We start from the raw sequence: 487,587 nt of genomic DNA on the forward strand, positions 1-487,587 counted from the left end.
TATTGAAGCACTTTACAGATTATGAAGTTGTTGCTGCTGGGCAAGAAACTGATTCTTTTCATTCACTGAGAACTTATAAACTATTCTGAGTTAACCTGCAATAAAAATACAGAGTTAGGGGCTTTTTTAGACACCAAAAAAAAAAAAGGCAGGGAAAAAAGTTCAATTAAAGGAATTATTAAATGTTACAGTTAACCCAAAGTGGAATATGATATTTTAGGAAGTAATTCCTTAAGTTCAAATAGGGCAAACATGCAGAAAGAGCCCCTTTTCAGGAGTTGAGGGCCCAGGAATGCACCTCCTGTTCAGCTGCAGCATCTCCTACAGCCCCACTCCCTCCAAGCACAGGGAGCTGAGCCACCAGCAGGACATGACAAATGTACTTTTGGAGCTACACTGAACCTAAACTTAAACTGCAAAAGTGGAAGTATCTCCTCAGAAACTGCCACCTACCTGGAGGACTTTCACAAACCAGACCATTTCCCCAATCCTAAATTTCAGTATATGAATTTATATGAATCAAAATTTGAATTAAACAGTCAAAGTTTAAAGGAACTGGAGGATACTCAAGGGTATCTTAATTTGAATTTTGGCCATCAAACTTTCTAAATATTGGATATTTGTGTGTGAACAACTGGTATGTTTAAAAATAATTGAATATATGTTAAGATGAAGGAGCACAGCTGCTTTGGTAGGTGAAGTCAATATTATGAGTGTGTCAGTGATGAAAGGCTGAAGATAATGCTCTTAACAATTGTTTCAAATGCAGACAAACCCCTGCAATAATAAAGGAAGCACAGATCTCCATCATAAACACATGGATCATTTCCACATGGTGTTTGTGTTTGTACAGTACATGCAACTGAGCTCGCCCTCACAAATCAGAAATGCTTTGCATTCCATACACACAGTGAGTGCTCACACACCAGCCCTCGAGGTTTGTTCTGGACAATAATATCTCATTAGTTTGACTTCAGCTGTAGCTGCCTAAATCCTGTTAACAATCTAGACACACAACCAGGGAAAATATGGAATTTTGTCCCATATATCCCAATCCAGTAACATGGAATAATCATTGGTGAGCAGAGTTGGTTTTGGTGATGAAAAACCTAATTATTGTTTATCATGAGATGTTTTCCTGATGGTTCAGTGGCATAAAGCAGAACTCTGTTCACTGATGTATCCCTTGCATTCCTGGCTCTGCCTGAGCTCCATGGCCCTGAGCTCAGCTTGCCCTGGAGGCACAAGCAGAATAACAGGAATAATCTACTCTGCTAAATGCTCTGGGTGCAGCCTCCACATGAGAAGGGCTGTGGAAGAGCAATAAAGGTTTTTAAAGTAGGTATTTAACCTGTCACACAGACCCAGCAAAGGGCAGCGTGTTTGTGTCTCTTCAGCCCCTTCACACAGAATGCACCATCGTGATGCTCCTTTCATCTCTTCTGGGGCCAAATAAAATATTTTTTTGGCCATTCAATTCAGCCCAAATAATTTCTGACCTCTACACAGTCCTAAATATTGTCTGATAGTGTTTTCTCTGTGTGTGTATGCTGAGTTTGAATGTCAAGTAACCCTAACCCTAACCCTAATTTCTTTAGCCATTTTTTAGCTCTTGCTCTACCCACACATGACAACACTGCAACCACTGGAAACGTAGAAAAAGTGATGGTATGTTTAGTGCCATGGCAGGCACTGGTGCCTTTTTCAGTGGCATTTATCCAAATACTGCCTTGTGATCAGTAAAATACAATATTTCCAGCAACACAGCCATAAGATACACGCTTTGAAATCCCAAGCAAAGGCATCACTCAAGGGCTACTGACCATGTTCACAGGAATCTCTCAATGCAGTCAAGGAGAAATATTGAACTATTTCAATTACAGTCTCTGTCACTTTTAATATTAAACTGCTAAAATTCAATTTTTTACAAAAGTATTCAATTGGAAAATTCAAGAAAATAAGACCTTTGATGACTATTAAGATGCAACTTCTGTCTCAGCAATCCCTGACCTGCCAAGTCAGCCCAGTACAAAGTTCTCAATTCTGAAATATCTCAAGAAGTATCTTTAAGAAAAACCAATCACTGAAATCAAGAGATGTGCCCACATTAGAAGTGGCAAACTATTCCCAATGTTAACCTAGTCCTACTGAAACCTCAAGGAATTTCCCCATAGATTTCACAGAATCACAGAACTGTTTGGGTTGGAAGGGACCTCTGGGATCATCCAGTCCAAGCCCTCTGCCAAGGCAGTGTCACCTGGAGCAGGTGACATAGAATCATAGAATCACAGAATTTATTGGGTTGGAAAAGATCTCCAAGATCATCAAGTCCAACCCTTGGTCCAACTCCAGTCCCTTTACCAAATCATGGCACTCAGGGCCACGTCCAATCTCAGTTGAAAAACCTCCAGGGATGGTGAATCCACCCCCATTCTGGGCAGGCCATTCCAATGCCTGATTACCCTCTCTGGAAAGAATTTTTTTCTGATAGGAACACATCCAGGTGGGTTTGAGATGTCTCCGTTTGAAAAGGTTTAAGCCAAACATTTGAGTGGTGGCACAACACTGGATGTGATTTAGAAACCAGGTGTCCAGGGATGTGCCTGGAAACCACTCCCGTGCTCCACAGAGCAAAATCCAATCTAGAGGTTTTCCCCACTTTGCATCAGGAGTCTATAGGAAGGTTTCCTGTCACTGCAGCTGCCTGTGCAACACACCACACACCTCTGACCACCAAAAATGGGTGCCAGGGATAAAGTTTGTGAATATCAGAGGCTTCCTTCAAAATGGCTTTAAAAATACAATTGCAAATCAAATGTTGTTTCCCTAAGACACACTAGTGAGAAAAGCTACTGGACCCTGTACTGCAAATCCAAACGTGTAAGTTTGACAGGAGTGACTGGAGCATCCTGGGAGTGGGGTGCCCATCCATGGACTGTGGGAGCTGCTGCAACTGGAGGGACAAGGGCAGTGAGGCTGTAAATGCATGTCCTGAAGTGGTCAGGTGGATTTTGGACGATCAGATTTCATTGCCAACAGCTGCAGGGCTTGGAAATTGCTGTCTGTAAAGGGGTGACAGTACAAGAGAGCACACTGGGTTTCCCATTTGATGCGTTTTCAGCTCAGTAGGTGAATTATTATCTCCTGTAGCTGTGGTTTGAAGTTCAGAAGGAAGTTAAGGTGCACACCTACCCCAGTCCTACAGCAGATGCACACACCACCTCTGTGTTTATTCCTTAACTCTTATGATTTGATTCTGATAGTATGAAATACAGATCACTGTTGGGGGAGAGAGGGGGGAAACAAAAGACAAAACAGAGCCTGATTTCAAAAGGAGAGAGATGTTTTGGCTACCACCTGACAAAAGTACTTGCAACTAATACCAGCTGGCTGCCCAGACGTGTAGATCAGGGCTGGTCAGCAGCTTTGCACCACTTGTTAAGTGATGATAAGACTGCATTTGCTCAAATGATGACCCAATTAGTGCCCGGGTGACAATGTGGCACCAGTCACAAATCCCACAGCCCGTGGCCAGGAGCATCAGGCAGAGGACAATGAATGTGCCTGCTCAGTTCCAGCACAAAAGAAATATGAACTATTTCTGACCTTTTCTCTCCCGTACTTCTGACCCATGAGCAGCCAGACAACTTCTGCTGATAACAGTTTATTTTTCACTGGGCAGAGGCTCTGCCTGTTGGGCAGCTCTGGGCTGCAAACAGCGCTGGGTAAAAACAAACCCTCAAAACTTAGTCCCTGTCCCAGGATGCTGCTCCTCTGGCAGTCTGGAAATGATTACTCAATGCTTTAAAACTCATAACCATCATGCAGGGCAACTTTTCCTCTGAAAGGTGACTCCCTCTGGACAACACGTGAAGAACTGAAGAGTCAAAGCCCTAGGCAAGGATTTGCCACTCTCTGTGGGTTTGTTATCAGAGTAACAGCCATATCACGCATTTACAAATCAGCAAACCTTAACACAGAGGCAGGGTTGGCACAGACCACCAGGGGCTTGAGGACCTCGTGAGGAACCTGATTCATCTCTAAGGGAAGGGAAACAAAACTGGGAAGTGCTACTTTCTCTTTTTCCTCACTTGTATTTAAATATTAGATGAGAAAGGCCAACAAGACCATTTTTTCTAAACAAGAAATAGCAACAGTGCTGAAGGAATGGTCTGGGCCAGAACAGAGCCATGCAGAGACCTACAGAAACTCTTTGCTGTCTTTATTGCACCCATGAAGCACAACTCCAGCTTGCCAAAACCCCTATTAAAATTCCTATCTTTGCAGTATTCCCAAAATATCAGCAAATTCATACTTATTTTAAGCAAACACAGAAACCTGATTCCAGCAGTGAAATTGCAGAGTTTGTGAGTGTGGGTCAGAGTTAAGTTTGTTCTCACACAGAAGCAGATTCTCACATGAAATTATGGAGCACAAAGACACACGACTGAAGAGCTAAAGAGGGCTCTTGTCAGTGGCCTGGACTTCAGGACTTCTCATCACAGCCTGAACTAAGCCCAATCCTTCCATGATTATAATGGTAAAGCAGCTGAGACCTCAGCCAGTTTCAAACTTGCTCCTTCAAGCTTTACATTCATAAAATTGTAAGCACTGAAACACACAACTGGAATACATCGTGGCTGCTTTACAAGCACTACATCTAAAGGGCTTGGCAGAACCAAGTCCACTGATTTCCCTGCCCTGTGGAGCTGCAAAGCTCAGGAGGGTTTCTGGGCTCCTTGGCTGCCCCACACAGCTCTGGCTGCCCACTGGGGCTGCCCCATCCCACTGGTGGAATGAGGGCACTGTTCCCTCCTGAAAATCCAGGCTAATGACTCCCAACGAGGACATTGTCACCCAAATAGCCATTTTTGTGCCTGCATTCCCAAGCACACTATTTTGATAAAATTGTAGCAGAGCTCATTTCATGCAAACAGGATCTCACTCTTTCCACGGCAGCATCAGCACATGAAATTCGGTCCGAAGTGGTTACAAGTGATAATATCTTTGTGGTTTGGGGTGGAAAACAGTCAGAGTTACTGTGTGTTTATGCATGTCTTTTTCTATGTGAATGCTGAAGTTCCCATTGAATTTCCCAAAAGGAAAGGGTGCCAAATACTCAGGAAATGCTACTTTCTCATGTAAGAAAACTGTAATTTGAAAAGCATAGATAAGATTTTGGAGAATAGAATACCCAGATCTCTTTTTTTTTTCCTATCGTGCGATCAGCTTCAGAGGAAAATATTACTAGTCTGAAAAAAACAGAATGGTGAAAGATGAGTTTGGGTTGAAGGATTTGTGGGCTTTACTCTGGACAGACTCTTCCACCCTGGGGTCGTGGGGAGATGGATGTGCAGTGAGGACTGGCAGCCTCCTGTCCTAACTTTATTAAGCAGAGTGCTCACAAAGTGCTAACTGGAGCCTATTATTCACTCCATTCAGCTCGCACCTGGTTCTTAGTGAGATGTTGCGCTGGTTTAACACAAAGAACTGTGGCTTTATTGCTCTCTGCTATTTCCTCTTCCCTCCAGCTTGAAAAACTACCCTTCAATCAATGGCTGATGTCAGCGTGGGAGTAACAGCCTTCATTTATGGCAGCGAGCAGGGACATCTGGCCAGGCCAGGGAAAGAGGAAAGCCATCAGGATGTGCGGATTACGGCGTTATCACAAGAGCGCTTCGGTTCAGGAAAGTTTTCAGTGTGGAAACATCCCAAATGCTCCTTCCTTCAGCTCAGAGATTTGCCTCTGAAGGACACGGCAGGGTCAAGAGAACCCAGACTGAGCATACCAGGGGCAGGGAGTGTGTTTGGAAGGGCAGAAGGAAACAAATCCAAGGTGTATTTTGTAGCTGTTCAGGCCAGTCCTTAAGTAAGATGGTATTAGAAAATCCAGAGTCAAGGGCAAGAAGTGCAACCTTAGAGTTGGGTGGCACTGGGCGATCCAGGTCCTGTGGCCAGCTCTGCCTTCAGGACAAACCAAAGATGCTTTCAGTGCCCCCAGTTCCCTCCCACCTACACACTGAGGACAGCAATGCTTTCTTTTTCTCTCTTTTATTTGCCTCCTTGTGGTCTGCCAGGTTTTTAGGGGACAAGGACCATTTGTGTGTTACTTATTACAAGGCTGGAGCTGAAGGAGCAGCTGTAATGGGATTAATAATTGGAGGGAGGATACTGAAGGGAACACCCTCCTGGTATCCATGGCCAGGTAGGGCCCAGCACATTCTCATCTGTATGTTTGTTAGAAATGAGGATAGAAATTATACCTGTAAAACTTTGCCTTTCTTACACACTTTATAAAAAAAAAAATCTGTAAAGACTTCATGACATTGATATGAACAGGCACTTAAACCTTCCTTGAACTGGGAAGTTGGTTTCATGTCAGGAACAAGTGTGAATTTTACTCGGGGCTCTGTTCAGCTTTCTGTGGTGTAGGCTCAATGCCAGAAACCTTTTCACATGGAAGGTGCTGTAATTCCAGCCACTGGACAAAACCATTGCTTTTACTTGCTAAATTACTTCAGAAGGGAAAATCCATTTTCATGGAGAAAGTTAAGCATTTCCACAGCAAAGATGACATTTCCTGGCAAAAATAATATATTTTTTTCCCTTAACATGCCTGCTGTTCATTTAAAAGCAGAAAAATAATTTGATTCCTTTACAAGAATTAGAAAAGAAATAAAGAAGACAGCAGTTTGCTTTTGGTTTTAGTTAACTGAAATTAAAATTAAAATTATTTTGCACAATTCTAGATTACTAAGCAACTTCTTATGATCCAGAGACACGAGTAGGGTTTTTTCACCTACAAAAGAAATGAGCATTCCCTTGGTTAAATACCTACCTTTTTAGGCCCTTGGATCCCTTCTCTGATATGTCAGAAATCAATTAGCTGGTTATCCCCTAATTTATGAAGCCCCATGTCTTGGAAGCTGAGAATATTTGGAAGCTGCTGTAATGGGGTTTGTGCCGGCGGGGCGATTTGCGCCAACACATTTTGCACCGCTCAGCCGAGGAGGCATCTTGGCATCCTGAATCCCTCCGTGCCCCGCTGGATCCCGCTGGATTAACGTCCAGCGGAGCATGCCCGGCGGAGCAGACGGCTGGCGGCCGCTCCGTGTGACCCTGGGTGACAGCCACCCTGCGGATAACGCTGTGTGTGCCTTTTGGCAGCCAAAGAGCCAGGGCTGGACACCCCAGGGATGAGCTCATACCCACAGGGATAACGATGGCAGGGGAGATAAATCACCATGAGCAGGTCTCGGTGCCTTGTGATTCACAGGCAGGCTAAGAATGCCCGATGCAGGGCATGAACTTTGCATTTTGCTGAGTATCTTGTGCTGCTTTCAGTGAAATAATGAGTTATTTCAAACAGGGAATGTCGGCTGGGGCGAAAAGGTCGGGAAGAGCAAAGGATGTGAAGGAACTGAGAGTTCTGCTCACTTTAGGTGCCAGCTGTGGGTAGAGGCTTTCTTACAGAGGTGCCAGCAAGAGACAACTCCTGAGAGGAGTTCAGGTATCACACAGAGCCAGTGTGGGGTTGTAGGAGCCCCACCAAACCACCCCTGCCAACATTTCTGGTGAAAACTCACAGAGACTGGAGTCAAACTCATGGAGAAAGGCTCAGAAGACAGGAAAGACTCGGAAAGCCAAGAAGTAATGAGAGAAGCAAGGGAGGACCTTTGGGATCAGCTCCTGATTGCTCACGTTCATAGCAGGGAATTGGGAAATGTTCATAAAAACAGATTAACTTGTTGTTCAGAAATTCTAATAAAGAAAACCTAGAAGCCTCAAGAAAATCATTCCAGTTGGACAGGCATGGAGAAATTATGGAGGAATCATTTTCCCAGAGGATAGGGAAAATTTGCTAAAAGTCATTTTTCCTTGTCCAAATAAAAAACCCAAATTGGACGTGAAAAGTAGATGACCAGAAATGGAAAACGAAGGTCAATGGATCACCAGTCATGTTTGCATGGATGAAGATATAAAGTTTCATTACACTTTCCCCAAGTGAGTACAACCTACTGAAGGTGGAGGAGCCTTTTCTGCAGCTTAAGAAATACTAATGGCCATTTCTAGTAATAACTATTAGAAACGGAGAAATAGTCAAAAATGTTCTCTTAAATATGTTCACAGCTTATTCTTTTCAGTTCTAAACATCTTGTAAAGCTATTGCTGATGTTCCTCTGGCAATGGGAAGGGAGGCTAACGGGAAAATAGTGCAGTATCTCACTTACTATAATTGCAGTGATTGCTGACATTCTAATTTCTCTGGATTGCAGCATTTTTCTCCACCAGCTTTCACCTGGGACCCACATGGCTGGTGCAGAGCAGCAACCACACCAGGGCTTTGCCAAAGGCCCTGATTCAGGTTTCTCTCTGCTGCTAATATACAAACAAATAATAATAAAACAAACAATCCATTACTCAAACAATAAATCTGGTTTGGTTATGCCAAATGTTTTCTCCACGCAAATTATTTTCAAGTTTCTGTTTTTCTTCCATTCCCTTCCTATAGTTATATTCTGCATTAATACCTCATTGCTGCAAGCTTTATAATATGGAGGAGTGTAGCATGATCATTTTTTAATGGAAATAAGTTAATAAAAGGAACTTAGAAAACCTTTGAAACATTTCCAGCAGGAGAGGAAATTCAGACTATTTCAAAACATTTCACATTAATGAAATTTGGTTCTATTTTATGGATTGCAGTGGATTCTGATAATGTCAAAATATCTCATTTTTGCCTGTTGCATGGAATATCTGAAGTTAATTTGGAAAAATAAAATTAAACCTTATTTAACACGCATAGAAACACATACATATGTATGAAAAGACAGCAATATTAAAGCAAACAGCATAGGCAGCTCTTTGGATTCCTTAAGTGTGCCCTTTAACTTTCAAAAACAGGGAGAAACCCATAATTTTCTTGATTTTTTTTTAATCATAGTGATAATATGCCATTGATATATCGACACTCCATCACAAAATACATCTTGAAATCTACAACTGAACCTTGAATCACTGTGTACACTCAAACCTTCCCAAAAACCAAATAACCCTGCCCAGAAACTGTCCAACCTGGAAACACTGAGCACAGTATTCTGAAAACAACACAAAGAAAAGTTTTGAAAAATAATACACAATTTTTTTTGTTTGTTTTGTTTTGCTTTCCTTCAATCTGGTACAATTTATATACACTTGATTTTCTGCTTTCTCCCCAGAGCTCCTCTGTCTGACCCAACTCTGCAGTCTGAAATCACACTCTGGACAGGACTGGCTCCAGTTCCCTCATACCATCACAGCTGAATTTTGCCTGAAAACTACAGCACACAGTTGGTTTGTATTTCCCCTCCGTACCAGTTGAGCCACAAACAGTCTCATTAAGTGGGATAATAACTCTGTTCCCATCTGGATTCAAGTGTCTGCATCACCTCTCCAGACTTCCACTTCTCCTATCTTATCACTTCATCCTTTTGATCAAGAAGCATCTTTGAGCACATCTATTCCCTCTCCCTTTCACAGCCAGTGTCACCTGACTGGTGTCCCCTCCTGCTCTCACACAGGAGCTGGAGATCGGGCAGGTGATTTGGGAAAACTGGATGACAGGCTCAGAAACACTTTGTGTTGAGGGGTTTTTTTAAACTGTATTTCTCTCAAACAACTCACAGACTGTTCTGAGTTGGAAGGGACCCACAAGGATTGAGTCCAACTCTTAAGTCAATGGCCCACATAGGGGATTGAACCCATGACTTTGGCATTATTACAACCAAGTCTGGTGCAAAGTAACAGCCAGGGAGGTAAACATGGACACCTCCTAACAGGACCATCATCCATGGCCAGAGCCTCAGGCTGAGCAAAAATGCTTCATTTCCAGTGCTAAAAAGAACCGATTGGCCTCCAAGCTACTCATGGTAAAATGATAAACAGGCAAAGGTCAGATTTCAGTCTGCCAAACTATTATCAGGCCCCCATCCACAGTAACTCTTCGGGAAAATGCATAATTGCAGGACTAATGAGTCATCTGTATACTGCACAATTAGCACAACTGCCCATGTAATCATGGTAATTGCACAGAACAAAGCTGGGGCCAATCAGTCACAGATGAACACACACACAAATACACGCTGGGTGTTGGGGGGATGGCTCCAATAAATGTGGGTACAAAGCCACGACCACCCTCCTGCACGGAGCCAGCATGGGCTGGAGGGGATTGGAACAGCTGGAGGAGAAAGCTGGGAAGGCAACACAAAACATGCACAAGTGAAGGATGGAAGATGGAAATGCAGTGGGGAGGAGTGAAGGAAGGAATGGGAAAGGCACAGTGAAAGGAAAATAAGGGAAACTTTTGTGTGTGTGAAAAGACACAGCACAGCAAAGAAATCCGTGTAGGCAGCAGGCTGGGCTGCCCCAGTTTACCTCTTTCTCCTCCCCAAAGAGGATGAAAAGAAACATGAGGGAGAAAATAAAGAGGAGAAAACTATAAACAATAGACAATGAATGTAGAGTGAGTCAGGAGAGGGAGAAAAACAGATAAAGCAGTAGGACTAGAGGAGAGGGCACTCTAAGCTTTGATGGTATGTTATTTCATTTAATATTAATTTAATATATTTAAGCTCCTTTATTGCTGTATGGCTTTGGCAGACATCCTAAATCTCTGCAAGTGTGAGAAAAAGACACATGGCAGCTATTTGGAACTCCTGGGGATTTCGCTGTTGCTGGCTACTTAGTGAGTTTTGTAATTAAAGGCAATTTAGAAAAGGTAGAAAGAGAACCTACTGTTCACCCAAAGCCACAGCCCCTCCCAGAATAAACCTCCAGCTCCACAGGAAAACTGAGCTTTAATTTTTACTGGAGCCACAGAGTCAAAGACCAGGAGGGAACTCTCAAGGTTTTTCAGTTTGCCCTCAGAACAGAAGCCACAGAGTTCACCTGGATCCCCACGTGGGCTCCAACACAGCGCAGGCAAACCAAGGGAGATGTTTGAAAGAGATGTTGAAACCCTGATGGAGAGAACCCACATGCTGATGACTTGGCAGCAAGAGGGCCCAGCGATGGGGCACCCCCAAACCATCAGCCCCTCCCTGGCAGGGAATGCCCCAGGTGGACCCCGAGGCTCTTGGCGTGCAGGGGAGAACATTGGCACACTCACATTGTGGGGGTTCAACTCAGGGAGGTGTTTGCAGGCACAGCTGAAAAACCTTCTCCAGCTGCACTCCTGCCCAGTTAAATCAACCTTCCCTTAACCTCAGCCACAATGTTGGTTCATTTACTGCATGGGAAAGAAATCACCCCGAGCTCCCTGGATTCAGTACATTTGTTTAAATATTTTTTGTATTATTTAACAGTATGTGCTGTCGGGCCACTGATATGGCCCACAGTGGGAGCAAATGTGAATAAAAGATTGAATTACAGTTGAGATGTCCCTGGTATTGCTTACTGTTGTCCTGTAAATCCCTCTTCTTCACTTCTCTCCAGCACAAAGAGGCATCTTTTCCACGCTGGGGAGGGGGAGGCAGGAGGGGAGTGTGGGCTGTGCAGTGCCAGGATCCCTTTGCTGGCCGGGCTTTGTGTGGGAACACACCCGTGATGAATGACAGCCAGGCCTGAAAATTACCTCTGCCTTTTGTGGGCTCAGTTTTCCTCCTAAATTACTGCCCTGCTGTAACTTCAGAAGGCAGGTATTTCCCCTGGCTCTGGACGTGGCAATCTGTTGGGCCAGGACACAGGGATGGGAACGCCAGGCAGGGCTCACAGGTATTTCACAGAGCTCTGGAAGGACATCACTGGCATCAGGCAATTTTAACTTTGCTCTCTACCACAGCCACTATCAATGGTTTTCCCTCTACTAGTCCTGAAGTGTCAGGATTTATTATTTTTTTTTAATTTATTTCCCCACTAGATCCAGCTACTGTAAAGCTCTGGAGGTCTGTGTAAGACAGATGATAATGCTTTCATCAAATCTCAGCCAAGGAAAGAGCCTCTAGGGTAGAATCAAGAATGCAATAAAGACTTTTTCCTGACTTTCAGAATTTACATAATGTTCTATTCACTGTTACACCCCAAGTTCCCAGTCAGGAGCGAGGCCATCTGCACAAGGACATGCTGAGACAGTCAATCCCCCAGAGCTCAGGCTGACATGGCAAGAGGCTGCAGACAGGCAGCTCAGTTGCCACACTGCTCCGAGGGGCAAACCAAGGCACCCCAGTCATGCCAAGGAGCTGTGGTGCAGCTGATAGATAGAACAGACATCATAATTCCTCCTTTTGCCTTTTAAATTCAGGCTCTGGGGGCCACACACACTCCAGAAATATGGAGTCGATCTAGTCAGTTATTCTCACACTTATTTCTAGTCTTCTATGGCTTAAAATCAATTTTTAAAAGCACAAAGTAACATTAATGCTACAAAATATTTGACTGCAAAAGACATCACCTTTGCTCCTTGTTTTATTAGTGCTTCCAAAGACCTGTTTGTCTCTGGGATGACTCCTAAGAAAATGCCCCAAGATTAGTTGTTGTGGTTGAGAAAACTAAGGCACAGGACTGACTTGGCAGGGAAGAGGTTTTCCCACTTGTTGTGAGCAAGCCTGGCTGTGTTAAATAGAGTAGATCAGACATAAGGAAGAAATTCCTTACTGTGAGGGTGGTGAGGCCCTGGCACAGGTTTCCCAGAGACGCTGTGGCTGCCCCATCCCTGGATATGTCCAAAGCCAGGCTGGATGGGGTTCTGAGCAACCTGGGATCGTGGAAGATGTCCCTGCCCATGGCAGGGGATTGGAATTAGATGATCATTAAGGTCCCTTCCAGCCCAAACCATTCTGTGATAAGATACACAAACTGCAGCATCCATTTCCATGACTCGAACACAAAGACACCAAAGTACCAGAAGGCCCTGCAGGTTTACACGCTCTCTGCTGTGCTAATGATTTCCTCATGCCTTCCAACTCCTGGGCAATGTCTAGCTTTCAAAAGAATGAAGAAATGATCTCTGCTCATTTTAAAAATGAAAAGTATATCCCATAACAAAACCTGTTTTATTTATCGATATGTTTTAAAATGCTGCAAGCAAATTAACAGGAAAAGCAATGACTTCAGGAGGAGAAAACATTGTGTTTGCCTGACAGCAATTTTTCCCAGCTTAATTGTAATGAGAAAACCTTACTGTGCTTTGTAAAAAGCTCAAATTGTATTCCTGTTTTCCACTATTTTCTAGCTCAGGTGATTTTCTGAGCCTGCTGGTACTTTTCAGTGTGGGAATCCCCAAAGGATCTGTCTTGCAAGTACTTGTTCAATCTGCTCTTGAGTTCAAGCAAACTTTCTGCATTTGCAGCATCCTTTGACAAGGAGCTCCCCACACTGCTGCTCCCTCCAAACATCTGATTTCCAAGCTGAGCAGCACTAGTTTACTCAGTCCTTCCCTGCATGGAAACTGTTCCAGAACATTCATCATACTTGCTGCCCTGCTCTAATCCTGGGTGTTCTGCTGCACTCTTGCTGAGCTGAGTGTCCTGGACATGCTTGCTGGGTTCCAGAGGAGCCAAACCTGTGTGTTCTGCTTTGTACTCCACTCCTTTCACCTGGTTTGCTTTCCTGAGTGCAGCAGAGACTGAGCTGATGTGCTGATGGAAGTGGCTATCAGAGCCCCCAGGGGCTTGTTCCAGAGTGGCCAGCTCAGAACTCACCATTCCATGTGCAAAACTAGGACTGTTTCTCCCTACATGCACCATTTCACATTTACCTACACTGAATTTCACCTGCTGGTTCACTGCCCACTCCCATGTTGCTGTAAGAACCTTCTCCAGCTCTACACAGTCCTTCCCCTTCCTTATCAGCATGACAACTTTACAACATCACCAAACTGGCATGTCCTCCAGCACAGACCCCTGTAGAACCTCACTACTATTTCCCTATGAATTCACACCCACCTGCTGCTGCTTTTCAGCCAATTAGAGATCCATGCCAGCAACATCCCTGCTTTGTTTCTTTTAAAACCTGTTTGGGAGGAACATTAGCAAAACCAATCCAGGAATCCATGCAGAGTGTGTTATTTGTACCACTCATCTCACATGCTTTTTAACCTCTCTCTCCAAAAGGGGCCTAAAAGAGCTCTAAATACAAATGGAAACATTTTGTCAAATTAAAATACGTTCAGACTGTCTTTTAAAAAGCCAGAGCTGAGTGTTTCTCTGAACAATGTAGTCAAGCATTGCAGTCCTGTTCTACTGTTAATTACCCAGGAGCAGATATTAACTAATCACTTTCTGTTTATAGGTTCATTATTTAACACTTTGCTGCACATTTTAGGAGAACACCATTCCCTACAACATCTTCTGCCTGGAAACCAGCTCTCCCTGCATAAAAGCGAGACCCACAGGAGCAGCTTGGTGGGTTTCAGTCATATTATCCTTCCTTCCTGTGGTATTTGGTGATCTGGTTTATTAGATAACTATCACAAAGGTTACGAGGTCTGTAACACCATTTCCCCTTGGTGCTGCACGGCTGATACATTTACAGGTTCAGGTTGCATCTCGTGAGGAGGTTGAGCTGCCAGACTTTTATTAGGAATGGAACATAAAACAGCATCATGTGTGAGAGTTGCTGGAGGCTCCAGCAGGAAAGAAGAAACTTTAGTGGGCCTTTCCCATCTTCCTGTGAAAAGTATTTTATGAAGTTGCTTATTTCTCCTACCCTGCTAAGAAGCAGATGTTCACAGTTTAATGAAGCACTCCATGACTACACCAAAGTACTTCAGTGAGATGCAGTGCCTGGGTTTGGCTCTTGGCCTGCAAGGTGCAGTCACCCCACACTGAAGGGCAGTGCTGGTTTCACCTTCCACTCCTGTTCTCAGCCCATTCCTTATTTGTTGGAGTTCTTGAGGCAACACAGTGAACCTGCCCCATTCCCTGGTGTCCTGGCCATGCCCCAGCCTCTGGTGCTGCTGCTTTGAGAAGCCTTTGCTGTCCTGGTGCCATGCAGCCCTGAGAACTGGCACCAACCACGGCACAAGTGGCCAGAAGCTGCTGCTCTGTGTGCATGTGGATGTACCTGCTCAAATCCATCCAGAGAGTCCCTGTTTCACATGTGCCTCACAGGGGCCTGGGGGAGAATCTGAAACTGTTTGCACGTCACTGAAGACAGAAAAATCTGCTCCGTAAGCCCATGGCAGGCAGGGAAATGGCAATAACTTGCACACCTCAAGGACAGGTGGAGAGACAGAATGCTGAAGACAAAATTATTAAAATGTGAAACAACTTGAAGGAAACACTCAGAATGGATGTACATATCTCCACTTGTGAGCTGCCACCTGCACTTGATTTGCCAAATGGCAAACCAAATATAGAGAGAGCAGGAAAGACCAAATCATTCCTCCACATGAGCTGAAGTTCAGCCAGATGAGAGAAAAACCAACAGCCTGGCTGCTGACAGCCACAACATCACAGTGCTCAGACAGGGACATTATTCACTAAAGCTCTTCCAGGTCCAAGGATAGAAATTTGTCACAGTGGAGTTTGGCTTGTATGCAACACCCAAAAGTGCCAGTGTAAATACTCTGGAAAGGAAGCATCAGGAATTATTAACTAAGCTCCTCATCCTCTGTGTTGGCTACTTGTGCCACAGCCAAAAATTCTTCTGTGACTTGCAATCTGTTTCCTTTTCACTATTTTTTAACTTTCTTCTGCTTCTCCCTGTTATAATTTGAGTGATGCCCAAGTAGTTTTCCTACTTGCCTTTTAAATTTTTGTGAAGGTCCTAAAAGCCTCTCTCTCCTGCCTTTCCACCATCACAGAGGCATCATCAAAGGTAAGTTCAGTTGCCACTTAAATGCCAGTGGGCCCTGGCATGTCCTAATTTCTCATCATTCTCCTCTCAAACACCTCCCTGGAGCAGGTGAGCCACAACCTAAAGCTCCACAGGAGCTAAACCAGAGCTTTAACCCTCCCTCACAGCCAACACTTCTACACAGCACAGGCAATGCATCGACCCTGACCCACCTTCTACTGCAATAACTTGCTGTGAAATGTTCTGAGCCTTTTTTGAGGCTCCTTTGGCTTATGACGTAGTTCAGTAATGATGTGCAACACCATTACTGCAGTAGGGACTGCCCTCAAATCCAAACCCACTGTGCTTTGAAATTTTATTCTTAGTTAAAACATTTCAATTTAAATACACCTTACTACTAAAATGTGGGGAATTTATCAATAAAATTCCAAACCCTAAGTTAAATGCTCTTAGGGTACTTCCAATCCTTGCATTACTGGGGGCAGGGTGTTAACAGGAGTTCTAAATTTTCTCCAGCAGGTCAGTAGCAGTGAGATGTCACATTTGTGGATCTGAACAATCAGCTGACAAAATTACAGGTTCCAGTAAGCAAGGCCAACACCAAGGCAGATACACTTCACAGGTTTGTTACTGTGTACATTAAATTACCTGTACAGGAGAGTCTGAATTCTTGTGCTGCTGTTATTGATCACTATGACTGGCTATGTTTTACAGATGAGAAACTCAACTTTTCTGTTCCAGAATTCACACCTAATTTTGTAATTAGACCTATATTATTAAAAGAGGTTGTTTGTTTAAGGAGAGAATAAAATAGTTTTAGATTAATTGTCCAAAGCTGTCCAGCACTCCTTGCTCTAGCCAGGATCAGAACTCAGGAACTTTTCAGCAACTTCATACTGAGCCATCCTTTTCCATATCTGCACTAATATTAAGGACACAGGACTAGTCCAAATCTTTCCATGTAGGGAAATTGAATATAACAACAAATGACTGGTGACAATGCCAGCAAAACAGATGGAAGGAAGAAATTCAGGCTTGGCCACTTATATATTCACATTATTCAAATCACAACCAGTCTATCCCAATGCAAAGCTCCAGAAGACTTCAGTCAAAGCACTGAGTTTAAAGAGTAACACACTGTTAAAGCTTGAAATGTGATGCTTATCAAACTTGTTGGCATGTAGAGGTTGGGAAGAGGTGACAGTTTGTAACATCACTGAAATTATGTAAAGTGCAAAGGTTTATCACCTGGAATCCAGACCACAAAAATGTCAGCCTTAACCCAGTCCTGGTAGAGGTGATCTCTTTTTAATTAACTTTTCCTTTTCCTTTTGTGATATGACACCTTTGCAAATCCCAGGATATCATGTTGAAATGTGCAGAAGAGATTTCAGCGAAGCCAGAGAACAACTTGTACAAGATCATTCTGGACATCTGGTGATAAAATTCCACCAGTGCCAATTTTTGCCTGGTTGTTCTCTTTTCCATTCACTCCAGTTAATGGACTGACAGGGCATGGAGTGAGAAATACAATTTATAACGTAGAATTGAAAAGTACTTGGTTCCAACTTGTGAAAGGAGAAGAATATTGAATTATGTACTTTTATCTTTATACAGCTCACTAAATTCTGCTGTTAAAAAAAAGTAACTGCAGTCAGCTGTCTTCATCTTAGCAACACTTCACTTCCATTGGTGTCCTATTTTCCTCAGTTGTGATGGGAACTGATTTTTTTCCTTCTTAAACTAAGCTAAAATGTTACTCTTTGAGTCAAATCTAGCACAGACTTGAACTGGACCGTGATCATCATCCTACACACACACCTGTGCACAGAGCAAAGAAAGCTGAAATACTGCAAAAATGGTGATAAACTGAGAGAAATCACTGACATAACAACCTGAGTTTTAAGGCAAGGGCAACCTAAAGTTAATTTCCAGACCTTCAAGGCCAAATGAAGGCCTAATTAAGATCTTTGGCCAAGGTTTAGTAGCTGTATAAAGAAGGCACATGCACATTCTCCACCCTGAAGATAAATCAGTGTGCAATTACTGCAAGACCAGCAGAGTGGGAAATTAAGAGGAAACCCCTCTGTGTTACAGGCCCCAGCTTGCCTGTTCCCTGTTCTCCTGCTGCTTATCTGGAGCCTTGGCCTCTGCCAAAACAAGATGAAACTTTAATGCAATGCAGTTTCCTCATTTTTGAGAAGGAACTTGTGATGCAGAACAATAACCAGCCCCTCTGTACCCCTCACTTGGGCTGCCTCTGACCCTGAGCAGCACCACAACCTGAGTGGGAAGGAACCCCAATGGTCCTGGCAGCCACTGCTGCTGCAAAGGAGATGTAAAGATGACAAGAGTTCACCATTTTAGAGTAAAACTGAACATAAAACACATGTTTTGAAGAATACAAAATATATATTTGGTAGCAATACAATAAAAACAAATAGTGAACACTATAACCATCTCACCTGTGCTCCAGCTGAACTGAACTGTTCCATGATTCCCTGGGAAATGAAGTGGTTACAGGGCAGGGAATAAAAACTGATTTAAAGTAATTTGACATAAACCTGGTTTGAATGTCTTTGTATCTGTGGGATTTGGGTTATGCACTTTCAATCAGGTTCACTACTCTGACATATAATCAGTAAACACAAGCAGAAAACAGGAGAAGTTTTATTCCCCAAGAAGAACGACATGAACAGTATTTATCCTGGGATAAATATTTATTCCAGGTTCCTCTGGATTACTCATTTACAAAATCCTGCTGGGGGAAAGAGAACAATAATCTGAGCTATGAGTCTTATGTGCCATTGTGTTGTTTTGGGGTGCAGGAGAAATGTATTTCATGCACCCTGAAATGCTCCCCTTCTCAGGAAGAATTCTGAAATACTTTCTGCTCTCCCTGTTGAGCAGCCCACCTTCTACTCCAGATCACTGAGCAAAGGCTCATCTGTGAATGCAAACCTGGTTGGAGAGATTTTAATTCCTGGCTTGGGATGTCTCCATAATTACTATTGTTGTTGTCTCTCACCAACATGAGTCACCATCTGGCAATGAATTACAGTCCAGGAAACATCTATAACTCCCCCTTAATTTAATTCTTCAAGTTTCTCACCCTTGTTTGGGATGATATTACCAGAAGCCAACCCAGATGTTACAGGGAGAGGCAGGAGATAAATGCTACAAACTGGCTCAGTCAGTTCTCTGGAAGGTTTGGATTCACAGCACTCACTTTCAGACACAACTGCAAGCAACTTAAGAACAGTTTTAACTGGAGAATAATTAAGTGAATAATTTATACAGGCCATGATTCAGCCAAGCATTTAACTACACAGTTAACTTTAAGCACATATTGAAATCCACTGCAAGTGGTTGTTATTAGCACATATGTTAAATTAAGTCCTGTTTCAGAAATTTGTGAAATCAGTGCCTGTTGTGTGAAGAAGAAAACACATCTGTCATGTACAGGTGGATGTTGGACTGTAGGTCTGAGAGGATTTGGTCTTAAGTAGGTTTGAGCTGGGATTTAAATCAGGTTTAAATAAACTGCAGCAATGCTAAGCTAAAGTATCCCAGAGCTCACTTATAAGAAAGCATGATTATTAACTGTGGTCATAGGAAGTTATTTTCCCTCAGGAAAAAGCACAAAATTAAATAAATAAGTAGTAGAGAGGGCGGGAAAAAAGAAAGTAAAAAGAAAAATTCAGTACATACTTCAAATGAAACCTCAACGTCAGTGATTTTCCAAGCACCTCCACTCTCTGGTGTGGGCAGCTCTCCAGTGGGAGACACATGTTTGAAAAGGCCTGGAATTCTTTGAATTCTGGCAACTAAAGTTCAGAGGTGATCTCTTCATTCAAACAGGAGACTCTCTCATGCCCTTCAGTCTTGGAAGACACTTTGCATCTCTACAGGTTATTAAGAATTTTGGTGATGGATTCTGGCCTTGCCTAGTGGCTGGAGTCATTTTTTCCTTTCCTCAAAGTCTCCTGCCAGGGTCACACAGGAGTAAGGGAATGATGGCAGCATTTACCAGGGTCTCCAGGCTCCCTGGGCTCAGGGCACTGCCCCTACAACCCACAGGGCTTTCCTGGTGAGCATCAGACACCGACATCCCACTTTTGTGGTGATCCTTACACAGAACTCCTCAGCTCCCAGTGCAGCTCAGGGAGGTGAATCCAACACGTTTCTGGGACCTGCAGGAGGATGTTGGGTCCTGAGTGTACCATGTGCTCCCCCAGGGCTGAAAGGGCCACAACAGTGCCCTGTGTTAGCCAGACCACTCAAAGTTGCTGCTTTGGCTGGAAAAGTCTTAGGTATAAAATAATTACTCATTTAGAAACAATGCAACTGAAATAACAGGACCAAGTTAGAAAAGAACCACATGCATTATTTAATCTTGAACAATCACCATCCTCTTGAGCTGTTCTTGCATCTCAGCTTGTGAGTTGGTCTAATTGCCCCCTCCTAGTGAGTTGGGGCTGATTTCACAGTGTGATGTGTCTCTCAGACTTATCTGCAGGGACATACTGGAAGCTCATCAGGCTGGGAGCATTCAAGATGGATTTTAAACCTCCTCAGAGCCATGGCTTTAGCTGAAGCACAACCACTTTTTTTCCTGTGAATGGGCACAGCAATATCACATGATAACGTGGGAGCCCTCCCCTCCCTTCCCTCTCCTTAGAGTGTTTTAATTAACATTTCTATTATACACACTCATTACCACATTCCTGGCTTCGGCTTTAAACTGGTCATTCTTGTTACAAGCCCTGTAGGATGCAGTGGTAAAACTTTACACATCTTATATTGTAGCAATTATTAATCACAGGTCCATTTCAGTGACTGAACCCCAGCACCAGCTCCAGTGTGAGCCCAACACTTAACCAGAACCAAATGACAACTCTGGGAACGGCGGGACCTGCGGAGGGCGACGCTCTCCTGACCCCATTAGTTTTACAGGACCCGCTGGGGGCTTTATCACAACTGCAGCAGCTCCACAGCCCCCCTGTGTCTGGCCAAGTGCTGCTGTGGCAGAGCAGGTGGGTTGGATGCCCTTACTGAGGAGAGCTCCTAAACCAGTGGATGAGCAAAGGAGACAAGGTGGATTCTGGCTGTTAGGAAATACTCCTCGAAAGAGAGCACGAAGCAGATCAGAAAACATTTCTTGGCTGAGGTAGAGGTGGCCAGTGTGGTTTCCCTGCAAAGCCTTCAAGGCAAAACAAGTGCTGACCCTTGCGTGAATCCTTGCAGTGGGATGCTTTTAGCCAAGAAAAGAACAGGCAGACAATAAAAGGAGGGATTATATCTTCCAGATGGACTTTGGCTCTCCTGCATCAACCTGGTACAGCCAGAAAGTGATGTGGCTAAAAATGCATCTTGGTTGGTATCACTGAGTAGCTTTCACCTGGATCCATTGCCTCTCCAGACCTCCTGTGTGTGGGGAAGAAAAGCCTTTTCTGTGCTAATACCAGTCTTTAGGGACTGCAGGAACACATCCCTGGCCTAACTAGGTGGGGGTTCAATACCTTCTGCTGATGGCACTTCACCCTTGTTGTGTTTGCCTGGGCTTACAGGGTGATTAGGAGGCGTTTTATAAGAACATGGAACAGCTGAAATAAGAAGCTGAAAGGGAGGCTTTATGTGCAGGCTTAGCCTAGTGGGAATAAGATCTTTGTTAGATCCCTCTAATTGCTTTAATAATTAAGAAACAATTTTGCTAAGCTACATTTTACTTGCTTTTAATGAAATCAATCATGTAGAGCCAAGAGCTTAAAGCAGCACTTCAAGTGCATGGAGAGAAAAACACATCCCTCTCAATTTGTGCCTTCAGGAGAAATTAATGAAATGTGTGTGAATAACTACACTGAGTTTTAAACTCTGCCTTCTGTTCATGAATTCATTCTCTGCTGACAAAACCAGTGGCACTGGTCAACAAGTGTCCTAACCATGGGATTTTGGGGACTTCTGGCTCTGATGCAAGAAAACACTTGACCATGTACTTCACTTTAAACAGTTAAATGATCCCATGAAACTCAGTGCAACTACGTTTAGACCTAAAATAAATGATGTTCTCAAGCCATTTTCTTCTGGGGGCCTCCACTTTCCATTGTTTATACAAGCCAATAAATTTTCACTCTAAGTTAAAATTAGCCAGGATTTTCACATTCAAGACAATAGGGGATCTCTGATTTGAGGGGTGGAGGCTTGGCAGCCTCGTATCTCCCACTTGGCATGGGAGAAATAAGGCTTGAAACCCACCCATATGTATCTTGAAATGAAGGGGAAGCTCTGATCTCAGTCAGGCTGCCACGAAACCCCAGGGTGGCTGCACTGAGAAAAGAAACACCCTCTCAAAGGATCCCACTGCGTTTTTTTATGTTTGGGTTTTGTTCTTTACATTTCCTTTTTTAATTATGTTCCCAGGGTGAGGGCCATTCTCCAGTGCACCCCAGACCTGGCTCAGTTAGGAAGCCTTTATGGAATATGAGATGTTTGCATGGTGAAAGTAACCATGTGAAAAGCATCTACTGAGGCCAAAATTATGTGCCATTTATTTAATCTGATGCAGAGAGGTACCCACCCCAAAATGCAGAGGTGCTCCAGCCACAATTAAGGAAATAAAGAATATAAATATGAAAAAAACTGTGGTTTAATTTTTGATTTCAAACATTCATGCTTTAAAAGCATTGATTTTTTTAAGGACTATTAAAAAGGTTTCCTACTTTTGGAAATACTTCCTTTCAGTTGCATGATAACTGAAACAATAGTCTCTGTGTCTAGTTACCCACCTGCCAGGGGTAAAGGAACCATAGAAACAACTTTTGGGGGAAGATAAAAAAAAAAGGCCCAACAAATGCTGGCACAAATGGTACCTGGAATAAAACACCTTTTGCACCGCTAAGGCAAGGCTGTAGAGTTTGTGTCTCTATTGCAGGCAGCTGCCAGAGGGTTAAACATCAACCTGGCGAGGCAGGAATTGCTGTGCCTTTGGAAACACCCCACCCCAGTCGCAGGAAGTGCCAAAGCCGAGGCTGGCAGTGCTGTGGCTGTGCCGGGCAGTGGCCCCGGCTCCAGCGCCATCCCCTCTGTCACTAGATGTCACTGTACACACAAGCGTGGGCTGGGACAGCCCGGGGACACGGGGAGCAGAAGCAGCACATCTGACATTGCCCCGGCCTTTGCTTTGGCCATCTGGGCTTGCATCCACTTCAGTTTTCACTTCGGAGAACAAGCACCTTTATTGGCTTCTGCAGCAAATATTTCACAGCTCATTTGAGGAATAACTCCTTTTTTCCCTCCCTCTCTTTTGACAATTCCATCAGTGTGAGCCTGCAGAGCATTCCAGCCCAAGCTGGACCCTACAGAGGAGCTGGAATTTGGGCTGCTGCACTGAGGGAGCTCCTGCTCACACCCCCAGGCTGAATGGGAAGGACATCATGAGCTCAGGAAGGAGCAAAACCTAAATTAAACCTTGAGTAACTACCAAAAGAGAACTGAGGTGCAGTGAAGGTACCAACATCGGTGTCACATCACTCCCAGGAGAGCCCATTCCTCCCGGGAATGGCAGCCAGCCAGGCTGGGACTCACCCCACCCTGCTACAACACACAACTTCTGCCAAGACAAACTCTGCCTAAAGAGAAAGCTTAAGACCTGCTTATCACAGGGTACCATCAAAGCCCTTTACCCTTATTATTATCCATCTATATATTATCCCTATATCCTTATGAATTGTCCAGCAATATGTTCATATCCATACATTGGGAAGCAGTTGACGACACTTTGGCAATAAATGTCTTTCAAACAGTGACTTTTCTGTGAGTAACTTGTGAGATTTTGGACTAAGTCCCATAATTTGTGCTCTGATTGGAGACAAGAGAAGGGAGAGAAAATCAAAGTGATTTCAAGACAGCTGCACCGATTTCTCATTAAAAGATACTTGAAAATAGCTGTGTGATTTTTACTTTTTGGCCAACTTCCTTCTGGACAAAATTCATTTGCTTGAACATTCACAGAGATTAAATTACACGAGTCACACAAGGATTGAAGTGACTGCACAGGGATAGACATGAGCTGTTGGAAAGCAACGCTACTCCAGAGACTTCTGATTTACATCAGTCAGGAATTTTGGCGAGCAGGTTTTATTTGGTTCCATGTTCATAGATGATTTCCCATTCATCCAGATTTACTAGACCTTGTTAAAGTTCTCTTCAACAATTTTAGATAGAAAGCTCTATAAACCACTGCCTTTTTTTTATAGAAGAGATGATACATTTGCAAAGAACATTTTTTGTGATTTCAAGACAGGCTGAAATGTGGGAAGGACACAATGGCAGAGACTGATTAAAGTATCTTGATCCTCAGCATCCACTCAGTGGAAGAGGAATAAAAGACTGTTTTATGGGTTCTCATCCTTTGCTGTAAGAGGTACTCAGGGCATCATAATGGATTTGGAAAATAATTAGAATCAAGGCACACAAGGGGTAGAAAGACTGCAGCAAAACCAGCATCTTCACACAGAAAATTCCCACTGATAAAATCTGAATTTGCATTTTGCTTGCACTAAGAAAAAAAAAATCCCTGTGCTGTGACTGGAGGAGTGTCTGAGCTTTTCCAGCTTCCTGCAAATGCATCTAAATTCACAGTCTGGTCTACAACACACATTTCTGCATGTGATTTTGGCATTTGCTTTCAGGAAACATTTATACATATAAATTGACATGAAATATTGGTGGCTCAGAGAGAATACAAACACGAAGCAGCCATTGCAAAAGGCAGTGATGCAGAAATTCCAACCTAATAGCAATATTTACGCATTACTTTGCTGGCTACAGAGCTCCACATTGCTGAGGGATGAACCGATGTCGTCATCCCGTTACTTACGTCAGAAGGCAAGTGTAGTGCTCAGCTTTCTTTTCTATCTCCAGATATCCCATAGTTTCTGGTTTTGAAAGAAAAAATAAATCTCTACAGCCTTTTGCTGGAGACAGAGGAGCCCACAGTACCTATGAAGGCTGACCCAGACCCCCACATGCTCTGCAGGTGACGTTTTGCAATGCTCATCTTGTTTTACATCTCAAAATTAAATAACCTTTGTTCTTCTTAGCAATCACTTGAATAATTCATTTTATTCTGTGGCAGGAAAAAATCAACATCTGACACGTTCTACTCTCTTCCTTCCACACCAGCTCCACTCTCCCATGGCTTAGCTCAGAAAGTAATTTAGTTCCATGTGCCAGCCCAGGACCTCAGTTCAGCAATAAATTAATTTAATTTGCAGCAGTATGTAAAACTGAATGAGAAGAGTGGAGCAGAATAAATGCTTTGGTAAATTAAATACTGTCTGAGTATTGCTAAAAATGGTTCAGAGGCTTTGTCTAATACCCAGTGCATCACTGAGGCCTATCACTTCAGTTTAGCTCCAGGGCAACATGGACAGCTCTGTCAGGTTCATTTTCCAGCTACAGAATTACCCACAGAAGTAAGTGCTGGACAGAAACAAACCTAACAAGGCACTTGCAGAGACACCACAATTCTAGAAACACAAACCCCCTTCAAATTATTCTTCCTATGAAAAGTTCAATAAGGCCAAGTGCCGGGTCCTGCACTTTGGCCACAACAACCCCCTGCAGCGCTACAGGCTGGGCACAGAGTGGCTGGAGAGCAGCCAGGCAGAAAGGGACCTTGGAGTACTAATTGACAGGAAGCTCAACATGAGCCAACAGTGTGCCCAGGTGGCCAAGAAGGCCAATGGGATCCTGGCCTGGATCAAAAATAGCGTGGCCAGCAGGACCAGGGCAGTGATCCTTCCCCTGTACTCTGCGTTGGTGAGGCCACACCTTGAGTGTTGTGTTCAGTTCTGGGCCCCTCAGTTCAGAAAGGATATGGAGGTGCTGGAGCGAGTCCAGAGAAGAGCAACAAGGCTGGTGAAGGGACTGGAGCACAAGCCCTATGGGGAGAGGCTGAGGGAGCTGGGGGTGTTTAGCCTGGAGAAGGGGAGGCTCAGAGGTGACCTCATCACTGTCTAGAACTACCTGAAGGGAAGTTATAGCCAGGTGGGGGTTGGTGTCTTCTCCCAGGCACTCAGCAATAGGACAAGGGGGCACGGGCTTAAGCTCTGCCAGGGGAAATTTAAGTTGGAGATCAGAAAAAAATTCTTTACAGAGAGAGGAATCAGGCATTGGAATGGGCTGCCCAGAGAGGGGGTGGATTCCCCATCCCTAGAGATTTTTAAACGCAGATTGGCTGTGGCACTGAGTGCCATGATCTGGTAAAGGGACTGGAGTTGGACCAAGGGTTGGACTCGATGATCTTGGAGGTCTTTTCCAACCCAATTGATTCTATGATTCTATGATTCTATTACAAATTCATGGACTTCTGAAAAAAAGGGCTTTGAAAATAATTAGTGACAGAGTGAGAAAAACATGCAATGGGCGAAGGGGCTCTGTTGGCACCTTCCCCATCTCCAAGCTGCCTGGTGACTGGTCCCCAGCCCAGGTGACACAGCCCCAACACAGCCCTCCCCAGATCTGGGGAGCTGGCTCCCATCTGGCCAGATGCTGCAGGAGAATGGGCTTTGGCTCTGCCTGCACCCCCTCCCCGGTGTCCTGTAACCGAGGCACTCGCTGTTCCACGGCAAATGGGCCCACTGGAGGCCTCAGGAGACTTTCAACACTTACAGAGTGTGCACAAATAGTGGATCCTCCCACATCCATGTGCACAGCAAAGGACAAATCCTGACCTATCCTGTTGCTCCAGGGCACTGCAAAGCCCCGCACAGAGGGGAACCAGGCACAGAGTGAGCACAGGAAGGATTCAGCTCATGGAACCAGAGAAACCCACATGAAATCTGTACTTATCTGGGTACTAATTGCACCTAAGGTATGATCCTAGCCGTGATCAGATAATCCACTGTGACTGTGTCACCCACACAAGGCCTGTTCATTCCAGCATCATTGAAAAGCTAATTTCTGGAGTTTACAGCTCATTTTCTATGCAGGAAAAGCATCAAATGCCACTGCTATTCACAGCCTTAACAGGGAGAGAGAAATTAGGAGTATATGCACACAGACAGCTTTCTCCTTCTACTACAACTGAGTTTCATTCCTCCACCACTCTTGGTGTGATTTCAGGATTTAGTGCTAATCCAAACCATGAACAGATGCCTTTCCCTTGATATTGGGGAAAAACGGTGAGCAAACTGAACCAGGACTTTGTATGGCAACTTCAAAGGCTGGAAAAACTCTCCCATTAACTGACTTTTAAATGAGGTTTGTTCTCTCCTCCTTCAAGACATCTCCTGTAGCACATTTGCTGATGAGTAATCAAGGCAGTGCCTCATGTTTAGGCCCAGGGGAAGGAAATAAAGGGTAAGAATCCAGAAACAGGAGAAAGAAACAAGATTTCTGATGTTGCTCTGGGAGGTAGCAGCCTTGAAGATTTAGCCCTACAAATTTACCTTTAATGTAAAATATTGTGGCACAGGGATCCCAGATATTTGTGCTCATCTTGAAGAATTCACACAACCAGGCAGTGAGCGTTCACTTAGCCAGTAAATCTGCTTCTCAGAAGATTTCTCAGCTGCTTTGGGATAAGCCTTTGTCAGCCCCAAGGTCAGCTCTTGTAAGACTGAATCGTGTTCTCTGGGACACCCCTGGATTCTGTCACTGATGTTACCAGGATCTGTTTGCCATGTTCCACTGACTAATACTCTCAGAGCTGTATTTTTAAGTTCTGTAAAGCAGGTGCCAGCACAGCCCATTCCTGACGCTGTTTTTCCACCTGGGAATGCTGCAGGATGGGTGAAGGCTCACCTGCCATCGGCACATCAGGAACTCATTCAGCTGTTCCACCACTTTCTTTTATTGTGCTGGAACTGCCCTGGGGTGCATAAAACCATTCCAGAGCACTTGGCCTGAGGCAATTAGTGGAATCCCTTCCCCTGTGGAGGGAATAAATAAAAGCTCTGTCACCACCAGATCAGCTGTGGAACAAGGCCATTTGCTGAAACAGGTGACCAAGAAAGCAAAGTTGCTGAGCCACTAATGTGCTGTGATGGAAATAAGGGTATGATACAACTTGGCTGCCAGCGCCCCTAATTACAGGACATGGCATCATTTGATTCACAATGGAATAAATGGTTATATTTATATATTTGGAGGTTTGAATGAGGATTTCCTGATGAAGTCATTCCTTTATTACAACAGCACCTTTCGTGGCTCTCCAGCTAAGGTCAAGTCAGCATTTCCATTAAAAATATCAAGCCTATTTTCAGGGCTTTATTATTACTCATTTATAGCAAATCTCTGCACCGGATGGGACTGGGCATGTGGGGCCTCAGCCCAGGGTACAGAAAGAGAGAGGTGGAGATTTTTCTCCCTTCTTTGCTTTAAACACATAAATAAATAGACAAATGATAAGTAGCAGCAAGTGATGTCTTTTAAAGACTAATAAATCCTGCAAAAGCTTTTTGCTATAAATCCTAAACACAAACTTCTGCTCCGGAGTACATGGAGGGAGAACATTAACAACTATTAAGCACTTATGTCTGCTCAAGTAACTGCTTCCCATGTGCAGCCAGTTCTTTTCCAAGAATAGTTTTTACAATGCATTTTACTAACTGGAGAGGCCACACAATTAATACAACAGACAAGGGCTGAGCACAATAAACAAACTGAGGGTTTTGCTCCAGCACAGCTCTTGTATTTATGTAAATGCAGACAGTTCTCCCAGAAGCAGCAAACCAGGCAGAACAGGAGTCAGGCCCAGGTGCTCTGCCCAGGAGCCCTCAAATGGGAGGTTGTAATGACTTCAAAGGAGCTGTTGTGCTCTTTCCTGGGAATAATCAATGTACAATGCAACCCTGTTTGTCCAAAGGGCTCAGGTGACACTGAGGACCTCCAGATAAAAGGTGGTGGGGATGAAGGAGGGAAAGGTCCTCCAGGGGCCAGGAATCACCTCTGCCTGCTGAAAACTGGGACAGTATGTGCCCACCACCCTTTGGCCAGCCCTCTCTCTGCAGGAGACACTTTTTGGAACCCTTAATAGAAAGCTGCTGCCCCAGCTCACAGCAGCCACGTGGAGACAGCACTGCAGGGGGGAGGTTTATTCCTGACACAGTGTCAGTGCAGAGACATATTTGTCCAGGACTTCTGCACCAGGACACCAATCCTGCCATGCCTCAGTATGCCCCATCACACCCCCTTGCACAGCTGGTTTCCTCCAGGTGGTGCTGGGAGGCTGCAGAGGGATCCTCTCCACACTCTGCCCCACTCTCAGCCATGTCTGAAATGCTGCTCTTGGGGAGCCAGAGGCCTGTGCCTGCCATGGCCAGGAAGGGTGGGGGAATGGAGCTGTCAGGAGCTGCTTGACTACTTCATTTCTTTCTGCTTTGTGATTTCTTTTATCTGCTGCTCTTGGGACCAGAGCCCTGGGGCAGAGCGAGGCTCCATTCCGATGGTTCTCTGCAAACCCTCATAAGGGCTTGTCCCCACAGACCACCTGAAAAGACCTACTTGGCTAAAATCTCACACCCACACACCGGAATTTTAGACTTCCTAACGACCTGCCCATTGGCTGATCACCCTGTGCACACTGCTGGTAATGGTCTGGCCCCTGGCTTGGCTGTACCATGTTCATTTTGGCACCTTATTGTGGCTCTTCTGCTGTTCCCATTGATTCAAACTGAGTGGGAGATCCTGAGCAATGTGCTGTTCCTAGAAGATGGCAGATGGGGTGGAGTTTGGAATGCCATGTAGCCTTATTAAAGGGAAATGAAGGGGCAGGGATTACAAAGGATTCATTTATGGACAGGCTGAGATTGCCACTTAGACTTTAAATTTTGACACTGTTCTGGTTTTATATTTTACAGACTCCATGGAAATGGAAGATGCTGCAGCAACTGCATCTTCAGTCTTTTGGTGACAGAGGTCACTGTGATTTAAGAATATTGTTTGGGTGTTTTGCTTTGTAGGGCAAGGTTCCTGAGCTAGAAAAAAGCCCCATACAAAACAGACACACACCCATCCAATCCCAGCAAATTACAAGACGTTTTTCTCTTCTTATTTAGTGACACGAAGGTGTCAGGACTTGGGGAAAAACTAATCAGATGAAGGAAGGATTAGATGAACACTGACTTGTTCATCTGCTGTGTCTCTGCCACTCACAAAGCCAAGCTCACAGGCATTTCACTCACAAAAGGAGAAGCTTTCTAAGATGACTCTCCTCTTGGCACCAGGTCTCATCCACCAGACCTAACACACTCCCAGGGCGTGATGAGCTCAGACTTACTGAAAACTGGTCTCATGGAAATGGTGTTTTTAAACCCTGTACATCAATGGGGACCATTTCAGAATGTCTCCAGGACATGCTGTACAGATGTGCCAGAAGAAACTACACGATGATTAACCTCAAAAGCATTTGTAATGCAGGCAGAGTCCTGGGTAATTCCTTTCCTTGAAGCATAGGCAGTACTGCCTGGCTAAGGACACTGCCTTTCCATCCAGAACAGTCCCATACAGCACAACCAAACGTGAGGAACAGGAATGGGTAAACCAGCTGTTACATCCCCCAAATTCTACCCAAGTCTTAAATATCATATCTGCTGCTTATTCAGAGCCTCGTATTCAACAAAGGAAACCAAAGCCAACAGCTACTACAAGATGAGTTTTCCCAGGGGTGTCAGGCTCATGATGAAGTGGGAACACCTCCCTGATCTGCTCAGGTTTGGAACGACGTTCTGAGCTGCTGGAGTCACTTCCATGGCCAACATCGTAAGCCAGTGATCACCTTCCCTTAGGTCATCATCTCTTACTCAGGCAGATTTTGTGCTCTAACTCCAACACACGGAAACCCTTGATGTTTTCTTTGTGGAAATCTGCTTGTCTAAGTGAAATGGAAGGGCTGTGAAACATTGAGTGTCTGTAACAAATGTTTCATGCTCACTAACGTGGACCAGAAGCCAACAATTGCTGCACTCAGCAACATCCTTGCGTTGCTCTGACCATCTGTGAGTACAAACCCTCTGCTGCAGCCCCTTCTACCCTAAACACACACACTGCAGGATTCCACCCAGCTCCAGGACTGACCCTGTCTCCAACAACAACCAGTAGCACAGACCTAGGGACTGAATAAGAAAAACAGGGTGATAACCTGAGCACACTCAGCAAAGTGCCTGAAGTACACAGGTTTTAGGTAGACAGAGAAGACCAAAGATGCTGTTTGCACTTTGGAAACTTTGTGTGTTCTTGGTGCAGTGACCTACAGAGTAAGGAATCCCTAAGAACTCATTAATAGGTGGTGTCTCATATAGCTCCGCTGAGACTGAAAATGAGAAATAAAACACAGACTCTTTGGGAGAGTTGCCTGTAAATTTCACTGAAACATTTTAGAATTCCAAGTGTTTCCTATTATTTATCATTTTACGTATTTGCTTTTTTTGAATTCCAAGGTAATGGGCCAAGTCTAGGAAGTCTAGAACAGGATCCAACCAAACCAGAAAAGAGAATTAAATCATCACTTTGCTAAACAGAACTCAAGCCCACAAAAGCAAGAAAAGTCAGCACTGGGGCTCCAATGCTGTCCTTGCCTCTGTGTGTTGCCTTTCAGGGAGTCTCCAAAGCAGGGGTGACTTCACAGGTCACACACAATGCCCAAGCACCACAAGATGGGTTAAGGAGGGAGTCCCAGCCCTAAATCTGCATGTCGCTCCTTCTGTGGTTTCCAGTCAGAGTCTCAGTGTTAGTACAGCCTATTTTTTGTGGTTTAATAAATCACATACTTTAGCTTATGTAATGACTCAGAGTGAGTGATTGTATTCTCTTCTGGCCCAGAGGTGATGTGATCATATCCCAGCTCTGTAAGGCAATGGAAATCAATGGTTGCTGCTGGACTCATTTCAGGCAGGCTGGGGTGTGTGGAGGTGGCGAGGGGCTGGCTCAGACTTTGAAAGTTTACTAGTTCCAGATGGAGTTGTTTACAAAAAATAAAATATTTTTGAATCAACTTGTGGTTCAAATCTCCTTCCTGACCTTCCCTTACCAAAACAGACTCAAAAGCCATGGCTGAGTCCTTCTGCTGACTGACAGCCGGTTACACACGATCTGCCTTTCTCCTTGTTTTAAAACATTTTGCGAGTCCAACTACCTGCTGGAGTTTCAACATCCTCAAGAGCTGCACGGGGATGTGAAGTCACCCTCTGCTCAGCGCCAAGGTTTGCTCTCCTGCACATCCAGCAGTGAAACCCGACCCTGCTCAGCACTGCACACATCCTCCTCATTAACTGGCTTTCCCATTACACACAACTCTCCTGCATGAAGTACTTTGGCACCCTGATTGATTAAACCCCTTTGAAATCGTCTCCCTTATGGCACATCTCTGTTGCTGAGAGCCAGGGGGAGGAGTGCAGGGAGGTTTGCCTGCTTTGCAAGCCCTGGGGCTGCAGAAGGAGCAGAAGCAGAGGGTGGCCATGGACAGGGCCTGGCTCTGCTGGCACAAACAGTGACAGCTCAGTCGGGTGCAGGTCTGAGTCTGAGCCAAAGCGTTGCTCAAACCCCCACCTCGCCCCTGGCACCCCCAGGCAGCCCTTGCCATCAGGAGGGTAAGGGCATGGAAAGATCCTGTGGGCAGGAAGCCCAGCCAGAGAAGTGGCATTTTTGTTGTTCCAGCCACCCCTATGCCATCAACCCTCTGCCCTGCAGGGGCTGAGAGAGGAACCTGCTCTGACAGATGTGTGGCAGATTTCCTCCCTGATTAATCTGTATGAGGGACAGCCCATTGCCACTGCAGCTTTGTTGAAAGCTCTTTCTCCCAGCAAACCTCAAGAAGTTGGGACTCAGCCATCTACATTTACAGAAGTCACTGGTTTCTCATAAATAAGATGGAAGAGAAATTGTTGCAGGAACCGTGACTGAAAAATGTAACCGTGATAACAATTTGAAGGGGGTTTATTACTTTTTTCTTTTTAAAGAATCAAATCCATACACCATGTGTCTGGCATTGTTTGTGCTCTGTGGGCAGCTTATAAGAAGCCAGCAAGAAGGGTTGGGGTTTCCATACAGGGTTGCCCTGCTGTGATGCACAGAACCCCCCCGCCCTCTTCAGAAGGCAATCCCTCCCCTTTGAAAATGTGGTGTACACAAATCTCCTCTCAAGAACAGTCCAACAGGCCCTCAGCACATCCATCTTCAGGGGGTTCGATTCACATGTGCAAAGATGCTGGAGAGAAATGTGTTTTGGTGGTGTCAAAAGCAAAGGAGCAGGAGAGCTGCCTGTGAGCATTTTGGGGGGACTGAGGCTTGCATGGCAAGTGTAATGTGCCATGTGGCATTTAGCAAAGCTTTCTGAGAAATTAAACAACCAACCAACAATGTCTGGAAAAGTCTTCTGAAGAGGAAAGGGAATTAATGTATTTACCCCATGTAGTTTTGTGTCAATTTTCCCACTTGTAAACCTGTGACTTTTCTGCCTGAAGACATACAGAAACATAGGGTGAAAACTGTTCCCTTACCCAAATCCCATGTCTCACGAGTCCAAGAAACAAAGACTCCGAGAAATAAAGTTTTAAAGTGAAAATAGCTCCCTTTGACTTCACAGCATACAGAAACACTGCTCTAAGTGCTCAGAGACTCTGCAGGAAACAAAAGTGAGAATTCATCCTTCTGGAGAATAATGGAAAGAGGAAAAAAAAGTTCTAAGCTGCCTTTGCTGCAGCATCCTTAAACCAGCACTTCACATATATCTTTTAGCTCGAGTGTTTCACACATCTGAATTTGAAGAGCATTTTCATATTTCCCTTTGAATGAGTATGTTTTTCTTGGTTCTCATTACAGCAACGAGGGGACCCAACAGCCACCATAATGAAAGGCAGAGCGAGGACGAACAATAAGATTTGCAACTTCCCACCAAAGCCTGTGAAGAAACAATTATGGTTCTATGTGTGAAGTGGGAGTGTGGGAGGGGGGGCAGCAGCCATGCCAGCTCACAGGGCTGTGCCCACCCCATGGTTCCCAGCACTGAGCTCACCCTGCAGCCTCCTGGCTGGCATGTGCCAGCAGTCTGTGGGAGCAGGCTGGAAACCGCAGCAGGGAGTGGATCCAGGCTTAAAAATAAACCTGGGAAATTATAAAGCCGGATCAATTCGCTGGTTTGATTAAAGAAGGCCTGTCAGAACAAGACAGAGGGGCTCAGCAGGGTGAGAACTGAACACCTGGAAGAGAAGCTCCTTAAACCACTTGTGCTGTCCCAATTACAGCCTAGCAGGGTGGGCTCCATGCTGGCATTTGGGGGAAGGAACGAAGGATCTGCCCTGGAAAATGCCCAAAATTCCTCCAGTGGGAGCAGGAAGAGAATGGCTGAGCTTCACCCAGCTCTCCCCATTGCTTTGCCTCTCCAGGCACAGCAACTTGATTGAAGCCCTCTGTACACAGTATGGACCCTCCACTGCACTGAGGCTCAGCTTCCCTACTTGCATCAATTATTCTCTTGCTTCCCTCCCTGCCACCCCCTGGACTCCTCTGTATTTCAACATTCTCTCTCTTAATTTTCCTTTGGAGTTAAAATAAACCTTTTGAAGAGATATTTCCTTTCCAGTGTCACACTACAATGTAGACCAAGTCTGCATTTGATTAGTAAATTCATCCCATGCTGGTGTTTTTGTATCCTCAGTGTCATGTACATTTAATAAAATGCTATTCCCCTTTCTGTCCCCACATTTTTTTAAAGGGAAGATGTGTGTTAAAGTGATAGCTATATTCTTGCTGGAGAAAGGAAAAGGAATTGTGAAGTGGTTAATAACCAGAAACTTCCAGAAGAGGCAGCAGAAGAGACAGGCAGGAGGCACACAGGTCACTGAGCACTGCTGTGCCTTTCAGCCATGTCTGTAGGCAACAAGGACCTTGGAAAATGTCTGGGATGCTTCCAGCTGCCTCCAAAAACTGGAAGGAGATGTCACTGTCAGTGTCTCCACTCCAGAAGCCTTTCTTCCAGCCCAGAGCCAGCAATAACCCAGAGGCTGCTGGCCAAGAGCAGGAAGGGAGCCAGGAGGCAACACTGACAACAGAGAAGAGCCAGGAGGAAAGCAGAGGAGGGAAATGGAAAGCAAAGCGGCAGAGCCAGAGGGGCAAGAAGTAGAAAGGACCATACACCTGGATGATTTGGGCAGATGACAACAAAAAGTAGGAGGCAGGGAAATAATTGCCCCAGAGTAAGGCTGTGCTGGGGAAAGGCTGGGACATGGGGGTGCAAAAGGCAGTGAGAGAAAATGTAGGGACAAAAAGGGAAGGAGCTGATGAAGAAGCAGAAGGCGGAAGAGCTGAAAAGAGTGTTGGCAGGCTGTGGCTCATGAGTTTCCAGGCTAAAGCTGCTGAATCTACCTGTAATAGCTGTGGAGGGAGGAGAGAGGGTAGAGGCACCTCTGGCACAGCAGATCCCTTTTGGCTCCTGATGGATATGTCCAGAATAAAGGCAGGATTGCAAGACAGGCAGAAAATGCTTTTGCCTTTAGCCAGTAACCCACCTACCAGCCTTTACCCTCGGAAAACAGCAGTGAGGAGCCCAGCACAGAGGTACTGGGGTAGACAGGAACATGAACAGCAAAGAATAAAAGAATAAAAACACTGAGGGGGTTCCACAGTTTAGTCAAATTAGATATTCTTCTATCAGGATCTTTTCCCCACATTTCCCTCAGCTCCCAGAATCAGCCCAGAGCTCAGACCTGAACAATGAAATGTTAATCTGATTCATTGCAGCCAGCAATTCAAAAAACCATCCCAGAAGTCACCTCTTCTACAAACATACCCATCTAAAAGGGATATTAGTTGATGCTTTTGCAAAGAAATGCCAAGACAAGGCTGCTTTTGTTGTAAGAAAGATGTCCTGGTGACAGGCAGCTGCTGCTCTGTGCCACGCACAGGACCGGGATCGGAATTACCTCGCAGGGAAACAGCTCAGGCACCACTATTCGGGATGTTTATCATCAGCTATTGAAATGAAAAGGGTCTCCAGCATTTCAGATAGCAGGGAATAATTGCTGATACAACATCTTAGCTGGAAGACAGCCTCCTTCAAAGCAAAAGCAAGGAGAGGAAAGCTCACTGGAGTGCTCGCACAGACAGGTTACGTGAAGGAACTGAAAATGAGCAGAAGGGTTGATAAAAGGCACAGGAGTTTTACACAATAGCATATTCTCCTATAAACCACCTAATTCTTCTACTTGGTATTCATCACTGTCAGAAGCCTTTAGAGCAGTGAATGAAGGCTTTATGCTTAGCCTCATTATCAGCTCAATGATAGAGGGCAAGCCATGCACATGAAGTTCAGTACCAGAGATATGTTGTTAAAATGCTGCAATTTGTCAGCATTTAGATAAACAAATGAGGGGCAGAGCGAGTGTGTGAAGTGACCTCTGCAGCATTCACGGGATATTTTGCCACTTGTTCTGAAAAACGTATTCAAGTCGCTCTGGATTTGCTTGGGTGGAATGAGAAAACATTGATTTAAAAAAAACCAAAACCTTTGAGCAAGACAGAGGTTTACTCTCATTTTCTTTTAAGTTGTTTCTCTCTCTGTAACCCTGTTCTTTGTTTACTATTGTGCTTCCCATAGACCCCCACATTCCAGTAAGGCTTCCTGGGCTTGATCCTGAGCAACTGGGCCCGCCAGCACATTCCTGGTGGCTTATTGGCCAGGACAGGTTGTGTGACCTGTCACTCAGAGGTGGAAAGAGTTCAAAACCAACGAATAACCCATGAGAAATGATAACATATCAGTGCTGCAGACTGAAGGAATGTGCTCTTCCCTACTTCAGCTAATAAATAGGAAACCACAGCAGAAAAGGGAGGAGAAAAAAGTCTCTTTAAAAATTTTGCATCCTCATCCTGACCTTTTAGTTTTGATTTTGTGTAATGTTTACTCCAAGGATTACGTTTGCCTGTTTCCTGTCAACTCTTTCTCCCAGTGCTCGAACAAAACACACTCCAAGAGCACACAATGCTGCTTTGCAGAGGGCTCCATGTCCCGGTTCCTTGCAGAGTTTTTCATGATGCTGTGAAAGCCAGACACCCGAGAAATCAACCCAAATGAATTGCAACACTTTCTGAAAAGCGAGATTACGCCACAATGGGGTTTCAATCACCTCCAGGAGAATGTTTGTCTGAAATCAGGCCTTCCTCAGCTTATACACAGCTGTTGAGCTGCCTAATGCTTTCACAGCTTTCCCGTGCTGAAGGAAAACCTTGGTGGCATGGGATCACCATCAATCTCAATACCTCATACAAAGTGGAGTCACTAAAGTCTCATTTGCAGCCCCGTTTCTTTTTGGCCTATACACAAACTTTCCTGCTCATTTGAAGAGAATTATGTGGGCTTAATTAAGTGTGGTACCTTATTGGTAGCGCGGTGCCCGATCACTGAAATGTGCAGATGTGATGTGAAATGATGGGGCGATGCTGTTGTGGAGAATACAAGTCAGGGTGACGGCCATTATTTGTACCCAAAAGAAGTTATTTGGGACTCAATTATCCCATTCATAGTGATTGTGGTGCACCAGATGGTTACAATGCAGAAGAGTTTTCCATGACCATAACATTTCTTCTGAGCATCTTTTCTTCTTCTCTAATTCACCATACGACGATTAGTTTCTTATTGGGTGTTTATTGAGATGAGGGGAGCTAAGGAACAGATTTAGTGCATCAAGGAACAAAAGCAGGGGGAGACCCATGAATCAAAATAAGAGACTGCAGCTTGCTCTGTTGTTTTTCAGAGGCCTTGAAATAGTCGCCTTGCAGCTTATCCACAGTGACCTTCCCTCCCCTCCTTTCTCTTGCCTCCTTCCCTCCCCACGTCCAGGAGATGTAAAGTGTTTCAGACCTGACCGGCTGCTGCGCCGTCTGTCAAAGCCCTTCCAGCCAAGTGAGCAGTTTTTCATTTAATTCACTGAGTTGTCCTCAATAAAATTAATTCCTTCTCACCGGCACCATTGAAGCAGCGAACAGGAACAAAACCAAACGAGGTTGTGAATATAGTGCTGGTCATTAACTGGGGGCACTGACTCCATCATCTGTTCATCGCTTCGTCTCATTGAGGTGTTTGCAACATAAAAGGGAAAGCGAAGCGGGTGGGCAGAAAGTGAGAACAGAAAAGCCTGAGGAGCCTCGTTTCCAGCTGGACAAAATCAGCTTATTTGCACTGCAACCTACACAGCAGCAGCCATTCATATCAGAGGGGCCTGGCACTTGGCTTGGCGCTGTCCTAAAGCTCTTGCCCATCCCCTCTGTGACTCAGCTGGCAGGAGGTTGGGCAAAGGTGTGCACAGAAAGGGGAGCAACTCGGCACCTTGCAGCCACATGCTACCACATTTTTATGTTTCAACCCTCCTTTTTGGGAAGGGAAACTTTCTGCCTGGGCTCAGGGGAAAGTCCTCCAGCCAGCAGCTGTCTTGGGCTTTTACTCCTTGTCTGGCAGCACTGTGCTTGTAGCAGAATGGGAAGTGTGCTAACCTAAGATTCTAATCATAGAGTCATTAATGTTAGAAAGGACCTCTGAGACCGAGTCCAACCTTTGACCCAGCACTACCACATTCACCACTGAACCATGTCCCCAAGTGTCACATCTACACATTCTTTAACACTTCCAGGAATGGTGATCCCAGGACTTCCCAGAGCACCCTGCTCCAGAGCCTGATCAACCTTTCAGTGAAGACATTTTTCCTGATATCCAAGCTAAATCTGCCCTGGTGCAACTTGAGGCCATTTTCCCTCATCCTGTCTCTTGTTAGCTAGGACAAGAGGCCAACCCTCAGCCTCACTGCAAGGTCCTTTCACATAGTTGTAGAGGGCAATAAGGTCCTCCCTTATGCCTTAGCCTTTACCCTTGGCAATCCTCACTTCCTGCTATCCCTTCCCTCCTGTGCCCAGCAGTGTCCTGGCACTCCTGGACTGTCCCAGTGCTGGATAAGGAGCATGTAGGCTTTGGGTTTAGCATACCTGTTGTTATGGTTCCATTTATTTGTTAAATAACAATAATAATGTTGGGAGTTGCACACTCAGGACTTCCCTAAGACAACGGCACAGTTCTGGTGGCGTCTCCTTGCAACCTGATCCTGCGGCTCCAGAGGCTGCCAACCACATCCTATTTGGGGTTAGCCAAATAAAACTATACTTTGGGTTAGTGCTGTAGCTTTGAGGAAATGATGGTTATGAAATTTGGGCCAGAGTTTATGTTTACTTAAACTACGGCTGCCACGAGACAGAGTCCATCTCTCCCAGCAAAGGGAAGCCGCAGAGAAAAAGCGCCTTTTTTAGGAACATTTTCCAAGGTGCTCCCCATCTTAAAGACACAGATCCTGCTCTACCACTTGGGTTCCAAAGCCTAGATTGAAATGACAGTGAGCTGCAACCCACAAGCTCAGCCATGCTTTGCAAACTGTTTATTATTTGCAGATACACTAAGTCTGATGACATGAATCGCCCTGATCTCATTTCAACTCTATCTTTTCTTTAATAAACAAAATACACTGTACCAGTGGAGCTATAACAAAGTGATGATAACATCTGGTTTTCAGACCATATAGAGATCAGAAAGATCATTTTTTTTCCTCCCAGAACAACAAGAAAATGGAAAAAATAAAAGAATAATCCCAAATTTGGATTCTTAACCATGAATCAACAGAAGCAGACTTTAGAAGACAAATAAAGGTTTCACATTCCTACCCACTATTGTTTTATGCTTAATCTGATCTAGGAATTGAGTGCTTCCCTAAAATGGCTGGATTCAGATACAACACACATATGCTAAGACATTTCATGCCTGTATTACAAGAAAGATCTAATGATGGCAGGTCAAATTCCTCCTCAAACCAGACTGCCAGCAATGGAATTTTATCACAGCTTTCCTGACTGTTATTTTTGTGAATGGGAATCACGTGAGTCAAAGGGAATTACAGTCTCTATCCCCCTCAGTAAACTCTAGGATAATTCCACAGCTTGGTCTCAGACTTGCAAACCCCCAGCCAGATCTCACCTCTCTGAACTGGGAGACAGAAGAGTTCTCCAATATGGCTACAAGCATAGACCTTTTTCCTCACATTCTGCTTTTTTCAGGACCCAGGCCTTGTTTTGAAGAACTGAGCAATGACACTTCGGTCTGTTCTGGTTTTCTGCTCTGCCCAATTCTGTGCCAATTCATCTGAGCCAGCCCAGCCCCAGGTGCCAGCAGGTGTGCTGGAGCTCCAGGGCTGTGGGGAGCTCGGATGCAGAGGGACGGCTCCCACCTAGGACATTCCACATGCTGAATCCTCCAAGATTTGCCTTTCCCTGCTGTTATTTTTATTGACTCTTACTCGTCTTCCTGTACCAGAGGGCCCAGCCAAGACAGGCCATGCTGGAGCTACATCTTTTCTAACACAAGACAGAGGGGATTCTCTGTCATTGGAGCTTCAGGGGGATTTTAATGAGACTGATTTTTGTGAGAGGTGTCTAAATCTCTCTGAGAATTCAGTTTTAAAGAAATAAGACAAGACAGAGAGAGGACACAAAGAGGGCCAGAGCCATGAAAACCCCTGGACCTGTCAGAGCTGGGCTCCCAGTGGGTGTGTGCCAACAATTCCAGCAGCTTTGGCTTCCCCAGGGGTGCACAAAATACTGTCAGGCATTGTCACAGGTCCAGGACTGCTCACCTCATGCTGCTGTTTCTTTGATGTTTTAGCTTTTCCTTTTCTGCAGAAACTGTTTTGGTGACATTGTAGTCTCAGATTTCCACTCGGACTGGCCTTATTACAGCAAAATACAACCCCCCAATATTTATGGTGGTGTTTTGTCTCCCAAGCACACAGAGGGATTTCTTCCCATACATTTTATTTTGATCTTATCTAGGGCTACAGCCTCTTCTTTTCATGCAGGTCTCTCATTTTGGTTCTTTAGTGGGAATAAACTCATGCAGAAATATGTGTGATGAAGCCTCAACCCCCCTGAGACCCACTCAGTGTCAAACTCTGCTATGAACTTGAAAGTACAAAGGAATGTCTCATTACTGGACATTTATATATCATCTGCATAATGAGTCTTTTTCTGTTCCCTCTCCCCTTTTTATGCCTTTTATCATTTGACATTGGCCATGCATTGACTGTCAGAGGTCAGGTACAAGACCAAGATTTGGATGAGAACATTATAGAGCACTCCATGGAGAACCCAAATATATAGTTGCCATTGACTCTGTCAAAAGCCTTTTTCCATATTTAAGGAAAGAGTTGAAATGAGGATTAGATTTAATGTTGATCAGGGTAAAGGTCAAAACCACATATCTCTTTATATCTATTGAATTAATTATAAATATCATCTGGTTAAGTGGAGTTCTTTCAGTGGGTTCTGTGCCTTGCAAAGTTATTGTCAAAATAACTGGAAATAATTATTTGTATTGATTTACAGATGACAGTGTGGATCCATCTGGCTTTTTTTACAGGCAAAATTTAAAGAGCATAAATACTCAGAGTTGAATTAAAAATAAAGGAAATAAATTTTTGTTCCAAATCACATAGTCTTCAAACTAAGAACTAAGCAGGTATTTGTTTTACAGAATCACCTTTCAGGTGACCCACCTGGTGGATGAGGGGAAGGCTGTGGATGTGGTCTATCTCGACTTCAGCAAGGCCTTTGATACTGTCTCCCACAATATACTCCTGAAAAAGCTGGTAGCCCATGGCCTGGACAAGTGTACCCTCTCCTGGATTAAGAGCTGGCTGGAGGGTCGGACCCAGAGAGTGCTGGTGAATGGAGCTGCATCCAGCTGGCGGTCGGTCACCAGTGGTGTTCCCCAGGGGTCTGTGTTGGGTCCAGTCCTGTTTAACATCTTTATTGATGATTTAGATGAGGGGATTGGGTCCGTCATCAGCAAATTTGCTGATGACACCAAGCTGGGAGGGAGTGTCGACCTGCTGGAAGGCAGGAGGGCTCTGCAGAGGGATCTGGATAGACTTGAGAGATGGGCTGATTCCAATGGGATGAAGTTCAACAAGGCCAAGTGCCGGGTCCTGCACTTTGGCCACAACAACCCCCTGCAGTGCTACAGGCTGGGCACAGAGTGGCTGGAGAGCAGCCAGGCAGAAAGGGACCTGGGGGTACTGAGGGACAGGAAGCTCAACATGAGCCAACAGTGTGCCCAGGTGGCCAAGAAGGCCAGTGGGATCCTGTCCTGGATCAAAAATAGCGTGACCAGCAGGACCAGGGCAGTGATCCTTCCCCTGTACTCTGCATTGGTGAGGCCACACCTTGAGTACTGTGTTCAGTTCTGGGCCCCTCAGTTCAGAAAGGATATTGAGGTGCTGGAGCGAGTCCAGAGAAGAGCAACAAGGCTGGTGAAGGGACTGGAGCACAAGCCCTATGGGGAGAGGCTGAGGGAGCTGGGGGTGTTTAGCCTGGAGAAGAGGAGGCTCAGAGGTGACCTCATCACTGTCTAGAACTACCTGAAGGGAAGTTATAGCCAGGTGGGGATTGGTCTCTTCTCCCAGGCACTCAGCAATAGGACAAGGGGGCACGGGCTTAAGTTCTGCCAGGGGAAATTTAAGTTGGATATCAGAAAAAAATTCTTTACAGAGAGAGTAATCAGGCATTGGAATGGGCTGCCCAGAGAGGGGGTGGATTCCCCATCCCTAGAGATTTTTAAACGCAGATTGGCTGTGGCACTGAGTGCCATGATCTGGTAAAGGGACTGGAGTTGGACCAAGGGTTGGACTCGATGATCTTGGAGGTCTTTTCCAACCCAATCGATTCTGTGATTCTATGATTCAAACAAATGGTTTTTCCAAAATACAAGCATTCAGGTAGGAAGGTAAAAAGAGTAGCACTTAAGGACCAAAGTTTGATTTTTGCCACAGTCATATAAATATTTGTGAGACCAGAGTTTGTTTACAGTGAGCTTTTCTCACTGCAGGGCATGAAATCTCTAGTCCTACACATAAAGTCCAGATTACTAAAACTTTTCACTTAAACATGCAGGACCCAAAGACCTTCAAGGAGACTTGGACAGAGGTTCCCACAGCAGAAGACAGTAATGAGATTTGATGAACAGCTAGCAAAAAAAAAGTCACTAAACATCTCCAAGTGTCTCCCTCGTGGAGTTCTACAAAATTGTTTTTAAATAAGTCTTGAAAGAAAGAGATCCTATTATGGCTTTGTTCGGAGCAGAAAACTTGATATTTCCTTTTTAAAATTAGTTTTCTTTTCAAAATATACTCAGGGCTACATACATAACAAACAGATCAACAGATGTAACCACAGAGAGCCTGGAGGCTCCCACACTGCAGTGCCCACAGCCCTGGGTCAGGCTCTGTCCATCCCTCTGCAGTCACACATCCCAGCAACAACCTGAACACACAGGCTGGGCTTATCTCCGGTGCTGCAGCTCCTGGTTTAGGGAATAACGGTGCAGGAATGGCATGGCTGGCAGGGACAGCCCTGCTGAGCTCCATCCCACCACACAGTGCCCAGAAAAAGAACTTTGCACATGGTCGTCCTCTCCTCCAGGGATGGGAAAGGAAGGACAGAGTCTGAGTTTCTTCTCCCCGCTCTTTGAACTAAACAGATTTGGTTTGCAGCAATTAAGGGCCCTTTGAATCAGGCAGCTCTTCCTTCAAGATTGCTGGAACTCCAAAAATTTTCCCAAAGTTTCCAAATTTCATGTGACATGAGAACTTCTTCTGTGGCTGATAAAGTTGTTTGTTGGGGTTGGCAGCGCCGAACAGCTCCACTCCTCGGAGCTTCCCTCTTTTCCCTCTCCTCTCCCTGCTCACCCCCCAGCTTTCCCTGCCCTTTTTTCTGGCATTCCCTGTTCCCAGATTCCAGCTGCTGCCCCCATGCCACCCGAGGCTCTCCAGCAGAGCTGGGGAGGGGGACCCTCCCTGATGTGCTGCAGATGTGGCTCTGTGGAAGGTTTAACCCTGTGACTAAATTCTCCAACCTGCAAACTGCGAGCAAAGGCAAAGCTCTCCCATCCAGGCTGCAAAGGGCAAGTTAATGAAAGAAACCCCCACCCCAGCAATTCACAGGATGCATGAAAAGAAACCTAAACCCCCCACATTCTCAATGCTAATTAAGCAATAATGATCAAGGCACAGAGTATTTCCTGGGGATTAATAACTAACTGGGAGGAGATGATGACCCCAGACAGTCATTAATCCTCAGGAAATGCCCTGAATCGAAGTTGTTATTGCTGGTTCAGGCTAAATATGTGAGAAAAGAGATTTTTTTCAAGTCCTTCTTGCTGGAGGTTTTTCCAGTATGTTTTCTCTTTGGTTGGGATTAGGAGCCCCCTGGAGTAGGGACCTCTCAGACCCATCAGTCAACCAGATAGCACAAAATATTCTTCCAGACTTCGGCATGATAAGAAATAAATATTAAATCATAGTTTCTTAACCAGCCCCTTCTGCAGATGTCTCTGGCCATTCTCTAGACATTCAAAGCCTTAGCAGGGTAAAGCTGTGTCAGCTCCCCCTGAACTCAGTGAGGAGTTCAGTCTCTGGGACCCCAAATTTCTGTACCCTCTGAGACTCTTATCTGACCAGCACCAATCCCATGGAGCTCGTTCCTCCTGGATGGATACAGGCCCTGCCTCCAGGTTGTGCTTCATTTCAAGCACATGCTCAACTTAAGCCAAACTTACACTCAGCTGACTTGAATGATTTAACAGATGATGTGCAATAACCAGGAATATTTTGCAAACTGTTGCTTATAAAGAAGACCCAAGACACACACACACTTATATGAATTCTTATGCAAAAGGAGGATAAAGCTCCTACTATCACATCGCAACTCCATCCCCCCCTTCCCTCATATTTTCAGGTCTACTTAAGCAAGGATTTGGCTTCTGCAACCAAAAAATTGGAAGTTAAACAAAAACTTCCTCATTGTCATTGGTAGCCCTTCAATTTTTCTGTAAGCAGAGATTTTTGTATGCCATTAAATAGTCCTTCAGCTTTGAAAGAGAAACTAAGCAAAGAGAAGAAAAAATAAAATTAGTTTCCTCTGCATTAATCTTCCCAGCTGGGTTTAAAAAAATCACATGAGAGCAATAGTATAAGTAATTAAAGGTAAACTTGCTCTTCTAAAATCTTTACTGTCTAAATGTTATAAAGATTAACAATGGTACAGGGAAAGAAATACGTGGTACACATTTACATTTACTAAGAGCAGTCTCAGTTCTAAGCATCGCTCTCCCAGCTCCTCTGTGTCACTCCTTGTCAGAAGAACCCCCTGAAGGATGGCAAAGAAAGGCTTGATAACAATAAGCCCTGCCTGAGTTCAACTTCTACATTTATTTGAAAGCATGGAAAGCATTCAGCACCTAACAGGATTAAACTAAGGAAAAGACTTAAAAGAATATAGTTAAAATTCAGATCCAACTACTAGGAAAAAATCTTATTTTATATATATATATTTCATCTCTAATCATGAGATGAAAAAAATGAGAAGTCAGTGGAATATACAAACTACAGAAAGCTCTTAAACTAATGAACAGGCAGATGAATTAGCAAACCCCACTTGCACAGGATCTCTGCTTTATCCTCCCCATAAATCTCCTCACTCTGCAGCAACACCAGCCCTGAGTGTTAATAACACCATGTCAGCAATTTGGGGACGATTTATGCAGGAAAACTACCCCGAACATTGCCTGGTCATTATACATTCCTTTGGAATCAATGGAACACCATAAATCTTTCCATACATTTGTGCTCACACGACTCAGACACGCTCCCGAGGTGTGCCCTGACGTTCATTAGAGGATACTTGAGCTTGGTGGGGCAGAGAAACAAAATATAATAAAGTCTCCGTGTTAATTCTTTTTTTTTTTTAACGGAGTACAGACAGAGAATATTGCAAGGTCAGGTTTGGGAGAACTATTTGTCAGATGGAAATTAATAAGTGTTCCAAAGCAGACCCAAAGTCCTCTGCTCCTCCATACCATGAGACCAGCCACTTGGTCTAAAGTTTCCCATGTGGCTCTTTCTCCTCAGCTGGGCTGAGCTGGCATCGAGGGGCTATCATCTGTCCAAATATCAGCAGCACAAACAATTGACAAAGCCACCACTTGAGAATGTTGAGTAAACTGGGTAAAAAAGCAGTGAAAGAAGTTAATGTGCAACCTGGCACGCAGCACCAGCCCAAGCCGTGAGAACCACTTGTGTGATAATTGGGCCCTCACAATATCTTCTGCTCTGCAAAACATTGTCCTGGGCTTGTCTTTCAGCACAGGAACGGAGCTCTTTGAGGTGCCATGAAACAAACACCCACCTGAAAGCCCCTCCTGTGACAGGGGAGGGATTCAAGTGGGAAAGCCTGAGATTCTGAGCAGCTACAAACAGTTTCAGGTAACTCCAGACTCACCCAGGGTCAGTGGGGGAAAAAAGCAAACCCTTTTTTGAAAGAGGAAGAAACACATTTATATGCAGCCATTTGTTCAGTTCAGATAGAAATTAGTAACCTCTGGGATTCAAAGTATCTCTCTCTCTCTCTCAATTTTTCTCCTCCTTGTTGTCCAGCCTTAAAAAAAAATCCTTTTTGTGCTGGCAGAGAATTACCAGGGGAAGAAATGCAAAACCAGGAATCAGAAGAGAAGCAGGGAAAATTAACAAAGATGGTCTGTCTACAGAGTGGGAACCAGGCAGCAGAAAGAGCAGAATATTAGAATAGATTATGAAACATCTTGTAGTACAGGTGTTTCACAGGGCACTGAGCTTCTCTCAGCCCTGCTGCACATACACAGCTATACATATATACACACATATGTGCATCTGCAAGTTCTTCAAAGCTGGGGGAGTGAGACACAGAGTAACTAAAACCAAAACTAGTGATGTATCACCACGTTAACTCTCATATTTGTTCATATACAGAGGCATTTTGAGAGAGAGCACTGCTGAGCAAAGAGTGCCAGTCAGCATCTGAACCCTACCCTGAAAGGAAAGGTGATGCAAAAGCCTTGAGCAGAGGGGGAAAACTCACCTTAAAAGGGAAATTATTTTACTTTCTAAAGTTGGTTCACTTTGAGTTTGTAGAGTGACCTAGGAGACTGTTCTAAACTGGGATCTTCTCGAGAGAAAGGGTCTGATTTGTAGCTACTGGAAAATATGAAATCTGTGTATGTTTTGGCACATCTTTGGGTTCTCAAGAGTCCAGAAACGGGTCTCTGTGTTCTTTGATGATTCAGAGAGTGGCAGTCAGTCCTTACAACGTGAGAGAACTCTGTGTTTGGAGAGCAAATACAATTTTCTTTATGACAGAAAATTTCCCATAGTGGAATCTGTTCTTTCTTGTGTTGCTTTAAAAAACAGTGATCGTGTTCAGGCTTGTTGCTACAGCAACCAACCTGTGGGCAAGTGCTGTCCTCAGGAGAGATGTTCTCCAGCAGGCCAGGTGTTCTTTTGTGTGGATCTGGGCTTTGTCATATTAACAACTGTGCACGAATCAGGATAAATTTCCTTCAGGTTTCACTGAAGCTCATGATAGCCACAGGTTCCTTCTCAGCTCTCACTAAGTCAGTCCCTGTACCCTCTAAAGCACCATCCTTTTCATGAGCAGTCACACACTGACCAGTCTCTCCATATGTCAGTGGAAAAGTTAAAGGACAAAGTGTTTGGTATCCAAGATTAATAATAACCAATATGGGATTTCCTTTAATGAGATCACCAAGTGTCTCCCAGAAACAGCAACATCTCAGCCAGAGCAGTGATGTAGAAATAAGAGAGATAAAAGGACAGCATAGAGAGGAGAATAAAATAAGCTCCCCTGTGAATAAGGCTTGTGTATCCTGCTCATACTTCATAATGAACTGTACAATGAACAAAGGACAGTCTGCTATACCTGGACTCCTTTCAGACACTGGGAAGGAACAAGAAGGTCCTCATTTGAGGACACATGTCCATGTGTGGGTGAAAGGGCTCCCTGGAAGAGCACACTCTGGTGCTGCACAGATTCCAGGTCAAAGCTGCAGCTGCAGACCAGAACCCCCTCCTGTACTATCTCCAGGCATATACCTACTCAGAAAAATAAGAGGTCCTAGAAGTGAGTTCAGATGCTGGAACCATGAACATCCATAGTACATAATCACCATTTCACTCCCTGATCATATTCAGACCCCTCCAAGGAGCTCCCTCCAGCAGCACAGCCAGGCACAGATTAATTAGCAGGATTGCTCTGGGCACTACAGAAGGCATAGTTTGACCACCTCAGCATCTCTGCAGTGCCACCCCACAGGCCCTACCCCCTCAGGCAGTACCACATGCCCTTGTGCCACAGCCCTGTGCCTGTATCCCGTTTCATGCTGCCACAGCAACATCCATGAGAGTCCCCAAATAGCATCAGTGTGTTTCAGGCACTGGATACCAGGGAAAACAGTTCTGGAGGACCCTCCAGGAACTCCACAGGGGTCGGATGAATCCCAGTCCAGAACACCACAGAGCAGGAACAACCCTGCTCTAAACAAGGGGTTGGCACAGACCAGTCTGTGTCACTGCTCTGGGCACAGGGACAGCTCTTTGCATCTCTTGTGTTTAGAGAAAGAAACAGCAAAGGAGAATTGAGGCCTCTAAAATAGAAAAGCTGTGGGTTTAGTCTCCATAATCTGCTTTTATTTCTCACTTGTCATGCTGGGCATTTCCCTTGTTCTGCCTTTCACTGCCCTCCCTTTAACTGAACAAGAAAAGGCTCACAGGAAAAACAGGCCACTTTCTGCCTAAAGGACATCAACTCCTGCAATTAGAACATTGCTGCAGCAGAATCGTGTTAGTCCTCAAGAAGAGCCCAACTAAACTTACCCCACTGCTTCTGGATGGTAATTCCAAGGATTTACTCCTGATTTATCATGACCTAGAGAAAACTCGACCCTCCTTTCCTTGCAACAGGGATTTTTTAGTGAACTGAATCCAGGGGAATTCAAGACTATTTTAGGCTTTGCCTGTGGGTCAAAGAAGGCTGAGGTGGTCAAATGCTGCTAATGGTCAGTAAGAAACCCATAACTGTCCTCACCCTTTTCTAAGCATATGGAGTGCTCAGCAGGTGAGTGGCACAGAGATACACATCTGGAGTGCAGGTGTTCCACCAGATCCTTGGGGGCATTCCAGCAGCTGGGCTTCTCCATAGGCACCCTCTACTGCTTGCTGCCAAGAAAGAGGTTTGCCCTAATTGGCATTAACAATAACAGCAGTATCTCCTCCTCCCAACAAACCTAAGGCAGGAGTCAGTCATACTCAGCACTGACTCATGGCCAGACCACCCTCCTCTTCATCTGCCTGGCAGATGGCTCTGTGGAGGTGGATACCAGAGCCACCACCAGCTGCAAGTCCTGTTTTGTTTGTCAGTGCTTCAGCTGAGTGTATTTTTTATTCCTCAGCAGCTGGGAAACAAAAAACCAGAGGAGACCAACAGTGACTTCTTGAAACTGGAAGTCTGACCATCGTCTGCTGTGCCGATGGAGGGTCATGTTCCTGCTAGGGAGGGGTGGAGTTTAGCAGAAGTCCTTTTGGACGGGATAACTGTAAAAATAGCCCTGCTAAATAACCCCAGCTCTGGGAGACAGGCCCCATTAATGCATCTGGCCATACACCCTGTTTGAGCTGGGCTGAGCAGCTCTGGTGCTGCCCCAGGGAGGGTAAGTGTGCACCTGCCAGGCCAGGAAGAAGTTCATGCACAGCCTGTGCTCCCCTCCAGCCAGTCCCTAAATACATGTCCCCCTCAAAATACCCCACAGCACTGCAAAGGAAGTACAGGGGAAAAGGGAATTGAGTTGTTTACATGAAACATCAGTTGGTAACTGATTGCTGATCCATATTTAAGAATACCTTTCTTTTTTTGAGCCCAATTAAATTTTCATTCTCAAAGTTGAGATTAAAACCACAGTTTTTAATTTTAAAACTTTGAACAAGCTACATAAACCCTGCCATGAATATCTGGAAGGCTCCAACTCAAGATCTTTGCCCAAAAAACAGAGACTTGCCTCAAGCAAAGGGTGGGGTATTTGATTTAAAAGAACTTGTGGCATCCTGCTACTGCTTTACTGCCATATCACCTTCCAGAATCTAGCTGGGTGCAAGGGCTAGTTCATTACAAAGTCACTGAAGTGTTAATATTTGGATTGATTAATCTTTTCAATTTGTTGTGTTGTTACAAAATATATAAGTAAAAATATGTTTAGTAATGAAACTATAGAAACCAAAATATTAAGAAGTCTGTGGTTGTTCAAGAGCAATTATCAGAAAGAATTACTTCACACTCAGTACATGGAAGTTTGTAAAGCCCCTCTATCAGGCAACTTTGGAATCCTCCTTGTTGGTTGAACTTGTGGTCGACTCTGAGAGAGAAGCACATAAATAAGAAATTCAGAAAAAGTCCTTATTATGCTGCCTTTTTCCACTCTCATCTACCTTCTTGCATCAGGACTGACAGACTGCTCTGGGCCTGAAGGAGCTGCTCTTGATCCCAGAAAACCATCCACAGTAGAGCAGCAGTGTATAAAGCATCACTGCTCACTGTTTCATTTAATTTAAAACACCCAAGTTACTTGTCACAATTACTATGGTGTGTAAATTAAAAATTTATATTCATTAGATGAAACAGATATCCCTGAAGATATTTAGAGTGTCCAAGTTCAGCATCATGACAGAGAGATCTTATTTTTCCTTTATTCCAAAAAGTAATTGTTGCCACAGTGGTAAATTACTTAAATGAAAAAGGTTTTAGCCTCATAAAATTGTGACAGCTTCAAGTATCACTGATTCCAAATGGAGCAAATAGATGGAGATCTTAACATCAAAAAAATTTTGTTTAGAATAAATAAAGAGCCACAGGATGTTCTCATTGAAAAGGAAAAGCCGGAAAACTAAATTTATGTCAAAATTAGTTTCTCAAATGCCCACTAAATCTCAGTTTTTACCACACCACTTTTACTGCAGCACGTGAGAGGGATCTGCAACTCCTTGGCGCTCTCAGGAGGATGGAGGTGGCAGTGGGGACACAGGAAACTCTGCTAACTTTGCCACTTCAGAACGATCCTGGAGGAAGCTCAGTCAGGTTGGTGTGGCTGGAGCTCAGCTGGCCACCTGTGACCCCCAGGTGACCTGGGCAAGGAGACTGGCAGGGAAGCCAGGGAGGGGGCATGAAAAAGGATGGAGAATCAGGCAGTGTTCTCAGGAGTCTGAACAAAAGGATGTTCATTTTCTGTGAGTAACAGCTAAGACACTGAGGCTGAAATCAGCTCCTTTCACCTCCTGGCATTAACCATGGGGGGCTCTGACAATGCTGGGCCTTGACCCTTCCATTAGTGAAAAGCTCCTTAAGACTTCCACGTTCTCCAAGGTCTCCCTTTGGACACAGACAAACCACCCACCATGCCACAACCATGTGCTGTTTCAGGCACTTAGATGGGGTTTGCAGTTCCAGGCTGTGATCAATTCCTGACTATTTGAGGTTTATAACAAGTGCTTTTCCCACAGAACTGAAATCTCACGGTGACTTCAACTGGCAACTCCACTGGAGCTGAGGAACTGCTGTTTAAAGAAGAGACCCCAAATGGATTCATTCTTCAAGATTTGCCAAACTCAGAGTTGGCAACTTTTGTGCCAGATTTAATCAAACACACACTGTCAAAGGCTGAATTAATTACAAGGGACTTGTGTACAAAACCATTATAAAAAGGTAGGATGTGAAAATAGTTACACTGCAGGTTCCCTTCTGCAGTTGCACATCTGTGAACATTTGTTCTAACTCTCTTTTTCAGATTATATTTGTCAATGAGGAAGTAACTTAAACTAAGCCAATGATGTTCTGGAAGAAGAGTCCTGGATCAATGATTAATTACTGTCTTTAAATCACAAGAGTGGTGTTTCCATGGTCAAGAGACACAACAGTCAGTTCCACAGGATCCATCCACTCCCATAAGGCCACTTCACCAGCCCACCCATGAAATTACATTCCTAAATTAGGTACAAGAGCTCAGTGCCTGCAGTGGGATGGAGAGAACATCCAGAGAGGGCATTAGAGGGATGTAGGACCACAGTGCTGCAATCTCTTTACTTAACACTGTCAGGGGCTTCATGTAAAATCAAAATCTAACTTACTTCAGGTCCATGCCAAGGACCAGGTAAAGTTGCACTGTGCAACTCCACCCCACATGGAAATGCTCAGGCCAGCATAAAAATAACAGCTACGGAGCCAGGAGTGGTGTATCTTTATACCACTGCCCTAGAAATATCCCACTAAACAGCCAGGATAAGACACACATTGCAAAGTGAATTTTCTTCTTCTGAAAGCCACATGCAGGGGGTTTGCCCTGACCTGTGAAGGTAACACCATCTCACTGGGCCTCTCCTGCTCCAACAGCACAAGGATGTGCTCCCACCCTTAGCCAGCTCAGTCACATTTTAATGCAGCAAGCAGTGAGAGCTGCATGAGGAAAATACTCCCTATACTAAGGCAGACTCACAAGTTGGGCTTGCAACCCACCTAGCACAACTGCAGGAAGAGGGAGGAGGTGTTATTTCTCTTTTAGAACAAGTTTGGGTTAGTCCTTGTGGAGAAAAAAAAAGTAATCTACACTCACGAGTAGTTCTGTAAGACAGATGGTGCTGAACTATTGCAGAACCATTTCCAGGTTTCCATTGTGTGGGTACACAGGGGTCCCAAGGAGAGGCCCATGGCCATGTGGGAATTCTGTCCTGCGGCTGGAACTGAACTCAAACCCCTCAGACTCCTGCCCTGTATTCTTCCCACTCAGCCTGATTTCTCACCAGCTCTCAGATACCTTAGTGATTAAACAGAAGTTACAACAAACTATTTGCATGGCCTTGAGGATTACAGTGGTTCTCAGGAATATATATAGAGGAAGGAAATATATATACATTTCCTTCTTGCTCCCCTCCCCAGCTTTTTAAAGCTTAGTAAAGAATTTTTAAGAGAATGCTCTGTAAAAGCCCAAGTGAAGTGCCCTGTTTCTCCAAGGTCCATCTGTAACCCATCCTGCTAATTCTGAACACAACCAATTTGGTGCACAAAGACACAGAAATTTCCTTTCTCTGTGACTGCACTGCCTTTATGTCCCTCCACTGTAATGTCTCAGCAGTTCTAGGACCAAACCAGTCCCATGCAAAGACAGCAATACAGATGTATAGACAGCCCATAGAGGTGCATTCCAAGTGTTTGGGATACGACTCCAAGTCATGCACAGCTGCCTTTCCTGGCTCACTTTCACCCTCTAGGAGTTTGCTCTCTTTGTGTTGCTCCTCAGCACATGTAAGGAGCAGACCATGTAAATATAACAAGCATTTCTGGAAGGGCAGATCTGGATGTCCTCAATTGCAATGCTTTCATCCACACATTCCTAGTGATTTCCTTGAAACCAATATGTGGTTTTTCACAGGTATTTCCAAATCTGGTCCATAACTGGGAATGAGGAGTGGAGCCAGTAAAATTTTTCAGCTGGAAAAATTTCCCATAAAAAGGAAAGGCTTCCTTGAAAATGAAGTTTTTCATAGCACTCAAGAGTTACATTTATCAGAGTCTAAGGCCTGGAATTTTCTATTAACCTTACAAAAAACTCACTTCATGTGATTCTATCCAGGCTTTTTAAAGCATCACAAATGCAGTGTGGACATTGACAGTAAGAATTAAATCTGTCAGGAAAGGCTATACTTTCCACCTTATTAAAAATGTACGAATTTTTGGGTTTTTCCCCCTTGCACTATTAGTTTCATTTTTTTAAAAGCCAGTATGTTTAGAGACAGCATTCAGAATGTTTAAGGGAGGTTCATTATTGTCAAAGCCTTTCCAGTAATGAGCATAAAGGAGTTCTGCCTGGTCTGAGGCCTTTGCAACTGAAAGAATAACTTTCTGATCCCATCACAGTGCTGTGAAAAGGCCCAAGTTGCAGCCCAGGATGGGTTGGAGAGCATTTGTCTCACCCTCTCTGACCCACAGAGCCTCCCAAACAAGTAAGAGCTGGAGTATTTGATTGTAATTTCTTACTGAGCTTTTCTGTTTGGTGCACTATGACTGCAATTACAAAGAAAGTGAATTTTCAATCTTTTTCTCCCACAGCAGTGGAAGCCAAGGATGTGCAGGTATTCCAACACCCATCCCAAAGCTCTCTTCAGCCCTGATTTCCTGGGGTTTGGCTTTGGTTGGTTTGCAGGTGGATGGCTTGCCCAGCTCTCATTCTGTCCAGGGGGTTTATGTAACAGGGGGCAGGTTTTTCTTGCCTTTTTTCCTCCCTCTCTGAGTGTTCATGGGTGTTATTTGCCCAGGCTGATTCCCTGCTCCCAACCCTGGTGTGTCTGTGCCGAGGCAGCCAAGCCTTCCCTGGGAACATTCCCATCCCTCCCCAGGCTCCACACAAACGTGCACCACTTTACTGCTTGGCTTATTAGTCCTAAAGTCTGCAGATTCTTTACCTCATTCTGGCAGTGCAGAGCTGGGAGGAGGGCTTTGAACTGAACATCTATTACAGAAACACCACATTTGAGTCTCCTCCACACTGGACTGGAGAACTGACCCCGAAGCCTTCGGAGCTGTAACGGGTACAGGGTTTGGTGCAGGACTCGCTGCTCTCCCTGTGCTCAGGGGAGGCCTTCACCTCTATTGCATATGTTAAAATCTTTTCAAGTTCAGAACATACATTCCACATCAGAATCTAATCTGCCTTGCTTGCTTTACTTACCCTTTTTATATTGAGATTAATATTATCTGTGCTTTTTAAAATTATTTTTTAATTAACATTTTCCTTGCTACTTAAACTGCTGGGCAGACTGATCACTCTCATTCTTCTAAAAAACTGTTCTTTTAATAATATTTCTGTTTAATAGTATGATCTCAGGCTAGACTTTATTGCTGCTCTTTTTTTCTTCTCTTTACAAGATTTCTTTTAAACCTGCTATTTTAAGTACATGTAAATAGTTGTCCTTCATTTAAATTTGATATTGGCTAATCCTGAGCAAGTAAGAACCATGTACTTCATTCAGACTTGTCAATGCTAAGGACTATTAATAAATATGCCTTCTCACATTCAGCATCCTACCCTGGTTCCCAGTTTACTCTAAAAGGTTTAGCACCAGGTAATTCAAAGCTTCTAAGGCCAAAAAGGCCAACCATGATTATTAACAGGTACTCAGGAGACTACTAGGAATTATGAGTTAATGTCTTTCATGTGTCTCGAATTCTGGAGAGGATTCTCTGCCTTAAGATGAAGCTGAGCACTTATTAAAGAGCTCTCCCAAATTGATGAGGTGTCTTGGGTTTCCCAGCTGCATTCCAACCACGTGCTCCCTGAGCTCAGCACCACTGACCTCCTGCCTCCCCTCCCTCTGCCCCTCAATTTGTAGGGAGGTTCCCACCCCTTGTGCAGGGCTCCTTTTCCCAGCTGCCTGCTCTGCTGGAATCCTCACTGCTCCTGCCTGCAATTCCCCTTCAGAGACTGGTTTCTAAGACATGAGATGAACAAAGGCAAAGGTTCAATGCCATGCCCATTCCAACCTGCCACATAATTCCCATCAGAACCTCTGCACATTCTCCAAGCTTACTTTGACACATCTCTGTACAGATCCTGAAGGAGCAGGGGGTGGATCTGACCCATTTCTAAGCTGTGTTCACAGCAAGAACCCACCAGTGTGCAACTGTAAGATACATCAGCCACTGGGTGGGCTTCTTCCCAAATCCACTTCCCATTTCCTTTGTAAGACTGGAACTGGCCTCTTTTTGGTGTTCCAGAGACCCTTATTATATTAAAGATGGCACTGCAGAAGATATCACACAGAACCACATAAAAATATTATCCTTATTCAATCTGAGTTACTTTGGGGAGTGTGGGTAACTTTAATTTAAGAAATAGCACCATCACACAAAATATTTGGAAGTGTGCTCATGGATCTGCATTTGTTTCCACACTTTTTTTTTTGCAAAACCAAGGTTGGCAGTAGGATTCAGCTGATAACTCTGTGCTGACTAAACTGCTCTCCTTCCTAGTCAGTAGGAAAAGTTATGCAGCTGTTTCAAGAGCAGCTGTATAAATTCAGCTAAATCACAGAAAAAGTTTTTTATTCATTATAATATGGCCTGGGGCAAAATAAAGCTGAAGTTATTAAACTGTAACTAAAAGCTGGCCACAGTAAAATATATTGAAGTCAAGATTAAAAGCACATACAGAGTATGAACTCCTAGTGTGGAGGGTGGAGGTTAAGAGAGGAAAAAACCTAATTCCTTGGTGAAAAACTGAATTTCCTGAAATCTTTTCCTGTATCCAAAGTGGATTCTGGGAATTGAAAGCTGATATTGAAGGTCTGCATCACTCAAAAGGAAAGGGAATCAATCCAGTAATTTGCACTTATAAAAACAACAAGAGCATGTTCTTTCAACTGTGACCTCGATAACTTTTTTAAGAGCCTCAGACAGCACCCCATGTCAAACAGTAGTTTTTTCATGGCAGGGTTGAACTGTTTTGAAAATACAACAGTTGGCCAGGATAAACCTTTATCTTCATTCACCTATTGTTGCTCATATTTTTGTAGCCTTCTGGTAGCAAGAGGTCACATTTCCATGAAGATAAATTCCTTATTAGACCCAACTGTGGCCTGAGGTCATTGCATATCTGTGCCAGGACAGACTTAGAAGTGATGGTGAATAGGAAGTTTTTGTGTTGTATTGTCCTGGCTCACGGCATTGGAGCCAGACAGGGTTAGGAGCAGCATCAGCACGGGCTAAGCAGGCTTATCTTTGCAGTTGCTCATCACACAACAATGAGTAAATAAACACTGTCCTCCATCAGACTGAGCTGTCAGCCCAATTAGGCAGAGGGTGTCCTACACACCGTGTTTCCTATCCCTTCACCTCCCGTTTGCAGTGCCTGGGGTGATCCCAGACAGACACTGCTGTGGCTGAGCTCAGCCCCACTGCTGGCAGGGCTCACTCTGTTGTGCCACCGCTGATCCTTCCTGGTGCCATCAGCCACTGGGACAGTTCATTGGTGACGAGTTTCGGTGGCCACTGGAAGCCAAACACTGCCCCACTTTCCTCCAGTCACTGAACAACTTTGCCTCTTCCCTTCTCAAACTCTGACTCAAGGAGGGTCACAAGTTACAGAGACAAAGATGCATTTGCCTGACAAGTTATGCTAGAACAGACAATTTCATTTCTTATCATTCAGTTGCAGTTACAAAGCAATTAAACAGAATGTCCTCAGGTACAAGAATTTTACACCTGACATTTTGAACATCTCACTGAAATGTGCTCTCTCCCTTCCCCAGGGGGATAAACGGAGCAGGGCTAATGTTGTAACACTGATTTTTACACGTCCTCAAATCTGACACAAAGACAGGCCCCCAAAGCACAGAGTATCTCAGGGTTCACATCAGGCTTGTTCTAAGCAAAGCCAAAAGGTTCTCTCGCCCCCTCCAACTCCTCCAAACAGTTTGTTATGACTCAGTGATAAAGATCAGTATCTACTGAAAGATAAGGCAGGACCACCACCACTCTGGGCCTTCAAAGCTGAGCTGCATTATACCCCAGTGTGAAGGGATGTGCCTGTCAGGAAGATGCCAGCTCCTGGCAGGAGGCTCTTCCTTCTACTTTGCACCAGAGGAGCCTTTCCCATGGCCCAGTAGCTGTGGCTGTTAATGGTGTGCTGCCCAACTCACGGGGTGTGTGCCCCACAGTTCTGCTGTGCACAGGGATCAGCTGTGCCCTGGGTGTGGGTCAAACACAGATCAGCACACCTGGGGCATTCTCAATTGCAGAATCTCCACATTAAAAGATTTCAAGTCATGGTCATTTTTCATTCTTGGGAGCATTTTATTCTTCAGGTGCACAAACTCAAGTAAATGTGGGTAAAACTAACAAAGAGCACCTAAATAAGTTTCCTGACTCAGCATGTGGACTGTACAAATACAAATCTGTGTGAGAAAGAAGCATTAACAACCCTGAAAATCAAGTCATTTCTTTACAAAAAAATTGAATATATACGTGTCCAGCCTAACCAGCCACCTAAGCCAGGAGAACTGCACACAGCACAATAACCCTCTTTTGTTTTGGCATTTACAATGTTTGACACTTCCAAAACCAAAATCTTTCCCTCAAGGAAATAACTTCACAAAATCTGGTATTGGTGTTATAAAGTAAAAATTCTCTCACCTGTTCTATCGCAGTCACTGAATTTGGAGTGGTTTTGTCTTAGTTCCAGATACGAACAAAAATAACCCCACAAAATATATGTGGACAGGTATGTGTTATAGTCATTATGGATGCAATTATATGCTACAATCAAAATTCAAAGGTTAAATATATTTCAGCAGGGATTTGGGGCTTTCTTGGGTAAACAGAGTCTTGGTGCCAATGGTAAACAGTAAAGCTCTTTGTTGAACGGGTCTGTCTTCACAACACACTAATTACCCTTTATTCTAAATGTTTTAACCCTTTTAAATTTAAAGAGTAGATTATAAAATGAAAGTTCCCCTTTCTACCAAAGTTCCTAAACTCCTCCAGCTTTTCACACTCCAACTCCATACAATGTCTGTGGCTGAGGCACACCAGGAAAGAAATGTGCCCTCTCCATCCTTAGTGACAAAATCTGACCTTGATCTCGTTTGAGTTCCTGGGAAGGATTAATCTTGGGACAGAGAAATCCAAAAGGCAAACATTGCTTTTAAATTCTCAACTGGTAGCAAAATACAAATAGGCACTCAGAGCAGGAAAGAAAAAGAAAGGCTAGAGTTTCAAAAACTAAAGAAATAATAATTAAAAGAAAGAAAACACTCAGGTTGAACATAAACATAGGATAAAAAGATGATGTTTAAAGCTACAACAGAAGCTTAAAACCACACAGCAACAACCCTTACCAGTCTTATGATTGAGATGGAAATTCATTGCTGTCTCACCAGTAAGGTGATCACACTCATTCCCAGATATATTCCCATTTACCTGGCTGTGTTCTTGGACATACCATGCTCAGTTTTTCAAAGTGCTCAGCACTCCAAAGCCACAGGGAGAGTGCTCAGATGATAATTTAAATTTACTCATCACATCTGCATCGTGGTGAGCCACATAAAACCCATGTACTGGAATTCAGGCCTTCCAAACCAAGAGCTTACAATTTTTTCTTAATAATCTGTACATTACAATGTCTGCATCTCTCTCTCTGATATTGCATCAAAGGTGTTACTGAGGGCAGGTGAGAGGTTGGATTCTGGAGTGGCTGGAGGAGAGAGAGGACCACAGGGAACTCCAAGTATGTCACAGATCCTTGATGTAGAAAAGGAAATTTTCTGTGTTGCATGAGGGACAGGAACATGCTTTTCTCAGAGAAGCGAAAGGAGGAGGTGGAGCAGGAGGGCTGGTTTTTGGGTTGGCCCTGAGGCAGGATGGCTATGAGGTCCCCAACACCCGCAGTGTGGGCACAAGGTGGCTGAGATCCACATGGGCAGGAATTTATATCAACCTCTCAGATGGGCATCTCTTCCAAGAGCATCCCAGAACAACTGTGTTATTATTCCAAGGAAAGGGAATACATAAGGCAATGAGCAAAACCTGCCAGTAGAAGTGCTGTGAGACCTGGCTCAACTGGGCCACAGCTTCAGCCTCGTCTGTATGAAGCACAACCACTGTGCCAAAGTACAGACACCAGGATATTTCACACAAGGCACCGCTGCCCTAACACTGAGTACAGTTTTTGGGGTGGGCTACACAGCCAATAATTTTAATGAGCTTTCATTGAGAATATTTTGCCCCCTTGTTCCTGCTGCTGTCCCTCATCACAGCCCTCAGCACACAGCAGGGAGCACAGCAGTGACTAGAGTGGTTTGTCCCTGTGCTGAGGTTTACAAACAACGTCCCTTGGCTCTTTTATGAGCAATCCAGAATTTCTTGGGGTTTTCCAGCTGCTTTTAGGTCACTGGTTGGACTAAGCCACACCATGGCCTAACCAGCCTCCTTTCCCAGACAGGAACTGGAACACACGGCTTGTGGTTGCGGTAAATTAATAAGGGGGTGAAAAAAATAAACAGAAAGGACTTTTCCCACGTGTTTTACAACAGGGCAAATCTGTCCCCCCTCCAGTTCATCTGCAGCATACCATTGTCTTGCCAATCATTCCTGTGCTCACTTGCTATAAGATATAACTCCATTTTCCCCTCACCACAAGTTTTATTTTTAAAGAGCTCTCTGAATTTCCCAAAGCCAGATACTGATGATGTAAACTGGTGTCACTCCACTGCAGATTTTGAAATCAGATGCTAAAAAATATGTATTTAAATGTATGAGGAATTCCCTGTTTGTGATGTATATAGCCCTAAGCCATTATTGTCTCTACCTGCATAAGAACATTTGCATAGCTATGTAATAAAAATGCTTTGAAAGAAATACCTTTACAGGCTGAATCTCACTTTACATATCACAAATTAGGCCCAAAGATAATAGGACATTATAAATTCTTAAAATACAGCATTCTTCAAAGGTGAAAGCTAAGATGCAGGATTTCCTGAAACATGTTTTACAACACAAAAAGTCTGCGGTGTATTTTTAAACTCCATCCTCCTCACTACCGTTCATTTGGGAGTACCAGTACCATTAGTTTTATAGGTGGTGTGGCTGTTTCTTCCTAATTCTCAGTGGAAAACCCCTGGAAACCCCTTTCCCTTCCTTTTTCCCAGGCCTGAGGAGCGTGGGCAGATCTGGCAGTCCCAGGAGCACACAGTGATGAAGCAGAGACTCCTCTTCATCCCTGGACACAGCTCAGCTCAGCCTGTGGTTTCACAGTCTGAGCAACTGGTTAAGCATCATTCAAAGTTACAGTGATCTAGAGTTGCCTTTCAGCCTAAAAGGCTGTATAACTAATTTTCCCCCAGCCCATGAAACCAAAACTTCAATTCCAGTGTAGTCTCACCTTCTGCTTTTATCTAGCATTTGTAACCTGCTGTTGTGTCCCAAAGGTTGCAGACCCAGCTCGCTCAGCCTGGTGGAACAAACCCCCAGTTGCTCAAAGCTCACCAGACCTGGGGAAGTCACTGCACTTCTAAATAAAGGGCCTTGCCATGGCCATTTACAGTTTCTCTGGCATTGCAGCCCCCTTGAATGGCCAAGGTTGCACATTCTCAGAGATCTCCTCTAGGCAAAGAGTGAGATCAGGCTTTGGGACTCAATCCAAACGCTCACTGAAACCCATGGAAATGATCCCACTTGTTCACTGCTGTCAGCACAGGAAACCTCTGAGTGCACCTGAAGTACATCCACAGTCAGGCACTTCATCTCCATATACAGGCCTTAAAACCATAGGTGTTCTCTTATTCACATTCTGTGCTTTAACACACCACAAGACCCACTCTTCATCCAAGACATGACTTAAACTGGTGATAATTCTTGGCACCAACAACATGGATCATGGTTATGCCCCAAAGTTGTGTTTGTTGTGCCAAGCATTACATATAATTAATTTGTGATGTGTGATTTGTCCCATAGTCTTTATCATGTCTCCTTCTCAACAGCCCTTCAGTGCTACACCATGACTGAAAACAGTATTTTTGGACAGGTTTATAACACACAAAGGCTGGTCCAAATCTAGACCAGCCATTTACTACAGAGCCTGTACTCAGACTCCAGCAATTACTAGAGAATATGCTTAATGAAACATAAATTGAAAGAAAAGTAATGAAAAACCTTGCTTTTGAGAAGCTGTAACTTCTGCAATTGTTGCATGACTTCAGTTGGGCTCCACCATCTTCTCACACTCCAACTCTCCCTTGTGCTTTATCAACAGTCTGTTCTATGCAGCCATTTCACAGAGTCAGTTCTGAGCCCAAAGGCAACGTGTGCACATCAAAGTGCACTTATTATGGCCACCAAGGCACAGAAAAAAGAGCTAAAAATAGTTAATAACAGTGAAAATAAAGTTGTGGTGATATAAATATGGAGACTCTAAAAATTATGCCATGATATTTAATTTATTCCTGGGAAGCAGGGGTTGGACAGCTGTGCATGCAGGTAGGTGACCAAAAGGAGTCCAATCTCTCCTGGCTGGGAGTACCTGGGTTTGCCATAATCCAGGATGCTGACATGAGTTTTGGAATGGTTATTAAACCTCATGGCTTTAAGTTTAAGCCAGACAATAACTGCAGTGGAAAATAAAATAAAATAAAGTGTCTGAGCACATTTGAAGCCTAAATCCTGTCTGTAGCATCACAAATGATCAGACAAATTGGCCCTCCTTTCCTGTAAATATGCTGCCTTACTTTTGTGAAATATGTGATTATCTTGCACAACTAAATGTGTAAAAACAGAATTAAAAAAATAAATAAAAAGACAGGCAAAATATGGAGAAGTCTCCTTTAAGAAGAGATCATTTTTGGCTTCTCTCAGCATTGGATTTTGTCCTTCAATTTGCACCTGCATTTATAAAACCTTTTTTTAGCTTTATACTATTCAGCTTATTATACTATTATTTAGCTTTATACTGTAGCAGGAAATACAAGGCAGATCTAAAAGGATACCTATGCAGTGAGGTAAAAAGTGATCTAAGAAAGTTATCCTAAATTTCAAATTAAGATATTTTTAAAACTGTTACTGGGAGACTGTTCCTGACTTTCTTCTTTTGACCTCCCAAATTTGAACTATGGGCTGCAATAAACCCAAAAAACATACTAAGGAATTATGAGTCTTTCATAGGGGCACAAAATAAGGTACTTACAGGCACATGGACACCTCCAGATGCCTCATGAATGAGATGGTTAAATTGCTACTGGCTCCAAATTCAGTGATTTATGGTAATGGGAAACTATACAATATGCTCTTGAAATGCAGTTTGCAATGATTGATAAAGCTTTAGTCTGACTGAACACATACAGTAGATAGATTAAGTGTCTGGCTTATCTGTCTGGTCCTGGGTGTTCATCAGTCAACCTCACTAACAAGTTAAACTCAGGATTGTGGTCAGCAAGTTCATATTCATCTGGAAATGTGGGGTCTGCAGAGCCTCTCACACAAAGCAGACACACAATCTGCCCAGTGCTGGCTCACCCAGCCAGTGCTCTCCACAGCACAGGAAAGAGCTGCACACTCGAGAAGCGAGTTCACCCCTTGCATTTACTTTCCCCCTTCATTACTTTTTAACATCCCTTTAAGTAACAACTGCTAAAACCCATTAACAAACTCATTTTACGGTGCCAGAAATCTCAATAGCTAATAAAATTGTATTACAAACCATGTTAAATTTTGCATGAGTCAAATGCCATTTAGTGGCTTTTAATCCAAACACTGGATTTCTGTGTGACTCGTTGCACAAAACAGCTTCAAAGGGCAGACCCAGCTCCGAGAGGTGAAGTAGGGGAAGGAACGTGTAGTGCATGAGGTACCAACTCCAGTGATGTAAACCAGTGTAATAGAATCAGAGAATCAATTGGGTTGGAAAAGACCTCTGGGATCATCAAGGCCAACCCCTCGTCCACTCCAGTTCCTTTACCAGATCATGGCACTCAGTGCCACGGCCAAGCTCAGTTTCAAAACCTCCAGGGATAGTGAATCCACCCCCTCTCTGGGCAGCCCATTCCAATGCCTGATTACTCTCTCTGCAAAGAATTTTTTTCTGATATCCAGCTTAAATTTTCCCTGGCAGAGCTTGAGCCCGTGCCCCCTTGTCCTATTGCTGAGTGCCTGGGAGAAGAGACCAGCCCCCACCTGGCCAGAACTTCCCTTCAGGTAATGCCACAGCTCTCAGGAAATCCCACATGCCATGGCCAAGAAGTTGAAGGAAATAGACCTAGAATTAGTGGCTTCACCAATAACTTTAATTTCACTGATTTAAAGGACATGATACCAGTATTTTCATAGGCCAAACAAGTGATTTAAGTTGATTCCAAGCTAAAATGTAAAGAATGTACTATGGACCACAGGAAGAATTCAACACAAGATGAGCCTATTCTGCAAGATCAGCTTCCTCCCATGCCACCATTCACCACTTTGGGGGGGTTTTAAGGAAAAAAAAAGGGATCAATGAACTGCAAACCCCTTTGCTGTTAATCCATGCTGAGCTTCAAACAAGCCTGTGGAAGGACAAGACCTGAAAAGGTATTCGCAATAAAAGGGGCAATGGACACAAAAGTATATGCTGCTAATTAAAAATGTAAAATTATATCACAATGCCTTTAAATGAGAATGATCTCAGTCTAATCACATAATACTTTCTTTTGTGCTCCAGGTCACGCCGTCACTCAGATGCAGCATTCAGGAAGCACATTTCATTAGACTAAATAAAGCTTCAATCATGTGTAAAATTTCCAGCTTGAATAGGCAGCCCTCATATCATTCATCAGTCTAGATGTATTTAATGGGTGTAATTTCTTCCTCATATTTCTGTGTTGATTGTTTCATTTCCATTACAGAAATCTTTCAAGATTGCTCTTTTTGCAGCTCTTTGGGACAGGATAAGTAACACATTTTAGGATGTATCCCAAATACATTCCTTTTTGTTTTTTCAAAAGAACTGGGTGCTTGAGATAAACCAAGACATGGAGAAAAACACCAAACCCAAACCATAACACACCTTCCCTCCCAGGGCTCGGGTGATATTACCCATACTTGCATGTCTTGCAATAAATAATTATGCTTAATCAAAAACAAATTGAGCAGCCTTGTTCAAACACAGCAGCCCCCTGTGGATGCTGACACTGTTTCTACAGATGAATGCAAAGGGATTATGTTTAACATATGACTTGAAAGCAAAACACAACACAAGAGCCCATCTCCATCCCTTGCTTCCTCCTTCCCCCTTTTTCACCCTGATATCAATGTATAAAAGAAACAGTAAAATAAAACCTTTTGCCTTTCAAATTTCCAGTGAAAAGGTGAACAATTGAGGGCAGATTTTGAAATTCAACAGGAAGAAACCACAGCACACAGTGTATCTTTCCAGCACTAATTTAGTCTTCAGCTTAATACTGAAAAGAAAATACTTTCTCTTAGGCAATTTGAATGCACAGTTATCTTGATTATCAGAGGCAAAAGTAGCACAACTTAAGCAGTTTTGGGCTCCATCCACAGGCAAAGTTTCCACACCAACAATATAACTTTGTAGTTTATCTCGCCCACTTCCCTCCCTGCTCTGCCACAGTTGTATTTAATTCTTGTTTTCCCACTGTTTATTCCTTTCTCTCCTTCATGGAGCACAGAAAAGCAAAACACCCCATTGGGACTGGACTGGACAGCCAGGCTGAGCTTTGCCTCCCCGACCAGCCTGACCCTTTGCAGTCCCACTCCTTTTATTCCCCCCTTGTCCTCTTTGGGTTCCTTCCATCCATCTGTTGTGTCTCTGTGACTTGAGCCCCAAACCTATGAGGAGAACAGTTCTGGTGCCTTGGGCTCAGCACAACCAAACAACTCCCAGTTCAGAACCCTTGAGTCTAACTGGGTCCCAGAGCTCTGCAGCCTCCTTCTGACAAACAGCACAGCCAAGCTGGGAGGTGAAAACACAAAACCCCTTAATATTTACCTTTTCTGATGCATGAATGTGGTTCAGGAACCCAGGATGGGATAGCAGAGTTACCCCTCAGGCAGCTACAACCGTAGTAGTTTCCCAGGTGGTGATTTGAAGGCCACAAAACAGAGCCCTAAAAAAAATAGTAAAAATATTGACTTAGTAATATTTTTTAATCAGTACTTTGATTGAAGATTGGTAATTATGGATATCATGACTATGGATGTCTTTGAGGGCTGGGACACCATGGGAGAAGAACAACTGGCAGAGGCACAGGAAACAGCCTTGAGAGGCCTTGGTTGTCTCCTTGTGGTGGAGAGAGAAAGCTGACAGATTTAGCTGCAAAAACCAAAAAACACACAACTCTTAGCTGGTTGCAAGAGAAACCAGCAGAAATTCCACCATAGATGTTCATGACCTGAGTGAGCCCAAAGAAATCACACAGAAAGCCCCAAGGACTGTCCCTGTGGCCAGGTCAGCAGGGACAGCTCAGACACTCCTGTGACAGCACAGCCACCCATCATTCTGACACACCACCTTGTTTTCATTCAAGCCAGGGGTGATGTTTTGGTGGTGGATGTCAATTGAAGAGCTTTGTCCAACACCCAGAAAGCAAGTTAAAAGCCAGAATCCTTCTCCAAGGATCACAGGGAAGTTGGAACCACTTTTCGGCTCTGCCAAAAGGTTCCACTGTGACCTCCTGCCAATTTTTAATTCTGTCTGACCAAGGAGCTCAAGTATATTTTAAACACCTAATGAATTTTATAGGCCAATGCCTCTGTGGCATAATTCCCATTAAAAAAGAGGGAAAAAAAAGTAAGAGTGCCTGGGAATCTTTGTAGTGCAAGAAATTTTAAACGGTCATAGTAACCACTTCTTCCTTCTTCTGTGGCAGAGTGAGAATAGGTATAAAGCTTTCCTCATCCATAATATGTGGCATAAGATTGATTTCTAAATTAATCAACTTCATACTGTATTTCCCTGATAAGAATTCTTAACATGAAAAGAAATCTCTAAGCTTCTTAGGAGAGGTGCTTGTGCTGTTGTGGATGAATTAAAACAGAGGCAAACCTGCCCTCCCAAGGGAATTGTGCACTTCCTAATTCCAGGATGGGATCACTCCTCAGGTGCTTCTGTGTGATAGCAGCATTTAAACCCACCTCAGCTCAATGCACTGACAGGCACACAGGAATTCCTGCACCAGCTATCTCAGCATCTTTCACCTCGGAATCTTTAGATTCCAAATCATCACGCACTTGGAAGAATGTACTTTTCCCTTGTGTTTCCATTGCCTTTAGTGCCCTTGGAGACATCTGTAAGTTCTCACCCAGATTCCACTCCATCATAAAGCCACGGCAGAGGATTTAGGAGTCAAGACTGGGATATGATCTTGAACATTCCAGAAGAGAATGCACAATTTCCCTCAGAAAGAACTGCCTTCCTCCTGAACTCGACATGGATTAATATTTTTATTCCTGTGAACACTTTTAGCATTTACAGGCAGCACTCAGCTCTGAGATCCTGCTGCCTTTGCACAACCACACGGACTTAGGAACTGAATTCAGAGACAGAGGTTTCCAGCTTGGGCCTGTCAGGGAGATCCCAATGTCTTCTCAGGTCAGTGTCTGCAGAGCACATTTCCCCAAGGCCAACAAGAATGTTGCCATTTGCTTCAGCGAGAGCAGGATCAAACTCCAGCACCACCAGGAATGGGATTCCCAAAACGCTCTGCCCGATAAAAATATTTCTGCTCTCTGAGGGGAGTCAGTAATGAGAATGTTACAGAGGAGTTCAGAAACAGTCCCAGCAAAAAAGAGCTCTGCTCCAGACCCAGCTCCAAACTCCCAGCTCCTCTGTTGCTCTCATTACCCCCAGCAGACACAAACCACTTCTGCTTGTCATGAGCTGAAAGGGTTAATGTGGGGCTGGCAGTTATTTACAGTTAATAGCAGTGGAAAAATTGCTGAGCACTTTGGTCCAGCATCTAATCACAAAAATAGTTTCTTGTAAAGAGGCTTGAGGGCAGAGGCTCTGCGAGTTCTTCACGTATTTGACGCTTTTTCTTCAAGAAATGCCAGTAAACCCAACATTCTGGGATAAAGTTTTCCACAGCTTTCTGGTGACCTTGACAAGAAGGAAGTCAATAACTAATTATAAGAAAGAAAAAATACAAAAGGAATTGGCCCAACCTGTCACCAGTCCATCAGCTGTGGTATTTCCAGTTTTTTGACCAGCATATGTAGTGAGAAATAATTCTGGTTTATTTTAAGTGTGCAAAGACACTGGAGAGAGCAGTAGCACACAGATTAACTTTGTTGCTTTGAATTCCTGATGGTCATCTTTGAAAAACAAATATGAAGAAGCCATAAAGAGCTACCCATAAGCTACATTTCTTGGTTCTGATAAAGAAAAAAAACTCAAATAATCAATTACAAGAAAAGTTTCATTGAACAATTGATGTTCCTTTTAAGCATCTGAGAAACTCTTGCATAGTTTAAGAAAAAAAATAGCAGCTTCACCTTCACTGAAAAGCCACACTAAAAATCAGGTGGCCTTAAGAACCCTGGTTTAGAATGACATTTCTGCAGAGCCCAAAGCTTCAGTTGCAGCAGTGGCATAAAAGGATCTGAGGATGCTCAGGAGAATCAATTCAGAGTGTGTTTTTAACTTCAGTGCATGTTGGGTGCAGTATTAAATCAGCTCTTTGAAGGTATTTATGTATCTATTTCCCACTGAAACCAACAGCTCTGGCTTTGATCTTTTCCAGCAGGGCAGAGACAGACACAAGAGGAGGAGAAGCCTCACTCCAAGGCCTCGTTTCTGGCAGTGCTGTCATCCAGCAACACCTACCACTGTTTGAGATCCCTGACCTTTATTTCTGTCAGATTAAAACATTCAGAGCTTGAAGCAGAGGGCAGCAAAGGAAGCTGAGGGCAGGCAGCCCTCACCTGAGCTGACTCCTGCTGCTGCTGCAGCATTCCCAACAGGAGGAGAAACAGGAAAAGCCACCAGACCTGCCAGCAGCAGATCCAGCACTGCCACTGAGAGGATCAGATGCAGCCAATGACTCAAAGCATCTCTCCAGTTGACATCCTCATCTCTCAGGGTCCCTTTGGTTTGTCTGAGACCTTTCATTTACACAGCCCCTTCGCTTTGTGTGAGACATTTCATTGCAATAATCCCAAAGATGAGGCAGCAGGACAAGGGGACTGGTTTAAACTGGCAGAGGGCAGGGTTAGATGATACACCAAAGAAACTCCTTATTGTGAGGGTGGTGAGCGCTGGCACAGGTTGCCCAGGGAAGCTGCAGATGGAACACCTTGCCAGCCTGGAATGGGGGAGCTTTGAGCAGCCTGTCCAGGGGAAGGTGTCCCTGCCCACAACAGAACTTTGGGAACAAGGTGGTCTTTAAGGTCCCTTCCATCCCAAACCAGTCCATGATGAGTCATTTCCAAAACACAGGGCAGGCCCACAGGGCAGGCCAGTTCCCACCATGGAAAGAAGACAATCCAGGGGCTGACAGAAATGCTGTGGGGCTGCCACATTTTGGCAGCTCCCAAACATCTCACTGTGTAATTCACAAATGGTAGGGTGTTCTCCATCCTCTTTCGATTGTTTTTGTTTTCCTTATCAAACAGTTTGGAGGAAGTTGGTTTATGAAACAGAACTAGGGTAGGCCCTTCTCTGAAAAATTCCCACTGGTCTGACTTCAAGGCTAATAAAAACACTTTATTGTTTCTTCTGCTCATCCTCCTAACTGGTCAGTAACCCCCAGGGCACAGTTAGTGCAACAAATTCAGCTTGCAGTGCCTGATGTGCCAAACACAGCCCTAGTTAGGAAGGAGCTTCCTGTCACAAAAGAACAATCCTGTCAAATTGCTGCGTTTTTTTAAACTTTTTTCATTTCTCACCTGTTCTTGTACATGTTTACAGAGAGAGCTCACAATGATGATGGTTATTTTTTCACTATACAATTTTGGCCAAGCATCCAAAATGAGAATTCCACAGTATACAGAAAAAAATAGTCAGCTGCTTCCCACTGCTGCTTCCTACCTATGCCCACACTCAGGGCATCACCTCTCACATCTCTTCTGCACATTCAGATGGACATGTAAACTTGACCATAATTTATATATTCTAGATGGAATTATTAGACAAAACAATGCTAAAAATGCAGCAAATGGAGAGTGAAGCTCAAAACAACAACAAAAATTATATTATTTGATGTATTTGGGCATTTATCACCCTCAGGTATTTTGCAAGAAGCAGAAAAATATGTATTTAATATCTGACAGTAGTGAAAAAATTATGGTTGAAGGCTGTGCAGATACTGAAGCACAAGCAAGCAGAGCCCTGTTATATTCCTATAAAGCAGGCACTTCATCAAAGGAGGGGAACAGCACAGGATAAAGGAAAACCTCAACCACCTTTCATGCCACAGGTATCCTTTCTAACTGCCCCCTGAGTCCAGGTGGAGCAGGGAAACACTGACACAAGTTCACTGAGTTCAGTGGGATGTTGCCACTGACAGCAGAGGGGTTTGGAACACACTCAGTGTAAATAAAGATGGCAGGAAAAACAGAAGTATTATTTAAAGCTAAGAAAAAATTCATTGTTGTTCAATGCATCTGAAAAAATAATTCAAACCCATCCTTCTGAAACAGGATAAAAGAAGCTTTGCTCTTACCTGTACTCTTATCTAGAATGTTTTTATTTTTCTTAAACTTCTATACAGTCTACTAAACCTCTGAAGATGTGGAAAGAAGAGCTAATAACAATATTTCTTCTTTTAGGACTCAAAACATAATCCTGTCCTGACTGAAGATAACAGAAGCTTTATATTGATTTCTATGAAATCAGAATTTCAGCCCCTGAGAAGAAACTGCAACCCGCAACTAAAAGCAAAAATCTGCCAGGAAAACTGGCACAAAAACATAACTAAACAAAGTACACAAGGGATTTCAAATGAGATTAGAGCATTGTTTTGACCCTGTGGCTTTCAGAGGGGTGTGAGAAAAACACAGTGAGAACACAAGAGGCCTTTGCAAACTGCGCAGCCGAGACAGAGGGTTTAAAGGAGTTGGAAAAGAAAGTCTAAACGGAAATGGGGTGAAAGGAAAACACAACTCCATCCAGGGTGAAAGAAATCAAGAGCAATAATCATCAGGATTCAGTTTTGTTTCTGTGGTAGGTGCCCAAAAATCCATGTTGGAGGAGCAGACAGAAAGGTCACAGAAGTCAGAATTATTATATGAGAAGGGAAGTGGGGAACAATGGGCTCAGAGAGGTCCTGACAACTGAAGGACTGGGGTCTTCACTGGAAAGAATGGGTGGCCTCTATCGATGGGCCCTTTCTACAGGGAGGAATTACTGTGTGCAGTATCTACCCAGACCAGAAGGGCACTGCTGACAGACTGGCTGAGTTATTTGCTGTGGATAAACTATCTAAGTATTCCTTCCTGATTTGGATTTGGAGCAAGTCTAATCGCTGCTGTAATGTGTCTTACAAGCCCCAGTCCAAGAAAGCACACACATGGTTCTGAACTGCAGCCACAGAAGTCTCTCCAGCCCCAGGGGGACTGTACATGTGCTTACACTGAGCACGGGGTTGTGTTTCACACAAAGATCCACTGGCTAAACACGTGAGCAAAGAAGTCACATGAAAGGGCCACAGAGGAGCAGAGTTTCACAAACAAGACTTGGATGTCTTCTGTCAGTTCTTCTGCAGCACTGGCCATTGCTCTGTTTTGTTTCTCTTCCCTCACCATCCTTTTTCTATTCCATTTACTGAGGTTTTCGGCTCTTTAGAGCAATGAGCCCTTCCTCCTCCATCTGTATTTCACCTGCAAAGGAGACTTCATGCTCTATAACCATTGATATTTCCTAAATTAATTACAAGTTATTAATGATTTGTAGCTTGTGATTTATCACTAAATACACAATCCCTTTTATTCAGGAAAATTAAACCAAAAGTAAAGAGTGAGTAAAGAAGAGAGAGAACAGGTGTTACCGAATTTTTTTGCTTTTATTGGTTGAGTTACTCATGTGAAGACACTCCTTCAGCAGCAACGGGCCAAGTTGGTTAAAACTTGGTTGTAATAATGCCAAAGTCATGGGTTCAATCCCCTTTGTGGGCCATTGACTTAAGAGTTGGACTCGATAATCCTTGTGGGTCCATTCAACTGTGATTCTGTGAAGTCTCCCATGCCCATGTTCACAGGGCAAAAAGGGCTGAAACACCTGCAGTGAGATTAAGAGGTGCATTTACAGCACCTGTCCCACTGCAACTGTGAGTGACAGGGCTGTGATCTCATAACACTTGTTTACTTCAGGTTTAGCACATGAGACCAGGTCACAGATGGGAAAAGTGCTGCACAATCTGCTCAAAGCTGGTCATTGCGATGGTAAAAAACAAAGCACAGGAGGACTGGGAGGTTTCTGAGAGGGGCTGTTTTGTAGGCCAGAGCTGTGGGAATCTGTGGGGGTGTAGCATGCTGAAGTCTGAACTTGGGAACTGCGAGTGCAACCTCCACATCCAAGACTAGTAAGGAGCAGCAGGAGCCAACGCTGTGGCCACCTCAGCTCGGAGCAGTCGGCGCTGGAGCCGCTGCCACAGCCACACTCTGTGCCAGGAGCAGCCACACTGCCCACTCTGCCCCATGTGCACATGTGGGACTGTCTGCTCCGGCTCCTGCAGTTTTGAATGTGTGATTAGCCAGATGACAAGTGCTCTTTTTCCCTCCCAGCACTCCCCTTTTTTTTTTTTCCCTTTCTTTTTTTTTCTGGTCAGGAAATGCCAACCCTTGTGAGTATCTCACAGAAAATGAATGGGAAATTTGCAAATTCCTGTAAACACCCACAAACTTTCTCATGCTCTCTTGTTACTCTTCAATGGATAGATCCTTTGCAACTCCGAGGAGCCTGGGCTGCTGAGGACAGCAATCACATTGTGCCAGCCCCTGAAATGTGGGGGTGTTTCACAAGGCAAATGCCCACACTACCTGGAGCTGGGCAAACACACAAACACTTTAGTCTTAACAGAGAAATTCTGACCTTTCTTTTTTTTTTTCTTTTAAAGCAACCAACACCACACAAAGTCTGTTGAGCATTAGCTTTTTCAGGGTAATCCTTGTCAAAGCACAGGCTGATCCAGGCTCACCAGTCCTTGTGGGAGGGTCCTGCTGGGGTGTTCTAGAATGCTGAGATTACACTTCTTAGCATCAAGTCTCCAGCAATTCCTAAAAATATCATTACTGAGCCCTCTCACACTTGGCACCAAAGGAACCTGAGCCAAATCGCTGTGGTACAGCTTAAACCAGTGACTCCAACATCAATCCCACAGACTCCAGCTCAGCCAAGTGCCCACTGGAGAAAGACAGCACGTCTTGACTGGAATACAGAAGAACAGATGAAACCACAGTGGGGGAATCTCACTGTGGATTTCATTTGCAAGCCCGTCAAAGTGTCTAAGTTCCTGGAAAATACAGCTTAGAATGCCTGTTCAAGGGAACCAGGTAGAGAACAATGAAATCAGTCCTTTAGGGCTGTATGAACAACCCAAACTCCCACAAACCCTCAGCCAGATGACCCCGAGGTGCCCTTCCAGATTCATCAGCAATTCAGCAGCAGCCAGAACAAGGAGGAAAATGGGGCCTTGCTAGAGACAAGCCAAAGCAAAACAAACCAAAGACTTGGTTGCCACTGCCAAAAAGCTGCCTTCACAACTCAGGAATCCTGATCATGCAGCTGCCTCACTTGCCCCTCATTTGCCACATCTGCCGAGTTTACAAATGAACCCATTAGAAGGCAAGAATTCCTGTTTTATTTGCCAGGGGGAAAGATGGTAACAAAAGGAGGCTGTGAGTGAATGGATATGCCAATACTCCTTTTGGTTTTCCTGGCATGTCATTATATTGCAAAAATAGAACTCGATTTTTAAAATAAACAGAGCATAATATGGAGGTTTCTGTGTAAACAAAGGATTGTACATGTGGTGGTAGGATACAAAATTTCATGATCAAGAAATTTCTCATTCAGCTTGTCCAATCAGCCAGAACAAACTTGCAGTCAGTAGACTTTCATTATAATTGCATCTAATTGATTCTTTTTCCTTCTTTTTTTTAAAATCTGTGGTATTGTGGTGCTGCATCAACAGCAGCTCTTGACACAGGAATGCACACTGGGGACTCCAGGGTAGGAAACGGAAAGAACCATGTGAGTAACCATCTCATACCCACTGCACTAGCTACTTACTCTGTATTTCCATTAGAAATGCTCAGAGAGATCAGCCAACTGAGCTCCCTACAGCCTTTGAGGGGAGCCCCTGTCCATGCAGGGCACACACAGGGAAGCTGCAGTGGCTACAGGGAGAGCTGAGTCATCAGTTCTTAAACTGCTGGTAACACAAAGAGTCAAGCAGTGCTGGCCATGGCCAGATACCCAGATAATTCCCTTGGGAAAATCATCAGGAGAAGCACCTTCGGGCTTACATGACAAATAAATGGGGATTTTCCAAAAATGTGGGCACCAGTCAGAAATTCACATCCTTTTCTCAAGCAAGTTCTGCATGACTTATTCAAGTCAGCACAGAGTCCCTGGGACAGTTCAGAATTGTATCCGGATTGCTTGACTCAGCCCTACAAGTATTCTCCTTCCCTTAGGCACAGTGGCTAAGGTGCCCAGCAAAAGAGAAAGGAATTAGGATCCCAAACCAACCTTTTCAGAGGATTTTGGCATAACGTGGCATTTAAACAATGGGATGGAGGTTCTTAATTCACTTCGACAATTTTGAAAATAAGCAGAGGGATGCTACGAATACACTTAGGCTTTCTGCATATATTTAAGGCTTGCTCTCTGCATGTGCTGTGTCAGCCTCCTGATATCTGTGTGTGCTCAGAAGTCACAGACCCTTGTGGTCGTTCTCTCTGGCCTTGTTAGCTGGCCCCCTAATCAGTTAATGCTGCCTTTTTTAGGAGAGTTTACTAAAAGCCCACAAAAAACAATAGACATTGAGAATCAGATTTTGGCTTCCTCAAAGGGCACTATAAAAAACCCAAACATCAGGACTCTCAACAAAGATGTCAGTGACTCAACAGCTCTCAGTAACCACTGCAAAATAAACACTAGGCAGTAATTGCTATGTGGGGATGGAGCATCTGCTCAGAGGAGCCATGTTTTCATTGAACTGTGACTCTAACAGAGTAATCCCTCCCCAGCAGAAATATGGCCAGAGGCCACTGCTCCAGGGTGCTGGTACCCAGCAGTGCCCCCTCAGGCACCAAACACTCTGTGCCCCACCACAGCAATCGCAGACAGGTTTTAGTTTGACAGAGGATGTTTGACAAGAAAAGACATTTTTTAAAGCCAAGAGCTTTCCAGTTACTTGTGTGGTATCGCTTCCTCCAAGCCCTGTGCTGGCAGAGGGCTCTGAGGGCACCTCAGAGTGGGTTTGCCCCACAGTGGGAAGACTCTGCTCAGTGCCAAAGCAGTACTGGCAATCCACACACCGAAAACACCTCTCAGCAGGAATTCTTAGCCAGGATGCATCCCTAAGTGTGCTCAGCCAGCCCTTCCCTGGGCTCACGGGTCTGGTGGGAGATCCCTGTGCCTCCACCTGGGGGGGGATCTGGAACAAGCCCACCTTGAACCGTGTCACGCTGTTCGTGTGATCCTGCCCATCATCTCTGACCCAAATGCTCATTCCTGGGAAAGTCTGCACTGTTTGGGAACTCACCCCCTGAAAAGAAAGCTCCTTTTGATGCTAAAGCTGTGGCAAACTGGAGGAGTGTTTGCTCTCTGCCATAATCTCGGCTACTAGAGCCAGTTTTCCAAACAGAGCTGAGCTTTGGGAATGGGCTATTCCTGTCAGAGCCAGATTCCTCACAACAAGAATGCTTGCAATCCGGCCACTCTGTGCCTCAGGACAGCTTGGCTGTGTAAACACAGCCCTACGGTGGGATCTGGCTGAAGGTTCACATCCTCCTCACAGCCCTGGCTCTCTAATTTTACCTGTTGTGAGGCACAACAGTGTTATGTGGGAAATGCAGCTGGAAGAGAAATCACTTCACCACTCCCTGCACAACAGGAGACAGAGTGCAATCTAAACCAGCTTAATAGAAGAGTGTGTTTTCTTATTTTTATAATGTGTTGTGTACCTGTACATTGCACTGGACACATCCAGGTGCTAAGCCAAGTCTGGGAAGTGCCTCAAGTTTTTCCCACCTGTTGGAGCAGCCAGAGGAGTGCAGACTGACTTTGGAAACATGGAGAACTCTCAGATCCCACTGGAGCAAAAAGGCAGAGCTATTAATATCCAGGCTGAACAAGCAACTACTGAAAACCATGTCTCTGCACAAATAAAGTCCTAAATGTCTTAGAAAAATCTGCTTCATGCTGCCAAAATTTAAGCACTTGTTTTTGCAAACTTAATGACAGAATTGTAGCGTTTACACAATTGTACAAACAACATCAGCACTAAATTTTCAAGTCAGTAGCTTGCAGTCTTCTCTGTCTCTTTCATATATACAATTTAAATGATTAAATTGTGCTTTCTAGCAGAAACAAAATTACTGTATTTGATTTCTTCTCTCTAATCACACCTCGGACTAAATAATACTTTCACACATCACTTCCAACTAGAAGTACCAAATTCTCTTCTGGAATGTCAATCTAGAGCAAAACCAGTTTTTAGTGGATAAGGGTTTGTTTTTTTTAGGCTGTCTATAAAAGATCATTTGGAGAATAGAGAGAAAAACAGTAGAACTTGACAGATGGTGGAGGAGAACTGATGCAGCTTTTAATATCGCTTTATCAGTTGTGACACAAACAATTTCTGTTGGGGAACGATCCTTATAATTCCTCTCAGATGCTGATAATTCCAAGTGGCTGGAGAACTAAAAGTCCTGATGCAAAGTCCCTTAAAGAAACAGGCTTTAGAGAGTGACTTAATAAAACTTCCCATCCCAAGCTGTCTGACAGCTGAAAGAACAGAGACACTCTGAAGGGCAGTTAAGCAGCCAATTTCACTGAAATTCCAAAGATTTTGATCCTGGCACATCCCCCTCTTTATAACACTGAAAGACCTCCTTGTACCTAATAAAATGTCATGAAGAAAAAGAAGGCTTTGGGATGAAATCTGGCTTGCATGGAATAAGATACCCCATAAAGACACAGGAAGGAGGCAGCCCCTTCCCTGCAATGTTTACAACAATTTGAAACAGCACAAGGAATCCGTAAGGAGAGAGTGGCCATTGGGAAGAACCAAGAGACTCCAGCAAAGACTCAGCAAACTGCCAGAGCATGAAACATTTCACCTGAGAGGAGCAAAGCACAGCTTGCCAAAACCAAACAAGGCTTTAACCTCTCTGGTCTTTTAACCTTTCCACAAACTGTGCTTGTTTTCCCGTAGGAACAATGGCCTTATTGTTTGATTTAAAATCCAGTCTGTGACCTGCGCTGGTAGGAAATGAGGGAATTGTTGTGTTGTCAACCGGCACTTTTTTTCCACGCCTCCCTGTATCTAGGAATTCCTTTCCACGTGCTTTAGTTCTAGGGAAAACAAGACACTTGTGAGAAGGCCACTGATAGCTCAGGTGAACAAGTTATAGGAGTGAAATTATGACATGGATTTTGAATAATTCAGAAACTCCTCATCTCAACCCACTTTACTAAGGAATGTCCTGCCAATCTGGACTTGTAACATTAATTTTCAGGAGCTTACATTGCCCAGAAACTCATTTCAGACAGAGAGAGGGCACTCTGCAAAACCTGGCTACTTATTACAATGCCGAAATAGAAGCAGAGCATTCCTGAACATCTGGCCAGACTGTGGGTTTGTGACTCAAGGTGACTGCATGAGAAAATACAGGGTAGGTAAGAGAGTAACAAAAGATTAGGAAGAAAAATTCAGACAGTCATTCAACATTGGACATGAAGTCCATCTTCAAACACTCACTGCTTACTCTAAGTTCATTTAAATCTGGAAACTGTCCAAAACAGTTGTGGCAAAGATGAAGATAAAGCAGAATTTTTACAGAGAAGGTATCCAAAGCATCTGTCTGCTCAAGGACAAGTGACAACAACATAGTTATTACGGAAGAAAATCTTTTGGAAAGGGATCCTGAGAGTATGAAGAAGTTTTTGAAAAGAATTTAATAAAAAATATGAAAAATGCCTTAAACAATTACACACCATTCACTAGATTAGAACACTTCCATCAGCTCAGGAAAGGTTCTCACTTTTGTGAGACCCACTGGACACGGAATGAACCCGTGAACATGTTTATATAAAGGAAATATGTACCCAGTTTGGACTTGTTCCTAAATGAAAGGACAGGTCTGGAAGGTACAAATATAAATGGACTTGTGTGGGCCCAAGGACTGTGTGGCAAAGCTGATTTCAGACCTCATTACCCACTTTAGCCAACAGCATCACAGCCTGAGCCAGCTTTCCTCTTATTATATATTGCCTTGAGAGAGTTTAAATTTAGGACAAGAAACTTTTTTAGCTAGTGTTGATCAGCATCTCCCCTCAGTCACAACTTCCATGAGCCCCTGGGAAATGACCAAAAATATTCAGCTGATTGCTCTTCTGTGGGATATGCTTATGTATCATAAATGTGAGAGGGATACCACTTCAATGATATAATGCATATTTTAATCACAGGGTAAGGAATTATTACCCTACAGCTCTGAGATTTTGGCTTACAAACTTCTATGAGAGTTCCTCAGGACTGGGTCAAGAAATAAGGCACTCTTAACATGTTACCTCAAAAAAATAGGGTGAATATATCTAATCTAAGTGATCTAAAGAGAAAAGAGATCTAAAGAGAAAAGAGAGAATATCAAAGGAGAAGAGTAAGATCTCCCAAATAAGGATTCTGTGAGCTAACAAGAATGACATTTCCATGCTTTTCATCAAAAAAAAAAAAAAGAAAAAAGAAAGAAAAGGAAGGGGGAAAAGAAATCGTTCCACATAATGCAACAGCTCCTCAGTTAATGTAAACTGGCGCCAGCCCATTGAAGTCACTGGAGCTGCAGTGATACATCCCAGCTGAGGATGGGGGCTGAATTCGTAGGCACTTGGCCCAGTGCCAGCCTCTGTCTGCATACAGACTGGTATTGTGTGTGTAAACACTGTCTGACCCTCTGAAAATCAGCATTTTTTTTGCAATGCTTTACAGCACTGACAAATTTGTCATGTCCAACAAATCGTGGCTTCCTGTGCCCGGTGCCTCCCTGGGAGCAGCACAGGCCTCAGCCTGGATGTGCCCACTGTGCCTGCCACAGCCTGCAGGGTGGCTCACAGCACCTCCCTCAGCCTGGCTGTGCCCAACCACAGCCTGCAGAGCTGAAGGGTGGCTCACTCACAGCACATCCCTCAGCCTGGCTGTGCCCACCACAGCCTGCAGGGCTGGAGGGTTGCTCACTCACAGCCTCTCCCTGTGCCCACCACAGCCTGCAGGGCTGGAGGGTGGCTCACTCACAGCACCTCCCTCAGCCTGGCTGTGCCCGCCACAGCCTGCAGGGCTGGAGGGTGGCTCACTCACAGCACCTCCCTCAGCCTGGCTGTGCCCACCACAGCCTGCAGGGCTGGAGGGTGGCTCACTCACAGCACCTCCCTCAGCCTGGCTGTGCCCGCCACAGCCTGCAGGGCTGGAGGGTGGCTCACTCACAGCACCTCCCTCAGCCTGGCTGTGCCCACTGTGCCCACCACAGCCTGCGGGGTGGCTCACAGCACCTCCCTCACCCTGGCTGTGCCCACCACAGCCTGCAGGGCTGGAGGGTTGCTCACTCACAGCACAGAGCAGAACCCAAAGAGCAACTTCTCCCTTTGTCCCAAATAATGACAGTTTGAAATTTGGTGTTGTGTGAAGGTTAAATGGTGTGTTAGGAACTGATGGGAGGTGGTTGAGCTGTACCCACCAAGAACCATAAGGACTTTGAATCGCCCCCTCCACTTTCAATCATCATTTTCTGCCCTCACACCAATCCTTGACTGAGCTACAACCCACCAAGAACGATTAGGACTTGGAATCTCCCCTCTCCACTTCCAATCATTATTTCCTGCCCTCACACCAATCCTTGACTGTTGTCCTGTCTAGACCAGCTTTGGCCACAGTAAAGAAGAGAAGGCTTTGTGCACATCCTGCCAGCTTCCTGCACCTGCTTTGGGAGGGTCCAGTCCTCCTCAATCCCTTTAAACCTGCACTGACACTCGGGGTTCCCACACATTTCCCTCTGGTATGTTTTGTATTTCTTACCTTCCAACCTGCAGTTCGGGATAGACTTTTGTCCCCTGCCAATGTAACATTAACTCAAAAGTGTTCAAATGGAAATGCCTTTTGGGTACTCCAGAGATCATTCTTGGGGGCTGGTTACCTCTAGAGCATCCACTTTACTGTTTCCAAGGGGATCACCACAATAAAGGAAGAAAAAGCCTTTGGAATCGTGCATGTGACCTATAAACACTCTTGACATAAGCCATACTAAGCTAAAAGGAAACAGATTTGTTTTTCAGTTGCCAGTTATTCAATTCATTTGTCTGAACACATGAAACAAAGGAAGAAAAAGCACAAATTCTTCACAGTTTTCTTGGCTCTAAAAGTGAAATATTTATCCTTTTGTTTTTAATCCTTTGTGGTTCTGGTCAATCTGAAGAATTGTTCTGGATAAACACAGACTATGGCGTGTTGAACTCTGAAATTAAATCCCTTCTGCTGAAGAAGTTCATAACAGGTGCTCATTTGAGACAGGTGGAGATGTCTGAACACAAAGGTGTTTGGCAGCAAAAGATCAGAGCCTGAATCCCAGCTGGGCTTGGCTCTCAGTTCATTTTATCAATATCCTGTAAAACATCTGAGATTTCCATAAGGATATACCATCAGAGGAGAAACAACTCTGAACAAGACCATATAAATATTTGAGTAGAATCTATGCCCACTTAAATATACTCTGCTATTTACCCAATAAAATGTAATTATAAAAACAACAAATTCACCTGATTTATGAAGTATTTACATCTCACTTTAGGACCAAAACCAAATATCATTAATAACTATGAAAACAAGGGGTAGGAAACCACCATTGTTGGGTCATACAGTGGTTTTGGTTAATAGGATCATGTGGCCTGTGAAGAGGAGAGGGAACTGTTTGGGGGTCTGAGTTTTTGTTTGTTTGTTTTGGGTTTTTTTGAGATCACAGATAGTGATGGAAAAAAAAGTTAACAATAACCAACAAGAGATTCTACCAAGAACTCAAACCAACCCAAACCAAAACCTGTTTTGATTGGAAATGAGGAAAAGGAAGTGTGTGTTCAGATGCAGATCTAAATTAGGTTTAGTCAGCGGTTTGGGGTTTGGTTTCATGACCAAATCAGGGCTGGGGTTCTCGTACAGACCCGATGATGATGAAACCTTCCAAACCTGAATCATGTAACATGAAATCTTGGAACCTCTTGTCTTGAGACTTTGCTCCCCGAGACTGGAAATCTCCTTATAGTTACGGTTGGTTGACCAAACCCACTATTTTCTATGTTTCTTTTGGGAGGGATTCAGAAATTCCTTTTCCTCAGTCACTGTTTCTCATGATCAGAGAATCATCATGGTTGAAGGAAACCTTTAAGACCATCAATTACAACCATCAACCCAACACCTTCACTGCAATGGGAACAACTCCATACTAAAAACCTGACATTTGCAACTGATACTCAAAATGTTTTCATTGAACTTAAACCAAATGCAGAGATGTTGCTCAGGTACATAAGGGTGGTTTTAGCAAAGCCAAAGCTCAGGAACAGTCCAAACAGGCAAGGTGTGTTAAGAACTATGAGAGCCTCTGGAATCACTTCAATAGCAACAGGGGGGAAAGGAAGTGGGTCCACTGCTGACTGAGGTGGGTGAATTTTCCAGCAGCAGCCACAGGTGAGGCTGAGGTGCTCAGGGCTTTCTGTGCCTCAGATTTCACCAACAAGGTCTATCCAATCTTTTCACTCACAGGTAGGGCTTAAGGACAGAAGTTCTAAGCAGTCAAAGAGAAGTCAGAGATCTTTTAAGAAGTTCTGACCATTCTAAGTCCATGCTGCCAGAAGGGATGGAGGCAAGAGTGCAGAGACCATGGTGGCATGACAGAAACACTGTTACGATTGATGAAAAGTCACAGAGATCAAGGGAGGTGCCCAATGGCTGCTAAATATTTGACCCATCCTCAGAAAGAGCAACTAAAGGAGGTGAGCTTAAATCCTTGATGTAGAGGGGCCTTTACTGGAACACTTTATAGGGCAATTCTGCTTCCCAGGTCACCTTCACTGTTCATGCTGCAGAGCATTCCTGACTGCTCTGGTCCATAACAGTGGCACCAGCAATTTGAAAAGGGGACAGTGTACCACCAACACCAGGAGTGAGAGTGAAGACAGTTCTCAGCTCAGATGATACAAGTCTGTGCTGCTTCCACTGCCTGTTGGTTCAGTATTCACAGGCCACAACATCAGTGTAGTCCCACAATCTGAATTATTTCTATAAATGGGAGCAGTTATGCTGGCAATTGTTGTCTTTGGGTCAAGCTAAGATGTGAAAAGATGTGTTTGAAGCAAAATTCACCCCTTTACTAAAAAATAAACTCTGCCTTTGCAATAGGTCCAGCTCTTTTTTCCCCCCTGTGGATGTATATATACATAGATAAATACATTTATGTAAACATGCATTTATATATATACACACACTCCCTCGCCATATAAGGTCTTGGTAAATACAAACTGCATTTGACTCGGAAGGGAAAAAGAGTTTGATTTTAATAGGCCAAGCACATTTTATCAGAAAAAATGAAAGACCAAAAAAAATCCAAACTAAGACCATGTAAGGTATGTATCAACCAGTTCTGAAAAAGGTTCCCACTGGAATTATTCCAGACTAAAACAATGAGTCATCCCCTAAGGAATCCTGTCCTCACATGAAATATATAAATCATTGTCCATTTTGGAAGGATTATGCCAATAGCACATATTATTAAAATGTTATTCCTTTTAATAGTGCTAAGACAAAATCCAGAGTTTTGTTCCATAGATCCTGATTTGCAGCATTACCCGGATTCTCACCACAGTCCCCAGAGATGGAGTCACAAGGACATTTAGTCCCTACACAGTCAATGTATGTTCCCATATCCCTCAGCAAATCTGGGCAGAGAGGATCCCAGCTCTCAGAGGTTTCCTGCCTTTTTTCCTTTTTAATTCCATGAGACAGAAAAGCTCTGTGAGGTGGCTGTGGCAGAACAGAAGAGAACAGAATATCCTCATGCAATGCCCAAAAGTCTCAAGGCTTGACTTACTACATAAGTGGTTTCATCACTTCTCAAACTAGAACACTGTGTCTGTTTTAGAATCCTGCTACAGAAATCACTGAACAGCTATTTGCAGGGGGAGACAAAAAGATGATGTGCCACCTAAGGGAAAAATAATTCTCTAGTCTTAAAAGAAAGCATAAGATTAATGGCATAAAGTTGGGATAAATAGAATCAGCTTGTTATGTGACATTCCCAAAGAACAGAATTTAGTTTCTATAAAATGTTTCCTATTAGAAATTTAGAATGACAAACAATTTTCAGCGCATGATTTTGAAGAAAAACTTCACATGAGACACCAAAATGTCACACAGATAAATCAATTGTTACTCTCATATATCTTTTGTTTCTCACAACCCCCTAAATGCTCCACTCCAAGTCTCATTGTACAAATATAAGCACCCACTGAAGCTGCCTCATAACTCCAGTCCCAAACTTCCACTGCAGGAGAAATAAAAGAGGGATTCTCCATTTTTAAAAGGAAACCCACTAATCTCCATCATTAATGAAGACATCTTTAGCATTTCTTTTCTTTGGGGCTTTTTTCTCTGAGACCATTTCCTCCACTGTCTCTGCCAAGGGCTCACAAAGCAGCTTCACAAAAACAGCACCATTTTATTTTGCCCCCTGTAGAGACAGTGACCATTAGTCACAGCCATGTTTATACCACTCCTCAGGCATCCAAGACATGAAAGGAGAAAACTGGGGAGCCCCAACAACTCTGCTTAGTCACCATTACTTCATTCTGGCCCACTCTTGACCAGTTACTTCACTGGTTGGAAATGCAGGGTTTGGGTGCTGAGCTCAGCACGGCCAAGGTGTCTGACCACACCTCCTGCAGAGCTGAGGAAACACCACCTTTCTCTTTGGTCAGGTCTGTAACATTAAACACACGAGGTACAAGGACTCTGGAATAGAGGAATTTGCTCTTTGTCATGAGTAAATACAAATGAACAATTGAAACAATCACAGGAAAGGTTCCATGGGATTTATGTTTTACATTACCAGACAAACATTATAGACATGCTATACTGGAATTGATAAGTAACTTCTTTTTTTCAGGCTAATCCATTTTGTTTTATTGTCCCAAAACAGGCCATAATTCCATGGTACCTTCAGGAACGTAAAATGGATCCTGGGACTCTGAGAAGGAAAAAGCTCAGCAATGGGCTTAGCAGTCAAACCAACCACTCCTCATCACCCCAAATACAGTTACATCCTCAAAACTGACCCTTTTTTCTGATTTGTCTTAACTTACATATACTGCTATTCCTGCTTCCCTCAGGAGAACATTCCAGAGCCTGACAGCTGTCCCCACCAGGAACCTTTTCCTGACATAGTCTAAATATGCCTTTTTTGCTCTGTTTTACCCCATTAGTTCTGGTTAAACTCCTCTGTGCCAGGTGAAAGTCTTTGTTTGCCTTCAGTGGTTCCCTGTGGGCAGCTCCCCTGGGCATCACTCCACACTCAGGTGGGACCTGACAAGGATCTGAGCAGGGCAAAGCTCAGCAACATGGGGAGAGATTAGGATTGCTCCAGCCCTCCTTTCAGCTTCTGTTAGACTTGAGTGCAGGCTCTGCTGGTAGCACAACACTTTGTAAAGAATTAATCTGAATCACCAGTGCTGAGGAAGGCAAATATTTATCCTCCTGCATAATGGTCATATAAAATCCTCCATCAAGTATTTACTTTTTCAAAACCATTATGATGTTTACTATATCTAGATTCATGGTATGCAGAAGAAGATAGAGAGAAGACAACTGATTTTAAAGTTAACCATGAGCTATCCTCACACATTGATGGCTTTGGGGTCAGCCCTCATAAAATTAGTCATTTTTAAAGTATTTCGACATCTTTCTTAGGCACTGTTTTATAACTAATGAAGTTATTCTGTTCTTTATTCCTGTTGATAGGAAATGCAGTAAGTGTAAAACTAGGAGTTTAAAACAGTTTTATATATACACTGTGGAAAATAAGAACTCAGATATATTTTAGTGCTGAACCAAAAAAATAAATTAAAAACAAAAATATCAAAGACTGGATAAGCAGTTTGACTGAGTCATTATAACAGTTCCCTTGGGCAGGTCACTAAGGACATGATCCACGACCACTGAAATCAATTAAAAGATTCCCACTCATGTCTATAGGCTGTGTATGAGACCTTCAAAAAGATCTCTGTGTCTCTTGGTTTTCATCCATGAAGTGGAGATAACATTTTGCTACCCAAGCGTTGCAAGGCCAACTACATTAATCTGTGCTTGGTTAACAAATGCTGGGAACCACATCTGTGTCTACATACCCAAATTCCTCAAAACATGGAGATGGAAAGGCCCACATAGCTGAAAACTAGAAGGAATTTATCATTACACATTTCTATTATGATGCAAAACTGGACACAGTTTGTCATAAGGTTGGGAATCCATGACTCACATTACCAAGGGCTCTTGCTTGTGTTCCACTGTGCATCAAACTATAGTTTGCACAGACAATATTCAACTTTCCTTCTCTTCTTTTCTAAATTATTTTATTTCTGAGCCCTCCCTTCCTCCTCCCATTCCCCCAGCAAGAAGCTGGCAAGGGATGTGGAGCATCTGGGTTAGAAAGGACAGCTGGTGGGTGAGCCAGCATCAAGCTCTTTACTGGCTTTTACTTTGCTCTTCTGGGAATGAACCAAAATGAGATTTCTTCACAACAATCACCCCATCTTTTACCCTTGAATAAACCTCAGAAGGGATCATGAGCCAACTCCTCTTTGGGCAAATCAGAAGGGGTTTTCATAGCCCATACACCAGACTTGCTTGGAAAACAGGATCTCTGCTCCATGGGAAATTCCAGTGTTCCAAAACATGCTTTGTGCTCTGACTTGGAACAAGTAAAATTTTTTTTCAGTGTGAAGGTTTTCCTCAAAAAAAAATCTCTTAGAAACACTCAAAACTAAATATAATGTTACTTAAAATTAGAGCATGATATAGGCATGGAGTAATCAATGAGATCCGAGTTTCACATTTTATCAATGCCACATAGTACTAAGCATTACAATGTAGAAGTCAAACCAAATTTTTACAAAAAATTAAAAAAACCCAAAATATGGTGTGAAAATAAGTAAAAATATGCCTCTCAAACAAGCCCAGGCAGCACATGGTGTGAATACAGGTGCTGTTTGCAATACAAAAGACACTTTGGTACCTCTCTGGGGCACTTCTTTTGGGAGTGCACAAAACACTATTGGTGTCATCAAACAATTTTATTCTCACATGACATTTAATGCACACTTGGGCAGGTATTCCTATAGGATTCATTCTGGGAACCCCCTACAGCTGTAATGATCTCCTCTGTCTAAGCTGTGGCCCTCCAGCTTTCAATTGCTTCATGTGCAGCACCAAACACGGGGTAGAGTAGGTTTTATTTCCCTCTCGGTAAAATTTATCTTATCAGGTTATTGATACTTCAGCTAAAGGGCAGTAATTATAATTTGATTTTTTTTATTTGAATGGGAAACACATCCCACGCCTGTACTTAAGCCCCACACCTTAGTCCTTTGTTGGGAAAAGGACACAGACAATGAGCTCTCTATGAGAGAGCCCTGTGTAATGTTAACATGGTCAAACCTCCTTGTGCAAGCACGGGAATATCAAAGGCAGGCGAGGAGCAGCTGGAACTCTGGAGACAGACTCCTTTTCACAGACATTTGACTAATCTGATGATGTATCTCAGCACTATGTGCACTGGAGCAATGGGCTTGCCTCTACAAGCAGTAACCTTTTGCCTGTCAACAGGGTTTACCTGAAGGGAAGCAGCACCAAGGGTTGTTCAGCAGGGCTTCCCACCAGTCACAATTACTTTGGGAATGCTCTGCAATGCTGGGGCAGGAGCCTGATTTCATCTGCACACACACCCTGATCCACTGAAAGGGGATGGCAGGGGCAAAGGAATGGAGAAAACTAGACCAAGATGCCCTAAACACACAACAGCAGCACTACCAGTATGTTCCTGATGTATCAGGAGACAAGACGCACATAGAGAAGTGGCAGCTGCAGAAAAGAGGCAATTGGGGCACTCACCCACAGGAATCTCTGTGGATGGGAACAACCACCAAAGTGTGAAGTGCTGTCCTGGGCATGTGGACTCACGTTTGCAGGCTGGGGTTTAAACAGGCAACTCTGCAGCCACATCCCAGTCTCTTAGCAGGTACTGGAAGATCTAGACTGAACTCAATCAAACTTGGATCAAATCCTGGGGGAATACAAACATGGCTCCTTCTGGCTGCACAAGCCCACTCTGGTGGTTCTGCTGTTGGTCCCTCTGAGGATCAAAGGGCTGTGAGGATCACAGGTGCTCAGGATGGAGGAGATGCCACTTGGTTGTTCTTCTCTGTGACCCTCCCTTCCACCCTCCAGGCTGATCCCCATCTCTGAATGCTACAAACCCTTGCCCTGCTCTGTTCTACAACCCTGTTCATTATTTATGTGGACACACAAGTGGTCCTGAATTCTCAGGATATTGTCCTTCATTCCATTACACAATTACTTTTTAGATTCTCCATATCTCAAACTGCTTCTCCAAGAGGACTTGCTTAGGGGCCAGGGATTATTTACTGGCAACCATGAGTATGTCAAACCCTACAGATGTTTATTATTACTACTACTTTCCAGGGTTGTCAGCCAATAGCTCTGTTTGTGGCTCGCCCTTCTCCAGACATCAGATGACTGCAGCTTAGAGTCCTGAATTCAGCACTGGTCACCCTTTGGACCCCAACTCATCTTGCTTTCTGCTAGGCTGTAAAATGTTTCAGCATTGGTCCATGAAACTCATCTCACCACTCTGTTGGTATTGAAATATTTCATTTATCAGCTGTTACAGCCTGTTAAACTCGACTGATTCTGAATTTGGCCTTGTAACTGGCTGACACCACTGCAGCAGGGAGGATTATTGGCAGGTAATACAAGAGATGTTTTAAATGGTACAAACTTCATCTGTCATTCAATGCCCAAGATAACCTGTGTACTGGGAAAAGTGAATTTTCCAACAGGACAGAGGTGGGCAGTGTTCCTGAACAATTTCATTCTGCTTCTTCCAGCACATTTTTTCTCCCTCCTCAGCGAATAGTTTTCTGCTCTTCTTGGGCATCAACTTTTTAACTGGAAATAGCTCCAGAAATATACCCTTCAAATAACTAGAATAAATCAGCTGAAGGCCTCTGGGCTTCCAGATAAAACTCCAGGCACACAAGTCCTGTTAAAATCAAACTTGTCCTGAAGTCCAAAGAACAGAATTGAGTCTGTTCCTCTTCCAGGCAACATCCCAAAGAGAGAAAGAGCCAAAGGAGGGAGCAGAGATTTGGGAAAACCAATTCCAGCAGCAGCCGCCTGCTGCAGAGGATGTGTGCCAGGCACTGGGTGGAGATAAAGCAGGAGATGAATGGCCAGTCTCCCGGGGATTTCTCCCAGCTGTCTGTGCCTCAGCACTGCTCCAACCTGTGCCATGGGTGGGGCAGGGCAGCAGGAAGCCATCACCGCCTCCCAGCTGTTCCTTCCTTCCTCCACCCATGCTCGGCCGCAGAGCCAAGCACGGAGGAGGGTTCTGGCAGCAGAGCAGAATGTGCCAATGGCAGAGCGTGTGTTTAGCTCATCCCATTCCTCTGGGGATGCAAGGACCGACATGCCTGTGCTCTGCTCCTGACTCCTCATAAAGGAGAGCTGGAACACTGGCTTATATAAAACAAGCCGAGAGAGGTAAGAAAGAAGCGAACAAGGGGTTCACTTGCAAAGTTTTTATGGATGGAAGCCGGTTCTGTTTTGTTTTGGCTGTGGGAAAATTCCTGCTGCAATAATAACTTTCATTTTTATGGATCCCTCATGCCTAACAAATTGAGAGACTATTTATTTGATCATCACTTCACCCACCACAGACACAGAATCATCTCCTGGGTAAAACGTGGTGTCCCAAAACTTCTGCTCAGCTTCTAACAGCAAATGGAGAGACTTCCAAAGGTGTCTGGAGCACACTGAAGAACCAGCTCAGGCTCTTAAAGCACCCAAAGTCAGGCAGAGTTGCTGTTGATTTCCATTAGAGTTCAGAGAGGATTAAAATTCATGCTGAAGTCCAAGTAGCCAACTGCCTGGGAAATTTAGCCTGAGAAAAAATTCACTTGAGACAGGCAGCAATCATCGCTGTGCTAGAACCTGACTTGGCATTCCACTATCAACAACCATCATCTTGAAAACAGTGCCAGAAAATCTATTTTTCCCCCCAAGAGAATAAATCCTTTGAACTCACAAATGGATACAATTTATTCTACTGAAGTAGTCCCAAAGTCACATTAAGTCATGAAACAGGATTAGAAGGACACAGAATTACTTCATTAGTATTCTTGCATGGTGTTCGTGTCCTCTGAAACTTCCACAGCATATCCTGATGCATCACTGTTAAGCTTTTAGACCTTTTAAACACTACCCACAATGGTATGGCTGTAAAATTAATAGGTACAGCCATCATTTTGCAAAACAGGTTCATCTTTCAAAGTTTGCACTAAAGTTTAAATATCAGAGGTTAATTCAGAGCTTAAAAACTCCTTGCCAGATGCTTAGTCCTATGGTGACTAAAGCCAAAACTACCACACTAAAGACCACAACTCATGTGTGACTGGTATTCAAACTAAAAAAAGGGCAAAGGCCTCATCTATGGACCCCAAATCACAAAAATTTCTCCCTCCTTTTGCCCAAAACAGTCAACCTGTAGCTTCCTGGTTTAATTGCATAACTGTTTTACCCATAGATCTGTGAAAATGGGTGCTGATTGGGGGTTTAAGGTTAGACAAGTATCAGAGATCTAAGGAGCTTTAAATCCATGCATCGTGGACCTTACTGAAATGAGTTCTCTTAAGCTGTGCTAGTGCTCCTGACCTTAAAGGTCTCAAACACCCAAGCCTCAAGATCCCTCAGTTAATATAAGTTTAACTTTTCTTTATTCCCCTTCTGTGTTCTACTTCTTTAGATGTGAAGCTTTTCCCTAAAACTGAGATTTCTTTGGTGAAAATAGCACATGCCAGGTTAAGGAAATTGGGACATAGGAGTTCCAGCATTCTCAGTAAAAGTAGAAACGATGTTTTTCTACTCCTACTTTTTTTCCTTTACAAGAAACAATAAAACTGCTAGTTACAAAGAAATGGAATACGTATTTCCTGATGTGCATCTTGCCGGGAAGAATCACAAAGTGGAGAGCAGAGCAGCACAACATTCCAGCAGGAATTCTCCACAGACTCCCTCACAGGCTGGCTGAAGCATTTATTGCTGCCAAAGTGATGTCAAGCATGGGTAGGAAACCCAAAAGGCTCTCATCTATCCAACTCTGAGCACTTGCAGTGAAACAGCTCTGAAATATTCACTCTAAGACACTTTCCCCAATGAAAAGCAGAGATGAACACTTCAGTTTCCCGGAGAGAAAAGCGGGAACAAATCCCACCCTTCGAGGCTGTAATGGAAAGAGAATTGCAGTGTGCAGCTTTCCCTTCTCCTACATCAGTGACTAACAGGGGACCCAAGACACCTCTCCCCTACTGAGGTGGGAGGGAAACATCCCAGGACAAGTTTCTCATTAATTGGAAGAGGGGAAGGTTTCAGCCAAACCAAAATGAAACCAAGTAAAGTTTTCCAACAGCCAAAATCAAGTTCATGTGTTCCATTAGTAAAGAAGACAACTGGTGTTGGAGAGTAACAGACTGGGTTTTCCAAAGCTTTCTCCACAGGGAAGGGACCTGGGTCATAGAGAAGGCTGAAGAAAAAGCTGGATTTCTGGCAAAAGAGCAGCTGAGGAGGAGGAAAAAGCACTAAAACCTTGAGGTGGACTGGTCTGCTGGGTTTGTCAGGCTGTGTTAATGTTAAATTTCTATGATTCTGAGTTGCTTGGTGTATCAGACAGCCCTGATTACACAGACTTTGTGAGCACAGGGAGACTTTTGTAAAGGTGGTGCATGAAATCCATGTGCAGTTGGGTTCCCAGGAAAAGCCAGTCAATAGGCTTTTTAAGCTCTTAAGAAAGCATGCAGAAGTCATTCTAAAAATGACATTGCAGGGTTTAAAATTATAAGTTCAGAAATATTTAGCTTCCTAAGTTGAATTCTGCCCTACCTATAACAAAAAGAATACACAAGATGAGAACAGCCAGCACGTGTTCGTGCTGTGCTAACTATACCTATGTCCAGTAATAATGTTTCCATAATAAATGACAATGAGGATTTGCTCCTAACCACCAGAAATGGGCAAAACATGTGCCACCTGTGACCAGGTGTAACATTTCCACGGCTGCTTGCAAGAGGAAACCCCATCCCAGGTGTGCAACTCTGCCACTGGGGAGAGATGTGATGACTTCTACTGAACAGCAATAACACATGATGGCTCCTCACAGCCCTTTGGATCCTGGAGCCGTCACTTCTGACAGACCTTCAGAGTCTCCATCCAGTGTTAAAAACAGCCCCTTGCATCTCAGAGCGAACAAATGCAGGCTCAGCCTCGCTGTCAGCATTGCATTTCACCTGTCACACTCAGACATTCTCAAATATCATTTTAAAGGACTCTTAATTTGGACTTTATCTGTTTACTTAGTAGTGAGGTGGGCACATGAAATCACCAGCACCTTGTATTTTGCCGAGCAAAATCCAGAGCTCCATTTCAGGATTATTAAAAGCAGGGTGATGTCTCTCACTGTGCCCAACACCATGGACTGAGCAGGAACCTGGAACCAGGAATTGCTGCAGCCTGAGCTAAATCCAAGAACTGCACTTGGGATTTTTATCAGCCATTGCCTCCTGCACTGGCCTCCCCAAGAATCAGATGTGTCCCCTCCTCAGCAAATTCAGCCTTAGGTTTTCAAGCTGCCCGAGGTAACACTTCTCCTTGGCAGCATTTGTGAGGTCTCAGAGCATTGTATGACAGAGTGTTGTGTTCAGCACCTCCACACAAGCAAAAATGAGTCACCCAGATCAAGTGGCTTATCTGAGAGCAAGCAGATTGAACTCAGGTATCCTGAAAAGGACATGGGCAGCTCAGAGATGTCTGATTGACAGCTGTCTCCTAAAATACTGCAGCTGATCCAGGTCTTCAGGTTTAGAATGAAGTACCTTAAACTGATACACTAAAAATATGAAGCCATTCGCTGACCTAAGTAAAGTAAACCCATGGTCTCAATAAGGCACATGAGAAAAATACAAATGTATTTCAAGAGCATGATCCATTTCCTTGCTTGCTCTCAGTGAAAAGTCAAAGCACTCAATGCAGAACCCAAAGTGACTGTCATCATTCCCACAGCAGTTTCTGCTGCTCACGACAGTGCTCCAGATCAGTTGTGGAGCACAAGTTGAAGGCAGCTGGGGATGCACATTGCCCTGTGTGTGCTGCACCCAGCCCTGGGTCATGCACAGAGCTTCAGCTCCATGCAGTTGGCTTGTTGTTAGCTCTGACAACTGCCAATTTTTTATATATTTTTTCTTTTCCATGTTATGCACGCCCTCTTAGGAGTTGCATGTATTCCAGCTACAAACGTTGGATGCAAAGGAACTTGTTCATAAGAAACAAGAGCAAAGCTCAGCATGCACAAATTCAATTTAAAAAGTTCCAGGGGTATCTGTACTTTAGACTTCAGGTCTATTTTAAAATTTCATCAAGTAAGAATTTTAATGCAAAAAGAAAGGGAGGTGTGACCGATTACAGTTACATCAATATCTTTTCTTTCTGCCTTTGGCCATCATGGCAGGATTTTCCCCCTTTGAGGCTGTTTTATATTGCCAGTCTGTCCCAGAAAGAACTCCAGCAAACCAAGGTCCAATTTCCCCCTGTAATTCATCCTGGTTCTATTTTATGAAGCCAGTAATTTTTCTGAACTAGCACATTTTCATGGTCAAAGACTGGAAGAAAAGCATCAAATGCACCCCAATGAGCAGAGAGGACAAGACTGAACAAGACATTTTGGATTCTGTGTTTTGGATATCTCTGTTGCCCAACCCACGTTACCACTCGGAATCCTCAGTGTGATCATGGGTCCTGCTAGCACAGCTAAAGCCAAAGCCCCCCCCAGGTCAACGGGTGTGTCAGTGCTATGAAAGTGTTTCAAGCTGTGTCTAGTTACAGCTTTTCCATTTATGTGTTTTCTGTTGGAACGAAACTGTTTAAGTAAAAAAAAAATAGATGCATCTCTAGTTCTACCAAACATTGGCAGAAACTTGAGTTTCATGCACTGTAAGAGCAGCAGGTGACTCAGTTGTGAGCATTTCCCTGTTTCACTTGTTCTTGGTGCACTTAGTGAATACTGTGAGGTTGGTGCCTGTTGGAAGGCAAAGGCTCTGCAGTTCCAGCCCTGGAACACAGCCCTTCACATGGAGCTGCAGGACACAAGAGAGGCACACAAATCTTCCCTGGCAAAGCAGGCATTTCAAATAAAACCCCAGCACTCCAAACAGTCTTCCTGCTCTTTCTGAGTAATGTCTGCCTTCTCTCCAGTAAGTGGAGGCAACAAAGACATGCCAGATGAAAACATCACACTGTGAGATCCCTGCACACTGCAGAAAACCCCGGGATTGCCTACTGAGGTATTTCCCTCAAAGAAGGGATGCCTCATGTTAAAAGGGGGAAGGGGAGAAAAATGAAAACTATTAATGTCCAGATTGCTCTCTTTGGAAGTTTTAGCCTGATCAAAATCTGCTTTCTGTGGTTTTAGCTACAGAGCCTGTATGGGCTTTCCCCAGCCTGGGGCCTGTAGAGATCAGTTCACATCCATAACAGGAAGTGCAACAGTGGGAGGGCAGGACTTGCTGCAGCTCCAGCCAGGAGGAAAGCTGGTCCCAGGAAGGGCCTGGAGCACAGGCTGCAGCCAGGGGGACACAGGGACTGCAGCTCATGTGACAAGTGGCCACAGACACTGGGTAGGAGAGGTAGGACAGGTATGCAAATATATTGATTAGCAAGGATGTTGAATGAACCAGATTTTTCATGGCCATTCACCATATTATTCACCATTATACATCCTTATTAGAGAACTGATTCAGGTACTTCAATCACCTTAATTTCCTTTGGGTTTCCACTAGTTTTACAGCCATCCTTTTATTTGTGCTTATGTGCCTCACAAATAATGAGTCATTCTAAACTTCTGGCTCAGATCAATACTCGTTTTTCTTTTCAGAGTAGCTATTATTAATTTTCTATTTAATTTTATAGCACTGGATTGTTATTTAGAAAGCATTAATAAAATGGAAGACTTTAGGCTATTAAAATGCTGTAATAAAAATCAGAAGGCATAGGTTGCAAATAATTCATTCATTAGAAATAAGTCCTCTGAACTACTTGGTGAATACTTATGCATTAAACTCATGTTTATATTCATTCTATTGATGAATGATCTAAAAGTGAGGAAAGTTTCATCAAAAGTGTTAGCTAACAGCATCAATTATATAATTTTACCTTGTCCAAAACAACAGAAGAAGATGAAAGAGATAGAACTAACACACAATATATTACCAGAGAGTAAGAATCTGCCTGGAAATTCTCCAGCCACTTATTGACGACAAAGTCTGATGCATTTCTGAACTGACATTTTAGCTCAAGCTGAAGTTACAGCCCCATCCCAAACCATCAGAAACTTGATCTCTGCATTGTGCTCTGAACTGAGATCAGAGTGGTCCCAAATCTCCCCTGTGCCATTCAAACCTAAGAATCCTTTGGATAACTTCACCTTTGAGCAACAGACCCGGCCTCTTGCTCTGAACTGGTGGCTTTCCGCAGTGCCACATTCTCTGCAGACACACTCCTGCCAAATAAAACCAAAACAATACCTGTGGTACTCAGCTCTTTCAGCCCTTCAGCAAGTTTGTAGCATCACACATTCTCATTTTCAAGCATTCCTTCCAGCATTTAAACTCAATTAACAGATGGTTCTGGTGGGGACAAGTGGTGAGGAGAGGTGGGGGTTTGCCAACCCTCTGTGCTGCCAGTGAGGCTGAGAGCACCAAGCATTAGTTAACAGAAGTTAGGTCTGGTTTTGAGAAGCAGAGCTTCTTTAATCCTACAGCTGACACATCCACAGGTACACAAACTGGCAATGCAAATCCAGAAAGCAAGTCCCTGGGGGAATTAAGGAAATACAGGTATGAATTCCTATTTTTCATGTTTCTATTATGGCAGCACCAAGAAATACACCCGAGATCAGACTCTACTGCAAAAGACACCAGGTTAGCACATGCTATGGAAGAGTTCAATAAATAAAAACTTACAGCATCAATATAGAAGATTGATCAAAACAAAAAAATATTGGCAGTGGTTTGCAGTTCACAGAGCAGGTAAAGCCAGAAGATTAAATGTTGGACAAGGGGAGTGTGCTGTGTCCACAAAAGACAATTGATGTTACCTGATTGTCAATGAAATCACCTCTAGAAAGCACCAACCTCCAAGTATTATCTACTAACAGGAGGCTCACTGGAGCTCTGCTGACAGGACACCATTAGACCAGGAAAAATCTTGGAGAGAAATTACTACCCAAAAACTACCCACTACAAACTCAAACTAAACCAGAATAGCTGCCCTCAGCACAGATCGACTGCCTTGAAATTTGTGACAGAACTCAAAACTGTCTAACCTCTGAAAACAGGGATAATGTGACCTCTGTCCCAACCAGTGTTCAGCTGAAAGATGGTTCCAGTACACTGTAATTGTTCTTACAGAGCAATCATGGAATTCAAAAGCAGAAGTTCTTTGTACAGTCATTCTATGAAGTCCTTGCACACTGGGAGAATTTAATCCAACCATTATTTGTAGCAGCAGCACAGCAATTTTTGAACAGCAGATCCAGAAGTGTGAGTACAGATTTGTAGTGAAATATATTGATATTTTCACACTAATTACTGACCCTCATCCAACTTTGAAGCAAACTAAAATAGAGCTTCAGTTACATTTTCCCTAATTTGGTGCTTTTATGTAAAATAAGATACCACATCAGGGCTTCTGCTTTGTGTATTTTGGTTATTCTCAAACAGAGAAAAGGCAGCAATGCTGAAACCTCACCAGAAACTCTGTTTCACACGAATGCTCACCCAGCAGAGCTGCTGAGCTGACAATGCTGTGTTCAAACACACTGATATAGCCCCAAGGAGAAATGGACCTCACCCAAAGCCTGGCAGCGAGAACATACCCTTGGACTTCAGGGAGCTTCAGATTAGGGCTCAAATGATTAGTGGCCTGGGGCAAGAATAGCAAACTATTTAATACCACTTCTTCGGGCACTCAAATTATCATATTAAAATCCATTTTATCATTGGCAAAGTCAATCAGGTTATAAACTCAAGCAGATGTTTTAACGTGTCTCTGGCATTTGGCTTCAGGCGGAATGAATTGAACATTTTCAGTTTCATGGAGTTTGATTTCTGTGAGGTTAAAGCAAATCATTTCTCCCACAGCAGTTTCAGTCGCTGCCACCACACTGAGGTTTCCTTTGTCACACATGATAAAAGCCTGGCTTTCCTCATGACACTGAGCCTGAGTGGGAAACCAAGGGAAAAGGGGGAGGAGAATCATTGTAGCTCCCTGTCTCTGCAAGCTGAGCTTTGTAAGCTTTGCCCACCCATAGCACAAGGCACATGACTGTGTTATCCTTGGAGCCCAAGCCCAGCCAGGGTGCTGGGTGGCATTGGCTGCCTCCACTCTGCCCGATAACACTGCTGAGCTCAGTCACTCGCAGGCACTTTGATATACTATACACATGAGCTAATGCACATATGTATTTATGCACTGCAGGCTCTGGAATGGAAAGGACAGGAGGCAGTGTGGGAAAAATTGCCTGAAAGGGAGGGGGGGGGAAGAAAAAGGGACACTGATTCCCATAACTCCAGAGAGCATGTTGTTCAGAGAAGGCACAGGCCAGAGCCCCTCAGCCTGTCACTGGGGGCCAGAATTAGCCTCTGATTCATGCTCTGCACTCTGCAGTGCCAGCCAGGGCCCAGGGCCTGCCCTGGGAACGCCACGGCCGGCCCCCTCCTTATCAGCCCCACGGCAGCTGCCAGGCTTTAAGGTCGCCTGATAGAGAATTTAATTCTCCAGATTGTACATTAATTTCGAAATTCTTTCTTATCCCTCTGCTGTGATTTGAAACTGCATTCAATGCAGCCTAGCACAGGGCAAGCCTTTCCCATCCACACCCCTCCTTCCTGTCTGCAAACTTCCTTCCTAGAGATTTACCCAGACATCTTCGAGCTAAATTAACACCCTGTGCTCCTCTGGCCAAGCACCAGCAGATGGGAAACCTGATTGTGACCTCACACTGGCTACCACACAGAGGCATTAAAAAATTATCCTGTATTACTATATTCATCAACTTCTGCCACAAAGTAAGACAACATTTATTTTCACAGTGCAACAGCTGAACACTACAATAGTTCTTTAAAATAATGATTTGCCAGCCTATCAGTTCATTGTCAGAGCTCACTAATGGCTATTAAATGGTTTCAAACCCCTCGACATATTATGCAATTTTTGAACAAACGTTACCTTGGTTTATAATCCTCTGCTCTTTTGTATTCATGTATTTTTAAACTGCTTTTTATTATAGTCAAGAGCCCTGCAGAATAACACATGAAAACAAGGAACCAAAGATTGAAACTTCTGGCAAGACCAAGTGGAACTGAGTTACAGTGGAAAAATCCAGTATTAGAGTTCAATATGACCAGATCTCCTGGTTTGCTCAGGACAGTTCCAGGTTCCACAATAGTTTCCTGGAAGGATGCAGGCTGTGCCTGTAGTGAAATGAACTCTGTGTGAGAGAGCACCAGAATCCTCTCCTTTCCTTGATAAATTCATGAGCTTGGTATTCAGTTACTAATCCAAAAGGGGCTCCTCTCCAGCAGGGGAGGTAACAGTGTGGGCACTGCCATTCCTCTGCTTTCCAAACTGCCCAGGTATGGGCAGTCCAACAGATTAGGTCAAGCAGACAGATCAAATTAATTTATTCATAATCTTTGATTCTGAAACCAAAATAACAGCTTTGTTCCTAATCACTGAAACGAAACCCTAAACAAATGGACAATTACAGGGGCCCAGATTGGATCAGGGATGTATCTGGCATGATCTCACCATGACCAACACAAGCACCTCAGAGCAAGGTTGCAAGATATTCCAGAGGAGACAAACATTGAAAAAATATTGAGGGGGAGTCACATTCCTCCCTATGGTGCCCCAAAAACAATTTGGCTTTTCCCCTGACTTTATAAACACCGTTTTCTTTCATCCCTGCTCTTTTAATTGTGAACTCACTCGTTAGCCTTAGAAATGGAACCCTGCCAAATTCCAAGACTCTTAACTGTGAGGGGAATGAGAACCACAAATTTATTATGCACTGCACCAAAATAATGTCTTTTTTCAGCTTGCTGCTTTTCAACACTTATTGCCTCCCTCCTACCTCCTCCACTCTCTGCAACCTGACTCTTACTTCACATATTAATGTTAATAGCTGTTCCCTCTTCTTCTGTCATTTCAACACAAATAATGAAGACAACCAACAGGTAATCAAGGGTAACAGAATAAAAATATCAAGGCCAACATGAAAAAAATGAATTTTGCGCAATTTTATGCTGTGCATATTGATAACAAATTCCAGACCATGGTCATAAATAGTGTCCTGGAAATGTAATGTAAGCTTGGGAGAAAAGACCTCTGTGTGCCCACATTTCAGTCAAAAGATCTCAAATAATTGCTTGGATGGAAAGCACCATTCTGCAGAAATAATGAGGTGGAAGTGGCTGATGCTGATGTGTACAGACTTCCCCCCCTATGTATCATATCCACGTCAGTCCCCAGAGCTTATGGTCATAATTCCAAAGAACAGCAAGAGGTGAGATTGTTGTCCAATCTTCTCCCTGGGAGAGGAAAGGGTTCTGATGACTCAGAAATTTACTGTGGAAACATGATCTACCTGTTGATGTCCTGGCTGCCCTTCAGCTTCTCCCCACTATGTTACCTCCCAGCCCCAGATGGACTTGCTTTTAGTGAAGAATTTTTTTTTTTAGCCTGGCTTTCATTTGGTTTCTACCACTAAAGCCTAAGGAATACATTAGGCTTTTGACACCAAAAGCCCCACTCTCATTTTATTAGAGAGGACTGATAAATTTGAAGTGCAAAATCTGTTTTAAACATGGACTATTGTGCTTTGAAGAATGACTTACATCTATACCTTGCAGTGCTTTCCATTCCCCCCAGAAAGTTGTGCATTCCAGTTACTTGCTTGCTGTTATCTCTGTAGCTACAACAGTTTGTGCCTCAAAACCCAGTTTAACAATTTGGATGCCACTGGCCTCACCAGAGCTCAATATGCTCAGAAAAGGTTCTGTCACACACCAGAAACTGGGTTTGAAGCTGGATCCCTCAGGCCACCACTCCTTGTTTTTAACTTTGTTTGCAGTTCGCAAGACACGGAAAGATTTTTTTTAAATTATTATTAATTTTTCATTTTTAAATTTGATTCCACTTAATTATTTAAAGCTGAGACACAAGTAATTAAATAGAAGTTAATCACCTCAAAGACTTTCTTTTGTAGCAAGGCAGACTAATAAGACTCCTATTTAAAAAAATGACTTCGTTTCTAACTTTGAGGTGGTTACCACAGACCTGATTCCCATTTATATTTTTTACATCAGTGGCAAAATAAAGGCACAGTAAAATCAGCATATTTACAATGGCATTCACATTAAGGTGTTTGACTCCCCTCTCCCATCAGTGGAATAGTGGGGATGGTTCCTTCAGTGAGACCCCGGGCAGGTTCCACAGCACTGTGCCAGCTGCTGTGGGAACTCTGCAAAGGCTCTGAGAGCATCGAAACAGCAACCACAGGAGAAGATGGGAAGAGCTTTCAATCTGAAGAACTGGAGCAAAGCTGAAAGGGAATTTATTCCAAAACTTACTCTCCACACACACAGTTTCTGGAAGCTTTATCATTCCACGTATTCTTTGTTACTCCTGGTCTGTGCCACATCTACAATGCCCAAAGTTACTTGGAGTCATAGACAGAAACTTCAAGCCAGGATCTGATCTTGGCAGACTTCGTAGGTTCACTTGGTTGTGGAATAACCAATTCATTTTTATATTAATCTAAATAAAACAATGACCCATCACATCCAATTCCTCAGAAAAGTCTGCCCTGTCAGACTCATTCTGTTTCCTTTTCCTCAAGGTCTGCAGAACCAGCACAACCTGCTGTTCCTCTCTGAGGCTCGACCGCGAGGGCTTCTCTTACACAGAATGGGTCAGGTTGGAGGGCACCACAGCAGGGCACCCAGCTTCTTCCCTGCTCTAGCAGGGTTATCCCAGAGCACATTGCACAGGATTGTGTCCAGACAGTGCTTGGATATCCCCACTGAGGGAGACTCCACACCCTCTCTGGGCAACCTGTCCCATTGCTCAGTCACTCACATAGTGAAGAAATTCCTCCTTGTGTTCAGGTGGAATTTCCTGTGCATCAGTTCCTGCCTGTTGCCTCTGGTCCTGTTGCTTAGGAGCTCTGGGAAGAGCCTGGCTCTGTCCTCTCTACCCCCTGCCTTCAGAGACATAGACAGTGATGGGGTCCCTCCCTCTCAGTCATCCCTTTCCTTCAGATCACCTTGATTTTTCCAGCCATGCAGCTCCAGGAGCCTGGACCAGGACTTTGGAAACACAAGAGTCACAGATTTCATTTTTGTGCCTCAGAAACATCCTGTGATTCATGCTACAGATCTCTGAAATCCCTACCCGTTCCCAGGACTTGGTGTTGTAAGAATGCAGAGTTTTTCTTTCCACAAATAGACGTTACAGGCATATTTGCTTAAACCCTTGAGGTTGACAATCAGTGATCCTTCTTCCCAGCCCAGCAACTGCTTGGGAACTGCCAAATACTGCAAGTCCACGAACCATCTCCCAAAGACCAGACATGCTGTGACAAGGAGTGGGGATTGAATCTCCCCCAGCGAGCTGTGTGCTGATCTTTCCCAATTAACAATTGCATCATGTGGGGGGAATTAGGGTCTAAATATCTTGGCACAGGCTGTTTGGGAAAACCCTAGTGCTTGACTCTTACAGAGCTGTAAAAGGTTTCCTGGCAATTAGAGGAAGAGTATAACTAAAGAACAGGGTTAGCCCAGCTGTAGAAAAGACTTATATCACAATGAAGATGGGAGATATGAGATTCCCTTCCCAAGAAAAGACAATGAGTTCCATCTAAAAGGGTGGACCTCAAAGAATTCCTCTATTTTAAAATCAGTCTGAGCAGCTTAGCTTTGGAAGAGCTTCTTCCCAGAAGCAGCGTGACAGAGAGGGGATTTCTGTGATCTTGTGTCCTGCAGCAGCTTCTTGGGCCAATAAACAAACATGGCAATCAGCCATCATGGGGGACGCCAAGGAACACATGTTGTCAAATGTCATGACACAAAAATTCATGAGAAAATGCCTTGCAATTCCCAGCAAGCCTAAGAGGGGGAAGCCTCTATTAATAAAAAGACATCTAGACAGCAAAACCTACCTTAGGACATAAGGGAGATCTCTAAGGAGGGGGCATAGGGAACACCTTCCTAGGAAATCAAAAAGGCATCACAACATTTAAGATGGGGAGAGGACAGAATAAGAGTTATTGCTTTGTCTCTCAATACAATGTGTAATTACACAATATATATTTAAGCGACTTATATGCAGCCTGTGGAACTCCACCAGAAATGATGAGAGTGATGAACAACTTGGTAGGATTCATAGCTGTCCACCAAGAAAGGACCAGGCCCTGCAGTGTAGAAGAGGGACAATTTCCTTAGCAAAAGCCAAGATGAAAAGTCCCTGCTGGGCTCCCTCATTCAGAGTGATCTCTCTTTTAGAAGTTTTCTTAATCAGGAATATCCTAAAGGCAAAGGCCAGACCCTGCTTTTATCCAAGATGGGCAAGAAAGGGAAAAACCCAGACCAGAGTCCAAACCCATAAACTGGAATTAGATCAGTTTATCAAAGAGAAGCAGGAAGTCACCCCACTTGGGCTCACAGAGGGGTTTTCTCAGGAATGCCACATTGTCCTGCTATGCTGACAGTGCAGAGAGGTAGAAGTTGGATGCATTTTACTTTAAAACTTCCAGATCAAGTATTTGGAGAGTAACACTGAAGTCATGTTAGCAGAGACAGTGACTTCTACCACACAGAAATCTGAGCAGCAGTCAAGTGCTCCTCCATCCATAAGACTTACTGCATTTTTGAATGGATCAAGAAAGATTGGACAAAATGAAACATTGCTCAAATTTCCTTAGAAATGTGCACATCCTCCAAGGGAGAGAAACTGGAGGGTTTGGAAGCCATTTATATTTTGTCATCGCTTCTGCTGAATTTCATAGCACCTGTAGCACCATTAGCCTTTTGGATTAGAATATACTACTTGTTCTAAGATTCTGCTCATATTTTGAAAATCAGTTTTCAACTAAAGTTTCACTTCACTAAAACAAATTGTAAATGCTGGATTTTTATTTCAAGGAGGACTTTGATGTGTATTAAACTAAAATCTGGAAATCTACAACACACCAAAGTTGCATTTGTGTCTGTCATTGTTTAGTATTGATTATCAAGACAGGAAACCACAGAAATCCCTCAAGGTGGCATAAAATTAAAGACTTAGAGGGCCAAAACAGGTGACTGTTCCTGATAAGAGCCTCACCTCAGGTCAAAGCTGCTAGTGAATTTTGAGGGACTGGGGATTCATCTCCATATCTGTGAGTCATAGAATCTGAATGTCTTTAGAGATCACACTTGATAATCACTGATAATATTGATAATATTGTCACTGGACAAGAGAGTATTTACTGTTCTCTATCCCAATCCTGGACATTCAGAATCAAGGCGCAATTTTAGTAAACAACAACAACACTAGAGAGTCACTTTGGGGATGCACATTTTCTCTCCTCTGCTGATTCACCCTAAAGAGACCGCAAGGAAAACAGTTAAGCTGAATTTAAACTTCAGCTGGAAGACACTCTTGAGTGGCTTATTGCCTTGTCTGCTTCCATCTTCCTCCTACCAGCCCTGTGCAGCAAGAGGGACCTGAACATCTCATCCTTGGCCAAAAATGGGTAAAACACCGAACAGCAGCTGATAAAATACAGACAACATTCCCAGCCAAAATCTTTCCATGGTTTTGGGCATGTAGCTTGCACTTCATTCAATATAAGCCTCACACACTCATGGGCAGAATGTGGCCCTTCTGTGTGTGAGGGCAGTGCAGGGGGACATCACAACACACAAGGATGGTAAATGTGAACATTTGTCCAACCAGAGCTGTCTGTGCACATTGTTGAAAATGCCATCCTGGGATCTGATCAAAAGATGGCAAATCTCTGGGGCTTGACAACCCCCAGCAATCCAAAAGCCTCTCAGTCATTTATATTTTTTGGCATTATGCCTCTAAAATATGAGCCCACCAAAAATAATCTGACACAATATTGCCGACGCCAATCTCCTGAGGACTTTTGGCAAAAACACCCCACAGCTGGATCCTTGTTGCTTAAGGAGGGATTGCATCTCTTGCCATTTTTAATCATGTGGCAGCTGCTTTGTAACTTCTCTTGGTTCAGAGTCATCCTTACCTTGACCAAGGGGGGGCTGATTGCTCCCAGTCACCCTTCATTCTTACTTCAAGTTGTTGTGATGTGGATTTATATCATTGTTTTGAAGGTTGGAGCTCTCTGACTTTAAAGCTTTCTTTCTCCTATTTTTTATGTCACCATATTATTACATTGTGTACATTATATCTAACAATGACTTAATAAATTTGATATTACTAAAATTCACTGAAGTTACCAGTTTTTATTCGTTTTACAAAAACATGTTCAAGAGATCCCTTTTAGGGGAACTGTGTCAGTACATTTCAGGTCTAGAGTGGATTTTCCTTTAAACAACTGTTTCCTGGTTTTCAGACTCCATATGGAAACCACTAGGTGAAATGCTATGGCCTGTAGGTCTGGCAGCACGACCAGAATGGTCCTTTCTGACCTCAGAATCCATCCAAATGCTTTGACTTACAGTGCAGCAGATGAAAAGAAGCTCCCCCCCCCCCGATCATTTTTATGGCATTACTCAGGCATTCGTGAGCAGAATGTAAAGCAGGTCCCGCACGTCATGGATTCTGAAACCACTCTCTTTACATGGAAGAAACAGATGGAGAATTACATTGCCAAGAGCTTACCCCCTTTGTAGGGAACTAATGGGAACAACAGTATAAAAAGTCTCCAGTTTTAATTGGAGAATTGAAGATGTTTATGATGTATTTTCTAATTAAGTGATGAAAAGCTGACTTTTCTAACTTTTGATGCAGTAAGGATCTTCCCACAGGAGCCATCCTGAGAAGTTTTCTAACCACAAAGGATGTGAAAACATATAGAAAATATCCACTAGATATTGAGATACCTTTTGTTGATATTGTACCAAACACTACTGCAGGCATTTGGTTAATTCACAACATATTTAAATCATGTATTACAGAAAGCTGTCCCATCTCGTTATGTCCCAAGGCCCCTCTGCACATGTGCTGTTTCTCCTCCCTCCATCTGCGACTCCTTCATTAGACATCACCTTGTGCACATGGACCATCTTTGTGCTCTGCTGTTGTGTTCTCACTGAGCCAAACCACGGCCCTGCTGGCAATGAGGAACTCATAAAAACCAACATTTTTGTTAACAGTTAATATTCTATCATCGTAGCTCTGGCTCTTCCCCTCAGTTTTGATGACACTGTTGTGTCAGCAATCAGCAAACATTCTTGCACACAGGCCCTCAGCACCAGCCCAACCAGCCTGGGAGTGTTCCCACCTCTGCTCATTTGTACAGCCACCGATGCTGCCCTGAGAGCCATCCCATCCATGACCTCTGAAAGATCCAGAAAGGATCTAGAGCCTGAGGTGGATCTCCCTTTACCTTTCATGTTGGAAAGCCCTCACGACTGGGATTTCTTTGGACTCCTCTACTTTTACTCTGCATAACCCACGCCAAGGCTCATGCTCTGTCAATGCTGTTTTCCCCCTTAAGCTTCCAAAATGGAACATGTGCCAAGGATAAGTCTAACAGAACATCAGAGTTCACTTAAGTGCTGTTGCAAAATTCAGCTGAACTCTCCTAAGCAAAGTATTGAAAACATTTTGCCATGAGATCTTTCTTCCACAGCAGCAAAATCTTAGGGCTAAATCTGTGCCTCCCAGGGGTATTTTGGCATCACCCAGAGGGAGCCAGGCTGTATCAGCTGGACTGATGCAAGGCTCAGGCACAGAACACAAACAGCTTCCAGCTTATCTCCAGGTTATCCAGGATCCCTCATCTGGATGCCTCTACACAAACACCATACCAGCAGTTAAGGAAGTTGATGGAAATAAAATCTAGAAGTGGGTTAAACAACTTGCAATACAGTATAGAAAACAGTAACACAGGATTACAGACAGCAAGGTAAAGTTCTTTTCTTTACACCAGCTATAATCACTATTAAGTTCTTCCTACTAGCCTGTAAAATCTACTCAAAATGCCTTCTCCAGTATCAAGAGGGAACAAGAACTAGCCTGGATAAAAGGTCAGATCTATGGAAACAGAAATCATTAAGCACTGAGACTTGAAGAAAAGGATGCATCATTTAGAATACTCTAAGTAGAACAATCCAAATATTTCACTATTAGTGCCAAAAGAATCTGAACCAAAATCACACCCATATAAGTATTCAAGTTCAAGCATTTAGATCTCTGTCCAAAAAACAAGAATCAAATATTCTCTATTATTTTTCTGTCTGGCTTTAGAAAGACTTTCTGGAAATGTCAAAGCAATCTATTTTACATTGGAGATAAGAAAAAACAATCAGAAAACATGCAGCACAAAATGTTTCAGGACCCTATTTGGACTCCTTAACTCTAATGGGAACATTATCAAAGGCTTGACCCAAACCCACCACAAGGTACAAAGTGGCTGGGGCTGTCAAACAACCAAACAAGTCAGCTAATTTTGTTATTCTTGCACCAAAAGCAGTTGATGTGTCATGCAAACACCACATTGCAGGAGCACAAGCAGCAGCCCTTCCACAAAGCTGTGGGACAGGCACTGTTCCTACACCACACAGTCACAGTTTATGAACATGCACCACCTTTGGTGGCAGTGTCAGTCCAAGTGTCCCATTCCCAAAGCTGCTGGGGATATGGACACACAAACATGAGCTGGGACCTTGCTGATGGAGTGACCCACTTGGCACCACCCAGGTTTAAAGAGAGTTCCCTGAGATAAATTAACCCTGAAGGCAGCTCCAAGGGGAGGAACATGTTGATACTTCCAGAGCTTTAAGCTGGTCTTGTTACATGTACCAGAATGTCAAACACGAGGAAGAAAACAGGTTTGGACTTCACAGACTGATCCATTCACTGTCGCAGGATGGGATTAAAAATGCATAAGCCAAGAGATTCCTCAATTCCATAAGTCTACCCTGTTTATTCTTAACCTGAAGGTTGAACCTTCCTATTAAGGAAGGAAGAGTGTTGAGCTGTCACAAGGATGACTGTGGCCACAGATGGCAGATGATTACAGCAGTGATAATGAAAATATTTGCCACTAGCATGGAACATTCTGACACAGTCTCAGCACTCAGAAAGCCACATCCTGCTATTTGCATCCTTGGGCTCTTTGGCTGAGATGCAGCATCTGATGGGTGGGGCAGGATCAGCCAGATGCCACATTCACCAGTAAGGGGAACTCTACAGTGACAAATGGGGGCCCAGAGCCCGACACAGTAAGAGAAAACAGAATAATGTAAAGTCTGAGAAGGCAAAAATACTCTCTAGAAAGTATGGAGACAGAATCCTTCTTCTTCAAAGAAGTTAAACAGACCATAAATATAAGAGGTGAAATTCCAAGCAGAACATTTTAGCATTTTTCAGGTGCCACTTCCATCTGTTGCTCACCTGTAAAAGAGTTCAAGGAAAGACCCCCTGAAGGAAGAGGTGCAAAAAGCATTTGAAAACATTTGGTTAAGAAAATTAAAAAGCCAGCCTTAAGAGTCCAGATTTCCTGATATGGGCTGCTAAGTATTTCAAGAGTGTCTTGGACCTCATTACACTTGCAAAGAAAAAGGGTTACTCCTCACAGCTTCCTAGTAGGGAACATAATAAAGGAAATAAGGGGTGAATTTAGCAAGCTGGAGTCTCTGTATCCTTCACTGTAGACATCAAACAACTCGACCACGTTGCGTCAAGCAAGAGAAACAGGAAGGGAGAGATCACACAGCTCGAGTTCCTCGGCTCCAGCAAGGCCAAGGCGCTGCTGCTGAGGAGGATGGAAATCCTCTATTCTTCCTCTGGGGCAGGAAGTACCTGTAAACATCTCAGAAATACTCTGCTTTAGCATTCTGTAAACAAGAACACATCATACCCACTGCTCCAGACCATGTAGGGAAAAGAATTGGACAACCTTGGATTCAACCTGGAAGAGGAGAAGGCAGGGGAACTGAGTCATAGCTTAAAAAAACAAGATCATAAAAAACTTTTGGGACAGGACAGGAACTGAGGTTTTAAGTGGGGCAATTCCTAAGGAAGGAAGGACACCTACTACCTATTCCAATAATATTTTGCATTTATGTAACTGCAGTGGCTGCTCTCCAAGGAACTCAAAACACTGAAGGGCTTCCAGTTAACCAGATTTCAAATTCCAGTGAGACTATAAAACATTGTTCTTCATGTTTGCCACGTGTCAAAATGTGTAGCCAAGAACGAGTTTTACACTTCCAGGCAACCCTCATCAACTAAAGACCCCCAGTCAGTATAAAAGGTCATTTTCAGATAAAAATCAGCTGCTGTGCAGCCAAGTACATCAAGTTGATATTCCTAACCATGACTTCCCAAATGGGCATTATGTGTATGGATTACACATTTGGACTTCCTGTACAAAACTTCTCATGTGAAGACACACAGAACATCCATGGCTGCCCTGAAGACTGTACAGAAATTTTATGTCCAAACCCATTTGTTTAGATCCATTTGTTGCCTCACTACTGAAGGAAGATGCTGGGCAGCAGACAGTAACTCAATCATAGTTCTTTCAGTCCTGTTACTGTTGTAAAAAGTCACATAAGAATTAAGTCATTTCAGAATTAAATCTGCATTTTAATTCAGATAGACTATTCCCCTCAAAGCACCCAGGACCTGAGCTGTCTCTGTGTTGGCCACCATGTGCATGAGAGACTCCATGAATGGCACTGACTCCAACAGGAAAGTGGAATAATTGAGGGCAAACTTCCAAATGCCCAATCCTCTGGCAGAGCTTTGTACCCTTCACACAGTCAGTGTAATCCCTGTTCCCAGAATGGCCTAAGGAAGCTCATCTAACCTTGGTCAACTTCCACTTGTGGAAGGTAAGAATTATTCCTGGTCTGAGGAGCAGGATGGGATTTAATGACTGACTGAACATCACTCTTGTGACACAAGTGGCATTTCAGTCTTTGCACAGCTTTTGTTTCAAGCAGACTCCCAGAGTCACATCACTGCCCTTTACACTCCATACAGCCCTCTGCCAAAAATACCTTTGTGTGCTTGCAATAAAAAACTGCTCCCACCATAATCTGTTTCTAATTTATAAAGGCTGGAATACAAACCAAGTGCATTTCCAATTCTACAGAACATCTTGCCAAGGATAAAGCTTAAAGATCTGGACAACCCAGAGGAAGAACAGCTGAGTTGTGAGGATTACAGGAAGGCAGGAAGATGAGTTTGGTGGCAGTGACATTTTGGGGGTGATCCAGCCAACTGCTGGACAAGGCTGAATGATGCATCCCCACGAGGATCCAGAGGCAGAGCAGCACAAAATAGAGATCACAGAAGCCTGGAGCATAAATATTACAGCACCAGCATTGCTACATTACAAATAAACCCAAGCCAGGACAACATCCAGGTATCATTTGAATCAAGATTATTTCATTTTTTATAAATATTTTAGTGTATAACACAACTGACCGTTAATACAAGTCTTCAAATAGCAACATCCATGTGTCTGGAAATTCACTTGCCCAAACAGATCCCACTGATCAGTAACAGGTTTTAGGTTAAGCCTCAGCAGAGTAATAGAATTGTGAAAAAACACTGTTGTTCTGGAGGAAAAGAGAGAGGAAAGAATGGGTGTTGATGCCAGCAGACTAAGAAAGCCACTTCCTTTATTGAAGGGTGTTCTCTGGAAGGAGGAACTATAGTGCTATTATTAGTCTAATAATTAAGTATCTCCAACTACACTGAATTCAAGAGCAAATTCTGACAACTGAGCTAATTTCAACCCCTACTCACACACCATAACCCACATGACACCAAGTGTATTGATGGGACAATGAACTGCAGTCCTCAGGAAAGAAAACCAAGCTTATATTTAATCAGAGACACATGACATGTTAATGGCTAAATGCAGATTAATTGAAACCATTGCTACAGCAAACTAGGAGCTTAGATGGCAATATCATAGAAATGGTTTAGAGCTACTTGTCCTGATTAGGCATTAAAGATCTTAAGCAATGTTGCTTATATAGAATATTCTGTTCTTTGGGTAAATTGTTTGATGGACACTTGAGGAAAATTATCTGAGGTCAGCAGACAGAAAATTGGCATGGAGACCATGCCAATACAGATCTGCCACTGTTCAGAACATAAAGGAATAAAATCTCTGTTTGTAATCTGCTGCATGAAAACAAGGCAAAAAATATCTCCAAGTTTTTTCATGTTGTTTTATGTCTCTGATGTAGCAAATCTACATCAAATGACCTATAAAATTTAGTGGGGGGGAGATTCCTTCCAAAATAATTAGCTACACAAGCAGATGAAGCCTAATACAAGGAGGAAAGGAAAACAAACAACTTTCAAAGTCGGGTATTTTGTTACATATTTAGCTGACTATACGTTAAAAGAATCATATGAAAGAAGAATGATGTTCTCCTTTACACTCATATGTTCCTCATAACTCGGCTATGTCAGACAAATCATCTGCCATGTCTGTTATGTCAGACAAATCATCACGTGCCTGTGCCTGCCCAGTGTGCGCACACCAACAGAGTATCTCAGAGTTCCCTACCAAACCTCTGCTTGCCTTTCCCCAGACCTACAGCAACCTAAAGAGCTCTGTCATCACTGTGGCTCATGTAGATCAGCAGTGAAGCAGCAGATTGGGCCAAGCGCGCTCTTAAAAAGGGCATCCTGCACACCTGTCTTGGCACTGTGTTTGCTGAACACCCACACACACAGCTTGAGAGGAAAACTGCAGATTAGCCCCCAAAATTAAACATGAGATCTATACCCATTCCATAAAAAATACTGAGGAACAAGCCCATCTTGAGAATCCCACTTCAAGTCCATAAATTGGTTTGTGTTCCCTGAAGTGCAATCTTCCAGGACACACTAGATTTGCCATCAAAACACTGGATTTATTTAGGCCACCACTGGATTTATTATCACTGCCATTCTGAATGTATTTTAGGCAAAGCTGTGAGAAAGCAGCACAGGATTTTCTTCGATACAGTTCTATGGGCAAACCACACCTATCCCAGCAAGTGTTAAAAGCCTGAGCTCATTGAAATAGTCTGAAACAGAGGATTGAGGGAGATGTTCAGGCCCTATTCTCCATCACTGAGGAAAAGGGATGAAAGATGAGAGAGCAGGAGAGGGGTTTGTCTCCCTGCCAATGCATTTTGGCAGCTCCATAAAGTTGGGGTGCCCAGACAACACATCACTGCTCTTTAATTACTCCTATCTGGTCCAGGCTGCTTTTGTAGCATCTGGGGATCAGCAGCATTTGCAGTTGTTACTAAGCCATTCACAAACTCTTCCTAAATTTTCATTTCTCAGGGGTTTCAAACTAATGTTTTTATTCTTTCTTTCACTGTGCATTGCAGAAGTCTGATTGTCTCCCAGGGAAATTATCTATCTTTTGTTTAAAACTGTATCCTATTGCTACATTTCTCTTGTTTCAAGTGATTTTCCTCCAAACTTTTAGGAGGTTGGGCAATTCCCACTTGAAAATGTATTTAGTTGCTTCAGGATGAAGAAATAGTCTTGAGTTTTGCCTTTCCAATTAAAGTCGTTCTTTTAATTTGCTATTTAACCTTCTAATAGAGAAATATGAATACTTTGTGAGCAGCTCAGCAATAACTCAGTGATGTTTTGAAGATGTCTAGTGCAACTGGAAACCTGCCTTACAAATATCAAATTAGAGCTTCAAGCCAAGCTATGCTGAAAAACTCATGCTCCAGTCTGGAAGTAGCAGCATATATTTATAAAGTAGCTTCATACATGAAATTGCATGTTCTATGTATACCAGTATTGGTGTTGAGCTCCAAAGAATGGCTTTTTATGGACTTACGTGCCCATGTAAGCCATGGGTAGCTCAGCTGCATCACCCAGGTGGTGCATCTGAAAGAGCACTCTTAAAGATCCACATCCACATAGGCATTGATTCTTCTCTTTCTACACTGGTCCTGGAACATCCCAGCATGATCTGGATGCAGAGCCAACGAAACAACCTGGAAACAGCCCATGGAAGTCACAGCAGCGGTGCTGGAGACTTCAGCATCTCTGGATATAAAACATGGAAAGACAGGAAATTTCCTTACAGAGACCCAACTCCTCACTGCAGCTTCTTCTGCCCCTTGTTGCAATGAGGAATTCTGACAACTGCAGGGGTAGGAGATCCTTGCCCATGGTGCAGGACATGGCTCCACCTTCTCTGCAGCCAGTGGGATTGGGCATGTGACAGTGGCTGCAGGGAGTACAACCCAGGGACCACCAAAAGGCAAATGCAAAACCTGAGCAGGAGGTTCCAGCTCTCTCTAGCAACAATTGCTCCTCCTGACTACATGGCAAATCCTCAAGACTTTGTGAAATTAATTAATCACTAGTGAGAAACCACAGCAAGAGGAAAATTAATATTAACTGACTCACCTTCTAGAATGGTTTGGGTCAGAAGGGACCTTAAAGTTTATCTAGTTCCAACCTGCCACCATGGGCAGGGACAGCTCCCACTGGAGCAGTTGCTCAACCTGGCCTTGGACATTCCCAGGGATAAACTGTCTATTAGAATCCCATATTAGTTCATATCAAATGAACTGGTTGCAGAAATGTTGTGGATAGTGTCAGCTTTATACCATTATAGGCAAAGCATGTCTCCTGCATGTTTTTTGTTCCAAAGCCCTTTACAGTGATCTAAGATGTTGGATCTACAACTCATTTTTTTCCCCCTAAGTTAAGTCCAAGAAGACATCGATATTCCTATGTGTTCATTTGTTCCCATGGGATGCTGATATCTGATCTCTCTGGGTATTCCATTTTGCAGTCCAAACCCACAAAAATAATTTGGCAGCTAAAATTAATGACTGTGTTTCTGATTTGGCAAGGTGCTTAAGCACAGGTTCACCTTCAAGTGCACAAGTCCCCCATTAATGCAATAGTTATTCAATTCTTGAAATGAAGCAACTGCTAACCTGGGATTTCCATGCTTTCCTGTAATATTGTGAAACATTCAGTATATAAGTAATTAGCCCTTTTTTATGACGTGAGCAAAGCTGGCCTGAAGCTCTGTCTGTTCACTTTAAGAGATTTTATAATCATTTCCACTAATTCTTGAATTTATACCAGGGCATAGTGATGCACACAATGTTACACCTGCAAATACATCGTCCATTTTTCATGGCACAAACAACCTGCAGGAGTAACGGTTAAACATTCCTGCAGAAAACTAATGATAGTTCAGGCTAAATCTTGGAGCCCATTAGAGCATCTCCAGGTTTGATACATCCTGAAGTAAAGGAGGTCACACCAATCTTTCTGTAAGGTACTTAGGCACTCTCTCATTGCTTTCACAAAATAGATATCACAGCATCATGTTCATGGTGTTGTAAGCAAAGCTGGTAAACACGAGTTTGATGCCATGGAGATGTAATGGACTTGCACCCAAATGAAAGTGCTGCCCTTCATACCATTTGTTTTTTCAGTGAGGGAAAAATGCCCTCAGTGAAGCAATGATTTTAAGGGTGTTTGTTTTAAGCTAAAAATACTATTTTTGAGCAAAAGAGAAGGGGTCACATCAGCATATGCTCTGTATGCCTGGTATTCAAATGATACAGAACTCTGCTTTGCAAGGAAGACCTACATCTCTAAAATCCTTCAGTACTGTATCCATATGCATTTCTAGGAAATTCTGTAGTCAGTCCAAATCCCAGGCGTGAAGAAGGAAAAGTTTCTAAGAAGTTAAAAGAGCAGGGGGAAATCTCACATTTGATTTCCACACGCCACACTGTTTGGTAAATAGCAGCTATTGTTTAGAGTAGAATGCAGCCACCATTCATTATATTTTGCCTCTACATTCTTCATCGGGAATTCAGGAAGTGGTTCAGACTGAAATATTCCCTTATGTTATTTGACCTGTAAAAACTTGGAGACAGGCCAGATTGTGCAGCTCTTGAACAGACAACGCTCCCATTGACTGTGAGGTTGGGCCCTAGAGTTGACTCCCTACACCCTGCACTGCTCAGTGCACAGTCAGGCACTTGGGGCACAGCGTGGTCGCCACAGGAAGCTGAAAAGGAGACCATTTGGTTTGGCTGGAGCTGTTGTTCATCTGCCTAGAAGACTGAGGATTCCCTCAGCACAGCTTGTACAACACCTTAGAAAGAGAAGTGAATGTTGTAGCATCTCACTGAGTTATTTTCTCAATAATTGTCCCTTCATGTTGCTTCTTCTCATATAAAAGCATTTTTGAGTTGAAGGGAAGCAGTAGTTTTTCAATGGATTCATTGACAGAACACACTCAGACCAAGATTCCCAGGGTTGGGTTTTCTCTTACTATCTGAGGTATAAATAGGTGTCCCAACACCCTGTGACTCTGGTTTTCAGGGGCTTGTATTGGTAAACCCCAATGCATTTGAAAATCAAGGTGAACTCAGATTTAAGGAGACAGTTCTGCTTGTGATTTCACTTTGCCTTCAAGATTCCATTTTAAATTCTTGTTCAATTTAGAATCTCAAAATAGTTCAGGCTGGAAGAGATCTAAAGCCCATAGGTGTGGGCAGGGACACCTTCCACTATCCAGCCTGGCCTTGGACACTTCCAGGGATGGGGCAGCCCCAGCTTCTCTGGGCAACCTGTGCCAGGGCCTCAGCATCCTTATGGGTAAAGAATTTCTTCCTAACATTTTCTCTAACCCTACTGCCCTCCAGTTTAAAGCCTTTGCCCCTTGTCCCATCACTGCAGTTCCTGATGTAGAGTCCCTCTCCAGCTTCCTTGTGGGACCCCTTCAGGTACTGGAAGGCTGCTACGAGGCCTCCACACCACCTTCTCTTCTCCAAAAGTAGGGAATTTCATTTAAATCTCATCACAAGGCTTGAGGGAGGTGGGGAGAAGCACCACCAGCAGCATTGCTTTGGAGTCATATTCCAGCTGTCAACACCCCAACAGCTTAATCCTGCTTAGAAAGCACAGTAACACAGACACCTCACTTTGCACATGTGCAAGTCACTTATGATTATGGATTTCACAGCAAGGGAAGGGACTGGTGTCCCCACAACACTTGCCTTTGAAAGGCCTCCCTTGGCAGGTACGAACAAACACCGGAGTGGTTTATTCAAATCTGTGCCTGATATTTTTAGGCTGATTGCCTTCATGTTTAGCATTTCTCTTCTAGAATTTAATCTATCAGATAGGAAATGCTTGGTTTGGCAGGGGCAGTGGCATTACTCAGTGTTAGCTCACTGCTTACACTTCCACAGGCTTTAGGACATTCCTCTCTTTTAGTCTTCATATTTTTTTGATAGCACATTAATGCATAAAGGTTGTTTCGACATCAAAGTGCCAAGTGGAGCCAGGTGGGTCTTTGTGCAGCCTTTTCCCTTGGCAACTGCCCTCACTGGTGTCAGGAACACTCTCTGTGTGTCTGTTCTGGGAGGGGATTTGCCTTGTAGTGCCCTGTGACTCAGGGCACATTCTGGAAATGGGAGGGAAAACAGAGTTGCCTTCCTTGGTATCAGCAGCAAGCCCAGCAAGAGGCAGCTTTTATTTCCCCCACATCTCCCCCTTTTATATATATATATATATCTAAAGATTTGAATGATCTTGTGGAATTCTGTAAATACTTTATTACATATTTTACAGGTGGAGTATATTATATCTCACAGTTTTTGGAAGTGCAGCCACTGAGTACAGTTTGTCCTGCCCCTCTAAGTGCTTCCATCTGTCCAACCTTTGGGAGCTCACTAATTGTGGCCCCCTCAGGTAGGACTTGCTGTTTCTACAGGTTTATTGTTCATCATTAACTTCAGGAAAAATAAACTTCTTGTACATTACCAATAAGGGTTTCCAAGAATGAAGAGAAGAATTCCTCCTGCTTTAATTGCTCTTAGCATTTTTAAAACACATTCCTTCAGCAATGGGGTAGGAATGCTGAAGGACAGGACTGGTTCAAAGGAATGGATATCTAAAGAACTCACAGGAAAATTGGATTAAACCATCACTACTACAAAAATTATAAGCAAGATTAATTTTTCAGCAAAATAACATTAAAGAATTTGTCTGAAAACACTCCTTGCCTGCAAGTTGCATTCACATATATCTGGATAGATTTCTCATGGTCATACATTCAAGGAATAAGCCAAAAAACTGTATTTTCTATCATCCTATGATGGCACCTTTTTTTTTTATTCTTTGAAAAATTTTGGAAAACCTGACTCTCCATGGTGGAAATGTCACAGGGCAAAGGCAAGAAATCTACTGTATAGTGGCTCACAAATGTATCACAACTATGAAAAGATTGATGCAATTTGTAAAATAAGGGATATTTTCCTTTAAAAAGAATTTAAATAGTGCATGTGGCTTATTGTAGTTCAAGATGTTTTTATAATCTATCATTATTGCTGCATAGCTAGATATTGGATATTTGATTTCCCCAAGACACACTATTCTTTATGGGATTTTACATCCATCACATAAAAATACATCTGGGTTCCAGCAAAAGCTGTGACACTGAGGATAACTATTTCCCTTTTAAAAATTAATTTTCCAAAATGTTTATTTGACAAATACTACTTTTCCTCTCATTATTAAGACCAAGAAATTAAAATGAATGTTTTTAACTGGCCTAAACTGAAAATATTTTTCTCTGTTTTTATACCTGTGTGATAATTCATGTTTTGAAAACAAAGTCACAAAGAGAACAGTCCCATAAAACAAAAATTACCATACAGAGTTTGAGATTTAGGGTCTGGTGGGTGTGCCCAGCCCTGGCAGAGCTCCAGGCCAGGCTGGATGGAGCTCTGGGCAACCTGGTCCAGGACAAGATATCTCTGATCACAACATCGGGTTGGAACTAGATGGGCTTGGAAGTCCTTTTAACCCAAACCATTTGTGATTCTATAATTCTTAGCATGAATACAACAAAATAAAATGTAAAAGGAGCAGCCGTGGTACAGAGGAGTGTCCCACCAGTGCAGGAACAGGGAGAGCCTTTCCCTGGGAATGGCACAGGGTATACAAAGAGCTGCCACAAGAGAGCTCAAGACAAGCTGGAGAATAACAGACCTCAAAAGGGAAGAAAACCACAACAAAATATCAGCAGAGGATGAACCCGGAAATGGAAGAAGTGACAAATGTCTACATTTTTTCCCCAGGGTGGCAGATAAGCAGTCCCAGCACAGGAGTAGCTGAACTCAGGCCCTGAAGCAAAGAGCAGGTCTGTTTTTCCATATGCAATGTGGGTGAAACTAATCCAGAGAGTGATTTGGAGAGTGTTGCTGAGCCCCAGATGTTGTGTAGGAAGACTGAATTTGTAGAACTCTGCAGACAAGACATGGTTGGTTTTACCTCCGTTGCCTTTTGCTCTCACCAGATTTACACTTTACATCACAAATGCATAGAAAGCTCAGCTATGAAAGGATGTATGATTTCTATCCTTACCAAGTCATTTATAGGTGTTATTTGATACTCATAGAAAGGATTGCAAAATTCACCTTGATCCAGACCCTCAGTCCTTAATTATCCCTCTACACACAATGAAATTGTATTGAACTACCATACAGTGTGTATGGTGTCAATATCAGATCACTCTGGTTTTGACATGTAGGCAGAATATTATTTATAGAGTAAGCACTCACAGCTCAAAATAACAGGGAAAAACCTTTCTGGTTCTAAAATATCTCTGCCACTCCTCTGTTTGTAATTTTACCTGGGACTTTCAATGACAATTGTAAATTGCTTGTTTCTAAGAACCAGAGGAAGGTTCAACTTGATGTTTTGAATTTTCCACCTGTGCTGAGAAACTCTTCACACAGAATGTGTCTCCAGACTCATCAGAGACCTGGGGACAGAATGAAAGGGCAGTGACAGGTACAGCTGAGTATGTAACTGTAAATTCATTTCTTCATGTGAATTACAGTCATGTTTGCAGATGAATTCATTTGCAAAATAAAAAAAAAATCTGTTCTCATGAGAGGAAAATTATGCCTCCAGGAGATTAATTACAGTTTTGGCCTTTCTCTTCTATGGAATTCCCTTTAAAAGCTGTGGATTATACCACGAGGAGAAGCAGCTGGCAAATACCTTGTTTGATTAACAAGTCAAACAAAATTTACATAAAAATTTAGCATAAGAGATCATAATTTCCAGAGAGTGAATGGAGCTCTGCCTCCTGTGTCTGAAGTGGGACTGATTTCAGCACAAATCCTTGCTCTGATGTGTCTCTATAATATACAGGGCCAAAATTCCCCACCTGCTTTAATGGACATTATTCCTCAATTCCAACTGTCTGCAAACAAGGCAATTAAAGATTCATTTGCATATTTTAATTGCCTCAATGTTTTGGTTTGGGGCTGGTTTTTACAGATAAGTGGGTTTATGTTTCCTGTGCCTGGTTGAAATTTATCAATGATGTTTGCCAGAGAATAGAGAAGCAAAATGCAAACCCAAGATGGCAGTAAACATGGGGGTTTAATATTTCATATGTGAATTTTCAGCACAAAGCAGCCAACTTGCAAGGGGTGTGAGAGGATTTTGATGTTCTCGTTACAGCAGCCTGAAGCTCTAATTTACATTACAGGGGAGAGGCTTTGGAAGGCACCTACGCAGAAATCCAAAGAACAGAAAAGCCACAGCCTTTGGTTTTCACCTGAGTGAAGTCAGTGGTGAGTTCCAGCTCCAAGTCTGACTGAGGCAGATATACCAAGTCAGCTCTGTTCTGTTTCCCTGCCCAGCTCATCTCCCCCACAGCTGTGGGGGCCTCTTTTCCCCACCCCAAAGTACCAAATGCCACCTGGGGGCTCCCATAGGCAGATCACAGTGCCAGCAATGCATTCAGTTCAGTTCACTGGAGCTTTGGGTCAGGCTTTCAAGGTGCCTCAAAACATCCAATTTGCATCTGAAACATCATCTTGGATGCGTTTATATCCCTTTTTCCTTTTTACTGCACATCACAGGTCTCTGACTCTTGCTGTGTTGTGTCCTTGGGTCTGTTACAGACCCTGCAGCTTGACCAGCTCTGTCTTCCCTCTGTGCTTCCAACTGGACTCATTTGCTGGGGCCTGTTGGACACAAAGAGGCCCTTGAGAGGTTCTGTGTGAGGCCTGTTGTCCCTGAACCATCAGCTCCAGGCTTGATCTTACCCCTCTGAATTGCAAGGACAGCAGGACTGGACCCAGATGAGATAGTGTCTCTGACTCCAGTCAGACTGCACTGCTACAATTCCCAGCACTAAAATGCAGCCTTTCTATTTCTCTGTACACAGTCCTCAGGAATTCTCAATAGCAGCAGGCAAGAAAATTCCAGTAATACCAGAGGGATCTTTACTTGCCTCAAGTAGAAGAGAATCCATGGGAATTCTCAGAAGCTTTTTATCTCTTGCTCCCTGCAATTATTCTCTATGCTAAGAACATAATTGAGGAGGGGAAAAAAGCAGATGACATCAGCTACCAAGCAGAAAAATATCAAGAAGAAATGACACACTGTGGAACAGAAAGATACTTCACTGCAGCAGGCACTGGGCTGGGATCAGAGAACAGCTCCCACTTCCAAGGCTGGACAAAGATTTCCCATACAACCTTAAGGGAATCATATCTCTCCTGTAGCTTTTCACCACTTTGTAGGAAGTCTTTCGGATAAAACTGAAGGCTCACTCAGAGCTGTGCACAGAGGCCAGCAAGGAAGGCTTTAGAAATACCTACATAGCAAAAAAAATGTTAGAGAAATATGGGAGAAAACAAATGAACAAGCAGGAATAAGTGCTCCTCTAGAAATAAAAAGTCCAGAGTGCTTTGCCTGGAGATACAGAACCCACCTGCACTCTACTCAAAAAGCCACTGCTGAAGGAGAGTGTACTTCAGCCACTGAGCTGTCACATGAAAACTCACTCTTCCTTCACTCTGAAGGGATGCATTAAAAACAAACACAACCTCCTTTAAGTGCAGAAGGAAAGACAGGTCAAGTGGGACCATGTGCACCTACAGTGGCGATTTCCCTGCTCTCAGTTCAGGCCACCTGACATCCTCAATTGAAGCAGAAAGCCACAAAGTGAATTATTTTCTTCCTTCCTTTCCCCCACCCCACCCTCCAAAAGCCAGATGAACAAACTGCTTCCCATCACAGGCAGCTGATGTGAAAGCCTGAAGTGCCAAAGAGCAGCCAAGGTGGTCACTGCCCAGGTCCTGCCAGGGGGTCTGGGGACCCACCACACCCCCTGGGACCTTTTCCATGTGCACTGGGAATTCACCACCACCCACCTGGTTTCAAGGAACCTTTTGTTGCCCTCTGGCTGTCTGGGGTTGAGTCCTGCCTTTGGATTAGACAGGGCAATTCCTTGATGTGCAAGGCACGACACTGGGATGATCTGCAGGACCTCAACATTGCTCTGTAGGCAGTGCTGGAAAATCAGCTTTGGTTCCTGAGCAACCCTAAAGACTCATGGAAGTTCTGGTTTGTGACCCAGAATTTTCTACTCTCAGTTTAGAGTTGTTCTTCCTTTGTTTCTTACATCAGACTCTAAGAAATCTGGGCCCCCAGGAGTGCATTTTACACAACTTCCTTCAGCTCAGAGCAACTTCCCATAAAATATTTTTGATTTAATAAACCATCTTGCTCTATACATTAAAATTCCTCCACCTATGGCAAACGAGACTGTGACAATTAACCAAAACCACAGAGACCCTAATAAACCATTACAGAAAGGATTGAGAATTTCTCATTTCAACAATTCAGAAAAGCCAATGATACCTTTTCCAGTGGGCACCCTAGGAGAACCTTTAAAAGGGCCACAAAATGCCCTTTAATTGGAGGATATTAAGTTGGATTATTCAAAAATTCCCAGCACAGAACAAGGACCAAACTAAGAGTGGCTCTGATGGGGACCTCACTGGAAAGACTACCAAAATGTATGTAATGCACCAAAATATGTAATTTATAGAAAAACCTGGATGTTTATTGCTGCCAGTACCTTGGACACTGAGCCTGTGGCCCACAGGAGACAGAGCACTGGCTGTCCCAGGCATGGGAGACTTTCAACAATTCCACATAAGGCACCAAGAACAATGAACACAGGGCCAGGCACCCACAGACTAGTTAGTCTTCATATTTATTTTCTAGACAACTGCTCTGTGAGGTCAAGATTTTGTTCTTTGAATTCTGTGCATTGTTAGGAAGTCATAATTTTAAAATTCCAAAGATAAAAGGTGGGATTTTGCTGAGGAGGAGGGGAAGGTGGATATAAAGACCATGGCTCCAAAATTCCCAGGCATAAATCGTGTAATTTAAATCTCCTAAATCTGCGAGGGAAGCCACACTTTATATTTACAGCTGTTGTTCAGAGCAGAGAAATCCTTTGGCCTCTGATAGAACAGCATTTTATTTCTTTAGTCTTGCCTAAAATTTATTATTCATGGACCATGGTTCTTTCCCTCAAGAGAACTTGGCCAGCAAGCCCTGCATTTCATGCATCAATCTCACCCAGATTAGCAAAGCAAACACTCAGCATTAAAACAATGTCAATGAAAAGAAACTCTCCAAATAAATAAATGAATGTGTCTGTTCAGTTTCTTGGGTTAATGTGATAGTTCTTCATCCTCCTTGCTTGAAAAATTAGAAGAAAATCTGATGTGATTCATGAAGAAAACCTGGAGGGAAACTGCAACACATCCTATGACTTTGTGTTTTCTTCCCCACCTTTTTCAGTCTGTGAGGAACTGCTGCTCATTGTCTAAAATAGCAACTCCCTTCCCAGTGTGTCCCACGTCAAAAGGAAGGCACCTTATCCGTCCAATTTTCTAATCCCAGAGAGGTGTAAACACTCATTTCCTACAGTCAGCCTTGCACATCTCAGCTCTTTGAACCCAAAGGCCAGAACAACATCTTGACATGATTTTGCTGTCCCACCTCTTTTATCAGGTACCATCCAGCCTCAAGCTCACCATCCCCTCTCACATCTCCAGCCTCCACTGGCCACATTCCCTCGAGCTGCTGAGCCAGAGCTGCTCATACAAAGGGTGGAGATGGCATTTATTTTGTGATACCTTATCAGGGGCTGACACCCATGGCTCAAAAAACCTTTCTAAATGGCAAGAGAACTTAGCAACTTTCTCATGGTACCAGCACCTCACATCAGCTGAGTCCAGTGTGGCTCAAACACCTTCCAACCCCTCTTATTGCCATGCCACAGCAGAGCTCTTCCAGAATATTTCATGATTTCCATGCCTGAAGTTGAAGCACAGGCTGCTGCTTCAGCTCTCCCACCTCAGCTGGAGGAAAAGTGCTATTCAGAATACAACATAATCTTTTATTTATGGGTTTATGTATTTCCAACTCAAATTTTCTGAAATCTGTCAAATTTTAAATCCAAATGGCTTCTTGATATCAAGCCAAGACCTTTTCCTGATAAAGCAGAGTAAGGAAACTTCTGTAAAAGTGGAAATGTCTCAAAAGAATTTAGCAGCAGGTCTTGGTGATAACAAGAGGGTTAATGGGCAGTAACTGCACCAGCCTCCTAAAGGAAAATACTTACAGGCTGAATTTTTACCACTGTAAAAACTTTCTTTTTTTTTTTTGAGAAGGAGCTTTTTTGAAAAAATATGAAGTGGAAGAGTGTAGGTCAGATCTTTTGTCCACTTTTCATTTAAACCCAATTTCAACCTCTGTTGAAATGAGCAGACATTCTGTATTTACTCCAGTGCCACTCGAAAGAGAAGAAAACACTCAAATATCCCTGGGATGTGAATACACAGACACTGCTTGATACTCAAACTGTTGCAAAGCAAGTGCTAAAGTGGTCATTAACCTAATTATGGACAAAACCCTGGAGAAAGCTTTACTTGCCGCCATGGATTCTCCCATTGACTGTGTGGGTATCACTCACAGCAGCACGAGCTATTCCAAGGCAGATTCCAGCACTTCCCACACTGATCATGGGCAAGCTGCTGACTTCCACAGGAATCCTTGGAGAGCCTGGTGCTCTCCATAGTCCTGCCACCACAGTGGGGCAGTTGGGAAGGTAAGAGCCCCCTGGGAATCCTTGGAGAGCCTGGTGCTCTCCATAGTCCTGCCACCACAGTGGGGCAGTTGGGAAGGTAAGAGCCCCCTGGGAATCCTTGGAGAGCCTGGTGCTCTCCATAGACCTGCCACCACAGTGGGGCATTTGGGAAGGTAAGAGCCCCCTGGGAATCCTTGGAGAGCCTGGTGCTCTCCATAGTCCTGCCACCACAGTGGGGCATTTGGGAAGGTAAGAGCCCCCTGGGAATCCTTGGAGAGCCTGGTGCTCTCCATAGACCTGCCACCACAGTGGGGCATTTGGGAAAGTAAGAGCCCCCTGAGCTGCCACCTGTGCCTGCTGGGCCAGACTCTGCCCCCCTCAGCCCAGTGTTCCAACAGCCCTTGTGCTCCTCATAATGCCAACATTCCTGCAGCTGCATCAACATTTCAAGGAGAAAGGTGGAAGCTCATCCTATGAACCTGAAGAACAATGTCAGGGCAATCTGAACTTGGGCACTGCCAGAGCTTGGAAAGCCACAGGCACTGACCCAAACCCACCTTGGACAGCTGATCATGGCAGTGTTTTGTCTCCTGACCATGGACAAAATACAACCAAACACATTTCTGGGCTTACCCTGAATTACAGGCAGCTAAAGATAGTTAATTATTAAAGCAGATTAAAACTGCAAGGTTTTAATTATTCAGCACAGCCATCCCTGTGGCAACTTTCACAACAGATAATAGTGCTCTTTTCACACAGTTCCCTTGAGTGAAATCCTGGTCTTTGCAGATGCAAAAGGTTTTTTTCATTTGTTTTCTTTTGATTTGGATTCTTTGCTTTTGCCATGGAATTCTGGATTTCTTCCATGCCATAGAAGAGACCAGAAGCTGATGTTCTCCTCTCAGACCTGGGCAGGCTGCAGGTCACAGCAAAGAGCACAGAGGAAGTTTGCACCACCCTTCACTACACTACAATGGGCTCCGCAAGGTTTATTTTTTCTGTTCAGCTGCATCCTCTGTATCACATGCAAAAGGCCATTTATGTAACATTTCTAATCTAACGAGCTTCCCACCATGAGTTTTTCCATAAGATCTTGTTTCTTTTATAAAAATGAAGATTTTCCTTTCACTCACTGCAGAGACTCCCTGGCTTTTCCTAATTCTAAATTTTGCTACAGCCAAATTTCTTCAAGGCCAATTAATGACAGTTAATTAACACCAAAATAATTTTAAAATCACTGAGAAGGTATTTCCCCCGATATTCCTTTTACTGAGTATGTACACAACAATTCCTACTTCTCTCTGGATTTATTTTTTGTCTCTAGATATTCAGCAAGATTTTTCAAGAAAGCACAAAGAAAGGCTATCAATTATAAATTCATCCTTGTATGTTTAATTCTAAAATCTTCAATAAAGTGTGTCCCAGGACAGGATCCCACCACAGGCATCTTTCAGCTGCCCAGTGAACCCCTTACTCAGCAAGTCCCCACAGGTTTCACTGACCTTGGGGATATTCTGAGGGTCATATTTTCCCATGGATGAATTGGTGTGAAACAGTTTCTCCAGTGTCAGGCACACTGGCTGCTCTCTGGCATCAGGCATGCGTGTCCTCTGCCTTCCTCGCTTCTCTTCAACAAACAGATTTATTGTGTCTGCCACTACAGAAATCTCCCTTCCATGAAGTTCAGCATTTTCACTTTTCTGCCTCTGTCCCTTTCCTCATCCCCAATAAAAAGGTGCTAATGAACTATATCACTTCTGTGTTCTGGTAATAATTATGACAACTCTTTGCTAGAATAGACCCAGAAAGAGGGATAAGTAATGGTTCACATAAAGCTGTTACGTGGAGCTTTCAGTTACATAAATAACCTTTCCTATCAAACCAGTATTCAAATATCTGCTTGGGTAAAATAAGAATTTTCATCACTACATTTTCAAATCACCCTCAAAATGGAGCAAATTTCTACCCCAATTTATAATCTCATTTGCCATTTTGGGAAATGAAGAGCATCAGCCCAGGTTTATCAAGGAATTCCAGTGAGCATGTCCAGTGCCTACAGTTCTTTGTACACTTCATGAAAACACAGCAAATATTTTCTTTTTTAATATTGTCAGACATGATTTATCAAGTGCCACAGAACTTAATAGTTGAGGATAAGTCCAGCTATCACCATTTTTCCTACAGTCAGTGCTGCTTTCAAAGCACTCCCAAAGAACTCCTGATGAAGATCAGGAGACTTCATACTATTTACATGGATTGTTTCAAAGCAGCAACAACCTCAGCAAAGAGCATTATGAAGGATTATTTACTTCTTTCAAGAAAATAACACACAGAGAGGTGTTGAGCACTGAAGCCTAGAAAGGGAATATGGACTAATCTCCCACAACAAACCTATCATCTTAGGAAATAAGTAATAATAAAAATATAATAAAATATTAAAAAAATAAAAGACCAGGATTAATCAGTTGCCTTGGATACAAAAGAGTTGGCAACTAAATTCAATGGATAATTAACTAAACATGAGTAAAGCAATGGACTCAATATCTGAGCACTTCCTTGGATTTTGTACATGTTTTGATATTCCTGAGGATTTGGCAACTCAGCTAGAAAAAAGATGACTTATTCTGGGCTTTTTAGGATTGGTCAAGGAATTTAGGGAATCCTGCCCAGCTGAGGGTTTTGCACTAGGTGTGAGAAGGGAGAAAAGAGGAAATTCCCATTCACCAAAAAAGAGCATAGATGAAAATCAAGTGAGTAAGAAACTTGCTGATTCACTGGTGAAGGACACTGTGCCGTTAGTCATCTCTGCTCCTTCCACAGAGGCCAGAAAGAATTAGTTTGCTGCAATATTTCTGGAGTATTTGAAATGCTTAGAAACCAAATGAGCTGAAAAACACAGACCTTGACTGGGAAAGTTGTGAAACTGTTTCTACCAAGGATCAAAATAAGCTTTTCTGAACAGCTCTGAATTTCCTCCTGTGGTTTTCCTGCACAGCTGTTCTTTGGAAAGGTGGGAAGCACTGGATTTGCACAGGAGCAGCAACATGTCCCCATCACCACAGGCCTGGCTCCTGCTGACTGCCCCTGGTCAGGGCTAAAAGGCAGAGCCCTCCCTCAGCAGTGCCCTGTTGGGCCCAAGAGCTTTCCAAAGCCAAACTCAACTCCAGTAGGGCAGAAAGTGCAAGAGCTCCTCGAGAAAGAAGGGAAAAAAATGCACGTCTTGCAACACTAGTCAGAGAAAAGTTGCTTCAAGCTCAAGATCTGCCTTCTTGCCTCCAATTATGTTTCTAATTTACCAGAACACAAGTGTGTGTGCAGCTTAATTGACTTCACATACTTCAGGCTCAGCTCAGATATATTGCTAGATCCATCCATATAATAAAAATTGCAGAACTAATACCACATGTTATTAATGCCCTTTGAAACATGCTCATGTATTTAAATGTGTGTCAGAATCTAAGTCTGCAGCTTTACTCAAAGGTCACTGAGGTGGACAGTGAGCAGGGAGTGTTTGAAACATGCTCAGAGATGGAAAACTTCATTTATTTCTCCTCTTACCAATACCTGCCACTGGTCAGCCCAGTTCCCATCGATATCAGCTTCACAAGTAAGAACTGGTTCCATTTGATAAGAGTGTGGCAAAGAGCAATTGGACTTTGACATCAAGGGCTAAATCCTCACCTGTCACAAAGCAGAAAATTATTTTTTCAGTTGATGTGGCTTTATTTATAACAAGGAATTTGAACCTGTTTTCATCACCATTGGATTGAAAACTGTGATAACAATAAAACCTCCTATGCAGAGTGTGGGAATGGATTCTTGTGTTTGTGTGTCAAATAATAGTAATGTTTAGTATTTAATGTTTTCCTAATTTTACAGTCTTTTCCATCTATCAGGGAGACATTTATGGGGCCAAATTAACACAAGTTGTGGACTTGGGATGGGATTGAGTTCCTAAAAGACATTTCACTGATGGTGCTTCACCCACAGTCTCCAAAGTACAAACAATACCCACGGAAACAGAGGAAAAACATTGAGAAGTTTGAACAATAGATATTTTCAAGTTCATAGCACATTGAGGTTCCTGTGACACATGAATGTGAAATGATTTGTGTTTAAATCATGATTCTCCCTTTGAAATAACTTTTATATACAACTCTGAAGTCTGGTCCAAGTCCCAGAGAACTCCATGGGAAGGTTCCCAGCACCTCACGGGGCTCTGCAGGAGCCTCTCAAGTCCACCCACATTGTTTTCAAGACAGACACACACAATTTGATCAAGGGTGGAATGACAACACATTTGACAAACCCAACTAGAACTAAATAGAGGTCTGGTTGCATTCTTTAATCCTGGGCCTTCATTCCTCATTTTGAAAACCTGCCAAGCAGGCAAGAGCTTGAGAGGAGGGGATGAGGGTGATCTAAGTACTGCTAAGAATAAGAAAAAACCAGGTGCTAATTTTAGCTGAGCCACTGATTCACTGCAGGACCCTGTGCAGGTCTTCATACTCTTGTGCCTTCATTTCTCCATCTCTAAAATGGTCACACATACACACAGAGCATCACTAAAACCAAATGCTGCATCTGACCAACAGTTCTCAAACAAATATTGTGCCAAACAAAATAAAACCTGTCATAAAAAGGAAAGCAAATGCCAGGAAGGCAGCCTTGAATTTTCAAGTGGTTCTTTCCACCTCTTTTCCTTTCATTTGTACAAATGGGCATGCATAGACAGACACATATAAAGTAAGTTTATTCAGGAAGTAAAGAGATCGAGTCTCCCTTTCCCAGACACTTAGGATGTTCCTGCAGTGTTTTCTGAGTCTGGTTCCTCATTCCCAGTGCTTTACTGAGATAAACCCAGTCATGATCCAGATCCTTTTCCCAGGCTTGACTAAAGCAGCAGGTACAGAGAAGCACATGACCAGAAGTGGAGAACTTCAAAATAAAGAAAGGTATGTTTTGGGAAAATGCAAAGTGATTCAGTGACAGTTCCTAGTATTTTCCTCAGGCTAAAGACTCCCTTTTCACTTCACAAAAGCTTCAAGTAGCCTTAAGTCTTACAAAAATAAATAACCCCAAACAATATCTAAGGTGGCTCTTTGCACCTCTCAGACGAAGTGAGCTGAGCTTCCCTTCAGGCCAAGTGCAGTTACTGCTGGGAACTGATTTATAAGGGACCCTCCCCAGGTATCTGACAGCTGTATAAACTCTGCAGATAAAGCAACAATGCACCAGCACAGATTGAAAATCATTTAAGCAGCAGAAGCTTTTAAAATAAATATCCAAAAGCTGAATTCACAATAGAGCCATTTAGTTATCTACAAAGCAGAAGTGGCCTTATTTGCTTTAGAATACCTATGCTGCAAGAAACTAAGCCTTGTTATTCCTTTATTCTTAGTTTTTCACAGAATTCCAGGTCCAAAAATAGTGTTATCAGACAGTCCGGCATTTGGCATAAATAAGTCACTAAAATGACAAAATCCAGTGAGTGTATGTTAGAGCAGAGTGCAATTTTTAGCATAAATCTTACTCACACTGCATAAATTTGCATTAGTGAAGCTGCAGCAATCCAAAGATCACTGAAATCATTGGAGGGACTCCCACTAAATCTCTCATTAGGCCGTGGTAAAGTACAGAAACATGAAAGGTTACACAAGCTTTGTCTGGCAGACCAAGGAAGAGAATTATTTCTAAGCTGACAGTATTCCTTCTCCCACTGATGAGCAACTGTGGCATTTTTATCATCCTCACAAGCCAAATCCACACTGTAGCATGTTATTTTTCTGTGCTAACACAAGCCCAGCTCATATTTCTCCTTTCACACACAATGACCTTAAAAAGCACAACACAGGTATTTTTTGCTTCCAAAGAAAGTGTTCAGATGAGAAAACATCACTGAGCAGCATTTCCAAGCAGTCCATGGAGATTCAAAGTGTGCAGCCTGGTCTTAGGAAGATCTCCAAGCACCACAAAAGGAGAGATTATATTATGATTGTATCATCTTTTATGAATCATCTCCCTCTTCCCCTTCTAGGGTGAAGTGTCTCAGCCCAGCTGGGCAGCAAGGACTGTACCTGCCCATGTGTTTCACACACCATTAGGTGCTCACAGGTGGCTGTATCTCTGCAGGGATGGATCTCTGGGACAGACCCTCAATCAATACCCAGCCAATCCCACTGATCCTTGGCCTCTCACTCCCTTCGCAGCAGGATCCCTGTCAGTGATTCACAGGGAACCAGTGATTCCTCCTGCTCATTACCAAGGGGTAATATTTTCCAGTTGCCATGTCTGCAACCCTCTGGTATTTAGCTGTGAGCAAATAACATTTTAACTATATAAAAGAAGTTTGATGAGGTAATATAAAACATTATAGTGGCGCCCAATAGAGTCCCCCAGGTCAGTAATACGCAATTTAAAGTGTTCCAAAATAACAAACAGACTCCAGGTACAATAGGTTCTAATAGCTCTTAAAAATGCCCTCATCACCAAGTTAATTTTAAAGAATCAAGTATTAATAGTAACTTCTTAGAGTCCTACAAATACTTGTCTTAAATTAGCAGATTCACAGACAAATGCAACAGTTGATGCACTTGCTTCTTTAAGATTTCTTTTTTCTCATATTCTTGCAGAGAATACAAACCCAACAACTCCTTCTGCACTGCAGAGCAGAGAAGGCAGAGCCTGCCCAAAGAGGACCCACCTCCAGGCATGGCAGCTGCAGCAATTCCACTCTCCAGGCAGGCTGGGACACCAGAGCAGGAGCAGGAGCTGCCCCCCTGCCCTGAGTGTCTCAGCCACCTCTGGGACAGGACCAACCTCCCAACACATGGACACACATCCTGCTCTTGGGCTTCAGCATTCCACCAGTCTGCTAAAGAGTCTTCATTTACACCCCACACTCAAGTTAACTGCTCAGTCTGAGAGAGGCAATAAGGCTCTTCTGTATTCAGGGATGAAAAATTGGTATTTTTCTATATTAGAGGTGAGATTTAATCCTGTTCTGGGTCTTTAGTGCTATGACGCTTTCTGCATTTTCTAACAAAAGACAGTCTAACTGGAGCTATTGAAATTCAGCATTTGAACAGCACAGAATCATAGAACTCTCCGGGCTGGAAAAGACCTTTAAGTCCAACCTTTAACCCAGCACTGCCAAGTCCACCACTACATTGTGTCTCTAAGTGCCACATACATGTCTTTTAATTACCTCCAGGTCTCCCACTTCCCTGGGCACCCTTTCCCAATGTTTGACTTTTCCTAATATCCAATCTACATGAATCAAGATTATACACCACCTACAACAGCTAAAATCAGATCTTCTGGATTCTTATCCCCCTTGCAATATTTTAGATACTTTAGATTCACCTACATTATATTTCAATTTTTGTTTTAAGTTGAGACTCAAAATTTTAGTATCAGGAGTTTTGAATAAATCCAGACTTCCCAGTAGCAGTAACAATAACCAAAGTTATGGGAATGTTTGGGAGTCAGAGCACAGAAGTCTGTACTATCACACTGACACAGCTGCTGCCGCTGTAGGGAAAGCTGTAGGCAGCACACTGGAGAATTTGGGGTCCAGGATAACACTGCTCTTCCTCATCCTCTAATGGAAAAGATCACTGGACTGCTTACTATTCCCCAAATGCCTACAGAGATATGCTCATAGTAATCTATTATGTTTTTTAACTTGGCAGCAGAGTAAGTGAAACATCCAGAACAAGAATGACTTTTCAACATGTTTTACCCTAAAGTAGATACTGCATTCAGATCACTGGGTATTTTTTATTATAATAATAAAAATAATGTAAGGCATTCTGAAATGGACAAGTGCTAATTATTCCAACTTCCCTGCTACTCCCCATCACAAAGGGCTGACATGACTGCATTCCAAAGAACAGCCTCACTGCACCGCAGTGAAACTCCTTTGCTTTCTTCCCAAAGGATATCAAATGTTCCTGCAAGTTTCTTAATTCTTGGTTATCCAAACTTGTTCAGTTCCCTCCCCATTATTTATGCAGTAAAACACCAACTATACATCCTATATCTGTAATTTCGTCACGCCCCACGTGTTCCATCACAGCCTGGTTATCACTGAACGCAAATATACTTGTCCATACAGTGTCCCTGTTCCTCGAGGCACTCTTGGAGAATAAAACAACAACAAAGTTGTCTTTTTGAACAAGTGGAATATCCCTGATTTAGTAAGGGAAGAATGGGGTGTTAGTCCTCAAATTGCTGGTGCCTTTTAACCATGAAAAACACGCCACAAAACGGCACTTGCGGTGGAATAAGAAAGAAGAATTCCTTTCATAAAATTTAATGAGTGTAATGTTTCTATGTTTTATGGGGCACAGGGTGTGAAAAACAGCTCACTTTTAGCCCTGATGACATTTTCATGTAGGTGAAAGTGAAAATAGAGAGAGATTTGACATCTTGACATAAAAGGGGCACAGTATTGTGTTGCAAGGGTACTATGGACAAGTTTGGAACGAAAGCAAAACATCTGATTCCAGTTCTAGACACAGGACTATACAAAGAGAAACTCAGGCATGTTTCTGCTTTGCAGCTCATAGAAAATGCAGTGATTGGAGCATGATGAGGATATAAGATTTTAGGGTGGGAAAAAATGGATGTTATCCCAAAAATATTAAGATCAAAACCCCTTTCTGCATTGTTCTAGAAAATACTAGCCTAGAGTCAATGACCCCAATGTGCTCTATTACTGCTCTAACACCAGATTATTTTACTTAGAATCCCTAATATTTAATAAGAGAAACAAAGGTATAGAGTTTAATCAGGAAAATTACAGGATAACACAGTAACACTGTTGTAGCATCTGAAAATCTACAGGAGATTTGAAATGTAAATTAAACACAAAGCAGTAGCAAATTTTACTTTTTACAAGCTGACACAGAATTTAAAGACATCAAAGTTAAATTCTTCTCAACTTAGTTTTATGATTGACTATATTACAAAAGGAAACAAGAATGTCAAACTATTTGCTTTGATAGTTCCGTGTGAAAGTATCTCTCAAACCACTACATTGCCAGTGAAATTGTGATTTCAGCAAAGTTTCACTTCCTCCAGGACCTCTGGTATGAAACTTTATGGTCATCTATGCATTGAGGTTAAAAAATTACCACGAATTTCACCCCTTATTTGTGCTTCTGTGTATCCAGTTACACTCCTGACTCAGGAAACATTTAAACATGTGCATGAACAACGTCAAACCCCTCCAGCAAACCCTTCAGCAAAGGCTCAAAGGCAAACATGGCTTAGGGCTAATCAAAGCACTGCTTTTTCACTGAACATTTTACAGGACCCACATCTATATAAAAAAAACTCTAAACAAAAAACCCACAACACCCTGCAAGGGTCAAAAGGACTAAAAGACAAAACCCTCCAATTTTTAGATATTATCTGGAAGTTGAAGAGGAGTGAGATCCTGCCCACTGCCACAGGTCAGGTCAGACCATGCCCTGCTCAGCCACTCTCTGCTCTCCCAGCTTAATGCCCCCAAATACACCAGGAAAAGGCAGAAGGACACAACTCCCAAGAGCAGATAACCAAGGTGAGCTGCTTCTATTTGCTTCCCTGTCCCGAGGAATGTTTCCACCAGAGAGGACCACTGTACTTTCCCACTTAGGACATAATACATGGGTCTCTCCCCAGCCTTCAGAGGACAGCTCCAGCCCAGCAGCTGCTCCCCCACTGGGCAGCACTGTTGGTCCTTTTTGGTGTTCTTTGTTTGGGGTTTGTTGGGGTTTTTAACCCACTTTGCTTTGCTAGAGGGACTTATTTCTGCAACCACTGTAAAAGCCTTATCATTCCCTACAGAAAAAATAATTAATGAATAAAATGAAGCACATTAATTACAGAATGAGAAAACAATTTTTATTATATTCAAAACCTCCTATCAATTTTATTTTCTGGTACATGGAGAGTGTTCAGTCTTACACCCAGATGGCTTTAAGGACTGACCACACTGGGAGCTCAGGGACCACACCAACACTCTCAGCAGGGGCAGCAAAACCAGGCACACAGAAAGAACACAGAGGAAACCCAAATCTGGCTGGTCCAAGACTCCTGAGAGCAGACAGGAATGTTTCCATGGATTTTCAGACCTGCCCTGGGCAGTGTTGCTTGAGCAGATACTTAGGACAGATCTATTGAGCCTATTTAGAAAAATCACAGCACAGGAAAAGAACTGGGGTGTTTTGCAATCATACAACACTTGCTGTCATGTCCCTGACTTGGATCAGAAACCTTTAGTATCCATTTGTTTTCCACCAGATGGGAAGAATGTAGTGCAGGAGATGATAACATTGCCTGGATTTTGCCATGTCTGTGTCTTCTCAAACATGGTTAAAAATTTACATGTCATTAGGAGCAGCAGAGCAAATGCAAAGATGTTTTGGCCTTTACACAGTACTTGTAAATAAGGAGGGGTTTTATTATTATTTATTTCTTTATTTAGAATAAGTTAACTATTTACTACATCACCATTTTAGAAAGACTCTCCAGTGTATTTGGGATTTTACACTGCCATTGTCGTGGCTCTTCCTAAAATGCATGAAGTGACATTTCCTGACAAGAGTATCCCAAATTCCATCTTCTGTCTGTTTTTTATTCATGGGGACAGTTGTGTGTCTGATGCACTGCTCCATCACACTGCTCTCCCTCCCAGTTCTATTTCAAGTTGAAGGGCCTACACTATGATTTATATAAAGAACATGTATTATTTATGGGAACAGTTGTGTGCCTGATGAACTACTCCAAACTGCTCTCTCACAGTTATTTAAATTTTGAGTGCATGCACTGTGATGTAACATGGATTAAAGAAATAATTTCTTTAAAAAAGAAGTTATTTAAGGACTTAATTCCATTCCTGAAGTACAGAGCCAGTTCAAAGATAGTAATGCTCAGATTAAGGGAACTATTGCAGCATAGGTGTCATTTTTGCTTTGATGCTTCTCTCCATTTCAATCACTGACATTATTCTCTTGCTCAAAGTCTGTACACAAATTGTTTGGAAATTCAGTCCAGGAAAATTATGATAAAATTCACAGTACTGAAGGCTTAGCTTTGCCAGCTCACTGCTGTGACAGGTGAACTTGAGCCCTCATTCTTTTTGTGGAAACATTCAGATTCAACATCCAAGACCAGAATTATTGGATGTATCAAAATAAAACCTAAAAGTGTTCAAAATACAAACCCCAAGCCTCAGAAATGTACCTAAACCCTCAGGATCTGGGCTCCTCCCTCCATCCTTCTTGCTCCTTGGCACTTCTCCTCCCCAGCTGGTCCAACACAGGAATTCTCCCCAGCAAGAGGAAGAGCTGGCAAATATGTGAGAGCTGTGGAAGGAGCAGAACTGCATAAACTCTGACTGGAAACATTGGTGCCTTCAGGACTGTGCTGGTTTAAAGGTGAACCAGCAGGGGAAATGAACTCACCACGAGAGAGATTATAAATCAGAGCTAAAATTTAATAATATTACACTAAAAACACTGGCACAAAGGGAAATTGCTTTCAACTCACCAAAACCCAGCAGTATAACCCAGTGTCCTGGGGCACAAACCCAAGGGGGTTTGTTTGCCCTTGTGCTGAGATCCCTGTGGCTCCCCCAAGTCCAGAGCAAAAGGAAATGAAAAACCTGTTGGTGCAGGCGAGGGCTGTGGTCTGGCTGAGACCGGTGATCTCCTCCTGTTGAGGTCCTGCTGCTCCTCTGGATCCCACGAGAAGTTACCAAAGTCTTCTTACCCACCACTTCTGTACCCTCAGGGAGCACCCAGTCCCTCCCCCTGGGCGGGGACTCACACAATGGGTGATTAACTCTGGGAGCCAGGGGGTGTTGAGCTGTTGATGGCCCATTAGCAGCTCCGCCCCCTCAGGCTGAGTGTGAAGGTGATAATGACTCCCTGGGCAGCTGCTGCTAATGGCCCATTGACCTTGGGGAATGAATAGAGGGGGCAGAATACACAGCTTTGATCACCCTTACACAGTGTCAGCTGGTCCCTCCTGCTCAACTAGGACAAGGACAAAACTTTATAACTGCAGTAACATCTCAATGTTGACACTGAGTGAAAACACTGAAATATTTACAGACATCAAAAAGGAATCTCAGAACAACAAAAGGAAGAGCAAGGCTCTTCTGAGAGACACAACATGCAGGTGCAGAAGAGTGTCACAGCATACTGCAGAAGGATATTAGGATGCACCCTTTTATTAAAATAGTGCAAAACTTACTACACTTTTGTGGTGTTCTAAGAAAAAAAGCCCTAACACTAGTAGCAAATTTAAATAGTTTAACTTCTAATAGTAAAATGGGTTTTTTAGGTTTTTGTTTGCTTTTCTGTGGGTTTTTATAACAAGGCAAACTTTGGATGAAACAAGAAAAATGAAAGTTCTCAACAAAATATCAACATTTTCAGAAATAAGAGGAAAAATCCTACTCCAGTTCTTGTACTTTATAAACCCTGTCCCAACAGGAAACAAACATAAGGGGCAATAGATCTGCTGTGTAGAGAGCACAGGTTTCAAATACACAGGAGCTGATGCTGCCCACTGATCCCAAGGTACAGATACACCTTCTGGGACTTGAGCAATGGAAATGAGTTACCTCATCTCAGGGAAAGTGTTGATGCAAACTGAGCCTCCAACTGTGAGAGGGAACAGACATCAACCTTTGATTCTGCTCCTTTTTTGTGTCTCCAGTTTCTGACAGACACTCAGACTGTAATACTGTTAATCAGTATTAGAAATAAAGAGAGCAGAGACAAAAAAAGGAGCAAATCCAGTTCTCTTTGCCCCATCACTGATCTAAGGGGATTCCTACAACTGCAGCTCTTTCCCATGTGACTGTTGTAACAACTTTTGCATTTATTGTTTGTTCTAATTATATTTTATGATGCCTTTGTGGCTGGGTGTCATTTTACAGCTGTATTTTAAAGCACCTGCAATGTGATCTATACATCAATTAGTAGCAGTTATTGTGGTAATAACGTCATTATTTTGATGTGGCTTCTGATTAATCTGTAAATAAAGAGCTGAATCTCTCTGTTTGATGTTTGTCTCTGGTTTCATACTCCTTAATGATAAATTCTTTTAGAGTGGTTAAATTTTTCTACATGAGGGGTTGAATATTTGTGAGTATATTCATGACTAAGAATTTCCTGGAACCACAATACACTGAATTTGTTTGAAAAACGTGTAACAAGAGCATTACAGAGAGAGCAAAAAATCATTCTATTGAAAAGGAGACCCTTGAAGGCATCCACAAAGAAGCAGCAAGAAGTTATTCAAGATACTGTTCACTATTTCTTCTGCACTGCCACCATTTTCCCCCATGTTTTTAACATATTCCAGATTTTCTCGAGTGCTAAAATACTTCTGCAAAGCCCCCTGAACACTGGGAAGGTTACAGAGTGATTAATGAGGAATACAAGTTGTTCTGCCTCTCTTGGAATATTCTACCTTAAAGGATTCTCTTTTATTCCCAATGAGCAACTAAATGGTCTTTTAACATGTACTTAGGAGGTAGTAAATAACTCAGTACTTTGATGCAATGTTGTATTTGAATTCCAGCATAGCTGAGAAGGGTATTGGAGCCTCAGAACTTCACTATAAAGCTCTGAAAGACCCCTCAATAAAATGTTACCTGTGTCTTTCACAGGCTCAGTGAAAACACACAAATGCAGCAAAGGGAGGGTTCACTGGGCCCAAATTCAGTGCTCATTCCCCACAGCAAAACCCTCTCAGACAAAGCAGCACACACAGCAAAGCTCTGCCAGGGAGACAAAGGTGGGCATTCACTCCTGAGGAACTGCTGACGTCACGAGTGTGTGTGACATCACTGAGCACTTTGGGTCAATGTGGCTTTGTGCTCTATCTGCTCCCAAGCTGCTAATTAATGTATAGACTCTGTACCTGAGGCTGCAACTAACCCTCACTCCTCTCAAATGCAGCTGTCAGGAAACATCCAGGAGGGGAACACAAAACAGCAGCCAAGCCTGTAAGAGCAAATTACTGCCCCAACAACTCTTGCTTACAGGTCACATCTGATACACAAACTGCTGCTGATTTCAGCATCTAAAAACATCAATTTAAGGGCAACTTTGCAGGGGAAAAGCAAACAGGATAGACTTTTTAGTCTTGATTTACAAGTTCTTCTCTTTTACCTGTATAATAAATATAAGTAAAGGAAAAAAATCCAAACCTCTAAGAAATTTTGACAAAAATCAGGTCACTTAAGTATTCAGATTTTACAGGTTTTTCTATGCAAATGTGGTTTGAAGCAAATTCTTGCAAAGTGAAGCTTTAAAAACATTTCCTCTTTTTCCTAGTAGAAAAAGCTAGAAAATAGATCAAAAGGGACCAACATGCTGCCTCCTCTACAGAAATTAAAACAAACAAACAAAACAAAACCAAACTAGAGAGAAAAAAAAAGAAAAATCATATTTTTCTTGAAGACAGTTTTCACTTCATTTTTATATCCAAGTGTTGAAAACTTATTTTCTTTCAGGCTTTCTCTGAAGGGCCTTTCTGTACCTTGATGAGCTCTCCAGCAAGGCACTTGCACTGCAGTCAACACAGTGAAACCAGAACAGTCTCACCAAGGTCTCACATCCACCTCTCCTGACCCTGGCACAGGCCTTTAAGTTTCCATGGGTTCAGGTCCCACCACCTGTCAGATGATCTGCACCTTTCACAAACACACAGAGGACTCCTGCAATCAAACTACTCAGATTCAACTTCCCTTCCATGACACAGTATCGTTGGTACCTCAGAGCTACAAACACTGCTCAGAATCAGAACGAGCCTCCAGCAGCTCCTGCTCAGCTTCTCAACTTCACCTCCAGCTGGCACAGGCAGGACCTGGCTGCACCCCCGGGCACGGGTGGGCTGAGCATTCTGGTTTGGCTGCTCAGGGCTTTTAAGAAGCCACACCAACACTGCTTTCCTGCTCCCTGTCTCCCAGTGGTCCTGGCTGCTGCCCAGGCTCCAGGAGGATGCCTCTGAGTGTGCTGCGAGTATCCTGTTGCACAATTTTAAATGCCTACTAACTGCATGTAGTTGCCTTATTTGTGAAAGATGGTGCCAAAAGTATTATTGCATTTCAGATTCTTTTCCTTGGGTAATGGTGGAAAATTCTGTTTTAAATCCATCCAACGCAGCAGTTCGACAGAGGAATGTCCGGGTTTTTGTTTGGAGCTGTTTTTTCATTCCAACTCCACATTCCTCTGCTTTCACCTTCTTTTTAAACCATGTATCAAAAAAATCACATGATTAGTAATAACACACCTAAACCCCTAGGTTTTATAACATACTGGTAATAATGACTGCCAGAATAACTAAATACAGACACAATTAGCACTTGTGTTATGAATGCTCAAAACAAACCTCATCTAACAGGTATTTTGATTTATTATAATAGCACCAAGAAGTGATAGAAATAACTTGCTGGTTGCAAAGCTTCTAGTAATTAATTTCCATATCAAAAATAAAAAACCACAATGGGTAGAACCAGGAATAAAATTGCCTTGAGGAACTGGAAGGCAAAACAGAAAAATCATTTCTCCAAGGGGAAAAAAAAGAATGAGGAGGACAGAATCAGCATTAATCCAATGTACGTTGCACGTTAGTCTGAAAAGGGCTTTGCTCTGTTTGCCACAGTTCAGGAACAGCACATGCTCCTGATTCCTCACAAATTCCTCACTCTTTGGGATATTCACCTACTTTTTGGCTCCATGTGAAGCTGGTTAATCAAGTCATGTTTTCTCCAATATTGGTTGTGTTCTAAGTGCTCAGAATATGAAAGGCAGGAGATGCCATCTGAGCATTTTACACAGTAAGTTCACTCAGTATGCTATTAATAATACCAAGAACTCTTAATACAGGTCCAAAATAATTTAGGCTTTCTTCCATTGGAAGCCACAAGACAATAAGAGGAGGCTCCAAGAGAGGTGTGGATCACCCACAAGAGGTCTGAAGAGCAGCATGTATTTTTACTGGAAGTCTGCTGAGTAGCCAAAAGCTTTGGAACACCATGACACCAATCTGGCAAAGTGATCTCTCTCTCTTTGCTTTATTGAAAACATCTTAGACAGCAAAATGAAAAAATGCACTTAATTTCCATGATTTTGAGCTTGTCTTTCTGCTGGCCTGAAGTCTGTCAGAAGAGCGAAGATCAGGAAATTCAACAGAGCTTGACAGACTTCATTTGACCAAAACTCAAGGGAATGAGAAAGATTTGTTTTCTTTCCCTCCTCAAATTTTCTTCTATCAAAAAGTCTGGGATGGGATTTTCCCCTCTAGTGATGTATTTATAGCCCCTAAACAGGGATCTAATCCAAAGTCAACTGAAATCAATGGGGAGACTTATTGACTTCAGTGATTATTGGATCAGACCCTAAAAGTAGAGCTTCCAAAACTACAGAAAGTATTCTGGGACATCTTGTACTAGAAATGATCACCAAGAATGTAAAATAACAACCCAGTCATATTCAGGGTGACCAGAGCAGATAAAACAGCTCTTGTAGCAAATACAGGTCACAGATGGTGGGACAAAGCTTGGCACCCGTGTAAAGGTCCAGGCAGTTGAAGTTCCCACTTTGGTGGAGTAGAAGAGGAATGGAAAAGGTGTGGGGCAACTGTAACACATTTTCATTTAAAAAAATTTTAAAATCACAGTCACTGAAACAGGTTATTCTTCCAGAGCTCCCACAATCAAGAGTACCACATACAGATTCTTTTTTCCCCAAATCTCATAATATAGAGTATTTAGAAACTAATAAACAATCAGTTAGCAGGAGTTTCCCTGTCTGCAGAGGGAGCTTAGAACAGCACATGCTGTAAAGTCTGGCTATGCTCTCCAGGCTGGATGGCACTCCAGAGACTGTGACACAACACACGTGTGGATATCAGTGAGTTTCAGGAGTCCAATGTCACACAAAGAAGCATCTTGATGTCACTGCCCACATCAGCACTGGTGTTTCTTTCCTGGTAATCGCTACCCTTTATTTAATTCATCAGTGAGACCTTTAGAAGATCTGCCAGAGACCTGTTAACCTGGCAGCACTGGGGCTGAAGTGCGTTATCTATTTGGCACTTCAAACATCCACTACCCAAGAGTTTCAGGTGCTTTAGAAGAACTCGATACCCAAATGAAAACATGGAGAAATACAAGGAGAGGAACTGAGCCAGGGATTAGCTCCCTGGATCAGCTATGGATCTGCTCTTCTGCATCCAACCAGCTGAAAGTTGACTGGGATCAACCAGCCCATCGCGGAGCTGATGCAGAGACTGCCCCAGTGCATTTGTCCCTGAGGAGCCCTCCAGCCATGAGAGATGCCTGCTGGCTGCTGTGAGGAGATCCACACTGAAGCTCCCAGCAGTCTGAGTGATGAGGATGTGAGCAGAGGAGTTGGGGAAGGGGTAGAGATGAAAAAAATGCATTTGATGTGCTGGCAGGCTTGCAAGTCAGTTTGTGCTTATATCATGCAGCAAGAATCTCTGGTTTCTTTAAGCATTGAGACAAGGTTTAAACTAAGGTTCCTATGAGCTAGATAACTAAGGTGAGAGCCTTCAGTAGTTATGACACACCAGACCATACTAGAATCACTTCAGAGATGTGAAAACCATAGACACTCAAAATGTTTTCACACCTGTCATCCTTCCTAAACACAGAATGTGGTTGCAAAAACATCTGCTCCAGGTACTCCTAGTTAGAGAACACTAATTTTCATCAGTGGCCTTCAGAGGGCTGGAACTCCTCTCGATTGGAGACAGCTGGGGCTGTTCAGCCTGGAGAAGAGAAGGCTCTGGGGAGACACCTTAGAGCACCTTCCAGCACCTAAAGGAGCTACAAGAGAACTGGAGAGGAGCTTTGAGGCCATGGAGTGATAGGACAAGGGGGAATGGCTTCACCTTGGCAGAGGGCGAGTTCAGACATTAGGAAGAAATTCATTACTGAGTGAGGTGAAGCACTGGAACAGGTTTCCCAGAGGAGCTGTGGCTGTCTCAACCATGGAAATACTGAAGGCCAGGCTGGATGGAACTCTGAAAAACCTCATCCAGTTGAAAGCACCCCTGGCTTCTTGCATGAGTGTGAACTGCATGACCATTAATGGTCTCTTACAATCCAGGCTGCTCTACAGTTTTGTATTTCCAGCTGCTCACAAACCAAGCTGCCCTACCATGCTGGACTTCTACATTCACCATCTGCATGCTGGAAATCAGGCAGCAAACACACTGAAGCTAATTCAGGCATTCAAATAAACTACTTTACTCCTCATTTCATAAGAACCCAAACCTTGCAGGAGATAATGATTTTGAGAAGTGTTTAGTCTTTCCCACTTTTCCAGGCCTCGGCCACACCTTCCAGTGGGTGCTCAGGACAGCTCCCCAGCACTATGAAGGCCACTTGTACTCTGTTCAGGTGATTTTAGGAGACAGCAGCTTAAATGGAAAGGAGAAGGCAATGAAGGGCTCAGCAGAGACACCCCAGCCAGCAGCACCCATGGCTGTTCACTGGTTCAGGTAGCACAGAGCAGAAAACATGGATGTGATTTATCTTATGGACAAATCTGCAAATATGTTTTAAATTCTTAAGGCATTTTTCAATACACTGATTTCCAAAATCTGTTTTTCACAATGTCTAAGGCCACACAAGTGAACTCGCAGCACTTCAGAAGAGCTGTTTCAAGAAACATTCAGACTCAGAATATTAAATACTTACTTTTGATTTATCTTTAGCTTCTGGAAGACAAACTGCAGGCAGGGGAGGGCCAGAAGAAGGAAAGATATAGAGCCTTTTCAGAGGTGTTTGTTTTACAGCACTGCCATTTTTAAAACACTGCACTTCCCTGTCTAAGTTCCAAATGTCAGAAGATGGACAGCAGCAGGAGACAAGATTGAAAGAATTATGAATCCTCAGTACTTTGACATCACCTGTTTGCTTTAAGCACCCACTGTGCATTACATATCAGGCTCCAGAAAAACAGTGTCCAAAATTAAAGCAATATATGTAGAAAATACCAAGGACATGTTCCTTACAGCACAATTAAATGCAGAATACACATTTCATTGTGATCAAAAGATTAAATTTAATAAGCACATCGAGCACTGAAACCAAATTCCTTTAGGCATCTATTCTTTCATAAGGTGTATTCTAAAGAACTTCTCCTGAATTTGAAGAGATTTCTTTTGACTACAGCAAACCCTGGCACCTCCTCAGGTTCCTGGAGAGCCCTCAAACAGCAGGCTCTGCACAGGTCCTGCTCACCTGATAGTAGTAGTAGGTCTGTCGTTTTGCAAAGTCAGGAGGTTCTGAGAGCCCAGCCAGTGCTACAAACCCTGGCAAAGACAGGATTGTGTCAGTAATTACCAGAATGTGTTGCCAGAATACAGCTGGAAGCAAAGGAGACTGGAAAGTCTACAGTCTTTGTGGTCGGATCACGAGGCATGAAAGCTTCTCGTATGGATTCTCTCAGTGAGGTTTGTGCCAAAGGGAACCTTCAGATCTCCAAGTATTTTTGGAGGGTGGGAAGGAAGATAAAGGGAATGTCATCCAAGGTCATGCAGAAGTGTCAGTGAGGATCAAGGGGGTTTTTTAACAATGTTTTAATATTTTGAAGTAACAAACTGTCTTTCCTATCAATTGAAATAAAGGCTGAGAAACAGGAAAACTAAAAAAAAAGGCAAGTGAGAATTACCAAAACCAATCTTGACAGAGCAACTACCAATAACATCCAGAAATAACTATTGAATGGGCAGGTAAAATGTTTTACCTATCCCAGCTGGGACAGAGAAGACATTCTTGCAGCAGTAGAGAAGAACCAAATCATTAGTGTTGACAACCAAGTCAATTAATGTCTGAAAGCAAATCTCTGGGACTGTTGATACCAGCACTAGAAATGAGTGTATGGCAGGCAACTGCTGCCTGAAACTGTGGTTAACACAAAATCTCATAGCAAGAAACTGAAGATCAGACAGTCATTCTGCATTTCAGCTGCAAGGACCTCAAGTGTTTCAATTCAGATTAATGTACTTGCAGTCTAGTTAAGTAGTCAAATCTGCAGGTATTTTCCAGCCTGGGAAAACAAGTTAAGCAGAGCTTCCAGTGGAAGGTAAACATCACCCTCAGCATCACTGATGGTAAAAAAGTAGTACCTAATACACTAACCAGCATTTATCTAACACTTCGCTCTTATATTTTCTCCTGTCCCCAAAAGTCAAAGTAGTCCATGAACAAAAAGGGGTAAATATCCCTCCTGGCAGTTGGGTTCCTGCTTCCTGCACTGAGGAGCATGAACATTCCCTTGCCCTCCTTCCAGACATCCCCCAGGCCCTGCCACAAAGGAGAGGCTGAAAAAATAAACCCAGTCTGGTTGGCTGATAAAGAACACAAATGCATTCAAGGCTAAATACAAAATGGCAATCAGGCCTGAAAAGTTTAAGTAGCACGGGACACAAATATTGCCCAGTTCATGGGAAAGGAGGAAAACAAAAGGTAGCCAGATGCTTCAGAGAACCTGAGGAACAACTGTCCCAAGACACCAAGACAGATGGCACAAAAATCTGAAAGCAATAACAAGCAAAGAGGTAACTTCCAGCTTTCCAGACACATACTCTGAATCAGCTTCCAGGCCCTCCAAAATTCAGAATTAATAGTGTCCAAAGATAACTAAAAAGGACATGAGGTACAATTTTCGCATTTCCAGAATATCTTCAGGAAAATTCATATTCCACTGAGAATTCCTCCATAGAATAATCAGTTCAAAGCCATCGCTTTTAGAGAAAAATGGAGTGGCTTTCAAGAAATCACAGACAATATTAGAAATGTAAACATATCAGACATTCCTTGAAGGACCAGCAAACCATCAAATAAATCCCAAGCAAAATTAATTGAAGAGTTGATGCTGCTAAAGGGTGGAAAGTTCCCTTGGGAAGGGAGACTGAGGAAAAAGACCATTATAACTATTCAGATGTTGAGGTTGAACTAACCAGAGGTTTTCCTAGGAATAGAGCTGTACAAATCTAAATTCCCAGCTATCACAAAATCTGCAAACCTTTCCTTTCTAATATATTAAAGAAGTTTTTAAGAAATAGAGTAAATATATGGATGAACTTAGAACTGTAGTTTATTTAGATTTCCCACATGAGTTTGATACAATTTCTCATATGAGCCTTCTAAGGAAAACAATAAAGGAGGCTGCCATCCTTTTCACAAAAACACAATAAAAGCAACGGAACAGTTATGAAGGAAAACTGCTGCTCAGAATGTAAAAAACAAACAAAAAAGGTAGCTGCAGGATAATTATGGATGACTATAAAATAGCAAGCAGAAATACTCTTTATTCCACTAATTTTGAATTGTATCTCATGGTCTAAGTCACAGATAAATTAATTAAAAATACAATTAAGTAGGAAGAGGCAAGAAAGTGTGAGCATAGAAGGTGGGCACAGAAAGACAGGTAAATTCTGTGAAAAGTGGACATGGGCACATTCTCAGCTTACCTTGGTGGAGACCTTTCAACTCCAACCCAATACACACACAGAAAACTACACTATTTTGAAGTTGAGTCACTTTTAGGAGCAAGGAAAAGAAAATTAAGCCAAGGATGGGTTTGAATCAAGGGAAATAAGGTGTCTGAGCTCAAACTGCTCTTTGCTGTTCTGATAAACAATTCAAGTCCTGCAGCAGAAAGCTCAGGACCTGCAGGGTTTGCTCTGCCCTTGTATGGCAGCAGAGCCCTGGGGACGTATCCAGCAGCAGCTCCCTCAGTGCCACGTCACCTCTGGGGGTAAGATGGTCCCAGAACCTTCAAATCCCAGTGTCTCTGGACCAGGTCACAGACCAGCTGCATTCCAGGTGCATCAGAAGCTGCTTCACAGCCATCTCGACACCTGCATCCCCCTCTTTTGGGTCAGCACTGCCTGCCCTTGTCCATCACACCATGGAACACAGGAAGGGACAGGAGCAGGCACTGCCAGTGCTTGGATGTGCTTCAAGGTCAGACTCTGCTGCTCAGATCCCAACACATCTACAGGTCTCTGTCTCTGTTCTGACCACCCAAAGTGCCAAGAGCTTTTGGAGAACCACCACCACCTGGTTAAACACGGTGACACTGCATCTAAAAAAAAAATAAGAGTCCAAGCCAAAAAGAGGATTTGCTGGACAGAAAATACGAGTGTTAAAACATCTGAATTCCTTTCTCAAGGTCTTACTTATGAAATTGTAACTTCCTAGCCCTGGGCACTCAGGAGACCTGAGAAGGCTCACTCTGTGCAGCCAACAGTGCACAGATGTCAGTCAGGGCACTGAGTTCTACCACCCACTGCAGCCTGAACCCCAGAGAAAAGACTTTCTGTTCTACATTTTGACAAAGCCTTCAAAATCTCACCTGGCAAATTCTGTTATAATGAACCAGCCAGAAACTCTCATGGCTCCAGTGCACATTTGAACAGCTTTAGTAATATCCAAGGGATCATATTAATGGCACATTGCTGTGTACCAGCACAGCTGGGTGCCCTTGGCCAGTTAAACCAACAAGTCAGATGCCCAGGGACAGGAGGCACCAACATGCAGGAGTCACACCCATTGCAGATGTAGCTGCTTTGCAGGGAATGCTCTCACAGGACACAGCAGGACTCAGCTCTTTCCCTCCACAGGTTTAACAGAACTTGTCCATGTTCAAAAAAACCTCCTCAAATTCTTCTTCTCTCTCAATTCTTCCAGCTAATTCTGCTGCCTCCCCTTGACAATGTGGTCACATGATCATGTCTGTGCCCAGACATACAGATTCAGAGAATGCTTTTTGGTTTGAGGAGGGTTGAAGAGAAGAACTTGTTATTTGAAGTCTTTCTATTTACATAAAAACATTGTCTGCTGCTGAGGTAGGTTCCTAGTGCCCAGCTATTTTTAATTCCTTCTGAATATTTGGCTTTATCTGAATTACTGTTTTCAGACTGCTTGCTCAGGTTCAAAGACAGACTCTGTTTATGACTCTGCACTTTCCTCTCTGGGACAAAGGGGTTGGCGTGCTCATTACACACTTCATTGGAGAAAGATTTTGCGCACTTATTCTGCACATAAAACAACCAAGATTTTTCATAGTTGCAAAGGAGAAAGATTAGTAGGTTTATGCCCCAATACTTTGCTCAAAACAGCAGCTGGTGCATAATCTTTAACATGAATCAAAAAAGTTTGTTACTAGGAGATCACTGACACAAGAAAGGGACACTTGTACAACACAACTTCAGGTGAACTCAGTGAAGGAACATCACAAAGGTAAGGCACATGGACTGCAGGGAGCTGCTCTCCTGGGCCCTTTGAAGGGCAACAGAGCAGAGTGAAAGCAGGATTCAGCTCTGGAAGGAAAGGTGGCCCCAGGAGATGCCTCTTCCATACAGGGGTTGCAGAGTTGGGAGAGCCTCAAACAGATGCTCAGCAAGAGTTTTCCAGAGAGAAATTTGAATAAGCTCCCTGTTAATACTATCAGTATTTCATGAGCCCAGTGAAGGCTGAACTCTGTTATCTCACCCAGCGTTGTTTTCTGTAATAGTCTAAGGTCTCCAACACAACAAAGATTTTACAAAGGAGAGAAATTTCTGCTACTCTCAGGGAGGAATATTCTGACAGGTTAAATAGTGGAGGAAAAACGTTCAATAAAAGGAAAATAAAATCTGTGAGCTACTTCTTACTCCTCAAATTCTGCTGGTGAAGCAATAGAAGAGGGGATTAAAGACAAGAGAGGAAACATGTCACCACATCTTCTGCTCTACTCCCTCCTACACAGGCCCAGAGCACCAATGCTTCCAACCATCAGACTCCAGCCTGTACAAGCTGCTTTAAATCTGTTCAGCATCTCAAGTGGTGGCCAGGGGAGACATTACTGACCCAGCTGCTACACTCCAAACTTTCCCCAGATTGTAATTTTTCCTTAATCCTTTCTGCCTCTGACATATAAATTGATCTGCTGAAGAGCCTGGGAGGTGATGAGTTATTCACACAATGTCCCTTGACAGTATCATCAATGAAGAGGTTTGCTTTCCAGAGGTTCATCACCCTGGGGAAAAAGCAGTCCCAGAGGAAGCTTCGTCTCACTGCACAGTAAGGTGGTGATGGGTGATGCTAAAAGGAAAGCATTCAGCCCTGATTTTGACACCCTCTCTTCCCTGTGGAGAGAGAGAGACCGCTGGCTTTAAAGTCAGCAAGTGAAAGGAGGAAAGAAAAAAATGGCAAAAGAAGAATCTTTTTCTTGGAGGAGGAAAGGCAACTCATCCTCACATTGACCCGTTCACGGGCAAAGCGACAGTAACACCAGATTTGAGTTTGGGATATAAACAGGGTTGTTACAAAAGGTCTATAAAATTGGTCTTGCAAAACATGATGACTAAGAATCACATTGCTGAGGTGCTATTTCGTCCAGTTCACAGTGAAATAAATAATTGCTGTTTCTCTATAAAAATGATTCCTGCCAGCTTTGGAGCCCTTGCAGCTCAGCCAGACAGAGCTTTCGGAAGGGAATCTCCAGCTACTTTCCCTTCTTCCTCACCCAATCCCTCTGCACTAACAAAGAGAAGCATGAAAAAACAATCAGATCCACAGGGAGAAAACTTTGCACCAACATAAATTCAAAAATCAGCTCAGAGGAGCAAAGGAGTAATGATGGCCTCACTTCCTGATAGCAACTTAACATAAGGACAGATTTAACATGGCTCTGAACTGGATACTTTTCCCAGTAACTCAGGGGCCTAAACAGATTTCCCACAAATACTGGGAAAGGGTTTTTAGTGTGCATGTTTAGAGTAAACCTTTGATCATGTCTACACCCATTTTGGCTTTTCTCTGTACTTCAAATCCTCACCATCACGCTGACCACACACTCCCCTCTGGCTTGTTTGCTCTTGGTAAACACAAAACACTTGAAGGAGATCTTTCTATAGGAGGGTTCTCCAGTTATAGCAGAAAAACCCTCCACTGACTCAGTTCATTGCATAAAGCCTGGGATATCCTGGGCATTCCCAGAATGGTAGGATTTGGTATGAGAAGAAAACCAGCAGGAAACATTTACTGTGCTCCAGTCTGTCATGTCAGCAGAGACAACACCACTACACCTGACAGCTGAGCCCCACTCTCTGTGTCCAGTAAATAAAGTCTGGGAGATAAACCCCTATTCTCCTCATTCCTTTGTTCAGACACACATTCCATAGTTACATTAAACCCCTAAATAAGCAAGGAAGCACATTTCCCACAGCAGTGGATCATTGCTAACTATCTTGTCTATATTTCCCCCCCCCCCCCAGGACTTTACCCAAAGGACAGAGGCAGCACAAACGCACTTGCCTTGGCCATGCAAAGACCACAGTGGAGCAGAAACCATTTCTCAGTATTCCTGACTGCACATCCAGGGGAGGGACTTACAGAGGTTTTTTAGTTTGAGGGAGGGAGTTGCGTTGGGAAGCAGGGTAGGTATTTTCTTGCTTAAGATATATGTACAAGGAATCCCTCAAGAGCATTTACAGCCACGTGATAGCAACAGCCTTTTCTTCCTGGAATAGTTTTCATTAAATCCCACTGCAATTAAAGGTTCATTTCTAAACAAAGACTAGAGACAAGTTATGGAATGAAATGCTATAGAGGAATAGCTTGTTCCTCACCTCAGAAATGCTTCTACACATCCCAGCCTCCCCTTACTGCTGTTTGTTCCCACTCTTGCCTTGCATTCCTGTAGCTCTGGGGACACAGGACACACATTTAGCTCATGCAAAGCCCACAGAGAAGGCAAGACCCTTCCAGAGCAGCAGGATCACACACAATGGCAAGATGCTTGAGAACTGGGGAGGGAGGATGAAAGTGAATGCTCACACTTACAGAACAAATTCTGCTACACTGGCTTGTTGCCAGAAAAAATAACCCATTACCATCAAAACCCAGTTAAGTCAAACAGTCCATGCTTAATTAAGCCCACTCAGAGTTTTCTGTTCAAAGCAGCTGATACTTCCAGCAGGTGAGACTGAAGCTTGCCAGCTCAGAGTATCAAACCCAAGCCCTTAAACGGGGGTGTCCACACTGTGTATTGCTGACACAGAAAAGGGGATGGAGAGCCCAGAACTGGAACATTCACAACACAGAACTTCAATTGGAAACACCAATAGCTACGTCTGCACTTCCAAACACCCTGGGCTGGGCCTGTCCACCGGCCCTCAGGCCTGATGAATGCATAGTACAGTTCACATCCACTTTAGTTGGATACTTTCCCCAAACTGTGTCCTCACTCAGATTACCCACCGGGACCAGTCCCTGGCCACTCTGTTCCCAGAAGATGGCCAGCAGTCACTTGGGTGACTGGCACTTGCTGCATGTTCAAACTGTGCCTGGAGTTCTGCTCAATTATCAAACAATTAAATTATATGAGCAACAACCACAAGCCTGGACTCAAACACACATCCCAGCCTTCTCCAGTTTATTGGGATGGTTTGTGCCCCATCCATCCCGGGAACGTTAACCAAAACAATTTATTTTGAGCTTAAAGGGTGGATCTTGTCAGAGGTCATTACAGCAAGAATCCTCCCAGTAACTCCAACAACCTTCACACCCAACTCCCAGCAGCAGTTCTGCACTCTGGCTGATACACTAACTCAGAGCAGACTCTGTATCCCAAATACAATCCCAGCTCACCAATATATCCTGATTTTCCTGGGGTAGAAACTCAGAGAGCTTAACTCTGACCCTTGTTTGAAGCATGTGGAGAAGGCTGCCTGCAAACAATGGATATCAGTTCATTTTAGCCATCAAACCCACAAAAATGTCTGCAGTGCAGATCAGTCATAAGGAACAGACAGGGCCGATAAGGAGGGCAGGAAATCACACACCTAAACACACAGAAGCAGCTACACACACACACCAGTTTGTAAGTGCTGCGTGTCTGGAAAAGTAAGAGACATGCAAATAGACAGCAATGCTATTGAAAAGGTCTCTCCTCCCCTTTTCAGACAGAGGTGTGCACGCCAAGCCTTGACTCGTTGGGGATAGGGTGTTTCATTGTGGTTTGGAGATGCATCCAACATTTTTTATTACTCAGAAACTTTGGTTCTGAGTGTATTTTTATAAGGAGTCTGAGAATGAAATATGATTCATATTTACATCTGTTAACATGTTGGGAACAGAAAAAAAACATGAGTAAATTGCTGCTGAAAGAAAAAAAAAAAGAGTTGGTTCAATTTCCCACAAGACTTTCTAGGTTTGGGCTGGAAATGTTTATGTTACCAGAAACACTGAGGTGAAGGCAAAAGACAGTGGTAAAGTCAGCAATGATTTGAGCTGTGTATCTGGTCTTTTGGTAATGTTGATTTGGAAAGCACTTAAGAAGTGAGGCAAATTAGTTATGTCAATTCAGGATTTTGATACAAACTGTTTAGTCCCATGATGTAATTTGGGCTGGCTAGCCAGAGCAATCCCCCTGGAGAAAGAATACATTGTAATACTTTTGTCTGTGTGAATGAGTGTACACATTCTTATAAATAAGATGCTGTGTGTGATCTTTTCACATAAATCCGTGACAGCTGAAGTATAATGGAAGGAAAATGTCGTGTATTGCAAAGAATTTTTTCCCCAAATTAACCTCCATAAATGTCTTAAGAACAGAGGGAGCATCTAATGAAAGAACGACTATGCACATCATGACATTCCATTCATAAAATCAGAAGCAACATGATGGAGCTGCAAGACTGCAGGGGGAGAGAGCAAAAAAATGTAATTCCAGTGTATGGCAAAAGCTCAGACATCTTAGCTAAGACCATAATGATTTGTATCACCAGGCCTCTCCAAGGTATGATTCTAAAGCCTAAACTTTTTACAGGGCTGTGATTTCTCATACCAAGAAGCATTCTCCATAAAAACACTATTTATATCAGAGCAATTAACCAGATTACAGGCAGTGATGTACAGGCAGTGATTGGCATCACACATGTAAACAAGCAGCAAGTCAAGGCAGACAGGAGCAACCTCAGAGGGGAGAGAAGAAAATCTATTTTTCTTCTCTTAAAGAGGAGCAGTGAGAGCAGAGATTGCCCAACAGGACCAGGCAGCCCGTGGAGAGTCAAGAACTGAGAGCAGAAGTTCTGCAAAGCAGTGACTTTCTCTGGGGTCTGCCATCCTCAGCAAGTGCCAGGATTAAAGCTGAAGTAATAACACTTACTGGACAAAAAATAGGATGAGAAGATGACTGCTAATGAATGAATATTCAGTATGTATTTTGTTTATTTTGGGTTGGGCATGGCTTTATTCTATCTACACACCAAAGGGAAAGTGGTAGAGACAAAGGGATGGCGATTGTCTCAAGTTATCCACAGGGTAAAACTTTTCCTCAGTGACCCGCATCCCCTCAAAGGAAAACAAAAAATAAGAATTCAAAAAACAAGAAAGGAGACTGAACATTACAGACATGAAGGGGATGTCAGAAGAGCCCCTGCTGCAGGTCTGGCAGTCCAGGAAGACACTCAGGAGAATGCAGGCCAGATGCTGCCAATTAAAATTGCTCAGCCAAGAGAGAAGCACTCAGAAAGAGAACCAAAATGCCTCATGCTCCTTTAGTGGAGGTCTGTCTGCAGAGCTGCTCAGGCAGAGGGAGGGCTCCAAAGCCCAGGTACCTGCAGGAAGCTGTACTCTTCCCAAGCTGTCCCAGGGAGCTCCCGTGGCACTGTGAGAAGGCTTGGAGTGCTCCCGAGATGGAAACCACATGCTGACAACCCCCCCTGGAAAGGGCCCAACATGCAATGCAGCGGGCAGACCACCAACTAACTCCATGTTCAAAGTGCTCACTGGGTGTCTGCCTTGCTGGAGAACCAGCAAGGAGGGGGGCAGGAAGGTTCCCACCCTCTGGAAAGAGCCTGACACACGACATGTACAGGATCCCACTCCAGCAAATGTGCTGGAGAAGTTGCTTGACAGCATCAAGTGGTTTGTGCTCCTTGCTTTGTCCTGTCTGACAGGGAGGCAAACCCAGCCTGGGCTGGTGGGGATGGGAAAACTGCCAATGGATCACATTTTTGCACACTTCCTTACCTGAACTGATCACTAAGGTATTCCCAAGGTAAAGAAATATCACACTAATGCTGCCATTGTCCTGTGCCAGCAACCAATCACCACCAAGTGAAGGATGCAGAGCACTGCTGCTGACAGGGGTTCACCCACCATGTTCACAGCAGAGCAAGGCTCAAGGTCCTCGGTGCTGCCCTGGTTCTCATTTTCCTTGGATACTCTGTCCTTGAAACATAGCCACATCATCCCCTTTGCAGGTACCTCCCCCTTCATTCCATTACTGTCTCTTTTCACCCTGACAGTCACCCTCTTGCACCAATTACACATCACACCACCTTGGGACAGAGGGTTCCTCAGCTCTCACCGCTCCAGGACAGGTGACAGGTGGCATTAGGGTTGCTCAGCTCCCTCATCATTGGACTCCCTCTGAGGTTACATGGCAAGCTCAGAAACTTAGGAAGGAAAAATATGCTTCCCTACAGCACATACTTTTACACAGAGAAATTCAGAATCCAAAAAGCCAACACACGTTATTGATATTCATACAGACATTTTTGCCCCTAAAAATCCTGCAGTCACATCTCAGAAGAATACCATAAAATAATTATATACCGTGGTTTTAGACTATTACTCTAGGGCTATTCCAACAGTAAAAAAAAAATTCCTGGGGTTTTTTTTGCTTTTCTGTTTGTTTTCAGTCTGACAAATTAAAAAAAAACGTTTGAGGAAGGTATAAGCAATTCTCACGTTGTGTCACCATGTACATTACACCAAGTTGCTTATTATTGCAGGCAATAGGAAAATAGGGATCTAAAGTTTTACTTATGTGGAATACAGATAAATACATCAATAAATACAGCCTACCCAAACATAAATCTTGAATAAGTTTGTATCTTTCTTTTTTGTTAAATTCATAAATTGCAGAATTATTTCTGCAGTGCTATGAAGCTTCAGCAATATAAAATATTTGCTTAGACTGTGATTTACCAAGTCTAGAAAGTTCATTGTACTTCCAAAACACAGTTTAGTCATTTTTACACAGGGTCACTTATTAAAATTTAAATCCATGTGCAAGCATCACTAGAATGAAATACTACTGTATTTCAAATACAAGAAAACAAGTCCTCAAACTACATTCATTTTAAGAAGAGCATCTGAAACAGGAGATTAACTGCAGGAGGGGAAAGAATAAAAGTAAATAAGTAAAAATTATTATTACCCTAAGGGTCAGAGAAGCAGAAAGATTAGTGAGTTGTGGAGGACAGGAGAAGGAAAACTAGTGCAGGCTTTCCTTCCCTTATTTTTAAAAGGTTTATTCCTTTTGGCTTATCACATAGCTAAAAAAATTGCTGCAAATCCTGAAGAACTAACATCTCATGGATTCCATTCTCTATTACCCCCAAGCACAAATTTGCTTACATCTTGACACCCAATTCTTGATTCTCACATTCAGAAGTGACATTGCATTCAACCCCAAGCTGTCCCATAAAATGGAATATAAATTAGCAAATCAGTTTAAAGAAAATTTCCCAGAAATGGTAGGACAGTTCATTTCACCTTTCCAAAACGTCATTTCACTTCTCAAACAGCAAATTTTGCTTTCCCTCTCTGTTTTATGCTACCACAAAGAAGTTTCCATGAACTTACAACTAGAAAGTACTGGATGAAGGCTCATAAGGCCTAGTCTAGTATAAAAGCAGTGACATCTCTCCAACTCTGCCACTGCTTGCTGGAGAGCTCAACTAAAAAACTAATGTACAAAGAGCTTTTGCTTCAAACTATAAGTCCAAGTTTACCCCTCAGGACTCTTAACATCACAGTCAGGTACAGCCACTGAGTTCACCCCAAACTTCATCAGCCTTTGCCCCTCTATGGAAGAGCCACCAAAACTGTTTTATTCTTTCAGCAAGCAAAGGATTAGTATTAACTGAGTGTTGGTGCCCAGCAATGCAAGAAACTTCTGAACAGAAGAGGGGTCTTGGGAACGGCTTGTATTTTAGGAAGACATTAGTTATCAAATCCCAATTTATTAATGCATTGATGCATTTTTACAGAAGCCCATGAGAAGAAGCCTGACTGCCAGCCATGTTTTAATTCACCCTGATAACACAGAGACTATAAATCTTCACTAACAGCTCACCACGCAAGGCATTTGATGTGTCTGGGAACCTGCTGTACGGAAGAAATTAGCTGTAGAAAGAGAAGCAAAATGCCCATTCCCATGGGAAGAGTCTGCAAGACTGGTAATAGATCATTTGTTCATTGGGAAGACACTTGTTCCTCTAGTAAAACAGCAACTAATATTTTCTCTTTCCACTGCTCAGACAGGAAATGTGGTGCTAAGGGCCAATAGGCAGAGCAAGTCATCTGCTAATTACACGGTCAGTAAACGTTTGCTCTCCCATGTTTTCTACAGGCCTGAATAATTCCTGGTTGGAATGCAGCAGTGTAACCAGCCACCTTCTTCCTCTGTGATGCAAATGCCGAGGAGATACATCCCATTGGAGAGGATATCCAGGTTAAACACCCCTGTTTGAACAGGATGATCGTGACACCTGGAAAAGGCTGAGCACTATCACATTTAGAGGGGAAATGAGGAGATTTTTGAAGTACCAGAGGAGCAGGTTCTTCAACTGCCCCTCAACAGATGGAAAATTCCAACGTTAAACAGCCTGATCAATTCACAAATGGGATCATAGAGCAGGTCACTTACTGAGAATCTTTTTTTGGTAGACATATCCCTTCTACTCCTGTATTCAACTTCCCTACATAAGTCATATTTCTCACATGCAAAATCATTCAAGATGAACCACCTGATCACACAAGAGGGCACAATATGGAAAAGCCTCTACCTACAAAAACACAGCAAAAGAAACAGATTTTCTTTTAAGGCACAAAGGTCTACTTGCTTGCTGTAAGTTTTGAGCTTGGCTTTACTTGGCCAGAGTCTGAAATTCTGACAAACCCAATATTTGTTATTGAGGTACATCAGCTCTGCTGACTTCCTACCCAGCACAAACTGGATATTCCAGGTGTCTGACCTCCTCCCAGAGTGGGCTTGTAGGGTAAATAGAGATCCATCTACAGAGTCTCAGTAAACTACCTTTACATCCTCTCCACTAAAGAAATCCACCACCCTTCCACACAGTACTCAGATTCCTGGCTGCCACTCACTGGATTAGGATGAGCAAGTCATGAGATGCAGTTGTGTCAACATCAAAGGAAAAACAAACATTCAAGTGTTTAAAAATGCTTCAGAGTGAAATGCTGTTTCTCCTGTGCCCCGAGTGCAGCTTCACCCCCATAAATTTTAAATAAAACAGGTCCCTAATAGTATTCTGAGCAGTGTAATTGCAGGCAAAATGCTTGACTTCCACCCCCTGCTTCCCATGCTCTCAACACGTGCCACCAGTCATTTCCATTTTGATGTATAGTTGCTTTTAATTCTAAATGAGAAAGGCTCTTTTTGTTGTTTAATTTAAGGAAAAAATTGTAGACTCAAAGAAAGGAGGAGGTGGGTTAGATCCTGCCTGGTACAGACTGCCAAACCCCCCTGGAACAGAGCACTGTGGCTGATACCACAGTTAGCCAACTCTCTGGAGTTCTTCTTTCACATCTCTACTCAGCTGTATTTCAGAACCAACGTTCCCAAAGAGGACTCTGCTGTACCAGTGCTGTAAGTCAGATACAGGTCTAATTAACAGCAGTGCTGAGTGTGGGATTCTCAAACACAGAAGTAGAGTTTGGGGTTCCAAGTATACCCCAAACCCAACCCTATCCTAGCGATGCCCAAAAATCAGCAGGAAGAAGCGAGCAGCACATCCCTGAACCAGAGGCTGCTTCTGAAACCATCTCCACACAATTCCAAGGCATTGAATCTGATGGCATTATCCCCATTGGGCTTGAACAGGGGGTGCTGTGCCCAATGAACTGTTCAACTCCTGTCTCTTGCTGTTGGAAACACTGTTTAGTCAAGGTGAACTCTGTGTTATGAGACTAAGACATACTTTAAGAATTCCGCTGGGTAGAGCAGTAATTATTTAAGTGATATTTCCAGCCACATTTGTGACCCTTGGGATTTGATAACTTTTCCCACTGCAGCAGGTTGTTGCACTGGTCTTTCAAGCACCGTACTGAATGATTTCATTTTCACCACCATTACCATTGCAATGCCTCTGTGAGGCATTAGAGCCAGTTACTCTGGGCAGAAACTGAAGAACACCACAAATGACTGTGCATTAAATAAAGAGGCAGAAAGCACCCCAGCTCTCCCCATTACTCTGTCATCAGAGATATCTGCTCGAGGTTGTGCTCGGAGCATTAGCCCATGCAGCCTGATATGAGTTCACGAGGCTGGAATTCCAAACACTAACCAGCTGTGGGAACCCGGGAAGGAGGCTGTCACACTAAATGGTCTCCAGATTAGAGCTGTGAGAATTTGGGAAAGCCCGTCTAGCAGGCAGGATCTCTGGGGGGGGAGGGAGGGAGGGAAAAAGGGAAACAGTTCCCAAGTTGTTACACTCACAAGCCTGAAGGAAACTGGGGCTCTGTTAGATACAGACACTGCAGGGCTCGGCTGGAACTAAGTCTCTATCAAGGGATATTTTCCCAAGGGAAGAAATTATTTTGCTGGATTAAAATACAGATAACCACCTGGAAGATGGTTCTCTCTCCGCAGTGCAGCCTAGGGCTGGAGGCATATGAATCCCCAAAGAATCTGGCTGTGATAAAAGTGATGGGAATCACAGTCCAAAAGATGGACCTTCTGCATTACCTGGCACAGGAAGGAATCTGTGCCTGACATGCAGGTGCTTGATTTAAAATCCCCACCAACTCAACAGCCAGATTCAAGTGAGAGGGATGACTACACAGTCAGACATGCAAGGAAGAGGGAAAATGCAAATAATATATTACTTATCTAACCTACAACTGATATTCCACATAGGGGGGTGATAAAGCAGGGGGGAGGCAGGAAATACTTGTCTGGTTTGGCTCCAGTACCACAGGTGATGTAACACAGAGAAACATCCTTAAAACCAAGCATTGCAATACCCTTTTTTAAAGGGATTTATTTTGAGTCTTGGTAAGGCATGGCAGACTTGAGGACCAAGCTCCAAACTTATATTTGCTGCCCCTTTATAACTGTATTTAAAAAGACCTTAAGAAAGTAGGAAAAATGAGAAGTCTTTATGACCACTGGCAGCCTGTTTGGTTTCCCTGGATGCAGCCACACCAACTCACCTCTCCCCAGTGCCCTCACACGGATGGGCAGCCAGGGCTTCAGGACAGGAGGAAGTGCTAAGTGAGCTGGGGGCACATCCATCAGTGTCAGTGCCGGAACAGCCATGCCCTTCAGGTGCTGGCTGCTGGAGGAATCCATCCCGGGGTGGAAGAGCCTGTTCAAAGGCAGGGATGGCTCAGGAAGTGATCCCGTTCTGCACACCCAGTGACCCTGAACACAGGGGCCACACAGATGGTGTCAGACCCCTCTGAGACTCCAGGAACATGGCCCACAACCTGATTAATGTCACACCTGTAAGTCTTGTGGGAGTAACTAATGACACATGTCCAGTGAAATTCCCCTCTGCAATTTCCCTCCTTCCACTAAAGACAAATCTATTTATCTGCTAAATTTTGCTCCAGACTCAGAGGGAAGAAAAAAAATCCACAAGTGGTTCCCTTCTGTTGACATGTTAATTGGTCTGATTATGAAAGAAAACAATCACAGGGACAACAGGGAAAAAAAACAACAAACCAAAGGACAAGACTCTTACAGACTCTCTCCCATGTATAGCCCTGAGACAACAAACCAAGCAAAGACAAGGGCACAACTTTCTTCCTCTTTGTTAATTAGTGACTGACAGTAGTCAGGAAAACTTTGATGTTCTTTTGTCTTCCAATATATTTTGCTTCTTCAGCAGCAGCAACATTAATGAAAACAGCCACGATATGACATTTTTCCTGTTACAAAAAGTTTGGCTTGTAATGGAAAGGGATACTAGTGTCAAGTTTGATTTTGCATCAAACAAGCCCATAAATTCTCATTACTAAATATTTTTTTCTCCCTTTTCCATAATAAAATACTAGACAAGAAATCAAGAAGAGAATGGCTCCTAAGTCTTTTGAAAAATGACTTCTGAGCAAAACTTTCACAGCTCAGGAGAGCCTCTCCACAGCAGTGACAGAAACCAAAGCAACATAACTCACACTTTCCCACCTCCATCTTCCTACATAAGCAAGTCCACACTCACTTGCAGGGATCAGCAAGTTCTGGTTGTCATTCCTGTTTTTAACTCAAGCCCTGTTGAAATCCCTGCTTGGGCTACCAGCCTGCAACGTGTTTTTGGCTGGCCTGCTATGATATCACATCCTGACAGCATCCATACCTTGCATGTCCACACAACAGACCCCTCACCTTGGGAATCCCTGGACTATCCCAGGGAACCCTGTAGTCACCCAATGCTGTTTCTTCCTGCCATTCCCTTCCCTTGTAGGAAAAAACAACTCAAGTCTGTGCAGAAGCCCATCTGGCAGTCTCAGCTCATGCAAAACCTTCCCCATCTCCTAGCACAGACATGGACTGCTGAAAGATGCTCAGGATTAGGCTGTAAGAGATTTAACCTGAGGCTGGTTAATGTGACTCAGGAAACTAAACACCAATTACTGAGCATGGGAGACAGACCAAGGCAGAAGTGGAAACTGTTTCTTTTCATTAGCTCCTTCAGGCAGCATTTGATTTAAGTGGTCTCTGACAAGAAATGCACTTAAGGGTTTTAATGCTTCAGCCGTTCCAAGCTGCAAGTGAACAAACCCAAAGACCAAAGCACCTTGACCCCTGAACACTGATCAGCCAAAAACCAGTCAAGATAACATGTCCAGCCCAACATCCTTTCCCAGATTTCAGCTGTAGCACTACAAAGGTTCAGGCTGCCAGAGGGTAAATCAGCTCTTCTGGCTCACCCTGCTGTAGTGATCAGCAGCAAAACTGATCTTGCAGTGATACAGTCAAGACAATTTCACATTTTCAGTTGAAATCCTGTAGACAGGTTTCAGCTGCCCAGTATTTATTACAGCAGCCTGCAGAAGCTTCAGACATGCATGAGGACCCCCTTCAGTTCAATATTGAACACAAGTTTTAAGAGTCTGTACAGAATACACAGATTTTCTGCCAGACCTGCAAGTCAGGAACAGACTCTCAAACTAAAGAGATATGTGGACTGGAACCAGGGACATTTGCAAGGCTCTGTCCTGCCTCTATCCCTCATCTAGAGAGATTCACTGGTCCTACACTTCTCCAGAACTCTTCAAGTGAGGTCTAAAAGAAAATGAAAAGAGCGGCTATGCTCTAAACATACAAGGGATGCCTCTGATGAAAATGTTCACATACATCAAAGAAGGGCTTGCCCAGGGTTTAAATAAGTCACTTGAATTTTTAGACACTATTACACAAGGGGTTTTATTTGCACTGCTGCTTTTGATAGTTATTCACTTATTAGCAAATAATTTTCATCTGTTAAACATTTGCATCTTATATGAGAAACATCAAAAGCTCCAGACCTTTGATGACACTTATCCCCATCAGTGCACAGCCAAGGACAGCAACAAGAAAGAAAAACCTAAACAGAAGGCATTCAAAGGGAACCAGCATGGAAGGCAGAAACACATCAAGCTCCAAGCAATTAAATCTTAATGAATAAACATTGTTCTCCACTGCTACCTCATGCTAAGAAATACCCACAACGCAGTCAGCACAAACTTAATTCTTCCCATTCCTCCTTCTTCCTTACGGCAGTTTTGTCACTTTTGTTTCAGTCTGAGCTCTGCAACTCTGGTATCAGCTGGGTGTTCCCAGCACTGATGAGACCAGGGAAGAGTTTCACCCCCAGAAGCAAAATTCTACAAGGCAAAGGGAAGGAAGAAAATCTCACATGCAAGATGTGTGAGCTTTAGACACTGCCCAGTTTGTTGCATCCACCATGCCATGCATTTCTGGAAGGTCCTACATGTGATAGGCTCATTTTCCAACTGTTGAGATGTTATGGAAGGCAGGGGTGTGAAGAGGGAGGTAAAATTTGCTACTTAAAAATCCTTCATTGCTTTTTTTAAAATAGATATTTCCATTAAATAAAAAAGTGCAAGATTTTGTACTTGAATGAGCTCTAGAAGTTATGTTAATGAAAAAAACCTGTGACATTCAGCTCCAACATGATGTCAGATATTGGGAACGCTCAATTAAACAGATCTAAAAATCAATCAATCAATAAAATCACTCATCCTGTCTTGCACACAACTTGGCTGTTTATCAATTCAGTAGATGTGTTACTAGAAGTCTTTCAGGTGCAATTTGGAGCTTGTCTCTGGAGTTCCCCCTGTGACTGTGGCAGGTGGAATGCATTGGCTCAGTCTGCATCTCTGAGACAGGGAAGTGGCAACCCTTGTTTACTTGGAATAATTCCTTTCTCCTGGAAGAGTATCACAAGCTCCAGAGTTCCCTGCACAGCTTTTTATTGTGCTAAACCAAGCTTATGTTTTATCAGTTACACACTGGAAGCCACTGCATGAGTAGGAAATATTCTTTTCTTTTCCAATTTAGGGTTGATAAGCAACACTTTGGTGCAGCCGCCCAGCAACACAGGTATATATAATTAGGTATAGACACAGCATGCAGTATCACAACTGTCTATTTACAGCTTGGAGGCTTTGCAGTATAGACAGGTCACACAGATCCATCACTTGATTCCCATTTGGCATGACAGGAGAAGTTTTGACAATAAACCATTGAAATTTTAGGAAGAAAATATATAAAGATGGCTTTCAAGGAGCTGACAGGATCTCAGGGGCCTCATATCCCTGCTGTCTAATATTGATACCAGACCCCTGTGTTAGTCAGGAATAAAGAGGAGACTTCCAATGGGTAGGGGGTTCTCACTCTACAGACTGTGGGATAAGGCCTCTTTCAGCTTGCTAATGTTGAATTAAAAATCAGAGACAATAAAAATGATTAAGGTTTTAATAAATTGTAAGAGGTTGACTTTTTGCACTGATCTAAGAATTGGAGTGAAAGAATTCTAACCTTAGTTTCAGCAGAATCTCCTCTCTTTTGCACAGGTTGATGTTAAACCTACAGTAAGACAAAGGCTCGAGAGCAGGATCCCTAAAACTCCTTATGCTGAAGAAATTACCCTTCATTGAGACATTAATTGAATGTCTCTTTCAGTTGACAATGCAATCATGGAAAGAAAAGGCAGAAACATGAGGGCCAAGGGATGGGAAACGGGAGATTTGATTTCTTCTTGGGGCTGAAAGAAAACAACCTGTTGGCAAAAATTGGGCTTTCTTCAAAGTATTTTAATCAGTTCAACACGTTAGATGTCTCAAACCAGACCTTGTACCTCTGGGAGAAGCATCACTGTTGATTCCTTGTTCTGCAGGGTACAATATTTCACACACTCAGGTCTTCTGTTTTCAGTCCAAGCATGCCATTAGTGCACAGAAACAACGCTAACAGATGGTGCCAAGTCCTAATAAACAACATCTAAAATATTTTTCTAATTAGCAAGCAGTGAGGTGTCCAAAACTGGAGTCAGCAAACAGCCCCTTTACCAGAGGACAGAGGTGGTGGCAGTGATGTGCTCAGCTGTAACATGGAGCAGACGCAGATGCAGGGGAGTGTAACCTCACAGCAACATTTTTCTCTGGAGAAGCATTAGAGCACTTATTTTTAAGCCCACATTTAAATCCAATCAACACTTAAAAGAATTGCGAAGTGTGTTGAAACACTTCACTGAGCTAAGCTCAAGAACCAACTCCCTTTTGTAAGTTACTCTATAATTGGGTATGACATGAACTGGAGTTGCCCACACATCCCTGATTCCTGAAGATGAAGAGCCAGGAGTATGGGGAAAGGCTGAGAGAATTGGGATTGTTCAGGCTGGAGAAGAGAGAGCTTCTGAGTGACCTAATTGTGACCTTCCAGTACCTGATGGGAACCCAGAAGAAAGATGGAGAGAAACTATTTACAGGGGCCTGGAGTGACAAGAGGGAATGGGTTCAAACTGACAGAGTAGGTTTGGATTAGATACTAAGAAAAAAATTCTTCCCTTGGAGGGTGGTGAGGCCCCAGCACAGATTGCCCAGAGAAGCTGTGGCTGCCCCATCCCTAGAAGTGTTCTTGGTCAGGATGAGCAACCTGGGATAGTGGAAGGTGACCCTGCCCATGGTAGGGGGGTGGAATGAGATGATCTTCAAGGTCTAACCCAACTCATACATAATTGAATAACTCCAAGCATCCTTCCTTCCTCCCATATCAACTACCAAGTGGGACAGCTGTGCCACTGCAGGCACTTCTTCCCTCCCTTCCCCGCCCCCCCCCATCGATGATAAAGAAATCAAACAATCAGCAGACTCCTCCTTTGCCAGCCTGAGGAGTCAGGGGAAAGCAGAAGCAGGGAGGGCTCTGTCTCAGCACCGTGGCTGAGTCACACTGCCTCCCAGGGCTGCTCCTTGGGTGGTACAGTTTGCACACCAGCTCCTGCTTCGAGGATGAGCCCAAAGTCACAACTGAGCTCCTCAGGAAGGAAACAAACACAAATTTTACATATGATTGGTCATATGGCCTATGTGATGGTATCCAACATTTAATTATCAAGAGCAAATTTTCTATAGCTCAGGCTGTTTTGTTTCCAAAGAGATCCCAGTGGAAAGCATTTCTACTTCCACATTTCCCTATTTTGAGTATCTTTTGATTTTTTTTTTTGCTTTGGTTTTCCAGGTCCTCTTATAATTTATGCCACCTACTCAGCAAGTTCCAAGGCAGTCAATACTGACTGACCACAGCCATAGAGCAACTCAAAGCTCATGCCAATTATTTTCAACAATATATGGATTAGATTTCACACACACTGCCAGAAAAAACTATCTACCTCAGATTTAAATCATTAAGAATGACCCTCTGGAGACAATAATCTCTCCTAAATGTGAAAGCCATAGACAAATGTCAGAGTGTTGTCTGGCCCAGGAATGTTTCCTCATAACAAGGCTGGTTTGTGCAATCAATGAGCCTGACAGTGTCTGATACGCTCTCGGGGCCTGATCCAAGGCACAGGGAAGTTTATGGTAACACTCCCATTGACTGCAGCTCTGTGGGAAGCTTTTTTTATTCCCTGACCCATGAGAATTTTTGAGATTTTTCAAAGCTTTTTCCCATCCTGAATGAGACAGAAAAATTGAAATCTCAAATTTTTGAAACCTGGATGTCTCCTTGCATCACAGATTTTAAGAGATCCACCTGATTAAAATATTTTGTTCCAAAGTGGAGGGAAAAGATTAAGTTTTGAATTAAAGTTCATTTTCAAAATCAAAGGCTTCGTATAAGAAAATTGGCATTTTTTCAACAAAAATGTGACATCAAAAACTTGTTGAACAATTCCAACATTCTCTCCTGAACTGCAGAGCAGGTCTTTCCTGCATGAGTGAGTTCACCTGGGCTATTCTGCTCTTAAAAAAAAGAAATCCCTTGTACACAGGCACTCTATTCATCTTCATAACAAGCAGAATTTGTGTTCCAGCCACTGAAGAGGGACAGTCTTTTAGTGCACACCAAGAGATGGAAGTCATTTGATGCAAGGAAAAGAAAAAAAGAGTAGAGCAATTTCAAAGTGATTTAAAAGGAAAGATGTGGTGTTTACAATCATCCTTCCTTCTGCAAGGTGATCACTGTCAAATCATATATCCTAAAGTACTGTTTTCCAACCCCAAAGGTCTTGAACCCCTGTGAGCCAAACCCCACCTTCTTGTTTCAGCAGAAGCCACTGGATGGAGCTGTTAGAAACATCTCACAAGCTCAGAGTCACGTTCAGTGTTTGAGAAATCTGCACTGGGATTACTTTTAAGCCATTTCCAATGGGAAAGCTCTTGGGAGCAGCAAGGAAGGTTTCTCTCTGTCTACAATATTTAGAGTTCTCACCAGGGAACACAAGCAGGGACACCCTGTGAAGGCCCTGAGTGATGTATTTAGTGTAACAGGAGGAGATACTGAGAACACACACCCACATCCTCACATCAGTTTCATTTCCCAGGAAGAGAAGCTGCCTTGGAAGCCCCTCAGTATGGACTAGCACTCAAAAAGATAAGCAGAGCAAACCAAGCTCCACTCCATGTGGAGTGGAGAGGGGAAATGGGCTTATTGTGGTCATAAAAGGAAACATGTAGAAAAGCTGGAATTGGAACGAAAAAATCCTGATAGCAAATGCTAGTTTTCTCCTATGCATTAAGCAGTTCTTGCCAAGACTTGAGTCATTGCAATCCATAATTCTGAAGAACAGTAGTTTCCCAGACGAAACATCCCTGGCTACAGTAATACAGAGCTGGAGTTCATTATTCTTTCTATATGTGCCTATGTATAGTTAGAGAACAACACTGAAAATCCAAGAGCTAATGACAAACCAGGTGACAGCACCTGCAAATAAAAGGCTTCTCCATGGGAACGTCTGAGCTGACACATTCCAGTCTCTGACTCCCAGGGCCATGTGAACTGTCTCACCGAAGAACCTGGAGCAGAGTTTTCCACGTGGCACCCAAGACTCCAAGCAGAGTGTTCAATGAGGAGCAGGCCGCATTCAGCGGCACCCTCAGCAGTGCACAGGGAGGTTGGTGACCCCAGCATTTCCTGAGGAATGTGCCACTCCACAGGGCCTCACACAGTAAATCCCAGCGCTCCTCCTGTGCCAGTGACTTTGACAACCAGCACAGTAACTTTGGCTTCATGTTTTTCACAGTAACTTAAAGAAGTGCACGTGTCAGCTCAGTGAGCAATCTGCCCAGAGATCTGCCCCTCCTTTCTCTGGCTTTCCCTGAGCTGTCAAAAGTTCAGGAGAGCAGTCAGTTCTCTCATTTCTGGGCCAGTTTCACGGACACTCATTTAACCTCCCACTTTAAACCCCTTGCTGAGTGTGCCATGTTTTGTATCATCAGCCACCTTTCCTCAGCTATCACCTTAGCTCCCACAGCAAGCACATCCAGCAGCTTTCCCAGCACAGGGATCTTCCAGCTCCTTCCTGGACAAAGTAGCTCTTGAGGCCCCCGGAGTCCCAGACCTCTTATTCTCGCATCCTTGCACCTATTCACACTTTCATATGCACCAGACCAATTCACTCCCTACTTTCCCAATCACCATCCAAATGCAAAGTCTCATCTGTTGCCTGAAAGGTTTTCAGATTGTGCAGCAGATGGAAAAAAAAAAGCTTAATTTGGCTCCAGTTTGTTGTATCAATGCTATGCATTGCTTGAGCTGTTAAAGAAAGAAACTGGGGAGTCCAAACACATGCACATCGTGCTCCTTCCTGGGCTGTGGGGTCCTGCAGGGCAAAGGAAACATTGCATCCCTCCTGAGAATAATGCACAAAGCAAGCTCAAAGATTCCAGAGGGCAAGATGGGCCCAGCTAAAATTGCTGGACAGCAAGCAAAGAACACAAAGGGAAGCTGGCAGATTCCTGAAAGGAGTTGGACCTTGCCTGCAGGAAAGGCATTTTAAAACTGCTTCATTTATGGGAAGATTCATAATATTCAAAGACTTCACAGGCACTGCACAGAATTAGTTGCCACTTCAACAGTCACCAAGATCTCCTAGACACAATGCAAGGCTGAAGAGCATGGAAGCAAATCCCAAGGATGCAGTCAGAGAAGGAGCTGAACTGGATCTCTCTTGCAAGCCAAGAGCTTTCCACACCAGTTTTTTCTTGCCATTTTTTAACAGAAGCACAGCCTAAGAAACTGAGCTTGTTGGCATCTTCTGGCACATGGCCAATAAGTAAGTGGCATTGTTCTACCTCAAGAGTAACATACCATCCCATCACAGATGGGCTCAATAGATTATAGATCTATGAAGACTGTGATAAAAGTGTCACAAAGCCATCAAAAGGTCCATCCTGCAAGGGACAGACAAAGTTAATACACATACATTACTCAGCAGGTGATATTCAAAATACTCCTCCAAGATAGACTTCCATTAATTGGTAATATCTTAACATTGTTCTCCATCTATATATTGAAAGGGTTTCTATATTAAAAGAAAAAGGATGAGGTTTTATTCTAACCAGCATATTCACATGCACAGAAGATGACTGAATCGAAAAGGCAGAAGATAATTCCATCTGTCTCCAGAATTACCTTTTACTTAAACCTGGAAATTAGATGCCTGTTCGATCTTTGGTGTTCCTGATCTTCTGTTTGGTTTTTGTTTGCTTGGTTTGGTTTTTAAGGAAAGTAAGATGAAATAACTATTCTTCTGCTGTGGAGAGCATTTCCACACTGCCGTCAGAGTTTTATGAATATCTATATACATACAGCTGTTCATGCCAGCAAGAGCATGGAAAAATTTTGCATCCAACTTTAGGAAAGCTTTTCTTCCCCCCTCCCCACCAAAAAAAAAAGTGGAAAATTCAGTCTTTGAGAGGCCCTTTTATTCTTTTTTTCTTTCTGTCTCCATGTTGTAAATAAGTAGAAAAGGATCAAGAGTGACAGGAATAAAAGTAATAAAAGAAAAGGAGGAAAAAAAATCAGGAAGAAATCAAAGCTTGTAAACTTGAAAACGGAACTTGGGAGTTCTACCAGTAATTTTTCTGGGTATAACATTTCCTTGTCTGAACTCCTCTAACAAGAAAAGGTACTTTGTTATCTCTCAATTTTGATTCTTTCTTTTATGCCTGAATCTACACTATTAGTACTACTGTGCTGTTTACAACGCCATCCATCACCAAGGACTCAGCTGTAAGTGTGATATAAACCCATGCTTATATAAAAATATGTGCTACACTACACCCCATCTGGTTTAGGATTAGAAGATGATCTGATCTGTTAGTACTATAGAATTTAGAGCTAGTTAATATGTGTTCTCATCTTTTACCAATCTTGAAAACACAAAAGGACAGGAAGATTCTACATAAAACTCAGCAGTTCTCTGTGAAAAATAAGAAGTGTCAGTCTGAGCATTCTTACCCCTGAAGTAAAAGGGCAATTTGTTCCCTCTGCTCTTTCCTTGGACATACCATCTGCACTCCAGAGGACTGAACAATGCAATGAATTTGGAAATCAGAGACACCAGAACCTCTAATAGTTTTTAAACTAATATCACCACTTCTTGCCAGGAATCTAAGATAGCCCAAATCCTGATGATTAATGATCAAAAGACAGTTAGGGGGGAAAAAAAACCCAAACAAATAACATTCAAGTGCAAAGTCCAAACTTCATGGAATTACAGAACAACTTTTCCTGGCATTCTGGAGGAGAAAGGAAGCAAACCCAGGCCAGGGAACTCTCTGGATTGCATAGGCCTGCAACGATGACCAGAATCTCCTCTCCTGCTGCAAATGTACACCAGAGTCACGAGGAAATAACTTATTCAACACTGACATTTTTGAAAGGGCATTCTTCAGGTTAAAGCCAACATTCACAGGTAGTGCAGGTAAACAGCATCAAGAAGAAAAGAAATGCTCTGCTTTGTCTGTAGGACTGTTCCTTGAACATCCGAGCAGAGGACAGGCAGACACACATGCACTTGCTCCATTCAGGCTGTTGGGATTTTGCCAGCATGTAGGATTAAACCACATTTCCATATCATTCCCAGATGAGCAATCAGAAGACCATCCCAGAGCATCACCTCCACAGTTTGCCCTCGGAATCAAAGCCCTTCCTTATCCCACCCACCATTAACATCTCCTCATAACTCATCAACCAGCGACCGACTGAAATACGGCACAAACTCAGCCCTGATTCATTCCAGTCAATGGGTGTTGTGACTACAAGACCTGCCTCTAATTTACCATTCTGTAAACTCACTGCTCAGAAGCAGCACGTGTTTTCCCAGGCTTCAGCTGCACTGTCTGAGGGGGTCCCTTCCCTGTGGCAATTCCCACTGGGAAAAGGAAGGCAAAGCACTGCAGCTGTGAGGTGTCTGCCCATGGCTGACCCTGGGGCAGCAGCCACAGCCCAGGAGGTGCTGGAATCCCTCGGAACCTTCTGCAGGATTTCCACAGCTCTGCATTTTTGCAGGGGGACTGTTCCCCCCATTCCTGAGAGCATCTCTGGCACGGCCTGGGAACAATACACTGATGTGATTTCAATCAGGTCAGTAACAAATTCATGAAGGTTCAGCCCTCACCATCTGTCCAAAGGGAGGAAGGCTCTGTCTGGTTTGGGGCTTGGGCTTCTTCCCCCCCTTCCCATCCTCCTTTCTTATCAACACCATTTGACAAAACCATCCCCATAACAGAGATTTAATGGGGTTTATGGCAAAAAAACAAAAGAGCAAATTAAGGCACTTCCACTATTAATTCCCACCACATTGGAGTATTACATAATTTATCACTTAACATGTACATAATTTAGCATAATTCAACATTCAAACATATTAAACAAAGACAAGAGTGAAAGCTTATGAATAATAATGATTCTTCCTTTATAGAAGAGTAAATGTCTCCTTGAAATTGCAGTCCCACTAAAACTTCAGTTTCAAAAATTTAGGTGCACTTGGCATTGGAAGGAAAAATAAAATAGATAAATGTATCTGAAATGAGGATGGCTAAATAGGGGATATTTTATAGGTTGTTACATGACTGTCTCAGAGTCTTTATTTCCTGAATACATAAATACAGATTTTAGAACAATTTAAATATTGAGATAACCTGTCATACACCTTGTGCTGCCAAGAGCTTCCCAGGGCAAAAGGTGTACACAGACCATCAGTGTCTCACCCTGGGGATCGTTCCCACGTGGTAACTTCCACAGCACTCCCCTTCTGAATTAACCTTGGTGTTTGTGGCCCTGGGCCCTCACCCAGAGAGCTGCATGTTCAGACCTCATTTCTGACCCATGAAGGCAGAACTAAAGTGCCACAGCCAAGAGTGCAGTGAGAAGTGTCAGGGCACACCTCCAGGGGGGGATGCAGGAAGGGGCTGAGTTAGGAATGGACATGGAAGGTGCATTCTCCAGGTGGGTTTTAGGATTCTTTCCAGAGCCTGGGCCACTAGAGCAACTGCAGGAAAACATGGGGACAAGGAGGGGAGAAGAAAGGAAGAGGAAGATATTTCTTCCAACATAGAGAAACAATTAACTCGAGCAGATTCAATCATTGCACTCCTGTTGAAGGGAGTAAATTCATGCTAAACTTGCCACACTGAAGATAATGGAACAAGTCATGGGAAGGAAGGCATGGCTGAGCTAAAGAGCAACAAGGGAGAAAGTGGCAAAATTCTTTGGTTTTTTTTCAGATAGTCTGTAAGGTTATGTCATCACACTGAGATGAGTAATTTATTCAGATCATGGTTTTTCCACCCAGGACTTTTCTAGCTTTGTTTCAGTCAACACAAACAAACTTAACAGTTCCACATCACAGTTTTCAAAAATATGATCATTTTCTATGTCAAGAAGCAGCTTTTGTACTCTAAAAACTAGTGCTTTTCTACATGTCAGTCAAAACAAATTCTTTATTTGCCTTCATTGCTCCACATCTGAAGACTGAAAGGCACCTCTTCACAGTGACATGGCTGTCTAGAAAGTGGGAGTACAGCAGAGTACAGTTCTTATAAATTATCTGCCATCTGGGGAAAAGTAAATGGACATCACCTCTGCCCTTTCATTCCCCAAAACAAAAGCTGCACAGAAGCACAAATGGAGACAGATTAGGAGATGAGGAAGCAGAGGGAAGAAGAAATCAATTCTTCCATTTAGAAGTAATTAAGACAAAGGAGGATTAACCCCAAGTTGTAGTTGTACCACCCAGTGCAAACATGAGTAACAAAAATGAATGAAAAGATTGAATATCAAAGTATCCCACTGAAACGGGCATGAGGGAGCTTTAGCATGGGCTTCAAGTGAGTCACGACTGGGTGCAAACTGGTTTTGGAAACCTGTTCCCAGACCTGTATTTCAGCAATTTGGTAAGTCGGGGACATCCATTCAACCCCTGCTCCAAACCCCATCTCCCTGACAACCCAGCACGGTGACTCAGCCTGGTCTGGGTGACTGTGGGACTGAGCACCAGAGGAGCTGCCACTCTGCTCTGAGAACACATTCATGTCTATCATTGCTGGGCACTGAGGAAGCAGCAGAGGGAAAGGTGAAACTATAGCTTGTCCAACCACATTTGTCCACACAAATCACTGAAGTCTTACCCAGACCTACCCAAGAAGAGGCAGACAGGACCTCAAGCTTAACTTAATCCTTCCCTTGTGAGAATGGCAAACACCTCAAATATCTTTCACCAGTGCACTTATTCCACTCTTCCTCTCCTGATGACTCTGAAGATCACTTGGAACTTTTGCAAAAGCCTGCAGCCAGAGCAATGGAGAGAGATGTTCATAGAAACCAAACTCAGAGTTTTACCTTTAAGCTTTTCTAACTGAGTATTTCTCTCCCTAACTCTTTCCATACTGAATATTAACCAGGAAGGATTGATTTGAAAGGAAAGAAAAGTGAAATTTTTTTAATAACTATGTGCTGAATGGAAATATTTAATATTTAGATTATATCTAGAGATACAGCTCAGAATTCCATGACATTGAATTTTCTGGCTACTGACACCCTTTATCAGGCATTTCCTGCAATTCATTTCTTCTACAATTTACAGATACCTCTTACAATGAAGAAAACTGTTTATACAAGCTTGAAGATGCTTCAGCCCATGGCAGCACTTCAGCAGGAGTTATTTATGACAGCCTAAGGAAGAATCTGTTTCATTACATTTTCGATCAAGTAATGAAATCCTTAGGCACAAACCCACCCCCAAATTTAAATTGGCATCATGTTTGTTGGAAGATACAGAAATCTGAACACCACCTGGAGTGCTCTTAGAGAAAGGCCAAGAGGAAAGGTCAGGTCGGATACTTACAATTCGCTTTGTCCCACAAGGTCTTACCAAAATATTATTTGAATATCTTATGGAGAAAGTCAGCAGGGCTAAAACAGGACATTTGTGGTATCAGTGTCCAATTTTACTAAAGGAGTCTTGGAAGCTTCACAAAGTTTTATTTGAAAAAGTTAAGCCTTCTGGCCTTAAATGTAGAGGTATTTGGATTGGTCTAATAAGATGCACAATACATCTTCCTTCTGACAAGGCCAAAAAGTTAAGTTCTTCAGGAAGACATTTTTTACACCATTTTTAACAAAACAGAGCACACAGATATATATATGAAAGCATGAAACAGAGCAGCTTTCTTCTCTGATCATCTTCAGAAGACTCCGAGTTCAGCTCAGTTCATTGCAAGAAATGAGTGAGGTTTTGGTATAATTCCTCTTTAAGACTATTCACACCACTGCCATCCTCAATAACAATACTGCTTTTTTCAAACAAAGATTGCCTGCAAATGTATAGAATTTGCTTATGTGGGAACACATTGCCAGTGACATGCAAAGACTGGTTTTTAAGTGTGCCTGGCACTCAGAAGCTTCTGGCATAAAACTGAACATAAGTGTTTCAAAGGAAGATGAGCACTCAATACTCAGCAGTTTATGAAAAACAAGTCATATTTGAGCCTTTCTCAAAGTCTGTCCTTGATTATGGAAACTCAGTAAGATGAGTTCTGAGAAGGGAGACTCATCAGCACTCACAAAACTGCTGCTGGACCACATCAGGATCTGGCAGGGACAGCCTGCATTCTTCACTGTCAGCTTCAACCAGGGCTAAATGAAGACAAGGCTCTCAGTTAAGGTAAATGCTGAACTTTTAATATGTAATAAAAACACCCCATTCCTATGAACCCATTATCTAATGAAAACCAGCTCTGCCTTCAGAGCAAAAAGATAAAGAAGAGTTTAAACTTTAAGGGGAACAACACAGTCAATTATTACATTCAGGAATTATATCCCTAACTGGTGTAAACTTGGCCCAGCTTCAACAGAGACCTGTTGATTAACATCAGCACAAGATCTTGTCCAACCTGTTCAGCACCGACAAACTCACGCACTCCTGTGGTACTAACCTCAGAATATCTAATATTCGCTCTCTGCTGTCAGCAGGTACTAGTCAAAGAGAGATAATTCATAAATTATAAAGAAGTTTTTCTTCCCCATCTTGTACCAATTCCAAAAATCTATTTTCTTTTCTTCTACTCTGGTTATTTTTGCTCATGGAGGCTTTGGGACAGCAGCAGTGGAAACTGAAGCTGTCTGGTTAATGTGAGGTCAAATTCTGTGTAGGCAGCTGCAATCCAAGCTTCCCCACCCTGCCCCACCACCAGACTCAACTCTGACCTGCTGGGACCACCCCCTCACTCCTGCAACAGCTCAGGCCACATTTCTACTGAGTGAGCACAGACAGCTAAAATGCCAAAATATCTGTGTGTGAAAATACACACACACACTGTCAGGTCCCTGACTTTTTGGGTTGGAAGACAACCAAGACCACCAAATGCATTTGGCAGTCTGGAATCTACTGATGAACCAAGTCACTTAGCACATGTACTCTGTCCTTGTGAACAGGCTACAGTGGTGTAAGGGGAAAGAAAACACCCACAGAGCCACTGCCACCCCACAACCTCACACACTCACAGCAAGGCTCTGAAGTCCTAAATCTGTGATAACAGAAAATATTCAGCGCCCCAAGCCCATGTCTCTACCACATTCACAGTAAACTGCTGAGTTCTGAGCACTTCTGAAGTCAAACCAACTTCTTCAGGGGCCTGAACTTCAAATTTGAATTTCCTAGTGTATCTAAGTGACCAGTCTGATATTTTCCTGATACATGGAGATGGTATTCAGGAAAATCCCATCCTAGAAACCTGCAGTAAGTTCTTGCTTCTGAACATTTATGTTACATCTGTTACTTCAGCACTTTAGCTCGTGACCAAAGTCACTCCCTTTGATTTTGGTGCTGTAGCTCTGTGCAGAGACCATCAGCTGTGGAGAGCTCATCCCTGAATGGCTAAGCCAGAGGAAGGGCAAGCGGAAGTTTAACCATCCCCAATTTACAGGTGGGAGACTGAAGCACAAGGAAGCAAAGGAGGGGCAGGAAAACAAGGGCAAGATGTAAGTGATATGTTCAAGGCCACCCAGGAAGACTGTTGCAGCGTGAGCACATGAATCCACATTTCTCACTCCACCCCACTTCCCTCCCCTCTGCATACAAAGTCTCCACTCAGAGCTGTGGGAGAGTTTCTGTGGGTCAATGCTACTGAGTGTGGTGGTTACCCAGAGGAACCCACATCCTCACAGGTGCAGAAGGAGAGAGATCCATTTGCAGCTCTCCAATCAGTCCAACAGAGAAAGGACCAGTGTGTGAGTGCTCACATCCTGCTCCCTGGGCTCCAGGAAGGACACAGAGCTGGCAACAGAATCCTCAGTAAAGACCACACCGAAAAAAATCACAGGCAAGTCCAGTAGATGAACATTTCCTGATCAACATCAGGTGCTGATCGAGTGGGAGAACAGGAGGCAGCCTAAATAAGCACATTTTAGAGAAAGAACAGCATAGGCCAACACGAAGTCATTGGAGCTGAGACAGAAAATGCAGGATCATGAGTCTAACTGGGCAGATGACTCCCTGGGTTACTTCTGGGCAAGTCACCCCAACCCTTCTCTTTCACTGGTTTCAAACTACAGATGTCTTGAGGCAAGGACTGTGGTCAGACCTGTCTTCACTTCCCACTGACCTGTGGACAGTTGTGTGGGGTTCCTGTACAGGGAACACATCTTGTGTGTCTGCACAAGGAAGTTCTTGCAACCGCAGCATTTAGGAACTACTATTACAGGGGTTTAAAAAGCACAGGAAAAGGTCTGGATTGATTGTTTCCCAGTTAACTGGAAACATGGCCCTGGATGCCAAATCCAAGACATCCAGTCGAGCTTTAGGTAACATCTACAGTGCCACTGATCTCTGACAGTTCCCTGTCTCTGACAAGCAAGGAGGGATTTCCTTTCAGGACATCCAGACCAGCAAAATCAGCATTACTAGTCAGCTATACTCTGGCTTTCAGAAAATACAGGACATTATATTCACCACTAGGCTTTAGTCCACATATCACTAACTGCATTTGTGAGAAGCAAACATTGCATCCCTTCCAGCACCTGAGTTCAGAGCAACAGCATAATTTTGACACAAACCCACCAACTGTCCCCACAGCTCACAGTCAGGCTTGCTCACTGTGGTTTGGTGTAGTACATCAGCTTGGCACCTCCTCTCCAATGTTCTGGAGCATAAGCATTGGAATACACTCAGTGCAATGGACATCTCCCCACAGCAGCGATGCTCACATAGCAGAGCCTCAAGGGGCTCAGCACCAACTGCTTTGATCTCCTGATGCTGCACCAGATTAACCACTAACAAAGGCAAAGCCAACGCAGCTTGGAAATTATGAGAATTAATTGCTCTGTTGATGCGAGCATTTGTTGTAGTTTGGAATTATGTAAATTCTCTCCCCTGCCACTAACTGCCCATGCCAGTAGTTAACTGCTGATCACTTAGGTGGGGGCAGGTTGTCTCTTTTGTTCTTGGGGACTACACACGGCTCGGTGTTGTGTGTGTGTGTTGGGTAGAGGAGAAGCCGGTTCGTTGCCGCTGCTGCTGCCGCCGCCTGCCCCGCCCGGACTGCTCCTGGCTGCTCGCTGCTGTTGCCGCCAGCCAGGCCTACATATATATATATTATATATCAGTTAAGAACAGTTATCCTTCTTGTATTAAAGTTCCTTTTCTTAAATTTGATAATGAGTGACGTGATTATTGTGGAGAAGGCCCCCTCCCCCGCTTGTGGGTAAATATTTTGCTTTTTTCCCCTCAAACCAAGACAGCATTTTAATAAGAAATAATCACCATGAGCAAAGAGATAAAAGTGAAAAGCAAACTAGAGAAAAATTCCTGTGGTCAGAGCAGCTTGGCAACGTGTGTAAGCCAAAAGTGCAAAACCCAAGTCCCAGCACACAAGTCTGGTCTGAACTACCATGAGAATGACTTTCACCAAAGGTGGTCTTTTGAGAACTGCAGAGTTCTGTTCATAGGACGGAACACAGTTCTCTCTCCAAAAAACAGGTTGTAAGTTTCCCCTAGAAATATAAATTTCAGTTATTTTTGTATTTCTTCAAAAATAGAATGACTGAAGTCATGAAGTGTTTCAAGTCAGAAGATGAACAATGAAACATATTAAGTGTTCATTTTATCAAGATCAAATGTCACACTGCTTGAATTTCTGCTTCACTGACATTTCAGGCTTTTGTTCTGACTTATAGGCAAGTTAATCTTGGAGATAATAAACCCCTTACAAAAGGAAAAATTATCACTTATGTTTATAGGAGAAACAAAGTATTACTACCTTATAGAAATGTCAGCTGGTTCAAAATCCAGAAATAAATACAAGATCCCTCCCAAAGACCTTTCCCCTGTATAATTAACTCAAAATCTGAAGAAAGAAAACAAACAAAAAATCCCCAAAATTAAAACCAAATAAATGTACACCTCAATAACTGCATCATTATTTTTTCAGCCACCAGTTTGTCAATGTTAGCCCCACAAAAATCAAGATAATGAGAAATTGGGACTTTCTAGTGAGGTCACAGCAATGAAAGTGGTAAGTACAGTTTAGGAAAATAAATAAAAATTAAGAAGTCTCAGCAGCAAATCCCATGCATGCACTTCAGCCTATAAGAAGAGAAGATCTAGCATCCTGTGGCCCACTCAGCCCTGATTTCATTGAATACTGTAAATAGTCATGAAAGCCTCTATTTCAAAAATCACAAAAGAGCACATAAATGTGATAGGACATGAGGGCACTCTTGAGGATTTCAGTCCAAACTTTTTACAGGGGATAATGAAACCCAAAAGTTTCCTCCCTTGCCCAAATCAATACACATTCCCTTAACCCACTGGGAAATAACAGATTGAGGAGAGATTCACAATGATTAATCCAGTTTTTCCCCTGAGAGTTTAATGGGACTCCAGGAGTGCCATGTCAGCCAGCACAACTCCAACATGGCTGGTCTTTGTGCCTTTCCACCAGTGAGAAGTTTGCAGGGATTTGAGGTTAAAACAAGCCATTCTAACACTACTGAACAACCAGCCCAGAAAAGAAACACTGAACATTATAATGCCACCAACTTGATCTGAGTGAACACAACAGGCATGACACTGTACTGCTTTCTCAGGAAGGGGAAAGAGTTTTCTCTCAGGTTCCATTAACTTCCATGGAAAGTGCAGTCTGGAGGTGACAGGGAGCAGAGTCACACTCAGCTGTATGAGGCAGAGCATCCAGCCCAAATGTGCTTGCCTAGAGACAGATGGCACATAGAGGCAGTGTCTGACACTGCAGCTGCATTTGAGCTCCCTCAGATCTATGTGTGTGATCACTGCAGATTTTCAAGTTATCTAATAGAGCAGAGTCCCCTGGAGATTTAGGGTTCCAGACTTGTTTACTTTACAGAGGGCCACACTAAACTTACTCAGAATGAAGGCAAAGGAAAACACTTCCCAAGCTTTTCCATTCAGAAGTGTTATACACACAGAAACATACAGAATGGGCTTAACTTTGTCCTGTGAGTGCAATTGGCTCACACTCTGCATCAGCACTTGGGAACAAATTATGGCAGGAAGGCTGAAGAGCTCTCACAGCACCTTTCCAGGCTGGACACTTGCCAGGTGAGCATTCCCCTCTGCCTTTGCTCTGGAGGGCAGCTCTGGCTTTCCTGGGTGCCCAGGGCTCAGCACAGGAACATCCACCTGCCTGCATGTTTGGAGAGCTCCACACAGAGCCCATGACCTTGTACAAGTTCTGTTGCACACACACATTGCTAGTCAGGTTTTATTTACCTCAATGCACACACCAGCATACTGTGGGCCAGTGTGGAACTGGCAGCATTCACAGGTAACAGGAACAGCACTGAGACAGTGCATTTATCTTGTGCTTCTTCAGTAGCAGAGGGATCTCTCTCATGGTCCTCCACAAACATCATTTATTTACCTCTCAACATCTTTTTTCTTTTAACCCTGCCCCTCTCCCATTACAGGTGACTTACTGCAGGTCCCATCAGCAGCACTGCACGTGTTCAGGCTGGAGTGAAGGAAGAACTCACCCTGTGACACACACCAAATGGCTTCCATCACTGCTGCTTCCCAAGCTCCTCAGTCCTCACAGCCTGGCCTGCATCCAGTGCCCAAGCCTGGGCAATCCCAGCACAGCTCATCATTGGAACCAGGCTGGCAAGAACCTGACAGCACACCAGACTAGAGGTGAGCATTTGCTATTAAATCTCATCAAGCATCTTAACAAGAAATAGTTCTTTAGGGATGGGAGGTACCCATCTAAACAATATTTAACACCAAAAAGTCCAATTGTCTTATTTGAGTAGTATCCTCCTGACTTCTCACTTCAAGATATTTTTTCCCGTAAATTAAAGCCAACTCACACTCTGGCTGATTGCTGCACTAAGCAAAGCAAAATTACTTTATGCAAATAAAAAGCTTCAGCACTTCCAAATCAATATTTTTACTAAGAAATGTTTGACAAGGTAAAAAATTATTCACTTGGAGGAAGAAATTTTTATTTTCAATAAGTCCATATTACTCATGGTATGAAAACCACATTTCCTGTATAGAGACATGTACTTCCATTTCTTCCTATTACTGGTTACATCTTATGAGGGCTTTCTATTTGTTTGCTTTCAGGTGCATAAAATCCTCCTGAAGGCTGGTGAAGGTGTTTTTAAGATGCCTTGAGACCCTAAAACTCAAAAGATCACCATCAAACCTTGCCTCAAAACATGCTCCATACAAAATACTATAATTAAATGCAAATATGGGGGTAGATTTTCTTGTTACCTGTATTGTGATCATGATTGATTCTGCTAAGTCACCGGTATTCAGATCATAACCCAAATTTTCCAGGCAGGAGCAAATGTGAAAACAAGCAGTACAGAAAGCATTTCAGTTTGATATCTGGACAATCAGTTTGTCAGCACGAAAAATCAAATAATCATTAATTCATTAATTTTCAAAGAACAATGAGATTTAACTGTGTGAAGTCCATTATAACCCTGCCATCTCCCAGCCTGACAACCAAATAAACTCAGAGATATGTGTATATACACATGACCACAAACGAAGGAGGTCAGTGAGCACCACACAATGCAAGTCTTGGGCAAGGCATCCCGAGGAAGACGAGTGGTTACTTCACAAAAACAGAACAAGTAGGTTGAATTGCAAAGCAACTTCCCTTTCTGGCTATGGCTGATAGAAACTCATATGCATGCAAATGGAGGGAAGACGACAACAAAACCCAGCCTTTGCCAAATTGCATCAACCTGTTTACTCAGAAAGCTTGTCTCCACACTCAGAGCAGCTCTCCATCAGATAGCTTTGTCCTACAGGATCTCTGAGCCATGTAAACTACAGACACCCTATCATAGTGGCTGGCAAAGCAAATCACTTGTATGTAAAGTTTATGCAAACAAGAAAGCCAAAACAATCCATCTCATTATTTTCTTCAACCATTTATGTCAAATACAAACAAACAAAAGATATCACTTATGTGCAGAGAACATAGACCAGTGCTGGTTTCACAGAGGAGTGACCGACTCCAGTAAATTAAATGCCCAGGGCCTCAGAGACTTCATCTGGTCCTAATTTTCAATTGGTAGTAAAATGATATGTTTTTTTCACTCTCATTGTAGCTTGTTTTCATCTAGTTTGAGTTCCAAGACGTCCTGTTTTGCAAGCTCTGATCTGCCACATTAAAAAAAAAAACGGACTTGAGAAAGGCAGGGCAGCCGCCGCGGTGGCTCCGCTCAGGCAGCGGGGCCGGGGAATCCTCCTCCTGCAGCCCCAACAGTGGGGGAACAGAGCCATGGGTGGGGCAGGGGGTTGGCTTCGGGAGAAAGCCCTTCACTGCTTCACCATCCCAAAGGAGAGTGAAAGCACCTCCTCCTCCTCCGATTCTCTGCAGGACTGGACTCTCCTGTGCTGCATTTTGGCTGAGCTGGGGTTTGTGTAACATTTAGCAACTGCCGAAAACCTTTAGAGCAATCCCAACACACTGTGCTCTGCCAGTGGAGAGGGAGAGGATGGGAAGGGAGGAGAATGAAGTTATCCTCACGACCAAACCTTCCCTCTCAACCACAGCGCATCATTCCCTGCCTTTCCCTGCAGGAATCAGCTCACTGAGAGCCTGTGGAGCCGAGTCCTTACAGCAATGAACACCGGGCAGCTGCGGTGCCTCAATGCCACCTGCAACACACAGCGCTGCCATTTGCATGGGGACAGTTAGTCCTGTCCCAGCACCAAGGACAAGCCTCGGCCACCCTCCCAAACCGAACACCAAGGGATGAGATGGCTGCTCGGGACATAACTGTGGCACATGCTGAAGATCAGCTGTGAAACAGAGCTTGGTGGTAACTGCAAAACCTCCCTAAGAAGAGGGATAAATGTGGTGCTCAGGCTCTGCTGGTCCAGGAGAATTGTCGCCCATGGCAGACAGAGGAATAGTTACACTCTCACAGTGGCACATTTGATTGTGGCAGAGAAGTATTATTAGGATCCATTTGTTATCCACAAAAACAAATCAGTTTCACTGGTCCCATCCACATTAAATTGGAACATTTTTAATTTAAAAGCTAATTTTGCAGATGTTTTCTAAGCACTCCATCTTTCTGCAACTGGCCAGGCACTGGACACTTCTTTGAAAGACAGTATATCAACATTTCCTGACTGACCTAAACAATCTCTTCTGAACACCCAGTAAATTGAATGGTCTTTATTGAAATAGATGCACAGAAAGGACATGCACATACATTTCATATAGAAGAGTCCACTAAATCAAATAAAACACTATTCATCTTCAGCTTTCTCACCTCCCTCCTGAAATAAGGCAGTCTGATTTCACATGCTCTGGTCTGAAAGCATAAATAATTAAGCAAGCAGCCCCTCAGTCAGACAAATTCCCAGGCTTGCTCAGCCTCAGTGGTCCCATCACAGCTTCACCTCCCACCCTGTTTCTGGCTTTAAATCCTGCAGCCAAATATCTCTCACTGCCCTTCCACAAGTTTTCTTTCTCCACTTGCAGGATCACAAATCTGCAGCTCTCTCAAGACCCTGCAGGACCTTTCTTGGCTGGTCTAAATCAGAGGGAACTTTCCTTATCCAAGTAACAGCAATTCCAGCCCACAACAGCAGAGGATTTGGCCTCTCCCAGAGCCCCTCTATCCCCATGTTCATTTCATGAGCCCACGTGTCCCTTTCCCTCCAGGAATTTGGTATCAGGACTCAGGTTTTCCTCATCCACCATAGATTTGATCCCAAACACACAGAAATTAACTGCAAAGTCTGCCTCTAACAAGTTCCAAGGATCATCTTTATTTTACTTTTAAACTCTGGCTACCTTTACACTCCTCACCACCAGCCTATGATGGACAAGAAGCTTCACAGCAGCTCACACAACTGTTCTTTTTCATAATTATCTATTAGAAGCCACAATGAGAATAAAAGAAAAGCCATAACATCTATCATTAAGAGTCTTTCTACTGCCTCTAAAAAGGAACTATATGTTTTCAGAAGGTTCTCTGTCTCATCTAAAACCAAATCTTTTTATTTATCCACCTCCATGGGGATACCTTAATTTTTGAGGGACTTGGGCATTTACTGAAGTCTCTTTAAATACCAATGGTTGCTGAAAATTTACTCAATTCTGTTTTGTCTCAGCTGCCCCTGCTAAGACTTTGCTGTTCATTTATAAGCTAAAAAAGAAAAAGCAAATCAAAAAAGCTTTAACATCCCTGTTTCTGAATATTGCACAAAGAAGGGAGGAGAAAAAAGTATAATAACATTAGCTGAATTTCCCTAATTATTCACAAAATAGAACTGTAAGAAAGCTGCCTCATTTGTAGCAGTAATATGCTTTAGTAATTGAGAAATACTTGCCTCAGTTATTTCTTTCCAAGCACTCCTCTGTGCATTGGCAGGTACACCTGCTTAGAGGTGTTAAGTTCAGTGTTTTAGAAAAGGAACATAAGCACAGCTGCTCCATTTGTACCATATTCTTCCTCTTTTGCATACAATCACATGGGGGAAGGACAAGGGCTGGGGGAGAATTCCACAACATAATCACTTGGCAACTTATATTATTTTCTTTCAAAGGGCATTACAATACACTTCTCTCACTTGGGGAACTTCAAGAGAAGATAATTATTCTTGTCTGCCTTGTAATATATATTAAAAATGTTCAAATGTGGCTTTCCAGGGAATTCTGCCAAATATTTTTAGGCACCAGACCCAGCTTTACTTAATTTTATGTTGCCTTCTTAGTCTATTATAAAATACCCTTCCATGCAGTTTGAATTTGGTAGAAAGGCTGAAGCATACTCATTTATATTAGAAACATAAAAATCCCTCTTTCCTTGAAATAGAGATCTTTAACTCCTAATGTGACAGATGTACAGTAATTAAAGTGTCTCTACAGAGCTTAACACACATCAGTGAGCTTTTATAGCCACAAAAAAGCCCAAACAGAAACAGAGAGGATTGCTGGGGTTTTTTTTTTAGGAGATAACATACCAAGAACAGAAAGTAGCTTTAAATAATGTTGTTTTATAAGCACTTTATAAGTAGTATAACAGTAGCACCTTGAGACTAAAGGAAAAGACCAGAGCTCTGCTGCATGAGGCATTATAAAAGCTTCAAGATGCAAATCCTAAACCTTGAGCGCTGCCATCAGCTGCAGTAAAGTGTGGGATTATACTGTAGTTGGGTTGAAGGGAAAAAAAGCAGCTATTTGAGGTAACAATAATCTTTTATTATTAGCAATAATGTTTATTGCAAGGGATAAAACAATAGCAGTGGGCAAGCCAATCTGCTCCAAGGAGTTCATAGCCTAAGCAAACAAGAATGCCAAGCACAGGCACCCAGGCACAGCTCATTGGACAAGAGTAGGATACACAGGGTTGGGAAAAGATAATCTGAGTAACAGAGAGAGAGGAATTAAACAGATAAACAAACAAATAGTACTGAGCTGGCAGCCTCAGGATGGAGAGCAAGTGGGAAACAGAGAGACTTGTTCTAAATCACACACAGAGTGACTCGCAGTGAGGAGCCTCACAACGGATCCTCCCCTCAGCATCCACCTGGTGAATTCTGGCATTGCACTTGCTAAAATTTCAAGTCTAGCCTAATAGAGCCCAGGGAGAAAGGCCAGGCAACCCTCATCCAGAACTTCTAAGGAGTGAGACATGACTTACGCAGCTAGATCAGGGTAAGCCCACAGCCTTTCTGGATATGTCACAGTCTTACCCCCACCCTTTTAAGAACCAGCATCAGAGACTGTAGATAATTAGCACAAAAGTCCATGTGAAATGTTGCATTTGTTAAAATGTTTATTTTGGCTTCCTAAAACAGGCTGGAAGCCAGCTCCTGTGCTCAGCCCCACCTTAGTTATATTTGTCCTGGTATGCACAACAAACTTGGAGCCACTTTAAATATGAAACACTTTGAAACTATATTAATGCAATCTCTTTATCATTAACAGACACATCGACTCCCTTCACAACTGTCCACAGGCTGACTGGTTTCCCTAACTTGTTTCAAAGTGTTTGTTTCACAGAGTAGCAACACTGTTTTACTTTTCTTAGCTTTTCCTGATAACCCAAAAAAGGCTGCTCAGACTGCGTGTTGAAAATTCAAACAGCTGAATGGACTCCTCCTACCTCCCCCCTCTTGTGTTTTCATCTTTTATGGTGGCAACTAGTCTGTGCCAGACAAAGATTTCTTGTATTCTTCAGTCACTTGGCTGTTCTTTCCCATAGATATTCCAACAGCAGAGTAATGTCAAGCCATACTGAGCCAAGCACATGAATCTCTGAAGGTTTCAGGCAAGCAGGAATGCTGCTGGATAGTTTTTTTCCCTGTTAAACCAGGCGATTGCAACCAAACCTGGTCTCACATGTGTGTGGCTAAGGAGCAACTTTCACCAGTGCCAACTAACACAGGTGTTTGGGAGGATCAAACTCAGGTCCCTTAAACAGTGTCTGGAGAAATACAGTGGAATGGGGAAGTGAAGGGTTCCCTCTTGATCCTGCTGCTGCACATGCTGTTCACACAGTTTCAAAGCACTGGACTTCACAGATAGAAAGGAAATGTTCCCCTCCCAGCCGAGAGCCAGAGGTGCTGCCTCTCAGTGCCCCAAGAACCACAGCTCTGCCAGACCTCTGTTTGCAGACCCAAGGATATCAGAAAGGAATTAGAGCTTCAGGGAAACCCTCACCCTCTCTATGGGATCTGCTGCATAGTGCTCCCTCTGGAAGGGGTGGAAGCTCCCCCTGTTTCTACTCCTATGCTTAGTCTGTAATGTGGAAAGGAAAACTCTGCTGAGACTCTCCACTTGTTAGGCACCTGTTGCATCCTTTTGCAATACCACCCCAATATCTTCTTTAAAGCAAGCAAACCCCTTTAACTTTTAAGTATTTTTACCGTGGCTCTTTACCTGGAGTCATCTTGTACACTGCACTAGCACAACCACATAGCAATACTTTGACCTCACCAGCCTGTATGGAAAGTCTTTGCAGACTCTCTCATGATGTTCACACTCTCAAGAGAGCACAGATCCCACTAACAAGTCTGAGGTCCTCCTCAGAGGGTTGGTCCAAGGCCAGCACCTTTCCTGCAAGCATCCCAAGCTTTGGAGAAGGCCCAGAAGACCAAGCCCTTGCTGACCTCAGGCTGCCAACAGCCATTTCTCCAGGTCTGCCCTAATCTGCCTCTTTGCAGCTCAGCACTGCAGCCAGCACAGAACCCACAGCATTGGAGGATCAACTTCAGTGCAAACCACACAAGGAAAAACAATCAAACAACACACAAAAGCACAAAATAATTAATACCCAGCAATTCCAGACACAATACAGACACGTTTCAGTTTCTGTCCCCTGCAGGTCAGTGAAACTACAAGACATGTTCCATCCATGGAAACTATAGACTCATACAGATTCATCTCAAAACAACTTAGTTGTGCAAGAAAATACCAAGCAGAAGACCACTTACCTAGAACAGGCCTTTTTCCTGCACAAATCTCGTTCCTAAAACACGAACCCAACCCGCTCTTTGAGGAGTGACTGGAAAGCCATGTCTCCAAGAGAGAAGCAGCAGCAACTCAGGTCCCCTTCCAGCTGTGCCTCTTTAAGCCATTAGACACTCCAGGTGATGCCACTCTCCACTAATTGAGCTTTACCCCTCCCCAGTGGCGCCGACAACCCTTTGTTTGCCGTTTTAGGGTTTAATTCAGTTTAGTGCATCTCTTGAAGACAGGAAACCACAATTTCATGTCTATCCAAGCTAGGCCTGTGTGTAAAATTCCATTGCCCCTGGAATTCTACTCGGCTGGCATTCCTTGTCACCTCTGCTGCTGTGTTGACAAAAACTGGCACATTTCTACAGGTGTCAGCACCTCCCAAACCATCACTGCAAGATGGAAGGACTTAACATTTGGATCTTTACTTGAACAGACAGGCCTTAGTCTTCACCAGCATACATCTGCCTCCTATGCTATTCCAAGAAAAAAGAATCACCCTTTGAGGGGAAATTATGTCTACAATCATGGTACACTAATCTAAAAGCCTAAATGAGAATAAAATCTAGTTTTCTTCAGGAAAAAGGTCAGTCTATCACTGAAGGAAATGAACACTGATAGGCAAGTAATGGAAGAGATAACATGGGGTTTTTTTGACTACGAGCACTAGAACCCACTAGCAGCTAAACATGATTGTCAGCATGATTGACAAGGAGATATGAATTGTTTGTGTGAGCAGGAAGGGGGAAAAGAACCTCCAACAAACGGAGGAATGTGAGTGCTTGAGTAGGTCCATAATCCACCCACAAAAATGCACAAAAGAACAAAATCTATAAATTCATTTCTGTGCAGTTGTGCAGGGGGTCTGCAAGATGGATCAAAGGTTGACAGTGATTTGGTTTCCAAAACATTTGGAATTCAGGGCTCCAAACAGTACAGCTTATGCTCTTCATCTATCAGCAGCTTATGTTTCTAAAAACAAAATAGCCAAAAATTTAAATGCCAAATTACAAACTTCTCAGAAGACATTCTTGAAGAGCTAAAGGAGAATTGGATACCAATGTTTTGCAGTTAAAAGTGCTGGCACTTTATAAAGAGAAGCCTTTTGTTAGAGACAGGAAGTTTAGTTTATTGCCTGGTGTATACAGTTCACCCACCACATTATTTTGGGCTATTTTCATTCCTCACACAGTAAAGAGGAAATTCTAGGAACGTTTCATTGCTTTTCTTTGTTTGATGAACAGCAAAGGTTTGCAGTTTGCTGACCACTGTACTGCTTTGCTGCTTTTGACACACAATTTCACTTCACATAGATCCTCAGGAGGATAAAACATTTGTTCCTTATAAAAATCAATTGTTTCTGCCCCATTCATTTAAGTCCATCTCTCACCCTCATCTTTCATTACTTCACAGACAGAATTCCTAAATACAAAACTAGGGGTAAAAAAACTAAGTTGACACCTTTTTTTTTTCTTTTTAATAAGCAAAACTTCAGGCTTAGAAACTCCCAAGAGGGAAGCTATGAACATTTTTCACCTCCTTGCAGTTCCCACAGATATTTTTCAGTAGGACACAATCTGAAGCAGAGGAGTAACACCACAGCTATACTACAGCACTGCTATTTAATAGGAAGGTTGCTCTTCTGAAGAGCATTCATTTTCACCAAAACAGATAGTGCGTCTTATCTACTGACTGTTATGACTGTTGACTGCACAATATGGTTCTGTACAGCTGAAATTGTAAAGCAAAGAGCTATAAAATATGCTTGTCCATTTGCTCTCTCCCTTTTCATCAATTCACAAGGTTATCCCAAATGTTTTTATATCATTCTTGCCTAACAGGAAAAAAAAAAGGATTCCTCATAAAAGGCTTGGTTTCTAAAAAATGCGAAGCATTTAAACATTTATTAGAAACAGTTTTAGTTCCTCATTAATCTGAAGATGAAGTATTATTGATTTACAGTGAGCAATTCATCCGATATCCATCAGCAGCATATAAAAACAGAGCCTGAGAATTAAAAAATGGGAGATGCCTGTTTGGCAGCAGTTTGCTGTGTCCTGCCAATGGCATAACCTGTCCAACTGGATGGAAAACAGCCCTGCTCTTGCTGTGTGTGTTCTGCAGGCTTCAATGTATATGTCCCACTGATCACAGGTTAACCTACATTTATTTTTACACTACAGGATCATCAAGTATATATTAGATCAAGGCTTTGGGGACTCTACATATTGCCCAACCTCAGTCTCCCAGGCTCTCAGTCACTGCAGCGATGAGCACAGCAAAAATAGCTGCAGTGCCCAGATAGGCTGACACAGAGGCACACACACCTCTGTGCACACAGACATCCATACCCCCAGGGCCTGATGGAACAGCTCCAGTGCAGTACACTGAGCTTTGGATTGGGCCCAGCACTAGTATATGATACAGACTAACTGCCTCTGATCTTTGAAACCAGTTTTAAAAGCCTTACACAGGGGGTGAGCCTCCATTCTGTGACCCTGGTTTTCCACCAGTGGAACTCCATTGGCTTTAGTGGCGTGTAAAACCAATGTAACCCAGTGGAGAATTATGCTCACATTATGTTTTTTAAGTAGCTTATTAGCCTGCATATTACACTCTGTTTAGTGAGTTGGCAGCTGTGCAAAGGACTCTAAGGACCTAATTCACTGAAGCTGATATGACTCTTCCCACTGGCTTTGGGTCAGGGCCCTAAATCATTCTGAAAATTCTGGGGAGAGATATTATAAAGTGGTACAGTAAAGGTAAAAGGGTGTTAATGAAGGTCCCTTGAGGAGGTCATGGCTTTTATTAGTTTGGAAAAGCTTTCCACAAGTAAAAGAAGGTTTTTTTAAAAAATTCCCAAACATTTCATAGTGTGCCAAATGTTCCTGTATGTGACTCCTTCTTCCTTGTTATCATGAAAAAAATGAATCAAACCCAACCAAATTTCAGGATGGAAAAACAATCTGGTTTTCAGTCTAAATACATTTGTTTATAGCTTGTAACATGCAGTGAGTGTATGGGGTGCGGGTGGAAGGTAGAAAAAGAAACATGTCTGTGCCACCCCCATCTCCTTTGCTGCATGTTTGGCCCTCAGGGTGAATTTCCTGCCAGTGTTGCTTGATCTTAACTCTTCCCTCTCACTCCTTTCAAGGTTGCCTCCTCTCAGGTGTGCCAGAGTCACATCTCTCAGCCTTTAGGGCTGCACCTGCTTTCCCCTCTGCTGCCATTGGCCTTGGATGTCTCCTCTGGGCGCCTCCTGTCACACCCAGCCTTGCTGCCTGGCCCGGCTTCCCACACACGCACTTAATGAGCAGGTAGAGTAATTGCTTTCATAACATTTTTCCCACAATGACATTTCTTAGTTTGCTCAGGCAAGATTTAGTGTTATTGTGCCAGTTCCTCGAGTCCTGTCTCAGCCCAAGTTCCCTCAACACTATTAATAACTCCTATGGAAACAGGCTGAGAGAGCTGGGGCTGTTCAGCCTGGAGAAGAAAAGGCTCTGCAGAGACCTTAGAGCACTTTCTGGTATTTAAAGGGGGCTTATGAAGAAGAGGGAGAGCAACTTACATTTGCAGATAGTGATAAAACAAGGGTAGATAGTATTAAACTAAAAGAGGAGAGATTTGGTTTATATTTTAGAAAAAAGTGCTTTACTGTGAGACACTCATACAAATTGCCCAGAGAAGCTGTGAATGCTCCATCCCTGGAAGTGTTCAAGGCCAAGTTGGATGGGGCTCTGAGCAACCTGGTCCAGTGGGGATTCTCCCTGCCCATGGCAGGGGGGTTGGAACACGATGATCATTAGGGTTCCTTCCAACCCGATCCATTCTGTGATTCTGTGATTATTAACACATACAGGTGCTTTGTCCAAGGAACAACTCCTGGACACTCAGTTACAAGAGCCTGGGAACTACAGAGCTACCAAAGATGGGGTGCAAACCCCCAGCTCCTCCACAATCTCTCACCACCTCTGTTCCTCAGCTTCTGCAGGATGGAAATCAACAACAGAACAAGTATGGGAGCAAATGCATTGAATATTCTGAAATGCAGAAGAGAGTAACTAATAACTTGTGAAATGGTGCCAGTCCTCGGCCAGGACTTGGAATGAAGCTCTTTCAAAGAAGATGGGCCAAGTTGCATTCATGTGACATGTCAGGATAAATGTGGGGGGCAAGAGGAAACCATGGATTTCAAACAGGATCTACTCAGAGCCATAAGATACCATTGTTGTTGTCCAGATGACTTTACACTGGGCCCTGAAGATTCAATGAGGTTGATCTGACTCTTCCCTTCCGGCACTGGGTGAGGGCCTGAAGTTACCCAGAGGTGACAGGGCACATCCAAAGGCACTCCTTGCCTGGATATTCCATGACCTACCAGCAGCTCAGCAGCACTAGCAGCTCTCAGCAATATTTGGAATAATGTAACCTAAAGAAGCAGGCAAGCAAATGCCCATCTGGGCCTCTGCCCCTCACTGCTCTTCACATCTGAAATTAAAGCTACCTCAAGTGATTACATTTGCTGCAATTTTCCTCCTGAAGGCTGGATAAATTTTCAGTGAAAATCTCGTTTTTCTCAGACACTTTTAATTTTCCATTTTTCCTATTACATATTTTTTATGACCTTAACTCTTGCATTAAAAAATATATGCCAACAGACACACATTATTTTCCTTTCAAAGTATTATGAGTATTGATCTACTACTCCATTATCACAGCTCAGTGACTCAGAATAACTTGCAAATGTTTAAAATTTTGACTGCATGATTTTGAATGGCAATTAATAGAAAGAATAGAACTATCCAAAATGTTTTGCCAGGATATTTATCACATTCACAAGAGGAAAATATTTTCAAAATCAGAAGATCCAGTCCAGAAATGCCAAAATATTTCATTTAGCCATACTTATGAAATACAAAGCAATGAAATTTCAATGTATTCTCAGTTGAAAACATTACCTTTTGTTTTAAAATATTCCTAGAACAAAAAGAAACTACGGGGTAAATTCATACTGCAATCCAAAATATATATTTCACTTCATGCCAAAATATGGATGTAATTTGGGAGGTTCATGTGTTCTTGCAAGACACAGAAAATGTCTGCTTCGGTTCCTGCTCCATCAGATTATTTTCTAATAGTTTGGTTTGGTTAACAAAATACAAAGCAGAAAGGCACCCACTTCATCACCTCTACAAAAGAGATTTCTTGCAGCACATCAGACTATAAGATGTTATGTCCCCAGACAGTGATGATATGAAAGAAGCAGCCTTATATTTCAAGAGCAATGAGAGAATTGCAGAGAATAGACATGTTCTGACAGCACACACTGAAAGGCTTTTCTTTCTTATGTGAGCTGGTAAAAGTAAATTAGTAGTTGTTTCTATCTATAAGACTCAATGCTTGTTTCTTGTCACCAATGTCATCTAAATCATTGACCATGCTAAGTGAAGAAACACTGAGGGCTGGAGAATTTTCTCTCTGCTGGACTGAAAAAAAAATAAGACCACATACTAATATATATAAAATCCCCTGTATTAATATCAAAACACTCAACAGAACCCTCCATACTTCTCAAATTGATGTGCTAAAAATGTGAAAAAAAATTTCCCTCAGAACACCAAAACCTCAGCTGTTATATTTCAAAGGTTTCTTGATGAATGTTCAGGAGTGCAAAACTCCTGAGGGTTTTCATTGGGAAAAGAGAAACAAAATGACCAAGAAGTATTTCAAGTTTATAATTTCAGAATTCTCTGCAATAGTTTGAGGTGAAAATTATCTCAATTAAATTTATCTTAATGCAGTTTATATTAATTGAGTTTATCTTGGTGAAGAAGTTCCTACACAAGCTTTTGTATATCAGCTATTGAGTCCTTTTACTTCCAGATCCATGTCACTCTTCACATGATAAAAAGCAAGGGATAACTGTGCTTAGCTGTACCAACAATGGGTGAAGCAAGTGGTGAATGAAGCCCTCGTGCTCCTGCTTTGGCATTATTTGGAATCCACTGCTGTATTACTCACTCCCCCAACAATAACACTGCAGCAGAGGCTTAGTGGAGACAAGAGGAAGGAATTCAGCATTGAAAAGGTGAGTCTGAAATACTGCCAGTCCTCGCTGAATTTTCTGGAGTTGATGACTTCCAACATACCACAACGTGTCCCGACCGCGGCAGGACAACGTTCCCTGTGGCACAAACATCCCGGCGGCGTCACCGCATCCTGGGACTTGCGTCAGTGGGAATGCACATTACTCACATCCAGAAGGGATTCCGGCTCCAGGCAGGGCCTGGAGACCCTGTCCCTGCAACTCACAGGATGGAGGGGAAGCCATTAAAATGCCAGCAGTGGGCACGATGAGTGCACTGGCATTAGAGGTGTTATTGGCATGCAAGGGCAGAATTTTCCAGCCAGGATGGGAAGGAAACACATTGTCCTAAAATAGTTGGGTTTCAACTATGAGGTTTCTTGGGGTGAAGTTCAATGCAGTGCAGAATTTTAACTGGAGTGACAATTACCAAGCAGGCCCAGAGGCCAGTTAGGCTTTTTTCACAAAAAAAGGATTATGCATTTTTTACTGAACCCAAAGTTTGTCATCCATTTATTACTATTGAAATTATTATTCCAAACCCAAAACTCACTGTGAGAATCCCTGCCATTTCTACCAGACTTTTCAAACCAAATCAAAATGAAAAACTGGCTGAAAGCAATCTGTGAAAGAGCTGTGTACTGCACCCATCAGTTCAGTCTGATGTTTCATTTTCACCTATTGAATCAGCCCAGACTTTTGTTTCAAGATGCATTTCTCAGTGGTTCTGCATTGCTTCAAAGGTGACTGACTTAGGGAGCCTCTTTGCTTCTGAATGATGCACTGCCTTATCCTTAGCCCTGCTAAGAACTACTTTCCCATTAGGCAGTGAGCTTTAGAGGGAAAACTTTCTCTGTTCCTACTAATTCCATCTTCCATCACAGTAAGCAGAAAGAGATTCTGTACCAAACTTATCCTAAGACAAACAGAAAACAGGCTTGAGTTATCATAAAATTAAATCCTTAAGTTCTGCTTAATCCTTGACCACAGAAATAGAATTGGAAACTGAGATTATTTACATATTGACCAGTGTTGAAGCAAATAACATCCTCTGATATTTTGTTTTTATTTTGAATGGAGTAACCTGGAGATGTATTAGTTCTTTTGCAATGTCCCAGCAGTGTGTTGGGCACTGTGTAACACAAGAATATGCCTTTCCCGCTGCCAGTCTTGTCTGGCACCCACTTTGTTTCTGTTAGCTCCTTCCTCTCTGCCAGGCATCACCAAAGAAGTGGTACTTGAGCAGGATTCAGCAGCTGTGGGCTCCAGAGCTGGGCACATGTTCACATTCACCACACTTTAAATTGAGACCCTGAGTGACCCAGTTTGCTTTTGGTGTTCTCAGTGGGTCTGCCTGAATATTTCCACTCTCCCACATTTTTCCAAAATTCCAGGATGGCTCTCAAAGTTGGAGGCACTGGCAGTAGTGGATCCCTGACTGCCCATGGGGAGGGACAGGGCAGGCAGTTGTAGTACAAGCCCTTTTCTCTTCTTAATTCCTTCCCCTCTGCTCATTGAGGGGCTCCAGCTCTCCCAGTCAACATCATGTGCATCCCAGTGGGCCAGAACACTCTAGGTTGTCCTCCCTGAGGACCAAGGGTCTGATCCTCCCAAAATATTTCTGATTTTTTTGTTGTTATAAAAATAAACCATTCCAGGCCTGAAAGCCAAGCAGAATACTCACTGTTCTATGTGATTCTCTTATTGCCTAACTAATATAATCAATAAGGGCCACAATATTTCAATTTGCACTCAGTCAGCCTTTTTTCCTTGTTTAGACTTATATTGCAGACATCATAAATTTGACATAGCAAACAGTGACAGGACCTTTGCTTTGCTTCAAATATTCTGGATAAAAGTATGTTCCAGCAAGGCAACTTCCTCTTAATAGGAACACCTTAAAAAACTTTTTTCCTTCAGCAACATTAAACTTTAAAAATGGAACAGACTAAGCAGCTTCCTCTTTGGTGGTGACTATCCTTGCCATGATCGTGGTGTTTTACACCATCTCTTCCTCCTTGCTTAGAATACCTCACACACGGTGCTTTTTCCATCTTAAATGAGCTGCTTGCCCATTAGACAATTAGGGCAAACAGTAAATATTTGCAGCTCCCAACAAGCATCTGGGGAGCAGTCACTGCAACTGTCTGAATTAGCTCAAATTGATTGGCAATCAATTAACCTGAGGGAAAATTATCTAGCATAGAGTAGCTGAAGAGGGGAGAGTTGAACTCCCCAAAGGCCCCAAGTGGTTCAGCAGTCAACAATCACAGCCACTCAGGAAAACAATGGGAATTAGACCTGCTCAGACAAAGCCCACCTCGTACAGAACTGGGCCTTAAATGTCTTTAAACCCCCTGTGACAATTTCAGATATTCTGGTACAGGCATTTTTGAAAAGATGAGTCAGTGGCTGTGTTGAGAGAGTTGCTAATAACACCCAGCTCACAGGTTTCTGAGTCAGGCAGATGCATATGCAGCAATGTTCTTTACCGGAAACACGGCACTGATGTGGCAGATAAAGCCAGAGAGAGATGCAGACAAAAGATGGCATGGGATGGTGTAAAAGCTTCACTGGCAAAGGTTTGGGAAAGCTGAATTGCTCACAATTAGTGAATGATGCAAAATGTCCTCAAGGAGTGATGATGTCTTGCAGAAAAATTGTTATATGCTTACTTCAGACATCTGCTCTTCACCTGAACTCTGCCTTTTAAGCCAAAGTTATACTTGACAGATAAGTAATGAAGTTCAAACTCTTCCTACCAGGATCTTGGGGCTTGCAACTCCAGAAAACTCCTCAAGCAACACCAGCAGATGGTTTATTTTTTTAATTAAAAGTGAATTTTGGAATGAATGGTATGATTTTGTGGCTGAAATAGGAAGAGATCATTCGAGGAAAAGGAACTGAAAGCATGAAATTCTCTCTTAAGTCAGTTGCTTTAAAATCTAACATGCTCAGTGCTACTGAAAATCTCACCAACTCCTTTCCAAAGCTAAAAAAAATCAAACATTTGCCATAAATTATTTTATAGACTTGCAGGGGATTAAGAATAATTACAGCTGTGTTGTTAAGGGGGCCCTAATTAAATGCAATCAGTTTGATTAGTTTATGTCTTAACCTCCCCATCATTTTGCCATCAGTTTCTGTGTCCTGCAGATTCTGGATGATGATAGATCATCTCAGTTCCCCACTTTTTCCATTACCAAAGCTTCATTATGCACGTTAAGCATGTTTCCATTTGCCTGAGGTACACCAGGGGCAGGGAAGCATTTTTCAAAGATAACTCATTTAATATTAAATGTCAAAATATTACTCACTTCTTTAGCAAGATCATGCAGCTGCAACCTGGAGAATTAATTTGGGATGGTGTCTCTGTGGAGTTCAGGGCGTTGGTCTAAGCATACCTTTAGCTAAACAAAAAATCATTGACTAACTCAGAATTTAAAACATTGTATGGAACTAACTAAAGGGCAATAATGAACAGCTAAACATATGAAGGAAGTGTTTTTTAAGCCAGAAATGCTGTGATTAATTATGGATAAAACAGCCAGGAGAATTTCTCATTACTTAAGTAATGAAATAAGCCTATTAGCATGATAACAAAGAAAGTGGAAATGACTGCAGGCCTTGTTTTGAAGATTATCACCATAGCATTTCTCTTCTGCACAAGCAATCAAGAACCCATTGAAGAAAAGAACCGTGGATAGCCCTTACTTTACAGACAGAAAATCGATGTAGGAGAAAAAGGCAGGCTGTTTATACAACACTTGCTTCCTGTGTTTCATTGGAGGCAATTCCTGATTTACATTGATGTAAATCAGGTTCCAGACAGCCCTTAAATGACATGTCCAAGGATCTGTGTCAACAGAGGGAACTGTCACCTGATCCTCTCCATCTCAGCCTGAGAATATGCAACAGAGGCTTTCTCTTCATGGGAAGACTGAAATGATAATCTGACTTCCAAGAAGGCAGCTTTCCCATGCCTGCCCAGGTAATTGCTTCAGGAGCAACAGACATCCATCCCTGAACTCTCCATTTGCCAAAAGAATAAAAAAGAGATGATAACTGATCAGCCCTTGAGAAGACTTCACTGTTTATGTTGCTATTTGGGAAATAAGGCTTGAGTGTCGTGGGGTTTATTTCCAAGTTTTCCATTATGCTAAATATCTAATTCTTTTCTTTTATACAGTGACAAACTCAGAAACAAATCTTTTGTTTTAGACTCACACACTTTTAGGGACCTTCTACACATAAAATCTATTTCACCGAAGAGGCAGAGTGAATTTAAGATAGAGCATCCATACTGGTGAACAAAACCATAAGCAAATACCTTGATTTTGTAATAAGAATGTCCAAACTGGCTCTCAGTCAAGCACTTCTTTCTTACCTTGGAAACTTCCAGGAGTCTTTAAACCCAAAGTGACCAAGCTCCCCACAGTGCAGTGTGTCAATACACAGTTTGCAGCAGCCAAAACACAGTCCCCTTTACTGACTCTCTCCATTTGAAACTTCTTCTGCTAAAAAAGCAAGTGGAAAGAAATTGAGTTATCTCATGTTTCATAAAAATGGCATTTGAATGTGATAACAGCCACCCTTTTTTCTTACAAAACAAGACAAGGCCAAACTAGTCTTTATATGTCATCCAAAAGCCTGAGAACAATTTTAGGCCCTCCATTTAGTTCTGTAATTTAGCAAAACAATCAAAGCTATCTGGGCTTATTTACAGGACCTAAAGTTTCTTCCTGAAATCCAAGACTTAGAGTCATCATGGCTAGGCTTCGCGAACGAAGATTGAGAAGGGCACTACCCACGCTTGCTGCAAGCGTGCTGGTGGCTAAAAAGGCCGATATGGGATAGGCAGGTCCGGTCACAGAAGGCACAGCGGAACGTCTCCCTAAGTGACATTGGCAAGGAACGGTTCTTTCTGCATTGTCTTTTCTCCCCAAGACTGACTCTCCCTGCATTCTCAAAGGAAGCAGCAGTGTTGTGAATGGTGTGTCTCCATGAATCCCGATTGGAGGCCAGAGTGGACCATTGGTGACAGTCAATATGGCCAAGGCTGAGGTGTTGTTTCAGGGAGTCCTTGTATCTCTTCTTCGGGGCCCCTCTCTTGCGGCAGCCGGTGGCGAGTTCACCATAGAGCACAATCTTCGGAAGGTGGTGATCCTCCATCCTGGAGACGTGCCCTGCCCAGCGCAGCTGCGTTCTCATCAGCATGGCCTCGATACTGCTGACCCCTGCCTGTTCAAGAACAGACACATTGGTCACGTAATCAGACCAGTGGATGTTTAGGATTGAACGGAGGCAGCGCTGATGGAAGCGTTCGAGAAGCTGCAGGTGGTGGCGGTAGATGACCAAGGATTCAGACCCATATAAAAGAGTAGACAGTACAATGGCTCTGTAGACACTGATCTTTGTACTTTTCTTCAGGTGTTTATTGGACCAGACTCTTTTATGGAGTTTTCCGAAGGCTCTGTATGCCTTTGCTAGCCTGTTGTCTATCTCTTTGTCAATCTTACCGTCTGAGGAAATGATACTTCCCAGATAGGTGAACTGCTGGACTGGCTTAAGCTCTGAATTGCCTATGGTGATGTGAGGATGATGGAAGACTTCTTGAGGTGCAGGTTGGAAGAGAACTTCCGTCTTCTTCAGGCTGACTTCCAGCCCAAAAAGCTCAGCAGCCTCTGCAAAGCAGGATGTTAAGCGCTGCAGAGCTGCTTCTGTGTGAGCAACGAGGGCGGCATCATCAGCAAAAAGCAGCTCGCAGAAAAGGTGATTCAGGGTCTTGGTGTGGGCCTTCAGTCGCCTTAGGTTGAATAGGCTTCCATCGGTACAATATCGGATGTAGAAGCCGTTTTCTTCATCGAGGTCTGCTGTGGCTCTTTGGAGCATCATGCTGAAGAAGATTGTGAATAGAGTTGGTGCAAGAACACAACCCTGTTTCACACTATTGGTTATTGGAAAGGGCTCAGAGAGTGCATCGCCATATCTGACTTGTCCACGCTGATCCTCATGTAGCAGGATGATCATTTTGAGGAACTTGGGGGGACATCCTAAACGTTCCAAGATCTGCCACAGGCCTTTTCTGCTGACAGTGTCGAAAGCTTTGGTGAGGTCAACGAAGGTTACATAGAGACCTTTGTTCTGTTCCCTACACTTCTCTTGTAGTTGTCTGAGAACAAACCCCATGTCTGTGGTGCTCCTATTGGCTCTGAAACCACACTGGCTTTCAGGTAGAAGATCTTCTGCAATAGTGGGTACTAATCTGTTCAGAAGTATTCTTGCAAGGATTTTACCAGCAATGGAGAGCAAAGTAATACCTCGGTAATTTGAGCAGTCTGATTTTTCTCCTTTCTTCTTGTACAGGGTGATGATGACTGCATCACGGAGATCTGATGGTAGTTCCCCTTGTTCCCAGCAAGGGGAACAACAAGCTCGTGGAATTTGGCATGGAGTGCTTGACCTCCATGCTTCCAGATTTCAGGTGGAATTCCATCAACCCCAGCTGCCTTGCCAGTTTTCACCTGTTGTATGGCCTTGAGTATCTCTCCCATTGTAGGGGTTGCATCCAATTCATGTTTCACCGGTTGTTGTGTAATGTGCTGAATTGCTGAGCCTTGGACTACACGGTTGGCACTGAAGAGAGTCTGAAAGTGCTCAGACCATCGGTTCAGGATGGAGGTTTTATCTGTTAGAAGCAGTTGACCATCTGCACTGAGTAGGGTGCTTTGAACTTGGTGTGTGGGTCCATACACTGCTTTCAGGGCCTCATAGAATCCTCTTTGGTCACCCAAATCTGCGCATAGTTGTGTCTTTTCTGCTAGGTCGAGCCACCATTTGTTCTGGATGTCTCAAAGTTTCTGTTGGAGCTTACTGCATGCAAGACGAAAGGCGGCTTTTTTTATATGGCAAGATGGCTGAGCAAGGTGTGCTTGGTGAGCAGTTCTCTTCTTCTTCAGCAATTCCTGGATCTCTTGATTGTTCTCATCAAACCAGTCTTTGTTTTTCTTGGAGAAGAACCCTAGGGACTCTTCAGAGGACTACAGGATGCAGCTTTTAATATGTTGCCAAAGCGCTTCAGGAGAGGGATCTATGGGATTATCTTTAAGTCTAGTTTGAAGGTTTCCCTGGAAGCTGTCTCTCACTGTGGCTGTTTGAAGATTGCTGACTTGGAGCCTCCTCCTCGGAATGCTGCCTCTCTTAGGTTTGGGCTTGAAGTGGAGGTTAAGTTTGCAGCGCACAAGGCGGTGGTCTGTTTGACATTCTGCACTTGGCATCACTCGAGTATGACGGACATCACTGACATTTCTCTGTTGTACTAAGATATAGTCAATGAGGTGCCAGTGCTTGGATCGAGGATGCATCCAGGTTGTCTTCAGGCTGTCTTTCTGTTGAAAGATAGTGTTGGTGATGGTGAGCTGCCGTTCTGCGCAAAACTCTAGCAGGAGGCGTCCGTTGTCGTTGCAGTTTCCAGCGCCATGCTTGCCCAGAACTCCTTTCCAGGCTTCAGAGTTCTTACCTACTCTGGCATTGAAGTCACCAAGGATTATGATCTTATCATCTGCAGGAACATTTTGGGTGAGGCGGCGCAGGTCTGTGTAGAATTTGTCTTTTTCCGCTGGGTCAGCGGAGAGTTGGGGCATATACACTAAAGAGAACAACATGTTGCTTGTTGTGTAGAGGGAGGCGTAAGGACATAATGCGATCGGAATGACCTGTCGGCAGATTTTCAAGTTTGGAGACAATGGAGTTTTTAATCATGAAGCCAACTCCTGAAAGGTGTCTTACGGTTTTGGGTTTGCCTGACCAGTAGAGTGTGTAGCCAGCACCATGTTCTTTAAGGCTGCCTTCCTCATGAAGACGAACTTCACTGAGAGCAGCAATGTCAATGTTGCGCCGTGACAGTTCGTGGGCAATTAGAGCAGAACGACGCTCAGGACATCCACTATCCCCAGTATCAAGCATGGTTCTGATGTTCCAACATGCAAATGTTAGTTTGAGCACACCTTTGCAGGCAGGTGTATGCCTTTGAAATCTCTTTGTTTTTGTTTGAACGCATGGAAGATGCCGGTTGGCCGCGGTTATCCAAACGGGTGTGGAGATGAGCTTTGTTTAGGCCACCTTTGCTAGGCCCCTCTCCGTGTGGAGCAAGCAGTGCTGTCCCTGGAAAAGGCTGCTTGGTCATTCAGGATGCTGCCGCAAGAGACTGTCATCTCCAGGGTCAAGTCTCTAATGACCCATATCCCGAACCACCTGCATGCAGGGTTGGGTCTGCGGCTTCCAGCTGCTTCCTATCACCTGCCGTTTTCGACCCTCACCTGTTGCTACAGGGCTTTGCAATGTGGGAGAACCCTTCAGGCCTGCGCAACGGATTTTTTAGGTGAGGCTCAGCGTGCGCAGAACTGGCCCCACCCTTTACTCCTAAGGTTCATCTGCCACAGCCTAGCGAGCTTGGACAGTGACAGCGAATACCTCAGGACGTAGGTTTGGTTAGAGTATCCTTCTCTTAGATGGATGGCCTTACAGGGCTAAACGAACTCCATCTGCCCAGGTTTGGGGTTGGAGTTGTCCTTCTCCTAGGATGGTTGCCAGACGGCTAGCAAGCCCATCCTGCCCGTGGACACACATTGTCTGACCCTTCAGCTGAGACCCGTCTGGCATGGGAGACCCTACCGGCGGCACAAACCACCTCCAGCATAGCTCTCAACCTCATGAGGGCACGCAAGCTGCTCCCCCGCGACAAGGGGATGTCCCCGGAGAAGCAAGACTTACAGTATAGCTTTTTTAAATGCTCTTCTATTCAGTCTTCCCTCTCTGTTCCCTTCTAACAGTTCACTTTTCTCCATGGAACTAAAACTCCATGATTTCCTCTCAGGATCTGTATTTTGAAAATCACTGCCTTTGAGCCATCAGGAAATTTTTGGTGCCCCAAACCAGCCTTCTTTTGGGTTCCTGTGTGTTTATTTCTTTGCCCCTCTACCTGCAAACTAAAATAAACACCCCAAGAAGGCTCTTGACGTTTGCTCCACAGCTCCCCTCCAGCACTGGCTGCAGGCCAGGCTTTTAGGTGGGGCTTTATAACCCCAGGATGAACCAAGATAAATCTGTGGCACCAGCAAGAAGTTGGGAATGCAATTCCTGCTTCCATTTCAGAAAATGGCAAACAAAAATAAAAATGGCTTTCTTGTGGCTACATGCAAATGCAGGATCTGAAGCTGTGAAAGGTAAGTGCCTCCTCCCAGCTGCTGTAGCTGCACAGCCCTACATGTCAAGGTACTTAGCACAATAATGGCTACAATAGAAATATGTGGCTTTTCCTACAAAATCATGATCTTTGGGGTGGACATCATGGACATCAAATAGGATAGCACAGTCAGTAGCATACAAGAAATGAGTTTCCTGCTTTTGACAGGTTTTGTCCTTCACTGTGATTTGGTTCTCATTGGCATAAGATGGTCCAAGCCATGAAAGACTTTTAGCAAAAGTGTTCAATTTCCAGAGAATTCTTTTCCCTAGCACACACTAATGATGAAATACAAGAGATTACTCTAGTTCCTCTGTAAAAACTAGGAAAGAAAACTGAGCAAAAAAGAACTGCTCATAATCCAGCAGAAATATTTCCACCCTCTCCTTTCCTCTGTCCAGCTGGCAGTGTTCTCATTTATGTCCAATCCATACCGATGCTTCCATAGGAACTGATTGCAAAATCCCATAAATTGAGACATATCTGTTTAACTTCAGTAATAAAATTAACACAGTTTGAGGGCTCTCAAAGACAGGCACACAGAGAAAATGTTTGGTCTGAAGGGCTGACTACAGAGCTGTGGGTGTATAATCCATCCAGCTTTCCAGGAAAAAAAGCTACATTTCCCAAAAGCCAACACAATCAAAACAGATTTTCACTTTGAACTGGTTAAGTACTTCTTTATGCTGATCTTTCACACAGTTTTGCAGGTCATATAAGGAGTAGGGAAAATACAACCCTTTGCTAGTTCCAACACTGTTAGGTGGCTGCTCATGCTGGCACTGCTCTTCTGGCTGACAAGGAATATCACCACACCCTAGAAAATGCATTACACACCACAATGATTATGCATGTTAAAGAAAGAATCGTTGCTGCAGGAAAAACTAACTCTTAATTATAGATGAGCAAATAAATTCATAATAGCGTCTCTGCCTTTAAACTTTAACATAGCATTTATTTCAAATATTTAATGCATCATTCTCATTAGGATTTGGAAAATTCCAAGTTTCTCTGACAAACACATCTTTTCAGTGTGTCATTTTACTTCACCAGTAGCTGGTATTGACCAACATTACCTGGGACAGTGTTTGTTTCCAGACTGAATAATTTAAGGGCAGTTTGGCTGCCCCATAGGATTTGACCCAATCTGCTTGGCATCATGTGTTGTCTCCTGGAGGGGTCAGCAGCAGATCTTCATGAGGAACTGATAATGTCTCAGTTGGTGCAACATGCAGCAATTTAATTCCCACAGAGGACTCATCCTTGTCTTTACAGTTAGGTACAGCCTTAAGCCTGGAAGCTCAGTATTCCCCCTCTAATGTTGCCAGCATCAAGTCTAATTCTAGGGATGCCTTTTTGACCCTATAGATAAGCAATCTTTAAATGTGGACTATTCAAATCAAATGGGTTTTGGTTCACATTTTTTGGTTTAATATTTGCTCTTGATGAATATTTTCCCTGGTAAACCCTGAGTGCTAAATACTGTCATGAAACAAATACAAATTAATTGTGGATACCACTCAACTCAAACTCAGTTTTGCACATGTAAACTAGTATTTAAAGAAATGCTTGTCTTTTCTACAGATTGTCTGATAACACCACATTTTTATCGTATTTGATTGGCTTTGTGATTGATACATTTCACTGGCAAATCAGACTATTATATATTGACAAGTGGCTCCATTGAGAATTTAAACAATAGGCTTCTATTCCAGCGACCATTTTATTTAATCAAGAATTAACATGACTCTCCAGCTTTCACCAATTCAATGCTGTACACACCTTCATAAAGACTTCTGCTGGATTAATGAATATGTGGTTTGGCCTGAAGTGCTGTGATACTGTGATTGTGTTTTTTTGACATGCCTTTATTTTTCTGTCATGTGTTGCACAAGCCTCTTCTAATCCAAGGGCAGTCACAGAGATTGATAACTTAAGATGATGAAACAATTACTTGGATAAAAGTGCCTTAATAAAATCTCCACTTTCAAAGTAGAGAATTACACTGCAGAAGCTAAACTCTCCTTGAGATTCTGTCACACAAATCACAGTTGCTTATCATCCACAAAAGTGTAGTGAAGGGGCAAGTCTTTTTTTGTAAACGTTTTAAGAAAATTCTGATATTTCCAAGCCTTTTAATTAAAACTCGGCTCCCATGACTCATTTAAGTGACTTTAAAATGTAGACATATATCAAACTGGGCTGTGGGTGTGCACTGATACCATGATTTACTCTCAATTGCTGGCCAGACTTATCAGTTAAAACAATTTAAAACACATGGGATCTTTTTCTCCCTCAACCACAGACTAAGAGGCAAAAGAAAAACGGATTTAACCCCTCCAGTTTGAGAGTTGTGTGGGATTGAGCCACACATTGAAGTCACCAGGAGTTCAGTTCCATGGGTGTGGTGTGGCACCTTTCCAACCAGCTCCTGCAGGATGGAGCCTTTGTGTGTCTGTGGGAGTCAGAGAGTGGGCAAAAATACGCTGCCTAGTGAGGTCACTGCCCTTACACTGATTAGTGGAGCATCTGACCTGATACCTTGGCCAGCTACAACCCAGAAGGTGCACAAGGCTGGTGGGTCAGTGTCCAAATGGTGAGTTCACCTCTAAGTATGGAGCAAGCAGAGCTGCTGCCACTCAGAGTAATCCACTGCTTGTGCCTGTTCTCAGAAACAGGCCACCTGTGCCACCCCTAACTTGTGAGGGATCAATGTCACCCCTCAACAGCAGCAGCAATCACAGATTCAGATGAACTTCTTAAGGCCATGAACATAATGCAAGCAGAACGTAGGAATTGCTGAGACCATCTAATTAGTCTGGGTGGCCATAAGAGCTGTTATGTTTATGGTCTGTAAAAGATCAGCTCAAGGTGTTGGATGTTGCTCTTTGAAAGCCATGGATGGAATCCTGAGCCCATGGAAGAACATGGGGGCACTGCCATGGAAGATTTCACCCCACATGTGGTGGTGAAGATTCCTAAATTGAACATTCCTGGAAGGCAAAGACATTTTATGCTGTTTAAAAGGCTTGCAGCAATGTTTCAACTTGTCCCAAGCTCTATGCCTTTTGCATATTTTCTCAGTTTTGAAGGGAGCTTGGGAAAGACTTCCAGGAACTGATATGTAAAACCAGGCTCTGACTCCTGCGTTTCGGCAGCTCCCGCTGAGTTATCTGAGCGCAGTTCTGGGCTCTGCCTCAAACCCCCTCTGTGACCTGGGGTAAAGTTGCTTAGTCTCTCCCTTAGTTTTCTTGAAGCCCAGCTGATAATGCTCCCTTTCTTCTGTGTCAGGTCCTGTCTCCAGAGACCGCCAGCTCCAAGAGGAGGTCTTGGCTACAAGGCCATTTTTGTTCTGTGCCTCCAGCGCAGGGCTGGGGTCCCACTGAAGGCTCTCGGGGTACCAGGCTCCAGGCCAGGACTCGGATAAGCTTGGCTTTTGGTTCAAACAAAGGTTCTCTCTCCTCACAGCCCATCACATCCATTTATTTTGCCCTGTGGTGGAGTTAATGCTGCATCTGTGATGTCACAGTGGTTCCCATGACAACAGGTTTATGACTTCAGTGTAAAGTCAAATGGAAGGAGAAGCTTAGGGACATGAAGGAAAGCTCTTATTCAAATCAGAAACATCTGACACAGCAACAGAGAAGAGAAATGGCCAAGAAGGTACATTTCTTTTATTGTTGTACGTCTGTGGTTTCTTCTTAAGTTTTCAACACCGCGTCCTTCTTCTATCGCATTTTAATAGCTACTCTTCCACTTACATTTCTTCAGTTAAAACTGTTCTTTCTTCTTTGAAATAAAAAAGTAAATTTAATACTGTTTGTTTAACTAGCTAATGAATGTCTTTGCCTTTTTCCAATTAGGCTTAACTTAATAGGAGTAAATTTGGACCTCAGTATAGTCTTCCTTATGATGCCAAATATGAATGATACTATTTCTGAACAAACAGGGGAACTGTTAAAACTGTGGCTTTCCATACTTAGCCGAATAGACTTTCAAAGATGAAAATTAAAAAAAAAAACCACATCAAAGATTTTTGGAACACAGATTCAAAAAAAAAAAAAAACCAAGAAGGCAAAGCTATTATGGAATAGAAATAAATACTGGGCAGGGTAATGTAAAGACTCAGAAGATTTTCATTCCATGTTTCTTCTTTGCTGCTTGTTTTTTCCCTGAACACGAGTCTCTCCTCAAACACAGATGGATTAAGGTGCCACCAAGGTATGGACCAAAAGTGACACTGACATGGCTGAGTGTTTGTCCAGCGTGGGAACTTTCACAGGAGCTCTCCCTCCTGCAGCCTCAGTAAGGCATTCCCAGGAGCATCTAAAGCTGGAGAAGATGCCTAAGGAAAGCCTGTGAGGTTTACCATCCACCCTCGTTAGCAAGTCTAAACACATAAACTAGTCAACTGCACGACGTGGAGAGCCACACTAAAAATGGGGCTGGATAGCAATGCTTGGGTTGCACCTTGCAGTCTGATCCACTGGAATTACTGGATAATGTCAGCCAACAATGAAGCCTTCAAAGTTTCAGTTGAAAAGTTTTCAGGTAGCTCCTGTGCAACCAAAACTGAGTGGATTTAGCATGTTATGTCTCCACTTGGTTCACAGATAGTTGATTGAATTAGTTAATTAAGGCTGGAATTTTCAAAGAAGCCACAGGAATTAGGTAACCAAATTCAATGAGATTTGGGTACTTAACTCCCTTAGATTCCTTTGAAAAGACCATCTATAAATGTTTACCTCTTTAGTTGCAATTATTTGTGCTCACAGGATTATGAGTGCAGCTGTTTATAAATGCAGAAGCAGGTTGCAAAAGCAGGCATGGCATGAGAACAGAGGTCTGGCCATGCATAGCACAGCACAGAAATGTATACAGGCAGTGGCCATACATTCAAACCATCCTTAAAGTGACAATACCTGTAGAGTTAGTTATACCTCTGAAGCCACTGAGAGCTTCTTAAGTTCACTTAATTAAAATCAACTAGATATACACACTCAAATATACATGTGCACAAACTTATAATATATATTTATACATGTATAATATATATATACACATATGCACATCTAAAAGTATATGCATGTCTATAAAGAGCCAGATGTGAACATGGGTGCAGACAGTTGTTTGTTTCTGTGTGCATCTTTTTCTTTGCAAAACAGTAAACTGTAACAGTGTTTGCTCCTGGGAAAAGGAACAGCTAATGTGCTGTGGCCATACCCATGTTCTTATCCACGTATATGAGGAAACACCTTTCTTAACAGGTATATAACACAGGCACTGTGGAGGCAGCTCTTATTTAAGCAGTACAGAAGGAAGCAGAAGTACCATCTAGAACAGTAACCATCTGATTAAGAAGTAAAATAACAACCTACAAATACTATAACAAAACAACCCTCTAGTCAAGCCAACCAGGCACCTTTCTTCGTACCTGACTGCAGGCAAAAGGACAAAACCAACAGGGCTGTTTGATAAAGACTCGGGGTGTTAATAACTGAAGCTTTGGGCTTAGACATTTGGTAATGAAAGGCTTCTGGAAAAGGATATATTCTGAGACCAAAGGAGTGGGAATGAAGAGCATCCAGCCAGATCTTGTTCATTAGTGGACAACATTTTCTTTCTATTAAAAATTGCCAGGACTTTAATTCCATGTGTTCACAGCAAGAGCGATGGCCTGTAAACAAATCCAAAATATACAGAAGATCAATTTCTTCATATGAGGAGGGTCGGTGACTTTCCATTAGAATGAGTCACCCAGTTCTCCAAACCCTTAAGGTGTAGTACAGCAAATAAAACTGAGGTTAGCTGAGGAATGCAAACAGATATACAGCACACAGAGAGCTTTAGCTTCACTCCAAACATCCATATGTGGCCATAAAATACAACCTCTTAAATGTAAAATGTATGGATTTCCCTCTGCAACAAAGGCATAAAATATTTCACTCCCAAACAAGTATTTGAGCATACGAACATGATCTTTCACTTCATCTAGGACTACCCACCCAGTAAACCAAGCTGTATTCTTTCTGGGTGGCTCAGAGAATAGCATATTACAGTGGAAACACCCATTTATTTCATTTACTGCCATTTATAATATTTTCCACTATTTGCAGATAATGAATTCATCCACTTTTTGCCAAGATTATGCAGCCTGTTTTATGGCCAAAATTATCCAGAATCCTTCTAAAAATGTGTTACCCTTCATTTTCCATGATTGCTTAGTGGTTCTCTTGGAGCAGGACCAAGATCAACCATATTAACAATGCACAGCAATAACTGGACTGTCATCCTCCTGCTCTACCACAGCAGGAAGGGTGCCATCGAGCTGTTCCCTGAGGTGTGCACAGCTCCAGAGCCTAACTGTTCAGGTTAATTAAAGCCATTAGATGAGAAACGAGAAATTACTTTTGGAGTTCTTTACGTATTCTACAGTGCTCTGCTCATTAAGGTAGATACATTTCGGATTATCTGATGTCTTCTTGGTTCTGCCAACCCTTCAGTTCTCCAGGATAAGTTGTGCTTGTGGAACATAACACAGAGGAGCCCTACGGTGTGTGACGCTTCTGCACAGCCCCAGCCACCGACCCTCTGAGGACTGACACACATCTTTATCATCACACACCACAGGGAGCCCTCCCTGATCCAATGGGAACCCTGACAGAGGGTGGAACAGGCACTCCATGACCAAGCCCATGAGTAGGGCGCTGTGTAGCTGCAAGGCACAAGCAAGGAAAAGATGGAAAGGACCAAGTTGTTCTGTGAGATGCCTGCAAAGAAATCTGTTCTAACCCGACACACAACTTCCCGCTCCCCTCACTGACTGGGCTGTGCTGGTTATGGAGGGTGGAGCTGCTGCACCATCCGCTGCCTGCTCCGAGAGATGGAAGAGGAGAAACAGCCCAGCCACATCTGCGCCTCCCTTGTGCAGTGTCTGGCAGCCTGAAAACCCCATACAGGGGAGAAAGAGGGCTCCTTGCCATCTCCAGGCTCAACAGCTGGGCCCAGCATGTAAGATGAGGCACATGCAAATCTTTGCAGGAATTCCTTAGTGCTCAGCCTGGGGGGTTGATCTTGGAGTCAAGGAAATCTAGCTCAGGACCCAATGTGAAAGAAGCAGTGCCTGCCCAGAGGTTCCAGTGGTCAGTGTTAGCAGTGATAACAGAAAGAATCACCCTAAAATCATAAACAAAGGCTAAACAAAACAAACTCCTGCTCATTTTTTATAGTTCTACACAAAAAGAAAATAAGTGCAATAAATACCCAACAGCCAAACAGTCCTTGTTTCTTAACATTATCATTATTTTCTTTGGCACCTCTGGGAATCTCTTAGCAGGAGCCATGAGGAAGGAGAAACTCTGGCTCAGCAAGAGGCTCTGTAGCAGCCAAAATCTGTTCTTCCCCAAATCAGCTGTGAGCATGAAGCTGAGCAGGAGGCAGTGAACAACTTAAGCAGGCACCATGTGTGAGTGCAGAACCAGGGGAGGCAGGGGAACCACACAGCAGGCTGAGTTACAGCCACTGGAACTGAGACAGGTTGTCATGGTATAACTGAAGATTTCTCAGCACTGACAACTGACAGCACTGCAGTAAATATTAATACTTCAAACTCCTACTTGGATTCTCATAAATACTCAAGACTTTGCCAGGAACTCCTTTGCCTTTGGCCACTCCATTATTCATTTTTACCATAGCTGGTTGGGGCCCTTATAATTTCTCCCTTCCTCTACATGCAGCAACACTTTACCTCTTCATACATAACAGGCTCTGCTACATCACCCAGTCTGGCCTAACTGGGACTTCTCCTGCCAACCTAAAATGGACAGATTTTCTCTCTTTTGGCTCTCTCCCAGTAATATTTTGAGGCCCTAATACTCATCCAGTTGATCTCAATGGAGCAGGATCTTAGTTGATTAGCTTTATTGAGACTGGGTTGTTTAATCTTAATCTCTTCCTCTCTTGCCTCCATTTTTTTTTCTTTTTTGTCAGACTCTTTGATTCCTTTCTGGTTCTTCTCAGGGTCTCCAAGCTTCAGGCACTTCTCTAAACACCCTCTAATGTTTTGATTTCTGATGGTTAAATTTAAACAAAACTTAAAAGCCCTTTCCAACTATTTTACTCATTCTCAGTCATTTATCAATTCCATAGAGAGCCTAGATTCCCCCTATAAAAATGGATCACCCTGTTCATGTGTAGCTAATGTGTAACCTCTTTTATCCCACAAAGACAAGAGTCTGACCCCTTCCTTCTGGGCAAAGCAACCAGAAGCCACTGAATCTTTCCTGCTCAAAGCATGACCACTTTTAGAACACATCCTGTCAGACTAAGGCTACAACCAGCCCAGCTCCCGGGTTTTTGAGGCACTTAGGGTGCCCTCAAGGATGTTACAACATATTCTGGCTGCAAAGGTAATCTTTTTATTTGCCCTGGCCCAAAAGGTCTTGTGTGGTTGACACTCCAGTCTGAACAGCTGCATTCCAACTTTTCCCATGTCCAAGGTGTATTTCCTTTCAAAGCCCAGCCCCAAGCTATATCCATGCTGCTCCTCTGGTTGGTCCAGTTCCCCCAGCAAGGATCCTGACTTGCACTTCTTGCACTTACTGGAATTGCAGAGGCACATGAGAAGGAAATGTGTGGCCTCTCATATCCCCTCAACATTGTCCAGCTGCCACTCAAAAAGGTACCCTGACTTGAATTATTTTTTATTTCATTTTTTAATAGACAACTACTCCGTGCTTTTGTACAAAGCCATAGGAATTTTATTCTTGGACCAGTAGATAACCACAGCACATCTCTCCCAAGTTTCCAATGCCACAACCATTTCTCTTAATTTTGAAACTTTAAAGGAAGAATGCTGCTTTGGCATCACAATTTTGCACAACTTGTTAGAACCACGGCAGAATGTTACAATACCAAGCCACATGAAATGGAAACATTTGAACAGACCTTTGGGCTGGATCCCTTGCTTCCATCAAGCTGCATTCAGCCCATGACTGAAGAGTGTCTGGCTTGGGTAAAAGACAGTTTTTTGCAGCCTCAAGTCCTGGTGGCCAACAGGAATGGTTTGACCTCCTAGTGCAGTTATGAAGGCCCTCAAATCTACTCAGAACTGTGTCCCTGACTCAAGACATGCTGGGGACTATCTGACAGCTGGAGATAACTGAAGCCCTACATGCTGTACTGCTGCCAGCTGTTGGGCACCTCTTTGCCAACACCTTTGGCAGGAGGCTCCCAACGCTGGCTCCAAGGGCTTTGCTGCCAGCACAGCAGTGCAAGGAGACCAGAACAGTTCCAAGGAACCATTTCCCCCCAGAGGAAATGAAAAGAGAGACTGAAGGCACTGGCAAGCCATACATGAGACATTTTGGTTAAAGCAGCTAGACTGCACTTGGAACAACTTCTTGCAGAAGGCTTTGTTCTTCTCCTGCATGGATCATACCCCCACAGTTCATTGCTCCAGCTATACACAGTGCTTTTAGTTTAATCCTCCAAAGTGTACTTTTCTATCACAAATTGCCACACCACAACAGGGCTTACAATAGAGGTATTTAAGTGTTGTTCTGCTCCTGCAGACCAGCTATCTCGGTCATGGCGTTTCAGAAGGAAACAGCTCAGTTATGAGAACAATATAGGAATGGGCATGGAGAAAATCATGGTTTCCAGAATCAAAAACAGAGATCCAAGAGAGATGTACTTCCATATGACAGAGCTGTACTGGCATCTACCCAGCTCAGGTACTCTTAGAGTGGAGTCTCTTTTGTGGGCACAGCCCTCGGCCACCTCAGGCTGACCGTTCCTTAGGCTGGGCTGGGCTGCTTTGCTTCCCAGAGCAGACCCAGCCATTCCCTGGTCCCTCTTTCCTTCAGAGGATTAGGCAGCCACAACCCAGTATTAGTTAAGTCAGGAGCCATGACATTGTTCTAGGCACTAGTATACCATAACCCAGTGTCAGCCCCAACAGCCAGAAAACTACCCATTTAATGGAGGTAGTTTGACAACACTGCTGCATCACCCCTGCTGTGTATGAACACTTGAGGCACACAGCAACCTGTGACCTGCCCAGGGGAAAGGGCTGTCTCCAAGGGGTATTACACCTTTCTGCCTTCTGCAGGTCATTCTGCCTCCTGTTCAGAACACAGTTCAATGCAAGCTGAGCTTATCCTACAACATCACTTAAAATAAAATCCCCCAACCTTGTATTTGAAAATACTTTACAACACAAATGTCATAAATACAGAGAGAAGCCATGAGTAGGAGCAGAATGAATTTATGAAACTGGGCAAGGAACGAGAGATGTGATTTCAACTGAGATGGAGGATTGGTGAAGAGATGAAGATCTTTACAGGTGGCTGAAGCTGTAAGAAGCCTCTTGCTCTGAAGCTGGTCATACTGGATAAAGAGAGAGAAGTTTGGGGGTGATAACTGGGCTGCACTAAGGACTCAGAAGCAAGTTCTTTGCAGCAGGTCAGAGATTCCCTTCATGGAGAGGAAGACTGCAGGTGAGCCCTCACATGATGCTGAAAGTGAGAAAGACCCTGCCTGTAAACTCTACTGGCAGTTGCCTGATAAAATCCTGGCAGATAAATAAAGGCAGGAGCAGCACAAACCTCCCTGCAGGAGCAGTGCCCAAGCACCTACACAGCCACCACAGATGGCTCTGGCAGCCTTGACTGTGTGTGGCCTCCGCTTTGTTGTGGTCAGTACCCCACTCTGACCAACCAAAGATACCTCAGTAGTGTCCCTGTGGTTGGAGTCACAACTATAAATCACAGCCCAGCCAGTGATTTTGCAAATCCTCCCCAACAGTTTGTCTTCTTTAGCTTTGCATACTTGCAAATGTCTGAGAAAAACCTACAGAACAATATCTACTGAAATGGCTTTTAAGGGTTCTTTTTTTGTCAGATTCCTCACCTGCTCTGTCAGGATGCTCTTTTAATGCCTTTCATATTTTCCATGAAAGAACATAATCTCCCAAGGCCCCAGCATATCTGCCATCTCAATGCTATCAGGAAAGAGCTGATGAGAAGATGATTGTCAGGGATGATTACAAGGACTTCACAAACACAGGAAAGCATGTTCTGCATTAATTGCTAATCTATTTCAGCCAATTTGGCACCATGACAAATGCAACTGGTTGTATCTAACAAGCCAGAGGATCGAGAATAATTCTGTGTCAGTACAGTATGTCCAGGGAGGAGAATCAACCCTTAATCCCAGGTGACTGCTTTCATTATAAATATATTAGCAACATAATGGGGGGCTTTTTAATGGGATTATAACCACACAAGCAGCCCCCAAGCAGCTGCTCTGCTACTCAAAGGGAACATGCCTGACAATAAGATTTAAGGAACTGAAAGAGTGGAAAAGGACAAACCTGTGGCATGGCACACTTAAATGACCTTGCTGCTCAAAAGGAATCAGGTTGTGTTGCATACATGAAAAGAAAATCAAATATGCTTAAAGCAATCTCTTTGGGCATGCTCATCACTACTTTCTCTCACTGCTCCTCTGTCAAAAGTGGAGAAAATGGCCAAGAACTCCTCTTTTCATATACCAGGAACAGATTTTAAAGCCAAAAAGATTTCACTCATACACTGAGGGGTCATTGTCAAGAATGGCAGGACCCATATATTGTCACACAACCTTTGTGTTGCTCCCTCTGCAGAGCTGAAGTAATTCTTCATTCTGAGTACAATTTAACAGCTCAGTGCTGTAAATATGTCCATGTGCAAGCAGTTCTTTGAGTGTATGTGTGTATATGGGTTGGACTTAATGATCTTTGGGATTGGACTATGTGATCTTTAAAAGCCCTTTCCAACCCAACTCATTCTATACATATATTTAAATGTGCAGACAAAAAAGGACAGCCATGAGGCAGCCACTGGGAATGACCCTGTAATGGCACTGCAAGAGAAGAAACCAATTTCATTGAGAAATCCCCCTCAGAATCCCAGCCCTAGATTCTGTTCATGGCAATACCTGCATTTCCTTTCTTACCATCACTTTAACAGAGAGGTATAAAGATGGCACTGTAACTTGCTAAAAAAAGTTAATTTTTCTTAAATTAATGGAACTAGTGAAAGACAACAGTGTCTGTATAAATGGTGGCACATACATCTCAAAACATAGTACTTATCTATTTTTGAGTCATCACTTGTTTGTAGTTCAGTGTCTTGGTGCTGAGGCTGGGATTTGGCTCTATGGCTTAGAAAGGAATACAGTATGGCATAATGCACACAACTACTAGGGAATACAAGCACTGTAGCAAGGACCTGCTCTAGCAGGGACTATTTAAGCAGCTTAACCTTAGCATAACAAAAAACATTTCCTGAAGTTCAGATGTAATTTGTGCAGCTCTGGAATTCTGTTACTAGAGACCCTTAGTTTGGGCTGACAGAATGACTTGCAGGAGTATTTAAGCATTTATTTAACACCAAAACACACCTTACATCACTCTGAAATGCTTCTGTTGGAAGCAGCTGAAACAAAGACCACTGACACACCAAGTCTGACTGATCCACACTGCCTGTTTGAAATCCACTGGTACTAACAAAATACCCCTAGTGATTGCAATGGCTTGGGATCAGACCCACAGATTATTCTTGAACACCTCTTAAACTTTCAGGGCTTGACCTTAGGGTGCCCTGGCACCAGGCCAGGTGACACTGAACTTCCTTTCAAAGAGCTGCATGGAGCACTGACCTCGATTTCCTGTTCCCACCACAGCTGAGCCCATCATGGTGGCACAGGAAGAGTTTAAGATATATATTCCTATCCATATGCATCATTAGGAGCAATACCAAGGTGTGTAAGAGTTTAACTGGCCTCAGTTTTCATGGCTGTGGTGGTCAGCCAATAAACACTTCCTATAGCACTGTGGATTCTTCATGGAACACCAAATGTTGGCAACTACCTAACTGTGTTCTCCCAAACTATTTTCAACTGTCCAAGCACACCACCTCCAGCCAAGTAACCTGAGTGTTTTCCTGCCTTTTCTGTGTGACAATAATCAGTGCTATGAGAGCTCCCCATCTCGAGCCTAGCAGGTGACAACACTTGTGTAGCACACACCTATGATCCCCTGACACATTTACATTTTCCTAATGATAAGCTCTGGCTGCGATGCACTAAAAATACCATGACTGTGGAGAGAATTAAGTGTATCTCTAGTGCCTGATTCAGGAGAGCAGTTAATGCTGTGATTAAGTCCATGGCTAGTCAGGACAAGACAGCTTATGTTTAAAGAGAGCTAAGTATGTCCGGTAGTGCCATCCTGAATAACACCAACCCCCAGAACTGGGTCTGTACCAAGACTGTGGAAGTATATCCTTAAGGAGCTAAAAGACACTACAAACCCAGCTGTCTGCTACTCAAAGGATAAAATGTGCTTTTTTGAATTGGCTTTATCACAAAGTACAGCAACCTGTGTCATCTTAAATCTATGTAATTTTAAAAAAATCTAAAGCAGAAGACTCTGCCCATATTTCTCCTCCTAAAGAAAGAATGAGACAGTCTGCATGAGCTGTTAGGCACACTGAGTAACACACCACTGGCAGAACACTCAGAGAGGAGTTATAGGTGCCTGTTAAAGTCCATACAAAACCGACTAACAAATGCTGGAATTAAAAATGAAGACTAGCAGGGAGACAGGGGCTTTGAGTAGCACAGTATTTCAGATCATCTTACTGAAAGCTTCAAAATGTCATCGGCTTTCAGTCTGAAATGCGTCAGCAATCATTTAATTTTTATCAAAACACAATTAGGCTGTGGTGAATGACAGCATAAATCTTAAATAGGAGAGATACAGGATGAAAGACCACCAGGGTGGAACATAACTGTAAACTTCTCCATAAAACTGCATTTGAGTTCTGATCATATACACAGGAACTCCTTTAAATGATTCAGCAAGGATCTTAACTCGCCGACTTCCAAAGAAAGTGTTACCAATTAAGTGGGAGAAACTTTAACAGTCAATTTTAATTATGCTAAGAGATTCACCAATCAATTCCCAGCTCCAGCTGAAGTTTTTACTAGACGACTGGAACCAATTTACATGCTTTTATGTTGCGTCTAGACTTTAATAAATGGTCTAAGCACGGAGCAATTCTATGCCAGTATCCAACCAGTTTTCATGTACACTGAGAAAGGCACCAGCTTCCCTAAAATTCTCCAATTTTCTGTCTTGAAACGTTCCCCTGAGAAATGATTGCAAAGCTTACTAAGTGTGTCACAGAAGTACCACTGTGGGCATTGCCTACAGTACATAATGGGGCAGTGATGCCACAGAGCGTCCTCCAGCTCCTGGCTTTGGTCTAACTATGCAAAGTGTGCAGAGCCAGCTCTTCCCTCCAGACTGAAAAGGAACAGCTTTTCTGATTACAGGACATTGTTCCTATCAGTATTAAGCCAAGTTCATGAGACTGAAAAATACCTAAACAATATGGAGCCACCCAGGACCAGCTACAAGCATTTAACTGATGGCCCAGAAAGGCACATCCAGGCAATCTTTTGAACACCTAAAGACCTTATCTTTCTGTTCTGTCATCTCTTCCCTGGACCTCTCACAGTGCTGGTGAAGCCGTGGGCTACTGTGCTAGAGGACCTGAGCATGCAGTCAGCCCAGCAGCTGTGGTACAGAGGAGAGCGAAGCACCTGGTGGAGAGATTGTTTTAACAGGGCAGAGCTGCCACAGCACACTCAGTAGTACTCTGGCTGTAGGAGACTCACCACTGCGGCGTCACTTTGATCATTGCTGTAGGTCATGGAATCACTCTGAAACCAAAACAGTCTTGTTAAAAAATTAAGTTGAATTACCATTTAGGGAGCTCTGTTGCCTTTTTTTTTTCCTTCCCTCTCTTCCTTCTCTTTAAACATGCCTGTCAGGAGTGTGAAATTGTGAGCATTTATCACTACCCTGCTGAGCAGAGCTTGTTAAATTAAGAAGACATTAATTGCATTAATTCCATTTAATTGCATGGACTGATAGACATTCATGTATTTTTATTCAGAGGGAATATAATTTTAGTTTTTAGAAACTGAGAGGTTGCTGTGGTCATTCAGAGCCTCTTAGGATGTTTCCTACTGAATGATGTCAGACTAATAAACCTCCAGGAAGTTCTGCATGCCAGAGGTCTGACAAAGTTGGGCATCGGGAAGAAACACAAGGATTTACCTGCTATGGTATTTTAGAAAGAGGGAGAAAACAACCCTGAAAAAGCTGCACCAGCTTGGCTGCCACCAGAGGTAACAGCCATGAAACTCAGAAAGAGCTGGTTTCCATTTTGCAGTGGCACAGAGCCCTTTGGTGCTGCAGTGGGCAGCGGGTGCATCATCTCCACCACCCTGCTGTGCAAAGAGGTCCAGGCTGTGGGGCCACATTGCACCTACCTACACAGCAGGCACCTGGACACATTGCACCTACCTACACAGCAGGCACCTGGACACATTGCACCTACCTACACAGCAGGCACCTGGACACTGGGCTGTGCCTGCTCTGTAGGCCGTTGGTTTGGCCAGCACATCTGGAGGATGATCTTTGAGCCCCTTTTAAACCTCTGACAGAAAGAAGGACTCTTGTGTTAAGTACAATCAAAATACATAGAGAAACTGCTTCAGGGACACGGTGGGCAAACAGGACAAAAGGAAGGAGAAGGAAACAACTAATAAATGAGGTTACACATCTCAGACCAGCCAGCAGGCTGGTAACAGAGCTCAGAGCAGCACCGTCCAGCCTGTTCCCTGTTCTGTTCACAGTAGTGTTTATTCAAGGTGTAACTCACAGCTGCTGCCAGAATGAGCAAAGCAGGCTCATACTCAGGCAGTCAGAGTCTTGACTTGACAGAGTATTCCTTTCTCTCAAGAATTAATTTTGCCAAGTGGCAATAATAGCTTGTAAAACCCAAATAAAACCCAAATGCACTGCACATTGCAGGGTGCTGGGATTGGATGGAGGACTGTAAGCAAATGCTTTTTGCAAAGACAGGGAGTGTTATTCATCACAGTTGTCTGTGGTGGGCAATTTGGTCACCTTTCAGGGAACTCACTCTAACACAGGATCCCTGCCAACATAAAGAAGAACTGGTCAAAGCACTGTGCTTTTCAAAGTGGAAGGGTTTTTTTTCCTTCTCTCTCCTTCAGAAAACATACCAAACTTTGGGCAGTCACCATGATCTCTGCTGCTGAAAATAAATCACTAGCAATTAAAAATCTTCTGCTCCTTGCACACTTTCGTAACACAGAATAATACACAATGTGAAGATTCACAGCCTTTTGAGGAAGCATCATGATCTTCAGACCTGACCTTCTGAATACCATGGTCCAGAGCCCTTCACTGAGTGGCTGCTGCCCTGAGCCCAAATCGTGTGGCTGAACTGCAGCAAGTCATTCAGAAAGACATTCATCTTGATTTATGGGTTCCAGTCCTGATGCGAGAATGCCCCACAAAGCAGTTCCTGTCTTGAGCTTCGTGGAATGAATTGCAAAGTTAAACTGGTTCATGGGCTTGAAATGCCTGCAATCCAGTAAGATTCTCTCTCCAATTCCAGGCGGAAAGAGTGTGTAGGTGGCTTATAAAACTTCCTTTCTACAGTGCCCCCAAGTCTAAGCAAATGGTCAGAATCATTTGTGTTGTTTCAAAGGCCCAATTGTTATTCAGGCCAACTAGTTAGCCATGAATAAACTATATTCAGTTTTTCAATCTATGACATGGCTAAGATAAACATGGTAAAAAACTGTGATTGTTTATTTAAATTCTTCTTCTGCTGAGAGAAATTGTAATGCCACTTTCAGTGCATTAATTGCTTATGGGTTTTAAATCTCATGCCATGGTTTTTAAATCCCAGTGCTAATAACTACATTTTGCTCCCAGATACGCACACAGGCAATAGGCATTCTTTAGAGGAATTCTAAAGCAGGTGGAGGAAATCCTGGTCCAAGTGAAGGTAACAGTTTTGCCAGAGTCTGTGACCAGCAGGGCAGTCAATCCTCTGCAGCAACAATGCCCATCCCAGTATCAGCAGAGATACCAACTCCAGCCCTGACTGAAGGAGAAAATGAATCCTTTAACTTGCTTAAGGAAGTTCTCTGTGACATAATGGTAAATCCCTGGCAAATAAAACCTTTGAAAAGTTCTAGTTTTATCCAGGAGAGGCTACATAAGCCTGCACCCCAGCACAGCCCCAAGACGTGTCTGTAGCTGTGTGTGTGTGTGTGCCTATGTCTGGCACCACATAGAATCACAGAATCGATTGGGTTGGAAAAGACCTCTGAGATCAAGTCCAACCCTTGGTCCAACTCCAGTCCCTTTACCAGATCATGGCACTCAGTGCCACAGCCAATCTCAGTTTAAAAACCTCCAGGAATGGGGAGTCCACCACCTGTCTGGGCAGCCCATTCCGATGCCTGATTACTCTCTCTGGAAAGAATTTTTTTCTGATCTCCAACTTAAATTGCCCCTGGCTTGAACCCGTGCCCCCTTTTCCTATTGCTGACTGCCTGATATTAGATGTAAGGAAGAAGTTTTTGTACAATGGGGGTGGTGAGGCCCTGGCAGAGGTCCTCTCACTGCTGCTTGCTGATACAGCAGAATACAAGAGATAAAATACAAATGTGTCACTGCTACTACAGTACTAGCTGCCTGTACTGCAGTGCCAGCAGCTACAACAGTGACTTTCCAGTGCAAGTATTTGAGTGCTTAATGGACAGTACCCCATGAGGCTTAAAAACAAGCCAGACAAGGCAGGGAAACAAATAGTAGAAGAGTGAGAAAGACAAGTTGATTCATTGATGGCCACTCAGCAGAGAGCTGCAAAAATCAGGACTGGACAAGACAGGTGAGAGAATTAACTCAGCCATCTACTGTTTCCCAATAAATATTAATCATTCAAATGGCAGAAGCTCATTTATGAAGTTACAAGGCCCTTCAGCTTCAGTCAATAGTTATTCCATTTCAACCTGGAGTGTACCTACCAAACAAACAGAAGCCCCGTGGAAGGTTCTTTGAAATGCAAAGCACTGGCTGAAGCTCCATGTTTACCCTTTCAAGTCATGTAAACCTGAGAATAAATCCACCTGTTGCCCTGTCCTCATGAGGTCACAAAAAACCCTCCCTTCTGTTTGCAAACAGCTTAGTGGCTACCAAAGAGCAGCCACCAATATACTTATTCCAAACAAAGATTAAATCCTGATTAATCACTGAGAAGTGTTAAAGCTGAGGAAAGTGCAAGCCACGGAAAAGTAAGATTTTGCTGTAGTAATTTATTGCAATGCTCCATGATGAGACTAGTTAGAATTGGACAAAAGAAGAGTTAAAAAATTGTGAAAAGTAAAGTGGAAGGCTACAAAAATGAAGAAAGTAAATAATACAGAACAACAAGATAGACAGGGAATCAGGAAAGATAACAATAATGACATAATCAAACTAAGTATTTATTTAAGTGATAACCCAGGAATGGGAAGAAAGGAATAACGGTCATCTCTGTATAAAGTCAGGTCTGAATAAGTAATTTGAAAATACCTGAACCCTATCCTGTTTTGGGGTGTTTGGGTTATTTTTAATTAACAGTGTATCAAACTTCCAAAGTTCAGCCGGAGATCTGAGGGCACTCAGCTTCCTCTGGGCTAAAATCTTCTGCTTTGAGGGAGTGAAAAAGAATACAAGCAAGTGGACATTGGAAGAAGAAAGACCTTCTTCCCAAATTCTCATGGGGAAGCCAAGCTTCTTAGCAGGCAACAGCCTGAATGGAAACCTTTTGACCCGGCCTAGCCCTAACCATAGCTGGGTATGAAGTTCTTCTCCCTCCCGACTCAAACTTCAGAAATGCTGCCTTTAATACACTGTAAGGAACATAAACCAACACAGATTTTAATGAAAATCCAGAACAACTGTCACCCTAGTCCATCAGCCTTGAGCTAAACATTTTATTTAACTGAATAGAATTACCCTTCTTGAGCTTACTATTTGATCAGAACCAAACTTTTTTAAAGTTAAAAAGTGTGCAAACTAAAAGTAAGGGAAAAAAATGATCCAACACAAGAGTGTGATCCCCATGTTGATCAGGCTCATGAGTCTTTTTGGTAAAAGAAGTTCCATGAGCAACTCTGAGAGCTTTCCCAGTGTAAATCAAATTGTTGGTGAGCAACATAATACAATGTGTTTGCCAAACCACTGAGACCTGGATTTACTCCACTCCTGCTACATCAGTAAGAGTCTGACAATTCAATTGAATAGAAGAAAAGGTAAACTACAATGTCCCAAGGTTTTTCCAGTATGATTTCCTAAATAAGACTTGCTAACACTGTAGGGACATGTAAGGGATGATGTTTACTGGAGCAGTTACAGTGAGGATCTTTGTTATGATTTGACCATAATGATAAACACATCTGTCTTAGGCAGGACTGTTATTTAAAGATTAGAGCATGATGCCTTTTGCTTGAAGCATTTGGTCTAATGGTGTGTTTTACTCTGACTTTTTCTGTTTTCGATAAGGCAAGATGAGGAAGGGAAGAGAGGGAGAGACAGAAAGAGAGGAGAGAGAGGAAGAAATAAAGAAAGGGGGAAAGAGAAAGCAAGAAAGTACTAAAGAGAAAAAGAAAGACAAAAGAAAGAAAAGGAAGAAAGGGAAAGGAAACAAGGCAAGCAGAGCAAGCAGCTGGTGCTGAAAGTGAGCAAGACTCTTTCTCCCTCATTTTCTTCTGTCTTTTAATAAATCATTGTAGCAGCTCTGTGACAGGTCTCTGTTATCCATAATGCCCAAGCAAACAGCTTTTCTTTCAGCCTCTATTCAGCTGGCTGCCAGGGAAGCAGGACTGCAGGCAGGAAACTTCAGTGGCTCAGCCTGCTCGGCTGTAATTCAATTAGAAAAGCAAGCATGAAGTCAATATTCATTGCGCCCGGCCAGAGCTGCACAGCACAATGAAATGATAATGAGAAAGTTCACAAAGGAGATGGGCTTAATGATAAGTTTTTAAAGAGGTGCTGCAGCGGGTGACCCCCTGTACAACTGGCAAACACACACGGGCATATGGACCTTCCCCCTCGGGGATTGCTCCCAGCCCTCGCCATCTGTATCCAGGGCAGACGGCGGATTGGGAGTCCAAGGGAATCTCCTGATATACTGTCTTGGGTCACCCCTTCAGCTATTTTGCATCTCTGAAGGGAAAGGAGACAAGTTTCTTAAACACCCAGGCCCCAAAGGAACACACACAACTCGCTGGGTCACAGGCAATGCAGTTCCAAGTGACACGGACCTGTGACTCCCAAGCCCAGGGAGATGTTGAGCCTATGGAGCACAGACCATGGAGACCAGGAGAGAGAACTTCCAGCACTCTGTGGAGGTGCAGAACATGAAGAACTGCACCCTTGTGCTTTCAGAGGAAGGCGCCGTGAGAAATTGGAGGATTTGTGCTTTAAACTGAGCAGTACCGGCTAGATACTGGACCCAATTCTGCAGCTCCCTCTAGAAGAGATCTCCCACTGGAGAAGGTCTCTACAGGATTTCCTTTCTTCTCCTTTTAGCACTTTGCTGGTGACAATTAAATATGTAGTTATTTATTTTGTAAACATCAATGTATTTAGTTTTAAAAATAATAAATGTTTGAAGCAGTAATTAAAAAAACAGCTTTGTGTGTACAAGCCCAGAGCTGCCTTGTTCTAATTTTGCTATAGAGTTCAGCATTCCAGATATTACTGAACTTGTTCTTTTTAAAATTACTTCTGTGGAAAAGCCCAGGGCCCCTCACAAAGAGACTTGAGTCCCTTTCTTTTTGGTGCCACACAGAAAGAAACACTGGCCCCAACTCTAAGCAGGCAAACATGACAAACAGAAAGTTTTTGTTTTCTTCTCCTTTAACAAAAGGGAAACAGGGCACACAAAGCTTATATAAGTTCCCTGAGGTCACACAGGATGTCAGTGACAGAGTCACAAATTGAATTCAGATTCTCAGGCTCTCAGTCCCAGTTCGTGTCATGTTGTAGTTCAGGGCACTCCAAACTTTAATGCAATTTTCAGAAATATGTTGCTATTTCCCTAAATTAATCTCTCAGCCTATGTAATATTAACATTCCACCTATCCCTACCATTGGTAATGGTCACTTAATACACTGGTAAATAATTAATACAAATCAACAGCAGGATATTTTCTCAAAATTAGGAGGTATTTTTCAACATTGCTGATGACAACAGCCCATTTTTTACTTCTGAGCCCTACAAAAAGGAAGTAAATTTTGCCATTCTTCCTGAATCAAAAAGCCCTCGACTGCTAATAATAGAAGTGGGTGGTGAATTGCTTCATCTGCAGTAGGAAGCTGTTCATGGCCTATTGGGCCAGTTCTTCAGCTGCTACAAAACCCACAGAGCTCTTCTGGAGGCAATTTGGATTTGTCAAGTCACACTGTCTGTGTATTTGTGCTTCACTGGCCACTGCCCCTCTGCAGACTGACCCAATCTCTGCATCCCAAGGGGAGAATGGACACTCCCCACACTGGAGCAATCCCCAGGGATGCAACAGGTAGCAAAGGTCGGCTGGGTGTCTCTTACATCCACCAAGGCTCTCCAGCTGTGCCTTGTGGGGAAAAGAGAGGGAAACTCCAGAAGTGGCAAGCCTGTTCCAACAAGCCATGACAATGTCCTGGTCTAAACAAGCTGCTTTCTTCTGACACTGAACAAGAGATGAGGAAGAAGGGAAGAGTTTTATCTCTAAAGCTGCACACAACTTAGAGCTGCTTCTGCTGCACACAGTTTTCAGAAATTGTCTTGCCCGAACTGCATTTATTTGGCTTTTGCCAGTATTTGGAAGGGTTACACACCTTTAGTGGACATAATATCCTTCTCCTGGTGGAAGAGATCAGATGCTGAATGGATGCATATTAATATCAATAATTAATTATGCCAACAAAGGGCCCAATCCCAGGATTTCTTCCTTTTGGTTAATTAATCTCCAATACAACTTTCTAAGAGAGCAAAAAAGGGGTAGGAGAGCCACATCTTTCCTATGTATTTGTGTTCATTCTTATCATATAAAAGGCAAGATAATAGAAGAAGTACTAGTCCCTTTAGATGTCAATACATAATTATATTCTCTCTACATTTTCACAAGACTGTAAGCCCCAATTTTCACAACTAAATGCAAATTTGGGGTACTTTCCAAAGGCCCAATATGTAAGAGGGAGTCCTCGCTCCTCAAAACAACTGGAGGTCAAATGCCCCAGTGTAACTCCTGCATGTGGCTGTCAAAAGTGAGCACAAAACCTTCCCCTTTCTTATTTTAGAGGCAGCGCTCTCACTCTTATGTAACAGAGGCAAAATCTGTTGAGGTCAGGGATTCAGAGACAGCTTTTTCATCCACCAACAGCCTTGGCCTCTCAGTGACAGGCTCTGGAAGTTCCCAAGACACTGCAGGTATCTCTGTCCCCTCAGTTATCACTCGTTTGAGTCAGGCCCCACGATCCTGTTTCGTGCTCCGTGCTCTGATGGGAGGTGTTGTCTGCACAATGTCTCCAGCTGAGGATTGGGTTTTGCTGCAGACATTAATGCATGTAATTGGCACATGCTTTTCTGGAGTATTTCTATCACCTTTCAAAGATAGAGACAATCAAATCTCTCCTCCACTCATCAAGGAAATGCTTAAAGCCTCAAGTGGGGAATTCCAGACCAGCTTATAGGTGGTACTTGCCTTACAAATTCTCAAGCAGCAAGGTAACATGGGACAAGGACTGTCACAGTGTTTATTTTGAGTTCCTTGGTGAGAAAAACATTTTACACTTGTCCTGTATGGTTGAAGCCTTCCTCCTGGGGAAGCCAAGCTATCTCTGCTGGTCATGCAGCTGCTGTTACTTGACTCATCCCCACTGAGCACACATCTCAGAGGGGCACCGAAGGCAGTTATCCCAATCCAGGCTCTAAGATCCACAGGGACAAGGTAAAATCAAGGTCTTGTCTCCACCTCAGTCATAGTGCTCATTAGAGATGAGCTCAAAACTCGAAAGCTCAACACAAAGAAAAGTACTTGGTGAAGATCAAAACCCTCCTCAAAGTCCACACCTCTGTAGCTCCCGTTGTGCTGTTTTCAGTTCTGAACAAGGCCATTTCAAAATGGAAGAATTGAGAAAAATACACTCAAAAGGAAAAGGTGGTCCTGCAATTAAGTGATCAGCCTGAACAGGGTTTAACTTCAAACACTGACAGACATAAGGCTGCTTTGTATCCATGGGCAGGTGGAGCAATGAGCTCTTCGCTGTGCCATTTTAGGAATAAATGAGAGTTGAGAACACTTCTCTGCCATGCTTTGTTTAGATTGTCAGTGTTTATCGGCCAGTGGTTCTTGTTTGATCAGAAAGCAGCTTGCACAACAGCCCTCTCATCTTCTGAGACACCACTGTGCTATAATACACCTTTTATTTGAGCACTGCAGAACACTCCCAGGAGACAAGGAATGGGATGCACCTCTGTGCTCTGTGCATCCTTCCAGGAAAAAGGATGGAATCTGGAGGTGGAGACACAGATGATCTAGATACAGCTATAGTCAAAGACCTACAAAATTGCCTGTTGAAGTCAATCCAGCAGAGAAATTACACCAACCCAGAATGGAGAGTCTATTTATGTTATTAATAATAAAGGTACCGCAAGCAGTGAGCCCAGAGCGATGCAATTACAAGGAGACATGCAGTGTACACAACCAGGAACCCTTATCAGATTGTTTGGTCTATCTTTTCCATTTAAAAGTGATGTTTAAACTGTGTTTATAGACAAAAGAACTGATCAATGAACCTGTCATTTGGTCATGAGTAACAGGGGAAAAATTAATCAGGTGCTGAAAATATTGCTGTTTCTCCATTTGAGGAATAAGTTGAAAATATTTCAAAATTATTTAGTCAAAGTTTTGGAACATGTGCATCATCAAAGCCAAGTGTTACAGCTCTAACAATTTCTCAAAAGCAAATAAAGCAAAGATATTCAGAAATGAGATTTTTCTGAAGGCAAAATAGCCAGAAAAAAAACAAAACCGAAGATTTACTATTATTTAAGCTTTTCAGCTGCTCGCTAAGAAAATAAACTTGGAGCTAAACAAAAACTTGATTGTTTTTCTACAAAATAAATAACAGTAACATTATACCTACTAAACAGGAATCAGCTGTATAAACAGTTTACCTGCCCCTGACAGCATCAACTACAGAAAGAATTTCTGGGCAACTATATTCAAAGAAGGAATAGCCCAAGCTATGGTAATCATTGCAACTCAATGGATAATAAATGTGAAGCAGTAAGTAGGAGGAAAAAATACTTTAAAAATTAGTCATCTTGATTAAACACCTTCAGGTTTTATATTTGAAAAAGGTTAAAATGGCCAGACATTTCTCCTGCTTGTCAATTTAAGTTTCTCCAGTAGTTGCCATCATAAGCCTTTGATTCAAAATTTGACTGTCTTTAACCAGGTGATCTCAGGTTATTAATTTCTGAAAGATGTGTGTCTGGTTTTCCACATTGATTCCCTTCACCCACAAATAGACAGACATTATATGCAATCTGAAAGCAGTTTGCAGCTTGGAAACAAACCCCTGTTTCTCTCGCATGTAGCCCCCTGGATACTTGGATTAATTTTCACAAACTAAATCTGAAGAGCTCACACGCCTCACATCAAGCAAACAAGGAAAGAAGAGAGGGAAGAAGAGAAAAAAATTAATCAATCATATTCATAGTATCATTCTCTACCAACTTGAACTCTAACAACTCAGTGATCAAACAATTTGCAGCTGTGAACACTAAGAAAAGGGAGCCTTTGAATTATGGCAGTGTGGCAGAAACGTCTATCCCTTCTACCCTCGTCCTCCCCACCAGCTCAGCATATGTAAACTTTTAGGTAGGGCATGTTCAGCTTGTTCCCACAATATATAACTGGGAAATGTACACTGCAGAACAGAGGCATGTGGAATAAATGTTTTATGTGCTCAAGAGCTCAGAAATAGATTGTAGGCTGTGTGTGTCTGACACACTCGTGACAGCACAGTCAGATCCATCAGGTGCATGAAGAGCAACGATGCTGATGGACACAGATGGGTTCAGGAGCTGCCCCTGCAGCCTTTTTACAGCAGCCAACCCAACCCTGCTCCGGCTCAGCCCTTGACAAAAGGATATATGACCAGCTTTGCTACAGTAGGAGCACATCAGCTGTACAGCACATGATATTTGCAACTGATAGAAATCACTCAGCACAGATCTGGCATGAGATCCAGGGATAGAGGACGGATGAGCAGGGATTACATCCATTACTCTGTAAGGCAGAGCTCTCTGAAGAATGAAAGGGGCTTGACTCTACCTTGCCCCAGATTTTGTGCTGTCATCCTCACCAGAGCAACCAAGATGAAAAACATTCTCCCTTCAGTCTTGGATACCAGTAGCCTTCACACTGCTTGGAGAACAGCTTTGTTTTGCAATCTTGAAATAACCAGCCTAAGTCCTCTCACATAATTTTACCTTTATCACATCAATAGTCACTTTTTTTAGAGGATTTGGAAGAGGAACTGAATGCTGAATTCCTCTTCATGGCTCTTTGGACCAGATCCTCACTTAACACCCTCAGATATGCCACAAAATCTTCCTACATTTATACCAGCTGAAAATCCAGGCTTTGTTTGCCAATAACAGTGTTGCTCTATAGTAATACTGTTACTGGTCCAAGTAATTCCTAATGTTCTGGTAATTTACAACACTACCAGGCACAAAATGGAGAGAGGATGACCAGGAACAAATCCTTTTTGATTATCTGCACAAGTGCATGTAGCTAATACATGGGCAACAGAAAAAAATTATCCTGTAATTATCTTAGCCTGCTGCTTTGGGGCAGACTTCACTGTTCAGTCCCTTCAGATGCTCTCCTGCCTACTTCCTCACACCCTGAGCACTGTCAGTTTGCTGTCAGCTTCCTGGTATCAAGTGTGTGATCTCTCTCTGGGTGCCCTGCTCAGTGTCATTTAAACTGGCCAGTCTGCAAGGCCACCAAGGTCAAGGAACTATCAGGGGTAAGGTTTCTTAAGTGCAACGTGTGAGACACCATCTGACACTGTTTATAGATAGCCTTAGCCTCTTATTGACCACAAGATAGAAGTTAAAAGCATTGCTTTGGGAGTTCAAATGTGTTAACCTCTGAAGTGATGTTTGAATTAGGGTTATAAAGGGCCTAAAGTTTTGATCAGAGGCCTGGAGAATAAAAAGGATTTGGAAAAATTTTAGAGCAGGATCAGAGTAGCTACACTGAGTGTGCCAACTACTATATTATTGTTGATTTAATTGAGTCCATCTATCAGGTCTGTGCATTATGTGATCCAGTTCCAAAGATGTTTCCCTGCTGCAGCTGACAAAATACAGACTATACACTTCAAATGCAGTTGTCGGTCTTTAAAACAGGCAGTTACAAAACATGTTGGCTGCTGCAGCAATCAATAATGGGAAGGGCAGTGTACGTTGGACTAACTCCCAAACAATTAAATACTTGCCAGTGTAAAGCAAAAAACAAGGCGAGACCACGCCAAGAGCTTGTTCACTGTTTGGCAGCTCAAAGGATCACAAACACTCTTGGTTTAATAGTCAGGGAAAACTAACAAAGCTGGAACAGCAAAAGCATTTTCTGAGAAGTTTCCTGATGAACACAGCAAAGAGGTAACAATACACCTTCCCTTGAATTGTACCCACATGGCACCTGGAATTCCTGATGCGGTTTTCCTGGAAGCTGACTCACAGAGGAGGAGGTTGGATACCTGGCATGGATCGCATGCACAGACTATGAACACACCGCACCACCTTCGGCGAAAGCAAAAATGCCTCTTACCCAGAGAGGAGGCACCTACCAGCTTAAATATTTTGGAACACTGGCCCTGAATTGGGAATGAACGATCCAGCCCAGCCCTGAGAACCAGGGAAGGCAAGTGTAATGTCAGGGTGCAGCAGGGGCCAGTTATCCCTGAGGGACCAGGAGCTGAGCCAGGGGACAGGGCAGAGAGCTGAGCAGGGCAGAGCCAGGATGAGAGCCCAGGGGCAGCCCAGAGCCCAGAACATCAGCCTAGCTCCCAGAGAGCTGAGACCAAGCCAGGCCATTAGACTGCAGGTAAGGCCTGGCACAGCAGGGCCCATCGCCACGGAGGGCAGGGCTGTGACAGAGAGTCCTGTGGTGCCACTGGGACAATGGGTGACAGCCCAGGGGCAACCCAGAGCCCAGAACATCAGCCCAGCTCCCAGGGAGCTGAGACCAAGACAGGCCATTAGACTGCAGGTAAGGCCTGGCATGGCAGGGCCCGTGTCCACGGAGGGCAGGGCTGTGACAGAGAGTCCTGTGGTGCCACTGGGACAGTGGGTGACAGCCCCGGGGCAACCCAGAGCCCAGAACATCAGCCCAGCTTCCAGGGAGCTGAGACCAAGCCAGGCCATTAGACTGCAGGTAAGGCCTGGCACAGCAGGGCCCATGGCCACAGCGGGCAGGGCTGTGACAGCATCCTATGGTGTCAATGAGTGACAGCCCCCGCTCGGCTGACCTGCAGCCCTGAGCCAAGCACAGGTGAGTGGAAGCTCCACGAAAGGCAGGCAGGGCCAATAAGGTCATTTTTTCCTTAAGAATTTCATCAATTTTCAATAAGAAATTGTCTATCTTTCCATGCCTTGGTTTCTCCGGAACAAAGTGTTAAACATGTTGACACTTTGAGCACTGTTATTAATTTTTTCACACTTGTGATCTGTCTTCTCAATACAGAAAAGAGGCAGAAAAAGCACCAAAACTGCAGAGAAAGAGTGGTAGAAAGGTCCGTGCTCTGTGGTTAAAAATTATGGACTTCCTCCATAGTCTTGCTCTAAGTATGTTACCCCTCTGCACCAAAATAGTAACTCTTGAGCAAGTTTACTTTGACTTACAGGAGGAAGGAGGGAGTTCCTCAGGGGCTTAGAGACAATCTCCCCTTCCCTATTAATGCCAGCTCATGTGTTCCCTTTTTACCACGTAACATGCAGGTACAGTGCTGTTAACCTCAACCTCTCTGTTCAGACAAGGGCTGGGCATATCCCTGCTCTGTTCTAGGGAGGGATGAGAGGGATCTGCAGCCAAACTGGATAGATTATGCCTAGGAGATGTTGTAGAGTCAGTTAATGGTTACTCTGGAATTCCAGAATAGTCCTGAGAGAAACAGGCACTCTGGGCCATTTCCCTGGACCTGAGCTGACAGCTACAGCCTTGTTGTAACCCTTCTCAGTGTTTCAGAGTGTGGAAAATACAATAATTTTTTGTATTATTTCCCTGAAACACAACAAGAAATGCTATGCACTCAGCTATTCTTGCTACTTGCTACTGTGGTGTACAATGATGTCACAGGATATGAGATCCATAGTCATCTTTCCTATGTCCATCAATTATCTGGGATAACAATCTGTTCGTAGTTTAAAATCCCTGCACTGCATAGCTGAGGAAATGACAAAATACAGGTAGCTATTAACCTTGCCTCCAAGGTCATTTCGAGTGCTCCTGTTACACACACACACAAACCTCTGAGCTGGATTTACCTTCCAAGATACTTTCTCTTTCAGAAGACGGTGCACATGCCTGAGACAACAAATATCATAGCAAGCAAATTCTCTGGTGCCTAAATTAGGTTGGAACAGGTTGGGTTCCTCTGCCTCTCCTCTCCCGTGCCACACTTCTCTTTTTGTGTCCATTTCTCTGTCTTGCTGTCTTGACTGTGGTACGTGAACTAACATGGGAGTAGCTGGATATAGAAATAGAGATATATATAAGCTTTTTAATGCTTTTGGGAATACATGGTACTGTGTGATTTCTAGGTATGTACAGAGGAAACAAAGCAAATTATGTAGAGTGTCAGTCTCAATACCCCAAACTATCATTTCAGTGCTGAGAATACAGTTCCTTTTCTGTAACACTGCAATGAAATGTGTGTCAACCTCTGCAGACCAGACTCCAAGTGGTTCAAGGCCAAGGCTGTGCTACGTTTTCACCTGGCACTCAGCTATCAGGAACAGAACTGCCCCAGGCCGGATGTGTAAACAAACTGCCAAAATACACTCATCTGTAGCACCAAAGCCTCAGTGTATGCAATAACTTCTGATTAATGAAAGGGAAAACTGATGTCAGTCCAGTCAGGAGAGGACACCCTAGGTACATCCCAAATAAAATTCCAGACAACAGTAAAGGAGGAGAGCAGTGACAGGGTCTTGCAGCTGCTCAGGTGAGGCGTGTGACAAGTGTGGCCTGCCTAAGAAACAATCTCACTAGAACATAAACCCAGGGTTACCAAAGTATCTTCCCTTTTTCCCCCTTAATTTTTACCCAGAGAAAAAAGAAAAGGAAAAGGAAATGCTGTTAAAAAATTGTTAGGACATAATAGTTTGTGGTAGAAGATACAAAATTTCACTCAGTACTTTATAAGGTAATGCACTGATTTGCAATGCAGTCTCACTCAAACTGGCTGCTGCCAAACAGTCTGACTGAAACCCTGGGAAAACCAGACTATGTGCCCTGCAATGGAAAATCAAAATATAGTTCTAGAGGTTAATTCTGACCTCAAAAGCTTTTTTGAGCTCTTTCACAATGCTAATAATTTTTTTCTAATTCAGGACCATTTTAGATGGAGGTACAACCTGCAGTTTGCAGTTACTCAGAGGACTTGCAATATCTCACTGGTATTAAAATTGACACTTTGGCCGAGTATTCCATCCTAGGAGGAATCAGCAAATATTTAGAAGAGAAATTTCAGATCCTAATCATCACCCATTTGCAGAAATTATGATTAAAAAAAATCAGAAAGGAAAGTTTGTTCTTGAAAATTAAAAAAAATGCAATCCTGACTTTCTGTATTTTAAGAGTGGACTAAAACATTAGTTGTTTGGCTTAAGGTAATATTTTAACCAGAAAGCACAAGAAAAGAAACATCCTAATTGACTGAAAATCCAGCTGTGGACTTAAAATAGAACTTCTAAAAGTCACATTTTTCACGTTACTAAGTTCAGCACTGTCTAGTCTTTGAAGAAATGGATTGGCTCGGCAGAGCTGGAGCACTCAGCATTCACACGGGAACTCTCTTTGCTGTCAACTGGCCCAAAAGCCTGGATATGAGGCTGACCATGTCCTGGTCAGTCTCAACATTAAATATCTCTTCTAGGACCACCTTTGTGATGGAAAGAGAGGTTTGGAAATGGAGCTTTTTAATCTTTTTGTGGATTCTTGGTTCTGTCTAAAAATGTCTTTGCTTTTACCAGAGATTTTCAAAGCTGAGGAGATAAACTATGAGCTGGATCCATTGCATTTTAGTAGTAATTTAATTCCCTCTTCGTAGAGGGCCAGTCTAACTCTTAATGAAATAAGCAGCATAGCTCCCCTTGCATGCTAGAAAGGCAGGATCCAGTTCCATCTACTTAGGGCTCTTCCCAGGAATGCTCCTAACTGACTTAGACAGCAGCAGATAGAAATCAAAGCAGAGCAAAGTGTTTGAAATTATTACCTCAAGCACAAAAATTGTGCCACATTTTCCACTACCATTCCCTTAATGGAAACTCCAAAACCCATCCCCACTGCCTGTTATGTTGGCATCTGTACTCACATCAGCCACCACATTCACTGATGTCCATGTAACACCCACCTCGTAACAACAAACATTAAAATCCTGCAGTGCCTAGTGTTTAGGGGATCCCAAAATGAGTCCCTGCTAGCACTAACTTTTCCATCCTCAAGGCTTTTTACCCTTTTTCCTGAACTCTCCCGGTGTTTCCCTGCTGCCTCATTGCTCACTGATGAACCACTCTGCCTGTGCGACACAAAAAGCCAATCTCTCTCTGTGCAGTCCCAGAACACTCCTCACTCAAAGGTGGTACAGTAGAAGGGTTCTAAAATTCAGCTGCACTTGCAGGGCCTCTAACTCCTCTTAGAACCAACTCTCGCTGGAGAAAATACTGATTCGGTGAAATCAAGACACTCCACAGAACCATTTTTATTTCTTTTTTTCTTCATAAAGAAAAGAAAAAGAAGAAATGTTTCAACCTGAAACCTCTTTTGTTTCCTGACAGCTCATCTATCCCGCACATTGACAGCTCATCAGGTGCAGAGAGGCATCCAGCATCTGCAGTTTATTACCCAGATGGAGCCAGGGGACCTCGGGCTTCCAGCTGATCACTGGAAAGCTCTGTAGTAAGACAGTATTTATCTCAATTTAGAAGCTTCACAGAGACAAGGTTCTACAGGGAGTGACAAATCAATGCAGCTCGACGGAAATTAGCAAATGCCAGGGCGTTTGCAGGAGATGGAGATTTGGCCCTTGTTTTGTAATATTTGATTAAAAGAGGCTTCCACATCCCAATCACCACACTGCCAAAGTTGAACATCAACTGCATGAACAGCTATGTGGCAGGATGTGGAAAATTACTTTGTGTTAATGATTTTCTGCTCTGATCAATATTCTACAGCATCCCCATGAACAGGTTAGTGTTTCACAGAAGATAACACAGTGGAAGCAACAAGTGTGGAATCCCCAGGGCACTGCCAGGTTCTATATTGCCACAGTACCCTCCTGCAAGCTTTTGGAAGGCGGCCTGAAGAAAATAATAACAACTGCACAAACCAGATGCTGAAGAATCACACTGTTCTATGAAATGGAGCATCTGATCACATGGGGTCTTGCTCTTTGGAAGATGAGAGAGACAGAACACCAGTGAATTTCTTCAATCAGCTTATGGCTGCTCATATCACATAAGGACATGATGTATGTGCTACTCTCATTTGGTAGTTTTAAAAGATATAATGGTGTATAAAGCCCATGATTAAAGTCATTGCAGGATGTTTGATAATTGCATGCTCTCTTTATAAATCTTAAGTTTAATATGTGACCTAAACCTGGCTAAGTTTTACAACAATTTCTTATTCAGTTGCCTGGAAAATCAAATGGCAATGCTTCCCTAATTGTCTTCCTGCACAATTAGAAGGTTTTCAAGGATTTCTCTTACTCAAGTCTTTCTGCCTACCTTCACTGAAATTCTGTGATACTTTACTGATAAGCCTGAAGAGCCTTCACCCTGAGCAGCATGTCCCATCTGTGATTACAAACCTGTTCCCCTCTCCACTGGGGCCTCACCAAGGCACCACTCTCGAGGTGAAAGTGCCAAACCTGAGCCCACAGTGACCACAGATCTGTATAGACACCCTCTGCTTGCCCACCAATCACTTCTGACTCTTCCCATTCATTTTCCCAGTCCCACAAACCTGTTCTGGGTGTCTGGTCTGTTAGTCTGTACCTCCTTATTTTTAAGAGGTCAGGAGGAGAATTAAGAATAACAGAGACATAGATCACTAGCATGAGTGTGGAAAATACCTCTGGCACTGTCAAAAGCAGCTGCTAAAATGAATATATCTAACAAAACCTTATCTCTCTTGATGGCACTTTATCCCAAAGGTTTTTCTACTCATTGTTTTTTCTGGATCAATTTTCAATTCTGCTATTTAAAGATGGTTTCAAACTGTTTCTGTCTGTAAAGTACCACATAATTTTTCTTCCTGAAGACAGGAAGCATTCCACTCCAGAAATGTCTTCTGTTTGTGTACTGTTGGGAATTGGAAAGGGTTAAATACCTGGGCAGTGGGGACTGTCCAGCATAGGCCCAAGAAGTCAGCAAAGCCCAGTCTTTTTTTCCTTTTACACAGGCAATACAGGAAGAGACTGATAATTAAAAGTACTCTCACAGTCCAGCAATAGAGAAGCTTCTGAAGGCAATCATGAATTAAAAGTTCAGAGCCCAAGTTCTTCATTCTGAAACTAGAAGACAGTTGGGGGAAAAGGGACATCTGTTCCTAGAACAAAAGGCCAGGAGGGGCAGGACGAGGGGAGTTCAGCTTGTTGCAGCTACCCCTGAGCTGCGACAGTTTGTTTTAGCCTGATAAGAGTTTTAGCTCTCTTTGGAAGATGCATTTGACACTGTGCTTGTTCTACTTACTGTCATTGCTAAAGCCTTTTTATTCCTCTGCAGAGAAAGCTCAGGCACTGGATCTGCCTACTCCTGCTCCCATCTCCTCCCCTCCCCTCTGACCCTCAGAGCCAAGACACGAAGTTACATTTCTCTATTTCTTCCATCAGTTATTGTGGTATGAGAGTTCCACTAAGACATGGGCATGTTCCAAAAATAACATGTGAATAAGGACTTCTGTGTTTTTAAGACCTGACCCAAAATATTTATTTATCCAGAAGTTGAAATTCTCACGAGCAATGGGTGAAATTCTGAGGAGATCTGCAGCAGGCCTGCACATAACACTGAATCTCAGGGCAACAAGTGCTTTAACAGAGGCAATGAAAGACAAGCCATAAACTACATGTCAGCAGAAATCTACATATTAACATAATTTCATAACTTTCATCAATTGTTTCTGTATTAGAAAGAAGTTAGAATGAAAGCACAGGTACACTTAAATAATAATAGGGATTCCTATAAATCCTGGAATGACTTGCTACTGACAGTGCAGTAACAGATTGCTTATGGCAAACGGGAGATCCACAGTTTCCCAGGAGGCTTATTCTCCCACAGCAGGATACAAATAATTCCTATTGACTTCAGTGCCTTTCCTGCCATGAAGGCCTAGGAATTTATTGTCTTCAGTGGGAGTTAGGAATAACTTGCATGAGGCAAAGCAAACCCTAAAGAAACAAATTAAGAATGACTGTCTATTTCTTAAATCTGTTTCAAATATTTTCTCTATGTCAGCTGGGGGAAAAAAACCTCAGTCAGCTCAAACATCCCAATCTATAGAAACTAAAAATTCCAGCAACATTAATAAACAAATGTATATGGTCAGTGTAGAGCAGAAGTAGCAACAAAAGCCATAAGAAAGAAGTGGAAGGATTTCTTGTGGAAGAAGTTCCCTGTGAAGCAATTGTCTCCTGGGGAGATCTCACCAGTTGACAGCCAAGGTGCCTTCTCCCTGCAGATGTGACAGGATTCCCCTCTAACACTGTGCAGTCATCTTGCTGTACCTTTGTGCTCTATTTCACTTACCACTGAACAGCAAATACATTTAAAAATCAACCCAAATAATAAGCTCTACTTTTTGATAGTTGTGTGATTAAATTCCAACCCTGACCATCTGTATCACTTGTCTCACAGTATTTTTGGTGCAGAAGAGAAGGAAGAAATGTTCTTTGAGAACTGTATTTGGAGGAAGTTCATTGTTGTAGAGGTGACATCAGGGCTAATAATTAATCTGGAGAACCAGCAGCTGGACAATCACTCAGCTGCTGCCCTACCTAGTCAGGCAGATCACAGTCCCTCAGCATGACAGTGTTCTCCAGAAACCAGTGAAATGTGCATGTTTGGCAGCCCAGTGAGGGAGCCCAGGACTGCTGTGCATTTCTTACCCCCTCCTCGCAAACATCTAGCTGGGACAATTCCCAGGGACAGGAATCTGTGCCAGAGGATCTGCTCCAGTGTAGCAACTGGTAGGGAATGAGACCTTGCACATCTCCACTGGTGTGGCAGCACTGAAGGAATCACTCCTGGAAAGAGGAATTAAATTACTCTCAGATATTCTGGGAAGACTCCCACTGATGTCAGTGAAACTTTGGGCATAGGTGAGGGAACAAACTCCAAGAAGCGCAGCTTTTCAATGAGAGGAACACAAGACTATAAGCATTGTATTTACTAGAATGGGTTTGCCTTTGCTGCTGAAGAAAGTGTGGACAGCCTGTATGACTAACACAGGCTCTGCTGGAAGGGGATGAAGTAAAGATGTAGTTTAGTAAAGGATTTAGAAGGAAGCAGGGGAAAAAAAGGAGGCTTCATTCCCTATTGGCTTCTTTTTTAAACACCTGCCATTCAGTCATTCCCTAAAGTTCAAAAAGAAAGCATCCTTCCAGAGTATTTTCATGGGCCTTGGGGCCAGGCAGTTGCTAATCTGGATGAGTCAAGAGCATCCACTAATGAGGAAACAACAGCAGGAAGCATGGAAATCATCTCAGACTTCCCTCGGCTTTACTGCCTTTATAGGGAGACCCCACCCACACGTTTGATGGGGTCAGAGCCATAACCTGCAGCTGGGGGCTGTCCACATTCCTGATCCTTCCCTACAGTAGGAGGTACAGTAAGGAGGTACATTTCTTGTTAAACGCACAAACAATGCTGAATAGCTACAGGAGATTAACAGGACCTCCTACTTCATGGAAACAGTGACTGTTTACATAATATGTAACGACAGTAAATGATAGCAAATCCTAGGAGAAAACTCCAGTGAGAGATAAAACAACATGACCTTCTGATTTTATTTCTTTTCTCAGTCTTACAATCCATGTCTTTATTCCCTCATCCTGTAAGGATTTCTGCAAATGCTTAACTTGCACTACATCAGTAGGGCAACAGGTTTCAATTAGTCTAATTAGGTGCAAAAAATGTAAGTGCAAGTAAGTAAAGGATGTCCTTTTCCCCCTTTGCTCATGCAGTGCCTGATGTGGTAGGATCCCTCTCTACAGCTTGAGCTCCCTACCACGGTGGTATCAAAAATACTACACATTCCACACAGCAAGGTTAAACAATCAGCATTCTAAATTTAGGGCTGGTATTAAGTAGCACCACTATTGATCTCCATTATTGTGCTGAGCTGCATCAACTGAGGAGCAGATCCTGGTGAGTAGTTTGCAATATTCAAAGGAGCTAAACAAACAAACTCTTCCAGGGAGGAAAAATTTGCAACGGGACAAGTGGTTACTGAAACTCATCTGACAGCTGAGTTTTATTCCTGAAGAATGTTCTGCATGAGAAATTCTCATGCTATCCTGTGCTACATTATCATACAACATAGCTTTTGCAAGACAGGCTTCATTACTCTTCCCCTGGGAACATCTCCATGTTCTTTTTGTGGATGTTCATGTGAGCAGATCCATAATTACTCCACCAGAACTCAGATTTGCTTAAAATGAACCTGTCTAGCATTTTATTCCCTGACAGGACACTCCTGTGAAAAAATTACATATTTCCCGCAAAGACATCAGTGTCAAGGCAAGAAAACAGAAAAAATAAAAAGAAAACTTGTTTCTCTTCATCTCTAACATTTACTTGTGCTGCAGTTGCATTGAGAAGCCAACATGTCAGACTGAGAGCCAGCCTGCTAGGTGTGGCACCAACATATGGAAAAACAGACAGAATCAACTCCTGAGGCTTTCCATCAGAATGTGTCTGCATTACATCACCTTACAGGACTTTTTAGGGAAGGAATTCATAGAATCACATCATGACCTGGGTTGGAAGGGACCTTAAGATCATCTTGTTCCAAGTCCCCTGCCATGGGAAGGGACACCTTCCACTAGACCAGAATGCTCAGAGCTCCATCCAGCCTGGCCTTGGACACTTCCAGGGAAGGGACAGCCACAGCGTCTCTGGGCAACCTGTGCCAGGGCCTCACCACCCTCACAGCAGGAATATTTTTCTAATATCTCATCTAAACCTACTCCTGTCAGTTTGGAGCCATTGCTGCATGTCCTGTTCCTACATGCTCTTGTAGTTGCTACAAGCTCCTGAGCTGCCTGAAGCAGATGTGTTGGTACAAAAGGTCTGCCTGCACGGCCAGGGACTGCAGGAATGCAAACGCTGAGTGCTGGAGTAGGTGATGCACATCCTGGGAGCCCTGGCTGCATCCTCCTGCCAGCCTGAGGTGACCCACACAGGCTGCAGAGCCGTCTGCAGAACATCCACACTTGGGCAGCGCTTGGGAGACGATTCCAGCTACTCTTTTCATATTACTAGTGATTTAATTATCCAACACAGAAACAAAATTCAAACCAAGGACTCTCACATGTGAATTCACTACACCTCAGGGCTTGCCCAGCTCCCATTCATGAGGCAGCTAAAAGACCTCGTGGAAAAGAACAGGCTTTAATGACCATGCGTCCTTGTGCTCTGGAGTGTGGGCTACAGCAACTAATAATAGATGAAGGTTTACATGTTTTTCTTGTGTTTCTGCTGGGGCTGCTGTGTCATTAATTCAGCTTGTGCCTGGCTACTTATGTTAAACATTCCCTTTGTGGCTTTCTCTAAATCTTAAATTCTGCATGTGACCACACGTAAATGTAAATGTGTATTTTTATGGTCCTGTAATCTCGGTGCTTTTAAATCCCAATTGCCTGAAGGCATACAGGGAGCTGAAGCAGAAAAGCTTGGTCAGTTTGTGATCATTTAGAGCTGGTTTATTTGCTCTTTCTGAGTGGATTCAGTTCCTGTAGAGGTTTTTGCCTTTAGTGTAATAGAGTAAAGATAAGATCTAGGAACCTAATTAACCCTGCAGGGCCTGTGAACAAGGCTCATTAGAAAACAGTCAAACACATTTATGTTTAAATACCTTCTTTACAGGAATTCATATCATATTTCTGAACAGCAGATACACATGCCACACACTCATACCTTTAACCACTGCAAACCATTTCCTTAAATACAGCTGAAAAACGGACCAACGTGGAGCTCAAAGTTATCTTGGACTGCATGTGCAAATAGCCTGTATTTTGAAAGAGTAACGAGAATAAATGACAGCCCTGCCTGCAGGACACTATAAGCTATAGTGTTCTTTCACCTGCACCCCAAAACCAGTGCAAACATTCCCCCAAACCACTGTCATCCCAGCCCACATTCAGATCAGAAAACACCACTCTGAAGCAATTCCTCTGAGGACTTTCCCATCTGTCCAAGGCGGTGACAATAAGATCCATGTGATCACAGGCGTCTCTGGGGACTTCTGGGAAGACTTCATAAGGACTCAGAATAACGTTATTAAAAACCTCATTCTGAGGGTGCTTCATGTCTCTGTAGATATCCTGGGTGAGACAGCAACAAATTCAGGTTCTAGAACTCAGAGCTCATGAATACACATGTACCTGTCATACATCCTCACAAATTCTGAGTTCTCCTTCCTTCCTGACCTTTCATTCCCTCTCCCCTGCCTCTCGTCACAGAGAGAGCAGAAAGGCCAAGCCAAGAGAGATCTCTGGAAATACCTGATATGCCGGTGCATTACTGGGTGCAGCTCTCCTTATGTGCTGTGTTTGTAGCAGCTTGAAAGCCAGAAGAATTAGTTATTCTTGCTTCCCATGACATCTTGAAGGGCAGCCTTGATTCAGAATTAGGTCTCCTCAGTACTTAACTTTGTTGTAAGTGACTGCCTGACCAGTGAGTGAGATAAATGATGCCACTGGGACAGAAATGTATCTTAAAATTAATCATTTGCTTAATGATTTTCCTGGAGAAGGATGGGTTTAAATACAAATTTAAGGGCATTTCCTGCTGCAAACCTTGTGGGATTGAAGATCCAGTCACAGAGAGATTCTAAGTAAGACAGACCTACTTTGTGTCCCAGATATTTCAAAATCATAGGTATTATAAATTTAATTTATTTTTAATTCTATGTCCAAACACAATTGGTAAAAGCAAGTAAATCTTTATGCTGTAAATTCTTCAGGAGAGGAATGAGTTTTGTCCAGGATTTACATGACATTCAGTACAACATGAACCAGTGTAGGACTGGGGCAACTGTGCTTTAATGCTATACAAATGAAAATCATTGCGTTTTTTAAAAAACCCTTAGCTTAAAGTTCTGCTTCAAAGGCTTGATATTCATATCTTATTAGCCAGTTTAAAAGCATGCTGTTTTAAAAAAGACAAATCCTTGACCGCTTCTATAAGTAGATCCATAATTTATATTGTGAATCACTTTGGCAAGAGGAAAATCCCAAATCAAGTTACTCTTCAGCCTGAATTAATAAATCCTGTCTTGACATGAATTCTTTTTTCAGTGCTTCATTTTCAAGGAGTCATGTGGTGTTTTAATAATCAGTCTTGTTGTTTCCTCTTCATCCTATTCACCAAAGTAGCGACAACTGCAAAAGCATCTCAGGCAACACACAGCAACTCAGATGCAGCACTGAGAAATATCTCTGTGAAATCAGGTTTAATGTGATATCAAAACATTACATCTGCAAGTCTTGGCTGCTGGACAGTACTTTGGAAAGTAAAGCCAGTTTCCCTAGTCCAGATTAGTCAACATCATGTCCCTTGGTCTAACATTTCACAAAGTATTTTCCCACATATGTCCGACTGCATTTTGAAGGGTGTAGCTGACAACATAAATGTGCCCTAAGGTGGAAATCCCGAAACATTTCCCGCCGGGACCTTTGCGTCTGGACATTACCAATGCAGATGTCTGTAATCAGGAGATGTCTATGGACCCGCTAATTATTCCCTAGGCTTTTCCACTGGCAATAAAAATCCCATTTGTCGCAGCTTGTTTGCAGAACTGCTCCCATTTCCACAGCGGTGGCATTAATTAGCAAAAACCTGTGAAAATTGTTGGAGTTTATAGGTTCCAAAAAACCCCTCTAAGCATTGCTGCTAAATATTCCTATAAATCCAACCATGGCAACAAGTTCTGAAAGTCCAACTCTCTCAGTTGGAGCAATTTTTCATGCTTGTAGCAATAAGTGGGAAATAATGGGGGTCTCAGATTCCCATTAGGAAAGTTGCTTCTGTGACCCCTTAATGCAGATGGATGGTGAATTTCTCAGATAATAAATCAAAGTTTCCCGATGGTGCAGTGGCATCTCTTGCTGCGGCCCGGAGAGCTGCTGGCTGCCTTCTATTCAAAGGCAGCAGGCTCTGCCCTGCAGGAAGCTTTCCCTACAAATCCCTCCATCACCATCAGCAGATACGAGGGCCTCTATAAACTGCCCAGGCATTTTGGGGAACAGCCAACACCCTGCTGGGAAATGGACACTTTTCAACTTCATTGACATCTGTCACCCATACAAAGAATAGAAAACCATTGGGGGAAAAAAGCCACATTATGACTTTCCCATCAGCGGGGCCAGTTAAGTCTTTGTTCCTGAAAGGTATTTAAAATGTTCATCAGACCTACCTTGCTTAATAGTATCTTTAGAAAGACAATCTTACCTTTGGGTTTTAAGGACCAATGGAATGTTTCTCTCTTTCTTGATACTCTTTTTGCATTCAGCTAACTTTCCTGTAGGAATTTCAAACAGAAAAAAAAAATAGCTGTGATGCTGGTTTTTCCATGCAGTTTTTATTAACTTTCTTCCGAATAAGTCCCTGCAAGGAAAACGACACCAATTTTTATTATCAGAAATATATTTATTAAGTGACAATCTAACTCCCAGAATAGCAATCCATTCAAATTTTTTTGGAGTTAAAGCTTTTTTCCCAAATGACCCAAAAATAAGCATGGGAAAGCAGTATTGTAAATACAGTATTGAATTTTAAGTGAATATACTTTTTCCCCTGGACGTATTGCCTTTATTAAACACCGTGTGGGGGATAGGGCTGTTAATTATTAACATAAGGAGAAAACTTAAGGTGATGTTCTTGTGCTATTTCACATAATTTAAACATCTTAAACAAAACTTCAACAGGAATTTCCCTCGCTGTGAGTGGAATCCATACACACAACTACTTTCTCAGTTCCTTCTTTAGGCGAGTATTTCTCTCAAAAAGCAATAGAATCCAGTTGGTAAAGGCACCTTTATGGAAAGCTGGAATTTTCAACTGTAGCTCTGACACACTATGGGAACATAGACATGTTTTAGTTTCTTCAAAAGCTGATGGTGCCTAATGTCAGAGCTTTTACATGGCATTATAAAATCTAATGATAAAGGGGATTTTTAATCGCTTTTTCAATTTTTAATTGCTTTTTAATTGCTTTTGCACTTATCCCAGAAGTCAACATAACTATTCAAACTAGAACTATTGTCTAACTATTCAAACTATAACTATTCAAACTCTGTTGACTTCAGTAGAATAAATGTAGTTCATATAATGGTGACTGAAAACAGGATTTGGCTCACTGGCTTCAGTCTTTTTACTGGTTCTACCCAAGTCAGCTCAATTCTACACTGAGCTGAATGAAGCAAGCAGGACTGGGACATGGTTTTTCCAAAGGCAACATTTTGCTTGATCCAGCAGAAGTATGGGAGATAATTTACTTATCCAACTAAAAACACCCAACGTGCCTGCCCAGCTGCAATGAGCAACCCCTGGTACTGCAGAGGCTCATGGGGAAAGGGGCTGAGCTGCTGCTGGCTGGACAGAGGAGCAGTGACAGGCTGGGAGCATCAGTCGTGGTGTAATGGCTGTGACTGAAGATGAGACGAGTAAGGGGTAAGGTGGGCCCAGAAAAAGGTCCTGGTGAGGCTCCGAGCAGAGCACTAAGCCCAAGGCCAGCTGGTGAGCTGGTTCCCCAAAGCAGAGCCATACAAATGAGTCACACCTGCTTAAAGCCATTCCAACAGAGCGATGAAGGGCAGCCCCAAATGGAAACCAGTCGGGATGATCCCTCTGCTGGGGGAGAGATTTTAAATAGCCCTTTGCCCATCTCTAGTTACAAGACTTTTTTCTGAAGGCTCAGCCTGACAGCACAGCAATGTCAAATTTAGCAGTTTTCAAAGTTTTAATGGAAAAGACTATCAAATTCTGTTGGGCAGAAAATGTGCTTTTCATGAAGAAAACCTCTTTGTTAAAAATTAACCTACTGCAAGCATTAACAGAGTGTTTAAAAGACTGGGCTCATTCTGAACACCTTAAAACAAAATAACTACAACATTCCAATAATAGGTTTCCATTCAGTCAGGAGTTTAACAGATAAATACCTTTAAAGGTCCAAAGTTTAATGATTCAGACCCCGGAATGACTTTTTAAAACTGCCTAATTCTACTAAAGCATATAAATGTTTATAGCAAGTGGGCTTTTCTGGAATAAAGCTGCAAATTTCACCTTTCTTATGATTTCATCAACAGCTCACAGAATGTAGTTCCCTGCCCAGTTCAGTTCTGGGTGTCTCTGAACATGGCACGAGGCTGATGGAGCTCAGTTTATCATCCTACCTGTGCTCAGAGCTCAGGTGGGAAGCACAGGATAACCCAAGGCAGTATTTAAGCACACACTTCATGCTTAGGATACAAACAGTGAAACCAAAGGCAAAGAGTCTGATTGAACACTTAAAACTACTCACAGCCTCAAGCAAGTCAATGGAAGAGCCTAAAGTAGCCCCTGGTTTGCTGGATCAAACTCTGATGTAAGGGAAAAGATGTAAAATTACAAACCCAAGCTAAAGGCAGCACTTAAGGCAGTCAGTGGAGTTCCCAGTTCATCCTAAAGCTATTCCATACAAAACATTCAAAATGTCAATGCTTTAATTACACAGACTCTACTTTCAGAAAGGGAATTGATGTCAAACAATTTGAAAATGATCCTTCTATTTTTTGAACACGGTTTAAATAGTGCAAAACTGAGATTTTTGGAGTGTTGTTGTGTTTTCTGTTATTTTCTGGGAACTGTCAAACTATGGTGCTTCTTCTCTGAACAGCTGCACCATTTATCCCTCTAGGTAGAGGGAATTTTACCACTGAGACTTGAAACAATGTACATATTCAGGAATATAAATATTCTAGAAGTGTCATAAAAAATTGCAAGTACCTACACATAGTAAAGAAGCACATTTAATACTGACAATCACTGCACAGCTAAAGGCAAAGAGCACAAATGCTGAAACACAGGCCTTTATGGCTTTTACTTTTGCATCATTAGGTTCTCTTTCAATCATTCTAATACAGCTTCAGAAAGTACTGATATTATTGTACCCATGTGCCCTGTATATAAGAAACTGCCATCCTTCTTTTAACTATTGTCTTATTTTCTTCTGGGTTCTTGTTTTGTTTAGGAATGCTGAACATGCCTTACTGTCACTCAAGCATATTTAAAAGCTAAGGGATGTCTCTCCTCTCCCTGGATCAAATAATTTTCCCCCTGTAAATAATTGTAACATTTTAATGTACCTTTTAGACATGAATATAATCTGAAAATCTTTCCCCCAGATTTAGCTGGAGACAACATGAATACTTGATACTCTGGTGCTGTAAAGGGGAAAATTCCTCCATTCTCTGACATTTATGCATGGCAGTTACTGCACAAGATAAGGTAATGACCCAAGATTTGCCAGGGGACTGCCCCATGCTGTGCCTTTCAGCTTTGCAAAGGCCACACGGAAGGTTTCATTTGTCCCATTAACTTTCCCACTGTACCAATCAGAAGTTTATTATACCGTATTTCTCTCTTTTAACAACTTTTACAGTTCATGTACCTCGGCAGGAGCCTGGGCACGCTGACCCAGGACGCCCCTTCCAGCCCTGGATTCCTATGAGATGCAGGAAAACAAATCACAAAGGTCCAAAGCAGTATTTTCACAAACTCGAGATTAGAAGAAGCACAAGAATGGAGCATAAAATTACAACAACAACCTCTGAGGTAACAGGACAGACACAAACCATGTTGTGCTGTATATAAACTATACAAACATTTCCACTTGATTTCCTAAGGAAATGAGGCTTATGCAGCCATGCTGTCTGTTCATGTCTGCCCCGAATAACATTCAAACCCACTGCCCCATTTCAATGCAAGTTGTCAGGGGAGAAGCAAAAGATTTGGAGGTAATTATGTTCCTACTGCTCTTGTCATTGCACACAGGAAAGACACCTAAATTAGTGCCCCCAGCTGAGGAAAATCTCCTCGAAGGTGTGGGATCAATGGGCACTTGTCTACTCAGTACAAACAGCTTATTTCCAGCCTTCCAATCAGCACATGTGGGGCTCCACAGCAGACGAGGCAGGAGCTGCCTCTTGCCCTTCTGGTCAAGAGTGGTCCTGGGATCTGGGGGTCTCATGAAGACCCCTGGTAGGTGCGTGGGACACCAAGGGTATGGTTCCATAGAAAACAGAGCTTCTGCTGCTCCTGGAACAAAATGAACAGAGCAATATCTGATTTTAATTCCTTGGCTGAACTATCTCTGCTTTGTCAGTTCTTCCTGGCCACCAAGGGCTAGGAATCCAGGACACAGGCATTTGGGAATGCTTGGTCATAATACTGGCTGCATTTTTCATTTGAGAGAAATTTATTACTTGGGATCAGGATTCCCTCAGCCCTTCCAGAGACTCTTCTAGAGAGGGCATGTCTTGTTCTCCCAACCTTCCTGTAATTTATTAAACCATTTGAGTCCCTGTTGACATGGAAGGGTTGCTCTTTCTCACACTCAAGTTAAATCTCCCTAATTTTATTCTTTTGCCACCCTTTGCTTGAGGGTGTCCTTTGGAATCAGTTCATCTTCCACAGTTACCTTCCTTCCCTCCACACCCCACTGCCTTCTCCTTTTATTCCCAGGTCACAGGCACTAATCCTGCCCTGCTCTGAGGAGTTCCAGGACACCTGTTAAATTCATGCTAAGTGGAAAGCAAAATGAGAAGACACTCCTTGAAGCTGAGCTGCTGACATGCATCATATGGAAAAATTCTGTGAAAGAGGCTGACTTCAGCATCCTATGGAGCATTCTAAATCCTGGTGTTGCTCTTGAAAAAATCCTAAATATTTTAAATTAATACGTCTGGGTGCAAGAAAAATCGTTCTGAAAAAATGGCTAATGCTCTCAAAAACATTTGACACGGTTTCCAAACCACCAGGAAAGTCAAACAGAGCAGGGAGTGCAGCAACTTGAGATCTGAGCAGAAGAAAAAGAAAACTTCAACCTAAGTGTACTTTGAAGTACAATACTTAGAGATCCAGCAAGGTCTGACCTCTTAAGTTAACAGCTATTAAGTATTTACACACAGGGAGGAAGAAGAGATTCATTGCTTGTGAGATAAACAGAACGCTGATGCCAAGCCAGGGAGTCTTAAAAGTCAGATCAATTCAGTCAATAAATTAATGACTGTGATGCTTTACACACGTGGGATTGAAAGCTTCCTCCCCTTCCAAGTTATCTGACACTTTTCTGAGGAATTATAATGTACATAAAGGATTTCTAGAGACTGTGACTTTGAAAAAGATTTACACTTTCATTCTTTGCTGAGAGTTCCTTGCTAGGGATGTAGTCATATTTTTAAAGGATTCACCAGCAGACTCTCTTTTTAGTAACTGGTTAACCATTCTGCCAACAGAGCGTTACTCCTAAGAATTAATGAGTGAATATCATTGTTAAAATAGTTTTTCTCAAGAAGGACCAAGGGAAAATGAAACTGCAGTCAGGGCAACTGACCAACCAACAAATACAGCGTCCTCCAAACCCAGCTGGTGCTGCTGTGGAGGGCAGCCTGTTATTTGCATGGTTATGAATTGTGAGAATTGAATTTTCTTTCTTTTTAATGAGTTATTGATTTTAGGAAATCACTCAGGGCAGAAAATCCATGCATTAACAGGGTGGTTTCACTCGGAGAGACGCGTTATTTTATAGCACTGCTGAGAAAATTCAAGGCATGAAGTCTTTCCAGCTCCTGCAGACAAGCTAGATCGATGTGCCTCCGAGACAGAGACCAACACCTCATGGGACTGATCCATAGGGGAGACTCCTCCCTCACAGGGATTGGGATGTTTACATTTCTTCAGTATGACAAAGACCTGAGATCCGGAACTGGAGGCTGAAGCAGGCATCCTATTCATTGTACAGTTTTTACTTGTGTAAGGAATGCCAGGCCTCAGATACTAAGAGCTTGTGAGAATGTAAAGGAATATACTTTAAAACTCAACAGCAGACGTGTTTGAAGGGAAAATAAGAAGCAAAGCAGCAAGGTGCCAGAAAATAGATCCCTTGAAATCATTAAAGCACACAAGCTGAGTTTCCAGCTCAGGGAAGCATCCCTACATAGGACAGGGGTGTATGCACACAATTACGTGTTGTCCATGAGAAGGATGGATTTCAGGACCTGTTTAAGTGTGGTCAGCATCTGGAGAGTGAGCCTTCTACAAAATAAATGTGTTCAAATGCATTTAGAGAATATTCCTGAACTTAGGAAATTCAATGGAAACAAACCGCAAAAGGAAGTGTTGTAGTTTGGAATTATTATGTAAATTCTCTCCCCTGCCACTAACTGCCCATGCCAGTAGTTAACAAAAAAAGTAGTTAACTGCTGATCACTTGGGTGGGGGCAGGTTGTCTCTTTTGTTCTTGGGGACTACACACGGCTTGGTGGTGTGTGTGTGTGTGTGTGTAGGGGTGGGAGAGAGGCCGTTGCTGTTGCTCCTTGGGGCTCCTGGCTGCTGCTGTTTCTGCTTCTTGGTGAGCCGGTTCTTTTCTCCTTGCCACGGCAGCTCTCCTGGTTCCTGCATTTGGGATCCCGGTCTCCGTTCCAGTTTCACCGCCACCTGCAGTGTCGTGGCCGGCCCACCCCGGCTGGGGCAGCGACCCGGGAGAGAGAGGTCGCGGCTGCTTTCTGGGACACGCTGCTATTCTCCATTTTCCAGTTTTTCTTCTTCGTTCAGGACAAGGAACACAGGGGGAGAGACAGAGTTCATCTGAGAGCTCCCCAGTCGTCTGTCTCGCTGGAGAGGGACTGGAAACTCACTCTGCAGCCAGCCGGGCTGTGGCACTGACACTGCTTAAGTATAACTTTCCTCCCGGAGGAAACCTGCTGGGTTTTGTTGTTTTTTTCTTTTTTTCTCTCGTGGTGTTGGGGAAGCGGTTTGCTCTGGTCTGTTTACATATATATATATATATATATATATATATAATCAGTTAAGAATAGTTATCCTTCTTGTATTAAAGCTCCTCTTCTTAAATTTGATAGAGTGGCGTGCTTATTGTGGAGGAGGCCCCCTCCCCTGCTTGTGAGTAAACATTTTGGTTCTTCCCCTTAAACCGAGACAGAAAGATTTTTTGTCTGGACTCACTTGTTTTTTATATGCAATCCCCCACTCCTAAAAAAAGTCTAAATTAATTATAAAATAAATTCCTACTTTGACTGTCCTCAGTGCTAAAGGCATTTACTTCCTTGTGACTTGCTAACTGACAAATATTTCCAAGTTAAACATTGATTTTCCTTTTCTTCCTTTTGTTCCTGTCTTGAGCAATCTCTTAGATTGGGGGATTACAAAAGGGGTACATACACATATCACTCAGTTCATATTCCATGGACTTAGGAATCATTAGGTCTTTGCACAGTAAATCTACAATAGCCCAGCCAGAGGACATGTCTGCAGAGTGCTTTGAGACTGAAGGGGTTAATGTTAGTAGAGGTGATCTGGCCCAATATCTGGCAGGAAATAGTTTTGCAGAGATAACTGAGTGGAATTCTATGGCATGTAAAATACATATGGTCATATTAGATAGTCTTAAGTTTCCTTCTCATCTAAACCCCATTAATTTAGTGAAGTTTCCTTGGTAATGAAAGAGTAACTTTTGACAGGATGTAGATATATTTGCATCTTCACCAAATTTCTGCTGTACCTCTTGAACTCAATACTGTCCCAACTTTGGACTCACTTCACTGTGATTTACGTCTTTCCATTTATGAAAGCAATCACAAAAATGAAGAAAATAAGTAGTACATCTTATGAAAAAACATTTAAAAAATAAAATGTCAGTGCAGTAGACAAAGCCCAGAACAAAAATCTGAATTTTGGGTCTGCTTTGCTACTTGCTCCCAAGAGCTGGGTTACTTCATTTTTCTGCCTCATTTTTTTCTTAAAAGTAAGAGAAAAGCTGCCTACTTGCTTTTCTCTCGAGCGTATTGTAAATATTAATTGATTTTTGTGCTTATTCTGTTTATTTAGTTTACTGAAATCTAGCAAGGCACTCACTCAGCAAAGCTTCTAAGCATACACTCCACAAACAGCCTTCTGTAAGGACAGAACCCCTTGAACCTGAGCCTCACAACTGGTTTTTTTGTCTTGTTTTCTGTGCACCCACTGAGATTTCCTTTCCCACTACATTTATGGGTCCTTGCTAAAATGGGTTTCCCCTCCTACACTTGCAGTGATACCAGGACTAAGAGCAAACCTGCCCTCCAGTTTGGCTTCTCTGGGCACAGCAGGGACTGCACCAGTGATTGCAGGGAAAGGGAAAGTTTGTTGGAGAGAGACATAAGGGAGATGAATGTGGCTTTATGTTTATTCTTATGAGAAGAGTGATAGAATTATAGAATCACAGAATGGTTTGGGTTGGAAGGGACCTTAAAGACCACCTGGTTTGAACCCCCCGCTATGAACAGGGCAATCTTTCACTAGACCAGGTTTCCCAGGGTCCCAACCAACCTGGCCTTGAACATGTCCATGGATGGGGCAGCCACAACAAAAATGTGAACAAAGACAATATTCTGTGTGGAAGAAAGGTGAATTCAAAAATCTCACCTCAGTTGAAGCCCTTCAGAGAGGCAGAGTAGAGATAAGTGAAGCTTAAGCAGCAACTTTTCTCCCCAGCCAACAGGATCATGTTCTCCATGCAGGGAGTGTCTGATTCTGAAGCCATAGATGATTTATATGGCTCAGTTCACCGAGGCAGGGGAGGCAGACTATTAAATGTGCAGGAGTGCTACACTGAAACAGTACAGAAAAATAATGGAAATATTCTGCTATTGATTGATAGGTAAAAATGCAAGCTGGTATGAGGGTCAAACTGATACTACAGGGTAGAGGGGGGACAGAGAGAGAGAAATTCTGTTAAAAGATTTCGGAATAACCCAAACAGAACTTGTCAAGAAAAGAAAGCCACTCTATCTAAAGTGAAACTTAGCGGGCAGTTCTGACAGATATAAGAGACAAGATACTCATAGAGACCTGTGCAAAAATACCAGAGTCTGCAGAAACAAGACAGAGCTCGAGAACAAGGGAAGCCCAGAAAGCATTTGGTATTTGGGAAAAGATACCAGAACTGCAGTGGCTCACATAATTTTGGCATTTGCAGACTCTTGAGAGGAGGTATTGGAGAAAGTCCAGTACAAAGTCAATGGCCACTGCATGACTAGTTCCAAAGAGGTTGTAGGACATTAGATAATAACACTGCAGAGGATCAGCTGGTTGCTGGGAAAGTTGACTGTTTCATTCAAATTGGACAGAAATGTGAAACACAGTTCAATGCCAGAAAAAGCAATATATGTGCTACTAATATTGGTATTCAGTATTAGAAATTACCATAGAAAACAGCCAACAAAAAGGTAAAACTCTTTCCTTTACTAGGGAAATATAAACTAAGCATTGAGTTAGACAAACCAGAAAGATGTATAACGTAGTTGCACCAAAAGAAAGTATCTGCTGCAGTAAAAAACATGTTCTGGATCTTCTTAGGAGTGTACATTCCCTGCCAGGTTATGGGACAGGAACAAATGAAGGCTTTGATGTAAAGTTTCCAGGGCAAGCAACTTCTCTGGGTACACAAAACTGAGAGACCAAACATGTGACATTTTACCCTCCTGGGAATGTGTGCCTGGAAGCTACTGGAATATTTGAATACAAATATTGTTTGAGAACATGCAGAAGAGCCAAGAGTCAGTTCAATTAATTAAGGGGGGAAAATGAGTTTTTCAGCTGTGTAATGGCCCCTCCATTCTCGCCCAACAAAAAGAAACCTTCAAATGTGCTCACTCAAACAGTGGAAAAGATCAGATACAGAGATCCATTGGGAGAGTAGTGTGGGATATGAGGACAATGCTCAGTCAAACTATCCAATACTTATCTGAGAAGACAATGGCAGGGAACAGACACAAGGGCAAATCAACTTGTAGGAACCAGGAAAAACTGAAGGGACAAGTTAGAGTGGCAGAGCCAAGGTGTGACTGCAAACTGAAATCTGATTTCCCTTGGAAATTCCAGTGGTGGGTACCAGCATGGCCTTGGCAGCTGGGATGCTGAGGTTTCTGAAGACTCACAGAATGCTGTAGTGGCACAGAGCGTTCTGAACACTGAATGAATATTGCTAATTAGTTGATATTTAGGTACAAAAAAGTTTGCTGTGGTAGGTTAATGTTTTGTGGTAAACTAACATAATTTCTTATGAGGAAGTGGGAATTTCACACTTAAGACAAGCTTGGTCTGTTAGGCACTGGCTCCAAGGAATTTCTGTATGGCAGAGGACTGGATGCTACTCTTGCTTCTTTGCATGTTTCTCAGTGATGACAGTCCTCTGACAAAACTTGCAAGGCTGTACCTATCTCAGGTTCATGGTGAGTGAGGTAAGGCCCTGCTCACTCTGATGTAACCTGAAATAAATGGGATGGACAAGTGATCAGATTAAAGAAGTGGGTCAGACCCGCTGCTGGCGCTGCTCCACTGACGTCAATGGAACTAAGCTGATTTACACCAGCTGAGTATCTGTCCTGGAGGTTTCAATGTATTTAGACAAAATAAATGAAAATGCACATAAAAAGATTCCCTTGGAAGATCCCAAGTCCAAACCCCTCATTCCTAAACCGAGTAAATAAATTACAAGAAAGCAGTTACAGTAGACATCACTCATTACAAGTCAACGATGAGCCGAATAAAGGTCAGGCCACTCTAAATCTTTAATTGCTCCTTACACTCCTGAGTGAGAGAGAAACTGCTAATTCAGCATAAAATCACCTTAACTGTGTCCCCAAACAAATATCTTAGCAGCAACTGTTCCTGGAATGAACAGGTGCTCTCCTTTGCCTCATGAAACATTAACTTCAATCCCCATCAGGCAACTGAGGCTACAAAATAAAGTTTAGCTTCTGTCCAGGACTAGGTCATACCTTTAGTACTGAAGAAAATCAGTGTTTGTGTTCTATAGAGAGGAATGTAAACACTTTCTGGAAACAAAACTAAATGCACAAATAAACTTTCAGGGGTTCCTCAGACTTAGGTTCACACCCCTACATCCTTATCCTAACTCAAATACAATTTCCTTTGGAAAATGTCTTTATAATTGCTGTTCTTCCAAATAATGCCTTGGAAATACTACAGCCAGAGAACACGTGTGCATTAGCAATAGTTTGTAACTTTGTCCCTGATGAGGAAATATTTAGCTGTTGATAGGATAAAACAACCCTAAGAAATGGAAAAGCAGCCTTATTATAATGAAATTATAAATCATACAATTCTATGCATCCAGGAAAGACAGACCATATCCTCAAATTGTTGGAAATCGCTGTTGACCTGCAGAAATTTGCCATTTGCCATTTGCCATTCACACCAATGAGTGCTTTCTTTGGTACATTTATCATACCGAAAAATAAAACATACCCTTGGTTATTTAAGGGTAATGCCCTAGAGGCAGGATTTCAGAAATACTTGTTTTCATATATGACCCAAGCTGTATTTATCCCATATAAATGCACTCTAATCTGTGTTTCCAGTTTTGTTCAACCTCAGCAATTCCAAGGTGCTTTTGTTCATGCTGTTAAAGATGTTTCTGCTGAGGCCTAAGAGAGAATGGAATAGTTTTATCACATTTTAAAAGTTCATCTGAAATACTATATTCAAGGAGCAGGACATATAAATTCAGCCTGGCATCTGCCAAGCCTCTGCTGCTTATGTTTCACACAATAAACACAGGTGTGTTTTACACATATATAAAATCTCAAAAAAATATATTTGCAAAGTAGATTGTTTATATTGACACTGTTGATTTGTTTTCCTCACAGAAAAATAACTGTTTTCCACTTCTACACTTCAGCCTCAGTTCTGAGGTGTTACTGATTCCAGCTTTCTGCTGTCTTGGGATTCTCCATACCTGCTTTGTGCTACAGAGCACGAGCAAGGCTGCAAACCTGGTGGTCTGATTTTCCTCCCCTACCTGCAGTTATCAAAACCTTCTTTCCCACTGTGTTTCTGTGCATTAGAACCCTCCTCTCCTGACATCCACCCTGGGCAGTTGTATGCAGAACAAGCCTTGTGCTGAATCCATGCTGCCAGCATTCCTAAAATGCTATAGCTCAGCACAGAATTTGACCTATAGCACAGCAGAGGGAAAGTTCAAACACAAAATGAGATATCCATTCCACAATCTGAATTCCAATAAGTAATTTCCTTTTCCCACTGTTGTACCACAGATTCTCATCAGATAGGCAATAACAGACAGAAACCTCGCCAGTTTTTATTTTATTTTTTTATAATCCATAAAATTTCTTGGAGCAATTGTACAGATTTCAGGCTTCCCTTTGATCGGTCTTTGCAACAATGACTCCAAGCCTCTGCCTAGGTATGATCCCTCAATCCCAACACATACAATGGAAGTGCCCCAGCCCACAGAAAGCCTTCTCATTAAAGCCCTAATCTGTTCCACTACATTCTTGCAAGACAGAATTATCCAGCTTTAAAGCATGCCTCAATAGTGAGCCGTAATAAGACTGATAGAAACAGCTTAAGTAATTGGATTGCTATATGGTATTGAATGTCTGACAACAAAAGATATCAATCTCTATTCTACCAGCGAATCTTTGTTCCAGCAATGAATTCATTTAGTAATGCACTTGGAGGCCTGCAGGCCCTGCAGGAGGAATAACAGACTGCGGACACAAAGGCAGGGCCATCTGATGAGCACAGAGAAAGCGACTGTGACCATTCCAAGAAGTTAATTACAGTGAACAAAAGCACAAGACTATGACTTGTTGACCATTACCATAATCACATTACTATAGTCTTCTTTTATTCTCAGCAGCAGAGGGGCTATTCTTTCTTTCCATTTGGCACCGTGCATCATATTTGTGTTTTGTCACCTGAAATGTGTTGCTGAACAGACCTCCCTCTAAAGAGAGCTGGAAATGTCACACCATTTCTTTTACAATTTGTTCTTTGGAAACTGATCTATAAATACTCCAAGTAGATTACTTCTTGGTTTGTTTTTTTTTTTTAACTGTGGAAAAAGACAACAGCTCTCAAGATTTTCTGCAAATGAACATTTGTAAGAATGATTGCCTATGAAACCTTGTGCTTAAGACATGTGATACTTCCATGATTTATGTATATTATTGTAACTCAGACACCATAGAATGATTCATGACATACACCCATCCCACTTCTGGAGCTAAACATATCCCACACTTGCATATAAATTGAAAGAGGGTAGATTTGAAATAGATATAAGAAAGAAATTTTTTACAGTGAGGGTGGTGGAACACTGGCACAGGTTGCCTAGAGAAGCTGTGGATGCCCCATCCCTGGAAACATTCCAGGTGAGGTTGGATGGGGCTCTGAGCAGCCTGGTCTGGTCGAAGATGTCCCTGCTTATTGCAGGGGGGTTGGAGCAAGTCACCTTTAAAGGTCCCTTCCAACCCAAACCATTCTATGGTTCTATGATATTTAACAATTTAACAAACCCTGATTTACTCCACAGTGTAAGGTCCTTTCTAATAACATGTGACAAATATTTTTCTTCAGACAAAAGCAAGTTCTAAGACTTCTATAATGGATAACTTGATGGAAATGGCACTGGGACCTACTGTTTTCACATCTATTAGACATAGTAACAAATCCAGGGGCTGAGGGACCTAAATCCAGGGGGATGGGTGGCATTTGTGCCAGAAAAAACCCTCAGCTTTCGATTCCATGTGCCAGGGGACACATTTTTAACTGGCGTACATCAGCCCAGCACAAAGTTAATATATCTGGTTCTAATAACTATACACATTTCATACAAAATGCAACCAAAATAAAATGTAGCTAGATCTCTTCTCCTTCGAAGTAGCTTAAATGGCACAGTGAATTAATTCCCAATCACTTAAGATTGCTCAAAGGGTGCTGTGCCAAAAACTGTATGAATTTATTTTTTAGCACTACAATCAGCTTCAGAAGAGCAGTACAGACTTCCCAGTTTGGAAGACAGGGAGAAACAGGATTAGAAAACCAGAGCAGTGCCCATTCCTCCCAAAAATCTCCAGAAACAAAATTGCCAAGTGCTCTCAGAGAAAAGGAAAACTTTAACAAAAATATGGGAGAATATCAAGATCATCAGCTTTCTCTGATGTTGCAACTACTGGTCAGGAAAAAATGGGTAAGTAGCAGGAACCTGCCCGCAAGCCATCATAGATTCATGTCCAAATGGCCCAAATTCTCTGCTATTTAATTTAAGTATCATAAATCAGCAGAAAGACACCTTCTAACTAGCCAGCCAGGGGATTGAGAGTGCTGTCATAGGAGCCACTGAACTGCCAAGTGCTAATTGAGCACTCAAGCCTCAAAAGAAGCTGTAGAGTATCCAAGCCCTACCTCTCCCACGGCTGGAACACCTTAGCAAGTCATTCCCGACCACATCCTGCCTGTGCAGTGAACCATCCCTGCCACAGCTCAGCTCCCAGCTGAGGGCCAGGGAGGTTTAGAGAAGCACAGCTCTCCAGACCTCAGCTGACCAGTGTAATTTCTACTTTGCTAGAATGCATCTCCCCCAAACCGATCCTTTTCACACCCCCCAAAAAAATCCCTTGTGCACCAGCCAAACCCTTAAAAAGTTCAGCCACAGCAGGACATGCTGTAGAAAAGCAACCGCCCAGCAGAGCCCTGGGGAGCCCACAAGGTGACCACAGGGCAGTCAAATAAAAATCGCCCCTCGCTGACTGGAACTTCTGTCTGTGGTACTGTCTGACACACCGCAGCACATTTCCTGTCATACACAACCCCTATTCCAGCAACATCCCATCAACACCAACAAACAGAAAGACCCGTGTTTCCTGAAGCATTTCCCACCTCCAGAAGGGCAATGCACTGCAGTGTTGGCCACAGAACCCCACGTTCGGTCATGGAAACTGAGGCACCAAACAGCAGCACAGAACTCTGGTTAGTTAAACCCAGAGAGCAAAGCTCTGCTCACCAGCCCTCCTCTCTTTCAGCTGGGAATTCAGGAATCCCCAAAAGAAGTTTAGTTTGAGTTGTGACAGCTTCTAAATCCAGGCCTGACTTTTTAATAGCAGCACTGCTGGTTTGGAAACACTAAGCAGCATAGACACTTCCCTATGCAGAGTAATGATTAGAATCAGCAGTGCTGTAGGCTGTCTTGAAACTTGCTGAAGATTTACTCTTTAAACAAGAGAATTATTTATTTAACAATTATCTTCAGGCAGATTAAATTATGTGCTTTCAGGGCTCTTATTCACCACAAAATTAAGAACACTGGGTGCCAGCCCTGGAAGCCCCATGATTCTTTGAGACTCAGCACCGAAAGACACATCCCGACCCAGGAGAAAGAGCTGTCTCTTTCCCATGGCCACAAAATGCCATCCCTGACCTTCTGCTTGGCTCCACCATTTGCACAAATCCTTTGGCTTCCCCCTACTTGACCTCCTGCAAGTTGCAATGGACATATAAGGCACATGGCTCCCCAGGACCACACCAGGCATGCTCTGGGGCGGTGTCATGACGGAAGAGTTGCTCTGAAAGGATTGACTGATTACAAGCCAGATGCCCCACAGCAATACAGCATTTCCTAAGAATATCTGTTTTAAAATGCTCTAAAAGACCAAAGGGGTTTTGGGGAAGCAGGAGTTTCCAATGAGTGGGAAGTCTCCACCAGGAATGCTGAAAGTATTTTTTTTAAGAATAAAATTTTTAAAAGTTTTTCATGTACCTTACAGCAGGGGACCCTGCCTTCAGCAGGCAGGCTGGGAGTACACTTAGCATCATGTAAAGCTACTTTTTGGCTTTGATGAACCAGGCTGAAAGCTGAGAGGAAGGGAAAGTGTTGGAGAATTCTTGCTGATAAATAATCTTTTTCCCTCCAATACTCTCAAATCCAAACTTAAATCAAGAGGTTCTTGCATCAAGCAGTTTTGGAAGAATGCCTTGTGTCTTTCCCCCCACTGCTGGCACCCAGATCTCTGTTTCATCCAGGAGAGCCCTCAAATGCTGATGCTCCTTTTCCATCCCCACTACATCATTTCTGTCCCTTGGTTTCATCTTCTGTTCCCTCTATGGTTTTACAGCTTTGACTCAGTAAACAAAAGCCAGTTGTTCTGTGTGTACTGGACTTGTTCCTGTTCTTTTCACCACAGACCAAGATCCCTTGAAATGAGCCATTCACACTGCCTGGTGCTCAGTGTCAGCAGCAAGACACTGAAATATGGAGAGTGAAACCTTCCTAAAACACGGATTCCAGAATTAGACACCCAAAATGTACAGGAAACTTTAAAATTGTAATGTGATCATCCTGCAGAAGACCACAGGCCCTGGACAAACAGATTTCCAGTACCACCATGCTGTGACTCACTGTGACTTTACCTCCAGCAGCAATATGAGAGATCATGCTGAAAAGTCACGCTCGGTGCTGCAGCCCTTCTGTCATTTAAATACCTTAATTTTCACTCAGCCATAATTATTGAGTAGTAAAAGCACAAAATGCCTTCCTGGCTCAGCCAAGCCATTGCTTTCTTAGCAGCAGAATTCACTATACTGCTACTTTGAGAGTCTAAAACCTAAAAAATCAGAGCCATGGATGAGATAAGTGTTGTAAAATCTTGTCTAGACGGTTGTTTGGGCATTTAGCATAATTTTTTTTACTCCTCTATTAAAATAGTGTCCCTGCATAAGTCCCTTGTCTGAAATACTGAATCCACAGGAAGGAGAGAAGAGAGCAGAAACAAGAGGAGTCTGGAGATTGGCAAGTGAAGTGCCTAGGAAGCTCAAAGAAATGTCTGGGAAAAATAGGCTGAAAACACTAGGATTGTCATTATTAAAGAAAATTATATGAGAGTCACATAACAGATCAAACATTCAGAAAGTGAGCCATGTCCTCTTCAGCCTCTCTGCTGACAACAAACACAGGTTCTGCCTATGAAGTAGAAAGACAATACTTAAAAATTATTTAAGAAAAGTCTCAATATGAATAATTAATCTGTGGAACACTCTGCCAGAAAAACAATGAGGAAACCACAAATGCAGCACTTCAAAATGAATTAGTGTTATTTATGACGAGATACAACTACAGGGTTATCAAGCCCTGTGATGCTGATTCAAACAGGTAGCTATAATGAATAAATATTTTTTTCATTGAGCCAAATAATTCATTGCTTTCTAATTTCTTTGCTCCTTATAGTGACCAATACCAACAAATGTTATAGCACTGGATATCTTACCTGGTATGAGAGTGGCCATGCCTTCCTCCTTATGTCACTGACTTCTCTATAATATAATGATATTAACAGCTTTTTCCTTGTTTAAAAACTGTCCCTTTCAAGCTCAGAGTCGTTATAAATCTGTTGAATGCAGGACTTGAATTGTGAACGTGCTGCTTATACAAAAATTATTATGATTACAGTTTTTTGTTGCCAAAAAGCCAAAGACTGTTTTGAGTGAGAACATAATTCTTGTGCTAACATGTGTAAGATACTGTGAAGGAACCACACTGCAATAAAAGCAATAGCTGTATTAACACTTATGTGAAAGCAGCTGTTCCTAATGTTTAAAGATCCTCTTTACAGGCTTTTGAGCTTCTGTAAGTTTGGCAAAACCAGTTTATTTACTTGAATTAAAAACTAATCAGCTTTAATTGTGGTCATAGTTATCAAATATTTAATTATGTGTGTTAGAAAGCTGGGTGTCCTGATGAAAAATGTGTAAAATAAAGACCTCATGTGTCCTTTTAGATCAGTTTTCAAGCTGTTTATCAACACTGTTTGAGTCCCCAGAATGAAAGGCCAGTCTTGAAAGCCTTGCACACAGCAAGGTACTTCAGCAAAAGGACCTCAGACAATTGATGTCTTCAGTTTCATGTTCATATATTTCAGTTCATATATTTCATTTTCTGCCTGGATTGTTTTTGTGCAGGGTCTGGGGTAAGTGCTTATTCCTAAGCAGGTTTTCTCACTCACTTGAATTCACTTTATGTCTCTATGCCATTTTTCTGTCCCATTATTTAAACTCAGTGTTATAGACTAAGGACTTTCTCCTGATAATAGAGTTGATCTCTGATACCAGTTACCAGTGCAAAGCATAACCATCACAATCAGACTGGAAGCTCTTTGTTTGCTGTCCTTAAAAAGTTCCAAGATGATTTCCCACATATCTGAGGCCAGGTAACACTGTGGGAATACTATATAACTTATTAGACTCAATGAGAGATTTTCTGGGAACTTTGAAATACTCTGCATAAAATTACTCAGAAGTTGTCTAGTCTGCTCTAGAGCTGCTCTGCTCCATCCCTTTCATAAAAGCCTCTTCAACCTTTCTACCATCAAAGAACTTCCAAAATTCTGCAAGCCCAGCATCTTCTCTGGTGACCAGCACCCTCCAGTCAGCCACTGGATGCAGAGTGCTGACTGAATTTCAGATCTGCTGGCCACAAATCTACCAAGAACGAAGCAGGTCAGACATGTAAATTTACTCTGCATTTGGAAGACATCCCCTTGGGAATAAATTTTGCAGAATCTTCCTCTAGTAACAAGTTTCCCTTAGCATAGCTAGGTTGGGCTTGGGATAATCCTCTTTCAACAACAACCCCCACATTTTTTGCTAGCTGAAATCCCAAAAATAAAGACCACATTTGAACAGAAAAATGGAAGTCACTGTCAGGACATACTCTTTTTGGAATGTCAGCTCTGTTTTCCCAGGTCAGGTCTGACAGCTTTGCATTTTGTCACTTGATGTGGATAGGCTGAAACAACCTAAAACCAAGCCATGCACAAACTGCTGTACAGCAACAAATCTTCCCAATCCCTTGCCATCAGTGACCGCAGAGCACTCCCAGCAACACAGGCACTTTCTCAGGGAAACATCATGCTTAGAATCACAGCACAGAGAACTGTCAAGTCCTATTTCCCTCCCTAATGGGTTAGCAAATGGGACGGTGGTTTTTTACAAGCATCTAACCCGTGAATTGATAGTGTTTACCCTTGGCTATTATTTTTAAGGAAGCCTACTCTGGCTACAGTACAAACATCCCTTTTGCTGCAGGCTGTCCCTTTGTCTAACAATCCTTCACTTGGAGCTTTTGACTGGTCCAGTGCTCATGCAGAGAGGAACTTCCCAGGATACAGAGCTCAAACTTTCACTCATCTCCATTAAGCCTAAAAGTGGCCATGTTAAAAAAATTAAAAGAACTGGCAAACAATTTCAGAGTCCTAGAGAAATAAAAAATTGCTGGAGGAAAGCTCTGTCTGGGGCAAACAAGCCTCAGTTGGTACAGTGGGAAAGTATTCTCTTCCACTACCCTGAGCTATCCCAGGGGCAGTCTTGGGAAGAGCAGAATTCCTACAGTCCCCTGCCCTCCACACAAGGAGCAGGCACAGACCAGGGGCAGATGGGAAGGGGCAATGCATATCCTATGGCCTGCACAGGATGGGTGCAGTGGGCCTGCTCTTCCTGATGAGTGGCTGCTCTGGAAAGCAGAGAGAAAAGGGTCTGTCTATGTTAAAAAAAAAAAAGAAAAGAAGAAAATGAAAAAGGAAATGAAATCTTTCCAACTACCACACAATGTCAATCCAGCTTGTGCCCTCTCTTTGAATCTACAGAGCCCTGGGGCCCCATTCTACTCTAACAGTATGGAACAGGGTGCTTTCAAGATGTGCAGAAGCAAGAGAGGGGGGATGAGAGGTAAGAGACACATTCAGTTCTAAGTGGCTCATAAAGAAGTGTTGCCTTTCCACTTGTTAGCCCAGATGAAATAAATTACCTTCTTTCTGCCCAAGAAAAGAGTTTTTCCTACTAAAGGTGAGGTACACGCCATGCATGCAGCTTCTTCAGCTGGAGAGGCACATGGAAGGAGCTAGAAGGTCTGCAGGACCCACAGGAGGGAATAGAGCTATCCACAAAATCCCAACTCTTCCTGGCTGTTGGGAAAAAGAGTCTTCTCCCTTCTGCAAGGTCGATCCTCTTGCGTAGAGAATTCTGTGAATAAAAACCCTGAGGAGTTCAGAAATTATACGCCCATCACTTCATGAAGATGCATTCAAGAAAGGACTGGTCAAGTCATTAAGCTAAAGAGTGACTTCACTGAGACAATTACCCAATCCCCATCAATTCAGATTTTACAACTGACTATTGCAGCAACATACTCACTTAAAGATAAGGAAAGCAACAAGTTTAAAAATATCTAGCACTATTATAGTTTCTATCTAAACCAGTTCTGAGGTAGATATAGAATACATTAAACAAGTGAATTCCAATCTAACCAGTTAATACTACAAACATTCCAAATTGTTCTGTTCTGCACGTATGAAAATTAAACTACATAAATATTGAAAGTTTAGTTATGGAAAATGACTTGAGGATGTGCATTATGGGCAAACATGTAAAACAACATATTTTGCCACAGACTTCAGCAGAGGGAGGCTCAGGGAAACAGGTGAGAGAAGAGAAGCAAGAAGTAAGAGGCAAAAGTTGGTATCAGTGAGATCTGGAGCTGAGCATGTCCCTTATATGTTACTTTGCAAACACAATGGAGATGCAAAAACAGGCTGGAAAAATTCCTCTGAGGAGAAAAACATATAGCCTTATATACCCCTCTCCAGTATCTTTTTTAGCAATCTCGCCTTTGGTTTCAGTGTAATATGAACAGACCTATCTACTTACAAAAGCTCCCCTCTTCCCACCAGCCTTGTTTGTTATTTTATGTGTTTCTGCATCATTTGCAGAGTCTGCTTTGATCTACATTCCTCCTGGATGTGCGGTTTCCTTTTCAGCTACCAAAAGGAAAACTGTTTGGTTTGAGAATTTGCTTATTTTGAAGCTCCACTGGCCCAAAATACCTATTTTTAATCCAAATGAACACAGCTCAGTGCTTTCAGCTCTTCAGCACTGGTTGCCTTCCTTTCAGGAAAAACCTCTTAGAACAATAAGTGACCCCTTAATGCTCCAATAAAATGTCCAAACTGTAATTCTAACTGGCATAAATGAGAGCATTCAGTTTGCTACAGCTGAGTTTGAATATTGACACTCAGGCATAACCTGATCCTTGAATTGCTTCTATTTTAGCAGCATCCTGAAAGGGTCAATATTTTGTTTCACCTCTGATACCCAACAACACATACCAGGCTCTGCGAAACCTCATCAGAGGAGGTAATTAAGAATTCTCTCAATATTTCTTTATTACACACTCAATCTATCTTCCACCAATGGCAGAATTCCTGTGGCCTCTGAGGGTTGGCTGGGCTTTGGTGTGTTTGTATGTGACTGTAAACCCTTCTGCATGGAATATGTGATGTTGAATGCAAAGTCTGAGCCATTTTAATCCTTCCTCCTTCTCTAATAAGCATCACAATGTCCCCACATTAGGAATAGTCCATAGACAAAACACAGTTCATAAATAACAGGTAAACAATCTTCAAATGAGAAGAGAAGACAGGACACATCCTTGGATTGACTCTTTGACTGGGAAACAGGATATATTCTTCAAGGACCTTGCAGGAATGGTCCCAGAGGACAACTGGAGATTAGATCTTCTCTTCTATGGGGTTAGGCCACAGGAGTTAACTTGGGAAACAATTCAGATAAACAAAGCACAAGCAAGAGGAAGGACACTGTGAGCTTTTGCTTCTGTGTCTTTACCACACATGGGCCTTCATGTCAAGTTCCACATTAAAAACTTAGTTTCAAATGGAAACAGAGCATTAACTGACATCACCAGTATTGGAAAGAAGTAACATATGATTGTGAGAAAATTCTTAATGAGATAGTCCAGAATCAGAATATCCTCATCCACTGACCAAAAGTGAGGGCAAATGTGCTTACTGTCACTCAACAGATACTCCACTCCTTTTATAAGAGCAAGTGCAGAAGCTTCATGTTCCTTTCATTTGCAGCCCTGTCTATTAAATGCAGTCAAAGGCAGATGTGCTCCCTGTGAATAGTTTTGTTTTACGGAAAAACTGATGAGGGAAATTTATATTCCAGTGCATGTGGGCACACAGGTACCATCACACATAGAGCTGCATAAGCAGTGAGGGAAAGTGTTCCTACTTTGCAAGGAGAAAAACATTGCTCACATAGACACAGCCAGGGCCACTTTACCAGAGCAAAGATTAGGAAAACAGTTATCAAGGATGAGTGGCTGAAATATCTGAGAATAACTTCCCTTTTTCATATAAATATATATATATGTGTAAGTGGGACAAAGCAAATACCTGGAGCAATGTATGTGTATGTGCAATGTATATGCCCACACTTGCAAGCCTATATTAATAATGAAAAAGCTTTGCTGGAAGAAACAGACATATAGAACTCATAAACTGCTCTGTATTCAATCTAAAATAAAGCAAATGGAAGTGGTTTCCTGCAAAGTGTATGGATGAGCCTATTGCAGATTTTAATGTAAAACATGCTGATTTTCTCTACATGTTCTCTTGAAACACATTTCTCTGTATCTTTGCAATATAAGATTTTAATAATAAAGATATATTAGAGCACAGTGATGGTGTTCTGTGTGGTTCTTTCTGCGAAGCCAAATTCCCCATCTAAGACAGTGAGATTAAAATAACACAGAAGAGAATTATTACTTGAGAAATCTAAAAAGCAATGCCAATGGATGATCCAGGAAAATACTTGGTTTCTTTTTTTTTGTCCTAGATTTAAAGTATGTAGAAACATATATAAATTGTAAATCTCAGATAAATTAGCTGAAAGCAGGAAACACCCCACACCCAGCTGGCAACACATCCCAAAAGCAGCACACCAGGGTTACCCCAGAGCAGACCCTTCAGAGCAGTGTCTGCCTCAGCTGTGCTGCCTGCCGTGCCATCTTCTGCACTGTCAGGACCATGGCTTGCATCCTTAAGACTTGAAACTGATCCACTTCAGTGATTAGGCTGATCCAAGGACACAGACAGGAGAGCAGGATTTAATGGGCAGGCAGGCAGGAAAAGTCTTTTAACACTTTAGAAAACATTGACTTGGTGGAAGGAATTGGCTAGCTCAAGGGATTAGTAATGAGATACTGAGCCCCTTAGCTCTAGGTCACCACACTGAATCTGGTCCAGGTCAGTAGAAATCAAAAGCTGTTGCTGTTCAGGGACCTTTGGGAAGTCAGTTGGTGGTCCTACCCCACTTACCTTTGGCAAAATATTTCTACCAAAACTAATAATAACAGTTGGCAGGACTTGTAGGAAAGGTTTAGGACTGGCACAGTACAGGAAAAGTCCGGGCGGAGAAAGATGTCCCAGCAAACACATTAGGCTGGGACTCAGGAAAAAAAATGAGAAAACAAGCTCCCTGATCATCTACAGATTTCCAGTGTGATTTGGGGCATGAGACTCAGGATCCTGTTCAAGAAAACTTTATTTCCTCATTGCTGAGGTCTTCTCAAGGCATTTATGGCCTAAAAGTCTCTGAAGGGCAGAGCAATTGGGGAAGTTCAGACCCTCACCTTTAAAATGGGAGTAGTTATCTCACAGGGCTGGCTGCTGCAGGGAAAGCCTTAGTAAAGGGGTGACAGAAAAGCTACACAAGAAACCAAGACAGGGGAGCAAACATTTCTACCTAAGATCAGATCCCCTAAGTCCAAAGCAAGGGATTTGCTGAGTATGCACAAGGCTCCCATACTCAAAGCTCTGTGCTTCATGTGCTTAAAAGGAACAAATTCCCCATATAGAAAAAGTACACCCAAAAATTGCCCACATTTCCACTGTTTCCCAGTAGAGCAGCATCAAAGAATCCAGCTGTTCCCAGCTTTTATCCCACCTAGGATGAAATTCTAATATCTGTGTTGTGCAGGAGGTCAAATAGATTATCATAATAGTCCCTTCTGGCCTTAAAAACTATGAAATTGGAGAGTGAATCACAAGATTTTCAGTCACTATTGAAGGCAGGATGGTAGGCGGCATAGCTCAGTGATAGCGTGTGATCTGGCAGAGTAAATCCAATGTTCTTAGGCCCTGTGAAGCTGGGAAACTGACATTTTGCCTTCTTTGTTGCCCCTTTGGGACACCAAGAGAGATGCAGGTTATTATAATAATAAGCCCAGTCCACTCTCAATGCAGCCTAAGAATATTGCCTCTTACAGGAGTGAGTGCGTGAAGGATTGAGAAACACTAGTTATTTTCAAACTGGATTAAGTCTTTCAAAAGCTAATAGGTTTCCAATGAGCTGTGGTGTTGCTGCTGCAGCTGCTCTAATTTGAGAATAAAAGAATGCAGGCTTTGTGCCTGGGGACCTGTTATTGATCCAAGTAAGAAGGATGGGAAGGAAGGGGGTAGAGGAGGGTTATCCTCCTTTCAGCTGGGGCAGGGGCGTTCTTTTCAAAGTCACATTATCTGCTAGTAACAACAAAACCTAACCCCATGACATGCTGCTCTATACAGGATTGCACTTGTTGAGAACTAAAAGCATTAGAGGGAAAAAACCCTCCACTGGCAACCTTGTGCAGCAAACTTCATTGAGGGCCCACGAGACTCAACAGATGGGTCTCGAGACTCCCTCATTAGGAAACGTGCCTGGCCCTTTGCATCTGCTGCCCTGCTCTGCTCTGTGCCACGCACTCATTAGCATCCCAGGCTCACAGATTCCTTAGCACGTGCTTCCAATAAATATCGGAAAGAAAGGAGGGGAGGGAAGCCACCGCCTGGAGCAGCAAGATGAGGGGTCACCCACTAGGCTGGGAAGTCCTTCCAACACATACACACACAGTGCCCTGCAGCCCCAGAGGAGGGAGGACAATAAAAGGCAGCCAACCACAAACGTGCAGTTAAAGGGACAGGTGTGGAATTGCTCCTATTCAAGTTGTGGCAGATCCTCATTCGTTCCCCTCTGCCGTAGTAAATAAAAATCATCATTATATACATAAAACCCCCAAACAATTCAGGGCAACACACAGATTGTGGATCTGCAAGAGTCTGTGGCTCCTTTCAGACATAAAGCTGATGCACACTGGGTAATGCCATTACCTTCAAAGAAATTAATTGGTGTTGGGGGTCCAGTTCTTCAGCCAGGCTCTTTTTCTTTCAGGTCTTCACCAAGCTGCCCCAGTGTCACAAATCTGGGATGTCCTTTGCCACACTTGGAGTGGTCCATGACTCAGGGCTGAGATCAGAAACAACTGAAGAAAAAATCCTCTCCTCTGTGTTTGAAAAAGTTGTGAGACGAAATAGCTGTCAGGGGGAAGGAATGTAAAACCTTCAAGGTACTGTGAAAAGAGCAAAGACAAACCCTTAACCAGAGAGGAAGAGTGACAGGGTATCATGCTCATACCACCAAAAGTAAGCCCCTCTGCTTGTCACCTCTCCATGGGGCTTGTTCCTATTGCATTCTTTCTCACTTACCCTTGTTCCCACTACCCTGCTAGAAGCTGCAGGCACTTTTACCACAGCTCCCTCCAGGGTGGGACTGGGAGAGTCTCAAGTCATTAACTGTAGGAGTTGATACAGATTTTGTTCAAAACGCAGTTTTCAACACCAAAACTCCCAGGTCAGTGCACACTCATACTCTTCCAAATGCTGCTGTCTCTGACATACAGTCCTGTCACAGCTCCCACTTCATGATCAGTGATAAAAAAGCCCTCAGTGCATATACAGGTAACATCTACATGCCTGTGGCACTGCTGTGACATGCAGAATGGTCAAGGGTTTTATTTTTTAATTCCTGTGTAAACCATGAACATAGAGAAAGCCATTTTTAGCTCCTTTAGGATCTTGTCTTTATCTGTAGCACCAAGGGTGGCAGCCACCCTCTCTGGACTGTGCTTTATCTAAAAACATTTAGCTGATACAAAAAGGTTCCTTCTGCTGCAAAAGGAAGCCACTGTGTATACCCCTAATTCCATGGATAAACATTTTCCCTGGAGAACAGCAGCATTATTCCCACGTGCCCAGCTTTGTGGCCAAACTCACTGGTCACTCCAGCAAGTTACTTAAGCACATCCCTAACTTTAAGGTTTTTGTTCCTCCATTTAGCCACATTTATACTTTGGGCTGAATCTGGATTTCAGCAATCTTAATGTCTCTGAATGTTTCTTCAGGCCAAATGAAGCAACTCCCTTTATATTCCTCCATAGGAATAAGTAAAATCAAGGCCCAGAGTGTTAGATCAGCCATGGAATAATGGCAGGCAAAGGCAAGAAATCTTTTACTGTACACTCAAATTTAAATGTGCTACTCACTGCTCTCTTCAGTAATTTCCTTGGCTAAAGGACACCACTGTGTACTTCAGCCTTGCACCCTCAGGACAGTTTGTGACTGAGAATGTATTGAACATGTACTCTCATATGCAATTAACAATTAAAACAGCCTGTGTGAAACAGAGACTTCAGGCATTGTGATGCTGTCATAACAGGAGAACAAAACTTGGTCTGAGGCACTTAAAAAAATTGACTTAGAGAAGCACCTTTGCAGAAAGCTGTGAGGGAAACCCTGCTAGAGGTTTGGAGTTCTGCTGGAAGCACCCATTGATCACTGCAGACAGGGCTCAGCCCAGGTTTCACTGCAGCCTCTTCCACGACCGACAGGAATAGCTGAGGTTGCTGCTTATCAGAGGAAAGTGTCATCTTGTCTGTGACAGACGTGCCAGCACTGCTCAGTGTCACAGTCTTTGCACCTACTGGAAGCTACTCCAGCTTGATAAGCTGTACCCCTACTCAGACCTTAAACTGTAGTCTCAGCTCTCCCCTGTTTTTAGAAAGCAGGGATTTGAGGTCCAATCACTGGTGCACAGGAATCCCACCACTGGGGAGGATAACTGAAGGACAAAGGAACTGGTTCACAGGTTAATGTGGAGGCATCCGATCCTTGAAGGGTTAACAGACAAACAACCAGAAAGTAGGTTTTATGTGCATACAAATAAAAGAAACTGAAGGAGAAACAGTACTATTCTCTGAAATGAAGTAAGCTCTCAATTCTAAGCTGTGACAGAAAGCAATAATGTTATGGATTCACTTAATTACAGCTGGATAAAACATAAAGGGTGTACATTAGACATATTTTTTGGCTTTACGTCTTTAACTCTTTCAGGGAATTTACTGGTTCTCACTGCAATAATTTCTGCATACCCCAGAGTCTTTATTTTTTATTGTTTTCAGAGTATCTTAAATAGATTTAATGTCTCACTTTAATCCTGGGGAGCTAAAACACAGGAAAACTAAGGTGGGAATTTCAAAGTGACAAAACACATGTGCTCAATAAACACAAATACAGCTTCGAAATTTTAGTTCAAGCAACGTGCTCCAGGAAAAGAGAAAAGCAAGTGCTTGTAGCAGCAAACTGAATTTGGGGCTCTGGTCACTAGAGCATCTTCTCCAAAATCTTTTGACACATTTGAAAAGCTGGCCTGGAGACACAGCTTTAAGAAATTGTCTGACTCAGAAGAACTGAAGCTTTCATGGAAGTAGGAATGCAGTGCTCAGCATTGGGGAAACTGTGCTCTTTCTCCTAACCTCTGCCACTTGCTCAACTTTCTCAGCAGAGGTAGTTTTCCCTCCTGATCCATTTGTGAAATAGTCTAATGTGGGGTGTGGCCTCCCCACAAACTGCTTCCTAATTAGTTTCTAAACATTAAATGATTATGGAAGCGCAATTCCCATTCCACTCAGGTGATGAAAAGCTTTACAGGAGTTCAGTCTCACTTTGTAATTAGAGAAATTAGCTTTCTAAGTTTAGATCACTCAACTGTGCAAATGGGTTCATCTGCTGGAATGTGTTGCTCCGAAATGTGTGTCAGCCAAGCAGCACAGCACGGTCCCTATCTCTGCCTCCACGACACTCAGCCAAGTGGGGAGGTCAGTTCCAGTGCTGCAAGAGGAAAATAAAGTGTCGTGGGTGTATTATAGGAAAGGCCTTATCTAAAAGCTCACTCATCCGTGATTGACTGCAGCGATATGTCCTCCTTGCAACAGGGGAGCTTAACTCCGAGATAAAGGATTATCCAAGTGGATGAAATTTTCACTCTTTCACTCAAGTGTGTTCAGAATTATATCTAAAGCTACAGCAAATTAATTTAATGGGTCATTTTGAGGAGCAGAAGTCCTTTTATAAAAATCTACAGAAAAATAGGGCTCCTCTAAGCTCTTTGCTGTGAAGGTCATCAAGCTTTACGAATTCTTTATGCCTATGGATTCCACGTGCCAAGAGATTCTTTTTCTGATAGCCCTTTCTACTGGTTTATTGAAGACTGATGCAGGATCAGGCCCCTGTGATTATGCAACTCTCTTGATCTGCATTACAGTAGTAAACAAAAGTTTAGTCACTGTCTTCAAAATGAGATGGATTGGGTCCCTGAATGAAGCATTTTTCCAGGGGCACCATTCCAAGCTTACCTTCAGGTATCACAAATCTAAGGAAATCCTGTGGGATTGTTCACAGCCATGACTCAATGAGTCACTGAGCTTTAAAAGGAAATTACAACTTTCCTAACACAAAGAATTGACTTCACGACACCTGACCCTCTAAGCCAGGCACTCCCTCAAAAGGCTGTGATCCTCGTCCCACCAAAGTCCTGGGCAATCTCCCAGTGGCTTCAATGAACAGCTCTATATTAGGGAACTGATTCAGGCCCAAAGCAAAGCACTGCCTGTAATTCTGGACTTTGGCACACTAAATGTCTGTAATGGCTTCGAAGGTGGATGTGATCTAATTATGTCAGAATAGGAAGATCAGCAGGAAGTAACTTTACGCAATGTAAAAAGTCCAGTGCCAGACGTTGGAAAGTTCTCCACCAGCCACAAAGGAAGACGCGTTGGCTTCACACTAGTGAGACGTGCAAGGAGAGCACTGCAGCAGGAACTGTACATACACCAGTCTCAGGCTACTCAGAGCAACTCAATTCAGGCCCCCGTGCATAGGCAGCAATTTGTACACTGGTGTGTACGCAATGAAATGCCCAGCTGGTTTTCAGTGCTGCCATGCAATGGTTAAAGATCTGGCCTTCAGAGCCCAGCAAAGAAAAGCAAGAGATGGGACTTCAAAGGTGAAATTCTGGACTAAATAAGTTAAGGGGATTTTACTGCTGACCTTAATGAGGCCAAAATTTCTTTCAGGGCTGCAAAGGACAGGGTTTGCAATGCACTTCTGCACATGACTCATGCTCTGCCTTGCTTTACCTATCAGTAACACTCTCCATCTCAAGACATTGCAAGGCTTAATTCATTAATGCTTGCAAAGCATTTTAAGTTGTTGGACAAGAAATTCTGTTGAAGGGCAGCTGCACTGCTGAGTCACAAGCACTGTGGGAACCAGAACTCTGGATTTCCTAAGCACTGGAGTCAAACAGGTGGAGTAACCTTTAACTGAAAGGCCAACTCTAGACCTGCCCTAAAGGTACAGGGCATACCAGCAAGCAGCAGGGTATTTAAAGGCCCAGAGGAGTAGATGTGTGGTACCTGGGAATGAGTAACATTTAAACAGGCTGTGGAGGCTAACCAACACCCACTGGAAAAAAAGAAGAGAGGCACTGGTTCTTGTATCACCAAACTGCAGCCACATTGTGGATAAAACAATGGTTTACCAGCCTAAGAAAAGTTAATTATTCCAATAAGGAACAACCAATACTGCTGGAACTTGGGGGCCGAATGAGGCTAGAAGGAGTATTTGGCAACTGTGCACCTCATGGCCATGCCAAAATTGCAGGTATGTGGTTTGTGACCCCAAATGGGAAGTGATCTGCAGGAGTCTGATGGAAGCCTGAGGATGGTTCTAAGGTGAGGGGCACAAATACCATCAGCTTCACAGCCTGAGGCACTCTGGAATGGGACAGAACTCACCACAGCCAAGAATGGGCATGTGCCGTGCCTTTGCCATAGGAAATGAAAACAAAGAATATAAAATCAGGTCAGAAATCTTGTTTTCCTCTGTAGCACTGACTCTGATGTATAAAATTGATATTCACGCATCTGCTGTGTTAGATCAGGGTGGAATAGGAGATCAGGTCATAAGAATAGCTGTGCTGGGTTAGACCTAACACCACGTAGGCCAGGTTCCTGTCTCCAGAGCCCCAGAAAGAAAGGGACAGTGACACAGCAAGTTCCCAGCACAGTCACCCAACTTCTAGAAGAGCAGTCCAGGGACTTCCCAAAACAGAGACAATGTTAGAGGTGGGGTTTTTGGGGTTTTCTTTACTTGTTCAATGCCCCTTTGATGTGCAGTTCTTCCTCTGGGAACCAGTCTGCACACTTACTGCCACTGTGCAAACTGCGGTGCATCTCGGTGCCCTGTGGCAGGGAGTCCACACACCTGGCTGTTTGACTCCGGACCCTGTTCCTGAAAGGAAAGGACATGTGAGGTGGAAAAACCCCAGCACTCCCCTGGAAGCCGGGACGAGCATCTCCAGCGCGGAGAAGAGGGTCCCTGACGGAGTCTGAGCATTCCGCCATCACGGTCTTCCCGGGACTGATCAGCCGGGATCTTTCCTCCCACCTGAAGCCCGGGAGGCCGTCGGTGGTGCTGCCTTGTATAGGAGAGGGAACACCGAGTCGCACGGTGGCGACTGCCACCTCGGCTTCCCTCGGCAGAGCCGCTGGCCAGGGCTGCCTCAGCGTTCCCTCAGGGAGCGCCGGCCCGTCCCCTCACGGAGCCCCGGCCCGCTCTCGCGCAGCGCCCCCGCCCCGTCCCGCCTCAGGCACCGCAGGGCGGGAAGGGTGCCCGCCGCCAGCGGCCCGGGGCAGGGGGAAGTTTCCACATAGCAAAAAGCGCCCCTAAAGTCTTCATTCTTCTTTCACTCAGCTCCGAGAAGGCGAGGAGGAGAGGAGGCACGGGCACCGGCGGGCAGGCCCCATGCGCGTCCCCTCAGCGAGCCGCGAGGCGGGAAGATCCCCCGGCCGCGAGCGCCCCTGAGGGAGCCCCTGAGGGAGCACCCGCCCAGTGCGGCCCCTCCCGCCCCAGGTAGCGCTGGAAGCACCTGCGGAGCGGCGCTTCCCCAGGGACGGGCCCTGGGGGCAGCCGGGGCGCGCCGCCTCCCTCAGGCAGAGGTGCCGCCACTGCCGCCCGCAGCTCACCCCGTGCCATCCCTCCTCCTCCTCCTGCCGGTACCTGCCTCCCCCTACCCGTGCCATTCCCCTCCTCTGCTCCCTCCTCCTCCCGCTGTCCCTCATGCATATGGATGGGCGCATGCGCCCGCTGCCCTGGGCTAGATGAAGCGGAGCGGCGGCGGCGCTCGCAGACGGGCGGGCGGCTGCGGGGCGGTGCGTGTGCTGCATGTGCGTGTGTATGTGTGAGTGTGTGTGCGCGTGTGTGTCTCGGGGGGGCGCGGGGCTCCGCCGCAAGAAATAAAAGGATTGGGATAATAATCGCAATAATAAAGCAAAACAAAAAACAACGAGAAAAAAAGAAAAGAAAAGGGAAAGAAAAGAGGGGAGGCGAGAGAATAAGGCGGATAAAAGGAGGCCGGGCTGCTTTGCATTGAAGAGCGGGGCGCTATTGAAAGCGCTTGAAAAGCGGCGTTGTCCGGCGCGGGTGCGCCTCGGTATATTAGAGCGGGGCGGCGGCGGCAGCAGCGGCGGCGCCTCCTCCTCCTCCTCGTCCACCACCACCACCTCCTCCTCCTTCTTCTTCTTCTCCTCCTCCTACTCCCTGCTGGCCCAGCCCGTCCCGTGCCGACCCGGAGCGAGCGGCGGCGGGCGGGCAGCGCGGCGGCGGGCGGCATGCGTGCGGCCCGGCGGGCGGCGAGCTCCGTCCTCACCCTCACCCTGCTCCTGGCGCTGCGGGACAAGGTACGTACCTGCCAGGCCGTGCGGGGGTCGGCGCTGCTCTGTCGCGGTTGCGGGAACGCGTGCTGAAGGTCCCGGACAGGCGTTCCTGCTGCTCGTAACTTCTCCGCGGGAGCGCTCCTTGCAGCAAGGCTTCATTCCCTGGGAATAAGAAATACAATTACTACAAGCTGCGAGGATTTCCCCCCCGAATTTACTTATTTTTCTCCCTTTTTATATTTTTATTTTTTTAATAACCTAATTGCCGCACTGCTGCGGTGATAATGAGCAGAGTCTGGGTCCCAGCTGGGCAGCTCCAGCTTTTCCCGGCTCAGCTGCACCTCGAGGAGCAGAGGGGTTGTTGGTTGCCTTCCCAGGGTGTGCATTGGCTGCATCGTTTTGTTGGGTTTACCTTCGCCTATGCACCCTTGGCTTGCTTTAGTTTTATTTCCTAACGCTTTGAAATCCATCCTCACTCTGTTTTTTCGGAGTTGGCACTTGGGGTTGTTTTTTGGCATTAATGGCATTGTTTAGTTGGGGTGATTTATGAACCCCTCTCATGGATGTCTGATAGGGAAAAGCCTAGAGTGGTTGGCTTTGTTTTATTTTTAATATTACGTGTGTGCTTCTTGAAAGCACACTTAAAAAGACTTTCTTCTGTCTGCAGAGTTATTGTAGATTGTGTTTGGGATAAAAAGGTAACTGTCTGTTTTTTCTTGTTTCTCTTTTTTTTTGTTTGTTTGGGGTTTTTCTTTTTTTTTTCCTCCGGTTCTTTCTTGGGATTAACAGGTGACTTTAGCGTCGGGACAGTTCGAGTTGGAGATCTTATCCATGCAAAATGTGAATGGTGAACTGCAAAACGGAAATTGCTGCGATGGCACCCGAAACCCAGGAGATAAAAAATGCACCAGAGACGAGTGTGACACCTACTTTAAAGTTTGTCTGAAGGAGTATCAATCGCGGGTCACTGCTGGCGGTCCTTGCAGCTTCGGATCCAAATCCACTCCTGTCATCGGAGGAAATACCTTCAATTTAAAGTACAACCGGAATAATGAAAAGAACCGGATCGTTATCCCTTTCAGCTTCGCCTGGCCGGTGAGTTACGTGGTCTGCCCTGGCTCTGCCTCTGTCGGACGGTGCTCTTTGAGATGTCCTTAGTGTTAGAGCTCTAACCCCTTGTGCCAGCGGAAGAGGGACCGGGACTGGGGAGGGGACAGGCATCTTGGCAAGAGTGGCGGGAATCCGCAGCACAGAAATGAGTAAAATGTAGTGGTGTTTTTGTTTTTGTTCCCTGGGGCTCACAATGCACAGCCTGTTAAATTTGAAAGTCAGATGTGCAGTGAGGGGGATCTGAATGGGTCAGGGAAGCAAACCCAGTATCTCTGCACTTTACAGCATGAATAAGTCTCTTGAGATTTAGAAGGTCAGAAGTTCATTTTTTTCTTTTTTCTTTCTTAACCAGTGAAGTCTTGGGCTTAAGCCAAAAGAGCAGTGGGTTAGGGGCTGTAGAGGGATCCCGTGTGAAAAGTGTGTGTCATAGCTGGCCTCCTTCCCTGGAGTGTGTTTGGGAAAGCTTCCTGCTTCTCCCAAGGGGAAATGAAATCTCCTTGCGCTGATCAGTGTGGATGGGAGCTGCTGTTGCTGCTCTCGGTGCAGTAGTTTTCTGCTCCCTGGGAAGCTGGATGTGTTTGAGGTACTTGCAGACTCCAGAAGGTAAAGACTGAGAAAAGCCTGGCCTTAGCTTTAGATCCACTTAGCTCATTCCTCCCCACAGCACACCTTTTCTGGCTACCTGCCTCTGTGGTCCATGGGTTCTGCTTCCCTCTAGTTGTGTGCAAAACCCTGTGGCTCACGGAGGTGGGGTTGTGCCAGGCACTCTTCCAGCGTTGTCCACTCTAGTAAATGCTGGTCAGCCCTGCAGAGCAGAGAGGTGGAGGATGGGTGACCCCATCCTTCATCATCGATCCTGCTTTGTTGTTGGCCATGGAAAGAACACTCACTTAGGCATCAGTGCTGCTTGTTTCTTCTGGGGTGCTCAGGAGAGTTGAAGCTCTGGTGGTCTGCCCTGCAGAGGAGCCCTCAACTGCCTGCACAGAAACCAAGGACCATCTTTCCAAAATGGCCATACCCGGGACACACACACACACACACACACACACACACACACACACACACACACACACACACACATGCAAGGCTCTGGGGCTGCAGGATTTGTGGGCATGGAAGAGTGCCATGGCCCTGGATGGCAGGAGGTGCCCTGTTTGCCTGTCTGGCAGTGCTGCATGCAGGCAAGCAGAAACTGAGGGTAACTGATCCGAGGGGCTCCCATGCACAACAACAGTCTGGCTTTTGAGGTGGCTCGCTGGGATGCTGCGGGACAAACACCAAAAGCTCCTAGATTTCTGCTCCTAAAACTTTAATATTTAGAGATCACCTAGGAAACAAAACTGTTTCCCCCCCCACGCCCCTTCTCCAAAGGCGCTGAGCAGACAGTTTCCCAGCAAGTGCCTTGGGATATGTTGATGCTCAGCAGTTTTTTCAATCCAGTCATCCTAACCTGGATGCCTAAGGTCATTTTTGCGAGGGGAGGAGGGCCCGGACGTGCAGCAGGGAAGGGGTGAATCTTGTTTCCTATCCTCTGCCACTATCCCTGCTGCCGAGGGGGAAGCATGGGGAGACTCCGCTCCCTCCAAAGCTTGGCCCTTCCTAGTCAGATAAGGACTGGTTGCTGGGAGGGCCCCGACTTTTTTAATCTGGGGGGGAAAGCGCGCCCCAAAAGCATTCCTTCTGCAGTTGTGGTGTAGACACCCACTTTGTAGTCCTGCCGCCAAGTGCTGCAGGCAGCCATGTGTTCTTGAAATGTCCTGTGCTGCCTCCTACCTGCCTCCTCTGTCAGTTGTCACTTCTGGAATATCGAGGGCTGAAGAGGCACAAGGGAGAAATTAAGTCTCCGTTTTTAAGGAGATAGTATTACAAAGTACAATAGCAGAGTTAACAAAAGTATTCTCTGTTGGAAGTACAAGTCCTTCCTTTCTTTCTTTCTCTTTCTTTTTTTCTGAACATGAAATGAGATAGAACTGTTATCAAATATGCCATCAAAGGGATAAAGGGCTTTGTAAAAATCTGAGGTATTTGAAGCTCTGCCAATGGCTCTAGTGCTGGTGTTGCAGATTTTTGACTTTTTTTTTTCTGAAAAGTCAGGTACATCAAGAATTTCTTTTTTTAACTAGCCCCCTGCTCTGCTCCCAGTAATTCAAGTGCCTTGAATCTGAAGATATGTATATAAAAACGGTGTGAAAACTGAACATGCTCCTTCTAACCCCTCTCTTCATAGGCCTGGGAAGGGGAATCTGTGTAGAGGGTGGGTTTGGGGGGGGTGGGGACCCTGGGAGAAGTTTCCTAAGCTTGCCTGCATCTTAGTAAAGAAATGCTCCCATTGTCCTGCTGAATCTAATTCAGCACTGGCATCCTGGAGAAGCAGCAGCAAAACTCCAGTGCAGCCTTTGAAAGGTGTGAAACTTGACAACGTCAGACACCCTGGTTCAAAAGCTCCAATATTTGGAATAAACTCTTGCTTATTCCCATGCAGAAATGCACTTTTTGAGACTGATGAGAGTCTGTTTGCAATTATCAAGCCTGCCCTCCCAGCTTTAGCTTGCATAGGACACAGCTTTTATGCTAGCCATTGTGACTTCCCAATGGCATTTGAACAAAAGAATATCTAATGTGGCAAAGCTCTTATTTGGCCTAAAATCATGTACACAAATAATTTTAAGCATTTTCAAAGCTGTACATATAAAGTAGGAAACTTAATTAGTCAACTCAGATCTGACGCTGAAATTTCAGAACTTAAAAAAAAATTCTTTAGGCGGGCAAATACTGTGGACTGTAAAAGCTTGAGGTTAGCATTGCATTTACTTGTGTGGCTAATCATGAGAGATTTCTGAATACTTTCAGCTGAAAATTATAATAAAGGTAATAAGAGCAAGACCAAAATGTTAATCTTACTGCACTTGAAAATTCATGCCTGTCTCTGAATACGTATTGTTTGTGTTCTGCTCTCTGAGGGAAGGTCTTCTTGGATGATCCAGCTTGAGTCAGTAACATTAAGGAGCCTCGTTGCCTTGGCTACTTTTAAAAAAATAATTAAAAAAGCCTCTTCCCATGTCAAGCTGCCCCCTTATGCTGTTTGTGAAAAATAGTTGTGTTGCATTAGAGGCCTTTATTCATCATGTGGGAGAGGAAGGAGAGAGAATGGGCTGCTTTAAATGCATTGTTAGAGTGGCCTTGTAGTTGTAATGTAGATTTGAAGTGTCAGAGTCTTATTAATAACTTATGTGGTTTGCTCTTGTCAGTTTTGATATGTACCCCTGTGAGTAATGGGTGTGGAGATGGTGGGCCATGAATTAATTTAAGTGATGGGAGGTTTGAGTAAGTTGCTAGGAAACGGGGCAGCAGAGCCACTGGAGTGGATCAGAAAGCTGCCCCTGCAGTAGCTGGTAATTCTTCAGTAAACTGAAACAATAGTGATGATGATTAAAAAAATAAAAGGCTCTTAGGCTTCCTTCTTGTGTTCATTTTGAGACTTCACTGACTTTCTTGACAGGCAAGCTTGGCTTTATGAAGCCATATAAAAAAGCCTGGAACAAAAGAATTTCCATGTTCCACTTGTCAAAGTCTGTCTCAACAAGTTTTGTTTCATGGCAGACACATGCTCTTCTCTGACATCAATCAGATTTCCTGGCTTCTCACAGAACCCAAAGTGTGATGTGTGCTGTACCTTAAGGGAGCTGAGCATCAATTAACTAAGTAAAACTGAGCACCAAACTTGGCTTTTATGTAAAGAAAGATCTTTTGGGGGTTTGGTGAGACTGAGTAAGGAGGTCAAACTTGGCAATTCCTTTGGTATGTGTAGCTCCAATTTCAAACAGCTTGTTTATCCTGAAATTATGATCCTTGTAATTATTTAATATTGGGGCCAATTGTACCAACACACCAGGAAACAACTGAGGTGGAAAAAAACCCTCCAGCATCTAAATGAGTCTAGCAGAAAACACAATTAAAAAGAGTTTTGAACATCTTGTTTCACCCTTATGCTAAAAAATAAAAGTCAGCCTTTCCCCTTTTTAATGACAGACCTTAGTGCTGCTGGTTCCTGAAGATGCAAAACATGTTTTCTGGGTAGAAAGAGATAATGAAAGAGTTTTAGTGTTTTTTAAGCTTTGTGAACTTCTTCCCCTTTGTCTTGATACAAAAGGCTTCCAAAATACCAATCTGCATCTGATATTGAAGTAACAGCCTTTTGAATCTGAGAGAAAAATATCACTTCATTCTACTGCCTTTTTTTTCCCTTTTAAGCTCAGTATGTCACAGTCATCAGACTAAAATTTGGGGTTTGATTTTCTTTTTCTCTTCCTCCAGTGAACTTTTTGAAAGCTTGTAGAAGCAAATGGTAGATATTGTTTGAGCTTTTCTCGAAGAATGCAGGTTAAGTCATCTGGGAGCATGGGCAGATCAGAAGAAACTTTTACCATAGTAAAATGAATATTAATCAAATCCACACTGTCATTTATTACTGAATTAATAATTTAAGATTAAATCTTCAGCACTCAAAGTGCAGTGTTTTGCCTCGGATTACTACCCAACATGGAGCTGGGAGTATTAAGTGACATCTGAAGCATCATTAGCATCACAAGGCTGGTTTTTCCCAGGACTGCAGAGAAGTGATGCATCCATTTGGAGTTTTTGGACTTCTTACATGTTCTTAGGAGTTACTTATGTTCCACCCAGTTCAGACCTTCATCTTCATGGTAAATCCATTTAACTATATTACCATAATATGTCTAAAAATAAATCCTCATTCTGCCTGCTCCCAGAATTTTTGTTATTATTATAATAAAGGCCTGCTCCAATTTAACTTCAGTGGCAGCTGGATTGGGCCTGGCACTGAAGCTTATTCCTAAACTTTCTCAGACTACATCCATCCAGCACTGTCAGCTTGTTTATGCATCTGGAAGTCAGCATGTCTGAAAAAGAATTGCATAAAATTGATGCTTTATGCTTAAAGTTGTAGTTCCCTCAAGGAAACTGCTTTGCTGTGGGCTGGAGACTGGGGCAGAAGGGTCTGAAGCTGGTGAAGGTGGATCTGAGCATTTATTTATTCCAGCTTCAGCTCCTAATGGAGTTCTGATGCCCTGCAAAACAAAAGCCTTAAGCTACAGTTCTTAAAAGTATTTCTCTATAGATAAAGTATCCCTGTTTTGAAACTGAAACTAAACTTGCCTTTGAATTTCTGTAAATGAATAGAAGTTTTCTATGTTAATTGACTCAGTTCTAATTATTTAAGTGGTAACCCATATGCCTTAGCACAGGGAAAGATGTCAAAAGTAGATGCTGTTGCGTTCATTTCTTATCAGTCTGTGGAGCTCATGGTTCTGTGGTCACTGTCCTGCAGCATAAATTACACCCATTATTCTTGTAGTATTCAGAAGAAACTGCAAAAAGTGGATAGAAGTGGTTAAAGTGGTTTGTAAATAGTCAAACATCCAGAGTCCTTTACCAGCTCAACCCAGTTCTTAGGCACTTGGGTAAATAAGTAGAAAGGCTTCTTGTTCAGGCTTGCTCCATGTGAACCTGACTGTTTTGCTTGGCTGGCTACTAGGTATTCTCTCTATTAACCTTGCCACCCTTTTGTAACTGGTGCATTTAATTATCAGTGGGATGCTTTAAACAGGTAGGGGGACTGATAAGAGCAGGTAATCTGCTTGTTGGGGAAGCTTGAAAGCAACCATTGACATTTTGGCCTATCTGCTGCTCTTTGACAAGTGGGGCTCCGTGAGAAAATAAGTCTGTAACTAGATAAGGTGTTGATTAAAATGCTGCTGTTGTGTGAAGCACCCTGGTAGCTGAGATCACTTAAAATCGTTAATGTAAAGAAGAAGAGAAAAAAAAGGGGGAGGGGGGGAGTGCTGCTATACTTTTTTTTTTTTGGAGGAGGAGGGAGGACCCCAAGTCTCCCCCCCTCTGCCCCAGTACATTGTTCCATTAATGCATGCTAGTTTTATGATTGGAATACATTGTAGTCCGGCCACCCAGACAGAGGCATTGACTGCTAATATTAACCAAGAACAATGGAGTGGCCATACTGACTGCAGTGAGGATTACAGAACATAATGGGGCCTATCCAAAAATAATGCTAATACAGGACAAGCAACAGGAAGCAGCAGTAGACTCAGCATTGCTCGGCTCCCAGACAAACCATGGACTTACTTCACACAATGGCAACTTCAGCACATTATGTATTCACAGGATACTCATTATTCCAGCAGGCTTGCCAGATCAGAGATCAGCCTGGTTTACTGGATGCTTAAGCGTATGCATAGTTTGGATAGCGGTACTTTTGTGTCCTTCATCATTTGGCAGGAGGGTGGCAGTTGCATTGCAGTGAAGGTCTTGACTTCGTTTACTGCCTTGACTTGTGCCAAGGCAGGATGGGGGGGGAAAGTCTCTCCTGGAAGCCGCTGATACAGTTGAATCTGTTTTCGTGTCTTCCCCTTTCTGAGGCACTGCAGTGTTTACCGGCACTGCCAGCAGCGAGGGAGCTGCTCCGAAGGAAGGCTGAGGGAGCAGCATGTGCTGTGTTCCTGTGTGAGCACATTCTGATGAGGCTCCTGGCTGTGCTGCTGCTCGGGGTTCAGCCGAGCTCTCAGCGTGACATGGGCTGTGTTTAGAGACGTGCGACTGCGGAGCAACAGCTTTGTAGGGTGTTGCCTTGTCCTTACGTAGGCTGTCCTCAAGGAGAGCTTCCTGATGATGTTCCATTTGACAAAAGGTTAAGAGGGTTAGGTGGGTTTCTTCCTTTTCCAGAATATGTTCGTATGCCCTCTGGATGAGGAACTGGTTGCCTTTAACTCCTGTGAAGGGATATTCAGTTGTCAAAGCTGCCTGTGTGACTGTGGTGTGTCTGTGGAGCACCATCCTGACTTGTCACGGGGTGGCAGGGGTACTAAGTGAAAGTCCTGCAGCTGTTTAGAAGTGTGTTTGTGACTGGCTTTAACCCTGCCCAGAGCTGCCCTCCTCCCTCGCCCTTGGGCACTTTGGAACATGCCTCAGTTTCCTTGTTCCCGCTCTCACCCCCTTCCAGCTGCAGGGAGGAGTGGTTGCCAGAGCTCTTGGCAGTGACTGTGCTGGCCACCCTCGCTGGGATGCAGACAGGGTGTGATGTGAGCACCGCTCTCAGACCGGCCCTCACAGCTGTGCGGGAGAGAGAGCACTGCGGGGCTCAACCTGCTCTCCTTGTTCCGCAGAGCACTCTGGAGGCAAACTTCCCACTGCATTTGTCTAGTCATGGTTTCACATGCTCAGCAAAGCTCTTGCAAGCTCTAACCACAAGGACAGGAGGGAAAGAAGTTTGACTAGTTAGTTGCAAGCTCTTTAAAAAGGAGGCCATCCTTTCACTTACGAGCTGGATGTTTTAATCTGGCTCTGTCCCAGTGACTTGCAGAGTGCCTTCAGAAGGCAAAGTACGAAAGCACCTCTTTTGGGTGGATGTCTGGATGAAGGGAGGGAAGAAGGTAATTAAGCAGAGAGATTTAAACACCTTCTGCTTACCTGGAGCTGCCAGCATTTCATTTAAATAACCAGAAAAGAGGTTATATAGCCCTTTCAGACCCTTAAAAGGGGTGATTTCTGATGGATTTCAGGGTCTTCGCAGTCTTTGGAGTTGTATTATCAATGGATCAAGACTAAATCATGGTGTTTCCTCATTAAAGGAAATGGCTCTTGTACATTGATGCTTGCTTTGTTTTTTGGAGTATGAGCTTGACCATTTCCATCCTCTCCTAGCTTAACTCACAGGAGTTTTGCTTAGATTTGGCCATGCTGACTCGCAGTCCTGTGGGCTGATCAGGCTGTGGATGTTCTGCAAAGTGTATGGACTTGCTGCTCCTTTGAAGCTGCCTTTCCTCTCCAGCCACAATCCCTGCCTTCTGGTCAAGCTCAGGTTTACAGTGGCTAATTGGGTGTGACTCTGGAAAGTTCACTGCTGCCTTGTTGCCAAGGACATTGCTTTGATGGAATAAGGTGCATGATGTGGAATTCTTGTGTCTGGATATATATATTTATTCAAAGATGGGCAGAGGTCATCTATGGGCATGGGAAAACTTAAACCTCCATACTGTAAGCAGTCATTCCTGAGATATCTGAATCGTTGATCTATAGAGTGGGGATGATATGCACTTGTAAAAAATCTCAACAGTGCAGCTTTGCACAGAACTGCATTTTTGGGGGGGTGAGGGAACCGGCTAGAGGTATGTGATAATTGGATTGTTGAGGGGCGCTTGTGAGCCTCTGGGTGTCTGTGTGTCTTTTGTTTAAAAGTGTCCCATCTGGAACACAAAGTCTTGGGTTTTTTGGATTTCTTCCCCCTGCTGAAAGAGCCAAAAGATCAAATGCCATTCTTTGTATCATCCCTTTTCAGAACAGGGATTCCTCATTTAAAATATTCAGACGAGGTGAGAGGGGGCACATAGAAACAAGGGAATTGCTGGGGTGGGTCTGTTCCCCTGGCATTTTGCTTCCATCCAGATAAGCAGAAGCATCTCTTCTCTTTAAACAAACTCCTGTGTGGTGTTGGAAAGTGGTCACACAAGTATCTAGCAACAGTAGCACTCAGAATGAGGATTCAGCCTTTCCTTTCCTTAAGGGCTAGGTGTGTTGGTAAACAGTCCTGAGAACCAGCAGGGAACTGTTGCTATGAGTTTAGACAAAATATCTTCCAAAACAATTATGCAAGGCTGAAAGGAAAACATCCTTAACTTTATTGGAAGTAGTGCTGGTTGGCATAATTCATTCTCTATATCATAATATTTTTTTCAAGCTTGCAGTAACATGTTGTGCTTGTGCTGCTTAGTGTTGGTAATTAAACCACTGAGGAAGCACTCAAGATAGTGCAATCTGCATCTGTAATATGGCTCAGGAGTTCTATTCTGGTTTTGTTTGGTTGGTTTGGTTTTCTTTTTTACCACTGACCTGTGTAAGGACTTCTTAAATCTGTTTTAAACAGTGTTAGATGACCCTGTTGTGTTTTATTTTATTTTCAGAGTTCCTTTAAGGTTGTCAGGCTTGGTCTAGGATAGTAACAAATCACTTTTCATGAAATATTAACCAAAAATGATTTGGGCCAGTGGAGCCTTTGCATAGAAGTTTGGGAGCATGTCTTGGCTTGCCCAGCTTTGCTTACTTTTGGAAGCATTTTCCCACAGTTATCAGTGAACAGAATGGAATCCAGTCTGCTTTGAATATGGAACATATTTAGGCTATATTGCAGGCCGGTGTCTGTCACAAACTAGGGTTTCATTCAGAGGCTGCATGCTGTGTCCAGTCGTGAGAAAGCAGATTGCTCTGCGCCTTCTCTTCTCCCCCCTTCCCCCCCTTCTTTTTGTTTCCTCTCCTCTCAGGGAATCTGAGGTCTGCCTTGCCCTTGCACCTTGTAGCAGCTCAGCCCACTCTCAGAACTGCACTTTGGTTCCTGTTCCAGAGAAGGTGCTCAGCACTGCAGGCAGAAATGAGCAGGCTGGGACTGAGCACACATACAATTAAGAAGAAATAAACCTTTCGATGCACAGCTGCTGTGGCAAAGCATCCAAACCCTTCACAGAGAGTTTTTGTTCTATTACTGTTCTACTCTCCAAAAAGATGTTACATTTATTGCCTTATCTGTAGTTATTATTGTACTTTTTACTTTTTGAGTCACATATATTTATCTTCAGCTTTTTTTTTTTTTTGGAAGGGAGGTGTTTTGTTTTGGTTTTGAATCATTGTGTAAGTTTGGACATGGCTGGCTAAATGGCAATTTTGAAAGATACAGCTTGGATAATAATATCTCGGAGAGAGCTGGAGGAGGAGAAGATGTTTTAATGGCTCTTGTTCTCAAGTTAGGATTGAAGATAAAGGTGGCTTAGATGTAATAGCTGGCGTCTTTCCAACCCGTGGAGTCACTTCAGTCAGTTTATGCTTATGATTATTATTGCTGGAGTGCTCATTGGCAGCTCGGAGCATCTGTGACTGTGACACGGGGTGGATAGCCATGCTTTCCTTTCTCTGCCCTTCCAGAGAGTCTGATCTTAGCCTTTGTTTTACAATGCTTCTCTCTCACCCCACCCCCTTCCCACATCCATCAGTCCTTCCCTCAGTTACCTGATACTTGTGGGAGCTGCGATGGCCCCCATGCAGACAAAGCTTTCAAAGGGGGTGCTGAAAAGCAAAGTCCCTGGGGACTGCGCTGTCAAGGCAGGGCACAGTAATCTTAGCAACACTTCTTGCTTTCAGGATGGCTGGGGGAAGGGACGTCAGGACTGCTGTTCTGAAACTGAAATTCTTTTGAAGCATTTTTTGGAGAGTGGGGGTTGATTTGGGGTTTTGTGGAGCTGCTGTGCTGTCCCAGTGCTTTGTGACTTCCATGTGCAATTCTGTCACACGCGTTACTGCAGCCACAGTGCCGTGTCAAAGGCTGTGCTTCCTGGTTAAGTACGTAAGATGCTTTAATGATGACAAAGATGAGCTATCCAAGGTGAAAGGTCTTCTAAGTCAGACTGGATAAGGTAGCTTACAGGCTTCCAAGAAGTTCATGTTTGTCTCAAGTATAATCTTTTACCTATTTATATATTCCACTTTGGGGCAGAGACCAGAATTTTTCTTTTTAATGAAAATTGTTGGGGATTTTTTTTCTTGTTTTTTTTTTATCTGAGTCATGTGTGGCATTGAAATTAACTCTTATTTCTCTCTTGCAGAGATCCTACACATTGCTTGTTGAGGCATGGGATTACAATGATAACTCCACGAGTAAGTATTCATTCCACTGGTTTCCTTAGTTGGACACCTGTTTTCCACACATTGAAAGGCCTCTGGTAGTTTAACCAGCTTGCTGTGAATTAGAGCATGGGGAGAGGGAAAAGTTCTCCCCTAAACAAACTGGAGCAGTTCCTCCAGGCTCTGCAGCAGCCTGTCTCCCTTTTTGCCTGCAGAGGGTGAGTGGCTTACTCACCTGGGCACCAACAGTTTCATGCCTAAAAATAGATGCTGTTAATTCCTTCTTTCTCCTTAGGGGGAATAAAAGCCAAGGGATTTATTCAGGTTTCTTTGTTTGGATTTTTTTTTTAATTAGGAGTAATATTCAGAAACCTAATTCTTGTTTTCACATGAGACCTCTCTATAAACTGTGTACTTTGAAAATTGAATGTACTGCTTTAAAAAAAATAGAAAAATGTAAAATCTCCATAAGACTTGGTACAGATATCCATCTAATGACTGTAGATGACAAATAGGAGTGACTACCAGGTCTTCCTTGGGTATTGGATGTCTAGGGATTTATATTCAGGGGCTGAAAAATATTTACCAAGCAGTACCTGGTAGAGCTGGCTGGAAATCAAAGGTGGGAATCTTTCACCTGCAATGGCTTTGGTGGTTTACAGAAATGTTCTGCAAAGCTTTTCCTGTTGACTAGAGGAAGCTGCCCAAAGTCTCTTGGCAAAGGAGCTGTTCTGCTTTTTGCCTCTTGTTACTGAAGGAGGTGGGCAAAATTAGCTGTAATTTCAGTCTCAGGCTTTAACTGTGTGTGGTAAAAGCCACAGGAGAGAGTATGAATCTGAACTCATAAAGCCTTTTCCTTAGACCAGGAAGCAGCAGCACTATGGCCCATCTCACAGCAGCTCCTTGTAGTCCACTTGGGAATGCCACGTGACAGCCAGGCAGGAATGAAATGGGCTGCACACCTCTGGAGAGGAAGGCCTTGTACAAAGGTGCCCAGTGCTGTGCTCTTCATGTTTCAGTTGGTGAGGAGTGCACAGCTTGGAGTGGCCTGTGAGTCTGGGAACCTTTCTGTGCACATCTGTTCTTTATATTTACTATTTTTTTTAAACATACATGGGATGTTCTGTTAGTTCTTAGTTCCAGGAGAGCAGTTGTCCATTGCAGTTGATAAATGTGACCTGTCAGGAGTGGCCTTAACCAGCCACATTCAGCACTGTTGGAGTACCTTTGATTCCATGCTCTGCCCCAGTCATGGAGCAGGGGCTGGGAGATTTTGTGGAGACTTCTATGGAGTGTTTTATAGAGGAGAAGAAAATAAATGCTGCAGCAGCAGCATTGTATTACAAATGGAAGATGCCTGAATTCAAAATGAAAGTCATGTTTATAGTAGGATCTGAGAATTTTTTCAGACCGGGTCTCTGCCGCTTTACTATTATTAGAGCTCATCTTTTTTCATGAAACAACTGCATTTCCAAAGCTGCACAATGAACCCTTTCTTTGCTTTCATGTTCTGGAAGTACAATTGTCTTCAGACGAAACTGCCTCATTTCTCAGCAGTGCATTGACCAAGTGCAGACATGTTCTTGCATATGTTCCTGGTCTGCGTTCCTGCACTAGCTTTGCTGTCACTTATCCATCTTTGGGTCACTTCAGTCACTGCACTGCACAAAGCTTTTCCTTTGTGCCACATTGCTTGACTTACAGGCAGATTTCTCAGAGCTGAACAGTAAGTCTTGAAGAACCAGTTAAGAAAATTATTAGAACTAAACAGTTGTCATCATATAATGTGATGAGTGTTTTTTTGATGTGCAGGATTTTCTTTTACCATAATTACCACTGAATTGTAAGGACCCTATGAGAGCTCTCAACAAGAACAGTGGGTTTAGTAAGCTTTGTGTAACCTCTCAATAGCTCTCCATCCTCTGATCAGTGCAGTTGTTAGGAGATCCTGGAGTGGATGCTTCCTTCCCCCCTCTACATTCCACTCCTCCTACGTTCCCTTTACCACATACTCTCTCTTGTCTCACTTCCAAGAGTGGCTTGCAGTTAAATTCTGGCCCTGTTGAAGCTGATGAGAATTGTGCTTTGTTGGAGCCAAGATTCAACTCAAATGGTTTTTCTTACTCTGCTTCTTGTCTAGTTGCCATCTTGCTACTGTTGCTTCATACATAAAGCTAATGGGGCTGACATTGCATCTCAAACTATGTCAAAGAGCTATTGTAAATTACTGGTATCAGTTGCATGTGAATTCCAGTCGGGCATAAGAGACTTCAGCACAATGTAAACCAAGCCATAGCTGGAAGTTGTCTGAAAGAGACTTTCAAAAATAACTGTGGTGTCCTTGGCCACCCAAACTGCTCAGAAGAGTCTGGGCTGGGGTTTTTTTGTTGTTGTTTTTGCTTCCTGATGCTGCAAAGTTCAAATTGTCAGACAGTGGAGCACTGAAAAGCGAAGGTGGGCAGTGAAAATCTCATTTCTTTGTGCCTAAAACCTTTGATACAGTTGCCCACTGAATAAAAAGAGAGATTAATAGCTTTGAAGTGTAGCAACAAGAAGTGAATGAAACCACCAGACTCTCTGGCAGTGCAGAGCAGCAGCTCAGGATGTACAGAAAGCCTCTCTCTTCCACTTCATCAATTCCTAATGGGTTAATGCTTTCTCTAACCTTTCTATCAAAGCACGGAGTTCTGAGTCAGATGATGGCAGGGCAGTTCAGAAGATCCCTTTCTCTCAAGCCTGCCTGGCTGCTGATTTTTATTTACTTAAGCAGTCTGCTGCGTTGGAATTGCTTCCTATAAAGCTTAAACAGTGGTTGGTGCGGGCTGAGAAGGGCAGGGTTGTTGCAATGCCTCCCCTGGAGTCTGGGTCAGCTCCTTGTGTAAGTGCTCACCAACGGGTGGGAATAGGCAAGGGTGGAGAAAGGTTTGTACAAGAAGGAACATGCCAAGGCTTCATTGTGAAAACTCTGGGTGATGGCTAATGGAAAGGGATCTGACACCTGGGAGACCTCACCTGAATTTGGATGGATGTGTATTTGTAGTGTGTATCAAAGGGAAGGCATTTTATCCATGACCCAGAGGGAAATCGCAGCTGGGTTTCATCTGAGCCCATATGAAAAAATGAAATCCAGTTGACTTATTAGGGTGTTTCCTTTTGAGTTCAGCCTGTGGTTAAGGTCTCCAATGAGACTGGTTGGGCTGAGATGTCACATACAGCAAGGACAAGCTCCATAATGAGCTGGCAGATAGGAGAAGAATGGAAGAGCAGAGACAAGAGCAAAGATCCCTCTTTCAAGGCAACTGCCTCTCTGGTGCCAAGGACTGAAATAGCTGTCAGTGGTATGTTCCCAATGGGAAACAGGAAAAGACTGGAAGAGGAAAAGTGAGTATGTGTGTGGGGTGTGTGTGTTGGGGTTTGCAGGACTGAGTGTCATTCCTTTTTTCTTCTTCCACTTACGGAAGAGAAGGAAAGAGTTGTTTTACTCCCAAGAAGCAGGATGTCTTTGTGCACAGTCAGTATTTGGGGAGGTGCCTTCGCTCTCCAGCTGTGCTGTGGAGGGGCCGAGTCCTGGCAAGTGCAGCAGAGCCATCCCCAGCACGCAGGAGTGGAGCTCTAATTGCCAGACTGGCCCCATTCAAGACGAGTAGATATGTATCTGCTTAAGTGCCTCTTAGAATTAGTCAATAATCTTGCTGATGAGATCTCAGAGCTTTACACCTGCACATGCAGGACATGATACTGCTCTGGATGTACCAGTATGGAAAAGTCCTTAGGCATCTACATTACTTCTGAATGGGATGTAAATTAATAAAGGCCTGACTGCATTTGAAAGTCTGACACACAGATGTGGGGTGGGGGCTTAGTGCCAATGAATAATAAAAACTGATTTAAATACAAAATATTAGAGAACCAGAAATACCAGAAGGTGAATAAGTTGTTGCCCTTAATTTCACACTGTAAACACTTGATGAATGCTGTAGTCTCAAGCCATGAATGCCCCCCAAAATGGGTAAATGCTCCTGATGTCTGTGTATGGACAGTCTTCTGGGGCTGTGCTGTCATTCAAAGCTGCAGACAAGCAGGATCTAGTGGGGCATCGATAATGGGTGTCTGAGGGTCGAGAAGCCTGTTGGGAAATTCTTTTTGGAAAGCTGCAAATCAAAGGTCCTTAGCAATATATTGAGAACAAGTTTTAGATTAAAACTTGTCCATGTGTCATCTTAAGGTTTATGTAGCAACTTCATTAGTCTTCAGCTCTGCCTTGTGTAAAATTCCCAAGTGTTCTTTTGTAGTTGTTGGGAGAACAAGCTGCACACCAGTAGATTTTAATTCTTAACACTCAGATGTGCCAGTACTTCACACACTACTTTCTAACACATCATTGGCAAACTGCCCTTCTACCTAAAATCCTTCCATCGCTGGATTATGCTCCTGTATGCTTATTGTTGGGTTTGTACTATGTCTGTGAGGATATTTTGGCTGTTTTATGATAAACTTTCACTCAGCAGTCAAGTGCTGGCTCGCAGCAGGTTGTAAGGCAGTGTCAGATCGTTTAAGTCACAAGACCTGGACTACAAAGTGAAATACCACAGATATATACAATGTTCCGAGCTACTGTGAAATATTATTACTTCAGGCCATAATTTAGGCCATTGCAGAACTCTGAAAGCCAGAAGACTTTTGCTGGAACTAAATGTCAAGTGCAAAGCATAAACTCTGAAATGCTCTGTAGAGAGAAAGGGAATCTGTAGCACATAGATACAGTAGTTTGATTTTCTGCTTTGAGCCCTGGTAGTCTTGAATTTTTACTGTCAGCTGATACCTGAAGAGAGACCTTCCACGGTACTCTTCAGCCAAAACGTGGTGAGATTGCTGATGTCATCTGAATGCTGGAGTTGCCAGTTTTCAATTTAGTGTTTGCACAGAAGGCTGCAAACCTTCAGTGTGTAGACATGGCTTTATTAGGCTATTGTGGTGTGATGTTTTTGTAAATATTCCAGTTGAAAACAAAACTAGTGCCATTAATGGAGAAGCAGGGAAAACCACATTTTGTACCAACCTATTGGAGCTGGAAGCAAAAGCAGCTGAATTTTCTTTAGTCACAACTGTATGATTGTCATTGGATGCCCTTACACTGCAAAAGGGATGAGTGATTGGCAGTAACTGAACAGTCTCTTTTGATTTCAGGCTTTGTTCAGTTTGATAACGCTGCATGCGTGTTTCAGTTAATGGTTTGTAGCTCCAGGGCAGCCTTATCTTACTCTCTAAAGCAGAAAATTAATAAAAGAAGTGGCTGCCTCAGAGAGTCTTGCCTGTGAAGCTGGGGAGCGGTGATGTGGGAGTTGATGATACCCAGCCCAGGCTTTAACTCTGACATCTCTCCTACTGCAGATCCCGACCGCATTATTGAGAAGGCATCGCACTCTGGCATGATCAACCCGAGCCGGCAGTGGCAGACTCTGAAACACAACGCAGGAGTTGCCCACTTTGAGTATCAAATCCGTGTGACTTGTGCAGAGCATTACTATGGCTTTGGCTGCAACAAGTTCTGTCGACCAAGGGATGACTTCTTCACTCACCACACCTGCGACCAGAACGGCAACAAGACCTGCTTGGAAGGCTGGATGGGACCAGAGTGCAACAAAGGTTTGTGCCAGACGCTCAGCCCCAGGTGACCAGTGGGTAGGGCTTGAGGGCATCGCATCCAGGGTGCATTCAGTGGTCAGTGAGTGCAGACAGTGGGACAAGGACTGACAGGGCAGCGACCAGCTCTTCACGTGGAGAGCCAGGGGCAGGAAAACATGAGTTTCTGCTTTGTGTTAAAATCTCAGAGAGGTCTGACGAGTACTGGGCACTTAGCAGATGTGTTCTTTCTCTGATTACCCACATCTTTGCCCTTGGGAAGAAAACCCAGCCCACTGACTTCAATGGGAGTTCTGCTGCTGACTTCAAAAAGGATTTCCCCTTTGGTGCAGAACTTCAAGACAAGCAGGAAGGAGAGACTTGTTTTAGAGCTGACCTGGCAAGTGTAAAGCTTTGGTGTTTGAAAAGTCCCAGGCAGTTTCTTCTACCTGAGATCATGTTGAACATGTTTATTAGGGAATGGCAACTTCCTAGGCAATTTCAGACGGAGAAAGCAGAAGTTAGGAACAGACTTATCAGCATGTCTTGCTGACCGAGTTTTACCTCCACTTTGAATCAATCCTCATATTAATATCCTGCATGTCCAGAAATATGGCCAAAACTAAATCCAGAGTAGTAAAAGCTGTTTTGAATTAGATGTAGAATTAGAAAGACTGGACCGGTTCACCTGCAGAAGACAGAGAAAGGAACCCTGTAGACTCAGTGACCTGAGCTCTCCTGGGCTGGGCTGGTTCCACCTGCACAGAAACAGCTCTTTGAGCAGCACTGGGTATGATTCCTCTGCAAAGCCAGAGACGTAGGTTTCCTATAGAAAGAAAAAGCTGATATATTTCCTATCACAGAGAGTCACCCCCCTTGTTTTCCTTCCTGTAGTATTGATAGGAGAGACTTGTTAAAACCTTGGCTTTAGTAGCATTACAGTGGTGGTTAGAGATTAAAACATTCCCACGAGTGTGAAGGTGCCGGAAGCAGCAGCGTGCTGATACTCTTCTTTTTTTTGTTGTTTTACCAGCTATTTGTCGTCAGGGATGTAGCCCCAAGCACGGCTCTTGCACAATTCCAGGAGAGTGCAGGTAAATGCTTCCTATCCCTCCTTGTTTCCCCCCACACACTCCTTCCCAACTAATTAGACAAGTGATGCTAAACACAATGGGACTGGGGAGGGAGGGTGTTTGGGGAGTTGTATTTGTGACCAAGGCACATTACTCATGCTGACTAGCCCAGAATAAGAGGGGAGCAGGCTTTTAATGCACTGATAATTTTAAGAAGCTTTTGGTTTGTGAAATGGTGGCACTGGGAGGGGAGGGGAGTGTGGGATAAATCGTGCGAATGCTGCCTAATGAGCACTAACTAATTGTTTCTGCATAAATAGTGCAAATGTTTTCTGGGTATGTTTTTTCCTACAGCCTGATTAATAGGCTTTTTCAACCCCAAGCTTGAAGTACAGTGTGGCTTTTCTCTCCCCTTCTCCCTTTCACTGTTTCCCCCTTCTTCCCTCCCACCCCCTGGTTTCTCCCATCAGTAGCCAAAAGTCAAGCATTCTTTAGAATGGGATTAGTGAAATCTCTCGGTTCCTTTACCATTGAGAGCGGGCTCCGAGTGCTGAGAGGTTAATGGCTGGGATGAAATCTTGTCAGGAGGCTCCCATGAATGCTGAATTTTGCTGCCACGCTTTGAAGTTCGTTCTGTCCTGGCAAGGAGACAATGAAAAGCAGTTTTGATCCATAACCCAACAACTAAATATTTGGAATGCCTTAAAATGTGCAGCATATATTCACAGCACAGGGAAGTTTTCTCCCTTACCCTTAGAGAGTTAGTGGATGTTAAATGTGGATATTGTTTATCAACAAATAGTTCCAAGCTGCTGCTTGTAACCCTTTATCACATCTGCTTGCAACTGAGAGCTGAGGCTAAAAAAGGTTGATCCTGTGTAGGAAGGTTAAAAGTAATGTTTGGGTATTCATGACTAAGACTCAGAAGTGTGAAGGAATAGAAAGTAATTTTTCTGCCTGCCAAACATGTTGGTGTGTTCTCTGTTGCTGGAAATTTTTGCATGAAGTGACCTGTTTAACGAGCTGGAGTTCAAACAGGAACTAGAGCTGAGGTGTGTGACAGACTGTGATAGAATTCAGCCTAGGTAGCCACAGTGGTTAGTCTGTTCTCCTGTCCCTGTAACTTATGCTTCAAAACAAACAAACAAACAAAAAATCATCAAGGAATAATCTGACAGCGAGGTAGGAAGTAACTTTTCATCCTCACCAGATCCGTGGCAAAGTGAAAGTCGAACTGCAGGATGGACTGTTGTCAGACCTTCAGTGATTTTACTGTTTAGCAGCACTGATATGAGCTGGTTAACCCCCAGAACACCAAATCTAAATCTTTTTTAATTAAAAAAAAAAAGCCTAGCAAGTAGTAGGAAGTATTGGGGGGCCAGATGGTGAGAGGAGCGAATCAGTCAGGGCTACCAGTGATTTGTGCTTCTGTCATCAGAATAAACATGCTTTGTAGGGGTTGCTGTCTCCTAGTCAGAACAACAGGCTTTGTTTCCAGATTTTTTTCCCTTTCCTTTCTCTTTCTAAGTCTCTTGCCTCCCACTCACTGCCCAGACATGCACTAGTGCTCTTATTTACTTAAGGTGCAACTTTCCCACACTTGATTTGCATAGTCTTGAAACAATGCTGTCCTTCTGGTGCTTTCAGATAACTTCTGCTTGCCAAGTCAGACCACTATCTTTAAAGTGAACACAGAAACAAGATTTTATTCTCTTTTAAGTTTTGATGAGTCATATAGCCTGTATGTTACAAATGCAGCAGAGTTTAAAAATAACATCCCAGCAGAAACTGCTCTGTGTTCTGGTGCAACAGACAACTCCAAACGTTCCTAAAATATCCTTTTCCCTTTCGGTGCGAGTCACTTTCTTCAATGCAGCCCAGCCAACAAAACCATTTTTACTCATGAATCACTACACAAGGAAGGTTAACTTTAAATTTCTCATGAGAAACTGCTGCATACATATTATTAAACAAGAATTATTACTATGAATATTTTTCTGGAATTGCGACCTAACTTTTTTTCCTAAATGCCCATAGCCTTATCCCATGTTACTTGTTATGTTTTGAAGCTGATGTTTGAAGAAAGTAATATCTTTGGCTCCAAAACTCAAGGATTTTCTTCCTGTATGGTGTGTGTGGGTTTTTTTAAATTATTTTGTTTCTCTTTACACTTGCTTTAAAGAAAAAAATCCTACCACCACTTTGAGTTGACAGAAAGAGTAAAATTCTCAGTTTGAATACCTGTTTTTGCAGGTGAGGTCCCTTAGTTTGGCTTGTTTGCAAGTTGCTTTGAAAGCAATACAAATTAAAAGGGCATGTTCCTAATTTTGATCCTTGTGCCTTGTTATTACATTCCCTCTACAGAAGGATTTAGGCACTTGAGAGAGGTTGTTTTGCCTTATCTGGTTTTCTTTCATGTTCTCGTCACACAAAGACACATAAGTTGGACTGGCCTTTTTTTTTTTTAACACACAAACTAATAAGAATTTCCCATTGACTCTGAATAGGCTGCTATTGAAATAGCTATTAAAGGAAAAAGTTAATTAGGATGCAGCTTGTCACCTGAGATTTTTAGAAGGGAATTCGGACTTATGCTGGCTCTGTGTGATTACCCACTGGATAGATCCTTCTGGCTTTTTCCCATGAGAAGAAATTGCCAGCAGAAGAATGGTGGGGGGTTTTATAAATAGAAAGCTTAGCTGACTTCTGTAGAGCTGAGGTTTGTTTTCATAATTTAGTGACAGCTTAGTGCATAATTGCTGCTGATCAATTACTCTCAGGACCTGTTAATGAAATACAGTACATCAACAAACCCTTGCTTTTCATTTTCAACTTGTTTTGCTTGTTTCTATCTATAGATGCACTTTAATTTGAAGAATCTTTGGTCTGTCTTGCTAGTGAGAACTGAATGAAAGCCAAAATGAGCTTTCCCTTAAGGGGGCTTTACTTTAAAAGAACATCTTCCTTTTAAGTAGAGAGTTCAGGTAGTTCATCGATAGTGGCAATAAATAATTTAAATAATAATAATTTCTTCTTCAGACAGTAAAGTTCCTCAGAATTGGATGTGTTTTAGTTTTTCCCTGCAAAGAGGTTATTGGCATAAATCAAACTGAAACACACCAACAGCTCAACTTTGAGCACGTGCACAATCCTCACATGTGCTGTTTTCTTTCATCCCTGCCTGTGGCCCAGTCCATGCAGGCTGTGTGTCTCCTCATTTGGAATCAGGCTGGCTTGTGATGGAGCAGGGAGCTCCTCATGCTCTGCTTTTGCCTTGCCAAGGGCTCAGGGTTGGTGGTTATGGCTTTGTTTGTCTTCCTGCGGCCCCAGCATGGCAGAAACGCCTGGAACCTTGTATTCATGAGATGCTCTGGATAACTATTGTTCCCACTGACTTTTTCTCCCCCCCTCAATTTATAAAGCACCCTGTCAAAGTCCAGAGATTGATTTGTACTGCACACCCACCCTCTCTGCCACATTTATATGAGGCTCCAAAAGAGTATTATTGTGCTGAATGGCCTCATGCTGGTTCTCTCAGAACAGTTATTCTTTTGTCAGGAGGCCGACTACAGAGACCTTGGCAAAACTACCAAAATGTTTGTTTACAAGAAACCATCAAACAATCCTTGAATAGCTTCTCCCCTCCCCTCATCCTGCCCTTCTCCCCCACTTCCCCAGCCTTTCTCCAAGCTTTGGAGTTCCATGCTTGCATCCACACAGAGCAGTTCTGACTGGCTTTTGGTTTCTTTCCCTGTTCTGATTTTTTTTCCTTTTTCTTCCGCTCTTTAACCAAAGGTGTCAGTATGGATGGCAAGGCCAGTACTGTGATAAGTGCATTCCACACCCGGGATGTGTCCATGGCACTTGCATTGAACCATGGCAATGCCTCTGTGAAACCAACTGGGGTGGTCAGCTCTGTGACAAAGGTATGCTAATCCCACGGGAGCCGATGGAACACTTGAATGTTAACGCTGGCAGTCTCTGCACGTGAGGCTGGGAGAGCCTCCTGAGACGTGTCGGGAGTGTCCTGTCCTTGAGCTGCTTGGTGCTGTCCCTGCTGCTGTCCTGGCGTGGCCAGCCTGTGTCCTTAACTTTGCCCTGCCCCGCCCTACTCTGCTGTGCAGATGCATTTTGTAAAGCCTCTGGAATCACACAACAAAGCACGCGCGTGGTGGTGTTTCTGTTGCTTTCTGGCCATGGCTTTAACGCTCCTCCCCTCCCGCAGATCTGAACTACTGTGGAACGCACCCGCCGTGTTTGAATGGTGGCACCTGCAGCAACACTGGCCCTGACAAATACCAGTGTTCCTGCCCTGAGGGCTACTCAGGACAGAACTGCGAAATTGGTGAGTGTTCGATGCAGCTCCTGAGCTGCCACTTGACAGGTAATTCTTGCCAGCTTTTAGTGGCTGGGTTTGGACACACTCTGAGATGGAGGAAAACTCAATTGCTAGTGTACCTAGTCAGAACCGGGTACAAAGATCCAGCCTTGCCTGTTTGTGCTTCATCATCAGCTTTCGGTGTCTTAGAACATCAGCCTCCTGGTTTCCTGCAGGAGAGCAGTGCGGCAAGAGTAATGATGATGTGTCCAGAGCAGAATCGTGCTGGGGGGCAGGGGGTGGCTGTGGTGGTGCTGCTGTACCTTGTGCCATGGTGTCCCTCTGTCCCCGAGCAGCGGAGCACGCCTGCCTCTCCGATCCCTGCCACAACGGAGGAAGCTGCCTGGAGACAGTCACGGGCTTCGAATGCGTCTGTGCGCCTGGCTGGGCTGGACCAACTTGCACTGATAGTGAGTTCTTTCAAATTTATGTGAAAAAAGTGCTAGTTAGCCAGTTTAGATCCCTCTTTGTGATCACTGATAAACTTAGAGGGCAGCCTGCTTAACCTTTCCCAGCCTGAGCATTGGTTCCTGGCAGGCATTTACACCCCGTGCACTCTCCTCCCTTTGCTGGTGCCGAGGTTTTTGTTTGTTAACTGCCAGGGGAAAGAGTGGCCAAAGGCTTCTTGAAAGAAGCAGAATGCTCAAGTTTTGTAGCATTCCGTCAAGTTGTTTAAAATGCTGTTTAGGGGAACTTGCTGGATCAAAAGATTACTTCCACTTGTAAAAAGGCCAAAAGGGTAAACTCCTTCCCCTGTGCTTTGCACCCCCTTTCATGCTACTCTTATTTTAAAAGGAGACTTTTGCTGAAATCAGAAACAACCTAGAAATTCCAAGTAGAAGTCCTGTTGTCCTTCTGATCCTGGGGGAAAACCCAAGTAGCAGCAACCATTAATCTAATTTGTCAGTTACTGCCATTGCCTGTTTGGTAGCGAAGCTAAGCCTCTCCTGACTCTGCTTTACAGATATTGATGATTGTTCTCCAAATCCCTGTGGTCATGGAGGAACTTGCCAAGATCTAGTAGATGGATTTAAGTGTATTTGCCCACCTCAGTGGACTGGCAAAACGTGCCAGCTAGGTGAGAACTGCTTTTCCCTTCATACAGTGCTGTTCTGGAGTGGGGAAAGAGAAATGCAAAATGTGTCACAGTCCAGCCAGGCAAGGGCAGCCATGCCCTTTGCATTGGGCAAGTTGATGTTTCCCAAGCCTATGGCTGTATTCTGGCCCATTGAGAACATTCAGTGTCCGTTTGCAGGACTGGGGTCTGGGACAGTCCCCAGGTGTAGCGTGGCTTTCACCCTCTTGTTGCTGCTGTGCTGGCAGCTGAAGGAAATGGTTAACTGAGCCATCCTGCAAACCAGAGCTGCCCTGAAGTGGGGCCGGTGCATGTTGTGCCTCTCAGTCCTGCCCCCACGTGTGTTTCTCCCTTTAGCCTGTGAGAAAGTTGCTGTATCTCTTCAGCCATGTCAACTCCTCCAGACCAAGGAGTTCACAGCTGGGCTCCAAAATGTGGATGATCTCATGGAGAATGAGCTGGCTGCATTCCTTACACAACATACTCATCCCAGTGACCAGGCTGCAGCATTTCTCCTTCAAAATGCTCAGCTGAGATGTGTGTTGGGGAGAAGTTGCTTTTAATGAGTGGCTGGGTAATTAGCAAATAATTAGTGCAGCCTGTATGTTCTAATTGCAGAAAAACTGAAAGAGCCTTCAGAGGATGATGTATGGTTGACTTTTGTTCATTCCAGTCACGCTAATCCATGTTGTACAAGCTCCTCGTAGCTCTGAAGGAGCTGCTGATAGCTGGGAGAGCTGGTGGGGGCTTTTGCCTTTCCCCCTGCCCTGCAAACCCTGCATTGGGCTGTTCTCTTGGTCTTTCAGATGCGAATGAATGTGAGGGCAAACCCTGTGTCAATGCCAACTCCTGCAGGAACCTGATTGGCAGCTACTACTGTGACTGCATTACTGGCTGGTCTGGCCACAACTGTGATATCAGTAAGTGTCCACATCCTTGGATTTATTGAAGGCCAGTTCTGTGGGTGTATGTCCGTGTGCCACTGAGCTCTAAGCTGGGATTTAAACATCAGGCAGAGCCCCAGCAGTCGATGTTTTTAGAAAGGGAGTAGTTGGTGCAGCATGAAAATACACAATTTTATCAAAGTCATTTGCCTGTACCATAGCTATATTCTGATAAAGTGGCTAAAACAATGATGTGAAGTTTCACTGCCTCTCATAGAAAAATCACGAAAGGTTTCCCACCCATTATAATAACCTTATCTCAAAGAAGGCATGCAGGAAACTTGACAAAAGGTTTATCTAGCTGCAGTTCTAGAGAGACCTGAACTCTCTATCTCGTGTAAATATATTTTTGCCTGCTAACCACACTAATTTTATTACAGATATTAATGACTGTCGTGGACAATGTCAGAATGGAGGATCCTGTCGGGTAAGCCATTCTTGTTTTACTTTGGTTTCCCAAATACTTGCAACAGTGACTAAAACATTTGAGTCTAAGCACAGATAGTTTGAAAAACAGCAATGAGGTATAAATTGTCATTTCTTTAAGGTGAGGGGGAGGCCTGTGTCATGCTACAGCATGTTGAGATATGTCTGTAGAACAGTAAAGGCAAAAAATACAACTGCAATGAATGACTCGTTTTCACTGCCAGTGTCACCAGTGAATGGGCTGGTGTTTGTGCAAACTGCCTACTGTAAATGTAAGCACACCACTTCAAAATGTGGATTAATGTATCTTGTGAAAATTAACAATGTAAGCCACATCTGGGTCTATGTGTGGGTTTTTTCCCCTCCCTAAAGATTTTTGCCTTGTTAGGACATAGTTAGATGATTTTTTTTTTGGGCCACCTCTTTTTTTTTTTTCCCTTTAATAAGACTATCTCAAGAGGGAGGAAAAGCCTTTAACTCTAAACTTTTTTGTTCTTTCCCAGGACTTGGTTAATGGTTATCGGTGTATCTGTTCACCTGGCTATGCAGGAGATCACTGTGAGAAAGACATCAATGAATGTGCAAGTAACCCTTGCATGAATGGGGGTCATTGCCAGGATGAAATCAATGGATTCCAATGTCTGTGTCCCGCTGGTTTCTCAGGAAACCTCTGTCAGGTAAGAAGGCTGGGTGAAAGGCAGGCCCTCAGCCAGTGCCGTTCGTATTGGCGCTCCGGATCTGTGCGCGGAATGCCTGGAGTCCAGTGAACCATAGGATAAAGTTGTACTTGATATTGCTGTCAGTCTGCCAAGAAACTGCTTGATTAATATATATTGGGAGGGGGGAAAGAAACCAACAAAACCCCTGACAGGCTGTGGAGGATTCTTTTTGTTAAACAGACTGCAAGGGTTTGCATGTGAGGCTTTGCGCTCTATTAATTTTGGCTGCTCAGTATCAGGAGCGCTGTCTGCCCAAACAGTCGCGAGTCAAACTAAACTCTGTGCCATGAATGATTCTTTGAGAGAGCAGATAAAAAGGTCAGATTCCACAGTGTTGGCCTGTCATGGTGAGGGAACGCTGTGATAAAACCTTCTGTTCCACTCAGCCTTCCCTCACTCCTTTTCCCCTCCCCTTTCTATTCCCCTTCCCTCTCTCTGCACTACTTACAGCTGGACATAGATTATTGCGAGCCCAACCCTTGCCAGAATGGCGCCCAGTGCTTCAATCTTGCCATGGACTATTTCTGTAACTGCCCTGAGGACTATGAAGGCAAGAACTGCTCCCACCTGAAGGATCACTGCCGCACAACACCGTGTGAAGGTTTGTGTTGCCTCGCGGGGGAATGGGAATGTCTGGCGATAGTTCCTGCCCCTCCCCTGGCTGGAGCCCTAATGCAGCTCCAGTGGAGGAGTCACTGGAGTAGCTCTTGCAGAAAGGCTGAATTTTGCCCTCTGCCTTAGGCTTCTGTTCGTATGAGCAGATGAGTAATATTTGTAAATATCAGCTATGTCAATGTGGACAGAAAACACAGGTAGCCAACAGCCTGCTGCATTTATTCCAGGCCATGGACATGGTCCAGCAATCGTCAGATAAGATGCTGTGATTATTTTATGCACAGTTGGCAAGGTTCTTTTAATTTAAAGCAGCAAACATATGTGGCAGTGTTAGGTTTGTGGTTGGACTTGATCTTTAAAGGTCTTTTCCAATTTTGTGTCTTCTAAACATCCATCATTAGAAATCAAAATATTGCTGTTAGCTTAAGAAATCAGGTTGAATGGGCAATGCTCATGCAGGTTCTGCTTTTTCACAGTAATTGACAGCTGCACAGTGGCAGTGGCTTCCAACAGCACACCTGAGGGGGTTCGCTACATCTCCTCCAACGTCTGTGGCCCTCACGGGAAGTGCAAGAGCCAAGCGGGTGGGAAATTCACCTGTGAATGCAACAAAGGATTCACCGGCACCTACTGCCATGAGAGTAAGAGCTCAAAGGAGAATATATACCCTTTTCTGGAGAAAGATTCCATCCTTCCTTCCCAGGCCACTTGAAGGGTTCTTTACTGGAACTGCTTGAAGTATTCATAGCTTGGGCAAGGCAGAGTGGAATTTGCTGGGCCTTGGGGAAAGTTCACAGTAATGAACCCTCTGGCTGTGAATTGTGTGTTTTTGAAAACCTTGTGTATACAAGGTCTGAGGGAGTTAGTAGTGGGGTTTGACATGGATTTAAGGATTCCTGATTTAGTTTTTGTTGGTTTTAATCGTGATTATTGAGTGGCAAGTCCATCACTTTGTCCAGTTTTTCACCCATTTCTCATCTTGCTTATAACCCTTCCTCTCAAGAGGGTCTTAGAAATGGAAGTAGCACCAGTCTGCAATAAGATGATGACTTCAGTAGCTGTACTCCCTAGTCTGAGTATTTTTCCTCTTTTTTCCTCCTCCCAACTGTTGCAGATATCAATGACTGCGAGAGCAACCCCTGTAAAAATGGTGGCACTTGCATCGATGGCATCAACTCCTACAAGTGTATTTGCAGTGACGGATGGGAAGGAATATATTGTGAAACAAGTAAGTTATCCTTTCTTAAGCACACAGAAAGATCTCTTGGGAAAACATTGGGAGGGAATGGCTGGTACTGTTTTGAACACCGTTGTGACCTGTGCCAATTCAACAAACTCTGCCTTAGAGGGCATGAAGGACAAGGTGTCTTCTTCTTTCCACCAAGTCCCAGGCTTTTGTATTGGAACTAATCCCAAATGATGAAGCTGGACTGGAAATAGAACTTGCCTCTCCCACTGTTTGGTTTCCTGCTCTAGCCTTTGGATAACTTTCAGGAAGAAACCGTTCGCATTAGTAGACACTACTTCAGGAATGGCCTGTCTGCGTATCATGCCTGTGTTTTTTCAGTCTCTGGAGCAGAGGAGGAGGGAGCACTGGGCTCCCATCCCCTGCCTAACAGGGCAGTTTATGTAACAGGCCTTTTCACTGCTTGTTTACTGAAACAAGATTACAAACAAAATGAAAACAAGCTGGAGGAATGTGTTGAAACAGTCTTCATCTCTGTGACAGTGCTTAAAGCTTTAAAATACATACTGAAGTGTTTAATCCACAATTGAAACACAGGCCAGAATCAGGGATGGGCTGATCCTTTCAAGCATTGTTTGTCAATTCTGTAAACACCACTGAGCTTGTTTTCTCTCTTTAACATATCCAGATATTAATGACTGCAGTAAAAACCCCTGCCACAATGGAGGAACTTGCCGAGACTTGGTCAACGACTTCTTCTGTGAATGTAAAAATGGGTGGAAAGGAAAAACTTGCCACTCCCGTAAGTTCAGCATTTCCAAAACATAACAGCTGTGCTCTGATAGGCTGCTTGGCCTTGTTGCATTAGGAGAGCACCAGCACTGAGGATGGTTTGGGTTTCTCACAGGTGACAGCCAGTGCGATGAGGCGACATGCAACAATGGAGGAACATGTTACGACGAGGGGGACACTTTCAAGTGCATGTGTCCTGCAGGATGGGAAGGAGCCACTTGTAACATAGGTAAATACTCCACATAATCACCAGGAAGCAGATGCAGCAGTGGATCTGTGACCTCACTTTTTCCTCTTGGCACGGATCTGATGCCTTTCTAACAACTTAGCGGGCAATGCTGTTTGTGTTGCAGCGAGGAACAGCAGCTGCCTGCCAAACCCCTGTCACAACGGTGGTACCTGTGTAGTCAGCGGGGATTCTTTCACTTGTGTCTGCAAGGAGGGCTGGGAAGGACCCACGTGTACTCAGAGTAAGTCGGCTCTGCTTGAACTTTTCCAGAGTGTTGCCTGATGAGAACATGAGCTCATCCTGTCGCCCTTGGAGTCAGGATTGAAACCAGAAGGGAAGCTTGTTTGATGTAGGCTTTAGCATCACCTGAATCTTTGTTTTTAATGACTTTATGTGATAGAGCCTTGACCTGGGCATGAGAAAGTTGCAAATCAGCTAAGTGGAGACAGATGCTGTCTTGTTTTCTCCTGCATTCTTTTTCTACCAGCAGCTCTGTCTGCTTCCACTTTTTTTTGCCCCTGTTAGATTCTTTACAAGAATCTCTTCCTGTGTACATGTGTTCCATAATGTAGTTAACAAATTTTGTGGTAGAAGCCTGGAACCAATTTAGTAGAGAATTTCAGCATATTTTTGTAAAAGTTGAGCTAAGTATAGCTTGGGCATTAAGGGAAGTTTGATCATTCTTTACTGCCAGTAGAGCCAAAGGCTGCATGTTTAATGCTGTCTGTCTTTGCTTTGCAGACACAAACGACTGCAGTCCTCATCCTTGGTAAGTTTGCTATGTTTCTCCTTGGCTTTTTTTGTTGTTTTAGAATTCTGGATTCTCTGTAGCAGTTTTTTAATGTCTGTAATGGCTTTTCTCTGCAGTTACAACAGTGGCACGTGTGTGGATGGGGAGAACTGGTACCGCTGTGAGTGTGCTCCAGGCTTCGCTGGCCCCGACTGCAGGATCAGTAAGTGTTCAGTGCTCCCTCACCTGCATTTTTGTCTCCCTTGAATCTTGTTGCAAGACAACCATCTTAATTGGGTTAAGTGGTAGATCAGATGAGTGATAAATGTCCTGTGTTTTCTCTATCTGTCCCTGGATCCATAGCAGATTTGGGGAGGGCAGGAATCACACTGAAAAGAAAAGAAATTTTGAAGTCACTCAGCTGGAGCTGAAACCTCTTGTACAGCTGAGTGGGCAAAATGCCTTTTGGGATAGTTGTCCCAGTTCATGTGTGTTTGTGTGGCCCAGGCTTCTGCTTGAGATGAAAGTGTGCCAGCCAAAAACCTTGTCAATTAATAGTGCACCTCCAAGCCCTGAGGTGATGTATGTGCTTCCCTGTAATTTAATAATAATTACAGGTAGGAGGACACTAACACTTTTTTAAATAACAGCCATGGAAGTGGAAGTCTCACAGCAGAAATGCAACTGGGAAGGGGTTTAGCATTGTCATCAGTTTAACAATCTAGTGGGGGACAAAACTGGAGCATGTCAGAGGAGAGGAAGTGTGTCTGTGTGAGAAGGAATGTGTCCTTGCCCTTGGAAAGCTCAAGGAGCCACAGGGGTCAGGTTTTGATCTTTGCTAGTGCCACACAGCAGAACTGTCAAAGGGCTTGCTCTGAGGTTACGCCGGTGCTCCCAGCAGGAATCTTATCTCCCAGTGGACACTAGAAAATGAACATAAAGCTCCAGCAGGCAAACCTATCCTGTGTTTGCTTTTTCTTGCAAAACAAAAGGATACTATGGAGTAACTGTTCTATTTCCTCTCCTTCCCATCACAGATATCAACGAATGCCAGTCCTCACCCTGTGCCTTTGGAGCTACATGTGTAGATGAAATTAACGGGTACCGTTGCATTTGCCCACCGGGTCGTAGCGGTCCAGGATGCCAGGAAGGTATTCCAGATGCCAGAGCTGGTCCTAATACTTGTAGCAACATCTGTGTAATTACATCTTGCTGGGCTTGTGGCTGTGTGGGGTTGTTTTTAGGGAGTGTTTGTCTGTTTAAAACAAGTATCTTTATTGAAGAAGAAAACTTAGTGGTAACTTTAGATTAACTTAGGAAAGGGTTCTGTAGGTTTGGGGCTTTTGTCTGCTTTTTTCCTATTTTAAGCTTACAATCCTGTTTCCTCCTCAGTTACAGGAAGGCCTTGCATTACCAGTGTTCGAGTGATGCCAGATGGGGCTAAGTGGGATGATGACTGCAATACCTGTCAGTGTCTGAATGGAAAGGTCACCTGTTCTAAGGTACAGCTGTGCTGTGGTTCAGCTTATACTGTTTCCTGTCCTCTAGCCAGTGGATTCTTACCAGTGTTTCCTCTCTCACAGGTGTGGTGTGGCCCTCGGCCCTGTGTGCTGCATGGCAAAGGCCACAGCGAGTGCCCCGCTGGCCACGCCTGTGTGCCTGTGCGGGACGACCACTGCTTCACCCAGCCCTGCGCCGCCGTGGGCGAGTGCTGGCCCTCCAACCAGCAGCCCCTGAGGACCAAGTGCAACTCCGATTCCTACTACCAGGACAACTGTGCCAACATCACCTTCACCTTCAACAAAGACATGATGGCACCGGTAAGTAGCTGCAGCTTGCCGTGCTGTGGCACACATGGATTCGCTTCCCAGAGCATGGAATGACTTTTTCATAGGGAAAAGTACTCTTAAAAGCTGACACTGCCTTTTTATCAAAGTAAACAGCAGAGAAGGATTAATACAGCCTTCCACTATAAATGCTTTCTTGTCTACAGGAGAACAAAAGCTGGTTTAAAAGGAATTCTACCTCCTTTTCCCTTGAGAACTCTGACTTCAGGGCAAAAAAAGACCCCTAAATTAGTATTATATCTGTGTGTTTGTGTGCATATGTATTAAAAAAACCCCAACACCTTTTTTGTGTCCTCCAGGGCCTTACCACAGAGCATGTTTGCAGTGAATTGAGGAATCTGAATATTCTGAAGAATGTTTCTGTTGAATATTCCATCTATATTACCTGTGAGCCTTCCCACTTGGCAAATAATGAAATCCATGTTGCTATTGTAAGTATTTCTGGAATATTTTTAAATGTCTTAGTAGTTAATTGTCTGGATATGTGTGCAACATGTGGATTTCATAAAAATCTTAATTCCTGGCTTTGTCAGCACTTCTTGTGGTTTAGTTTCCATCCTGATTCCCTTTAAGAACAGGGAAGGAATCCTGGTTATATGTGCATACCTGAAAGCTGCCATCTGGGGGCAACTGTGGTAGGAGGAGTAAAATATTTCTGTGCTACATTCTTGCTCTTGGGGATTGGGTTTGGTCTTTTTAAGGATAGGGACAAAAATCCTGTACTTTTACCTTCTGCCCTTACTTGTCCTTTTTGTTTCTGATTTGGGTTTTTTTATGTATTAAAAGTACCAAGAGCCCGAACTGACTGTGCAAGTTTATAAATAGCAGATTGCCATGTGCATCTGATCTGGTGTTCGGTGTTAATTGTGTGCCTTCTCCTGCAGTCTGCAGAAGATATCAGGGAAGATGAAAACCCAATCAAAGACATCACAGATAAGATCATCGACCTCGTCAGTAAGCGCGACGGGAACAACACCCTCATTGCAGCAGTGGCTGAAGTCCGGGTGCAGCGACGGCCGGCCAAGAGCAAAACAGGTGAGCTGGGCCTTGTCCCCACACTCCTGTACCCTTGCCTGACTAGGACAGCCCTTCCAAGGGGCTGAGGCTTTCCTCACTTTGAGATTTGTGGCATGTCTGAAATCTCTGCCTCTTGATCCTGTCCACTGGGAACAATGTGGGGAGGGTTCGCACAAGGGTCTTTTTACTCTAAAAAAACCCCAAAAGTTCTGAAAATGCTCTGAAACAGTGGTCTAACCTAGTTAAAGGGCTGGTACTCTTCTGTGCTCCTCATGGAGAAATAACTAGAAAAACAAGGCTTAAGAACTGGGATGTGTTTCCTATGTAGAGGGCCTGGAGTGGCCCCCTGGGTTCACAGCTGGACTGACTGCTCTCCTGTCTCTTCCAGATTTCCTGGTGCCGTTACTGAGCTCGGTCCTCACAGTCGCCTGGATCTGCTGCCTGGTCACCGTGTTCTACTGGTGCATCCGCAAGCGCCGAAAGCAGAGCAGCCACACCCACACGGCCTCCGACGACAACACCACCAACAACGTGCGGGAGCAGCTGAATCAGATCAAAAACCCCATTGAGAAACATGGAGCAAATACTGTCCCCATTAAAGACTACGAAAACAAAAACTCCAAAATCGCCAAAATAAGGACACACAATTCTGAGGTGGAGGAGGACGACATGGACAAACACCAGCAGAAGGCCCGGTTTGCCAAGCAGCCAGCATACACTTTGGTAGACAGAGAGGAAAAGCCCCCCAACAGCACCCCCACAAAACACCCAAACTGGACAAATAAACAGGACAACAGAGACTTGGAAAGTGCACAAAGCCTAAATCGGATGGAGTACATCGTATAGCAGACGGTGGGGTGCTGCCATGCAGGGCCTTTAAGTACCATTATAAAGGCACTCAAGAGCTTGTAGTTCTTAAACTGTTGTGTAATATTTGAGTCTAAGGCTATTATTTACTTAGAATCCCTGTGTTAATTTAAGTTTGGACAAGCTGGCTTACACTGGCAATGATAGTTGCTGTGGTTGGCTGGAATACCAAGTGCTGCATTTCACATCTATGCAAAACTAGTCAAAAGTGCCCTCCTGTAAATTCAGCTGCAGCTGATCCATCACGGACACGTTCCATAAGGTATTACATAGCCTTATTACTCTTCCTTAGTGTTCATTTTTTTTGTTTTCTGCCAGATGTTCCGATTTATACAGTTTCTCTAGAATAATACATTTTATTTATATTTATTGAATTTGAGTTTTTTGTATATTGGTTTTATGGTGACGTACAACTAGTTCTGTATTTGAAAGTGCCTTTGCAGCTCAGAACCACAGCAACTATCAAAAATAAGTTTATTATTTATTTTTTTATTGTATTTTTGTTGGGGGTGGGTGGGGGGAACTTGTCAGCAGTTGCTGGTAAATGAAGAATTTAAAGAGGAAAATGTGTCAAAAATAGAAGTTTGTATAGATATGTAAATAATTCTTTTTTTATTAATCACTGTGTATATTTGATTTATTAACTTAATAATCAAGAGCCTTAAAATATCATTCCTTTTTATTTATATGTATGTGTTTAGAGTTGAAGGTTTTTGATAGCATTGTAAGCTCCTGGCTTCTTTATTTTGAATTTATTTTCTTGTTACATGTTGCCTATATGCCAAAACTAAGGTGTTCTAAAATAGTTTATTTTTAATAGGATGGGCTTTCATGCCTTGATGCTGGTTTTTGTACAATGTCAAACGTTTGAAACACCTTCCATAGTATCACTTTAAGACTATTTGTAAGTACTGACTGAGGCAGTTTAGAGAATTAGACTAGAAAATTTTTTTTGCTGCTTTAGACTTGAAAACCGAGTGACAGGCAGATAATCTGCTAAGAAGCAGTTTAAGGGAACAAAACTGAGCTATTACTTTATGTAGATGAAATGTGAGTGGTTGCATGTAATTAAAAATATCAAATTAGCGCGTGAAGTTGGAAACACAGCAATCTTATTTTGTAAATTCTAATTATTTTTTTCTCACCATGAATATGTAATACTGAACCACTTGTAGATTTGACTTTTTTTGTAATCTACTGCATTTAGGGAGTATTCTAATAAGCTAGTTGTTGAATACTTGAACAGTAGAATGTCCAGTAAGATCACTGTGTAGGTTTGCCATAGATTACACTGCCCGCCTTAACAAGTGAGGAAATCAAAGTGCTATTACGATGTTTAAGATCAAAAGGCTTATAAACATAGTCATCTCGGTGGTTAACCATTGAGATCATGAAGATACCTTGTATTGTGATATTAGTGTTATATGAAAATGCATCTTTGATGTGTTGTTCCTGGCAATAAATCTTGAAAAGTAATATTTATTAAATTTTTTGTATGAAAACATGAAAGAGCGTGGAGATTATTGAGCTCAGAGGTGCTCCTGGCCACTCAGGGGCTGGTGCTGCCAGAGGTTTCCAAGACCTGCCCCTGCCTGTGGTGGAGTCAGTTTTTTGTTGGATGATGACACGTTCCCCTCTGGCTCCCAGTGGGATTGGAGGGGTTTGAAGGCAGCGTGTTCCTTGTTCTCTGTCTCTTGGCCGTGTCCCTCCGTGTACTCCACAGATGATGGTGCCACTGGAATTGTGCAACGAGTTGACTCTGCATGGGCCAATGGGCTGCCCCCAGATGGAACCAAATCTGAGTAGCTAGGCAAGATCCAAAGTGCTGACCTGGATGGGAAGGGATCCACAGATCATGCTGATTTCTGATGGGCAAAAAGCGCTTGGTAAAGCATAAAATAAACTCTTAAAATATTCAACATGACGGCTTTGGATGCTGAACTAATGCTGCCCCTCCCACCTCAAGGGGACGCCTGGGGACATGGAGGGGGTGGCTGGCTCTGATTTTAGTGTGTCCTGATGAAGCTGCAAAGTTGTTTTGGTAAGGGGCCACTGGAAAGCTGAAGGAACAATTAACTGTGTAACAAACGAAAAACACTGACATGAACCTGCTGCAAAGTTAGGCCTTTGCATCCATATTTGTTTGTAGTAAATATCTATATATTTTATATAAAGATTGCTGCAATGTGAATGAATGCTGACAAAATCTGAGAGTGAGAAATACTTTGTTCTGTACCTTCTTTACAGCTGTCTAAAGAAAATGATAAAATCTAAGCAGTGTTACTTTTTCTTTTAAACTCACTTTGGAAGATTTCCAGTGTGGCTGTGCTACCTTGGTGGGGCTGCTCTTACTCTTCCCAATCACATGCCTGCTTGTCAGTGTAGTGCCTGCTGAATGGGAAGTCAACAAGATTAGCTTCATCTGGCCACTTCAATAATTCCTCATCAAACAAGTCCCATGAGTATTTATTTCCCTTTGTTCCCTGACTTCTAAATCTGCAATAAAGCAAACACGGCCTGTCTAAAAAAGCCACTTAAAGATAATAGAAACTTCCACCTGCCTCCAAGTGCAAAGCCAGGCTATTCACTGGATGCTTTCCTGTTTTTTTGATGTTGAATTAACCATCATCCTGATGTCTGCTGCTCATATGGGTCTCAAATTCAATGATACAGAAGCAACTACTTCTCCCACACGGCTGAAACACCTGAATTTGCAGGAACTTGAGTCTGCCTTCTATTAAGCAAAAAATAATTTTTAAAAATAGGGCATCTGCAATTCCTTGGAACATATATTTTGCCAGGCTTCTTCAAAACCTAATGAGCCAAATTCTAATTACAGATTTAATCATTTCATATAGTGACAATGCTGTTTAGGTCTCTGAAGACTGAGTGAAAGAAAAAACCGAGTTCCTCAAGCTTCAAAACATGTCAGAGCCCTGAGCACAGTGTTCATTTATTTACTTCCAGCCTTTCCTGTGCTCTACAGTGCTGTATGGACCATGCTGAGGCTTTGTTACTGCAGAGCTCCTCCACACACAACTTGCTGTTCCCACAGGACTCATGTTGTCACTCCCTTGTGGTGTTGGAAAATTAGAACTGCACAAGTTGTGCAGAGGGAAGGAAGAAAATTCTGTGCATAATGGTATTTATTAATTAATCCTCATATCTCAGTGGTGGCTCCAAAAGTTACAGTGGTGAATGTAACACAAAGCCAGTCCTCCAAAACCCAGATCCACCACCAAGCTGGGGGCTGGTCTATTGAGTGGTTTCCATTGCCATGAAAACAAATAGAAACATGAAGTTCAAGGCTTCCCCAGCAGAATATCAAAGCACATTTATTTCTGTGGAAATCATACTTTGCCAGTTCACGCTTTACTAGTCAGGGAAGACACATTCTGTTCAGTCAGAAGTTTCCCACTGCTAATGGGTGTTTGTTCTTTGAATTCTTCTCCAGCTAAGACCTGAAAAATACCTGTTTTCTGAGCTGCCAGTTAAACACAGACACTTCAAAATAAAATAAAATAAAATAAAATTACTCCCCTTAGCACTCTCAGCTTTGCTCTACCTACGGGTAATGGAGCCTGCCAGATCTGGGTTTGGTTGAGCTCGAGCACAGCCACATCAAAGCCCTGCACCTCCGCATGGAAAGGGCCCATCTTACGTGGAGGTACCTGGGAAAGGTGCTGATGGTGCACGTTACATCAGCCTGAACGCCAACATGTTCCTGTCCCCCGGGAACACCAGCCTTGGGAACAGCTCCCTCTGCCCTGCCAACCGGAGCTGAGGGCAGCTGAGAGCGCTGGGACACACCTGCAGCCTCAAATATGAACCAGTTTGGGGCTCACACAAGACTGCACCTCCAAGCCATGGCACTCTGAAACCATTTTCCCTTCCATGGCCACACCAAGAGTTCATGTTACTTATCAGCTCCCTGCCAAGCTAGAAAAGGTACAAGGTTATATTTTCTTGGCTTCTTCAGGATTCCTGATTCTGCTCTTTCTCCCCAGCCCTCAGGCTGAACCCAGCCCTGCTCCCAGGCCCTGCCATCTGTGCGGTCACAAGGCAGAGCCTTTATGTTTTCAGGAGTGCAGGCAAAGATGAGAAGTTCTGACAAGGGAAGTACCAAATTCAGCCTTTTCTGCCCCAGAAGATGGAAGTGATTGCATAACCACTCCTTCCCCTCCTAAAGGAAGCAAGAATATTTAAGATTTTTTTGGCTTCCTCTTTTTTCAGCATTGACAGCAGTGGCCATTGCAATTATTGTTTGCCAGTGCACACAGAATTTGCTTGCTCCCAAAAGAGGGAAAAGGCAGTAAAATAGCCATCCAATGATTAATTCCAATTTCTGGTGGAGAGGAAGAGAGTGCAGGCTGTGTATGGTTCAGCAGCTGCTTCCCCAGCACTGGGGCAGCAGTGGAGCCATATGGGTTCAGACAGGGAGTGCCAGCCCAGATCTGCCAGTGAGCACCTTCTCTGTGATGTGCAAATTCTTTCAACCAGTCTCCCTACAGGGTGGAGAAATCAATCTCTATTCCTTTTATTCTAGAACTATGAGATCATATTAATATCAAAAAGGGGCATGGCCAGCTCTAGAATGAGAGGTTAGACACTTTTATTTAAAGATCTGATGCATAAATAAAAAAGACAATTATTGTGACAGCAAGTTATAGAGCTCTAGATACCAATTCCTACTACTGTACTAAAGGATTTAACTTGGACAGAATGGGAACAAATTACTGAGATCCTCATTCACATAAGGTGCACTGTCAGCTCTCATAGGAACTGATTTCCAGCTCTGGAATTTTAAGTGGATAGTAAAGAAGGTAGGAGAGTTGTGCTTAATTCCCTGGACAATTTCCAGGTTACAGCTCAAATGCCCTGCAACACTACATCACTTCCACAACTCTTGTAGGATTCCTCAGCATTCAACCGACACCAAACAAAAAGTCCCCATCTAAAAATGCCACCTTATTGCCAGTGTGGAAAGGACAATGTCACACACTACCAGGTTCCATTTCAATTATCTGGGGGAAAAGAGATGGACAAAACCCCTTGAACAAGTTGACTAAAGAATTTGCAGTACAGCTCCTTAAGCACTTCCCTCAGTGCTGCCCCAGCTGCCAAAACAGGGACATTCCCCTCCCTGCAGGCTCAGCTGCTTCCATACCCCTCCGAGGAAGGGCTCCCTGTGCCCCCTCCCCAACCCACACGTTCTCCCTCACACAGGGGAGTGCAAACCAGTTAACACTTATTAGAGAAGAAAAAAGCACAAAGCAAAGGAGAGTGCCTTCCGTTAAAGCCTATTTCTGAGGCCAACCCACACTTCCCAGTGCTGGCAAGACTTGACATTATTGCCTCTGCTGCAGCCTGTTTGAATACAGACAAAACCTTTCAAACAGTCAAAAGATAACTACTCATAACATGCAATCTGGGAAAGTCTATATTTTACATCTTTCTTATTACAACTGCCAACAGAAAAATATTTCCTCCATTTTTTTTTCTTTAGAAAGAATCCATTTTCCAGTCAGAAGCCAATGAGATGATGCTATAAAAATGTCAATTCAATCTCAGGAAAGGTGAGAGGGAAGGAACTCACTGACCAAATAAATGCCTTTGGAAGGCTCCTTAACCTCAGTTGCTCAAAACCTTCTGTAGCAAGGAAAGTTTCTTACCTGCCAGGTAACACCAAAGTTAGCACAAAGCTTAGTGCTCACAACAACTCTTGGGATACTTTAAACCTTCCTACTGATCAACACTGGGCAGGGGAGCTTTTACATCAGCTGCTTCCTCTTCATAAATGGTTATGTAAAAGGCTGGTCTAGCTTTTGATGTGTGTTTAAACACAAAAGTTCACTACACAAATATTTTTAACTCCTTTGATGCAAAGAATAATGGAAACAATCCCCTGTACGCTTTAGAAAGTGTTTCACTAGGAAGGGGCTGTTTCACTATCAGCAACCAGCACAGACCAAATGAATCAGATGATCATTGAAATAGAAACCCACCAAAGCTGGGTGGTTTGAGATAAAAATGAACCAAAGATACTGTTTCTGTGCTTCACTGGCAGTTTCAGAACAGATCCTTAAATATTCATTACTTTTAACAGAAGGGAGCCCTAATGCTGCTGAGAAGCAAACTGGTAATAGAAAGCCACAGCCAAGATTTGGAAACTGCTCAGTTTCCAGCTCCTTTTTCCCCCAAAAAACCTGATTTAGGAAACCACATAGCCCCAGTGTCCCAGCACCACCCAAAGCACCCACCAGGGCTGCAAAGGGGAAGCTCTTACAAGTCCTGCTGCACAGACAGAACAAACAACAGTTCTGAGCAGCAACGTCACCTAAAATCCAGAAATTACCATGAATTCAAACTTCTCCCTGAATAACTGCATTTCTGAGAGGATCCAAGACACAACTTTCTAAAGTAGTGAAGCTTTAAATCCACAGCTCCAATGAGCCTCAAACCTACTGGGGAAGTAAGGGCAGTAGGAATGATGCAACTATGCACTTGTGAGAAAATTTAATGTACCCAAGCCCCCATTATTTGTAAGGTGCAGGCAGGTATGTTATTCAGTTAGGATTACAAGTAGACTGTAATTAAAAGGTTAAACTATATTTAGTAACAGTATGGGATGATAAAAACTGTATGTGGTTACTGTCTGGTTTCTGATTCTTGAGTTATCTACGCTAAGACTTTAATATAAACTATCAAACTATTCTAATTACTCTTATTTTTCTGAAAAATACTTCATTAAACAGCCTTATACCTCATCAAGTCCATCAAAAAGGTCCATAAAAAAGACAACAGCAAACGTACCTCAGGCTCTTCCTCTTCCAAACCAGGGGGTTTTGCAGCCTTGGTTTTGCTGTTACTAGGAAAGATCTTTTAGCAGAGCCTGAAGCTGGGTAAGGATTAGCAACCTGACTGCAAAGCACTGAGAAACATCACAAACAGCTGAAAGAAAAAAGAGAACATGTCCTCCAGACAGATGCACAATCTCTCCCACTTACAGCAAGTGCAGAAATAGTTTCTTGCAGAAGGAAGCTGTACAATCAACAGTGCCTGCTGTCAACTGCAGAGCTGCCAACTCTCATCAGGACCTGTGTTACACCACCAACTCTAATGCTCACAGATGTGAATCATCTTCTTAACCTCAATGAGGATATCCACGGTCATAAGTAAATGTCAGTGAGATTTTTCTAAATTGCTTCAGATAAAATCACAGAATTGTAGAATATGCTGAGTTGGAAAAGATCCACAAGGATCATCAAAGTTCAGCTCCTGGTCCTGCATGGGACAGCTCCAAGAATCCCACTCTGTGCCTGTGAGGGTTGTTCAAATCCTCCTTGAACTCAAGCAGGGGCCATGACCACTTCCCTGGGGGGCCAACGACCCTCTGGGTGAAGAACTTTTTCTAATATTCATCCTAAACCTCCCCAGTAAGAGTTTCATGCCCTTCCCTCAGGTGCTGTCCCTGGTCTCCACAGAGCAGAGATCAGTGCCTGCCCCTCCTCTGCCCCTCTCCCCTCAGCCTCCTCCAGGCTGAACAGACCAAGTGCCCTCAATCACCCTTCACACACTTCCCCTCCAGGCCCTTCACCATCTTCTCACCCTCCTTTGAACACTCTCCAAGAGCTTAATGTCTTTCTTACATTGTGTCACCCCAGACTGCCCCCACATTCCAGGTGAGGTGCCCCAGTGCAGAGCAGAGCAGGACAATCCCCTCCTCACCCAGCTGGTGATGCTGTGCCCGATACCCCCCAGGGCATGGCTGGCCCTCCTGGCTGCCAGGGCACTGCTGACTCTGCCTTCAAGAGAATTATGAAAGAAAATTGCTTATAGATTTATTTTACACATTTAAAAAAGACATGAAATAAAGTTACATTTCCTTAACTCATTAGCATATAGATTTAGAAAGCAGTATGAAAAAGCTCTGTGCAATGAAAAATGACCTCTGTCAGAGTAAGAGCTTGCTGGGGTATCACACATGGAAACCAGCATGTCATCCTTGCACACAAACAGGGCTCCATTCTGAAAAATGAATGCATGAAGATGTTTCCATATGTGTATGTATGAACTTCACCCAACAGCAATGTTTGCACATCCAGGTGCAAATACATAAATCTAAAGATAGATAAATATATCAACCAACCTTCATTTTTCCAAAGCCTCAATGCATGATCACTTGTATCCACAACGTGGGCTAGAAATAAATGTGCACATCAAACCTGCACAAGCAGAAATTATGGTTATTTTGAAACCCTGCTGAAAAGGTGGGCCTCAAATTATCAGCTATTAATCCTGGTTAAAGGTTTATTTGAAATAAGCTCAATTTGCCTTATTGTTGTAAAGATCATGTGAATAAACCATGAACTTTCTAGCACAAAGGATTAATTTTTAGTAAAATAAACTATGTGTCCAGAAACAAGGAAAACACTGAATAACTGCAGCTGCTTACAGACCACGAAAGGGGTTTTATTCTGCTGTCATCAGCTGATATGAATTCTTAATAGCACTAAAACATACCCAGATCTAAAATTTTGCTTAGTAAATATTATATGAGATTTTTCTTTCTATAAAGATGATGCTGGATCATGCAATATTAATGTAAAATTCTTAAACTTCAAAGGATTATCCTCATTCTGGTTCCAACTAACATACTTAGTTAACTAAATTTTCTTAAGCTGTCTTCTCTAATTTGGATTATGTATTTTTATTATTTTCCATAATTCTGAATTGCTCCATACTTGCTGCTTACACAGATTTGGCTGACCACTCATGCCATCAAGGTAACACTTCACATTTCATGACTTCTTAAGCCTTCGCAGTTTTAACTTCCTGAGACCATTTTCACCTTCTTGTTTTCTTTTTTGGGGAAGCTTCTCTGAGGACACAGGCTGCAGTTCTACACTCGAGGATGGCACTGCAGGCAGTTCTTGGGTGGCTGTGCTTGGCTCCTTTTGGCTTGCCTGCACTCTACTGCTCTTCACAGAAAGAGGCTGAGAGGGGTTTTTTGTCAAAGCCAGTGATCTCTGGTCAGGCACAGTCTTTGTCATGTCTTGCTTAGGAAACAACCTGGAGTTAAGGGGGTTCTCCTCCTCCAGGGATGGACCCAAACCATCACCATTGCACTTACCCGTTTCTGTACTGACAGAAATTAAAGCAGTCCCTTCAGAGGACACCTTTTTGAATTGCTCTGACTTTTCCCCTGAACCACAGCTCTTTAGTTGAGCCTGTGTTTTGGTCACTTTCTGACTTTGTTTTGGACCCAGCAGTGCTGACTCAGAGCTACAAGGAGGGTTCTCACTCAGAAGATTCGCCTCCAGCCTCTCCAGAGCATGAGGTCTTTGCTGGCTGCCAACATCATCTGCCTGTCTCTGATTAACAGAATGTTGCAGCTCTAAACCAGGAAGCTGCAGGCTGCTCTCAGCTGTATTTGTGCAGTCCTTCAGCAGGCCTGGACTCCTACGTTTCACATCAGACCGACGACTGAGAGACGTCTGACAGTCGCTCTTTCTGTTCTCTGTCTGTGGGTCCACTGAGCCAAGATACACTTTCTTGGAGTCCTTGCTGATTTGAGGTTTGCTTGCACTACTTTTCCTTGTTTTTGTCCTTTTCACACTGCAAGAAAAAAATTTAAATTAAAAAAGAATATTTACTGCCTCAATTTGCCCTTCTTCCAAACTCTGCAACACCACTAGGGCCATTCTCTTGCTGAAAGTGGAAAAAATCCCTGTATATCATCTTGACAAGCAGCAATGTTTGTCTAGTGTGGGTAATATCAAGTGTTATCCATCTGATTTTCCACTGCACTAGGGGAGAACCCTATTTATTAATGACTAAGCCATGAAGGAGTGAGTTCATATTCTATTCCAAAAGGCAGAACTGGATTCATTACAGATGTTAAAGGTCAACACAGCAGAAGTAGATTGAATTCCTTCATGAACTGGGTTGATAAAATAGGATTTCATAAGTGCCTAAATGATTTCAAACCATTCCCATACATCCACATGCATAATGTATATCCTACAGGACAGAGGGGGCAGGCGGGGAGAGGCAGCGAGCGTGTCTCTGTGTGAGAGCTTCTAATCTCTATTTTAGAATGTTCCTCTGGAATTTTTCCCAGGACATTTCAAAGCATTACTTTGGAGTTAACCACTACTCATCTAGTATCAAGCCCGTTCATCTGGGAAGGACTTTGGTAATGCAAGCAGATGATATTCTAAAAGGAATTATGCAGGAAAATGGGATCACAAGGGACCTAATGGAGTGTCAGTGCATGAACACACCCTGGCAGTGCATTACCTACGATTTTGGATTTCACATGGGCCATAAGAGCAACTTTATGCCCATGTACTGAAGCTGCATTTTGAGTCTGACCATGTCAGTACAGATGGCCCCAAACAGATGCCCCTTTTTGTTGCTCTGCTGCCGCCAGGCAGTTCCCAGGTCAGGGTATCTGACTTTCCCAAAGAGGGCCTGCCCGAAATAGGTACTGCTGTCATACCCCCAAATCTAACCTGGTTTCTAAGCACCACACAGACAGACAACTTGGGTAAAAAGAGAAGCTGCCAGTGCTCACGGCAAAGCCCTGATATCACAGGGGTTTGGGGCTGCTGGCAGCATGGCAGGTCAGGCCATGGTACTGCAGAGCACCAGGGACACGTTCAGCCAACCAGCTCACCCTCCCCACCCATCACACCTTTACCTGTGACCAGTGGCCCAGATTCTCAAATGAACAACAAAATCTATCTGCAAAGTGTTATTCACCAGATTCAAGCATCACATATTTCTTTTGGCTCAGAGCTTCATTCAAGGAAAAAAAGAGTCTGTTTTGATTCTGCCCAGTGCTATGTGAGATATCTATGTGGGTTGTAAGAGGTTTCTCCACGCTGTAAAAAACTGCAATAATCATTTTATGTGCTTATCCCCACTAGAGTAGTAGTCTCAGTAATTTAAAACAATGCTTTGCAAAGCAATTTATATTGAAATTTTATTACATAGGCTAGATTCTACCAACCCAAATTTTACCCATTATAAATTTAAGAGCTTAGAAAGACTAGTGACATACATTTTTTTCAGGATGTCTTGCTTTATTTGTTCATTCAGACTAATCTTAAGCTTCTTGTTTTCAGCAGATTCAGTAAAATATTCAGACATCCCACTGGAAAGTTCTTCTTTCTGCTCCAAAAGAAAAGACAGGTTTAAAACATGACACATCAAACTATGATTATTCAACAGAAAACTCCATTTCTAATACTAAGGCTTACAGCTGTTCTTTATTATTTTGATCTGAGCAGTCTAAGAGAAACAATTATTTTTAATCTTTTAATATTTGGGAGTCTAGTCAGTTCCCTCCCCTTTCAGACTCCCAACCAACATATTTCATATGCTAAAAAACACACCACAAACAAACAGGACCGCAGTGTAAAGGATGGAGCTTTCCAAACCCTCTGAGGAAACTGCTGGCAAATATTTGACATCCTTGTGGCTCAAACTGTGACAAATGCCAGGAATCTCTCTTGCAGACAGGAGCATGTTTGTCAGGTTTTTTTCTGAAGAGACTGACTGGCGCAGTGGTCTATACGCTTATTCTCCAAGGAATTCCCACAGTTTTCCATACTTATGGAAAACATGCAGAGTGCTGTTTGCTCACTGAAGGAGGCAGGGGTTAAAACTTTTAATTCTAACATTTAAACGCTCGCAGATTGTAGTGGTTGGCTACTGCAGGACAACAGGGGAATTCTTTCTGGTCTCAGCTAACAGCAGCACCAGGGTTTTACATAATACAGCTGGGGCGAGCGGGAGGGGAGGAAAATGCTCCTCTTCTTCAAGCTGTGAGCATTTCCTTTCACAATGAAATAATCTCCATCAGAGAAGGGCCATTTGATGACTTCACTATTAACTATCATACACTCCAAAAAAGTATTATCTCCGAGGCTATGGAGGAGAGGAAAAAAAGTGGTAAAGGCAAGAAGAGAAGAGGCTTTGTGCATGTCCTTGGCTTTGCCAGCACGTTCTCCCATCAGCCTGCAGGATGCTCTGACGGGCTCACCAAACACAGGCAGTGCCTATTTAGCCTGTTCCTTGCTCTGTGCCATGAAGAGAACACACAGGAACCAGGTGGCACGGGAGAACTGAGGAACTGAGAGAAAGCCTGCAGAGGCACCAAGCCAAAGCCTGTACATGATCCCTGCCTGGAAAACCCCTCAGGAACCTGTCACTTAGGGGAGATCAGGCCCTGCCCATTCCTTTTTCTGTTTTAAAGGAGAGGGGAAATCTCCGTGCTCTTTCCAGAAGAAACAGCCAGTGAAAACAGCTTCCTGTTTTGTAAGCAGGAGGGGAGTCAGGCAAAGAAGTAAAGCCATTTCAGCACTTAAATCCACACCTGTTCTGACCCTCCTTCCAGAGGCAAATCACACAAATGTGTGCATGGAGAGATGCATCCAGTTCTGTCCATAAAGCTGCAAGGAGTGTGTTTACAGCAGGCAGAAAACACGTGGCACATCTGTGCAATGTGATTTCAACCTCAGAAATCAAGCTTAACTAGTTTAATCTGAGGGATTAATTGCTTGAGAGGCAGATTCCCCTAATTTGACTAAATACATTTTCATACTTTGTAAACTATTAAAGACAGGAATATTATTAAGATACTCAAGAGTCTTGCTAATTTTAAGTGAAGACAGACTGCAAAGCCTGGAGAAACTCCTCCGATTTCCAGTAACAGCCACACAACTTGGATTGAAGGCTCTTGCACAACCCTCCTGCATCAAAGCAGCTGGAGAGCACTCACCCCTGGCCAGGGAGCAGGAGCCTGAGCAGAAGTATCTGAGTTTGTGCTGTAAGGTTAATTCTGTTAAACCTTCTCCAGCCCTCAGCACAGCCAGTGCCAGGATCCCCAGCCCACCCAGGCAACTCTTGTACCTGTGGTGAGCCATGTGTGGAAAGGAAAGTAGCACTTGCTACAAAACCCAGGGGAGGACGGGGGGCAGCTCCTGTCCACATGTGCTCACTGCTGCAAAGAAGCAACAAACTCAGTTCTAACTCCTGTCTGATACGAACCGTGTGTCAGGGTGTGAAGAGCAGAGCCTGGAGAGAGGCAAAGATGGCCAAGTCATGTCACTTGAGAGTTGAGTCAGGCTGGAGTTAATGGACTAACACAATCCCTCACTACGCTCTCATCAACCTTTTGTTTGGCTTTCAAATAACTTATCACATAAAGCAATGACAGAAAAGGGTTAAGGCATAAAAAAATTAAAAATCAAAATGATTTATATGTGAAACACTTCTGAACATGCCCTCTAAGTACAGTAGATTTTCCCCTCGGAACCACACCCTGTAAAGTGCTGTATTTTGAGAGCTGAACAATTAACATAAGGCATATGAGTCAGTCTTTGAAAGACTCTGTGGGAACCAGAGAGCCTTTTGCTGTTAGGAGTGATGTAAACTCCCTAAGGCTGGAATAAGTCCACAATAGAAGGCAGAGAGAGTCATAAATAACAACAATGGGCACTCCAAATACTACTAAGACACTCAGCCATTATTGGTGATACTTCCTTTTTTGTCTTTATTAGACTTAATGATTTTAGTTAATTAAAAAAAATAAAAAACACTCTCTGTTTTGGGAATACTACTTATTTCCTATGGGAACTTCAGGACTTGTTAAAGAAACAAAAAAAAGCTAATCTGCTCTCATCCTGTCTAGTAATCCCAAATTCCTTTTAGGCAGTGAAATAATTAAAGAAAAATATTCCAGGCATAAAAGGGAGGACAGCAGAAGCAGACATCATATAAACAATGACACCATGACAGAGAAAAACGTCAAAGCACCGCCAGACTTGCAACTCGACTCTGAAAGAGCTGCAGGGAGTGGGATTGCTGCTAACAAATTAAAACCACATTTCTTGGCAAATTGTTAAAGACAGACATATTTACATTTGTATAGAGACTGGGTGGGCACAAAAGATTAAAATGCTTCTCCAGTCCTTGAACTGCCAAGTTCTATTAGAAATATGTGCTCTTAAAATCCTAGGGTAAGCTCACTCCTGTTTGTCACTGAAACTCAGCAGAGAAGGGCCCGCAGAAGTGAAGCTCACAATGTCTCCCCAGCCAACCTGCTTGTAACAGTGGCCTCCCCAAACCTGATTTATATAATCCTTAGCACTTATCCAAAGAGAAGTCTAGGAGGAATAAACCTATATCAGGACTAGAGGGAAAAAAGACTCTTTGGCACGCAATATACTTCCTGCAAGGTTTATCAAATTGAAAATTCCATTTTTTTTTTGCTATGTCACTCAACTTAGTATTTATTGACATGGAAAAACAAATTCTCAAAAATGTAAAAGTGGTCACTGCCATCTCCAGCTCTCCCCAGGGCAGCTGAATTCAGCATTTAATACCTGTTACAGAACTCCTCGTGGATGGGCACTCGTGAGGAACCCTTATAACTCATTGCTCTCAAGAAGAGTGAAAGGTTTGCCCTTTTCAACCTGGCAATATACTCATATAAATAATGTTTTTTCTTCTTCTACTCATATAAATAATGTTTTTTCTTCTAATGCTGGGTTGCAAGAAACCTTTCCAAAGTAAACAATGCTGCCCCCCCTTTCCTGCCCCTCATTTGGTGTCGTACTTTCCAGTTGCCTCTCTTCTTCTCAGTATTATTGGTACTTATGTACCAATAAAGTAACACTAATGGATAAATTAATTTCATGTCTAGTTAACAACAAAAACAAAAAAAAAAGCCCAAAACCCCACCCACAATAAAATCCACACTGCTTTTAAAAAGCATTTATCAATATGGCCCATCAAAAATACTTAGTAGAAAACATCAGTGGGTTGAAGAATTCAGATTTTGTATCACAGTGGCAAATGGGAGGGGCCCATAAATACAGTGATGTAGGCAAAGCTATGAACTGAAGTACTATCCCAGGCACACACAAACTATAATTAGTGAAATAAGAGAGAAACACTTATTTAGGGGAGCTTCATGCAGGGTGGCAATTTCATGATTTCTCTTGATGTCACTCTAATCTGTATCAAGAGCTCAGCCATCAAAGATAACCTTTAGGCTTCAGAGGTGTCCTAACAGATGAATGGAAGATCCGAGAGGTCAGACAGGACTCCTTCCAATCTGATAAGCAAAAAGGGTTCCTAAAGCAAGTGAGGAGGCTTGTGAGTGAAGGATGAATCAGATACTCTAATCTAACTGATAAAAAAGTGACAGAGACAGGACTTTGGGTCTTGCCTCCTGCCCTCTCCCATCCCACATGAAGGAAAAGCTTCCCACAGTTTCACAATGCAAATTTTTTGCATTTCCAATGCAGTGATGCATCTGTCCTGGCAGTTCCACTTATGAACTCCAACCACATCATAAAACATTTGCAGAAGTTTTCCAAGTACAGAAATGGATACTGTTCTCAACCTGAAATACAGTTCCTTGATTGGACTGGCAGAATATTGCTCTACATTTTAAAGTTGACTGTCCTGCTCTGAATGTCAGTAAGTTCCAGTAAAAACCATGAAGGATCATTCCATGTTACACACTGGAGTGCTGATTTTTTGCTTTGAAATAGGTATTTTTAAGGAATGCTGGTGGTTTTCAAGAATTCTCCAATTTCAATCTGGAAAGGAATGTAAGAACCAGAGCAAACTGCCTCTCGCTGGAGGAGCAGAACTGTTCCAACTCCCCTTGGCCCAGCACAGACAGCAAGATCAGACTCCTGGATCAGTACAGTCCTCATTATCTGCTACCAAATTTCATTTTAATTTGACACCCTGGATATTAAAAATTAAGTTTTTGCTTGTCAAGAGACCCTGTGGTCTGTACCATTTAGTGCAAGAGTTGGCCCCATCTGTTCCAAGCCCCTGTGATACACATTCCACTTTCTCAACATACAAGGTGTGAACCCAAGTTTCTCGCTCCATACAGAAGTCCTGGCAATTCCAAACATTCCAAAGGTCCCCAAAGCATCATCAGATTAGCTCAAAGCATATGACTTCTATGAGGAAAATGCCTCCTTCCTTTTGAAGTATTTGGTTCAGATTTTAATTTTACTTTACACACTGGAGGAATCCCAGACTATCCCAAATGTAAGAAATTCAGAGTTCTACAGATTTGCATTTGAACACTTGCTGGAGAACAGAAAATAGAAAAATTCCTGCTATAAATGGCCTAGAACAAATAAAATGTGATACTTCACAGCACCTAATGCTGCAAGGGGCCTTTTTAAAAATTCAGACCTGTCGGTATCACAGACAGCAAAAACACCCACTACACTTTCTAAAGGCACAGAAGGTGCTCCCAAAACAACCAATTTATTTACATACCAAAAGGCACGTGACACACGCTCTGTGCACTTGCTCGAAGGCAAGAAGTGCTAAAATTAATGTTAAGTAATTGAGCTATTAATCATTCTGATTTTATATGCTGATGCTACAAGACTAAGATTGTATCTTCAGAGAAAGTGTCCACTGATAAGGCATGGAGAAACAGACAACAGGTTTGCAACCAAAATCACTTCTCTCAATGAGAATGGTGAATTTTTACTTTTTTTTTTAAGGAAAAACAAGGCCTCATAAGCATGAATCTTCAGCCAGCCTTTTCCATCCATTTTAAGGACAGGAATGCAAGATACACATAGTATAGAGTTTATAAAATAAGAAGATAGTAATTTACTGTGGAGCTCGACCCCTTTCTCCAACTTACAAGCCATGAGGGAAGGAATCACTGAGTTGTCTCGTGAGGATCTGAAAGAGCAAAGCACTGCTGCAATCCTGTACCACAACTTGTCACAGCCTGGCATGAGGATCCTCGGTGTGCCATCAAACCTGAATGTGTATCAGAGCCAGCCAGTGCACTGCCCATCAGTACCACCCACCAGCAATGCTGAATTTACACTGTGCATTTACCCTTCCAGATGTAACAAGGGCTACATGACATAAGAAAATACCACTTAGAGTACATGGTGTGTATACAGCAACATGGTTCATATACTTCAAACTTCATTACTTGTAGGAAAAAAAACCTGGAAAACCCCCCATCATTTTAAAAACAAATGTTCTTTTTATGCAACGACAATGTACAATAACAACTGTAGGAAATCTTGGAATGAATAACTAATAGTTTTGATCTTGCTGGTTATACAGGAGCAAAACACATAAAACAAGCAGAACTGCACAGCTCAGGAGACAATTAGTGCTCAACAATTTAATGTTTCAACTTGGTTTTCAAAGCAAACACCACTACCACCACCAACCCCAAAGCCCCCAAGATTTCTGAGCTCACACTGCTGATCTGTCCCTCCAAATACCTTCAAATCATTACAAATTGTTAAAAAATTCTGCTCTAAACTTTACCAACATATATTTCAGCTTCCTGGTCAGTCAAGTTATGAACTTCCTATTAGTTTTAACAAATTTCTGCTGAAGACTGAAGAATGGACTGCTCTTTACAACAATTTAAAAAAAATTCTATCAAATATTCTTCACCTGTCAGGAATATCAAGAATTATTATCAAAGCCTGAAGTATTTTAAACCTTTTCAAGAGCCATCAAAATCTTACAGATGGACTACAGCTTAATAAAATCTTTATCTCTCTGCAGCTTTAACACAATCCCTGCCAGCCTTGCCCCTCTCCTGGAGGGGCTGGTCCTCCCAAGGCTGCAGAGGAAGGAGCATCACTCAGAGCAAAGCACAGAATCAGCTCAAATCCACACGAACCACCAGCCTGAGCTGTGACAGCAAGAGCGAGAGGGGAGAGGAAAACGAGGGAGGTGAAAGGATGATGACAGATGATACCATCTTAAATAACCACAAGGCCCTGACAAATGAGATCTTGTGAACACAGCTAAGTAGTTACATTGAAATCAACTGGAGCACTCATATAAGAAGCAACTATCAAAATCAGTCAAAGATTACTCAATTTGTCCCTGCTTTTTGAAGATTGCTTCATATGGAAATCGTTTTATGGGCTTAATCATTTATACTGCAGCTACAGCACCATCTGTATTCCTGCTCTCCTTCACCTGGATTTTGCATAATGAGGTACATAATCTTTCATTGAAAATGTATTCCACTCACTTGCTGGCTTTAAGACAATGAGTATTATTTTTTTATTTCACTCCATATATACTCTAATATTCTGTCTGCTTTTCAGATAAATAGTGGTACAAAGATTTTCAAATCAATTCCTTGCAGCAACATCTTGGCCCTTTTCCAGCCAGCACAGAGTTAATTCACTCAGCAGTTACACCAGCACTGCAATTGCTCTTTTCAGCAAAAATACTGTGCATTTATCAACAGATGATTTTCATTTACAGCCCTAATGCTCCTCTACCCAGCTCTGGGAGGTTTCTCTGAAATTCTCCACAGCCTTCTCTGGTCCTGACTAATTGAAATAATTGTGTCAGATTTCATTTCATCATTTGTCCACTGCTCTGGATCGTTAACACAGCAAACAGCAGAAAGCCACTAGACTTTGGCCATGCAGAAAATAAATCAGTTTGTAAGCTATAAGGAGAAACTCAGGCAAGTTCAGACAAATCTCACTGAGGCAATTCACAGCATCACCACTCTCAGGTATCCTCCCTCCCCTTCTGCAGAGGTTCCTGCCCCACTGCAGAGCTGGCAGAGGGAGCACACACATGCCCCGGCTGCTCCCACCTGAATTCAATGCACCAGCTTAAAATCCAGGGTAGTTTGGTGTGCATGAACCCAGCAGGATGAGATGCAGGCACACAGCCCTTTTGGCAAACCCTGCTGGAGGAGTGGCAATCTCCAGGGAGAGGAGGCAAACAGCTGGGACAAAAGGGAATATTGTAAAGCTGCTGTAGCTTTCTTTAGGACTGAGTGAAGAGTTCAGGATCACTGCTCGAAGATGCAGTTTCTCTGAGAGGGCAGCCCAATGATTGCAGATAATTTAAAGCTACACTGACAGTGAAAGGGAGGTCTCACCAACACGTGGTCCTGCCAAGGATCAACATCGAAGGGATCCAGCTGAAAGCAAACCATGCAAACAACAAAAAAAAAACCAAAACAAAACCACTCCTTGTTTTCAGAGGGATTATTGAATGAACCAGCTCCCCTCACATGCCAGGACTGACAGACACTGAGGAGAAGGAATGCCCAGGGAAGAGAAGAGAAGGCAGGAGGGACTGTGTGTTTCAGCATCATCAGTCTCACCACAGCTGCAGCAGAACATGAGGCATGAGTAAAAAACTGTGACAGAAGCTGCAAGTGTCAAAAGGGAAAACTCACCAAAGCAATTCTTTGCCTGTTCTACTGTGTGGTATTTGGGTAGAGTTCGTTAGTCTGCAGTTTCCCTCCTCTACCTTTTTGAAAATAGGAGTGAACCCTGTTCATACTCACCCAACTACAGGTTAATATTGTTTTCCTCTAGCTATGTTTCCTGTAATGACTGAAAAGAATTCAGCATATTATCCAATACCACAAAAAATGAAATTTTATAAAAATTAAAAGGATAATGAAGCAAAAAAATATAACAAGAAGCCACCAGCAAGACAAGTATTGCAACAAGTGTAACATTAATGTGTGTTGTGAATCTTACACCCAAACCAGGGTAAATATCAGCTTCTACTTAAAGGGGTGGTCCTGCCCCCTCATCCAAATCCTGCCTGTCTGCTCCTCCAACAGTTTTTTGCGTCACAATTGGCAACTGTGTGGGCACAGGATGAGTTGGTTCAGTGAACTGACAAGATGTAAAACTAATCCTCCAATGAAAAATAGAGGAATTTCATAAATAAATAATTTTCTGCTAGACCAAGTCAATGAACTAATTCATTCTTGACTGAAGAATCACTTGGTCCATTGTAACCAGAAAGGAAAGGAATATGTAGCTGGAACTAGAGGGGATGTGGACTGACCTTTTCCATAGTAGCCCCCCATTACAGGAGTTTCACTGTGATATTTCATAGATACACACACAGAGTGTTCCATGCCAAGGTTAAACCCTACAGTGTGAATTGAGCAATTCTCTTACACAGCATTTCCTTCTTCCCCATCCCAATCTGATATCACTTAACAATAAGTCTTTAAAGTATTTAAGATAACTAAATTCCACATAAAGTCTTGTACTAATCTTTACAAATTGCTGCTATCTGAAAAAGAGCTTTCATTCCACCTTCCAACAGACACACTATTCCAGCAGCACATACTGCAATGTTACAAGTTTTCTGTTAAGTGTTCATGTTTGCATGGAAGAACCAGAAGTCTCTTCCCAGCATAATCAAAACCCAAGAAAATCCTGTCATTTATGCTCTTAGGAGCTTTAAGGGAGAGAATTCTCTACTGCTCCTGAAGTATATTATAATGACACAATTTATAAAATCAGACATGTATGAAGATGAAATAGTTTGGTTTTATTTCTCTGCTGGGGATTTAAAGAGCACTGGGCACATCTTTAGCAATTTTCCTCTCCTTGTGTTCCTGTGTGGGTTTTTTGGTTTGGTTTTGTTTTTTTTTAAGAGCAATATTCTGTTGGAAAAGAATCTTTATTTTTGTGTAATATTCTCTGCAGCTTAACAAGGCTCAGTGGAAACATCGAGATCTTTTTAATAAAGACAGGATCTCCTACTCCCCCACTTTCTTTTCTGATTTCACATGAATGGTAATTTCAAATTTCCACCTTAATCTCATCCTTAGCTTAACTTCCTCCATGCTTTCCCTTTAGTGTTTCCTCTCATAGATTCGATGTGGTTATCAATGAATACTCCATTGTTAGCACATTTTCAAATGCTCATAAGCCTTCCACCCATTTCCATTTCCACTGTTTCTCCAGATAACCCATTTCCAATTTTCCATTTTAGCTCTCTGCATAATAATCATCCAGAAAATGTCGTCACTGAAAAAGATGACTAATCTCTGCAGAGCTCTTATATATTTCCCTGCGTTTCCTCTTTTGCCATGTTCCCAAAACTGTCTCCTTTCTCAAGATAAAACTATTTAAGATTACAGGCATGGTTTGGTAAAACAGGAAACAGTGGTTTTATGTTTAAACCTACCATTCATCAGCCAGGCCATTCTTCCATCTTTTCCTCAGGACTTACAGTTTGCTTATGCAATTTCAATAACTTGCTATATTGTTTCTTTAATAGATTTCCCTTCTTCCAAAATGCTTATTACTGCCTGCAGTCTGATTTTTAAATATAACCACAGACACACACATTTATAAATAGATTGTAGAAAATTACATATCAATAGATTTTCTTCTATTTTATTTCAGCTCTAATCCTTAGAAGTGCTGTCAAGTATTTTATTATTTATGCTTAAAGCTAATTTGACAGAGACTGTCTAATCTACCTTAACCTCAGCCTTACACACAGAAGGATTCAAATCGCTTCTCTCAGCAACTGATGCTGAGGTTTGTGCCTGCGAATATCTCAAAAACAATCTAATTCTGATCTTTCCTAAGGTGCAGGACATACAAGTTTCATTTCACAGCTGGCTACAGCCCCTGAAACTTATGGTTTAAGCACAGTCTGTTTCAGAGATACAGAGAACAGTCTAAAAAGCAGTGAAAAGGCAAAGATAAAGTGCTGAAGACAGGTGAAGGAAGGCAGTTGTGGTGAGTGTCTCAGGCTGACATAAACTGGTTCCAAGTAATGGGAAAGCAGAGTATTGAGCCCAGCTTGACTTGACAGAGCTCAGGAATGAGAGTTTGACCCAGACCATACACCAGCATAAAAGCAGTTTGAAAAAAAAAAAGATTGTTAAGTGTTGAGTAAGTCAATCACAGTGACATTCAGCAACACAGAAAAATGACCAAGGCCACATTAATGTATAGTTAGCTGCTCTCATGGAACAAAACAGGCCTTCAAAACCAAGGGTGTGAGCTGATTAAACCTTTAAAAGAACTTGCATCCAACACTGTGACATTATTCAAACCAAACAACACAGAAGAAAACAAAACACAGCCTCATTTTTAGCCCATGACAGAATAGGCGGCAGTGGATCAACAGAAAGGTCTTCTGGGTGGTCTTTTTTAGCCCCGAGTTTGGAGTTCCACCCTGCTCACTGCTAAAGGGCACAGAGAAAAGCACACACACAGTGCAGATCTTTGCCTTCACTTCTGGAGCACCAAAACCTTGAAACTGCCTCTCAGGTGCAATCAAACGCTCCCCCAGTTTGGCAAAGTACCAAGCTGGGGAGTATAGGACAAATGTGGTCCCTCCACACTGTAGGGATTCTGGATCAACAGAACAGTCTTGGAGTGGATCTCTTAAGAGGGGTGAGAATAAACAGATATTCCACAACATTTGCTGAGGGCCTGTTCCCATCTTGCTAAGTTCTACAAATCAGGGAAAAGGCTTAGGGATACTTTTATCTTTCTCTCTCCTCCCAACACAGCACCCTGACCATCCCATCCAGGTCTGTGTCACATGCATTGCATCTGTAAGCAAAGCAAACTCCCAAGACTTGACTATTGATTAGGTTGTGATCCCACTAAGAGATCAATTTTTAAAAAAATATAAAAGTGCTTAAGTTTGTTTTTTAAACAAGAAGTTTTTAATAGCTCAAGATCAAATTTTGAAATAGTACAGCTAAAGCCCATAACATTCTATTTTTCATTCACCTTCTCCTTCCTACAATCATGTGAAAGAAACTAAAGGAAACTTCTCAGCTTTTATTTTATGGAAAGATTCAAAATACCAAATGGGGGAATTGGGTATCTCACAGGAGATACTTAAGAAAGAAACCCCATAATTATTTCTCAGTCAAAATGCAGAGAGAAAATTCTCTACTTCAAGCATTAAGTAGTTTTCAAGACAATACTGAAAAAGTAATACTTGTTAAAAGAACAAAGTACTTCTAAAGCAAGTAGATCATGGTCCTCTGAGAGTGTGAAAAACACTTGATTCTTTGACATTGAAGGATATGTACCAATCCAGGAACCAAGACAATAAAATCTGCATTTAGCATTACAAATACCAACATCCAGCTTGGTATTAGAAAAAAAATGAAGTCAAATTCTATCAAGGGTCACTTAAATAGATGTCAGATAAACTCCTACAGCACACCCAGAGCTCAGGGTGTAATTGTGGCCTCAGACTGAGCTGTGGAGCAGCACCTGGGCCCACGCAGCACTCCGGAGACACCAGCACTGAACTGCAGCATAAAATTCACAAGCCTCTGACCCTGATAAAGCCTTCAGGATGAAATAGTTCAGTAGAATTGTTTATGGTATTTAAGCACACACCAGTGCCTTTTCCTCCACAACTGTTGGGCGATTTCTGTTCCCAGCAGGGCCAGCACTGATCCACTCCAGTTGCTCTGCAGAACAAGTGCTAAGAAAACATACAAGGAACCCGTGGACATTTCAAACCACTATATTGTAATTCTGGACAGGAAAATGCTACAAGGACAAAATACAAAGGAAAACAAAAAGATCCTTAAATCAAGGTGCTAAAATCATACCTAAATCATTTAGCTTTCTAAATACATATTTTTTGGTTTTTTTCTCTGAGCATTATAAGGCTCAGAAAATGCTGAGCTTTCAAAAATTCCCATTTTTGTTTGCCTTAGGCTCACTTCAGGGTGTCCTTTTGAATAATTTGGCCCAACTGTTCATGTGACTTTCTGGTTCCAAGATGACAGTCACAAATAGGTGAATAACCACAACTATACATAAACAATCATCTTATCCCAATAAAACCCCAGAAAATTCACAGAAAGGTTCTCTACGTACCAAGGCACCATTTTCACATGTCCAAACACTTGGATCAAAGTCAAGTTTACTGACACAAACTATAAATTTCTCTGGGAACACACGCAGCTCTACACAAAAAGAAATTAAAAGAAGATTAAAAATTATAACCATTTTCAAAACCACACATAAAGACAATACATATACACACATTACTTTAGTAAACAAAATTATTTTTTTAAATTGCACCCCTTTTTACCGCCTCTCTTCAACATGCCCTCCCCCCTTTTATTTTGTTTTCTTAAACCATTAGGAAAAATCAATAAGGAGAGTAAATTGAGTTCCCAAGAGGACAACCATGGCTGCAAATTAGTCCACCTGCACCCCTGGACAGAAATACAAGACAGAACCAACATACAAAGCAATTAATGATGATTTCTTTTATGCTACTCTGGTGATGAGTCTCTTCATCACAGAAGCTGTAAATTATGTTTGAAACACAGCACAACGTATTCAATCAGGATTTGGCACCCAACCTCAGTGTAAGGCTGGTCCAGAGGGCTCCCCACTCTGCCTACAGAGATTTTTGAAGTCATTAAACAAATTAGTAAACTACTACCAAATTATTTATTTTACTCAGGATCACACGGTTTGTTGTGAACACAACAAAGTTCTTATTTACAAAGCATTAGAAATTGAAGGGTTCTCAGATGAGACAAAGCTTTATTCAGTACCTGGCAATGCTGTGGGAAGAGCAGAGCTGGATATTTTGTTGTTTGACATGTGAAACTATTTCCAGAGTAGCATCTTCATATTTTCTCGTCTGAATTTATTTATTGCTGCCTTTTGTTTAGTTTTTATACAAAGAGAGTTAATAACTTTTAAACTTTGTTATTCTTCAAAACCAAGCCATAACACCTTGTTTTGTGGGACAAGAAAGAGGCAAGGCTTGCAAAAAGAAACGTGAGGTTGAGCTCATCAAATTTTTTTGGTAGAATGAAGAGTAGGGCAAGTTCATTCCAGTTGGGTATTTTTATTGTTATATTTTATAACAATCTCACTTGCTGGCTTACAAAATGAAAGTATATCTTCAGGTATTCATTGATGCTTTAAAACAGTTCAAATTTAATGCAGCAAACAATGCTGAGATTCCAGTGCAGACACTCTGATATTCTATTCTAACAGGAGAATGAGTTTGATGAATTATTTAAAATCAACACTCCAATCTTTTCAACCAATATGGACTTAGAAAACAACTAGTTGGCATTTAAAGACAGCTTTAAACATTTATTAATACAATGAATTCCTATAAAACCAAGAAATTCTTTAAAATTATGCATTCAAGTATTCAGTATTTTTAAGGACCCCTAATTGATTTTGCCTTTTTTTTAATAGAAAAGGACAGTGATGGTTACAGCTCCTTTGCATTGCTGTTGGCAGGACAGAACTGGTATCACTTCCTTACAGAGCATCCTGGCTTGAGAAAACATGAGAAGATCTGGTCCAATGACATCACCTACGTACAGATTTTACAGCTCTGAGGTGAACGAGGCCCTTCCTGCATCCACTTGCACTGCCCCGCTGAGGTCACAAGACACTCCAGCAATAATGAAGTGATTCATGCTGCAACCTCTGCTTGATTCACCCTGCAGAGACTCAGCAAAATGCTGAGTCTCATCATACCTGCAGAATTTGGGGTGGTTTAGCTGATCACCCTGGGGCAAGGCATACACACATTTAAAATTAAGTTTAAAAAAAATCCATCTTATCTTAAGAAACATTTCTCTTTTTTGTGGTTGCTTTTAGGAAACTTTCTCTGAAAAAGACATAAGGTTTGAAAGAAATTTTGAAAATGTCACAACGTGTTAGTTTGTGTTCCCTTTCCTTCTCCCAGGAACACAAAATTCTCAGTAACTCTGTAAGAAACTGATTCCTTACCACGATAACGTTTCCCTGCAGCACAACGGAGATTAACCCATCTCTTCATGAAGTAGGCAGTAATGTGGAGACTGTTGGCTGCAACATAAAACAAAGGGATAATGTTTAGTGTAAGGGCAATTTCTGATCTCAAAGTGTTGCACATCTGCTAAGACAGCAATGAGAGAAAGCAGCAGCTCGAGAATACAAAGGAAAATGTGACTTGAATGGAATAATTTTTGAAAGAAACCACTGAATTCTCATACTGAAGTCTCAGGAAACTACTACCGGAAACGGGGCAAAAATCTACAGAAACTACAAACCACCAAGTGCTGGAATCCAACCACAGAAATAAATTTAAACCAATTGTTTGGTCAGAGGTGTCATCTGGTTACCAGCCTGGTGTCACAGCCACTGTCCTGGTCACTCTGTTTTCACACATATTCTGTAAGAACATCACAGATGCTCATTGACTGAACTGCCTTCTGGAAGAAGGTGACAAACTCAAAGCTGGTGGACAAAAAGGTAGCTATAAAAAATCCCCAGACATGGAAGGGCTTAATTATCTACACTCCACGGAGTTAGGTGAGAAGAGCACACATTTGAACTCCTCAGCATCTCCCATGGACAGAGCTGGCCTGGCTGACTGAGGAGATACCTGTAGACTACACAGAGGTTTCTTCAGCTCCTCTTCCCAAGAATGACAGAAATCCTTGGGCACCAGAAGCATAAGAAAAGGATCCTATTACAGTGGAGACACTATTAGACTGTGGCTGAGGAAATTCAGCTTTTACTTTTGCTCTACTTCAATTCCCAAATGACCCTCAGTAAATCAGTTAGCACTTGATTCATAAAGGTGTTTAGCAACCTGACTCCCATTGAAAGTGCAAAAAACTGGCAACTGTGACTCATCCTCCCCAGTCTCTCCGTGCACCTCACTGAAATGAAAGTGCCAAAGAAGGATAGTGGTACTTCCTTTAACTTGGATGGGGCTTGCAAGACTTAAATTATTGCTGCTTCTAAGGCAGTCACAGCTGCCCTTGGTGCAACTACCACAGAAAAGGTAGAATATTAAGTGCTGTTCTTCTAATCTAACCACTTGAAAAGAAAGAAAGCTTGTATTAGTCTCAGTCTGTACTGAGCAAGTGCCAAGGCAGGTCTGAATTCTAAGTTTAAGCCCCCAAATGCATGTCCTCTCCTGCAGGGTCTGCACCGTCCTCTGGAGCTCACCAGTGTTCACATCACCTCTCTGTTCAGCATCACCTCTCATTAAGAACCACAGTTATTGATCACAATCAATCCCTTTGAAATTTATCAGCCATCTTTTTTTTCTTCCCCTCAGGAAGATACCCAAAATTTGACTTCCCTTTAGAGATCAGTCAAGATGTGACAAGTTGAACCATCCCCTGAAAATGATGAGCAGTAGAGAAAAAAATTGGATGTAATCCACCAGCTTTATTAACTGTATATTTATGAGAACAATCAAGGAAAATTACTTTTAGCTATTTCCAGTTTGGCATCTACAATTCTTTAACACTGCTAGTAGGGTGAAGTCAAATCAAAGAATGTGCACTATATATAAGTTATTAGTGTGATAACAGCATCCTCCATTGTGATCTTGGAATGCTGAAGAAGTAACAATCCTAAAAGTACAACTTGGAAAACAAATTTCAAACAGAGAGTAAACGCAAGAAGGTTTTTTTACCACCTCCATTTGTCTGTGATATTCCAAACATATTTTTGTTGAGAGGAACTTAAGGATGAAAAAGTGTGAATCTTGGCTTTTCACAGGGAAAAGCAGGATACTTAATTCCTGAAATTCTTCTATGAATCAGTGATGTGTATATCCATTTATTTTTCCTGCTGTCCTGGTATTCTCTGAGAGGGTAAGTGTTTAATCATAACTGATTGACTGAGCAAAGTTTCAAATCCCCCTTAAAGGCCCTTGATTCAGGCAGCCCCTGTTCTGTGGAACATCACCTACCTCAGATCTGACAAATAAATAATTAGGTAAGAGATCAAGACACCCATACCAACTATTTCTGCAGTGTCAGCTCGAGTCTGAAAGTCTTACAAAGCCTTCACAGGGAGCTGCGGCTGAGCTAATAAGCTCAGCCCAGAGGGGCTATCACTAGAAAATCATTTTGGTTTCCATGAATATTTACAACTTTGCTGAAAAGGCCTGAACAGATGATTTGCTGTTACTTGTTGGCAACGATGAGAAAATACTAAGACGCCTTTTGAAAGCATCACACAGTTACGCTCATCCAATGTTTTGAAATCCTCTTGTATGTGACATCTGATCTAATCCCTAATCAGGTGGAGTTTACAAAACTTCCCTAGTTTTAATGTTGTCAGAGTTACTGTAGAATGATAAAAATGGGGATATTCCCTTTAAACTTCCTTTAGGAGAAATATAATATCCAATTAACCATTCTGCTTTATGAAATAAGAAACTAAAAAATAAGCCCTGCAAGAAAACCTTCTTATCCAACAACACCATGTTTTCTACACAGTCACTCAGCTTGAGTTCAAGTCTGTCCTCAATTCCTGACTTGTCCACCACTGATGCTGTTTCTGTACTACCACATACCCCTGTGGCTTTGAGCAAGCAGGGGATTTTGCTCCAGGGAAGATGGCCAGTGTGATCCCAGCAAGGACCAAACCCTGCTGTCATGATATCTGGGAGGAGGGACCAACTGATAAACACCAAATGATCCATCACTAACTCCTTCTAAGCACCACCAGAGAACTTGGAACCTCAAGCTACACAATTTTGCTTCCAATAACAAAGGAAGTTCACAGATCTTGGGCTCAGCAAACCCAGTTGGCCCATCCTTCACTCAAGTCTTCTCCAAAGCCACAGTACCAGGCCAAGAAGGCTGACTGCCCCCCAGACATTCCCATGTCTGACAGGCACCTATTTCTCACCGCACAGTATTTTTATACCATCCTTCACAATACACCAGTTTTCCCTCCCAGCCCAGACATTTCACATTTCTGACAGGTTGCAGTGGATTAGGACTGGCTCTACACTTGGAAAGTAACAACACAGTCAAACATTGCAACATACATATTAAAAATAAGAGGATAAAATTCTTATGTTACAATGTGAAAGTAAACACACTGATGCAGTAGACTTTCTGAAATACTATATTACACATTAAAAAAATCTACACTTAGCTCATGCCAGATTAATTGTTCCACACAGATTAGGCTATACTAGTAATAATGTTTACAATATATAGACCTTTTCATCTTCAAAGTGCTCCACATTATTACACCACTTTTTAGCACTCACATTTCTCCACTTAAAATTATTCACCACAAAGTCAAAAGTCCTGATCATTTGCAAACAAAACAAAAAAAGGGAAAATTTTATTCTAAAGCTACTGTTAATCATACAGCTTGTCTTCCCCCAAACAAATGTCCATGTTCTTAGCATGTGCTCCAGTGTAGGCTGTCGTTTCTAATTTAGAAGAGGTTCAAAAGCAAATGTTGGCATTTAAATTTAAGTCCAAGTCTAAGATAGAGCAGGGACAGCAGATGCTCAGTATCAGATACAAAAAGCTGTTGAGGCTTCCTGAGCCTTTTATGGGATCAACTTCATATTTAATAACAAGAAGTATCTCAAGTTCAGAGTTTATATGCCTGAGAGTGAGTTTCAAAATAACTGGAACATCTCAGAGTGGCATCCATTCTTTCCATCCACTCTGCCTTCAGGTCAAAGAAAGTGATTACCACAAGTACACAGGAAATTGTGTACTGATAAAGACACAATAAAGCCCATAAACACTTCTTTAAAAGAAGTTCAACACTTAAGAAAAACATCCAGGCCACCCAATCTGTATACATAACAAATGGACAAAACAGTCCTTGGGTGTAGAACTGAGTATTGCTGCAGGGTCTGACTTTGTAAACTCTCATACTTGCAGATAAATTCAGAGACTTAATTTGCTTCTCTTTCCAGGGTGTTACAGCAGCTTGAAGCAAGTGCAGACAAAAACAGATATTTGACTTTTTTGTCTTTACTCTTTCACAATTGTTTTAGTATTAGTGCTGCTGTTCTGTCTGCTGAATCTCCTGAACACAGGCCAGTTGCCAACACAAATAGGTGAGAAATGCATCCCACCAAGGACCTGGGGATGACATTTAGTTCCTACCAGGGAACAGGGTGTCCTGGACAAGAAGACAGACATTAACCTTTCAAGGAGTCTGATCAAAAGAGAATGGGATGGGACAGGCCCAGCAGAATCCTCTCTGCTAGCAGAGCCTCGGTAGCTGGACTTGGCACACTGTTGAAACCATGCAGAATATGAGCCATTAACAGCCAAACTGGACTGAGCCAAATCATGCAATCCAAGAGTAGGGTTGTAGGGCCTTCCTGTAGCAGGAGAGGTGAGGAATTCACTGCAAAATCAGAACTATACTGGTCAAACTGGATCCAGGATAAGGCAATTTTTATCCTGGCTGTCATCACTATTGTGGAGAAAAGAACAGAGAAGAAAAGCACATCCAAGACCATCTGGCTGCAAGATGATAAAAGCTCCTGATGGAGGTCCTGAGAACACACCAGCTCTGTAAGAAAAATGTCATCTTCCCCGCCGTAATAGCTGAGGACAGAGAGACAGACTGATCCAGTCCTGGAAAAGACAGTCTGTCCATAGCCATTCCTAATGAATAAGCAGCACCAGCCAACAGCACCTGCTAATGCATCCAGGCAGAAAAAGAGAGAGCAACAGATTCAATGGTCAGTGCACCTTTACCACAGACAAGATTTGATTTCACCCTTTTGTTGATCTCAGACTCAATAACCACATTATTAATCATATATGATGGGCTTTAACACATGAACTGAAAGCTACTTAGAAATCCTGCCTGTTTTGAACATATAAACTATTCCAGAGAAAGCCACATGCCTGGACTTCTTTAACCATTGGAATGAGCACAACAACCAAGAGAAAGGCTGAGAAAGGCATCTGCTGCTACCAGCCAAAAGGCAGAATGGGAAAATAAACCCTGTGGTAAACACGGACAAGTCAGCACCACAGGAGAAACCCAAGTCTCTTCAAAGTGTCTGTGCTGTGATGAAGCAGCTCAGTTCAACTGCCTGATGGCACAGCTGCACATCAAGCCAAGTATCACCCACAAACTGGCCAGACAGAGCTGTATCCAAATGGACCAAGGTCACTACATCACTGTCACGTGAAAGAGAGGAGGGAGACAGAAATACAAAGATTTCTAGTCTTAACTGTATTAATTAAAAGTTATTAGCTGTAAGCGCTCCCAGACAATCAGATCCTTATGTACCCCAACACTGTCTGCCAGCTACCGGACAGCCCACAGGTTGGAAGGGGTTCTGATTTCTGACATGAAGCCCCATTTCAGCCAGGGAGAAATAGCTATAAGCGTCCTCGGAGTAATCAAAACTTTATAAACCTAGCACTGCCTGCCGAATTGCTGGACAGAACACAGGCTGGAAAGATTTCTGACTCCCCTATGAGAACCACACTAATAGCAACAAGAGAAAGAACCTTTCTCACAACAGCTCCCGAAATAACATTTATTAATACAAATATGTGACAATAACTAATATGGGTTTCTTAGTCGGTGATAACATTTAGCTGCAGGATTGTACAAAATACCCCCCCAAAGACATCAGCACAACACACATTTCAAGGGCCACCCCAGCAGTATACCACTCCCATAGCAAACTTAACTAACAGGAGATTACTAAACAGAAACACAACAGTTCAACACCACCAGTAAACACACTCAATAACCCAAAAGGAAAACGAACAGGAAAAATATAGCAACTTCCCATTAACACCCATACACCCAGTGAGCTGTAGCAAATTACAACTAATTAGGTATAAGAAAAAATAAAGTAAGAATTCCGTGGCTTACCCCTGCAATGTTGATAGAATGGGAGAGATAGGGTAGCTCTCAGGTTGCCCTCCCAGAGGTGGAAAATTTTCTCCCCAAATTGCAGTTAAACTGCACTTCTTTTATATTTTTTTTTCTCCTCCAGGTTTGTGTGGGACCAATAGTCAATCTGTTGGGGGCGGTGATGCGGATGCCCTGAGGTGAGGTGGCCCCTTGGAGATATCGCAAAAGAAGGCCGTGCTATGTCTTAACACTCCATCTTTTGTTAATCTTATCAGTTTGAAAGCCTTTTGTCGTCTGCTCTGAGCATCTCTCCAGGGGGGGCTGAGGCATCTCCCTCAACCCACCAGACCTTATTAGCTCATCACCCCACAATCACTGAAGGAAGATTCTACCTAAAACAAGACACAGACATTGCAGTGGTCCCAAGTTTGACTCACAGGGCACGAGGGAGTGCAGAATGCAGCATATTACAAAAAATATGTCCTTTCAGCCTAAGTGTGTCTGTCATTTTACCTTGAGGAAAATCTATGAGCTCTGTAAATTCTTTGGATGTCATGAAATACTTGAAATGAAGCATTTTGTATTGTGTCAGGAACGTCTGCAAAGTCTCTTCAAGCAACCAAAATGTGGAAATGAGCTCTCAGATTTTAGCAGACATGACTGGTTCCCCCTATTGTTCATCAGAACAACATAATCATGAGTACCAACACTATGATGCTAAAAGATTTTCAAATAAAGTCAATCAAACCTTTTCACACATCTCAAATTCTGCCCCTGAGAAAAAAAGAGTTTTAACCGTAAAGCTCCCAGAGCTGCCATGACTTTCACCTTCTACCAGTCCCAAGGTCTCCAGGAAAGGGTCACTAAAACTGTGAGGAATACAGTGTTACAGGGCTACACAACCTCTGGGCTTGCTGATAAAAGCCCCACAGTCTGCCACTGGAGACATGATGGGAGAGAATGGGAGGGAAAGAAAAGTTAGCTCAGCAGAACTTTAAAACGGTGTCATGAACATGAAAAGGTAGTTTCTTCAAAGCTAATCTTGATATATGGTAACAATTTTTTTGTCTTATTTCTCTTTTTTCTTTTTTTTTTTAGGAGTCCTGTTAGAAGAGCCCAGTGGAGCTGAGGGGTAGGTGTTGACGGTCATGACTTCTCTTCTGCCCTATCATCCAGAGGACACTTCAAAAGAAAGTGAGTTCTAAGAGACTTGTGTGGACTTGAACCAGCAGTTTCACGTTGTTTTCTGAATAAAGCAATTTGTGCCAGAAGTTCATGGGGTTGTGTGTCTTCTCACACAACAGTCTCTTGTTAGATTTGTAACAACTCAGAATAGAAGGAAATTCTGGGGCACAGCAAATAGGTGGAAAATCACCACAATGGAGCCTTGTGTATTTTCTCTCTTTAAATGCTGGCAAATAGACCATAATTAAGTCAGCTGCTGAAAGGCTCTATTTCCAAGTAAGTCTCTATCTCCTCCTGCTCTCCCAGGCTCTGATGCAAAGAGGATACCACCAAGTGTCCAAGAACAACCATGACTGTGCCTGTGTGCTCAGTGCCCCCAGCTCAGCCCTGGCTGTGGTGCCAAGAGCTGCAGAGTGACTGCAAAATGGTCTGCAACAAACCCCTCCTCTGGCTCTCTGGAGAGCTCCGTGTTGTGAGGGACCCCCTGGATCACGCAGCTCAGCAGCCTGCACTTCTGACATCAGTGAAACAGGTGTCAGGTGTAAAAAGAGTACCCATAACATCCTGTTTCTCAGGATAAAATACCAAACTTAAGGTCTTTTATACAAAACTCCACAGTCCTGTCTCATGGCAAAATGTGACAACAGGACAGGCATTGCCCTTATCCTGTGACCCACCTGTGTGCACACACCTCAAATAACTAAATACCTTAATTAAAGGAATAAGAGAAAGATACTCTGTACACAAACACAAAATTATCACCTTCTGCCCTCTCCAAAGCAAGTTTTGACATTTAGTCATGGATTTGCAGGGTGAATATTTCACAGGGAGGATGTTTCTCCCTGAGTGTGTGTAATTTGCTCTGCATTAGAACATCTCTGGTCTGTTTGAAGTTGAGGGAATACCTCAATTTCTGTCCACAACACACAGTCAAGATTATACTGAACTTTTTTTCCTCCTGTTTTCAAGTAAAACTCTTTAGTATTTGCTACACTACTAATTCTTTATTTAATTATCTAATTTTTTAATAAATTAAGGCATGGCCCCTGTAAAGCTTTGCTGTTTTAGTGTTGTTTGTGGTCTGCCACTTATGCCTTTGTAGTCTATGAAATATTCAGAGAGTAATAACCACAACATACCTGTTCCTTCAGTGGTGAATTAGACTCCCACAACTGCTCTCACTGAACTACTTACATGGAGCAAATATGCATAATTTTTTCAGGAATTTGCCCTCCATCTCTATCTGGACAGATTTCTGTAAAGTCTTATAAAAATTTTCCAGATATGAATAAACCCACAAAAATGTTCACAATTTTAAAAGCTGTACTTCTACCTTGGTCATATGATAATGAAATTTAAGAATAAAAGAACAAAGGAAAGTATTATTGTATAATATGGTAACACAGAAAGTTTAAAAGAAATTCTTATTAATTTTAACAGTGAAATTAGACTCTCAATTACTTCCAGTTAAAATGAAAATAGAAAGGACTTCAAAGAGCTGCAATGATTTTTTTTTTTCTCTAAAAGTATCATGATGATTTTTGTTTTCTTTTGCTGGTCATAGTTTGGGGTCTTTTACACTGAGACTTGTACAGAATGCAAGGGGTTAAAGATGTGTAAAACAGATTTTCTCACAGTTTAAAGAGAGCAAAACAACACATTTAGGAAGCCAGACAGTGATGAGGTCAAAACGTTACACTTCCAGGTCACACTTCTGGTTGCAATTAAGTAAATTCCTCTAAACAGTTCTAGGGAAATCATATTTCTTTTAGGTTTTATTTCAAATCCCTATTCTTTCTTGCTTACCAAAACAATATTGATCTCTTTAGAAATATTTAATAAAGTGCATTTTTCCTTTTTTTTTTTTAAAGGACCCTGACATTTAATTTCAAAATAAGAATCAATCCTTATTTTTTTCTATCTCATTTAACATATAGTTGAACTAAAGGGAAAAGGAGCTATTAAGCCTAGTTAACTTTTAGAAAATAGTACAGTTTTATTTCTCCCCTTTAGAAATCATATTTCCCTTTTCCCAGACACCAAGGCTGCCAGAGCCCAGGGAGCGTTTGGACAACGCTCTCAGGCTCCTGGTGTGACTTTGGGGTTTTGCAGGGCCAGGAGCTGGACTTTGATGATCCTTGTGGGCCCCTTCCAGCTCAGAACATTCTGTGCCAGACCTGGCACACACCTAAACAAGGCAGCCCACTGTGGATGTGTCTGTCATATATGGAATCATGGACCCAAGCTGAAAAAATGAAACTCTGAAGGTGACCTCATACTACATTAAAATTTCAGCCCAACACAAAAGGTATGACCAGATTCAGCCGTTATTCCCAAATGCTTCTCTTCAGAACACAGGTATTGTGTTGAACTCTCTCACTGAACTCTCTCTCTCATGTTACAGCTAGGAGGGTGTTCAGGATACCTACACACAGATTTGTGAAGCTCAGGCAGCTGAGGAAGGTCAGGTTCATCACACCGACCAAATCAGTTCCTCTTTGATATCTGATACATTCCAACACAAGGATTTGAGCACTGAATGCAGACAACAGAATCTATAATTCCTGTTTGCTAAGTTCACAGAGAATGAGAGAAGATAATTTAAAGACAAACTTATTAATCAGAAAACTTCAACTGAAACAGTGAGCCTTCAAAAATACTCCCATATCTGCTGCCTGTTCCAGCTGTGCCTGGAGCAGAAACAGGTCCACAGGCTGTACATTCATATCCTATTATCTTCTGTATTCCTGCTTCCAAGGGACTGCAGAAACATCAAATCTACAGAGCACAGAAGAAAGAGAAATCCAAGAGTGACAGACATTGCAAAGAAGCAGCAGGCAGTCATAAGAGAGAGTAAGTGCTTAAGGACAGATTTTCAAATTCACTTCATGTGCACTCCAAAAATGCTGAATTCCCACTTGGGACAAGCACATCAAGAGCTCTTTCAAAAGGTGTGTTCTCTGGCCTAGATAAGAGTCACTCTGATATTCTCAGGTGAGTATCAAATCAGAAATGAAGGTGGGGTTCATCTTGCCCAACTTGCAACACCTGAATCAAACTGTACCCTACACTTCATTTTTAACTGATAGAGATTAATGGCCCATTAACTTCAAGCCAGCTTAGAGAAACTGAGACATAATTCCACTTTGTAAAGACACATGATTAATGGATCCTGGGGTTTTTTGCCTAACTACAGAAGGAAAACTCCAAAGATAAGCTTTAAATTTGCATAAATATACATGTCTTTGCATCAACTGAAGTACCAACAGCAAAATTACTATGCAGCAGGACTTGGATGATAAAGAAAGGCCTTTATAGCTTATGCAGATATGTTAGATAGTAGCTGTTTGTGCATGCAAACACATCTTTTTTCTTTTTTTTGTATACACACATACTTAGGAGTAATTTTCATATTATTTTTTTCATAAAATGAAAAAAAAACATGGAAGCAAGAGATAAACAAAAGATGGAAACAAAATGGAAGCAAAAAAAGCAACACAGTGCATTAATGCAGATCGTAATTAAAGGTTAGAGGTCAAGGCTGTTTTCAAAACCAACAACAAATTCTTCCTTTTCACAAAAATACAACAAATTAAATCATTCTGATGTTGTTTTAAATAAAGGATACTTATTTTCAATACAATACTAACTATATAAAAATACAATACTAACTATATAAAACACTTTATTAAAGACATCTTTACATATTCAGTATTTTATTTCTTATCCAAGACCATAACTAACTTCATGGGGGAGTTGCCAGCAGGGAAGACGTAAAATAAGGAGGCCACATTCAACCCACCTGGTGCTGCAGCTGCAAATGCCCCATGTGAGACAGGACAGCAATTCCTAAAGCTCTGCCACTATCAGTGGAATAACAGGAAGATCCTTCCAAAGGTGGATCCCTCAATACAGCCAGTGCAGAACCTCCTCTGCCAGGTCTGGGGACACACCAGCTCTCCCTGCCACAGGAATGAGCTCTCAATTCACAGGGAAGCACAAAGACCAAAGGTCCATAGAACCAAATGCCTTGTGTGGAAAACGGCTACAAGAGGACACTGAACACCAGAGCAAAGTGCAGGGGGGTTCTTTCCCCACTACTCTCCCAAACTCCAGGCCCTCTCAGCTCAGGCCTTTAGTGACCCAAAGGAAATGTGTGGATTCTGCATCCTCCCTGCAATCCTCTCCCATATTCCTGTGGACTCAGCACAAGCCTTTATCATACTCATTATCCTCTGGCAAAGAGTTCCACAGTTCTGCAAAATATCATGGCACTTCCAGCCCCTTCATTTGATACCTTCTTGTTCTCAAACTGGAAGAGAATGAGAGAGAAAATGATTCCATAGTTCTTTGTTGTGTTCCCCCTAATTCATACACTTTCCATGCTGAGGAGGCCCAGCACACTTAACTGTTCCCTGTACTGCATTTCCTCATCTTAGATCATCTTTGCTGTCCTTCTTGGAGTTCTTCCCAATTCTATTGTATTACAATCTAAAAGTAAGGAAAAAAAACCACAAAAAGAAAACACCCAAACAGTGCAGAAGAGAAGTATGGGGGGCTTTTGTTCTTGCCAAATATCTTCTACCTTGAGAAAAGAACAACAAAAAATTCAGACATGTAACCTTGACCTTCTGAAGAGAAAGGCTTTGGTGAAAGAAGATAACCTTATTGCCCACTAAGTGGCTGTAAAAAATGGACAAAAAGGTAATCTAAAACAAATACAGGAAATATTAAGTACAAGATAATAATCAAAACATTTTTCATAAGTTATTGCATAAGTTACTGCATACTTCAGGGAGCTTTGAGGCTCTGTTGTCACAGACAGATGAATGTAAGTTTAAAGTTCACACAGATCAGCAGGACTTGGCCACAAATCATAAATGAGCCCATTGTGGAGAAGCTGCAATATAATTCTTTTGAGAGACAGATATTACAACGTGCAACTGCAAATATCAAAGTTCATTTAAGAGACTCCTCCTGAGTCCCCTCTGCTTATCTTTCCCCTCTACTTGCACCCATCAAGTTGTTGTAGAGCTGCTCTTTAAGCAAGACAGGTGAAAAGATGTTGGTTAAAACCAACCAAAACACTGTTTCCCAGCAGAGGAGTGGAGTTAACACAGCAGGGAGGGTGGGAATAAATCAGTTTTGCTGCTACAGGACTATAATGTGGAACATGCCCCACAAACACTTCACACAATTCGTGTCCCACAGTTACAGAGAACACTCCTAAAGCAAACTGGGGCAGTCTGAAAAGGGTGTTTCCCTTAAAAACATCATAATGTTCAAATTAAAATGCAAGGCCAACAGAGTTTGGAATATTTACCACCATGATTTATTGTATATTTTTTGTGTGCTTGCAGGAGCCAAAAAAATCGTTTCATAAGCAAGAGAAATGTATTTTCTTATGAAATTACATCTTATGCATTTTTCTTTATACTAAATAAGACATGAACTTTGACTCCAGATCTTTGCAAGGCTGAACTGCTCATAATAGCTCTTGTACTTTTTCCAGTTTCTCATTTTAGTGAGCTGGTCAGAAGTTCATGTCTGAAAAATTAATGGCTGAGGCTTTTACCTGTTAATAAAGTACAACCACACTTTTCAAATAGTAATGGGGGGAAAAGACAGACAAAGTGTGATCACAATAAGCCCCATTCCCTCGGAAAAGAAAGTTAAAAATATAAAAAATAATATACACAATCCCAGGGAGAGCAGATAAAATCAAGCTGGGAGCTCCTTGTGCCACGTGACAGCAGGCTCTCTAATTATTTTCACTGTAGAAGACAGTGTACAATAAAAAGATCTGAAAATCAGAGCAAAAATGTTCCACTCTCAAGCCAAGAAAAACAGCAAGGATGCTCAGGAAGGAATGAGAATAGATCTGAAAATTACTCGTATGATAAATATAGTTAACTTTTTCCTCCCTCAAGAGGGGGAAGAAGGTCAGTTTACAATATACTTCTTACTTCCTTCCTTCCATTTCTAACATTAACATTTGCACCAGCCAAATTTTCTTTCTACTTCTCCTTTTTGTTTCCTCTGTGCCCATGTAAACTTTTCTTTCTTCCTTGCTTTTCAAAACCCTCCCTTTGTCATTCTCCTGTGTTTAATATCTCCACTCAGTCCTCTTTGTAGTCCCCTCTTCATTCTCATTGCTCTTGAGAGAAACCAGCACTTTCTGTGGAACAGGAGACTGCAAACAATGCAGCCACAAACCTTACCTGGCCAATGCCATTCTTGCAGGATTTGGGCCATGCAGGTTGGATGGAGGCAAAACTCAACCTGTGCAAATCCTCCCCATTCTAAATTTCTCTTTTGAAAAATAATAAACTGAAGTCAAACACGTTTGGACATTAATTAAATACAGGAAACAGAGAGTTTATACCAAAGCCCATGTCCAAAGACTAAATTAAAGCTTACTTTGGCAAATTGTTCATACTGGCCATTTGGGAGGGGTGGGGAAATTGTTCAGACAGAAGGAAGAATAGGAAGAACTTGCTTGTCTTGGCTACTTTCTCTCATTTTTCCATTCTTTCCTTCTTTCTTTCTTCTCCTGTGTGTAACACCCACAGGTTTCCTAATGAGATGGTATGAGACCCACCACACACTGCACTATGGGTGTAACTTAAATGGAAAAGAAACCTAAATTAACAACTTGCACGGATATTTATACATTAAGTGCCACAAAACTGAAAGGTGGTATTAAATACCACTAATATTAAACATAATACTACAGACATTAATGCTAAAAAGAAATTGTGATAGGTGAACATTTTCTCTTCAAAATAGTTACAGTAGCAGTTTAGGAAGTCTCTGCTCAACAGATCTATCAGGATGAGATCTGCTCATCAAAGTAAGGTAGCGTGGCTGCTAGTTCTGAAATGAATCTTAATACAGCCTGATTTGACATTAAGGTAGTCTAAAATCTTATTAATACTGGTCTAATAATCCTCTTTCTAGTAAATTTTTGAATACATCCTTTGATATGTACAGCAAACTAATTACAATTGACCTGAAAAGATGTGACTTCACACAGGGGTGGAAGGCTGGCCTGGGATACTGGAAATGGGAAATAACCAGTTAACAAGTATCCTAAGGTTCCTCCCATAGATACTTCCTGACAAATGCAGGGGTTTCACAGCACTGAAACTCAACACAGACTTGCATAACTTTGAGCAAAATGAAGCCACACTCAGCTTGAAGAGCTCAAAAACTTTTAATAACCTCCAAATGCAGCAATGGCTGCAGTTAAACATTTCCCCAGCAGCACCTCTAGCGTGTGCTCCCCGTTAGCCACGTGCCAGGCCCCTGCATGTCTCTGGATTCCCCAAAACACCAGGCAAACACTGCCCTGGTATCTGGCACTTCATCTGTGTGTGAAAAACACAAACCACCTCATTGCCCTCTGCAAACAGAGCTGTGATGCCAGAGGGGAAGGCAGAGCACAGGAGGTTTGGGGACATCTGAGTGACAGTAACTGCTGGTCTGGTCACCCTGTGGCTCACCTGAAACAGTCCCCAGAGGGAGGTCCTGGCTGCTCCAGTGAACACCCACCCACCCACCCATCCTGTTATTTCCTTCTCAGGTAAGAACAGGCTTGAATGTAACTTGAATAAACTTGATTCTTGGACTGGAACAAAGCACTTCTTTCTTACAAATTACAGCCCTGAGCAAAGCAGGCTGAGAGAAGAGGAAAGGGATGGATTTGGAAATGAAGTTTAACATGAATGTTCGTTATCACAGCCTGTTTTCTTCCTTTAGTTCTTTATTGTTAATTAATGACGGTGAGATTAACTGCAGAAAAGTGATGGAACAGTAATTCTGTCTCATCCAAAGTAAATATCGTTTAATCTAAAACTGTCACTGGTATTCCTGATGATCCCTCAAATGCATATCCTTAAGTTTTTAATTTTCAGGAAACAAGGGGAAGAGTCAAGCAGAAGATCAGTTCACAACCCTGGGACAGCAGACCAGTATTTCTACTGAAAAGTTTCATGACATCAAAGAAAAAATAAGACCCTAAATTTTCACAAACACTCTCAAATTAGTGTTGCATCTGTCTGCATACATAAAAACAATTATTATGTCTGGTAGTTTTACCTTATAAAACCATTGGTTTTGAAAACCTATTTTTTACTGAGGAAGGAAACTTTTACAGATAAAGAAGAAAAAACATCCCTTGATAAAACACAGAAAAACCTCAACAAATCTTAGAAATTCTGATCCCACCTCCTGTAACATCCCTCTGCTTTCATTATAATTGTTCACACTCAAAACCAGAGAAGTACAGGGGTTTGAAAGTTCATGTTTGACAAACATGAATAATATTTTAAAGGGATAAAATGCAGTTGCAACCTGCAAGGAAAGAAAAGGGTTCAGAAAACCTTTAGCAATCAGAAGCATCTTTTGCTTGCACAGTATTGTGTTCTTGAGGGTGGGAAAAAAGCCCTCCTGTCATGCCATAACAATCTGGTTCCCATAGATGCCTAAATTTTTGCAATAATAAGCCAACCATACAGTATGCAACCCATATTTTCTTCATTAAAACCACTCATTACTATTGACAATAGCATTTAAAGCTACAGCCATCAACTAGAATTCCACAGGAAAAGACCTCTTGAATAACTAAAAACATTTTGAGAGGCAAAGAATTTGTTCAGAATTAACACTGTTGATATAATACACATTGAAATAAAAAAATATAAGTATGGTGATCAGATATTGCAAGTGTCTAATAACATTCATTGCAAAAGTCATACTTCAGTAGAGATCCACCTCAATATATGGAAGGAAATGTGACAAACCACAGCCAGACCTTTTATCTGTGACAAGTTTATAACATGCTCCAGACTAGTAACTAAAATAAAAAGGTAGGGTTTTTTAACTAAGAACTATTTAAAAATAAATTGCTTGTATGACATAAGACCAACAGATAAGCAAATCAACTATAAACCCCACCATTATGACTCCAATGAAATGATATTAAACAAAAATTGGCAAGGCATTTAGACCCAAAGCTGATCAAACATTAGAGCACAAGCTACAGTGACCATCACCTTTGGTTTGAAACGTGGATGGACTCAAATTGCACCCATTAGTCTCACCACCCTCACACACACAAAAAATAAGTTTATTGTGGGTAAAGGTTCTTAATACTGTTCTATTCTGCACTCCCAAGGCCGTGAGTGCTGCAGCACCACTGGGGAGACGACAAAGGTCATCTGTCACATCACAGAAAGTTTAAAGACTGGACAAATTAGCAAAAGAGGGAGAAGTAAAGGTATTGTTTGTAAATTAAAAACTTATAAACTAAAGGAGACTTAACCCAGCAAGATTTCCCTCAATTTTGCAGGACCCAGGGTTATACCATTGACTCTTTTTAATTCTCAGACTGATAGTGCAATCATTACAATAATTTTTCAACAACACAGAAAATTAAAACCCACTTGAATTTTTCACTAACAAAGCTGAAGTAATTTCAGACCCAAACACCAGTATTCCTGCCTTTCCTGATGCCAGATTTCTCCTGGAAAAAAATAAATAGCAGTAGTTTCCCCTATACTTTATCTTTCTCTATTTCATTGTAAGTTAAATAATTTCTTTTACCAGTCAGAAAAAAAGGGCCAGATGATGCATGTTCCACTGATTTCCACTGACCACGTTGTTTTGGTGTCTCCAAGTAGTGTTTGACCCTTGAAGCAACAACTTCCTCCAGCAGCCTGCAGACCTCCTGCAAGAGCAACCAGTGACCTTCTTAGATCTGAACAGAAATGCCCACAGCAGAAATCAACAAAAACTCACCCCCTTTCACTTGAAAAGGAAAAGCATTATCTGCAATTAAGCACTGAAGGGAGAAGCACATAAATTCAGGAATAAACGGGGGGGATCAAACCATTTTTCTACAAAACATTATGAAGTTCTCACATGGCAGATGAAATACATAACATTACAATGCTAACACTTTTTATCAGAATTAGTTTCATATGCATGCAATGTAAGAAAAATACATGTTAAAACTGTATAACAACAGTAAATATTTAAACAAAATACTAGTAAAAATCCCCCAGGAATTGTCAACACACTATTTCTATGCAAGATTCCTTATAAACCACAACAGATTTTTGCTTCAATTCAACATAATTTGAGGGGGGAAGACTTGGAGCGAATTAGGTCACAGCAACCTAATTTCTCTAATTCACTTTGATTTTTCTGTTCATATCTTTCATACTTTCTTCAACAAAGCACAATAAAACCACATACAACTCAGAGAGAGCAAACTCTTCAGCCAGAATAACCACAGAGAAAAATAGCTTGGAGTAAAAGCAAAAAAATTAATCTCTTGAATACCAGAATAAGTTTTAACACACACACATATTTGAGACTTTTTCCTCAGTATTCTCATTTCCAATGCTCAAAATTATGTGCTCACAGAAATATAATTTTACCTTTTTACTGTGGTTGGGTAATAGACAAAACTGTATTAGTAGCATCTAAACTAAAATATCTTGGCTTAAAATTTCCCTTTGATTAATGTAGAAAGTATGGAGAGCAACAAATTTTGAATGCATTGCTCTTAATGAAAGCAGAGCAATATATAAGACATACATTTTCCTTTCTGCTTGTAGAGTATAATTATAAAATACTATATTTACTTATTCTTCTGTTTAACTCATTAAAGTGATCCCATTACACATTCCTGCACAGGACTATGGGTTCATGTAGGAAGGAAAGGGCCTGGAAAGCCGCAGAAACATGGAGTGTATTTGGTTCCTTCTGCAACAATAAACAGTACCATGCACTTCCTTCATTTACATGGAATGTATTTTAGCTTTAATGCTCATGGAAATATTAGTTAAATGGTTCTCCACAAAGAACTACATAGCCCTAAGAGTGCAAAAATAAAACCTGACTTTGCTCCCAGGAGAAAGGAGATATGGCAGAAGGGGCAGGGAAATTTGAAGGGCAGAAAGAGGGAAAAGCAAACCCAAGATGGCAACACTCAGGTCAGGACAGCAGAGTGCAAACTGTGGCACAGACAGGCAGAGAGGTCTATGCCCCTATTAATATTTTCCAGAATTTGAAAACAACAAAAATGTAGAAAATCACTTGCAAGGAACACGTAAAAGCTCTCATTAAAAATAAGCACATAGGCATAATTTTTCTTTAAGATCTTTTCCCTCTCATTTACACAAAGATTCTGCATGGGACTCAGGGGAAGCAAACTGCACAGTATTGGGCTCACACTTCTCTGTTGCTGAAAATATGCAACCTTTGTACTTGTCTCGAAACGTGTGGTCACAGAAATGCAATGAAGGCTGCCCTGTCATGCCTCTTTATTAAATCAATCATGATCTAATTTCCTGAAATTCACATCTTTTGCTTTGGCACTCTTACAAAACACATTTTGAAAATGTTTAAAACTCAGATAACCAGGAGAGTAAAACTGGTTATAAATAGAAGGCTTAATGAGCCTTTAGTCAGAAAAAAGAAGTCTGAAAGATTTCCCCTATTTTCTTATATCTCTGCTTAATAAAGCACAAATCGGATGAACCACATGTTGCTAAATATTCTGCTCCCTGAGGATATTAATTTATTGTTTCTTTTAATTTTATTTAAACCTATTCCTTGGAGCCATCCAGGGACGCTCTGCAGTGACAGGTTAATTACGGCATCATTAGGAAAACTATCTGCTGAAATTACCGTAACGGAGACTTGCGGGAAAGTCCACAGGAATCCCAAACATGTCCCGCAGCCGTTTGCAACAGGGAACTGCTCGAGTTCCCACACGGGGAGAACCCCTGCCAGCAACTCAGCACCAGAGTGCAGCAGAAATCACACACGGAATGATGGCAGTTACAGGCAGAATTTTCCACAATCTCATCAGGATATACAAATGATACGCTTCAAAGTAATGGGAGATTCTTGTCACAAGATGCAATGGTTCTAGTGTAGTTTATCATGCAAACTTATGGGGTTCTTGCACCCTCTAAATGCAGTATCGTTCACACTTGTCAGAAGGAGAAATAGAAAAACACTTCCCCAACATTCTGGTTTATATAACTCAGTATACTTTCCAAATACTCATGAAAAATGTATTTTTAAAATTAAAGTCAGAAGAATCCAAACAGCATACAGACATGGATGAATGCACATACACACACACACACACACACACACACACACACACACAGAGTTTAAAAGGTAAAAAGCAAATTTAAGCTGGTCATTAGTGACCTAACAAACACATATGGTTGACTCAGGGCTCCCACAGCAATCATTGATGGTAAGGTGTAAGTAACAATATTCTCATAGCACTGGAAAATTCTAAACAGTTCAAGGCAATCCAACTTTTTCCCTGCAGCCAACATGCTTTTGAAGTAGAACTGATATTTGTTGTACCTCTTTCTCATGATCTGAAAACCAGCTGGTGTCTTTACTGGAGCCTTGAGGCAAAATATGAACATCCACCAGGACAGCAAAGTTCCCACACTGGAAAGAAAAAAAAAAAGGACAAAAAAAAAAGAAGTTGAACTGTGGCTGCCAGGAAGCACATGTGGAGCAGACAAGGAGATAAACAATCAGGTAAGCATATGCATCTGATTCTGAGATACAGCAGGCAGAACATTAAACTGTGGAAGTTTATGAAGTATGGAATTACAAATTTATCATTGTTTGTGGACTTAATAAGAAACAAGAGCACCAGACCTATCCTGGATAGCTCACCGAACATGGAATTTTCTTCTTCTATTTAAATGACATTTTAAAATCTGAGTTCAAGCAGATTTTAATTTTTTAGATTTCCTTCACCGAAGTCCCATCTCTATTTTCTGAAAATTTGGTACCATATTAATTATCTAATTTGCATTTTAAATGTATTAATTCCTTAAAAATTTGGTCTCTTAAGAGTGTTTTCCTTTCTCCAAACTACATAATGTAAAGAACAGCAACTTTTGAAGGATTTGTTAATGAATATTGGGTAGTTACCACATTTGTCATTTAGTCAATACTATACTTTGAATGGTTAAATAATAAGGCCCACCTATTACTAAACACTATATACAGTTGTTAATATGAGAGGTGACATCCCAAGGCACATCAACTATTTCTGAAATTTCCTGATAGACTTTCATTGAGGACAATGTGACATTTGAGGTTTAATTATTATCTTTTTTTCAAAATATCAGTCATTCCAATGAACTAATGTAAGAGTGAACAGCACAAATACATCCCAGTTCCCCTGAGCACTAACTCACCCTGTCCCTTTCCCTGCACAGAGATATGGGGCATTACAAACTTCTGGTTCCCTTTTTTCCACTGTAACATGGCACCAAATCTCACTGAGACACCCCTGAACTAAACAAGGTGCAGAGGAAAAGGAAAGGCCAGTTTCATCCCTCTGTTTTGGCTGCTTGTGCCATGCCAGTGATGCAATAAACTCGCTTTTTGAGCACACTGGCCATGCATGGTCATGGCAATTGCACATCTGGAATGTCTGATGGAACAGGAACAACATTCTGATTCCAGGCAAGCCTCAGAAGTGCAGGAACCATCCAGCGTGAGAGGGGTCTCCTTTCAATGGACAGTGCAGGGCTCACTTCCTGCCCTCACTCCATCTCTCCACATTTGCTCCTCACTGCCAAACATCTGCAAACCCCAACCTCAGATTTCCAACTGCCAACACAGTAAGTTCTAGAAATAGTGGGATATGCAGCTTTAGGCTCCAGGTGTACATCTCCAACAGTCCAAGGCACATCTATATCTCAGGCCTAGCACAAGTACAGTTGTTTAGAGCACCCTCGCCCATACAATTAGTACAAAGAACAAGATTTAGCATCAATTTTATTAACCACGACAGCATAGTTGGTAAATTAAAAACCTCTGGGTTTACAAAACACTTAGATCTGTAAACTAACCACAAACAAAAATATTGAAATAATGATTCAAATACAGTTAAAATCTAATTAATGCCCAATATTGTATTGCAGCTAGAACACAAAGTTTGGCAACTGAGACAGGCATTGGGAAAAGATTTTGAGAAACTTCTAAGTTACTTAGAGGTATCAGTCCCTGAAAGAGCAGAATGCTTTGATCTATTGTATCAAAAGGCTTCTCTTTCCTCCAGAGAACCAAGAATTACCAGATGGCTGCAAGAGCAAACCTTTCCAAGCTTTAAATGGATGACAAAATATCTCTCAGAAATCTCTGGTGAATCATTAGTCAGCTCCAGCAAACTTTAAGTTGACTACTGAACTTCAAAGTTAGCAGACACTGCAGATTATAAAGTGAAAGCCAGTAAATTATTCATGGCTCAGCACTTGTAACAATGAACAAGTATTTGATACATCAAGAAAATTCAAATTATCAAATGCTGCATGTTAATTTTCCATTGACTGCAGAAACTTCATATATAGATACAGATGCAAAGTATAGACCTGTTTTTCAAGAAGAGATAACGTTTGCAAATATTTTCTGCTGAATGGCAATGTTTGTCTTGGTTGCCAATCTTGAAACAAATGGAAAAAAGAAAATAAACCATATTTGAAACGATATAATGGAACAGTTAAAACTACCTGTAAAATAGTACAAACACAAGAAGCACTTGTCATACTGTGCACTCTGGAACTGCACAGGACATGGTATTTCTGGCATTTCTGCTTTATGTGCCTTCACATGGTCCAGCTTTATCATCACATTACACTGAGCAGCCCAACACAACTTCAGCTACTCCAGCAGCAAAGGAAGAGTTCTCAATACAGACTAAATGCCAAAACAAATAATTGAGGGGAAGAAAAAGAAGTGGAAGAAAAATGTACACCGTTTGTATTAACAGATTTGATGATCTTATAGAAGTTTCTAAGCAATTTTTATTTTTATTCTGATCACATTTTATCCCATGAAAATACTAGCTTTTATTTTACAGGAAATGAAGTGTTTCCAGTCAGTGTGGCTGCAAAAAGCAACTCGTGATTCCTAAGTACCATAACTGAAAGGCAAACAAAAAGAACAGCAACTTTTAATTTCATGCTTTCAACATCAGTCTCAAAATTTGCACTGAATATTGTTTTTAGAGGTGTGATTGTCAAAACTGAAACCTGAATGTCTGATTTGATGGGAAACACATTTGCCAAAAATAAATAGCAAAGTATTTCATTGAAAAATTAAATACAGAAACAGATGCACCAATTTGAAATTCCCCATAATTCCAGAATTCAAAAACTCTGCATTTTTACAAGCTGTTTTTAATGTTCACATTCTTACTGAAACAATCTAATGACATTCATTGTGCTACTAAACAAAAGGCTTTAAGTGATCTCAGAATGTTTTTAGTGTATTGTTGTTCAGTAATGGCATCTAATTCAGAACATATTTTCAGAAATCAAATTGTTTGTACAAATACATCAAACACTTCATAGATTCTGCAAATTGAAAGGATAACCAGACATGTAACATAAACAACAAAAACCAATGCAGTGGTAAGTCAGTCAAGGGAAGTCATCTGCTCATAACCTGTTGAAACGTTGAAATAAGCAAATATCAGATGGTGAACTATTACTGCAAATCCCCCGGTGAGTAGATAAATCCAAATAAATACTATTTATTGAAACACTGACTTTTACAATCAGTGGGCTCCTACATGATCCTCTTATTTCTTTAAACTGTATCACTTCAAATAGCACAAAAACAGTCCTTACAAAAAAAATACAATCCTTGGGCTGCTGGGGATAAACATGGTGAGTATGCACTCAGTGACACAGTTCCAAATGTGCTGTATCATTAAAGCAGACAGGAGGGGAGAACCAGCCTCCCATGACACACATTAGTGTTTCCCATTTCTGTGATTACCCTACGGATGTGGCTGCAGGGTCAGGATTAATTGCAGCTTGGCTGAAACAAACATGTGATGGTTTGGCTGAATTTGGGGATGGGTGGGAAGGAGCAGAGCTGGAACTGTCACATCCGCCTTCGCTTTCCAGCTGCCAACACAGGCGACAGCCCCAGTGTGGCTGCAGGAGGTGGCTGGACATTTGTCACCTCTGCTTCATGTCAGAATGGTCTTTGTGGTCCCAAAGGCTTGGGGAGTTTGTGATATTAAATGGTCTATAGAAAGATAATACCTCCCCCTATAAGCCTTGCTTTGCTTGCAATCAATTTGAATTAAAGGCAATTTCGAACCACAATTCCCAGTTCTGCTGGGAGAGCTGCATGTCCTACACTGCACAACTTCAGTTCTCCAGGATAAACATGCAGGGACTGTTTCTTTCTACTGTCATCTCTTCCCTGAGAAGTGTGCTAATAAATTACAGTGATAATTTTTACAGTCTCAGATGATGTCAATAGTTGAAAAAAATTAGACTAGGTCCCAGTGACGACTCAAAAACGTCCTTGGAAGCCCTTTTTGGCACTGTGACATAACTGATAGGGGGTGTCATTAGTCCCCAAGTGACCACAGCACTGCCAAGAGATTTTGGGGGAAAAAAATAAAACATAAATAAGGAGCTCATGTGAAATATCTTGTCTTAAAATAAAGAGGAACATTTAAATATATTCCATGCTTTTTAAGTTCTTTCTGAAAATCAGTAAATATTTGACACTGAATCAAGTTCAAACACCTACAGCATTAAGTATAACCACGTATTGTCATTGGCCTATACACTGTGCCAACTATTATGACAAAGTTCACTTTTTCCAGGCTTTTTAGAAGCAAAAGTTTGTTCTCCTCTTTTATCTTTCTGACCCCAAACAAAATGATGTGTCTTCCTTCTGTTTACACCTTTAGCACCAGGGACTTTCAGTATTTTGACTTCTACAGCAACAGCAGGAGGCAAAAATCACTTCAGCGAGTGAGCATCGAGCACAGGGCTTGTATTTGTCATTATACATGAATTTCTCTTTCATTTACAAGCATGTCCAAGAGCACTGGGGTTTGAGGTAATGCACCCCTTCCCAATCTGAGGGGACACTGTCCCAGTCCTTCAGTGCCTCATCCTACACAAACACAGGAGTCAGAATGGCTATTCATGCACCACCACTGCCAATGGCACACGGAGGCACAGGAACTCCAGGGACAGCTACCACTGACCATTTCTCATGCTTCTAAATAGATAAAGTTGTGATTTGATATGTGCATAACTTTCCCACATACATTCCAGAATCATCAAGGTTTGTTTTTTTGGGAGGGCTGAGAGGTTCCTTCTGGGGAAAAAAAAAACAGGAGGACAAGGAGGAAAAACTACTGCTTTTTTTTCACTATCCAGTCAAGTTGCATAGAAATAGTGTCCCTCTAGTTATTGCTCAAAGCAAGTCATTTTTCAACTCTCTTTCAGGGGTGTTTAGAAACCAACAGGTCACTAGTGTCTGGTTTTACTGTCATGAGATTAATCAGAAGGTTTAATTTGTAACAGGATCCCACACCAGCTGATTCAGAATCAGGACACAACAGAGCAGAGAGAAGGGTACAGAAGGACCCACAAGCAAGATCCCTCTAGCAATTTATGACAAGCTTGTTCTTCAGTGTGCTCAAGAAATACGATGCAAATGTCAGGGGAAAAAAGGTATATTCCACTTTTGACCTTTTCTCTTTTCTGGATAAGAACTGCTTGGCTCTGGAAATTGTACAAAGCTTGTACTTCATCATAAATTTATTTACTAAAGTTGGAGAACAGTTTTGACAAATAAATTCTTCTTGTTAAAGAAGGGTTATAGCCATCAGCTAACATCACCTAGATCTTTTAAATTCCCTGTCCTCAAAGATCTATGGGGTCACTCTGCAATCGAAAGAGGGAGCAGCAGATCAAGGGCACTGCTATAACAAGGTCTGACTGGAATATCTATCTTCAAACATAGCTGTACTAAATTATACACAGATTCAGCAGGAATTGGACAACATAAAATGCATTCAGACTTTCCAAAAGTAGGGAGGAAATTCCCCCTTTTATAACCTGAATACAAGTTCTATCTAAGCAATCTTTCACAAGTGGTTGGCTTGCTTTTTTTAGGAGTATAGTTTATGTGAGAGAAATTCCTAAAGGGAGGAGTGTTTAATTTTCCGGTGTCTTAGTGGAAGAAAAGAGCAGTTATCTGAAAATTGAATCAATAAGCTATAGGCACATTAAGATCACACTGAGAGGTTCCCATGCCAAGCAAAGAGGTGTAAGCAGAGAACAAGCCTTCAGAACAAACCTTTGATAAATGTGGTCTGACAACACATGAAACCAGGATGCAACATCAAGGCAGCATTTTAGACTCATAACAGATGCAGATGGACAGGATATTAAACTTAAGAAATGATGGGAAAAAGAAAACAAGAAATACTTGTGAATGATTCAACCCTTAGGAAAACATTTAAAAAAAAATCTAAGGAGCTTCAAATCTGATGGAGCTGTGTATGATACTGGAGACTTCCAAATTAAGGACTAATATGCTGTTGTTAAAGCACATAATTGTGAGAGATCCACCCAAATCAACAGATTAAAATAAATTAATGAAGACAACTCCTTCAGAAAGCCCCAAGTATCTGCCGAGGTAAAGGATCTCAATGTTTTTAGCAACATAAGAACACTGCAGTGCAAAACAGAGCCCTTCAGTTCATCACCCACAGTCAGGCTAAGCAGTAATTACTTAATCTAAACATCTGAACTGGGCTTGGAGAACTGCTCTATCAAGTACAATGTTGAAAAAGAGGCCTAAATTGCATGAGAGAATTAAGCTTAATTTAGGTTGTCAATCTGTGCTGGTCTGATCCCAGTTCCGTAGGAGGCTTTGTAGCCCACATACTGAAAGGAGCCACGTAGCTGGAGCTCCAACAATTGCAAAAAGCAAGTTTTCCCTTCAGGCAAAGTCTCCAAGTAACAGTGAAATCTCACCATTGTTTTGAAAGGATATACACCATGTCCCTGCCTGCGTCAGGACTGATCCAGAAAAACAGAAAGAGCAGCACGGCGTTTGCTCAAGATAATAAAAAAGATAAGGTGAGATTCCAACAAGCTGCTTTCACCCTTTTGTTGTAAAATATTACCTAAAAACTATTGTATTTTTTAAATCATAGCAAGCAAGCAATGATGAAATACCCATCTCTGCAGCAACCTGCTTTTATGACACTTCATGTTGGAAAGGGTGAGCAGCCATATTAACTGGGTAGCTGAGCATATTCACAATCTACCCACATGCTATTAATTTTTAATTGTAAATTTTAAGGACATTTCCTAGAGCTTAGATATGACAAGAGAGTGCCATGGGATAACACATTATTGTGTATCACCTGATCACAGGAAGTGGGTGCAGATAAAGATTATTACCTTACCTAGCCCTTACCCTGAGCAATCAACAGTAAAAGTTTGGTATTATGAAAGTGGTTCATGAGGAGAAGAATTGCCTCGTTGGTGCTGTACTAAACTGGAATGTGGGACATGGTCTGTGGTTCCAGAAAGTCAGTGCTGGGATTAATTTCTTGCCTAGGTGGAAAGACAAAGGAACGAGTAGGTACCCTTTACAAAACACTCTGCATGTCTGAATTATTTGTTTGGTAATTACCAGATACTACTGTAGTGGGTATCAAAACAATTAGAATGATTACAGGTTCATAATACATAAAGGGCTTGCTTGAGGCCTGCTAAATAACAGCAGTGATGACCAAAGCTTCCAAAAACCCCCAAAGATCATCAACAGTAACATGGCAATATAATTTTCTGAAGAAATCACAGCCTTGAGGCTCAAGACAAAGTCTTGAGGGCCTTTTTCAGACCTTTAATTTGATAAATGATTTCCACAGGTTTTCACATATGTGCTCTACATGCTATTTATTAATGAGCCAAACTTTAAAGTATCAACAAAAGGTCACCAAGCATATATTGGAAGCCACTGAGGGACATGTCCAGCATGTAAAGAACCACCACACAGAAGGGCTGAGGAGCTTAGTAATGTACTACCTGATTTTATGTGCTTTTGCAGATACTAGTCATGACTAGAAAATAAAGTGCAATAAAAAATAAGGTAAAAAACACACCACCCTCAGTATCTTCTGATGTAAACTCTGTCAGAGGAAATAAAAATAGCCATCTGATTAAAACAATTTCCAAACTCCTCAGGTGAAGCAGAGGCAAAGCACACTGTTTGTTTCCCAAGGTACCGTGCACACTGCAAAGCTGACAGAAGCAGCAGCTCTCCAGCACAAGGCACCAGAAGAGATTCCCCAGTTATTGTACAACAGCTGCAGGGAAGGGCCCGCGTCCCCCTCCCAAAACCAGAACTGGGAAGTGAGGGCAGGTCCCACGCAGGAAACTGCTCCATGTTTCCCAACTCTGCAGTTATTTCAGATTGCTTTTTATTCTAAGAGACAAGGTCTCACCTGCTCTGCAATTCACTTCCTTCCCTCCCTCTCGTGGAAACGTTACCTACCGCACGCAGCTCCTGCAGTGGGAGCCACTGAGCACCAAACTGACATCTGCAGCACATGCTTCAATATAAAATATTTGCAGATGCTAAATCTTTATGCCAAAATAATTGAACACATTAAAGATACATTGATCACACATGCTCAGACTTTAAGAGAAATACATAAAGGAAAAGTATTTTTTATTTGCAAAGAGAGTACTAGCAAGCCAAACTTATAATATTGTTAAACTTCCTTAAGTGGCTGAAATGTTGGATTTTGCAAGTACATAAAAGAAGTACTTTTTAAACTCTGTGATTTGATTAATTTATATAAGCTAAGCCAGGAAAGTTTCAGAACTGCAAGAAAACTTTTTCAGAAATAATGCAAGAAAAAAGTGATTCACTGCTGAAAAGGGCATATTGCAAAAGTGACACCCTTTGGATAAAATCCTTCTATTAAGTGGGAGTATATATGTCAACACAGGGCAGGGGGAGAGGAAAGTTCAACAAAATATTCAATGCTTTACCTGCAAAGGTACAAAATAGATGAGTCTTTCAAGTGAACAAGTAATGCTGTAAATCTTACTGCTGAAAAAGCAGAATCAGATGATGGAGAACACATCATATTTCGAAATGGAAACAGATCAGCACAAACCTCAAGGAATTACCAGCTGGCAAGCAAAGGAATATAATTTTTTTTAATATCCAAGAAAAAGAATTCTTTTCATCTGGCATTGAATAGAGTACATAATAAATGGACTTTGTGCATAAAGAAAAATGAATACAAAAGGAAGAGAAGAAACGAGCCATTTGTAAAAATATGTAAAATATTAACATAGTTGAATACTGAAGAGTTGGCAACAAGCAAGAACAAGTTGTGAAAAGCACCACTGATTCCTGGTGGTGTGTTTGCCACCAGAAAGGCTGCTTGGACTAAAACTTAACCTGTTAGGGAAGTTACTTCCCCATTTGTCTGCCCTTGCCCCATTCTGCCTCCATCTTACTTCTTCCAGACTGAAAAAGTAAACTGTCCTCTACCTAAAGCAGTTTTGATTCAACATCTGTTTTAAAATGCATTCTAAAACTACTGAGTTTGACAGAAATAAATAGGAAGTGACTATTCATATATCTCTCCTAGCAAAGGTAGGTGGTAACCTCTGGGAGGAGAACAGGGCAATGAAAAGCAGGTGGGGATGACAAGACCTTGACCAAAATCAGATGCAGCTGAAAAAGTGCCCCTGACTCTGTTCCAACACGAGGCCTTGGGGAGGCACCAGGAGCCCATCCCTGACCCACAAGGCAGGCAGGTGTGCACAGCATTAGATAGCACACATTAATCAGCACTTACATGCAACACAGCAGGCACAGCCAACATTTGTAACACAAAAAACATGATTTCTTCTGCAAATACTCCTCTTCCTGCAACTCAGTTTCTCAGGCTGGGAAGGGTAAGTACCAACCATTCTTCTGCTAAAGATTTATAAAAATTAGTTAATTGACTCCAGTGTCTTTCAGTAGAGGAAGAGAAGATCCAAACTAACTGTGATTGTTTCTAACATGAAACAAACACTGAAGGAAACAAACTCATTATTTTATGTAAGCACAGTTCAATCTATAACTGGCTTTGTAGGTTTTTACAATTCTTTTTCACACTGAATGAAAACACTTGTGAAAAACACAATCTACAGATACTATGGGTGACACATTGCTCATTTTCACCTATTATGGAGAATAATAGAAACAACAGGCTCCCAAGATTTCAGCAAAGTTTTACATTTCAAAGCCTTTTTTATTTTTTCAATTTTCCCGTGGATTATATTACTAATTGGAAATATGTGGGAAATATTTCCCACAATTATGTTTATAAAAATTCCTGTGATAATTAGCAGCAATCCTAACACACATGGAAAACATTAAAATCCCTGAAAATGATAAATAGTGTTGATTTTATGCAACAAAATGTAGATGTTAAATATATTAAAAAGTTATATTGAGTCAATACAAAGGTTCATAATGACCAATATGCTGTCACATCAACTAGTAAAAGAAATCCACAGGAAAAGGTTAAAAAACATAAGCAAATAATGATACTTTTCTGAGCAGATGTATTAGACATTTGTCAGCATGAGATTCTCAGGTTTTATATCCCATAGGCTGCATCTGTACTTGGAACTCATCAGTGATTGTTTTCTCCCAGAATTTGTTAAACTGGTTTATAAAACTGCTTGAATTTTTGCATCCACAGAATCCTGTGCCAAGCAATCCCCCAAACCAATCACACAGTCATTCGGAATTGTATGTTCTAGTTCATTTCAAATCCTCATGTTGGTTTAATTAAATACTCTGGCTTGTTAAATTAGAGCAGTCATTTCTTATTTATCTCTTTCTTCCATCCCTGATCTAATAGACCTTTGTTATTCCCCACCCACCCACCTCCAGCCTTCTCTCTTCCAGGCCTAAGAGTGTTAAATTTTTCCTTATACCGAAGAAATTCCCCACCTCTCACTAAATCTCTTAATTCCACCATGGAGAACTACATAGTGTCTGAAAAGTAGATGTGCCCTCCCCTTGTACCATGGTTTCACTTTGGTTGTTTTGCAGCGAGGTTTGTTACTCAGCTCCCTTCTCAGGTCCTTTGCAAACACAGTGTTTGCCCCACAGTTCTCTGTCCAACTCCACTATTGCCTCCATCCACCTTTTTCCTTCAGCCATGGAATGTGTGTAAGGACCTTCTTTCTCAGCTCATTTCAGGAACCTCTGGTGAAGCACTGTCAGTCCTTATGGAGAATATGAATGGGTTATAGCCACCAGATTTCCCAGTTCCTTACAGTCACTAATACCTGTAAGACACCAGAAGGCCTCAATGCATGACTTCTTACAAGGGGTATTTTGACTTTTCCCCACTGTTCTCCACAAATCCAGATATCCATTCATTCTGCCCCAATGGAGTTTGTGTGAATTTGCCCAATAAAGATATTAGAACTGACCTGACGACTTTCTAGACCTATCACATAAGGCATTCACACACACATGGGCAGTTTAACAAGAGCAACATGTGCCAAAGTTTATTATTCTCACATACCCTAAAATCTGCTTTCTGTTTACTGCTTCCAATGCAGAATACAAACCAACTAAAACAAATAACTGCATTAATACCTATTGTTTCTTTTGCAGCTAAAAATACTATGAAACTGGAAAATCAGTTTTCAAAGCTAATGAATCTGTTTTAAAAGTTCCAGCTTTTTAACAAATTACTAAAGAGCAAAACTCTACAAATGCATCTTGGCAGCCTCTTCCATTGTGGCCAAAGACAGAGAATCTTGTTCAAGCCAGTGTCTTTTCCCTTCAGTGACTTCACTTGTCTCCCAAATTCCTCCCATACTGAACCAAACTGCTGGAAATAAACCCCACCTTCTGTATATAAGCTGATAATTGTGTAAAACAGTCCCTCCAAATTCTTTTGTTTTTACCATTTCCTATTCAAAATTACTTATATTTCTACATTTACCATTCTTTTTCTCCTTGCTCTATCAGTAAACCTATCACAAAAAAACTGCCATAGGTCTCAATTCATGACATCTTCCCTGAATTTAAATTCATCATTCAAGATTTCTCCACACCTCCCAAGGTCACAACTGCTCCTTAATGCATCTTCTCAAGGGGCCAGTGCTGTCAGTACAGCTGACAGCAGAAAGCAGCTCAGTAACTTCAGCTATGCCATCTATTATCAGGCAGCCAAGATGTCACCTGGCTGAATTAGATCTTGCTTAATTGCAATGTTTATGTCTACCCAGCAATATGTTAAAATGGAAAATTAAAACTGAGTGTCTGCAGTACTTTAATTTTCCATAACCTGCATCCACCTGCTTAGCTCTGTAACAGGGAAAGAGTTTACAGACAACAAACATCCTGACCTGCTGCACTGAGATTTAATCCCAAAATCAATAAAAACAAGAGAACCATCACTATCAACTGCTCCATATCTCACAAGGAGTAAATAATTTTAATCAGTTCCATTATTTTAATGATCCTCTGAAAAATGAAATTTTCAGACTGATGCAGCATTTTGCATTAATCAAAACAGTCCATTTTTCTTTACGTTACTGGAGACATAAAAACTAAGCCCAGATTACACAACATGCCAACAAAAACAACTGTTCTTTAACTTGCTAGTCCTTTTAACTTATGGCCACAGCCTGAAGATATAACTCCTATTTGTAATCAACAAAATAAATAGTTATTGGTGCATCAGCCCAAGAGAAGACTTTTCCCCCTGCTTTGCTGAAGTTCTGGTCTGTATCACTCTCAGTTCCCAAGCCTCTTTCCACCTCTCCTTATCTCAGTCTTCATTTTCCCACTGTCAAAGCCTGTTTTTCCAGGAAAGAAAGTTATGGTAAAGATGAGGAATATTGTTCAGCACCTCTTTGCCCTTTGGCACTGCTATCAAACACTGGGATTTTATCTGCCACATTAGCAGAGATCTTACAAAGAACACATTCCTTTTTGTATAATGTACATGGTGGTCACTCAAACAATAACCAGTAACAGATGTCTGAAGTGAGGAGAATGGACTATTTAAGTAGAACTTTATAAATTCTGATGATACTTTCCCAGATTTGAAACCTTGACACTTCATTTATAACTATCAGTATGGCCATATACTTTCTTCTGTGTGTTTATTTCTAGTTCCAGCTTGGTGAGGATACTTTGTCCATCATGCTTTAAGTTTCTCTGTGACCTTGCAGATAATCTTACCCTCAACTTGCCTTCATTTAATAGTGTGAAGATAAAAATGAAACAACCTCTAAAAGAATCCAGTATCCATATAAGGAATTCTGACAGGGCTATGAACTTACATGAAATTACTGGTCACATTCAATACCTTGCAATGACCATCTGGGAAAGTTTTTCTTTCAAAGGAAACACAAAAGTATGAAAGAAACGTAACCTGCCAGAGTTCACTGAAGTTTTAATGTTACAAGATTTGTATTTGGGTTTGTTTTCCAAGGGGTTTTTAAAAAGCACTCTCACTCAATATGCATGGGAAATTAAATAGTAACTGCTTCAAATATCTTTACACTTCAGTATTACAAGAAAGTGTTGGAATTTTAGAAGAAAATTCTCCAGGAATCCATAGCTGAAAACCGTATCTGCCAACAGTAATTTTTTACTCAGACAGAAAGTAGAACTGAAGATTAATTTGGCATAATACAGAAGCAGGGGATTTTTAAGACTACAGTCTTTATAATGCTGCATTATATTTAATTAGTTGTTTTTCACAATCTGTTTTAACAAATAAAGATTTCTGGATGTATTTCTGGTTACAGCTGCTTAGGAAAAAATTGTATTTTTTACATGTCATTTAAACAGTCCATCTCAGCTACAGCCACTAAAGATGCCATCAATAGGAGCAGCAATGGAAAAGATCTTAAAACACAAGTTCAAATTCTGAGCAGATAAACAGATCTATGAACCATTCCTCCAACAGACAGAGCACATTACAGCGCAGAAAGATATTTTTTTTCCCATTACAATACTCACCTGTACCCACACCACTGGAAATCCACAGAGTTTTGAAAGACAAGTTGACAGGATGGAAAGGCCCCTTTGTACACAGCATTACCTTTTCTGACAGAACTTAAGCATTGCCTGCCAGAAGTCAGACATTTCATATTAAAATACTTGGTGACAGATGCTACTGATATAATGTGATTTCTTTGGTTAAAAAACCAACCCTGCCATACAACTGTAACTGCAAAAATCAAGGAGCAAAACAGGATGAACTCCCACCTGCTGCAGGAATCACCAACCAGAGACAGGACTGTGCCAGCCAAGGAACTTCAGCAACGTCTGCAGAGCTGGAAGAGCCATGGCTGAGTTTTCACTTCCTACATGTTTGCACCTTTCTAAAGAGCCACACAAGAAAGAATATACTCTGTAAATTAAGTTTTAAAAGGTATTATTTTTCCATGGATTTCAACAGGAGCCCCCACCCTTGCTTCACAGACTGACAGGGAATTATCCTTTGAAAAGGAACAGCTCATTTTTTAATTTAAAAAATTGATGGCATGATAGCTGCACAACTGTCTGCTAAAAGGACTGAAGACACAGAGATGACCGATCACAGCTCCTGGACATCAAGAACCACAGAGATATTTTATCTGAGTCACATTACTAAGGACAAGAAAAGAAAACCTTGGCTTTAACACGTCCAAGAACTCTGTTAAGCTTCATTATACTTACCTGTGGCCATGTATTTATATCTTCAGATTATATTTTGCTTGAATTTAGTAACAAAGTTCTACTCAGAGCTTTTTAAAGAGACAGAAAACAAGCACTTGAATACAACAAATACAGCAAAAATACTTGTTATTCATCAGCTAATAAGACCTACTGTGTTGCTAAGGGACACAGGTAAAGGAAGAGGAAATATTTCTTTGCTTGCCTGATGGGAAGGATGAACTTGTGATCTACTGTAAAGTAATTAACATCAAAGAGAACACTGGAGATCAGGGTGTGTAAAATGTTTTAATCCATTAATATTAATAGCTATAACATGATAACATGATAAAGAGTGCTCCAAATCTTGCTGGCTTTCAAGTTTTTCTGTATGGCCTTCAACCCACCTTCATTAGAGAAACAATGAAAAATAACAACCTACCAAAAAAGTTCAATTTTATCAACCAAGTATTTCTGAAAAAATCAGGTGTTTAAAAGCCATTATGAGAAATACACCCTTTTCATATAAAATATTCTATATACCTGTATAAAAGTGCCCAGAGTGAAGCAGAGATATAACAAAACACAATCACAATACACTACAGAAAAGGCCATGGACACAACACATACTCCTTGATACTGCAAGAACATTTGGGAAGTTAAACAGTTTGTGAATATGACCTTGGTAACGGCAGGTGGAAAACTGATTAAGGAAAATCTACCATATGGCAACATGTTGACTCCCAGAGGGAAATCAGCTGGATTGGAAGCACCACAGACATTTTCCCCGACGGAATCAATACAATTAACCTGCAGTAAACCATCATCCTTTCTTTGGATTAGTACCAGGAAGGATAAAGCATTTTGTGGCTCTGTGTCACCTCAGGAGCTGTAGGTTCTCCTCCCAGGGTGCAAAGGGGAACACAAAATATAAAACAGACAGTTGTGCTCATCATCCCCCAAAATTTATGCTTCCCAGCATCTGGATCTTCCCAATCACTTCCCTGTTTCAAGCTGCCAAAAACAGTTAATCTTACCACTCCAGATTTTCCATCAGTTTGAGTATCATTTACCTCTCCTAATTCTCATCTCATTATCAAGCCATTGCTAATTCCTGTTTGCTGCCACTGCTCCACACCTTGGGAAAAGGAAAGGCAAGCAGAAGGCTGTTGTCCCATCCTTAACCTTCACTCCAGCTTTTAGTTCAGCTCTCAGCTTGACACCACCTGCTCATCCCTGCTCCAGCACTGACATCCCTCAGGAATGTTCTCCTCATTCCTGCTCCACTGGTCTCCCACCAGTCTCTGTTCCTTGCCCAGACCACTGAATCACTGCAGTGCATTCTCACACCAGCCACCCCCAGGCTCTGCCCCACAGATAACAAGGACCTTCAGCAGTTTCTGGTTTGTGTTTTGTTGTTGCAGTTTTTGCTTTAGGTAAGTCATCCCATCTTTTCTTTACTTTCAAACTGGACAGGTTCCATCTTTCCCCTTCTCATCTCCAGGGCAGCAGAGACCACCAAGTTCACAGGGGATTCACTCCAGCTCCAGTAGAGGCTTTTCCCAACTAAAAGTTGAATCTACTGAATAAATGTAAACTGATTTTCCCAGATGTGTAAAACTTGGTGGAGAGATGTCTGAGCCAAGTGCAAGGGGCTCATCACAAAACTCAAATTACAATTACTGCTGCTTCGTAAAGCCTGGGATTTGTTACCATTCAAAAGACTTGGATACACAGCTGGTAAGTATATATACAAAATAAAACTTTTGCAGGGCAAAAGAAATGAATAAAAATTCTGTTCCATTATTGTATTAAACAAATTCTTTACCAAAAAATCACAATTTAAACATTTAAAATCTTGGAAAACAAAACTGTATCAAGAATTTAGTTTTACCTAACTGATAAAGACCACTTGCTGCCTCACTTTAATTTTTATTTATCATTTTCCAAAGGAAATGAAGCTGCCCCAGACAGCAGAACAGGAATGATGAAACATATCCATTCTCTTTGTTCATATGCTCTTTGGGAGAACAGCATGTTTGGGTTTTACTGGGGTAAAGATTCATTCAAATTTTAGCAACACATCTGGTTTGAGTGGTGTTTAGTAATGGCAACAGGATTCCAGCAGCAAAAAGCATTTAAGTCTTAAAAGATAGTGATCTACAAACAGAAAGTTCTCCTAATCTGCCATACTAATAGTGATACATTTATTAAATACTTTATAATAGTCCCTTTAAAAAGCCAGGCTTGCCTCTTATATAGAACTTTATTGTGACTACTCCTAAAACTGAACTTTCCCCCCAGCAATTTATCTCATCCACACTGTAATATCTGCACTTTGAGATTTTTAAAGAGTCAGTCTTATGGATTGGTGTGTTGTTATTTTATCTCTTAAATAAAATACTCATAGAAACACAGGTACTTCAGAGTTGTACAAAGTTATAAGAAAAGCTCAGGTGAACTATTTTAACCAAGAGTCATAGAGATCACAGAATTAATTAATGGAAACCTTCTCAGGATCAGTGGCAAATTTTGGTCATTTTACAGCTTACTTGTAACTAAAGAAAAAACTCTTACCAAAGATCTGCAGATTTGTCCGGTGAGTTTGGGGGTTTGTTTGGGGTTTTTTGTTATCTGTAAAACTTCAAAGATACACTGAAACTAAATTAGTAAATATATTAATAAAGACTTCTCAAACAGAGATGCAAGAAACCCAAATACTTACTATTTGAACAGATCTGATGTCCAATAAAATGCTTCTGTGCCACCTTACTCTTATTAGCTCCATATCATAACCAAATGAAGAGCAGTCTATCAGAATTTGAAATCCTCACAATTCTTTGTGCTGAAAACAACATGGGGCTTAGATAATATTGCCCATACCCACTGCACTTGCAGTTCCTACTGGTAATAAGAATGCTGAAAACATGCATTAATTACACAAAAATAAACAAAGCAAAGATTCCCAACTATGTTGAGGCCATGCCAGCTCTCAAGATAACAAAGGGATCATGTTCCCATCTCTAAAGCTAAACTGATGTCAAACAGTAGTTATAGAAGGTTATTTAATGTATTGTACCTGGCCAACTAATATCAAACAGGTATGAGAACATTATTTATCAAAGTTATTGCTCCAATGGCCCCTTGAGGAGCCCAAAGCCAGCTGGGAAAAAAAATAATCCTTTGTTTTACTAAAACCACAGTGATGATGCTAAATAACTCTTTGATCTATTATATATTTGAAAGTACTAAGCTAAAAGCAGACAGTAATTGCTGACAAATCCCAGTAGTAAACAAACCAGTCTCACATTTTACATATTATCAAGAGGCTACAGAATTAATGGTTACAGCCAAAGAAATGTTGACACAGTTGCAGATTGAGCCTTAACATGCTGATCATGTTAAAATACTGCACAAGAAATATTTTTCCACTTTGTAAAAAGCCAGACTGTTTACATGCATAAGTGGCTGGAGATCTTGTTGTCTGTGTGTGGTCTTAACATTTCAGTATCATAACCATGAATATAAAGAGCACAGCATGAAATAGCCCATTATACTTACAATCAATGCCAGACTGCAAATATTAGAAGCACTGAGATTTAAGTTTCTGAAAATGAGCACTACAACATATATATACCTACATCTTTACTTTCTTTTCTAAACGTAATTAATAAATAAAATGAAACAAAGCTTTTATAAAAGTAAACAGAGGACTTGTATTTCACAGAAATTATTTTTTCTTCCATTAACATGTTTTAAAAAGGAAAAAAAATCAAGACATGAAAAATAACAAACATTGTCATTGCTAAAAGCCAAGACATTCTGAAACTATGGTAATTTCATTTGTATTCTTTAATCACATGGAGGTATTAAATTACTCTAATTTTGATAGAAGTGTAACTATTATATTTCAGCTCTAGTATATAAATGTCTTAAATCTCTGACTTGCTGGTTCTTAGTTAATTTTTGCTGCAAATTGATGTTGCTAATCTGCTTTAAAATCACTGGGAAAATTTCCTGTAACTCCTTTTTTTTATTTTTAACAAAAACCAAAGCCTTACTGCTCTCATGTTTTACTGAGGAGAGAGCACTGTGGCATCATTAGGGAACAGAAGATGCAAGTTCTCTGCAACACAGGAGATCAATTAGCCAAAGACTGCCACAGGTAAAGCATATCAAACTGTCCCATTTCCCATTCTATGTCTGGCAAACACACAATTTTAAAAGGCAAGTGTGCAGCATAAATATTTTCAATTGCTCAATGCAAGAACTCTCAATATTTTTCACGCTAATTGAGATTTCCTGCCACAGCCAGCAATGAAAAGCAGAGGCCTCCACCCTTCCAGCATCTATCTGTGAGCCTCCTATCCATGGCTGGAATTCCTAAGATTTCAGTGGAAAAAAAGACAGAATGAAAGTAAAAGGTTGTTATCAAGGTGTAAATAGGTTGGAGACAGATTCCTGGTCTTATCTGCCTTTTCCCTCCCCCCTCTAATGTTCATTTGCACATATGAGAAGGTGAAGGGGGAAGGAGAAACTGCCCATTAAGTTTTCCATATCTTTATACCCTACTAATATTTTTAATGTGTGCACAGAAAGCAAAGTTCTTCTAAACAGTTTCTTCTCTAAAATTACAGGATTAAAAGTAGAAGAGAAAAAACTCAGAAATGTAATGGATGAACAGAATTAACACTGTGGGACCATTCTAATTTCACTTGGGACACACGTGCCTCGTGAGGCTGCATTTCTGTTCCACAGGCATTAAGGAAAAATAAACATGTCACCAAAAGTCTTTCAAAGTACACTTCCCAAATTAGAGAAACGATCAAGGAGCCAATAGAGAAGAAATATGTATGAAGGGTAATTCACTACAAAAACAAACAGTAAATGACCCTTGAAAGGGGTCCTTCTGAGTTTCCTGGAGGAAGCAGCACAGCTCAGTAACCAGGCAGAACTGCAGTGCACTAACACCACTTCCCACATCTCTGCCTTGGAAGAGGGGGCTCCTTAGCTGAGTGTCCCAGGAGGCAGATCCCCAGCACCATCACTGGATATCCATGGCTCTACCAGTCTGGCTGAAGCCTGGATTTTTAGCTGAAAAATGTTCTATAAGAACTCCTTTCTTCAGTGAGGAGTTATTTGTAAACATTCAGCTTTTGCTCTACACCCAGGAACATTACTGGGTTGGTTCAGCTGCAAACAACAAAGAAAGGCTGAGAATTTATTTTGCATGATGCCAGACTGCAAAACCTTCCTGTGGAAGTCACAGAGAAGAACTCCAGAAAACACAAATATTCAGGGGCAAGTTGCCTTTCTCTTTAGGCACCACCTGCTTTTTCAATCCCATCCATTATCTGTTCACATGCAATCTGTTACTCAGAAAATAAACGGTACATTTTTGCATTTTCATGTATTAAATTGCCATTAAAAAGATTGAACATTCTCTACTGCTATTCAACAACAGTTGTACAGGAGAAAGCTTATGCTAAAATTCTCTCCCCCAGAGGAGACTGACCTCCCACATTCTATTACACAACCCTGCCACTTTCACTTTACACCTTTCCCTATTTCTGTCTGATTTGTAAGGCTCTGTACAGTGCTGCTGTAAACATAAAAATAAAAGTAAGGGAGATCTTTGCTGCTGAGAATGAGCTCCCACAGAAAACAACTTCCATGGTGTTCTCACTTTGTGGAAAAGCCTGGAATCCTCACTCTAAATACATGGGAACCTCCAGCTCACAAGAAAACTACAAAACCTTGCAGCTTTTCTTTTCACCACACTAATAAGGTAATGGATAACAAAGTACTTGAATTAAATGACATTTTAACAGATTTGGACTAATGCCTTAATACTGTGACATTTAAACATATAGCATTTGGACATTCTGAAGGACCCACAAAGCATTACTGAAAACACAAGAAAACTAATCTAAACTTCTCAAGGGTCACTGAACTGACTTGTGGACAGTCAAATGAGAGAAGTGAGTGTACCACTGGCTCATCAGGGGCTTACCACCAAATCTGTGTGGCAATCCAAAGACAAAAGTAGTATTTCAACACCAAGTACCAACAGGACAACAGCAGCAGAGATGATTTTGATTTGGGCATCACTACAGAGTAGATGTTCACGGTGAAGGAGCTGACCTTCTTATATTGCCCTATCCTGAAACTATTATTTGTGTCAATTTAAAGTCACCAGTATCTCTGTGGATAAATTCTAGAAGTACTGTCTCCTTCTAAACTAGTTTTGTAGTCCAGACTGAAGATCAGATTTTCTATTGTTTTAGGACCCTGTGATCACCACTGGTATTCACAATACTGCAACAAATGGCCTGGCCTGTTTACAAATCTGGAAATTGGATTTTGCCACCTTAGTTTGCTCTGTTTGGAGTGTGAATGCTGCTTCATGATGATTGGTACATGAATAAGTTACCTCACCTTGTGCCTGCCAACAACAGAGGTGTGCACCTTGAAATACTGTGAGATTTCTTGATGCTTGCAAAAGATCCAAAGAGGCAGGTTCTAAACATCAGAGTATCATTTCACTTCTGAACTTACAATATTTTTTTACTGTATTCTTCATCACAGGATTTTTCCTTCACAAAATCTGTATCATAGTTCAAATAGGAAATTACAAAAGCAGATTAAATCCCAACAGCTCCTACATGCTCAATAATGTAGGCCTATCCAAAATAGCAACAACAAAGGAACCATCTTAATAGCCCTGTAGAAAATGGCTTCAAGTCAGCAAAGAGTTCTCTGAACTACGTAGAATATGCTGAGCATCTGTAATTAAATCTCTTTCTAGTTCATAATCAGCAAGTACCCTGATTGTATTCTTCATATATTCTACAAATCAAAATTCCTGCCAATTATCAGGGTGAAGGGATATAGACAAAGACACATTTTCCTTAACCATTTTTTGTCTTTTGAGGTCATCTCTAAACACCACTTTATTTTCACTAAACAATAAAAGCAAAATTAAATATTCTATTCAATTTACTGAAATATGTGTAAATTGCCAAGGAAACATTTAAAACTAATGACAAATCCTATCAATTTGCTGAAGAAATCTATAAACCAATGTTGTTCTTTTATTCCCCCCACAGCAACAAATGATGATTTAATGACCACTCACTGCTATTCAGCTATTTCATGTTGCACTACAAACACTCAGTACTCACTGTTTGAGAGGAGACTGTGTTGTTGTTTGATTGCTTTTTTAAATTATAGGCTTCATTTTCAACTTTTGATGTGTCAGGCTTATTCCTGTCATCAAAGCTGTTTGTACATTCCCTGAGCTGAGGATTGTGACTGTGTCAGTTTAACACTCAGCCAAATGAGAACCAGAGATTTGCAAACAATATCACAAAGGGAATAACTTGAAGGTTGTTTTCCACTGCTGAAGATTACCTTATTATGGCAGGGCAACACACTCTGGGGGAGCTACTTAAATTACTCTCCTTCCTATTTTTATGCCATAGGAACGTCAAAATAAAGAAGGAAAAGTTGTATTCTGCATGACCCTACTAACTGTCAAATCCGAGGATCTTGGCATTGAACAGATCCTCTTTTAATGGCCCACAATTTAGCTCTTTCCCACTTCTTTAGTTAGCAAGTATTTTCTGTCCAGAGCTGTATGTTGCTCTTCTATCAGCCTTTATCTGTGTGATACAAAGCAGGAGAAACCACAACCATGTACATTTGGTCCATTATGAGCACTATTAAATCACTGGTATATTCAATGAACAAAGGCAACCAGCTCAGTTTAAAATAAGAGAATATTGGCTTGAGGTTGAAAGGCTGCATTTAACTGTATCTTACATAAACTATTGTTTCACCAGCTGAATGGTGTCAGCTACGCCAGGCACCTTACCAGTTCCAGGAAACTAAGCAGGACCTTGCAAAAAGGACCTTGCACATGAGACAGAGCTTAATTTAGCTTAGTTATTGCACAACTTTTTAGAGTAAAATGAGGATAGAATTCTTGAAGTAACTTTACAAACCTCAGTCGTCAATGATATGAAAATGCTGAGAAAATGTTCTGTGGCTATGACACATTTTCTTGTGTGGAAACCACTGTGTCATTCTTCCTTATCTCTGCTCTTTTCCTCACTCTCCCTCAAGATTAACAACTGACTACCTTCCAACCAGCTTTTGATGCAACATTTTTACAGTGCTTCTCCATTTCAATGCTATTTCATACATACATGCGAGTTACAGAGAGAAAGGAATAAAAATCTCCAGTTTGCTGTTGCTTGGTGATTGAGGATTTCATGCACAAGGATCTGTTTGTAAAACACACCAGATATGGCAAAGAACGCTCAAAGAAGTGACAAAGACAAGAAAGGTGACACTTGCCCTTAAGGCTTCATAAATGGGCTGTACCTCCCCAGCAAAGTGTTAACAGCCAGGGGGAAAAGATCACCTTGCAACACTCCAACCACTGACGCGAAGACTTTGCTTCAAAAACATCTGCACATGATCAAGACCACAAACTATTCTTTTCCCAGTTTCCCAAGTGAAAACACTGTTTTGCAGCAAGAAGGCAGAGTTGTCTCCTGTGTATGCCTCAGTCAAAGCTCTCAATACAAGCCACAATATGGAGAGTATTTCAAAGGTTTTTTGAACATTATTACTTAATTTCTTTATTAAATCTGCAACACTTTGCCTCTTCATTACGACATTGCTTGTGGTAATAAAAATGGTGGAGAGGTGCTCAGGGAAAAAACACCACCACACAAACAAGCCATGACTTTTCCATTTGTAATTTGTTGACAAAGTTTGTATGACTGATATTACAACAACTAAGAAATTTATCTTTTTTTTACCCCCCCCTTAATATCTAAGGTAAATTTTCAATTCTGATGAGACCTCTTTTTTTTCCAACTATACAAGTCCCACTTTTTGGTACAAAATAAATATATAATGTTTACTATTCAAGTTTAAGATGAGCCAGTTGGAAACATAAATTGAAAAAAAAACAGAGATGAAGATATAACAGAAAAAATATGCGAGTCTGCATGTTAAATTTTAGAGCATGAATTTTACTTAGTCGACATCTGTTTAAAAGAATGAGAATATTTTTATATTAATCACTATCTATTGTAGCAAAAGTTTCAATAGTTCACACTTGAAATAATTTAATATTTTGACTTTCAAAAGAGGGGAACTAGTGCAAGACAAAAAATCACGAGTCAAACTCCTGATCATTTAAGAGTGAATGAACCATCCCACACCACCCTACACTCAATTATTTACTGAGAACCTTTTTCTGCCTTATAACATAAAATCATACACATCTGAGGTCTAGTGTAATGTTTTTTCATAATTTTGTTTTCTGTCTTTAATCCATCTTTTCACAGTCACTGAATAATCACAAGTCAGCAACACAGGGGATTTAATTTTACTCTTTTCATAGTGGAATTAAAGTTGATTTATATTTGATTATTTGGCTGTATCGCTTTTCCATATTTTTCCAACCTAACTTCTTCAGACATTGACATTACAGACAAACACACTTAAAGCACAGATAAACTGATCTGAGGATAAATTACTGTGTCCTTAGTTAAGCTCCAGTGTGCTACCAATGTACTCCTACAGGCTTTGATCCAAAGCCCATTGACATCAGTGAGGTTTGGGTCAGATCCACTGTAGAAAGAACTTAATTCAATAGTGGTAAATGAAATCTGAAATATATAATTTGATCAGAAATCACTCCAAGTAACACTGTGAAGAAAGTTTGCAACTCCTTCATGGCTCATACAGGCTTTAGTTCCTTAAACTATTTTTTAAGAAAGTCTGGAATTCACAGTTTTTGCCAACCACACTGTCACAGCTTAATTGAGCAGCTGTCAACTGTTAAAAAATAACTGCATCATCATTTCTTTTAGAAGAACTAGTGTGGGAAGTGAAACACTTCCATGGGAGCTAAACTTTCTGGAGTCATGGTAATGAATCTGTTTTCATCAGGTGACCATGAGTCATCATTTTATCAGCCCTTTGGAGGGTTTTCACAATAGCTGAGCGTCATCAGTGCTCAGGCTCAGCAGTGACTGCAGCACAACAAAAACCAGGCTGCCATGTCTTGTGGTGCCATTATTTAAGGAAAAGTTTGGCTACTGACTCAAGAAAAATACTGCAAAGTCACGGTTGAGTAAGTGCTGCAGGGAACACAAAATGTCCCGAAACTGGAACACAAAATGTCCAGCAACCAAGCTTTTATTTGAGAATTGAAACTAAGCAATAATTGTGCTTTTAAAAATAGATGCCTTTTAAGGAAGTTTTGAAGTACATGGATGAAACATCAGGAAAGAATAAAAATGTGTTGTCAGTCACTCTTCTCCCTTTTACTCCATAATCCTGTCAAAACAGACATACATTAAAAATATTACTTCCACATATTAGAATCCATCTACATTCTCCAAAGTGGGGAGGGGTCACATAAAACAATACAAAAAAATATGTATTAACTTTTCCTAATTATAACATCAAGAGCAAAAAGGGCATCATTGCATCCTTAAGCTGTTTGTTGCAGGTACTACACAAAACATGGATCCCTTCACCTCCCAGCCAACTCACCTCCATCTGAACCCACTGGAAAGAATTGAAGAATTTCACCTACAGCATAAGCTGAAGCCTCTCCCAGGACCTAAAGACACTTGGTGACCCCATCCAGCATCGCTGCTAAGCCCTGATGTTTTGCTGGACTCAGAGATTCAAGTCTCCTTCCATGTTTCCCATCCCTTCCTCCTCCAGGGCTGGACTCCGGGGTCAAGGAGGCAGCACCACCAGGATCTCCAAAAAGCACAACAGTGGAGTGTAAACTCTGGTAGTGCTGGTCAGAAATAAGGCATGTGGCAAATATCATGGAGACACCTTTGAATTCACTGCATTAAAAAAAGTAGTATTAGTTAGTATGGTATGTATGTAGAACCCCAGACCACTGTCACAGCAGTATGGTACTGACAATTACCAAAAACCTAATTTTAAAACTAATCAGATTTGAATTACCAAACAAGTAATGTAAGTTGAACCTCCTTTTATTCCTTATTTGAAGTGATCCCCAGGAAAGCAGTGTTTTCACTACAGATGTTTATCCCTCTGGCTTCCTACTCCTTTCTCCTTCAGCTAACACTTTAATCTCTCAACTCTTCATCCACTCATCATTTCCCCAGGCTTGAAAATTAATCCTCTGAGGTCAGTGAGGAAACTTCCATTGACTCCAGGAGATTTAGAATTAGATTGTACACTTATTTTTCCTCCCCCCTCTACCTCCCAACTTCCTCTTTTGTTTCTTCTGGAACTTATTTACTCATCGCTTTAGCCATTCCATATCTGGTTCCATGAAATTGGGAATTAAATGGAGCATTAAGAATGAGAACTAACTAGATGTCACTCCATCCATTATTACTGTTTGCACTTCCTATTTTAAATCATATTCCCCCCTGCCTCTTTTTCATTATCCCCTTTAAGACTTTTAAGCCCTTTTAGACAAGAATGATGCTTTTTGCATTCACACAGAAACACACATGACAGCTGAGTGAAGTGTGTGATGCTACTTGATAACAACAATTCCAGCCACCTGCATTTCCAGCTGTTCTGAGCAGTGCTGCTTCAGGAAAATTTCTGTAGAAAACCACTATTTAATGGTTAATATAGCTATTTATTCATTTTTAAAGACCAAAACAGCAAGTATAAGAATACACAATACACATAAAATTCAACAACCTTTAATCAGTTTGGCGAACACTAGAACCCCAGTTTTAAGATTTAAAATACTTTTACAAATTCTATCTAATCACAAAAGCCTAATTTTAGCACGTTCCTATTGAAACATTTGGGAGTACTCCAACCACAGGAATTTCACATATAAATGTCTTGGTTTTAAATGGGGAAGAGAAATTAACATCAGAAAATGCTGTATGTGTTAATTACTTTAACCAAGTACCCTCTAAAAACACTCTAGCTCTCAAACCAGGAATCAGAAAGCCAACAAATTCACAACTACATCTGTAAAACAAGCAGCTGTACTATCAGTCTAGTAAGTCTGAGCAGTCACAATACACACACACACACCCCTTGAATACAAACTATTCCTTATTCTCCACTTGAGAGCACTGCAGTCATGTATCTACAGACTTACCAAGCAGTAAGCACATCTACCGCCCTTCATCGCTCATTATATGGGATTAGAGGTAAATAAATCAGGTAAGAAAACCTCCTCATCTCTAGTTTTTTTCTCTCCAAACAATTCCCAAGGAGAAGCAAACACTTCACTTTCTTACAAAAATATTGTTGTGGTTTAACCACAAATATTTACAGAAATATTGATCAGCTAACTCCATGGACACACTTCACAGAAAAGTGAACTTTAACCTGCCAAGCCCACTCAGATGTCTCCCAAGAATCAGCCAGCCAGGCAGGGCTGACAGGGAAACCTTTGTAGACACACCGTCACTGTATTAGATTTCAACCAGTAGCTAAAAAAGGAAAGCACTTGAAATATCAAAATAAACTTCAAAATAAGCTGCTTAGTTTTTTACTCCAGATCCAAGACCGCGTACAGTTCTGCAAGCAGGCCCTAAAATGACCTGGACAGCACTAAATCCATACTGGAGCGTTGTCTGACAGGAAAATGCATTTCCATTTCCTCCTCCCTACTGTTAGGGCCTATAATCAATGCTGTTGCTACACATTCTTTTGTAGAGCACTTCTAAGATATCCAAACAGAGGTGTTAAGATGCCTTTGGTTAGAAGTATCTTCACAATTACATTAAGATACATCAAAATAAAGTACATGACACCCACACAAGCAAACTGAAGAGGAAAACTGATCACATTACAGTCCCACTGTCATTTTGCTGCCTAATCATTTCCACTACTTTCAGCTTTGTTCCCAATATAAAACAGAAAACAATGCTGGCTCTTTCAAATGAACTTGCCACTTAAAACAAGCAAAAAGTTTGAAGTAGGAAGAATCAAAAAAGTTGTGTATATATATGACCAGCATGCAATAATTTAAATTGATAACAAGGAGCAACACTGCTGAAAATCAATTGCAGAGTGAGCTGGATGACCAGAGGGAACACTGAAACTATAATTAGCTGAATCTAAGACATGTGCCAGCAACAGCCTAAAATCTGAGATAGAACAGAGCTCTACATTTCTCCAAGTAGGAAACAGTAGAATAAAAAAAGCTTCCCTTTGAGTTATTGAAATGTAGTAACAAAGTCTTCCATGTTTGGCAAATGAACAAATTGCAGAAAACAGTAAATGAAATTTTTCTACTGCAGCCATAAAAATGACTATATTTAGTTCTGCAGCTTGGCATGAATAAAGTCAATTTTCACAATTCTGAAAGAGCAACTCTTTCTACTTTATCCAAAGTTTTAAACAAGGCCCTAGTGATATTATTTTTGAAATCCATATAGAGTTCATGATTTTGCTTTAAGCCTAACCAGTTAAAGTTAAGATTTATTTCTCAAAACAGCAGTAAAATATTTTAGCAACACACATAGAAAGCTTAATTAAACTCGTGTGGTGGGGTTATTTTACCATGCAATGCTTTATGAAGTATCAATATTTCCTAAAATTGACAATCAATGACCAAATTGACTTGCATAAAATACTACCTATTGCAAATCACAAAATTGCAGCATCCAGCCCCTTGGCAGGCGAAGCAAGTGTGTTTAGGACCTAACTGTAGTTTTTGTACTAAGGTTTAAAGCTATTTTACTGCATCAATTAGTTTATTTCAATCCCTCTTAATTGCCCATAAAGCAACGCTTGGGATAGCCTCTCAAAAACAGGCCAACTGCTCCCTCTACTGGCAATAACCGACCATCACATTGGGGTACAGATCCCAGACCTAACCGGTAAGAACCTTGAGGTAATTAAACACATTAGAGGGGTTTTCTACTTAATTACTTGCCACTCAGCTAAGACCTGAAAGACTGATAAGCTGGACTTTTCGCTTTCTTATAAAAAAGATTAATATACACATGTTTATAAAATCTAAGAGCTTTATTAAATAGAGTCTGTAGAAGACAAGGTGAGGCACATGTGAAACACAGAATAGTGAAAAGGTTTCGGTTGGAAGGGACCTTAAAGATCATCTTGCTCAAACACCTTCCCACTAGACCACGTCGCTCAAACCCCAATCCAGCCTGGCCTTGGACAATTCCAGGGATGGGGCATCCACACCTTCCCTGGGTAACCTGTGCCAGGGCCTCACCACCCTCACAGCCAAGAGTTTATTCCTGATACCTAATCCAAACCAACAGTCTCTCTCCATCTTTCTTGTTGGCTCCCTTTGGGTACTGGAAGGTCATAATTAGCTTGCCCCAGAGCCTTCTCTTTTCCAGGCTTAACAATCCCAATCCTCTCAGCCTTTCCTCACCAGAGAGGTGCTCCATCCCTCTACCATCCTCCTGTGGGCTCACTCCAGCAGGACTATGATCTGAACATTTCCAGAGTCAGTACAATGGTCCTATCAAGTTTAAACACAAGGAATTTAAAATTAAGATTATAGTATTTTCTGTACTCCCACTGCAGAGAGGGGTGAGACTACTAGTTTTTTTTGCTTTTTAATGGAATACCTACACATGGATCTTCCTCACAAAACTTATGTGAAAGCTGGACAGCCTTAAAAAAGAGAATACACGCATTAAATAAAAATCTAGTGAAAGTAAACAAGCAAAACCAGACACACAAAATCCCTGACCTAACAAGCAAAATGTTACACATCTGTGTACAAAGACAATTTCAGTCAGGTCAAGGTAAAGTTAATTTACTGAAAAATGCAAAACCTTACCTGTGTATTTCAAACAGCGTCAGAGAGAAAAGGTTGCTCCTCCTGGGCACTCACAAAAGCTGTACCTGTGATGCTGCTCACCCACAAACACACGCTCAGTGAGCACCTGCTCCTTGCTCAAGAAGTCAGGGATGTTAACCACTCTGTGATTGCAAAGTGCTGGATGATGAGGCTGCAACGATGCAGGGTCAGCAGCCAAGAATCTTAAGGCTTTTTACCTGGTGAAGGCATTTCAATTCACACCACTTGTTTTCTTGGGTATTTATCTTAATATTGATGACGTCAAGGGTTCTCAGCTGAGAAAAGCAAATCCCCTCAGCCTCAGCTGCTGTTGTTCCCCACACCAATGACACACAGTATCAGCTCAAATGTGCTCAAAATCAAAGATATTTCTCCTACTAGGAGTTATTCAGCAGCACTCAATTACATAGACATGATACTGTCAATTATAGGTTTGCAATCCTGTTAAACAGTAAAAAAATGATAGCAAACATCCCACTAATTGACAGTAGTTTTCCTTGGAAAAGAACACACAGCTCACAAAAATTAAGTGCTTGGTCTGCTTGTTGAACAGGTTGGTTACCCACAAAACCAACAGTTTCCACAGCCTGATCACTCAGGAAGGATTTTGTAGCTGCCCTCCAAAAAAGGCAAGCTTATTTACAAAGGAAATGGTCCCTTCTGTTCAGAAAATTCCTTGAAAAACATTTCCAGAAGAAAAATATATTGTGCTAATCCCAATTAGTTTTAGTTATTGACAAAGCTCTTACAGGAGATACAGGAGAACAATGATGAAGTGCTGTGTTTCTCACAGAATGTTTTGAAAAGCATTACACTTCAGATACGTAATCAAAAGTCTGGGACTCTTTGCAAAATGAACTGCAATGACATTTTACTGGATGTGAAACAACCAATCCCTGAAAATGGGAAAAGAGACAAAAAAAGAGGCAAATAAAGTGTCAAGCATGATAAATAGTTTAAGAACTTTGCATCACCTTAAACCAGGAACTCTGAGATTACCTGGAAATTACGCAAGACTACAGTAAGAAGAGAATCAATGCAAAATTTTATTTCAGGTGGCAAATACTGTTTTATTGAGAATTCGTCCAGTTTCAAATTCTAACTACACCACTAATCACTTTTAGTGACATGATTTTCATCCTCAGCTGACCTCAGACACTCTGCTCTGACACAGCAATGATTCAAAGTTTCCAGAGAGAAAAGCTGATACCAAGTACGTTAATGTAACCAGAAGCCTGAAGCATGTCCCTTTTCATCATTAACTTTTAAAATCAACATACACCTTCTAAGGAGTATTACAAATATTTCTTTTTAAAGCTGTGACATTCTACTTACCTTAATGACAAATTTGTTGGATGCCATGATAGGTCAGTGTGAGCTGGTCCTATAAAAATAACAATTAAAAGTGATAAGCACTGGAGAAACATTCAGATCTATACACCAATCAAGAAGCATTTTTATATCTATCATCCATTTTTTTCAGTACAGCTGGTCTTCAAACCCTTTGCTTTAAGAAATCCAAGGAAAAGTCTTAATTAAAGTAGAATAACTTTGTTACCTGTGTTGGTTTCTTTTAGTGAACCTCATTAACTGTTTGGGCACTTCACATCCAACGTATGGAATAAAAAGTTACAACTCTTAAGTAGAAAACTACAGCTTTTTGTGCACAGCAGTTGCACATACATCTAAAAATACATATACATCATGTATACTTATAATTTTAGACTACAACACACTTAAAGCAACCTGAGCCTTGTGGTTGCACAAAACTAAAGTGAACTTTAGACACACTTTTCTCTTGCTTATCCCAAACAGGATCTGGATTGCTTAATTTGGGATCCTGAGTGAAGTGCATTCAGCTGCACAGCCCTGACCCTCCCTCAGACCATCCCAAGTAACTCAGGAAGCATTAATTCATGCTGCAAGTTAAACACATGCTCTCCTGGGCTCAATAAGAAACTTCTAACTAATTGCTAAGATTTTTTTCCAAACTGACAACAATAATTGTCAAAACATCAAAGCTCCCTGGGAAGTTCATCATCCTCCACATAAACAGGAGCCAGACATTCATTTGTCAAAAGTAGAAAATTGGGTTAAACTCATGAAAGTCCAGCTAATCCCACAATGTTGGGATTCAGAAGACATGCAATGGGCCCTATGTGACCTAATTAGTATCTAGAAAAAAAACAGGAATAAAAAAAATCAAGATACATTCTGTTTTCACACAGGATAGGAAGAGAGGCAACAGACAAGAGACTTAGGTTGGGCAGAAAACCAGGTGAAACGGGGTCTCAGTGTAATGTCAGGAAACAGAGCACCCAAACAATACAAAATCAAAACAAAATAAAACCAAAAACAATACAAAAGCAAAATAAGCAAATGAGTGTCAGTAGCCGGTGTCTGCAATAGACAAACTGCAACAGAAACCACACTGAGAACAGAGCTGCCTTTTATATTCTAAAGTTCTCTAAAGGATTATTCTCTTGAGATGGACAAATCTGGTCAGTTTTGTAAAAGATGGTATAGGAAAATACTAAAAATTGAGGAAGAGCCACACATTTGTCACTGCAACTTCAAGTCACTGCAAAGCACTGCAACAGAGCTGTCAGAATTTCAGGATACAAGTCAGGTTGGGCACACATGTGTCTGTCAGGCACTCCAGTGTCACAAAATGCAGTTTTTATCATTATTTGACTTCAAAAAAATGCAAAACAAGATAAACACCCCCTGTACAAATACACAGCATAGGTACAGATAATTTTCATCTTATGATGCAACAGTAATCATTTTAAACAAAATAAACACAGGGCTTCCATCCCAAATATTCAAATGCTGAGGATTTCAAAATAACTATGAGAAAAAGTGAAAGTAATGAGGGCACAATTCCATTCACTGCCTGAAGAAAACTCTCAAGTACTTCAATGATTTTTTTCTAAATATCATATGAATATCCAAGCAGTAAGATACAAAACCAGTAAAAGCATTGCAAACAGTGAGAAGTAAAATGGCTTTTACAGTAACCAGGGTAAAAGGTGCTTGAACTGAGAACCACTCTCCACGTAACTACTGAAAATATACCCTAATATAGTTAATAAAATGCTTCAACTCTGCTCTGAAAAAGCTCAAAGTTAGAGCTTTTTATCAGCTGCACAGTAATAGTAAGGAGAAATGATATATAAATTTAAAATAACAGTTGTGCAGACAGAAGCTAGAACACCATCAGGGCTTGTGCCACACTCCTGTGATTCTTCCTTGCACAAAACAGTCCTGGAAACTTTTCAGTCTTCTCAGAGTAAATTCTGACAACTTTACTGATTTTGAGAAGCACAATGCAAGGAACAGAGCACTGGATCACTCGAGACATCGTATTTAGTTCAGCCAGGCAGTAAGGGCCACTCTATAGAAGTGAATGTAGAGAAAATATAAGACGAATCTCAGTAGGAGAGGAAACTCAGGAATCCTTGAAACAGCAGCTGTTGGAACCAGCTGAGAAGAGATGCTGAAGAAAAATGGCAGCCACTAAGTGAAAACCACCTGAGCTTCTCAGTTCCTTATAACATTGCTCCTGAAGAACACTATTTGGACTCGCAATGTTTTCTCATCAATCCTTACAGTAGCAGAGTTGCAACAAAATGTGCCAGATCATCACCTCTTACCCAAATGCTCATGTTCTGCTTGAGAACAAAGAAAGCAGATGAACTTGCCCTGAGAGCACCAATTCCTTTTTTGTAACAATTTCCAGAATAATACTGTTGCAACAAGCCCGCTACTACTGACTGGAGAAGAACTTCTGGCAGGCTGAAACACTCTCTAAATCCAGTTTACAAAATAATAGAAGAAAAACATTACAAGGAAAAGCAAAAAAACAATTACCTTTGGTTCAATTTGCTCTTCCTGGAAGTAAACTGACTTTGTGAGTCTGCCAACTATCCCTTCTTTGCATTGACCATATAGATAATGGAAAGGAAATACAGCAGAAAGAATAAATGTAAGCAAATCATCAGGAAACAAAATAGAATACACCTGATATGTAAGCCAGCAGGAAAGGCACTGGAGTGACACAGATTAAAAAAACCCAATACTAAGGCATCAGATAACAAACAAAAACATCCAGCAATAGTACAAGAAAAAGCCAATTAGCCCAAAAATACTTTTCCATTTTCTTTGTTGAAAAAAACCACGAAACCTACAGGTCTAATATACCTGCTGCTGTTTCAAGACTGTTTTGTGGAATACCATTTCTGTAACAAAGGAAACTCCACATGAGGAAATGTAAAGATAAGAAAATAAAGCAAAACAACTTCCCTCAGAAACCGTATCTACTAAAAAAAAAGTCTTAAGTCTTGATGTGATATTTGTAGTATTTCAACATCTAAAATTTTGATAGTCTGTATAATAAAACATGATTTAGAATTAAACACACAGGTTGCTTGTAGTTAGAGTGAGACTCACTTAGAAAATAATGTGACAGAATATCTTTCTTTCATAAATTTGATGTCAAGTCGAATGGTAGATGCTCAGGAGAGGCCAAAAACGAGGCCTCCCAGAAGGTGAGTAGAAGTGTTCTCTGCCAGCTGAGGAACAGCATCTTACCTTAGCCAAGAAGTAGCTTCCTCTGGTGATGGAATTTGGAACTCAGAGGGAGTGAGGAACTGAAAATTCGTGGCACACCCTTGAAGATATGGCAGCAAACTATTCACACGCTGCCCATCTCTGGGTGCCTTTGCCTTCAGTGGGGAGAGGTGGCCACCTGAAAACAGAACACACAAATGCTGATTAAGGAAGTCTGTAGAATAAGTTAATATTAACTATTTTTATAGTTCAAGATGAACTGTCACAACAGAAAAGAGGAAGTTTTCCTGAGTTCTTAGGTATTGGAGTGAAACACTGTCCAGCACTGCTCAGTTTCTGGAAGCAGATTCCAAGCTTGGGATGAGCAGTGCAATACTTAGCTACTCACACTTCTACTAAAACACTTGTAGTTCTATAAAAGATGTACCACAATCTTCCCAATTTGCCATTTCAGGATTTTTATGCCTGCTGTTGCCAATTACTCCACTTAACCATTGAAAACTACTCTTGCACCAAATCAGTGTCTTTTTACCTCATTGTTATCCACCCTCCTTCGGTCATGAACTGCCCATTTACCTTTAGTTCAACAATTCACTTTCAAAAACATTTCCCACTCACCACACAACTGTATAGAACTAGAGGAAGGAGAGGTTCTGAGGAACATCAGAAGGCTGTCACAGACACGTGCTGACTATTATCTTTTTGTACTGATAAACACCTTTTCTTTTTAACTTTTGTGGAACAGCTGAATGCAATGAACAATAAAAAAGGGATTATACAATGAAAAAAATCATTATACCCCTTTTTGTGTGGAGATTAGGCATTAAATACTTGTCATTTGGCTAGAGTTATAAACTCTGGAACTGTAAACGAAATTGAAAACCAATTCATCCATTAATGTGTGAATATAAAACGAGAAATTCCTGACAACTGCACTGAGTATAGCAAGGAAAACAGTAAATACAGGAAAAATACCCCAGTAGTCATAGGAGTGAATTCTGAAAAAGCAAATACAGTGAAGTAGAAGAGCTAAGGAAAAACTGAGGTCAGGGAACGAAGTTCCTTTGCTCTTGTTCTGGCCAGAGCATCTCTGCCCGCCCACACGAAAGCTCAGACCGGTGTGCGCTCGCGTAACGCGACCAGACTGCAGCAGGAGATAAGCAAGGGAGACAATTGTGGGAGATATATAGATACATATTTTTAAGCGCTGCCGGGCCGGGCAGGAATGAGGTGCAGGGGGCGGCGCCGGAGTGAACCCACTGAGGCGGCGCCTGAGGGAGGCGCGGCGGGAGCCGAGCGGGACCGAGAGCCGCCACAGCCCCGGCTCTTCCCAGGGAGCCCCTCACAAGTTTAACTAAGGAGGAAACACAGACCGGAGCCTTGAGAGCGGCCGGTCCCGGGGCGGCCCAAGCGACCGTGCCTCTCCCGGGACAGCCGGGGGACCCAGATGGCCGTGCCTCTCCCGGGACAGCCGGGGGACCCAGATGGCCGTGCCTCTCCCGGGACAGCCGGGGGACCCAGACGGCCGTGCCTCAGCCGGGAGGCACAAGGCGGCCCCAGCGGCCGTGCCTCTCCCGGGACAGCCGGGGGACCCAGACGGCCATGCCTCAGCCGGGAGGCACAAGGCGGCCCCAGCGGCCGTGCCTCTCCCGGGATAGCCGGGCGAGATAAGCGACCATGCCTTTCCCCGCGCCGCGCCCGCCGCCCGCCTCCATCCTGCCCTACCCAAAATGGCCGCGCCCGTCGCCACCGCCCGCCCCGCGCTGCCCGCACGCAAAATGGTCGCCAGGGCTGAGGCGGGCCCGGCCACGAGTGACGCGGCGCTCGGCTAATGGCGAGCGGGGAGGTGCGGCGGGGGCGGAACGTCCGGGTCGTGCTGCTTTTCCTTCTTCTTCTTCTTCCTGCCGGGGCGCGTTTGAACGCGTTGGGGGTGGGTGAGTCCTTATCTCCCCAGGTGGGCTCCCGGGCAGCGCCTTCCTCGCTCCCTCATGAAGTGAAGAGAAGCCTCAGGCGCGCCGTGCCCGCGGCCTCTGGGCTGAGGGAGACGCTGCTCCTCGGCTGCCCGCGCTTCAAGGTCGCTGGGACGCGAGGAGGAAGGAGCAGGGGGTTGTGAGGGCTCCACATCGCGATGAAGGGGTGGTTAGTAGGTCTTTTATACTTGTCAGGCTGATGGAGTTGGGCAGGCGTAGGAGCATTTACTCCCCGAGTCGTGGCTCTGTAGCTGTCCAGCCCAGTGAGGTGTTTTGGTATAAAACCTGAGTATACGTGCGTTTTATCCTTGAAGTTGGTACTTCTTAGTGAAATCCCACAGGAAGTAGTGTTTTCCACCTTTTTGTTATGTAGGGGTTAAATTATTGTGTTTGTGCCAGTGCTTTTGTAGCTTCTGAATACATGAGGTGGTCAGGCAGAGCTGCCCCTTGGGCATAGAAAAGTGGGGTCAGAAGCATCGCTGCTTGCTTTGCCTGCAAGTTAAAAGTCCTATATTCTCTTACTAGCTCAGTTAGTCATCGAGTTGTTGTATTAACTATGGAGGCAGGGGGTGGTCTAGAAAAGGTGTATTTTGAAACAGCTTTTTGGCTTCGAATATTTACCGTCTGAGCAGTAACGTTTGTACTTAGATAAAGCTTTGTTGTGCTTAAGATTTAGTATGTCAAAGCTCGAAGCAAATGTAGCAATTAACATTTCAAAATGCCTGAATTGAGGTTATTTTTGTGCCTTTTAAGTTCACAAAGTAAGACTTTCTTGTGTTGTTTTGTGTTTTAATCATCTGCTGCACTGTAATTAAAGATATTAGCATTCAGCTTCATCTGTTCAGTGCTATTATTATAGTGTAAAAAAAATTATTTCTAGAATATATTTAAAATAATAAATTATCTTTACCTAGGTAGATGCCAGTGTGCAATGGGTCTTAAAACCATCTGGAAGGACTACAAAGTTCTGATTGTTATGGGAACTGGCCTTGGGCTGGTACACTGGGGCTGGTTTCACATCAAGTCCAGTCCTATTTTCCAAGTGAAGAGAGAGGACTTTGGTGTTCCAGAACCTGGGATTGTGACATACATGATGCAAAGCGATCAAAATAATAAAGAAAAATAGCATTGGTACTGTGTATTGTGGGTAAGTTGCCTAATGAGTTGTATCTGTATCTTAGAGGGAGGAGATGAGTCAACTAAATGAATATTTTCTAACAGATACAGCCTTGCTGCTCTAACCTGAGACTTTCAGATTTTTATTCTTTTTTGCAGCTGAGTTAATCTTGTAGTTACGTGGACCCAAAAAGTGCATGATAAAACTCAAAAACTACTGCTAAACCTATATGAGGGAATCAATTAAGGGATGGTGTTATGTGTTTTTAAAATCAAACCCCAGTAACTTCAAGGCAACAGTTCAGCCCTTGTAGCTGGGTCTGTAACAGTGTCCTGCCCAGAAACAATTGTGACTTTGCACAGTAACATATTCTGTAGGGATAGTAAATACAATAGAAAACTAAATGAAATTAAGTATGAAGGCTGTTCAAGTACTGTGGAGGTTGCATGGAAGTGTAAATAAATATCCCTTTAAGTTTGAAAGTGTTTGAAGAACTGAAGAAAATTCCTGTTAGGCAGCTTGAAATAAGAATCTTTTCTTTGAATCGGATTTCTTAGAAGTTGTTGGAACATCAAAACTTTTGTTTCTGACGGTTGCCTGGCAAGCAGTGTTGAGTAGTTCAGTTCTTTTGTTTTTACTGTTGCTGTAAACTGTCACACAAAGCTGTCTTTGTAGTTCTGACACTGCAGTGCAATTCAGTGAAGTTTGTAGTGGCCTGTTACTTGCAGGCCTACAGGTAAAACAGTATGGACTGGGGGTCAGAATTGAGGTTATTAACAATATATTATTAGCATAACTAATATGCTTGTATCTTTGTTTACTGTATGCTTGTAGTAATTATCAGATTAGTAGATTTTCTGAACTGAAAAGCGTTCAGGTGACCATGTGGGCAAGAAGGCCAGTGACACCTGGCTTGGCTCAGGAATAGTGTCAGCAGGACCAGGGAAGTGATTGTCACTCTGTACTTGGCACTGGTGAGGCTACACATCAAATTATGGGTTCAGTTCTGAGCCCGTCCCTTCAAAAAGGGCATTGAACTTCTGGAGCATGTCCAGAGAGGGGCAGTGAAACTGGGGAAGGGTCTGGAGCACAAGTCTGATGAGGAGCAGCCAAGGGAGGTGTGGGTGTTTATCCTAGAGAAAAGGAGGTTTGGGGTGGACCTCACTGCTCTCCACAACCACCTGAAGTGAAAGGAGGTTGTAATGCGATGGGAGTCAGTCTCTTTTCCCAAGTAACAAGTGATAGGACAGGAGGAAATGGCCTCAAGTTGTGCCAGGGGGTTTTAAATTGGCTATTGGGGAAGTTCTCTTAACAGAAAGGCTTGTCAAGCACAGAAACAGCCTCCCCAGGGAAGTGGCTGCGTCACCATCCCCAGAGGCATTGAATAGATGTGGCACTTGGGGACATGGGTCAGTGGTGGGCTTGGCAGTGCTGGGGGAACAGTTGGACTTGACCTTAAAGGTCTTTTCCAATCCAAATGATTCTGTGGTACAGTATTTGTCCTTATGTAACTTTTTTTTCTCTTTTGTGAAAAATGAAATAGCAGTTCAAGCTATGCAATATTATCCTAATACTCTTTTGTTTTTTATTGTAGATATAGCTGACCTTGAAGCTTTTCATCTGTGAGTGTTGCCAGAAGAGATGAAGAAAACTACCTGGAATAGAAAGAACCTGCTGCTTGTAGTAGGACTGTCAGTGATAGGAGTCCATTTTGGAAGCATGCTCGTAAACTTTGTTGCAAAAAAATCTGCTCAATCACACTCGGAAGTTAAGAGAGATCGTCATGAGTGAAATGGCTTCTTGCTGTCGTTATGCATCAATGTTGCAACGTGATTTAAGCCTCATTCTAAGAGATCATGAGCAGTCACAGGAATGTTGTTTATTGCATGTACTGTTTCACACTGAAAACAATAATCCTTAGTTAAAATGTACCACTTTTAAGTTTTAAAAGTGATATGAATTATAAATCCAAGTGAAAATGAATCAGTTTGTTGGCCGGAATTAAAATCTTACTTTGAAAATGTCTCGTCTTGAAGCTAAAAAGCCTCCGTTATTTATTAGTGAACCTTTAACTAAAGATATATTGTGTCAGTCGCTCTCTCTGCTTAGCAGAATATTTAAATCTTGCTATGGTCCTGCTGGTAGGCTCAAACAGCTCCACAACGGTGTGGGAGGCTGTGTTTGCACAACTTCCCAGTCCTCTGCTCTCCTCAGGCACCTCTCCATCACCGACCCCGTGTTGCGTGTTCTGACGGCCTCGGTACAGAACCACGTCTCGCGTTTCAGCGACTGTGGCTTGTTTACTGCCATTCTGTGCTGTAGCTTGATTGAAAGCTTTAGAAGCCTGAATGTTGCATCTTGCACTGTCATTAAAATAACCAGACATCTCTTGAGTTTGTGCATGGACTACCTTAAATCTGAGGCTTGTGGTTGCCGAGTGGCTGTGGATTTTTGCAGCGTTGAGACCCTTGTTTGTTTGGTACGTAGTGTTTTAATGAGCAAACCTGCTTGCATGCTTAATAAAACAGAGGTTGATCATCTCACCACGCTGGTTTTAAAGGCTTTTTTATTTACTGTTCCATGTCATGTTGAGACTAATGCTGTTTTAGGGAAGTGTGTAATAGTACCTGTGAAAGGTAGAAGAGTTCTGGATTCTACTGTTCTTCCTGGACTGCTGATAGAAACACCAGAAATTGAATTGGGAAAACCACTTGCTGTCAAAAGGACTGGTTCAAACATGATCAAGATTGCCCTTTTCTGTGTGTCCATGTCAGGAGATGGCTTCAATCCTGAGGAAGGAACTATAGCAGTCCATCATGGAATTTCTCTAGAAATGGCAGAGCTGAACCAGTTGCTGAATGTAGGGAAGCAGCTGGTTAATGATGAGGTTGGCCTTGTAGTGTGCCAGAAAGTGATCCATCCATCCTTGAAACAGTACCTGAAGGAGAACCGTGTCCTGGCTGTGGACAGAGCTGGGCTCTCTCTGATGGACCCCCTGAGCCGGATGACAGGTAAGAGGAGTTTCCTGAACTAAACTGTTGTCCTCAAATTTTCATCAGGAGTATCTGGAGTGGCATCATTGCAGAGTAAGGGTTCTTATTTCTGGATCCTACCTTAGGAGCTGAGCAAGAGTTGTTTTTTCCCAGTCTGAAAACCATTTTTAAGGTTAGATTGGTCCTTTGCAGGTTCTAACAATGACATACCGGAGGGGATTATTGCTTGCTGCATGAGGGATACCCAATTACAGTAACTTTATTTTCAAACTTACTTAATGAGAATGAATCAATTACTGTTTTGAGGTTTTTTTGTCAAACTGTCACCAAGCCTTGCACTTAAAACCTGTTGGTTTGTGATTTCCTGTGTAGATTAAAATGTCAAGTATTGAAGAATGTGAAAAGTCAAGGTGGGAAAGGTTCATACTTTATGAAATGCAACAGATGATACCATTACATACTGTTCTCTGCTTTTCCTAATTGGCAGGCTCAATGCCTGTGGCTTCCATACATTTGTTGTCTCCTGGTTCTTATGGAAGTTTGAAAGATGTGAGGATTGAGAGTTTCGGTTCCAAACGTTTTGTGCATCTGATTCCAGAGGACACCATTATCTGCAGCTTCATACTCTGTAACAGAAGTGAAACAGCATGGGATGAGTTGAAGGTAGGTAAATTTTTCTGAAATCTTTATTTTAAAAGTCACATTTTTAACAAAAAAGTGATGAGAAATAGGAATATAGTGAGTTTAGAAAGATGATTCTTCAGTGCATAAATGAAGTTTATTCTTTTCCAGAACTTCAAAATCCTTGAAGTGCTCACATTCATTTCATGCCTCTGTTTTAATACAGAAAGGTGTTTAGAGACAGAAACACCTGTTCTTGAGGCCCGTGCTGGATAAGTATTTTCATTCTCATTACTTGGTCTACAAGAGCATGAAAATAAAAAGTGCCAGCAAAATGCAAGCAGGAACTCTTGAAATAGTCAAACATAGTTTTGCATTAAATAGTTGCTCTAGAAATATCATTGATACTGCTTGATTTTTTTAATATATAACCTTGTTTTGCAAAAAGAAGGAATAAAATGCAGATTTTTTTATTTCTGATTTTCTGTAGTATGGACAAATAAAGATATTTTCTCATTAAGTGAATATGGTTTTGGAAAACACTAAGCAGCTTTATATCCACATGTAATTCAAGTTTATGAAATCTGTACCAGAAACTGCTGAAAATTTTAGTTCAATCTTTTTTTTTGGTGGGACACATTGTATTAATCAGGACTCGTCTAACAAGAATTTGATACGGTTTTCAGCGTGTCTGTCAAACTGCAGAACATGTGTTGCAGTTAACAATGAAGGAACCTTTGGCATTGTTAGGAGGGGGCTGTACAGAAACTCACCTGGCTTCGTACATAAGACACAAGGTATGTAAGACATAAGGTTTTTTAAAGCTGTTTAATATACTTAAGAAATAAGAATTCAAGTAGAATCTCTGCTGCAGTTAAAACACTTGTCTTTTCCAGATTAATGTGGGATTTTTGCTGTCTAACTACTACTGTAAGACAAAGGGGTCTATTTGAAACAGTGTTAATTACATCTTTCAGACTTGTAATGCTGAATTTGTACTTGTGAATCCTTAAGTATTTGTTACAGAAAGTGCATGTTTTGAAGTGTTAAAATGTGTAGAGTTTTTATACTGAAAGGTGGTAATGCAGCATTCCCCTTTCACTTGTCTAGAAATCCTCCCTATTGTGGAATAATCACGACATAAACGTTTTTTAGTTAGAACTGATCCATCTGGTTTGGGAAAAAATGCAGCAGTATGACACATGTGTAAAATCATTTCTGTAAAACAGTCTTCTAACTTTTGGTTTTGGTTTCTTTTTTAGAGTTCTAATCTCTCCACCAGCACTTTTAAAGACCTGGGTTGTTCTCAGACACAATACCAGTTGGTTGCTGATGGCTTTTGCTGTTCCCTGGAGTCTGTAGCTCTGTCTCTGAATCATGATGAAGTTGAAATTCTTACAGACATGGTTTACGGACACTGTTGGTTTGTTCCATCAGGTTTTCCCTCTGTCTCAAACTGGTCAGATGTAGTTTCCAAATGTGGATGTGGGATTCATGGTAACACAGAGGACCTCACCTGGAGGATTTTGCAAGGCCATTCTTGCTCTGCTGTTGTGCAGGGCTGCTTTAAAGAGCCCTCAGTAAAGGTGACTGACTTTCTGACACTGGACTGCTTTGCTGCAAAGTGTAGTGGCCTACAAGTAGCTCTGGAGACAACCAACCTGATTCTGGATCTCTCATGTGTAATTGAAGATCAAAATTAGCTCTGATCTCATGTGATTTGTGTTGCCCAGCAAGGTACTCCACTGAAAGCAGGGCAGTGTATAATGTGTTAGAATATGGACAAGAGAAATTTTGAATTGAACAGCTGGCCATTACTCTTCACATTGTCAATCTACTGTGCTCTCAAGCATTCTTAAAGGTTTAACATGTTCCCTCTGCACAAAGGAAAGTTGTGGATGTTTGTTAGCTCTGTGGCATCTTCAGAGGAATGGGAAAAATTGATTCACTTGCTGAGAAAACATGTGATGGATTAGAATTCATGTAGTCTCAGTGAAAGCTTTACACATTCAAACAGACTTTTGTAATGCAGAACTTTCACTGGTAGTTTTCATTTTGCAGGTAAAAAGGGCTTTTCTTTGCAGATATTGTAAGCCACTTATTTTAAATTCTTTTTCTCAAGTTCTTGTCACTGTGTACTATGTGCAGATTCTGTTTCTCAATGGCTTAAAGATTTTAGTTAATGTATGTAATTTATTTAGCAAGTTATAAAACCTCAACCTGGAGCTTTTAAGGTAGGTAATAGAAGATTTGAAGAGAAACAGCAGACTGGGTGGAAAAAGCATTTGTAAATTGGACCTTGATTGTCTTCTGTGGGACACAGGACAGTCTGCAGTGAAGTTTCTATCACTTAGGCAAAGCTTCGGCAAAGAATGTCCCACTTACCATTCAATTAACTCTTTGACTGTGCATGGCTTCTTTTAATGAAGTAAGGCTTTAAGCTGCTCAGGCTTGTTTTGATCTTTAAATAAGACTGTGGACTGAAGGATCAAAACTTTTTCTCATTCTTAGCTTGCATGCAAGATCAAAAGGGATATTACAGTTTCTTGCTTAAACTCATTTTCTTTGCCACTTTTCTTCTCCCTCTTTGTTTCCAGTCACAAGGGACAAATTGTTCATGATGTGCTTCTCCAGGAAACATCCAAGGCACTTATAGTCTAGTCTGCTGATTTGTTTCCTGGTCTCTTAAGTCTTTAATATATTTACTGAGTATAAGCAGTAGAATTGTTTTGTATAGCTCAGTTTTGAAATATATAATTAAAACCAGATCTTTCCAGACCTTTTGTACAAAGTCCTTTTAATTTTAAGAGCATAAATCATTTTCTCACTGGGAAAAAATTGAAAAGTTATTTAAAGTTCTTTATGTTTTTATGACCTGAAACGATTGCTTTGGTGCTATAAGGCACCCTTGGGGAGCTTGTGAAAGAATGTTACAAGGGTTGGGAATGGAGGCTGTTCAAAGCTGATTAAAAAAAAGGCTGCTTTCATATCTTGATCCTCCCATATACCATGAACCATATGAAAACATCAGGAATAATGAAGCCAAATGATGGTGTATATCTTAAGGCACAGAAGAATCTTGGTAATGCTTCATCTAATTATGAGTCTGTAACTCATAGTTCTGATTTAGAGTATTTTACTTCCTATAATAGCAGCTTGTTATGCATTTGAAAATGTTGGGTTTAGTGGCTACAGCTGTGAAGTGCAAATTAAGACAATATTTGAGTAGAAGTAGCTGTGAGTGTTCTTTTGTCTTGGTATCTGAAGGCCAGTTTGCAGCTCTTGAATCAGAGCTGATAATGGTTTTAATTCTCCCCTAAAGAAAGTCACAGATTAGAAAACTACAAAAGAATTAAATTTGATTTTGGTAAGTAGCTGAAAATTTATACCTAAAGATTGTTTCACATATTGACAATTTTAACAGCAATGATTTTTTGTCCCCCACTGACTGAAAAGGATAAATAAGCAGCAGCTCTGCTGCTCATGCACATCTCAGACTCAGTTCTCACTTGTGGCTCCTGAGCCTTTAGGGTGAGTATTGCCCCATCTTTAATGGGAACATGTAATACAACCTCACATGCTGTTTGAAATGCAAGTAATTAGAATTTTGACTCTTGATTCAACAGCAACTGTTGAACTTCCACATTTGGAAGGGTTTCCCCCTGTGTTTTGAAGTTGACAAAATGAGATATCCTCAGCTGCAAGGCCTCTGAGAAGCCACTATGGTTTTATTCCTGTTCCCCGTGGCATTTAAAGTTTGCTTAGTGGGAAAAATTAGTATTATACAAGTATTATTAAGAGACAAATGTTTTCTGATCACGACCTCGGTCGTGTCTGATTTCCACAGATTGCTCAGAGGCTGTTAATTTAAACTTTAATAATTCTACTGATAATGCACAAGAAGTAAGAAAAAATTCCTCTCCAGCCTTCTCAGCTGTGTTAGTGCCCCAGGCTGAGGAGGAGGGAAAAGAAATGCTGATATTATAATCACTCAGGTCAGCATATTTAAGTAAGATGCCAGTTTGATATAGTTGCTCCTCAGTTCAGTGTTTGGTATTTCAGTTCCCATTAGGTATTGAAAACTTCAAAGTGAAGACCTGAAAATGCTGATTAATTTAGGGATCTTTATGTATATTATTATGTTCTATTTCAAGTAGACATTACCATTAAACATTACTATTTTGGCATTGGCTAATAATGCAGAATAGCTGCTTTTTCACTGATTCTGCTACTGATTTGTGAATTTGTAGAGTCACTGAGCCAAATCTCAGGTCTTTTTCTGTCCATTTCCATTTTAGAAAACAAAGATTTGTGGGTGAAGAGTTCTAAGATCCAGATGTCAAGTGAAGAATTCCTTCTTTATACAGGAACAAAGAAAGAGATACTTTAAAAACCCTCAAATCCTTGCTAAAATATTAGAGTAATTTAATGAAGGGAACTTTGGCCAGGATTTATGTAGACTCCTTGAATGAGTCTGCTGGATAAACACCCCTGTTCTTCCTGTGTACTGAACCTGGATGCATTTTCTTTTTCTCTGAAGTTTCAGCTACAGCATGTCGTGGCTAACAATAATCTGATTTATTGTTTTACATCTTCAGTACACACACACAGAGAAATGTGACCTTAAGGCTCTGTGCAGGAATGGTTGAAACTCATGATGAGCGTTGTCAGACACATCAGCAATCCTTGCTGTATGTGTCATGTGTGCCTTCAGAGTCTGTGCTCTGCATTTTGGAGCAGATACTCATATGGTGCTAATCCTTGAAGACAGAGTAGAATCAGATTTATGAGTTTGGGAAACCTAACCTTACAGTATTGGTAGCATAACACCACCCTGTTGGTTTTTTTAATGTTCTTTTTTTTTATTCAAGTGTTTGGGCATTTTTAGGCTGACAGCTGTTACAGTGTGAGATCTATCCTGGTAAGTGAAGAGAGTATTTATTGCTGTCAAAGCTTGTGAGAAAAATGGTGCTTGGAATATCACAAGCACAGTAGAGCATCTACAAAACAATTCCCCTTACCCAAACCCTGAATTTCTGAATTTGACTTGTGCCCTTGTTTTCCTGTGCTGAGTAGCAAAATGCAGTATTTGTCACATTTTCAGCAGTGCCACGTGAACTGAGTCATGTAAGTACTATATTCTTTAATCTCAGAAAAATCACTATCTGTGAGTCACTCAATGTCACAGGAAGAAAACTTTAACTGGATTTGTATTTACTGCTGTTCTGAATATGCAGAAAGAGTGTGGGTTTATTACAAAGGGACTATTTCCAGCATGCTTGTAATTGGCACAAACAGGCTTTTGGAGAAGTCATGTTACAATGTTTATTTCTAGAATATTAGTGGCTTTTATCCGTTATTGTAAATACAAGTTATTTCTATTTGTTTGCCCACAGAGACAAGTTACACAGTACTAATAAATAACTTCTTGACCAGTAACAATGTGATCTTAAATTCTCAGTTCAGAAGTACCTTTATTTTTTATCTATGCATTGCACGGTATAAATTAGTTGTGTGTATTGTAAGCTCCAAAGCATGTATAGATTTGTTCTTTATTCCGGAAGGAGAAACGCAATGTACATGTATGTATATACAGCATTTGTAGGCAGACCCACTATGTCATTAGTCCAGACACCAATAAAATTAATTGCAGAATAGGCTCCAGGATTGGGCTGGGCACTTTGTGTCCCCAACTCTGCTGACTTCCATTGTTCTGGACCTTACCATTAAACACAGGTACAGATCTTGCAGCCATAACTCCTTCAGGACTTTATGTTCGTACCTTACTGCAAATATTTTTATACTTGAACCTTCACATGAAAAGCTTTTATTTGAGCTTTCTTTGTGTGCCTTGAAGCCCCCAGCTGTGTATCTGTCTTCTACAAACTGATTACTGGTGTCATTATTATTTTCTGTCCTGACAGCATCAGCTCTTTTCAGGAACACATTAAATACACATGAAATACCAGATGCTGGTTATGGTAACACTATTATATGTTATCTGCTAAGCTTTGGTGTGGCAGCACTGCAATGTCAACATGTTATTGGTACCTTTTCTTTTATAAACCACTTACTCTAGATATCTCCCTCAAAGCTTTATGATATTGGTAGTTTGATGTGTTATACCTGGTGAGGACTGGGTTAAAAAAAGTGGGGTTTGGGGGAAAATGAGTTCTGCAGTGTGTGGTGATGACTTGGGAAGGCTGAGCCGGCAGCTGTGTGGGCCCCGCCGGCTGCTCTGCCCATGGAGGGGCTCTCAGGTGATGGCTCAGCGATGGCGCTTCGCAGAGGGCTGTAAGGACTGCAGGACTAGTCTTGAGAGACCTTGAGACTTGGAGAGCCAGAACCAAAACTCGCCCTCATTTATTACTCCTTGTAATTAACATCACTCCTGCCAGGTGCCTGCCCAGTTGTGGCCTCACCCCTTACAAAACCTCCTGGCTCAAGATAAACCTCCTCCAGCCATGTTTCCTACATTTCATGTCTATATTCCTCGCTGCCAAGGGCCATTTTGCCCTTTGTTGAACCTGTTCAAGCAGAGGGGCTGTGAGCTGGGCTAGGCCAGGCCTGGCGCTGCAGCTGCTGGAAGGAGCTGCTCCCCACAGGCTACCCAGGTACCCCATGGGCAGCCATTTTGTGAGCCCTTGGAAGTACCCCATGGGCAGCCATTTTGTGAGCCCTTGGAAGTACCCCATGGGCAGCCATTTTGTGAGCCCTCCCAAGTACCCCACGGGTGGCCATTTTGTGAGCCCTCCCAAGTACCCCACGGGCGGCCATTTTGTGAGCCCTCCCAAGTACCCCACGGGCAGCCATTTTGTGAGCCCTCCCAAGTACCCCACGGGCAGCCATTTTGTGAGCCCTCCCAAGTACCCCACGGGCAGCCATTTTGTGAGCCCTCCCAAGTACCCCACGGGCAGCCATTTTGTGAGCCCTCCCAAGTACCCCACGGGCAGCCATTTTGTGAGCCCTCCCAAGTACCCCACGGGCAGCCATTTTGAGAGCCCTCAGAAGTACCCCACGGGCAGCCATTTTGAGAGCCCTCGCAAGTACCCCGCGGCCAGCCATTTTGAGAGCCCTTCCAAAGGCTGCCAAGGGAGGTGAGAAAATTGCTGATTTCAAAGAAACTCGGAGCCAAGGAAGAGCACTAGAGATGTAGCAAAGCCAGTCCTGGGGGAGGTACTGGGAAAATGAGGTTTTTCCTTGTGCAGGGAGTGCATCAGAAGGGACCCTCAGAGATCAGCCGGCCACAGGGCTGACCTCCGAAAACAGGTAGAGGCAAAGAAAAACAGCTTGTGTTGGATGTGGATGGTGATAGGTGTGGTTGCTGAGGGATGTTATTCAGGGCAGCTGGAACAGACTGCCCTGCTCCCCTCAGAGGCAGATCACGTGTGGATAAACAGGATTGGAAGATGTGCTTAAGGACTGGGCGGCTTCCTGAAATGGGCCCTTTCTGGGAAGGTAGATATTGCTTTCCAGGGTCTTTGAAAGGAGGAATGGCCCAAACTCACTTCATGAGGGAGTTTGAGTGGGCAGACCACCCATAAAACACTCCTTAAGAGTGGTCTAAAGATAAAAGTGTGTATGTGATACAGAGAAAGGATTGACCCACAGCCCCTCCATCATCACATGAATATTCCAGTCCATGGGGCGGCTCCAAAAAGTGAGTTTTTCTACATTTACTTTGTATCAGCACATTGCCTTCTAAACAGATGTGTATGAGGCAGGCCATCTGTCTGCCAGCCTTTACTCTCTTTTGTGTTGTATTGCTTCATTTTTAAGCAACCAGGAAACTAACAAAGGTAGTACATGTTCTTCACATGGTTTTACATCCCTACTGTTTTTCTCTGAGGTTGCCAACAGATGTGAAGAAAGGAAAATTAGTTATTTAATTTGTACCTGAGTTCTTTTTGGGTACTTAAAATCATGATCCAAGAAAGCATCTCCTGAAACTGCCTCTCCCTGTATCACTGAAGTGTATGTAGTTGTGGCCAGCGTTGCACTGATTCCATGATATCTTTGCTGAATGAGGTTTTGAACTGTTCTGTCATGATACTTGACTTGTAAACATTAATCTCCCCATAAATTATGCTTTTTCAAGTGCTGCAGTGTTTGGTCTGGCCACTCAAATGTGTTAGTGTTCCACAGCTGGGAACGTTTCTGATGGAAAGTTGTTCTCAGGTGAAACTTTGTTAATCAGGCAGAGCTAAGACAGTTGGAGATGTCCTTGCTGTGTCTTACCTTTGAAATTAACTGGTTTATATGTGTTGGTAATTAGAAGAATATGATACGAAATGCTATGAAAGTGGAGTATTTGAATCCTGCATTGAGTAATCCAATCTTCTCTCTTTTTTTTTTATTAGTATGATGTGAGCCTTTCCAAATAAAGAATTCATCTCCAAAGCAAGGCAAGCAAAGAAATCAGTTTAGACGTCTAAGAACAAAAAAATTGTGTGTAAAATCTGCCTTTAGCTACTGAAATGTTACTGTGTCAAATAAAAAACCCCAAACACACAAACAAAAACAAATAAACAAAAAGGACCCACAAAGAATATCTGGATACACATGATGTCTTTGTGAATGTAAAATCCTTCCAAGGAGTACTTCATATCAGTGTTCCACAGAAGAGCAGCATTCTGGGAGGAGCAAAGTGAGTACATGTGTCCTGTCTTTAGGTGTTAAGAAGACCTGTTGTATCTGTTTAATCAAAATATCTGCTAAATGAAAAGTCATCTTCCTAAAACTGCATGTGAAAAATCTTGTTCCTAAAGCTGCATGTGAAACAGGAGATGTCACTCAAGTTTTTATGTTGGTCAGAGGAGAATTTGCTTCGATAGAAGAATAACTCATGCAGGGCGTTATTGCTTATTTGTAATACAGGGTGTTAAGGAATAGATCAAATGCATCACAGAATTCCTGAGGGTGACTGGGGATAGCTGTTCTGAACACCAGAGAAACCCTGTTTGTGGCTTCCATTTGGATCTGTGCGTGTCAGCGTGGGGTGGAACCAATTTGTGAAGAGATGGATGCAGTGAGTAACAGCACAGACCTAATGCATGGCTGATGTTTAAGACAGTGTGGTTATCTGTTAACTGTGAAAAATACACAGTTGCATGGCTGAATTGTTCTAAGCACTTGCTTGAAGTTTGCTTTATGGTTGAAGTTCTTTTTAAGCAAACTGCAGCAAACCGAACAAGCAGTTTGTTTCAGTGTTCACAGTTTCATCACGACGCTTGCTAAATTTATGCAATGTTTGTATGTATAGGAACCCAGAATGAAAGTCTAAAATTTCTTGAAGTAGTGCTGGTTTAAGTAGGCACACAGTCTATGACTTTATATGCAGTGTGTGCTGCAAAATACAGGCCAAAAATCTCATGGTGAGGTGGCAAAATGAGTTTCCTGCATCATAAAGAGAATCATAAACATCCACAAACTCCACAGTGGATGCTGTGAGTACCCAGTGTAATCTTAAGAATGTGGGTTTGGTTGGATTTGCACACTGGGGGGCAATCTAAAACCTGCCTTGCTAAGGGCCCTAAAGACAGGAGTAGAAAAAAAGATATTTCTTTATTATTGGTTACATTTATTTGCTTAAAACTCTTACTTATGGGCATAAAGGACTATCTGTGTCAATCTAGTGCCTGTAAGGAAAGAGAGATAAAGCTGGTTTTACGCTGAGGGAAGAAAAGAAGATAAGTTTTATGATATCAAAATACATTTGATGGGAAAAAACTGATTTTTTTATATTAAAATAACAATATAGCCCCATGACATTCTGTTTTAACAAATGTAGACTCAACAGGCCTGTGTTGTTACAGAAGTCAAAAGCTTAGGATAGGAATTACAGATTATTTTTTGGCATTGCACAAAAGAGTAAATTTTTTGTTTACCTGTAAGCTCAATCCTCAATTCTTAATTTCTCTCCTGAGACTTGGACCTTAGTAATATTAAAAGTTCTGTTGTGTTCAAACCTTTGCAAGCACATCCAGCCTCTGCTCCAGTTAGTGCACCACCTGAATTTTATTACCAGGTCTTGATATTTTAAACAGCAGAGATGAGTTTATGTTTTGCTGACAGACATTTTGCTTGAAGCTTTGAGTGCTGAAAGGTGTTATCTTGGCAACAGATTGATACTAGACATCTCTTGAATATGCCCACCAGCCTTAGAAGGATGACTTGCAATATTGGGAATAGGGATTTGTTTTCCACGATGCTTTGGGCATGCCTAGCAGTTGTTACAAGGTGCCAGACAGGTGGTATTAAAGAATTCAAAATAAAATACTTATCTATATTTATAGCTTCAGATAGAGAATATTTGCCAGCCTAAGTGATGACTGGGAGTAGTGACAGGCAGAGCCAGCTGTAAATGTAAGACACAAAATCAATTCCAAAGCTGTAACAAATACAGTTTTAAAAACAGCCATGAAACACAGAGTAGAGTGGATTTGGAGCCACAGGCCAAGAGATTGTTTCCGTAGGAGGAGGAGTTTTATCATAATTGTGTAGAAAGGCTCCCTGGATAGAGAATTAATGTTTTAAGTTAATAAAAACATAGAATATTTTGGCAAGTACACTGTGGTCTTAACTGGTGTTTGGTGGGAAGAACACCTGAACAAAAAATCTGTGCATTACACATATAAGCTTGACCTTTGTTGGGTAAGGATGGACAAACTCTGCCCCATATGCTTGTCACTTGTGCTCAGTAATGTTTAATCAATAATTCATCTCAGTTCCTGCACAGACTCTCGATGGCTGTTGCAGGAACAAAAAATTGGTCCTACTTGGGGATCTGTCTGTGAGCAGAAGTCCAGCTGAACACAATGTTTATCTTTGTAAGGGGCAAGTCACTTAGATAAGAACATTTTGCCATAAGGAAACATCCAGGAGCAGAAACACTTCAGCCTCTTCCTGGCAGGATCCTCAGAGACATGTTGGTAATGAATAGAGTTGACAAAATTATCTGAACAGAAGGTTCTTGGTGTGATGAATTTGAAGAAGGTCTGGGTGGTTCTGGTTATTGTCAGAGCAAGGCAGGCTGTGCTCTGTGTGCCAACCTGGAGTGGGGAACCTGGAGACTGAGTGTTAAAGGGAATGTCTTCCAAAGAGCTTCAGCCAGACGGTAAGTGTGGGAACTGCTGCATTCCCAGAGCTCACACAAACACTTACACGTTTCTTTTGGCCTTGAATAATGTGCCAGGGGGTTGTTGTCATAGAGCTGAATACTCAGCTTAGCTTGTAAGAGCTGGAGTTCATGGAATTCTGGCCTTTTCAAAGACTAATGTGTTTACTTTTATTTTGATTGTCTGTGTTAAGCTTTTTTGCCTCTTTTTTTTTTTTAATGGGGGATTAAAGTGACTCATAAGGTAAGTTTCCAATCTTTAAATATGGGAATATTCAAAATTTGGGCCGGATCATAAGAATGTCAAGGACATTTTTATCTCCTCTTTGTCCTGAAGATGAAAATGTAATTTTCCCAACACCAAGCTGAGAATTTGATCTGTTCCTTGATATTGTTTGAGTATAGAAAGCAAAAAATAAGATACAGAACAAAGAGATTCTCCCTGCCCTCAAAAGTGATGATGAGACAAAGTAAGCACACTCTCAGATGAGATACAATTATCTTCATTCTCTACAGTGGCCTTTAAGTGCTGAGGGAAGAACGGTAAGAACTCTCCTGGACTGCTCTTTTAGCTTCTAGCAATCAGCAGTTTAAGGACTTTGGGTCAGGCTATATCTGAGTTGTCAGTTTTAATGAGCACTCTTAGGGCTATTTCTCAGTTATGCCTAAATGTGAGTTCCTTTAGGTTTGTCTGGTTTTGGAGCAACTATTTAAAAATCTGCCTCAGCAGAAAAGGGGACAAAGCAGGTAAGTGCTGCATTGAGATTTCATGAAGGAGTATGTCTAGGGCTGAGCCTTTCCTGTGTTCGTTCTAAGAACAGTGCCTAAAAGCCATGGTGAAAATACTGAATGGGTAGGATAAGATCCAAAAGTGTTTATATGAACTCTCTCTGAGGCCCTGGGTCACACTTTAGTGAGAGATTTTTCAGGCTGTGTTTTGCTCATAAGAATCATGAGATCATGGAGGTCACTTTTATCTGTGTTGGGGACAGAGCAGGAGAGCTGAGCTTAAGAGCCAGAGAGATTTATTGTGTGAAAGGAATACAAAAGAAGGGAAAGAAATACAAAAGATGTGCATGTCCTGTTCTTGAGTTCTCTTGGTGTGCCTGTTCTACCCACCCATGCCCAATGCCACCTCTTCTAGAGCTCACAGGAGCAGATGATGTCATAACACAAATTATTTGAGAATAAAGATTTAGGGGTGAAGTTGCCCAGGGAACTTAGTTCATGGTGAACATACTCCACGCTGGTGTTATTCTGTAACAGGAAATATTAAAGGTGGTTCTTCAGTCAGAACTCTGCATATTAAAAAAAAAAATGGGCACAGTCAGGCTCACTCAGGTAATCCTTAGAACAGAGCAAGTGTAGGGAGATGTGGCTTCCTGCTAGAGTAGAAGAGGAAGCCTAATTTAGGATGCTGTAGATCACAGCTTAGGTGAGAAGAGGGTATTTGATCTTTTGTCTCATGAGTCCTAAACTCATGTCTTACCTACAGAGGGCCTGAAGTTTTCCACTTTACATCCACGTCCTTATAAATTAAAGAGTAAGTGTTCATTTGATGTGGGCATTTGGGATTTGGCGGCCCAGTGTCACGACTCTCCTGTACCTGTGTGTGAAGTTAATACTGAAGTTCACGCTGTGTTAGAGGTTGAAACCTTTGAGATGCCCTTGATATCAAGGATAAGAGATTCCATTCTTCTAGACTTAGCTTCTTTTGCAAGCTGATAGACTCGGGAAACCATAAGTGAGGAAATCTGTGCCTTTTGCTGAATTTATGCCTGGAGAAACTATGCAAATCAAGGAAAAGATTTGCTGCTCTGCTTTTCTTCCCTCTGCTATTTCTATGCTTTAACACTTTTGTCAGCTGCAGATGGGCAATAAGGGAAGGACAGAGAAAGTGGCAGGTGTTCAATCCTTCCAAACCCTATCTCATTTTAGCAAAATAAAAAAAATAAATTTAGTTGCTATGATAAAGCTAAGTCATCAGTTACTCTGGTGCTTGGTGCAATGCTGTCAGGGGACTGCAGGCAGGCTGCTGTGGGAAGGCAAGCACCTCAGCCCTAATCCTCTGGTTTAATTTGCACAAAATGCTTGTAAAACTTGGAATTATGGTAAAGCTGGGTTGCAAACGTACATTTTACATTGCTCTTGGTATTGGCCTTAGAGGCCTTAGAGGTGCTTCTCCCAATACACAAGTGAAACACTTCAGTGTGGCTTATATTGGTAATAATAAATTTACAAAACATACCGTTGAACTTGAGTTCTGAAAATATTTTAGTTTTGGCTGCTGGGTGGGAATAGCAAGACCAAAGAGGTCAGAACTCCCAACGGTCTGGCCTGTCCCTCTGCTCACATTGCTGAACTCCAGCAGTTTAACCCATGGACTTTTAATGAGTATTTCAGTAGCTAATTTGTAGATGCTTCAGGATCTAACTTTGAGATGTTTCAATCCATTGTATAGTGGATGTGGTACAGCCATTAAACAGATGTCTTTAAGCCATTGTCCATGGCCGCAGTCAGTCTGTCCTTCTTCTTTCCAGTTATCCCCCTTGGAATAAACAATTTCATGTGGTCAGGGTGGTTTTTTGCTTTGCTCTTTTTTGGGTTTTTTTTGTTTATTTTTTTAGCATGTGAAATGGGTTAAGTTAGAGGAGCCAACATGGTGGAATTAATCCTGGGAGCATGACATGATGGCCAAGGACTGGTTTTGGAAAAGGGGAGCCAGAGCAGTCTAAAGTCAGTTCTAAGTAAACCATAATGATGCTCTCTAATAATCTGCATTAATATTCAGCCACTGGCTGTCTGTGTGGTCACAGCGCTCCAAGGAAGACCTTGCCTGGATAGACAAACGAGGTAAAGCTGGAGAGGTTTTCACACTGAAAGCTGTTTATTTGGATCTATATTTATAACTGTTTTCTTTAATAAATACCTCTGTTTAGGAGGTGCTGTTGTGCCATAAATTTCAACAAATATCATATCAAGCAAGTCCAGATGTATGAAAAGCATTTTATGAGATGTCTAATCTATTTTTTTCCTGAAAAGGGTAAAAGTAATATCTGAAGTCATGCACTGTGTATCCAGATGTTCTTCCAAGATCTACCTAAAATTTCTGGGTTTTTTTCTGTGCTTTTACAATCAGAGAAGCTGGAGATCCACTTTATTGGTCTGTCGAGTATCAATGCAAATAGCTCTTTCCATAATGACAGTATGGTGTGCATTCCATTTTTTTTTTCATATGACCAGGCTAGTCTGTTGCTTTGGAATGACAGGCACTATCTCTTTCCCTGTAAGTTTTTTATAAAAAAGTATCTAATGAGTTCACCTTTTCAAAAAAATGCAGCGTATAAAGTATCTTCCAGCAAAAGCATCAATTTCCCCCTCCATAAAGGGCTAGGATCATGTCTCGGGTTTTCTATTTTTAACATAGAATTTTAAACTTTGCTTATACAAGCAAAAGTGTCCTGGACAATGCCTGAAAGTGTTCTCATCCAATTACTTTATTTTCTGTTGTATTCACTCAATCTACCTATTGATCTGTCCTAACTTTCTGGGAGAATTACTTTCTTTTCTGTGAAATCAGCAGAAGTGATCCCCAGCACCAAAAGCCATGGAAGTGGTTTGTGTGGTTGGAGAAATTGAGAAACTTTTTCCTTTAGTGCTTGTCTGTTGATACTTGAATTGCATAGTCAGCAGTGTCATGATTTTCAGTGGACAGTTACATGTCCCATCCCTGGAAGTGCTCAAGGCCAGACTAGATGGAGCTCTGAGCAACCTGGTCTTGTGGGAGGTGTCCCTGCCCATGGCAGGGGGTTTGGAACTAGATGAGGTTTAAGGTCCTTCCTAACCCAAGCCATTCTGTGATTCCATTAGTGTTCAGTGCTTCCATCATATGAAGATAATCATTTAGCCTTGGAACAGTGCTGTATAACACGCAGCATCTCACTACTCCTGGCTCAAGCAAATCACAAAATAGAATTATGGAATGGTTTGGATTGGAAGAGACTATTAAAGATCATTTAGTTCCAATCTACCTGCGATGGGCGAGGGCACCTTCCACTAGACCAGGTTGCTCAGAGCTCCATCCAGCCTGGTCTTGAACATTTCCAGGGATGGGGCACCTACAATTTATCTGATCAACCTGTTCCAGTGTCTCATCACAGAGTTCCTTCCTAATATCTAATCTAAACCTGCTCTCTGTCAGTTTGAAGCCATTCTCCCTTGTCCTATGACTCCATGCCCTTGTAAAAAGCCCTTCTCCAGCTCTCTTGTAGGTCCCCTTTAGGTACTGAAAGGCTGCTCTAAGGTCTGCCTGGAATCTTCTCCAGTCTGGACAACAATCCCCTCCATATAACCCATCACTTGCTCTCTGTTTTAAAATGCATGTTTCCATACTAAAAGGTCTGACGTCACTTCAAAAGGTACTTGTTGCTATGGTTCAACACTTGAATTTGCATATTCATCACAGAGGCGGGAGCTGATCATCAACTGTAAGTCCATGAGGAACTGAGTCATTTTGATCTCCTGTATTTCACAGGTAAAGTGACTGTGACTTTACAGTCTCCTGCCACAGCTGAAGGGCCCAATCTCCAAGGGGTGCCAAGCATTACTTTTTGAAAGGAAGTGGCAGCATTCAGATATTTTCACTAATCACCAACTGGTTTATAGCAAGAATCACTAGTCATCTCTGACAGTCCTCATCCTGTGGTAGCTCTGTGGTTTTCTAACTGCTTCACACCAGGGAGCTGTGACTCAACAGCAGGAGCCATTGTGTACCTGCCCTGCAGCTACAGTACTCATTGTGGTTTTGTCAACTCACATCTAGGCAGTCATCTGCTGATTTTTTTTCTCAGTTCTCTTATAGCTCGCAGGGCCAGACAATGGACAGTTTCTTCTGGAAAAAATAAGCACTCTTATTCTCCAGTTTCTTCCATGCTTTCTCTGTGTGCACTTCTCCCTTGTCAGTGATGCCAGGGGTCTCATCGCTGTAGCCAGTCCAGCGCTTGGATGTCTTTGGTGTCTTCTGTATCAGTGTGTTGTGTCAGCAGACTTTCGTTATAAAAGAAGTGTCTTCGTATTTTCCCTGGATATCTTGCTCCACCACCTTGGTTAATTGAATATAAGAATTTTACAGGCAGAAATTACAGAACTAAACTATCCAACCAGCTCTTAGAATTCAATGCTATAGTTAATAATCTGCTTTCTTAAAGAAAGCATTTTAGGGGAATAAAAAATATTTTTTGTACTGAAGCATTCTTTTAATGGAAACGTGAGTTTTGCACAACATGGAAAAGAAAAAGTAAAACAAAATACCCAAGTCATTTTTGTTGCTGCTGTTTTAGTACCATAGAGCAAATGAATGTTTAACATGAAAGGAAATGTAGATAAGGTTAAACTAATCATTAACTAAACCAATTTCACTGCAGGAACTTGATTGAATCCATTTAAAACTATTGCTTTGTGTTACCTGCCTTTTCAGAGTGTATTCTGAGTTAAAATACAATGAAACACTACTTGATCACCCAAAGATATGAGGAAAATAGGATTATTGCAGGCTTGTTGAGGAAAAGATCTGGTGTTCTGTAATTTGAGTGTTTAGACACCTTGAACAGGCTTGTTAAAGGTTGCTTAATATGAGTGAGCATTAAGTGGCTGCCTAAAATTGCTCTACACAGTTACAATGATTTTTTTTCTTTTAAAAGAAGATATTCTATAGGTATATTTGAAGGTAATGGAAAGTCTAGGTATAATTCTGCTTAAAAGTCAAGCAAAAAAACTTGTGAAGAACAGACCTGTATGGGAATAAAAGAATAGTCAGAGATTACAGCACACAGAATTATTTTAGTTTTGCCTTTCACAGGACTCCTTAGTGTGCTTGGTCAAGTAGTTGAGTGAGAGATGTCCAGTCTGATTCAACCAAAGCAAGGGTGGGTTGTTTGCTGGAGATAATTTACCAAAATAACCTGTGCCACAGTCTCTACTATTGACTTCCATTGTGTTCTACCATGTAAAACAGCAAATAAGAGCAAGCACTCTTACAAATACACGGGTAATTCTTTGATCAGATTGTTATGCACAAAGACACAAAATTCCTTGCCTCACATCCTCAGGATTACAAAAACTGATGGGCAATTGCAGGAAAATTACCAGCATTTCTGGCCCAGTGATTTGTTGGAGAAATGGCTGTGGAGAATTCTTCAGTCTTTACTTCTCACTACTGGTTACCTTATTGCTTCTGCTTTCTACCCAGATTATTCTAACTTATTCAAGTAAAATTTTCCAAAATACTCTTCTTTGTCAGTGACCCTATGAATTTAGACACATGTTTTTAAATCCTGCAGTTTCTTCTCTAAAGTAACTAAGGTGTATCTTCTGTGTTCTGGGACTTTGGTAGTCTCCATCTTGAATCCAAAGTCATTGTCCTCCTTTTTTTGCCTCTTTACATTATTCTCACTTTGTGAAAGACATTGAAAAGTACAGAAAGCCTGAAAACATTGTTAGAGCTCTCTGAAGATCTGATTTAATTCATCCCAGGAGTGGGCTGACTATTATTAGTCCAAGTCCTGTTGTACTGATCTTTATGCCCCTTGATCTTTTTAGGGAACTGCTTCAAGGGATGTTCAGTCGCTCTGCATTCTCAGATGCTCGTTGTGCACATACACTGTTGTTCCTAGGAAGGCCTCTGAGCCACTGTGGGGGCAAACACAGCAGAAAGGCCCTGGAGAAGTTGAATAGAAAGGGCAACAGTGTGCAGGCAGCTTTTATTTAACACACAGCAACATCTGAGGCAGTAGGTGGCTTTCCATAAATGTGACTGTAGATTATGGACAACCAGACGACCTCTGAATATTGCCATGAGGGTTAGGATAAAGAATAAACACCGAGTCTCTGAGATCTGTATCAGGATATTGGGACATTTGTGAGTTCAGGCAAGATACTTTGCTATTCTTGAAGAAAGTTCCATTTTGGAGTCAAACAACATAAAATCATAGTTGCTGTACTCTGAGGTAAAATCAAAAAAGCCCTGATTGCTTAAATGATGGCAACTAATAATAAAGATCCAGATCCTCCAAGAAGTAACAATTTAATTCATTTGTATTCTTTCTTTTCAGTTAGGACGATTCCCTCTGTTCCAGTTATACTCCTTTACTCTTTTTTTGTCCTGGCCTGTCCCATCAGCTAAATCCATTTCTGGGAAGTCATGCACTGCAATGGCCTTCCTGATTTTTATGTTTTAATGTGCCTTCTTATATGTGCATGTGCATAAATGTATATAAATATTTTTTTGCTTGGAGCTTTGGTCAAGAGAACTGCTGATCTCAGGATGTTAATCTCGAGTGCATATTGTTTCTACAGAAGTACAGTGGAAAATCAGATAAGCACTCCTTTGTTAATCTGCTCAAAATTTTAATGTTTTCAACATGCTTGGATCATAAATAAGGCCTAGTTATTCCTCTACATGTGTTCTTGTACAGCTAATAGAATTATAGTGAGGGTATTGTATGTGCAACAGAAGGCAAATCAGGCACCCTACAGGAAGAAACCTGTCCCAAACCCCTCATTTTGGGATAATCTGTAACCTTAATTTCTGCCAAAATTCTCTTACATTCATGGCTGCTTATTGATCTTGAGTGTTCTCTGGATTTTAGTGTGTGCCTGAAGAGCCACAAGCAGCAGTTCCTCCTTTTGGTAGCAAGAGTTTTACTGTGTATCTCGTTAATTCCCTGTAAATCATGGGGCAAGGGTCTACTCTTTTTGTCTAGGAAGTCTGGAGTACTCCTCTATTGCAGTGTTAAATCATCAGATATAATGATTTAAACTGTCAGATTACAAAATTTAAGATTCCTGTTTTGAAGCACTGGAAATAGGCAAATACCTGCATTTCCTGCAAAATCTCCTGTGAGCTTGGCTTCTTCCTGCAGTTACAAACACTTGGAGTCTCAGTTTTCAATTTAAAAATTAAAAAAAAATCCATGTGTACTGATTGCAGTGCAGAGAAGCTTAAAAATATTAATCTGACAGTTCCTAAGCAGGCAAAAAACTAACTCTAAAAACAGTCCTTTGGTCTACCTTACTGTGAAGGGGGGGCATTAACAAGGATTTAAATGTCTGACATGACTAATACTGGTTTTTAAAATATGATTTAGATTAGAGTGTGTGCTGGAGGACTCCAGTGGGGAGTTATGATGAATTTTGTCCTGGAGAGGCATGAGGAGCACATCTCCTTTCCCCACTAACGTGCACAGGGAGTACTTCCCCCACAGCACAGTGATTTCCATTAGCTCTGTCACTGCTCTGAGTCTTTAATTTTATTTTTTTCCACTCCAAGCCTTCCCAATTTCCAACTTTGCTGTGTCCATCACAGCTTGAGCAATTGGACAAGCCACTTTTCTTCCATCCTGTGGGCAGTGAGTCCAATTCTTCCTGGAAGGGTGAGCCATAGGAAGCCTGAGGAACAGGCTGTTCTCCAGTGCTGTAGCGTTACATAAATAATTCTGAGACCTCTGCCATCTCTGCAGTCAGAGGACCAGCTCTGACACAACCAGAGCAGTAACTCTGTTCTGTACAGACACAGACCCTGCTGTTTTGGAGGGGATGACAATGCCATTGTTATCCTGATGCTGTCATGCAAGATCTCTGTTTTTGTTGAGGCCTCAACACACACATAGTCTTTCACTTTTTCTTCTGGACATGAGGAGATTAAAAACAGAACAAAGAAGGAAAACAGCCAGATCTCTGACTGTCCACTGTCAGTCCTTGCTGCTTTTCCACATCAACTATGTGGCAAGGGAGAAAGCAGAACACAGGTACTCAAGTCTGCACTGAGTTTTATATTTTTTTCCCTTTGCAAGCAGAAGTTGCTAGTTGTCGGAGGCAAAAATGGGTCATGTAGCTGCTGCATCTTAAAAATAAAATCATTGGCAGACTTCCCTGCCTGCAACATAGTGCACTGAATTTCAATGAAAATCCCCCAAATGTACAGAGCTCACAGGCAACTCAGAATGCTGCAACAGAAATTGCTGCAGCCTACATTTCTCAGCAACTTCCGTGCCATTTGATTTGCTTGTTCATAAATCTTTTCTCAATCAAAGTACTATTATTTTTTTGCAGACAAATATCTTGGTTCTGAACTAGGCAGCATTCAGAATGTTCCCTATTTCCTCTTTCATCCTCATACAGATGATGATGGTTTCCTTGAAAATACAAAATACATTCTTCCCAAAACTGTCAATTCAGAAGGCAAAAACCAAATCCAAAACCTATGGTTTAGAAGGAGCAGAAAAACAGTTTATTGTCACGATTCATTTATACAGACAGCTACTAAGACTTTATCTTGCTTAGACTGTTGAGAATTTCTTTTCCTTTTGATCTTTATCTTTCTTTGGATTGCTTTGCCAAACTATCATAGTTGTGGATAGCAATATAGGGTACTGGATTATCGCTGTTAAACAGCTGCTGTGTTGAGGCTGGCATTGTTTTCCATACTAGTTAACCATTAGATTATTCCACCTCTGTCATAGGAGGTGCCAGGTAATAGGTGTAAACTTGGTGGAGGGCACATGGGATCAAATCTAAATCAGCAGCTGGGCTGAGATGAAATGTCTAGAGCTTCTGCTGTCTCTGTGAGCATGAAGTGCAACTGAACAAAGAAAGAACTCAGTTCTATATTCTTTTCACGAGCCCCAGATTTTTTTGGCTGTTTTTCATCCACAAGCTGATCCTATCCAAAAGACTACCATTAGCAGTAAAGTGTATAATCCCAAGGACTAGAATGAGTGCATATGGTTGGCAGTGGAGTCTCAGTCTTACAATATATGTAAGTTCTGAAAGAGCAGGCAGAGGTTTGATTCTGGTGTGATCAGTAACTGAATTTCCTAGTGGAGGGTACACATCCTTTTCACAGGGAGAATCTCTCCAGCAGGGTTAAAACCATTTCAGTACATTTGCCTAAAGCTCTGCCACTTGAGTGGCAAACACACAGCAAGTTCTCACTTTTCCTGCTGCTGGATAGTGCAGCACCACCACAGAAGATGAAAATGTGTGTCTGTCTTCACTCCTCTGGCAATACATTAATGTGTTTTCAGTTTTGTGTCTTAGCCTAAACCCAGACAATGGCAAACTTAAAGGATAAGCTTTACAAGAAGTGGTGGCTGTGGTTTGGCAGGATCTTTATGAGTTTGCTTAGGAGTGAAAGTCTTGGTACTGGTCAACAACTGGGAGGTCCCTGTCACTGGTCCATCTACCAAAACTTGCAGTGGAAGGAAAGGGCTCTTCTCTGAAAGCTCAGATCAAGTGGGTTTGCCTGTCTGTGCAGAGTGTCTGTTTGCCTTTGCTGGTTTACCAAGTCACTGCAGACAAATTATTCTTTGTGTGTTTTTACATCAGTTAGCACTTGCTCGTGTGAAGTTTGCCCGTGGTAAGGAATGTCTGATATTGCTCCTCTCTGGGTCATATTCTCCAAAATTAGCATTTTCACGTGAATTATCTAAAGGGGATGTTGACCACATTTCAATCTAAATTAAACTCATTTAATGTTTTTGAAAACATTAGATGTCCTGTCTTTCCTTTTTCCCAGTGGTTAATTTTCCCATATTTATCCTTGCTGGCTGGTGAATACCTCTGTGTTTGTTGTTTAATTGGCAGATGGGTTCATTTAAGTTGATGGAAAACTGAACTCTGAAGGAAAGCATGTTATCAAAATGCATAGGCTAATCCTATTAGGTGAAAGCATTTTTGCTTAAATGGAAAATGGTTAGACTGTATCTTCAGTATCTCTTCAGGACTGGCTGTGGCTGATTTTGCTGTTCCTGGAGGCTCATGTGGTATTCTCTGATTCATGTAACTGTGAATAGGGAGGCAGAGGAAAATGGTTTCCCTTGACTGGAAATGGTGAACTCTGTCTTGGGTCCCTGCTGAAATTACTGTTTTGTGTTGGCTTCAAATAGCATTGGAACAAGCAGTATGATACAGTGCATGTTAGGAAGTATATGAAATACCCCTTTTTTTCTCCTCCCCTAACTGAATCCACTTGGTTATATTCCTGGCTGTGCCTGCAGCTGAAGTCATGTGGTAGTACATCTGCTTTACACTAACAGGACTGTTTTACGTAATTCATTATGTGCAACCACAAAGTCAGCTGCTAATCCAGGCTAATCCAGCACTTTCCTGAAGAGCTACATTAACAAGTCTTGCTTCAGCGTTTTCAGCCCAGCCCTGGACAGCTCATGGTCTGCTGGACAGTGCCTGGCGCTGGAGGAGATTGGGTTGGGGTGTGCAGAGCCTCCAGTCCCTGTCCCTTTGTGATGTCTGCAGGGCTGTAGCAGGAAGCCCCAGGATGTGGGCTGGGTGGGCTTTTCACCCCTCCAGCAAGTCCCAGGATGTGTATGGGCTGGGTGGGCTCTTCACCCTCTGTCCAGGCAGGCTCCAGCTGCACAAGTAGGGGAGGTGGCTGGGAGAGCCAGCCCTGACAGCCAAGAGCTGATGTGCCAAGACAGGCAGAGCCCCTGGTCTGCATCAGTGACTTCTCAAACAAATCCTGACAAGCACATCTCTGGGGGAGTGCAGACTGTGTCCTTGCATCCCCGTGCAGCCAAATCCAAGGCCTATACAGACATCCTGTTTCTTTCTCTGATTACAGCAATTTCTGCAGATTGGAAGCAATTTGCTCTTTGTTTTTGATTATACCTGTGCTGTCAGAGGATCCCTCCTGGCAGCTGGGCAAAGGGAGCTTTCCTCAATGGCAGTGGACACCTGAACACCTGAACTCCTGAGGCAGAGCCAGCAAGAGCTGATGGCTCAGGCTGTACTCCCACAGAAACTTGAATTTCAAGCTGCTGCTTCAGAGCCCCCTCTTTCATTGTTACATGTCTTAGCACCTCTTCCTTGAAAATAACAGATTTGAAGTGTTTTCTTTCTTATTTTACCCTTTGGTCCTCATTTCTGGCTGAATTTTTCATTTTTTACCTGTGCATTTATATGTCCGTCCTGCCTGAAAAGAAGAAAGAAATTCATTACCTTATAGCTGTTATTCCTTTGGCAAATACAGGTGTTTGGGTCTGAACTTTGTCTTGAGACTGCTCTTGTGCAGGTGATGGCACTTTGAGGATGGTGAGACACTGTCACAGGCTGCCCAGAGAAGCTGTGGCTGCCCCTCCCTGGAATCATTCAAGGCCATGTCGGATGGGGCTGTGAGCAGCCTGGGCTAGTGAGAGGTGTCCCTGCCCATGGCAGGGGGTTTGAACTGGATGATCTTTAAGGTCCTTTCGAACTTAAACCATTCTGTGATCTTATGTTTCCAGAGTCAAGAGAGCACAGCCTGCTATAAAGCCATGCCATGGATCTGGATGTTGCAGGAGCAATCTCTACCCCACAGCATCCACTCTCAGAAGCAATTCCAGGTCAGTTTGTGCATTTTTGAATAGCATTTGCCCCAGAGACATATGGATCTGCTGAAAGTGTTCCCTGTCCAGGCACTTTGTGCCTTGGAGCAAAACTAGATGGAACATCCCTAAGTGTTTTCTCAGTGTTGCTGGTGTTATCCTTACATCCATGTGGTTGTGATGGGCTGTAGCATGTGGGGATCAACATCAGGAACGCTTTGACAGCCAGAGAATCTGAGCTGTGTTTAAACACTTAATACCTCCTAAAATACACTGATTTTATTTGGGCTGCTTGAGACTGGGAGAAATATTCTTTCCTCTTCTGAAGTATTTTTTCAAAGAACAGCAACAACAAACAAGCCCAACCACAAGCTGTGGGATCACAACTTCATCCTCTCAGTTTTCTCCACGCTGTGCTGGGCAGAGGAGCAGCGAAGGCATTTGCAGATGCAAAAATACACTTCTGGGACTTCTCCCTGCGGGGAACTATTGCTTCACAGAGGAATGATTTAAACAGCTGTAGTTTGTCTTGACAGCATATTTTCTTTACTCTGAGCTGCAAAATAACGTTTTTGCTAAAGATTTTCTGTGAGAATCTGATCCTGCAGTAAATGCCTTTGCAGGTGTTGGGTGTTCCTTGAAAGAGACAGAGATGGTTGAAAAACAGAGGAATACTTAGGAAAAAAATATTCTTTTCCTTCCTCAAATCCCAAAATTTGAATTTAAAAGAAAAAAAGGTGTAGTTCAACTAGAAACCAAGGTAAAATTTGCAGCAGTGTTTGATCCAGAAGTGCTGTAATTTTGCTCCATGGAAGTTGCTGTCCAGGTCTCCTGGGCACTTTTTGGGTTTGGGACTTTGCTGGGGTCTTGGGTTTTGGGAAGGTTTTGGGAAGGTTTTGTTTGGTTGGGTTTGGTTTGTTTTTTGGTTTGTGCATTACCACAACCTCATTCCCCACCTCTCCCTGAGGGTAAGCCTTCTTTTTTATCCTGCAGTACTTCCTATTACTTATGATTGCACCAGCACTGTGTTAAATCCCCTGTCAGCACTGAAATTCAGCTCAGACAAAAGAACAAGAACCAGGGGTGGTACTTTTAAGTTTTGAAATCACTAGACTTTGTTTTAGGCTTGTCTAAATAAACTGTTGGGTTTGAGGTTTTGTTGTTTGTTTGTTTTAATAAAACAATGAAAATTCTTGATGGGGAAACACTCTTACAAGAAGAATAATGGCTCAAAGGTCTTAATTTCTTTAGTGTAAAAATAGATTTCATTTGGTTGATGATTCAAGTAGAAAGAGCCCTTATAGAGAGTAGGGTAGAATATTCTGTAAGAGATGGGCCAAACTCAAAGACTATACCAGGTCCAAGAGATGTGGTGTTTTTTGTGTTGTCATTTCAGTGTTCATTTCAGGCTGAAGTTCTGGCAGCCACTGCTCAGTGAAAGGATGGACAAGGCTTGTTTAGAAAGCTGTCCCTTCCTCACCTGAGCTTCTGCCTTTTTTATTTTTTGCCTTGCCTCACTTGCTGCCATTTTCCATGTTTGTGTAACTCACTGGCAGCAAGTCAGTGTCCTCATGTATCCCACAACCACTTACTTGTACATTGCCATCATATTTAATTTTTGTAACTTGCATGATGCGTTGGCACTGTGTGCTTTGTGAATCACTAGTTCATAAAGAGCTGATTGTATCACAGTGTTATACAACACATAAAGTGGAATCTTAATCCTAGAGAGCTTTCTCAGAACAGTGACAGTCGTTCAGAGTGGTTTTGTTTGAGGAAATGCTGGTATGGACCTGCACCTTCTTTGCTTTTCCGATTACTTTTACTGTTACCTGCACACTTCCTTCACTGAAGTGCCATGTCCCAGTCCCCTAAAGCAAAATAAGACTGAGCAATCCAATTTCAGACTTGGTTTTGAAATTGGCTAGTTTGCTGTGCCAGTTGAACTGATTCATTTCTAGGCAGTGCTGTACAGGGGCCAGCAAGAGATAAAGTAAGACCTCAAATATTTTGTGGTGGCTAAACCTCCACTTATCATTTCTCAGGGTTTCCTTAGTATTTTACTGGGCTGGAACTCTAAATGACTCATAATATAGTTGCTTTGGAGAGTTAAATAAGGAATGAAAATCAAAGCTGGTGCACAGCAATGATATATTTTTATGTATGTCACTCCTTTAGTAATGAACTCAATTCTCAGCAGCCATTCTCACTTCTAAAACTCTGCAGAAACATTCTCTGTGTGTTGGACCATAAATAGCTGGTGGGTTTTGATTAGCGTGGGATGACTTGTGTCATGGCAGAGTCTCTAGATAGCCATGAGAAAAGGAACTGAGTTCACTCAGACTTCTGCACTGTCAACACATGTGCCATCCAGCCTCAACTAAGATGAACCTTGTTCCTTAGCAGGTATTCCTGTGCCACTTCAGTTTCTCCCTGTGATGTAGGGATGTTGACTGGAGCTCTCCCACAGCTTTGCCTGTCTTGTCTGCTGAGGCTGGAGCTCACTGGGGCAGCACTGGGCTGTCCATCCTGAGGAACAGGATGCTGAGCTCAGAAGCAGCCTTGAGGTGCTGCTGTGGCACAGGCTCTGCTGCCAAGGAGGGTTTGATGGGCAGGGAGAACATCTGGCTGGCACCTAATGCTGAACAAGTCAGGCCCTTCCCTGCAATAAACTGCTACTGACTGAAGTGGAACTAGAGCTTTTTAGTTCTCCTGATTAGCTTTAAACAGGAATATTTGAAAGGGAATTAGAAGCAAATACTTTGAATAGGTTACCAAAATATTTGTGTAGAGTTTTCTCCCTCCTCTGTTTGCTTGTCTTGGTTTAGCTTTTACTATTGCGCATCAGAAGTTATTACATAATACAGTAATCATCACAGGTTTCCAACTTAGCATCAACTCAGCCCCTGATCTTACTGAAGTCTTTGCTCAGTCAAGAAACTGTCCATGCTCTTCCAGAGGAAGGTGTCCCTGCCCATGGCAGAGAGGTTGGAACTGGATGATCTTTAAGGTCCCTTCCAACCCAAACCATCTTATGATTCAATGTTTACAGTGGTCTCTGCAGTCAAATCCCAGCTGTCTGTTCTCTCTGTGCCTTTGAATGAGGTCACTGCAGAGCAGAATGAAATCACGTGGCTGTGCCCTGAGTTCTCACCGTGTCCTCACATCCACCACAGCAGCTTCCCAGCCTGTGTCTCACCCTGTCCATTTGCAGCTCTGATTTCTCATCCTCTGCAGCCTCCTCTGGCCTCAGCCCTTTTCCCTTCTCCAGCTGTCTGGCTTACCAGTGCTTCTGCTGTGTGTTTAGGGGTTTCAAACCTAATTATACATTAGTTGGAGGGCAAACTTATCTTTTTTTTTTTATTCCCCTCTCTCTTTTTCACCTCCAGGCCCAGCAAGAGTCAGTAAATATGGGTTGGCTTCTGAGGGTAAGGCTGTAAGGATTGCCCAAAAGAAGCAGCAGTTCATTAAATTTTATGTTTCTGGTTAACTTCTCCTCATATTCTAATTAATCCAAGAAACAGAAATGTGCAGTGGGCACTGAAAATATGGTTTAAGATAAAGGCTTAAGGCTGAATGTCAGAATTACAGATGCTGTTTCTTCAAAATTAACTTTTCAGCACGTGTTTTCATGGAGTTTATAAACTGATTCTAAAGCCACACAGGCTTTTGTGGTGCTGCAGAGCATCAGCAGTGAATCAAATACTGTCGTCAGCTGGAATTATTATTGCTGATAAGATAAATCTGGGAATCCTGTACAGTAAAGTCACAACAGGTAAGATTTCCCAAAAACATTTTGCTCAAGTTTGTGTACTGTTGGTTTTGATATCCAAAGGTATCAAAGAGGGATTTGTGTACATTCATGCTTTGGATGTCTAATCAGGTCCCCATGAATGTGGAAAACAACCATTTTGTTCCTTTTAATGAACTTGTTATCAGAATTTAGATTAAAAACCTACTGTGCTGTAAGTGGAGCTTACAGCTGCCTGTATTTAAGTTAAAATTTAGCAAATTAACTTGACAACCTAGAGCAAATTTTGCTAAACTAATTCTGATATAGTAGTCAATTTTCACTTTTTTTTTTAATGCCAACTTGAGGTGTTCTGGATTTTGGAGTAAATAACCCAAACTAAAATCTTGGTAGTTTAAAGAATGAAATTTGTGGAATAAAGGTGTGTTGTTTTGCCTCTGTTGGGAAAGATTCTCCAGCAATCTCATGGAGAAGCCCTGTTAGTGCTGTGCACCAGACACGGAATTCAGCAGCTGAAGGAGCTCTCAGTTCTTGTCCTCCTGTGAAATACCTGCCCACTGCTTGCCTGTCTGTCCTAACTATGCAAACAGCAGCCGATGGAGACTTTTTAAATCCTTTTGGATAGGCTATCCAAAAAATTTGTTATCCCACTGTGTACAGATTTTGCATAGGGATCAGTGATCTCAGAATAGATCCCAAATGTGTAGGAATCAGCATAGTCCCACATAGTGATTTATTTTGATTTTCCTCCCCACCATCTTGTGGGATTTGGCTGGAGGTTTTTTTGGGGTTTTATATATTCTTTTTTGAAGGGAAATCAGTGTTTTTCAATTACAAAGTAACATTCAAAACTTTTTGGTATTTTACAAAAACATAATCTCTCTTCATACTGTTCCAGATGGGATCCAACACTATTTGGCAAGTGCTTTGCAAAATAAATCATCTAGAACCTGCCCTCCTCACCCCATCCAACCAGCCCAAGGCCCTGACTTCTCAGAAGGGTTTCTCTCCTGTGTCTGCATTTCTTGGAGCTATTTGCAGGTTTAAAAATACTCAGTGTTCCACTACCTTCCAAACAAACTGTCCTCTCTGGAAAGGCAACAAAATGGCTCAGCAGACAGCAGTCCCATCCCACACACCCACGCCCACGGGCACACACAGCAGCTAGGCATGTACTTCAGCTGTCTCTAACACACAGAATTTTCCTTATTTCCAAGTACTCACCTCTTCCCTTTTCAATGCCTTTAAAATAAAAGATTTATATGTTCATATGTACACACAGGAGAAGGAGGAGGGAGGAAAACAACAAAAAAAAGGTGTGAGAATTGGTTTGTCTGCCTTTAGATCCCTCAAAAAAAAGTCTGGAGTGGTCTCTCCTGGTTCAGGTCCACATCCAAAGCCTGTGGAGTTACCAGTTAGTGTGGCACAGAGAATATTTTGCATGGTAATTACCATCTATATATCTAGATTTAAAGTATATCTGTAATGAGTGTGTCACGTGGCACAGGCATCTCTGTAAGGGAGTGCTTTACAGCTTGCCATGCAAACTCTGCCATGTTTAGTTTTCTTCAGGAATGAAGGATGCATTGTATCTAATCAAAAATTTACATTTCCTGAAAAAACCCCCAAACAACCAAGCACCATTGTTTTCTACTTACAAGCTTTTGCTATATACAGTAATATCACAAGCCTTCAAGAATGCCAATCAATTATTTTTCACTTTACCTTTGCATCTAATCCATCTGCTTTTCATAAGATGTCCTATATCAAACCTCAAGGTCCTGTGTATGATCCGTAGTTTCTTTTCTTGCATTTATGTCAGTCCAGAAAGCTGTGGCACACTCTTTGGAGTTCACCTTGTGTGTTGGTGCTAAGGCTGGAAATCATTAATATCTTAAATGTTTCAGGGTGTCTTTGATTTTTTTCTTAGCCTTTCCAATTTTCCCCCTAAGTTTCTCACTGCTGAAACCAGGCCAGGTGTTTAATTAAGGTGATTTTTTTTTCTTTTTTCAGGAATTATTACATTGCATATGAATTTTGTTCTGTTGAGGAATAACATTCAAATAACCTTCCTTGGGGTTATTTTGATATTTCCATCTCTAGCCTAGACTAGGAAAGGAGGACAATGCTTGATAAGAACGAAGTTATTAATTGTGGGGTTTTAGACCTTAACAGAAGTTTGTCTGTTAGTTTGACTTCAGTTTTTAAGCAAAACTTGAAGTAATCCAGCTGGCTGGTTTATTCAGCAATGGCACTTGAGAACATTAAAAAAGCTTTTTCATATGACCATGTCAAACCAAAACAACATGAGGATCTTGCCCTTTTACAAACTGTTGGCGAAATCACATTCAAAGTCTAGAAATAAGAGATATTTACCAAACTTTCTATCTTTGAGCAGCCTCTTTTTAATCCTTTCCTCTCAAACCTGGATTTCCAGATGGCGCTGCTACAGGGACAGAGGAAATTACTGATGGAAAAATATAATGTGCTCAAAGGGAGATTTCTTACCAGGAAGAGAAGGCTTTGCCTTCAGAAAAACTGGTTATTTTTTGTTTCTGTGATCAATATGCCCCTTTTATGTTATGGGAGTCGCAATTCCAGCTCCTGTGTCCCTTTTCTTCTGGTGAGTTTGCCCCTGAGGGGGGACTCTTCACTGTCCCTGCTCAGCCCCAGGGAAAGCCTGCGATTATCAGGGAAACGAGCCAGCCAGAGAGAAAGTGGGATAGAAAGGGAAATGCCACGTTTCAGGCAATGTTCTGGGTTTTTTCCTATTGAGTCAACTCTACATCAGGGATTTGGTGTGCAACAAACTTAACAGAAATGGATTGTTCTAATGACAATCTGCACAAGACTGAGCCTTTCCTTGAATTAGTTCAAGAATAATTAAGCCTACAAAAGTCGATTTCCAAAAGGATCAGAGAAATGCAATATATTAAACGTCTTCACTCAAGTAATTTTCAGCCAACTCCATGGAGACCCGGCATGCAGTGGAGGAGAATACTAAGAGAGATGCAATGAAACATTTCAATATTTCTATCCCTTAAGCTTTCCATTTGACAAAAGGTTCCAATAGTTTGGGGTTTGATCTTTGCTCAAAACAAAAACAGTTGCCAAAACATGTTTCTTCACAGACACACTTGTATTTTTGATCAGCTTTAATGGAATTGTGATCTTCAGATAGGGTGCATCCTTGTCAAACATGAAAATAATATCTCCATTAATATCTTTATTACTTTCTTATATATTTCCTGCCCTTTGACATTATCCTTGTATTTGTATGTTCCCATTCTGAGGCATTTTCCAGTATGATTATTGCCCTCCCTCAGTGGGCTTTGACATTGCTGAAGGATTGTGCTGTCACAAATACTGGAACCCCCAAAAGGACAGGATTGGAAATGGTCAGCAGATTAAAAATGTTTGCTTGAAGTTCATTCTTTGGTTTGAAGCAGTGGGGGGAAATATTTGCATAAATGAATTTTTAATAGATACTAAAAATAAAAAGCTGCTAAAGAAAATGTAGCTTGTCTGCCTCATCATGCAATTTTAATTATGCAAGCATTTATGTTCTTTGTGTATTTTGACTTGCGGCCATGTGAGACACATGAGTGAACTGTCACTCATGCAGAATTAATTATAATTTGTCCATATAGGGGAAAAAACCCTGGGAAAATATGATAACACTTTTCATTGGCAGCAAACTCTAGTTGTTCTTAGTCATTTGAGAAAATTATTCTTAGCAGACTCTGGAAATTTTGTAGTTCAAAGTGTTCCTTAAAAAGAGGTGTATTAGCACATGGCTACATCCACTACAGGAATAGATTTTAACAACTAAGGAACTGTATCCTTCTGTACCATAACACTTATTTCACTTTCTTTTTCTTTCCCTTGAAGAAGAGAAAATATTTTGATTCAGTGTTTGGCAATCCAAGCCAGGTTCTTTAAAATAATATTCTCTTGGAATCTACCGAGTGTAAAATGCTGGTTTTAGAATAGTTACTGTTCTACAGTATTGCAAACCAAAATCTTTAGTTTCCCACATGTGATAGAAGCAGTTTGTAAGGAGTTTTTAGACTTTGCACTTCTCCTTTTCCCAGGTAAGTGGCACATAACTCGTTGTCACTGACACGCAGGGCAACAAATGGATAGAGCGAGCACGGATTCTGAGATCTATAATTTTTAATAATTTTTAAACTAGCTACAAAATGTCAATCACTTCACAAACTGACAGGAGACATAAGGAATTTTCATATTACATGCTGTAAATGATATTTATCTCACAGTTTATCTAGAGTTCATTCATTTAGGTTTTTTAATTATTTTTTTAATTGTCAGCTACTAAACATCTCAGCGATTTGGTGTGCATAGCTCTAGGTAAGCAACAGAGAACTGTACTGATAACAAACCACATGGGGATAGCGACTAGTAAGAGAGAGCCTTATAAAAATTACATTTCTTTGCACCATTTCATATGGTAGTTGTTTCCTCCAAAAGATAGTCTTCAAAAGCAGCAGACAAACCCAATATATTACACTTATTCTTTTTGTCTTTGACATATTTTCAGCCAAGCTTTTATTTGCTGGCAATGGCTAAATGGTGAGTGCCAAATCCCTCATTTTTCATAATTAAAAAAAAGATCATGATTAATAACTATATATATATCAACAAGAAAAAAGTGGCACAACTGCAAACTTGCTGGTATAACATAGTCCCAAAAGAGTCCGAATACTGAGCATGCTTTTGTTGTCATTGTTGGTGTGCTACTGCCATGGGAAAGTTCTTGTTTAAGTAGGAGTCTAAAAGTCTATTTATTCCTCATGCATAAATGCATAAATCACATCACTTTTTAGTGCAATGCTTGTTATAGTAATATAATTCCACATTGTCTAATCATGAAATCATAACAACAGATAATGGCAATGAGGAACTGAAGACAGCAGGTTTAAGTGCTTAAACATCATGATACCCAAAGACAGGAGCATGGCAGTAGCTCTGTGGAATGTCACAGTTTTACAAGAACAATACTGTATATTTAAAGGTTAACAGCACGTTTAGCATTCCAACAGTGTTGTCATTCAGCAAACATCATTAAAAAAAATGAGGAGAGAGAAAAAAAAGGAAAGGAATCCAAAACAGAAACAAGGAAAGGAAAAACCCCAAAAAACATCATAGTGAGCTATAGCCATCAAATCAGCACTATGTACAACCTTTGGAAAGAAAGATATCTAGAAAAAAATAATTACAAGTATCATTTTTGGAAAGCTGACAAACTACACAGGACAACATTTACAATGGGGCTGATATGTGCATGTGTGCAAACCTAGTAGATAAATACCATGATAAAAGCATGAAGGTGCTGCCCTGTTGGGCAGCAGTAAAAGGAAATGCACTTCACTGCATTTAACCGCTGCCCAGCATCTTTGTTGCACGCTGGTTGGCTTCATCAATCCTGGTTTTGTTGGAATCAGCCTGGGGAAACACAAAGAAAAGAAACAGGTGAGGACAGGGAAGAAAGAGGATAGATACTTCTGTCATTTTGGCTGGGTCAGAGTAAAAAATAAAAAATAGAAGCCTGACAGTACCAGAGAGTTGCTTTTTATTGTGGTATTAGGGACCCAAAAGGAAATTCCAGATTTGCTGGTTTTGTGACACTTCATGTAGCCTTTGAGCAAAGCTTTTATGTTTGTCCTCATCTTCCCTGAACTCCTGTGCCAGATCTTTGACTGGTGCTATTGGTAGCCTGGCATTGATGGTGGTGTGCATGTGGACCTTGCTGAAGCTGAGAAGCTTCACTACCCCCTAAGATTCAGTGGGCCTGAACTCTGTTCTAATTTAGGTCACCAGCCATGCTGTCAAAACGAAAATTTTGTCCAGTGTAGACAATCTCTGGAACAGAGATCCATAATCATCTCATGTAGGCAAAGACAAAATTCTTTGAAAAGATCAGTCTGGGTATCTACTTGTGGAAGGAAGGGGATAGGTAGAGTGATGCCAGTGCTCCAACCAAGTTCACCAGTATAGGTGCAAGACAGACTATCCTCTCTCATTGGGCAGCAGCACAAGCAGGAATTAAGACAAAGCAGGGATTCTCTACTATTATTTCAAGCAATCAAACTGGAATTTTGATGGTTTGACTGGATGATCTTAAAGGTCTCTTTATAGGTTTCAGTATAAAATGCTGTTAACAAAATGGCACCACGTGGGAGATTTGGGTGCTCTCTCTGAGTGGGAAGACACTTTGGCCAGGACTTTCTGTAGCTCTGCAGAAGCTGGTTTTGGTTTTGGAGACTAAAGACATTGTTTTAGCTGACAAAAACTGGCAAAGCTCCATTCCAAGCCCACGTTGCCATGCCGACTTACTCTAGCAGAGGGACTAGATAGAAAATAGTTTCAATTTTTAAAATCAGACCTGTGGGAAAGGTGAGAGTTGTGTTGCTGCTTTAAAAGCATGAGCTCAAATAGCAAACTCTTTTCTGTGGTTTGATGGCTGCATTTTGTTAGCTTTGATTGTTCCCACATCTCTGGGGTGTCTCCAAATTGTACAGATTTATTTTAAATCTCCAATTTGAAACAACAGAATGGTGAAGCAGTTTTCCCATATGCATTTAAAAATCCTTTAAAAATGTTTATACTGATGCAAAATAAATCATTCTGAAATATCTTGGAGTTTTCCCCATAATTGTTTTGGAAAATGTTATATAGATGGGTATTTATAGTGCAGAAGGATGTGCCAGATCCTCAACTAGTGTAAATCAGCAAAGCTACTCATTACAAGCCACACTCCTTTATTGTAGCCATGAGTTTGACCTTGTCTACCACAGTAGCTTCATTTGTCATGAAATGCATGGATTGACTGAATATTGATGAAACCTCATGTTCCTAATGATGTCTAGACGTTAGTATCTGTTAGATGAAGTTGCATGGAAGGCAGTGGGAGTTCTTTGTGCAGACCTTCCCACCCAGGTCAAGACAGAGGGCTTCAAGCCCTTCCTACTTTCCTCCCAGCCTCCTATTTATGCCTTATTTTAGGGCCAGGCTCTTTTGGTGGTGATGTCTGTGCCATGTGACCTACTCGTTAAGTCATCATTTTGGTTTGTGTCCCATTCTCTCTGATATGAGGTAAAGGTAAAGCCTTTTATTCGTTGCTATCCCGATTGCTGTGGTTTGGATGCATGAATCCAGTTAAACACAAATCCTTCAGGAGCATTTGGAGCAGCTTTGTGATGCATTCCAGCTTTTGCAAAGTGTGCCAGCCAAGGTTCTTTCTAAGGGCCGTAATGGGTCCAAAACACGGTGCTCCAGCTGGTAAGGAGAAGGGAAACAACTCTAGCAATGCTGTACACCCACCATCAGCTAGGGATGATGGTCTATTGGCATATTTCATTGCAGAATGTCTGTGTGTGCATTTGGGGTTTCAGCTAACCATCATTTCTGTCTTTTATAGAGGTTTTTCCTAATATATTGTGTTTCTTTTTTAGTATCTCATTACTGTCTTCTTACTCTGAGAAATTTGGCAGATTTTCACTAAGACTGAAGACTGTCTTATTTTTGTGCTGTTTTCATGACAGCTCCTCTGTGTACAATGCAAATCGATCCTTCACAAATATGCCACTGTTCCTTAGCCAAGGGCCCTGGGTGATAAGGCCTTCCTGAGAGGCTGGATTTAATGAATCCCATTAGCTGCCAACGTTATTTTGCCATTGCTGTATGACATGGAAAACTCCGTAAGAAGAACACTCAGACGTTCAAGGCTGGTCCCTCAGTGAGCTGATTGCTCTCAGCATGTGCTGCCTGGAGTTTGGCCCATGTGCTTAATATGCACAAAGGGCTTGGTCAATGTCTTTAAAATCCAGATGTTTGCAAGCCTGAGTTGGTAGGAGAACAGTGACCTGTCAGGCTTGCTGTAGTTTGGGACAGTATCCTGCAGGCACGGGTAGGGCATCACTGATTTCCATCCACAGGGCACGTCTCTTGCCACAGTGTTATGCCATGTGCTGCTTTCTAGTGCTACTCATATGAATAACAGCAGCAAATCCTTCCCCCCATGCTCCTAGTTTTCCAAGAAATAAGAAATGGTGCAGAATGGCATCCCAGTAATAATGTGCATTTTGCAAGATAATGAAACAAACAGATGTAGCTTTATAAAAGAAAGCATTTGACTGATGCAAAGCCATGTGCTCTGTGGTGTCACGTGACTGTCTCTTTCTCAGGGATGAACTTCCCACCTTTAAGACAATGTGTACTTTGCCCACACCTCTCTGGAATCAAACTCCAATAAGGAGAGCTCTCGGAGTGAATCCCTCAGTGCAGCATTTTCTTTAATTTTTTTCACCAGGCTCTGATGTAGTTAATTGACATGAAAAATAGGCATGGCTCATGTGAGGATGCCTGTGTGTGTAAGAAGGCTCAAGAGTACAAGCTCTACCACTGAAGGTCAGAATTAACTCTAAGCACCACATGGAAGTCTTTGGGTTAGATCCTCAGTTTGTGCAAATCTCAGCGGAAGTCGAGTGTTGTGTTGATTTTACACCAGATGAAGACCAAGCCTCTTATGCCACTTCAGCCTGTCTGTGCCTGTGCCTGGAGCTCTGCCAGCATGGATGCAGATGGCTTGCAGATCTCGGTATCTGAGGATGGCACTGAGCTCCCAGCCGGGTTTGGAGCGGGCTGCTCTCTGCTTCAGAACTCTGCAGTGCAGGTCTGGCACTGGAATGGTGCTCTCTGTCTATGGAGGTGGTGATTCTGCAGTAGTAGTGCTGAACTTCTGTATTTCAGTGGGGCCATGTGGGGCAGAATTATATATAAATACATATATACACACATACTCCCCAAGACAGCAGGTAGATCTCTGTCCAAATGTTCTTATAAGCAGACAGCATAACAGAACTGGCTGCACTTTTACCATATGGCAAAGCATTGTCTAATAAACTCCCATCCTCTTATGGGGACTGATCCTCCAAGCAGGTGATCTCATCCTGAATTGCTCACAGAGTTTCCAAGGAAGGAAAAGTCCAGGAATGTTTAAAGCTCTCCAGTAAGTGCCAGGGCTTTCCAACCTAAGCCTCACAGTCCTGCATAGCTCAGGGCACTTCTTGTTTCCCAGAGCTGTGGCAGAAAGAGCCTTGATGTGTTCTAAGGGCTCCCCTTGCAGTTGTCTGGCAAATTCAACAGCGTGGGTTCAACCCAGCCTGCACTGGAGGTTACTGAAGAGCCACAGCAGTGAGCTCTGCTTTGGCCCAAGAATTTGGAGGGAGAAGATAAGAACTCTAGCAGCTATTTCCGTCCCTTGTCCTTCCCCAAGCTGATAAGGAACTGCAGCATGCACAGCCTGTGCTTACCAAAGGGAAGACATAGCCCCTTTCAGGGTCCCCTTAGGAATGTCAGCTCTTACCTTCTCCATGATCCTGTCAATCTGGCGATTCTGTGTGTCGATCTCATTGCCCATGTCCAAGGCCATGTGACGTAAGTTGCCAATGATGCCGCTGACCTGCTCAAGGTTCTCATCCATTTCATTTTCCCGGGCATCATTTGTTACCCTGGGAGCAAAAAAACAATTCTTTAAAGCAGAGACAGGAGATACCCCCTGAAACTGTGATCTACTTCCCCTGCATCCTCCATCACTTGTCACCTGAGAAGCAGCTGCTTTGCCCAGCTTTGACAAAAAGGAATTAATAAGGAGGTTGCCTGAAAATCATTATGTGCTTTGTTTTGGATATTGGGCCCAGTTTTCTGGGTTCATCACTGCTCCAGTTACAGTGCTGGTGTCTGCTGTTACTAGAGTGTTGCTGTATGAGCTGTCTGTACCACATACTGCACCTCTCTGCAGTGATCATCCTTCTGGAGCAAGAGAATGAAAGGGTGCCCCCTTTGGATATGTGTGTGGTTATACTTCATGGGAAATGCTGGAGGGTGCTGGAATTACAGCTATTCCAGGTCCCTTCCTTGAACTGCACATGGCTAATGGGAGCTGTCCAGTCTCTTACGCTTGGGGCTCACAGATGTATTGAGGAAGAGATGCTTCAGCTGTGAAAATCCTGACTTACCATCCTCTTTAATTAACTGTGTTTCTGGTAAGTTATAGAATCGGCTTCTCTCAGATTTTCTGGCTTTAGTAAAGATCATCTATCTCTCATCTTAGTACTGCCTTTTGCGGTTGCTTGCTATTTGGAGGAAATAACTTGTGCCTGAGCCAAGGCCCAAGTCAGCTCTCCAGTGACTGACCTTGGGAAAAGCAAGGTCCGTGGGTCCCACTCAGAAAATCCCTACTTTGAGCCTCTTACACAATTTGTGTTCATGTAGGTGCCCAAAGGGTGCTGCAGGCTATTTGCAGAACAATTACTATTATGTAGCATAATGTCCTTCACTGCTATTCTGTTATTGTGCCCCAGTCTTCATTTTGGTGGGGCTGCCATCCAGAAATTAAAAACAAGTGAATGGCAGACCCAGCAAACTTAAATGGCAACTCCATCCCACGCTCCAGATTGCATGACAGCATTGTTTCTATCACACTGATTTCCCTTTATCACAGCAGCCAAAAAATAAGTGGATAATAGTTTTTGGAAAGATAATTACTTATTAGTCCAGTGTCCTTAATCTTCAGAGATCAAAGCTTTGCCTACTGGAATGCTGTTATCCATTCAGCTGATAACATTGTCATCTAAATATACGCTCCATAAGAACTGTAATCAGTAGGTGCTTATGGCTGGATCCCTGTGTATAGTGGGCAGTTTGCAGTGTGGTTGCCATTAGTAGAACTGCATGTTTCCAACCAGCTTTCATTTGAGTGCTCAAGAGTTCCCACTGTGTTGGGGCTTTACAGCAGGTGAAGAATGGGGCATCATTCCCTGCTCAGGGAGGGTTCCTGGGTGGTCACAGACAGGGAAGGGGTGCACCTCCAGTTAAAAGTGTACTTCAAATTGTGCACATAGCTCAGTGCTTTGGCAGGAAACCTGAGGCTCTTCTCTTGTTGAAAAGAAAGATGTTGGATGCTTTGGTACATCTTCTGGCAAGGATGGATAATGGGCACTGCATGCCTTGGGGCATAATGACAATAAACTAGTGTTTATGTGACACTTTATTTCTAAGGCATTTGACATCTGTCATTAATGAGAACTATAATACGGCCCCCAGGAAAATCATTCACAAAGGGAGCTGGAGTGCAGAGGACAGTGCTGACTGACCATGACTGCTTGCACCCTCATGGTGCTGCTGTGAAACAAATAAATACATTTTATTTGCATTTTATTATTGCCCAAATTTGGGCAGTCTCAAGGAAGAATGTTTAGGGCTGTGTTTTTGGTCATCTTCTGGTTCACAGGGCCAAGACTTGCTTCCAGGATTTCCAGCAATGTAACCATCCTTTGCACCAACTCAGGGGATCCAGAGGGCCAGGGGAAGTCCCTGGACACAATGACCCTTTAGTACCTGTCTTACCATCGTCCTGAATCTGAGCACCCACCACTTAGTGGAAAACACTCTCTCCATCACATTACCCAGCACCACTGAAGGAGTTAACGAGCATCACAGAGCTCATGACCATATGGAAGAAATCTAAATATATCAGTGACAAGGAGAATAGAGAGAAAGCAGTGGATGCAAAGGCTCACCTGCGGATAAAGCCACCACTGATGGCCATCTGCTCCCGCTCATCTACGACGCGTGCGGGCTGGCTGGCTACAACACCATCCTGGTTATTGCCCCAGGCCTTTTTGTAAGCATCGCTTGATTTGAGCCTATGCAAAAAACATGATGAGTAACAAAGCATCAAGTGGACAAGGACAAATGCAAAACTCTTTACCTCTCCAAGCTAGAAGCTGAATCAAGCAAATGAGTTTTCAGATAGAGGGTCATTGGTTGTATACCGATATATCATAACCCTGAATAAAAGGAGGGGTTTGTTTTTTGGTTATTTTTTACTTTACTGCCACAGCAACAGTGATGGTCAGAGGTTTAGTTTCCAATAGGGTGAATTGCAATTGTCAAGTCTACAACACTGCACACAGGTTTTTGGATGTTGACTTAGTTTCCAGAAAGAAGGAAAACTAAAAAAAAAAAAAAAGGAAAGAGAAAAAAAAAAGAAGAAGAGAAGAAATACAGATAAGTAGAAAACATTGTTTCATTTCAGTGACACATATGTTTTGACATCAAACACAGAGAACGTACTGGCAGACAGACATAAAAACAGAACTGCCAAGTATAGTGTGTACATCACATCACAGCAACACACCCTCTTAGAGAAAAACAGATTTGGCTGGAATTTAACATTTTACCATGCAGAATATTGGGCTTCTGTTGTTATTTTTTCAATATGTATGTGGCATAATAGGCATTTAAAGCCACTGACCTTTCCCAAGGTGATTTGGGGAGGATTTTATCATAGGGTTCATTAAATTTCTTTAATAATATATCGGTACTTGAAAATAGCAATCATACATCGACAGTTGATGTACAAACCTTTGTCCACAGAGACAAAAAGTAAAATAGGCAGAAGTGAAATGAGTGCAGGAGAAAATAAAAGATACGAGCAATCTAGCATCAGAAAGGGAAATTTTTCTACATTTTTCTTCATGCACCAGCTACAGGCATGAAAAAGAGTAAAGCATTCTCACTAAGCACAGTTGCCCCAATAGTTCATCATACCCTTAATGCATCAGCAGTAACAGCCTTCACAATAAGCAAGACACAGGCAAAAATGGATCATCACTTTCTTCAGGAGTTTTAAACCACAGGACTTTAAAAATAGCCTAGCAACTTGTTATGTTTGTTCTTCATGACAGTTACATTAGCTTTCAGAGAGCCATTTTTGACTGAGCTGCCATGGATAGAAAATTAAAATCCAGGCACACCTAAAGTGGCAGGCTGACATGTGCAGCTTATTTAGAGTTGCCATCACTGGGGTCATCAGACAAGACAGCAGAGCATGAGTGTTTGGGGTCCACAAGTATAAGTTCTTGATCTTATTCCAGAAATGGAGCAGTTTCCAACAAAACTGTTGGGAACTGCAAATCTCCGTGTTCTTGGGTCAGCTCCAATCAGACATCTAAACAGCCCTGTAGCTTGGATTGTGGAGGAGGAACTGGATGTGCTTCTGGGGGATTTGGGAAAGGACATGACAAACCCATCTCGGTATTATGTTCTCTTCATGCCCCCTGAAGCAGCTCAGTTTTAAATGAGCCTGAAGATGTGTTGTATGCCCCAATATAGAATTAAAATGTAGATTAAGAGAAGATCTTTCCTGCTTATCTGTTTTGTTGCTCATTTCCTGTCAAAGTTTTTGAAGACTTAAAAAGATTATGATTAGCTTGTTTAATCTTAGTTGTCTGAAACTATACATCAGCTTTGGCATTACTAGAAGTGAGTTAAAATAATGCTCTTGGTACAGATAAGTTTACAGGGGTTTGCCTGTTCTTTAGGCTTGTGCAACTTTGAGAGCAAGACAATCTCTGTGTTTGAGGTAAATGATTTTTTACATCCAGAATGCATTTTTTTTTCTTATGGATTTCCAATAAAAGTCGACAGGTGGAGTCTGGGTCTGCTCACTGTCAATAGCAGTTATCCTTTTAAAGGCAGCCTGGGCAAAGGTTCATGCCATGGGCCTTTAGAGTTCCTATGAATGTAGGATCAAGCCTTACATATTGGTAAGGCTCAGGGAGTTGTACTTTCATTGTGCCCCAGGGTAGAGCTATGTCTGAAATAGTTAGTCTTCTTTAAATATATGCCATTCATCTCCCACCAGCCAGAAAAGCATTAGGGGATGGTGGTGATTCTGATGCCCAGAATTGTGTGGATTTCTCTCCCTCCTACACTCCACTCATCAGAACATCATCTTATTTGTGCTAGTTGAGTTCTGGCATAGGGACTCATGGAGCAAACTCTAAAAGCCTTGTTCACCCATACTCTGTTTCTGAACACTGATTAGCAATGCTGTTTTATGAAATTTGGCTGCAGACTGCCAAGGTCAGAATACTGCCTTGGAGAAGGGAAGAGACACCTTTAGAGATCCATGTCCCCCACATCATATGCACACAGTATCTCTCTGTTCTTGCAGCCTGACACTGCAGTCATAGTGAAGTGGCAAATGTTTTAAGGCCACGTGTCAGGTGCTAATCCCATCCCTGTCACATGTCTGGCTGTCAGTTCTGAGCTTTCACAGCTTGTGCAGTGTGGGAGATGTAAAGTTCCTGGCTGCATTTCTACCTGCAGCTCCTCTGCACCAGGTCCTGTGATGCAGGACAGCAGGGTTAACTCCTGTAATGGATAAAAACCTGATACCCATTGCAGGCAATCCCAGTGACAAAGGCACTGTGTGTGTGTGTGTGTGTGTGTGTGTGTGTGTGTGTGTGTGTGTGGCTCTTCCCATTTCTCCTGCCCTTCCACTGTGCACACCAAGGCAGTGCTACACGTACTCTGGGCAAAATGTTTACCCCAAAAAATATTCAAGGCTTGGTACACAGGAGCAAAACTGTTTTGTTCTTTTTTTTAAAGTATCTGCATTGTGTCCCAAGGGAATTAACTTTGAAATAAATGTGATTGATAATGCAAAAGCCCAGGCCTGCTGTTCTGAGTTTTGGTAAAATACACTCTGAACTCTATGACAGCTCCCTTACTTTGGTCTTGATAGTAGTGGTAGGATCAGACTGTGGCTGTGTAAAAGGGAGTTAAATACTCAGTACTACAGCTCTCTGCTGTTTCCTGTACAGACTCTGGCCGACCATTTATGGCTGTTTTCACTGTAACCTGGTGGCATGCCTGCTCCCTGCATGCTGGATTGGCCATCCCTCAGGGACTAGGGGCTGGTCTGCTTTGTCCCCAGTTTCCTACACCCGCATAACCGCACACCACATTTCCATTTGGCATTTAAAACAAGCTTTGCATTACTTGGAGGACAGTTTCGTTCAAGTGTGATGGCATGCAAGCAAATTTGATGCATTTCAACATTTCTGCTTAGTGTACATGCTACCCAAATGAGAGAAATTTGCATATTTGGGTTTTCTCAATTTTTTTTTTGCCTGTGGCAGAATGAAAACAATTTCAAGTTGGGTTCCAATTATGAAACGTCACATCTCTTTCAAGAACTCATCAAGGGCTATTTCTGTTGAACACTGAAAAAAGGTGTGATTTTCATCCATAATTTTGAGTAATGTTCAGTACAACCTCTTCTGCAGTTTTTCAGCTCTTTTGTTTATTAAACTTCTTTGTGAAAATAAGTTTCAAAATTTAGGGAGTCCAGGAATAAGGTAGCCCCAGTGTTTTTGTTCTCTGGAAAATGGAACCATTCAGTACACTTTTTGTAAAATGTTGAAACTTTTATCATTAAAAGGTGTCAACAGTGAAGCTTTCACTGCCGTATGCCTGATTTTAATGCATCTACAGTAATTCTCAGTCAGTGTCTATGCTATGAGATGAATGCATTTGAACCAGAATCGTTCTTTCTGCATGCCACATGCTCATCCTGTCCATGTGCCTAGCAAGGATGAGCTTCACAAGGCCTTTGGGATCAGCCTTAAGTGCTCAAAGAGATGAGGCAGGCAGCACCTACTTGTTACATGGACAGACACAAAGACCACAGAATTTTCCTAGGTCCGTCAAATTCTTTTCTGCTTCTTTCATGTCCTTATTGATTTGGTCCATTCCCTCTTCGATGCGTTCCAGTTGTTCTGATTAAACACAAGTATTTTATCCCCACAGAATGAAGCAGATGGAAAAGGACAAAGAAAAAAAAGACAAAAACTTCAGACATTCACTGTGACAAAAAACTGGACACCACATAGCAGAGCCGGTACCCAGTACCTACTTGTTACAAGGACATATGAAAAGGCCACAGCATTTCCCTAAATCTTTTAAATTTTTCTCGGCCTCCTTCATGTCTTGGTTGATATGGTTCATGCCTTCTTCAACACGATCGAGTTGTTCTGGTCAGGACAAAGGGATGACAGTGTGGAATGAATTGTATTTTTGCTTGTTTGCTTTTGTCTTCAACAGAACATGAAAAATGACCATGTAGAACTGAACTAATAGTGACATTACAATGCATTACTCAGCTGATGCATTGCTGAAAGGATGTGTGCCGCACTGGATGCTGGAGAGGGGCTTTTTACTAGTATGGGAAGAGTAAAACAAAGGAGGAATTTATTTGAAATATATTAATATAAACAAGATGTAACGATGTAGAAAGGAAGGGTTATAAAGTTTAAGGTCCAGAAATATAATACAATACATCCACTTACTTAGACACAGTGACATTCAGGAGAAAGATAGTGTTAATATTTTGCATTTATGTAGGTTAATATAAGAGAAAAAATGTCTTTCCATGGAAAATACTTCATTTACTTACACTTACAAATGCCTTGGAATTGGTTGATTTGGGGCAGCATAATTGCTCTGATTAGTAACAGAGCTGGTAATAACAGCACCAAAAGCAGAGCAAGTTGTTAAGGGCTTGTACCCATGTACCCCTTTTTCCAGAGGCTGAGGCAACCGAGACCTGCCACTTTGACTGGCATTGGATATTAATCTCTAATCTGAGTATGACCTCAGGGCTGGTTTTCTTTCCAGTGTGGATGCTGCAAAGCAGGAGTAACCCCAGTGAACACAGAGCCCACAAACCTCTCACAGAGAACACAAACCTCTCTGTGAGCCTGATGCTCACTGGAAGAGGACCACTAGCTGTGATATTCATTGCCCCTGTCCCCAAGGGACTTTATGAAAACAGACATGGGATGCAGACTTGTGTTTTCAGTGGGGTCACTTCTGCTTTGCTCCAGGGCAAGATAAGAAGCACCAAGCCCATTAACCAGCCACATACAGACACCTTCTCACTGCTGGCATCAAACAGAATCTGTCAAATTTCCACCAAAGGCTGGCAACAGTGTTGGGTTTTCTTAGTGATCTGGTGGCTCAAAATAACTTAACATGTTCATTTCTTCACTGTTAAAGCTGGGAAAAGTGACGCAGAGGAACAGAATGTCACAATGGAAAAGTTTAGGAACAAATCCTCTGCTGATGTAAACAGACATGAACCCAGTGGGATCAGGGGTCTTATGTGGAATCTGTGGTAGCAATAGCATTTTACCTCACCATTTTGTGGGGGATAAACTCAAATACTACCCAGGATCAAAAAGTTACTTGGAGTGACATCTCAATCCATTAAAAACTGTAACTGTACCAAAAGAAGCAAAGTCAAGCAATCCCAGTAAAACACAAATACATCCCTATTCCCCATATAGAATAGAAAAACAAAAAATTAGACTGTAGAGGATGAAACTAAGAGTACTGGTTATAGAAGAAATTTTAAGTCATCCCTGATGTTATCCAGAAGGAAAAAAAAAGACATTTTAGAAGAAAAATCATATGCATATTGACGTCAGTATAAAGTTCCTCTTGACTTCTTTGGGAACGTGAATAGGCCTAATTCTTACTTGGGTTTCTAATAACAATTGAGGTTTAGATTTTCAAAGCTTTCTGTGGGATTTGGATACCCAATTCCCATTAAAATTAATTTTATTTAATTAATTTTAATGGGAAACAGGCACCTCACCCCTCGAGGGCCCAGAAAATCCTGGCCTAAATTATTCAAGATGAAATAATTCAAATATTGAACTTGTGCTCTTTGTTTAATTCTTGCATGAGCCTGGGCTTTGAGAAGGAGAGGTGCCATGTCAGGATGGCGAGTTGCATCTTCTTCTCAGCTGTCAGTTCTCATTCCTCTCAGATGGATGGGACTGTCTCCTGATACCAAAGGAGTTATTGATCCCAAATCCAAGGTTATATTTAGAGGATCAGAGTTACCTGGCAATGTCCTCTAAAAGGGACACATATCATGTAAGCAAAGGATTGGGAAACTAAGAAGGAAACCTGAGAGATGGACTGCGCAAGTTCTGCCAGATAAACTGCTGAGCTGAGAACCAGAAACGCAAGGTTGGATTGTTTTGGTGCACATTGCAATCTAGGCTTTGGCAGGAGCTTTGGTTCATGTTTGTAGGTGCAGATTCAGCCTCACCAGAAATGTGAGTGTAGTAGAGGAGATATTCCTTCAGTGCTCCTGTAGCTCAGAGTCCTGCCTGCTCCTGCATGGCTGGGCAGCTCTTGCTCTGGGAAGCAGCTGTGGGAGTGTGAGCTGGCTTTTATCCTGGCTCATGCAACATGATGGGAATTACTAGGTTTCTGTGGCAGACTCCCACCTCCTGCCTGTGTGAGCTGTGCCTGCAGAGCCCGTCTCAGGGCTCAGTTAAAAGGCAGCTGTGTGCGTTTGACACTGGGCGGGACAAGAGTAACTGACCTTTCTTCCACTGATTTTCCAGCTACTACTTCTCTAACTATGTCTGCCCAGTAGAAAATGCCAGGTAAGTCTGCAGAGATCAGTCCTAGATCTGGTACCACTGGTATCTTTCAGTCTAAGCTTGTTTCTTTGCCCAGATACTCATTCTCTGAAGCCACATATGTAGTAGGGCCTTTTAAACTTTCTTTCCCTGTTTCTTTTTCTGCCTGAATAGATGAGTCCTAATTGAAGAGTATATTTGACATGACTCAAAGACTTTCATTTAAATTAAAGCCCTCAGTAGAAACCTGACTTAATTTATCCTGCTTCAGGATTTGTATGTAATGCTTATGCTATTTCTGAATAGAAATGGGACCCACAACTAATGTATCTTCCATTAAAGAAAACCTCGTAAGTGTAAAAACCCATGTCATATTTGTAGCCTAGAAGTCCAGACAGCTGGTTGCTCATCCTAAAACCATTTGCTACTTGTTAATGTCATGGGTTGGATTGTTAACTGGCCAAAATCACCGTAGTTATGCTGGCTTTGTGGAGCAACACCAATTTATACCTGTCAAAGTCCTGGTCCCACAGGCAAGGAAATAGATTCATAAGTCTAACCACAATTACTGAGGCATAAATATTATAGTGAAATTTACTTAATGGGGTCATGCTGGATTTGTTTTGGTGTAACTGCTATTAAAATCTGGCCCAGAATGAATCACTGCCAGTAGGAAATCAGATGGCTATTGAAAGGTTAATTTAATGTCTGTTTTCATATATCTTCCCTATTCCAACTTTCTGTATTGTATTAAAGGTTTTAGGCGAGACAGTCTGCTGGAATATACTGGCATGAACCTACGCAATTTCACGCCTACAAAGGCTCATGTCCTTTGTCTTCCATTTACAGAAGCACTTCAAGCTCAGAGCATGAACTTCTTTTGGCAGTTGTTGCAATATTCTTTGAATAGACTGCATCTATATGTGCACATATCATATATGATATATAAGAGAATTGGTGCTGTCTGCAGCAGAATGCACATCAGAGATGTGTCTCATTGTGATTTTCTTCATTTGTTTTCTTCAGGAAACTCTGCTAATTATTAGCCCTTTTTGCATATTAATACCTTTCGATGCCTGAGAATGTCTCTTTCATTCCAAGGTAGTGACAATAAATCTTCTTCCAGATCTTACAACAAATTAATGACATATTTTAGGACACAAACAGGAATATTGTTTTACCTGTATCATTATAGTTGTGAATAACTTCTGTAAGGCAACTGAGGGACCTTAAGCTAGTCCTGGTAGTTTTACCATAGCATTGTGGCCTTTTGGCAGAGGGTCTTTGCCAGGTTCTTCCATAACATCCTGGCAACTCTCCACTTGGTGACTGCTGTGGGGAAGTGGCTTGGAAAGGGAAGCTGTAGCAAGGGCATCCCTCAGCTGCCCCTGTGGCCTCCTGAGCAAACACAGCTGCAAAAGCATCTTACACAGCACTGGGTGCAGGACCAGAACAGAACAAGTGTGGTGTTGCTCCACCTTTACATCCATCTGTAATTTATAACAAATATTCCTTACTGATGTCCAGCATCTGGGGTCTGTGCTTGAATGTCAGTTAAGTGACTGTGGAGATAGGAGATTGCTCCTTGCTTGGAGTATTGTGCAGTGAAGCAATTTCCACAAGGACAATTTTAATTAGAGGGGGGAAAAAAGAAAAAAGGAAAAGAACATCTAAGAACACATTGTAGTCATAATTGCATACAAGAGGGCTGAATTTGAAAGAGTCAGCAGATGAACACTTTCCAATGCTACTCCATGATCCCATTTTCCTTAGAAGAGGATCATATAGGAGTGTAGTACATTTCTAGGACAGCCTTTTCAGAAATCCTGGGTCTTGCCCTAGCTGTGCTCTGAAAGACAGTGCAGAGCACAGGGAGGAATGGCACAGACTGACAGGGAGTGCTGCGAGCCCACGTGTAGCTCTGCCAAAAATAACAGGAGACAAGGCACAACCTGCTTTGGTGGGGGGGGGGGGGTTCATTTGTCTTCTGTTCTGGGGTACAACTTCAACATAATTAATACCATTTTCCCCACAGCATCTGGAATAGTCATTAGGTACTTTTTATTTCCCTAATTACCTTTAACTCCTGCAAAACTGCCAGACTCACAACTCTGCTAAAGAGCTCAGGAAGTGTTGGCTCCATCACAGGGTGCCCTTGCTTTTGCCTCTGCGGTTGCCCAGTTATTTCAGTTATATCTCCTTTATCAACTTGACCTGGAGTGAGATGTGCTGGGTACATTAATCTGCTCCCTGTGTTCACTGGTTGTGAATTTGCTGTTGCTGGTGCAGGGAGAAAATTTCAATTGCACTGACTTTTTTTGGTCGCTTATCGAAGTTGCGGCAATTCCTCTGTCTTGTCTTGGATGAGAAATGGCTGTGCTGCTGCTGTTGTTATTGAAAAAGTTTCTCCCTTCTACCTTGTTTGGAATAGAAAAATGAAAATCTTTTGTAATAAACTACATGAGGATGTCATCGCACACAAAAAAGAGTCCTTGAAGGTCAAAATCTCTGTGCCAGGTGTGGGGGGTTTCCTTTGGATGAAGAGTGCTGCCACTCTGGTACCCTTTCTATGTTAACAATTCAGGTTTATCCTCATATCAAAAGTTCAGGTTTATCTTCATATACCCACTTTGTACTCTCAGTTTCATTTCTACAGTCTGCTTTCAACTTATATACATCTAAATATTAACATTTTTCTAGGTTACTGTGTTCTAAAGACATATTTAATCAAGCAGAGCCATTGCCACTGGTCAGTAATCCTTTGCAGCATGAAGGTTTTAGTTTACAATGCAAATACTTTAGTTTAAAGACTTGTATACATACTTATATTTAAATCATTAATTAAGTGATCTTGACTCAAGGCCAGGTTTAAAAAAATGTAAGCATTAAGGATGCACATGAGGTCTGGGAAAGACTTTCTCAGTGATGAAAAAAATCTCAAAAGGAGGATCTGACCTCCAAGCTCCTTCCCTGGGGCTCCCCAGGGGAAGAACTGTGTCAAGCTGGTTTGGGTGACAATATCCAAAAATGATAACTTGGTTTTGCAGAGGGCCTGCTCCAAAAGTCCACTGAGAATCTGTCACCTCAAAGGGCACTGGGGGAGGTCTCTAATTTCATGGCAGTCCCATCTCTGTAAAACAGGAGTAACAAAAGGCCTGGTGAAGCTCCACATGTCCCAGGGTCATGGCACACTGTGCAATCTGCTGCACAGCCAGCTGTGCTGACCCTCTGGGCAACAGGAGCTCGCCAGGCTGCCTTTGTTGAACAAATACCTGGTGGTGTGAAATTACCTTGACTTACTGCCTTTTATGGTCCCAGAGGCTTCTCCTTACTGATACCAGAAAATCAGTTCTGCTTTGTGTTATTTAGATTGAATTGGCTCAGAGAAGTCTTTGTTGTAAGGCCTGTTTAACTTCAAAACAAGCAATTTTGTAAGGAAACCTAGAAATAGAGCTTCAAGCCACTGCAGAGATTAGATATTCTGCCTGCCGCCCACTGGAAAGATCAATGTCATGTTTTCTGTATATTTAACACCTAATAATCTTAAGTGACTTGTGCAGTCAGCTGCAAAGAGATCACATGGCAGTGTTAGCAAATTATTTCCTTAATCTGATAATCTGCTGAGACATCTGTGAGCTGCACACATTGCACTAATTACAGAGGGTTCAAAGTCATCATTAGTGTATTTTGTCCAGTAATACAAGTCCTTTATTGCTAAAATAAAAATAAAAAAAATCAGGAATAATTACACCTACATATTGGTAAAATGGAGAAAACTTAATTAAGCATTAAGCATAAGACAGTGGTTAAAATATTCTCAGGGTTTGTAGCATTATTTGGCTGTTTTCCTTGAGAAACCCACAGTGTATAGTCATAAGCTAAATTTACTGAACCACTTAAGGCATGACCATAACAAATTTAAAGAGGCTTTGAAACTGTCTGACTCTTTCCTGTAGGTATTGACTCACTGCATCTCTGACTGTCCCATATGCATTTCAGGCTTCACTGTCAGTAACAGTTTAATACTGAATTCTCTGGACTCCAAGAGGTGAATGGGTCCCATCTCAGCTCTTTGGCTCATCCTTCCTATCATGGCTACAGAGTAAATCAGTCAGACAACTTTTGCAGACAGCAATAGTAGAATTCCAGATTTTTTTTTAAAAAAACAAAATTCAGGGTTAAAATCAAAATAAACCTCCCTATAAATCTGTGGAAAAATAACAGTTAAAGAACAGGAACAAGTTTTTCCAGGAACCACAAATTTTCTGCTGCTCTGCCTATGATTTATATTGCAAGACATATCTGGATATTTACAGGCTTTCTTTGACAATATTTGTGATTTATTACAACTGTATAATTCACTTTTGAAACAAAACACATTATTTAGGCAGGTACCATATTTGTTTCAACATAAGTGATTTCTGGTTTTCTGTATTCAGTGATAGTTCTTTTACTGCCATTATTTTTTGAAGACAACAAAATATTCCCTGTAATATTTTTCTTGTCAAGACAAATCGATGTGACAAAGTTTGGTCGGGTTAAATTCTTTTCCCTAAAGCAGGGGGTGGTAGGTGGGGGGGAAGCAATGAGACACACATAAAAAAGCAAATAGAAGAAAATGCTTTCCATTTAGGTGTTGTTATTGCTTTTCATTCATTTTAGTGTCAGAGGGGCAGGGACAGTAGAGCTGAAAAGGGCCTGTCAGGTTCTGCAGCCCAAGTCCCAGCGATGCTTATGATCAGTGTCTGGGCTTGGTCAGTGATACAGCATTAGCTCTGCAGAAAACATTTCCTAGTACAGTTTGGTGTCATGACATATTGTAAATAATAACAAGGGCCCTTAGGGGGCTGGTTTGATAGAGAGTAGCAGGAATTTATCTGTTGGTTTATTGGAGACACATTTTGCTGTGGGTCTGCAGCAAAAGAAGAGTTATTAGTTTTATTGAGGGGAAGGGGGAGGGTACCTACTTCTTTGTCATATTATGAAGGGCAAAAATGTAATTTCCTGGAATGTATTGAATATATCAGCCTCTGTCTTTGTCATTGTCATCCACAGACAGGGAGTGGTCTAAGGCTGAAACCTCCTATATGGTCAATTGTAATGAACTGACTGTGCCATCACTTTTAATGTTAAAATTCTGTCATCCTCACTGCCATTTCCATATGAAAAGCAACCAAATTTCACACAAACTAGACTGGTATTACCTCCTCTTGGGATGTATTTATTGCAAGCCTTTCACTTGTGACTCAAGTGGGAAAATTATGTAGCACCTGCATAAATAATGCTGGATTTTACACTTTTGGAGGCAAATCTTCTTGTCATGTAGCTGGATCTTGACCCAAAGCTTGCTGAAATAAAATGGTGATTGGTGAGTTTAGCCTGCAGCTCTTTTTGACATTAATGGGAAACAGTTCAAAAGAAGTGCAGACTCTTAGGCAGTTGTTTCTCTGTCAGACAACAAAGCTGAAGGCAAAGAGGTTTTTTGGGTTCTCATGCACAGCCACACGTATCCTCTGGCCCTCATTTCCAGGGTTGCACACAGTTAGTACAGCACTTTGAGAAGGGTTATACTTCCTTACTGAAGCAATCTGAACTTACCTCCTTGCTCATCCAACATAACCAAAGTCCTGATACCAGCATCTTTACTCTACATCCCAATAGTGGTAGCAAGGTAAGGAGAGAGAGGGGAGGAGAAAGAGAGAGAGAAAGAGAGATCAGTGAGGGAACACTCAGCCCTTGGTACGGGACACAGGAAGACAAAAGAAAAACAGTGAAAGGAATGACAAAGTCATAAGGGGCTGGTGGCACAGTCCAAGGACTTTATGTGCCTCAATACTATATAAGGAACTAGGGACTCTCAATTGTACCATCAGTCCTTCTGGATTCAGTGGGATACTGAACTTCTGCAGAGAGCACAGAATCACGGACCTTGTGATTAAAATAATCACTTTATGCAGGAGTAATTTCTAAAAAGAGAGGGTTCATCTGCAAGTTTACTATAGCAGAAGAAGGGAGGATGAGGCTGTTGGTATTGCAGGTGCATGTTAATCCCACAAAAGAAAATCCCAGGGAAAACAGATAGGACACAAAAATGCTTGGGAAGGAGGCACAGGGGTTTGTACACAGCCCTTGCTGCTGACAGAAGTCAGAAAGCTTACCAACTTAGGAAATCCACTTTAAAGTAGGCTAATATTTAATAGGATTAAGACATATTTTCTGGCTCAGTGATCTAATAGATATGGGTTTGAGCCAAGTTTTACTTCAGTCAACAGACACCTTCAGCATTAATGGACTCTGAATTGAGCTTGAAGGTAGGATTTTTCAAACACCTACACACTGAAACTGCCTCTGCTCCACAGCTTAGTGGGAATCTTATCACTGCCTTTGCTGGAACAGGGTTTGAGCAAAGCCGAGCCATTCAGAGCTCCCACTTGCCTAAACCAGCAGCAGGGCACCTTTCACAAGTGCAATTTTTGCATGTGTTATCCTCACTCTGGGATGTGACCAGGTGTCTCAGGTTTCTGAGTGCTGTGATACCAAGCTATATCACAGATCAGATTAGCTCCTTTTTAATTACCAAGGGGAAACCAGCTCCATTCTGCTTGGAGCAGTGATAACATCTGTGAATAATTAATGGCTTGAATGATCTCCCGACTGTTGCATGTCAATAACAGATGAAGTAAGTCCTCTGTGGCCTGACAGCTCGCCAGAAGAGCTACCTGCACATGTGAAGCAGTAATTTACGTGTTTCCATGAACATAAAGCTATTCATGCTCCTGTGAACCAGATAAAGGTGGTGGTGTCAATGCTGTGGGGGGCAAGGGAGATGCTCACGGTTGCACATGAACATGACAAACACAAACCTAAAGTCCTGACAGTCCCTGTGCTTTTCAAGCCACTCTCCCACTCTTTGAGGCAAATTAAGGACTTCATACTATCTTTCCTCCCAGCTGCCCTGCTCTCTGCCATCGCCCATCTCTTTTCCTGGGAGCAGTGAAGTGTCTGTGGCCCTCAGCTCCCCAGTCTGTGCCCCCAGGGCACTGCCAGGCAGACAGGCAGCACAGAGCCCACGCTGGCTCAGCCACAGGCTGGAGGGCTGTTTGCTGGTGCAGCTGGTGCTGCTCTGCTGTGCTTCGAGAGGATCCTGCTCGGCTCGAGAGGGATGTGAGATGCCTCTTGTCTGCCTCTCTCTGCACTCCCAGTCTTGTCTTTAATGTCTGTCACTGCAGAAACTGGGAAAAACATCAGATGTGTGCAAGCTGGTTTGCTCCCTCTTTTTCAGAAATCCCTGTGAGAGTTGTCAGATGGAGAGAAAAGGCCTCCTGCCTGTCCCCATGGTCTGCTGCACCTGCTGCCCTCGGGTCTGCCACCTACCAGGTACCCACTGCTGCCACCTCCCTCCAAGCTCATACTGCTTTCACCTACTTGTACCCCAGCCAGCTTTTATTTTTGAAGTCTGCAGAAACTTAGGGTCCAAGGGTTATCTTAGACTTGCCTATTTAGAGTAAGGAAACCACTTTAATTATCTTACCTTTGCTGTGGGACAGGTTTGCTAAGCACTGGATGTGCAATAGCTATTTATTGGGCTCTTTCTATACTCTGAGTACCCTGGGAGGTCTTACCTTAAAAGATTTTTTATTTATTCATTATTTTAACAAACATACATCATACAAACACAAGAAGGCTGCTTGGGTCCTGAATCATCTTGTATTCCAAGAAATATATTTTACTGAGTCTGACGTGGGACTCTTCGAAATATTGGACTCAGAGACCTGCAGTTGGTGCTGTGATACTTGTTGGCTTTCAGAGAATCAGATACAGTCAGGCTGAGAAATATTTACTGCTCCTTAACACCTCTAGCTTTAGCTTCCTGCTGTATTTAACATCTCAGCAAACTACTTGTATGCAGCTAAGATGTTCAGTGACCTGAATAAGATGTGTGCTGGGAGATGGACTCAGTAATTAGACCTTACGGTTTGTATTTTGTATCAAATCCTTACACAGAGTGAAAGAGGTGAAATTCTCTTTTATTTACCTGATCGTCAGTGTCATTTAATTTTGTCAGGCAATACTGTATCTCTTAAGAGCAGCCTGCCCACAGCATTAATACTAATGTGAAAATATTAAAGGGTGTACAGTGAATAGACTTGTCTGCATCTGTGGTCTAACCGAAAGCATATTGAAGCTAATAAAGAGATGGTGACTGGCAAAGATGAGAGGTGATTCAGACATCAAGTGACAATCTCCTGCTGTTCCAAGTTTCTATTTAGCATTGATTTTCAGCTTTTCCACAAAAAATTAAATATGCAAAGCAAACTTTTAAAAATAATCACATTTGTATGTTAAAAACAGACCCAGACTTTTAGAAAATTCAGTATTTCCTTTGTAACTGATCTTTTAGATAGCTCAAAACTAAATCTGTCTGTAAGACAGAACTACTCTAAAAATGTGTCCATCATCCAGATGTCTGAGCAGGAGAAAATCACTCAGTAACTGACCCTCAGTGACAACAGACTGAGGCATCTCTGGAAGCTAAAAAACCTCTTCAGTTAAAGGTTTCTGCACTGAGATTGCAGAAACTTCCCTCAGTCTGAGTGGGCCCAGGTGTCAGCAGACACTCCAACTGCTTGGCAGGTGTAACAGGAGGTGACAAAAGCTGTTTGCAAAGTGTCCACCCAGAATAACATATTTTACAACACTGATCCTAAGACCTTGTCCCATCACCATGGGCCTGGTCACTATGCTTTGATTTGTCTGGTCCCAAGTTCTCAGGAAGGATTCCCACCCACATCCAGTGCTCACCAACATCAGTGACATCCTATGTCATTGGGAAAGCCATGATTGGGTACAATTAGTGAGGTCCATCTTTTTTGGAAAATGTATGCTAATGGTACACTTTTGTCAGGATTAGAGCCTTTATTTTTTCTTATAAAAGGGAGACTCTCCAGTCCTTGCACAGGGAATCCTCTGTTTAGTTTGCAGCAAAATAAAGATTCTCAAAAAAATAGGATTCTCCAAGTAGGTCTGCCCAGAGAGAAGAAAAATGCATCTTTCATTGGACCCTACACTGTTCATGGAGCACATGCCATTAAATGTGTAACAGCCTTCTCTCTCCAGAGTTACTTTGACTCTCCTTGTCTTCTCATTGCACTTGAGAGAATTTGGACTGCTGGATTTTGCCATGGCACAGCAAACCTCTCGCACTTTTCCTTTAGAAGAAAATGGCACAGCATGAATTGCTTGTGTTGAGGCATTAAACGGGCAGCTCTGGAGTTCGTCTGTTTATCCATAGTGCAGGTGTACTGGAGATGGTAAAATCTGTAATCCATATACAATAATTCTGCACACAAGATGACCCCTCAGAGCAGGAGGCCACGGCTTTCAAGGTAGGGGATAGTAGGGGAAACAGATACTATAGAGTTTATGAAAGGTGATGTCCTTGAACCTTTCACCAGCACTAAGCTCTGGTGTTTAAATAAAAGCAAACCAACCAGCACTACTGGTTTGAGTTCTGCATCCTTTATATGGAGCACATGCCCAAGGTTTTCCACTGGGCCACAGGCTAAGCTGATGATCAGAAAGCCAGAATAAATGATTTCAAACCTCTGGGTTTAATTCAACTCTGAGATACTGAAGTGCTTCAGTGAAGCCAGTGTAACAACATGACTGGGAACCCTTCTGGAAGCTTTATTATCCGTTATCCTCAATCTTCTGTAATAGCTTCTTAAAGCTTTTTGGGTTTTTTGGGAGGATTTCACTCAGAGCAAGTCAGCAACAAAACATTCACTGAAATCTGCCCAGCACTTTGAAGGGGGAACACATTGCTGTATCATTCCTTGTTATTGCTGTTACATAACTTAATTTCCCAAGGTGGGAGTAAAAGTAGGGAGAAAATTGGAATGAATTTTCAAAGGGCTCATCAGTCCCTCCAGGAATACAGCATATTGTGTGCTATCCATACCTGCTGCTAAAGGCTTTGGTTTAGCCTGAGGGATGATTTTCCTAACAGAGTAAGGGAATGATGTATTGGATAGAGAATCCAAATTCTAGAAATCTCTTTCTCTGCATTTCAGGAGATATCCTGAAAAACAGATATACGCTCTCAGTTGTGTGAAGAGCACATAAACTTCCACTTCGATGAAGAATTTTACTTTAATCAATATGGATTATATTTTGTTTTGAATAAATTAATAGCGACAATTATGTACCAGGACAGGCTGACATTGCTAGCAGTTCCCACAGACACTAAAGAGAACTGTCAACACCCTAAAGACAGAACTGTGGTCAAAGAAACATTTTTAGTCATCCGTAGTAATGCATTTGCTCAGCTCCTGCTCCAAGTTCCCTGTCACCCTGTTAATGCTCCGATGTCCCTGTGCCTGACTAAAGAGCCACATGACAGCTCTGCCTGTTAATTCAGATCCTCAGCCCCAGTGCATCTGTGACCCCACCCTGAATCCCATGTGCCTGGTTTTTGGCTAGTGTGACCATCCTGACTCCAGTGCTACCAGTGGTTTACACAGACAGAGGGGTCTAATCCTGCACTGGAAGAACTGAGACCAGAATCATGGGTCACGTCTCCCTGTGCCAGATATGCATTTCTGTGGAATTACGCTGGTTAAACCACTTCTGTGAGTAGAACTGTTCCAATTGTTCCAATAGTTCTAATGATGGCAAAGGCGCTTTTTTTTTAATTAGCTGTGACAAGATTTGAGCCAAACTCTAAATTCATAGATTACTTTTATTTTTCAGACTAGGGAACATTTGATTGCGATAATAATGTCAGAGGAAACCCATAACTGGTAAAATGACATTGTGTGTGTTCAGGGTCCTGTGTAGGGCAGCGTCATGAGCTTATCAAACATTTTTATCTTAACATTTCAGCTTTGATACATTGGTAAACTTCACTCAAACCTCAGAGCAAATGAGAGGGTAAGATAGTCCTGTCTGGATTTAAATGTACAAAACAGCCCTTTTGCCTGTATATGTTCTTAAAAACTTTCTTCTGGGCTTTCAGCAGTTCTGATTTGTTGGTTTGTTTTTCCCTTGCTGCTTCTTAGCTAGAAAACATATTTGCCACTCTGTACTCCAGCAACTGAATTTCTTTAAAGGCCATGGGGGTTGCATTGGAAGATGGCAGTAATCTCATGGCTTTTCCCCTTGCATGTGATATTCTGCATTGCATAATGTTGCCTCAGAGGCAAAAAGCTTGAAAAAGAAAATAAGAAGGTCAGCCACAAACTGTGTATTTGCTCTCAGTTCATTTTTTTTTTGGCCCAAACATTGCACAGCATCATCATAAAATACAGGTATTTATAGCACTGAGTGGCTCAAATGAGCACTGGTCAGTGTAGATTAACTGTGTTGTTTGGGTACAGTGGGCACCAGAGAGCAAACTGGGTTTTGGGATCTGCCATTCCAGTATGGAGCTGCCTTGGGGCAAAGCTGTGGCTGCTTTTGTAACAGCCACGCACCACTTCTTGCTTTCCTTGTTGTGCCAGGACTGGAAAAATCAGCTTCTTGCAAAGCTGAGTTATAAAACCAAGGAGCAGTTACATATTTGATTCTCCTTGCCAATGTTCCCTGGGAAGATCAGGGCTTGGTCTCCAAACTCAGACAAGTTGTCTTGCACAAGGAGGGCATGGTCCTCTGAGACATCCCCCAGGCAGTGACCTACAGTTCAGCATGAAGGATGCCTGTGCTGCTACAGGGCTTCCCTGGCTGGACAACACTGTTCTGTCTCAGAATGGAGTCAAGTCAGTCTGTTTATTCTGTATTTTCCCAGTGCCGAACCAAAGCCAACCATGACAGGAACCCATACATACACATATAGCAATAATGCATAGACATGGAGGCATCCTATTCCTAAGAAAGGAAGAGTGGATTTGCTAAATCAAGAGAATGGAGTAAAGAATATTCTTTCACTGAGAGAAAATATTTTCTATCTCTACCCACTAGACAGGTTCTGCTAAGTAAGGGAGTCTAATTGGATTTTTGGGGTCTATTAAACCAGAGCAGTGCAAGTTCAATTTCAAAGACTCTCATCATTTGTCTTTTCAGTGTAAAATTTTTCACTCCCTGAATGCTTCATTCTTTTAAAAGTATCTAGGAAATGGGATTGGAATAACCAACCAGCTGTTTAGACCACAGAAGAATTTTAAAGGTCTTTTGTAGTTACATTAGTGAAAATAATATTCAGCTCATTTTAGACCAACTCCCTTGACTGCTCAGTGCTAGTTTTAGCAACTTCTCTATTTGGACAGGGAGATACTGTAGCATCTGAATAACCCCAGGTCCAGAGAGATGCTGAGCTCTTCCAAGAAGCCCTACAGTCCTACATAAATTCATTGGTAAATTCAGCAGTCCCAGTTCTCCTCCCACCTTGCCATTTGCTGTGATTTAATGCTGAAATCCCTGTGGCACTCGCAATATGCTGGTTCAATATGTTGGGAAGGTTCAAGTGGTGCACAGGTCACACAAACAGGGCTCAGGAGAGACAGGGCTGATATTTACTGATGGCTTGGCCCTGAGCAAATCACTTCCCTTTCCTGTGTCTCTCCTCTCCACGCATCATCTGCCTTGTCTATTCAGATCACAGGCATTTTGGGGCAGCAGATTCCCCTGCCTTGTGTTGTGGGGTGTCCATATGAGACTCTTCCATGCCGTTAAATTGATTTCAGCAGGAGCTGCATCTGGCACAGGGCTGACATAAAGTGATGGTTAGAAATGGTGTGTCCAGGGAATTGTGAGGATAAAAGGGATAGATTGCTCACGAGACAAGAGCAAGTTTTGGCTGCAAGGGGCCCAGATCTGAAGTGTTTGTGGAGGAGAAGCAATGCTGACTATACTCAGTGACCCATCTGTCTGTCTGTACATGGAAATTTAATTTGTCTCCACTGGATTCCATTGATCTTCACAGTGGTGATTGATTTCAAGGCCATACAGCCTACGGCTGGGATTGTGCTTGTTCCTGAATGTGGGACCTGATGTGATTTGCTTCCCGTTGTCTCCGCTGGAGACTTCTCTGGTTGTCAGGAGTACTGGGACTGTCAGTGCTGATGACCCTGATTAAAAATGTCACCAGCTCCAGTGCCAGGGCTCGGATGGTGTCTGAAAATAATATGTCCTGTCAGGCAGCAGCAAAGTTTTCCACCACCTGATGGCTAAACACTTCAAACTAAACTGAGTTTGAGATTTTCCAACTTTAAACCCATTTATTGTGAAGAGGGTGAAATACAGCCTGACTGAATTGGTTTTTCCTTTCTGGGAGTGACCCCTCCAGGCAGGTATAAGCTGTAGTAGCTGTGAGGACTGAGCTGGAAACCCCTTCCTTAGCATCAAGGAAAATCAGAGAACTTCCTGTTCCAAAGCAGTCAGTCTAGGACATCTCATGGGCCTTGAAATCCTGATAAATATTTCAGAGATATGTAAAGAAATGACATTTAAATAGTGTGACTAATGTTCCATAAATAGCTCAAGGGAAGTATTTAGAGACAAGAAGGCAAATGGACTGAGGGCCTTTCTCGCCTTCCCCACTTGCAGTGTTATGGCAAGGACAATAGAGAGGTGCCAGCACAAGGCTCCCAGAGCTCTGCAGCAAATTCAGCCACTTGTCCCTGACTCCTGGTCACCTTCAGAGCCTGTGTCCTGGTTTATCTCCAGTGTCATGTCTCAATGGATACTCAGGTATGGGCAAACCGGTGCTGCTGGCCTTCAGTGGACACTTGGCAACCAGGGCACAGTGTCTTGAAAGGCCCTAGTAAGGGGAGGGATAAAGAGGGACAGAGTGGCATATAAAGCCATGGACATGCCCTAGCAATGTTAGTTCTAAAGAAACCACTTCCAATGTCAGACTCTCCATCACCCTTGTTCAGAACAGAAGTGCAAATAAAATGCAAGCCCTTACCTCTTCAACAAGCTGCAGCATTCGACGGGTGCTCTCCAGGGACTGGAAAAAAACACAGGGAAAAACACTTAGATTTGGCAAGTTATACTTTCCAACACTAATGTGCAGGCTTATGCTGACAGGATGTTTTTCCTACACTCTTTGCCTTCCCTCCAAATGAGGCCATCAGCAGGGCACTGGTGATCTCTCCATCTCCAGCTCTCCATTAGGACTCGCTAATGCAGCAATTACCACTGCATCCCGAGGCAGCTGCAGTCTCCAGGGCTTGTGATCTCTTTGCTCACACACTGCTGCAGTGCTGCTTGGAGCAGCTGGTGTTCCACTGCAGAAATAGTCCGTGGTTTTCAGCTAAGACTTTTCAGAGACCTAATTGGTGACTTTTAACATTTAATAGGTTTGACAAATCGAAGGAATCCTCAGAAAATATTAAATTGCTACTTTTTACTCTGAGGCCAGTCAAACTGATGCACAATCTAATACCTAAACCAAACTCAGGATCAATAAATGCCTTAATCTAGACTAAACACGACATTAAATTTTATGCCAGCTCGTTTCATTTCCAATTCTGCTTTCAGTGTAAAGCTGATGGAAAACAGAGTCAGCTCTAGAAATCCTTCTGCTGGCTGAGCTCCTATTTCTGGCTATGTGTTTCCCACCAGCCCCCAGTGTAGCTGCTGGTCCCACCTCATCGGCGAGCTGGTCTGCACGCCGCTGCATCTCCTCCAGCTCATTGCGCATATCCGCGTCCTCCGCCATCCTCGCTGGGGTTGTGTTTGTGGGCGCCGCAGATCAAGGGTTCCTGCTCAGCTGCTTGTGGGCCTGGGAGACAGAAGGGAGAAGGAACTCTGTGGTTAGGCTGCCTGGCTCGCTGAGCCCTGCTTAAATGTCTCCCACAAAAGGGCTTGGATTACATGAGTGCCCTCACCCAAACTCGTTCGCTCTCCATGGCAATTCCTACATAGTAGAGAGCACATGGGATTGTTCAAGGTGGTGCTTTATTCCTGTGTTATTAATCACTCTCGGAGAACAAGCATGTACCCTCATCATGTTCTTTGAGGAAAATCCTTTCCTTTTGCTTAACCTTTCAAATGCTATTCATACCAAAGCTAGAGACTCAGGAGATGTTATTTGCTGCCAGAAACAATTTTGAAACTTGAAACCCATTTGTTCTTCTCTAGAATTAAAAGGCTTAATGTGAAGGAGGTCAAGCTCAAGTCTATGCTCCCCATGTCCTGTCCTTCAGCTGCATTGCTTGGAGGGCTGGATGCTCAGCTAATACATTTGCAATGAAATTAAAGACAATGAAACTTTGCACATTTTTACAGGCTAATGACTTGTCCACCATGCTATAGTTCAGGCTATGAAATAATAAGTGCAGCTAGGTTGGGGGAAGTTGTCTGCCTGGGAGGATCCTTCACTTTGGGGGAAGTGACAGTGGGACCATACTGGTATTTTCAGCTTTACCCCCAAAGTGGGTCAGGTTCTGATCTTGGTTATGTCTCTTGATACAGAACAACACCCCTGAGCTCATCCTAACCTGAGATCAGGAGGCAGCCCATTAATCCTCATTTGGGTAGGGTTTCTTTTTTGTTACAAACTCAAGCTAGCTCTGATTACTGAGCATGACTTGATTAAGAAAGGCGGGTCCTCCTACCATCTGTCAGATCTTTATAACAACACCAGCTTATTTCATTGCTTGATTCAAGCATGGCGCATTGCAAATTGCTGTTCACTGAATGTTAGATTTGTTCAGTGCAGGAAAACCTAAATCCCAGGTGCAGAGGAGATGGAGAAGTTGTGGGGGACTGCAAATAAACAGCCATGAAGCAGATGCCATCATGCTCAGTTACAAAAAGAGGACAAAAACAGCCCCTTTCAGCAAAGCTGCTCTAAGAAGGCAAAATCCCAGGGGCTGTTTTCTGTCCTGTCTTTGCGATGTGTGCAGCCTTTATGAAACAAGATAAGTCAGGGCAGAGCTTGGCTCTAAAACTGTAACAACAACAACAACTCCGTTTAAGTAGAAGTTACAATATATTGGAGATGAATCCATTCCTCTCTTCGACTGCGCTGTCCATCAGGACCTCGGGAGTAGGGGTGGAACAGGTACAGCTGAGTGGCAGCAATATTTCCTGGATCACCCTGTTTGCTTAAAAATGTGTAAGGAAAGCAGACAGCTCCTTGCATTTCCTCTGCAGCTTCAGCAGCAGATTTGCTGTTTTTCTTATCTAAGAGGGAATATGTGACCTTCATGCCTTTGCATTAGCTGTGCCCTCACTCATGGCTGCTTTTCCTCTTTGAAGCTACAGCGGGAAGAAATCCATCTCGAGGAGTCAGCCCTGCAGCTACTGGCACAGCATCCTACTTTCATCACTGAGCACATCGCCACATCTTTGTCACAGGGAGCCTGGCATTTTGTGATGGGTCACACAATGTTTAGGAGCCCAAATGTCTGCTGGAGAAGCCACCTGGCTCTGCCAGCTGCATGGCCACAGTGGTGAGAAGGACCAAGGTTAAGCAACTCATCTGCAGTGCCAGCTGGTGCAAAGCCAGAGCTTAATTTCATGGCTGATACTCGGGCTGATATCAGGCACTTCAAGGGTGCTCACAAAAAAGCTTTATAAAAATGGTGGACTTGGATGTTGAGGAAAAGAGGGGCCAGGAACTGGTCTCCTTCTGAAGGGCATGTGAAAGTGTGGGGATATTCTCAAGGCCACCCCCAACCTTCCCATCTTGCTGCTGTGCTCGTGGTGCCCTCTGTGGGACATCACACAGCTCCTGGTCACAAATGCAGCATGCTCAGCTGGGATAAAAAGAAGTTATTTCTGTAAAGAACCATGCTCCAAACTCCTGTCCCACTTGGCTCAGGCTGGCAATTGCACTGGTCACTGCTTCACAGATTGTGTTTTTTTCTCAAAATGAGGCAAAACCCAGAATTGAAATACTCCTGGTGCAGCCTCTGTGACAGAATATAAGGATAAGTCTGTGGACCTAGTTTTTTTGAGTATCTAGTTAAAATATTCTCTTCTGCCTGGATCCTTGCTACACTTACCCTGGCAGAATAGCAGCACTGAGCTTTAGCAAAACCCAGGACAATTTGGACAGGATTTGGGGACTGATCTAATTGCTAAATATATTTGGCTGTGAGGGTCAGGAAACTGTGCTATGTTTGTCTGATAGCATCTCATGAGCTGTGAAGTGGGAGGTGATGCATCAGTGAGAGGGTGGGATGACAACAGAGAATTTGGTTCAGTCTCTAAGCATATCCAGGGTGAGCTGAATGATTACAGACGTGGAGGTGAGATGAGTGTTTCAATTGACGATAATGAATAATAACAGTCTGTCAGTCAGTCACGGCAGATAATAAAAATTACACAGAAAACTCTCTTGTCAGGTAGATTCCAGCCTAACTTTTGATCTTTTCCCTCATTTTTCTGATCATGAGTCAGCACTGGTGATGGGTGGTGCAAAGAAGAAAGAGGAGAAAATTTCATATAATTGTAGAATGGTTTGGGTTGGAAAGGACCTTAAAGATCATCTATTTCCAACCCCCCTACCATAGGCAGGGACATCTCTCACTATCCCAGGTTGCTCAGAGCCCCATCCAACCTGGTCTTGAACACTTCCAGGGATGGGACATCCACAGCTTTTCTGGACAGCGTGTTCCAGTGACTCACTATGCTCTTGGTAAAGAATTTCTTCCCAACATTAATCTAAGCCTACTCTCTGTCTGTTTAAAGCCTTTGTCCCTTGTCCTGTCACTCTGTGTTCTTGAGGTGTTTTTTTAGAGTTCCCCTTCTTGGCTAGTTAGAACCATCAGCTGGCATCTTAGTGACAGACGCATCTTATTTTGCATCAAGCTAAAAAAATGTCAGTGCTTGTAACCAGAGAGATGTTGAGTAGCAAGTGATTGAGCTTGACAGGCTTATTGAGATTGTTTGGTATTTGTAAAGCTCTTAGAATGGGTTGAGAAATAGCAAAAAGCATTCTTCCAGACAAGTCATTTTACATCAAGTTTTAGTCATAAACAGAAGTGCCCTGCAGCTGTGCTGATTCAACTTTATTTAATAGAAAACCTTGCACAGGAATCAATAAAGGTTACTGATTTGCACATAGTATGATAAATTACATGTATTTTGTAGATGGCAAGGAATAGGTTTAAATTTTTTTGCAGATTTTGCAATTTATGATGTGGAATAGGACTTATTAGTGATATGGATTTCCAACAAGAAACCCTGCTACCAATAAAGATCCTGTAGAGAGAAGAATTATGTTTTAAAATTAGTAATTTTCCTCTATGGCGTTTCTTAAGATTACCCACATACAGTCCTCTTAATACATAAAACCTTAAAACTGAATGACCCCAGGAATGACCAAGAAAAGGTAAACCACAGTGGATTTGCTCTCACTGATACTGAATAGATTTTCAAAAGCATCAGGTGTCAGTCTGGCTGGGGCCACTGTTACCTGCTTGGGTGGGAGAACAGAAATGGGTCTAATAAACTTGAGGATTTTTGGTAATAAATTCCATGTGGAATTTATATTTTTGATGCTAGCTGGTATTTTTTCATTCTGTTCTCATTTAAGTTTATTTGAACTGAGTATCAAAATCCTGTAATTGCCTTAGAAATCTGTAATACAACTGGAATACACTCCCAGAATGTACCCTGTACTTTCAACTTAAACTTTTATTTTATTTTAAAATTTTATTTTGTCTGCAGTCCCTGCAGAGATGGCGGATCAGAAAAGCAAAGTAGGAATGTAATATGTTAAGCTCTATAGCTCTAAAACTTTGATTAAAAACAAAAACCAAACTTGCTGCAGAAGTTACAGCCACCACATTCAGTCAATTTGTGTTTAGAGTTGCAATAATTGCCTACAAATATGTCTTCTACACAATGTAAGTAACTCCAGGCCCTTGGGTGCCTTACACCAAATTCTCTGTGAGATGGTCTCATACATTACACCTGTGCTCCTGCAGCAGCACAACTGACCAAATGTTAAAGAAAAACAGAAAGAGAGACCAGCTAATGGAAAGGCATTGCCCATTACACTTTGAATTCTGCCTCTGCTATTTTAGCAGTGCTAAGATGCAATGAAGAATCCTGTAGCAAGAGCATTATATAATCCATATGGAGTTCTACTGAGGGCTGAGAGAGACCTACATCTCTCCCCAGAGGAAGGGAGATACAATGAGTGACCTTTGAAAGCAAATATTTGCTTCACAGTGATGTAAACACTCCAATGCAATAAATACAGGAAAGTGAAAATGCTGCAGTTTACTGTGGTGAAGGCAACACAGCAATAAAACGTTCTTTTTTAAGCACTCTCTGTTATTAAAGGACACATCTATTCTTCCTGTGGATATTTGTAGCCAGAGGACGACTGCATTGGCGTATTTTACTAAAAAAGTCAGAGTCAGTCAATACCACCCTTTATACCAGCACCCTGGTCATGTCTTTCACCAGCCTTCCCTGGAGGGGCTTTTGGTGGCTGGATTATAGGAAATGCACTGGCATTAACCCCAAAGCTCAGTCTAGAACGGGAATTGCCTGCTAACACCAGCAGGAAATGAAGCTACACTGCAAGAGAGAACCTGCTGCACAAGGATGCTTAGAAACCAACACCTGTGTGTGTTGCTGGCACCAGCAGGGCCCCCTGAAACTGTGCTGAGGGTGGTGTGTTGGAAGGCAGATCCCAAGAGAAAGCCAGGAAAGGCATGTGTGTGCTGCCCACAGTCAGTGTGACAGGCAGCAGCTGGTGGGAAATGATTTAAGGGCGCTGGAATTAATTTTATAGATCACGGGCTCTGAGCAGTGGCCCTCACAAGCTCCAGCTTTTCTGACTTGTGTCATCTCCATCTTCTTTCACCCAGAGCTTACCGCAATTAATACTGTCTATAACTAAACATACCCTGCTTTTCCCTTTATTGTATTTTAATTGATCTGGAGGCACTTGTAGAGGAAATCAGATAATTCTGTAATAAAAAATCCAACTTTAAGATTTTACGATACAGCATAAAATGTAGCAATGAAAAATTACTGAGAACTGTTATTGAGATTTAGATTCTAAATAGCTTTGAAATAAAATCTTGAGGACAGTCTACCTTTTACATCAATTCTGCAGCACATTCTACTGCCTGCATGTAATTTATTCACAAGATTTTCAGCAAAATTCTCATTTCCAAAGAAACACCTTTGTAATGTTTATGTTACTGACTAGCCAAGAAGGTGCCCCTGCATTTCTGCAGGGATGTTATTGCTAACCCATGGCACACACACCTCATCTGTTCCACAGCTTCAAGCCTTTAGGCCCAGCTCCACAGCCCTGGCTGGCAGAGTATGGAGACAACCAACTCTGAATTTTTGCTTGATATTCAGTGCAGAATAATACCTGCTAGTGAGGGCCTGTCAGAGAGTGACTTTAGAAAAGACAGGCCCTGAGATCTTGCAAACCTGAATTTAGGAGAAGCAGGTAATTCCTAGTTTGTTACTGTCTTCCTGCATCGCCTTAGGCAACTTACTTTACTCTCAGGGCTGGTTTGTGTTGCCTGAAGACAGGTCTCCAGAGCTGCGGGAGATGCTGTAGGTTTTTGGTTTCCTGCTGCTGGCTCTATCTGTCAGCATCGTGCAGATGTCTTGGATACCCTCTGATGGGAATGCTTGTCCATGTTTAACAACTGAATCTGTCTCCCATCTACACAACATGGAAAAAAATCCTCCTTTTCCTTCCTACCTTTCCCTTTTTTTGTCCTACTTAAATTCTGTGTGTTTCAGGGCATGAACTGACACTCAGTTTGGGGTCCAGGACAACTGGGACTTTCAGATAAGTGCTGGTGAGCATGATGTCTGTTCTCACTCTGCATCTCTGTGTCAGAATCCATACGTAGGATCAAGAACTCTCCAGTCAGAGGCCAAAATGAAAAAGTTGAGGTATAATTAGACAAAATTGTGACTCCTAACTATTTGCTGAACACCTCAGAAAAAATAGTTGGAAAACATTCTTTCCATGGCTTTGTGTGACTATAATGGCCAAAAGCTCAATAAAATGATTTCTTAATGTGAGTGCAATTAGGCAGCATAGAAGTGCTGCCAGGGGAATTACTGCTTGTAGACACGGGCATCTCTGCCCTGGTGTGTCCTGATCATGGGGGGTTCGTATCTGCAGTTCCCGTGTGTTGGCACCACTGCTCCGTGTGTGCCTCCAGCATCTGCAGGCAGGGAGCTTATGAGCAGCACATCCCGCTTCCCCCCCCAGGCAGGTGGGAGAAGGTGCCGCTGACATCTCGGGGAAGAGCAATCCACCATGAATGGAATGCCTGGAGCCACCCCATCCCAACACAAGGAACGCCTGGAGCCACCCCGTCCCAACACAACACGAGCCCTTGTTGTCCTGCCAGCTGTCAGACAACACGGCTGTCCATGAGACTACAACACCTGCATGTGGCTCCTGCATCGAAAATATAAAAGCACAGAGCAGCCATTTTGTAACAATTTCACCTCTGAGTAATAACAACTTTCTATCCATTTTGCTGCTAAAAGAAAATAAACCTCTCACTGTGTTATATCTTTGCAGTCATTTTTACACTTATGTACCCACACATCTTTCATTTTTTTCTTTTTAACTTTCCAACAGCAAGAAAAACATTGAAGGCAAAATGTTTGTTCTGTTCATCTGGGAGAGCAACCAGCCAGAGTGGTGGAGGGTGAAGGAAGAAACCTTCTCATCAGGAGTGGGCACTGCATGTGGCAGCAGCACTGAAGGCACTGAGCAGAGAGCCCTGGACCGAACTGGCTGCTGTGAGTCTAATTCCCTGTTATTACAGCTGCCTGTCTCATGCAGCTTCATTTATTATTTAGCTACATTCTATGATTCCCTAAGTTTATTGTGTACCCAACTAGTTCTGAGTCTAGACCCTCCTTTCTCCAGGATCCAGAAAATATTTCAACAATATCTCAAATCAACTCACAGCCAGAAAATATCAGCTTGTTCCTGTGCTGGTGTTGTCCTGTGTCTTAGCTCCTATTCTTTCCTGCTCTCTCTTTCTCTAAGGTTTCAGCATTCCTTATGACGTGAAAGACAAGACTGTGTTAGTCCTTTCCTGGTAGATGGACTGTTTGCCACCCTGATCATCCTAAGCAGCTGTTGATGATGCTGGTTTCACTGGACTTAGTCCTCTCTGGAAAAGGGTGGCTGGCATTTCACAGGGCATTTGAAATAAGGATATGGGCTTTGCTCGAAGGGCTTAGTGCTTCCCCGTCCTTCTAGGAGACACCTGCTCCAAAATATCCTGCAACCTCACTTGCCATTTGCATAGCTGGATCTTGGTGGCTCAGGACAAGAAATCCAGGTATTAGGAGAGAGGATTAAAGAAAATGTCTTGACTTGTGACAAAGCTATTTGCCTTCCGTGGCCAGAATCTCAGAGAAAAACTGAAGGCATCTCTTAGCTGGAGGATAAGATTTCTGACTGCGTCACGATTTTCAGTGAAACTCACACCCTGGATTCATTCAGATTTTCAAAATATTCACTTGCCATCATGATAGCAATGGTGAGCAGTCAGTCTTTCTTTGATTATACTCAACCTGGGTTTCTTTACACTGCTCCTAAGCCACTAAATCTGATTAATGGCCAATTTTAGAAGACAGTGGTGAAAGTCACGCCCCATTTCAAGCTGGAGGAAGTTTCCTCACTGCCATTAGTGGGGTCAGACTTGCAGGTGGAGCTCCCAGACAGCAACGTGCTGGGAAATGCTGGCAGGGTGTGAATGGTGTCTGTGAAAGAGAAACCATGCAAACATCAAACAGGAGTGCTTAGTGTCTAAAGGCTTTTCTGCCAACTTTTCCTGGGGCTCTACCTTGCTCCCTTCTGTTTCTCTTAGATTAATAGATGGATAGATAGAGGAAATAGAGAAATAAAATGGAATTACTGCAAAACATTGATCGAGGGACTCAGGAGACAGCAAGGAATAAGAAAACCTCATGGCAGATCTTTCCTGGGATTGTAAAGGGTGTTCCCAACAGGCTACATAAGGACTGTTGCATTTGCTGTTCCCATGTTTGTGAAAAGGAACTCTTCCCTCTGCAGTCTTACCAAGAGGCCCAGATTCCTGGACCCGTCTCTGCCTTCATATGCATGTCCAAGTTTCTTGCCCATCTCCTGGTTTAAGTTAATCGTCCCCTTCACTGAGCATCCCAAAGCAAAATGATCTTTGGGGCGAGGGCAGGAGTCCAACCTGGGCAGTGACAGGGAAGCCAGTGTGGGGCAAAGGCAGGCACAGATTTCCTGGGAAGCAGAGTGAGACCTGTATCCACCCTTGGCTCGCAGCACCAAAGGTATTCACCACCACAGTGTTGTTCCTCCCTCTCTGCAATGTTTGAGAGGGGCTCATGGACACTTCTCTGCCTTTGCAAAGTCAGCACAAAATGCCACATGTCAGAAGAGTTACACTCACTTGTAATACACACATATCAAATCAATGGCAGAAAGCACAAACCAGTAGAGCTCATCCTCAAATCTCTTATAATGATCCAAGAAAGCAGATTGACAACTGAAGAAAGACATTTTTAGGCTGAATGGATGATGAAAAGGAAACCCACAAATTTGAGAAAGATTTTTTTTTAGGCTAAATGGGTGATGAAAAGGAAACCCACAAACTGGAGAAAGGTATTTTTAGGCTAAATGGATGATAGAAAGGAAACCCACGAGTATTACAGTAAGAAAAGGGAGCACATTTGCATTGGCCTGTCAAAAAGTAGAGCTAATCTCTGCTGCATTTTGTGGAAGTCTGCAAGTCAGGGAGAAATTTTGTGGTAACTTTATTTAATTTGAAAGTGATTTTAAAAATTAATTTGAGGGAGCAATTAATAACTATGCCATTAAAACAGATGTGAAATTCTTCATTTGTATTTAAAAATCAGTGCTATTCCATCTTTGCTAGTCCTGATGCTTTTAGGCCTAGATGAGACAAGCCATGAGTCTAACTAGCACTTTTACAGGCTTAGTATGGAATGGCTGATGATTTTGATAGAAGGGGAAAATATGGAAAGGGATTTTGTGGTGAAAGAACAATAACTCAGTATTTTAGTGTAAAATAATGGCAGTGACATAGTTAACCCCATCAGCATCAGTGTTGTCAGAGCTTTGATTTCAAAGCAATAGAGGCAAATAAAATGTTCCCCTGGTGGTGTCTGTTACAGGCTGTGAGCAGACTCAGGCAACATTTCATTTCTTTCTGTGTGGCTTGGATTTGCAAGATTTCTCTGCAGCCCAGGACACACACCTACCCCTGCCCCTGAGCTGTATTACACCAGCAAGGGCCTTACCTTCAATAGAAATGAAAGAAAGACAATTCATGCAGCTATTACTACATGTAAACATCTTACTAGGGGAGTAAAATTCTATACACAGTGATCGTGAGGGCATTAGGAAAGTAAATAGACAGCTTTTCCCCTATTGACATTTAATTGTGATGAACAACAATTTTACATGTTTATAATACTCATCCTTTCCTTTCTGCCTGATGGTAAAAGCATGGCCATGTTTCGGGCAGTGGGGCTGATGTATTTTTAGCAGAAATCTTCTTTAACTAAGTCGTCAGAGTCAAATCAGCAGCTGACAAAATATAAGCATTATGAAACTGGGCTGATGGTGTTATTTGTAGAATTGGATTTTTAACTGAACAGCGAGGTTTTTTCAGCTATGAGGGACAGCAAAAAAAGATATTTAAGAAATCATCTCATTGTCTGTGAGAGTCTTGGTTATCACTGATTATTTATGTGGGGGTTTGGTTGGTTGTTTTTTTTTTTTTTTTACAAATTTAAAAGCCTTATTTTCAAAGAAACAATTCCATTATCAATATATCCATAATCCATCTATCAACCTGTCTGCCCAGCCTTTGTTCAGTATATCCAGCATCTGAAGCAGGTAGGAAAGAGGAAGAGAACTTGCCAGTTTGAGGTTCTTCCTTGTGCATGCCTTGTCCAAATGCAACACCATAAATAAAACAGATAGGCACAAGTCGTTATAGGGCTGACTCAAAGCCCCATCACCTCGAGGAACTGCTATCCAAAATGTGCCTGAGAACTTCAGGAGTCCATCTGCACCTCCCACTACTGCCAAGGGGTTTTCTTTAGGGCAAAGGAGCTTTAAAAATGGACAAGCAAGAAAAAATGTTCAACATTTCTGAGTGTGCTCAGAGTGAGCCCCGGGGATGTTTGGTGTTTGCCAACCACCAGCCACACTCCTGGCTCAGAGCTCACATTCTGCCCCACCCAGGGCAGCCCAGCCCTACCTGGCCCCACTCTCTGCTTTGTGCTCCAGTCCACACTGCCAACTTGAACTGTGCAAGCAGGATTAAAAGCTGAAGAAAGTTCATGAACTTTGAAAAGCTTACTTGCTTTCAAGACAAAAAGAAATAGCTGTAGACATTTTATGAAAAGGAAGGACCCTGCTTGGTGTAACCCTCATTCTCTGTTTGTGCATAGGTGATATACAGATAGATGTGAGAGTGTACAAAATGCAGCTGGCACAATGTAAGCACACAGCAGAGTATCTGTTTTGAAATGCAGTTTTTATAACAAAAAGGGCAGGGAACCCAATTTTAAACCATAAACCTTTCACAGATCTAAATTTTATTATTTCAGATCTCTTTTATAGAGTCAGAGTAACAAAAATTCCTGCTGCTATTAAACAGCTTCTCTCCCTGAAGTGAAGCTGGATCCATGACCACTCCAGACCCGCTCCCAAAACCCTGCAGTGCTACAAGTGCCATTCAGGCAAGGAAAAGGATCTGTCTGCTCCCGTTACTGGGCACAACTGGGAGATGAAATGGGAAGATCCTACTGTCATATTCACTGTTTGTTCCTGGTGAATACTTAGATCAAAACCAGTAAGTTGCGAAGGACTGTTTAAGATCTATTCTTACAATGCACTCAGAGTGGTACAAGTCAAATATTGAAAGCATCTGACAGTTCTAGGCTAAGTCACAAACTGTATTAGCCACAGGAATGCGTAATAGCAGCCCATGGATATGCAAAACTTATTCACTCGTTTTCAAAGGCCACTGCTGCTTTCTGATTCACACCTCCAACTAATGCCTGGCTGCTGCTCCTTTTCCAGGAATCAGTATCGCAGATTCGAGAGGCCAAGGGCACACACGCACACACTGACTTTTGCTGGTGCAGGGAATGAGAACTTCTCATTATTTATTACAGGCTCATGAGGCTGATTTAGAAGCCTCTCTTTCTTCTGAAGTCCTTTTCAGCCTTCACAGGCTGATGAAAAAAGCCGCAGCACGCTCCTCCAGTGAAGATTACCCAGACTTGCAGGCAAGGATTTAGCTGTACTAATACAAGAGCACAACTTCTATTCTTTTTTTTTCTCCTTTCTTTTTTTGTTGACCAATCAATTCAACAACAGGCTGGATAGTGCCTCAAGGGCATCGCTTTCAACCACGTGATCAGCAGATTAACAGAGAGGCTGCAAAATCCTTTCCGCTCAAACTGTTTTAACAGAGGATCAAAATCTTTCTCTCTGCATGGGGATTTTTATTTAGCTAGTTCTTTTTATTCAGTTTGCACATGTTTGTGAAGGAATTAAGGCCTGCAAAGGCACGCAAGATGGTCTGGTTTGCTTTCTAGCCTTTTCCTTTCAATTTGTGTTAGGGAATAGAAAGTTTTCCAGTTCTTTACAGACATATTACCCCTTCTCTGGGTCTTACAGTTGCATTGTTTTTGGTTGAATCTCATCAACCTACAGATGATGGCCCTGAAAGGACAGAACTTAAAACATTTTGCAAAAGGGTCTCCTTTTCCCTGCTGTGGTTCTTGTCCTTGTTAAGGGAAATGAGTGTATTGAAATGGGCTGTGATAAAAACCTCAGGGGAGAGGTTTGGGAAAGAGGAGCTGGGTGAGTCCTGTGGGGACACACGAGACTTACAGAGCTCTGCTAAACAGTAAAACAAGAGATTAAATTTGATCACCTAAACAACATAGAGGTACGTGGGGGTTCCTGCTGAACCCTTTATATTTAATGCCCAGATCCCTGAGCTGTGCAGGTACAGCTATTGCTGATGGCAAGAGGCTGCAGTCAGCGTTGTAGCACAGGAGAGTGTTTACTGGAGAAAACAGGACTCAAAACAGGGCAGAAAACCAGATTGCCTTATATCCATCTAAGGCACAAAAGCACAGCTGGAGCTACAGAGATTGCGGATCACATGTGAGGGTCTGCACACAGCATGGCCAAGAGGTTCCTTTGACTCTGGCTTGTGTTTAGACAAAACCAAGCCACTCACTCAGCTGCTGGAGGATGAACCACAGCAGTGAGCTGGGACAAGGACAGTTCACATACTACCAACAGAAACAGCAAGAAAATAAACTCAGCAAAAAAAAATTAATAGCTGACATTTGAGAGCAATCACAGCCTAGTCACGAACAAGTCACAGAATTCAGCAAATAGGGGGTTATGCTAAAACTATATTTGGGTATTCCCACAGCCTCACTGTCAATGTCCTACAGCCCCGCATTTCAGGCTGGGCAGCAGAGTGTGTGTTACACAGCTGAGGGCAGAGCAATTTTGCCTCACTGCCTAGCAATGAAAGTTCCAATTCTTCTTTAATTTAAATCCCTAAACCTTTTTCTGCCATTGCTGGGACCCACATGGGTGACTTTGGGTCTTTAAGACCAGAGGCTTTATGAAAAGCCATGCCAAAATGAAGGAATAAATTATTCCTTGCCGTGGATGAATAGTGACAGCCAATGTGATTCTTCTAAACATTGAAATGGTAGTTGGTTTACATCATAAAAACACGATTTGCCTTCCAACCTCCCCACCTGCTTAAGAGACATTCTGTATTCATTCACCTGAGCATAAATCCAGAGAATTTCTGGGTTTCAGCTGAGACACTCTCCTTCTCCAGTATTTTGTATGGAAACCCAGCTTGTCCCAAGGGCAGGCGACCCTCGGCAGTGCTGCCCCCAGAGCACTGCAGGGATGACTCACCCAGACCGGGGGCAGGAGGCACCAGGGCTGACAGAGCTCAGCATGACAAGGACCACAGGGCAGAGCCCAGGGGGAGGTATCAGGGTATATCACTCACAGCTGAGCAATCCTGGCCCTGCACAGCCTGTGACACAGAGGAATTGTCTGGTAAGAGGGACGGCAGCAATGTCCTCCCAAAAAGTGTGTTCAGCAGTGGTGGGGGGCTGCTGGAGATGTCTCCAGTCAGGATTTAGGAGCTGGAAAGCTGTGAAGGTTGTGGGATCAGGGATTATAAAATACTCTGCCCCATAAGGTGTTTTTGCACTTTTCAGTGGCCAAGCAGTCACTGTTCAGGGCTCAGTGTCCCAAGAACATGGAGCACTGAAGTGTTTTGCTGGAACTGTTCAGGGAACAGTAAATGTGTCTCTCCTCTGAGACCCACCAGTACAGAGCCATCTTTTCAGGCTTGGGTAGAAGTGCTCTGGTCTTTCAATATCAGCCAAAATCCCTTTGTTTTTTCAGCTGGTTTTAGTTTGGAGAGCTCTCCCTTCACTTCTATCCCTCCTGCAAATGTATGTTCAAGGATTTTTAGATATTGAAACACTTTGAAGACAAGAACAATAGTTGCTAATGAAGTAATTTGTTAGTAAAATTAGTTCCAATCAAGAATATTGACGTGCTTTACTATGTATTTATAAATACTACTCCTATAAGGAAAGATGTCAGGATGGGGCATGAACTTCATTTGAATGTAATCCAATTTAAATCTAAAGCATTCATTGTTTATGTAATTGAAATTCCTGAAGAACCAGTGAGTCTTCATTCTTGACCTAGGAATAATGTGGGAGCAATTCTGTGTCTGATACAGAATTTGTTTTCTGTAAGCAACATTGCCCAGTTCAGATATTTCAGACTGAACTGCTTTCACCATACTGACACTTAAGTACATAAAAAAAGGGAGATTGTTCCTTCCTTCATGAAACCCCAATGGCACATACAGCAGAGAATCCATGCGGTGTGAGAGATCTTGTAGTGCAGCTGCTGCCTTCACACTTTACTCAAGGGTAAATTGAAAAGCACAGATTTAAACTGAGTTACCCTCTTAAGCTTTGAAAATACATCAAAGAGCACATCTTGAGGACACAGAGCCTGGACCCATCTGGTAGACTGAAAGCCCCTTGTTCAAGCAAATGAAAAAAAATACTCATTGTTGAGGAGAAAGGGGAATATTCATGTCACTTAAATCAGTTAATGGCTTGAGAGAACTTTGGAACTGTACTTCAGCCCCTGTAAGCTCAGAGCCCTGTAAGTGACAGCCAAACTGTTGTCCAAAATTCCTCAGGCTTAGCCCAGATACAGAGAGCAATGGGCAGGGACAGGATGCACATCTGTGGCCTCAGCCCTCGGGCTCTCTGCTCTCCTTGCTCATGGGGGAAATGTGCTGGTGAAACAGCTACACTTCCAGGTGACCTTGAGCTGAAGGGAACAGGGGCAAGAGATGTATTTAAGGAGCCCGGGGAGGGGCATGGTCTATTTTTAAAGAAAACAATCCATTTTGTGGCTTTATTACTCTTTGGGCCTGGGTGGCTGCCAGAGAAAAAGGAGTGCTCCCCCCTCAGAGGGATCATTGCAAACCCACTATAAGCCCTCGTGTTTCTGCAGCACCTGCCTGTCTCCCCTGGGTTCTTCTGCTCAACAGCAGCCCAACAGCAGTGGGAGGGGGCCCTTTGCCCTCTCCCACCTCTCACAGCTGGACCTGTAAATCCTCCTTTCGCAGGGTTTTGCCTCATTGCAACACCCCCTGGTTCCTGCAAAGCACAAGGCACTGCAGTCTCCGCAGTGAGTGACTCTGCTGCGATTGCTGTTTCCAAGGTGGCAGAGAAGATGCTGAGGAAGAGCTTTCCTGGGTGTTAAATTCAGGCAGGAGTGATGCAGGGAGGGCATGCTGCAGTATCCATTTTAATATTTGATGCCCTGAAGCCCTTTGCCTCGGGGATTTGCTGTCAGCTGCTGCAGCTCCTGCAGTGCTGCAGGATCCAGTGCTGGAGCCCTGCAGAGCCAGAGCCCGGCATAGGCCCGGGCAGAAGGGGAGCAGAGGGGGCAGGTTTGGCAGCCTTGGGAGGAGGGGGCAGTGCAGATGCTAGAGAGGGTTCGTGCCTTTCCTTTTCCCTGCATTCCCCATTCCTCCCCATGAGGTTACCTCAAATCCAGGTTAAGTGATGCAGGATAGCAGAGTCACGAAAAAGACTAATTAATTCCTCAAGTTTCATTAGATATTGAGGGTAATCACTGAAACTTCAGACAGGCCCTGGATGAACATGAGCCATCATCAATGCCCAGGAGACAGCTGGCAGCAGTCTGTGAAGCTAATTTAGCTCCCATCTGAATTTCAGGAACCCCAAAATACAGACCGTGATTTAAACCTTTGTCCTGGCATATGGAAATAACCGTCGTTGAAGCTGAATTGGCAAATGTGGAAAATTAATTTTAGATTAATACTGTACTTAAGAAAAAAGCACCAGCTTGTGAGGAAGGGCTCTGAATGCCTCTTTTTCTTCACTGCTGCAAAGCCAAGAAATGCCTTGGACTGGGTGAGCTAAACTAGTGCTGGGTTCATTGAGGGAAGGATTTAAAATCTGTGTCTTCTGAGGACTTGGCCTAAGAGCCTGGAACAGGTCACTCTCTTTAATGAAACACTATAAAGATCCTCCCTGTCAGGCTACAGTGAGAAAAAAATTCCTGCACAATTTTTCTCAGAAGTGTTAATCTCTCTTCTACTGAAGCAATGAAAACTTCCTTATGGACCCAGTGGTAGCAAACTTTAGCTCATAAGGCTAATTTCATACCAGCTCATATCGACTACCTTGTCTAACTACAGATATTTATTCATAATGAAAAATCAATATTCATTCATATTTAACAATCTTTCTTTGAAAGCAGAGCTTTTCCCTGCTTGTCAATATCAAGTAATATTCCCCTTTGGTAAAAGAAATTTCTCTGATAAGTGGACCTTGCTATGCTGCATCCCACAATGAGCCCACTCAACCCAGTCACCTGTCTCCACAATAACCTGTTCCATCTTCTAAGGAATGTACAAAATTCCCTCAGATGCAAAACAACAGACAACCCATCAGTCCTCAGTCAGAAGTTGATTAATACCAGGAGTGATCATCCACTGGGAAATCTCTCCCAACTTTTTTATGTGTCTGAGCAAGGCTTTTCCTGACATAGGATTTCTTGTTCTTTGGCAAGCCTTGCTGACTCCTCTGACTTCAAACAAGAACAAGAATTAAAAACTCTGCCCAAAGCTTAATGAGGCTCTTGTACTTCCAGGACATTTCAACAGGCCTTAAGCTAAGCTCTAATACAAGCTCACAAATAATGCAGGCACCACAAATGCTACATTTTATGGCATAGAAATGGAAAATGAAATAGAACCCACATATCTTCACCTCGTTGTGTCTCAGTGCAACAATAAAATTCATATGAAAGCTCATTCCTAGAATTAATAAACATGTTGAACTGCAGTGCTGGGAGCGTTAGGTCAGGAGCAAATTAATGTCACTGAGGCAGTGAAGCTTGACTAGGTAAGGCACGTGCCACGTCTGGGCTGCTGAGGAGGCTCCTTCCCTCCACTGCTGATTAACACTTGCCTTTGGTCAGCTGAGGTGGAAATTGTGGCCTGTCAGAGCAGCTTCCTAAAACTGAGAGCAGAGCCTTTGTGGGTCCCTGCCCGAGAAGTTACCAAACCCAAAAATCCAAACCCAGTGTTGTGTCGCTTATCCCCATTTAAGAGGAAAAGTCACGAGTTGTTAAACACACTCTCCTCTTCCCGCTGCCTTTGGAGGAGATGTTTGATCACCAGGACTTGCTGCCACAGCTCTTCTGGACATGAAGAGATCACAGAGTGTGAGCCCTTCGAGTGTTCCCAGAATCACTCCTAGCAATGCCTTGGCAATTTCGCACCAGGCCCACTAAGGAACAGCAGTGCCCACCAACCTGTTTCCTTTTCAGACACTCCAAGGCCCACAAGCAGAGGAGGCACGGAGCATGAGGAAAGCCATGGAAAGGGGAACTGTGTCAAGCTTTTCCAGCTGTTCTGGGCAATTTTGAGGAGAGTAAGAGTTGCCCAGAAGGTACCATAAGGGATCCATTGCATGGATATGTTGTGATATAAGTAAAGTACAGAATTCGGTAGGACAACAGTATTAAAATATGATTTTTCCAGCCATTTATTGCTTTAAAAGAGATCCTTGTTTCTCAGAACCATGGACAGCACCTGCTATTCCAAACTATAAATGTCAAGGCCATGTATTTTTTTAATGCCATTTCCAGAAGAGACAAGAACCTGCATTAAAGGCTGACAACCACAACTTCCATATTATCCCAGATATCTGATGCATCCTCTCCAGAAAGGGCTGAGCCATGAGAAGCCCAAACCAGCCTTCATCTCCTACATCTCACCCAAAAATGAGAAGTAAACATTTCCCACTTTCACTACATTTCTCTCAGCATAGTTATGGGGCTAGAAAGGCTTTTTTAACATCTCCAGCACACAAACAAAAAAACTTGGTCCCCTTCTCCCTCCAGTTCTGATTGGAAGTCAGTATTTCCTGGCTCTGAAGTCTATAATCAGTCAAAGTGCGTTGAGGGGGTTTGGGCTAAACAATAGAACAAATGTCATTCATCAGTAGAGACTCTTTGGCAGGAGCTGAACTAAACTCATGCCAGACACACAAACTGACACAACTGAGCAAAGAAACAATCAAAAGTTTCCCACTTCATTCAAAATGTTCAATATACTGATTTTATAAGCTAACCAAATAATGATCAAAAAGCTTACTAAGAAGATTAAAACTCTTCATTTCTTACGTAAATGGAAGCTTTGTAGAATACGGGGGGAAAAAGGTGCAAGTATTTATTTCTAAAAATTACTCTTATCCTTTTCAAAGCTTTGACAAATATGATTCCTTTCCTTCTCTTGAGCAAATCAAAGGTCTGTTTTCACTGCCTGGGGATCTGACTACATTGTCACACATTCTGTACACACACTTGGTTAGACGGCCCCTAAAACAGATGCTGTAGGTTATGTTACTTCTGGAGGGAAGTACTGTTCTCTCAGGCATTGGAATAGGTGAAAAATGGATAACTTTTCTCATCTAAAATACTGAACTTTCCTCAATATTTTACATTCTGAGCTTTCAGATTTTGCCATACAATTGGCAAGTCCTCACATGAGCAATACTAAGTAGTTTAAGCAGTAATGGAGACATTTATACAAAGTGAGGTGATTGAATTCTGAAACAAATTAATTTCAACAGCATTGATTTAAAAATATTTCTATATTCTTTGCTGGTCTGATTTATTAAACAAACAATTAATCTCTCAGTGACCCATATTTTACAACTTTACCAGGATATCATTCAACAGCACAGAACAGCATAGATGAATAAACTTTACTGATGGTTTACTCAAAAATCTATTTGATCTCAAACAACAATATTTGCACCTACCAAAACAAAGATGTACATTTTTGCACATGCAAATTGGCAATATTGGCTTTCACAGTGACAAGAAATACTTGCAACTCTTCTCTTTAATTTACATTTTTTATTGAGTGCTGAAGAACCTCATCCTTTAAGAATTTAATTCCTTAGTTCATTGTTTACCTCCATAAATTCAATTCTTCACATGGCTTTACAATGTGCTTCCCATAAAAGTGGCACTTGTCCTTTGCTTTTTTATGAGTTCTAGGCAGGAAACTTCAAGGGAAGTCAGAGATGTTTGCTTTAATGGCCAACTAAGCTGTCATCTGACCTAGAAATGGAACTTCTTGAATCACAAGCGCAAGAGAGTGGCTTAATTTCCTCTGACATCTGCAGTTACATCTGGACATTTCCCTGTGGTCCATCTGTATTTGGCAGTCCTGCAGTGTGTTTCATTTGCCCAAAGAGTGCCAGATTGCTGCTGACCCCCACAAGTCCACATGCATTTGTCTCCTCCTCCTTTGAGGAGAGACAGGTCCTGGCAGTTCTGTTAAAAACTGAGATAGTCACGTCTCTATCTCAGCTCAGAACCATCCACTCCTGGTTTGAGATGGACTTTGTTTTGATCCCCCGCCTGTTGTTTGCTGTGTCCCATCTCAGAGTGACCATCAGTTTGTGAAAATGAAACTGTCACTCAGCCAACAAAAACTTTTTACACCCCACTGCTTCAGAGCCGGTTTTGTGGGTCTTCCCCGTATTCCAACATAAGGTAGCACAGAAAGGGATTTTCTGAAATTCAGTCTGAGTACTCTTGTTCCAGCATTCCCAGGAACTTGCTTAGGATTTTCCCTGTATAATACTGTATTAACCTTCCTGCAGTAACTACTTGTTCCTCTATGTTACTCATGGCAGGCCTGAACAGCCTGTCATCTTCCTTTAGGATGACTTTTAACAATGCTAAAGCATCTGTGAGGAACGGTATAATCCAGACAAGCTAAATCACCGTCCCAGATATTCTTTTTTCCCTCAGTTTGATTCCCTGCAGGCTGCATCTCTTGTGACTGTTGCTGTGACAGTTGCTGTTTCTGCAGAGGTGAACGTGATAACTCAGCAGATGAAATGGGAACAACAGATATCCAGCTGCAAGTTTAATAGCCTCAAAACAATACCATTTCATGTACTTCTGTTAAAATTCCTGTCAAAAATCTTGTGGGAACAAAAGCTTCTCCTTCCCCATCTGCAGCCCTTGTACACTCAGTAAGGGAACAGGAAGCCCTGGGTACATAATGGGAGGAATGCAGGACAGGTTGAGCCTTCAATGTGTGCAATGAGCAGCCTGAAGAACTAGAAATTATTTTCTGAGAAAAGATTCATCAAAACATTTCAAGTCAAGAAAAACCAAAATTTGTGGTGAGCATTTCCGGAGAAATCTTGGGAATTTCACTACATAATTGGGTTGCTGCAAATTGTTCTCCTGTTGCTTCAACTGCGTCACACCTTGAGAGGATCTCAGCCATGTGATTGCAGAGGTGCTGATGAGCCACTTTTCTCAGCCTTCCCTCTGATTTGGACTTAAAGAACCGATTCAGTGGAGGTGAGTCAGTTCTGCTCTGCTGTACTGGAGAGAGGGCCGGACCAAGTTCTGCTTTAGACACAGTGATTCATAGCAAAATTCCTATTTACAGGAGCCCTGCTCAGGGTTTTGTAAAATACAGAATGTTTCTGCCTTGTACAAAACACAGTTAGTTTGTGTATATGTAACTTTATGCCTGGTCAGAATTAAATTACTGTTAACTTTGGATTCAGGGAGGGGCTGTGCTGCGGGTTCTCTGTGTCCTGCAAAGGCCACAGCTGCAGCTCAGCTTTCTGAGGGCACGTGAAGAATGGCACTCAGTGCTTCCCAAGCCTCTGTCCTGCACTGCCAGCTCCACTTGGACACTGGGCTTCCCTGGGACAGGAGGAACAGCTCCACGGCTTGTCCTCTGCACGATGCAGTGCTGCATTGTCAAAGTGTTTGTACTCAAGACTTGCTTCTTGCACAGGCTCCTTTGTTACTGTATCCAGAGAGTGAAAAAGTGCTTAATTATGGCCAAACAGACCTTCCTCTTCCACCAAAATGTTTTGAAGAAGACCTATATTAAAAATTGCTTTCTAAGTGTCAGAACTGCCATTTTTTCAGTAAGAACATCCTTAATCCTGGAGTTTTCCTGACAAAGCTCCCTGTTGCTCTGGAAGTTGAGTCAGGTAGTGCTGTCCCAGCTCAACAGCCTGCGGTGGGTTGATCCTGGCTGGACACCAGGTGCTCACCAAAGCCATTCTGTCACTCCCCTACTCAGCTGGACAGGGGAGAGAAAATTTAACAAAAGGCTCATGAGCTGAGATAAGGACAGGGAGATCACACAGGAATTACTGTCACGGGCAAAACAGACCTGGCATGGAAAAAGTTATTTAGTTTATTACCAGTCAAATCAGAGTAGGATAACAATAAATAAAACCAAATCCTAAAACACCTTCCTCCTACCCCTCATGGGCTCATCTGTACTCCCAGTTCTCTACCTCCTTCCCCCAGCAGTGCAGGGGAACAGGGAATGAGGGCTGTGGTCAGTTTATCACATGTGGACTGTGGCTCCTTTCTCCCCAGGGGAAGAATTCTCACACTCCTCTCCTGCTCCACTGTGGGGTCCCTCCCATGGGCAGCAGTTGTTCAGGAACTGCTCCAGTGTGGGTCCCTCCATGGGGTCAGTCCCTCAGGAACAGGCTGCCCCAGTGTGGGTCCCCCATGGGGTCAGTCCCTCAGGAACAGGCTGCCCCAGTGTGGGTCCCCCATGGGGTCAGTCCCTCAGGAACAGGCTGCTCCAGTGTGGATTCCTCCCTTGGGCTCAGTCCTTCAGGAACAGGCTGCTCCAGTGTGGGTCCCCCATGGGGTCAGTCCTTCAGGAACAGGCTGCTCCAGTGTGGGTTCGTCCCATGGGGTCGGTCCTTCAGGAACAGGCTGCTCCAGTGTGGATTCCTCCCTTGGGCTCAGTCCTTCAGGAACAGGCTGCTCCAGTGTGGGTCCCTCCATGGGGTCAGTCCTTCAGGAACAGGCTGCTCCAGTGTGGGTCCCTCCCATGGGGTTGGTCCTTCAGGAACAGGCTGCCCCAGTGTGGATTCCTCCCTTGGGCTCAGTCCTTCAGGAACAGGCTGCTCCAGTGTGGGTCCCTCCATGGGGTCAGTCCTTCAGGAACAGGCTGCTTCAGTGTGGGTCCCTCCCATGGGGTTGGTCCTTCAGGAACAGGCTGCCCCAGTGTGGATTCCTCCCTTGGGCTCAGTCCTTCAGGAACAGGCTGCTCCAGTGTGGGTCCCCCATGGGGTCAGTCCTTCAGGAACAGGCTGCTCCAGTGTGGGTCCCTCCATGGGGTCAGTCCAGGAACAGGCTGCTCCAGTGTGGGGCCCCCATGGGATCACAAGTCCTGACAGCAAACCTGCTCCAGTGTGGGATCCTTTCTCCATGGGTCCACAGGTCCTGCCAGGAGCCTGCTCCAGCATAGGCTTCCTATGGAGTCACAGCCTCCCTTGAGTATCCAGTGTGGGCTCCTTTATGGGCTGCAGGTGGATCTCTGCATCCTTGTGGACCTGCATGGGCTGCAGAGACACATCCTGCTGCCTCACCATGGTTTGCACCACAGGCTGTGAGGGAATCTTTGTTCCAACACCTGGAGCATCTCCTACCCCTCCTTCTTCATTGGCCTTGGTGTTAGCAGAGCTGTTCTTCTCACATGTTCTCAACCCCTCTCTGCAGCTGCAATTCTTGAAATCCGTTATCCCAGAGGCTCTGCCTCCATCACTCATGGGTCCATTTTGGAGCTGGCTGGCACCAACTTTGTTGAACCCAGGGGAAGCTTCCGGCAGCTTCTCACAGAAGCCACCCCTGTGTCCCCCCCAAACCTTGCCACACAAACCCAGTACACAGCCACGTTCCTCTGACTGCTCTGCTGAGCCCCCCTGTGCTGGCAGCTCTGTGCCAGCTCAGGACACCAAGCCCTACAGAGTTTAATTGTGGCTGGTCCTGCTGGACAGCTCGTCCTGAGCAAAGCAGTAAATAGGAGACATGATCTTCAAAATGACTTTGTTCCTTTCTCTGCCTCACTCCAGCCCATAAAACCATTCATCTGAGCAACTGCTTACAAGCACGAGCGCAGCATTCACAGATCCCACCTCGCAGTGGGATCTCATCACTTGTGATGATGCCCTTTTTATAGTCTACCACTTTCATTCACTCTCATGTCTTCAGCTGTGAGGCAGTAATTTAACCCCCCATCTGGCGCTATTAATTTGCACTGATAACTTCATGTCTCGTCTAAAACAGGCTTCTATTTCTAACACACTTGAAAAAAGTGTCTTTTTTAGGCTTTCTAGCAAAAAAGAAAGAAGTCTGGCCTTTGCATTGTGATACCACAAACACTGCTTTGCTTTTATTTTCAATGTAAGAGCTGCAGAGCAAGTGCACCTCTCAAATACCACAGTGAAAGGACAGCTGTCGTTATCCTTTTACTCAGCTCTTTCTCTCTGAGACATTATGTGGGGACAGTTCTCACAGATACTGCCATCCTGGTGTCTGTCTGTGTCTGTAAGACTGAGATTAGGAGTTAGGGTTGTGGCTGCTGAAGGGGTGCAGGCTGGACCTCAGGAGTGAGAATGTTTTATAACCTAACCCTTCAAGGCACTCTTAAAATGTCAAAAACTTGCTTATTGATGTAAGTCATTGATGTGCTGCTGGGAAAGAACAGCAAGAAAGAGAATTAATCCAAAAGTCCATCCTGTCCTTTCTCTTATTTTAGTCTGCTGGGTTTTGTCTTTCTTTGTGTGTTTGAGTTTGTGGCTTTTTTTTTTTTCATTTCCCGGGTTATTTTATTCTCATCTTTATCCTCTTCTCCCCTTTTTCAGCTTTATTGGTACTGTGGATTGTTTTTTGGCTAAGGTACAAGTAACTCTTGTAAGCCCAGGTTTTGGCTTACAATACTGGAAAACCTGGTTAAATTTTGAAAGGTCTTTGACTTCTCTTCTGCAGGAAGTTTATTGTTTTGAGAAATAGATTCTGGCTTCAGGCATGAATGAAAGAGCTCTTTGCCTGGAGAACAGCTGAGTGTACAACACATTTCTTGGAAATGTCACCACAAAAACAGACTAGACCCCAAACAGAAGGTAAAGAAACTGAAATCCATAAACAGCTCTGGAGTCTCACATTCTGTGCTTAAACATCTCATCTCCAGCACCATGGAGATGAGTATCTCAGTATCCCCTTTCCCTTGGATCAGTGTCTGATCTCTTCACCTGCCAGGCTGGGCAATGTCTTAGAAGTTTTGTGAATAATCTTTAATGTGCAAGTAAAGGCTTTCTGGAAGCAAGGAAAGAAAGAAATATCACGGGATTCTGATTGGGAAAGAATGGAGCTCTTCAGAATATGAACTCTAAAGAGGAAAACAAGTGTTACTCCATAAAGGAATCATGGGAAAATCACAGGATAGCAGCAACAGAGCTGCTCATCAATCTAAGTAGCAGTTTAATAACTTTGCAGATAAATGGTTGCATCCACAATAAAGAACTTATTGAATTTCACTGTTTAATTAAAAACCATGTATTGTCACATTCTTCATTGTGGGCAGTTTTTGAAATCAAAACTGGATAATTGTACTGCTGGAAAAGCAGTGAATATGGAGAAGCCCTGAAGTCTGTGGGATATTCTGTTTTACAGGGGGTTCAGTTCACTGATGGGTGAACTTCTGGCCTCTCACTCAGTGAACCAGCGAAAGGAGAGGGAAGCTCTGGGGTCCTTGTAGCTGAGGGTGCTTATGGATTTAGCTCCTCATCTCCATCTGCACAGTGGTCCTGTCTTCCTGCTCTTCCCCTTTTGTCCCTTTGTGCTCTGTGTGGCCCATTCCCTATAATGCCTTCTCTGTCCATACCAGCACACCAAGCCCCCTGTCCTGAGTGGGGCTGAAAGGAACCTTTCTTTGTATCTCCTTCTCTTGAGAAGCTGGTTTGCCTCAGAGCATTTGGGGACTATGATGAGAGCAGAGAGCTGAGGCTGGGTAAGGCAAGGGAGGACTGGGAGGAGACCCCAAACTCCAAGATCCAAAAAGGCAGCACAGTTACTGAGGCCTCTGGAGGGTGAGGGATGCTGCTTTGCTCTTCTGTCACATGCTGCCATCCATCAGCCTGCTTAATACTGTAACCTCGAGTGCCCTGGGCACTAATCTGGAAATTGGGGTACTACAGTAGCTAACACCTTTCTGTGACGTCTTCAGCTCTCTGGCGTTCTTATTTGCCAGCCTGTTGGGAGTGCACACCTGTTCTTGTTTACCAGGCTTACAAAAAGGTCTTCAGAGCCTGAAAGTTGCTTCAGGAGCAGCTATGTTGCACTATTTAGAACAGTTAATTAAAAAAAAGGGAATTAGACAACACAATGATTTTAAGATGCCCTGCTAATATTGAAAGTCTAAAGCCTGCAGATGGCCCTACTGTTGTGTTACAAAGGCAGTGTGGAGCATTTGCAATTACACTTAGTGCATTCCTGGGCCTCCAGGGTTTTTTCCACTGTCTCTTGATGTGCTCTTTAAAATGAACTCAACCAAGAGGCCTCTGCCACAGCAAAGAACCATCTAGGCCTTTTTTTCCTCCTCTCTTTTGTTAAATAAGAAAACCTTTTAGGAAAATCAGACTTGAAGAGACTTGCTGCCTTATCAAGTCCAGTCTCCTGTGACCACCACCAGCTACGTCATATAATCCCCTTCATGCTTTCACCAAGCGCCATCTTAAATCCCTTTGCTGCTGTTGGCCTTTCTGTATAATAGAAGACATATATTTTGGGGAATTGCAAATACCATTTCCCAAGAACATGTTTTTAATGGCAAAAAACCTGTAGGAAATCCTTCAAAAGGCCGGGCAACCAGTGTGTGTCTCCATACAGCTGAGCAAACAGCACAAACGCCTCTCTGGGGAGAAGGGCTGTTAGAAGTTGGCGGTGAATTCTAATTTAATTGGGTTCACATACCTCAGTTTGTTTCTTGAGGGCTTTTCACATACTTGAGTGTCACTCAGGTGAATACTCTCTGGAAAAGCAAATGTTTGGCTGAAATACTCAAATATTCACAAAATGTACCTGGGCTATATATTCAGCTGTCATGTTACCGGGTTGGAACTGGTGCTGTTGAAGGGAGAGTACTTGATCCCACCCTCCCCTGCACCCTAACACAGCTCTGGTAAAAAGCACAGCTCTGGTAAAAAGCACAGCTCTGGTAAAAAGCACAGCTCTGGCAAACTCCTGGTCTTGTGTTATGCACCATAAAATGTGTGAATGCTTCATCTGCCTTGTGGTCTGAGAACAGTTTCTTGCCTTGCTATCATGAATGTAATACTAATAGTCTGGGTTCATATGGCACCTTCCAGGCAAGCCTTTACTAACCCGAAGGGGACAATCAGGTGCAACAGCCCCTCAAGTGCTAAGTAAATGATAAGCACTTTAGTAGGGAGAACGTTGCATTTTAGAGTATTACTTTGTATGTCACCAAGCCCAGCAGTAGAAACTACTATGCCCTAACATACATAAAAATATCTTTCCAAAAGTAGGGGGTACTTAGTCTACATGTAAATCTGAAGAATGCAAACTAGAATTTGTTTTAATCTCAGTTTTTTCTTCTGTGGATGGAGGCAGTTGAGGCACTTGACAAAGGTTAAATTCATTTAATGTGTGATACTTGCACATGAATGCAGATCTTCTGGGTGCTGCCCCAGTGTTTTAATCACTAACCCACAATATCAGAAGTTCAGATGTTGCTGAACTTCTCCAGTCCAACAAATTACAAGAGCCTTTTACCGTGTTCTGCAAGAACAATTTATTCCTAAGAGATGTCTGTGCCTAATAAACACAGAGCAGCAATGTCTGTGCTAACAATGCTGGGGGCTGGCAGGGTCAGCGCTGCTCTGCATGGGCAGCCCGAGCTGGGCAGGTTTGTGTCAGTGTGGGCACCGATGGGGCAGAGGCTCCAGGCAGAGCAGCGCTGGGCTGAATGGAACAGCAGCTCCCTGGTGCCTGTGGGAAGGCAAGCTTGGCTAAATCCCTGGGAGGAAAATGGTGAGGTGCCTAAGGATGTGAATGAGGACCAGACTTAACCAAAAATACTAGAGCTGGGAGGAGAAAGAAAAGTTTAATTTGCATCCAAAGCATGGTGAAGCTAATCCTAGTATCTTTTATTTTAAAAGATGCTTAAATATGCATGGAAGGCTTCTGTTCCTGTTTAAAAAAGAATCAGTGAATGGTAACACTGTTTTGACAGATCAGCTCTATTGAAGTATACTTTTGTTTCGTGAAATTTTTTAGAGTAGCTGGAGGAAATATATTTACCTCTGTAAGGCAGATCAAGGCACCAGCATCTGCACAGCTCCACTGGGAGCTACAATTTCCAGGAGAGGTAAAAGGAACCAAAAGAAAGGTTGGCACATCTTCCAAATGACAAAAGGAAAAAATAAAATTACTACTTCTGCTACAACTGTATTGCAATTCAGAAATAGAATTCCTCTCCTTTGGGTGAAGAGTAAATATAACAAATAAATACATCATGACAAACGCCAGAGCTGCAAAGTGATCAGAGCCTTTAGTTTTCAATCCACTCCAGTCTTCCAGTCTGTTTGACAGGCCAGTGACTGTGAAAGCCTTTAGAGATTTGCAGCCTGGGATTTTCAGAGAGGGAATGCTACTGAGAAAATGTGGGAGATGGAAGTGACCCATCTGAAATTAAACATGCCCGACCAAGCACTCTGCAGGGCCTTATATGTGCACCTCACTGATAACTGATAGGGTTTGAGTAAAAATAGCAAATCTTCCATTAATTTCAAATATCACCTACATGAGGCATCCTTTTGTAATAGCTAGGATGTAAATATTAGTTGTTAGCACTGACACAGGCTATGATAACTATCATTTTGCTCATGGATTCTACCAGTAAATTCTGGCACAATAACTTTATTGTATCAAAATCATGAGGAAAACTATAATTATAGTAAAAACACATAAGTTCCCCTCTTTCTGTTTTAAAAACATACAATAAGACTTGGCTTTACCTTTTTTCTTTTATATATCTACTCTACTGATACTATGTCTCAGAGATTAAGAATATTGCCTAAAAAAAAACTTAATGGAAGAAGCATAATTTTCCTGTGTATTTATTGGAATGCAGGAAAACCTCACCTTACTTCCCACTTTGAAAGAAAAATGAATGTTTACTGCTAGGAATTTCTGACTTGTTCTGCACACAAATGTTTTATAGGAAAAACTCAGCTGTGTCCCGGGTTTTACACCATGTATAAGTTCTGCTGGGGCTCTGTACCAGCAGAGTGCAGCAGAACCCAGCCTGAAATAGAGGCCTAATGTGCCGGATTCCTCCTCCGCTGCTTCCTCGCTGCTCATTGTCACCATTTCTGGGGCAGAGTGACTGTGTGAGCCTCAGCTGAGAGGAGCTGTGACAATGGAACCAGGCTGGGGGGAAATAGGGTTGGGGGGGAATGGCATTTCAAGGGACTCTATTTTTAGAAGAGCTGCTCCTTCAGCAAATATACCCATTTCTGGTCTAAAACATGAATGAGGAGCCCCAGCTCAGGAGCTTATCAGCCGGTGCCGTAGCACAGCACTCAATTATGCTAATCACACTAATTGACAATGGGGCCCAATAATAAGTTAAATGCCATTTTAAAAGTGAAAAGGGGCATTGTTAGCTCTAAAAAAAAAATAAAAGCTATTCAGTAGCCAGACAGAGCATAGATTGGTCAGCAGCAACTTTCAGCTTTCAAAGGCCAGGAACAGCCATGATTAATTGCTTAGTGTTTCCCTCTTCTCCTCCCTGTGCTTGTAGTAGAATTCAGCTTTTTCTAGGGGGAAAGATAAGATACCATACCTCTCATTATTAAAAAAAAAAAGAAGGAAGAAATGAAGAAGTTTATAATGCAATGATTGGATTCTCTTTAGAACTATTGAGCAGCAGCAGTGTAATTCAGAGGGGACACGTACACAGGACTTGTTTCCCTTTGAAAAACCTAAACTGCTCAATGTTCCATTACAAGTCCCACAAAATTATGTACAGGGAAATATTTTCCTTGATTTCAACTGACTTTGGATTAGACTCCTCAGAATAATCAGAATCAGAAGTCAACACTTATCAGCCTTCATATCAGGGTCCTAATGCCCGAGTCTGTGTGTCTTTCTTCCCGGTGGTCTTTAGCAGGAATCAAAAAAGGATCATAGCACAGCATAAAGATGTGGTAAGTGGTGAGGAAATAGCAAATGAAGAAAATGAAAGATGTAAAGGCAAAATTAAATTTCCTTCTAATAGCAGGGCAAGTAGTTCAAACACTTTCCCTAAGCCATTCAGTTCCACTTCTGAGTCTCACAATGGGGCCATCACAGAGCAGGAAGAAAAATTTTGAGCCTATGAAGTTGACTTGTCTTTGTGCTTGCTGGAAGGGAAAGGCCTAGAAAATTTAGTGGGATGTGGGACAGCATATTGAAAACTACGATCTGATGAGAGGCAGATTTTGCTGGTGGGAGTGTGTGTATCTAAGCATTCGTGAAGGGAGTAACAAGGGGGTGACAGACAAGGAATATCACTTGTGTATTTTGTAGAACTGCTGGTTGCTGGACAAAGATATCACTGAAGGCTCAAAAATAATGAGCTGGAAAGAAAAAAACTATTGTCTCACAACTTATCTAGCACTCTCATGAGCCCTGGTGCCTGCCAAAGTCCACCTTCCTAGAGGTAATCATGAGCTGCCCGAGATCTGCATCCTGCTGCAGCTCTCAAGCTCTCTTCTCTGTTGGATGCTCTAAAACACTTGAGCAAGTCTCTTGTTACAGTTTGCCTGGCACTGGCCCAGCCCAAAGGTTACGGCATTGGTTGCAGGGCACAAAACTACACAGACAAAGTCATGCATTTGTTGTGGTTGTACAGAGCTTAGAACCCTCTGAATTGAGTGTGTGTATAAATATGTGCAGATGAAGGTACCATCCTTATGTTATAAAGAGTTACAACAGACATTTTAAAAAAATAGATTAGAAAAAGAGTAGTTGTGTAACAACAACCCAAGGCAAAGGTGAAACAGTTTCTTCTCTTCATTCCTGAGAGAAGAAATCATTAACAAAATGAGCCTGATATAAATGCCATATACTTTCCATGTTTCTCTGTGGGTTGCTACAAATGCAGCAGCTGTAGCCTTGTGACACATAGACACAGAAATTGCTGAAGTTGTTCACACTGACAAGAAAGTATTTGGGTTTGGTACCTCACTCAGTTAAAGCAGTGCCAGCATTGGGTTCAGGCCGTGCTTTATCCACCTTAGCACTTCAACCTTGTTACTTGTTGTCATACCTAAAGCATGGGGAGACAAATGAAAAGCTTTCCTTTGACCTGAAAAGCAGCTCCCACCTCCAGTGCAATAAATCTGAAAATTGGAGCTGCGTCTCATTAGAGGTATTTTGAGGGTTCAGTACTGGCTGGATTCTGCTGTTCTTTCTTTCACTGCCCCCGTGAGTTCAATGGACACAGAGCCTGGTCCCGAGTGCTCTTGGAAATGCCACTCTAATTTTATAGTTAGCTGTAGAAAGAAAGTTAAGCTGCATTTATCAGAGGTTGCTCTTTAGCTGCATTTTGTTTCATAACATGCTGAGTTTCTGCAACTCCTCCTGACTTCAGAGGCAGCCTCAAGCTTTTGCTTTTGCAAATTAGGCCTGCCTCCCCCTTTGGTTTGGACACCTCTGTTATCTTTTTGGCACCCATCCTAGGGATCAAACTCTTCAGTTGTCACCTCCTGGCTGACCCCTTGTGTGCTACACAGTAACAATGGAAAACCACTGCTGCTTTTCCCTAGACTGGCGTCTCTGCCCATGATGCAGGAACATTCAGGGAGATGGGGGCCTAGGAGAGAAGCACTTCCCATAGCTGTGCCCCTTGGAGCACTGATTTCCTATATGGCTCCCTCCCTTTGCTTGCCACCTCCGGGGGTGGCTGCCCCACACCATCCTCCTGCTGCTGTGGACATGCTGCTGTAGCTCCATGCCCAGAGTTAGGACGAGGTGGAGGATGTGGGACGGGCATGTCCTTGAGGATGCTGCATCCAGGGCTGGCAGCAGACGGGTACGAGCTGTGGGGCTGCTCCACCAGCCCCCGGGCTGCATCGCAGACCAGCCCCTCTTTCCCCCCCGCTTTACAGCTGGGAATGAAACCAGCAGCAATTATTCAAGCCAAGCACGTAAATCTGGCAGATCCCGCGGCCCCGGTTTGACGCAGCTACGCAGCGCAGTGTCTGGACACGCAGTCCAGTCCCCCTTTCTCCCCTTGTTTATTTGCCCCGCAGGAAAAGCAGCGAAGTTACCAACTTCACCAGCCCCGAGCCGCACCGGGGGGCTTGGGGAGGCTGCGGTGCCGGGGAGCGGAGGGGACGGGAGGAGGGAACAGCGGCGGCGCCGGAGGAGCGGAGCCAGGAGCCGTGACGGAGCAGCCCGCGTTACATAAGGCGGCGGCTCCGCACCGCTCCGCAGCGCGGAGAACAGGCAGGGGGGCCGGGCCGGGGGTCAGCCCCCCGGCTCACGGTACGGGGGCATTGGAGCCCGCGGCACGAAGTGCCCGAGGGGTAGCGGCGCAACGGAGTGGGCGCCGAGGGGCCGGAGCGCGGAGCCTCCGCGGAGCGGGGAAGAGCCGGGGGAGGGAGGCCGGTGGTCCCACGGGCATTGCCCGGCCCGGAGGGACTCCGCGGGATGCGCCTTACGTAACGCCCGACTTCCTCTACACAAACACCTCCCCAGGGATAGGGGCCGAAGTGCCAAACGCCAATTAATTTCAGGAACTAAAGCAATTTGCCTTTTTTGTTTGTTTTTTTTTTCTTTCTTTTTCTTTTTAATTTTATTTCCCCCTCTTCGCCCTCCGCTGCACAACCACAACTGCTCCTGCCCGCCGTCCTGTCCTGGAATGAGCGAGCACCGTCGCTCCCCGGCCGGGAATCACTTCCCAGCGCCGTGCGGCGCGGCGGGGTCTGCCCGGGAGAGCCGGGGCGGGGGGCAGGAGCCGCAGGGCGCTGCAGCACGGCCGCTCCCGCGGCTGCTCCCGCGCCGCTCTCCGCGGTGCTGAACACACACACAGGTGTGTATATACACATATATACATACACACACACACAGGCGCGCACACACGCAGAAACACACACACAGACACACACACACAGACACATATACACAGACACATATACACAGACACACACACACACAGACACGCGCACACACACAGCCCGTTCCCCACGGTCCCGGCGCGGCCCCGGCGCTGTCCGCGGTGCTGAACACACACAGACACACAGACGCAGACACAGACACACGCACGCACATATACACAGAGACACACACCCCTCTCCCCCGGTCCCGGCGCAGCCCTGGCGCTGTCCGCGGTGCTGAAGCGCCGCCGCAGCCGGCGCGGTGCGGGCTCTGCAGTGCCCCGGGCGGCACAGCCCGGTCCGGCCCTGCAGCGCAAAGCGCCCGCACAACCTTCTTCCCTCTCCGCGCTGGGAATTGCGCTCGTTTCCCTTCTCCGAGCTCCCCATCTCCGCCGGCCTCCTGCCACCCGCACGGCCGAGGAGGCGCAGCCCGCGCTGCCTCCGGCCGGCGATGGGACTGGCGGCAAAATCACCCCCCCTCTCCGCCCTTCTCCGTCCCCGCAGCAGCCCAGAGGCTGGAGACCAAATAAAAATAGCCGAATGGGTTCCTCTTTAAATATATCCTTTTCCCCCCTTTCATGTTCGTTGGCTCCCCCCGCGCCCCCGCGCCCCCCGTTACCTGTGCTGCCGCAGCGCTGCGCGGCGGGGTCGGCGGGTCGGTGCCGCGGCCGGAGGGAGGCAAGGACAGCGCTGCTGACCTCCGCGGGGCTCCTTCTTCAATGGAGCGGCAGCCGTGCCCTCATCAAAGATGGCCGTCCGCTCCTACGTCAGCAGCTTTTAATAGCCGTGCCCGGCGGGGGGAGCGGGAGGGGGCAGAGCGGGCCGGGCGCGCTTGAGTCATCGCCGCCGCACCGCTCCGCCGGGCCCGCCGCCTCCCGCAGCCTCCCCGGGGCCGGGCCGGGCAGGGGCAGGGGCAGGGGCAGGGGCAGGGGTCGCGGCAGGGGGCTCAGCGCCGCTGCGGGACAGCCGCCCGGGCAGGGGGGAAGGGGCCCACCCGCAGCAGCGATTTCCTCCGCCAAAGGGGTGGTCCGAAGAGGGTATCCCTCTGAAGTCCCCGGTACTCCATATATGGCCAATCTACGTGGGCTTCTATTTTTATGTGTGAATTCTTCCTTCTCTCCCCTCTTTTTATTTCTCAGAACATCCTGCCAGGGGTCTGGGTGTGTTAATCTGATTATTCCCCCTCTTCCCCCTCCCCACTCCTAAGTAGGAGCAGCCAAACACAAGGAAATCCATGGCTGAGCACATGTATTGTAACTGATCATTTGAGGGACAGGTTCAAAAAAGAGAGAGAGAAATTAAAACCAAACAAAAGCCTGGGCATATACATGCACACACAGAGCAGACTGAGAGCATCCCACTGCTGCTGAGGTGGGAAACGGCAGCTCTGTTCCAGGAAAGAGCCTGGCTGATTTATCATGGATTAATTAAAACATTCATTCAGAGCGTACCTAATTTGGAGCAAATGGAGCTGTCTCCAGTGTGATTTCTAATGGGAAGGAAATCCTTTCATTTCAAACAAAACACTGGATATCTGTAAAATTTATCTCTTAACGTGGAATGTAATGAAGGGCAGGGATTGCAGCCGAAGTGCGATGCTCTCTTTCATAACCTCACTCATCTTTTCCCTTTCATTCCGTAAGCCTTAGTGCGTTCATTTAAGGAACCATCCAGACCTACAGATGCCTCCCTGTTCCCTGTCTGAGCCTCTCCCGTGAGCAGGAACCGAGCACTGACTGTTTAACTCCGACGCTCTGCGCACAGGCTTTTCTAAACAGTCTGCGGATGACACAGAGTCAAAACATCAGTCCCGCATTAGCGAAAATTCCATCCTCGTCCTATCTGTTTCCCACCCTTTTGCCAAGGAAAAGAAAACCGGAAGAGAGGGAAGGCGATGCAGCTGTATTTTGGAGCGCGTTCGTCTCGTGTTACGGTTGTATGGGCGTGGGGGAGGGACGGGGAGAGGAGGGAAGGGAAGGCGCGGGGGAGAAGGAGAGAGAACTGCGGGTGATTCCTCCTCCCCTGCTCTGTAGTTCCCCACAGAAAAACGTGACTGTAGATCGTGCTTTGTGAGTCTCACCCTCTCCTACGAAAATATGTCCTTCAGTCTTATTTGGAGGGAAGCAGTCAAAAGTTTGCTAAATATACGGCAAAGGAATTCTCAGGCAAGAGGGGCTTCCTGCTGCATTAGAGCATCTAATGAGCTGTGCACACGGGAACCGCAGGGAAGGAGAGAACCTGTCAGGTTTAAGCGCTGTAAACACAGACTAACAGCATAAGATTAACACTGTGCAGACACCCCCCTCCAGGTGAGGGGTCTGGAACAGCAGCCTGATTGGGAAGCAGATTTAGCGTCATAAATGACAATTTAGGAAAACAAAGCTTTTCTGGCCGGCTCACGCATGGGTTAATCGTGCCCAGCACTTGGGTTAGGTGTGCACTGCAGATAGCAAGAGGAATCCCAGAGTGAGCCTTGGTCTGAAATCCAGGCTGTCTGTGCACATGCATCGTGCAAGTTCCAGGCACACATGGAAAGTTAAAAAGGAATTTTCAGTTAGACAGCTTGAATTTAAGTATGATTTTTGAGAGAGCAATACTAGTACTTATTTATAATTCATATTAACGGTGTAGATAAGGGAAGGAAAAGAGAAATTACAAACTGCTGTTTTGACTAAGCCACCAGCACTGCAAAATGCTGGCTGTGTTTGGATTCAGCCCAATAACGCCTTTGAGAAGAATTTCAGTCCATTGGATACCAGCAGGCATGAATTTGGCTCCTTAAGACAGGGAGGAAAATGCAGTGAAGGCAAAATAAAATGCAGCATAACTTGAGGAAAGAGGGACAAGGGGTGGAAAAAGGAAGAGAAAGCAGGGAAGGAGTGGGAGGAGGATAGAGGGTAGGTTTCCAGTGGGAAAACTGTGGTCAATTTAAGATTCATTTTCAAGCTCTGCTGCAGCAGAAATCACGTATTTTTTAATAAAACAACATAGGACAGAATCATTAAATAGATCACGAACATTGCCCAATAAGCTTAGCAGAAGCAGCTACCTTTCCTACAGTTATTCTGAAAATGAGCAAGGGAAGGGATATATCCTGTGTCATTCAGGAACACGGATGCCTCTATGCTGGGAGATGCAGAGGGGGGCAGCCTTTTGCACCGCAGCACCAGGATTTCTGTCGCAATAAGTGCTACTAAGCAATTTTAGCTCAGTCTTTAGCATCTTTGGAGAATGACTTAAAAAAAGTACATGGGGAATTTTTTACTCTATCTGGTAGTATTTTAACACTCATTTGACACTGTGTACAGGAGAACTGTGAGAAGCAAAGCCTATAAATGAAGAAGGAGGAGAGAGAAAACTGGAATTTGGTCTAAGAATGATTCAGCTTCTTCCTAATTATTCAGGCAAGTATTCAGCAGGCTGAACAACTGGCAACTGTGGGCACAACCCATGAATAATGAGACAGGGAACATACTTTCCTGTATGAGAGAGGCAAGATGTGGGTTCCCACATTACCAACCAGAAGCCAATGAAAGGCAGAACGGGTAAAGCCTGCAGCAGGTTCAAAGGGGGAAAGAGCAGCCCTTGTTTTGCCCATGATTTGAGCTCTGTGGGCAGTGGGAACTTCCTGGTTGTCACAGCATCACCTTCAGCCTCCAACACACACCCCTCTGTGCTGCAAAGCTGAGCTGTGAGGCAGCTAAGTGAGCAAAACACCACAATGCTGACAGTGCCATCAGATCCTGGATGTTAATTCCTGGGCTGTCCTGGAGCTGGTTGTAACAACAAAGAGTGCCTCGATTTCCTCCACTTTCCTCAGACATTTCCAGTTTTGATTTTTTTTTTGCAGCATAGAGGGAAATACTTTGTTTACCACAGTGTTGCTCATCTATGCCTCAAGTATGTGGCTGGGAAATGAACTGAACTAGACATAAAACAAAATAGAGAGGGGAAAATGTACCTGCTTTGACACTGAACATTTCACAACCTCTCTGCCTTCTGTCTTTTCCAGGTTTAGGTGCCAAGGGATGCACTACTCTGTTATGGGCCATAAGGACAGTTTGAGGTTCGAGCCCTTTATGCAGAACTCCTAATTATTTTCTGTCATTCACTTCTGTTTATGTAACTACTGAATTTTGACTATCAGCCATACTTGCATCTATGTGCCCCAGGGTGCTTCTGATTAAATTTGAGGGAATGTCTGGGCCTAATTTCCCCCTGCAATTTCAGGATCTCTAGATACACAGTTAAGCTGTGGGCTGTTTTAAGGACCTGTCTATGATCGAGTGCTCCAGTTCAAGTCAAGGCAAGATTCCTCTGAGGCTCATGTTCGAAAATAGAGATTGAAAATACAATTTTGACATAAACCCTCAGAGATGAGTCCCCACTGATTTCCTGATTACTCTCTTAGATGTGCAGAGCCAGAGCCCCAAAGGTGTTTTGGTACCCAATTCCCAACTAGTTCCTTAAAGAGCAATCAGGACTTAAATATTTGGTGAGTCTGGGTCTCTACTGCTGACCCCACCTCCCTCAGCCTGGCTGGGTCCTTCCCACAGCTACATAGTCCAGTTTAACTGTGACATTTCCAGCAAGGCCAGACTTCAACATCTGTTATCTGGTATGCAAAGGAGAAGTTGTCACAACACTGTCACATCTCTAGGGACTATAATCTGTCCTGGAGGCAGGAATGGCCTGAGGCCTCCAGAACCTTGGCAGTTGTAGTCTTAGGCCAAGCTCAACTGTCATGAGAAGAAGGATCTGCCCAAGTCTCACCAGGCATAGAGAGAGTCACACAGATATTGGACACAGAGGAAGGAGGAGTAGCACCATTTGGTCTTCATTTTATGGAGGGGCTGCAGAGCCAGAGCCCAGCGCCCAGCTCAGCCAGGGGCTGCAGAGCCAGAGCCCAGCGCCCAGCTCAGCCAGGGGCTGCAGAGCCAGAGCCCAGCGCCCAGCTCAGCCAGGGGCTGCAGAGCCAGAGCCCAGCGCCCAGCTCAGCCAGGGGCTGCAGAGCCAGAGCCCAGCGCCCAGCTCAGCCAGGGGCTGCAGAGCCAGAGCCCAGAGCCCAGCTCAGCCAGGGGCTGCAGAGCCAGAGCCCAGAGCCCAGCTCAGCCAGGGGCTGCAGAGCCAGAGCCCAGAGCCCAGCTCAGCCAGGGGCTGCAGAGCCAGAGCCCAGAGCCCAGCTCAGCCAGGGGCTGCAGAGCCAGAGCCCAGAGCTCAGCTGGCTCAGCTGTGTCCAGGCAAGCGGCTGGGGCAGGGACCGGAGCTCCCACCGGCCACAGCGAGTCGGTGCCTTGTGCATGCACCAAGGAGCATCAGTGTTCTCTGCCTGTAGAAACTGCAAGAAAGTTGGGGGACAACAGTTTGAAAAACGCATCTCCTGATTTGTCCTTTTAGGGCTTCTGAAATGTCCCAGCACAGTTGAATTTTACAGTATCCTGAGTCAATCTGACAGCTGTTGGGTGTTGCAGTCTCCAGTGGCTCTTGTCTAACTGTTCTGTGGACACAAAAACACAGCAGCACAAAACGGCACTTCTATGTGCCAAGATATTAACACACAATGTCATTTATTTGCAGTTCCCCATATAATTTTAGCCATATACTCTGACCACTAAGCTTTGAGTCCATGCAAATTAACGTGCTGGTTTAATCCACACTTTTAATGAGGTTGCACTTCTGGGGGATATTGCTTGTTTACAGCATATACAGGTTATTTAAAACTGTGACTAGGCTTTTGGAACTGAGAAGTGCAATTCTCTTTGTTTGCAGGCTTTGAAATCAGTGGAGCTGTGATGAGTTCAACAAGCTGGCTTGTGATTTTTAATAATCCACCTGGAGATGAGGGCATGGCTACTCCTTCCTTTATGGTTATAATTGCCAACCACACAATACATGTATTTGTTACAGTATTTATTTAATTGTTTTGGAATGGTGTGAAGTGGTGCACAAGTACCAGCTTCATTCCACTTGTGCCTGATTATACTGAGTGAAGTAAATGGGACTGAAAGAGGGAAATAAAAACATCACTAATCTTTAAGCAAAAGACAAAAATGTAAAGCAAACCAGAACACCCATTCTCCTCCCAAATACCAGTTTCTGCCTAGAAAACAGACAGCCCTTAGGGTCCCCTACAGAATTACCAGTTCAGGGCCATCAATTGTCACAGCAAATGGTGAAAGCCACAGCAGATGAAGTTCTCCTGAAGATGCTGCCCCCCACCAGAATGAAGGGTAGAACTGCCCTATCAGTCCACACTAACAGGTCGAGTGATTTCCTCTGACTTTAGTACAAGGAAAAAGATCAGCCATTTCCCTGGCCTCTAAACGTGTCTCCCACACTTACCTGTGAGGGAGCCTCAGCTGCTGCAAACTGACTGAGCTCTTTTGACCTCAATTTTTAGCAGCTGGCCCTGGTTTGCTCCATCCTGACCAGGATACTGCTCCACCCCTCCCTCACCCAGGTAAAAGGGCTGATGAGAGAGGTAGTTTCTTCTGTTGTGAAACTTTCCCTGCACAGACTTTGTCCTAGAGAAATGAGTTTGTACCACAAAGAAGTGCTGTAAGCCCTGAGTTTGTTCCTCTCCTTAGAGTGTGTGGGAAGGTGTTAACTGTTAGTAGGTCTAGTTCCTGCTCTTTCTTTAAACTGGGTCATCACAATTTACCCTCCGATCTTTGTAAGAGTTTGGTGTTTTTTTCTTTTCTCTCCCCTTTGATATTATCCTTCTGCAACTTTCCCTCTCCTCCCCTTTTTCCCCTTCCCCCTGTTTCCTCCCTACACTAAACAGGAGGAAAGTGGGTCACTTCATAATTGCTCTTCTCTATTTCAGAGAAACCCAGAGGCATAAAATGGAACAAACAGGTAAGTGTCACCAATTCAGGGGAGCTTTAAAGATGTTTTCCTTTTGGCTGTCTCCTGGGCTCGCTTCACCTCCTCCTTTCCCTTCACTTCCAAACCCCTGATGTAACAACTAGTGCTGCTTTCTGGCTGTGTAGC

The 487,587-nt window shown here is 42.7% G+C and overlaps 5 protein-coding genes and 1 long non-coding RNA gene across 15 annotated transcripts; 3 read left to right on the forward strand and 3 right to left on the reverse strand.

The window, feature by feature from the left end:
- Nucleotides 1–238,405: 238,405 nt before the first annotated feature.
- LOC139685376 (uncharacterized) lies at nt 238,406–265,951 on the reverse strand. Its single transcript, XR_011700099.1, has 3 exons — nt 265,752–265,951; nt 263,039–263,277; nt 238,406–238,476 (listed from the first exon to the last, which is right to left on the reverse strand). It is a non-coding gene; the product is annotated as an uncharacterized lncRNA (long non-coding RNA).
- Nucleotides 265,952–269,215: 3,264 nt separating this feature from the next.
- Nucleotides 269,216–304,600, forward strand: JAG1 (jagged canonical Notch ligand 1). Its single transcript, XM_071582122.1, has 26 exons — nt 269,216–269,784; nt 270,550–270,855; nt 281,553–281,604; nt 286,963–287,217; nt 288,227–288,287; nt 292,062–292,192; nt 292,492–292,611; nt 292,941–293,054; nt 293,609–293,722; nt 294,526–294,639; nt 295,044–295,090; nt 295,593–295,766; nt 296,259–296,409; nt 296,900–297,064; nt 297,538–297,651; nt 298,298–298,411; nt 298,517–298,630; nt 298,755–298,871; nt 299,372–299,399; nt 299,498–299,583; nt 300,398–300,511; nt 300,753–300,862; nt 300,944–301,180; nt 301,507–301,638; nt 302,092–302,242; nt 302,613–304,600. Exons 1-26 carry the CDS (start codon nt 269,716–269,718, stop codon nt 303,068–303,070), a joined length of 3,648 nt encoding a protein of 1,215 aa, XP_071438223.1. The 5' UTR covers nt 269,216–269,715; the 3' UTR covers nt 303,071–304,600.
- A 6,083-nt stretch (nt 304,601–310,683) lies between these two features.
- SLX4IP (SLX4 interacting protein) lies at nt 310,684–382,349 on the reverse strand. Its single transcript, XM_071582125.1, is given in 9 exon segments — nt 310,684–311,893; nt 311,896–312,709; nt 314,160–314,269; nt 326,794–326,882; nt 328,690–328,767; nt 345,349–345,472; nt 348,142–348,231; nt 378,503–378,551; nt 381,761–382,349. Coding segments are annotated over 8 exon segments (1,353 nt in total). The 5' UTR covers nt 378,530–378,551; nt 381,761–382,349; the 3' UTR covers nt 310,684–311,872.
- A 1,246-nt stretch (nt 382,350–383,595) lies between these two features.
- On the forward strand, nt 383,596–386,510 carry LOC139685379 (uncharacterized). Of its 9 annotated transcripts, none has more exons than XM_071582131.1 (3): nt 383,596–383,669; nt 384,624–384,856; nt 386,421–386,510. In XM_071582131.1, exon 2 carries the CDS (start codon nt 384,641–384,643, stop codon nt 384,833–384,835), a length of 195 nt encoding a protein of 64 aa, XP_071438232.1. In that variant the 5' UTR covers nt 383,596–383,669; nt 384,624–384,640; the 3' UTR covers nt 384,836–384,856; nt 386,421–386,510. The 9 variants fall into 9 exon arrangements, with proteins under 9 accessions (XP_071438232.1, XP_071438227.1, XP_071438235.1 ...); XM_071582126.1 differs by having other exon boundaries at nt 383,603–383,673; XM_071582134.1 differs by having other exon boundaries at nt 383,628–383,669; nt 384,628–384,856.
- A 104-nt stretch (nt 386,511–386,614) lies between these two features.
- MKKS (MKKS centrosomal shuttling protein) lies at nt 386,615–391,218 on the forward strand. The gene is made up of 4 exons (XM_071582123.1): nt 386,615–387,837; nt 388,307–388,482; nt 389,127–389,237; nt 389,703–391,218. The coding sequence occupies exons 1-4, from the start codon at nt 386,847–386,849 to the stop codon at nt 390,141–390,143; spliced, it is 1,719 nt and encodes a 572-aa protein (XP_071438224.1). The 5' UTR covers nt 386,615–386,846; the 3' UTR covers nt 390,144–391,218.
- Nucleotides 391,219–419,842: 28,624 nt separating this feature from the next.
- SNAP25 (synaptosome associated protein 25) lies at nt 419,843–481,363 on the reverse strand. 2 transcript variants are annotated; one of them, XM_071582137.1, is made up of 8 exons: nt 481,214–481,363; nt 448,589–448,723; nt 447,905–447,946; nt 439,597–439,645; nt 431,475–431,592; nt 427,288–427,413; nt 425,073–425,217; nt 419,843–421,150 (listed from the first exon to the last, which is right to left on the reverse strand). In XM_071582137.1, the coding sequence occupies exons 2-8, from the start codon at nt 448,658–448,660 to the stop codon at nt 421,082–421,084; spliced, it is 621 nt and encodes a 206-aa protein (XP_071438238.1). In that variant the 5' UTR covers nt 448,661–448,723; nt 481,214–481,363; the 3' UTR covers nt 419,843–421,081. The 2 variants fall into 2 exon arrangements, with proteins under 2 accessions (XP_071438238.1, XP_071438237.1); XM_071582136.1 differs by lacking the exon at nt 431,475–431,592 and adding an exon at nt 431,220–431,337 and having other exon boundaries at nt 481,214–481,362.
- Nucleotides 481,364–487,587: the final 6,224 nt, after the last annotated feature.

The sequence above is a fragment of the Pithys albifrons genome, chromosome 2, assembly GCF_047495875.1.
Source record: "Pithys albifrons albifrons isolate INPA30051 chromosome 2, PitAlb_v1, whole genome shotgun sequence".
NCBI lineage: Eukaryota > Metazoa > Chordata > Aves > Passeriformes > Thamnophilidae > Pithys > Pithys albifrons.

Excerpts from the sequence above, each read along its gene's own strand:
- MKKS (XM_071582123.1), top strand. The coding sequence starts at position 386,847 with ATGTCTCGTCTTGAAGCTAAAAAGCCTCCGTTATTTATTAGTGAACCT. Across the intron at positions 387,838-388,306 it reads CCCCCTGAGCCGGATGACAG|GCTCAATGCCTGTGGCTTCC; the intron begins GTAAGAGGAGTT and ends CCTAATTGGCAG. Across the intron at positions 389,238-389,702 it reads CTTCGTACATAAGACACAAG|AGTTCTAATCTCTCCACCAG; the intron begins GTATGTAAGACA and ends TTTCTTTTTTAG.
- LOC139685379 (XM_071582131.1), top strand. The coding sequence starts at position 384,641 with ATGGGTCTTAAAACCATCTGGAAGGACTACAAAGTTCTGATTGTTATG.
- JAG1 (XM_071582122.1), top strand. The coding sequence starts at position 269,716 with ATGCGTGCGGCCCGGCGGGCGGCGAGCTCCGTCCTCACCCTCACCCTG. Across the intron at positions 299,400-299,497 it reads GACTGCAGTCCTCATCCTTG|TTACAACAGTGGCACGTGTG; the intron begins GTAAGTTTGCTA and ends TTTTCTCTGCAG. Across the intron at positions 301,639-302,091 it reads ATGAAATCCATGTTGCTATT|TCTGCAGAAGATATCAGGGA; the intron begins GTAAGTATTTCT and ends CTTCTCCTGCAG.
- SNAP25 (XM_071582137.1), bottom strand. The coding sequence starts at position 448,660 with ATGGCGGAGGACGCGGATATGCGCAATGAGCTGGAGGAGATGCAGCGG. Across the intron at positions 447,947-448,588 it reads CAGACCAGCTCGCCGATGAG|TCCCTGGAGAGCACCCGTCG; the intron begins GTGGGACCAGCA and ends GTTTTTTTCCAG. Across the intron at positions 427,414-431,474 it reads TTCATATGTCCTTGTAACAA|GCTCAAATCAAGCGATGCTT; the intron begins GTAGGTACTGGG and ends TTTTTTGCATAG.